Genomic DNA, 523,001 nt, shown 5'->3' with positions numbered 1-523,001 from the left:
AACTTACAAAGCAAACGTGCATAACATCATACGGGAGTCCCATACATCAACCTCCACCAACACCTTGCATTGGTGTGAAATGTTTGTTACAAATTACGAAAAAGTATTGTCAAAATCTTACTACTAATGATACCCCTTATCTTACATTTCGTATTTAATAATGATGCGCATGTGTAGAATTCCCAAACAATACCCTTCTATAAACATACCACACTGTGGTGGAACATTTGTTACAGATAAGATAATACCATCTGATTGTTACGGGGTCTTTTATTTTAATAAGTTCAACCATTTTCTTGCGAGGCAGGCAGCAAATGACTTGTTTTTTTGTTTTGTTTTTTTTATTTAATTCCCCTCCCCTCCCCCGGTTGTCTGTTTTCTATGTCTATTTGCTGCGTCTTGTTTCTTTGTCCGCTTCTGTTGTCGTCAGCGGCACGGGAAGTGTGGGCGGCGCCATTCCTCGGCAGGCTGCTCCCTCCTTCGCGCTGGGCGGCTCTCCTTACGGGTGCACTCCTGGCGCGTGGGGCTCCCCTACGCGGGGGACACCCCTGTGTAGCACGGTACTCCTTGCGCGCATCAGCACTGCGCATGGGCCAGCTCCACACGGGTCAAGGAGGCCCGGGGCTTGAACCGCGGGCCTCCCATGTGGTAGACGGACGCCCTAACCACTGGGCCAAAGTCCGTTTCCCAGCAAATGACTTGTTGAGCACCTACTGTGTGCCAGGCTGTGTTGTGGAGGCAATTAACAAAACAGACAAAAACAACCTGGAAACCTAATAGCGAAGCAAAGGACCTTGTTTGGGGAAGGGAGATCGGGAATGCCCACTTTTGCCCGTTATCTTTTACATAGGCTGGTCAGGGAAGGCTTCACTGAAGAGGGGACATTTGAGTAAATATTTGAAAGAAGCGAGGGAGAGAGCCATAGAGGGGATGGGGGGAAAAGTGCTCCAAGCTGAATGACCAGCCAGTGCAAAGGCCCTGTGGCAGGATCGGGCCTGGCCTGTTGGAGGAACAGTGGGAACCGGGTGGCTGGAGGGAAGGGAGCAAGGGGGAAAGCTGGAGAAGGGAAGGGCAGGGAGGTGCCCAGGGCAGGGTGTGTGGGCCTGCTGGGCCCCAGGGAGGACCTGGGCTTTTACCCCGGGGAGGTGGGAGCCCTGGAAGGCTGTGAACTGAGGATGGCAGGAGCTAATCACCGTTTCCCACAGTCCCCACCATGCCCTATTGCATCTCCTCCAGGAAGAGGGAGTTCAAGGCTCTGGACTCATCCTACTGAGTTCAAATCCCAGCCCCTTCACTTCCCAGCTGGGAATTGGAAGCATATCACTTAACCTCTCGGAACTTCGTATCAGTAAAATGGGCCTGATACAAATATATTCAGAAGGTGAGGATTCAATGCCTAGCCGTCAGTAAGTGACATTTATGACTGTTTTTTTCATTATTGATTATTATCGGCCCTGAATTGCCATGAGGAACATCCAATCCCTTAGTTGACCTTGCATTTCACTGTTGACCTTGACAAAGCTTTCCTCGGGGAGGGAAGGGAGGCAGGGACCGTGATCCTTGTTTAACAGATGGGGAAACTGAGGCCCAGGAAGAGAAGGGATTTGCCCAAGGCCACAACAGTCATTAACCAGTTTTTCCAAGACCTGGGAGAAAATGGGGAGGGGGCAGTTGTCTTCCACCTCTGGCCTCGGGCTGCCCCCTGTAGGACAACCTGGGAATAAAATGGTGGAATCACAGACTCTAAAACCAGACGAAACTGGGAGATTTCCTGCCTAGCCCTGCTTGCCTATCTCCAGGCACGGAGGGCTCACTCCTCCCCGCAGGGATGCCCATCCCACTGCCCTCTGAGGTTCAACCAGTTGTCTGCCCCAGATAGCCCACAGGTACCTGGGGCCATGCTGGGGACAGGGGGGGAAACTGAGGCCCACAGAGGGCCTGCCTTGCGATGCGACCTCAGGAATGCGGCTGCCCCTCTCCTAGTGTCGGCCTCCAAGGACCGTTCTCCCGGGGCTCTTCCCCGGCTCTGCCCTGCCGTGGCCCCACCCTCCCCAGCGTAAGGCAATCCCGGAAGGCTTCCTGTAGGAGGGGGCTGCAGCTTGAGCTCCGGCAACCACGCTCTGAACGGGAGCTAAACGCTTACTGGGTGCTGACTGAGTACCGGCCCCATTCTGTAGACGTCCTTCTCATGCATCGGTGCCTTCCTTTCCCCGACCTTGCCAGGAAGGAACAGGCGCTCGTCCCAGCTCCATCTGGATCCGGGGGTTGCAGAAGGTGCCCCCATTTGCCCCCCCTCAGTCGCCTCATGGCTCCAGCTGCCTCCCAGCATCGCCCCCAGGCCTCCACCCCCAGGTGGGCCTCATATCCTGCCCCCAAAGGCCCAGCCTCTCCCAGCTCATCCTCAAACACAAATCTGGCCACGGCCCTCCCCTGCTCTCAAACCTGCCATGGCTCCCCACGACGCCTGCCCCCCACCGCGGCTCCAAATTCCCGCATGCCCCAGCCGCTGCTACCCTCCCCAGCTTCCTCCCGCACGCCCCCCTGGCTCCCTAAGCCCCGGCTGCACCACGGTCATTTCAGACATCCCACGAACCCCCGCCTTGCCTCCAAGCCTTTGGACATGCTGTTCCCTCTTCCAGGAACACTGTTCCCCGCCCTGGTTAGTTCTCGGCCTGCACGTCGCCTCCTCCTCCTCCGGAAGCCTCCCTGATTGGCTCCCACTCGGGGTCCCGTGCCCCCTTCATGCCCTGCACTGTCTGCTCACCCCGTGGCTGCCCGCGAGCCCCGCAATGGCGGGAGCCCCATTTGCCTTGGTCACTCTGAGTCCCCGGCACCCAATAAACATTTGCTGGAGCAAATGCATCTTATGGCTGGGGAAACTGAGGCACAGGGGGGGTCAGGGCATGTGGCTTCCCGAGAGCCCCCTGCAGCGGTTGGCATCTCTCCAGAGGGTGTGGGGGATGTCAAGGAAGATGTCCCCTTCCACATCCAGAAGCAGGAGGGCGGCAGGTGGCACGTGCCTCCCGCCCGGAGCAGGTGGGGAGGTCGAGGCACCCAGCAGGGTGGGGCAGGGCCCTGGGCAGGAGGCTGTGCTCGGCCAGCAGGTCTTTCTCTCTTCTCTCTGCCCCTCTTTTTTATTTTTCCTGTTTCTGTCTCAATTTGTTGTTGCTCTTTTTCTGAAATTCTCTTTGCGGGTCCCTGTTTCTCGGCTCTCTGCATCTCTCCCCGTTTCCGGCTCTCTCCCTCCCCATCTCCCTCTCCCTCTCGGCTTCTCCACCCACCTCCCCTTAGCGCTCTCTCTGTCTCAGCAGGTGCCGCCCGGGCTCGGTGCCCGTCCTCGCCGCCGCCGCCCCGGATTTGTGGCCACGACTCCTTTATCTGCGGCTGCAGCTGCCCCTTATCTCCCAGCTTCAGGACACGAGATGGGGATTAGGGCGGCCGGGGCCAAGGACACGCGGCGGCAGGCCGGGCGCGCGGGCCGGCGTGGGGGCGCGGGGCGCGCGTGTGCGTGAGCTGGCAGCCTGCCCGGCTCGCGGGCGGGGGGGGGGGGGGGCCCGAGGCGGGGCAGTGGGGGGGGGCACGTGGGCGCCCCCGGGGTGCAGGGCTGTGTGAAGTGTCCGCGTGTGAGGGTGTGCGTGTCTTTCTGGGTGTCCGGGGGTGTACGTCCCACAGGCAGGAATGCGCGCGGGCACGTCGGTGTGCGTGGGGTGTCCCCCGGCGGGTGGGTCGACACGCGAGCGTGTGCCTGTGCGTGTGACGTGCGGTCCACGCTCGTAGCCGCGACGGCGGAGGATGTGTGCCTGCGTTTGTGCGGGGAGCCGGTGTGTGGTTGCGTGCCCGTGCGTGACTCTGGGCGAGGCTACGGCCGTGTGTCCATCGGGCGTGTGTGTCTGGGCTCGACGGTGGGGACGCGTCTGCGGCTGTTGTGTGTGTGCGGAGCGAGTGTGTGCGCCCCCTGCGGCCCCCTTCCCTGCTCGCACAACCTCCGCGCCCCCGGCTTCCCGCAGGCAGCCTGATGGTTTCCCCACCTCGGCGCCCCGACCTGCGACCTGTGGCTGCAAATGGGTCCGCGGGGACAGCCCAGGGCCCTGCTTTTCCCATCTTCACCGGGAGCCCCACAGTTCCTTCCTGCCGCCCACGGGCCCCTGGACACCCCCCCCCTTCCCAGACCCCCTGGGCCCTTGCCGGGGTCCAGCCTGACCCCCAGCTCCTCTGCTCTCGGCTTTGTCCGGCTCTGGGGCGGTGGTGGGGAGGGGAGTGACTTTGTCGAATCAGTAGCTCCGGAGCTCCGTTTAGGGAAGACCTCTGGGGACCCCGGGCACATCCCTTCCCCTCCGAGGGTCTGATGAGATGACACACACCCGGTGCCGGGCACAGATGGAGAAACCGAGGCCCAGTGAGTTCCAGTCCCTAGTCCACTCAGTGTTGCAGCCGGCCGCCTCTCGGGCAGGGGCTTCCAGAAGGGCAGGGAACAGGGAGGGTACAGGGTTGGTCCCCGGGGGTCCCGAGCCGCAGCTCCGGGCCTGCTGGGCCTGGACCGGTTCCTGCGCTAAGATGGAAACTTCTCCACCGGCCAAGTCCGCGTTTTGGCCAGCGGCCGCCGGCCTCCCAGGACCTCCGGGCCTCCACGGGCCAAGGAAACACTCCCCTTGGGAGTGGTGGCTGCCCAGGGGAGGGCAGGGGGCCGGTCCTGGGGGACAGAGGCAGAGCAGAGGGGCACCGGCTCCGGAGTCATCCGCCCTGGGGTTCGAGCCTCTTTTGTCCCTGTGTGACCTGGAGCCAGTGGCTTAACCTCTCTGGGCCTCGGCACTCAGCGCTTTCCAGTGGGCACAGGGCCGGGAGGAGGCAGGGGTGGGCATTGCCGTGAGCTACCTGGGAAAGACGCCCCAGGAAGCGGGATGGAGCAGGACAAACACCAGGGGTGGCAGCAGGACAAACAGGCCTGGGGTTCGGCCACCGCTGCACTGTCCCCTGGCCATGACGCAGGGGCCAGCGGCTGGAATCGGCCAGAGGGGCAGCGGGCAGAGGCCGGCGACCAGGGACGGGGTGCCCCATGTGCCTCTCTGAGCCTCAGTTTCCCCCGATCTGCACACCAGGGGGGAGCCCAGCCCCAACCCCCCAAAGGCTGCGCTTGAAGTGTCCGAGGTTCAAGGCTCAGTGGCCACACACCCCCCGCGGCCGGGGCGGGCCTGGTTTAAAAATAAAGCGTGCAAACACGCTCGTTTCCTGGATGCCCTCAGTCCCGGGCAGCGGGGCCCAGACGGAGCCTTTGAGGGGGGTGGGGCGCGGAGGGCCGGCCTTGCTGGAGGGGACCCCGCCTGGCTGGGGTGGGGGGGCTCCGCACCCCCCAGGGCGTCTGGGATGGGGTGGGGGGGTGGGGCGGGTGTCCCCCCCAGGCCCCAGCTCTGGGTGTGAGTCATTGAGTGCCTGTGCGTGTCCATCCATCCCTGCCTAAGGGGTGACAGAGTGGCCCGGGGGAGGGGGGGGCCCCCCCGGGCCGTCCAAGGTAACCCGCGCAGCATGGGGTGACCCTGCCGGGGGCGCAGAGGCCACGGGGGATGGGCCTCTTTTGTGTGTGTCTGGGTGAGCGTGTGCCCGCGCGTGACAGCGTCCCCTGCGTGCGTGTGCGGTGTCCGCTCGGCCTCCGCGCGCGTGGGGGTGGGCGTGGGTGCTGGCGTCCCCGCCCCGCTCTGGCCCCGCCCCGCGCCCGCCCCCCTCCCCCCCGAGGCAGAAGCAAGTCTTTCAAGTCAGCGTTGCCAGGGCGACCGGTTTACGAGCGTCCACATGGCGGGCACATGTGTGTGTCCTGCGCCCCCGGCCCGGCGCGCGGCGGGGAGGGGGGCGCCGGCGGCGCGGGGGGAGCCGCGGGCAGCCGAGGGGCAGCTGGTGACAGCTTAATGGTGGCCGGCTGCGGTGGGGGTGGGCTCCCGGCGGGCTGAGTGTGCAGGAGGGGGCGGCGGGGTGCGCGGGTGTGCGCGTGCGCACGCGCGGCGGTGCCTCCGCGATTCCCGCGGGTGCGTGGCTGGGGCGGGGGAGGCCGCGTCCACGCGGCGGCGCGAGGGCCTCGTGTGTCTTTGTGTGCAAACGTGGGGGAGTGCCGCGCGTGCAACAGCGACGGTGCGAGTCGCTGCGGCGCGGCGCGGGGCTGGCTGTGGCGTCTGCGTGGCGGGACGTGCAACTCGGCTGCGCGTGTCAGCGGGTGTGCCCGCACCAGGCCGCGTGGGAGTGTGTGCACGGGAGCGCACGCCCGCCGGAGAAGCCACCCTGTGGCTCGAGGGGGGCGGATGAGTGTGTGAATATTGTGTCTGCGCGTGTGTGCGTGTGAGTCGGTGTGAACTTCCCATGCTGCCTCCAAACGGGAGCACTGTAAGGAAGGGCGTCTGGGTGAGTGTGCGAGCGTGTGCATGGGGGTGCGACACGGCCACTCGTTGCCTCGTTGGTGCAGCCCTACAAGTGTCTAAGGAGAAAGCCCCGCGTTGCCGGTGGGGAAACTGAGGCACGGAGAGGCGAAGGAGCATCCCGAGGCCGCGCCGAGCTCAGCCCCCCCGTCCTTTCCCACCCTGGCCTGGGGACGCGCGGCCGCCGCACCCCCATTTCTCTGACACGTGCTTCACCCCCCCCCCCCAGCCACAAGCTCGCATTCCGGCTCACTCCCAGCGCACGCGCGCTGCGCGCACACCCAGCCGTCTCACCTTCGCATCAGCCCAGACCGAGAGGGGTTGGGGGGCGTTGGGGGGGGAGGACTAGGAACCCCGAATTCCCGGGCGATCCCCCAGGCTGCGGGGGCACGTGGGAAGGCAGGCGGCTGGGGCCAGGCTGAGGCGGGCTCAAGAAACCAGGCGGCGGGAGCGGGAGGCGGGAGCGCGACGCCCCGGGAGGGCCGCGACGGCGGGGACGCCGCGGGGGGAGGCGGCGTGCGGGGGCGAGGGCGGGGCGGCCCGGCGCGGGCTTCGCGGGAACTAGGCCGGGTGGGGGCGGGGTCGCCGGGGTCCCCGCCCCGCCGGGTCCCACCCCTCCCTCCAGGCACCCCCCGGGGTCCGCCTGGCGCCGCCAGGGGGCGCCGTGGGACCGCGGCGCCGTCGGGGTGGGGGCCGGGTGGGCTTGGACTTGCGGCGCGGGGGATGGGGGGGCAGCGCGGGGCGCGGTGGCTCTTGGCGCCCAGGAGGGGGCGCCGTCAGGAGGCAGGGGACCCCGCGGGGCTCTGAGGCCAGATTTGGGGGGAACTCGTAGTGAGATTTAGGGTATCGCGTGCTGATTTAGGAGGAAATTGGGGGTCTCAGTGCCCTGGAAGGCCTTTCTTGGGGGGACGGGAGGTTCTTAGGACCTGAGCTTTCTGGAAAGGGGGTTGAGGATCCCCACTAAGCTCCCTAGCATGGGGGAAGTTGTAAGACGCGGCCACCGCGGGAGAGGGACCTTCGGGGAAGGGGTAACTTGGGTCCCGGATTTACGGTACAGGCGTCGTCGGGGCCCTGCCGAAGGGGTGGGAAACGGCCAGTGCGGGGAAGGGGCTTCTCGGGGCCCCGGATTGCCGGAGGGGGCCAGGGACGGGATGGGGGGATGCCATGGGGCAGCCTGGCCATCCAGTGGGGGGCGCTGAGGACCGCGGGCACAGCCGTCGGGGCGCCGTGGCTCTTTGCTGTCCGGCTGGGGGTCCCGGGGGAGGGGGCGTCTCGGGGCGCCGTCGGGGGTCCCCGGGGCCGGGGGCTGATCGGCATCTGGGGCGGGGCGCTCCGTGGCCCCGGCGCCCGGGCCACCTGAGCTCCTCGGGGGCGGGGCGGGGGCGGCTCCCGGGCCCGGGAAACCCGAGCCACCGCCCCCGGCCCCGCCCCCGGCCCCGCCCCCGGCCCCGCGCCGGCCGAGCCGTCCGCGGCGGGAGCGGCGGAGGCGGCGGGAGAGCGCGCCGTGGAGCCGCTCCCAGCGCCCGGGACCCCGCGCCGCCGCCGCCGCCGCCCCCCGCAGCCCCGCGGCCGCCCGCGCCGTCCGTGCGCCCCCCGCGCCCGCGCCCTCCCAGCCGCCGGCCGTCCAGGGCACCCCCGGCCCCCCGCCGGGCCGGGATGGCCGCAGCCCGCGGCTGAGTGAGCCCGGGGGGGGGGGGGGGGGGGCCCCATGGGCCGGCCCGCGCCGCGCCCCCTGCGGCCCGGGCCCCCCCGGACGCCGCGGGCCCGGGCGGCCCGGATGGCGGTCGCGGCGGCGGGGCCACGGGCTGGGGCCGGCGCGGCCGCCACTGACGGGTAGTCCGGCGCCCCGAGCAGGTAAGCCGGGGCAGGAGGGGGCCCGCCCCGCGGACGGGGCTTTGGGGGCGCTGCCAGGGACGCGGGATAGACCCCCAACTTCCCACGTGGGACCGAGACCCGGCGGGGGTGAGAAGGTGGGGTCAGGGGGGCACAGGTCCGCGCGTGGCGGGTGTGCGCGTGGGGGTGGGAGGGGGCGGTCATCAGCGCCTCTCCAAGCCGGCGACGGGTCGGGGGGATCCTGACAGACGGGGCGGACGCGCCTCTGCCTCTTGGCGCCCCGTGTGTGCGCCTGGGGCGGGGTGCTCTTGGGGACTGGAACTGGGGTGCAGCCGAATCCCCCGTCCAGAGCCTCTCGGAGGGCGACACCTCCACACCCCTCCTGTCTTGGGGTCGCCAAGGAACCGTGAGGGCCCCTCGGAGCTCGCGGACCCCGGTCGGGGTGGGGGGCCCGCCGCTGCGTCCCGACTCGCGCGCAGAAGTAAACATCTGTCAGCGGCGCGCTCCAGCCGCCTTCCCTGCGCGCCGCCGCCGCCAGGGACACGGTGTCCTCCGGTAAGGGCCCGGCCCTTCTCCACTCCAGGAGCCGCCGGGTCGGCCACAAGAGGGCGCGGAATCCTCTGGGGTGGGGTGGGGTGGGGGGTGTCCCTTAAGGGCAAAGATTGAATTTGAAGGGTGGAGGGGGGCAGTCGTGCGCCCTCCTTCCCCCCCTTTGGCAAAAGGCCTCCTTTGCTTGGGGTACTTTGTGGATCGGGAGCCCATTAGGCTGCTCTGGGGGGGATGGTGGGCAGACATGGGGCTGGACTGGAAAGAGAAGTGGATTCTCGCAACGGGTGGGTGTCACCAGCACCTGCCCCCCAGGAAGTCCCAGCGTCATTGTGGTCCCCCTGGCCCAGCTCAGCCGGCCTGTGGTTACCTGCAAGGCTGGATCCCCAGCCCAGGTCTAAGGGGCAGTTCTCCTCGCCCCTGCCCCTCTCCCTGCCCCTCGTCCTTCTCTCCCTGTTCCATGACACTCTTTGTCTGTCTTGGAACGCCCTAGGCTGAGGAAGCCCCAGTGGGGCGTGACTGACCAGGGCGGATGTCAGTGGCAAAGGTTTCCTCCCCTCGCCAGCTTCTCCCCACCCCGGCCCCTGCCGTGGGGCCCTGTGGAAACCCCTCCGTTGTGTCTTCAGCTTCCGAGGTGCCGGCTTACCCAAAGCCCCCTCCCGGGCCTTACAGCACACCCCCCCGCCTCCCGCACCGCATTTAGCTGCAGAGAGCTGGTTCTTGGGGTGCTGGGAAGAAAACAAAAACAGCCCCCTCTTCGGCTGGCCACAGTGAAATTTCCCCAGTGGTGCTTGCCTCTCCTCTTTCAGGCCTCAGTTTCCCGGGAGCGGGCAGGAGGGTACAATCAAATTGTTTCAACAAGTGTGTGTCCGTCGGCAATGAGGTGGCTGGCCCTGGGTTCGGCATCCGTCCTTCAGGAGAGACAGACTAAGACCCCGGGACTCGGAGCCGGGAAGGGTGATCAGGAAAGACTTCCTGGAGGAGGGACGCCGGAGCTGGGGCTCTGTAGGATGAGTAGGAGTGAGAAAAGAAAGGGTATTCCAGGTGGCGGGAACTGTACAGACAAAGGTCTGGAGGCGGGAAATAGCCTGGCTGGTTTTTGGAATATCCAGGGTGACTTGGTGGGTATGAGAGGGAGAGAACATTCTGGAAGGTTGGCAGAGGGCGAACTGGGCTGGGGCACTCAAGAAGGGCTCCCTGGTGGTGGGGTCCTGGATCACTAGGAGGAGAGAGGAGCAGGTCCTGAGTGCATTCAGCGCAAAGGCCCACGAGACGGCGAGGCTTCTCTGCCCAGTGAGCGCCTGCTGTGTGCCCAGCAGGCCCTGGTTCTCTCCACTGTGTGCCAGGCTTTGTGCTGGGATGAAGCAGAGGACAAAACGGGCCTGGTGCCTGCCCCACTCGGGGGGGACACACAGGAGGCTCCCCCCCCGGCAACTTCCGTGAAGGAAACGTGCGTGAGCACGAGGCCCTTTGGCGGGGTTCCGGAAGGTTCTCTCCGAGAAGGTGACCCTGGAGCGGAAAGATCGTCTGGTCCCATCCGAGAGAAACCAGGCTTTGGGCAGGCTCTGGAAGAAATCAGACGGGGGCTCTGGTTGGTAGTTCTGACAGCAGGAAGGTCCCATTTCCCTGGTGGGGAAACTGAGGCCCAGCGCCAGGGCACCGGCTTAAACGCGGTGCTGGAGACCCGAGGCGGAATTTGAACCCGGGTCAGGTGGGGAGAGAGGCGAGGCGGGGGCTGGTTCCCAGCCTTCCGCAGTGTTGGGCTTCTAGCCCCCGCGGGACCTGGGCCTCAGTTTCCCCGTCTGTCAGACAGCCAGCTTTGTGTGGTGTCCTCCTGGCCGCTCCCGTCAGACTCACGGCCCCCCCTGCGTCACCCGCCGGGCCCCGTGCCAGCGGCTCAGCCGTGCCAGGCCCCATTAGGCTGATCCTTTCATCCTGCCCCAGGGACGCCCCTCCTGCCCGTCCCGGAGGCCCGCGCGGCGCCCCCCGCCGCGGTCAAGGTGGGAGACGGCCGCCTCGAAAAGCCTTAAGCGCTGCCGCTCACGCTCCGCGGCCCTGCGCGCCCGGCGTCCCCCAGCACGTGCCCCTGAGCCGCCCGCTCAGGAGGACAGAGAGCCGGGCCCCTGGGGGGAGCAGGGGGGCTGGCCCTGTGGGCTACAGGACCCCCCATAACCCCTCCAATCTCCTCTTCCCCCACTGCCCCCCCATCTCTTCCAGACTCACTGGTCACTTGGAAGCGGCACCGTCCTGCCTCTGAGCCTTTGCCCATGCCGTTTCCTGTGCCTGGAACACTCTCCCAGATCTTGTTCTCTCCCGGGTTCTGGAAGTGTCACCTCCTCGGAGAAGTCCTCCTTGACTGCCCGCCCCCAAAGCAGTGCCCGGTCTCTGTCGCTTCACCTTGCTTGTTTTCTTTCTGTTTGTGAGCAGACGCCTAAATTACCTCGTTTACTTCTCGTTTCTTATCTGTCTCCCTGCACTGGGAGGTGGGCTCAGTGAGGGCGGGGGCCGCCTCAGGCCTGAGCATCCCTGGCACACAGTAGGTGCTCAATAAGTGTGTGTCAACGTAATGAGTTGGGGGCAGAACCCGGCCTGGCCCCTGAGCCTCCTGCCGTCTGAGCCCCCGCTTGCTAGTTCAGCCCTGCTGTGTGCCTTGGAGAACACCACTCATGGCTCTGCGTTTTGGGCTCCACAGTTCCCCCGAAACTTCAGGGCCTCACGTCCCGTCCCTCACCTCTCCCCGTCCCCTCAGCGCTCCTCTTGTTACTGAGAGTCAGGATGCTCCCAGGCGAATTTGCTGTGTGACCTTGGGCAAGTCACTTCACCTCTCTGAGCCTCAGTAAGAGCCTGGAAAACCAGGCTAAGACGAATACCTTCTTCAGGCCCCGGGGGGAAGAGTCAAAAGTGTGGAAAGCGTTGAGCGCAGTGCCTGGACTCAATAAACAGAATATCCAACACCTCCAGCTTCCATTGCTAATGTCATGGTTGTTCTTAGAGAGGCCGTGTAGCCCCGGGGTTAACAAGGAGGTGTTGGTGTGGGAGTTTAGGGCTTTGAGGGATGAAGAGGAGTTTCCCTAACCACCTGGGTTCAATGCCTGCCTTGGCCACCTCACATCTGTGAGCTTCAGTTCCCCCGTCTACAAAATGGGCATAAAATATAGTAGTCCCTGCCCTGTGGAGTAACTATGTGTAAATTGATTAGAATGACACCAGAGGAGCAGGTGTAGCTCAGTGGTTGAGCACCTGCTTCCCATGCCCGAGGTCTCTGGTTTGAGCCCACTACCTCCTAAAAAAAAAAAGCACTTATAGTATCATTTGCCGATAGTTAGCTGTTGTTGTTGTTTTGACTGCTATTATCATCATGAACAGCCAGCACAGACCCCTGGCTCTCCCGTCCTCCCGGGAGTCAGCCCCTTGTCTTCCTCCCTCTCAGCTTCACTTTGGCAAAGACGGATCAGGCCCCCCCCAGTCCCTCATCGCGCCCCCCCCCACAGCCCGCTCCCAAGACAAGCTCAGGGTCGGGGCTTGACGCTCTAAGTAGCAGGGAGCCAGTGATGGTTCTAGCGACCGGGCAGCCTCACGGCTCCTGGGCCAGGGGCGGAGAAGAGGAGCGGACCAGGCCGGGCAGCGTTGGCTGGCCCTGCACCCCGCGGGCTGGGCCCCCGGCCCCCGCGAACACGGCATCGGAACCAGCTGTGCTCGCCAGCTGTTCCTGGTTTGCCCCCAGATGTGTGTCTCTGGCTCACGGCTGCCCCGGCCCCCTGTGTCCGCCCTCGGGGTGGGGCTGGGGCCCGGGGCCCTGCCAAGGGGGGGGCACATTTTTGGAGGCTGTGGGATTTGTTTCTTGTTCCACCGAGGAGGCCCCACCCCCCCGGCCTCAGTTCCCCCATCAGCCGGGCCCCGGGGCACTCGGGCCCCGGAGCTGTCGGCGCTGATGGGGTGGGGGGGGCTGCGGCCCGGCCCACGGCTGCCAGGCCAGGCCCGCAGGACTGCACTGGCTTAAATGGCCCCCAAGAGAGGGAGGTTGTCCCGTGGGACAGATGGGGAAACTGAGGCACAGAGAGCGGGAGGAGTTTGGCCCACGTGACCCAGCCAGGAAGAGGCAGTTCAGGGATCCAAACTCAGCTCTCTGGACCCCGCCCCCCCCCCCCCCGTGCTGCTCGCCCGGACATACAGGACCGACCCCAACTAGCCCACGTGCTTTACGTGGCCCGTGGGCCGCCAGAGCCCCAGAGCCACCTGGTCAAGCGCTTCCGCTGTTCCCAAGGGGCCCTTCTGGCCTTTTCTGAAAATGGGGAAACTGAGGCATGAGGCCCAGGACCTTTCCAGGAGGGAGGTGGAGAGGAAGGAGAAGGTGCCACACAGCCAAAAGCATGGAGACCGCTCCTCTGCCGATAAGATGGTCGAGAGCTTGCCTCGGGACGATGTAGCGCAGGCTGGCCTTCCAGAAACTCCCGCTTTGGGGGGGCGGGGAGCGGAGACTGGTGTGGACAGAGAGACCCACCATCAGGGCAGGGGGAGGGACCTGGCACTGGGGAACCAAGATGGGAACAGGGAAGGCTTCCTGGAGGAAAGGCTATAAGAGCTGGGGCTTTGAGGGATGTGTAGGAGTTTGCCCGCCAGGGACAGGCCCTGATTCCAGACTTCCTCCAGACTGGAAGAGATGACTGTGTGGAGGCAGGGGTCCCCCTTCGTCCTCCCACTGCCTCCTCTCTTCCTGGGAGTGGGTGTGAAACAGGTGCCTCCCCGGGGCCAGGATCTCTGCAGAACGGAGGCCACTAACCCCAGGACCTGTATGCCTGGCAAGGGCCCCTCGGAAGCCTGGGGGGAAGGGCGGAGCCCCAGGGCATGGCGGCGTTTTCCGGCACTGCCAAAGAAGCTGCCAGAAGCCCCACATCCCTGCCCTCAGATGAGAAGGACGCACCCAGCTGTGTGGCCTTGCGTCCCCTCGATGGCCCTCTCTGAGCCCCAATGTCCCCTCCCTTCCTGCCCCAGCACTCTGAATTCGGTGGCTAGAAATGGAGGGTCTCTCCTAGGTCCCTCTTAACTGCCCTTGACCCCCAAATCTTGGCAGCTGTGGGCCCAGAGGCACTGACAGCCGTCACCCCGAGCCTCCGTGTATGTGACCGCGTGGCCTAAGGCCGAACAGGCCCGAGTGCAAACGCAAGCGCCCGAGGGCGTGTCTCCCTGTGCCACGGGCGGGGGCAGGAGGGCCTGGGGCTGCGCGCGTGGCCGTGCCCGTTCTCCGTGTCCACGGGCAAGAGAAGCTCGCGTGTTCGTGAGAGCGGGCGACCGTGGGAATGTGTGTGGGGGTGAGAACGCCCGGGGTGCGCGAGAGCGGGCGCACGGGCGCGAGGCTGGGTGTGACGCGCAGGAGGGAGGGGGAGACCCCGGCCGGCGGGGGGTGGGGACTGTGTTTCAGCGTGTGGGTGTGAAGGCACCCAGGTGCCTGCGTGCGGTGCGATGTTTGTGAGTGTGAACGTGCCGGCGTGTGCGGGGAGTCACATTTGAACCTGAGTGTGAAAACAGCCTGGGAAAAGTGTGAGTTTCAGTGTGTGGGCAGGCCAAGTGTGAATGATAGCCCCTGAGTGTGAAATCGTGTTTGAGTGTGAAAGCACTTTATCACGTGTGTATACAAATGCCCAAGTGTAAGGGTGCGGTAAGTTTGAGGGAGTGTAAAAATGCCCAAGCGTGCGAGTGTGATCACACTTGAGCCTGAGTGTGAACACCCTACTGCACGAGCGTGACGGTGGCCAAGCGGGTGGGTGTGAGCAAATGTGTGACTGCAACAGTGTCTGAGGGATCGCGTTCAAGTGTGCCTTTGACCACATCTGAGTGTGTGGCTGTGGAAGTGCCCGAGTGCGTGCGTGTGGCATTTGAGTGCAAGCATGGGAGAGCCCGAGCGTATGCGTGTGCGAATGTGACAGCGTGTGTGTGTGATGACGTCGGAGCGTGCGAACGAGCGCAGGGATGTGAGCGTGGCTGGGCCTGAGGGTGTGAACTGGGGGACACCCGCGCGTGTGCCCGTGTTTGCCCGGGAGTGTGAAAACGCTGAGCGGGAGTGTGCCAGTGCCCAAGTGTGTGTACGAGAGTGCCCCAGTGCGACGCTGGGGCACGGGTGTCGGAGCCCGGGCACAGACGTCACGCCCACCTGCCCCCCTTCCTGTGCCCTCCGCCCCACCCATGTCACCCCCCCCCAGCAGGCCCCAGCACCGGGGACAAACCAGTCGGGTGACCCCCGCACAGAAAGCTCCCATTGTTAGCAGCCGCTTATCAGCCTCGCCCGCTGGGCCCCCCCTCGGCGGGTCCCCGCCTTCCTGCCCCCCCATCAGAGCTCCTGGGGGGGGGTCTGCAGCTCCAAGGCCACCCGAGGGGGGTGACTGGCACCTCCTCTACCCTCTCAACCCTCCCCCCCATTAAACCCTTGGTAGAAACAAAAGGCCGGAACTCGAGTCTGTCCTCTTTCCAGTCTCATGGGGAAACTGAGGCACGCAACTTCAAGATAAAGATGTGAGAACAGGCGGGGCGCTGGGGATCTCCCTGCTCGGTCTCCCCCTCCCTGGGAGGGGGGTGGATGGTGGGTATCAGGACACGAGGGTTCAAATCCCAGCACTGTGACGTCCTCTCTCTGGGCCTCAGTTTCCCCACCTGTCAATGGGGAGAAGGATCTCATGAGCCTGCTTCTTAGGACCCTTGTGAGGGCGAAATGACCTACTGCGTGTTAGGTCCATAGAAGGAGCTCTGGTCCAGAGGAAGCGCTCGTCAGGGGAGGGTTTGGGCAGCGGATGGACCCAGGTTCGAATCCTCGGGCTGACCGCTGCTTGCTGCACGACCTTGGGATGAAATATTCTCTCCGTGGCCCACGAGGCCCTGCATGACCTGTCCCGGTCATCCCTGCCTGGCTCGCCCTCCTCCTGCTCTCTCTCATTCTGCTCCACGGGCCCGGGGCCTCAGCACTGCTCCTCCAACAGGCCAAGGAGGGCCCTGCCTCAGGGCCTTTGCACGGCTGCGCTGCTGCCTGAGACACCTGCCCCAGCTTTTCCCAGGGCCGACTTCTCATTCTTGGGTCCCTCTCAGCTCAGGTGTCACCTCCTCAGGGAGGGCCTCCTTGACCACTGCCCCTCCAGGTTGACTCTCATCAGATCCCCATGCTGGCCCAGAGTTTGTTTGTACACCCCCTGATGGCGGGGAGCTCATTTCCTGTCAAGACTACCTCCAGTAATTAAAAAAAAAAAAAAAAAGTCCTATTAAGTGTGGGCTAAGTCCTGGGGGCGACTTCACAACACTTACTCCAAGCACAGCCCAGCCTGGGTTCAAATCCCAGGTCCCTTTCTGGCTGGCTGCCCTGGGAGGAGCTCCTCCCAGCTCCGTGCCTCAGTTTCCCCATCTGTGAAAGGGGGTTCCTAGCGCCTCCCTCGTGCATGCAACACCCGATCTGGTACCCAGCAAGCGCTTAATAAACGTTCCCTGTTACCGTTGGGTGGGCGTGGCTGCGGGGCCCGCCTTTCCAGCGCCCCCAACTCGCGCAAACGCAGCGCCGGCCCCGCCCCCGATGCGGGGCGGCCCGAGGTGCGCGCGCGGGGGGCGTCGGGGGTCGGCGGGAGCCGCGTCCAGCCGGGGCTGTCCGCGCTCCGCCGCTGTGTTTACACCCGGCCCGCAGCCAGGCCCCGCGCAGACACCCCGGAGGCGGGGCCCGGGAATGTAAACGCCGGCTGGGGGCCCGCCGGGGCGGGGGCCGACGCGTGGGGACCCTGCCTCGCCCGCTGGGTGCAGGGACAGGCGAGGCACCGTGGAATGGACGCCCAAATGCCGGGGGCCGGGGGCATCGAGGGACCCCCCCCCCTCCGCCAGTGCCGGGGTGCGGGTGGAGGGAGGGCGGTCCGGGAAGGCTGCCTGGAGGAGGCGCTGCCCAAAACCGAGCCTGAGAGGGCGCGGGGAGGAGAGCTTACCGGGTGCAAGGAAGGGCTGGAGGTGGGGCGTGATGCCGGGTGGCCATCTGGAGGGAAACTGAGGCTCGGGGGACGTCAGTGTGGAGGGCGCTGAGTCCCGCCCCAGGATTCCGGCCTCCGGGACTTACTCCAAGCGCCGTCCCTCCTCCGTACCCTTATCCAACAGTGCCCCCTGCCGGGGGTGCCCTCACCTCCCTCTGCGCTTCCCGGGGTCCCCGTGCGGCGGCCACACCGGCCTTGGCAATTCCCGGGATCAGCCAAGCCTGGAGCGGCCTCAGGGCCTTTGCACAGGCGGTCCCCGCTCCGCCAGAGACGCCGTTCTCGGCCCGGGCGCCTTGCGGCCCCCGTTCAAGCCTCGGCAACTTCAGCTCCTCCTGGACCCCCAGGTGGGGGCGCCTCCTGCTTGCCGCCCGCCCCTGGCACCCCCCCCACACCTCGGGCTGTGTTCCTGGTGCCCCGATGAGCCGTGTCTCCCTCATCACTGCTCTCCAGCAGGAGGTGTTCGGGGTCAGGCCCCCCCCCCCGCGCCCCACTGTGTCCCCACGTGCCCGGCCCGGCTCCCCGCGCCCGTGGCTTGCCCGCGGGGGACTGACGGCGCCTGTGCCCGCAGGCCGAGAATGCAGCGCTGGAAGGCGGCGGCCTGGGCCTCGGTGCTCTGCAGCTCCCTGCTCTCCGTCTGGATCTGCCGGGACGCCCTGCCCCTCGGCCACCTGGGACCCGCCCGCGCCCCCCTGCGCCGGCCGCCGCGCACCCTGGACGCCCGGATCGCCCGCCTGGCCCAGTGTAAACCCCTGCCCCTCGCTTGCAGTCACTCACCGCGCCTCCCCGACGACAGGGGTGGCCATCAGAGTGGCGTTTCGGGCCCTTGGGGGGGGGGGGGGGCGACAGAAGCTGCTTGGAGATGGAGCGGGAAGGAGGCTGCAAATCTCCCCGAAGGCCTGGGGGCGGGGGGGAATGAGGGGGGCTGCTGGGAACTGGGGTCACTCTGCTCAGCTGTCACCAGGAATTAGGCGGCAGGGGGGCCAGCTGGAGATTAGATCTGGGCAGTCGGCCTGGGAGGCCACCGCAGCGCCTGGGGGGGGGGTGGCAGTGGCTGGATCCGAGGCCCCCGTGAGGCGCCCGGGGGGACGGGGACCAAGGTCGGGCCGTGGAGGGGGAGAGAAATCGAGGCAGGGGTCGAGACCAGGTGAGGCGGCAGTGGAGAGGGCCCCGTCCCTGGCGCCGGTCCCGCGGCAGGGTCTGCGGGTGGAGGGGGACCGGAGCGGGCCCCCCCCCCACCTCGCGTGCTGAGAGCGTGGACATGGCGCGGCACGCGCGAGTGGCGCCCGAGGGTGCGGGCCCGCGTGCGCGCCTTTGTGCACGTCTGCGCCCGCCCCGCCGGCCCACACAATCCCCCTTTCTTGTCCTGACAATGGACAAGGGTGCCCCCCCCGGTCCCCCCCCCCCCGCGCGGGCTCCACTTCCGCCCCCACCCCATCTCCCCCCCTGCGGGGGAACCAAGTCCTCTCCAGGACACTGGGTCCCAGAGACCCGTGCGGGCACCCGCTCCCCCCCCCTCACCCCCAGAGCCAGCCCTCCGAGGACCTGGGGGCAAAGCGGGAACGGCGGAATTCCAGCCACCTGGGAGGGTGGGGGCGGGGGGCCCTGGGCGGGTGCCTGCCTGCCCGGCATCCCTTCGTGGCGCCCCACCCTAAGGCGGAAGCGTGTGGCCGCTGCCCCCCAAAGGCTTCTAGGAGCTGGGGTGCAGGCGCTGAGGGTGCAGTTTCAGGCCTGGGGGGGTGGGGATGGGGGGCGGCCCGTCCCCTCTGTGTCCCAGACCCCGTGCACGTTGCAGCTCTGCAGGGCGGTGGGGGGGGGGAGCAGAACATCCACCAAAAATCTATCCCTTGTTTACCTGAACTTCCCATTTAACTGGGCATCTGTATTTTATCAGGCAGTCCCCCCCCAGAGTAACTTCCTAGACACACGGCTCTGGGGTGGGAACAAGAAGCTTGGGGGGTTCTCAGCGGAAAAGTGAGGTAGGTGTGCAAGGAGCACCAGAGTGGACACCTAGCCACCACCCAATCCGGTTCCCGGAGCAGATGGCCAGGCACCTCCCTCATCCCTACCCTCTCGGCCCAGTGCAGACAGGGAAACCGAGGCACGGGGTGGGATCCTCACCTGCCTGAAACAGCATGGCAACTGCAAGTGGCAGGGGCACGCTCAGCCCCTGGGTGGGTCAGGCTCATTCCGAGCCCCCAGTGGGGACAGGTACCCCCACCCCACCCCCACCCCAGGGCGACAGATGTTCCCTCCCCATCGGGTCTCCAGGAGCTCATTGTCTCGACAGCCAGGTGCTCCAGCCTTGGGGCCCAGCGCTAAGCTCAGGATTTCCTTTCCGCATCACGAGCCGCCTGCCACCTGCCCAGGAGCTGGGAGCCCTTAGCCTGCAGTTCCACCATCAGCGCTGCCTGCCAGCCCCACCCCGGTCTGGTGTGCACGTGCCCCCGGGGGCTGCGGAGGCCTGGGGCAGGGCCAGCCGCTGGGGAAATAAATTTAGGCTGTGGGGCCCTGGGAATCGGTGACTAGGGCACCCTCAGAGGCTGTGGGAGAAGAGAGCTGGCCCTGGGCCAACCTTGGGTGAAGGCTGGGGGGGGGAGAGTGCAGCTTGGGCCCCCTCTCGGCCCCCGAGAAGTGGGGTGGCCCTGGGAATACCTTTGCCCTCTCAGACCGTCCATCTCCTTACCTGTAACGTGCGGGTGGCCCTGCAAGTAGTCCCCGCCACCCCACCGGCTAGGACCTGTCCTCCCCGCTGCAGCCTTCAAATGCTGGGACTAAGGACCCAGTACCTAACAGATGAGATGTGGGAAGCAGCCCGCCCCCCCAACAGAGAATGAGTGATAAAAGGCGCCCGGGTTGTGATTCTGCGCCGGGTGAGGGGGTACCCACCTGCCCGAGAGGGTGTGCCAGTGCCCCGGGGCAGCCCAGCATTCGGGGTGGCAGCAGCTGGGGGGGGGGGGGGACCAATGGGGACAGGGATGTGGGTCCCGCTCCATCATCTGCTGATCCTTCCCCCTTCTTTTCTGCAAAGGGGTGGCTGCAGCTGAGCGAAGAGGGGATCGTCCCAGGGCACCCCGGCATAGGGATAGGGTCCAGAGGAAGTGGGGAGGGGGTCGCAGTGGGTTGGGGGGGGTGCCCAGAGGGAGTGAATCAGCTCAAGATGGGGCAGGAGAGTAAGCGGACGCAGGCACCCAGGCTCCGGGCGGCCCCCAATAGTGTCTGGATTGGGGTGCCGGAGGCCGAGGGGTCCCCGCTGACCGAGGTATCCCCTTCTCTCGCCCCTTCTCCCCTCGCAGACCGTGCCCTGCTGCAAGGCGCCCCGGACGCGGTGGAGCTGCGCGAGCTGACGCCCTGGGCCGGCCGGCCCCCGGGTCCGCGCCGTCGGACGGGTCCCCGGCGGCGGCGCGCGCGCGCGCGCTCGGGCGCGCGGCCCTGCGGGCTGCGCGAGCTCGAGGTGCGCGTGAGCGAGCTGGGCCTGGGCTACGCGTCGGACGAGACGGTGCTGTTCCGCTACTGCGCAGGCGCCTGCGAGGCGGCCGCGCGCGTCTACGACTTGGGGCTGCTGCGCCTGCGCCAGCGGCGGCGCGTGCGGCGGGAGCGCGTGCGCGCGCGGCCCTGCTGCCGCCCGACGGCCTACGAGGACGAGGTGTCCTTCCTGGACGCGCACAGCCGCTACCACACGGTACGCGAGCTGTCGGCGCGCGAGTGCGCCTGCGTGTGACCCTACCTCACCCCGGCCCGGCCCCGACGGCGCGCGGCCGCCCGGCCACAGACTGCCCATGCGCAGAAGGGGCCGTCGAGGCCACGGACTCTCGCGAGAACTGTGTCGAGATAAAGCGTGGGAAAAAAAGGCGCCGGGTGGTGATTCTGCGCCGGGTCGGCCACGTGTCACAGAGGGGAGGGTCGAGGGCACGTGGGGAGGGAAGCCCCGTCCCCACGGGGAAAAGGGGGAGGAAAGTCGATGCAAAGGGGGTTCTGGTTGTGGGTAAAAGGAAGAAAAATGTGGCCTGGACAGAAAGGAAAGGGCGGTGTTGGCTGGGGGCGTCTCATCCCCCTCCCTGCCCATCCTCTTTCCCTCCCCAGCGTGTCCGGTCCCCACCTCCCCGCAGTGAGCGCTTCTGGGAAGAAAAAGGTAGAATTAGGCTCGGTAGAGTGAGGTGCAGCCACTCTGGATGGTGAGCCTGAAGGTCTGAGTGGACCCAGGCCTCCATCTCCCGACAGGCCTCTTCAGGCTGGCCGGGCCCCACCAGGGTGAACTCGGAGCCACTATCTCCTTTCACCGGCTAAAAATACCCGTGTGCTGCCCACCTCCCGGCGGGGACAGCTCTGGGGCGGCCGCCAGCCCCGGCCAGCCCCGTCGCCGGCGCCCGATGGGGCAGAGCCGGGTTCCCCAGGGATCTGGGTCCTGGGCCCATAAAAGTCCGGGCCAGGTCTCAAGGGGGGGATTTACGACGAGCCCCCGAGGAGGATGGAAAAAGCACCGCGTGGTGTTTAGATTTGCCCGCAGTGTCACCTTGATGCTTGACAGGCCCTGGAGGGCGCGGGGGATGGGGTCCCCCCTGCGCGGGGAGAGGCCGGTGGGTCCCACGGTCTGAGAGCGGGGTGGGGGCGGTGTCGGGGCGTGGGCCCGGCCCCTTGGTCCCGGATGGCTGCCCTGGGCCTGTGGACCCCCCCATCCCGCCTCGATGGTTCCCAAGGGCACATCCCGCCCCTCTATCTCGGAATGTCCCTGCTCCCCTTCCCCAGGGCGCACACATCCCCATTCCCCCAGACTGGGGGCTCACAAGGGTGCGACCCCTCTGCTCTGTCCCCCACATCGGGGCTCAGGACCACCCTTCAGCCACCGCACGCACCCCAAACTCCAGCCCCATTCCAAAGCTGGGGGGTGGGGGTCAGAAGCTGCCCCCCAGAGAGGAACTCCGTTCTGGACCCGTAGCCACAGCTCCCTGCTGCCCAAGACCGCGGCTGCAGCTGGAGACACTCGAGGCTGCTGACAGGCAGGACTTCCAGGGAGCCCTGCGAGCAGGGCCGGGCAGCCGGGCCCCAGCCCGTGGGTGGTCCGCTGGGAAGGCGGCTTCCCCCGGTCGCGGCCGGCTGGGGTCCCCGCCCAGCCCCGCCGCCTTCCGACTGTGAGGTTTGGGGGAAGTGGATTCCTGGCGCGGTTTGGGGCTGACTCAGCCCGGCCGAGGCAGGAGGCGGCGGGGAGTCCCCGGGGCTGAGCGGGAGCCGAGACCGGGCTCGCGTGGAGCCTCAGTTTCCCCCAACTTCCTGGATGGTCGGGGAGCCCCCCTCCCCCGCCCCCCAGCCTCGCGGAGGAACGTTCTGCAGCTGGGGCCCCACAGCCGGGGGTGGGGGGTTGGCGTCGGGTGGGAGCCTGAGGCCCCCTCCGTGGGTGGGTGTGCACACTTCCCCCGGGCCTCCCGGGACCTCGGCTTCTCGGGCTCCCACCCAGATCGGACGTCCCAACCGCGGGGCTGGCCCAGCCGGCGCGACGATCGGGACGTAAACAAGCTGCCCCCGCAGACCCCGGGGCTGGGGTTCCCGGCGGCGCTCGCCACCCGCCGGCCAGGGCTCCAGGAGCGCAGGCCTGCCGCCCGCGGGGCGCGATCACGCCCCCCCCCCAGGCCATCGCGCCCTCCGCCGCTTGCACGCTCAGGGCAGCGCGCTCTCCCGGAGACACACACCCACTCACCAACAGCCTCGCACACCCAGGCGCAAGGACACACGCAGCGAGAGCACCCACCACGGCCGGCCCCGGAGCCACAGGCCATCCCAAGGCGCGTGCGCACACAATCAGAATTGCACGCAGGCTCGCGCGCGCAAGCACGTGCACAAGAGGCGTGCAGGGACGATCACAGGCCCCCCGAGCCACGCGCACGCACATTCACAGCCACGCGAGCTCAGCCGTGTGCGCGGTTAGGGGCGCAGCAGCCCCCCACGCTTAGGCTCCCGCTTATACACACACGCATACACGCTGCCACACTCAGATCACGTCGCCCCCACACAGCCGTGCTCACACTTACTCACACGTGCACACGATTCGGTCACACTTAGAGCAGCCCCTGCCCAGCCACAGGCACTTTCACACTCACGCCGTTGCACACTTAGATCACAGCAGCCCCACGGCTCTCATGCACACGTGCACACGCACCATCACACACTTAGATCACCGCAGCCCCTCGGCTCTCATGCACACGTGCACACGCACCATCGCACACTTAGATCACAGTAGCCCCTCGGCTCTCATGCACACGTGCACACGCACCATCGCACACTTAGATCACCGCAGCCCCTCGGCTCTCATGCACACGTGCACACGCACCATCGCACACTTAGATCACCGCAGCCCCTCGGCTCTCATGCACACGTGCACACGCACCATCGCACACTTAGATCACCGCAGCCCCTCGGCTCTCATGCACACGTGCACACGCACCATCGCACACTTAGATCACCGCAGCCCCTCGGCTCTCATGCACACGTGCACACGCACCATCGCACACTTAGATCACCGCAGCCCCTCGGCTCTCATGCACACGTGCACACGCACCATCGCACACTTAGATCACCGCAGCCCCTCGGCTCTCATGCACACGTGCACACGCACCATCGCACACTTAGATCACCGCAGCCCCTCGGCTCTCATGCACACGTGCACACGCACCATCGCACACTTAGATCACCGCAGCCCCTCGGCTCTCATGCACACGTGCACACGCACCATCGCACACTTAGATCACCGCAGCCCCTCGGCTCTCATGCACACGTGCACACGCACCATCGCACACTTAGATCACCGCAGCCCCTCGGCTCTCATGCACACGTGCACACGCACCATCGCACACTTAGATCACCGCAGCCCCTCGGCTCTCATGCACACGTGCACACGCACCATCGCACACTTAGATCACCGCAGCCCCTCGGCTCTCATGCACACGTGCACACGCACCATCGCACACTTAGATCACCGCAGCCCCTCGGCTCTCATGCACACGTGCACACGCACCATCGCACACTTAGATCACCGCAGCCCCTCGGCTCTCATGCACACGTGCACACGCACCATCGCACACTTAGATCACAGCAGCCCCTCGGCTCTCATGCACACGTGCACACGCACCATCACACACTTAGATCACAGCAGCCACGCACTTTCACACTCCCACGTATGCTGCCACACACCAAGATCAGAGCAGTCCACAGAAACCCACACTCTTGCATGCTTAGCTCACAGTAGCCCCCACAGCCTAGACGCTTGTGTGCTCGCTTGCGCGCACACGCACCCTGGCCCACCGAGATCATGGCAGGCCCCGTAGCCGCGCACGCCCGCGCACTGTCACGTGCACACCTAGTGTGGCCATTCACCTGCCCTCCCCGTGGCGCATAGCAACACACTCCCCCCCCCCACCCGCCCCCCGCACCTCACCTGGCTGTGCCCCTGTGCAAACCCTGCCCCACATCCACCCCCGGCAGCCTGGCCCCGGTCCCCGCCGCCTCCCCAGCCCTCCAGCCCCCACTCCCTGGGAGCCCACTCGAGGGCTTCGGACACCTGCCCGAGAGGTGTCACCTCCCAGGGACAGAGGAGGGCCTGGAACAGGGAGATTCCGGCCCCCGACGCTGCGGCTGGGGGGGGGCATCCCGGGCCCTGGAGGGTGCTAAGCAACACCCCCAGCTCTGCCCCTCCGTCCAGGAGCACCCCTGCCCCCCAAGCCGTGATGCCCCGAAATGCCTCCAGCCATGTCCGCCTGTCCCCTGGGGGACAAAACCACCCTGGAGCGAGGCTCGCAGCTCTAAGGAAGCGGAGACACACCAGTTTTCCTTGCAGAATTCCCATCTGGAAAACCGTGACACTGTCGCCAGCCCATGTGCGTCGCGGGCAGCTAACGAGGGCAACCATAACCACGAGGGACCCAACCAGAACTGTCCCCAGGGACCGTCCCCAGGGACGCTCGCTTGCCAGAGGGTGAAGCCTCGGTGGGTGAGAGCCGCAGCAGGGGAGGTTCCTGGTGGGCGAGGCCCCTGGCAGCTACCGCTTCGGGCAGGTGAGGTCCCAGGCAGGTGAGGTTGCAAACAGGTAAGGCCCCCGGCAGCCAAATTTCCTGGTAGGTGAGGACCAGGCGGGTCAGGCCCCCCGCAGGTGAGACTCAGGCAGGTGAGGTCCCCTGCAGGTGAGACTCAGGCAGGTGAGGCCCCCCACAGGTGAGGTCCCCACAGGTGAGGTCCCCTGCAGGTGAGACTCAGACAGGTGAGGTCCCCACAGGTGAGACTCAGGCAGGTGAGGCCCCCACAGGTGAGGTCCCCACAGGTGAGGTCCCCTGCAGGTGAGACTCAGACAGGTGAGGTCCCCACAGGTGAGACTCAGGCAGGTGAGGCCCCCCACAGGTGAGGCTCTGGCAGGTGAGGTCCCCGCAGGTGAGCTCCTGGCAGCCCGCGCCCCAGGCCGCCAGCGGGCTCAGGTGAACCAGGCGGCTATGCTGGGCACCACCTGGTAGGAGGACTCCTGCCGCAGCCTCCAGCAGGCCTTGCAGAAAGCGCGCGCCCAGGAGAAGGTGCGCGGCCTGAGCGTCTCCCGCCAGCGGAAGTGGCGCAGGTAGGCCGTCCGGTTGCGGTCCAGCGCCCGCAGGTGCCACGCCAGGGCCTCGGCGCTCGCGAAGTCGGCGACGTGGATGAAGGCGTCGGGCGGCAGGAAGCGCTCGTAGCTGTCCCTGCCCGGCCCCAGCACGACGGGCACGGCCCAGGCCTGCAGGGCGTTGCGCCACAGCTTCTCGGTGATGTAGTCGCGGTGGAGAGAGTTCTCGAAGGCCAGGTAGAACTTGTAGCGGGCCAGCTCCGCCATCATGGCCGCCCGGGGCAGCGGCGCGTGGAAGCGCCCGTACACGTGCACCGGCAGGTGCCGCCGCAGCTCCTGGAAGTAGCTCACGCGGTCCGAGCTGGGCCTCCAGTTGGACACCACCCAGGCCACCAGCCTGGTCTTGGCCGAGAGGCGGGCCAGCGCGTCGGCCGGCCACCCGGGCGCCGGCTCCAGCCAGCCGTAGGGCGTGAAGACGTCCGAGTCGCGGCGGTAGGTCATGGTCAGGTTGAAGTAGCCGTCCAGGGCCTCCAGGTGGGGGCAGTTGCTGGGCGACTCCATGCTGAGCCAGAGCCAGCGCTGGCCCGGCGGCCGCGGCGCGGGCGGCAGCAGGGCCCGCGGCCGGTGCCTGATGTCGTGGTGGTGCACGATGACCGCGTCCGCCCGCGCGTACGCGCTGCGGTTGGCGGTCAGCAGGCAGGTGGCCGCGCCCGGGCGCGTCTCGGGGCAGAGGGACGGGGCCACGCGGATGTTGAACGGCCTCGTCCACAGCAGGACCACCAGGGGCGGGGGGCCGGGGGGCCCCGCGGCAGCCGGGCAGGGGGCTGCCGGCCCCGCCGACCCCTTGGAGAACGCCGCGGGGACGTCTCGGTGCACCCTCAGGTAGGAGAAGAAGGACAGAGCCAAAAGCAGCTGGAATAAGAGCCCGAGGAGGAGGTGGCGCCACGGGCACTGGCGCTTGGCCCAGTCAGCTGGATCCATGGGTCAGAGGAGCTGGGAGGAGGGGTGAGCAGAGAGCATGATGGACTAGCGGGGACGACGCCCGGGCCCCCCAACTCCACCCTCGCGAGTCCTGATGTAGGAACCCTCGTTATTCCTATTTTACAGGGAAGGAAACCGAGGCTGGTGGCTGGCAGCTGGAAAACGGCAGAGCTGGGGTTCCTGCATACACGAGGCATCATTTGGGCGTGAAGCCGAGGGGACACCAGAGTCAGGCTGTCCCGTGCGGAAGCCACCGGCCACCCGCGCCCAGCGAATGCCCGAGCTGGGGCGTTTCTGAATGAAAATGTGCCGAAAGGGTAAAATAGACCAGGATTTTGAAAAATCTGCCCCTTGACCCCACCCATTTCCAGTTTCCCCAGTGCGGGGAAGAGACAGAGCTGGTAACTAACTGTTCCCAGGCCCCAGGGAGTTAAGGATGGGATTTGGGGCTGGGGGAGCCCAGATCCTGCGAGGGGCACAATGGGGTGGGTTTTGAAGGTTATGTAAGAGTTTGCTGACTCATTGGCAGAGGAAACAGCCAGCGCCAAGGCCTGAGGGTAAGGAGAACCTGGCCAGTTTTGGGGGGTGGGGGTGGGCAAAGGGGACAGAGATGGGGACTCCAGAGAAGGAGCAGGTTTGGGGGGAAGATGCGGAGCCCGGAGTGGGCGCTGCTGGGTGCAAAAGGCCATCCTGGGGAGGTGCCCAGTGGCAGCTGCCCCCATGGGCCTGGAGGGGGCCGGGGGTGGGGTTGGGGGCAGGCTCGGGGGGCCCAAAGCGAGTGGGGGGAACGGGACCCGAGGGGGAGAGAGCCACCGAAGAGGCTGAGACGGCGCCGTGGCGTGCGGGGTCCCGTGCCTTGAGGGGCGGAGCTTGGAGTGGACAGTGAGGCCCCGGTGGTGCCCCTTGCCGGTGGCAGAGCACGGCTCCTTCGCTGGAGACCTGCAGGGGCCACGGGGTCCCACCGTGGTCCTCAGAGGGAGGGGACCCCGGGCACGTCCGGGGACGAGGGAGCACTGTGCCTGGAGCCCCGCCGGCCTCGGCTGGGAAGTGGGAAGACAGCGGGGGGTCGCACAGCCTGGCAGATTCTCCTGCATTCCCGGGGCCTTCGCAAAGCCCTCCCAGCGCAGTGCCGCCCGCCCCCCACCTCTGGGCGGGAGCGCAGCCCCCACCCCAGCCCCGACCCCTCCACTCCCTGCAGCCCCGGCTGTCCCTTTTATCAGTGAAAGCACAAGACACACGTGTCTCGGCCCCGTCCGCGAGCCACAACCATTTTGGTCAGAGCCCAAATCTTCCTCCCCTTCCAGGTAACCCCAGCCAGAGCTCAAACCCCAAACCGGCGCCGTCCCTTTGAACTTTCTGGGACGGTGGCAATGTTCTCTATTTGCACCGCCGGGGACCGTGGCCACCAATTCCGTGTGGCTGGCGTGAAACGTGCCTGGCGTTTGCTGGGGAGTTGAAATGGTTCATGTTAACTCAGTAAAATTCGAATTCAAAAAGCGGTGCCCCTTCTTCCTCCAAAAAAAAAAATAGCTCGAGGACAGGCTGAAACCGCCCAGAAAAGGATCTTCTAGGGTTTAGGGCACCAGGCGAAGGCTGCCCAGAGGAGAGAGGGACAAAGGAGGGCAATCGCGACCACAGAACTGGGAGTCGAAACCAGCGGCTGCTGCTGCCGGCACAGGGGGCTCCAGGGACCCGCCACCCCAGGGAGAGGGACACAGCGAAGGCGGGCTCAGCCTCTGACCCCCAGCTTCGCTCCGCCGGGTCCCAGGAGCCCTTCCCGGCTGCGCGTGGTTTGCCCTGGGAGCTGGCAGGGGGCTGAAGAGACACGACCCTCCCAACTCCTTGACCGACTGTTGAGGACTCAGGGGGGAGTGGAAAAGGGAGGCGGCTGCCAGGGAAGGCTGGAGAAGCGTCCCAGAGAAAGCTTGAATGGCAAGGCTCCTACCTCGAGACAGGAAGCTCTAGCACGTGGACCCCCTGTGTCGCGACAAATCCTGTCCCACCAGGCGTTGGACCGCGCGCGTCCAAAGAGCGCCACCTGCTGGCAGGCCAGAGAAGTGCACGCAAGGAAACGGAAAAGCAGCAGGAGAGGCCTTTGCCCTCCTCCCTAGCCTCCCGCCCCAAGGCCCGAGGAAGCGACTCTACAACCAGTTACTGGGCCAGTGCCCAGTGTGGAGCAACGAGCAGGACAATCCCAACAACTCAGGTCGAGCCAAGAATCAAAAAGCAGTGGTAACCCGCAGCCTCCTGCCACTAAATCCCTACAAAAGAAAAAGAAATTGAGCATCTGAGTAAGCTACATCCTAATCAGATGCCTAGACTTCAGCAAACAATTACGAACCATGGTAAGAAAACAGAAGACGTGGCCCAAGGAAAGTATATATCAAAGCTCCAGAAGAGACCAGGATTCGAGAGAACTAATTGGCAAGATGCGCACGTATTTCCAAAATCAAATTAATGAGTTGAAAGACGATACGGTTAGAGATAAATGACATCAAGGAGACACTGACATCTGCGCACTGATGTGCATAGCGACATTTATTCACAATTACCAAAAGATGGAAACAACTCAAGTGTCCATCAGGTGACAAATGGATAAACAAACTGTGGTATATACACGCGATGGAATATTATTCAGGTGTAAGAAGAAATGAAGTCGTGACGCATATGACAACAGAGACTAACCTGGGGGAATTAGGTTGAGTGAAGTAAGCCAGGCACAAAAGGAGAAATACCGTACGACTTCACTATTATGAACTAAATATAATGAGGAAACTCATGGAGTTATTAGCTAGAATATAAGTCACCAGAGAAAAGAGTGTGGTTAGGGAATGGTGAGCTGAGGTTTAATCTGTGCAGAATTGGTAAAAAGTTGTTTGGAAATGAATAGAAATGGTGAAAGCACATCGTAGGATTTATAATTAGTAGCACTAAAATATGGTTATTATAATGGTTTGTTTTTTTGTGTTTTTGTGTTTTTTTTTTCGAGTAGTAAAATGTTCTAATATTGATTGAAGTGATGAATGCACAACTTGGTGAGTATACAAAATGCCATTGATTGTACACTTTAGATATATTGTTTGGTTTATGAGCAAAAAAAATAATAATACAGCAAGTTGGGAAGAAAATATACCAAATTGAAGATGTGAACTATAGTTAGCAGTAATTTCATAATTTGTTACAAATGTTTCACAGCAATGCAAGGTATTTGTGCTAAGGGAGCCCTATTTGATTCTGATGTTATACATGTTTGTTTTGTAAGTTCATGACATTTATTATATGTTTGTTTATGTATGTTCATGTATGCACAATATACTTCAATGAACTGTTTTTAACATGAAAAAAAAAAAGAGAAGACATTGAACAAGTGCAAAGAAGAATTTGAAATCCTGAACAGAAAAGTAACAGAGCTCATGGGAATGAAAGACACAATAGGTGACATAAAAAACACATTAGAGGCCTACAAGAGCAGACTCAAAATTCAAGAAGAAAGAATAAGTGATACAGAGGACAGAACAGCTGAAATTGAAGAGAGAAGAGAATGGGAAAAAAATGTGCAGGGCCTCAGAGAGTTGAACGATAAACAAAACACAACAAATGTGTCAGGGGAGTTCCAGAGAATAGAGGGGAAAGGGGGCAGAAGGAGTGTTTGAGGAAATAATAGCTGAAAATTTCCCAACTTTCACAAAAGAAATGAATTTACATGTCCAAGAAGTGCATCGTACCCCAATCAGAATAAATTAAAATAGAGCTGGTGCAGCAAGAAGACACAGCAGAGAGACAATAAGAGACGCAGCAGACCAGGGAGCTGAGGTGGCACAAGAGATCGAGCGCCTCTCTCCCACTCCGGGAGGTCCCAGGATCAGTTCCCGGTGCCGCCTAACGGGAAGACATGCAGCCACAGAAGAACACACAGTGAGTGGACACAGAGCATGGGCAGTGAGTGCAAAACAATGAGGGGGGAGAATAAATACATATATTTTTAAAAACGGCATGGCATAAAGACAGACACATCGATCGGTGTAATAGAATTGAGGCTCCAGAAATAAACCCTCACCTAAGCAGTCAACTGGTTTTTGACAAACCTACCAAGTTATTTTTTTTTTAATTTCTCTCCCCTTCCCCACCCCCTGCCCCAGTTGTCTGCTCTCTCTGTCCACTCGCTGCGCGTGCCTCTGTGTCCGCTTCTATCCTTATCAGCAGCACCAGGAATCTGTGTCTCCTTTTCCTGCGTCATCTTGCTGTGTCAGCTCTCTGTGTGGGCGTAAGGGGCGCACTCCTTGCGCGTGGGGCTCCCCTACGCGGGGGACACCCCTGCATGGCACGGCACTCCTTGCGCGCATCAGCACTGTGCATGGCCAGCTCCACACGGGTCAAGGAGGCCCGGGGTTTGAACCGCAGACCTCCCGTGTGGTAGACGGATGATGCCCTAGCCACTGGGCCAAGTCCACTTCCCCCCCAAGTTAATGTTAATGGGACAAAATAGTCTCTTCAACAAACGGTGCTGGAAGAACGGGATACCTATACCCAAAAGAATGAAAGAGGACCCCTAGCTCACTCCCTATACAAGAATCAACTCAAAATGAATCAAAGACCTAAATATAAAAGCCAGAACCATAAAACTCCTAGAAGGAAATGTAGGGAAACAGCTTCAAGATCTTGTGGTAGGCGGTGGTTTCTTGGACCTTACACCCAAAGTGTGAGGAACAAAAGAAAAAATAGAGAAATGGGACCTCCCCAAAATTAAACACTTTTGCATCTCACAGGACTTGGTCAAAAGTGTGAGAAGGCAGCCGACTCAATGGGAGAAAATATTTGGAAATCACGTATCCGATAAGGGTTTAATATCCAGGATTTATAAAGAGATGTTACAACCTCACAATAAAACGACAAACGACCTAATTAAAAAACAGGCAAACAACTTGAAGAGACATTTGTCCAAAGAAGAAATACAAATGGCAAAAAAAAACACAAAACACATGAAGAAATGCTCGACATCACTAATGATTAGGGAAATGCAAATCAGAACGACAGCGAGATGTCATTTCACACCTATCGGAATGGCCACTATTAAAAAGACAGAGAACTTCACGTGTTGGTGGGATGTGGAGAGAGAGGAACTCTTCTTCTCTGTTGGTGGGAATGCAGAATGGTGCAGCACAGTGGAGGACTGTGGGGCAGTTCCTAAGGAAGTGGAACATAGACTCGCCACGTGACCCTGCAGCACCACTACTGCGTACATGCCCAGAAGAACCGAGGGCAGTGACACGAACAGACAACTACTCAGCGATGTTCATAGCACTGTAATTCACGATTGCCAAAAGTTGGAAACAACCCAGGTGTCCATCAACAGATGAATGGATAAATAAACTGGGGTACTCACATGATGGAATATTATGCAGCTCTAAGAAGAAATGACGTCATGCAGCAGATGACAGCACGGACGAACCTGCAGGACATTATGTTGAGCGAAGCAAGCCAGACACAAAAGGACAAATATTTATGCTTGCATTACTATGAACCAAATATATTGTGTAACATATTGTGTGGTTCAAATAAAAATTATATGTATCCAGTACATTTAATAGAGAAATGGATGTTTTTATTCAACTGTGTTTTCTTTTTTTGTTTTTAATTGCTTATGCTTTCAATTATTAAATGTACAAAATACAGTTTAGAAAAGCGATGCTCAAAAATTATTTTAAAAACTAAAAGCCAAAAAAATGCAAATGAGTAAAACAAAAAGCAATGAAAAAGCGATACTCTCCATTTTGTGTGTGTGTGTTTTTTAGTGAGAACACAGCACATGTCTTTATGTAGTTCATTGCACCTGGCACAGTGCTTCACGCACAGGAGATTGGCAATAAATATGATTTTTAAAATTTTAATTTAAAGAAAATAACTGGTACCCTCTTCTGTAGACCTAAAACCATTTCAAAATAAAATGTAAAAAAATAAAAACAAAACCCTGTTCTTGATTGGGTGACTGGAAAACTTTTGAGTGTGCTTGGACTGCCTCGGGCATGCAGAAGTAATGCAACTGAGACCTTTATCGAATTTAAATACATAATGAGAGTTTTTGATGAAAACAATAGTGTCCTAATTGAGATGTACAGTAAATACATAAAATGCGCACTGGAGTTCCAAGACTTAGTATAAAACAAATGAAAAAGGGTGTCAAATATCTTATAATTTTTTTTGGTGCTTATTGCCTTTTTTTTTTGAGGTAACAGGGGCTGAGGAATTGAACTGAGGACCTCGCATGTGGGAAGCTGGCGCTCAACCACTGGCCCACATCGGCTTCCCTGAGTCGGTTTTTTCGTTGGTTTTGCTTGTTGTTGTTTTTTTCGGAGGCACTGGGAACCGAGCCTGGGTCCTCCCGTGTGGGAAGCAGGCACTCAACTGCTTGGGCCATATCTGCTCCCCTGTGCCAACTGCTTTTTGAAATGCTGGTTGTTTTGATATCATGGGTTAAATACAGAATATGATTAAAATTAATCCTATCTGGTCTTTCTTTTTTAAGATTTGTTTCATTTCTCTGTCCCCACCCCCTTGTTGTTTGCATTTGCTGTGTCTGTTCCTCTTCCTTGTTTCTTTTAGGAGGCACCGGGAACAGAACCCAGGACCTCTGATGTGGGTGGGAGGCGCCTAATCTCTGGAGCCACCTCTGCTCCCTGCTTTTCTTGTGTCTCTCATTATGTTTTTTCTCCCCGTGTCTCTTGTTGTATCATCTTGTTGTGTTGGCTTGCTGCACTTGCCCCGTTGCTGTCTTCTTTAGGAGGCACCAAGAACTGAACCAGGGACCTCCCATGTGGTAGGCGGGAGCTCAGTCACTTAAGCCACATCCACTTCCCTCTATCTGCTCTTATGGGTTGAAGTGTCCCCCCCAAAAGAGGCTGCCATCTTAACCTCTGGCACCTTATGTGAATGTCACCTGATTAGGGCATTGCAGATGCAGTCAGTTAAGGTAAAACGAGCTCATCCCAGACTAGGGTGGGTCCGTAATCCAATATGACTGCAATCTTTATCTCAAGGTGAGAAGAGGCAGATAGAAACGTAGAAGAAGCCAAGAGAAGACAAAGGAAAAGGCCCAAGAGCTGCGAGCCAAGGGACGCCAAGAATGGCTGGCCAGCACCAGCAGCTGCAAGGAAGCAAGGAAGTTTCCTTCCCTACGATTTGCAGAGAGAGCATGTGTAGCAGTTTGATACGGTTATGAATTCCAAACATAGATACTGGAGTATGTCTGTAATCTGATCTGTACCTGGGCCTCATTGAGTTATGATAGGGCTTTGATTGGGCCACGTCATTAGGGCCTTGGTGGGGGGGAACTCACAGATAACAGGCGTGGCAAAGGACAGAGTTGCAGGTTTCTGGTGTTGGAGTTTTGATGTTGGAGTTTGATACTGAAGTCTTAAGCTGGAGCCCCAGGGAGAGACAGAGCTGTCCGCCTGAGAGTCTCCAGCTGCCCTTGTGGCAGGAGGCAAAGCCTAGAGAGCCTCACAGTCTACAGCTGAGCTTGTGGAGGATACAGGAGCTGAGCCCAGAGGAGCCCAGGAAGCCTGAGCCCTGGCAGACGTCGGCAGCCGTCTTGCTCCAACACGTGCAAATAGAGTTTGGTGAGGGAAGTAACTTAAGCTTTATGGCCTGGTATCTGTGAGCTCCTACCCCAAATAAATACCCTTTATAAAAACCAATCGGTTTCTGGTATTCTGCATCAGCACCCCTTTGGCTGGCTAGTACAGCGTGGCACTGGGGACACCGTGATTTTGGACTTTCGCGTCAGACCTGGGAGAGAGTAAACTGCCGTCATTCATTTTACACCACCTCATTTGTGGGGCTTTGTTGCCGCAGCCCTGGGAAGACATCTGTGCCTGTATCATGATTTTTTTTTAAACACAGCTCCTAGAAAATGTTAAATTACGCACAGGGCTGGCATAATAGTTTTATTGGACAGCGCCACCCTAGAGTCTCAGCTTTTGTAAACGGGCGAACTCCGTCGCAACTAAACACACGTGGAACCTCTAACCCATAAGGTTCTCCCAGATGCTGGCAGGCCTGATGCCAGGGCATTTGGAAACAAGCTACATGCCTTTCAGGGCGGAACTGGGTAAATTCCACATCTCCTGACAATGGAATACTATGCAGCTCTGAAAAAAAGGGACAGAAACCCCTCTAGTGGCACAGACCAGCAGGGGACATCCAGGTTTTCCGTACCTTGACACCACTTGAGTTTGGGAACCTCTCTAAGAAAAAGTAAATGCAATTATGAATCCAGACTTAGGCATAGAGGCAAATCATCCTTTAGAGAACCACCCCCCCCCACCAAGGCTTAAGCTTCATTTGCTTCCTCGTAAAATTACCTGGGTCTGGCACGACACAGTTTTCAAGACAATGATTCAGTTTATTGGTGCACTGTCCAAAATGGGCATTAGGCATTTGACATGTGGCTAGGACAACTGAGGGTTTAAATGTTCTTCTTCAATTTTAAATTAAGAAATAAAAATCAATGGGGGGGAGCAGATGTGGCTAAAGCAGTTAGGCACCTGCCTCCTACATGGGAGGTCCTGGGTTCGGTTCCTGGTGCCACTTAAAGAAGACGAGCTGATGCAATGAGTTGATGCACCAAGCTGATGTGACAGGCTGATGAACGAGCAGACACAATGCAACAAGAAGGGCGCAGGTGTGGTCCAAGTAGTTGGGTACCCACCTCCCACATGGGAGGTCGCGGGTTTGGTTTCCAGTGCCTCCTAAAGAAGACAAGCAGACAACAAGTAGACACAGCAAGTAGAGACAATGAGCAGACACAATGAGCAGAGACAATGAGCAGACACAGTGAGCAGACAACGAGCAGACAGATGAGGGAGCAATCTTGCTGGGGAATAATCAATGGGGAATGGATGTAGCTCAAGTGGTTGAGCATCTACTTCCCATGTATGAGATCCTGGGTTCAATCCCTGGTACCTCTTAAAAACAAAACTAACAGAAAAAAACCAATTCTCATTAGGGAGTGGATGTAGCTCAGTGGTTGAGCACCTGCTTCCCACGCACGAGGCCCTGGGTTCAGTCCTCGGTACCTCCTAAAAAAAAATAAAAAATAAAAAGCGGTGTAAATTTTGTTTTTTGTTTTTTTGTGTGTTTTTTTGCCATCTTGTTTTTATTTTAAAATTTTTATTTTATTTTTATTAAGGAAGTTGTAGATTTACAGAAAAATCATGCATAAAATACAGGTTCCCATAGATACCTGAATTAGTAACACCTTGCATTGGTGCGGTACATTGGTTGCAATTGATGAAAGAATATTATTATAATTGTTCTATTAGCTTAGAGTGCATGGTTTACATTAGGGTTCACTGTATTGTACAGTCTTCGGGTGTTCTTTTTTTTCAATTTTTATTCCAGTAACATATATACATCCTAAATGTTTTCATCACATTCAACTGTATAATTTAATCACACTGATATATATATATATATATATATACACACATAATTCAGTGCTGCTACTTACATTCAAATTCTTGTGCTACCACCACTACCATCCACTACCAAAACGTTTCCATCATTTCAAACAGGACCCCTGTACATTTTAAGCCTTAAATTCCCATTCCCTACCCCCACCCAGTCCCTTGGTAAACTGATTTCTACTTCCTGATTCTGTGAGTTTGCTTATTCTGATGGTTTCAAATCAGTGAGCTCCGACAATATTTGTCCTCACATGCCCGGCTTCTTTCACTCACCATGGCGCCTCCAAGGCTCATCCATATCATCACATGTATCAGCACCTCTTTACAGCTGAGTAGTATTCCACATTTTATTTATCCATTCATTGGGTGATGGACCCTTGCGTTGCTCCCATCTGTTGGCAGCTGTGAATAATGCCGTTGGAGTCCCTGCTTTCAATTCTTCTGGGAATATACCCAGGAGGGGGGTTCTCGGGTCGTAGAGCCATTCCATACTTAACTTTCTCTCTCTTTTTTTTTTTTTTTAGATTTATTTTATTTATTTCTCTCCCCTTCCCCCCTGGTCTGCTCTCTGTGTCCATTTGCTGTGTGTTCTTCTGTGTCTGCTTGCATCCTTGTCATGCGGCACTGGGAACCTGTGTCGCTTTATTTTGTTGCATCATCGTGCTGCGTCAGCTCTCCGTGTGGGTGGCACCTCTCCTAGGTGGGCTGTGCTTTTTTCACGCGGGGCAGTCCTCCTTGTGGGTCACGCTCCTTGCATGTGGGGCTCCCCTACGCGGGGACACCCCTGCGTGGCATGGCACTCCTTGCGCGCATCAGCACTGCGCGTGGGCCAGTTGCACACGGGTCAGGAGGCCCTGGGGATCAAACCCTGGACCCTCCATGTGGTAGGCGGACGCTCTATCAGTTGAGCCACATCTGCTTCCCTACACTTAGCTTTCTGTGGAACCTCCAAGCTATCTCCACAGCAGCTGCACCATCTTACCTCGCTGTCAGCAAGGAATGAGTATCCCTGTTTCTCCACGCCCTCCCCAACACTTGTTATTTCCTTTTTTTTTTTTTTAACAGCAGCCATTCTCATGTATGTGAAAATGGCGCCTCACTGCAGTTTGGATTTGCATTTTCCTGATGACTAATGCTGTTGAACATCTTCTGATGAGCTTTTTGGCCATATATATATTTTCTTTGGAGAGATATATAGTCAAGGCTGTTGATCATTTTTTAACTGGGTTGTCTTTTTGTTGTTAAGTTGAAGGGCTTCTTTATATATTCTGTATATATAAACCTTTAACAGCTATGCGGTTTCCAAACACTTTCTTCCGTGGTGGAGGCTGCCATTTTACATTCATGATAAAGTCCTTTGAGGTGCAAAAGTTTTAAATTTTGGTGAGGTACCATTTATCTATTTTTCTTTTGGAACTTGTGCTTTGGGTGTAAAGTCTAAGAAGCCAGCACTGAAGATGCTTTCCTACATTTTCTTCCAGGAGTTTGATAATTCTAGCTCTTATAGTTAGGTCTCTGATTTTTTATTTTATTTTACTATTTTTAAAGCCGTTTTGTTGAGCTATATTCACATACTGTATAATCTATCCAAAGTGGGTAATCAATGGCTTGTAGTATAATCACAGCACTGTGCATTCATCACCACGAAAACATTTATGTATTTTATTATTTATTTATTTCCCCTCCCTGTGGTGTGCTTTTTTTCCTGCTCTCTGTGTCCATTTGCTGCACATCCTTCTGTGTCTGCTTGTCTCCCTTCGTTGTGTCATCTTGCTGCACCAGCTCTCCACGGGCGTGGGCCATCAGCTCTCTGCAGGTGTGGGCCAGCTTCCCTTCACAAGGAGGCCCCGGGACGCCAACCCAGGGCCTCCCATATGGTAGACGGGAGCCCAATCTATTGAGTCACAGCTGCTTCCCAACCACAAAAATATTTAGAACAACTTCAGTACTCCAAAAAGAACCAGGGGGTGTGGAGATTTTCTCTGATCTATTTTGAGTTAATTTTTGTATATGGTATGAGGTAGGTGCCTTCCTTCTTCTTTCTTTCTTTTTTTTTTTTTTGTAAATGGAGATCCAGTTTTCCCATCACTGTTTGTTGAAGACACTATTTTTTCCCAATTGAGTGGCCTTTGCCCCCTTGTCAAAAATCAGTTGGCCGTAAATGTGAGGGTTGATTTCTGAGCTATCAGTTTGAGTCTATTGTTCTATACATCTGTCCTTGTGCTAGTGCCATGCTGTTTTGATTATTATGGCTTTGTAATGAGTTTTAGGATTGGGACGGGTGAGTCCTCCAACTTCATTCTTTGTCAAGACAGTCATGCTTTTTACCCATGTCTTTTTATCCATTCTGTGGCTCTCTGCCTTTTGACTGGAGAATTTAATCCATTTACATTTAAAGTCGCTACTGATAATACAGACCTTTCTTCCACTATTTTGCTACTTGACCTTTGTTTGTCTTGTGCCCATTTTGTTCCTTGCTTCCATTTTACATTTATTTGATTTTTTGGGGTGAGTTGTACCACATTGACTGCCTCCTCTTTTCTGTCTGGATATATTTTTCATCTATATTGCTTGTCATTACCATGGAGTTAAAACTTAACATCCTAGGGAATCAGATGTGGCTCAAGTGACTGAGCTCCTGCCTACCACACGGGAGGCCCCAGGTTCAGTTCCCAGTTCCTCCTGGAGAAGACGAGCAAGACAGCAAGCTGGCGTGGCAAGCTGATGCAACAAGAGACACAAAGAGGAAAGGCAAAGAGAGACAACAAAGCAGGGGGCAAAGGTGGCTTAAGCAATTGGGCACCTCCCTTCTATGAGAGGTCTCTGATTCGGTTCCTGGTGCCTCCTAAAGAGAAGACAAGCAGACGTGGAGAGCATACAGTGGATGGACACAGAGAGCAGACATCAAGCTCAAGCAATGAGGGGAGGGGAATAAATAAAATAAATCTTTTAAAAAATTACGAAAAAAAACCTTAGCATCCTACATATATAACAATCATATTTGGTTTGATACCAACTTAACTTCAGTAGCATTCACAGATACTGTTCCTGCATTGCTCTGCCCCTCATCTGGTTTTGTACTTGCTACCACTTACATCTTTGTACATTGTATGTCCAGAAACATTGATTTATCATTAGTTTTCATGCATTTGGTTTTTAGCACTTGTCGGAAGAAGTGGAGTTACATACTAAACAATATATTACAACAATACTGGCATTTATAATTATTGATATGGATAACTTTCCTGGAGGCTTTATGTCTTTTTTTTTTAAGATTTATTTATCCCCCGCCCCCCGCCACGTTGTCTGCTCTATGTGTCCATCTGCTGTGTGTTCTTCTATGTCGACTTGTCTTCTCTTTAGGCAGCTCCAGGAACCAATCCTGGGACCTTCTAGAGTGGGAGAGAGGCACTCAATCTCTTGCGCCACCTCAGTTCCCTGGTCTGCAGTGTCCCTTATCGTCTCTCCTCTGTGCCTCTTTGTTGCGTCATCTTGCTGTGCTCCGGCCAGCTTGCCACGTGGGCCGGCACTCCTGTGAGGGTCAGCACACCACTCGGGCCAGCACTCCGCTCGGATCAGCTCGCTGAATGGGCCAGCTTGGCTTCACCATGAGGCCCTGGCAATCAAACCCTGGGTCTCCCATGTGGTAGGTGGGAGCCCAATCACTCGAGCCACATCTGCTTCCTGAGGCTTTATTTCTTTATGCCACTTTGGTCCACTGTTGAGTGTCCTTTCCTTTTAGTCTGAAAAATTCCCTTTAGCATTGCTTGTTGGGCAGTATGTTGAACTCCCTCAACTTAAAATATATATACATAGTTAGAAAAGTCATGAACTCACAAAACAATCATACACAATATGCAGAATTCCCATACAACACTCCTCCACCAACACATTACATTGTCGTGGAACATTTGTTACAGATTATGAAAGAACATCATCAGACTATTACCACTAACCACGGCTCATAGTGTACATTGATACATATTTTCTATACCCCCTATTATTAACACAGTACCTTCTTTGAGATTGATGCAAGAATATTACAATATTGCTGTTAACCATAGTCCGTCGGTTACATTAATTGCATTTTTGCATGCATCTCCACAGTCTTACCACCGTGTAGTAGTGATGGACACTTGTTCTAGTTCACAGAAGAACATTCTTGTATTTGTGCTATTAACCACAATTCTCATCCACCTCCGGGGTCATTGTGTTTCTCGGTTCCTAGATTATTCTCTAACTTTCTTTCAATGGACACTTACATCCCTGACTACCCCTTTCAGCCACAACCCAATTTATAAACCTGATGTGTTAGGTCTACTTACTGTAATGTGTCACCGTCAACTCTATCCATTTCCCCACTTACACAGTCAAGCTAATTAAAAATTCTACATAAAATAAGCATCAGTACCCATTTCAGCCCTCATCCTATCTCCTAGAACTTATACTTTAGCTTTTAAGTCCGTGTGTTGGTTCTTAGTATTTAGTCCATATTAGTGAGACCATATAATATTTGTCATTTCTAAAACAAGAATTATTTATTTTTTATTTATTTCCCCCCCTCCCCTCCCTGCTGTTTTTTGCTGTCTGTGTTGTCTTTTCTTCTCATTTTCTCTCCTCCAGGATTTACCGGGATTTGATCCTGGAGACCCCTGATGTGGAGAGAGGTTCCTTGTCAATTGCGTCACCTCAGTTCCTGGTCTCTGCTGCGCTTCACCTTGCCTCTCCCCTTGTCTCTCTTTTTGATGTATCATCATCTTGCTGCGTGACTCACTTGTGCAGGCACTGGCTCACCACGCGGGCACTCTCATGGGCACTGGCTCGCCACACAGGCTCGCTGTCTCTTCTTTTTCACCAGGAGGCCCCAGGGATGGAACCCGGGTCCTCCCATATGGTAGGCGGGAGCTCTATCTCTTGAGTCACATCTGCTTCCCATATCTGTTCTTTTGTATCTAGCTTATTTCACTTAACATAATGTCCTCAAGGTTCATCCATATTATCATATATGTCTCAACTTCTTTTCTTCTCACAGTATTCCATTGTATGCATAGACCACAGTTTGTTTATCCATTCATTGGTTGATGGACCCTTTGGTTGTTTCCATCTTTTAGCAATTGTGAATAACGCCGCTGTGAACATTGGTATGCAAATGTCCATTCTCCCTCAGCTGTTGTTTATCTTAGAATATCTTAATCTCTCCCTCACTTTTTTATTTTATTTTATTTTATTTTTTAATTATCTTTTTTAAAGTTAATAGATCACACAAAACGTTACATTAAAAAACATGAGAGATTCCCATATACCCCACTCCCCACGCCCCCACCCCCATCATTTTTTTAATTGTAATTTTTTGAAGATACATAGATCACATTAAAAAATATGGGAAGTGGACATGGCTCAACTGATAGAGCATCCGTCTACCACATGGAGGGTCCAGGGTTTGATCCCCAGGGCCTCCTGACTCGTGTGGTGAGCTGGCCCATGTGCAGTGCTGGTGCACGCAGGGAGTGCCGTGCCACGCAGGGGTGTCCCCCGCGTAGGGGTGCCCCATGAACAAGGAGTGCACCCCACGTGAAAAAAGCACAGCCCACCCAGGAGTGGCGCTGCACACACAGAGAGCTGACACAGCAAGATGACGCCACAAAAAGAGACACAGTTTCCCAGTGCCACAGGATAATGCAAGCGGACGCAGAAGAACACATAACGAATGGACACAGAGAGCAGACAATGGGAGGATGGAGAGAGAAATAAATAAAATAAATGTTTAAATATATATATGAGGTTCCCATATACCCCCCACCACCCCACTCCTCCCACATCAACAACCTCCTTCATCATGTGGCACATTGAATGTATGTGGTGAACATTTTGGAGCCCTGCTGCACCACATGGATCATAGTTTACACTGTAGTTCACACTCTCCCCCAGTCCATTCAGTGGGTTATGGCAGGATATATAACATCCAGCATCTGACCCTGCAATGTCATTTAGGACAACTGCAAGTCCTGAAAATGCCCCCACATCACACCTCTTCTTCCCTCTCCCTGCCCTCAGCAACTACCGTGGCCACTTTCTCCACATCAGTGCTACAGTTTCTTCCATTACTAGTCACAACAATTCTATAGTGAAATCTGAGTAAGCCCACTTTAATCCATATTTTATTCCTCCATCCTGTGGACCCTGGGTTGGTGATGTCCACTCCCCCTCTATATCGCGAGGGGCTTAGTTTCCACATGGCTGATGGATGGGATCCTCCTGCTTGCAGTCGGTGAAAAAGAAGAAGAGAAAGCGTGCCCGCATGGCAAGCACCAGTGCCTGTGAGAGCGCCCACGTGGTGAGCCAGTGCCCGTGCAAGTGAGTCATGCAGCAAGATGATGACGCATCAAGAAGAGAGACGAGGGGAGAGTCAAGGTGGAGTGCAGCAGAGACCAGAACTGAGGTGGTGCAGCTGACGGGGAACACACCAGTGTTCCTCCCCTGCCATAGTTGAACCCTCTCTGTGATCCAAAACTTCTTCAAAAATGAAGCCTAATATATCGCCAAATTCAATTAACAGGAAAATGAAATATAGTGATGGGCTTAAAGATTAGAAATAGAATACATACTCATCTAGAAAAACTAAAATAAAGTAACAATAAATTGGGGTATTAAAAAATGAAAAAAAATTGAGAAGCAGATGTGGCCCAGTGGTTAGGGCGTCCGTCTACCACATGGGAGGTCTGCGGTTCAAACCCCGGGCCTCCTTGACCCGTGTGGAGCTGGCCCATGCGCAGTGCTGATGCGCGCAAGGAGTGCCCTGCCACGCAGGGGTGTCCCCCACGTAGGGGAGCCCTAAGTGCAAGGAGTGCACCCCGCAAGGAGAGCCGCCCAGTGCGAAAGAAAGTGCAACCTGCCCAGGAGTGGTGCCGCACACACACAGAGCTGACACAGCAAGATGATGCAACAAAAAAAAAGAAACACAGATTCCCGTGCTGCTGACAACAACAGAAGCAGACAAAGAAGACGCAGCAAACAGACACAGAGAACAGACAACCTGGATGGGGGGCAGGGAGGGGAGAGAAATAAATAAATAAATCTTAAAAAAAAAAAAAGTGATACCTCTCATGGACCAGTTTACAAACATAATCCAATAACTATCTTTGGAATTCATAAACAATGCCAAACAGCTACAATCCAGTTTGGTGTTTTCTGGGCTTCTTGGATGTGCATAGTCGTGTATTTTGCTAAGTTTGGGAAGTTCTCTGTCATTTCTTTGCTTATTCCTTCTGCCCCTTTCTCACTTTCTCCTCCTTTTGGGACTCCCAATATGCATATACTGGCACTCTTGATGGTGTCCCAGAGGTGTCTTAGGCTATTTTCACTTTTAATCTTTCTTTTTCCTTTCTGCTGCTCAGCCCGACTAATTTCAATGTCTTGTCTTTGAGTTCACCGATTCTTTCTTCTACCAGCTCCAATCTGCTCTTAAACCCTCCTGAGCACTTTTCATTCACTGTCTGCAGTCTTCAACTCCAGTAGATCTGTTTGGTTCCTTTCTAAAATATCTCTTTACTAAAACTTTCATATTGCTCATTCATTATTTTCCTGATATCATTTACCTTTTTCTCTGTATTTTCCTTCATCCCCCCCGAGATGGCTCCCTTGTCTGTTTTGCTTGGTTTTTTGTTTTTTGTTTTTGGTCATTGTTTGGGCTCGCTGCTTGTTGCTTGTTGTCTGCTTGTTGTTTTTTGCTTGTTCCCTGCTCATTGTCTGTTTTTTCTTAAGAAGGTACCAGGAACCAAACCCAGGACCTCCCACATGGGAGGCAGGCACTCAACTGCTTGAGCCGCATCCATTCCCTGCTCATTGTTTTTGTTTGTTGTCTGCTTGTTGTCTGCTTGTTGTCTGTCTTCTTTAGGAGGCACTGGGAACCAAACCCAGGACCCCCCGTGTAGGAGGTGGGTGCCCAACTGCTTGAGCCACATCTGCGCCACTCCTTGAGCATTTTTAAGATCACTTTTTAAAGAGCTTTTTTCAGTAGGTGCACATTCTCATCTTCTTCATTCGTGTTTTCTGGATTTTTATCTTCCTCTAGATGGGCCATCATTTCTTCTTTCTTTCTTTGTCTTGTACTCTTTTTTTGCTCACTGTACATTTTACTATTTGAAAATGTTAACTCTGGTGGGTTGGGGGAAAATACACCAAATATAAGATATGGACTATACTTAGGAGTAATATTTTAACGTTGCTCTTGCATGGTCTGTAACAAATGTTTCACAATAGTGCAAATTGCTGGTGGAGGGGTGATGTATGAGACCCCTGTATGATGTTTTGCATGTTTATTTTCTAAGTTACAATCTTTACTACACACTTATTGTTTATGCATGTTCATGATGAATGATTTCCTTCAATAAAAAACATATTTTAAAAAATGTTAACTCTGGGATTTACTGCCTGGATGTCTAGTTCCTGGTTTTGTAACCAGCTGGTGATAAGACAGACAGTTTCTTGAGCTCCGGCCCTCTACCAGGAAGGTCTGCCCAAGGCAAATGCAGCGCGTGGTCTTTTCCCCATTTTTCTGGGCCTCTGTTTTGTCCTGGGCCTTTGCTTGCTAGCTGGTTTGTCCGGGCCTTTGCTTGCTAGCTGGTTTGTCCGGGCCTTTGCTTGCTAGCTGGTTTGTCCGGGCCTTTGCTTGCTAGCTGGTTTGTCCTGGGCCTTTGCTTGCTAGCTGGTTTGTCCGGGCCTTTGCTTGCTAGCTGGTTTGTCCGGGCCTTTGCTTGCTAGCTGGTTTGTCCGGGCCTTTGCTTGCTAGCTGGTTTGTCCGGGCCTTTGCTTGCTAGCTGGTTTGTCCGGGCCTTTGCTTGCTAGCTGGTTTGTCCGGGCCTTTGCTTGCTAGCTGGTTTGTCCGGGCCTTTGCTTGCTAGCTGGTTTGTCCGGGCCTTTGCTTGCTAGCTGGTTTGTCCGGGCCTTTGCTTGCTAGCTGGTTTGTCCTGGGCCTCTGGTTTGTCCTGGGCCTTTGCTTGCTAGCTGGTTTGTCCTGGGCCTTTGCTTGCTAGCTGGTTTGTCCGGGCCTTTGCTTGCTAGCTGGTTTGTCCGGGCCTTTGCTTGCTAGCTGGTTTGTCTGGGCCTTTGCTTGCTAGCTGGTTTGTCCTGGGCCTCTGGTTTGTCCTGGGCCTTTGCTTGCTAGCTGGTTTGTCCTGGGCCTTTGCTTGCTAGCTGGTTTGTCTGGGCCTTTGCTTGCTAGCTGGTTTGTCCGGGCCTTTGCTTGCTAGCTGGTTTGTCTGGGCCTTTGCTTGCTAGCTGGTTTGTCCTGGGCCTTTGCTTGCTAGCTGGTTTGTCCTGGGCCTTTGCTTGCTAGCTGGTTTGTCCTGGGCCTTTGCTTGCTAGCTGGTTTGTCCGGGCCTTTGCTTGCTAGCTGGTTTGTCTGGGCCTTTGCTTGCTAGCTGGTTTGTCCTGGGCCTTTGCTTGCTAGCTGGTTTGTCCGGGCCTTTGCTTGCTAGCTGGTTTGTCCGGGCCTTTGCTTGCTAGCTGGTTTGTCCGGGCCTTTGCTTGCTAGCTGGTTTGTCCGGGCCTTTGCTTGCTAGCTGGTTTGTCTGGGCCTTTGCTTGCTAGCTGGTTTGTCCTGGGCCTTTGCTTGCTAGCTGGTTTGTCTGGGCCTCTGTTTTGTCCTGGGCCTTTGCTTGCTAGCTGGTTTGTCTGGGCCTTTGCTTGCTAGCTGGTTTGTCCGGGCCTTTGCTTGCTAGCTGGTTTGTCTGGGCCTTTGCTTGCTAGCTGGTTTGTCCGGGCCTTTGCTTGCTAGCTGGTTTGTCTGGGCCTTTGCTTGCTAGCTGGTTTGTCCTGGGCCTTTGCTTGCTAGCTGGTTTGTCTGGGCCTCTGTTTTGTCCTGGGCCTTTGCTTGCTAGCTGGTTTGTCTGGGCCTTTGCTTGCTAGCTGGTTTGTCCGGGCCTTTGCTTGCTAGCTGGTTTGTCTGGGCCTTTGCTTGCTAGCTGGTTTGTCCGGGCCTTTGCTTGCTAGCTGGTTTGTCCTGGGCATTTGCTTGCTAGCTGGTTTGTCCGGGCCTTTGCTTGCTAGCTGGTTTGTCCGGGCCTTTGCTTGCTAGCTGGTTTGTCCGGGCCTTTGCTTGCTAGCTGGTTTGTCCGGGCCTTTGCTTGCTAGCTGGTTTGTCCGGGCCTTTGCTTGCTAGCTGGTTTGTCCGGGCCTTTGCTTGCTAGCTGGTTTGTCCGGGCCTTTGCTTGCTAGCTGGTTTGTCCTGGGCCTTTGCTTGCTAGCTGGTTTGTCCTGGGCCTTTGCTTGCTAGCTGGTTTGTCCGGGCCTTTGCTTGCTAGCTGGTTTGTCCTGGGCCTTTGCTTGCTAGCTGGTTTGTCCTGGGCCTTTGCTTGCTAGCTGGTTTGTCCTGGGCCTTTGCTTGCTAGCTGGTTTGTCCGGGCCTTTGCTTGCTAGCTGGTTTGTCCTGGGCCTTTGCTTGCTAGCTGGTTTGTCCTGGGCCTTTGCTTGCTAGCTGGTTTGTCCGGGCCTTTGCTTGCTAGCTGGTTTGTCCGGGCCTTTGCTTGCTAGCTGGTTTGTCCTGGGCCTTTGCTTGCTAGCTGGTCTGTCCGGGCCTTTGCTTGCTAGCTGGCTTGGAGCTCCCTGCTTTCAGCCGTTTGGTTGTCCCCTCTGTTTCCCAGGGACAGATGTCCCTTTCCCAGGTGTCCGAAGCTGGCAGGCCTTTGTCCTGGCTTCCCCCTCCTTAGCGACTTACACTCCTCCCACGGTCTCATGCTGTAGTTGCCTGGAGGAAGAATTTTGGAAGGAGGGGATTGCCACTCAGAACTTCCCCAGGTTGGTCGTTTCCAGCCCAAACAGGGCCAGGGGCCCACAAGGGGGGCAGATCAGCCTCAAAGCACCGTGGGGAGGGGTCAGCGAGGGCCAGGAGCTTCTCCGACAGCCCCCCGGAGCTGGGCCGTCCTGGCTGCCCATCAAGGGCAGCCCTTGCCCTGACCTTCCCCACAGTCCTGAGGAGGCACAGCATCGTTTAGCCTCTACTGCCCCTGTCCAGGGAGGGGTCTAACCGCGGCCTCACCCAGAGCCGGGCCTCCAGCAATCCCAAGCTGCTAATCAAAACCCGTGATCAGAGGTCAGCCGGCCCCAGCCCTCTTCCTGGGGAAGAGGGTTTTTCGGTCCCTTCCTGCTGCCAGCAACCCCGTGGCAGCCTGCCACAAGACAGGTGGGTACCAGGTCTCACCTCATGGTGAGAACAATTTACTGTTCTCTACAGTAATTTATCAGCCTCTTCCCCAGCACTGTCCAGTGTTCTTCTGGCCTGCAGAGTTTCAAAATAGTTGTTTTAGACAGTTCCTGCCCGTCTAATAGTGGGGTTTTTTTTTGGTGGAAGGAATAAGTCCTGGAGCTTCCTACTTTACCATCTGCCCACAATCTTCCCCGTCGTTACTATTTTTTTTTTTAGGAGGCACCAGGGACTGAACCCAGGACCTCATCCATGTGAGGCAGGCGCTCAACCACTGACCTATATCCGCTCCTCCATCATTACTTTTCATGCATTTGCATTTTAGCATCTTAAGAAGTGGAGGTATGTACAAAAACATACAATAGCACTGGCATTCATAATTACCGAAATGGATACCATTAGTGCAGGATTTTATTTCTTTATACTGCTTTTGGCTGCTGTCTGGCATCATTTCCTTTCAGCCGGAAGAACTCCCTTTAGCACTGCTTGAAGGGCAGGCCTAGTACTGATGAAGTTCCTCAGCTTTTGTTTATCTGGGAATCTTCCCATAACTCACCTCCTGATCTTTCTGTACATTTTTTATCATTAGACACAACTGTATTGTTTGGGTAGGTCCCTGTTTCACTTTAACCACTGAAAATTCAACATCCAAATAGAGGTATGATTTAAGTATAAAATACATGCCTGATTTCCAAAACTTAGTAAAAACAGAATATAAAGCCTATCAAGATTGCAGGAGGATGGTGGCATCAGCCCTCCAGGAGACCTCCAGGGCTCTCCACCAAACTGGCAGGAACCATCTGAATCAACTAAGTTGGAACTGCAGGGTCCAGTGGTACTCTGTGTAGCACCCAGAGAAGAGCAGGAAAGAGAGGCTGGTAAATTGTGGTAAATATTGGTGAATTTCACTCTCTGAGCAGTGGCTACAATCTCCAGTCCCACAACCACGTGGCAGGCAGCGGGAGGGACTGCAGCCTGGGATCCTGGTCCTCTAAAACCTGGAGGGGTATGGTTTGATCACCGATCACTGCTTTTGATCAGCTCCTTTAGATCACTGGGAAGCCTGCTCTGGGGTGACCACTGTTCCAACTCCCCTCAGGCAAAAGCAGTAGAGGAGTATTAAAGAGGCAGGGTATTTTTTTTTCTTTTCTCTTTCCATTCCCTGATTGAGAGCAAAAACTGACAGCTCCAGCCTTCAACTAATAACAACAAACAACAAAAATGCTAGCAACCCAAGAATAGTGGGAGAACTAGATTTCCAGAGTTATAACAGCATAATAATACTCAGCATGTCCAGTTATCAATGAAAAATTACAAATCACACAAAGAAATGGGAACGTTTAGCCCATTCACATGAGAAAAAGCATCTGCCAGAAACCACCCCTGAGGAAGCTCGAACACTAGAACTATAGGTCGAAGACTATTTTTTTTTTTAATTTTTAAAAAGATTTATTATTTTTACTTATTTATTCTGTCCCCCTTGTTGCTTGTGCTCACTGTCTGCTCATGTCTCTTTAGGAGGCACCAAGAACTGAGCCTAGGACCTCCCATGTGGTAGAGAGGCTCTCAATCACGTGAGCGATATCTGCTTCCTGGTAAAAGACTTTAAATCAAATGTCTTAAATATGTTCAATGAGCTAAAGGAATCCATACAGAAAGAGCTAAAGAAAATTAAGGAAATGGTGTCTGAACAAATAAAGAGATGGAAATTATTAAAAGAAACCATGCAGGAAGTTTGGAGCTGCAAAGTAAAGTCATTGAAAAGAAAAAAGCTCATTAGACAGATTCAGTAGCAGAGTTGAGCAGGCAGAAGACAGGATCAGAGAACTTGAGAAGACAATAGAAGTTACCCAGTGTGAGGAGCAAGAAATAAAAAATAATGAAGAAAACTGAACAGAGCCTGACGGACCTGTGGGACACCATCAAGATACCAACATGCACATATCATTGGATTCCCAGAAGGATGAGAGAAGGAGAAAGGGGCAGAAAAAGTATTTGAAGAAATAACAGTCAAAAATACCCAAATATGATGAAACACATGAGTATGCACATCCAGGGGGATCAACAAACTCCAAGCAGGAGAGACTCTAAGAGATCTACACCAAGGGAAGTGGACTTGGCCCAGTGGTTAGGGTGTCCGTCTACCACATGAGAAGTTGGCAGTTCAAACCCCGGGCCTCCTTGCCCGTGTGCAGCTGGCCCATGTGCAGTCTGATGTGTGCAAGGAGTGCCGTGCCACACAGGGGTGTCCCCCACATAGGGGAGCCCCACGTGCAAGGAGTGCACCCCGTAAGGAGAGCCGCCCAGCATGAAAGAAAGTGCAGCCTGCCCAGGAATGGTGCTGCACACAAGGAGAGCTGACACAACAAGATGATGCAACAAAAAGAAACACAGATTCCCGTGCCGCTGACAACAACAGAAGCGGACAAAGAAGAACATGCAGCAAATAGACACAGAGAACAGACAACCAGGGTGGGGGGGGAGAAAGGGAGAGAAATCAATCAATCAATCAATCAATCTTTTTTTTTTAAGGGAAAAAGATCTACACCAAGACACAGTAGAGTTAAAATCTAAAGACAAACAGCAGATTTTTCTTCTGAAACAATGGAGGCCAGAAGACAGTTGGTAGCATATTTAAAGTCCTTAAAGAAATAACTGTCACCCGAGAATTTATATATGGCAAAATTATCTTTTAAAAATGAAGGAGAAATTAAGACATTTACAAATAAATGAAAGCTGAAAGAGTTCATTACCAGAAGACCTGCCCTGTAAGAAATGCTAAAGGGAGTCCTTCAGGCTGAAAAAAAAGGACACTAGACAATAACTCAAAGCCATAAGAAGAAATAAAGAATGTTGTTCAAGGAAACTACATAGGTATATATAAAATCCTGTATTATTGTACTTTTGGTTTGTAACTGTTTCTCCCCACCATATGACAGCCAGATGTGTAAAACAAAAATTTAAAATCTATGTTAATTGACATAGAATGCATAGAGATGAAATCTGAAAATAACAATATAAAGGGGGAAGGAAGGAGATATACAGGAGTAGAGTTTGTATACTACTGAAACTACGTTGGAACTAGTTGAATTAGATTGTTATTAGTTGCAAAGTTATTTATGATCACAAAGATAACCATTAAGAAAATAACTAAAAAAATATAGAGAAAAGGAAAGAAGAGGGGCTCAAAATGGCACACTACAAAAAAGGAACTAAGTTTTTTTAAAAAGGCAATAATGGAGCAATCACAATGGATTTTTAGATTTTACACCAAAAGCACAAGCAACACAAGAGAAAATAGAATGGACTTCATCCAAGTTAAAACTTTTGCACATCAAAAGACATTATCAAGGAGCAGGTATAGCTCAGTGGTTGAATGTGTGTGTGGCAGTTTGATATTATTTATGAATTCCAAAAAGTGGTATTGATGTTTGTAAAATGGTCTGTTTCTCTGGGCATGAGAACCTTTGATTGCGTTAGATTCAGATGAGATGTCTGATTAAATTATGTTAAGATTAGGATTTTGCTTCACTCATGCCGTTAGAGTGCATCTCAGCATTTAGTCCCAGCACCCTTGGGCTGATAAAACAGCCTCTCACATGGAAACAGAAACACAGAGAAGAAGAACACAAAGGAAGAGAGACAGTTCATTAGACACGGCAGAGGCCCCAGGAAAAGAGATGAGCCTGATACTCCCAATAGAGACCCTTTATAAAAGCCTGGTACACCCCTTCTGGCTGACTAATACAGAGTACCTCACATGTACGAGGTCCAAGGTCGTTCCCTGATAACTTCTGGGGGAAAAGAAGACTATTATCAAGAAAGTGAAAAGACAACCTACAGAATGGGAAAGATTGTTCGGAAACCATGTACCTGATAAGGGTTTAATATCCAGAATGTATAAAGAACACTTACGACTCAACAACAAAAAAGATAAACAACTCAATTAAAAAATGGGCCAAGAAAAAAAATAGTACGGGTTGGGGGAAAAATACTCCAAATGTAAGATAAGGAATATAGGTGGTAGTAATATTTTAATAATGCTCTTGCATAGTTTGTAACAAATGTTTCATACCAATGCAAAGAGTTGGTGGAGGGGTGATGTATGAGACTCCTGTGTGATGTTATGTATGTTTATTTTGTAAGTTTGCAATCTTTACTATACACTTACTGTTTATGTGTGTTCATGTATGAATGATATACTTCAACAAAAAAAATTATATATGGAAAAAAAAATGGGCCAAGGATCCCCCCACACACTTGTTTTTTATGTTCACTGTCTTCTCATCTTCTCTTTAGGGGGCACTGGGAACTAAACCTGGGACCTCCCATGTGGTAGGCAGAAGCCCAATTGCTTGAGCCACATCCACTTCCCCGGGCCAAGAATTTATATAAACATTTCTCCAAAGAAAAAGTTCAAATGGCCAATAAGTACATGAAAAGATGCTCAACATCATTAGCGACCAGAGAAATGCAAATTAAAACTACAATGAAATGCCACTTCATGCCCTCTTAGGGTGTATATTATTTTAAAAACTGAAAATAATATTTGGAGAGGATGTGGAGAAATACTAACCCTTGTACAATTGTTGGCGGGAATGTAAAATGGTGTAACCAGTGGGGAAAGCATTTTGCTGTTCTTCAGAAAGTTAAACATAGAATTACCATATGATCCAGTGAATGCACGTCTAGGTATATACCCAAATGAACTGGAAGCAGGGACTCAGAAAGATACCTGTATACCAATGTCCATAGCAGCATTATTCACAATAGCCAAATGGTGGAAGCCACCCAAATGTCCATCAATAGAAGAATGTAAAAGCAAAATGTTGTATCGCCATACAATAGAATATTATTCAGTCATAAAACGAAGTGAAGTGCTGGTACATGCTAAAACATGAATGAATCTTGACGCTATTATGTTGTGTGAAATAAGCCAGATACAAAAGAACAAACAATGTATGCTTTCTTTTATATGAAATACTTAGATTAAGCAAATCCATAGAGACAGAAAACAGAAGAGTGGTCCACAGGGGGAGGAGAGGGGGAAACGGGGAGTTATTGTTAAAGGAGTATAAGTTTTAGTTTAGTGTGATGAAACTAATCTGAAAATTGATACCGTGAAAGTTACACAGTATTGTCAATGTACCTAATGTCAAAAAATTGTCCACTTAAAATGGTTAAAATGATTTTTATGTTACATATATTTCACCAGGATAAAAAATAACTTTTAAAAATGCAAAAGAATTGAAGATCAAAAAAGGTATAAAACTTACAAAACCTAAAGAGCAAAGTGGCAGAAAAAATTCTGCATTAGCAGTAGTTATTTTAAATGTAAGTGGCTTAAACTCTGTTTAAGTCAAAAGGCAGAGATTGGCAGAATGGATAAAAAAAGCATGACCCAACTATGTGCCATTTACAAAAGACTCAAAGACACAGGGTTGTTGAGGATTGTACAGTACAGAACAGAAGGCCCTAAGGTGAACAATGGTTAACAGTACAATTATTAAAATGTTCTTTCACAAAGATAACAAAGAAAAAAAAGAAAAAGGAAAAAATGTTCTTTCATCAATTGCAACAAATGTACCACACTAATACAAGATATTAATAATAGGGTAGTGTGACAGTTTGAATTTGGTGAATCCCCAAAGAGAAAGATTATGTTTTTTGTTTTTTAAAAAAATCTATTTATTTATTTATCCCCTTCCCCTCCTCCCACCCTGCTGTTTTTGCTGTCTATGTTGTCTTCTCATTTTCTCTCCTCTAGGATTCACCAGGATTTGATCCTGGGGACCTCTGATGGGGAGAGAGGCTCCCTGTCAGCTGCGCCACCTCAGTTCCTGGTCTCTGCTGCGCTTCACCTTGACGCTCCCCTTGTCTCTCTCTCGTTGCATCATCATCTTGCTGCGTGGCTCACTTGTGCAGGCACTGGCTCACTGAGTGGGCACTTGCGCAGGCGCTCGTGCGGGCACAGGCTCAGCATGCGGGCACTGGCACGGGCGCTGGCTCGCTGCGCAGGCACGCCTTCTCTTCTTCTTTTTCACCCAGAGGCCCCAGGGATCAAACCTGGGTCCTCCCACCTGGTAGGCAGAAGCCCTATCCCTTGAGCCACATCCGCTTCCCGAAAGAGTATGTTTTGACCTAGTGCATCCCTGCGGGTGCAAGGTGCTTTCGATTGGACCACGTCGGTGAGGCGTGACTCAGGCAGAGTCTCCACCCCCACGCCGGGTCTGATATAAACGGAAACCGGGAGGGAAAAGAAGCCACTGAATTATATCCACCCTGCCACATGGAAGAGAGGACTGCAGGGAAAGAGAGAAGGCCCGAGAGGCTAAGAGAGGTTCCGGGGTCTGGAAGCAGCAGAGCTCAGGGCCACGGAAAGAGGCTCCCGAGGGGCTGGGCACACGGAACCGCTCAAGAGGAGCCAAGCGATACGCCTGCCTGCTCACAGCGGAAGTCAGGAAGAAAGCAGAGTCTGAGGGAGGAGGCCTGGGAAGAGACGAGGCCACAGCTCAGGCAGACGGTGGGATCTTGGGGGAGGGCAGGGACCTCGGTGGAGACGGGTGCCCGTCTTGCTTGGCCCAGCGGGCGGGACCCTGAGAAAGCATCGCCGCCCGGGCCTTGATTTGGATTCACAGACTCAGAACTGTAAGCGTCTGCCCTAAATAAAACCCCCTGTATAAAAGCCAACCCATTTCTGGTGTTTTGCCTCGGCAGACTAAGATGGGTGGTCTGTGGGAATTCTGTACTGTGCGCTGAAAACCTACAACTTCTATACGTCAACAAAAAGACACGGGGAAGTGGACGTGGCTCAGGTGATAGAGTGTCCACCTACCATATGGAGGGTCCAGGGTTCAAACCCCGGGCCTCCTGGCCCGTGTGGAGCTGGCCCACGCGTGGTGCTGATGTGCACAAGGAGTGCCCTGCCATGCAGGGGTGTCCCCTGCATAGGGGAACCCCAATGCACAAGGAGCGAGCCCTGTAAGGAGAGCCGCCCTGCGTGAAAAAAGCACAGCCTGCCCAGGAGTGGCGCCGCACACACGGAGAGCTGACGCAGCAAGATGATGCAACAAAAAAGAGATGCAGATTCCCAGTGTTGCCAGATAATGCAAGTCGACGCAGAAGAACACACAGAGAGCAGACAACTGTGGGCGAAGAGGAGAGAAATAAAATATATCTTAAAAAAAAGACAGGTATGCCGAAAGTGAAAAGATGTAAAAAAGTATTCCGTGCCAAGAGTCATCAAAAGAGAGCTGGGGTGTGTATACTAATATGAGACAAAATAGACTTTAAGTCAAAAACTGTTAAAAGGCTGGGGAGCTGGGAAGCGGATGTGGCTCAAGTGATAGAGCTTCTGCCCACCATATGGGAGGACCTGGGTTCCATCCCTGGGGCCTCCTGGGGGAAAAAGAAGAGAAAGTGTGCCCGAGTGATGAGCCAGTGCCGCACAGCAAGCCAAGTGCCCACGTGGTGAGCCAGTGCCTGTGCGAGTGAGTCACGCAGCAAGACGATGATGCAACAAAAGAGAGAGAAAGGGGAGAGTCAAGGTGAAGTGCACCAGAAACCAGGAACTGAGGTGGCGCAGCTGACAGGGAAACTCTCTCCCCATCAGAGGTCCCCAGGATCGAATCCCGGTGAATCCTAGAGGGGAAAAAATGAGAAGACCAAAAAGAGAAACAGATACAGAAGATCACACAGTGAATGGATGCAGACAGCAAAAGCAGCAGGGAGGGGGAAGGGGGAAGGGGGGGAAATAAAATAGATGAATAAATAAATCTTAAAAAAAAAAAAGACTGGGGAGTGCGTGTAGCTTGGTGGTTGAGCATCTGCTTCCCAGGTATGAGGTCCCAGGTTCGATCCCCAGTACCTCCAAAAAACAAACAAATTGAAAACCAACTCTCATTGGGGAGCAGATGTAGCTCAGTGTTTGAGCACCCGCTTCCCATGTACGAGGTCCTGGGTTCAATCCCCAGTACCTCCTAAAACAAAAACTAAAAAATTGTAAAAAGGGACAAAGATGGACTCTATATTGATAAAATATATAACTAGTCATTTTCTATTTGGACTAAGTATTTGGATGTCCTGGGTGAAATGAAATATATTGCCAAAACGAATTTCACCTTAATCTTTTTTATTTTTCTTTTAATGTGGCTTCCTAGAAAATGTGAAATCACGTCTGTAACTGGCCTGATGGTTGTACTGGACAGCACTGGTTATGGGAGCTGATCCCCTGGAAAGTGGCTTTTGTATGAGGACGCGGAAGCAGGACGCGGCGGGGCGTGTTTGCGCCGGCATTTCTGGAAAGAGCCCCTGGAAGGGCTGGCGAGGGAGGCAGTGAGTCTGGGAAGGGAAGGAGGCTGAGCGTCCACCACGCCCTGCTTTGTGCTCCCGCATTCCTGGGTCAGGTGCAAAAGCAGAAAACAGAGAATCACAATTAACAGCACTCTCGCTCATTTGTCCTTTTCAATAGGGCAGCCCGTGGACCCCAGATTCCTGGCAATCCCTCTGCAGGGACGCGGGGGCCTCTGAGCGACCAGAAGGAGGGCGGGTTGTGGGGGGAGATGAAGCTGGGAAGCCAGAGGTGAGACCCCCCCCCCCCAGGCTGAACCCAAGATCTTTTCCTTACACAAGGGCTGATAAAGGCCACGCTGCTGGGATGCCCCAAGGATCAGAAAATCCCAGAGGGACAGGGAGGTGTGAAACTGCAACGAATGGGTGGCTTTGGGGCCCCTGCGGTGGCCCAAGAGGCAGTGGGTTTTCTAAGCTGAAACTTCGTCCCCAGTTCTTCCCCGTTTGACAAACCCAGCGAGACCCTCCCACGCACCTCTTTCATCCTGGGGCCATCCCGTAGGAGAAAGACCCCCGGCCTGGAGCTCATTGCTGCTGGCAGGATTCCAGGCCATTCCACGCCCCTCAGGCCCCCCACCCTCCCTCCTGCACCGGCCCCAGGTAGAGAACCCGTGTGACTTGACCCAAGCGGACAGGATCGGGAGGGGAGAGGACGAAGTTTCCCGGGCGCCCAGATTCTCCCAGGACGCATCCAGTGCATTCTAGAATCAGGGGATCCATTGGCCCCCCCAAAAGACCTTACCTGGGGTTGCGGCCGGCAGGGGCGCGAGGAGCTGGCGGGAACTACAGCTCCGCTGACCACCCCAGCCAGGCGGCTGGCGAGAGCAGGGAGGAGAAGGAAGTGCGCCCGGCGCTGCAGGGGGCCCTGTCCAGCTCCGGCGCCTGCTGGTGACGCAGGATGTCCCGTCCTGGAAGCCAGGCCAGTGTCCACGAGCAAACTGTGGGGCGGGAAGCGGACGTGGCTCAACGGATAGAGTGACCGCCTACCACACGGGAGGTCCGCGGTTCAAACCCCGGGCCTCCCTGACCCACGTGGAGCTGGCCCACGTGCAGTGCTGATGTGCGCAAGGAGTGCCCTGCCACGCAGGGGTGTCCCCGCTTAGGGGAGCCCCACGCGCAAGGAGTGCACCCCGTAAGGAGAGCCGCCCAGCGTGAAAGAAAGCGCAGCCTGCCCAGGAATGGTGCTGCACACACGGAGAGCTGACACAACAAGAGGATGCAACAAAAAGAGACACAGATTCCTGTGCCGTGGACAAGAATGCAACAGACACAGAAGAACACACAGCGAATGGACACAGTGAGCAGACAACGGGGGGTGGTGCAAATTGTGGGGCTGCCCCAGTGTCCCTGTGAAACCTGTTAAAGGTGGTACAGGAAGTTTGGGACTGTGACAGTTTGAGATTATTTTTGTGAATCCCATAAAGATAACAATTACGTTTGTAAACTGACCTACTCCTATGGGTGTGATATCCTTTGATTGTATGAAATTCAGTGACAGGCCTCTGATTAAGTTTCCTTGATAAAATCAATTTAGGGCTTTTTGATTTGACCACGTCAGGATGGCATAACTCAGGTTGAATCCCTGCCCCCTCGGTGGGCTGATATAAACAGGCACTTACTCAAGAAGACACAGGGCAGGGGGAGCGGATGTGCCTCGAGCGACTGAGCTCCCGCCTACCACAGGGGAAGTCCCTGGTTGGGATCCTGGTGCCTCCTAAAGAAGACAGTGAGTTGGCATGGCAAGCTGATGCAATAAGAGACACAAGAAGGAAAGCATAATGAGAGACACAACAAAGCAGGAAACGGAGGTGGCTCAAGCGATGAGGCGCCTCCCTCCCACATCAGAGATCCTGGGTTCGGCTCCTGGTGCCTCCCAAAGAAACCAGGAAGACGAACAGACACAGCAAGTGCAAACAACAAGGGGGTGGGGAGAAATAAATAAATAAAATAAATCTAAAAAAAAAAAAAAAGAAGGCACGGGGGCGAGAGGGAGCACTGTGTTTTTGATCTGGGCCCAGGAGAGGTGCGCCGTTCGCCTGCTAGTCTGCGGCTGAGAGCGAGGCAGCCTGGGAGCTGGGCCCTGCGCCCGCCCGCAGCTGAGAGCGAGAGGTTCCGCCGACCCTCGGGAGGAGGCGGGAGCCCAGGGCCGAGGGGCCGGGCGAGGTCGGCCTCCACTGCCTCCTCGGGGCGGCCGACGCTGCTGAGAAGGCAGCCTCCAGGCGGCTCTCAGGGGCCGTGGGACCGCAGGCTCCTGCCCCAGTAAATGCCCTTTAGAAACGCCCACAGGGTTCTAGTGCTTTCCATCAGCTTCCCTTTGGCCAACTAAGACAGGGGACCAGGTCACTGCCCTGGTCCCACCTGCAGTCTCGAGGCTGGGTGGCTTTGGGCACATTTTTTTTTTTTAAGATTTATTTATTTCTCCCTTCGTTGTCTGCTCTCTGTGTCCATTTGCTGTGTGTTCTTCTGTGTCTGTCGTCTTCTCTTTAGGCAGCTCCAGGAACTGATCCCGGGACCTTCCGGAGTGGGAGAGAGACACTCGATCTCTTGCGCCACCTCAGCCCCCTGGTCTGCTGCATCTCTTATTGCTCTCCTCTGTGTCTCTTCTTGTTGCGTCATCCTGCTGCACCAGGTCTCTGCTAGGGCAAGCTCTCCGTGTGGGCCAGCTCGCCTTCACCAGGAGGCCCCGGGAATCGAACCCTGGACCTCCCATAGGGCAGACGGGAGCCCAGTCGCTTGAGCCACATCCCTTTTGACCCATCCCAAAAGGGAAAAGGTCAATGCAGATCACCCCCATTCTCCAGGTTGGTCCCACGGGGAACACTGCCCACAGTCAACGAACGTTTTTGAGCCCCCGCTGTGTGCGAGGCCAGGCGCTGTGGGGAGATCGACGATGCTGAGCGAGCACATGGTCGTGAGCGGAAGCAGGCAAGGAGGGTGCGAGCTTCCTGGAGCAGTTCTCTTAAGAAAAAAGAAAGGGGAGCCCTTTCCAGGCAGAAGGAACAACCGTGCAAAGGCCCCGAGGCAGGAGCGTCCTTGGTAGGTTGGAGGAAGCGAGTGAAGCTCGGCAATACTGGGTCTTCGCACACAGGAGACGAGGGCCGAGTGGTCGCGGAGGGCGTGCCATGTCCAGCTGAATTCAGCGATGGGGTGTTTAGCCCTCGGGCACTAGGGAGCCATGGCGGGCTTCGGGCAGAGGGGTCACTATGAAGACGTGTGTTTTGAGAAGCTCTTTCGGGCTGTCTGGTGGGGGGGGGCGCGGCTCTCCGGAGCAGAGTGGAGGCGGAGAGGCTGGGGAGGAGGCCGCCGCGGGCGTCCGGCTGAGCTGTCGTGGGCATCTGGACCAGGGTGATGACCTGGGGCTCAAGGCCAGTGGCCTGATGAGCTCCTCTGTGTGAGCTGCCACCTGCCCTCTCCCTGTCACCCTGGAAGTCCCTGGGAAGCCACCCACGTTTCCCTGGAGTGGATGAGAGAAATCTTCCAGAGGTCTGGTTGGCAGAGATCACTTCAGGCTCTGCCAATCTCATCACCCGGGCAAGGCATCGCTTCCAGGGAAGCGGACATGACTCAAGCAGCTGGGTGCCTGCCCACCAAATGGGAGGTCCCGGGTTCAGGACCTGGTGCCTCCTGAAGACGATGAGCAAGACAGAGAGCTGGCATGGCAAGCTGACACAACGAGATGACACAACAAAGAGACACAACAAGGAAACACAGTGAGAGACACAACAAGCAGGGAGCAGAGGTGGCTCAAGCCATTGGGCGCCTCCTTCCCACTTAGGAGGTCCCAGGTTCGGTTCCTGGTGCCTCCTAAAAAAAGAAGATGAGGGAAACAGATGTGGCTCAAGTGACAGAGCTTCCGCCTACCATATGGGAGGACCTGGGTTCCATCCATGGAGCCTCCTGGTGAAAAAGTAGAGAAAGCGTGACCGCGCAGCGAGCCAGTACCGCCTCACAAGTGAGTCACGCAGCAACATGATGACGCAACAAAAGACAGACAAGGGGAGAGTCAAGGTGAAGCACAGCAGGAACCAGGAACTGAGGTGGCACAATTGATAGGGAGCCTCTCTCCCCATCAGAGGCCCCAGGATCGAATCCCAGTGAATCCTAGAGAAGAGAAAATAAGAGGAGACAACGCAGACAGCAAAAAACAGCCGGGTGGGAGGGGGGAAATAAATAAATAAGTCTTAAAAAAAAAAAAAAAAAAAGACAGCAGACATAGAGAGCAGTTAGCCAGCGCAAACCACGAGAGAGGGGGAAGAAAAGTAAATTAAAATATAAGAGATCTTAAAAAAAAAAAAAAAAGAAATCCCTTCCCCCAGAGTGCTTCACGTTGCCTGGGGCTCCACTTTTTCTGAGCCCCCAGCTACTTGCAGGAGGGTGGGTGGGGACCCCTAAGTCAGCCATTTGCAGAAGAGGCTGGCCTAAGTCTACTCTCGCTGGCACCTGCGTATCCCTTAGACTCTCTCCCGCACAGAGCTGCCCCCAGCTTCCGGACGTCTGCCCCAAGCTGTCCTCTCCACCCCTTCCCAGCACCCCCATTCTCGGGGTAATTCCTAATTCATGCTGCAGGGTTCAGGGTGGACCACCTCCTCCAGGGAGCCTCCCCGGGTGCCTCCAAGCTGAGTCAGATCCTCCTCACCACGCAGGCTTCTGCGTGCCCCCATCCCAACCTCACCTGGCCACACTGTGTCCTTCCTTTCCCCACCACCCCCTGCCCTGGGCTGGGAGCCCCCTGAGGGCAGGAAAGCTGGATCGGCAAGAGAGCAAGAGAGAGAGACTCAGTAGCGTTATAGCTCAAGGAGTTAAAGACCCAAAGTGGGTTTTTAGTAGGGGGCCGTGGGGCTCTGCGCGTTCCACACTCAGGATCAGAGGCACAGCTGGTTGTGGCTGCCAGCGTGGTGGGTTAGGGCCCTGGCTCTGCCTTTTACTCCCCGGCAGCTGTGGGGCTAGGGGCTGCCCCTCTTTGGGTCTCAGTTTCCCCCCTCTGTAAAATGGGGTTTGTGCCGGCATCCCTGGGAAAGCTCTGTGTCACCGTCTCCAAAGGGAATGAGCTCCCCGTCGAGGGGAGGATGCAAGCACTGGCTCCGCTGTGGAAGGGGTTGCTGTATGATATCATTTCCAGGTGGCCCAGAGGAGCCAGGAGGGGCTTGGTCTGCCCTGGGGCCAGGACATTTTGGGGAGGCCGCCTCCAGGCTGGGACTGGAGCCAGAGGGCACAAGTGCCGCCCCCACCCCGGCCCCTGGTTCAGGCCCGCTTACCGCGCTGTGGCCAGGTGGTGGGGTGGGGGCGACGCTGCCTGCAGGGACTTCCCACGTCCCTGTGCCTCAGGACCCCTGGAGCTCCGGCCATCTGCCCCCAGGTCCCAGGTGGGGTGCAGGCTGGGGCAGGAGCAGCCAGGCAGGGGGGCTGATGGGGATTTTCTGTACATGCCCCTGATCCTGCCTGAGCCACCTCCAGCACTGCGCGCCTGACCTTAGCTTAGTGCAGACCCGGGAAGCTGGGCCGCCGCCTGGCCGTGGGGATAGTGCTCTGGGGTCAGTTACTATAGCCAAGCAGAGCCAGGGTGAACCCTCAACCCTGGGCTGATGCCTGATCTCTAATGAGCCTCAATCCTAGCTGAGCCCTGATCCCAGGACTCCCACTGAGCCTGGATCTCAGCTGAGCTCTGATCCCAACTGAGCCCCCAGCTGCTGATGGGCCCCAACCCCAGGCTGATCCCTGATCCCCACTGAGCTCTGATTCAGAATCCCAGCTGAGCCCTGACCCCAGGATTCCCACTGAGCCTGGATCTCAGATGAGCTCTGATCCCAATTGAGTCCCAACTATTGATGAGCCCCAACCCCAGGCTGATCCCTGATCCCCACTGAGCTCTGATCTGAATCCTAGCCAAGCACTGATCCCAAGCTGAGCCCTGACCCCAGGATACCCAATGAGCCTGGATCTCAACTGAGCCCTGATCCCAGCTGAGCCCCAACCTTGGACAGAGTCCTGAACTCTGAGCTGAGTCCTGATCCTGATTGAGCCTCAAACCCCACCAAGCTCTGATCCCAATTGAGTCGCCAACCCCAAATGCCAACCAATCCCAGGCCGAGCCCTGGTCCCCTGGGAGCCTCTTCCCCCACGCAGCCAGCCCAGCTGGCACGGCCGCCTGGCCCAGCTTCTGCCCGGGCCCTGGTGTCAACCTCAATAGCCCGCTGTTCACTGCTTAGCCTGGGTCCCAATTCCTGCCTTCCGCACTTGTCCCCCCACCCACCTCCTCCTCTTCCTCTTCAAGGTGCCGCCTCGTAAGGAAGCCGCCGGCCAGGGTTCCACCCATCACCCAGTTTTATGGCTTCCAGCCACCCAGTCTGTCTACAATGGCATTTCAGATTTTATTTGCTTATCTATCTGTCGGCCTTTCTGCAGCTGTTTGTACAGCAAGGGGAGCAGTGGGGTGGGGCCTGGCTTCTGGAATCGAAGCAGGATCAGCTGCTGCTCCCGCGGTCCAGCCTTTGGGGCCAGAGTCGTCCCCACCCCCCGGGGCTCAGCCCAAAAGTGCTGTGTGACCCGAGCTCCTTCCTGACCCCCTCTGGGCACGGTGCCCCTGGCTGATGACAGGCAAGGGCTTCTCTCGAAGAGGGCTGGGCCCAGAGCCCAGAGTGGGCACCCCGGGTGGGCCCTCCCTGTGCCCAGATGTGGGACGGGCTGGTACCAGCGCGCAGGGTGGGGCGGGGGCCATCCCTGCCACCCGAGCCCTGTGGCCTCTGCCCACACTGGAACCCCCCCCAGCGGCCCCGCCTGGCCTGGGTGGGTTCTGGAGCTGCGGGTTTGCTGGAAAGTTCCTTCCCACTGGGGCCCCAGGGCTGCGGGCCAAGGGGTGGCTGGCACTGCAGCAGGAGGGGTGGAATGGGTGAGAAACGAAACGCACGTGTGAGCCGAGGCGTTGCGCGGGCGCGGGAGGGTGCCGGGTGTGAGAGGGCCCCCGACGTCGGCCCAGACAGCGGGTGGGGCCCCGGGAGGGCGCCCACTCCCCTCTGAGCCTGGGACAGAGGCAACGCGGGGGAGAAGAGGGGGCTGCTTGGCTCGCGGACGTCAGGCTGGAGCAGGGCCGCGCCGGGGCGGGACGCCATGCGCCCACCGCCACCCTGGAGACCCGCCCCGCCCCGACCTGCAGGGAAGGCGCTGGCCCCCAAGAGCCCTCTGGGGCCCCTGGCTTGCAGCCAGGTGTGGGACGAGGGGCCCCCAGCGAGCGGTGGGCCCAGAGGCCGGCTCAGGCTCAGGGTCACCACTGGGCTTGGCCGAGGCCCCCCGCGCCCATCCCGTCCCCCTCACCTACAAGCTGCCCCTTCCCTCCAGTCTGCCGAGTCCAGGCATCAGGGATCCACAGTGTGGAAGGGGAAACTGAGGCATCCCTAGTTCTCCCGGGGACGTGATTTATCCCCGCCCAGGCCTTTGGAACATTCTGGAAATCCTTGCTTATAGTTGGAATCCACCTGCGGCCCCCCAAGCGAAGGCGCTGAGTTCAACTTCACCGGGCATCTGGCCTCCGAGCTTGGGGCCACGAGGATTTCGGAGAATGGGCCTTGGCGTCCGGCAGCTGGGCCGCCGCCGGTAAGTTCCGCCACCTCTCTGGGCCTGAGCTCAGCCTCGTCGTGTGCCCTCACCTTTGGCTCGCCGCGGCCCTCGAGGGTCTCGGCTGATCCTCTCGGTGGGGCGGAACTGTGGGCCAGCGGGCTGAAACCCCACAAGCCCGGGCTCTCTGCTGTCTCTGGGCCTCAGTTTCCCCTCCCGGTAAGTTGTGAGACCTGAGGCTCTCCCTGCCTATTGTCGCGGAGCGGGGGCTGCTGCACCAAGGAGGAGTGGGGGGGGGGCCAAGGTGACGGGGTCCGGGGGCGCCCCTGCCGCCCGGCCCCGGCCCCCGGCACGTCGGGGTCTGCCCGCCCTTGGCATCTGGGCCCGGCCGGGTTCACCTGGCTTACATTTCAGCCAGCGGTGGGCGAGGAGGCGGGGGCCCGACACGCTTCATTTTCCAATTTCTGGAAATAAAAGCGGCGAGGCCGTCTATTGTCGAATGGGGGAAAAAAAGCCCGTGGCTAAACGGCGGGCAAAAACCAGTATCGTCGAGGTGCGTCGCTGACGGGAGAGAGAAAATTCCAGGGAATACACCGGGCCGGGGAACAAAGGGGCCTTTCTCTCCCGCTGGAAAGGTTTTTGGAGAGGGCGGGTGGTGGCTGGAGAAGCCGAAACCCCAAAATGGAGATTTGGCCCGAACGAAAGAGGCTGGGAGAAGATCTGCTGGGACATGGGAGTAAGAAGGCATTGTTGTGGTTTTTTTCTCTCCTACGTGTTTTTAGTTTTTTTTTTTTCTCGCGTTTTCTAAGACACCTGTCCTTCCACCAGCCAAAAAAAAAAAAAGAGAAAAAGAGCTAGAACTGCCAGGCACGCAGGCCCAAGGCCCCGCAGGGAGCCAGCACGTGCACAGGTGCCTGGCATTTTACTATTTCACCCTTGCCGTAGCCTCCCTGGCATTCTCCAGAGAGCAGCAACCGCCCTCAACCCGGGCTCTCGGAATGTTCTGGAAGTCCTCCTGTACACTCAGAATCTGCCGGCAGCCCCTCTGGCCCCCGGCTCGGCCGTGGCCTCCCGGCGGTGGTGCCCCGGGCCTGGCACGCGGCTTGGAGGGTGAGAGCGACGGGGGGCTGAACCTTGTCGCAGAGGCAGAGGCGGACGGATGCGAGGATTGCAGGCCGCGTGTGGCCCGCCTCCTGCTCGAGCCCCTCCGTGGCCCCCCCGTAGCCATCAGGCGAGGCCTGAGTCCCCGCCGAGACCCGAGAGCCCGGCCGCGTCGCCGTGAGCCTCTGCGCCGGCCGCACGGGCCGCCTCGGTGTTCTGACCCCAGGACCTTTGCACAAGCCGTCTCCGGTACCTTGAGCTTGCTTTCCCCAGACGCGCTCCTGGCTGACCTCCCCTGCCCGGCCCTGCTTCCGTTTTCACCGTGGCAGTTCCCCGTGCTGGACTCGGCGTAACTTCCAGAGAGTTCTTGCCCTTTTTTTTTTTTAGTTGTCATTTGTCTTATTGTCTCCCCCTCGGGAACGTCAGGATCGCTGGCCTCTTTCGCCCCGTCCTGAATCCCGCGTCGGGGCTTCATAAAAACGCCTCGGCTGAGCCCGCGAAGGAAGGAATGAGCGCGGAAGGGGCGGCGCGAAGCCCGCCTGGACAGTTCCGCTCTGTTTCCAGGCTTGTCACCGCCGCCCCCCCCCCCGAGATGGGGCGCCCCCCGCGGGCGGGTCCCCCTGTCCCCGCGGGCAGGTGCAGAATTCCCGCCGGAGCCTGCGAGGATCCTAAACTTGGGCCCCGCCGGCCGCCTCCCCGCCCCCCATCCTGGCGGCCCCTGGCCCCGAGAGGGGTCCCCAGGTGAGGCCGCTGTCACCCGGGGCGAGCTGGGGCGCAGAGGGGGGCGCCGGGGCAGGGCAGGCGCGGGACGCCGGCGGCGCGGGCGGAATTAATAAACAGGCCCCGTGGATGTGGGAGGCTGGGCCGGGGGGGACGCTGTGAACCTCCCGCTCGCTGGGGATGTTTGGACAAGGCAGGCGGTGGGGGGGAAGGGGGTGTCATCCGGGCTAAAATTAGCCTCCGCTTCCCGCTCGGGCCCTCCTCCTGGGCCTGGAGGGCGGCCACTGCCCGCGCGAGCGAGCGCTAACTATGCGCCAGGCCCAAGCTCCTGCGTTCAGTCCCCTCCGACAGCCCCGACGGGGGAGGGGTGCCGCCGTCACGGCCCCTGTCCCCTCCCCCTTTGGCAGGTGGGGAAACCGAGGCACGGGGAGGCCCCGGGCTCGCGCAGCTCCAAAGCGGCAAGGGGCGGGACTCGAACCCGGGCTCCGGGGGACCGCGACCTCGCTGGAGACGGGCAGGTAGAAGGGACCCCCTCCTGTCCTCCCCCTGTTTCTCTGAGGTCTTTCTGGATAAATCCTCCAGAAATGCCCGGGCAGGACCGGCAGCCGGGGGCCGGCAGGGTGCTAAGATGTCTCGCCAATTCCGCCCCGCCTGGCCGGCCCCGCGGTCCCAGGCCCCCGCCGCCGCACCCGGCACCCCCGGGGGCCCTGAGCACCTGTGGGCGCCACGCTCCCCCCACCCGGGCGTCCCGTGGGTCCCCTCTGATTGGCCGCTGTTGAACTGGGGCCTTCGCTCCTAATCCAGGCCGGGATCCCGAGGCCCAGCTCCAAGCCCCCCCACCCCGTTCCCACTTGGGAGGGGTGGGGAAAGGACTGGGGGAAAGAGGGTGCCAGAGAAAACACCAGGCACCCAGCTAAATGGCAAAAAACAAAACTGAAAAAAAAAAAAGCTAGCCTAAGTATATCCCACAGTCGATTTGGGACATACTTATACTAGAAAAGAACGCTTTATCTGAACTTCCGACTTCACTGGGTGTTTTCTCAGTTGTTCAGAGTCGGGCACCCTTAGCTGGGGTGAGGGGTGCCTGGCAGGGCAGGTGCTGGGAGCGGAGACGGGCGATTTGGAGGTGAAGTGAGACGGGCGCGCGGGGGGGGGGGGGCAGGGGGCGCCTTCCCGGCCAGGTGACTCTTGATGAGCTCCGCAGGTGGCCTGGGGAGGGGGCCGGGGGTGGGGAAACGCGCGGGGTGCGCGCAGCCAGCGGGGGCGGGGCGGGGCCCCCCTGCCACCCCCGCCCCTCCGAGGTCCTCAGGGCTCATTTTTCACCTCTAATGGTGGCGGCTCGGGCAGGCTGTGGTCTGCGAACACCTAAGCTGTGAGGTCCCCCCGCAGCGGGCGGCCTCGCTAATGGGGGTGAAAGAGTGAGCCAGGGGAGGGGAGGGGGGCCCCGGCCCACCAGGGGGTCAGCCCGGGGCAGGAAGTGTCCAATTTGGGGCAAGGATAAGTTCCAGACAGCCCCCCTCCCTCCTTCCCACCCCAGATCCCGCCCCCACCCCAGGCCCCTGCTGTTTCCTTTGAATTTGAGGTGACAGGCCAGGGACTGCACTGCCCGTTGCCGTTTTCCGTTCCCCATCCCACCTGGGTGGGGGCCTCCTGGGTCCCAGAAACCCCCCACTCCTGCCGCTCCCCCACCCCCAGCCCGCCTGGGAACCTCGGCCTTTCCCCTCCCCAAGGGCCAGGCTCGGCGGCACACGCGTGTGTTAAATTCGCAGCCAAGCTGAGGAGTGGCTGCTCAGATGAGCCCTGGTTCCCAGGTGGGGAAACTGAGGCTCAGAGCATGGACACACTTGCTACGAATGGCCCAGCCCGGATCGGAATCCAGAACTCTCTGGCATCGGAGCCCAAGCGCGCGGCAACGGCACTTTCTTTCTCACCTCTGAGCCATCGTCCATGCTGTTCCTCAAGCCTGGGTCGCTCTTCCCTGCTCCTGCAAACTCCTATTCGTGCTTCAATACCTCCTTCTCCAGGAAGCCTCCGTGGATACGTGGGCCTCTGGGCCCTCTCTGCCTATGTGACCCCATCACAGTCCTAGCCGGCCAGGGTTGACACTGCCGAGTCACTGTTCCTGGCCCCAACTGGACGTGAGGTGGGCCTTGGAACTGTGGGCTGGGTTTGTCTTGGTCACTGCCACAACCCCGATACCATCCAGTCGGCAGGGGACAGGGGGAACTGCTCTGGAATTGGTCCTAGCTGTCCCCCCATTTGCTGTGTGCCCCTGGGCAAGTAGCCATCCCTCTCTGATCCACCACGAAGTACGGGCACCTCCTTCGTGGTCTGAGTTGCGCTGGGTGAGGCAAAGAAATCGTGCGTGTCAAAGGAGCCCCCACGAACGCTTGCCTCCCCATCGAGGAGGGGCGCGGGCGCGCTCCCCCACGTGCCCCGTGCCAGCTGAGACGGGGCCAGCGATGCACTCCGATGGGGACCGAGAAGCAGGTAGGGGGGGGGGGGTCCGGCGAGGTCGTTAAACGGGGGCAGGAAGTTCTTCCCCCGCTGGGACGAGATCCCAGAGGCGCCCTTCACCGGGGGGGGGGGGGGGGGGGGGGGGGGGGGGGGGAGGGGAATCCTGGGGGCTGTGGGCCGGCGGGAAGAGGCTGACTTCGTTTCTGTAGGGGCAAGAGAGGAGGCACGGGTTTGGGGTCGTTGCCGGCCCCCGGGCTGCAGGGGACAGGGTCGGGGCAGCTGGGGGGCCGGTGGCTGGCGTTCAGTCCTGGACGCCCTTCGGTAGCATCTGAATTCCTTGGCCTGCATCTGTTTTACCTATTAAAAAAAAAACCCCGCAGCTATAAAATATATTTTAGCAAGATCACCTCTTAAAAAATAAAAAAAGACCAATATAAAAGGGTCTGGAAGGCTTTCAACAAATGCAAAGGGGGACGGGCGGGAGGGATTTGTAGGCCCCGCTCTGCCTGCTGGACCGTCCCGGCCAAGTGCCCCCGCCCCCTCCCGGCCGCCGGCAGCTCTGCCCTTGACCTGGTTCACCCCTTTCGGGGAATGTTGGGGTCCCAGTGGAGCCCCCGGAGGTGGGATGCGGGCTGGGCCGGGGCCAGGCCTGGCCGTACCCCTCACGGCTCGGGCCGACCACCCGGCTTTCCGGGAAGGCGCCCCCCCCCGGGAGAGGCTTGGCTGGCTTGGAGCGTTGACGCTGGAGTTGGGGGCCAGGCCGGGCCTCTCCTGGCGCCCCAACTCTGGGCAGGAGCAGAGTGAGCATGGGAGGGGGCTGGCGGGGAGCCCGGGAGGCGCCGGTCGGCTGCGTGCCTCGGTTTCCCCACGGGCAAAGTGGTTCTCTGGCTGGGTGGTTCTCGGGGGGAGGCAGGGAATGCCCACAGTGGCCCAGGGACTTGGGGGGGCCCAGCCCTCGCTCTTGGGCCGCGGAAGCCTTTGAGGCTTGGAAGCTGGGTCGTCGGGTTGGGTCCTGGGCTCAGGCCTCCATTTCTACACTCCCCCCAGCACGTGTGCTCTGATGGGGAGCCCGGGGGGTGGAGCGATGCGTGCCCCCCACGTCAGGGCCCGCTTCCTGGAGCAGCCCTCTTGTGGGGGGTGGGCGGGGGGAAAGGCTAACGCTGGCCCGGGGGTCATTAACAAGAAAGGGGAAACTGTTTCCGCTCAGAAGCACCCCGAGCTCCGGTGGCAGCAAGATGCACTTGACGGAGCAGCCCGTGTCCCCCCGCAGCGAGCCCACCCCCAGCCCTGACTTCCTAACGACCCCGTCGCCCGCCCGCAGGCCCCAGGCCCTTTGCACCTGCCGCCCTGTGCTGGCAGGCCCTCCCGCCCCCCCCCCCTCCCCCCCGCCTCGAGCCTGGCTCCCTCCCACCCTCGGGGCCCTCCCCCACTGCCCCCCGCCCCCCAACTCGGCCTCTCCCGTGACCTCGGCTTTACTTCCGGAGCCGAGTTCTAGAACGCCCTCGTCTGCTTCCCCGTGTGCGCAGTTTTTGACCGTCCTGCTTTGCTCTGGCCCAGAGCTGGGGCTCAGGGGGCAGGGCCTGCCTGTCGCGCGCCCGGAGGTGGCCCCGGGTCCCAGGCTGTGCTCGGCACTTGGTAAATTGCTGTCGCCTGAGTCCCGAGAGCCTTGGCTTCGAGCCCCGCAGGCGCGGTGGGCTTCTCTCCCATGCGCCCCTCCCCTCGGGGCCAGCACGTAATAAGGGGGCAGGGGAGGGAGGGAGGGGGCCCCCCTCAGAGCCCAGCGCCCGGGAGCGGGGCTCTGCAGACCCCAGTCCTTTGCTGACCTGGAGGTCCGCTCCTTCGTTCACTCACTCATTCCTCACGCACCTGCGCGGAGCTGGGCGCGGGGGCGCGGTAGCGTCCCGGCTCTTGGGGGGCGCACGTTCCCGGGGAGATGGGCACTCAACAGCACGCGGGAAAACGCCGTAGGGTGCTGCTTGAACGGGGTGGGGGGTGTTCCTCGCTGAGGAGGTGCCATCTGAGCTGAGAGCTGAGGGAGGTGAGGGGGAGCTGGGGGGCATCTGGGGGAAGCGGGCTTCCGAGGGCGGCCCCCGGCCTGGTGCCGTCGAGGAGCTGTGAGGAGCCCCTGGGGCGGGAGCGGAGGGAGCCAGGAGGGGTGGGAGGGGAGGGGACGGGGCGTGCGGGGCTTTCCCCGAGGGAGGTGGGAGCCACAGAGGGCTGTGGGCCGAGGGACGGCCCTGCCTGGGGGGCTCCCGGGCGCCCTCTGGCGGCTGCGGGGAGGACAGCACATCGGGGTCGAGGGCTGGAGCTGAGGGACAGGGACGGGAGGTGGCTGTGCTGGTCCTGGTGGGCCGTGACGGGGCTGGACCGGGGCGCTGGCTGTGGAGGGGCCAAAGTGGGGAGACCCAGCACGGCTCCCAACGCAGGTGGCCTGGGCCGGGGTGGGGGCCTGCGCCCAGCGCCCTGGGGGTGTCAGGGATCTGCGCCCGGGAGCCTCGTGGGAGGCCCACGTGCAGCGCGGCTTGTCAAGGACCTTCGGGGGGGAGCGTAACTCTGCCTTCGGGGCTGCGTCTGGGGGGAGCGGCTTCGGGTCCCGCGGGCTGGTTCGGGGCCAGTCAGGGCGACCGCGGGGAGGCCCCGCCGAGGAAAACTTCCCTGTTCTTCTCGGCCCGAGGCTCCTGGCGCTGGCAGAGCCAGGGGCCTCAGTTTCCCCATCTGTAGAATGGGCCGACGCTGACTGGCGCCCTAGCGGCCGGCGCGCAGGGCTTTTGCCCCTCCCGGGGGCTCGGGGTGGAGGAGGGGGCCCTCTGGGCTCCTGCCATTGGTTTAGTTCTGACTGCAGGCCCTGGGGAAAACTCCAGAAAGGCCCGCCTTATCCCCGTGCTGGGACTGCGGGGGCGGCAGATGGGGGCTCCGGGCAGGGCCACCCCCATGGGGTGTGTGCGGGAGGGACCGGGGCCAGCCCCGCGCAGCACAGTGAGGGTTCATGGGGAGGGTCCTGCGGCTGAGAGCCCCCTGGAGCCCAAGGCGGCTGCCCCCTCCACCCCCACTCTGGGGGGCCTGGCAGCCCCCCTCCAGCCCTGGCGTGCACAGCCCCTGGCCTGAGCCGCTCCCTCGCGCCCGGGGGGGGACACTGAGGCTGGGCCTCAGTCTGCATTGGGGTAAGGGGGGCCGAGTCCCAGGCCGGGCGCCCCAAGCAGGGACTCCGCTTGCTTCTGTCCCCGTGGCTGCACGTGGGGTGGCAGGAGCCCACGGCCGGGGCTGGCAGGGGGCCCAGGCCAGGGGTCGTGGGCTCTCAGGGCCGTCATGCTGCGGTGGCCGCGGGCAGGATGGTGGGCGTGGTGGCCCGGCAGGAGGCGCCTCTCCCACGGCCTGGCTGGAGCCGGGGTGGGCTAGGGGACTCCGAGGGGCCCACTTCGTGTTAGCCGCTTGCCGGCCTGCTGGGGCCGGGCCCGGGGAGGTGAGTGAAGCCCCAGGTCCGGCCGGGAAAGGGGGAGCAGGGTGGAGGCCAGCCTAGGGGCGGGGGGCCCTGGCCAGCACGACGGCCCTGCCGGGAGCACGGAGCCAGCTCGGGGGCGAGTCCGGGGCCCGTGGCGGCCTCTCCCCTGCCCGGGGCCCCTCGCTGGGCTGGGCGCCCGGGCTCTCCACTCCCACGCCCGGAAGCTGGAGCGGGCACCGGGCATCCCGGCCGGGTCACATCGGGGGCCGGCGGAGGACGGGCTGGCGGGGGAGAGACACACGGACACGCGGTGCGAGGCGGTTTATTCGCGGGCGGACCCGGCTCACACCTTGGGTTCTGAGAACAGCCTCCAGCCCTCCAGCTGGCCTATCTTGATCAGGGCGGCGATGGTGCCCATGGACACGCAGGCGGCGGTGGCGGTCCCGTAGCTGTGCGCTGCGAGGGGGTAGGGGGTCAGGCGGGGGCGGGCTCGGCAGCACCCGGCCCGGGGGCCCCCTCGACTCCCGGGTGTGGCCTGGGCCACGGGCTCTTCGGGGGTGAAGGCACCATCCTCCAGGTTTTTGGGGAAGGGAAACTGAGGCTCACCCCCTCTGGGGTCAGGCGTGACAAGCCCGGCCAGGTGGGCTCAGCTTCCTTCCTGCCCACCCATGGCCAGGCCAGGCCTGCAAGCACCCACAGGCCCAGGGGCCGGGGAGGAGGCAGGCGGGTTCCACCCACGGGCTGGCGGGGTCTCCACCCGCTGGAACCTTCCACAGAGGAGGCCAAGCCTCAGGCGGGGGCCAGTTGGAGGAGCAGCGCCCACGGGGCTGGAGCGGTGCGAGCAAGGGGGAGCGCGGGAGGGCGGGCGGCTCCGTAGGGCCCGTGGGTTGACCCGGTGCAATGGCAGCCTGGGGAGCGCGTAAGGCCCTAGGTGTGCCTAGGGAGCGGGAGCTGCCGCCACCGCTGAATGGGGCGCTCTCGTGCCGCCCTGCCTGCCTCACGCCCCCCCCACTCATCCGGCTCGCAGTGCAGGTGGAGGGGGGGTGCTGGGCAGAGACCAGGGAGAGGGCGCCCACTTACTGCGTGCGCCCAGTGTCAGGCCCCCGGCGCAGCCTCCGAGGAAGTGGTTCAGGGGGTCGTCGGGCTTCTCGCGGACCTGGGCGCTGACGCAGGAGGTGAGGCTGAACACCGCCCCGATGGCAGCTGTGGGCGGACGAGAGCGGGGGACGCCCAGGTCAGGGGCCCGGAGGGGGCTGCGGCGGGAGCCGGCAGGGGACAGCCGGGCTCGCAGCGGGGGAAGCTTCCGGGCTGGGTCTCGACGGAGGCCCCTGGCCAGCTGGGGCTGTGCCATCCGGGCACCCTGCCCCACCCGGGGATCTTCTGAGGCCCCCCACCCTCACCTGTCCCTGATGAGGCGTCACCCCGGAGGGTCCTCCTGGCAGCTCAGAGTGGGGAGCTGGGGCGGCCACGGGGCATGCCTGGGCGCCAGGGGAGGTGACGTGGGGTCTGCAGGCTGCTCTAGGAGGGCCCCCTACTCACCTGCAGTGAACGTGTAGCGCCCTGCCCTGGCCACCCCCTCCACGAAGGTGTCCGGGGGCCTGAGGACGACGCTGTAGGCGGAGACCACCAGGCCTAGGAGACAGAGAGGCACAGCTGCTCGGGCCCCCAGCTCCTCCCAGCCCCCCTGGCACTGGCCCCTTGCCCAGAGAGGCGAGAGGCAGCTGCACCTGACACTGGACCTGCTGGTTCCAAACGCTGGGTGCTCACCCCGCCCCCTTCCCCAGGCCTGGACCCCCGTCCCCCCAGCTCCCACGGAGGCTCCCACCCCCCCGACACCCACGTCTCCTGCAATGGACATGGGGGCCCAGTGCCTGGGGCGGGGCTGGGCCGCCACCCGCCCACCCAGATGCAACAGCTGCGCCCCCCCCCCCCCCCCCCGGGCCCTGGCAGCCGAGCCCGGCTCCCTGGCTCCCCTCAAAGGCCCCGTTCTGCTCTGGGGCCCGGGGCTCACCCGCCCTGGCAGAGGCCCCGCCGCCCGCCCTGGCCCGTCGCTCCCGAGCACCTGGCCGCCCGGCCGCCCCCGTCCCCGTCAGCTTTTCCATCCCGGCCCGCCCTTGGCTTTCCTGGCAGCCCGGGCCAGGCCGGCGCCGAGGGCGGTGGGTGGCTGGGGCGGAGGCCCTGCTTGGCCGGGGGCCCTGGGCGGGCACGGCCGTGGGCTGTCCGCCTGGGGGACGGGCAGGCTGAGGCCCATCTGCCTGGCTCCTCCCCCCGGCAGACCACCCAGCTGACCTTGCACCCTTCCTTTCCCAACAGACCCCCGAAGGGGACGCCCCACTGCCAGCGGGGACCTTCCTGGAGAGGCAGAGGTGCCGCCCCCCCAGGGAGGCCCCTTCTCCCCTCCCGGGGCAGAGGCACCTGCAGGGCTGGGAGCCCGGGTCTGATCCAAGGCCCCCTCCCCACCCCGTATGCCTTTAGGAGCCCCCCGCCTGGGTTCAGGTTCTGCTGACGCTGGGACCTGCCCCAGGTGAGCCGCCATAGTGAGGTGAATCTGCAGAGGCACCCTGAGCTGGGAAAGACGGCCGCCTCCGCTTCCCGATGGGGAAACTGAGGCCCAGAGAGGCAGGGAAACACAGAGTGCACCCACGGCCCAGGCTGGGGCCTACAGACCCCCCGGGTCTTTCTTCCAGGCTCACGGCGCACCCTAGCGGCCTGCGAGTCCACGGTGAGGTGGTGCGACCCCCAGGGGCCAGGCTGGGGGGGCGGGGGCTGGGGCTGCTCTGCAGCTGGGTCACGCAGGGCCTGGGGTCTGGCCTGGGCTCCCCAAAGCCGACGCTGCCCGACCCCCCACCCCCGCCCAGCCAGACATGCGACACACCCGGCAGGTGGGCGAGGCTTACCCAGAGGGGCTTCCCATGCCCCCCAGGGCCTGCCGCGTCACCCCCTCCCGGGCTGGGCCCAGGCTCCAGGCCTTCTAAAAGGTTCCCCTGGTGACTCCAAGCCTTGACAGAGATTCCAGAACCTTCCACTGAACCTGCTGAGGAAATTCAGTGACGCCCCTGAGCCCAGTCACAGAGGGCCCCCAGGACAGCGAGTCCTCGCTGAGACAGTAGGCGACCCCCCATCCTGCGCATGGCCCCCGCCCTCTGGGCACCCCACTATCTTACATCCCCTCAGAATTCCTTGAGTCGTGAGTAGATGATCCAGCAGCCCCCTAATTACTCCGTAAAGTCAAGGACCATCTGCTGCCATCTCTCATCTAACAATCACCCAATACGATGACCCCCAAAACCCCTCCAGGAACCCCACGGGACTCCTCAGATGCTGCGACCCCCACCCCCAAGCACAGGAGGTTTTACTGACTCAGGCCTGTCCACCGCGCTCCCCCGACACCCCCGCCCCTTCCAAGGGCCCCCTCCCACCCCTCTGCTCGCCACCGACTCCCGCTATGGCTCTGGGGCGCGGCGCTCGCTCATTCATTCGTTCCTCCACGCGCTCCCTCAGTCACTGGGCACCCACAGGCGGCCCGCTCTGCTGGCAGCCCAGGCTCCCCGCCCTCCAGGGGCTCAGCGTCCTCGGACAAGGTGCTTCTGGGGAACGGAGGGGTGGGGTGACGGGGGTGGGAGGCTCCAGCAGCGTGTTGAAGCCGAGTCCTGAGTGGACTTGGTCAGTGGAAAATACGGCACGTGCGCACCCAGTGACCCCTCAGCGACCCTTGGGCACCCTGGAAGCTGGTCACCTCCCCTCCCCAATCCGACTCCCTCAGCGACTCCCCCACGTGGCACCCCTGGCAAAGGTTCCTGCGTGCGCCACTTCAAACCCGCTCCGAGTCCCAACCCCGCTGGGTTCCTCCTGGGGCAGCAACCCCTGCCCCACCTCCGGGCAGGACTTGACAACAGCCACCCCCAGAGCCTGTGGACACACGCCACGTCCCTCTCACGCACTAGCCTCCGTGTCCTTCTCAGCTGCACGGTCACCCCTGAACGGTCTGCCTGCCTCTCAAAATGTCCTGCCGGAAGGGAACCCTCCTGCTTTAATTTCCCCAGAGGCTGGACCATGATCTTCCAGAAACTTCTGATGGTCTATGCACAGTCTCCCCTTAAGCACCCCGCCCCCAACACAGCCCAGCCCTCCGGGGTCTCTGTAAGTGCCCCCCAGAGACCTATTGGAACCCCATCCCACCTCTCCCAACAGCCTGCTGTTCAAAGAGATGCCACAGAACCCAGTCCCCTGTCCCCTTTCTCCCAGTGACCACCCCCCCCATCCCCCAGTGGACACTCAACTTGCGCCGGGCACTGTGTCAGGAGCCAGAGATGACCAAAGCCATCAAACCTATTCCTTGGGGAGACCGAGGATGAAAAATGACACCTGTAAAATGCTGGGTGACCTGGAAGGGGCAAGACTCTGGGGCTTTCCCAGCAGGGGGTGGCAGGGCTGTGGGTCCCCTCGTGCCCCTCGCCCTGGCACCACCACCTCTATAGTAGCCCCTGGCCCACCTACCCCTTGATCTCAAGGGAACCCTGGGACTCTGCCATGGCCGCGATGACTATGTCAGATGCCCCCGATCACCCTGACTGTCAAAAGGCCTCGTTCTATTCCAAAACTTGCTCAAGTTTCTGTACCCCTCTCAGACACCGCTCAAATAAGCTCCAAGCTGCACCGCTGGAAAGCCTCATGTCCCTTTCACCAGCTCCTCGGACCCGGGTAAGGGCCCTGTGCACTCCACGACTTCCCCAGGGTCTGGGCCACTGTTTCTCACAAAATCACAGCCCCCAGGAACTGCCTCTGAGGCTCCCAGGGACCCTCCCAGTGTCCTCCGACCCCGTTGGGATCCCCATAATGTCAATGTCACCCAAAGCTCCCCAGCATCTCATCGACACTGCCATGACGACCACGGGCCATCCTGGGAAACCCCCAGCCCCCCAGGACCCCCACGGCCAGCCCCGGGGTGGCCCCATGACCTCCCTGCAACCTCTGACCCTGTCCGACACCCTTCAAAGTCTACGTCACACATGAGCCCCCCGGAGTCCCACGGCAGCCCCGGGCCCCGCGATGACGACCACTGAGAAATCTCCAGGCCGCCATGACCCCGTGGCCAGCCCCGGGGTGGCCCCATGACCTCCCTGCAACCTCCGACCCTGTCTGACACCCTTCAAAGTCTATGTCCCACAAGAGCCCCCGGAGTCCCACGGCAGCCCCGGGCCCCGCGATGACGACCACTGAGCCCCCCGTGACCCGCGGCTCCCCACGGCCCCGCGGCCAGCCCCGGGTGGCCCCACGCTCTTCGGGTTTCCTCCGCCCTCCGGGCTCGGGCGCCGCTCACCGGCACCGCCGCCGACACCGGTGGCGGCGTAGGCCTTGCGGTGGCAGTCGGTGCCATCGGGGATGTCCCAGTACTGCCGAAGCAGTGACCGCGCCATCGCTTGCAGCCCGGGGTCCGCACCGCAGACCCGGCCGGTTCCGCGCGCCCAAGGGCAGCCGCCGCTCGCTCTCGCGAGACTTCCCGGGCGGCGCGCGCAGCCACACGTACGGGCGGCCGGCAACAAGCGCGCAACTTTATTGAGCGCCGCGGGCACGGACACGGGCGCGCGCGTACGCGCGGAGGGCCGGGCAGCAGTAAGGGAGGAGCGCGTGCCCCTCCGGCAGATTCCTGAAAGGGGAAACTGAGGCTAAGGAAGATCAGTGAAGATGGGTGCTGCTACGCCCACCTCAGGGGACAGGCCTAGGTTAGGATGGCTGGAGGTGGGGCCTAATAAGAAAACGAGGCCTATCCCCACGCACAGACTAGAGCTCGGGGCGGGGCTCCACTCGAGACTCCACTTGATAGGGGCGAGACGTGATTATGGGGCGGGGCATGGTGGGGATGTGGCCATTCCCAGCGCCAGAATCGGGGTGGGGGCGTGGCCACGCCCTACGGCCAGCCCAACGACCAGTCCCCGAACTGGAGTCTGAGCCGCGTGCGCCTATTTTGGGGCGTGGTCATGCTCTGGGGGGGCGGGCCTAACGGGAAGGTGACCAATCGTAGTCCAAGGATCCTAGGAGAACGTGACCTGTGTCCAGCAGGCGGTTTGTCCGGACCCTGGGCCTAAGGCTTTTGGCTTGGGGGCGTGGCCAGAACTGTAGGCGGAACCCGAAGGAGACCTGATCAATCCGCGGCTATGTTGCTGTCTAGGGGGCGTGGCCGAACCTGGGGCTGCCCCTGGCTCAGAGCGCCGCCGGCTCGATGGGCGTGGTCAAGCTTGTTGTTCCGAGGGTGCCGACCAATCTTGGTGTTCGCTTTGAGCAGGGCGGGGCCTCTCTCGAAAGTGTGACCCTGTGTTTTTCGACGCCGGGCTCGCCGGCCGGGGGCCTGGCCAACCTGGGGCGCGGCCTGTCAAGAGCTTGGCCAATCCTGGAGTTAGGCCGGGACCAAGGGCGGAGTTCCAGGCTGCGGGAACCAGTGCGCGGGTTCGGGTTTGAGGGGGGCGCGGCCTGCCCTGGGGGCGGTGCCGAGCGAGGCGGTGGCCAATCGCGCCGAGGCCTTGAGCCCGCCTGGGGGCGGGGCCCTCCCGGGGGGTGTGGCCGGGCCTGGACGGCGGCGGCGGGGGCCATGTCGGCGCCGCCCGCGCTGCAGATCCGCGAGGCGAACGCGCACCTGGCGGCCGTGCACCGGCGCGCGGCGGAGCTGGAGGCGCGGCTGGACGCAGCGGAGCGCACGGTGCGCGCCCAGGCCGAGCGCCTGGCTCGCCACGACCAGCAGCTGCGCGCCGCCCTGGACGAGCTTGGCCGTGCCAAGGACCGGTGAGGCCAGGGCCCGGCCAGGAGGACTTCTCGTAGGAGGGCCTGGGGTGGGGGGTGCGGAGCCGAGATTGGCCGGGGAAGAAGGCCGCTGGGGAACCGTGTGCGTAGACGTGGAGGCTGCTGATGGGATTGCAAAAATCACAAAACCCCCAAACTTTGCAAAACAAACAAAAAAACCCACAAAAACAAAACAGAACACCAACTTGAATTAGTCATCACTATGTAAAGTTGAGAGAGATATATGAGAAAGTGTGGATTCCTGCTTCTCTTAGAACAGAATCCATTTTTCCACGTGGCAAAATCGTCTAGTGCCCAGTGCTGCAGGGACGTTGGGAGCCATAGCAGATTCTGGAGCAGGGGAGAAGGGCAAGATCATTGGGTTTTGGTTCTTTTTTTTTGAAGCCCCCTGTCAACTGAGGATGGAAGGGGATGAGACAGTTGCTCAGGAAATTGGGAGGTGTTGGGGCCCAGGTGGGAAGCAATTCTAGTAGCTCTCCAGAGTAATGAGAAGAGGCTTCCTGGAATAGGGGCATCTAAGCTGGCCAATAGTCAAGTAAGGAAAGAAGGAAGTGCACTTATAAAACCTCAAGATTGGAAACCAGCTTGGCAGTGTCTGTGGAGCAGCGAGGTGGAGAGAGAATGGGGGACCTCTAGGCAGTGGTGAGGGGCCACGGACTTTATGCCAAAGGCGATGGGGAGCCCTGGGAGGGTGGGGAGCAGGGAGGAGCAGCGTCTCCGGTCCCCCAGTGCCATAACCACCTCGTCTTGCCACCCTGTCAGCGAGATCGCCGCTCTCCAGGAGCAGCTGCTGACCTCCGAGGCTGCCATCCACAGCCTGCAGGCTGCGGTGCGCCAGAGAGACGAGCTCATCGCACAGTTGCAGCCGCGGGCCGAGTTGCTGCAGGACATCTGCCGCCGCCGGCCACCCTTGGCCGGGTTGCTGGCCGCCCTGGCTGAGGCCGAGCGCCTGGGGCCCCTGCCGGTCGGCGACGCTGGAGGGCCTGGGCCACCCCTTGCCAATAGCATCGGGGAGGGCAGCGGGGAACACGCCCAGCCTGCGGTGTTTGGGACCACAGTGTGAGCCCCAGGGCACAGGTTCCAGAATGGACACCCAGGGTCCCCGCGGGGGGGTCCGCTACTGGAGACATGTTTGGGGATGGGCATCCGGGCATCAGAGCCAGCTAAAAAGCCATAGATCCCAAACTGGTGGCCCACGGGCCAAAGAGCAAATGCTTAGTCCAGACAGAAGTCTTTGAAAACTTTGAATCAGTCACGCTCATTGAAGAATTGGCAGCACATACACAGAAGGCTGGATTTCTGGCTTCGATCTGACCACACCTGTCTGGACCTGAAATGAGGCTGCCCTCTAGCTGGGGGGGTTAATTTCCATTGACTGCCTCTCAGATTATCTGCCTGGCCCCAAAGCTATGTGAGTTTCAGACCTTTCTCTCTCTCTCTGGTGGGCCAGGTGGTTTCAAGTTCATATTATTTGAGCTTTTCTCAACCATTTTTTCTCCCCACTCTCAGAGATTCTCCCCCATCTCATAGGTAATGCATTTTCTGATTTCTTATCCTACACAATTGGGAGCCGTGGGGTCACGTCATTTTGCATTGATTAGACGAAGGCGGATTTCAAAGCCCTGAAACATTTTTCTCCCCCTAAATTCTGTCCTTCCCACAACCTTTTACCCAGAGCGAAGAGTGGCTCAGGCAAGGCTCAGGGCTGCTGAAATGCTGGGAACGTGGCCTTGCATTCCTTCGCTTTTTCCTGATGGCATCCTGCCTCTGGGCCTTCCCACTGGCCCTTCCCTCTGCCTGGAATGCTCTTTCCTGAGATTTCCTCATCACTCAGGTCTGTCCTTCAAATGTCACCTCCTCCAAGAGGCCAGAATGTGCCTCTGTCTTGACCTCTACTTTGTCCGCAGTGCCTGGCACACCCCAGGCGAACCCGGAGGGAAGGGGGATGGATCTGTGGGGCCTGTAGGAAGCCGAGGATCTCCAGTCCACCTGGTACAGCCCTCCGCTCGCCCCGCTTTTGTAGCAAGCAGCTGTCTCCTTTTTATATCCCCTAGAGAATCTATTTTCTTCAACTTTTTTTCTACGAGGTTCTCCTTGACCGGGGACATTGAGGACACTTTGCTTTTTATCAGACCGAGGAGAGAACCCCAGTGCCTTTCTCTGCCCAGCCTGGTGGGCAGCCCCACCTCCTCAGGGAATTGTCACAGCAGGAACTGCCGAGGGGCAGGGGCCCTGCCAGCCTGGAAAGGTCAGCGGCCGTCCCCACCCTCGGGATGGAGCTGCCTGCCCGACCTGGCATCGAACAATGCTCCCTCAGTGTGGCGACAACAGCCCCTTTCTCTCCTCTGGATCCATGAAGGCGGAGGGGACTGTTTGTATGCGGGGAAGGCAGGCTGGGGCCTGTCTGTGCTTGAGAATAAACCGGATGATTTCCCAGCCTGGGTCCTCCATCCTTCTCTGGTGCGGCTTGGAGCGGTGACTCTTACGCTTGTGGTCCAGAGCTGGGAGGCAGAAGGACTTGTTGGGAGCTTGTGCCAGGAGCTCAGAGAGGCGAACTGACAGGCGGCCTCCAAACTGGGAGGTCCTGGGCCTCTTCCAGCTTTTTCGAGGTTGCTGGAATTTCTTGCTTGATTCAAAGTGAAGAAATGCCAAAAGGGAGTCACGATAGTTTTGGGGAGATTTTACTTTTTTTTAAGAGAAGAAAAAGACACCTTCAACACTCACAAGGAAACACGATGAAGTATTTCTCGGCCTGCCGGGAGCACTTTGGACCAGGGCGAGCCATCAGTAATTTTTTTTTTGGCCACGGAATGTCAGTACGGGGTTTTCCAAAAACCCTGATCGCATCTCACTGGCTATAATCAGTGATGGGTCCCTTGTAATCTACGGTGGTTTCTGACCTTAAGGGCCACTTCCGGTGGCATGGTGGTGCATTGTAAGGTAAACCCAGGCTTTGAAAAGCCTCCGATGATTTCTGGGACTGTGCAGGAGGTGGGTCTCCAGAGAGGGCCCACATTTCAAGTGCTGGCGAATCCAGTGTGGCTTCCCAGCCCACCTGGCGGTGGAACGCCTTCAGTCGGCAGTGACATTGGGTCTCTCGGTTAAGGACCCGCGGGGATGTTGGCTTGGGCTCCCCTTGGGTCGTCTGCTTCTCTGCTGGGGGCCACGGTGCCTCTGGCTCAGGAGGGAGCCTGTTAAGTAAGACCTGAGAACTGGTAACTGACTGTGAGAAACCTGCAGTGACAAAAACAGCCTGGTGGTCCCTAAGTCCCACGAGAAGCTGCTTTGTGGACGTTGGAACGGCCGCAAGCCCTGGCTGCTTTGGCTCAGAGGCCTCTGGGCCCCTGAGCCACCTCGAGTCCTTTTGAATTTGATCCCTTGTCGGCTTTCATTGGCCCCAGCTTCACCCCATGGAAAGGGGAGGGGACCTGTACAGCCCAGGGAGGGAAAGGGGCTTCCCCAGGGTCACACAGGACTCGGGACTCAGCCCCGTCGCCCTCCCGGGGTCCACCCAGGCGGCCTGCATGCCACGGGGGCTAGGAGTGAACAGCTGGACACGTGGGAGGTGCCAGGGGCAGCGCTGCCTGTCCCTGCGAAGGCCCTGCCTCGAGCCACGTGGCGCCGTGAGGGTTACAGCAGGGGCCCCTCCCAGCCTCCAGGGCCACCGCCCTTAGCAACGCTCCAGCAAGACGCTGCCGGGCCAGGCAGGAGAGAGCCGGCCTGACCGCCAGAGTTCCGCAGACGAAGGGCAGCCAGCGACCCGGTGCCCCTCGGCCTCCCCACACCCTGCAGTGCAGCATGGACGCCGTCGACGCCACCATGGAGAAGCTCCGGGCGCAGTGCCTGGCCCGAGGGGCCTCGGGCATCCAGGGCCTAGCCAGGTGAGTGTCCCCTCGAGCCCTGTGGTCCCAGGCCCGGCCCCAAGAGGGGCCTGAGAGGTCCTTCACCAGCCGCACCCCCTCGTCCCCAGGTTTTTCCGCCGCCTGGACCAGGACGGGAGCCAGTCCCTGGACGCGGGGGAGCTCCGGCGGGGCCTGGCCGAGCTGGGGCTGGCACTGGACGTGGCCGAGGCGGAGGGCGTGTGCAGGCGCTGGGACCGCGACGGCAGCGGGACCCTGGATCTGGAGGAGTTCCTGCGGGCGCTGCGGGTGAGGTGGCCCTGCGTCCTCTGGGGGGGGTCAGGGAGGCCCCCGGGGGTCCGTCTGTGTCCTGGTAACTCCCCAGCCACCGCCTCCTCCACCCTCCCTAGCCCCCCATGTCCCAGGCCCGGGAGGCAGTTGTGGCGGCTGCATTTGCCAAGCTGGACCGCAGTGGGGACGGCGTGGTGACCGTGAGTGACCTCCGCGGGGTGTACAGCGGCCGCGCCCACCCCAAGGTGCAGAGTGGGGAGTGGACAGAGGAGGAGGTGCTCCGCCGCTTCCTGGACAACTTCGACTCCCCCGAGAAGGACGGGCAGGTGGGTGCCCCCGCGCCCCCTCCCCACCCGGGCGCCTGCCCCAGGCTCTGTTCTCACCCGCCGCCCGCCTGTCCCCAGGTCACGCTGGCCGAGTTCCAGGACTACTACAGTGGCCTGAGCGCCTCCATGGACACGGATGCGGAGTTCGTGGCCATGGTGACCAGCGCGTGGCGGCTGTGAGCGGCACCCCCGGCCCGGCTGCAGCGAACCTGGAGTGGGACCCTGCCCTGCCTCCTGCCCCGCCAGCCCCTCACCCAGCCCTGGCCAGTGACTCCAGGGCGGCTCCAGCAGGGGGAGGGTGCCTGGGAGGGCTGGGGGGAGAAGCTGCAGAACTGGCTTGGCTGTCACAGAGCCCTGCTGGGCCACCAGGCACACGTGGGACAACGGCTGAGGAGGGGTCAGGGCTCAGGACTCCACCCACCCTCTGCTGGAGCCCGAGGCCTCACGCAGCCTGTGGCAGATGCCCCCCCACTGTCCCCCACCCGCCTGGCCTCGCAGGCCTTGCAGACCAGCCCCGGGGCGCAGGCCAAGGGACAGGAGGCCAGGGCTGGGGCGGGTGGCTCCTGTGCCTCAGGCTGTGCCTGACAAAGGCCTGTCACCTGCCAGGTGTGTCAGCTCCTGAGGCCTTGGGCATGCAGCAGGCCAGGGTTTTAGTTAAAAGTTTTAATGTAGTTCCCAAATACATTTCATATGACAATCTTACATAAATGTTCCAAAACACATGGGCGCTATCTGGTTTCACTTGTCGCTAGTCGGCTAAGGCTTAAAGCAGAGAGGTGGGGGCTGGGTCTCGTGGAGGGGCTGCTTCTAGTGTCTTCTCGGTGCTCGGGGCCTGGGTGCCCCTGGCTGTGGGCACACAGTGGGGCCTGGCCCCGGGGAAGGCCTCCTGCCACCCTCTGTGGGTGGGGGCGCTCCCTGCTGTCTGGGACCAGCCCCGCCCACACCTGCCGGAAGCCTTGCCAGGGCCCCCTCCACCCAGCCCCACCCCGTCACCCCTCCAGGGCAGGAGGCAGGTTTGCGCCTGGGGGCATGGGTGGGGCGGCAGGTGGACTGGAGAAGGGTGGGGGTGGGCCAGGACCCACCCGGGCCAGAGACCTCCTAGGTCGACTGTCCCGGCCAAGGCCAGCGGGGCCCAGCCCCAGAGTGACCCCCTGCCCTCCCAGCCCCCCAACAAGGCCCGCCCAGCCCCGAGGCCAGGACGGTGGGGAGCGCCAGGGAGCCGTGCCTGCTAGGCACACAGAAGCATCCGAGTGAACCTAAGGAAACAAAAACAGACCCTCTGAAAATAAAAAAAAAAGATCTGCAAAACAGAAACCTTGGAAGAGGACAGGGGAAACCGGAGAGAAAGGAAGTCGTTAACCAACGTCCAGCAGGCCCAGTGTTTCTGCTTCTGTGTGCGGGTGGGGGTCCCAGGCCCGCTGAGCCCGCTGAGGGGGCTGGCAGGACCCGCGCCGGGCCGGCCCGCCCCTCCCCAGCCCTGGCCCCGCACCTGCTCGCCCAGCAGGGAGGGGGGACGGGGGCGGTGGCGGGAGAGGCCCAGAGGCCGGCGACACGAGGGGCCGGAGACGCGGTCCCCAGGCCCAGTGAGAAGCCGTGACAAGTCTTAATGTGCCATTTCAATTCAAAGGAGGGGAGGGCAGAAATGTTCTTTTTGGTTTCCTCATCAATATGATGAGGTCTCGTGTCCCAAACCACATCCAGGCAGTCCCCGTCTGCTCGTGAACAGGACGTGCGGGCCCAGACCGCGGCCGGCCCGACGGGGTGGTGCTTCCCGGGTCCCGCGCCTCGGCGCTGCCTGCGGGGAGGGGCGGGCGGCGGACAGACGGACAAAGCAGCAGCCTCCTGTGCAGCCGGGCGCCCAGCTGCTATGTGCTCCCGGTTGCCTGCCCGTCCCCTTCGTCGCCAGCGCCTGTGGGGAAAGCAGGCCCCTCACTGTCTGGTCCCCGAGGCTCCCCTGGGGCCCTGGTACAGGCCCAGCCTCGGCCCAGAGGTCCAGCCAGGCCAGGCCTTGACAACAGGGATGGGGTGTGGGGGAGCCAAGAAGCCACCAGGCCCTTCAAGCCACGGAGGGTGGGGACGGCCCGGCTCCAGCGGCTGCAGCCCCTGCCCCGCTCACTACCTGCAGTGGCCCCTGAGGGAGCCAGGACGTCGTCGTCGTCGCTGTCGTCCTCCTCGTTGGACGGGGCCACCCCTGGCTCCGGGACGGGCACCCTGGCCTCCTGCTCTTGCTCCACGCGGCTGCGCAGGGCTAGGATGCGGTGGTGCAGCGCTGCGTACAGCTGGCCTGTGTCCTTGGAGCTGGCCTGCGAGCGAGAGGGGCTGGTGAGGCGTCCGGGCCTGCGGCTGGAGGGCCCCAGGCTGGCATGCAGTCCTCCCGGGGCCGCCTCTCCCACCTGTGACGGGGTGGAAAGCGCCAGGTCATAAGGCACCACGGTGCCTGCCCACCATGCCTTGTGGGCACACCATGGCTCTGGTGCTCCTCCCACCAGGCTGTCCGCTCTGGAATGGACGCCGCGGCCCCAGGAAGCCATGAGGCCGCGGGTGGTTGGGGGTCAGGGGGTCAGGGGGTGAGTGCCATGCAGTGTGGGGCAGAGGTGAGTGCACACGTCTCCCTCTCTGCCCCCCGAGCACGTCCCTCAAGCCCAGCCAGGTCCTGACTGCGTGTCCAGGCAGACGAGGACACGTCTGCTGACTCCAGGAGCTGGCAGGGTACCCTACCTGAACCGCGCGCTTGGCTGGACCTGGGGGCAGGGGTGGGAGGAAGCCGACTTGGGGTCCCGGTCATGGCTGAGGCAGCACCTGAGGCCCCTCCCGTCTCCTGACCAGGGCCCTGGGCCGACGCTTGCACCCCACCACTTGTCTTCCAGCCCTGGGCACCCCCGCCTCCCTGGGACCAGTGTGCTGAGGGCTCTCGGTCCTCCCCTGGACCGGTGCAGCCACCTCCAGCATAGCTGGGCACTCGGGGACACCGGCTGCCCCCTCCCTGAAGCGCCTTCTGCCTGCAGCCCAGCCCCAGCCCCCCAGGCCCCGCATGGCCCCCCAGCCACCCGAGTTTTCCCAAAGCGCAGAGCTGGCATAACCCCCAAGCCCCACCCGACATCCAGGGCGAGAACGGGGGCCACGGAAGTGTGCAACCAGCACCCGTGTCCAGCCTGGGGGCACCCTGACCTCGGCGGTTACGGGAGGCATCTGGACGCGGCAGCTGCTCCCTGGGGCTGCCCTGGCAGCGCCCCGCCCCGCGCCGAGGGCTCACCGAGACGAGGAAGACCTTGACGCCCTGGCCCTCGGCGTCCGTGGCCGTGACGCGCACGCTCTTCTCGCTGGCCTTGTCGATCTGCATCTGGGCCCACAGCTTGGTGTTGAGGATGAGCCGCAAGCTGCCCTGGGTCCGCATCACTGCAAGCAACGAGGCTCAGCCTGGCCCTGGGCCCCGCCCACCCCAGCAACACGCAGCAAAGCGCCCAGCTCCTCCCACGTCCTGCCCGGCTGGGTCAGGGTCCCCACTTCACCCGCTGGGAGCTGGCCTGGCACTCCCTGCCTGGCGGGGGGTGGGGGCCACGTCTCCCCCCTTCCAGAACCACTGCCGAGGGCCACGGCGGCGTGAGCAGACTGCACTGGCGGCCAGGGTGCCGTGCCCAGCTGCTGGAGGTGGGGTTTAACCCGTAGGATGCCAAGAGGAGGTTCCCTTCTGGGAAGGGGGGATCACTTGGGAGCATGAGAGGGATGGCTGGAGGCTGGGGCTGGCCGCTCACTCGGGACAGTGACGCCCACTCCTGGCTGAACCCTGACTTCCAGCCACCCCACCTTCAGGCCAGCCCCAGCCTGCTCCGTGGTTCTCAGAAGAGAGAGAGGAAAAAAAGCCAACTGCTTCTTATAGCGTCTGTCAAGAGGGAAATAGAAAGCTGACAGATGGGGGCAGCATACCGTGGGGAAAAGCTAGGAAAAGACCAGTCCTCCCTGGAAATGACCGTGACACTGTGTGCTCACCCCCACGTGCCCATGTCCATGCCACTGGCTGCAGGGTCTATGCCTGAGCCCACCCGGCACCGGCCTGTGACCCAGAGTGCACAAGTGGCCGCTCCTTCCTGCCAGCCCCATTCTCCCACAGGGGCAGGTCCGGCGGTGGTCAGAAGCACGCCACCCCAGCCAGGGCGCAGGGCAGCCATGTGGGACAAAGGGTGGCTGGACCAGCTCGGGGGGCGGGTGCCACCCAAGCAGGGGAGGGGCCCCAGTGGGCTTGGAGGGAGGTCAGGGAGCAGGCCTAGAGGCCTGACAGGAGAGGGACCTGGAACTCCCCTGAGAACATTCCAGGGGCTTGGGGCAGGGGTGGGAATGTAGACAAGGCGGGTACAAAGAGGTGACTGAGGAAGAGGGGCTCATGATACCACGCTTGCTATGTGCACGTTGGTTTGTAAATTTCCACAACTAAAATGTGCAGAGTAAACAAGTCAAGAAGACGTCCATGGGGGAAAAATGAGTGGTGCCCAAGAGGAGGGCCCGTCCTCATCCTATCCCAACCTTGGGTACCAGAAAACATGCCTAAGGAACGCAGCTTGAGCTCTGTGGGGCCAGAGAGCCATGGTTCTGTAAAGGCCGAAGATTAAAGGAAGGACACACACGTTGCCTAAATGTTGACTTTCTTCAAATATGAGTACATGCGTGTGTCTATACGCACATATTCATTTTTATAACAAGATACTTCTGGGAATAAGTCGGTGCATGGAAACTGCCCCAGTAGCATTATATATAAGAGCTAAACAACCAAACCAAACCAAAACAAAAAACCCAAAAAAACCCAAAAAACTAGGAACCACCTAAACATCTGTCACTAGGGAAATGGTTAAATACGTTAGTTGTCAATGGGATAACAAGGAAGGGTTTTTTCAAAATCAGTTGAATTTTTCAAGAGAGCTTAACGACGCAGCAACATGCTTGCAAACATATAAAAAGAGCAGGACAGAAAACTGCCCCGTTTTACTAAGAAGGAACCACAGGGCAGGAATGGATCACCAAAAAGTTACCAGAATCTTCTCTTTAGAACTGACATTTGATTTCTTATCAAAATAAATAAGTAAATCTTAAAAACAGTAAGGCCAGGGAGAGGGTGGAGCTCAGTGGCTGAGTGCCCACCTCCCACAAGCGAGGCCCTGGGTTCAACCCCTGGTACGTCCTTAAAACAACAAAGTAAAGCCAGGCATTTTTACCCTAGGAAGAGACGCTGTTGAGGGTTGGGGGTAGGGGGTGGACTGGGGCACTCAATGGGTTGGGGGGTCCCTAGGAGGGGTGTGGTGGAGGCAGCTCCCCTAGGGAGACCTACTTCCTGGCTCCTTCATTCCCTTGGCAAAGCACCCCTCTGACCCCCGCATGGCCCGGGCCCTCTGCTTGGGGACCACCTCCCCCAGCCCCCAGGAGGGCCCCAGGCCCCACACAGCTCACCCAGTCGAGACTGTAACGTCCCGTCGTCTGTCGAGGCCATGTCGTTGAGTCTCAGGAGCCCCCGGCCTCTCTCCACCCACGACTGCGAGGTCTTGTCAAAGACAAACAGCTTACACTGGATCTGGAACACACGCGGCGGCCCTCCTGGTGAGCAGGGGCCAGGCCGGGAGGCCCGCCACGGACCCCGGGAGTCTCCGTCCAACCCGGAATGGCGGTTAGACGCCACGGGCCCCCAGGGCCAGCGCACAGCCTGCTACCAAGCTGTCTGCTGCCCGCCTCTTGAGCTAAGAACTGACGTGACATTTTTAAAAGGTTATATTCAAAGAAACAAACTCATGAAAGAAACGCAACTCAAAACCCCAAGGAGATACCCCTTCACACGCACTAGGACGGCGAGGATCCAGGATAGAGGAACCAGAGCTGGGGACGGTGGGGAGGAAATGGAACCCTCACTCTGCTGGTGGGAAAGGAAGCTGGCGCAGCCGCTGTGGGGGACGGCTCGGCAGGTCCTCAAAATGTTCACCACACGGTTACCACATGGCCCAGAAATTCCACTGCTAGGCACAGACCCCAGAGGACTGAAAACAACCCAAGGCCCCGTTAATTGCGGAAAGGATCAACAAAACGTCGTCTGCTGGGCACTGGGGTATTTTTCAGCCGTAAGGAATGCAGTCCTGCTGAGCGCTACACACAGATGAACCCTGAAGACAAGCCGAGTGAGAGAAGCCAGACCCCAAAGGCCACCGACTGGGATTCCGCGTATACGAAAGGTCCGGGGTAGACAGATGCAGAGACAGACGGGGCTGCAGCGGCCAGGGTGGGGGAGGAGGGAGTGGACAGCCCTGCTCGCTGTTACAGAGACAGAAGTGTTCTAAAAGGAGAGAGTGGTGAAGGCTACACAACTCTAAACGCTGAAAACCATGGAATCGTAGACTTTAAAAGGGTGAAGCTTCACAGTATGTGAGTTATACCTCGATAAAGCTGAGAAAATAAAACAACAACAACAAAGAATATGGGACGAGACTGTCCTGCAAAGCCTGAAATATTAACGCTCTGGCTCTTCACGGGGAAAAATGCGCAGGTTCCCGTGAGCCGCTTTCTTTCCACCTGGTTTCCAGGTACGTGCCCAAGTACATGCAGAGAACGAAGTCACTGAACGATACGCGGCGGGAGGGAAGATGGTGATGGGGAAAAGGGGCAAGGAAGGCCTGGCTGCGTGTATGACAAATATTCACAGGAGCTATCAGGCGGTAAGAGGAGGTGTTTGTTACGGCAGCCTCTGTAAATCCCCTGTGCTAGCAACAACATCTCAAAACAGATGCTTTTGCTCTAGAGAGCTGAACAGTAAGTTCCTGAGAACTTGGCCTGGTGGGAGGCCCGAGGGCCTGGGGGTGTGGGCCGAGCCCCTGGGGGCTGCGTTCCCTGCTGGATGGGCCTGGCCCCTCACCTCCACGGAAGAGCCAGGAGGCCACCCGGCCCACCTCACCTGTAACACGTTGCTCTCCGCCTCCTCCCCGGTGATGACTTCCACTTTTTCCAACAAACACTTGCGCGCAGTGGCCTTGGTGTAGGCGGCTGCTGACTCGGCCAGGGACTCTGAAATGTCAGTCGCTCAACAACATTGACTATTTATTGGGTGTGGGGAGAGTGCATGCCTCACAGGGTGCCGGCAACCCGGGTGGGCCCCACCTGAGACCTGGAGCGGATCCTGGAGAGGCGCCAAGCCATCTGGCCCAGGATCTGCTGGGCGGCCCTGGGGGAGCTGCCAAGTGCAGCTCTGGATCCCCCGTTTTCCCAGGTCACAAAGGAGAGGTCACTGAGGAGAAACGTCCCTCTCCTGCCACCTGGGAGCAGGGGGGCTGCGGGCTGCAACCGCCTCGGAACTCCCCACCCTGCCTGCCCACACCCCTCACCCGTCAACCCCCCACACAGCAGGGCCTCCGACTCTGCTCTTGGAAAATCTGACCCCACCCCCTGGACTTCGACACTGGTCCAGGAGGAGCTGGCTCAATGGGGGTTATGCTGGGGAGGGGCAGGAAGCCCACCACGTACCTTTCTCTGGGGTGGCCTCCTGGGAAGCGGACTCGGACCCAGACTCGCCTGCGGTGGACTCCCTGTTGGCATCTGCACCGACCTCGCTGAATTTTGGTGGGCTCTGCGGGGAAATGGAGGCACACAGGGAGGGGGAGTGTTTGTGTGGGCCCACGGGTGGAGCCACTGCAGAAGGGAAGGCCCTGGGTGGCGACAGGGGCTCGCAGCCCTCCCTGGCCAGGCATTGGGCTTCCACTTCGCAGCTCTGAGGGCCCATGCAGAACGGGAAGGCGAGAGGACGGCCCTTCTCTGCGGCCCAGCACTGGGCCCTCAACACCCCTCCAACACCACACAGCTGCAAACGGGCACCTTCAAGAGGTGGGGCGCCCCCAGGCCTCAGAAAGCCACTCCTGTTTCACCCCAAATGTAGACTTTGGGGTTCAAACTCATGCCTGCAGGCAGCCCTCTGGGCTGCCCCGTTCATCTGTCTTGCCAGGGGTCTGTGTAGAGGCAATTCTTTGCTATTTCATTGCAGCAGAAAAAGGGAAAACATTGACAGCAGAGGAAAGCAGGGGGAGGCTTGTTAAGGTAAGCTGAGACAAAGGTGGAAATAAGCAGGGGGACCAAAGACAACAATTACAACACAAAAAGTGGAGTTGTGTGCATTCAACTGGGAAGAAAAAAAGAATGGAAATCAGGATTGCAGACCGTGGATTCTAGAACTAGTCCAGGCTCGATGGGCTCTCTGGGAATGGGAGATGGTCCCTCAGGGCATTAAGTGTGTTCACCGTGTGCAATGAGGAGGACAGCAGGCGCCCCCTGCAGGGCTGGACACTCCTCCGCTCTGGCCGGCATGCAACCTCCCCCCCTCCAAGCTGCAGCCCTGGGGTCTGGGACTGAACTCCCTTGGCACCAGAGGTGGGTCAGGAGGTCCCAGCAGCACGTGGCCAAGGACTGTTCACTTGATGGTGTGTTTCAGCCAGCTCTGCAGAAGGATGCACGGGCCCTGACGGCTGGCACGGCCCTGGTCTCAAGGGAAGCTGCCTGAGGGTACAGTTGACCCCAGGGGCAGCGATGAAAGACAGGGTGAGCGAATTCCGGCTGCTGGACTGCTTGCGGGGCCGCCAGAGCCAAGAACCTCCCCCTTTTGTGAGGCGGAATCTGCACTGGGGCTTCCTACTCTTACGTGCAACTGCACGCAGGCTGACTTTGCAGGAGATGAGGCAGCAGCCGCAGCCTCCACTCCCCTCAGTTTGGGGAGGCGCTACCACCCTCCAGGGCCCAGGAAGGACCGCCCCGACAGTGGCCACTCACCAAAACTCGCTCGCTCATGTTCTGGCCAAACACGAACTTGTTGCTGGAGGCGTCAGCGCTGCTGGTCGAGTTCTCTGAACTGAAGAGAAGGTGAGCAGTGAGTATGGGGATGTCAAATGGGAACAGGGCCAGGCAAACGCGGCCCCTGGTGTGCTTGTGCACATACACTCACATGTATGTGCAAACACATGCAAGGACACATGCTCAGTGAACCGCAGGCCAAGACCTGCATAGGGCAGCCCAGGCTGAGGCCCCACTGGGCTCTGCCCTCCCGGTGCAGGCCTGGTGCCCCAGGCAGGTCACAGATATGTCTCCATGCTGCACTGCACCAGGATGGACTCCCTGCCAGGCACCGTGTAACGCCCCTGACTGGGCTGGCTTGTCCCCAGTCCCCAGAAGGCCTGCAGACAAGGACACCGGTGCGGGAGGCTGGGGGTGGGGGCAGAATCAGGGGGGAGCGTCACTCCCAGGACAAAGCCCAGCTCAGTCTCCTATAGCAGCTGACCCTGCGAGCACCCCTCCCTCACTGCGTTTCTGAGGGAGGGTTATGGGAGGACGCTGTGGGGACTGTAGCTCCCAAGCACCCGCCCCACGAGCATCACCTGCCACCCACTGTGGGACATCCCAGTACAAAATGACGGGGACTTCGAACACCCCCGTTTTGAAGTGCCAATGTGTGTCTTAAAAAACTGGGACATGACTCCCGGGGATGAGCCTCCCTGGCGCCGAGAGATTACTACCAAACACCAGCTGATGATGTAACTAGAAAGAAACCTTGAATAAAAGGTTCAACTCAGACCAGCAGAATATCACAGCCTACATGTAATATCAGGTGTTAAAAACTGCTTTTTGATCTTGAATAAAAGGGGGAAATGGAAAGGACAATTGAGTTTATGTGGCTATGAGTCTCCAAAAGAGTTGGGAGGTCATCACAGGGGTTGCACTTACACACACCTCAGCAGGGTCCCAGAGACAGCCAAAGTAGATACAAACCCAGGTCCTGGTTCTCCTGAGGGCTAGAGACCCACAGGTTCTATGGTTATGGCAAATGAGTTCAGTGTAATGTCAGTTGACCCTACTTTGGAGTTCGTATTCCTGAGTGTGATGGAGTTGGACTCAGATGTGACCTTTCTACACATGCCTCTTCTATCACTTTTACTGGACCTGTGGTTGGTGCTGGGGTTGGTGTATACTCAGGAGACCTGAATCTCTGGATTGTCCATGTGACAGCTAGGCCCTAAGCCTTAGCAAACTTGCAACTCTTACCCTCTGGTTAATTGGACTTAACCCGGCCAGCTAAGAGGGAGGTGAAGGAGATCAGTCACCACACCAGGGAGGCAAGAATGCCTACAACTGCAAGCAGGAGAATTGCATCCAGCATCCATGTGGAATCTAAGTCCCCTACCGATATAGAGGTGGAGTGGACACAACCGTTCAGAGTCTACAAGATGGAGGAATAGAGTAGGGACTAGAGTGGACTTACTGATATTCTACTACAGAACTATTGTGATTAGTAATGGAAGAATTTGTAGCATTGATGTGGAGAAAGTGGCCATGGTAGCTGCTGAGGGTAGAGAGAGGAAGAAGAGATATGATGTGGCGGCATTTTCAGGACTTAAGAGTTGTCCTGGGTGGTATTGCAGGGACAGGTGCTGGACATTGTATGTCCTGCCATGGCCCACCGGGTGGACTGGGAGAGAGTGTAAACTACAATGCAAACCATTATCCATGTGGTGCAGCAGTGCTCCAAAATGTATTCACCAAATGCAATGACTGTCCCACGATGATGAAAGAGACTGTTGATGTGGGAGGAGTGGGGTGAGCGGGTGAGGGTATAAGGGGACCGCTTATAGATTTTTAATGTAACAGTTAAAAAAAATAAAGAGAAGGGAAAAAAAACAAAAACACATGAGGAAGTAGTTGTGGCTCAAGCAACTGAGCTCTCATACTACATGGAGGACCTGGGTTTGATCCCTGGGACCTGCTGGTGAAAAGAAGAAAAAAAAAAGGTGTCCCAGACCCATGTGGTGAAACAACACACCAAAAAGACAATGATGCAACCAGACAGAAAAAACAAACAAACATAACAAAAAGCCCCACGTGGACGAGCACTCTAGCCAGGATGTGTTCCTCCTGAAATACCCGGGCACCTGTGCTACCAGAGAACACGCACACCAGTGAGGCCGACGGTGCCCGGGACCTTTGTCCTGTGGGCCCCGATCCAGGGGGAGGAGCACCAGGAGGGGGCCGAGCACCAGGAACTGACTGAGCAGGAGGTGGCCGAGCACCAGGAGCTGACTGAGCACCAGGTGGTGACTGAGCACTAGGAGGTAACCAAGCACCAGGTGGTGGCCGAGCACCAGGAGGTGACCAAGCACCAGAAACTGACCGAGCAGGAGGTGACTGAGCAGGAGGTGGCCAGACACCAGGAGGTGACTGACAGGAGGTGACCGAGCACCAGGAGGTGACCGAGCACCAGGAACTAACCGAGCAGGAGGTGACTGAGGAGGTGGCCAGACACCAGGAGGTGACTGAGGACAGGAGGTGACCGAGTACCACGAACTGACTGAGCAGGAGGTGGCCAGACACCAGGAGGTGACTGAGCACCAGGAGGTGACCGAGCACCAGGAGGTAACTGAGCACCAGGTGGTGGCCGAGCACCAGGAGGTGACCAAGCACCAGGAACTGACAAAGCAGGAGGTGACCGAGCACCAGGAGGTGGCCGAGCACCAGGAGCTGACTGAGCACCAAGAGGTGACCAAGCAGGAGGTGGCCGAGCACCAGGAGATGGCCAAGCCCTACTGCCCACTCAGCTCGAATCTGGGCGAGGTCCATCAGCCGTGTCCTCCACATTCCCCTGCCAAGCCCAGGACAAGCCCTCCATCCTGGTCTCTCTACAGCTGTGCCCGGTGGCACAGGAGGGGGCCAGAGGGTGAGCCCGATTCTGGCAGCACAGCTCTACCAGGCCCCTGGGGTGCACCTGCCTCTCCTCACCTGTGCCCCAAAGGACCGGGTGCACTCCTGGTCCAGAGTTGTCACCTCCAAGGTGGCAGCCCGCCCCGGGGTCCTGGGCCCATGGCTTCCCCCCACACGAGGACCAGGCCCAAGACTCTCACCTGGAGCTGATATACTGGAGGAAATAGTTGGTCGCGGTCGGCGCTTCTGAGCTGGTGTGTCCGGCGTTCTCCATGTTAGCTACTTCACTGTTCTCGTTTATTAACTGGGAAACAGAGGAAACACCACTCAGAGGACAACACCGTCTGGGACACGTGTGTGTGTGCTTAGGGGGAAGAGGGAGGCTGTAATTCATTTCAGCACTACAGGCTTTTTTTTTTTGCTTTTAACTGTTAAGAGATAGGAACAGTTTATAAAGCACTGGAGAGCTTTTCTACCTTGTTAAAAAAATGACACTCAAGCTGGCATCTGGGCATTTTCATTAGTGCTTCTGTATCAAGAGAACACAGAATGTTTACAAACTTGGTACTGTTAGGGGGCTTATTAGAAATGTTAGGAAAAAAATGAGGCTTCCTTTCTCAAGTGCTTCTTTTATGCCGAATGCTTTGCTAGGTCTGTTATTTATGTTACATAATTTAACCTTCACAGGAACCCTGTGAGGTGGAGATTAGTGACCCCATTTTATGAACAAGGAAAGAGAGCACAAAGGGGTTAAGAAACTGGCTTATTCGCAATGGAATAAGAGATCTGGGATTTGACTGTTTGACTCCCAAGCCCAGGCAGGCCCTTGGCCTCCATAAAATACTGTCCCGTCCCAGCCCGAAGCACCATCCTTTCTAACTGGAGGAACAGACGTGAGCCAGCCTGAGATCCAGCAGTCAAGCCTAGTCAGCTCCCTTCCCCAGTGTGTGTACGTGTGTGGGGATTCCAGCCCCCCTTCCTCTCTGTAGGGAGTGGCCCCCAAGGGGCTAATTATTTTGCCTTAATGCCACAGCAACATAAACACCTAGATTTCAAGTCTCATGGAGGATCTATGCTTCTATTGGGTGGTGAGAACGGAGAAGAAAACAGCACAATCCCATGCTTCCTGCACACTGGAGATTTTGTTTCCTTATTCCAGGGGTTTCTCACCCTCACCACTGCAGTGGGGGGTGGGGTGGGGGTGGGACGGGATCATTCTCTGTGGTGGGGGTGGGGGGCGCCCTGTGCACTGGAGGGTGCCCACTAACGCCGGCACCACACCTGCCCCATGAGACCCCAGGCACTGCCCCTGAGGCCGCCTCTCAGTCTCCTGAAGAACCCTCTTGCCTGCTGAGGGCTGGAAATGCCACAGAAGGGTATTCCCTCCCCACTGGGGTGTGTGTGTGGGAAGATGGGCTCCCGAGCTGCAGCACAGAATCCGAGCTGTGACCCCCGTCATGCCAGCACCTCCCCAGCCCTGACTCAAAGGCCCCAGACAGACCTGGAGGGCAGCCAGGAGGTGGAGACACCACTGCCTCCTTGGGAACAGAAGACGGCATTTTTTACTCCTATGGGAAAAAACCGAAGTAGTGGTTCTCAATGGGGGTGAGTCTGCCCCCCAGGGGACACTGGGCAGTGTCTGGGGACACCGTGGTTGTCACGACTGGGTGGGGGGAGCCCAGGGAGGATGCCCAACCCCCTACAATGCACAGGACAGCCCCACCCCAGAGAATGACCCTGCCCAAAGTCAACTGTGCTGAGGTGGAGAAACCCCAAAATAAGGAAACAAAAATCTCCCTGGCAACGTTGAAAGTCCTGAAATGTGCTGCCTTTCTCCTCTGCTATGAAAACGTCATTCTCAGGAATAAGCCTGCTCGGTCACCGAGAGCCTGACCACAGAAGTCACCGCAGTGACTCGCTCACGGTTGGACCTGGCGGCAGGCAGCTCCCAAGGTCAATGGCAGGTGGGGGCGCCCCAGCCAGGCCGCCCCACCAGCACGTCTGCCAGGAGCTCAGTGGTGCAGTGTGGGAAGGTCGCCAACATCAGTCACGAGGCCACACTGCTGGCACCCGCCTCGCTTCCCAAGCCCTCCTCCCCGTTTTAAGGAAGAGCGGACCTGCTACTGCTGAGACCTGGGAGAGGCACAGAAACCAACCGTTCAATGGTCCAACACTTTGATCAACGCGCTGCTTGCATACCTTCACCCTGTCCCTCAAGTTTTGTCCAAATACAAATGCTTGCTGTGCAACTTGTTCTTTTTTCTCACAGTTTTCCTCCTCAGAAGTATTGCTAGACTCATTTTTCTGAGACTCTTTCTCCTATTGAAAGAGGGAAAAAGAGAAGAAGCGACACATGGAGCCCGGATGAGCAAGATGAGCACCCCCCACCACCGAGTTCACGCTATACTTCTCTGGGGCAGGCCCCTGGGGGTAGGGGGACCGCTCCTGCCAGCACTACCCTGGGCGGTGCTATGGGGAGGGGCCTGGGCCGCCAGTCCCCAGCTGCTGGCTACCTCACCAAACAGAAGTCACGTGAGGGAACAGGCCTGGATGTCACACGGTCAGCCGGCGGGGTCGGGTCCCCAGCTCCGCTTGGCCCCCAGACCTTCCCGTCCCGGTACAGGTGACTGAGAAAGGCAACGTTACTGCCCAACGCACCCAACTGGCGCGTCTATGAATCCAGTCTCAAAAATACTCGCACGAGGGCACAGACAGAAGGGAGAAGGTCCGGGGCAGTACTGCTGGGACCAGCAAAGAACCAGAACCACCTGGACACTCGGCGCCGGGCAGAGGCTACACGGGTTAGGAGGCAGGCCAGCTGGGCCGCACGCAGCTGCCTTGCCCAGGAAGTGACATCCACAACACACCCACCAGGGCGAAAGGCCGCGGGGGAAAGCCTGCGTGTCACTCCACTTCTGTTCAAAGCAAACCCAGGCAACTCTGTACCTCCTGTGTGATTTTTCTGCAAACCTCCAACTGCTCTAATAAACAAAACATATTTTTAAAAAGCAAACCCCAACGTGTGTATGCGTGTGTGTTTAGAAACGCCCAGGAAAAATCGGGAGACAGAGAAGAGACTTGAGGGTACCTGGGGGCCTCTGACTGGAAGGGTGGTCTCAGCGCCTCCCTTTACATTCCTGTTTTGTTGAAATGCTTTTGATGTGCAGGCGTTACTTTTGTAACTGAACATTTCAAGAATGAATTATTTTATCTCGGGATAGTGGGATACCAAGCTGCCAGTCATTCACCTAAACCTTTTTTATACCGGACTAGAGAGGCTTCCGTGCAATTTGAAAAAAGATACGAAGGCACAAAGCACTTGGGCTGAAGGTCTGGGGATATGTACAAGGGAAAAATAGTACCTTTCCCTCTAAACGATGGTGGAAGGCCACCCGTGGCATTCTAGCAATTTGTTGCTCAGTTACTCACACGCGTGAGTGAACCTAGAGGCTTTAAAACAGGTCAACACTGACACTGCCTGGAGCAGGTTCCCAGCCTCCAAGCTGAGCCAAACCCGAGAGGTTTCACCACCAGTTCAGGCTGGAGCCTGGTGCCTGGCACTCTCCCTGCGCCAGGACAGACCTCGGGTGCTTGTGACTCGTCGGCAGATTCCGAGGGACTCCTCCAGGCAGGGCTGTCAGGTGACGCCGACGTTGCTGGCCCCGTGCAGTCTGCTGGGCTGCTGACCCCGTTGGTGCCACTGCTGGGGACTGTGGAGAGGACAGCGGGGCGTCGTGGGCATTTAGGCTGTACCCTCCTCCCCCGAGGACACATGCAACTTGCTCAGCACGTGCTGGGTCACTTCTAGAGTTCCCTCCTGTCATGTGGGGCATGACAGGAGGAAGTCTTTAGAAAAGGCTCTGGCACCACTTAAAAGTCAAGAATCCTTGGATTAAAAACCCCCTTAGGTCTCTTGGATGAGCCATAGAGCACCAGGCTGAGCTTTACGGCTTTTGTGAACATGCAGATACAAACGTGACATGTCCACAGGGATGTGCCAGCGTCATGAAAGGCGTGTAGGGCCCAGGCAGGCTTTCCCCTGCTGAGGGCCTGATGGAAAGGCCTATTTGAATTACTCTCCCCGGGGTCCCTTTGCCATGACATGACGCGGCCGTCCAGGTCCCGGAACGTGCGTCTTACCTGACTGCGAGAGCGCCTTTGGCTGGGGCGCTTGTAACACTGCTGGGCGGAGCACGCTGCGCTGCTGCTCCTTGGGCTTCTGGCTCGGCAGACCTAGGGACAGAAGCCAACGTTCCCAGGGCCCTCAGGCTCCGGGGGTGGCACTGGCAGGGGCGCAACACACCGGGGTGGTCTCAGGCGCGACAAAGAAAATTCACACCCATTTTATGTCCCTCACATGTTTAGAATTTGCAGGGAAGCACACTGGTTTTTATTTTAAAATCTAAGATATTTTCTGCAGATTCTGGCTATTGTCCCTCTTTTATATGATGAAATAAAATTCCCAAGTAACCCATCACGTCTGCATGTTAATCCACTCAGGAGAATGACGCCACAGTGTGAACCGGGAGACGGCAGCAGTCTTGTGCTGACCTCGGGCTGCAGCTGGGAGATGGAAGCAGTGGCGTCACAGGCAATCCCTCCCGAGATTAAGGGTTCTGCTGGCACAGAAAGGCACCCTCTGCACTGGATTCTCAAAATGTCACATTGAGAAAACCCCTCTCCAAGCACCAGTCAAGCAAGTCCCCCGACAGAACGCTCCCTGCTCCGAGGGCCCCACTGCTGGCCCCGGGCACCGACAGCGAGTCCCTGGGGCACAGCCCCTATTCCGTAGGCTCAGCGCTGGCTGCGGTGGGGGGCCAGAGCGCTCTGGAGAGCCCGGAGGCAGAATCAGTCAAGAGAACGTGGGGTGCTACGTCCAGAGGGCCAGGCTTACCTCCCTGCTCCCTGGCTGCTTTATTCAAGCAACTTTCCCAAGCTCGCCGGTCAGTAAGGAAGGCGATTTAGGAAGCTGTGGGCTGCCTTTGGGAATGCAGGGTGGGGCTGCCCGACAGGCTGTGCCAGAAGACTGCACCGAGAGGCCTGGAAAGGTCTAAAAAAGCCATGCCCCTCCTCCTCCCAGAAGGCACCTACCTGCACTGGGTGCCTGGCCGTGGATGAGCGTCGGTGGCTTCAACCGGAACCCACTGCTCTTTTCCTCTAAAAGCACAAGACAGGAAGTAAGCAGCAGGCGGGCCAGCTCAGCCGCAAGGGAGAAAGGGCAGTTCTTGCGCTCAGAGACCACCGGCCTGGAGCACCAGTGCGAACGTTTCCACGTGAAAACAGACAGACCAGGGAGAACCGGTAGGAAGTGTCGGCATGAATTGTTTCGGAACCCTGGAGCCTACTGGAATGCCATGCGGCGTCAGGGGAGAACGGGAGGAAGTAAACCCCGGTGGGCTGCGCCCTCTGAGCAGCGCCTCCCGTCCCCAGCCCCCCAAGCGCGTCCACGTCCACGCAGCAGTGGGGGCCAGCAGTCCAGCCTCCTGTGTGGGCTGCGGGTATTGAGGCATGAGGTCCGACTGCTGACCCCTGCTTTTGATCAGCTCCTTCACATCGCTGGGGGCCCGGCCCCCCTCACAGCAAAGTGGCAGAGGGGTCTCCAAGAGGCAGGACCTATTTTTTCCCCTTCTCTTTTCTATTTCCATTTCCCATTCGGGAACCAAAAGAGTTTGGAGAAGTCAAAAACTGACAGCTCCATCCAGCCCTCAGCAACAACAAAAATCTAGCAATCCCAGAGGAGTGGGAACACCAGCTTCCAGAGCTGGAACAACACAACACTCAAAACGTCCACAGAGAAACAGGAAATTATGGACCCATTCACAGGGAAAAAAAAAGAATTTGCCAGAAACCATCCCTGAGGAAGCTTGAACACTGGAACTATTAGCCACAGACTTTAAATCAACGGTCTTAAACATGTCTGAGCTAAAGGAATCCATATACAAAGAACTAAAGGAGATCAGGAAAACGTCTGAACAAATAGAGGCAAGTTATAAAAAGGAAAGAAACGTTATTTTGGAGCTACAAAGTACAGTAATTGAAGCGAAAAGCTCATTGAAGGGATTTAACAGCTGAAAACCTTGAAATTGGAGGACTCACTCTTCCTGATTTCAAAACTTGCTACAAAGCTACAGTAGTTAAAACAGTGTGGTCCTGGCGCAAGGAGAGACAAAAACACCAATGGACTAGAACTAGAGCCCACACACCTATGGCCAGCTGACACTCTACAAGGGGACTAAGAAAGAACACGCTCTCCAACAAATGGGGCCGGGACAACTGGAAACCCACATGCAAAAGAATGGACATGGACTCAGACCTCTCCCCATATTAAAAAATTAATTCAAAGTGGATCAATGACCTAAATAAAAGAGCTAAAACTATAAACTTCTTTGGAAAAAAACCACTGGGAAATATCTTCAGGACCTGGTAGGAGACAATGGAATTTTTAGATTTTGCACCAGAAGCATGGGCAAAAAAGAAAAAAACAGGTAAAGTGGATTTCATCAAAATTTAAAAATGTCTGTGCATCAAAGGACATTATCAAGAAAGTAAAAAGACCTAGAGAAAATATTTGGAAATCATGTACCGTAAGAGATTTGTAGCACTTTGACATTGTTTTATGAATTCCAAAAATAGATATTGGATTACGTTTGTGAACTGGTCTCTTCCTCTGGGCATATTAGATTGGATTGGATTCAGAGGTTTCACTTTACTTGATTAAATAATGATTAAGGCTTTGATTGGGCTACATCAGTGGGATGGGAGAAAACAACATGGCAAAAGAGAAAGAGTTTTAATGCTGGAGCCCTGGGAAGTAAATACACAGAGAAGCAGATATATGACAAAGGCTCCATTAGACACAGCAGAGGCCCGGGGAGAGACAAGCCATTTGCCCGACAGTCTACAGCTGGTCTTGTGGAGCAAGCAGAGCAGCTGAGTCCTGAGAGAAACGAGCCCCAGGAGAGAGATGGGACTTATCCAGCCTACAGCTGAGATTGGAAGAAGCTGGGACCACGGAGCCTTAAGAGGAAGAGGGAGCCTGAGCCCTCACAGACGCCGGCAGCCGTCTTGCTCCAACACGGGGCAACAAACTTTGGTGAGGGAAGTAACTTATACTTTATGACCTTGTGACTGTAAAAGCTTCTATTCCAAATAGATACCCTTTATAAAACTCAACAGATATCTGGTACTTTGCATCAGGATCCCTTTGGCTGACTAATACAGGTTTAATATCCAGAATACATAAAAAAACTCTTACATCTCAATAACAAAAAGACAACCCAATTAAAAATGGGTCAAGGATTTGAACAGACATTTCTTCAAGGAAGATATTCAAATAAATTCTAAGTGTATAAACAGATGCTCAACATCATTAGCCATTAGAGAAACGTGAATTAAAGCTACAAGGAGATTTCGATTGGTATTGCATTGACTCTACAAATCAGTTTGGGTAGGACTGACATCGTCACAATATTTAGCCTTCCAATCCATGAACACTGAGTATCTTTCCATTTAGGTCTGGCAGTTTCTCAGAAAGTTAAACATAGAATTACAGCAGCAGATGACCCGATAATTTCACTCCTAGGTATAGACCCAGAAGAATTTGAAGCAGGAACTTGGACAGATCCTTGTGCACCAATGTTCAGGGTAGCATTATTCACAAGAGCCAAAAGGTGGAAGCCAGCTAAGGGCCCATCAACAGATGAGTAGAGGAGCAAAGCGTGGCCTAACCACAGGAGAATATTCAGCTATAAAAAGAAGTGAAGCACATGAGACAACATGGATGAACCCTGAAGGAATCCTGTTGAGTGAAAGAAGCTAGACATGAAAGGACCAATGATGTATCATTTCTCTTACAGGAAACACTTAGAACTAGCAAAACCAGAGACAGAAAGCAGAAGAGTGGTTACCAGGAGTGGGGGAGGGAGGAATGGGGAGTCATTGCTAAATGCGACGTTTGGTTTGGGACAAAGAAAACAGCCTGCAAACAGTAGTGGAAGTTAAAAAGAAGAGCACGAAAGACAAAGGCACAGAAGCCCTGTCGGGTCCCTGCGCCTGGGAGGCAGCCTGGGCAGGAGGCAGTGGCTGGTAGAAAGCACTGGCTGGGGTGAGCCGCTGACAACGGCAAGTGGGAGGGCGCAGGAGGGCAAGACCTTGGTGAGGAGGGCGACTTCGGCAAGGATCCCAGCTGTCGCCAAGGAGCCGCTGCAGGTCAGGGTCAGTGCCAGGCTGGCCGGCCCTCGACTGCCTTGCAGAGACGCCTGCCATGTGCTGCCTGCCCAGGAGCTGAGAGGCTCAGAAACAATTATGACTGAACACAGGGCTGTGTGCACGAACCCTGGAGGAAGTCTGGGAGCTGCAGAAGAGTATTTCCCTTTCCAAAAGGATCTGCCCACCAGAGGATCCAGCTGTGGCCAGGAAGAGCATCTGTGCTAGAAAACAGATGTCTGGGAAATGAGACATGCCTTCTGCAGAGACGAGAACAAATAACAGATGAGAGGCTGGCTCTCTTTCCAGAGGTGCCCAGAGAGCACCGCAGGAGGGAGTGGGCTCCTTCCCAGAAGCTGGGCTGCTTGTCCTGCCCACCTGCCAGGAGGCCAACCCTCCCTGAGAACTTCAGTTTGGACTGACAAATGCGCCAAGGTAGAGGGCAGACAAAGAAAGCTCAGGGCTTCTGGCCTCAGCACAAGCCCTGTCCACAGGGACCCTGTGTCTCGGTGCCTGTGCCCCTTTCAGGAAGGGAGGTGGCCTCGTGTGAACCATGACGGGAAGAATCATCAGAAGAAGCCTGTGCCCCAAACGGGCCAGGGCAGCCCCAGGGAGTGAGCCCAGGGCAGCTGCCTCCGGGCTACCACAGCGGCCTCTGAACGCACAGGGGCAGGTGCGGATGGGGCCACAGGCAGCCCTGCGTGGAGCCAAGGCCCAGCCCACTGAAAGGTCACGTCAAGGTGCAAGGCACAAGACCAACCGCTGCACTGGCAATCTCATTCTACAATTCATATGGAAATTGAGAACCCAGAATTAGCAAAACAATTTTGGAAAGGAAGAACAGAGGTGGAGGACTTATAAAATGTACTCCAAAGCTATGATAATTAAGACAGTATGGTACTGGCAATAAGATACACACACAGATCAATGAAACAGAACAGAGAGCCCCAAAACAAATCTTCACATTTATGGTCAATTGATTTTCGGCAGGAGTGCCAAGACTATTCACTAGGGGAAAAGAACAGTCTTTGGAACAACTCGATATCCACATGTAAAAGAATGAAGTTGGATCCCTACCTCAGACCACCAACAAAACTTAACTCAAAATCGACCAGAGACACAAATATAAGAGCTAGAACTATAAAACTTTTCGAAAAAGGTAAATTAAGATTTAGCAGTGAATCTTCATGACCGTGGCTTAGGCCAAGACTTGACATTATGTAAGCAACGAAAGAAAACATAAATAGGACTTCATCAAAAGTAAGCTTTGTGCTTCAAAGGATATCATCCTATGAAAAGACGGCCCACAGAATGGGAGAACGTATTTGCAAATTATATATCTGATAAAGGACCTGTGTATCTAGAATAAATAAAGAACACCCATGACTCAACAACAAAAAGACAAATAATCCCGTTAACAAATGGGCAAGGGATCAGAATAGACATATCCCCAAAGAATATATACAGATGACTAATAAGCACATGAAAATATGCTCATCATTAGCCATCAGGGAACTGCAAATCAAAACTGCAAGATTCCAGTTTACACCCAGTAGGCAGCTATAATTAAAAAGATAGGTTAATAACAAAGGTTGTCAGGATGTGGAGAAATTGGAATCCTCGTAAACTGCTGGTGGGAGGTAAAATGATGCATTTGCATTAAAAAACAGCCTGTCAGTTCCTCAGAAGGTTAAACGTACCGTTATTATATGAGCCAGCAATTCTACTCCTAGGTAGAAAAGAAAACAGGTTGTCAAATGAAAACTGTACATGAATGTTCAAAGCAGCATTATTCATAATGGCCAACAAGTGGAAACCACCCAAGTGTCCCTCAACTGATGAACAGATAACCAAAATGTGGACCCACCCTGTGGAGTGTTACTCAGCCACAGAAAGAAAGGAAGACTGATATATGCTATGACATGGATGAACCCTGCCAACATGGGGCCAAGTGAAGGAAGCCAGCCAAAAAAGGCCATGTGTTGTCTGTTTCTATTTATTTGAAAAGTCCAGAACAGGTAAATCCATAGACAGAAAGTAGATTAATGGCTGCCAAAGGACTGGGGGGGGGGGGTGCTAGGGAGTGCCTGCTAACAGGTACGGGACTTCTTTGCGGTTGATGAGAATATTCTGGCATCAGATAGTGGTAATGGCTGTACAACTCTGTGGATATACTAAAAGGAATAGAATTGTACACAATAAAACACACACACACAAACATACAAAACCCTGTGCGATCAAAGGTTCAGCTATGAAACAAAATCAAATCAGAGTTCAGAATGGACTAGGAAGGCACTCTTCCTGTTACCTGCATGTCCAAATGCTCTCCTTGGACAAACCAGGATTACACAAACCCGCACTGTGAGCAGACACGCACACACAGAGACTGACAGCTAGAAAGACGTGGCTACAAATGTGTACTTGCACATGCATGTGCTCCTAGTTCCTAGTTCTGTCTGCTGAGAGGGCAATGATAGCCCAATAGCCACGAGCACATGGAGCACCCAGACCTTGGCATCTAAATCCCACTCTCCGTGAAAAAGAACCAGGGCTTCTTAGAGAACTGGCTGATTCCAGGGCTGGGACAGGAGAAGCACAAGATGAGCCCAGAATATCTTGTATGAGAGAAAGCAAAGGAATGCTCAAAAGAATGATGCCACAAGTTTCACAGGAACTTGTGAAATCCTCAAACCCCTAATGACACAATAAATCAATGAATACATAATCGGGGATGCAGAAAGCACTTCCTTATAGTAGAATGCCAACTGACAAAGGTAAAAGGAATGGTGGAATTAGAAAATCACCATTTGACAGCCATCAGAGTAATAATTCAAGAAGAAAAGTTTAGTGGTTGCTAAAACTAGCAGACACTGGTGAGATAAGAATGAGATTTTTCTGAAGTCTCAAAGTATCTCCAGAAAATATTTATATAAAGGAGGTAAAAAGGCATTTTATAGTGGAGAAACCTGGCAGATTCAACCCTGATAAAGTGATCAAAGCGAACCCCACTAATACCAGGACAGGTAAACACTGTGCTGCCTACTAGGAAGTGCCGAGAAGGCAACACTGTTTTCTTCCAGCCAAAAGCATGTGGCCTGGGTCTAATCATGGGGAAATGTCAGGCAAACCCAAACTGAAGGATTTCTACAAAATAACTGGCCTTCATATAAGATACTCCAGAGATACCGAGGTCACAAAAGTCTAGGAAGGGCTGAGGAGCTGTTCCAGACAGGAGGAGAGAGATGTGATATGTGACCTGGGCATTGACCCCTCTGCGACCCAGGACATATTTGGGACAAGTGGTAAAAATCTGGAGGGGTGGGCACCCCTGTGCCCACAAGGAGTGCACCCCACAAGGAGAACTGCCCCATATGAAAAAAGCACAGCCTGCCTAGGAATGGCACCATGCACATGGGAGAGCCAATGCAGCAAGATGACGCAACAAAAAAAGAGCAGCAGTTTCCTGGTGCCGCCTGACAAGGCAAGTGGATGCAGAAGAACACAGTGAATGGACACAGAGAGCAGACAAGATTAAGATTTAATTAAGATTAAATAAAATAAATCTTTAAAAAAAAAAATCTTAGGGGATCTCTAGGAAAAAGGTCTATGGAAGGTCCTAACTTTTCTATAAGTTTTAAATATTTTCAAAATGGAAAGAGCAAAGAGAGAGAGGGAGGGAAAGCCCTGAGCAGTGGTGCTTTGCAGAGTGGATGTGTGCCTGATGGATGCCACAGTGACCTCACGTTCTGGGCAGCGGCGGCTCCAAAGCAGGGCCTGGGCCGGAACAGGGCCTGAGCTGCCCCCTCGCCCCTGGATTACCTGCTCTTGATGCTGGAGGATAATAGTTTGAGGGACAGTGAGGGAAAGGAGGCTGTGATGAGACAGGTGCTAGAGCTCGATGGTGCAGTTAAGGACATGTGGCTCAGGGGTGGCTGACCATAGAGCAGCACTTCAGGTTGGCCAATCTCGCCCCCATGACAGTGCACTGGCCAGAAAGAGGGGGTGCCCAACTGTCCCCAGAGGTCAGAACCCCCCAGGGACAACCAGTGGGGACGGAGCCCTGAGGGCCTTTAAAAAGCCAAGCTCCTCCCTTTTCAGGATGGGGTGAAGAGGTCAGCTCTAAAGAGTTCGGTTTCAGAGTTGAACTGAATTAAACGGGTTGAAACAGTGCCATCAAATCAATCCTCCAAGTTATAAAAACTCGCCTCTTCACTTGACACCATCCTCATGCCAGGGCATGACTTATCTTGCAATGCTTTTGAAGTCGACAATGAATTTATATAAGGCGGCTTGGGTTACAGAATTCGAGTTGTTAAACTCGCTCATTACATCTTTTATGAGGAATTTCAGCCACGTGGGAGAAACTTTCAGGAAATCTTGGAGTTTGTTCTCCGGCAAAAGACCAAAAAAGGAAGGCTCCATATTCTTCAGAAGGGGTCAAGTCATTTTTCCCTAACAGTTTAAAGCTTTGATTAAATATACTTATTGGAACAGATCTAAGCCATTTTCATTAATGTAAGAATTTAATACACAGAAATGCAGTCTGGAAAATTACACAAGCTTAACAGGAGTTAACTTTGGGATGGCAGAATGAGTGGGAAAAGGGAAGGGGGGATGGCTTTTACTCCATGTACCTCTGATATGCTTTTATTTTAAAAAATACAAATTATTTTGTAAAACTAAAAAAAAACCCTCTCTTTATATGTATGTATATATTTTAAATGAACTTAAAACTCCTTGTAACTAGCTACTGCTTACAGTAACGGAAACGTAAGGGGTTCTAAAGCCTTGTCCCACGCTGTATTTCAAATCTACACGCTGGAGATGTGGGAAAAAAACATTTAGGAAATGAAAAAGAATCCTAATTTCAAATGCATATTCCTGTTCAAGATCTTACTGTACAATATCAACTGCTTTTCGTCCCAGGACAACTCCCCAGTTGTTGGCTGTAAGGCAGAGGCTGGAGGCTCACCTGGTTCGGAGTCAGAATTGCCTGCAGATGACTCGCAGAAGGTTGATGGCATAAAAACATTGTTTTTCGATACTGTCGACAAGGTGGTGCAGGAGGGAGGGAACGAGAGGGAGAAACAACGTGAGTGAGATGGCAGACGGGCAGCAGGCCACCGTCCCACGCGCCAGCCCCAGCAGGGGAAGGGGCAGCGTTACGAGCCGGGTCTCTGGACCCTTCTAGCAGAGGCACGCCCCTGGGGACTTCCTTGGCGGCGGGGCAGCCTTGGCCTGCATGATGTCCTTGGGCCCGAGAAGCGGAAAGCAGTGGGTGCTCAAAGTCTCGTGTGACTCTCCGCCTCACCCCTGCTCCTCCTTGCCGGCTGGTGACCCCCTCACCCATGTCAAGTCTTAGTTTTCAACACCAGCTGCTTCTCAAGGTGCAGGCCAGCCAGCAGCTTCCACCAATGAAGTGGAACTCGGGAGCTGAAAACTCATTTCTGACAGCAGTGAGGACAGCATGCTGCTAAGTGGAATCAGAGTGCATTGCAAAAACAATGTTTTGCAAATTACCTCCATTCTCCCTGATGATCAAGAGTGAACAGTCTCCCTAAGGGCCTATGGACTGGAAGGGAGGCAGATTTTAAGCAGGCCAGGAAAGAAAAACACGTGGTGGTGTGATGTTCCTTTAGCCTGTGGTCCCAGCACAAAATGCCCCCTTCTCTATTCTGTTGTTACCTTTTGGATGCCAAAATTGTGGATCAATAGATCATGAACGAGAAGGAGTAAAATTATTAACCAGGAAGGGAAGCTCCCCCCGCCCGCAGGAATGCCTGTCCAGGCACGCAGGAGGGATCTTTTGAAAAAGGATGTCCATTGTAGCCTGGATGGCAAACCGCCCACGCAGTTTGACTCATGGTGCATTCACGCAAGGGAATATCACGCAGGAGTGAAAAAGAACGTGGCAATGTCCAAAACCCGTGGGAAGGGAAACAGGAATGAAATCAAGTGGGTTGGAGGGATGATCTTGAAAGGGCCTATGTTATGCACTCCTGAGCTTGCTTTACTTTTGTAAGCAGAAAAACTTTTGAAAGTGTTTTTTCCCTTAAAGTGAGATCCTTAAGGTTACAATCGTATAGGCCTTCACACTGACTTCCCAAGAGTGGATTTCAGTGTGGGTAACTAGAAACTGCATGTGTCTCAAATAGGTGCTTTGACAGCTGAGAGAGGCCCTCTGAGAACAGCAGAAGGGACCAATGCAAGGTGGGAAGGGGGGAGCCAGTCCTGAGGCAGGGGTGTCCGCCTACCTGCAGGCTGAGATCCAGACTTCCCGAGCCCCCTACCAAATGGTCCCAGTGTCTCTCTCCAACTGGGACACTGCCCCTGTCCTACTCCAGCCTCTGTCCAAGCCCCCAGGCTGGCCTGCAACCAGGGCCTCCATGCCCTCTGGACTCAGGTTCCACCAGGACCCCACCTCTGGGCGCTCATGGCATTTCAACCTGGTCTCTTCTGGGCCCGTGTGGCTCATTATCTACAGGGTAAGTGTGTCTGGGCTGCTCAGCTTCACTAAGTTCCAGGCCTGCAGCTGACGGCGAAAGGAGGACACCACACTCCCTACGCCTTCAGCTGATGGAAAGAGATGTCCTTATCGGTACACCACAGTCACCAACAGGGCTCTGAACAGACCAGCTTTTCCCTCAGCAGACAATTTCTTCCAGCACCTCTCTCAGTCCACGAGCGTCCCTGGCTGCGGACGGAGAGACCCGGTGCTACGTTTTGGGCTGGCTCGCACCTCCTTTCTGATGGAAGCCGAGCCTCAGGCTGGCTCTGACTGGCTGGTATGAAATCTGGGCAGGAGATGGATGACGGAGGCTGAGACGCTGGAGGGGAACGGCGAGTTCACAAGCACAAAGGCTTTTATCACACAGCAGAAGCTTGCAACTTTTACCTGACTGGGAAGGTGGGAAGTGGGTTAAAGAGGATGTTCTTTCTCGCTTGACAGGAGGGCAGTAATTTCCATCTTCTCGGTCCGAATCTACAGAAGATGAGAGGAGGGAGAAGCGTCAGGCTGCTTCCATTTTCCACCCAAGATGGCCAAAGGTTGTGGAGGGCTCCTTACCTTCCCCACCTTCTGGACTGGAGCCGCCACCTGACCTCTGAAACGAGAGCACACATCGGGGTGTTGGAAGGGAGTCACGCTAACGGGGCCGAGCCAGCCCGCGCTCCGTAACGAACGGACTCTGAAAGGTAACGTAGGGCACTAACTCCCTGTGCTCAGCCAACTCACTCACAGGCAGAATCAACTGAAAGCTCGAAAACTGCCGCTACCTACTCTTCTGCCAAGAAAGCCTCCGCCACGCCGAGAAAACATTCACAACCCAAGAATCGGCTTCTCCTACAGGTTATGACTAATTGCCGTGCCACCTCTAAACCCAAACACTGAAATTTTATCTGGCCAAAATTCCCTTTGCCGAGGGCTGAGAGGCGACCTCCATTCTGCAGGGCAGCAGGTCTGTCTAAAACGGTCGTGTGATGCTGGATCGTAGAAGTTTCCCTTCTTTTCTCCGAAACAAGTGAGAACTTTGCTGCTTTAAGTATCAGAGTTTAACAAACGAAGGGACCAAGTACACGTTCACAAGCTAAGAGGCAGTGGGTGGCTGGAGAAGTTCCGGCTAATGTTTAGGTTTAGGATGGGAATACCTAGCAACTAAGAGGACCTAACCCCCTCCCCCGTCCCTCCAAAGACGACACACACTCCCTGTCGCCCCGTGGCCTTCTCAGGGTCCTGAGATTCTTTGGAACTAAGCAGTCAAATGCAAACCCTATTTACGAGCTAGCAAAGGAGTCACCTTTTTTTCTAGAAAACCTTTGAAAACAAAAAAAAGAGCAAAAAAGACAAAAACAAAACACACTAAAACACAAACAACGAAAGCCCTTCGAGGACAAGTCTAGCCAGACGAGGCCCGCCTGCCTCTATGAGCATTTGGGGATTAAATGAGGAAAGTGAAATGCTTTGCAAACTCCGCGCAGAGTGGTGTGTAAAAGCAGTAACCTATAAATAACACAACCATGGACTGGTGGGGCTAGGACCCCTCAAGCAGGGGGTGGCACACTTTGTTCTGTAAAGGGCCAGATGGTCAATATTTTTGGCCTGGTGGGTCACAGTGAGCGCCTGTCATATACTCTTATTTTTTTAACAAGGCTTTAAAATTGCAAACACCACTCTTAGCCAGATGGCTGTGTAAAAGCAGGCTGCGGTGGACCCTGAAGGGCAGTGAGAGCCCAGAGCAGGCGGGAGGCTCGTCTGCTCCAAGACCCATAGCCTACTCAAGACAGTGGGAGAAAAGAGCCAAGCTGACAATGTGTTTGTATCAGAAGAGTTAGTTTGGGCTTCTCTGCTTGAGAACAGGGTTCTGAAGGGTTTGTAAAATGGGGAAAGGAGGGACTCTCCCATTCTCAGGAGTCCACTTGGGAAACACAAAACCCTTGAGCAGAACAGAGAGGTTTTATGAGTTGTTGGGGCGACTGTGAACATAGTGGCTGGAACCCAAGAGCAGAATGCAAAGACAGCTCAAGGTCTGGAGAATTCAGTCCCTTTATCCCGGCTCCGCTGTTTCCTGGGTATAGACCCTTGGGTGAATTATTCAACTTGACCAGGCACAGGTTTCCTCCTTTTTTTGGGAAACAGGATACTAGTGCCTCCCTCACAGGGAAGGTGAAAGGTTCAATGAGATGTGGTATGGAGAATGCCTAGCCCAGGGCCTGGCACGCTGGGAACAGTGAACTAATTATTTCAACTGCTCCAGGCTTATGTCTGGACGTGACCCAATTCGGCGAGTTCAGTTCCTCTGCGCGTGAACCGCTCTGGCAGGCCAGGCGCCGGGCAGCATCGGGGGAGGGGCGCAGAGTTGCGGGGGCTCCAGGGGCTCCAGGGGCTCCGGGGAGATTTGGGAGTGCAGCGGTCTCGGGCGCGGCCAGGAGGGACGGGCGGAAAGGCACGCTCTGGCAGCGCTCTGATTCCTCAGAGGCCAGAGCCTGAGGTCTCACCTGACAACACAGGGCCCCGCCGTGGGGTCCTACCTTTCCTTGGGAGACAGCAGCCTCAAGTACGGCTCACCGTGACACTCAGCAGAGGTGAGAGAATGGCACAGGCTGGCTGCGGAGAAACCTGTCCCCAGTGACGATGGAGGCCCTGGCCACTGCCCCCGGCCAGCCCTGACATCAGTAGTGGGATGGCCTTGCACCCCAGCACCTTTCGGCAGCTCTAAGAAACAACACGTTCACTTGCTTTCTTACCTGCACCCTGTGCTCATTCTGTGCCTCGAGGGGCCAACCCCCTCATCCTCTGTGTCCTTTCCTTTCTCGTCTTGCCCCTGTCACTTTTCTCCTCTGCCCCACACAACGTGAAGTTCCTCGGGACTCCTGACGAGTGCCTCCTGCTCCCATGCCGCCTCTTCCTAGGCCACCTCTCGCCCCCACGCCCCCAAACCGTGCAGACCTGAGCGAGCAGCCCTCTTGGGCTGGCCCCGGCCCTGTGCCCCGCTCCTCCCTGCACCGGGCAGGCCCTCCTGGACCTTGCAGGCTCGTGTGGCCTGCGTGCTCTCCCAGAACGCTGCAGAGCCTAGCGCAACCCCTTCTCTGCCGCCCCCTCGAGCCCGGCCGCGTGCTCTAAACACTTTTTCCCTCCTTTTAATTCGGCAACCTCTTGACTGCCCTGAAACCCACGCCTGGTGGTCTCCAAGGTGCTGCGAGATCTGCCCCTGCTGCAGCGACTCTGGGCTCCTGGGAAGGATCCCGCCCTCCCCGCTCCGTGCCTCTGCATTGACACTCTGCCTCTCTGTCCCTCTGCCAATGAAGTCCTCTTTTTCCTTCCCTCCCTGACTTGCAGGGCGAAACCCAACTCATTGGGTGCATGGGCTCGTTGCTCCCCATCCTCGTCCTTCGTGGCTCCAGTTCCAACGTGTGCTCACAGGTTCGTCCAATCGTGTGACCTGGGCCAGAGTCCCTGATGAGACCCTGAGCTCTGGGGGGGCCTGGTCCTTGGCACAGACAGGAGCTTGCTCAGCGTCTGTTCCACGGAGGGCTGCCGCGTCCTAGGCACTCCGCGGGCAATGGGGAAGCAGAAGGCCCGTGCCCTCAGCACCATGGTGGGAGCTGTACATGGGGCAGTGACCCACGTCCGAGCCCGTGGCCCCGCACTCCTCTACTTCACGGGACATGCCCGCCGTGGCCTCCATCCTGAGATGGATCTTTGACCTGCTGGTTATTTAGGTGTTTAATTTCCACGTTTGTGAATCCTGCAGGATTCCTTTGGTTGCTCATTTCCAATTTCATTCTGGTGTGACTGGAGAACATGTTTGGTAGGATTTCAATCCTTTTGAACGCACTGAGTCTGGATCCTGGGCCCAGCATAGGTCTATCCTGGAGAACGTCCCATGTGCGCTGGGGCACATGCGTCCCGCGGTTGGGAGGAACGGTCTGTGTGTGTCTGTCCGGTCTGGTCCAGCTGGCTTACAGTGCTGTTCCAGTCCCTGTCTCTGTGCTAACCTTCTGCCTGGCTGCTCGATCCATTTTGGACTGTGGGGTATCAAAGTGGTCAACTGTGAACTCTCTCTTTCCCCTTCTGCTCTGTCTGTTCTTGCTTCGTATGTTTCGGGCTCTGGTGAGCACCGCACCGGCCCACCCTGAAGCCTGCTGCAGGGGCGCCCTCCCACCAAGCCCTGCTCACTGTTACCGCCCCCGCCTGCCTGCCTGCCTCCTCCGACGTGCGCACACAGCCGCTCGCTATCACCTTGCCTGAGCAGAGGAGGCTCGTTCCACCACCTCTGCTTTGTTTTCACCAGGGTTGGAAATGATCTGCTCCATCTGCGTGTCTATCTCCCTGCCTCGTCTGTTTTGCTGACACTCATCCCCAGCATCTAGAACTCTTGAGGCTAATAGTCACTGCACAAACGGGAGCTGGCGCCCGGTTCCAGCCCCTCAGCGACGCGGAGGTGGTGCCTGGCCAAATGAGATTCAGACACTCCTAGATCCCTGGACCTCAGAAGACCCTCAAATTCACCCCCAAGTCTCTTCTAAGAGCCATTCCACAGAACTATGGCAGGCCTCTTGGTCCCAGAGGGAGGCCAGCCCTGCAAAGACAATACAAGGCAGGGAGTACCTTTCAGATGCCCCAGAGATCTCCAATGGGGCCTGAAATGGGTGGTTTGTCAACTCTCCCCAACAGGGTGGAAGCAGGAACTAGTGGAAGGAAGCAGGCAAAAAGACAGTGGAACAAAGTAATTTCTGCTTGCCTGGGTGGCCGACCCTCCTAGAAACCCTCAACAGCCAGCCACGGGAGGAGCAGCCTGCCCCTCTGAACTTGGGCAGGTCCTGCCGGGGAGGAAGAGCCTCCTCTCAGCAGGGGGTCTGAGCCTGCCACCTACTGGCACATGTCGTTTTCCCACAAAGCAGGAAAAGGTTTGGGGTTCAGAACCCCCCCGTCAAGTCACCCCTAGCTCCACAAACATTTTCCTTAGACACAGCAGTCCGGTGTCTAGGCCTCCCCCATGTCAACCCCACTTGGGGGCAACCCCTCACCCCAACAAGGCAGGAGGTACTCTGCGGGCAGCCTAGGATGGTGCCTACCCATGTGAGGACGGCTGAGAGTGGGCTGTCGGGATGCGTGCTTCTTGGGGGGCGTGAAGGCAGAAGCAGCGTGTGAAAGCCCCATTTCCTTCTCTACCTCCTCCTCAACTAGAACCTGCTCCTGCGAGGAGGACTTCAGGGGGACGCTTCGAGGATGCTGGGGTTAGCACCCATTCAGGAGATCATGAAAAAGCATTCCTAACCAACACTCAAATGAGGAGGCAGGAGAGAGAGAGGACCAAAAAGGCCCCCTTGACTTATCCTGGAGCCAGGAAAGTAGGAACGAATGAAGCAGGCCCATAAAGGACAAGACGGTCCTGTGGCGTGGACAGCCCCTCGACACCAAGCAGCGCCCCTACTGGGAGTTGCCTGCTCACCACGTGCTTCCAGGAAGTAGCACGGACACCTGCCTGGGAGCTGACTGGCCGCTGAGCCCTGCCAGCTGAGCCGAGGCGGGGAGCCAGTGGAACCTGGGGTGAAGCAGCTCAGTTCTACGGGGTGTGCCAAGCACAAGATCAGGGGTGGCATCTAACTCAAAATAGAGCTGTGCATGCAAGAGCACCTGCTCTTTGTATACGGGAGGAAATGGTGAAAGGATGGCTGTTGCTCTTCTAAAGAACTCCCTCTGCTGTCGTGTGCGGTGGCCTGGCACAGCCTTGAGGAGGACCCAGACGCCAGGCTGGAGAAGGCATGGGTGGACGTGAGCCCCTGTGCCCGCCCTCAGAGCCCGGCACCTGTGTGCCTGCCAGTCCAGGTGCAAGGGAGGGAGCCGGGGGCTGTGTCTCAGGCAAAGACATGTGCCCTCGACCTGGAACAGACTGGAAAATGCTGCTACCACCTGGCCGGGCTGCGCCTCAGCGACCAGTGTCTGGACTAACCAGCTAGAAAGTGGGGTTGGTTACTGCAGCAAGAAAACCGATGCCCAGGGTTCAAAATTAGCTAAGGGAGAGGCCTGTTCACTTGTCTCTGCCTTCCTATGTACAATGGGCCAACTTAGTGCTGTTTATTTTGTGACTGAGGCAGCCAGCTTGGAAATTCTAACCCAAAAGGCAGATGTGGAAAAAAAGAGAGGCGCGGCCTCTGAAGGTCTGGATGCTGTGGGAGGTAGGGTCAGGTCCAGTGTGTGAGTAAGGAGCCGAGGCAGGGTGTCCAGCAAAGGGGCTCATCCCGGGGTCTTTCCACGCTTCCTGGTGTGTCTAGGAAGCCTCTTCCAGGCTCAGCAGGGCCTTGGCACGGAGCTGCAGCCCAGCACTGCCCAGCCAGGCTGGGGGTTAGCACCGAGCGCTGCCTGCTTTCTCCAGATCAAGCAGAGAACTTAATCTGGATGTGGTTTGGTCTTCTTCAAACTGTCTTCTGAGAGCCAGGAAGTCTGATATATATAGATTTTTTCCTAGTACTGAGTCTTCAATGGCCAGAGTTCTGATGAGACTGAAAGATGATAAGGGCCTTTTATAAGCAACAATTCAGGGAGGTACTATTTATTATGAAGAACTCTCAGCTTTACATTTCCCCCAGGGATCAGGGCATAAAAAATAGACTAAACGTGATGGATGAGACCTGCTAGGTAACACACCAGCAGTTTCCTGACTCCAGTGGGGTACAGAGTGAGATCCAAGTCTGTTCTGACACAAAAGAAACTAGTAGGAGTTAACCAGAAAACAATCTTAACCCGAGAAGAAGCTGGGATCAGATTCCATCTGACTTGATTTATGGCCTAATTGACCTAAAAAAAGGTTTACTTTGCCTTTAACAAGCCCAGTCAGAAGAGAAAGCCAATTAATGGGAACCATCAGCAACCCGGCAGGGTTTTCTCCGCTTAGAGCCCAAGAGTGAGCCCTGGGTGGCTCAGAGCTGTCACCACGTGGCGTAAGGCTGGAGCTACCTGGGGTAGCTGCAGTTCTGAATGTTAAAACTAAATACTCCAAGTATGTATGTCAGACCTGAAACAAACAGCAAATCAAATACGATGACCCGTGGCCTTTGGCACTCTGATGGTACCTTCCTAAGCTGCTCTCCCCAACTCACGCATCCTGGCCCTCTCCCTTGGGACTTAACAACCTGTCCTGAGGTTCCCTGCAGTAATGGGTGATCAATCCTTTGCCAGTGTGGGGACCACCTGGATTTCTTGGAACCAGTGTCTCCGCCCCCAGGTGCTCAAGAATCAGGAAGCTGAGTTCTAGCCGGCAGGGCACCACTCGGGCGGCTGGGCCTCAGAAACCAATGTCGGGGCGCCTCCTGGTGGGCACTGAGAGGAAGCGGGCTGCGGTCTGACAAGCCTCTGGGATCTACTTCACAGCTACTCTCCTTTGCAAACCCTCAACTTCTTTGGCTGGAGCTTCCTACATCAGCTTCTCCTCTTTACAGCTGGGAAGCAAATGGGTGGATCCAGACAAAAGTCATCTGTTCTCTGATGAAAGAGAACCGAGAACGTGATTTTCTGTTCTTGCAAAGGCCAAAGACACAGTAACTCTCAATGCCCTTCCCAGAGGCTTCTGGGAGCAAGTGTGCCAAGAGAAAGCGACTGTTCTCAGCTCCTGCCTCGCTGGCCCTCATGCCAGCTGAGCTCCCCAGGACACTCTGGCGCGAGCGCCTCCGAGCTCGCATCCTCATGGCTTCCGAATATACGCACTGTCCCAGGCCCACTACCACGCCCTGAAGGACTGCCCCGGCCCCAGACTCTGGCACAGGGGAAAGCCTGTCTCTTTTCCCACCACACATTGATTCCTCCAAGACATGAGAGTATTACTCCACCCTCGCCTTGGCTGGATATCGCTTCTTCCTGAGTATCTCTAGGGTTTGGTGGCTGTGGTGGAATTTTAAAGGCTTCCTTACAAAATACAGGGGGTTGGTGATGTGACACGAGCGCTTGTGATGCCCCGGAAGGCGGCCCGCTGTGTGGTGCCCCATCGCAGGGCCCTCTGTTTTCTTGTTGAGTTGTTTTTCCCTGTCATGAAAATTAGGTTCTTCTGACAAACGCTACCTAGAGGATGAAGTTTTTGATCCTGCATGTAGTATGAGGTTTACCTTTCTCAATTTACATAACTTCAGAAACCCAAGCATTCCTTGTGCTCCAGAGTTAACCACCTTCTCCAGCGAACACCTTCAAAAGCCTCCTTAGCACAAGGATAAAGAGCTCAGGGGCCTCCCTCTCGATTCCCTCAAAGGAAGTCTTCTTCCTGCTCTGGTTGAAGACACACAGTTCGCTGCCTGCCCACAGTCCAAACACAATCAGTCTTGCAGAGCAACCTGTGCTAGGCAACGCTTCTTGCTACATGATCAAAGAGAGCCTTAGCCTCTTTAGTTTTAAGACAATGAACTCGAATGCCCAAATTCAGGGAAAGGAGAAAGAAAAATGCAAGGAGATCTGGAAGGTTCTAGTCCCGTACCTAATTCCACTCTGGACCCCTCGTGTCTCTTTCAGGAAGCAGGACGCAGTTCTTGCTGTGGGTCAATATTCCCCCAACCGGCGAAGTCTGCACGTCAAAGGGGCCCTCTTCCCTGACTTTCCAGCCGCATGAACTCAAGGGAGGGGAAGGGCTCCTGGTCGTCTTTTTAAGTTCTCACCAGCTGCTTACTACTGAGGGTGGGAGCTGGGGAACCCACAGGGAGGGGAAGGGGCGGCCGGGGCTGGGCTCCCGGGCAGCAGGGACGCAGGTGGGTGTGGACTTACCCCCGCCAGTTCTCCTGGAAAAGAAGGAAGCTGGGCTGCAGGAGCGGGCCGCGGAGGAGCGCTGGCTGAGGTCTTAGTGGGGGCGGGAGGCGCTAGGGCATGCTCACCAGCTGCCTCGGGGTGACCCATGCCATGGTGGGGGGCCGCAGCCTCCCCCTGAGGCTCCTCTCCCGAATCCGACAAGCCTTTTTGCTCTGCAGAGGACTGGGAGCAAAAAAGACAATTTTCCTTCAATGTAAAGGCTGCAACACGGGACAGGGGAGGGAGGGACAGGGGTGGCAGGGTAAGAGACGGCTCAGCCGAGGTCCACTACTGCCCAGGAATGTGAGAGCTGCCTCCCGGGAGGGTGAGCCACAAAAGCAGGGCAGCGCCACTGCGTTTTGTTCCACAAAACTGCTAGTCTGGACTGACAGAAGGGAAAGCGAAGGTGGACTTGATGCTGCTTGGCTTTGCAGCAAGTGGGGACTGCGAGGAGGCCCTGCGTGGAGCTCTTCTTTGACTAGGGGCCGTGGGGGAGGAAGAACCATCCGGGGGACCACGGTGGAGGTGGGGTCTTTACCGGGAAGGGGAGGCCGGAGCTGCCACCATGGGGGGTGGGGTGTGTGTGGGGAATTCTATCAGAGCCTCTTGCAGCTCCCTATTCCAGGGAAAAGTAACACATTTCCTAAGAAATACTGAAGAGGCCATCAGCCCTGTTTTCATCCATTAGGAGAGGTGGGGGAGGCAGCCTGGAGCACCACACACGGCTACAAAACAGGGCGCACAGGGGCAGAGGCTGCGGCATCGTGCCCTAGTCTTTCCCAGGCTGTCCTGCTTAAACCTGGGATGAAGAGAATACTTCTTGCCTTGGTGCGAGCAGGCATGGGATAAGGGAGCTGGCTGACAAGGTCACAGAGGGATGGTTTTGGGCCAGTGGGCAGGTGGCTGGGAGTTCAGCTGGAAGAGGAAGCTGGCTCACCTGGCCTAGGATTCTCCGAAGTCTCCCCCCAAACACCTAGGGCAAGGGGCTTATTTGGAAACCAGTTTGGATAAGAGAAAGCTGGTTCCGGAAGGCTTCGTCCCTGAAAGCATGGTACCCTAGCATCCTCGGAGATGGGTCTTTGGATTCCAGAGGGGCTTCTCTGGACTGAAGGTTCTGTGGCAAGAACTCTAAGAATCTTTTCTTGCAAACTGGGTTATGAACCTGGTGTCTTGAATGAGATGGGCTCCAGTTCCCAAACCTCCTCCTGGCATCTTCCAACAACACACAGTAGATTTCTCTCACGCGGCGATCTAACTGCCCACCAAAGGAGCAGATCTAAGAGAACTTTCAGAGTCTCAGGAAAGCAAGAGCTACACAATGCTAACTCGCCCATATCTCTCGAGAGCCATGGAAGGAATGTCCTATTCAGGGAGCCCCACTGGCACTAAGGCCGTCACAGGCTGCTTCTCACTCTCACTGTGTGCTGCACTTTACGGCAGATTTACTACCACCCATGGGAAAATCAAACAGCCTATCCCTAATTAGAACCACTAGAATTCTGTTTTCTGTCCCAGCTTTTGGAACATAAACGTTCAAATACCCTTGTGGCAGATTCCAAGTGCAAGCCTAAATGGGAGGGCCCAAAAGAAATTTATAAAGCTGAAAATTGACGAAGCAGCACAAGACTGAATTCTCCATCTTTGGATGAAATCACCAACTCTCGCAAGGATTGAAAAACAGCATGTCACCCCTCCTCTCTCTGATTTAGAAAATTTCTCAGGAGAATTGACAAATGCTTTTCAAGCATTTTTCTGCTTGGCTCCTGGGCAAAAGTAAAGCTCTAAAGAACCGAAAGAGAGGCTGGAGTTTCTCAACATGTTTGTTAAAAGCAGACATCAAGAATTTGTCAGCCTTTTACATCATCCTAAAATATACATGGCTGACAAAAACACGCGCACACAGCATCAGCCTGCTATACCAACGGCGTGCTCCACGAGCGGATAGAAACACATCTACGACAGCGGTTTCACTGACCCTGTACTTTCTGCTGAATGGCATTTCTGCAACTACCTTCTGTCCTTTTTTACCAGAGGCATTATCTTGCCAGGGGAGAGCTCAAAACCTAACCCTGCCCCCTTCAGTTAAAAAATACTCCAAAAATAAAGCAACTGAAAGAACCACTTAGTCCTTATATACAACAAAACACCACACATAAGGATATTTAAAATCTCTTCACATTTTAAAAAAAAGAAAAAGGAGAAAAGGTTTTACATGTGCACACCCCCGCCCACCCCCCAACACAAACGCATGTACCAGCAGCCGAGATGAAGAGGCCATCCGAGAAGACAGGGACACGGAAAGGAAGAGCACTCCTGGTGCTGTCAATCTGGCCACAGATTCGATCTGGGCCTTAGAACTGGAGTTGAAACTGCCTGCCACCAAACACGGGGTGAAAGGCGGCTTCGGCTCCGTTACCGTGCTGCCTTCACTCGTGCGGTGCAGCTGAGCTGCCCCAGCCGGGCGAGGCCCCAGCCCTGCAGGCAGGCGGCCACCGAGCTGTGGTCGGAGGGAAATGCAATTTGGGCCCTTCGGAACTCCATGAGGTTTCACCATTAAACACAAAAACCCTCCTGGCGGGCAGCTTAATTTTTTCTTTTCCATTTCAAATCCTTTCTCTCACTCATGATAACAGAAGACCAGCTGCCGTACAGCCCGTAAGACACCCGGGCCCCTGGAGCCCTCTCCTTCGGAAGGGGTAATGGGCTGTTAGGCACGCCCCACCAGGAAGCCAGGGGCCAGGTACTGAGAGGTATGTTCGCTGGTCCCCACAACTGACACAGCTTCTCCTTGTGGGTCAAGAAGTTGCTCCAAATATCTATGACATTTGGGGGACGAGGAAAACTTAAACATGGACGATGCAGTGAATGATTTATTGAATTAATGTTGGTTTTCTTCAGCGCGACAGCGGTATGGGCGCCGGGGGGAGAAAGGCCCTATCGCCGGGAGACACTGCTCAAGCTCTGCGGGCTGAGACGGAGACGGCCACAGCTACGGGCACTGCCGGGCAGGCACCCACAGGTGCGCACGGTACCGGCCTTCTCGCTTCTCTGCGGATTTGAACATTTTCAAAATAAAAAGCTAAAGGGAAACCGGGGGTGGGGGCGGGGAGTTTGCTCAGGAAAAACAGCAGGAGCTGGAGGAGCCCCGCCCCTGCGGCTTCGAGGGTGTGAACGGTGGGCTCACATCTCAGGTGCAGCGAAAACAGGAGTCCTGCTTTGACCGAAATGTTGTGGCTGCTCCTTGCAGCCCTGCCTCCATGCCCCTTGCAGTGGGACACCGAGGAGGAGCACAATTGGACAGACCCTTCAGCTGCCCTCCGCGGCAGAAACAGGAAGTCGCGGCAGCCCCCTGCCAGCCGGGCCCCACCGGGCCCCACCAGGGCTACAAAGGCCCCTGCAGCTTCGCCGCTTAAACGAGGAGCAGTTTCGGCTCGTCCTCGTGGTGATCCTGTGACACAAGTGTGACAGGGTTGGAGAGCTGACCTCTGGAGGGCTCGAGAGCAGCTATTTTCAGAATTGCATTGAGAACTGGCTCTGAGTTAATACTTTTGATAAGAAATACATTTGTGCCTCTTTAAAACGATGGCGAAAGCCTCCCCCGCCAGTCTTTCTGTCCAGTTTTACCGTTTAAGTAATCTAATCTGCACAGTCCTTCTGAAGGTGATACATGGTTAACGAGCCTTCATTTTACAAAGCTAAAGAACCGCCTCAACTGCAGAAACAGCACTGAAAAAGGAGCCAGTCTTTTTAAAGACATTTTAAATTCATCTCAATCAGTATCACATTTTAATGTTTCATCTTGCTGGTTTTACTAAAATCTTCAAGTTTAAAGGATTATCAATTCCTACTATTCATTCTAAATCAGGGCTCAGGAAAGGTTTTCTATAAACCAGAGAGCTAACGTTTTAATCCGGGGGGCCCTAGGCTCTCTGTCACAAGTGGGGTGAAAAAAGCCAGAGCCAGTACTTAGGGGATGGGCGCGGCCACGTGCCAACAAAATTTTCTTTACAAAAACAGGCGGTGGTTGGCCCTAGTTTGCTAACCCTTGTTTTAAACAAAAGTGATTTAAAAGATGATCATAAAATCCAAACTTCTAAATAATGCTGGTTTTCCTAAAAGCCGCAGAGAAGTGACCTTAACACCTACATCAGGATCTCCTATATCCAAACCCCTCATTACTTTAATATTCCGCTCCTAAAAACTAGAGGACATGCATCAGCCCCTTCATAGGGACTGAACCTCCAAAGACGAAATCCTAAGACACATAAGCAGGGGTAAATGTAATCGTCTTCATTCTGAAAGCAAAGTGCACCTTGAAAATGTTACCTGGCTAAGCAAAGAACTGGAAGAAAATATTCATATGTTGAGTGATTATTTCCTCAGGAAAAAATGTTGAACAGTGGAAGAGTTTAATGTTGGAAGGTGACAAAGCAGTGACAGCTACAAGCCTAGAGAGAAGCCCAGGCTAACACAGAAGGTGTCTCACGTGGGGGTGAGAGGATTTGAGGGCCATCATGGGCCCCCTTGTTGTCGTCGTCCCCCCCCCCCCCAATGCACACACATTCTTCCTGCCCAGGAAAATGGGGCCACAAAGACTTTGGCCTCTCTTCTCAGACCAAGGGACAGGATGCTGAGCTGCCTTGAGTCCCAGCCCCAGAGCCGGTCACGCTACAAGAGGACTGGGACTCCACTGAGAGTGTGGATCTGGAGCACTGGGCCGAAGAGATTTTCAGGTGCTGTTATTGTCAACAAGATGCACACGTATTTAATAATATCTCAATTTCAGCGTAGTGCTTTTGTCACTGTGAAAGTCTGCAAAGGGATTAAATTACAGCCAGTGTCGTGGGGTGTTGGTGGGGAGGGATTATATATTTTATTCAATAAATAAAGGAAGTCCCATCCAGGCTCGGGTATCACTGTCACAGAACTTCAACTTGACACGGCCCTGACCAAACTGCGTGACTTGTCAGGGATGGAGAGAAAACCAGCGACGTCAAGGTAAACCTCCTTGTCGTCAGCAGCATCACTCTCACCACCACCTCAGAGAACCCTACAGCCGCACCGACCAGGCCGTGACGGGCACTGGCACATCCCTGTGCATCAGGCAGTGGCTCTCCCACAGCGGTGCTATCTGGACACACCTGAAGTCCAAGGCAGGAAGCAACCTAACAAAGACGGATGGCAGATATACAATGCGAGCCAATAGCAGTGACTTGAAACGAGTGCATGCTAAGCTCGTCTGGGCAGGAAAATCCCCCAACACCTCCGCAGGTCCTGCTTCCCCTCTTGGTCACCACTGCTCTCCCGCGCCTGCCTGCCTGCCTTTACTTCGCCTCTTTTCTCCCCCTCTCTTTCTCTGCTGCTGGTTATCCTCCTGCACAGTGGCATCTCGGCGATGAATCATTAGGAAGTTGACAGACGCTTTCTAGCCCGGTCTTTTAAAAGCCTCCCACAACAGGCCTCTCTCTCCACGGTAACCTGAAGCCACTGGACCTTCTTCCTTCTAGCTCCACGTGAAGTCGTGAAGTCGTAAAGGCCCCTGCTTAGGTCACCCGTCTGTGGGCAGAGGCGTCCTTGGCAATGCTGCCTGGAGGAAAGACTCTCTGGAAGAAAACAAATCAGAGGAACCATGTGCAGAGAGAACATACCGACCCCTTACCTTTTGTCCTTTATCCTTCTGAAACACAAAGACAGGCGGAGCAATGGCAGGCTTTTCTGCAAAAAGAAAAATTGTTTGTTTTTCCCCCCAACACTATATTCACACAGGAAGCAAAGCTACATTCTTTTCTTAACAAGTTAAAATACAAATACCAGAGCCAGTAACTCTGAAAGAATGTCAGAAGCCTCAGCAGTTTCCTGCCCTGGGCGGGTGGGTGTGGTCAGTTTGTGAAAACTGCACACTGGATGGCGTACCTGCACGGGGCTGCACGTACATTACAGGTCCACAGAGTCCTGAGCCTCCCTCAGCACAGGTGAGTGTGTGTGAGGGGGCCGTCGGGTGCCGGGGACCCTCAGTCACCATAGTGACCCCTGCTCAGCGCCATCGACTATGGCCTTGCAGGAACGCAGTCTGACTTTCAAAGGTCGGGTCTAACTGAGAATTTTTAGAAATCTGCAGGCCAGGTGGGGCCAGCAGGCAGCCACTTTGTACCCATGTGACCCCTCTCGCTCATGCTCTTTGTGGAGTGCTTACCCCAGTCGAGTAGTTCTGACAATCAACCTGGATTCTAAGTGAGCACCCGTTAAAAATAAAGAAATTAGGGAGTTGGTGAAAGCCTGAGAGTCCATCTTGAACAGCTGCTGTTGAAGGAAAGAAACACTCTGGGATGTTCTGTCACATGACAGGACGAAGGCAATGCCAAGAGGCTGCTTCCTAGAGGGTGAAGGTAGCCAAACGCACAGGCTTTTGCCACTTGCCTGGGCCTGGGTGTCTGCTCAGGACGCCCCTCCAGGCTGCTCTGTGACTGCCTGTGGAGGGGCCTAAGCCGCAGAGGGGGCCCAGACTGCTGTGCACTAACGACCTCTTCAGCCCTGGAGGCAATCGGGGCAGGAAGTGATGGCGAGCCCAGTTGAGGCACAGCCCAGCACTCACAGGCGGGGAGGGAGACATCCAGCCAGGGGCCAGGCCCTCCCAGAACACTAGCCAAGACAGATGTCAGGCAGGAGGGGGCCACGGTCGGCAGAGCACGCCGTGTGGGGGCTGGCGCAGTCTGGCCTGTGAAGAGGAGTCTGCACCGAGGCGTCTAGGAGAAGGTACAGCTCTGAGGGACTGGCGAGCAGGGAGGTGGGAGCCAGAGGGGGTGGACGTGGCCAGGGGAGGCATGAGGGGGAAGGGCTGCAAATGAGTGGGGGGAGCGTGGTGGTGTCAGTTTAGAGAGAACAGTCTGGGAAGAGGGCGCAAGGGTGGATGTGTGGAGACCCATGAGAAGGCAACTGCAACTGCCCTTGATGGAGACGCTGGGGCTGAGACCAGGTCTGAGGAGAGAAAGGGGCAGTGCTAGGAAGATCCCACGGATGCCACCCTGCTCCCCAACTCCCAGCCCTTCCTGGAGAGGAAGGACAGATGCACGTCCTGGTCTTGGGACAAGAGCCCATTAGCACGTGACTACCAAAATGCCCCCCCCCACACACCTCAGCACACGGCAGTCAGATTGGCTGTGATAGTCTCACGGAGCACAGAGGACACATGAAAGACCCATGTGCTACTAGGGAGGGAGGGGGCGGTGGGTCTCACGTCCTTGGTCTGTCTCAAATGCCGCCCCCCCGCCCCCCTGCAGTCATCTCCCTGGCACAGCAGTGCGGAGTAGCTGCTCAACAATCCTGAATGAATGCCTGCGTATGCCAGCAGGAAGTGAGGCCAAAGCGGCGCTGGAGGACACCAGGGCAGAGCAGCAGCTTCTCCGCACAAGAGGTCGATCACCAGGAAGGCCAGGCTCCCGCGGGGCTGCCCCTTTAGCTCTCAAACCCAGCATCCGGGCCCCAGGCCCCACTTCCAGGTGTATGTCACCCAAGGCATGGGGGTCAGGCCAGGCCCTGGGCTGGGAGAGGGAGGGCGAGGGCCCTCGCCCCAGCTCAGCCAGCCAGAGCTGTCCCCAGGTGCAGGGTGCCGAGCCGCAGAGAGGACGACGCGGGGTTCTGGCCGGCCCAGCACCCAACCAACCCCCATGTTCTTCAGAGAGCCCCCCTCCCTCACTTCCTGTGATTCGGAAGGAGCCAGCCTCGGCCCAGGATGCAGGGCTACCATGAGAGCAAGGCCAGGGCGTGGGGTGACTGCGGCAGGCCCCAGGCCTTTGATTCAGGGCTGCAGAGCTGCTGGTGGCCGTCCTCCAGCTGCCTGCAGCCGCTGGTCCCCTCTGGGGCCTCAGACCAGTGTCCACCCTCAGGGAAGCAGAGCCAGAGATGGAGAGGAAGGCTGAAGCCTGGAGACACGGTGGGCGTTGGGCGGCCCCGCATGCAGCCCTGCACAAAGCCAACCCTGCCCCTCCACGTTGCAGGGGAGCCTGCGTGTTTTGGCTTCTGCTTAAACCAGTCTGAGCGAGCTTTCTGCCTTTCTCCCGCCTGGCCTGCCACTCAGACTAGGAGGGCCTAGCCCAGGACACACAGGCGGTCTCAGGCTCTCTGCGGGGGGTGAGGCCTAAGGCTCTGTTTTCCTTCACAGCCCTACCCCCACAGGACACGCTGTAGGTTTATTTGTCTAGGCTCCGTTTCCCCTACTGAGACCAGAGCCTGCTTTGTTCCCCATTTGCACCCTGACGACGTCCAGGGTGCACTGGAGGGAGTCCACAAGCACGTGATGAGGGAAGGACTGGGGGGCGGTGAGAGGAAGCGCACGCAGGGCCCAGGCACAGGGCGCAGGCCGCTGGAGAAGGAAGCGAATGGTGAGTGCTCTGGATGGCAGAGAAGGTGCTCCTGGGATGAGGCCTGCGCCGCCTCCGGTCCCCGGAACAGGACAGCACGAGAGCTCATCCCATCTCCGCAGATGATGGTCCTGCCCAGGGCCTCGGGAGCGTGCTGCGGGGCCAGGAAGGAGAGGCCACGTGACGACTGTGACCGGCTGCCGGGGACGGAGGGAGGCTGTGGAGGGTCTGTGGTGCTCCGGAGGACAGGAATGCTGGGCGCCATCTGATCCCGCCGTCCCAGGGACACCCGCTGCCTCCTCATGTCCTGGCGCCTGACTGCCCCCACTGCCACAGCTCAGCCCCTCCCTCCCTGCCTCTCCTCTCACCCCCCACCTCTACTCTCCAGCACCCGTCCTGACTCTGGCTGGGTGGGAGATGCGCACTCGGAGCTCTGCAACGTCCTCCCACAGGGTGGGGCCAAGCTCCTCCAGGCAGGACTCCCCAGCTCTTCTCCTTCCACCTCACCTGGCTACGGGGACACTGAAGAGCCAGCTGTCCCCACGTGCCCAGGCTGACGTCACACTTCTGGAGATCCACTTGGCTGCCCAGAACACACGCTCAGCTTTTCCACGGCCCCCGCGTATGCTTTCAGAAAGCAACCAGTCTGAACTAAACCCCTGCCCCTCTGTGCCTCTAGCTTCCATCCCCCATTGGAGGGACCACGGCGGCCCGCTGGGGAGTCCAAGGGACCAGACACAGCCTCTGAGACTGCTCTGTGTCCCCAGCCTACACCACGGAAAAATCACCCTTTAACCTTCTGCACTAAAAAACACCCTCCGTACTTCCTCGGGTACGTTGGCTGCCATCATAAACAGGTATTTCCTAAGCCCTTCTCCCTGCAAGGCCACGGAAGAAGAGAGTACAGAGAGCAGAGGGCAGAGAAGCTCAGGGTAATGCTGCACTAAGAGGTGTGCGTGGCCCGGGCGGCAGACCCCGGCAGCTGCCGAGGGGTCACTCGTTTGCACTTGAACTAAGCTCCACAAGGGCAGGGCCCTCATCAGGCTCTTTGCCTCTGCATCCTCAGTGCAGACCACAGAGCCTCCCTTATGGGAGGCGCTCCCCAAGCAGCTGCAGAAGAATGAAAAGGCACACAGCGCAGAGACCCGTGCCGGGGGGCCCTGGGTGTTCTCTCCAGCAGGCCCTGCAGCACTACCTGAAAGGCAGATGGCGACCTCGGTCGCATCTCCACCCAAAACGCAAGGTGGCTCAGTCACAGACCTCCCATTTCCACCCAGTTCCAGGAGGCCAAGAGGTCCCTATGCTGCAAGCCAGTATTGGTATTACAAAACACGACACACAGAAGACCCAGTCCCAAGTGGGACTGCCCTTGCTTCCCGGAGTAGCCACAGGTGGCTTTTTTAACCATCCCACAACCCCCGACTGTTCCCATCAGGTCCCTGAATAAGCGGCACTAGCGCAGCTCCAAGAGGCTTCCACACATTCTCTACTCCTCAGTCCTGTTTTTCTTTCACCAGCGAAGGGAAAATCACCAACGGAGACTTCTAGAAACCAGGTCAGCACCACCATAACTCAGTGCAGCCCAGGTTCCGCCAGGCAGGTGTCTGACTCTGAGAGCCCGCGGCACGCTGCCCGACCACCTGAGTGAGTGAAAAGCAGCCCACCTGGAACACTGGCTCCACCCATTTTTGAGCCTGTAAAAGCTATGAAATCCTGTCAAGACACCTGTTAACCAAACGTTTCCCAGACTAGTCTGACTCGGAACCTACTTTCCAAGGAACCCCTGTGACTAGGCCAGAGACCTCTATCCTGTGGACAATAGTGAGAGGCAGTGCGGGACCCAGGACTCTCCTCCCGCCCCGCCCAAAGCCCCAAGCCTCCTCCAACAAGGTGCAGTACCTCGGCCCGTCGTGGGCTCTGGCTGGCCTCGCTCTGCCCCGCGGGTCTCCCTGCAGCTTCCTGGGGCCGCTGCATCCCAGATGCCACTGCGTAACTCAAAACCCTCCCTGCCCAGCCACACTCCCAGGGCCCCCTGGGCAGCCCCAGTCAGCCCCCGGCCTGAGCCCAATTGTGACCCCGTGTGACAATCACAGACCCGGGTCAGGCAAAGTCTCCTGCACCAGGAGATCAGCAGGGAGGGGGGCCCCTGACAACTTCGCAGCCCACAGCACCCGCGCTCCCTCCTGCCCCTGCCACTTTTCATCCAATCATGGGGCTCTGATGCAAAATCGGACAGACCAGCTGTCACCCCAAACACAGGGCCTGGTCTTTGTCCCTGTGACAAGCACAGGCAGACTGAGGCTCCAGCAGGCCTGGGCATGGAACGGTGGGAGATCTCTGCTCTCATTCCACAGCCAGGCCAGACAGCGGGCCCCCTCCCCACAGCTCCCGACTGCCTGGCACTCCTCCCTTCTTAGTCAGCCTGGCATCCACCCCAGCTGAACCTCTTGCCATCTGCACGCAGGACTCATAGATTCAACCAAACATCACTCGGCCACCATGGCTCAGCAGTTCCACACATCGGAGCGCCTCTGTGCGCCAGGCAACTGGTCTCCTGGGACACGGAGGGAACAGGGACACGCCTGCTGCCCGCCAGGCTGACATCAGACAACTACACCTTACAACCCGGGGGAAGCAGAAGAGGTCCTGGGAGCATGGACTGGAAGCGAGCACCCAACCAAGCAAGGATGTGGAAGGGGAAAGCAAGGAGGGCTTCTCGGGAGGAAATGGGTGCCTGGGAACAGGGCAGGGAGGAGGCACCAGAGTTGGGGGACCTTTGTGACCGCCAGGCCTTTGGGGACAGCCCAGGGCACCAGTCTGGGTGCGAGTGCAAGGTCTGTCTAGGACACCTGCACATGCTGTGCAGACACTCCTAGAAAGCAGGTGCCAATCAGATTGAGGCAGTTCCTAAAATAGTTCCTTTGAGATGAGCCAAGGTTGCTCCGAAGCAGCCCAAGGTCCCCGTGGAATGGGGGTCTGAAGACCCCTCTGCACTGCAGATGCCCTCCTCACCCAAGGGGCCCCGGGCTGCTCTCCCTGGAGGGAGCTGAAGGTCTCTGGGGGAAAGGTCTCTGAGGGGGCGCCCCCTTCCTCAAGAGCAGAAACGCCTGACCTGGGAGCCAGGCCACCATGTCTGGAGAGGTCCAGAGGCAGGTTCCGTCAGACCCTCACAAGGGTCCAGGAACTGCCACCTCGAACAGAGGGTAAGGAGTGTCCAGGAAGGATGGTTTTAAAGAGCCCCGCGGGCCACGGCCCTGGAACAGTGGGCTTCCAGGGACCCTCTGCGCAGGTGGCCCCAGGGACCAGGGCTAGAAGGGTTGAGCTGTGTCTTTTCTGCCAAGAGACCAATGAGCGGCAAAGCCTGTAAGACAAAATGACGGACCTGTCTACTTCAGAGGCAGCAAGGAAGACGGAGATGAGAAGCATGAAGAAAATGTCTTGCCTCAGGGCCAATCTAGGAAGGCAGGGGAGACCCAGACCCAGGAGGTGGGCGGAGTCCCTGCAGCTGGGCCAAGGAGAGGCCGGGCGAGGAGCCACCTGCACCTCAGAGCCTGCACTTTAGAGACGGCCCATGGGGGAGGACAGTGTTTGACAACCCTCCTGGGTAATGGAGATCTTGAAATTCTTTTTTTTTTTAAAACTTCCCCAACCAAGACATTCTCAGGTGGGGTTTCCCCAGGCCCTAGCATGCTTTCACACATGCAGCCAGCATTCACTTGGCACTTCCTGTGCGCACGGCGCGTCATATGCACCATCTCACTAAATCTTCACGACCACCTTGTAGGGGATGATAGCAGTACGCCCATTTTACAGAACAGGAAATGGAGACCCGGAGAGGCTACCTCACTTGTCCGAGTGGGGAGGGGTCTCCGTAGTGCACCGGACCCTGCAGCCCACGCTCCTGAGCTGGGCCGGGCATCACCAGTGCCACAGGGGGCCTGCACCTCTTCATCCTGATGTGCTCCCCCTGCCTCTTCTGCTCAGGTGGGCCTTGGCCCTGAGAAACAGACTCTTCTTTTGAGAAAGAACAGCAGAAATAAAGTAAATGTCAGTTCCTGTTCTAGACCGTTACGAAAAAGTAGAGACTGAACTAGAGGGCTCGAGGTGAGTTTTGGGGATGAGGTCACAGCTTTCAACAAATCACGGGACCACCTGCCTCAGAGAACACACGTGTGCGGTTAAGCTAAAAGGAAAACCTCAGCGAGGGTGAAATCCTCACACTATCACGACAAGGATCACACACATTCCAAGGTCGACACTCAAGGTAGAAATAAGCTGCGTTCCTCCTTCATCCGTCAAATGTTTAACGATACAACGTTTTCCCTAACACTGAGAATGTAAGCTAACACACACACTCTCTCTCACACTCCTCCCTTCGCATAAAGTTTTTCTTTCACCGTGGTGGAGGCAGCAAAGCACACAAAATAATACCAAGGGCAGAGGTCTGCTCGTCAACAAGCTTTGGCATCCCTCTGCTTGCCTCCAGCCTGTGACTCTGGCTAAAAGGAACAGAAGCAAATAGGCAGAAACCAGGAAAACAAGACATCCAGAAGAGAACCTGGAATATCCTTGCCGTTTCTGTTTACTCCTCTCATAAGAGATGACTCAAATGCCCGCCAGGCAACTGCCCCCATCTGGAAGGCCACTGAAAATTCTTGACCAAATGTCATCCAGGTACTTAGGTAAAATTAGCTTTAATCCTGGGCTGATGTGTCTGAACCTTCTTTTCTGTGAAAAAAGAAACATGAAAAACATCTTCCCAATGGAAACAATCTACTCCGAAGAGGCATCTGCTTTAACCCTGCAACAATTACTATCTCAACTCTTCAAAACATTTATTTAACCAGAAACTAAACAGTTCTTGGCTGTAACATCAAAGTAAACTCATCAGTGATGTGTCAACTCTATTCTCAAACTAATTTTTAGGAGAAGAATGGATTTCATCTCAAATATGCTCATGCCAGGCTGATGGGGGGTGGGGGTAGGGTGGGGAAGGGGTGACCCTTTATTTGGTGAATGTGTTGCTCTTCAGGCAACTTTCAACTGGTCTGACGGCAATTAGGGTTTTTGGAGATGATGGTTTCTAAGCACTTTTTTCAGGAAGGCTCTTCCATTCTGCTGTTCTCTCCACCTACTAAAATCCAAGCCAATTTTCAACATGTGTCATCTTGCCACTGACCCCCTAAAATTCTAGCAACAGCAGGAGCAGCTCCCGTGCCTGAAGCAGTCTTCACTAGACACTGAACCTTCACAGTCTCATAGCTTCACCACAACTCATGACCCCTGACTGGCAAATGAGGAAAGCAAGGCTCGGAGGCCTTGGGCAAACGGGTGCCTTGCCTGAAGTCACAAAGCTGCTGAGGGGCTGACTGCGACCACAGCCCTCATGTGCCTGATTCTTGAGCTGGGCTCCTCACTTTCCACTTGGACCCCCTAAAGTCAAGCCACACCCTGCCTTCTTCACTTCCACACTTACCAGTCCTGTGGAGAAACCCTCTCACCTTCTTCCGTTACTCCACCCAGGTGCTAAGCCCCTGGAGTCAGAGCCTGTGTTTTGGGCATTTTTGTGCCTTAATTCCAACAGCAATCCAAAAAAGTATTAAGCAAATTAGACTAAACCCAGCAGCTCTACCTAAAACTGCACCGAGAAATGCAGTTATCTAGCTTTGGGAGCACTTTTAAATTCTGCCACTAGGTGGTGAGACACTAACAAAAGCCGGGGTAAGGTAAAAGTGGCTGAAGATCTGGGGGAAACTTGGCTAAGGACCCCAGAAGTCGCTACTCTAGAAGGAGGCTCACAGGAGTGAAATCTAAGAGCCAGAAGACCAAAGTTGATGATGCTCCAGAATGCAGACTCCCATCTCTGTGGGCTTTCGAGCGTCCCCCGTGGGAAGAGATGGTGCACGGCCTCAGGGGTGGATTAAACAAGACAGTGCAACCTAGTACTCGGGAAGGCAGCTGGCACACAGAGAGGTTCCACGCGGGTACCAGAACCATCTCCTGAGGTATACTCACCTCACAGCAGGATGCTGGCTTCCAGGCAGTTGCTGTCTCCTAGATCTCTCCCTGATAAATGCCTCTCTGTCTAATTTCTTCCAAGGGATGGGAATGTTTGGACCCAAGAATTGCCTCATGCTGGGACCATCAAAGCAAAGGCTTGGTTTGCTCAGAAGCCCTGGAGCCCTTCTGAGATGAAGGAAACACTGAGGCCAGAAGAGCTGAGGAAGGCCGTGTAGCCACGCTGGGTGCCTGTCGACACGATTCACTGAGCACCCGTGTGCTGGGTGGGGACAGAGGAGACGAGGCATCAAGGCCGCAGTGCTCTAGTGCGGAATGAGAGAGGACGAGCGCGGGGCCAGGTGCCTGATGCTAAGAGCTCGGAGAAGCGTGGTTGGGGACATCCTAGCGCAGCCTTGCCCCTCTCCCTGGGACCCACAAACACGTTCCGTGCTGAGGACCGGGTGTGCTGGCCAAAGTGGATCCCTAGGAGACAAGGGACCACAGGACAGTCCTTGCCCTACCGAACTGTCGGGAGCAGATGTCAACACTGGAGACATCCTGAGCCGGTTGGGGTATCTGTCCCTGGAGGAGTGGGGTTCCTCCACCACGGCACACAAATGTAAGAGTGGGGCGCAGTGCGTCAAACAGCTCCCTGCATCGGCCAGGGGTTGGGACCTGCTGGCTACGGGGAACAGAGGCCACTAGCGAAGCTGACCTTGCTGGTGTCTTGTCCGTGAGTGACCTGTCTCGCCACTGGAGGCTGTGTGAGCCGTGCTTTGGCTGGTAACCAACACCTGTACCCATCTCCTTGGGTGCCTCTCCTGACCGACAAGAAGTGAGCAGGGTGGTGGGGGAAGGCGACTAGGGAGATAGGGAAACGCAGGGGGATGGCAAAGAAAGGTCTCTTGAGGTGTCAGTGGAAACTCATGTTGAAGACAGGAAGGAACGAACTGGTTGAAAGCAGAGTGGACTGGGCCTGGAGGCCGGTGTGGGGAGAGAGTGTTGGGGACAGGGGCAGGGGGGAGGCAGGGGGCAGAGAGGCCCAGGCACCTGGATCTCGTCTGGCCATGAGGGACTGGAGGCGGGGCTGATATGCTCTGACTGACATTTTCAAAAGACCACCTGGGCAGGGGTCGCTGTACAATGCTTCCCATTTCTCTGGGTGTTTGAAAGACCTCCCTAATAAAATGGTGGGGGGAGATTACCCTGGGCTGTGGGGAGAACAGCTCTAAGGAAGGCAGGAATGGAGTGGGAGGACCGGAGGAGTCTTGGGGGGCTGCACAGGTGAGAAGTGGCGATGGCGACACTGGCTCAGGCTGTCCTGTGGCTGAGGGGAGTGAACAAAGTGGATGTTGTCAAAACGGTTTGGCGCTATGGACAGAACCTGCTGGGGAATTAGCCATGGGAAGATGACGACTGGAATGATGCTGTCAGCTCAAACTTTTGCCACGCTGACAACAGCTACTGAGGCGGCAGTGGCTCCGACCCAGGCCCGGGCCCCTCAGCTCCACAGCAGTCACCACCGTCAACGCTGCACAACATCCGTCTTCCTCCAGGCAAAACGGGGGGCTGTTTTCTCGCTCTTACCACCCCAGACAGCCCAGCATCCAAGAACTAGTTTCCCCACGCACTCGCTGCTCTTATCAACGCAGAAATGAACTCTGGGTAAACAAATTCCCAAAATTTTGTAGGGCCAACAGGGGGAGGGAAGTTAACTTAGCAAAGTCATTTTAAACTGACTGTAAAAGGCAAGGCCTGCCTTTTGAGATGTGCACGGAGCCACGGCTGGCTTCTCTGAGCTCCTAGACAGCAGCAGTGACTGCAGTCCCTGGCGCGGGCCAGCTGTCCAGAGGGGACCCCAACGCTCGTAACCCACTGGAAAGGAAGGACAGGGGCTCTGGGAGTCAAAGGCTGGAGCCTGGAGCTCTGGCCCCCGCCCGGCCCTCCCATTTATACTGCTTTGGGGTTCAGCATCTGTGAAACGAAGCAGCTCGGACTCAGCAACGCTGAAGGTCCTTCCCAGCTCAGTCTGTCAGGTCCTCACCTCAGGCTTGAGACAGTGCCCAAGAGACTGACAGTCTCTTCTTACCAGGGATATGAGGTCCAGGATACTTAGTCTCCAAAGGGCCAGCATGGAACAAGAAGACTGGCAGGATGGGTCCAAAGATTTAGTTGGCAAGTAATTTACTCCTGGATAGTTTTTTTAAAACTCTGTAGCCAGTGGTTCCCAGGCCAGGGTGATGTCCTCCAGGCGTGGAGGAGCGGTATGCATCTAGTGGCTGGAGCCCAGGGATGCTGCTCGACTCCCTCCCCCGCCCAGGACAGCCCCACAGCAGCAGGGATCCAGGCCCGGATGTCAACCACGCCAGGGCGGAGAGACCCTGCAGCTGCTACTTGGGAAGGAACGAAGGGTCCCTAGCTCCTACTGTATTTCAGAATAAACTCCTGATGGCTGGGGAGCATAAATCAGGACCACCCCTCCAGCTGCTGAGCCCCACCTGCTCAGCCCCTCCGCCACACAGTTTGTGCAGTTAAATGCCCGCAGCACGACAGACTTCAGCAGGTCAGATGAGCCGATCATGGTAAACAAAGTCTCTTGGGGATCCACGGGACACCCCCACGCAGTGGTTCTCCAGCAGGGGCGTTACCGCCCTCCTCCCACCCCAGGGGACATCTGGCAATGTCTGGAAACGGTTTCCCTTACCATGACTGGGTGTGTGTGCGTCACATCAAGTGGGTAGAGGCCAGGGATGCCGCTCAGTATCCTGTGATGCACGGGACAGCCCCATCGCCACGGACAGCTGACCTAATTTCAGTAACGCTGAGGTACAGAAACCGTACTGTCATCCGGTTAGAAGAGTAACAGCCGGTCCTAACCCACATGCCAGCAGGTCAAGTACCCGGCTTCTCTCACAAATGGCAGTCCTCAGACTTGATTACCATCATTCCCATTTTACGGATGCAGAAACAGAGGGCAAAAAGCTTGCCCACGGTTCTGGGGCAGGTAAGTGGCAGAGGCGAGCTACAAACCAAGGACAGTCAATCCAGGCATGTCCACCAGGGCCACAAGACGTCAACTGGGGCCCGCCGGCCAGCCCCGGTTTAAAATTCTCCGGAGGCTGGAGAGACCGGGAAATCCCACACAGCTCTCACCCTTGGTCCGTTCACATGGAGGCATCACTCGCATGCCAGCGGTTCTCAAACTCTATGGTGTCAGGACCCCTTCCCATGTTTAAGACTCGCAGAGATTCCCAAAGAGCTCTGTAAATGCGGGTGACAGCTACTGGTATGACGGTGTTGGCAGTTGACACTAAGAAGATTTCAAAATTTATCTAAGATCGTAAACTCAGTACAGGTTTACCTACACAGTATATTTCTCGTGAAAAAATAACTTTTTGAAAACACAAAAACGTAGTGAGAAGAGGGACACTGCTTTAGATTTTGACAAATCTTTAAAGCCTGGCTTCACAGAAGACAGCTGGACGCCTAACTGCTGCAATCTCTCGCTGTATCACACATCCTAGAGCCTCTGGAAAGAAGTGGACTGTACATTCACGAGAGAATGAGAGTGAAAACGGCAAATACTTTGCGGCTCCCGGGGTGGGGGTGGGGTAGGAGGGGTCCCTTGGCCCGCTTTGAAAACAGCTGCCATGTGCTACTCTCTGATTATCTAGCACTCCGAGTACACTGAATCCTGAATTAATTACAGGCCGTCAGGAGCTTTACATATGCTAAGGAGCACTCTGGATACAGAGAAGGCGGAGACTTAAGAGGCTTTATGTATAACAGAGTTGAAACTCAAATACCAACCCCGAGCGAGCAGACCCCAGAAACGAAGGAGGTGGGCCAGGTCTCAGCTGACAGGGCAGATGGGCACTGGGGAGGAGAAGGGTGCCACCTGAGCGACGGCAGCTGCCCCTCTCCCAGCACATCATTACTGCGTGACAACGCAGGTCAAGGGTAGCCAGGTCTTCCTGTTTTTCAAAAGAAGTCAGAAAACCTGGACTGCTTTCCCCCCTGAAGTCTCGGAATGTTTAAGTGTTGGCTCCCACCTAAAAACAAGCCCACGGACAGCAAGCAGACTGGCGGGGGGGCAGACCAGGGTAGCCGGCTTAGTGGGCACGGGATTTTCCTTCCCATAGAGGAGGACCTCTGAGAGCTAGACAGAGGGGAGGGGAAGAACGCACCACGATGGGAAGTGCTAACTGCCACTCAGCTACACACTTTAAGACGGTTAATTTTGTGCTACGAGAATTCTACTTTAATAAATAACAAACCCCCCTAAATAAACCAAATTAAATATTTCTGCTTGTCCCTCAAGCAAGGCTGCCAACTTCTGCCTGTAGTTTTCAACTCCGGCTTCATGTCATAAAACATCTGTGGCGCTTTTTTAAAACTGGACACCCCGGACCTCCTGCTATGATCTCCAACCGAGGGACGTGGGCATCGATTTTTACTGTCCTCAACAACCTCCCCAAACACACGGCCCAGGTTGAGAGCGGCGGTGCTGTGCGACAGGGCGAGCAACACGGCTGCCCCACGCGGGAGGCACGCTGTGGCGTGCGGGGGCTTACAGAGGCCCAGGGCTCCGGTGCTTCCCACCGACTAGGGCAGCTGCACTGAACAGGACCCCCTGGATCCACGGCAAGGGCGCCCTGCTGCAGGGGTGGCAAAAATGCACCCCCCCCCCACAAACCACACCAACGCAAAACTCTGCTGCCACCTCGGCCACCAAGTGGTGAACTGCCCCAGGACTGCCTCAGAGTACCATGGAGAGTACCCATCGGCTCTGCTCAGGCCACGCCCCCTCTGCCCGCTTTGCCTTTCTCAACGACAGTGTTTGTTGTGGCACCCCCTCCTCTGATCCCCCAAATAGGCCTTATCTCCCACTAGCTGCCAGCCTACTCTCCAGGCTTGAACCCACTTCCGATTCGCGAGGCCAGAATCCCTTCGGTAGCTAAAAAGCCCCCACCCCCATTATCACCTCCTCGCTGCCGCCTCTCCTTCCTCCAGCCACCTCCAGCTGAGGAGGCACACACACACATCCCCAAGGGCTCTAACGCCCCGGAAGGGTAGGGCAACTGGACTGTTGAAGCAGTGCTGTTTCCCGGGTAACTGAGAAGCAGTTTGAAGACCGGGTTGAAAAGTTTTGCAGACAAGATATGCTTTTCTGTCTCCAAACAAGCGCCTTTAGAATGTATAAAGATTTTGCAGCCTCAGCTGCCATCAGGCCCCATCTGCTGCAGACAGAGGAGGCTGAGAAGAAGCACACATTCTGATCTCAGGACAAAGCCCGGAGTTAATTTTTAACATAAATTCATGAACCTTTTAACCAGGGGGAGGCGAGAATCTAATAAATTAACGATTCCAACTATTTGAGTTCCAGCTATTTAATAAAAATTCAGTGCTGTCTCGTTTAACCCAGGGCTTAGATTTTAAACTAGCAAGTAAGGTGAAAACTGAGAAAAGCCGAAACTAGCCTTGAAAATCTCAAGCCTCAGACTGAAAGAGGTCTGATCGGTGGTTCTCAACTGGGGGCAATTCTGTCCCCCAGGGGTCTCCTGGCAGTGTCTGGAGACATTTTTGGTTGTCAGGACTGAGGGTGGGGTGTGTGCGACTGGCGTGGAAGGGGTGGAGGCCAGGGACGCTGCTGCACAGCGTACAGCCACCTCACCTTCCAGGAAGAACCAGCTGGTCCCGACTGTCTCTAGTGCCTGCGGTGGGAAGCACTGAGCCGTATGATCACACTATGAACCGCAGGGACTGGGGTCCAGCACCTCCCATCAGGGGCTTGCTCTCAGAGTGGGATGGATGGAGTCACCTGCCCGATTCAGATGCATTTCTCCCTCACTCGCTGTTTCCTGAGCACTTAAAGCTAAATGTGTCTAAAACCTGAGTCCGCTGTAATAAAAATAGCCACCATGTATTGAGTGTTTATCACTGTGTGCTGAGAGAGGTGCTAAATAATTTATGCGCATTAGCTCATCAAATGCTCACAGCAGCCTTGAGACAGGTACAATGATCGCTCTTCCCATTTTACTGATAAGGAAACCGAGGCTGGAAGAAGTGAAGACGGTCGCTCAAAGTCCCGCAGAGAATAACTGACAGGGTCAAAACACAAGTCCAGTTCTCTCTAGGGCAAGTTTGTGGCCCCATCATCGCTTATACCATGATTCTTAACCCAGGGGATACCCCGTCCCCCTGGGGATATTGGACAGAGACATTTGTGGTTGTCATGACTTGGGGCAGGGGTGCTCCTGGCAATACGTGGAGTAGGTGATGGCTAGGAATGCTACCCAACACTTTGCAAGCTACAGGATGGCCTTTTAAAACAAGGAACTACCCAGGCCCAAATGTCAACAGTCCTGAGGGACAGGCACCTGCTTTGCACTGTCTCCCAGGTTTCCAGCATATGAGCCAATGAGGCCAGCAAGGAATCTGTTACCTTTTGATGCCAGGACCTCGAATTCAAGAAGCATTGAGAGAAGCATTCCAACTGGACTTGAGAAGGCACAGACTAGGGGACTACCAAGGAAGGGTTGGGAGAGCTGCTGTTACTATCCGAAGGAGCTGGCAAGGCAGTGAGGGCCAACAGGATGTTGTGTTGGGTATGTAACTGAAAATCGTTTCCTTGGACTATTCTAACTAGTCGTTCTCAACCCTGGCTCAGAGCACCATCACTTGTGCTGCTTTCTCACTATATATGGCTCAGGGCTTACCCACACCTCACAGCATCAGACTGTGTGGGCTGAGGATACTGAGCCTCTCTGCATTCAAGAAAGCTCCCCTGTTGATTCTGATGCCCAGCCAGGGTGGACAACCACTGCCTCAGGCAGACACAGGCGTGGCAAAGGCCCAGAGAAGGCAGGCAGAGAGGATGGATGCAGGAGGGAGCCAGGTGTGAGGATGGGCCAACTTAGGATCCCAGTCTGAAAAGGCAGCAGCAGTGAGGGGGTCTGGAGTTCAAAAAGCAAGAGGGAAAGCACAATTACAGGACAGTCCCTAAAGGCTCAAAATGCCTAAGAAAGGAAGTCCTACTTGATATAGTCGATATGAAATTAATCATCCTAGAAGGGTATACAAGCTAAGTACACACATGGAGTCTTCAAGAAACACATACGAATTAAAAGGATGGCAAGGATATCTCAAACACCCAAACCCACTCAGATTTGATTCCCCTCCCCCAAGCCCTCCAGGCACTGGTGCCCAAGGCAAATTACCAGGTGAGTATGGGCATTTGTTAGGTAGACCTGGAGTACAAAACATTCCATTTCTCTTTAGTTTACAATTTATACAGCATATGCTGGGAATGGTACCCCCTGGAAAAGAGCAAACCGTAATTTTCCCTTGTGATCTCTCACGATGAGCCTCCTTACTGAGGAGTTCATTCACTCATTCAACAACCACGTCCTGGATAGCTACTCTGTGCCAGGCACTGTTCTGGATCTAGGGGATCCATCAATGATCACAAGATAAAAATCCCCACCTGTGTGGAGCTTATTAGTCCAGAGGAGCGGCAGTCAAACAAGCAAATTATAGCATGTCAGGTAGTGGTTAAGTGCTGTGTAATAAAATGGAGCAGGGTAAGGGGGATAGGGAATGTGGATACAATTTAAAATAGGGGGCCAGAGAAATTCTCAACGATGAAATAAATTTTGAGATGTTATGAAGGGAGCTGAGAGAGCAAGCCAAGGGGATATGGGGAAGAAGGAGCAGATCCGCAGGCCTACAGGAGGGAGTATCTGGAGCCTCGGAGGGAGACTGAGAAAGTTAGGGGAGGTAGAGTACAGCAAGTCAGGGAGAGTGGCGAGAGAAGGCGAGGGAGGGGTCAGGGGTCCTTCTGGTTTCTGCGTTGAGAAGCTGGTAGATGTGTCAGGGTGCAAAGGGAGGTCCAAGCGGTGGCAGAATGGCTGAGAAGTGGTTATCTTGTGGAAATATTTAACAAAAAACTGACAGGATGTACTGTTCAACTGGCTGTGGCATATGAGAGAAGAGGGGAGCCAGGGGTAGATACAAGGGTTCTGGCCTCAGCAATGGACAAAATGGATTTGCTATCTACAGTGATGGGGGAAAGACTGTAAGATGAGCAGTTCTGGGGGGTGGGGGAGAATGGGGAGTTTGTTTTGAACGTATTTTGATGTGCCTATTAGACATCCAAATGGAGGTGTTGAACCAGCAGTTGGATAAATGTGCCTTGAGTTCAACAAATGGTATGGACTGAAGATGAAATACATAAAGTATGAAACACGGATTCCCATTTATCCAGTTCCTCTTCTGCTTTTAACTGGATCTTATGAGTTGGAATGCCTCAACCCTCCCCAGGCTCCTTTAACTTACAAAAGAGATGCAGCAGAATACGGTGAAGAGTGGGGGCTCTGAAGCCATCCGTGTAACCTCAGACAAGCGATTTAATCACGCTCAGTTTCCTCATTGAGAAAACGGGGCTAATGGTACCCAAGTGATGGAGCTTTTGGGAGGAGTGAGGGTTACCGGAGATGACAAGACTTTGAACCATATGTGGGGCCATGTCAGGTGTTCCACAAGTGTGAGCACGTGTTGTTATTCCCATATCTGTGCAGTTCAGTATGGAAACCTCGGGCCCCCCCTCCAACAGCAGGGAGCATCGCACGGGGAATCAGGGCCAGGCAGATAGATCGCCCGCATGCGGTGGTGCACCGAGAAACGGAGGGAGCTAAAAATAGACCTCGGAAGTCCTGAAGCTACAGCGATCTCAACACCACTGCTGATTTATGCCGACATCAGCTTCATGAGGTGCGCTCTCTGGGGGATTCAGAACGGTAGCCTTGTCAAAAACGCTCAGGTGAGATGTCAGCGCGCTCCACAGGAGAGAGAATCGCACTCTCTCTTTGGAAGTGCAGCAAAAATGCCAAAAGGCAGCCAGGGCTTTCAGCGGCCCAGATCCTGCGGCGGGGCCTAAATGAGGGGAGACGAGGGGCGACTCTCGAGCTGCCACCAAGGAGCCGGGGGAACTGGCGGGAATTGGGAGGACAAGTTTGGGGCGGGGGGTGGGGGGGGCGGTGAAAACAAACCGGACCTCCTCCGTCTTCGGCGTGAGGCAGGCCCGCGGGAGATGTAGACCTTCGCAGGATTGGGGAACAGGCCGGCCAGGCCAGGGAAGTCGGGGGAAGGCCAGCTCCCCGAAAACGAGGGGGCGGGGAAGGAGCGCGGCGCGCTCGGGCCCACGACCAGGCCCGATGGTCTATTTACATCCGAGGCCGAGGCACTCAGGTTGCGCCTCCCGCACCCCTCGGCCCCGGGCCTGGCCTACGAGGCGGAGGGGGCTCGGGGCCGCGGACCCGGCGGCCTCCCGGCTCCTCTGGCCGGACGGCGGCAGGGGTCGGGGCTGCCGGGAGTGATGGGCCGGGCCGGTGAGCCCGGCCTGAGGGGACGCAATGGGGGGCGGCTGCGGGGGCCGCCGGGCCGCTAGCCAGAAGTGGACGGGACCCCCGCACTCCGCGGTGCTCACCGCCTCGGGCCTGTGGCCCCTGGGCCTCCCGCCGCCCGTTCCCCGGCCGACAGCTGGCCCCCGACGGCGCCTCCCCTACCTTCGTTCGCCAGGTCCGCCATTTTACTTCCTTAAGCCCTCCCACAAGGCTCCGCGCCGGCTCAGGCTCGCCAGCTTTCTGCCAGAAACTCCCGCGCCTGCGCACTTCCCAAGCCGACTCCGTGCGAGGCGGGCAGCTCGCGCCTGCGCGTTGAGCCCGGCGGGGAGTCTCGCTCTTACTCGCTCTCCCCGCCTCGTCGCTCTCCAAGCACGCGCCTGCGCACTCACCGTCCCCCCCCCCCCCCCCGCCTCCTTTTCCCGCCGCCAGAGTGGGGCGTGAGCGGGACTGGGCGCATGCGCGCCGGATGTCGCGCGCGTTGCAGGAGGGCGCCTGGGAGGAGAACGTTCTCGTGAGGCTGTGGGGAGGCGTCCTGGCTGCCTCTGCTTTTTGCTCGTTTCTAGGGGGTTCCCGGGGAGACAGTGAGCCGTCGAGGAAGCCGCAACCGAAGGCCCTCCATTAGGTAAACCGCTGGGCTGGGGGGCTTTCCACTCGCGCAGGCCCTTGGCGGGGGGCCCTGGGGGGCTGAGGGGCGCCCTGTTCTTCCCTCCGGCCTCATTTCCCCCCGCCTGAGGCCTTAGTCCCTCGGCAGAAGTTTTCCTGAGGGGTCGGCGGCGGGAGGGTCGTACAACCAAGAGATGGAAGAGCCCCGGCCTCGGGGTCCGTGTTCCCGGGACCCCAACGGGCCGGCCCAGCCCCCCGAGGCCCTCGCGAGGCGCCTCCAGCCTCCTCCTCTGCCCCGCGCTGCGGTGAGAAGCGCGGACGCCCTGGACGCCCGTGCTCGACCCTTCTGCACCTGCCGCGAAGCTCTCAGCAGTGCTGAGTTCCCGGCCTCCGAAACCTAACCCAGATCCCCTCGCAGGAGTCTCGTGAGGCCTCACGGCCACCTCTCTCTCCTGGAGGGCTGGGGCATCCTCGCCTCCTCCTCCCTGTCCTTCTGGGGGCGCTCCAGGCTCTGTTCCTGCAGCAGTCTTTTTTTTTTTAAAAAGTCGCCCGGGTCAAGGGCGCGGCTCCCCACGAGGCTGCCAAGGGGCCTGCTGAGCTCGGAGTGAAGCCTTGGCCCCCTTAGCCGCACAGAGCCCCCGGCGCTTTGCTCCCCGGCCGCCCCTGCCCCCGCACGCTCGCCGCGGTCGTTCCCTTTGGACACACCAGGCTGGTGGCAGCCTCGGCCTCTTAGCCCCTGCTGGTCCCCCGGCCTTGGGGCTGTGTCCCCCCGCCCCGGCCTTCTCCTCTAGGCTCTGGAAGAGGGTACCTGCAGCCCACCGGCCACGTCAGACTCCCCAACTATGTATGGCCTGCGGGAGAAGAATGGAGTATATATTTTTAAATGGTTGGGGGAGAAATCAGAAGATTATTCGTGGCATATGAAAATTGGGTGAATTTCTCATTTCAGTGCCTGTGAATAAAGTTTTATTTCAAAACAGCCCTGTTTGCGTAGTACCTATTGCTGCAAGAGCAGAGTTGAGTCCTTTCGACAGTCAGTCTGGCCAACAAAGCTTAAATATTGACTCCTTGGCATTTTATAGAAGGAGTTTGCCAATCCCATGATCTAGAGTACACGTATTTATGTATCCGTACAAACTACTGGGTTGTGGTAAATGTTTAACAACTGGTTCTCTGGGGGGCGAATGTATGTGTGGTTCAATATATTCCATGTATGTGTGTATGTGTGTATAGTTTATTCTAAATTTTACTGGCATTTCTCCATCACTTAAGTCTAGAAGACAGTCAATAAAACATTTAAGTCCTGGTTTGTAGTGTTTGCTGACTTTCTTTGTGTAAATACTCTGGCCAAGCTGCTAATGTGATGTCACTAAGTGCGGAGTTGGGAAGAGATGCACAGTAGGACATCAGATCTTTTTTTTTTTTTAACTCGGGCTAGAGCCCTGAGTAGCACATCAGATTTTTTTCTAGGCTTTTTTTTTTTTTTTTTTTTTTTTACAGCAGAACATCAGATATTTGCTCTAGAAAAAAATGTGGTCCCCTTTCTAGCAGCATCAGCATCCCTTGGAAGCTTGTTATTAGAATATAGAATTCCAGGCCCCAGCTCAGACCTGAATCCAAATCTGCATGTTCACAAGATACCTAGGCACTTATGCCATTCAAGAACTTACTACATGGAACTTTTATTTACTCTTGTGGGTGTGTGTGTGTGTGTTTAATACCATTAAAAATTTCTCCCAACTTTATTTTCTAAGACACCTTGATTCTGCTGCCTTAGATTTTGCCTGTCAGCTCCAGGCACAAACCACAGACCCTGGGTTAGAAATTCTCCAGGAATACCTAGAATGTCAGTGCTACAAAGGACTTCGGGGTCATCAAATCCATCTGGTCGCCCACGCTGTATAGAACTTGGGTAGCTTGTTTTCATTACATTCAGGTTTCCCCAAACTTCTCTTGTGTAGGTCTTCTCAGCCTTTGTCTTACTGCTGATCCCTCTGGCCTTTAATGAATTTAATACTTTTCTTTATATGTCCATTTGTTTTAAATTTATATTAAGTATATACTTTATGTTACTGTTTTAAATGGAAAGCTACTAGGCCATGAACAAATGATTGTAATAATAAATATGGAAACAAAATGTTCTAAAATTCTAGGTAGATACTGTTGTCTGCCAAGGTATTGTGCTTGAATCATCCTCTCATTCTTTGATTAAAGAGGGATTACAGGGATGTTAAAGACATTAACACTCAACCGAAATTTTCTCTTTGACAGAAGTGAAAAAAAAATTGACAACAGGATAACCAATCCATGTGATTCAGTGTCATTTAATGCCTTGTTTCCATAACCTCTAAAGTCATTTCACACACTGTGTTCATCCTCTACTTTGAGAAACTCTTAGCAAGATGCCAGGGAAGCGGACTTGGCCCAGTGGTTAGGGCGTCCGTCTACCACATGGGAGGTCCGCGGTTCAAATCCCGGGCCTCCTTGACCTGTGTGCAGCTGGCCCATGCGCAGTGCTGATGCGCGCAAGGAGTGCCCTGCCATGCAGGGGTGTCCCCCACATAAGGGAGCCCCATGTGCAAGCAGTGCGCCCCAAAAGGAAAGCTGCTCAGCACGAAAGAAAGTGCAGCCGGCCCAGGAATGGTGCCGCACACACGGAGAGCTGACACAACAAGATGATGCAATGAAAAGAAAGACAGATTCCCGTGCCGCTAACAACAGAAGCGGACAAAAAGAAGACACACACAAATGGACACAGAACAGACAACTGGGGCGGGGGGTGGGGGGGGAAAGGGAGAGAAATAAACCTTCAAAAAAAAAAAGGCGCCATTGCTTGGTAAATATAATCCAGTTGTGGTTTTTAAAGGGACATTGGGAAACTCAGAATCTGTCAGCCTCATGAGCCAACTAATATTTGCACTGGTTTCACAATTTATCATGTCCCCTGAGCCTTCCATTGCCTTTATCTGCTTCCCTCTAACAAATTAGAAAGAATTCAGTAAAGACATAGTTATTGGTTACCTATTTTGGTGCATTTAAAAGATGACCCCAGGGGAGCAGATGTAGCTCACGTGGTTGAGCGCCTGATTCCCATCCCTGGTACCTCCTAAATACAGAAATGAACAAAAAAAAAACCCCTATCATTGAGGGGTGGATGTAACTCACTGGTTGAGTGCCTGCTTTCCGTGTATGAGGTCCTGAGTTCAATCCCCAGTACCTCCTAAAAAAAAAAAAAAAAAAGATGACCCCAAATTCTTTGACCCTCCTGCCATCAGGAAGCTTCCCTTGAACGTGGGTGAGCTTTTGACTGGTTGACCAGTAGAGTGTAGTGGAAATGACACGGTGTACCTCAGGCTAGTCAGCAACCAGGACGGGGATGCACCTTCTGTTCCTGCTCCGGAGCGCTTGCTCTTAAAGCCTTCAGCAATCACGGAAGCAGTGCAGCTGCCCCGAGGCTGCCATGCCCGAGGAACCCCAAACACAGGCCCTGAGCAAGCAGTCGTCCCACCACGACCCTAATTGTTCCAGCTCCTGCCACTGACTGTAACTGCGGGAGAGATTGCGGGCCCTGAGAAAAAACCGCTTAGCCTAGCTCTTCTCTCACCCACAGCAGCCTCAATGAAAAGTAAACTAAGGGAAGGCTGCTGTTTTAAGCTTTGGGGATGTTTGTTACATAGTATTATCCACACCTAGTACGCGTCAGGCTCTGTTCCGAACACTGCCGTTCCTGGGGTAAGCTGGACAGACCCTGCCTTCGTGGAGCTCTGCGTTCTTTTGCATGAGACTGAGAATAGACAAGTAAGCAAAAATACTTAGAGATAGTGACAAGGGGTGCAAAGAAAATAAAACAGCGAACTTTGACAGTGGCAGAAGGAGGGGGTACTTTAGATTGCTGGTCAGGGAAGTCCCCTCCGAGGAGGTGACATTTTAGGAGATGTGCAGGAGAAGCATTCTAGACGGAACAGCAAGTCAAAGGTCCCTAGGCAGGAACCAGCTCGCTGTGCTGCAGCATCGGTGAGGAAGTCAGCACAGTTAGAGCAGAGGGGAGAGGTTGAGGTGAGGGCAGGGAGGGAACACAGGGCTTTGAAGGCCACAGTGAGGAGTGTGGGGTTTTTCTAAGTTCAAGGGTTGGAAGCAGGAAATGGAGCCATCAGGATGGTTTCCCCTAAACTAGTTGGCCAACCTCCTGCCTGCTTCCTCCTTGGCTCACCAGGGGACAAGTCTCAGAGGATCCCTGAGCCCAGGCTGAGCCCTGACCCTGACCTGCCTCTGCATCACAGGAAGAAAATGCCTTCTGTAATTGGGCCCCAGGGATGTGGGCCCTCACAGCTGTAATTCAGTTCTCACCTTTCCATCGGCGCAGGGAGCCAGCCTGTGAAGTGTCTGCTCTGTGCCCAGCCCCACTGAGGTCGGGGGCCCAGAGAGTAGGCGGACAGTTTCCGCCCTCGAGGAGCTCGGAGTGGGGTGCGGCTTGAGGGAAGTCCCTGTGGATCGTGTCCTCTGCTCATCAGCCTCCCCTGTCCTGAGTCCGCAGGGTCAGGCTCCTGCAGCTGGATTTCCCGGGTGCCCCACATCAGCCCCGCGCCTGTGCCGGCGGGAACCCTGTCCCAAGGAGGATGCATCAGGGTGCCTCTCCAGGAATTTGGCATTGCGCTGCCTCTCTGGAGGGCTGGGCCTGGATCCTGCTAAGTTGGATGACCACATTCTCCATGACCTGATCTGCAGCCAGGGTGAGAAGTGATGGGAGCTGGAGTGGCCCAGGATTCCCAATCCCTATCTTTGCTCAGTGACACATTCCAGGCACCTTCTAACATTAATTTTCCTTTTCCTTTTTTTTTTTTTTTTTGATGGGGGAGGGTCAAGCTAAGTAGTGGGTTTCTGTTACATTTTTAAATTCCAGGTAGATTCTATTGCCTGCCAAGGTGATAAGCCTGAGCCTGTTTTTTTTTTTTCTTTGATGTAAAGGGAGAGCAGCAAAGTGCCAGAGGGGTATGAAAAGATAAAGGGATGATCAAATGTCCATCAACAGGAAAATGGACAAACTGCTCCATCCATGCAATGGGATACAGCAATAAGAAGGAATGAACTGCTCCATGGAATGGCACAGATGAACCCCAGGATCACTGTGCTGGGTGAAGCAGCGAGACACAAAAGACACATTGTGCTTCATTTATATGAAGTTCCAGAACAGGTAGAAGTAGGACTGCAAGCAAGGCTGGGGGTGCTTGGGGCTGAGGGCAGTGATTGACTTAACGGGACAGGGCCCAAGGGAACTTCCTGGGTGACGGAGATGTTCTAAATCTTGATGAGGGCAGGGGTAGTCAACAGACATACGCATTCGATGGAACTTATTGAACTGTGTGTGCATTTTGTTACACGTGGCTTGTAGCTCCATAAAGTTAATTAAAAAATACCCAGCATGGGATGGGGCTTGAGCTGCCCCAGCTTTTGCTCACTGCCCTCTTTGAGGCCAGGCATAGTGTACCTTCCCTAGAAACCAAAATTCAATTCCAGAAACATTGGCAAGGGGTATGAATTTTACGAAAGATTTCAGGGGGAGGTGGAGGAGAAGTTTATATCACACCTAGGTCACCCAACTTGCCCCAAGTTCCCGTAGACACTGATGGCACCTAACGTGTCGTGGCAACATTGTGCCACACATTTGGGACACGTAGGGGTGAGCAGACATTCTGTCTCTGCTCTCAGAGAGCTGACAGTTATGTGGCTGGCTGTAGTCAGTCCCCTTGGGAACGTGCAAGAGAGACGTGGGAGAGGCAGAGGAAGTTGAGACATTCTGTGTCAAGAAGTAGCTTGGAGGGAAGCGGATGTGGCTCAAGCAGTTGGGCTCCTGTCTACCATAGAGAGGTCCAGGGTTCGATGCCCAGGGCCTCCTGGTGAAGGCAAGCTGGCCTGTGGTGAGCTGGCCCACGCGCAGTGCTGGCGCACACAAGAGTGCAGCCCCGCACAGTAGTGCTGCCCCGTGCAGAGAGCTGGCGCAGCAAGATCATGCAACAAAAAGAGACACGGAGAGACAATAAGAGGTGCAGCAGACTAGACCAAGGAGCTGAGGTGGCACAAGAGAATGATCATCTCTCTCCCACTCTGGAAGGTCCCAGGATTGGTTCTCGGAGCCGAGTAATGAGAATAGAAGCAAACACAGAAGAACACCCAGCGAATGGACACAGATAGCAGACGAGGAAGGGGGAAGAAATTAAGTCTTGAAAAAAAAAAAGTAGCTTGGGGGAAGTGGATGTGGCTCAAGTGATTGGGTTTCTGTCTTACCACATGGGAGCTCCAAGGTTTGATTCCCGGGACCTCCTGGTGAAGGCAAGCTGGCCCGCATGGCAAGCTGGCCCGAGCTGAGCGCTGGCCTGAGCTGAGCGCTGGCCCACACGGAGTGCTGGCCCGTGCAGGAGTCCTGGCCTGAGTGGAGAGCTGGCACAGCAAGATAATGCAGCAACAAAAAAGAGATACAGGAGAGACAATAAAGGACCAGGGAGCTGAGGTGGTGCAAGAGATTGAGCGCCTCTCTCCCACTCCGGAAGGTCGCAGGATCGGTTCCCAGTGCCGCCTAAAGAGAAGACAAGCAGACACAGAAGAACAGACAGCGAATGGACACAGAGAGCAGACAGCGCATAAACAACAGGGGGAGGAATAAATAAATCTGAAAATAAAAGAAGTGTCTTGGAAGAGGTGGCGACTGAGTGCTTAAGGGAAGGATGCTGGAAGGAGGGGTCAAGGTGACCTCAGGGCTTCTGGAAGACTTAGCTGAGTGGTGGTGCCAGGCCTGCAGGAAGGGAGCAGGAGCTGAGGAGTCTGAGGGGTCTCTCAGCTTGTTTTCTGTGGTGTTGACAGACTCCTGGGCTGACCAGCCAATGGCCTGTCTCGAATCTGACGCTGTACTCACCCAGGCACAGAGCCTGGGAAGGCAGCAGGCTCAGACTCTTTGAAAGCACCCAAAACTTTTGGAGGTTTTCTTTCCACGGTGCTGATAGAAGTCCTGGCTTGAAGATGGGGAGTCCTGGGGTCTAGTCCCCCTGCTTGTGTCTTGGCTTCCTCGTCTGGACAACTAAGCAGGTTGGACAAGGGGCCTTCGGCTTGCGCTAACCCATCTGTCCGGGTTTCTCCCTCTCCCCGCTAATGCCTGGTGTTGAGGTCTGAGCAGGTGTTCCCTGCTCGCCCCCTTCCCTGTCCTCCCTCAGCCCCCAGGGCTGAGTTCCTGACAAGAGGACCCCTTGGGGGACCCTGGGGTGCCTCAGGACCCCCCCGGCACACGGAGGCGCCTCTTCTGGATTCCCTCCCTCGCGCAAGCCCGTATTCTGCAGCAGCTGAGTATGGCCTGCAACGGGGAAGAGACGCCAGCTTTCAGTTTATTAACTTTTCATTTCGAAATAAATTCAGACGTACAGAAAAGTTTCAAAAACAGCACAGAGAATTCCACATGCTCATCACCCTGCTTTCCCAAGCGTTCACATCTCACGTGGCCACTCTACAGTGGCCCAAACCAGGAAGCTGACGCTGACACGGTGCTGCTCACCGGTGTCCAGGCCTCACTCGCGCGTCACCCGCTTCCCGCTAGCGCCCTTTCCTGCTCCAGGCTCCAGCCCGGGCTCCAGCTTCACGTTTAGACGTTGTATCTAATCTTAAATTTGGAACAGCTCTTTGGTCTTAGACTTCTGGATCCTAACGCTTCTACTGAGTACCGCCTGTTATTTTGTAGAATGCCCTTTAGTTTTGAGTCTGTCTGGGGTTTCCTCATCATTTAATTCAGGTCACCACATTTGGCAGGAGTGACACAGAGGTCAATTAGTTCCATACTGAGCATAAATTCGATCACTTGGTTTACATGATGTCTGCCAGGTTACAATTTTTCCATTCGGAATTGTTGAGTATCTCATTGGGAGATACTTAGCTACTGTAGATAAATAGGGACTATTTGAGGAAGAGAAAAGGAGGATAAAGGAAGCTAGCTCTTTCACTCTGGCGATTGCTGTCTTTCCTATCACTGTATTGCTGCAATTTAGTAAACAAAACGGCCTCCTTGTCTGAGAGTCTAACTGAACTTCCCGTCAAGTTATCTGAGCTTGCAGATAAAAAGGAAGAGGCGATGTCAGACGGTGAACACTGGAGGGCGACAAAGGACAGGAAGAACGCAAAATTCAGTTGGTAAAAAAGCAGTTCTAGACTCAAAGGCTCTGCTGTGTCAGTCGAGGGTCTGGCACTTTCCAGGAAGCAGGTAAGGGGGGCGCTGGTGGCGGCGAGTTCCGGGAGCAGGATGGCTCGGTTGCACCGCGGCGCCGGCACACTCCGAGGATTCTCCTCCCGGCCTGGTACTGCAGCTGCCAAACCTCTAAAACCGCGGCTCCCAATCCAGGGTGGGCTTCAGGGGTCTGAGAATCCCTTCTGAACCTTAGTGCAAAATTCACGGCGACTGAGGGTATATCATTTGGGAGACCAGTTGCAACTCCCGCCCCCCCCCCCAGCCGTCCCGTACCACCCCTGGCAAACGTAAGCAAAAAGGGAATTTGCTGGAACGTTATGGGGATGCTCATAAGATCAAAGAAAAAATAAGAAAGTGGGCGACTCCTGGGCGTCTTGGGAGTGGGAACATCCCCGCAGACACAGTATGCTTTCTCTCCTTAAGAAATGCTTTCTCTCCTTCAACCGCACAGCTCACAATCCAGATTCCAAGGAGAGTGTTGGATGGGCCAGCTTGGCGGGACATGTTATGAAAGACCCCCCACCCCAGATGCTGTCCAGTCCACTCATCCATTCCTCCACCAGGTATTTTTCGAGCAAATGCCTCTTACGTGCCTGCCGCTGTCCTAGGTGCCAGGGAGAGCCCTGGCCCACGTTCTGGAGGAGGTGGGGATGAGGGGACAGAATAGAAACGTTAAAAAGAACAAGCAGCAATGACAGCAGAGCATTTCTGAGCATAAAGGCTGTGAAGGCAGTAGAACCGGATGAGAGGGGCGGGGATAAGGGATAAGGACGGTCAGGGAGGGCCTGTGGGAGGCGGCGGCATCTGAATGGAGGCCAGAAGGGTGAGAGGAGCCCATCCTGTGGAGGTTTAAGGGAAATTGTTCCAGGCAGAGGCAAGGAGCGGGCTGGGGGCATCCTGGATCCTGGAGAGGAATTGGGATTTCACGCTGAACGTGATGGGAAACCCAGAGGGTTCTGAGCCAGGACCTGGCTACAGTGCTTGAAGCTTTCGAGGCTCCCTGTGGTGGCTGGGGACTGAGGGGCAGGTGTGGTTGCCCCGGTGTGATGGGACAAGGCGGGGACCACCGAGGTCAGGGAGCAGAAGGATGAGGGCAACCTGGAGGTGGAATCAATAGAATGCATTGTGGAGGAGACGGAAAGGATTCCAGGCATCTGGGGGCAGGTGTAGGTATGAGGGCTGATGGAGGTAAGTTCTCAGTCTCTTCTGAGGTCAAGGGGTGACATTCTCAGAATGAAATCCCAGCTCCTCATCAGGCTCCCTCTGGCCTCATCCAGCCTCTCTCCCCTTCGCTCCCCACACACATCCAGCTCACTCCTGCTGTTCCCTCTGGGTGAACAGTCTTCCCCATAGGTGACTGCCACTCACAGAGTGATGGCATCCAGACCCCTGGGAGGAAGGCGGTTCCTCAAGAGGGAATTGGGATGTGATTCCCAAGCAGGTGGGGGAACTTCTGGGATGCTGGCAGACTGCACAGACATGGGACTCTCTCCTCTCCCAGAAAAGAAGCCAGAGGACAGGCAGAAACAGCCTGGAAAACATCATCTAGGGTTTAGGACACCAGGGGAGGCTGGACACCATCCATGAGAGAGAGGGGCAAAGGAAGAGAATCTCAAGGGCAAAGTTGTGAGTTAAAGCTACAGCTGCAGCTGAAGGGAGAAATAAACATCTCTACAGTAATAGTTCGAGACTTCAACATGCCACTCACATTATTGGAACAACTTGACAGAAGATCAACAAGGAAACAAAGAACTTGAACAATAAGATAACCGAGCTAGACCTAACAAGCATCTACAGAACGTCCCAAATCAGCAGGGTATACATTCATCTCAAGTGCTTATGGATCTTTCTCCAGGATAGACCACATGTTAGGTCATAAGGCCAGTCTCAATAAATATAAAAATATTGAAAATTTTAAAAAAAGGTTTATTTATTTATTTCTCCCCCTTTCCCCCCACCCCAGTTGTCTGTTCTCTGTTCTCTGTGTCTATTTGCTGTGTCTTCTTCTTTGTCCACTTCTGTTGTTGTCAGCAGCACGGGAATCTGTGTTTCTTTTTGTTGCGTCATCATGTTGTGTCAGCTCTCTGTGTGGGCGGCACCATTTCTGGGCAGGCTGCACTTTGTTTCTCGCTAGGCAGCTCTCCCTACGGGGCGCACTCCTTGCACGTGGGGCTCCTCTACACGGGGGACACCCCTGCGTGGCAGGCACTCCTTGCGTGCATCAGCACTGCGCATGGGCCAGGTGCACATGAGTCAAGGAGGCCCGGGGTTTGAACCACGGACCTCCCATGTGGTAGACAGACGCCCTAACCACTGGGCCAAGTCCGCTTCTCTAAAATATTGAAATTATACAGGGCAGCAGACTTGGCCCAGTGGTTAGGGCATCCATCTACCACATGGGAGGTCCGCGGTTCAAACCCCGGGCCTCCTTGACCCATGTGGTGAGCTGGCCCATGCACGGTGCTGATGCGAGCAGGGAGTGCCCTGCCACACAGGGGTATCCCCGCGTGGGGGAGCCCCATGCATAAGGAGTGCACCCCGTAAGGAGAGCCGCCCAGTGTGAAAGAAAGTTTAGCCTGCCCAGAAATGGTGCCGCCCACATGGAGAGCTGACACAACAAACAAGATGATGATGCAACAAAAAGAGACACAGATTCCTATACTGCTGACAACAACAGAAGCGGACAAAGAAGATGCAGCAAAAGACACAGAGAACAGACAACTGGGGTGGGGGGCAGAGAGAAATAAATAAATAAATCTTTAAAAAAAGAAAAATTACACAAAGTATCTTCTCAGCTCATAATGGAATAAAACTGGAAAAAATCAATAATAGATGGAAAAGGGGAAAACTCAGAAATGTGTGGAGGCTGAAAAACACATTCCTAAACAATTTGGGTCAAAGAAGAAATTGTAAGTGAAATTAGTAAATATATTGAGATGAGTGAAAACGAGAACACAGCAAAATTTATGGAGTGCAGTGAAGGCAGTCTTGAGAGGGAAATTTACAGCCCTAAACCCCTATACTGAAAAAGGAGAGACAGCTAAAATAAAAGATCTAACTGAACAACTAGAGAAACTAGAAAAACAACAGCAAACCATTCCCAAAGCAAGCAGAAAGAAAGAAATAATAAAGATTAGAGCAGAAATAAATGAAATAGAGAACTAAAAAAAAATAGAGAAGATAAAAGTGAAAGCTGTTCTTTGGGAAGATAATAAAATTGACAAACCCTTTGCTAGGCTAATCAAGAAACAAAGAGAGAAGATGCAAATAAGTAAAATCAGAGATGAAAGGAGGGATGTTACACTGACCCCACAGAAATAAAAAGGATCATAAGAGGTTAATATGAGAAACTATATGCCAACAAACTAGACAACCTAGATGAAAAAGACAAATTCCTAAAAACACACAGACCTACACTGACTCTACAAGAAATAAAAGAACTTAACACAAATCACAAATAAATCACAAATAAAGAAATTGAATCAGTCATTAAAAATCCCTCAACAAAGAAAAAGTCCAGGACCAGATGGCTTCACAGGTAAACTCTACCAAGAATTAACACTATTCCTATTTACACTCTTCAAAAAAATTAGAGAGGAAGGAAAATTACCCAATACATTTTATGAAGCCCACATCACCATAATACCAAAGCCAGATAAAGATACTACAAGAAAAGAAAATTAAACCAATCATTCTAATGAACAGGATTTATTCCTGGTATGCAAAGGTGGTTCAACATAAGAAAATAACATCATACACCACATGTGATGGTTAGGCTAATGTGTCAACTGGCCAGGAAATTGTGCCCAGTTGTTTGATCAAGCAAGCACTGGGCTAATTATAATACAGGGACATTTATGGACTTTAATCATCAGTGAGTTGATTGCATAGATGGCTGATTACATCTACGATCAACCAAGGAGACTGCCATCAGCAATGAGTGATGCTTTATCTAGTGGGTTGAATGCCTTAAAAGGGGAAGTGATCTCAGCATTCAGAGAGGTTTTCCCAGCTCTACCTCAGACAGCCACCATCTCCTGGGAACTCATCAAGGACCTTCACTGGAGCCCCTGGTTTGCAGCCTGCCTGTGAAATTTGGCCTGGTGCATCCCCATGGTCATATGAGAGAATTTTATAACATCTCATACTATTTACAGATATCTTCTGCTAATTCTATTTTTCTAAAGAACCCTGTCTAATACAGCTAGGTACCAGGAGTGGTTCTTGAGAAACACAATCTTAAACATGGAATTTCTGAGGTGGTTCTGGGAGTTTTGCAATTGGCTCTCTAATTGGACTCAAGGTACTAATGACTCCCTTTCCAATAACCAAGAAGACACTGACAGTCCACAGCATGGGTTAGCAAAATATCACCTCTGGATTCCCCTACTTCCATGCTTGTGAGAGGCAAGGATCCGGGTGAGAGTGTTTTCAACACCTTAACAGAGTTTTATGAAATCAAAAGATACAATGAATTTGGCTGGCTCCTCCTAGATACTCTGAATACAGTTAGAAAAGAAAGGACTGTTGGGAAGCAGATGTGGCTCAAGCGACTGGGCTCCCATCTACCATATAGGAGGTCCAGGATTTAATTCCTGGGGTCTCCTGGTGAAGGCAAGCTGGCCCACATGGTGAGGTGGCCTGTGTGAAGAGTGGCCCACGTGGAGTGCTGACCCACACAGTGTACTGGCCAACGCAGGAATGCTGGCCTGTGTAGGCATGCTGTCCTGCATGGTGATCTCCACAGCAAGATGACACAACAAAAAGAGACACAGAGTAGGGACAATGCGAGATGCAGCAGACCAGGGAGCTGAGGTGGTGCAAGAGATCGAGCACCTCTCTCCCACTCTGGAAGGTCCCAGGATTGGCTCCTAGTGACCCTAAAGAGAAGACAAGCAGATACAGAAGGACACACAGTGAATGGACACAGAAAGCAGACAGCCAGTGCAAAACAACGGGGGGGGGGGGGGGGGGGAGGGGTGTAATAAATAAATCTTTAAAAAAAAGGGATGAGCTGAAGCTTTCAAATTTGCAACTTAAATGCCACATAAATGATGTGAAAGTTTCTATGTGTGCTCTGAAAGAAAATCTTGTGTTATGTAGCAACAGACTTGAGATTTCTGAAAATCAGACTCAGAGTCTCATTGTTGGAGCAGCAGAGTTACAAAGGAAACTAAAATCTCAACCCTGCAGGGTGTCTGCTGTTGAAATGAAGGCATTGATTGGAAAGGAGTGGAACCCTGAGGACTGTGATGGAGACATGGGTTGATGATGATATTGGTGGGGATATTGGAACCCTAAATTCTGCTGAGACTTTGCCAGATAAACCTGTGATGGCCTGCCCCCAGGAGCCAGGACCTCCTTCCAGCCCTGAGGCAGGTACCAGCCAAACTCCAGCATGCACCGTCCTCCTCCCCCCTGCCCTGAGGAATCTGCTTTCCAACCCCTGCCTGAAGAGATTAATCCTCTCTCAGCAGATGAAATGCAAAGGAAGGCCCTGAGGTCAGTAGCTTGCAAGGCATTTCTAATCCTTCTCCTTACCCCCACCACCCCTCTTCTCTTCCAGACCTATTACTAGTCTAAAATCCAACAAGCCCCCAAAGGGTAAAGTACAAAGCGTGACCCAGGAGGGAGTATGCTATACTCTAAAAGAACTGCATGAGTTTTCCAACTTATATAGACAGAAATCGGGGGAATATGTGTGGGGATGTATAATAAGGATATGGGATCATGGTGGAATACAAAGTTGGATCAGGCTAACTTTATTGATATGGGCCCACTAAGCAGAAGCTCTAGATTCAGTGCTGTAGCTCAAGGGACTATGAAGGGCTCTGTTTGGGTGGCAGACTGAAACATGGACCAAAAGATGGCCTAGCATGTCTGAGGTGGAGATGCCTGATTTGCCCTGGTTCACAGTAGAAGAGGGAATTCAAAGGCTTAGAGAGATTGGAACGCTAGAATGGATTTACCATTTGAGAGCTGCCCCCACCCCAGGAATGTCCAGAGGACACACCTTTAACCAGGACTGTGAGGAATAAATTTGTAAGACTAACTCCATCTTCCCTGAAAAACTCCGTAGTTGTTCTTCTCTGTAGTCCAGATATTACTGTAGGACGGCTGTAGCGGAATTAGAATCCTTAAACATTATGGGAATGATCGGATGGCGCTCTGGGGAAAGTCAAGTATTGGCAGTTAATTGCCAAAGTCAAGGTGGATGTGGCTACTGCAGTGAAAGGCAGATTCATAAAAGAACTCAAAATAGTCTGAGTCATGTAGAGTTATGGCATTGCCTAATTCAACATGGGGCACCTAGCAATGAAATAGATGGGCAGGCTACTAAATTTCCTCTGGGTCTGTATAAACAGAAGAGTTCTGGGTTGAGTGAATAAAACCCTAACTCAAATTACAGATGCAGAGAATCATGGCCCTTTAATCAATTGCCAGACTTGAGACAGATTGCAGACCCAGAGCTCCTCGACTGAGGAATGTTTGCTTGTTTTTTCCTTTTTTTTTAAAGGAGGCACCGGAAACTGAACCGGGACCTCCCACGTGGGAAGCATGTGCTCCGGCGCTTGAGCCGTATCCGCTCCCTGTTCCATTTGATACGCTCGATGCGTTCTCTTTCTTTCCTGGTCCATTAGGAAAAGAAACCAGTCCCAGCCCACCGACATGAGTTCATGACCCCTTGGCAAGCAGCCCCAGCATGCCTCTTGCTTTGTCTCCCCTTTTCTACCCCCACTGCCAAAACTCCACTTTGGACCCTCTTGTGTACTATTTTCATAAGCAATTCTATTACTATGGAAGAAGAGTAATTAATATCCATTAGTAGAATATCCATGTTAATATCCATAGTAATAGAACTTTTTACATTTCCTGGCTCCCTCCCCAGTCGGGAAGACTCCAGGCTCCACCCACATCTGGGATGGCCCCCACCACAGGCTTTCCCACAGTCGGGGGGCGATCGCCACAGGCCTGCCCGCACGGGGGGATGATTCCCCGCTTGCCTTCCAGGGAGGCGTGGCCAGAAGTGGCGGCAAGAGGGCAGCGAGGGCGGCCGCAGCTGCTTGAGCTTCCCTAGGAGAGCTCTAGCCCGCAGCAGCTCCTTCTGCCCGGAGAGCGACCACTGCCGCCTGGGCCCACGAGGGCTGCCGGGAGGCGCTGGACAGGGTGGGGGTCTGAGCCCCCAGACCCGCCCCAGATGGCACGCCTGGATTCTCACATGGGAGGGGAAGGAGCGCTCCCGTTGAAGCTATTTTTTGGGTCCTCTTTGGGCATTTCCAAAAATGCCAAGCCCACTCCTAACGGCCCAGGAAGCCGAGCTGGCAGCACACTCTGGGCCCGCTACTGGCACTGCCAGCGCACGGAGCTTCGCCGGCTCCGCAGAGCTCAACCCCGCGTGCCTGCGGCCCCAGCCTCCTCTCCCCACGTGCCGTCCAAGGTCTAGCGACCGCCCCCACACAGTGAGCGCCACCGCGGGCACTGCTGTTGGATTCGCCGGCAGCTGTGCAAGGCAGGCATTCGGCCAGGACTTCCGGAATCCACTTGCTTCCCTGCACGTCCGTGTCATCAGTCGGTTGCCATTTCTTGGAGGCCCTCCTGTGTGCCAGCCGCTGACCCAGATGCTCGACATCCGTTATGCAGTAAACGAGTTAACGCGGACAAAAGGCTTTTAGTGGCGCACTTAGCAGTTCTTCCTGTTAGACTCCCGCTGTGCCCCTCTAGGTGATCTACAGATGAGCTGTGGATTAGGAAGCTGCAGCTCAGGTCTACCCGAGTCCAGACTCGGCCCAGATGCTGCGTTTGTGATCACTGAATGAACGAACGGCGGGGCGGGACTGGCTCCCAAGGTGAGCCCTCCAGTCCAGACACTTCACAGGGTGGTCCGGGTCCCACCCAAATCCCCCCTGGGTCCGCTTCTAGCTCCCGCCAGTGTCCCCCCTCCATTTGTTGTTCGTGACCCAGCTCTGGGCTCATGTCCTTTGCCCTTGACCCCTCAGCCCTCAGCCCTCAAGCGACTCACACAGGCAGAGATCTGGGCGCGGTGGGGCGAGGGTGGCGTGTGGGCTCTGGAAGCGGGCAGCCCTGGGGTCAGCCCAGAGGGTGACTTGTGCAAGCCGCGGGGTCCCAGGAGGTTTTCTGAAAGGCGAGGACGTGGGCCTGGAGAGGAACGGGTCACCTGTGAGGACCCGACTTCCTCCCCGGGCCCTCCAGGGGGCCCCATGGCCTGCGGCTCTTCATGGGCCCCTCTCCAGGCAGATCATCTGGGACCCTCCTTAGCTCATCCGAGGGGGTCCCGGCCCTGGGGTCAGAAGCAGAGATGTGGTGAGGGTGGGGGTGAGCGGGCACGTCCCCCGCCCCGGGGGTTCTGGGATCCTGGCGGGGAGTGGGCAGGGGCAGGCTCAGGGCCCCTGCCGCGAGGCTGGGAGCTCCCCGGGGCTGCCATAGATTTTCGCTCAAAAGGTAAGACTTTCAAGGCAGTGGCACTCACCCCAGCGCAGCCCAGGGAAGCGATGGACGATCTTAGGGTCAGCTGGGGACCTCCAGCCTGGGCTGGGACCCAGGCAGGGGGGTGCTGTGGGGTGCTTGCCTGCCCGCTGGGAATTTTTAGGGGTGGCTAACCAGGAACTGTCCCCCCTTGCCAGAACAATCTCCTGTCTCTGGGCCCTTCCTGGTTCCTGACCTGCAACTCTCCTCTGAGGGTTTCTTCAGAGTCCTGCAAGTCCCTGGTCAGAGTCCCCGGACAGGGCGCGACCACAGTGAGGTGCATTCCTCATCCCGCCCTGGTCCCACTGAGCCGGGCTCTCTGCGGGTGGGCCCAGCGACTGGCACCAGCCAAGCAAGCTCCCGCGCGGGTCCTCACGTGCTTGGCCCCAGCCGCTCGACCCGGCGAGCCTGGCAACCCGCTCGTCTCTCCAGCCACCAGAGCCTCGCTCTGTTCTCCCTCCCTGCAGGGGCCTGGCCTGTTCCCAAATGCCACCGTCGCGGGCAGGGGAAGGCGTGCCCGCCGTCCCCGGAAGTCCGGGCACCACTCCCGGAAGCACACAGGCCGGGGGGGGGGGGGTCGAGTGGCCCCGCCGCCGGGGCCCGCCCAGGAGGGCGGGGGCGCTGGCCAGGACGGAGGCTGCGTCCTCCAGGGGCGTCGTGCGGGAGGGGCTGGGGTGGGGACTGTCTCCCCCAAGTGGGCATGCTCAGTGTGTTTACTGCGACAAAAAACGAGAATGGGGCTGGAGGCGTGTGCTTCACCAGCATTACGTTCCCTCCCGTGGGATCCGACGGGGGGACATCGGGGGGAGACTCAGGTGTGTGGGCGGCCATGAGGGAGAGAAAGTCGGGCCGCTAAGCCTGTTAACAGTGAACTGCAACGTCTTCCCAGAAAGGGGACACACGTGTGGACATTCTTTTTGTCTGACTTGACCTCGGTCTTGAAACTCCAAGACCAGACGAAGGCGGTGATGATTACGGGTGCTTTTTCCCAGAATAAACGCGTGTCCCCCCGTCCTCCCCAGCCCCCCGCGCCTGGCCCAGGCCCAGGAAGCCACACACGCCACTTGTCTTGGAGGCAGGTTTTTAAAGGCCACGTGAGTTTACATTAGTACCTTCTGCGTGAATGAGAAAAAACATCGGGGACTGAATATACGGCAAAGTACACATCCCTAAGAAACGTTCTAACAACAATGAGAGCACAAACTTATCAGTATAAACGTATTTCCAAAAAGAAAAAAAACTAGTACATTTCAGAAGATGGCGCTGACGAGACCGGAGGTTTGTCTTTTTCTTTCTTCTTCGCAGTTGGTTTGGGGACAGAACTATTGCACGGAGCTAACCAAAGGCGAGGGCTACACTGCCAGTGGACAGAGCCACAGCCTGAGGGTCAGGCCTAGGCATTCGTTTGCCCCCAGAGGCGAGTTTTGACTTGAAAACTGTTCGAGATGGGCCTTGGCCGGGGGCCCCCGGCTCCAGGACTGCCAGCTCCGAGGGTGGTGGGCCGGAAGACTGGGAGGAGCAGGGGCAGGCGCTGCTCTGGGGGCAGAGGCGGGGGCTCCGCCGCCCCGAGCCCGGCCCCCGGAACCAGCCCCTCGGCTTGCCTCGACCGTGAGCTCCGAGAGCCCCCGCGGCCTCCCGCTCGCTGTCAAGTGTCTGGCTTGGAGTTTAAAAGGCACGGCTGTGTCTTGGCACGGGTGGGCTCGTTTCTGTGGCTTGGCCTCGGAGCCGCGTGGGCCCGTGGGCTCAGGCGCCCGGGGGTGTGGACGTGGCCAGCTGCTTCTGGAGCGTCCTTTGGCATCTGTCCTGGGCGCCGGAGGTGGGCTCTGGCAGGGGTCCTGGGGGGTGGGGTGGGCAGGGGGCCACCGGCAGTCGTCCACCCGAGGCCACCGAGGTGGCGCGCTCAGCCGGCCCTCCGCGCCCAGGGCACGTGGCTGGACTTTCCAAAGTTCCTGAGTGGGAGCGGCAGCAGGAAAATAAGGGGGGCAGGCTGGCCCTTCCTTTCCTGACTCTGCCTAGTTTTATTCTGTTTTTAAAACCAGGGTGGAAGTTGGTACCAGCTGCACGGAGAAGGAAAACGCTGGAAGGCACCAACTCTCCTCTCAGGCCCTTTCGGCTCTTACCAAGAGGCTTGGGACTCGGACCCAGAGTTCCCACTTGCAGCAGAGGAGAGTGTCACCCGCCAGGGTGAGGCGGCCGGGGCCCCTGCTCCGCCCGCCTGCGCTAGCCGCCCGCCTGCTTCCTTCTGCAGGAACCCTGGGGCCTCGAGGCAGGCGCTGGCCCGGAGGCCTCCCCTGGTTGCAGTAAACATGGCATCGTCTAAGAGGCACTATTGCGGGGGCGCTGGGGGGCCGCGCCTTGGGGACCCCCGGGCCCTCTGGGCAGGCAGGCGCCCGCCCGCGGCTAGAAGCCCTGCAGGGAGGGGGTCCCGTCGCTGCGCTCGCGCTTCACCAGGGGCTCGCCCAGGTTGCGGGCGTCCGTGTCGGCCTCACTCCGGCGGTCGTCGCTGATGTCATCTGCAGGGGTGGGGGGGAGACAGAGCAGCATAGTCTGTGCGCAGCCGCCAGAGGCAGGGGCCGGGGAACCTGGTCCTCGTCTGCCCGCCTTTCACCCATAATGCCGCTGGCTGGGCAGTGCCGCGCAGCCTTCCCTGGCGAGCAGCAGGCCCTGTGTGCCTGGGCCGTGTGTCCTCCCTCCCCCTGGGCCCAGGGCTGCCACTGGCTGCCCCTGGCTCCTCTGGACCTGGCATGGAAGGGCCAGGGGGCCGTTGGCAGTGACACCACTGGGCTGCGCCCCCCGCGTCTGGCTGCAGCCGCCCTGGGAAAGCCAGGCCAGGATGGGGGGCCGTCCCCCGCAGGGCCAGGCCAGAAGGGCCCGGCACACCCACCTTTGTCCAGCAGCGTCAGGGACAGGGAGGCGAGGTCGTTGAACTGGAAGAGAGAAGCCCGGGTCAGGGGGCGGCCAGCAGAGGGATGACGGCCACTGCCCAGGGCCCCGAGGAAGACGTCGGCGACGTCCCCGACTCGGGTAGACAGGCTCAGTGTCCCCTGAGGGACTCGGGCTCTGCCCTGAGGAGTGGGTCTGAGGCCACCAGGGGCCTGGGGGTCTGCTCTCAGTGAGGAGGGGCCTGACAGCTTAGGGCAAGCAGGACATGGGGAGCTGGGTGGAACCCCCAGGTCCGGCTCTGCCAGCCCCGGGGGCCGCGCCCGGGCCCGCGTGCTGCGCACAGACGCCTCTGCCCACCGGGCCGGCTGAGGCCTCGGGAGGGGCGCGGCGCAGGAGGAGCCGCCGCTTCTCGTGGGCTTGTCGTGGCCCAAGAGCCCGCCAGCATCACCTCATTTCTTCCTCCCAGCGCCCCGGGGCCTGGCGGGCCCCCACCCAGGCGTGCAGACACCGGCGCACGGGCGGTCCTTGCAGCCTCGCTCCCGACAGCCACGAGGTGGAAGCAAAGCCACCCCAGGGCCCGAGGACTGGAGAAGCAGCACGTGGCCCTGCAGCCCTCGGGCCGTGCTCCCGCCAGGACAGGGACTGCCGGGCTGGCCACGCCGCCACCGGGACGGGCCTGGAGGGCACGGAGTGAAGGAAGCCCGGCCCGGGGGCCAGGCACTTAGGATTCCACCTCTGAGGGATGCACGGAAGGCGGCTCCACCGACTCGGGGAGCAGGCTACGGGGGCCGGGGCTGGGGAGGGACCGCAGTGAGTACAGGGCCTTCCTTCTGGGGTGATGAGAAGTTCTGGAACCAGACAGAGGTGATGGTAGCGCAACCTTGCGACTCTCCCAGATGCTACTGAGTTGCGTACTGTAAGATGGTCGGTTTCACGCCACGTGTCTTTTACCACCGTTATTTTAAAAACCCACCGTGTGTGGGGGGGATGCAGGCCTCATTTCTCCCCCCTTTCTTTTTAAATATATATTTTTATCAGAGAGGTGACCTTACAAAACAACTGTACGCAAGGCGCAGAATTCCTTTCCCTCACCCCTCCGCCGAGCCGCGCGCGTTGCTGTGGGCCACGCGCTACAGGTTATGAAAGTGGCACCCACCAGACTGTCAGCATAGCCTGGTCCGTAGCGTGTATTTGGTGTATTTTCCCATACACCCTCTATTATTTATTTATTCTTGGAAGAGAAAAGAATTTCAGGAATAGTCTTGCAAGGACGGGCGTGCCCCCGGCGCCCCCCTCTATAACTAACACCGCGTATTGGACGCTTGCTGCGGTTTAGGCTCCCGGGTTCGCACCGCTCACCACCCGGCGGCCCACCCCGGCACAGCCCCACGCCCGGCACGGCCCCTCCAAAGTGCACACTCGGCGCCTCGCGCTCCGTCACAGAGCTGTGCAGTGCCCCTAAAGGGAGAGCCCCGGAGCCCCCTGCTCTTGACCGTAGCACCGACAGAGCAAAGGCTTCGTTTTAGGAGCGGGGCCCGGCCCCCTCCCAGCAGGGGCGACATGGGAGCCAGGGTGGGCGCCAGGCCCGTCACTGCTTGCTCCGACGTGGAGCATGTTCCTGTGGGTCACGCTTTGCTCCTGCTCCCAGGGCGGCTCCTCGGCGGGGCGCCCCAGCCCCCTCCCTCGGCGGGCCCCTCGCCCGCCCCGCGCCCCAGCCCGCGGCCGCGCCTCACCTCGCCCATGACGGCGATGGGCGTCTCCCCGGCGGCCTGGGCCACGCGGTGCTCCACCAGGTAGAACATGTACTCGTCGTAGAGCAGGCGGATGAGGTGGAAGGAGCCGAAGCTGGCGGCGCTGCGCAGCGTCAGGTCGCGGATCACCATGGAGCTGCGGTGGAGACGGGGCCCAGGCACCGTCAGGGCGTCCCCGGCGGGCCCAGCCTCCCCGCAGCCCCGCACCCCCCTGCCAGGACCTGGGCGACCCTGCGGGCTGGAGCAGTGGGCCCCGAGGCCAGGGGCCACTGGGAAACCGGCCGCTTCTCAGGAGATCCAGGGGGTGGCAGGAGACAGTGGGGGTCCTCGACCCGCCCCCCCCCACCATGCCCCAGGCCCTTCCTTCCCAGGCACTTAGAGCAGGACAGGATTGCAGGGTGCGTCCCCCTCTCTCCTCATCCAGGGCGGGCAAACGGCCCTCAGCGGCCTGGTCTTGCACCCCTGCGGTGAGCTAAGCGTGGCCTTTACGTTTTTGGTTTTTTTAAAAGATTTATTTATTTTCCTCCCCCCTCCCCCGGTTGTCTGTTCTCTGTGTCTGTTTGCTGCGTCTTGTTTCTTTGTCCACTTCTGTTGTTGTCAGTGGCACGGGAAGTGTGGGCAGTGCCATTCCTGGGCAGGCTGCACTCTCTTTCGCGCTGGGCAGCTCTCCTTACGGGTGCACTCCTTGTGCGTGGGGCTCCCCTACTTGAGGGACACCCCTGCGTGGCGCGGCACTCCTTGTACGCATCAGCACTGCGCATGGCCAGCTCCACACGGGTCAAGGAGGCCCGGGGTTTGAACCGTGGACCTCCCATGTGGTAGACGGACGCCTTATCCACTGGGCCAAGTCCGTTTCCCCCTTTACGTTTTTAAATGGTTGAAACAAACAATAGGAAGAATATTAATTTGTGACACGAGAAAACGATGAGGTGCAGTTCGGTGGCCACAAAGCAAAGTTTCATGGGGACCTGGCCACGCCCATTCCTTGTGGCCCCGTCGCTGGCTGCGATGGGAGGTGGGCAGTCGGAGGCCCACAAAGCTGAAGATACCCTCCACCCGGCTCCAACAGGAAAAGTGACCCCCTGAGGTGACGGGATTATATGCAACCTGGCACTCGATCAAAAACCTCGGTCCCCACACACATCTGCCGTGGGGCCCCAATACCCAACACCCTCGTCTCAAAATGTACAGACGCTTGGTTACACCCATTCAAAGGGACAAGGGGCGAGAAGAGACGAGAGGGACACCGTTTAAACCCTGCCCCAAATGTTTCTACTGTGACTCAGCCGTGGGGCGTGCAGGGAGGTCCAGTGAGGACAGTGGCTGACAAATTATTTGGTGCTTGAGTTTTTTTCCTGGGCTGGCATGGAAGAGGCGCTGATTCCGGCTGGGGCTGGCTCTGAAATGGCCCTAGGAAGGAAAGCAAAGGCAGGAGCGTGGGCGGGCCTGGCCGGGGCGTCCTGGCCGCGCGTGACTCTCCTCGTCAAGTGAGCACTCTGGAAAGGTACCTCGAGCGCGAGGCCGAGGGGCCCAGCAGGAGCTTGGTGGTCAGCTACCGAAGCCCCTTTTTATCAAGGTCACGTGCAGGCTGGCAAATGAAGTCCAGCAGTGTTTCCAGGTGCCTGTCCCACCTCCCCAGAGGTGACCCCGCTCCACTCTTGGCTTTTGTTCCTGGTTTCCTGTCCACGTTTCTAAGCCGCTGCTGGTCTCGATCCTTTCGATGACGATGTTCTCTTTGCTTTCCGCAATGGAGGTGGGCTCTAGCGCCCGCAGGCTGTCTCTGCACCCAGAGGCTTGGGGCGCGCACCCCACTTTTCCTCCCTTTCCTCAGTTTTTGGCTAAGCTGGTGTTTCCATTTGGGGTGATGGGGGATGAACCCCACAGCTGTCTGGGGCTCCCATTTCTTTTTCGTTTACTCGACTGGCCTGTAGGGGCTGGGCAGCAGCGGTGAACAAAGGCACTGGCTCTCGGGAGTATGCCTGGAGGTGGAGGGGGCAGACAGCAAACTTAACAAGGTGGCAGGAGAGGAGGACTATTCTGGAAAAAAACCCACAAAAAAATGGGGCATGGTGGGGAGAGGACAGCCAGGGCTGTGCTGTTGTAATTAGGGTGCTGGGTCGGGATGCATGGCTCCCTGGGGCATGCTCCAGGCAGAGGTAGGGCAAGTGCAAAGCCCCCGAGGCAGCGAGGCCAGGGGGGAGCGCGAGGAGGGCGTGGACGGAAGGGAGGTCTGGGTGGCTAGCTGAGGGGCTGGTAAGCTTTTCTGAAAAGGGCCAGGCAGTAAATATTTTAGGCTTTGTGGGCCACATGGTTTCTGCCACAGCTCAGCTGTGCGGAGGAGCTGTAAAGGAATGGGTGTGGCTGCGTTCCCGTAAGTTTCTTTGCAAGATCAGATGGGGGTCAGTCTGGGCCGGGACAGAATGCGGTGGATGGACCAGAACACGCCGGGCTGGTACGCCATGGAGCAGCTTGCTGTTTTTCCTGGAGTTACGACCTGCCTGCTTGTGGAACGTGGCTCAATTTTCTACATATTTATCACCAACCGAGACCAGAACTTTCCCAGGGAACGGCAGGGTGCCCCTCGGCAGGCTCGGTCCATGTTTTCTGGGCGGTGCCCCTCCCGGAGCCCTTGGTTCGGGTCTCCTGGTCTGACCTGCACAGGTTAGGCCTGGGCTGGCGACGCGTTTCCTGCAGCCTCTGCTGGCAGTGCGCTGCCGCTCTCTGGTTTCCCGCCTTGTTGGTGAGACCTGGTGCTGGTCTGGTTCCCTGCCTCTTGCCTGGGCCCCGTTCTTTTCTCTCCGGAAGCGCTGAGGATCCTCTCATAGCCTTGGTGTTCTGAAAGTTCACAGCGAGGTTTCCTGGGGAGGGCCTTACGCCTTGTGCTGGCAACTGAGCGGCTTTTTCAGTTTGGAGATCTGTGCCCTTCAGTCCTGGCATGTCTGCTTGCTGGGTTTTACTTTCCTTCTCTCCATGTTTTTCTTTCTTTAATTCCTATTAGCTGGATAGTGAACCTCCCAGAGCGAGCCTTTAACTTGCTTTCCTTTCTCTCGTGTTTTCTTTCTTCTGTTATTTCTCTCATGGTTTTTCTTTCATTTTCGCCATATTTTTCTCTCTCAGTTACTTCCTGTGGTGGTCAGCTTTAGATGTCAACTTGGCTGGCTCTAGTACTCAGTGATTCAAACAAACACTAATCTGGGTGCTGCTGGGAAGGTATTTTCTGTACATCCCAGTTGATGTGGTGGTTTGGAGCTGTATGGACCCCAGAAGCAGCAGGATCTTAAACTGAACCCGCTCCTGTGGGGTGAGCCCACACGAGGAGGACCTTTAGATGAGGCTGCTGCAGTTAGGGTGGGCACCTCCCTCGGGCTGGTCGCAATCCTCTCACTGGAGTCCTTTATGAGAGAATGAAATTCAGACCCCCAGAGGGAGAGAGCCACGGGAAGCAAGAAGCTGAAGGTCTACGGAACCTGGGAGGGGAGGGAGCGGCTGCCGTGAGCCTTGCCAGGGGACAGAGGAGCCCAGGACCCAGGACGCTGGCAGCCGGCCCAGAACGCCAGCCGGTCTCCGGGAAGAAAGCATCGCCCTGACTGGGACCCTCTCCCAGCCTCCACGCCTGCGCTAGTAACTTCCCGGGGTTTCCCGCTGTGGAAGCCAATCCATCGCGTGGTATTTGCTTGGGCGGCCCGGGAAGGTGAAGGACTGAAGTCTGGGGGATTGTTCTTGGTAGTGCAGCTGGGCCTCATCCCACCCGCCTTGCGAGCGGAACTGGGGATTCCTCGAGCAAGCACGGAGCCCGCTTGCAGAGTGCACTGCAGGCCGGCAGGCCTGGCTACAGGCCATTACGCCGGCTCTCCCCGGCCCGCCCCCGGGGGTGGCTGCCCTCCACCCCACACGCGATGCACGGCCAGGGCACGGCGGCCTCTGCAGGGGGTTGTGGAAAAGGACTCGGGTTCCAGGCAGGCCTTGCTCACTGGCCCTGGGGCCTGAGACCCTGTGCAGGCCCCTCCGCCGAAACCTCCTCGTCAGGGGCCTCGAGGGCACTTTCCTCCACTCCCGGCCCTCCCCACTCTGCCGCCCTGCTGCCCACCAGTCCGTGAAATGGCAGCAGCCTTCCCTTCAGGGCCGCTTGGCAGTGAGATGACGCCCCTGCCCGCGCTGACTCACCCGACCCTTGTCCAGCGCCGCTGAGTGGGGCACATGGGGCGCTGGGGAGCTGGCGCCTGCCTTTGCCTCTTGCTTGCACGACTGCAGGAAGTGAGCACAGGCGCGATGGCTCCTTTTGGTTTCGCGGGTTTGTCCAAATGGACCACCCGGACACCAGATCACAGGGCGCCATTTTCAAATGCTCCAAACTGCTGTCACCGGCCCTCCTCTTCTCTATGGCCTGGTTGGGAGCTTATGTCTTTCAGAAACTCCCTGTGCTGCTTTCGTGCGTTTTTGCTGGGGTGCAGAAATAAACGCGTGTCCTCAAGCTCCAAGTCCCTGACAACGATTTCTGTCTGCCCAAGGGTTTGTGGCTTCATTTCTGGCCACCGGTGGCCTCTGGTGTGTGGGGTGAGCCACTGCCCCGCCTGCTGAGCCCTGGGAATGACCTGGAGCCCCCCGCACGCCAGCCTTCCGGAAGTCTCTCTTGGAGCTAAGGCGGGGATTTACCTGTAAAAGGACCACTTGAGCAGGAACTGCCGGGCAGCCTTGGGGAAGCTGGGGCTGCCGGCGTGCTGCTTCAGGACCTGGGTGACGACGTTGTCCAGCCACCTGGCCCACTGGTCCAGGGAGCTCTGCTGCTGCAGGGTCAGCTTGAAGTCCTGCTCCAGCCGCTGCACCACGCTCTCCTCGCACTGGCACACCCACGAGGCCTGCTCCTGTGTGGCGGGCGGTCCATGAGGGCAGCGAGCGTGGCAGCTCCACGGGTGACGCTGCCGCGGGTGGGAGGGGATGCCCAGACGGAGCAGCCTTGCCCCAAGCCCAGGCATAGCAGGCGCTGGCACGCGGTCTTATAATGGCGACTGGGCACCAGCACGGCCGCCTCAAAGAGGCTGACACAGGGCAGGGCCCTGCTGGGCTTCTAGGGGCTTCTAGGTCTTTCTGGATCCAGAGCTCAAAATACACCACACGTGTTCATCTTAAATATATTTGTTTGGATATAAATTCACATATATTTATTTAGACCAGCACCAGGGGTCCACGGACCTCCAAGGGCTCTGTGAGCTTGAACTGAAAAACTCAAAAGAAGACTATTCTTGTGGGGATGTGTTGTTGTAGCGTGTGATACATTTATTAAAAAATGGACAGCGTAGTGTGAACTTGGTATGATTTTTACTTTGATAGAGTGTTCTGTGTGCTGTGGATAACTGCCTGCAAAAGGGTTGGTGAGGATGGTGGGGATGGTTTTATGACATCGTGGGAAAACTTTAATTTCTAAATGTTTGCCTAAAAGGACTGCTTGAACAGATGTTGAACTGTGTTAGGTTATCAGGCATTGAAATTATGGGAAAGTTGTAAAACATAATTTTGAATAATCCTAAAACTGAATTTAAAGACCTGCCAATGGTGAGTGTCATAAAACTATCTGCTGCTACATTCTGAGAAGGGGTCTGTGGTTTTCACCTGACTGGCATACGGGTCGGAACAGAAAAGGTTAGGACCCCTAGTTTAAACTACTTTCTAAATATATTTATGTATTTAGAAATACACAGGTTTTTCTAAATATATTTTAGTAAATATATATATAATTTCCAAATACGCATTTAGAAAAAGTATATTTACATACATATATGTACTTATCTAAAGGCTAAACTCAGGGCTGAAAGAAGGGGAAAGGCAGCGGCAGGATCCCTTGCCCACGGCCTGCTTGCTGCGTGGGCCCTGCCAGTCCCTGGGGACAGAGCCATAAAAGGGCAAAGGGGGTGTGTAAATGTCGCTACGGTCCAGGGAGGCAGGAGCATTGTTAAAAGGAACTGAACGGAGGTGTCCCCACGGCACGTAGAAGCCAGCAGGGATGCGGCACCACGAGGTCGGGGGCTGTGGCGGGGCTGCGGGGCCTTGACCCCGACCCTGTGCTCGCTCAGCAGGACGCAGCCGGGCCCTGCGCTGGGCTCGGCCGTGGCTGGGTTCGGTGGGTTTGCGGGTGGAAGGCAGGGTGGGGACGGGCGCGCGGGCTCACACGCACACCTGCACACTCACGCTCACGCACCTGCACGTTGGCGAAGTCCACGCGGTTGAGGTCGCTGAGCATCTGGGCGATCTGCGAGGAGTTCTGCAGCACGGCGCGCGCCGCCTGCGCCAGGTGGTTGAGCGACGTGTACCTCCGCAGCGTCTGCGCGAAGGCGCTGACCACGCCCACCTGCGGGCGCGCGCACGTGCGGGTCAGCCGCCTGGCCGCGGGGGCTGCGGGGACCCCTCTGACCTTCCTTGCGGGACGGGTGTTCTGAGCCCCGCAGCTGGCGAGATGCGGGCAGGACAGCCCGGGGGCTCTGCTGCTAGGCCTCCCTTTGTGCCCTGGGGGGCCGATACACGTGCAGATTCCTGGGCCTCCCCCAAAAGTTGCGGAATCAGGTTCTCGGGGTGGGCCCTGGGAATCTGCACTATGGGCACCTCCTCAGCAGTTCTGTGACCCACCGGCCTAAAAGAGTGAGGCCGAAGCAAGTGGGGTAGACCAGATGCTCAGTTTTTTTAGGAGGTCCCAGGGATCGACCCGGGATCTTGTATGTGGGAGGCAGGTGCTCAACCGCTGAGCTACACCGCTCCCCCGCAGCAGCTCTTGAGCAAACCCCTTGTGAGATGGGCAGAATCTCTTCCTCGCAGGGAGGCCAAGCCCCCACCTTTTAATTCAGTTTTGGGACCAGGCCCAGAGTTTGAAAAGCAGCAGCAAGGAGCTGGAATCCCCCTCCTTAGAAGGAATGTAGAAACCAACATGCGCCGTCTGTGCTGAATGGCCCCAAATGTGCCGAGTGGTGAGTGACACCCCCTGCCAGCCCGTCCCTGCTGGCACCGCTTCTCCATCAGCGGCATCCTCGGGCCTCCTGGGGTGGGGCGACCAAGTCTCCACACAGAAGGGGCCCAAGGACTCCCCGGGGCCCGGGATCCCCACTCAGCCTTCCGCTTGGTGGCTCCTCTGGCCCTGGGTGTCTGGCCTTGGTCTGGGGGACCCTGAAGCGCCCCGCCCTGCCAGCCTGCTTACCTTGGTTTGTATGACCTGCTGAGGGAAGTCGCTCATGGCGTTTGTCAACCAGCCTTCCAGGCTCTTTGCAAAATTACGGATCGCCTGCGTCAAGGTACCTGGAAGAAACCAGCACCGTGATGTTAACAGTGAGAGTGGCAGTGGCCCGCCCGTGGTTGGGGACTGATCGTGGCCCCCTGCCAGGACATGATCAAGTCTTTGTCCACGTTCCTGTGGCCTGAATCTTTGAAGGCGTTAGATGAGTCCAAACTGAACAAGGAGTGCACCTTAATCCAATACAGCTGGAGTCCTTATAAACAGAGGAAACTGGACATGGAAGAAGCAGCCAGAAGGAGCCAGAGAACAAGAGAGAGCGCGCCATGTGCTGGAGGATTGCCGGGAGAAAGCGTGGCCCTGCCAGCGCTTTGAGGTTGGCCTTCCAGCCTCTGAAGCCGCGAGATGGTTAGGTTCCTGGTGTTTAAGCTGTCCCATGGGGTGGTATTTGTCATAGCGGCCCTGGCAAACTGAGACTGGCAGAATCGGGATGGAGTTGGAACTAATTCAAACAGAATGAAAATCACTTGCTCCTGGAGCACAGAGCAAGCCACACAGAGGAAAAGAAAGACTGAGCAGATGCAGGCATGAGGGAGAGATTTTAGGGCCCTCTGAGAACCAGACACTGGACAGGAATTGGGGACGGCTCAGTGCCCTGCATCTCTGTCTGTCTGCCTTCTACAGCTGTGGGTCTCAACCAGGGGCAATTTGGCACACCCCCTCCTCCAGGGGACACTTGGCATTGTCTGGAGAGATTTGTGGTTGTCACAAACAGGGAGATGCTGACATGGAGTGGGTGGAGGCCAGGGGTCCTGCCAAGCACCCGACAGTGCTCGGGACAGCCCCTGTAACAGAACAAGGGGCCAAGTGTCAGCAATGCTGAGGCTGAGAAACCCCGACACATATGCACGTCTGCACGGACACATGCACGTAAAGATCTACCAACTTCCAAGTTTATTTCGAGGTGGCTTAGAATAAGCAACAAACAAGAGACAGGAAATGAAGACTGCTAAGACTGGAAAGAAACGCCTAGAAATGTAATGGAAAAGGAGAAGTAGCCCAAACTCAACCCTTGCTATCGACTCGGCTGATGGGTCAGTGAATGCACCTGCTTTCTGGCAGGCAAGGCCAAAGGAGAAGGGCGATGGCTTTGCGGTTTCCCATTTTCTCTCTGAGTTCTGTTCCCATATCGGGAGGCACAGGTGCCTAGAGGGCAGCTCAGGGAGGGGGTAAAGAGTGGGGGTGCCCGAGCTAGCTCGTCTTTCACTCGGACACTGCCGGGCACCCCGAGGATTCCAGAGCACCCCCAGGAGATGGTGGGGTGAGGCGCTTGGCCCCGGGCCTGGCTTCCGCACGCCCCCCAGCGGGCAGGCCTCCCCAGGGGCACGTCGGCCCCACCCCACGTCTAGCCACCAAGGCCCGCGGTTTCGGTTTTTCTCCTCTAGTCAAGGCTGTTGGAGTTTGGCAAAGCATGGCTGGGCTCTACCCTGTAACGCCTTAGAGATGCAGGGCTGGGGGAAAGCCTCCGGCTTCTGGCCGACCTCCACCCTGACCTGGGCCTGTCTCTACGGCGACATGCCTGCTGCCCGGGACCCCGCGGTGCTGGGCAGCCATGGGGCTCGGGAGCGCACCGGAGGGGCGGGGGTTTGGTCGGGGATGGGCTGGTGGCAGGCTCCGGAGGGCCCGAGCCCGGGATGGGGGTGGGGGAGAGCCAGCGCCCTCCCTTGGCAGGTCCCCGGAGCTGCAGGCGGTGGCCTTGGCTGATCCTTCCCTTATGCCCTGGCCCCCAGCACGGGGCTTGGCTCTCGGTAAGTGTCACCCCAATACTAAAAACAGGCCAGCAGAGGAGCTGGGGGAGAGCTGCCTGCCGTGGGCAGCTCAGGCCAGGGTGACCGGGTGACGGCCCGCGTGGTCTTTTCCAGCCAGATGAGCCCGCAGGATGGCTCTGGGGTGTGACTGGGCCACTCAAAGGCTGGCAGCACGCCTGTCAAGTCAGCCTTCCGGAGGGCACCGAGTCTAGCCTCAGCCTGCTCTGGGCAGTGACCTAGGGTGAGCAGAATGTACCAGAAGCAAGAGCTTGTCCTCCTCCTCTTGTGTTTTTGGGGTCAGTAATAAGGAAAATGACTGAGCAAAGAAAGACATGCTCAGGGGCCCTCCGAGCTGCTGCTGTCAGTTTGGGGTTCTCGGCGCCCCAACTCCGGGAAAAAGGTCCAACTGAGGCAGCTGCAGACACACGGGCAGGGTCAAGGCGGCGGGGAGGGGAGGCCCGCGGGGCCAGGCGCCTGCTTACTGGGGACGGGCCGCAGCACATCGGGGATGAGGATTTCCACCAGCGCCTGGTAGAGGATGTGGTCGCAGCTCCGCATCCACTTCAGCACGGGCTCGGATTTACACAGGGAGACGAGCTTGTCCTTGGGGAGCACGGCGCCCTCAGGCTCCTCCTCACTGTCGGGAGCCGGGGAGGGGACGTCAGCGGGGAGTCCAGTCCCCTGGACCCGCCCTCCCCGGCAGAGAAGCCTTCGGGAATAAACCGGAAAGCCGAGCTCCGGGGCCCGGCAGGCGCAGAGGGAACGGGCGAGCAGCCGCGTGGCGGGCTTCGTGGCCCCGTCCCCACGCCTGCCTCGGCCTCCGGCATCCGGGCTGTGTGAGGCCCCGTCATGGGGGGCCCCCCGTGGGTCAGGCTGGCCCCAGCCCTGCCCGAGGCTGCTTCCTGGCAGCTGCCAGCTCCATATGGGGCAGCCCACTGATCATCTCGAAGATCTTTTGTGCCAAAACAAAGACTGACCTGCCAAGGGTGGAGCAGGTAACGCAAATCATAGATAGATAAATAGATGTCAACACAGAAGGGGGTGCCCGAGCACCAGCTCTTGGAAAGTGGGCGCATTTGGGGTCCTGGGGTGGGCAACTGCACAAGAGCCTGCAGGTAAAGCCCAGGGGTCCCCAAGGCCGCCCAGCAGGCCTGATGGGGCCGGGCAGGGGCTGCTGCCTCGGGAGGCCGCGGGCCCTGGGGGCAGGAGGTGGGGTGGCAGATGACCTGGCGGGCCCAGGGGCAGGGCCGTCGCTGGCCGAGGCTTTCGAGCTCCAGAAGGACAGCCACAGCTTCTCAATGTAGTGGAACTGTAGGTTCATGACGACATCGACAGTCGCCTAGGAGGAAGAGCAAGCGCTGAGAGGTTGGGCTGTGGGGGCTGCACAGCGTGTCCCTCCCGGGAGGCCGCACTCGTCCCCCAGGACCCGCGAAGTGGCTGGGACCCAGGCTGGTGGGTGTTTTGAAATCCAAAGAGAGAATGCAGCGGATGAGAGAAGCACGTGGAAATGAATGCCAGGAAGGAGATTCTTTCTCTTTCTTCACCAGAGGGGAAGAAAGGAGCCTGGTGGGCAGAAGTGGGGCCAGGGATACCAGTGACACTGAACGTCACACAACCCCGGGGTTGACCGTGTAAAGTCCAGCTTCCCTGGCACAGGGGCAACCCTCGGTTTTTCACATGCTGAGGCCCCGAGACTCAAGCAGGGCCCCCTCCCGGGAGGGTCCCTGGTGCTGGGGGGGGGCAGTGGCGTCACCTCACAGTGCCGCCTGTAGACCAGCTGCAGAGTCTTGACGTCGTGCAGCGTGATGCCCTCCTGCAGCAGGACGCCGCCCAGGTCGGGGGCAGGAAACTCCGGGAAGACGTGGGAGACATCTGCGGGGAGAGAAGGGACATGAGCGATGGGCTGTCTGGCGGGCGGGGTCGTGGTCTGAGTGCTGCCGGCACCCTGCGAGCCATGTGACGTCTGGGGAGCTTCCCTTTTCCCGGGCATAGAATGGGGACCGTGGGCATCACCTCCTGGGGACGGTCCACCTGCTGACCGAGACGCTGTGCTGTGCCTGGGGCCTGGCGCAAGGCCAGCACCACCTTTTGTGGGTGTGCAGGAGGGTGGCAGAGGCTGGCAGGTGACGGGGCTGCCAGCCCAGGGTGACCTCCACAGAGACAGGGCAGAGGCACCTCACCGCCCCGGGAGCCCCGACCCGCCAGGGTTCCGGACGGGCTCATAGGAAGATACGAGATATGAATGGAATGCGAAGAATAAATGCACGGAGTTAAAACCCAGAGGACGGGTTATCAGGAGATAAGGGGAGGGCTGTGAAGGAGCACTAATGCTTAATGTACGTAGAAGTTTTAATTAATTTGACTGTAAAAGTGTGGAAATGGATGGCGAGGATGGTGACACATTACAGTGAGCAGCGCTGGTGTATAAATAGGATCGTGGCTGAAAAGGGCGGTCTAGGGATGTAAATGTCCGTGGAAGGAGAGCTAGAGGATAATCGAGGGGCTGAGTGACACAGGAACCCCGAGGTGGATGAGGATGGCAGTGACTAGGACAAATGCAAGAATGGCCCTCTGTGACCTACAGCAGATGTGGGTCACTACTGCAGGGTGGTGGGACGGTGGAGAAGCACGGGAAAAACAACGTAACCCATGGACTATAGAAAACAGCAACACGGTAATATTCTTGCATCCATGCCAAAGATGTACTGTGTTAATAACGGGGGTATGGAAAAAATATGCCAAGTGTACGCCATGGACCATGGTTGGTGGTAAGAGTCTGATAATATTATCCCATAATCTGTAACAAATGTTCACAACCATGTGCTGTGTTGGTGCAGGGGTGTTCCCTGGGAATTCCACATGTGCGTAATTGTTTCTTAAATTCACAAGCTCTGTAATAAAATTAAAATAAAAAAAAAGAGAAGCCACCAGAACACAGTGAGTCTGTCAGCGTTCACTGAACTAGGACAGAGGAAGAGCGCGGCGGGCCTTCTCTCTGAGATCCAAGGCTCTCCCCACCCTCGCCCTGGGTAGAGACGGGCCGCTGCCCCCCCACAGCTGCGTGGCCCCAGGGAGCAGCGACGACCCCAGGCCCAGCGCTGCACTCTCCTGCCGCCCCTGGGCTGGCCGTCAGGGTTTAAAACACATCATCTAGGGTCTTCCTTTTAAAAAACGGTTTTGTTGTTGTTTTTTTAGTAACAGATACAGAACAAAATGTCCTGTTTCTGGTAGACTTTTGGCCTATTTCCTTTTTTTCCGATGGCCATTTCCTACGTTAATTTTTGTGGCGTGCGTGGATTCCTCTAGAATCGCCACATGCCGGGAAGGCTCATCGAGAGCTTTCTTCCTTGGAAAGGTGTTCTGCGAGAGGACTGTTGAGGCGGCTCACTGGGGGTGTGCCCGCCCGGCGCCCTCACCTATGAACTGCCGGTGGTGCTGGGTCTGGGTGGCCATGGCCTGCTCGGGTGTGCTCTGCAGGCTGCTGTTGGAGCCACTGTCCCCGAGGCCGTCCGTCTTCTGGGCTGGCCGGTACCTGGGTGGGGACACACAGGCCCTCGTGAGGTTCAGGGCGGCCTCCGGGACCCCAGGACCTAGTGGGCTTCGGCTTGAGACATTTCTCTCAACAAGGCAAGTGACCGTCTTTACGTGCAACTACAAACACCTTACTACGTGCGGCCTCCAAGGAAGCCGTGAGCACCTCGTGTCCTGAACCAGAAGCAGTGGGCTGGAAGCTGGGGCCCCTCACAGAGGAAGGTTTCCCGGGGCGGGGGGCAGGTTGCTCCTCTTAGCCTGATGGGCGCAGGGCAGTGGAGCCAGCCCCAGGGCAGCCCCTTTCCGGGTCGGGGTGCCCATGAGGGCGAGGCAGTTGGACTTGCCGGGCCAGGTGCTCCGTAGCTCATGCCAAGACGCTTCAGGCCGCGGCGCTTCACAGGCTACGGCACCGAGCCTGGGCAGCCCGCCCACTGGAAACAACACCCGCCTGGCTTCTCCACACACCACGGGGGTTTCCCAGGGCCAAAGCGCAACCAGCACTGCCAAAGGCATGTCCTCCGTGGGGAGGGAAGGGGACGAGGGACAGGAGGGACCCTTCGTTCCATTCTGACCTCTTGGCCCCTTGAGAACTTTCTAGAGTCTCTCCTGTTACCTCCAGGTGGAGAAGACCTACTAGGCTACTTTAGAGGAGCAGGCTGGCACCTAAACCCCTGCCCCCAAGCTGAGAGGGAGTCAGGGAGGAGATGCCTGGTGGGGGGCGGGGTGGGAGGGGTGCCCTGGAAGGCTGCCAGGGGGGTGACAGTTGAGTGGGGCCTCAAAACCAGGGGTCTGCAAACTACAGCCCATGGGCAAAATCCGGCCCTCTGCTGGTTGTGGTAAATAAAGTTTTACTGGCACACAGTCACACCCACTCATTGACGTGCCATCTACTGCTGCTTTTGCACTACAATGGCATGGTCTGGTAGTGGCCACAGAGACCGTGGGGTCCACAGAGGCTAAAATATTTATAATCTGGCTCTCGACAGAAAAAAAGTTTGCCTTAAAACATGAGTAGGGTGGTGATGGATGGAAGAGAGAACATTCCAGAAAATGGCCAGGCCTTTCCAGCCACTGGATCAAAATGTCGGGCAGCAGCAGCAGCAGCAGCTGCTTTACTACCTCAGGCTCTTTCTCCTGGCTTCTCGGGTTATTCTCAACCTCCTGTTTCTCTCTGTGGTTGACAGATGGAGGCTCTGTGAGCTCTGTGAGCGGGACGAGGCTGCGCCTGCGGCCTCCTGTGTCCCTTGCCTTGCTCACTGCATGCTCCTAGAGATGGACGTCTTGGCCCTCCCAGGCCACTGGAGGCTGGGGGCTAGTTCACTTGGCTTTGCTTTCAGGTGGGCCCCTGTCTGTGTGTCCTGAACGTGTGGAGACCCCTGTTCTGTGGTAGGGGCGTGGCCCCATGGCCTGGGCCGCCCACTCACCTGGGCTTCTGGTGCACAGGCTGCTGCCTCATGGCCATGTACTGGACGTCCTCCTGCAGCCGGTTCAGGGGCGAGTCGGGCTTCAGGCGGATCCCGTAGTAGTGATACTTCGAGTTGCCCCTAGAAACCAAACACCGCAGAGTTAGCTCTCTGCCTTTCAGTGGATGCTCCGAATGTGGCGCTCAGAGGGCTTGAAAAAACGCAAGTGGCAAAAACGGGTTGGAAGGGTCTCTGTGACCCGCCGTCCAGGGCTCCTGGCTCACGGGTTGGCACCAGGGGGAAAGAAGCCCTCAACGGGAAGACTCCGAAGGCGGCCCCCGTCCCCGAGACTCGGGTTCCACCTCCTCTCCCCGCTCCTGCCCTGCCTCTAGCCAAGAGTGCTCTGCGGGAATGTTCTGGGTAAGGCATCAAAAGTGGCGCACAACAGGGGACGTGCCATGCTGCTTGGAACCAGGGGGCTGTGCGTGGATGCTGACGTTCATTTTTGTTGGACCCTCACGGCGAGTGAAGGCGCCAGGCCTGGCCGGCCATGGAGCCCAGGACTGGCAGGAAACAGCCTGATGGAAGCTCCAGCCACCAGCTTCCTGGAATCTTGAGGCATGGACATTTTTGGTCTAGTAAGGAGTGTGTTTGGATTACTGCCTGGGATACCTTGATAGCCCATAATATTCCTCAGCCAAGAAGAGGCAACGGGGGCTTGGTCCAGGAAAAGGGCATCAAGAATGGGAAATTCAACCGCACGAGATAATCAAGAGGCTGCTTAAAAAAAAGGGCAGAGGGGCGGCGCAGGGGGGAAGTGGGTGTAGCTCAGCAGTTGAGCACCTGCTTCACATGTACAAGGTCGCAGCTTCAATCCCTAGTTCCTCCAAAATACACACAACTTGTTATGGTGGGAAACCTCCCACGAAGAGAGAAACCAGATCCATCCCCACATCCCATCACCAGAGCGAGACCCTGCCCACAGCTGAGGGCACTTCCAGGCTCACCCCGAGGCAGTTTGAGCCAGGACACCTCACCAGAAGGAGGGCGCCCGCGTTTCCCCCAAAGCTTGATTTCTCTTTCAAGGTAGAGGGGCGAGGGGGCGTCCGCCGCCTGGTTCCCGCGGCCTCTTGCCACCAACCTGGTTCCCAGCCGCCGTGTCCTCAGCCCCATGAACACGGAGCGGATGAGTTTCCCGAAGGAAGCCGCGTTCACGGGGTCAAGCTTGTGTTCCTGGCAGTGACGAAGGTAATGGTTGTACAGAGAACTTCGGGGGAGACTCACGCCCTCGGCAGTTTCATAGTTATCTAGTAGCCACTGGAGCTGGAGGGAAAGAGACACGTTTGCGCTGGTCAGAAGCCTGAAAAACGCCCCAGAGTCACCCAGTAAGGGACTTGCGCATGCTTTCCCTTCGCGAGTACGAGTGATTAGGGAATCCGTCTTTATTTATAGGGATTTGTTCGCGGGTCCCGAGCGGGTTCACTGATAAGCTGATTTTCAGTGATTCGTGCCTTCGTTTTTTCGGCTTCCGTCTTGATGAGCGTTTACACACCCGCTCGCGGCTGCACACACTCCCCACCTGCCGCTTAAACGCCAGGTGCAGCCCCAAGTATCTCCTAAACCTACAGGAACGGCAACCGCGGCGGCTGCCGAGAGAAAGGGGAGGACGAGAGAAAAGTCAGCAGGGCCCTCCAGCTCTGCTCCCTGCACTGGGCAGCGCTGCTTAAGAGGGATGAGCTCATCCCCTCCGCTGGCCCTTCCGGAGAGAAGCACGAAGGGGGATTTAATATGAAACTTAGTAGGTGCTCACCACGAGAGGCGGCAGGCGGGAGAGGCCTCGAACCCGGGTCTCGGCCCTCGAGAGGGAGCGTCGCGTTTCGGGGAGGAACTGTGGGGAGAACTACCTGCCTGGGAGCCCGCCAAAGGGCCTGAAAGGCCAGGGCTCCCCTTCTCCTAGGTCCCTCGTCAGGAGAGGACTGAGGCCTGCATGGAGGAAGGGGATTTGGCGAGAGGCAGGGCCGTGTGTCTGGAATTAAGGCTCAAGTCGGCCCTGCTGAGGGCAGGAGGGCCCGTGCCAGGCCGTTGGCTTTGTCGAGGCCACCTCCCTCGCCAGGGCTCAGAGTGGCCCCCACTGTCTGTCCTCAGCCCTCGTGGACCCTGGCCCAGCCCCTTCCCAAGCCCGGACGTGCTGGGGCCCGCCTGCCCCCTGGGCCCGAGGTCCTTCCCCTGGTCCCCTGCGCCCTTCGAGAGCCAGAGCGGGTGTCTCCTCTGGGCCCGGTCCTGCCCCGCCGTCCCCCCAGCGGCCGCATGATGCTCGGGTTTGCCGGTCTGTCCCGACCAGGCCTGGCCTCACGGGCTGGAAGCGGGCCACCTCTGCCTTCCTTTTCAACAGCCGTTTTCAGATGGGAGGTGGAGAGAACGGCGCCACGCCTGCCCGAGCGCCCGTCACCCAGACTCGGCCGTCCTCCACTCGGGGCCGGGCTTGCCTGGCTAAGGGCCCCACCTGCACCCCTGGGGCTCCTTCATCTCATGCCTGGGTCTGCCCAGCTCTGCCGGGGCCCTGGGGACGCAGACGCTGGAGGCAGGCCCTGGCCTGTGCCCTGTGCAGTTTAGGCGGCTGGGGGTGGGCAGGATGGAGGTGAGGGGGCGCCTGGAGGCCCCTCAGAGTAGAGGGTCTTAGCAGAAACACAGGCCCCCGAGGAGAGCTGGGGTGGTGGGTTCTGGCTCAGAAAAGAGGTGACCCGTGGGCTGGAGCTCAGGGGCAAGGGGGGGTGCCCAGACGTGTCCGGGGGGCTCCCCAGGTGTGCGGGCCGAGGAGGAGGTGGGGGTGGGGGGCGGGGCAAGGGAGCAGTAGGAGCAGGCGCGGCCTGGCAAGGGGAGCAGAAAAGGGCCCCTGGAAAGTGGCTTCATCTTGCACTTCTTTTGGACACAGACTGGTTTCCGCGTTCCATTGTGTCCTGCAGACACTTCGACCCCAAGCTCGCCTCGGGGGGCTCTTTGACCTCCATGAAGGCGCCCCCCCTCCGAGTTCTGCTGTGGCCCAGCGCTGCCCGGGAGCTGCGCCTCGCCCCGTGGCCTCGACCTCCCTCTCCACCTGACCCTGACCCCAACCAGAGCGCGCCCCTAGGCACCACCTGCCCCCTGCCGACCCCCGCGGGGTCATGCGATGCTCCAGCCCCCTTGGCCCTGGGAGGTGGAGGGGGACAGGAGGCGTGATGGCTGGCCAGTGAGCGTGTCTGGTTTCCAAATGGGTCAGGACCCGGGGGGGGGCCCTGGACCCCACGGTTCTCCCAGCACTCTGGCCATCCTGATTTGTGGCACGTTTATGGACTGTGTGTCTCTCCACCTAGAAACACCGAGAATCCGGAGGGACAGCGTCTCAGGGCAGGGCCCCTCTGGCTCAGCAGGGCTGGGGGCAAGCCGGGGCTGGTGCGGCCAGAAGGAGAAAGGTTTGGGAGAGCCGCTCTCTTCTGCTTATCACCCGCTGTGCGGTGTTGATGAAAAGGAGAATTTTCCAGGTAATTATGTGGCCCTGGCCAGCAAAAGGCTGGAGGTGGGTGAGCTTGGCAAGAGGTTCCTCCTGCTAAGTCCAAATGGCTGCAGAGACTTGAACACACTGGTGAGCTCTAAGCATAACCGGTTACGTGTCCTGGCTTTTGGGCTGAGGAAGTCCCTGGAAGGGAAATGGATTAGGGCTCAGCCTGATATGTGTCCAGGGAGCTGGATTCGAGGTCTAAGCTGTGGGTGCGGAGTGGCTCAGGGGCAGGGTCTGCATTCCTCGGCCTCATCTCCCCAATGCCAAGCCTCGTGCGTGACCCAGAACAAGTGTCGCCTGTTCAGCTAGACGGGATGGGCGGCTCTGGGTGGCCCCTGCCCCGCTATTGGCTGCACCCTGGTTTAACCTCTCTGAGCCTCGTGGATCTGCATCCGGGGATGTGAGAGGGTTGGAAAAGGTCACCTCGCAGGCTCTGGGTCTTTCTGTGTTAAGTGCTGTCTGCTTCGATTGGCCTAGTTCTATGTAATCCCGGATATTTTCTGGGTGCTGTGCTCTCTGGTGGCACAGGACCCCCTGCCTGCCGTCTTTGGAGACACTTGTTTCCACTCTGTGGGGTGGAGTCTGCCTGACCTTGGAGGGCTGGTGGGGCAGGGGCTAAAAGCACCTGGGCAGCTCTCTGGAGCCTGGTGTGGCTTGGAGTTGACATCGTAAGTGCTCTGTGCACCTACCCTGCATCCACGCGGCAGGTGCTGAGAGCCGATTTTAGGCCAGGCCTGGGTCTCTACGTGCTTAGGACACAGCAGCGGTACCACAGGCAAAAAGCCCGCCCTCCCGAAGCTTCCTTCCTCGAGGGGTGGGACCCACAATGCACAGGCAAGATGTACAGAATGTGCAATGGTGCTAAGTGCTAAGAGAAAACTGGCCAGGGAGAGGGTGCTGGGAATGCGGGGGTGGGGGAGTCTGGGGGGAGGGCAATTTTAAATCAGGGGGCCTGGCTCACATGGCACCAAATGAGGGAAGCTGTGAAGACGGGGAGGGAAGGAGCCCTGGGAGCAGGGGAGTGTTCCAGGCAGAAGGGACTGCCGTGCAAAGGCCCTGAGGCAGGAGCAGGCCTGGCTTGTTGGAGGATCAGCCAGGAGACCTGTGGGGCTGGAGTGGAGGGAGGGCGGGGACGGGACAGGGGGTGCAGGACCTGGTGGGCTGCAGGGAGGATGTGGGCTTTTACCCCGAGGGAAATGGGAGCCATGGAGGGCTGTGGGCAGAGGGCCGGCCCTGATGTACGTTTTAATAGGATCCCTGTGTGATAGGGGACAGAGAGCCAGGAAAGGGTGGGAGCAGAGGGCTGGCTAGGAGGTGAGCGCGACCACCCACGGGAGGCGGTGGTGGGGGAGAGGGGGTCTGGCTCTGGAGGCATCGTGAGGGTGAAGCCACAGAACATCTGTGATGGGCTGAGCCCCAGGTTTGGGGTGACCGGGGGTGGTGGAGGTCAGGGACACGCTGCACTGAGACGCTTATGCCACATCCGAATGGGGCTGGGGGCAGGCAGGTGGGTACAGGAGCTTGTAGGTGAGGGGGCGGCCCTGGCGGGGGGGCTGGGGCGGTGAGCAGGCAGGAGTGGGGGTCGGAGTAGGAGCCCGGCAGGGCAAGCACAGTCACTGCCCCACCACTGTCCCCAGAAGCTGGAGCACACTTGCCCGAGACCCGTTCCCTGGAGCTGCCAGCTCTGCCCCTCTCCCCGCACTGGGTCTGCTGGTGACAGCCCTGCCACTGGGCCAGCCTTCGACTGGCAACTCGCTGGAGGCCGGATACCCTTGGATGATTAAAAAAAAAAGCCATAGCTTCAGATACGATTCGTCTACCGGCAACTCCTCCTCCCCAGTTTGGAAAGATCTGAGTTCAATTGAGGGGACAGCAGCCACCTCCTGGCAACAGTGACTGGGGCAGGGTGGGTGGAGCTCAAGACAGGATCTGGGGGACACGGGGGAGCCCCTAGTCCAGAGGGGCAGTCTGGGGTGAGGGCGGGCGGCCTGAAACTTCCCCCACTTCCCAGCTGCCCGCGGCCCCTCTTCCGCTCTAGGCGGGACCGCGACTGACGCTTTCGCAGGTCGGGCAGATGCTGCAGTGACACGTGGGCGCTGAGGACAGTTTTTCATCCCCAGCACAAGCTTCTTCACCTGCTTCCTCCAAAATCTATTCCCCGATCCTTTCCACCACGTGGCACTCTCTGTTTTAGGGACCCTCGAGGCTCGCCCCTCCCTGGTCTCCCCCTGGCTGGCTGTCTGGGAAGCGCTTTCCACTTGCAGAGCCCTGACCCGGTGCCCTGGGGACACGGGTGCCTGCTGGCCAGGCTCTGGACACCTCGGGTGCCCTGATGGCACATACGGAGCACGTCTGCCAGCACCTCCTGTTATGAAGCTCAAGCACCGGGTTTGCGGGCACCTTCAGCTGGGTGCATGCTTCCACGCCAGCCTTGTTCCTGCCTCCCGTTTCTTCGCCTTGGTTCTTGCCCGCTGTGCTGAGCCCGGCGCCCGGCGGGCCATCTGCCGATGCCAGCCCCAGGCAGAGGGAAGGGGCATGTCCTGTGGCTGGCGCGGTGCCTCCAGACCAGAACGGCGGCACCCGGACTGCAGTGGCAGAGAAGGTTGTGGGTGCGGTGTCAGGGAGGCGGGGACGGCCATGGGCACCGCGCTCACCTCACTTGGCGGCGAGCCCAGGGGTGGGGCTGGCAAAGGAGCCGGGGCTGAGACTGTGAGCCCCTTGGCCCCAGACTTCCGGAACACCACTGCCTGGCACCAGAGAGCTCAGCTGCAGACGCCCTGCGGCGACCCTTGCCAGCGAGCGCCAATTCTGCCAGCCACACCACACTCTTTAGCCCTCCTCTTCCTCTCCGGCTCGCCCATTTGCCAAGATGAGATCAAGGCTCATTTTTACTCAAGTGTGTGGGGTTGCCTTTTTAGAAAGATCTCAGTTCTCTTACCCTCCCTGCTAAATCACCTAAATCCAAACCTCAGTTCCTACACTTTACAGTTCCAGAGGGAAGGGGGGAAACGCAACAGTAAATCACCAGGGAGAAAACGGAAATGGGAGGTTTTTACCTGCTGGAAAGGAAACGCAGGAAGGTAAACCTGCAGGGAAGGCTGGCTTTTAAATGAAAGGTGTTAGAAAGCTGGAAGCGTGGCTCATGCACGTCCCATAGACATTTTAAATTTCCTGGGATGCGGCTGCCTGTGCCCCGTACTCTGCTGTCCTCACGCTAACGCCTGGGACCCCGCAGGCATCACGGTGGCCACGCGGGCCTGCCTTAAAGCTGCAGGCTGTCTGGTCCTTGCCGAGGAGGGAATGCCGCTGTGCGGACTTTTCTACATGGCCTGCTCTGCGTTTGGACGTCTAGTTCCCAGCATGCCTTGAAGCCTCTTCCCTCCCCAGGTTTGTCCACAGGACACATCTTAAACCCAGGAAGTTTTTGGACCTTTCCGTAGATGGGCTTCGGCTCCCAGAATCACGGCCTTTCATTTTGAAACCGGGACCGCACGGAAGTCCTGACCAGGCCACGGTGATCCTGGTCGACTCTAGCTCTCTCTTCCTGTGCCGTTTTAATTCTCAAGAGAACGTCAGACCCCAAGGCAAGCCTCAGGGATGGCAACTGGTAAAAGCACGTTCTGATGGGAGTGGCCTGTCCTGGGTGTTCAAAACGCCGAGGGGGTTGCTGGTGGCCTGCATAGTGGCACTGGGAGCCTTTGGGAAGAGAGGCAACGTCCTTCTCAGTGTCCCCAGGGATAGACCTGCCTGCCCCTGAGCTGCACAGACAAGGTCATTTATGACCCGCTGTCACGGGACACGCTGTCACATTTTCCTCCCATGAGGCAGGTAAAGGAGAAAAATCATATAAAATTAGGAAGAATCAGTTACTTTAGACTTTTCTCAAATGACCATTTCTTTCAATGACCCGGCGGCAGGGAAATCAGCTAAAAGAACCTTTCTGGCGCCCCCAATCCCACGTCGCTCAGTTTTAAAATGTCTATGAAGGCTACAAGCATAGCAGGGGCAGACGGAAAAGTCAGACACACACTTACATGGCTGTTGAGTAAACCGCTTTTGTGTGATGTTATCCCTTCACTTTTTTGGAGGTTTTCAATCGCCATTTCAAGCTAAAGAAAATGTGTGCAGAGAAACAAAATAAAATAGGAAAAAAAAAAAAAAAAGGAAATCAGATGGTTAGCATCAGCCAAGATTTGTTTTTTTTAAAAATTAATATCCAAATAATGATTAAAGCTCCTACGAAATAAAAATGAGATGGGGCATGAGGCAGGTGGGGTGCGAGGCATGTGCTCAGAGGTCAAGCTGCGGCAGAGAGTGCGACTCCGTCTCATGCAGATTACCCCAGAGTCCCCCACCCCCGGCAGCAGAGGGCAGTTATGATGCAGGAACGTGTGGTCTCATTTAGACGGAATGTGCTCGCGTGCCCGGGCGCAGCACATGGACCCTGGGCCACGGCGTGCGTGCCCGGGGTAGCAGAGTCCGGGAATGACTGTCTGCTGTCCCCGCCCCGTCCCCACCCAGTTGTGGGGAGCATCAGATGGCCACGCCAGGGGTGCCTGGCCAGCGTTTGCATCCAGGCCGGCTCTCCCCGTTGGCACACTCCTGGGTCCCCCGCTGGATGCAGCGGGAAGACTCCAGCGAAGGCAGCAGGCGGGCCTTGGCACTGGGCGGGGGTGGACCTTGCAGCCTCTGGGCGCAGCCAGAGAGACGAGCGGGTAGGCGCTGATGACGCGTGCACAAGTGCCGTACGGAGCACGGGGCCCCGGGAGGACGAGCCGTGCCAGCTGCTGGGGCCACACTCCCCGGAGGAAGGGGAAGGCCTGACGGGGCGAGGAGGTGGCAGGGCAGGTCTGGGCAGAGCAAGGAGGACCACGGCTGCCACCGCCTGTGGGCATCTCGAATGTGGCCTCGACTCGGGTCTTCGGAGCGGCCACTTGAAAGCCACTGCTGCTCGCACACACGGCCCTTCCTGAAGCACGGAGGGAAGGCGCTCACTTCCACGGCACTTCGGGGATCTCAGACCACGCAGCTGGCGCGTTCGCGGGGCCGAGTGCAGGGGTGAGGGGGCTCCTGCCGCTCTCCCCCGCCGGCTTGACCATTACTGTTGCCCGGCTCTTTCTCATTAGCTAAACCTGCTAGAGGCCCGAGGGGGCGTCCATCTGACCTTTAAGAAAGGTTTCCTGGAAGGCCAGGACTGGCAGGAGAAAACTTGAAGGGAAACGGAATAATCAAATCTGCTGCCCCTCCGAGCAGGAGCCAGTGCGGAGAGGGCTGCCAGGAAGGAGGCAGGGCAAGTCCCCGGGACAGGGCGCGAGGGGAAGGCAGGCCAGCCCCTCCCTCCACCATAAAGAGAAAAGCACCCCCCGCCCCCTCGCAGGCACTGGGGTCTGCAGCTCCGGCAACCAGGTGGGCACGCACGAGGCGAGTCGCTCCTGTCCCCCGCAAGCCAAGAGGCACCTGGGTGAGCTGCTCACGACTGCCTGGGGCACCGTCCGTGTGGAACACTGCCCAGGTGTGGAGGTGCCCTGGGAGTCGAGTTGAGAGGTGGGCAGGAAATCCATGGCTCTGGAAGTCTACCCTATTCCTGGCTGGTCTCATCCAGTGCACAGAAACCGGGAAGGGGAAGAGGATACCAGCTCTCCAGCACTGGGCATCTCTACTGCTCTGGCCCAGTGACACCTTTACACTATTTAAAATTATTGAGAAACTAATAAACAACACCAAAAAAGAAAAGAAAAACAAATAAAAAGAAGTAGAAAAAAAGAAAAAAGAGTTATTGAGAACTTCCACTCCCCCCCAAAAAAGCTTTGATTTTTGCTGGTTAAGTCTACCAATATTTCCTATATTGGAAATTAAAATAGGAAATGTTAAAGTATTTATGTGTTAATTCACTTAAAAATAACAAAACCCATTACACATGAATGTAAATAATAATGCCTTTAAGAATAACTGTATTTTCCAAACAGCCCCACCCCAAAGCAACAAAATATTAGGAAGTGTGCAATTGTTTTATATTTTGGCAGGTCTCTTTAACACTTGGTTTATAGAAGGCAGCTGGATTATCACATCTGCTTCTGCATTTCAGTCTCTGGTGATATGTTATTTTAGTTGAGGCTTATGAAAAATAGGTGGCCTCACATAGATACGCAACTGGAAAAGGAGCTATATTTAGTAGCCTTTTCAGATAATTGTGGCTATTCTTTGATACTACACCCAAACTCGACAAGTGGTAGTTTCTTAAAGGCTGCTGCAATGCGGATCTGAAACCCTATCAATGAGCCTTCTGTACATTCCTCCACAAAAGCAGCAAATAAACTGGTAAAAATTATCATAATCAACTTTATCAGAACTCTGGAAACTAAATAAAAAAATTAATAGCAGAGAAGCAAATGGGTCATCAGAAAAAATAGAAAACTCATCTTAAGGAAATCTCTGCTAAATCACTAGCTGCCCATTAAAGCTAATTAGACAGACTTCAGTGGTCATACACAACAAAGATTATATAAACTTTAAAAATTAGTTTAGAAAAATCACTAAACAGACAACCCAATAACAAGTAATAACAAGCAACACCATAACCTGTGGAGGGAAGTGAATCTGATTTCCAGAGTTGTCACATTATAATATTAAAAATGTCTAGTTTTCAACAAAAAAATTACAAGGCATGCAAAAAAAAAAAAAAAAAAAAAAAAAAGTATGGTCTCTACATAGGAAAAAAATAAATGAATAGAAACTGCCCTTGAGGAAGCCAGAGACTTTAACCAAGGTATTTTAAATTTGCTCAAAAGTACTAAAGGAAACCATGAGAATGATGTCTCACCAAAATATAGAATATCAACACAAAGAGAAATTATAAAAAGGAACCAAATAGAAATTCTGTAATTGAAAAGTATAATAACTGAAATGAAAAATTCACTGGAGGGGTTCAAAAGTAGATTTGAGCAGACAGAAAAAAGAATCAGCAGGAGTTAAGATAGATCAATTGAGATGATATACCCCAAGGGGCAGAAAGAATAGAATGAAGAAAAAACCAAACAAACAGAGCCTAAGAGACCTTGGGAACTATCAAATGTACCAATATATGCAAAATGGTAGTGACAGATAGAGAGGAAAGAGGGAAGAGAGAGAATATTTGAAAAAATAATGGCTGTAAACTCAAATTGGATGAAAGATATGAATATGCTACCTAAGAGCTCAACAAACCTCAAATAGGATAAACCCTAAACTGAGACCATTATAATCAAACTATCAAAAGCTGAAGACAGAGACTCCTGAAAAAAGCAAGAGAGAAACAACATGTCACATACAAGCAGTCCTCAAAAAAACTGACAGCCAGTTTGTCTTTAGAAAGCATGAAAGCTAGAAGGCAATATATTTAAAATGCTGCAAGCAAAAAAAAAAAAAAAAAAAAAAATTCAACCAGGAATTACATATCTGGGAAAACTATCCTTTATAAATGAAGGAGAAATTAGGACATACAATTGCATTATAGGGAAATGGAAGTGGCCCAAGTGACTGGGCTTCTGCCTACCATGTGGGAGGATCCGGGTTCAATCTCTGGGGCCTCCTGGTAAAAACAAAAAAAGCGTGTCCATGCGGCGAGCCAAGTGGTGAGCCAGTGCATGTGCAGCGAGCTGAATGCCTGCGTGGCAAGCCAGTACCTGCACAAGTTAGTCATGCAGAAAGATGATGATGCAACAAAAGAAAGACAACACGGAGAGTCAAGGCGAGGTACAAAAGAAACAGGAACTGAGGTGGCGCAAGTGCAGGGAACCTCTCTACACATCCAGAGATCCCCAGGATTGAATCCTCGTGAATCCTAGAGGAGAAAGATGAGAAGACAAAAACAAGAGAAATAGATACAGAAGACCACACAGTGAATGGACACAGACAGCAAAAAACAACAGGGCGAGGGGGAAGGGGGAGGGAAAAGTGAAACAAAAAAAACACCAAAACTGCATTAATAAACTGTCATTATAAAATCTAGGTTGATGGGCACATAGGTATAAAGATGTACTTTGTGGCAATAGCCACATAAAGGGAGGGATGGAGCTATATAAGAGCAAAGTTTCTGTATACTAGTGAAACCAAGTTGGTATTATTTGAATTAGTGTTATAAATTAAGATGTTAATTGAAATCTGCAGGGCAACCATTATGAAAGCAACTGAAATATACATAGTAAAAGAAATCAGAACAGAAAAAAAATTTAGCAAAATGGCAAAGTATGTCTTTATTAGTAATTACACGAAGATTAAATTCTCCAATTAAAAGTCAGAGATTGGCAGAATGGGCAAAAAACCCAAACATGATCCAAACATATGTTATGTCAAGAGACTCGCTTTACTTCCAAAGAAGAAAAAGATATTCCATGTAAAGAGTAACCAAAAGAGAGCTGGGGTGGAGTATCAGACAAAACATAATTTTAAGGCAAAAAAATTGTTACAGGGGAATAAATAATCCTTTTTTTTTTTAAAAGAAGGATATTACACAATGATGAAAGGTCAATTCTTCAGTAAGATATAACAATTATCAACATAAATGCACCTAAAAAAGAGTCCCAAATCTATGAAGTGAAAACAGACATAGTTGAAGGTAGAAATAGGCATTTCAATGATAAAAGTTGGAAACTTCAACATCCTACTTTCAATCATGGATAGAACAACTAGAAAAAAGATAAACTAGGAAAGAGAAGACCTGAACAACACTATAAACCCACTAGACCTGAGTGACATCTAGAGAATACTTTACTCAACAACAGCAGAAGACACATTCTTCTCAAGTGGACAAGGAACATTCTCTGGTATGGACCATATTTAGGCCCCAGAGCAAGACTCAATAAATTGTGAAAGGTTGAAACCATACAAAGTATCTTCTCTGACCACAGTGGAATAAAAGGAGAAATCTGGAAAATTTACAAATATGTGGAAATTAAACAACACACTCTTAAACAACCAATGTGTCAAGGAAAAAAATCACTAGGAAAATTAGAAAACACTTTGAGATAAATGAAAATGGAAACACAATGTATCAAAACTTCTGAGATGTAGTAAAAGAAGTGCTAAAAGGGAAATTTATAGCTGTAAACACCTACATTCAAAAAGAAAATCTCAAGTCAATAACCTAACCTACTACCTTAAGAAACTAGATAGAAGAAAAGTAAGTGAAACACAAAACAAGAAAGGAAAAACAAAGCTTAGAGTGGAAATAAACAAAACAGAGAAGAGAAAAACAACACAGAGAATCCAGGAAACCAAAAGTTGTTCTTCTGACAAGGTCACCAAATTTGACAAACCTTTAGCAAGACTGACTAATAAAAAAGAGAGAAGACTCTAATATCTAAAATCAGGCATGGAAGTGGAGGCATTATTAATGACTTTACAGAAATAAAAAGGATTGCAACAGATTAGAGAATTTGGAGACCAAAAATTAGATGACCTAGATAAAATGGACAAACTCTTAGAAACCCATGAACCATTGACACTGAAGAGGAGAAATATAAAATTGGAATAGACCTAAACCAAGTAGAGACTGACTCGGTAATCAGAAAACCTCCAACAGGGAAAAGCTCAGGACTGCATGGCTTCACTGGTTAGACATATTAAGTGTTTAAAGAAAAATGGCCATGAATCTTTCTCAAACTTTCCAAACAAATAGAGGAGGGAACACTTTCTAACTCATTCTATGAGGTCATGATTACCCTGACATCAAAGCCAGAAAAAGTTATCAGAAGAAAACTACAGAACAATATTTTGCAAATATAGATACAAAAAAAATCACCAAAACACTAGCAAATTGAAACTATCAACACAGTAAAAGGATTATAAATGCAACATGACCAACTGGAATTTATTCCAGGAATGCAAGGGTGATTCAACACCCCAAAATAAATTAATGCAATATACCCTATTTCTAGAATGAAGGATAAAAACCACAATCATCTCAATTGATGCAGAAAAAGCATTTGACAAAATCCAACATCCTTTCATGATAAAAAAAAAAAAATTCAACAAACTAGGAATAGAAGGGAGTCCCTCAATCTGATCATGGGCATCTATGAAAACCCCACAAGTATTAACATAATACTTAATACTGGCAGACTGACTCCTTGAGAAATCAAGGATATCTCATCCCGACCTTCCTACTGAACAAAAGATTGGAGGTGCCGGCCTGGGCAATTAGGCAAGAAAAAGAAATAAAGGCATCCCAATTGGAAAGGAAGAAGAAAACGATCTCTATTTGCAGAGGACTTGATCTTGTATATAGAAAATTCTAGGGAACCAGAAAAAACAAACAAACAAAAAACCAAAGAAACAAAAACTGTTAGAATAAAAAAGTCTAGCTAGGTTGCAGGATATAAGATCCATATACAAAAAAAAGTTGCATTTCTGTATATTAGCAATGAACAACCTAAGAAAGAAATTTAAAAATGATTTTTTTTAAACTGCAAGCACATGGCAGTGAAAAATACATCAACTTTGAGGAGAGTCTGATGTCTGCCTGATTTGCGCCAAGCTGCCAGCTGTTTTACCCACCACTACTTGTGCACAATTAGTGCAAAAATGTCAACACAGGGGGAAAGGCAAAATGAATGCTTTAGCATTATTATGAAAACAGACCCATAAAGGGTCTTTGGGCAAAGGGTCTTGTGTGCAGTTAAATCTGCACACAAGTCTTAAATGACTGCAAAAAACCTTGGTGTTACGAGTAATATGGAAAAAACCAACACATATTGCAAAAGCTTTGCTATGAAGGATCATCCTCCCAAACCTGTAACTATGTCAGTAAGATGTGAAAGAACCCACTGATACAGAGCATGACTTTAATCCACAGGGGAACGCCCTAGCTGTTCACTGCCTTTTAAGAAGGAGATGATAGCAAGGAAAACGCCACCAGCCCCACGAGGGCAGAAACGAAGCCCAGGCACGGGCGCTGAACGCGCAGCGGGCACACGCGGCCAGCAGAGGGCGCGGTGGCGCCACCTCTCCGGGAGCGTCCAGAATCCTTTCTGCACTTGGACTTGCGCCCAGGGTGGGGGTGGGGTTAGAGCTAGGGGGGGCCTTTGGCGCAGCCTAATTGCTGGGAGAAGTGAGTGTTTAATCTTCAAAGGATTTTTAATATTTTAAATTAATTATATATCTGCCTGGAATTTAATTTTTTGTTATTTAAAAGATTTTTTAATCAAAGTATTTCATGCGCAGGCCCTCACATCAAATGGTAGGGAAGAGTCAAGGCTGGAAGCAGCGGTTCTTAACGCCTCCTGAGGCAAAAAATTATATTTATATGTGCTTGTGCATCTTTTGCTGACCATTTAATATTGTGTTTTCTGCTACATAAATTATTACCAGAATGCATGGGGGAAAGGGCACATATTATTATGCCTTAAGGGCTGAATGTTTGATTTGAAAGGACAGGACATGTATAAGCCTCTAGAACAAAGGAAGCTGGATATAATGTGTCAAGAACCCAGCACAAATAGCAGAGAGCAGATAAGTTTTTTTTTTTTTCATATTTCACATGCGGTTTTCCTATGCTATACAGTCCCAGGTTACATTTTTTAGCTTTCCTTTTAGTTAAATACATCTTACACTTTCCTTTTAAACCACTGTCATGCCCATATAATAGGACTGCTAATTACAAACATTACGTTGGGCTTTCACCTTTTCTACTCATTTCCAAAGACAAACACAGTCCCTTTTTACCAATTCTGCACAAGTTAACCCTCAGCTTTCTGTTCTCTAACCTCATTCCATTTCATGGTGACCCATACTCAAGTTATTAACTCCATGAGATTATACAATATATTTAGTTCATGGTAGCGCAATCATACAGCATCTGTCCTCCTGTGTCTGGCTTGCTTCACTCAACATGGTGTCCTCCAGGTTCACCCATGCTGTCATATGCTTTACGACTTCATTTCTTCCTACAGCTGCATAATATTCCATCATGTGTACAACCACGGTTTATTTATGCATTCATCGGTTGATGGACACCTGGGTTGTCTCCATCTTCTAGCAATCGTGAATAAAGCCACTATGAACATGGGTGCACAGATGTCTGTTCGTTTCACGGCTCTCTGTTCTTCTGGGCATATACCCAGTAGTGGTATTTCAGGGTCAAGTGGCAAATCGATGTTCAGCCTCCTTAAGGACTGCCAAACGATCCTCCACAGTGGCTGTACCATTCTACATTCCCACCAACAGAGAATACGTGATCTTATCTCTCCACATCCTCTCTAATACTTGTAGTTCTCTCTTTTTTAAAGACTTATTTTCCCCACTTCCCGTCCTCCTGCCCTGCTGTTTTTGCTGTCTGTGTTGTCTTCTCTTCTCATTTTCTCTCCTCTAGGGTTCACCAGGATTCGATCCTGGAGACCTCTGATGGGGAGAGAGGTTCCCTGTCAATTGCACCACCTCAGTTCCTGGTTTCTGCTGCACTTCACCTTGTCTCTCTTTTGATACATCATCATCTTGCTGCATGACTCACTTGAGCAGGCACTGGCTCACCACGTGGGCACTTGCACCAGCACTGGATTGCCAAGCGGGTAAAAGAAGAGAAAAGTGCTTTATCTTCTTTTTCACCAGGAGGCCCCAGAGATCGAACTCAGGTCCTCCCATATGGTAGGCTGAAGCTCTATCACTTGAGTCACACCCATTTCCCCCTCTGTCTTTTTAATAGTGACCATTCTGATAGGTGTGAAATGATATCTCCTTGTAGTTTTTTGATTTGCATTTCCCTAATAATGAGTGATGTTGAGCATTTCTTCATGTGGTTTTTTTTGGTCATTTGTATTTCTTCTTTGGACAAATGTCTTTTCAAGTCTTTTGCCCATTTTTTAATCAGGTCGTTTGTCTTTTTATTGTGAGGTTGTAGCATCTCTTTATATATCATGGATATTAAACCCTTATTGGTATATGTGATTTCCAAATATTTTCTCCCTTTTGCTTTGGGTGTAAAGTCCAAGAAACCACCACCTACCATAAGATCTTGAAGATGTTTCCCTACATTTTCTTCTAGTAGTTTTATGGTCCTGGCTTATATTTAGGTCTTTGCTCTCTTTTGAGTTGATTCCGGTATAGAGAGTGAAATAGGGGGCCTCTTTCATTTTTTTCGTTATGGAGATCCAGTTCTCCCAGCAACATTTGTTGAAAAGACTGTCCTGTTAACATGGCTTTGGAAGGCTTGTTGAAAACCAAATGGCTGTAGAGGTGAGGGTTTATTTCTGATTCTCAATTTTATTCTACTTATCAATGTGTCTGTCTTTATGGCAATATCATGCTGCTTCGATCACAATAACTTTGTAATGTTTCAAGATAGGTAGTGAAATTCCTACAACAACGTTCTTTTTTTAATAATGCTTTTGGCTATTTTGGTGCACTTTCCATTCCAAATGAATTTGGTAATTGCCTTTTCTATTTCTGTAAAGTAGGCTTTTGAATTTTGATTGGTATTGCAATCAAAGTTTGGGTAGATCAACATATTCATATTTAGTCTTCCAGTACAGGAATACAAATGTCTTTCCATTTGTTAGGTCTTCACTGATTTAACATTGTTTTGTGGATTTTTGCATGTAGTAACTGTACTTCTTTGGTTAAATTAATTCCTAGGTATTTGAGGTTTTTTGTTGCTATTGTAAATGCAATTTTCTCCTGATTTTCTCCTTAGATTGTTCAGTACTAGAGTACAGAAACATTGATTTTTGCATGTTGATCTTGTATCCTGCCACTTTGCTGAACTCATTTATTAGCTCAAGTAGCTTTGCCATGGATTCTTCAGGATTTTCTAAGTACAGGATCATGCCATCTGCAAACAGTGAGAGTTTTACTTCCTCTTTTCCTATTTGGACACCTTTAAATTTTTTTTTTCTTGCCTAATTGCTCTAGCTAGAACTTCTAGTACAATGTTGAATAGCAATGGAGACAGTGGGCATCTTTGTCTTGTTCCTGATTTTAGAGGGAAAGCTTTCAACCTTTCCCCTTTGAGTATGAAGTTGGCTCTGGGTTTTTGATATATGCATTTTATCAGATTGAGGAATTTTCCTTCAAAATGTTTTTATCAAGAAAGGATGCTGTATTTTGTTGAATGTCTTTTCTGCATCAACTGAAATGATACTGGATTTTGTTGAATGCCTTTTCTGCATCGATTGAAATGATCATGGGTTTTTTTCCTTCAATTTGTTAATGTGGTGTATTATGTTGATTGATTTTCTTATGTTGAACCACCCTTGCATACCAGGAAAAAATCCCATGTGGTGGTGGTGTAAAAATCTTCTGATATGCTGTTGGATTCTATCTGCAAGTATTTTGTTGAGAATTTTTGTGTCTATGTTCATCAGAGAGATTGGTCTGTACTTTTCTTTTTTTTGTAGTGTCTTTTATCTGGCTTTGGTATTAGGGTGATGCTGGCTTTATAAAATGTGTAATTTTCCCTCCTCTTCAATTTTTTGGAAGGTTTAAACAGGATGGTATTAATTCTTCTTGAAATGCTTGGTAGAATTCACCTGTGAAGCCATCTCGTCCTGGACTCTTCTTGGTTGGGAGATTTTTGTTGCTGTTGTTGTTTGTTTTTGTTGTTTCAGGAGGCACAGGGATCCGAACCCAGGACCTCCCATGTGGGAGACAGGTGCTCAGTCACTTGAGCCATATCTGCTCCCCTGTTGAGAGAGTTTTTATAACTGATTCAATCTCTTTAAATGTGTTGGTTTTTTCAGGTTTTGTATTTCTTGTCACATCATTGTAGGATGTTTATGTATTTCTAGGAATTTGTCCATTTCATCTAGATTGTCTAGTTGGTTGGCATACAGTTTCTCATAATATCCTTTTATGATTCTTTTCATCTCTGTGAGCTAAGTTATAACTTCCCTCCTTTCATCTAGATTTTATTTACTTGCATCTTCTGTCTTTTTTTCTTTGTTAGCCTAGCTAAGGGTTTGCCAATTTTATTGATCTTCCACCTTTTGGTTTTGTTGATTTTTTTCTATTGGTTTTTGTTCTCAATTTCATTTATTTCTGTTCTAATCTTTATTATTTCTTTCCTTCTGCTTGTTTTGGGAATGGTTTACGGTTCCTCTAGTTCCTCCAGTTGCTCAGTTAGATCTTTGATTTTAGCACTTTCTTCTTTTTTAATATATGCATTTAGGGCTCTGAATTTCCCTCTCAGTACTGCCTTTGCTGTAGCCCATAAGTTTTGATAAATTGTGTTCTCGTTTTCACTAATCTTAATATATTTACTAATTTCTCGAATGATTTCTTATTTGCCCACTGATTATTTAGGAATTTGTTATTCAGCCTCCACACATTTGTGAATTTACCTCTTTCCCATCTGTTATTCATTTCTAGTTTTCATTCCATTATGATCTGAGAAGGTGCTTTGTATAATTTCTATCTTTTTATATTTACTGAAAGCTGCATTGTGCCCTAATATGTGGTCTATCCTGAAGAAAAATCCATGGGCCCTTGGGAAGAATGTTTAACTCCCTGAGTTTGGATGCAATATTCTGTATATGTCTGTGAGGTCTAGCTTGTTTATCATACTGTTCAAATTTCCTTTTTCTCTGCTGATCTTCTGTCTAGTTCTTCTATTAATATCTAATGATATGAGTGGTGTGTTGAAGTCTCTTACTATCCATTGTAGAGATGTCCCTTTCTCCCTTCAGCTTTGCCAGAGTTTGCCTCATGTATTTTGGGGCACCCTGCTTAGGTGAATAGATAATTATGACTGTTATTTTTTCTTGATGATTTGTCTCTTTTATTAATGTACAATAGCCTTCTGTATTTCATAACTTTTTGCATTTAAAGACTGTTTTCTCCGATATTAGTATAGCTGCCCCTGCTCTTTTTTTGGTTACTGTTTGCATGGAGTATCTTTTTCCAGCCTTTTACTTTCAAGTAGTTTGTGACCCTGGGTGTGAGGTGTGTCTCTTGTAGGCAGCATATAGATGGCTCATATTTTTTTTATCCTTTCTGTCAGCCTGTATCTTTTGATTGGAGAGTTTAATCCATTCATATTCAATGATATTATTGTAAATGCATTATTTACTTCCACCATTTTATTCTTTGGTTTTCATATGTCATATTTTATTTTAGTCTGTCTTTTTACTCTTTTGGTTATTCTTTTTGCTATTCTTGCTATTCTCCAAGCCTGTATCTCCTTTCTTTTTCATTCAGGCTCTAAGGCTCCCTTTAATAGTTTCTGTAAATGTGGATTCTTTTTTCACAAACTCTCTTAGTTTCTGTTTGTTTGTGAGTATTTTAAGCTCACCTTCATATTTGAAGGACAATTTTTCTGAATAAAGAATTCTTGGTTGGCAGTTTTTCTCTTTCAGTATCCGAATTGTATCATAGCACTTTCTTCTTGCTTTCATGGTTTCTTTTGAGAAACCCACAAGAAGTCTAATTGGGCATCTCTTATATGTGATGGTTTGCTTCTCCCTTGCTGCTCTCCGAATTTTCTCTTTATCTTTGACATTTGACATTCTGAGTATTATGTGTCTTTGAATAGGTGTGTTTAGATTTATTCTGATTGGGGTACTCTGTGCTACTTGGACATGTAAGTTTATTTCTTTCATGAGAGTTGGGAAATTTTCAGCCATTATTTCCTCAAATACTCTTTTTGCCCTTTTCCCTGTCTCTTCTTCTGGAACTCATGACACGTATATTGTTGCATTTCATGTTATCATTCAACTCTCTGAGCCCCGGCTCAATTTTTCCGTTCTTTTCTCTGTCTATGTTCTCTTCTCTTTCCAGTTTCAGCTGTTCTGTCTTCTGTATCAGTTATTCTTTCTTCTGTCATTTCAAGTCTGCTGTTTTATGCCTCTACTGTGTTTTTTTATCTCACTTACTATGTCTTTCATTCCAGGAGTTCTGTTATTTTTCTATTCAGGTCTTCAAATCTTCTTTGTGCTCATTCACTCATTGTCTTTTTTTTTTTTTTAAGATTTATTTATTTATCCCCCCCCTTCCCCTCCTCCCACCCTGCTGTTTTAGCTGTCTGTGTTGTCTTCTCTTCTCATTTTCTCTCCTCTAGGATTCACTGGGATTCAGTCCTGGAGACCTCTGATGGGGAGGGAGGTTCCCTGTTGATTGTGCCACTTCAGTTCCTGGTCTCCGCCGCACTTCACCTTGACTCTCCCCTTGTCTCTCTTCTGATGCATCATCTTCTTGCTGTGTGACTTACTTGCATGGGCACTGGCTTGCTGCATGGGCATGCTTTCTTTTCTTTTTTACCAGGAGGCCCCAGGGATCAAACCAGGGTCCTCCCACATGGCAGGCAGAAGCCCCATCACTTGAGCCACACCTGCTTCTCTCATTGTCTTTTTTTTTTTAATATATATTTTTTAATGTTTAAAATTTTATTTCTCTCCCCTTCCCCCCCCTCACCCTAGTTGCTGTGTGTTCTTCTTTGTCCGCTTCTGTTGTTGTCAGTGGCACGGAAATCTGTGTTTCTTTTTGTTGCATCATCTTGTGTCAGTACTCCATGTGTGCGGCGCCATCCTTGGGCAGGTTGCACTTTCTTTCGCGCTGGGCGGCTCTCCTTGCGGGGCACACTCCTTGAGCATGGGGCTCCCCAGCACGGGGACACCCCTGTGTGGCAGGGCACTCCTTGCACGCATCAGCACTGCACGTGGGCCAGCTCCACACAGGTCAAGGAGGCCTGGGGTTTGAACCGCGGACCTCCCATGTGGTAGACAGACGCCCTAACCACTGGGCCAAGTCCACTGCCTGAAATTTCAACCAGAAATACAGGCTCCTCAGGCAAAGTTGACACCCACAGTCTGAAACCCCCCCGCCCTTCAGCCTGTCAGCTCCCTTTGCACTTAGGCAGGGACATCTCTTCCGGCCTTCATGTGCCATTTTCAGGATTCATTTAAAGTCCCATAAAACAAAACTCGGACCTAAACAAACTGGCAGATGTTAAATGTCAGACGCAGAAGCCCCATTTATGTTGTAAACCTGGGGCTGTTCCTGTCACTGGCTTCTAGAAAGTCCCTTGGATCTCTGCTGCATCCTCATGACATGTTCCCACACCAAAAACTGACCAGTAAACAATACCAGAGTTGGCAGAGGTCAGGAATCAGATTCCCCTTCTGAGGAGCACCTGGGGGTCAAAACACAGCCCATTTGTAGATTCCCCAACAATTTAAAAACTCATTTCTTCTAAAGTAACCCAGACAACAAACCACAGACATATGACCACCTGGTCATTTGGAGCCACACCATTGCTCGTGACAAGATGAAGCTGTTCCACAGAGAATGCTGCACTTCTTAGAAAATTGGTGACCCCAATCCTAGGATAGTCCATGCTATCAGTTGATGCCATTTGCTAAAATTGGACCTGCCATATTTGTGAAAGTTCACATATTCTGTGAGGAAAGCTCTCTGAACAATAATGTTTTTAAACGTCCACCCGACCAATCCTCTGAGGGAGAAGTGGGAGAAGTATGCATGGCTTCCTGTGGCCACCCAGGCCTTGGTTTGATGTTTTGTACCGACAGGGACCCAGGCAGTAGGCTTGAAGCAGGTGCGTCTTGGTTAGAGCAGTGCTGCCTCTTGGAAAGCATGCAACTTCTCTCCAGGGAGGGAAGGATGTGCAGGGGGGCTCCACACCCATCCTCACAGGCAGGTTCTAGGGCTACTCTGGACATTGAAAGAGAGAGGAGAGGAAGACTTGATGTGAAAGTGACTCCAAACTACACTGGGACCAAAAGACCTGGGATGAGGCTAGGATAGCACCTTATTTCAGGGGATGAGACCTGCACCAAAATAAGAAGTTATTTTTTAACTGAAAATCAATGTAATTCACTGTAGTAACAGTCTAAAGAAGAAAAACACTTATGATCATGTCAATGAAGAAAAAGCATTTGACAAAAGTCAACATCCATTTATGATATAGACTCAGAAAACTATGTTTAGAAGAGAACTTCCTCAACTGGATAAAGGGCATTTACAAAAATACCCTACTGCCTGTCATCCTACTTAGTGGTGAAGGACTGAGTGCTTTTTCCATAAGACTGAGAACACAACAAGGGTGTCCAGTCTCTCTACTACTATTCAACATCCTATTGGAAAGTCCTACCCAGGGAAGAAAGGCAAGAAAAAGAATTAAAAGGCATCCAGATTAGAAAGGAAGAAATTAAAAATTAAAAAAAAAGAAAAAAGAAGAAAGGAAAAAATAAAACTGTCCCTATCTGCAGACAAAAGAAAACTCCTGGAGGGAGTTCAGCAAGGTTGTGGGACACAAGGTACAATAATAGGTAATCACATGTTTATTTACTCACCATGAACAGTTGGAAACAGAAGTTCAAAATCAATACCATTTGCAATAGCTCCAAAAGTATAAGATGCTTAGGGGTAAATCTAACAAAACATGTATAGGACACATATGCTGAAATTTCTAAATGTCTGATAGAAGAAATCAGTGGAGACCTAGATAAATGGAGAGACATACCATGTTCATGGACTGGAAGGCTCAATGTAGTAAAGACTGGAAGGCTCAATTCTTCCCAAATTCATCTATGGGTTTAATGCAGTTGAATCAAAATCCCAGCAGGAGTACTTTGTAGATATAGACAAGCTGATTCTAAAATTTTTATGTAACACTAAAATTTACATGGATAGCCAATGCAATACTGAAGAAGGAATCAGTCTACCAAATTTTAAGACTTTTAAAAAGCTATATATTAAAAAAAAAGCTATAGGGAAGCAGACTTGGCCCAGTGGTTAGGGCGTCCACCTACCACATGGAAGGTCCGCGGTTCAAACCCAGGACCTCCTTAACCCATATGGAGCTGGCCCACGTGCAGTGCTGATGTGCGCAAGGAGTGCCAAGCCACGCAGGAGTGTCCTCCACATAGGGGAGCCCCGCATGCAAGGAGTGTGCCCCGTAAGGAGAGTTGCCCAGTGCGAAAGAAAGTCCAGCCTGCCCAGGAGTGGCACCACACATGGACAGCTGACGCAGCAAGATGATGCAACAAAAAGAGACACAGATTCTCTTGCCGCTGACAAGAATAGAAGCGGACACAGAAGAACATACAACGAATGGACACAGAGAGCAGACAACTGGGGGGGTGGGGAGAAGTAAATACAAAATAAATAAACCTTAAAAAAAAAGCTATAGTAATCAAATCAGGGTAGGACTGGCAAAGGGACAGACACATACTCAAGGGAACAGAATACAAAATCCTGAAACAGACCCACACACATATATATAGCCACTTGATTTTTTTTACAAAGTTGCCTAATCAATTCAGGGAAGAAAGGAGAGTCTTTTAAACAAATGGTTCTAGAGCAAAGAATTGTTTCATATGGAAAAGACAAAATAAAAAGAATCTCTATCTATACTTCACACCGTATACAAAAGTTAACTCAAAATGAAACGGATCTAAATGTAAAAGGCACAACTATAAAACTTTACAAAGACAACACGGGAGAAAATTTGACAACCCAAGCTTAAGCAAAAAGTTCTCAGACATAACACCAAAACCACAAATAAAAAAAGAAAAATTGATAAATTGGACTCATCAAAATTTAAAAATACTTTTGCTCTGCAAAAGACATCCTAAAGAGAATGAAAAGATGTGCTAAAGACTGGAAGAAAATATGTACAAATCACATTACTGACAGAGAACTTGTACCCAGAATACATAAGGAAGTCTCACAACTCAACAGAAAAAGAACCACACAGTTTAAAAAAGTAGGCAAATGGCTGTAACTGACACTTCACCAAAGAGCATATACAGACAGCAAATGAGCACAGGGAAAGCTGCGTTGGCTGTAAAGAAAATGCAAATTAAAATCACAACAAGGAACCGCCACTCACCTACGGGAATGGCTAATGTAAAAAACGGCGATGACACCTAGTACCGATGACAAAGGGGAGCAACAGGAATGCATTCCCATCGCAGTGGGAAGGCAGACTGGTCAAGCCCCTTGGGAAAACGATTTGGGGTTTCTTATAAGGATGCACATCCACTTACCGTCTGCGTCAGCAATCCCACTTGTAGGTATTTACTCAAGAGAAAGGAAAATATATGTCCACACAGAAACCTGTACGTGAACACGTACAGCAACTTTATTCACAACTGCCCCCAACCCAGCTGTCCCTCAACTGGTGAATGGCTAAACATTAGGACATTACTCGACAATGAAAAACAATGCGCTACAGATTCATGCCGCAACTTGGAGGAATCTCAAAGGCACCATACTGAGGGAAAGAAGCCAAAGCCAGAAGGTTCCATGTTGCAGTATTCCATTTATATGACATTCCAAACAAAACCCCAAGCCAACACCAAAAGTTTAGTGACAGAGGACAGCTTGGTGGTTGCCAGAAGTTAGGGGGGGGAGGTTGTGACTACCAAGAAATTCCGTGAGCGAGCTTTTAGGGTGATGGGACAGCTCTGTATCGCGGCTGAGGCGCTGGTTACATGAATCCATCTGCGCGTTAGAATTCATCGGACTGTGTGCCGAAAGAGTCCATTTTACTCGACGCGAACGTGAAATCAAAAACAAAAGAAAGCATGGGCAATAGAGTTGTAAAAACAGGTGAGTTTTTAAAGCAGGTAAGCAACATTGTGGACGCAGCTTGGCGGCAGGGATTCGGTGGGGTGCTTAGGAGGAATTTCTCTTGCTTAGCTCAGTCCCATTTCATAGAGCTGGACTGAGCCATGCCTCCAGGAGGTTGGGAAGGACAACGATGGCAATGCTTATGGCAGTGGCTGCTACTTAAGGAACTGCTTCACTCATCATCGATTTTAACCAGAGTCGGGGACGAGGACTTAAAAAGCAGGGTCACTCGGCCAGCCCAAGGCCAGTGGCCTCCAACTCGAGGCCTCCTGGCTTCCCAGCGGGCGGCCTTCCCCGTCCTCTGAGTTGCCACCTACTCACCGGCCCTGCCGCTGCCGCTGCGGAGTCTACCCGTGGGCTAAGCTCTGGCCCCCGCGAACCCTGTACATACCGTGGCTGGCGACGACCGCGAGCTGTGGGCCAGGGAGTGTCTCGTGCTGTCCATCGCCCCGTGGATGAGATAGGCTCCCGCGCTGGAGACAATGGGACTGCCTGCGACGTCCATGGCGAGGCCCACCATGCCGTGGGCAGGCACCGCCGGCGGGGAGGAGGCGGCCACGGTCACCTGGGCACCCCCTGGGGCCTCGAAGTAGGAAGCCGCGCTGCTGGGGGCGTACATCTGAGGCTCGGGGTTGTAGGCGTAGGCTGTCCGGCTGTAGAGAGAGAAGGCACCGTGGGACCCTAGCCTGACTCACGGCCTTGCCTTAGTTCCCAAGAACCCAGCCAAACTTCCTGCGAACACTAGCCTGGGACCCCGAACGTGTAGGGGGATAATTCAGACACGGTAGGTGAAATCCCAACGCAAGCCCAAGTTCAAAAGGATTGTCTCTGAAAATATTCAGGATCATACGCTGATGAATGGAAAATGGATCATTTAAATTCCACAACGGTATGACAGGGTGGTGTGAAGGAGACAGAAGAGTTGTGAACTTGGGGCTTGGTGGCTGTGACATTGACTTGTACATGGGATACAACTGCGTAGAACTACACACACACACACACGCACACACGCACACAGTACACACAAATCAGTGCTGTTTGAAACCGACCAGGTCTGGAGATGGTCACGACCAATGCCCCAATGTCCATTTCCTGATCTTGACATTGTCCTACAGTTTTAAGACGTCACCACGGTGTGGGGGTGGGGTGGAGCTCAGGGAAGGCCCACGGGACCCTGTGCTATTGTTGCAACTTCCGGTGGGGCTCTAATTATTTAAAAATAAAACCTTTTAAAAAATGAAACTGCGGAATAAAAACAAAATTTCCAAGTGATACCCAGAATTTGCCTCGTGTTCCTTTCACCTCTGATGAGCCAGGCAGGTGGAGATTTAGATGTGAAGTTGTGCTTGAGTGTATAATGCAGGCTGTCAGAAAAGAGTCTTAGTAACTGTTTCTCCTTCTTGGTTCGTGAATGCAACGCCCTGACCCCAGAGAAGGCCCTCGGGGTGAAGAACCCCCTATTGTTGGGGACGAGGCTTGTATTTGCTCTGCCCCCAACGGTGGCACCCTGAATAACTATAGTACAATATCGAAACCAGGAAATCAACACCGGTACAACCGAGACCCCGTCTGGATTTCACTAGTGTTACACACACTCATTTGTGTCTGTGTGTGTGTAGTAACTTCAGGCTTCTGCTTTAGAAAATCACTTCCATCAATCCCAAATCTTAAGTACCCAAACCCAAGCCCTCAGGCACGTTCCCTGTACTTGGGGATGGGAGCTGTCGAAAATGAGCCAAAGCAATCTACCTAGCAAAAGGATTCGGGTCTTAGGCAAAATGAACTTTATGGGAACAGAGTTAGAAAGCAGAAAATTCTAGAAGTCCTTGAAAAACAGAAAATCAAGTTTTATTAGAATCATAAACTAGAGGTCAGCAAAGGCAAGGTTAAAAAAGCAGAGACAGGAAATGGCCTTTGGATCTTGAAGACTGAATCTTCAGATTTAGAAGTTGAATTGGCTTTTTTTTTTTACTGTGTTTTCTAGAAGTCAAAAATACAAAGGCTCGTGCTTTCTGAAATTCCACAGGGTGGTATGGTCCTATCACTATTTTAATTGTTAAAATAGATCACCAAAATGACAAAGTAGGGGGATGTGTTCGAACCCATGCCCAAATGGAAAAAGGCAAAGGCAGGATCACAAAAAAGGGTTCTGGATGTGGACTGCGGTTTCTCCAGGAGAGAGAGAAAAGCACGTACATGGCGCCATTCGCGTAGACGGTGTCTCCCCCTTCCACGTACTGCACCTGGGCTGGGTAGACGTGCTGCAGGGGCTGGACCTGAAACAAGCAGCAGGCATTTCGTGTGATGGACAGCAGGTTTCTTACAGATCATTTCTACAACGTGCAAGCTGAAAATACCTTCTATTGCCCTGTGTCTACACTTGGAGGACTAAATCAGGGTTTTCTTGCCCCTCTTCAGCACTTCCAGAAAGGAACCAGGAGGGAAGTTACGAGAAGACCGGGTATTCCAAATGAGCCCAGAGAGCCAGAGGGCCGCTGCCCAAGCCGTGCTGTGCGGCTGCCGCAACGCTGGCACCTTTCTCCCATAGTGCACGAGGGAAGCGAGGTCGGGGGCTCCTGATCTTACACGTGGGGGTGGGAAACCGAATCGTGGCTCCTGAGCAAAGCGGGGCTGAGGGATCTGGGGAGAGGTGGGGGAGAGCCTCCTGAAGCCCCAAGCAAAGCTGCAGAGCAGAGCTGGGAAGACCCCGCAGCCTGCCTGCTCCCAGTCACGACCCCCAAAGGCCCAGGACCCGCCAGCCCCTGGGGCAGAAGGGCCTCCCAGCGCAGGGCAGAACGGTCCAGCAGGCCGCCTTGACCTTCCTGGCAGAGGGCCGGGGCCCGGGAGTCTTCCCTGGGGGGAGCCCAGATAGGGAGATGGAGGGAGGAGGGCGACGGGGAGACACCTCCCCCCATTCGCCACCCAGCCAGGCCTCGGCTAATGACCCCCAAGTGTGTGTGCAGAGGGGCTCTTCACAGGCACCTAATTCCACCTAATTTGGGGGGATGAAAATCAAGGGCAGTGCCCTCAGGACTGCCCCTCCCAGCCTTTACTTGTGGGCGCAGGGCCTACCAACCCAACCGTGGCATTTGCCCTGGGATGACCAGCGTGCCTCAAGAACCTCCCAGAGGTCATTTACCCAGGGGAGGAAAGCAACACCTGGGGACCGGGTAGAATGCAGAAGTGACCGAGCCAGTCAGAGACACCCAGAGGGAAAGAGCTGGAGCCGGCCCAGCCCCAGTGTTGGGAAGCTTCTAGAACCAGAACATTACTTTCTCTCCCCTTGCAGACCACATCCCAGGGTGGCTGGGAATGGCCTTGACAGAGGTGAGGGGATAAGCCACAGTCCTGGTTCCCTGCTGGGCCTGCCTTGGCCTCTTTTCCGTCGCCCCACAAACCCGCCCAAGAGGCACAGCTCTAAACCCACGACCCTTTCAGCAGGAGCCCCCTGAAGAGAGACGCCTTCTCCGGGTGTGCAGGTGCCTCCGTGGTACCCTCATGGTTCTTTTCAGGCAGGGGCTGAAGGAATTTTTTTTCAGGAGGTACCAGGGATTGAACCTGGAACCCCTGAGCTACACCTGCGCCCCCTGAAGGAATTTTAATTCAGCACCTTACCGAGCAGGGGTCGGCAAACTATGCCCCACATGTTTATTTTCTTTTTCTTTTCTCCTTTTCATAGGAGGAAACTGGGACCTTGTCCATGGGACGCAGGCGCTCAACCCACTGAGCTACACCCTCTCCAACCACCCACTTTTCTATGGCTCACGAACTCAGAATGGTTTGGTTGGCCGATTTTAAATGCCAGTGGGTGGGGGGAGGTTGGTATCAAAAGAAGAAAAATATTTTGTACTGGGAAATTAGAGGAAATTTAAATTTCAGCGGCCATAAGTGAAGCTTTCTAGGCACGCAGCCGGGCTGGCTCGTCACGTGCCGTCTGCAGGGGCTCACGTGCTCCCGACAGCGGAGGCGAGCAGGTGCCCTAGAGACCGCCTGGCATGGGAAACCCACGACATTGGCTACCTGGCTTTTTAAGGAGAAGGTCTGCCGACTGCTGCTCTAGACTTGATGATCTGGGCCATCGTCTGGCAGGTCAGCCCGTGCTTTCACGCTGTATTCCTAAATAATTTACTTTTGGAAGAGGCGCCATCCTCTGTCATGACCCTCTTCCGAGGCTCTCCCCCTGGGGGGCTCCCTGTCCCTGAAGCTGTGGACCCTCGGTGCTTCTCCCTCGGCACCCTGAGGCTCCGTGCAGCCGGCACTGGGTGCCTGCTCGCTCCCCAAAGACCTCTGGATTTATGGAGGAAGGAAAAACTGAACACCTGCTTTTCTGGCTTGTTGCAAAACTATGTGCAGCAAAGGATTTTTTTTTTTTAAAACATAGCTGCCAAAAGAACCTTCTGGATGCGGAACTGCAGAAATCACGTGAAAAGGAGCAGCAACCACCGAAAAGGGCTCATTGTTAAGACACTGCTCTGGCTTGCTCAGCACCGGGCGCTGTCGTTACCTGCTGCGGCACCTGCTGGACTCGGGGGAGGGAGAGAGGCTGCATCTGGCCCCCTTTGGGAGCGGAGCCCGCTGCCTGGACCAACACTCTCTAAAAGGGAAGGGAAGAGAGTGACATTTAGACTCGGCAGAGGTTAGAGTCCTCAGCACAAGCAGAGAGCACGGGAGCTGCCGCCTGTCCAGCCCCCCGCTGTGGCAGCAGAGCCCAAGGGTGACTGGCAGGGAAGGAGAGAAGGCAGACAAGCGGGCCCACGATGTGGGCAGACACGACTGACTGCACATGTACACAGCGGGCACACCCCCCACCCCAAGCACCATGCACACACATGCAGCACAGACTCACACGTGCAGACTCTTGCGCACACACACAGGCACACCCAGCCCGTGGAGGCTGCAGGCTGCGAGGGGACGCAGCCCATCCCTGACACCCAGGGGAGCTGGGAGAGGAGGAGAGCCATCCAGGACCCTTCCGCACCACCTCCCTCTCCGATGGGCTCTGGAGCACACCTAGGTCCTCTGGAACACCCTGGACTTGCTCTGCCCGGGGGAAAACGAGGCCCTGGGTGTCCAAGTGGCACCTCGCTGCCACAGAACACTGACGCCACGGACGGGACTGAAGCCCGGGTCTTCTGAGTCTGAGACCTTGTCGGGCCCGCCCCCTGGTCTTGGGACTCAGATCTTCCCAGCTGTTTCCGTTATTTTCCTTGGAGAACTGACTGGCCACACAGAGCTATGGAAACGCCAAGGATCAAAACGTATCCCAAAGGCCAGAGGCAAATGGAAGGAAATGTTTACTTAAAGCTGTGCCTTTAGAGCCACTGATGCGAGTCTCTAATATCCTGGACCCTGAACGGCCCTGGCAGGGGGGATACTGCGATGCTCTGCCTGGTAAACGTCCCTGGGGTCTCGCCCCCGCCACCCCCGCTCCCCACGAGGGAGAGGACGCGCTGGTCCTCTGCTGTTCCAGGCCTGTCGCTGAAACACCCGGCAGCCGGCACTGCAACATCCAGCTGAGCCGGGCGTGAGCTAAAATCACCCAACAGGGACCCGGTACCCACCCCCACCCCGGAGCTGGCAACCAAAGGCAGAGAGGACCCAGATGGCACAGATAACAAAATGCAGGGCGTCCAAACAATGAAATAGTACTCAGCCCTGGAAAGGAGCGCAGACTAGCTCCATGCCACCATGTGGAGAGAGTTTGAACCCCTGATCCTAAATGCAAGAAGCAGACTCAAAAGGCCCTACTTAAGTGAAAGGTCCAGAACAGGCAGAGCCGTGAAGACTGAAAATAGATTAGTGGTTGTTTGCCCCCGGGCTGAGGCGTGACAGCTACTAGATATGGGCTTCTTTGTAGGGTGATGAAAATATTCCAGAATTGGGTAGTGCTGAGGGCTGCACAACTCCGGGAGTGCACTGAATGCCGCTGAATTGTACTCTTTAAAATGGTTAGTTTTATGTTATGGGGCTCTCACTCCATTCAAAAAAATCAATGAAAGGAATATTAAGGGCTTACACTTGCATACTCTAAACCTGGGCTGTCTGATACGCTAGCCATATACTAGTGGGTGGCTATTTATGTTTAGATTGGGTTAGACTGAAATAAACGATAAACCTCAGGCCTTTGGTTGCCCGGGCCCCGTTTCGAGGGCTTGAGGGCGGCGTGTGGCAGGGGCTCCCAGACTGGACGGCACAGAGACACAACGCTGCCAGGATGCACAAGTGGGTGCAGGAGAATTCCCTCTTTGTCACGCAGGAGAGGCCCAGGCAGGACCAGAGCTGCCTGTTTACAGAGAATTCAGGGCAGGAGGCGAGTGGCTGCAGGAACTATGAGCAGGGGTGTGAGGGGCCTCTGGGGAAGGAGGCTCAGCCTGGACACTGCGTGCAGGGGGAGGCAGAGGAGGGAGAGGAGCAGGGCAGGCTGGTGCAGGAGGCTGCGGGGAGGCCGGGGAGGCTGGGAGCCCCGCCTGGACCTTGGGGAGGGGCTGCCGTGGAGAAATGGGGATGGACAGAAGGCCTTGGTGGGGACCTTGGGGCCAAGCTTGTGGAGAAGGACTGGGACAGCAAGGAAGGGGGGGAGGGGGGAGGGCCGACAGGACAGGCTCAAGGGAGCAAGGACACAACTCGCTGGCAGGAAGACGGCCCCCCAGCACCCTGAGACAGGCTCCCGAGACCCCCACCCCCTGGCTGCCGTATCTGAACGAAATAAAAGCTACAAGTATCTGACTGTGTGTTCTACATCAAACAAACTGCTCCTACGTGTGCCTTTTTGGTTTTTGGATATTTTTATTGCTGGGTTATGTTTTTTTTCTCCTTAATTGATTCATTTTGCCATGCTTCTAATTTTAGATGGCGGCTGGTAAATCAAGGGCGATCACGAGGTCACAGTGAATCTCTGCACACTTCTACCAGCTTCAAGTCCATTCCACTGGCTTCCGTTTCAGTGGTCTTAAGTCACTTACTCTGTTTATATCTATTTTATGCTTTATTTTAGTCCATGGTAGAAATCCAAAAGTCGAGAGAGCCTCAAAGGGACAATTCTTTAGCCTGCAAATTTCAAAGAATATCTTCATTCCAGTGCTAGCTTTGATTTTGAGCCAAATACTAAGAATTCTTTTTCGGTCTTATGCATAAAGTATTTCTATATGACAGGGCAATTTCCAATGCACAAGAAAATGTCCGTTAGAAGATAAATATAAACTCTTGAGTTAAACAATGGACGACAGTGAATAGTCCAATGATGAAGATGTTACTGTTAGGATGGTATAAGGGAATTCTGTATTTTAGGCATCATTGTTCTGTAAACCCACAACTTCTCTAATTAAAAAAAAAAAAGATAAATATAAACTTAGTTTATATTTATCTTTTGGTTTGGGAGTGTGGCTTCTTGTTCAGTTTCATCTCTTCCCTAGTGGGACTCACTTAACAAATAGTAGAAATGGGCAACTGTGTGACGGCAGGGGAAAGCCAGCGAAGGCGGGCTGCGGCCTTAGCCCGGTCTCCAGAAGTGGCTTCCTCGCTGTGCTGACTCAGGTCCTTTTCAAAATTAACGGGAGTGAGCCGCCACCGCGCGGGGCCGCGGTCCCCGGAAGCAGCCTGGGCGCAGGGCCGGGCCGGTCGTTACCTGCGGGGAGGCTGGCACGGGCTGGACCCCGGGCGCCTGGGCTGCCGCCGCCGGGTGCAGAGCCACAGAGGCCGGCGAATCCGCTCCACCCTCTGAATTCTGCATGCTCAGGTCTAAAGAAAGGCGGAGAGAGATTGAGTGGGGGAGGGTTGACATGGTGAAGCCCCCAGGGGACAGCGAAGGTGAGCGAGGTGGGCACGCACCAGCTCCTCAGCGGCAGGCACAGGCAGGCGCCCCGGCGACACTGGGTGTGAGGTGGGGGGTGGGGAGTGGGGTGCAGAGGCTGTGTTTCCCAAGAGAATACCAAGAATCCAGCTCTGGGAGCGCCCGTCACGGCTCGACGGCAGCCAGCTTCCTGGGAAGGCTGGGGCGACCGCTTCCTTTTCCGTTTGGCCACCTGGAACTATTTGAGGGGCTTGCACAACCGTTTACTGTTTATCCAGCAAGTCAGAAGCTCGCGGTGGCTGCCGGCGCCTAGGGAGTCCCCTTCCCGCCAGCCTTCTCCCAGTGCTGGGTGCTCAGTCTCGGCACTGCTGGCAGTTGGGGCCAGGTCGTCCTCTGGGTGGGGGTGTCCTGGGCACGGTAATGTGTTGAACGGTGTCCCTGGCCTCCACCCACTCGAGGCCAGGAGCGCCCCCCAGTCGTGACAACCCAGAATGTTCCCAGACATTGCCAAGAGTGCCCTTGGGGGGACAGAATCACCCCCGTTTGACAACCACTAGTCCAGGGAGAAAAGAAAGCCAAGAAGTGGCACGTTTTTATCCTGGGCTGCACACAAGTCCTTAGGCACTTGTGCCTTCCAGAAGTTCAGAGATCTTCCTGCGCCCTTACCCACAAATCAGGAAAACCTACTTCTTTGCTGTCAGAAGCAGACGATTTTCCAGATAAGGCCATTAAACAATTCCATAAGACTCAAATAGTAACAGGACAAAGTGCAGATGATACAAACGCCTTCTTTGAAGATACTAAAATAAGTCAAACAGTCCTCTCTTTTAAATAAACAGCTGGCTCCCTCAAGTCTTTGAGAAACAATTAAGCGCCTAACTTCAGAGCAGGGACGGTGGCGCTATGACCCATCCTGGCTCCAGGCAGGTCAATTCCCTGCATGTAAGATTTCTGCGGCCCCTGCCTTGTGGGGCTCCATGAGGACTGAAGCGCCCAGGGCCTGGGCAGGCCCAGAACTCGACTGGCATCTGCTGGAAGGCTGATATGTATCTCTATCACCCCATGGGCTTGCACCTCTAGCAAAAAGTGAAGGGTGAAAACAAGAAGGGCCTTCCTCTTTTTTTTTAATGGAAACAAAAACGAATAACAGGTTAAAATTATTTGCCTAAAGAAAGCAGAAAGGGGCGAGTGTGCTTGAATCCGAGTGTGCGGGGGTAATCGCCTCCTCGTGGAAGGGGAGTATTCCCAGAGCCCCCCACGCTCCTCTCCTCCTCTGTCAGAGCCTTGGGCACCCCCAGGAGCCACGGAAGAACCGAGGTCAGGGGCGTGTTTCTGTGCCGGGAGCTTGACTCAGGTCTCACCACTAGATGTCCCCAGAGCCGCGCGGTGGGCGGCTCCGACGCCAAATAAAGCCTTAGCCTGATGGGAGAGCGTGAATTTCCAATAATCTATTTCCCAGATCTCCAACTTTCTCTCTCTTCTTTATAGAACTGGCCTTTGCAAGTATTCTGTTGCGGTTGCTTAATGGAGGTGTCTTACTTATCGTTTTCTTGAAAAGTTTACATTGGCTATTTGCTCACCAGCCACCACTCTGTTCCCAGCCGAAGCCCCAAGCGGGTAACTTCAGTGATATCAGGAGGGCACGAGCGACTCGAAGCCTTCGTGAAAAGAATCCACTGATTATCAAGTGAGAAGGCTGACGTGACTGTACCACCAGCAGAAATAATTTTGCCCCCACCTCCGAGTCTCACTTAAACACGGGGAGCCCGTGAAGGTGCTGGGGAAACGTGGTGAGACCACGCTGCGTCCACTGGCCGGAGGCTTCGCCGAGGGTGCAAGTTCTTCGGCATCGGGCGGAGCTGTCACGCTAACGTGTTCCCCACGTGCTACATTTATCACTGTTTAACTTAGGTTGTCTAGACCAGGGGTCGGCAAACTTTTTCTGTAAAGGGCCAGAAAGTAATGTTTTAGGTTCTGTGGTCCAAACTGGACTTTGCCATCAAGTGCAAAAGCAGCCCCTGCTAATATGTAAGCAAATGACCTTGCTGTGCTCCCATAAAACTTGAATTCACAGGAACAGGCAGTGGGCAGGATGTGGCCCTGGACCGCAGTGGCTGGTCCCTGGTCTATATAATTTGGGTTTGATAAGGTGGTTAGAGTATACACCAACCCTAGTGCCAACCACAGGCTGAATAAACTATGATCCATGCGGTGCAGCAGTGCTCCAAAATGTATTCATCAAATGCAGTGAATGTGCCACAATGATGAAGGAGGTTGTTGTGGGAGGAGTGGGGGGTGGGGTATATGGGAACCTCTTATATTTTTTAATGTAACATTTTGTGTGATCTATGTATCTTTTAAAAAAGACAATCAAAAAACAAGATATCTAACAAAAAACAAAGGTGGTTAGAAAATCATCCTGCCTGGTTGCAACACTTTGAGGGGTCCAGGCCTCTGATTCAGTGTGTAGTTCCAGCGGCCACATCTTGCCAGTGTGACAGGACTGGAGGAGGCCCTAAGGCAGCAACTAAAATTATTGGGAGGATGGAGCCAGTGGCATTTCAAGACAAAGGCGATGCAACTGAAGCTGATAAGGTCATGGATAAAAATGGTTCATCAGGGGTAATCGAGAGCACTGAACTGTATAGGTAGGTAAAAGTGGTTTAAAAGAGGACCCTCGAGGGAAGCAGACTTGGCCCAGTGGTTAGGGCGTCCGTCTACCACATGGGAGGTCCAGGGTTCAAACCTCGGGCCTCCTTGACCCGTGTGGAGCTGGCCCATGCGCAGTGCTGATGCGCACAAGGAGTGCCCTGCCACGCAGGAATGTCCCCCGCGTAGGGGAACCCCACGCACAAGGAGTGCACCCCGCAAGGAGAGCCGCCCAGCGCGAAAGAAAGCGCAGCCTGCCCAGGAATGGCGCCACACACACGGAGAGCTGACACAGCAAGACGCAGCAAAAAGAAAGACAGATTCCTGGTGCCGCTGATAAGGATTGAAGCAGTCACAGAGGAACACACAGTGAATGGACATGGAAAGCAGACAACTGTGGGGGTAGGGGAGAGAAATAAATAAAAAGTAAATCTTAAAAAAAAAAAAAAAAAGAGGGAGGGTGAATATACTACTGGAATAAAAATGAAGATACTGTATAATGTTATGCATGTTTGTTTTGTAAGTTCACAACTTTTACTATACACTTATTGTTTATGGATGTTCATGTATGAATTATATACTTCAATAAACTGTTTTTGAAATGAAAAAAATTACAACAGTGAATCCTACTGTAGACAATGGACTATAGTAATAGAATAAGAAATGTTCTTTCATGAAGTTCAGCAAATGCTCAATACTAATACCAGGTGGTAATAACAGGAAGGTATATGGGGAAAATAGATACCTACTATAAATAATGGATGATAGAACTATTTTGATAATCTTCCATCAATTGTAGCAAATGTTCCCCACGAATGCAGGGTGCTGGTGGTGGGGTGGTAATATGCGAATCCTGCATTTTATGCATGATTGTTTTATAAACCCACAACTTCTCTAATCAAAAACAAAAAACTAAACAGCAACAGAAAAAAATGATTCACCAAATCCTGGAGCCCCAGGAGCCCGGGGTGGACCCTATGACTTAAGACAGCCGCTTGGGCACGAGGGACCGATCGCTTTGGGGCTTTCACACAACTGAGTGCACGCAGGAGGAAGACAGTCGCAGGACAGTCTTGGTGTAGTGCTTACACGTGCCAAGCAGGACACACAGGCATCGGGCAGTCAATACATAGTTATCCAATGACTCCTCTGGTGTTACAGCTGATACTAAATTTTGGATAGTGAGAGGCTCAGAGATACTTTACAGAACAGATACTAATAATATGTGGAATTCATATTTCAACAGGCAGTACAGTTGGAAAATATAAATAGGTTCATAAAGGTTTCATAAAATTTAAAAAGCACTTAGTTATTTATGGGCAGCTGGGACTATTCTGGTAAATGCAATAACCTTTTGAGGCTGCTGCTCTGCTCTCCCTCGGCAAGGCCCTTGACGGCAGTATCAGACAGACAGACTTCCAGACTAGTGGGCACCATCTGGCCAGCCTGGCTGCTCTGAAGCATCGACACACCCACAGCCTAGCTGGGGCAGAACGTGGAATCCTTCCTTAGCCACCCACGATGATCAAGGTAGTAAGTTGCACAGAAGTTGATCCACTTTTCTGAAAATTTTGTTTATTTAGGTCCCTAAAACACTCTCAGCACATCAAACTTTAGGTTTTTGTTTTTTTTTTAAAAGCGGTGCTTAAAATGCAGGCAACAGAGCGCTGGCTTTCCGTAATGGCAGAGGAGATTGGTTGGATTAACTCTCCCACAGATAACAGTGATAAAATCTGGGCAAGGTATCCTTTTAAAATCACAAGTATTTAAAGACACTGGAGAGTGACTGAAGCAGACAGAAACTGCAGTGGAGTGACCCCTTCAAAGGCCACGGCCACGAGGAAAACCTCTCAGTTGTGGCTTTCTGCCTGGGAGCACCCCCCAGTCCACAAATGCTTGGGCAGCAGAAAGCAGCAGCTGTATGTCTTGAGGTGTCAGAGGACAAAGTTCAGAATACTGGGGGGAAATCCTAGAAGAGAGGGAGCCACAAAGCTTTGGCAGAGTGACTAAACTACACACGTATGTGGGAGACACCTGAGGCCTTAAGGTAAAAGTAGCATCTTGAAGATGAAAAACATCTTCAACTGCTATCTGCTGTAGAGAGACAGTTTGAGTCCAGCCAAGTTAACTGCCTTCAGGGTAACACAAGAGAACCCAGGAACTCTACAACATATCATCTATAATGTCCAGCCTGCAATAAAAATCATGATCTATGAGCTGAAATAGGAAAATGTGACTCGTCCTTAAGAAAAGAAAGGAGTCGACTACAACCAAGCCTAAGAAAATCTAGATGATGCAGTGAGCAGGTAAGGACTAAAGCAGCTCTAAAAACATGTTCGAGAAGTTAACATAATGAATGAACATATGGGAATCTTAACTGAGAAACAAAAACGATACTAGAGTACCAAATAGAAATTATGGAGCTGAAAAGAACAATAACTGAAATGGAAATTTCACTGGATAGGCTTAACAGCAGATCGGGGGTGGCATAAGGAAAAGTCAGTTAATATGAAGACAGACTGATAGAATTTACCCAAGCTGAAGAAATGAGAAAAAAATAATTGATGAAAAACAAACAGAACAGTCTAACATATGTGTAACTGGAGTCCCAAAAGGAAAAAGAGAGAAATAATGGGAGAAAAAAATATTTGAAGAATGGCCAAAAGCCTCTTAAATTTGATGAAACATATAAGCTTACAGGTCCAAGAAGCTCAGTGAACCCCAAGAAGGATAAATACAAAGAAAATCAACTTAGGTATGTCACAGTTACACTGCTAAAATAAATTTTTAAAAATAAAGAGAAATTCTTGAACATAGAGAAAAATTGCTCATTATATTCAGGGGAAAACAATGGCACGAATGATGACAGACCTCTCATCTGTGACAACGGTGATGAGAAGACAACCGAATAACATCGTCAAAGTGCTGGGGGAGAAAACCTGCCAACCAGAGTTCCATATTCAGCAAAACTATTCTACAAAAATGAAGATGAAATAAAGATGTTTCAGATAAACAAAATCCAAGAAATTCTGCTGCCTACACTCTAACAAATTGTAAAGGAAGTTTTTGAGCCAAGGGAAATAACACCAGATGGGAATCTGGGATCTATAAGAAGAAACGAAGGTCACTGGAAATGACAAATATGTGGGTAATTATAAAATTCTATATATTCTTCTTTTCTTCTCTTTGTTCTTTAAAATACATATAACGACTTAATTTTAAAAAATTATATAACATTCTGTCGTGGGATTTATAACATATGCAGATGTAATAATATATATGACAACAATAGCACAGAGGAATTACACATGTGGTTCTTGTAGTTTACATGAAATAGTGAAATAGTAACTGTAGATTGTGACAAGCTAAAGATGCATAATATAATCCCTAAAGGTACTACTTACAAATAACCCAAAAAGTTACAGCTAAAAACTTGACCCTAACAGAGGACTCAAAATGAAACACTAACTGTATTTGATTATCCCAAAAGAATGCAAGACATGAAGAACGGAGGAACAAAAAACAGATGAGACAGATAGAAAACAAACAGCAAAAGGGCTTTCCTAAACCTATCCGTGTTAATAATTACATTAAATTTAAAGAGATTAAACTTCAGCAAAAAGGCGAAATGATCAGCCTGGATAAAAAAGAAAGAGCCCATTAAATATTGCTTAAAAGAAACTTGCTTTAAATACAAAGGCGCATGTAGATAGAGAATAATAGGATAGAAAGAGATATACTATGAAAACAATAATCCTAAGGAAGCTGGAGTGGCTATAATAATCAGAGATTATTATAATTATAATCAAGATGAAGAGTGTTAATTACCAGGGATAAAGAGGGGAGCGCTTCATAATAACATTATTAATTTATCAGGAACACAATCAATATAGAAGTGTAGGCACCTAATAAAACAGCATCAAAATATATAGGGCAAAAACTAAAGGGAGATAAAAAAAGCAATCATAATTGGGGATTTAAGCACCTTCTCCAAGTAATTTTAACAGAAGAGCTAAACAAAAAATATCAGTAAGGACATAGAATATGTGAAGGAAACGCTCACCCATGTTTGTCTGCTTGACATTTCTAGAACACAACAAACAAACCCCACACATTTTTTTCAAATGCACATGGTGTATTCCCTAAAATGGGCCATGGTTCTGGGCCAAAAGACAAGTCTTAATACATTTCAACAAGAAATTTTACAGAGCACGTATGTACTCTGACCACAATGGAATAAAATTAGATAGCAAGATGGTATCTAGAACCCACCCTCCAAATACTTAGAAAATGTAAACACATCTCTAGATATCTATCCAAGGACAATGAAAACATATAGCTTCTGAAGGACTTGTACAAGCATGTTCCTAGAAGCTTAATTCACAGCAGCCCAAGAGTGGAAATAACGCAAATGTCCATCATCAGGAGAACAGAGGAAAATGTTGTATAATGCATACACTGGAAAACTCTTCATGAACAGAAAAAAATGAAGTCTTGACACATGCAACAAACAACATGGAAGAATCTCAAAATCATCATGCTGAGTGAGAGTCTGGATCCAAAGGAGTATATAATGTGGAACAAAAAAACATTCTCAAGGTAAAACAAAACAAAACAAAAAACAGTGGGGGAGGGGCAGGGCCTGAAGGAACTTTCTAGGGAGATGGACACATCTCTACAATGACAGGAAGTGAGTTACATGGTGTGACTGTTTGTCAAGAGCAGACAGCTAAAATTTGTACATATGTAAATTTACCTTAAAAAACTGCAGAACTATATTAATTGAGCAGGGGTGGGGAGTGGGTAGAGGCAGAGGTGGCTCAAGAAGGCGGGATGCAGATAACTGGGAATGGTGGAGGCTGCCACAGATGGCCAGATGGCCACGTGGGGGTCATTTTACTGTTGTGTTGATTTTCCAGATGCTTGAAATCTCCATAACAAAAAGTTCACCCAACCAACCACCCAGCAATTCGCCTTCGGCCAGCCAAAAGGAATCCGCACTGCACCTTTTATGGCTGCTTTTCTCCCGAGCAGGTTTGCCAGGCTGGCAGCCATAAAGGAGAGAGCGCAAAGCAGCAGTTGGTGGCAGAGCTTCCGGATCCTGAGTAACTCTTTGACCTGGGCAGAGGGGGGCAGGCAAAGGAGGAAGGGGGCAGTGCCCCGTGGGCGAAGGCCCTGGCGAGTCGGAGTCAGCGTGATAGGTGATGTCAAGGGCATAGTTGAGGGGTGCCTTTGGGGCCTCCATTTGGAGCCCCCGAAGCTGGGCACACTCCCCTCTTGCTCTTCCTTCTCCCCGCTAGACAGGGCAGGCCTCTTCCTCAGTGACTGCAGCCGCAGTGGACGCCACCTGGCAGGTACAGGTGACCGTCTCTGCTCCTGCTTTGGACTCCAACTTGCCAAAGTTGGACTTACTCCGTCGCTACTTTCCCACTCTCGCTCTGGCACGTTCATCTGTCGTTGCTATTTCTCCTCCCCACGGTGGGCATTCCTCCTCAGATCCCATCCATCTCGGGCCCCGCTAGAGAAAGGCCCGGAAGGAGGCTGGCCCATGGGAACCTCGGGCCCAGCCTGACCAACAGGGCGGGCTGGTCCACGCCCCCGGGCAGCACAGAAGCACGCCCAGGGTGGCTGGACAACGTGCCTGCTCCATCGGCCACCTGCTCCGAGAGGAGGGCACGCACGAAAGCCACGATGCCTCAGAGCGGCCTCCCCTCCTTGGCTCACTCCAGGGGCTGGAAGCCTTTCGGGGAGCAGCTGGCCGTGTAAAGCTCAGCAGGAGGACCCTGGCCTGGTGTCCTGAGCTTAGGTGAGGGGCAGCAGGGAGCGGCAACTGGAGGCAGCCCGGGATTAGGGGCTCGATGAATGAATCGGCGTGGACACAAAAGGAAGAGGCTTCTGTTTACAGGCAAATACTCCGGTCACCTAGTAACCGGTGATGACAGGAAAGGAAATGCAGAAAATGCTGAGAGCAATTTCTGGGCCTGCTCCTGGCTCAGCCGCTGACTCACCGCGACCTTAAGCAATCCCTCTGCTATTCCTGGACTGCCGAGGGCCGCATGGCCCGGTGGCCTCCGGGGCCTGATCGGTATTGTTTAGAAAACCTCTGGGCGTCTTTGGTGGGAAGGTTAGGGAAGAGCAAGCCAAGTGTTTCCAGTCTCCTCACTTCTGATGGGCCCATTAACTTTTCCTTTGGGGGGACGTGGCCTCCCCGGGCCGGCAGACGTGGTACTCAGTGGCATCCAGGTGGCACGAACTCATTTGCCCCAAGAAAGCAATTCATTTCCTTCCTGTGAACAAGAAGGCTCAAGCCCGGGCTGCCCTCAGGAGGGCTGGTGTTTTCCCACACCAGGCTCTGTCCCCGGCCTGCGCTGTCCCAGGAATATCGCATCCGCTTTCTTCCATCTGGAAAGGCCAGAGGCACAGGAGCCCCCTGCCCCCAGTCCCTGCTCGCCCACGGCCCCTGTCCGTCCCGCCCCCACCCCCCACCCCCCCCCCCGGCGAGCAGGCAGGCACATGTCCGCGGGCCTCGAAGGCCATCTCCTTGCCGGAAACTGGCAGAGAGACCACCTCCCTTCTCGCTTTGGGATGACCCCTGTGCACCTGAGGAGGTGCTCAGCGCCCCATGAGCTCGAATGCGGGGGTTCTCAGCCTCTGCACTGCTGACGCTGGGCCAGGGGCCCCGGGCACTGCAGGGTGCTGAGGGGCATCGGGCCTCCCCCCACTCGATGGCAGGCCCATCCTCCAGTCACGACAACCAAAAAATGTCTCCAGCCCCGTCCCCTGGGGGCAGAGTCGCCCCCTAACCACTGCACTAATGGAGGGAAGCTGAGGCCTGAGCATGAGCTGGACCTCAGGCCCTGCAGGAGGGTGAAATCCTAACCAGGACGGATGGCAGGATCTGGTCACCAAGTCATGACGGTTTAGCCAGGTAAGGAGCGCAGAATGAGAGGCAGAGGGAACCAGCAGACCCTTTCACGGCCGCCCGGTTTTCCAGAGTGTCTGATTTCGGCTGCCATCAAGGGCCACCCGTTAGTCTTTGCCTAAACCACTTGTGGAAAGCCGGGTCTTGCCCCCGTCCCTTTTTTTCTTGTTTGCTTGTGCAGCAGTGGCCTTTCAAGGGTCAGGGCTGACTCGGAGTTCCTCTGGAAGGACGCATCTTCAGCATTCAAATTCCTTTTTTCTTTTAGGAAGAATTGGGCTTCTGTTCCTGTTTTCTGCTCAGGAGCCAAACAGACCCAAGTCCTTGAAAACAGGCCTTTGGAAGGGCTCCAGCAGGACGCGGGGGGACTGGGGGCATCTGGGGCCCGGGTCTTTCTCAGGGTGCAGGTTCCAGACCTCGCTGTCACATCTGGCAGGCCAATGGGGGAAACACACAGCTACTTCCCACCTAAAGAGGCCGGGTTGGACTATTACTTTCCAAAAAATGTCCCAGCTAAGGGAGGGTTACATCTTCTGCGATGGGGTCTGATTTTAATTGCCACCGACAACATAATGAATCCAGGGGGAAATCTCAATGCAGAAACCACGGAGCCCTCACCCCCATTTTCACCTGGCAAATGCTCTTTTGGCATGCACCCCAATTCCATGCCCTATTAGAATAACTCGAACCACCACAAAACTTGGTTTCCAGGAAACTGAAATTCTTCCTGGATTAGGGGGTGGGCCCCCAAGTCCAGCACACTGGAGTAAGTGAAAACTGGAGGCCTGTGTGGGAACTGACCGCCAGTTGCTCATCTGCCCTCACGGGGCAGGCGGGTACCCGGCGCCTGTCAGGCTTGGTTCTCCACAGGGCGGCAAGAAAACGGCCCCAACTGCTCCCGGGATACTGAAGCCATCTGCTCTCTCCAGAGTGCTGCCCACTCTTAGCAGAGGAACACCAGGGATTCTCCTAGTAGGGTATATACATAATTTACTCACTTGCGGGTGGAAGAGAGAAACTCAGAACAGTTTCTTCTCTATAGAGCATGTTCTCCCCCGATTCTGAAATTGAGCCCCATCCCCTCCGGCAGGCACGACCCTTGGTGCCTCCACTGCCGCACCTGCCCAGGCCCCTGCCTCCCTTGCCTTACCTTCTCCTCACTCGCACCCCCGTCCAGCCCAGACCCCGTGGCCCCACCTTGCGTACCCTCTCCGGAGCACCTGCAGCTCCCTTGCCCTTGCCGTCTTCCTCACCTGCCTCGTACCTCCAGGAACCCGGGCCCCCGCGCCCTCCTCTGCTCCCCAGGCTGGGAAAGCAGGCCCTGGGGAACTCTGGTTCCCGACTCCCGGCTGCTGCGTGGTCCCCTTACTTGTCCCTGGCCAGCGACTTCTGTGGTCCTGAAGCCCCTTGAAATCCTTGGCACTCTTCGCTACCACCAGTCCACCCTTGCCCACCCTCGGTGAGTCCTTCTGACTTTGTAGAAAAGGGGGTGCACTGCCTGTGCCCCCACTTACAATCACCCTGCTCTTCACCTCCCTCCTCGGAGGCAGAAGCCCCCTTTTCTCTTCCTTGCTGGAGACGTTGTGTTACTCGTGCACTAGCTCGGGGGTCCGCCAATTATGGCTGGTGGGCCAAATCCAGGCAGCTGTTTTGATAAAGTTTTCTTGGCACCCAGCTGCGCCCGTTTATTAACATAGCCTCGCTGGGGCCTTTCATGCTACAACCGCAGAGTGGAGTAGCTTCAAGAGAGGCCAGGATAGCCTAAAATAAACTATTGGCTCTGTGGCCCTGTACAGAAAGAAGTGGCCGACCCCTGTTCTAGAGCCTTCTGTGTCCCCCACAGAGGACCCAGGGATCAGGCCCCTCGTCGGCCTTCTTTCAGCTACAGACAAGTTCCCATCACAGCTGTCTTAGAGCACTGTCCACTGCCACCGTGATCGCCGAATCGTCCTCTCTCCCCTCTCAGCACAGGGACTCTTCTTTCTTTGTGGTCCCGATTCTTGAGAGTCTTCCTGGTGGCTTCTTGGCCTCCCACTCGCGGTCTCTCCTCTGCGTCCTCAACTCTACCCCACTGCCCTCCCCAGAGTCTTCAGAGGGCCCTGATCAGGGCTTGTCTGAACTTGACTCTCCCTTCGGTAGGCGCTGCTCCTTGGAATTCTGTCTTGTTCTCATTCTGCCTCTGCCGGCATCTTCTCGGATCCCTGCATGGGCCCCGCTTTGTCCCACAAGCAGCCCCAAGCCCACCTCTGTCCTCCCCCCTCCCCCTGTCCCACTCGGACTTCAACGCCACCGAGTCGCGGGGCTCCAGATTCCCATTTCTGGTTGCCTCCCAGACCTCCTTCCCAGGGCGTCCGCGGGTGCCTCGGCAAACCCGGAAGGGAACCGCACTCCGCAGCCCCCGAGCTAGTTTCCCCTGCGTCCCACCGTTCACGACACCGGGGGCCAGGCTGCAGGGTGACTCAGGCCTGACCCTGTCCCTTGGCTCCCCCCGTTCCTGCTGCTGCTATTTCGGCACAGCCCCTGCCAGTCTCAGGCCGGAGCTCCTGCGCCTGCTCCTCAGGGGCCTCTCCCGTCCCAGCCACCGCCTCCTCTGGGCCATTTTTCTTTCACGTCAGGGTGATTCAAAAGATAAAAATGTCGCGGCACGCCCTCGGCCCCGCTCAGCCCTGCCAGATAGGGTCACTGCTGACAGAGGGCAGCACGGGGTCCGGCCCTGGAAAAGGCCGTGCCCAGATGTCGGGTATGGGGGTGCCCCGAGCCTGGGTCCCAGCAGCCGCTCGCCAGGTAAAACGCCACTTGTCTAGGGAAAAGGAGGTGACAATGAAGCAGGAAGGGGCACCGCAAAGGCGAGGCGCGCAGCTGAGGTAGCAGCCAGCCCCGAAACCAAGCACTAATTATGCACCAAAGGGCAACAGCACGTTCCCCCAGTGGGCTTTTACTTCATTCTGTGGGATTATCATTATTCCCATTTTAGAAACAACAACAACCTGAGGCCCGGGCAGCTCTGGGCAGGACAGAGCCGGACGGGAGGCAACTCTTGGGCTCGCGTCGTTGGTCACTCCTGTGACAGAGGGAAGGGCCGGTTTTAAAGACGCCCGAGTCTCCCACGCGCTGTGCCACGCCGTGCCTCTGCATCTGTCCATGTAAACTGCATTTCTGCCTGGGCCGAAGAGAACTGGAAGTGACACGACCTGGTTTTCGGCTTTAGAGATTTCTACCGTTTCACGGAGGCACTGGGACTCTGGACTGTGGGTGTGAATTCAAGCCCGAGGTGTACCTCGCCGGCCCCGTGGGGCTTAAGGGAGGAAGTTACTCGACTCTCAGCACCTGGGCGGAACTTCTAACTAAGCAGCCGCTTAAGATGATCCTCCCCCATCTCTTCCGATAAACGGCTTCCTGTACCTATAAAGCCATCTGCGCTTCCAGGATTTATGGTATCCTGGGATGCTTCCCAGCACGACGGGGCCTGCTCCTTCTTTCCCCCACCCCTAGAGCCCCCGCCATCTGTGTCCTACCCTCTCGCGGTGCTCCCTGAGCCTCATCAAGTGACCCGCCCGCCCCACGCTGGCCCAGGGCCTTCCCCGACCCTCCCTGCTCGTGGTGCTCCTTCCTGCGGCTCTCACTCCCAGCGCTCTCCCCCTCCATCTCGCCGCCTGGCCCCGACTCCGTGGAGAAAGCCCGGCTTCCTCTGCTTTCCGGTGGAGAGTTGCAGAAGGGACGGGAGGGGGCCTTCCCAGTCCCACCCGAACTGAACCGACCCTGCGGCCTTGGGCCTCAGCCCTGCGATTCCAGTCTCGGCGGGATGCGGGGAGGCCGGTGTGGCTCCGGGGGCTGCTGTGCCCAGGTGCACAGCTGGGAGGGTGAGGCTGGGGCCTGTGGGGCCCGCCAGGTGGGAACGGGCGCACAGTATGTGGTCGTGTGACTCCACCCTGCCCTCCCCCAGGCTCACCGGTGTGTCACAATGAAGACCTGAACGGCTGCTAGGAATTCTTGGAGTCAGAAACTAGAAGAGGCGTGGCCAGGGGCTGGTCCCGCCGGGGCGCGGGGAGTCCCTGCCGAATGGGTGCAGTTTCTGCTGGGAAAAGCTGTGGTCACGGTGGTGGTGAACACAATTCACCCCTCTGAATTTAACATCGGACTGTGCTTAAAAGGGGAAATTTAGGCTGTTTATATGTTAGAACACAATTTTTAAAAACAACAAAAAACCTGGAGCTATTCAATACAATATAACTGTGGACTACAGGGAAGAGTACAATTATAATAACATTCTTTCAACATCTGTAATAAAGGTCTCACACTAATGCAAGGAGTTGATTAATAGAGTGGTATACGGGAACACTGCATTTTTTGTAAACCCACACAGCTCTAATTAGAAAAAAAAATTTTTTTAATAACCGCTTCGTTAAAAAGGGAAAAAACAGGGAAGCGGATTTGATTCAACGGACAGAGCATCCGCCTACCATATGGAGGGCCCAGGGTTCAAACCCAGGGCCTCTTGACCCATGTGGAGCTGTGCCATGTGCAGTGCTGATGCGCGCAAGGAGTGCCGTGCCACGCAGGGGTGTCCCCGCGTAGGGGAGCCCCACGTGCAAGGAGTGAGCCCCGTAAGGAGAGCCGCCCAGCGGGAAAGAAAGTGCAGCCTGCCCAGGAATGGCGCCACACACACGGAGCAAGATGACGCAACAAAAAGAGACACGGATTCCCGGTGCTGCTGACAAGAAAACAAGCGGACACAGAAAAACACACAGCGAATGGACACAGAGAACAGACAACTGGCGGGGAGGGGAGGGAAATAAATAAAAAATAAATCCTTAAAAAAAAAAGAAAAAAGAAAAAACAAGCAAGCAGCTTCAAGCTGAACCCAAGTAAAACGCCGAGCAGCAGCTCAACGCCTCCGTCACCCTCACCTCGACACGCCTGCCGTGCGGCGCCGGGGCGCTCTTGGTGGCGGGGGGCCATCCTGGGCTTGGTCAGGTGATGACCAGCGGCCCTGGCCCCCCGATGCTGGCAGACCCTCCCCCTGTCGTGACAACCCAGAATGACTCTGGACGTGGCCCAGCGCCCCGGGTGAGAAGCCCACGCATGGGCCGTGGCCACGCAGCACCCAGCCTTTCTAGAGCAGCCCTCCGCCCGGCCCTCAGCTCTGCGGCCCAGCGGGGCTTGCCCGCGCGTGGGCTTCCTGACCCGCCGGCCGTCCTGGAGTGTTCTCGGTCCTCTCCGAGAGGCCCGCCCAGCGCTCTCCACCACGCTCCCTGCACAGTGCCCCTGAGACACTCAAGAAGTCTTTCCAAGTGAGGAGCGAAATGGGGGCAGTGAATACGCAGGGTGCTCTCCGGTCTGCCCCCACCCGTCAACCCTAACCAAGCCCACCGACCGGCCTCCACCTCCAGTCCGGCCTCCACCTGCAGACCGGCCTCCACCTCCAGGCTGGCCTCCACCTTCAGACCAGCCTCCATCCCCAGGCCAGCCTCTACCTCCAGGCCAGCCTCTATCTGCAGACCAGCTTCTATCTCCAGGTCAGCCTCCACCTCCAGACTGGCCTCCACCTCCAGGCCGGCCTCCACCTCCGGGCCGGCCTCCACCTCCGGGCCAGCCTCCACCTCCAGGCCAGCCTCTATCTGCAGACTAGCTTCCATCTCCAGGCCAGTCTTCATCTCCTGGTGAGCTTCCCTCTCCAGGCCAGCCTCTTACTCTAGACCAGCCTCCACCTCCAAGTGAGCCTCTCCCAACAGGCCAGCCTCTAATTCCAGGTGCGCCTCCATCTCCAGGCCACCCTCCCCCTCCAGGCCGGCCTCCCGCTCCAGGCTGGGTTCCCGCCCCAGTTCATAGAGTATCCTGCTTTTCATCTTACCTTCGTCTTTTCCTCTTAATCGCAGCTTGGGTCGCCATCGCCGTCTTTCCTGCACCCTCTCCTTGAGGAGGAGGCTGAAAAGCAGCTATCCATGGTCCAGGACCAGACGGGGAATGGGGGAGGCCAGGGAAGCACGCACAGCCCAGGAGGTGGTGAGCTGGGCGCAAGGCGAGTTAGCTCACCCCCTCCCTCTCCCACCGTCCTCCTCTGCCTTCAAAACCCATGAGACCCCCACAGCTCTCTAGAGGGTGGCGGAGCAAGACGAGGAAGCAGCAGCACGGGCAGGAGCCTTCTTCCCCGACAGCATCTTCTGCGGCCTGGCCCTCCTGCCTGGCTCAGGGGCCGCTCCAGGGCTCTCCTGGGAACCTCTCCTGGGATCTCTCCAGTTCACCCACTGCCTCTCCTCCAGGCAGCACTTTACTCTGGAGTTGGAAGACCAGGGAGACAGCCTAGTTTAAATTCAGGAACCTTCCACTTAGAGTTCCCGCGTGGGAGGGGTCCCTGCTATATGACCTTACTGATGAAGAAGCTCACCCTGAGATGCTAAGCTTTTTCACCCGTGTTGAAAAGTCTGGCGTGGGGGAAAAGTATGTCCATGGGGCTCAGAAAACATCATCATCTTGAAGAATTTCAAATGAGGCTTTTATTCCTGAAAAATGACTTGCCTCAACTGGGACTGGGCACAAAAGAACATTCCAGAATGCAGACTAGGCCTTCTGTTTTTTGAGGGATTTATCTTTTCAAGTACCTCATGCCCTTCCACAACTACGCCAGCACGACAGGATGCAGAAAGAAATCCTGTTATTTTAAGGAATCTGTCGGGGAGGCTTCGCGTAAGTCAGAGCTTATTCATTCTCATTCCAGCAGCACTCGCTGTAATTGGAACTTATTGCACCTAACAGGGTTGACAATGCACAGGTTTGCTTTCATTTGTTATAGAACACAAATGACATTTCCATGACGAGTTTCGGCTGCGAGACAAAGTTGGGAAACTTGGGGCAGATACTTAGTCCCAAGACGGGAGTTGCAGTGCTGGGACCAAAGCACAGGGAACTTGTCCTCCGGGTGGTCAGCTGCAGCGCGAACCGCCCCTGGGGGGAAGGTCTGCACAAAGGAAGCGAGTCTCACCGTGAGAGCTGCTCCACAGCCCGGCTGCGTGCGCACAGCCAGGCGGCCCTTTGGTGGTTGTTGCTGCATCACTTAGATGAGGACGGATGAACCGAGTCCCCACCAAAAACCTGTCCCCGCCGACAGCTCTCAATTTATAGCTCCGGGTGGGGGCGGGGCGGGGAGCAGGGAAGTGTCCCCAGCCCGGTGCCGCTCAGGGCCAGTGTTTACCTAGGCAACCAACCCTGGTAAACAGTCGCTATCTCTGGCTTGCCCGCCCGCCAGCCCGGGAGGAGGTGGGGGAGGAGAAGAGGGTGGAGATCAGAATTCACCCCGTGGCTGCAAAGGGCCCATGGACAGGGTCAGGGGTTTCCACTCCCCCCGCCGGGGGCGTGGGGGGACCACCCAGGGAAGCCCCAGTCCCCGACTTCTGGGTGGGAACATAGAAGGTTCTGGGTTCGGTTCCCACCGCCAGTCAACTCTAAAGGCGAACGTCTTTACATGCAGGCTGGGGGGGTTCTTGAGCCAGGAGAATGAAAAAGTCAGTCTGAAAAGCGCTGGGGACCTCTGCAGATTTATCAGTGATGTATGGCCCCGGGTCAGCCAAGGAGCGATTTTATCATCCCGAGGAATGAGAGGAAACAAGAAATTCCGCTGAAGACTAAAATGAGTCTCCTGGTGGGAGCAGTCTAGAGCGCATGCAAAGGGCTAGAAGTTTTCTTCCAAAGCCCCTCTCGGCTTATACAGGCTGGGATGTCGTCCGCTCTCTTGGAAGGAGCCCCCAAACGGACCCGCGTCCACCTCTCGTGGCAAATCAAACGCAAACATAATTTAATCAGAGAAAAATATATGCAGATGTTCAATTAAAACCGGGAGTCCGCAGACTTGGCGCTGTTTGCCCGGCCCTCATTGTTTGCTGAGTAACAACGGTTGCCAGGGGCAACGCAGTCCACTCCAGTCTCCAAGAGCCTGTTGCTGGGCAACCAAGAGAATACTTCCCAAACCAAACAATGTCATCCCCGGAGCAATCCCCTCTATCGCACATTAACCAGATCTAAAAAAAACCCTCCCAAATATGTAATCTATTATTTTCAGAAGCCCTAAGAGAAAGGCAAACAATCTCTTCTCTATAGTAACCAGGGGAAAACAGTTTACCATATTTGTTCTGAAATAACAAAACCCGAGGAGGACCAGCTCGCTCTCTGCCGTGAGCAGTGCATCATAGGGGAGACTTCTTCAACCCGCCCCATGCGGGGAGGAGAAAGTGCCTTTTTCTCCAAGAGCAAAGAATTCATTTAGTTGAGCAATGTGACGTAGTTCATGGCCACACAAAGTGTTTTCTGGGCAGTGATCAGACAAACTAAAACTAATCGGGGATTATGTTATTAAAAAAGAAAGCCACAGAGGCCACGAGACTGAGAAGACCTCTTAAAGCAGGTGCCGATGAGAAGGCGCACGCTCCACCGCCTTAGACGTGCCTGCTGGGGGCGGCCGGAAGAACTGGGGGGATTTCTGGAATTGCAGACCCCGGTCTGCCCCCCTCGTGGAGGAGGACCCTTCTGAGAGGGGGCCAGGTGCCCTCGTGCGTCCCCGAGTGGCGGGGAGTGGCTCTCCTGGCCACACAAGGGGCACAGGGCCCCAAAGCAGGTGGCAGGGAGGTCCCTGGGGTTGGGCAATGGGACAGCCAGAGGCACATACTAGGCTCAGCCCGACTCAGGCTATCCTGTCAGGTGGACTCATCTAAGCGTGGACACCCATGCTGCTTTCAGAGCTGGGAGGAAAGGGGAACACCCCTATTTGTAAGGGGAGACTTACTTTGGGGAGCATGGCCAAGGAACATGGAAAATTTTGGGCAGCCCGGGACTTGGGCACCAATGGTCAAGAGTGTAGATGATACCAGCAAGCAACGTGAATAGACTTGTGCACCGAGGCCTGCCCCTTAGCCCTCGGCTGGGGTGAGCCCCCCTGACAGAAGAGGGGTGCCCGGGAGCGCAGCTTCCCTAAGATAGCATCCGAAAGGCACTCCTAGAAGACACGGGACAGCGTGCGCCGGGTCTCCCTGCGGAGAAGAGGCCGGTGCCACGCTGTGAGCGCTAGAAACGAGGAGACCAGGAGCTGGAGGCCAGCTCACCAACCCACGGCGCCGTGGCAGTGGGGCAGGTGACCACAGCCGCCTCAAACCACGGCAGCAGAAGCGGCCAGGAGGGCGCTGCCCGGGTACGGCCTGGGGACACCCCGTCCTCCGCGGGACTCTCCGTGGAAGGGAGGCCCCGCCACCCAGCTGTGAGGACCCCAAGCCCCTATCGCAAGGAGGAAACCGGAAGCCTTGTGGCATTCTTCATTCATTTCAGTCAGCAAATAGACCCTGGTGCTGACCGGGCGTTGCCCAGGGATCACAGCAGACAAGCCCCCTTCCCTCCTAGAGCTTACATCCTAGCATGTGGGGGGTGGCGGGACTCAACAGTGAACAAAATAAATAAGAAAAATAGATAGGATAGACAGGAGGGCCCGGGAGGTAAGGAGGCAGGGAATGGGGACGGCAGCTGGGTGCGGGTGGGCTCCCTTCACGGCTGGCAAAGGCCTCACTGAGGAGGTGCATTCGAGTGAGCATGTGAGGAAAGGGAGGGATGGAGCCGTGCGGATGGCTGGGAAGAGTGTCCATGGTGGAGGGAAAGCCAGTGCAAAGGCCCTAAGGCAGGCCTGTGCCAGGCGTGTGACCGGGGCTGAGTGGACCAGGGGGCGAGAAGGAGAGAAGGCCACGCAGGTCAACGTGAAAGCTTTGGCTTTTGCTCAGGAGCGAAACGGAAGTGATCAGAGGGTTTGAGCCAGGAATGAGCTGCTCTGACCTGTCTTTTAACCAGGTCCCTCTGGCTGCTGTGTTGAGAACAAAGAAGGAAAAAGTGGAAGCAGAGAGGGCAGTTCAGAGGCTAATGTAATAATCCAAGCAAGGGATGGTTGCCTGGCCTGGGTGATAGTGAAGCTGTAGGATTCTGGATAAATACCAGAGGTGGAGCCACCAGGAGTTCTCATGGGTTGGATGGGAGATGTGAGAGAGCAATCAAGGGTGCCTCTGCATTTTTTGGCAACTAAAAGCAGGCAATCAGGAAAACTGCAGGGGAAGAGGCCTGGGGAGCACTCAGGAATTGAATTCTGAAGGTGTGAAGTGTGAGAGGCTCTTAACACCCAAGTTGGGAAGCTGAGAAAGCAGGTGGATCTGTGAGTCTGAGGCTGAAGAGTGAGGGGTGGGCTGGAGCCACCAGTGTAGAGATGATGTGGGCTGGAGCCATCAGTGTAGAGACGATGTGGGCTGGAGCCACCAGTATAGAGATGATGTGGGCTGGAGCCATCAGTGTAGAGACGATATGGGCTGGAGCCACCAGTGTAGAGATGACGTGGGCTGGAGCTACCAGTGTAGAGATGACATGGGCTGGAGCTACCAGTGTAGAGATGACGTGGGCTGGAGCTTCCAGTGTAAGAGATGATGTAGGCTGCAGCCATCAGTGTAGAGATGGCGTATTTAAAGCCACAAGAGTGGCTGGTCTCCCTGAGAGAGTGAGTGGGGAGAGAAGAGGTCCAGAGCTGGGCTCTGGGACACTCCATAATTTAGAGTTCCTCTAGAGGAGGAAATCCAGCAAAGGAGCTGGAAAAAAGAAGCCCAAAGAAATGAGAAGGACCAAGAGTGAGTGGTGTCCTAAGCCCCCCCGCCAGGCCCTGCCAGCCAGAGCTAGGACCTGGCATCCCATGGACCTTGTCACATCAGAGTTTCCGGAAGACCCCGCGCCCGGAGGGGCGAGCTGCAGCTGGGGTGAGCCCACAGCCTTCCGACTTCAGGGCTCAGCCACGGCCAACGTCTCCCCCTTCCTCCCCCCAAACAGATGGCTTCCCCCAGTCCTGCCCTGCGTGCTCTCGTCCGTCATGGCATTTGCTCTTTTGATGGCGCTCCCGACTGTCACCACACATCTCTTGTCAAACCCACCAACACGTCTGATCGTCATGATCACGGATTACTGGGAATTGGTTTTAATACACCTATCAATTTTGCTTTCCATGGAAATGTACAAACCACACAACCTTAAATAAAGCCTGTAAGTTCTGAACTCCCAGAGAAAAAGAAGAGCGGATTTCTTGCTAAGTCATGTTAGAACTATGCAAGATGACCGAGAAATTTAATGCATGACAAACGAGCGAGGCCAGGAGTCCTGTGAGCGTTTCAAAAGCAGGCCTCGCACTCTCGGGGTGATGACGTCACAGCCTGTCCAGAGGAGCCTTAGGGAGGGAAGAGCCTTGTGTCCCTTTTAAGGGTGGCCCAATACAGAAGGGTCTCGTCAAAGGTCCCGTCGGCAAGGCCCAGGGATATCTCTGAGGAAACGGAAACGAAGCAACGATAGGCAAAATCAGAAGCGTTTCTTCCATCTGTCAAATGCCGCCCTCATCTCAGATACCGATGTCCAAGCCCAATGAGAAAGACAAAAGGACACTCCTTCTGTCCCCCTGAATAATCCACCCCCAAACCCAAACCTCAGTGTATGGCGACAAAATGGAGAAAACAGGCTAATTTTTCAACTCATTATTCTCATTAAACCAGAAGGGGCATTTTAGGTTCTTAAACCGAATCGACCCTAATCAATTCTAGGGAGAGGCACTGAAGTTTATTCCATTTCAGAAAGGCAAGCTACTCAAAAGCTTGGAGAAAATGTTATTTTTAAAATATAAAAAGGCACCAGAAAGCCTTTTAAAACATATTTTAAATGGCTTTTTGGTTACATCAAGATTTGAAATGAGTCTCCGTTTTCTCAGCCAGCACTTTCTACCAGCAGGGGGTTGGATGTGACCAGACGGAGCGTGAAACCAGAGAGCAGTTCCCCAGCCCAGGACAGGAAAGGACAGCTCTGACTTGCTCTCTTTTTGGAGGCACCGGGGATTGAACGCCGAACCTCGTACGTGTGAGGCACGCGCTCAACCACGAGCTCCACCAGCTCCACACAACGGGTCCTCTTCTTGGTGCCTCCATTCCCAACTCTGTCTTAAGTCAGTTCTCCAAAGTGGAACAAGATACTTTTGGGAAAAATTGGAATTAAACGTCCTAAGTAGGCAGGAAGAGATAGAAAGATGGGTATTATGGAGAGCAACACAAAAAACCATGAGAGGAAACTGCCACCTTCCCCTCCAACTCACCTCTTCCCTCCCATTCAAAAGGTTGATGTGGACACGCTGTCACTTTAAAAAGCCACCCGTGTTCCAATATCCTTTCCATTTTTCTTGCTTCTAAAAGTCTCAGGGGCTAATGTATCTACTTGACTGCCCGGCCGTCTTGCCCATCATTGTACTTGGGAAGCACTTAGGGCTCCTTCAGCAAAATTTTTAACAACGTTAAGTGTTTGAAAGACTTGAACCTATTTGAACAAGCCCTCTGCTTGGGCTGGAATGATGGAGCAAGTCGTTTTTGTCTAAGGTAAATTCTCTCATATGGTGTGAACGTCAGGCGTGGGAGGGAGATGAAATGGGGGCAGCCAGTCTCACAGGTGGCATTGGGGTGGCTTCTCCCCTTTGGGTCGCAGATGGTTAACCTGGCAGGGATGCAAGACACCAGCACAAAGCAGCCTGATTCTTCTCTCTCTCGCCAACAGAAAGAGTGCCTTTCCCGGATATATGTGTGACAGGGTGGCCACAGGACTTCTGGGTGACCTTGGACAGACCTGCCATGGGCAGCAGGGGCTCAGTTCTGCACATGGCTACGGCGTGGCCCAGCGCCTGCTCCAGACACTGAAGGTGGCACCGGACAAAGTGGTGACAAATGCAGGGCAGCCCCTCATGGCTGCCAACCGGGATGGCAAACCTCAAAGGCCAGAATTTGTTCCGGGCTAGAGTTTAGGGTGCACCCAAGGCGGGAGGGCGTCCGTGGTGCTGAGGGAAGCCGGGGGACCGGGGCTGGGGGTGAGGAAGCAGTGTATCCTTCCCGCAGCTCTCCCGGCTTGCTCCTCCCTCACCTCCCTCACCTCCGAGGCACACTCGGAACCTTTGTGTCTTCCTTTGACATACCAGCCAGGTTTTACTTTCCACCCACGCGTGTCTCCCCTGCAGCATGCTACATTTCCTGAGGCCTGGAGACGCATTTAGTGCCCTTTATAGGACAGCCGGGGCCCTCTCTTAGGGCCTGCGGCACCCGGGAAATCAGTCGTTCACTCATCACAGAGCCCGAGCCTCTCCTGCGTGGCCTGTGCTGTTCTGAGGACACGGCAGAGAAGAGAGAGACCCTGACCTCCAGGGCAGACAGCAAACTCCAGGGACACAACACACAGGTGAGGACACGTTACAAAAAAGCTGAACCCGAATGAGGAGTAGGGGGCAGGGGTGCAGCCTGGGGAGAGCATGACAAGGTGACCTTGGAGCCGGGACAGGGTGGGGGTACAGAGCGAGCGCTGAGGAGAGCGCCATCCGGGCCAACTCGAGGCCCCGCCAGGGAGGGTGCGCCGCGGGGAGGCCCCGCCAGGGAGGGTGCACCGCGGGGAGAAGAGGTGGCGTTCAAAGGGGGGGGGGCCGCCGTGAGGCCCGGACGCTGGCTCTGAGGAGGTGGGGAGCCTCTAGAAGGCTGGAGCGGGGGGCACACGGCCCGGGCAGGATTCTGACCACTGAGCGGCGATCAGAGCCAGCTGGACAGCCAGGCTGGAGGGGACGGTGACTGAGGCGCTGAAGGGGCCAGGCTGGGACATTCGCTGCCGAGGCAGAGCTGACGGGGTGCGCCGAGGCCTCCAGCCAGCGACGATCATTCTGCGCCTCCATTCTAGCCTGTGTCAAACGGAGGACATCCATTCTCTCTGCCTCAGCGGGTTGTCGTACTCAAGGAAATGGGGCCTGCGATGTGCGGGGCTGAGTGGCCAGCCCGTGCACACAGTGCGTGCTCAGTAAATGCCAACAGCGGCAATCACTGTGACTCACTCCATTGCCACATAACTGGGTCAGCTGCAGGCTGCTGCCTTTCTAAAGAGCTGACGGCCTGAGAGCAGCGTGCCTCTGCTCTGTGATCCCACTAAGCTCCCCGGGACCGCCGGGTGCTGTGTGCTTTCTTCACTCCGGGGGATATTTGTGCGGCTGGTCACGTTCATGCAACACTTCCCTCCCTGCACCATGCTCATCAGTGCCCTTCTCCAAAGCCGGTGCATCCGGGACACGTCAGCGCGTGTGCAGTGGCGCACTTGCTGCCACCACGTTGCAGCGACAGCCATGGCCCGGCGCTGGTTCGCGAGAGGCAGCGGCGCCGGTGGTTTTCCCCGTGAGCAAGCGCAGAGGGAGGGCAGAGGTCGAGGGCAAGGGTGGCTGGGGAAGGGGGGGGTGTGAGGCCCTGCCACTGCCCCCCTGCGCACCCCCCACCCAGGAGCAGGGCCTGGCTCTGCAGAAAGTGGCTTCCTAGTAAGAAGAGGGAAGAGAACAAAAAGGAGCGCGGTGGCACCGTGGGCTGCTAATTGCGCATTCGAGTCTGCTCCGAGGCGCGAGCTCATCCCCTTACTGCTTACTGGAACACTGGGGCATTAAGGGGCCCAGGCCCAAGCGGGGCGGTGTGCACCCACCCCCAGCCCACCCCGTGCCCCTGAAAGCAGCAGCTAGGATGGGATCAGAGGTGCCCGTGTTTCCAGATCCCCGAAGACTCAAGGTATGCCCAAACCTAAAAAGTCAGGGGACGGAGAGCTAGAGCATCTTTGGTGTCCCCTCTCAGAATTTATCCTAGAGAAATACACGTGTGCAAGAAGGCTGATGGCCACACAAAAATATGTGCAGGCACGTTTATAGCAGTGTTACTCAAAGTAGCAGAAAGCGGCAATAATTCCAGCGTCCTTCCACTGGGGAATGGATTGGCAAAATCTGTCTATTCATACACTGGAATATTATTCAGCCATAAAAAAGGGAATCCTCAGGCATGCCACCACACAGAGGAGCCTCAAAAATATTATGCTGCAGGAAAGAAGCCAGATACGAAAGGTTACATAGCGTATAGTTCCTTTTATATGGGATGCAAAGCCACGAGACAGGACGTGGACTAGGGGTTGCCTAGGGCTTCGGGGGACAGGGTAAAGGGGAGTGACAGGTCATTGTTCAGGGTTTCTTTTGGGGATGATGAAAATGTCCTGAAGTTAGACATCGGTGATGGCTGCATAACTCTGTGGATGTACTAAAAGCCACCAAACTACACGTTTAATTTGTGGATTTTATGGTATGGGGAATGTATCTCAATAAAGCTTTTTTTTTAAGTCTAAGGATAAGCATGCCCCTGGTGGCATTATTGGAAGTTGCCCAAAAAATGGGAGACTTAAATACCCATCAGGGAAATGGCTAAACTCTGGCATGTCCTTGCTGCAATTGTATACTGCCATTAAAAAAGCATGAGGCGGGAAGTGGATTTGGCTCAATTGATAGAGCATCCGCCTACCACCATGGGAGGTCCAGGGTTCAAACCCAGGGCCTCCTGACCCATGTGGTGAGCTGGCGCACACGCAGCGCTGATGCGCTCAAGGCGTGCCGTGCCACGCAGGGGTGTCCCCCATGTAAGGGAGCCCCATGAGCGGGGAGTACGCCCTGCAAGGAGAGCCACCCTGCACGAGAAAAGCGCAGCCTGCCCAGGAGTGGCGCCGCACACACAGAGAGCTGATGCGGCAAGATGATGCAATACAAAGAGAAATAGATTCCCGATGCCGCTGACAAGCATGTAAGCCGACACAGAAGAACACACAGCAAATGGACACGGAGAGCTGACAATGGGGGTGGGGGGAGGGAAGGGGAGAGAAATAAATAAATAATATATATAAATAAATCTTATAAAAAATTTTTTTTCAAAAAAGCATGAGGCATATTTACATATACTGATGTGAAAAGGTGCCCAACACATGCAGTGCCTGGTACAAGCAGGCTTGCACTTATTTGAAGGATGAATTTTTAAAGATTTATTTTTAAAATTTACTTCTCCACCCCCCTCGTTGTTAGTGCTCACTGTCTGCTCTCTGTGTCCGCTTGTTGTCTGCTCTCTGTGTCTGCTCATCCTCTCTTTAGGAGGCACCAGGAATTGAACCCAGGACCTCCCATGTGGGAGAAAGGCATTCAAAAAAAGAGAGAGAGAAGGTGGCTATGTGTGCTGTGACATAAGTAAACCCATAGCTAAGGTCTAGAAGGAGCCAAACCAAATGAACAATGCTTATCTCATGGGAGGCGAGAGAGGCAGAAAGATAAGCCCCTCCTCTCTTAACTTACTCCTGTAAAATGCTGGATCTTTCTATGAACAAATATATAACTTTTATATATAGATAGATATCACTTTAGGAATAAAATGGATCTTCTATGCCATTTTCAAATTTATAAGAACTCTGGACGCGTTCGAAGGCACTTTAGTTCTTCTGAATTAGTCAACCGTCCCTACGGAATGAGTCCGTGCCGGGAAGAGGATTATTACTCATCCCAGTTTTTCTAGACAACCAGGGGATTTAATACAGATTCAGCGTCAAACAGGAAAGAAAACGCACTGGCTACACACGCCGTGGCCCCTCCGTACGGCGGAGCGCAGCTCAGCCATCGAAAGGAAGGCGCTACTGCCGTGGCTGGCTGAAGGGCAGGGGCCGGCTCAGGGGCTACCCCCCAGCTCCCCTTTCAGTGGCATCCTGGCAGAGGCGCTGGGTCAGGGAGCAGCCCCGCGGCTGCCAGGGCTTGAGGGGAGGGTAGGGTCTGCCTACTGAGAGGCAGGCGGGGGCGTTCTGGGGGTGCTCGTGGGCAGTCAGGGGAATCCGCGCAGGTGCTGGAAGTCAAAGAAAGTGACGGGGACTGTAGGCAAAGGTAAAAAACAAACAAGTAAAAGGAAGTAAACAGGAGGGGAGGGCCAGGCTGAGGACCCCAAGTGAGCGAAGTGGTGGCCCCAGGCAGGGGGCAGGGGGTGGGACAACCACCAGGTGCCAGGTTGCTTCAGAGAGATCGGGGCCATAGCCAAGTGTGAGAGCAGGGGCGCAGAGCCGGCAAGGGTTTGGAGAGGGGTCCGCCATCTCCCACCAGGCCAGGGAGGGGTGGCACTGAGGACGGTATTGAGCCAAGACCTGACCACTCCCAAGACGGGGCCAGCCGTGGGGAGATGGACAGAGCGCGCCAGGCACAGGGCCCAGAAGGTACCAAGGCCCTGGGGCAGGAGAGGGCCTGGGCTGGAGAGGTCAGAGGGACCCCAAGGACAGGGTTGGAAATCTGGGTTGTATTCCAACTGCTACGGGAAGCCCTGGGAGGATTTAATCTTTTCTGAGACTATTGGGAAAAAGAGTGAAAACAGGACAACCAGGAAGTGAAAGGCAGGGAGGAAACTGCACCACATTTACTATTTAAAAATTTTTCATACTAATCATGCTTCCAGGACCCACACATGGAAACTGGGCTGGAATTTTAGAAAGAAGCTGAATATAATATCAGTAAGACCATTAAGCGAAGGGGTAATTGATGAAGCATTTCGTTCACAAGAAATGTCGGCTTCTCCAAGTTTTTAAATGCGGGTAATTACACTTAGTTCACATCATCACAATATATAAATACCAGCGTGCTTGTTAATCCAGTCTTAGTTGCTCCTATCGACTTACAAATGCCACGATTCAAAAATTAAGTAATCATGTCTGACGACCCGGGGCATTTGCAAACTTAGCTTGTGAGCGAAGCGGACCTAAGAGAGCGCAAGTCCACTCTTCCTCCTCCACGGTGATGGGTATGCTCAGCGCACCCCTCTCGCTCCTCTGTTAAACGGTGCACTTCCTATTATTTTCAACAGTGGGGGTTTGTCCCTTGCTGACCCACACCCATACACAGAGATGCCAATGCCAAATGACGGCCCCAAGCCTTTTCTGCTTATTCCCCAAGAGTTCGAATTTTATCTACCTTTTGCCCCACCTGTTCCTAAAAACACAGAGAATACGCCGCACAGTGGTTTACCCTCTGCAAGAGCGGAGCAGGCGTGGCTCAGTGGTTGAGCGCCTGCTTCGTATACACGAGGTCCTGGGTTCCATCCCTGGTACCTCCTTTAAAAAAAAAAAGTCAACTTTGCAATAGGCCCATTCAGGATCCTGAAACCGGGGCCAGGGGAGTCCCAAGGATCCAGGAGTCCATGAACCTGAAACTGACCATGAAAAAGTGCTAACACGTGTGGACACCTGCTCTTCTGGGGAGAAATTCTACACTGTCAGCAGATTCTGAAAGCAGTCCGGACTCAAGAAAGCTTAGGAACCCCTGGGTTGCAGTAACATGTCATTGTGTGTCTTTTTCAGCTTAAGCTCATAAATCCGAGAACGCCAGTTTGGATGGCCCTCCCTATAAAGCAGTTGGGTCTGAGCCTTCCCAAGCAAGCAACTGAATCAGTGCGCTGCTGGCACGGGGGCACGCAAGCCCCCCACCCAGACACGGTCTTGCTGAGGGACAAGAGTGTCACAGGAGTGGGGTGAGGCATGTACCCCCATTTTTAGTGGGGAGTGACAGTCAGAAGGCAGCTCTTCTTCTTTCCCACATTTAGGACTTCACAGTCTGGGAACTAAGCACCTCCATAAGCGTCTCTGCTTTCAGTGGACACCTTGGCAGTAATGGACCCCCAGGCCGCTGAGCCCAGGAACGCTGAAGATCTGAGGAAACCAAAGAAGAGAAACATCTGCCAGAAGAGAATGAAACGGCTGAGGCAGAGCAGCAGATTTTCTGAGTGTCCATCTGAGCCAAAGCCAGGAGAGGGATCTAGCCACCACCTTGGTGGCCCAACAGCCGGAACCAGCTCTAGTCCTCCTCGGGTGCCTAGGGATGTCTTAGCTCTGAAATATTCTAAAATATTCAGCTCTGACAAGCAATTCTGAAATCATGGCAAATTCGTTTTGGTGGGAGTTGAGCTCTGTGTGAAAGGGCTGGTGGGATGGAACAGTTCACTTTTTCGATATCCAAACCCTAGTTAGTCATTTCGTCTTTTTCCTTCTTATGGGTTAACTGTTGCAGCAGGTTCCGAGATGAGAAAACTGGCTGAAGTGCCACTTCCCCACGTGGGGATTCCCCTTCGCCCACAAGAAGCCTATCTAGTGGCACCATCATCTGTAACAGTGATTAATTTCAGAAACCACTTCCAGTGTCCTGATTTGTACCCCAAGTACCAGAGCTGGCCTGACCAGCCCAGAGCCGTATCGGGGAGCTGGAGACCAGAAGGAAGAGGTACAGATGCTCCCTGACCACCGGGCACCTCCCTGCCCCAGATGATCGGTCTGAAGCTAATGCAAGCTGCCCAGCCACCTCAAAGACAAAGCAGATGCGGCCCAGCTGACTAAGCTCCCACCTACCACATGGGAGGTCCACGGTTCGGATCCCAGTGCCTCCTAAAGAAGACAGCGAGCTGGCATGACGGCAGGCACGGCAGGCTGACACAACAAGATGACGCAACAAAAAACACAGGAAGAAAGAACGCAACGAGAGATATAACGAAGCAAGGAATGGAGGTGGCTCAAGTGATTGGGTACCTCCCTCCCACGTTAGAGGTCCCAGGGTCTGTTCCCAGTGCCTTCTAAAGACAGCACACAGCAAGTGCAAACAATGGAGGGGGAGAAATAAACAAAGAAATAAAATTAAAAAAAAAAAAAAAAAGACAAAGAAGTCGTCGCTGAGAGAAAAGCCAGGGCTCTGTTGGGGACAAGAACATGGTGTGGTCTTCAGAGATAAAAAAAAACAAAAAGGCAAAGGAAATCCAGGATGCAAAGTGGATACGGCCAGGTGAAGACCCTTCTTTAATTACAACAAATAAAGAATGTAATCAGTCTCAGTTCTCTCCTCCCCCAAAAGAAGCAAAAAACGATGTTACATTAAAAGCACTGAAGAGTCTAAGGGGCTTTAGAAACCTTGAAATCAGCGTTACAGGCATATACCCAGGATGTTCTAAAGCAGGCTCATCAAATAGAACTAAAGACGGCGAGCTAGACCAGGGGTCAGCCCGATGGCTCTGCAGAGCAGATGGGGTCTGTTGAGACGAGTGGATGCTGCTTGGCAAGAGCAGCCACAGACAACATGACAACGAATGAGCATGACTGTGTGCCAATAAAACGTCACGTATGGGTGCTGAAATGTGCATTTCATATAATTTCATGTTTCATGAAATTTTATTGATCTTTGGATTTTTTTTTTTTGTCATTAAAAAATGTAAAAAAAACACTCTTGGCTCAGAGGCCAGATAAAATGGGGTGGCGGGAGGATGTGACCTATGGACTATTTGCCGGCCTTGGATCAGACTCGCACGTTGCGGCTCGTATCTCTGTAAAAGGGCTAATGCAAGGCTGGGTAAGTAAACAGACAGGTATCACATAGCCCATGGATGACGAGTAGCATTCTGGAAGCCTCAGCATCTAGATGGTCGGGGCACACCGGGGAAGCAGACCCTGTCTTCTTCCAAAAGGAAGAGGCGGCAGGACTCCCAGCAGCCTCTGAAAGGGGAGAGCTGCCGGCGGGGCCGCAGCGACACAGGGTGGACAGAGGAGGGCCCTCCACGCGCCCTGTGGCTTCTCGCCTCCCACCTCCACACAGCCCTCACCGTCACGATTCGGGGTCTCCGGACATTTCACGGAGGTGGCAAGAGAAACCTGTAGATTCAAGAACATTACCAAAAAATGACACATCTGAACAGACATTTCTCCAGAGGAGATACACAGATGGCCACTAAGCACATGAAAAGACATCATTAGCCATTAGGGAAATGCACATCAAAACCACTGTGAGATACCACTGCACACCTACTAGGATGAGGAGAATTTTAAAAAAGACAAGTTTTGGCAGGGAGGTGGAGAACCCAGGCTCCTCCTGCAGGGCTGGTGGGAATGGAGCATGGGAGTGGCCGCTCTGGAAAACAGTCTTGGCGGCTCCTCAAAAAGTTACAAAGCGAGTCACCATATGACCCGGCAATTCCACTTCTAGGAATGTGCCCAAGAGAAATGAAACCTAAAGTCCACACAAAAACTTCCACAAACATCCATCGCAGCGTGATTCACAACAGCCGCAGAGTGGAAACAGTCCAAGTGTCCATCAACAGATGAGTGGATAAACAAAACGTGGCCTACCCATATGACAGGATGCTGCGCAGCCATAAAAAGGGGTGATGATCTGATACATGTTACAACATGGATGAACTTCAAAACACTACACTGTGAAAGAAGCCAGATACAAACGGCTGCAGAGTGTGGGATTCCAGTTACAAGAAATGTCCGGAACAGGCAAATCCAGAGAAACAGAGAGCAGATTAGCGGTTGGCAAGGGGAGGCAGATGGAGAATGACTGCTAATTGGACACAGGGTCACTTTTTGGGGTGACAGAATGCTCTAGAATTAGATGGTGATGATGGTTGCACAACATTGTGAATATACTAAAAGTCACTGAATTCTGTGCTTTAAAATAATTAAAATAGTACATTTTATGTTAAGTGTTTTACTCAATAACTTTATTTTGGATGACACAATTTTCTCAAATGCCAGGCAAGAAAAAAAAAAACTTGATGATACATGGGCTAAAAATTGTTCCCATATTCTTTATCTTGGGTGAAGTGAGATGTGAAATTACTTGTGATGATGAGAAAGTTAGGCATGAGAACTTACAAGGTCAAAATTCTTTTCAGAAATAAATTTGGCTCACCAACCAAAATACCCCTTGGGTACAATTTCTAAGAGACTTTTCTCTTGAAAACCTCCACTGACAGGGAGGGAAAAAGGTATATAATGAAGTTTGTTTTAGAACTGCTGAACTTAAGGTGCCAAAACATTTGATTAGACTCCTCTGGTAAACAGGAAAATCAAGAGGTGTCCTTGTGGCACAAATGGGTGGGTATTTCACAATCAGGAATTGGAAACCAGACTCTGTCCCAGTTTAGGAGTTGAAAGAATTGAACACTTTCTGGAGCGAGCCAGAAGTGAACACTACCACCCAAGAATGAAGGACCAGGTAGTTTCTAGAAGATTCCACAGTAGAGAAAAACGAAAAGAGGAAAAATCAGTTTTAAGTGTCAGAAGACTTAAAGGATGTTAAAAGGACATCTTTTTATGATCCACCGAACATAAAATCAGAGACAAGCTCAGATTAAGTGTTATTAACTTTATCTAGGATTGGATCAAAGGAATTCGGATTTAGAAATGTGAGGGCGGAGTCTTAAGAGAAAGAATGTACACTACAGTCAGGAGTCAACCACGAGAGAAAGAAAGAGGCTCCAGACCAGCATCTCTAAACCGCTCTGGCTGGAGTGGGGGAGAGCAGATGGATGTGACAGGGTTCCAGACGAGGCAGTTCTGGCCCGAGGATGGCCCACCCGCGGGGCTGGGGCAGAGCGGCCCGAGTGCGTTAGGTGGAGTACAAAGGGAGCAGAGTCTAGAACCACCTGTCAGTAGGGCGCTGAAAGGGGCGGGAGCACATCGTTGCTAAGCTGGGGTGGCACCATCTGGCCTAGCAGCCGGGCCTCCTTGCAGGGCTGGACTGGGCCTGAGTCAGTCACATAGACTACGAGCTGGGCAGAGGAAGAGGGACTGGAAAGATCTCAGGGTAGGGACTGGTTCCCGAACAGGTTCCGAGGGGTCTGAGAACCCCCTAAAGTGTGTATGGGATGTGATGGAGACCTTCGGTGTGCGATTTCCTGGGCAGGAGGACGAGCTTTCGCCAGTTCGTCAGAGTCTGTGACCTGCTCTTCTGAAATGTTCAGGAGGTAAGGACAGATGTGTGTTGGACTGAGAGGCAAGGAAAGGAGCCGAGAGTGAAAAGCAAATGGCACGCAAGCGGTAAGAGACTCCGTGGCGTTAGTGGAAGCTGGAGGAGGTAGCCGCAGGCGGCGATGCTGGCAGCGGTGCAGTTTCAGGCAAGGACAAGAGTGGAATTCACTGCAGGAATGGAGCATGCGTGCAAATGACAGAGGGGGCCACCAAAGGTAAGGATGGCCCCTGGCCCCAGCGAGGCCTAAGCTGGGAATTTGCTGACATTCTCTCACCTGCGCACAAATATGTTTGGACAAGAATGTTTACTGCAGCATCATCAGTAAAAGTGAAAAAGTAATAAGGAGCTAATTCAATAACTCAGGACACAAAGTTGTCCTTCAAATATGAAGGTGCTTTTAAAATATTTACATAAAAACAGAAACTAAGAACTTTGCAAAAAAGAATCCACCTTTGCAGGAAGCATTAAAGGGAACCTTACAGCTTGAAAAAAAAAAAAAAGACAGGAGAGGCTTGGAGGAGATTGTAGAAGGCAAGACAAGCAGAAAGGGTAACCAAAAGAGCAAAAAGACAGATGAAAATAAGATGTGACATATGAAGGCCAAAGAATAAAATGGTGGAAGTAAATAATGCATTTACAGTAATATCATGAAATGTGAATGAAATAAACTTCCCAATCAAAAGATATAAGCTGGGGAGCAGATGTAGTTCAAGTGGCCGAGCGCCTGCTTTCCATGTACAAGGTCCCAGATTCGATTCTCAGTACCTCCTAAAAAAAACAAGCAAACAAAGGAAAAAACAACTTGGAAGTGCCAGTGTAGTTTAGTGGTTAAGTGCCAGCTTCCCACATATGAGATCTGGGTTCAATCCCCAGCCCCAGTACCTCAAAAAAAAAAAAAAAAAAAAAAATATATATATATATATATATATAGGCTGACAGAATGGAAAAAACCTTAATCAGCCTACAAGAGACTCACCTTAGGCCCAGGGACACAAATCTGCTGAAAGTACAAGGTGGGAAAATATACCCCACACAAGCAATAACAAAAAAAGGGGCAGGGGTAGCTATACTAATATCAGACAAAACAGACTTTTTTTTTAAGGTATTGGCACCAGGGATTGAAGCAGGGACCTCATATGTGGGGAGCTGGCTCTCAACTACTGAGCTACATACAACTGGCTCCCCAAAACAGACTTTAAATGCAAAAAAGTTATAAGAGATACAGAAGGCCATCATATATTAATAAAATGGACAATCCACAAGGAAGAAAAAACAGTCATAAATTTTGGGGGGCACACCTAACCAGAGTGCCCCAAAATACAAATTCTGAAAAAAACTCAATGAAAAAAACAGACATCTCTACAATCATAGTTGGAGACTTCAATACACCACTCACATTGTTAGCTAGAACAACTAGACAGAAGATCAACAAGGAAACAGAGAACTTGAACAATATGATAAAAGAGCTAGATCTAACGGATACATACAGAACATTGCGTCCCAAATCAGCGGATTATACATTCTTCTCAAGTGTTCACATATCTTTCTCCAGGATAGACGACATGTTGGATCATAAAGCAGGTCTCAATAAATATAAAAAGACTGAAATTATACAAAGCACCTTCTCAGATCATAATGGAATGGAGCTGGAAATCAATAATAGATGGGAAAGGGGGAAATTCACAAATGTGTTGAGACTAAACAATACATTGTTAAAGAATTAGTAAGTCAAAGAAGAAATTATAAGAGAAATTGCTAAATACATTGAGATGAATGAAAATGAGAATACAACTTATCAAAACTTATGGGATACAGAGAAGGCAATGCTGAGAGGAAAATATATAACTCTAAACACCTGTATTGAAAAAGAAGAAAGCTAAAATCGAAGACTTAACTGAACACCTGGAAGAACTAGAAAAAGAAGAGCAAATCAATCCCAAGCAAGCATAAAGAAAGGAATAATAAGGATTAGAGCAGAAATAAATGAAATTGAGAGCAACAACAAAACAACAATAGAGAAAATCAACAAAACCAAAAGCTGATTCTTTGAGAAGAGCAATGAAATTGTGAAACCCTTAGATAGACTAGCAAAGAAAAAAAGAGAGAAGGTGCAAATAAATAAAATCTGAGATAGGGGGAAGTAACAACTGACCCCACAAAAATAAAAAGGATAAGAAGATATTATGAGAAACTGTATGCCAAAAATTAGACAACCTAGATGAAATGGACAAATTCCTGGAAATGCACAAACAACCTACACTGTCTCTACAAGAAATATAAGAACTCAACAAAGCAATCACATTTAAAGAGACTGAATCAGTATCAAAAGTCTCTCAACAGAGGAGTGGCTGTGGCTCAAGCAGTCGGGGTCCCGACTACCACACGGGAGGTCCCAAGTTCAGTTCCCAGTGCCCCCTAAAGAAGAAGAGCAAGACAGTGAGCTGACGTGATGGGTTGGGACAGCGAGCTGATACAGCAAAATGATGTAATGAGATGATGCAACTGGAAGACAGAATGAGGAAACACAATGAGAGACACAACAAGCAGGGAGTGGAGGTGGCTCAAACAATTGGGTACCTCCCTCCAATATGGAAGATCCTGGATTCGATTCCCACTGCCTCCTAAAAAAAAGTCTCCTGACAGAGGAGCAGATGTAGCCCAGTGGTTGAGCACTTGCTTCCCATGTACAAGGGCCTGTGTTTAGTCCCCTGTACCTCCTAAAAAGAAACAAACTCTCACTGGGGAGCAGACGTAGCTCAGCGGTTGAGCACTTGCTTCCTATATATGAGGTCCTGGGTTCAATCCCTGGCACCACTGAAGGAAAGAAAGCTCCCAACAAAGAAAAGTCCAGGACCAGATGTCTTCACAGGTAAATTCACCAAGCATTTAGAGAAGAATTAACACCAGTCCTGTTTAAACTCTTTAAAAAAATTGTAGAGGAGGGAATATTAGACAACATATTTTATGAAGCCAACATCACCCTAACACCAAAGCCAGATAAAGATACTGTAAGAAAACAAAACTACCAACCAATCTCTCTAATGAGCATAGATGCAAAACTTCTCAACAAAATATCTGCAAATAAAATCCAACAGCATATCAAAAGAATTATACACCATGACAATGTGGAATTTATTCCTGGTATGCAAGGGTGGTTCAACACAAGAAAATAAATTAATGAAATATACCACATTAACAAAGTGACAAAAAAACAACAACACACAATTATCTGATCAATGCAGTAAAGGCATTCAACAAAATGCAGCATCCTTTGATAAAACACTTGAAAAGACAGGAATAGAAGGAAAATCCCTCAGTATGGTTAACAGCATGTACGAAAACCCAAAGCCAACATCGTCCTCAATGGGAAAAGGTTGAAAGCTTTCCCTCTAGGGGCAGGAAAAAGAGGAGGATGTCCACTGTCACCACTGTTATTCAACACTGTGCTAGAAGTATAGCTAGAACAAGTAGGCGAGAATAATAAACAAATAAAAGGCACCCAAAGAGGGAAAGAGGGAGTAAAACTCTCACTATTTGCAGATGACATGATCCTATATTTAGAAAATTGTGAAATGTGTATGACAAAGCTACTTGAGCTAATAAACAAGTTCAGCGAAGTGGCAGCATCAGCATGCAAAAATCAGTAATGTTTGTGTACACCAGTAATGAACAATCTGAGGAGGAAATCAGGAAAAAAAATTCCATTTACGATAGCTATAAAAAGACTCAAATACCTAGGAATCAATTTAACCAAAGATATATAGGACCTATCTGCAGAAAACTACAAAACAAAGCTAAAAAAAATGGAAGAAGACAGAAGCAAATGGAAAGACATTCTGTATTCATGAATTGGAAGACTAAATATTGTGACAATGACAATCTTACCCAAACTGACTTATAGATTCAATGTAGTACTAATCAAAATTCCAACAGCCTAGTTCATAGAAATAGAAGACAATTGACAAATTCGTTTAGAAGGGAAAGTGCTTCCCCAGTGAAGGTTTAATACCCATGATATATAAAGAGATGTTACAACTCAACAATAAAAAGACAAATTACCTAATTAAAAAATGGGTAAAAGCCTTGAATAGAGGGAAGCGGATGTAGTTCAACTGATAGTCCGCCTACCACATAGGAGGTCCAGGGTTCGGTACCCAGGGCTTCCTGGCCCATGTGGTGAGCAGGTCCGCGCACAAGGAATGCCGTGCCACGCAGGCATCCCCCCCATGTAGGGGTGCCCCACGCACAAGGGGTGCACCCTGCAAGAAGCAGCCTGCCCAGGAGTGGCACTGCACACATGAAGAGCTGATGCAGCAAGATGATGCAACAAAAAGAGACAAAGCTTCCTGGTGCCACCTGACAAGAATGCAAGCGGACACAGAAGAACATACAGCAAATAGACACAGAGGGCAGACAACAGGGGGAGGGGAGGGGAGCAAAATAAATTAATCTTTAAAAAAAAAAAAGACTTGAATAGACATTTGCCCAAAGAAGAAATACAAATGGCAAAAAAAAAAAAAAAAAAGAAAGAAAAATTGTTCAACATCACTAATGATTAGGGAATGCAAATCAAAGCTGCAATGACATATCATTTCATACCTATGAGAATGGCCACTATTAAAAAGTCAGAAAACTACAAGTGTTGGAGAGGATGTGGAGAGATAAGAACGTTTATTCTCTGTTGGTGGGAATGAAGAATGGTACAGCCACTGTGGAGGACTGCTTGGCAGTTCCTAAGGAAGTTGAACATAGATTTGCCACATGACCTAGCAATACCACTACTGGGTATATATCCAGAAGAACTGAGAGCAGTGACATGAATGGACATCTGCATACCGATGTTCATAGCGGCGTTATTCATGATTGCCAAAAGATGGAAAGCATCCAGGTGTCCATCATTCTAAGAATGGATGAACAAATTATGGTGAAATACATGATGGAATAATACACAACTGAAAGAAAAAATGAAGTCATGAAGCATATGACAACATGGATGAACCTGGAGGACATGATGTTGAGTGAAGTAAGCCAGGTACAAAAGGACAAACGCTGTATGATTGTGCTATTACAAACTAAATATATTCTGTAAACTCAGAGAGTTAATAACTAGAGTATGGGTCACCGGAAAATAGAAGAAGATTAGAGAATGGAAAGCTGAGGGTTAATCTGTGCAGAACTGGTAAAAAGATTGTTTGTAAATCTTTGGAAATGAATAGAAAAGTGAAAGCACATCATAGTGATGTAACTAGCAGTGCCTTTATATGGGTAAGATAGTAGTTGAAAGGGAAAGTCTAAGATCATGTGTATTACTAGAAAAAAAGCTAAAAAATGTAACATGGACTGTATAGCATAGTAAAACCCTTTGTGAAATATGAGTATGAGTAATACTGCCTATATAAGACTGCTTTTCTTTGAAACAGAACAAATGTACTTTAATGTTACAAGATGTTAATATCAGGCAAAAATATAGCCAAAGAAACTATGGACAGTGTATATAGTAATATATAATAATCTTCCATTAAGGATGAAACAAAGAAAAGGAAATATACTAAGGGAAAGAAACTAGATACAAAGTACATATATCTCTTGACTCCATCTATACAAAATATAAATAAACTAGAGAGATGGAAACAGAATAGCAGCTATGTACAGCAAGGGAAGCAGAGAGATACTGAGAGGTTATGAGGTTTTTTGTTTGTCTGTTTTTCATTTATTATTGTTATTGGAATAATAAAATTGCTCTAATAATGATTGAAGTGGTGAAAGCACAACTATGTGATTATACCAAATACCAGTGATTGTACCCTTTGGATGGATTGTGTACTGATTAACATGTATCAATAAAATTGATTTGTTAAAAAGTAACTCAGGGACAAAGCTGTGCAATGGAATCTTGGGCAGTTCCATAGAAACACATGAAGTAGCAACACAAACCCTGACTAGGAGAGATGAGACCAAATACTCTGTGAAATGAGCAGGATGCAGAAAAGAGGGCAGAACACAACCCCTTCTCTGCCCAAATCAAGTATTAGTTGAGGCATAATAAGGAAGGGAGTTGTGATACATGCTACCACGTGGATGAACCTTGAAAACACTATGTCACTGAAAGAAGCAGGAGGAAGGCAGGCGGGTGGGCAAACGATGCCCCTTGGGCCACACCCAGCCTGGCCGGCTGCCTGCTTTTGTGCAGCCCAGGAGCAAAGAATGAGTTTTACCGTTTTAAATGGCTTTGAAAGATAAAAATTAAAATATTTCATCACACAGGTAAAAGCAGAGGAAATGCAAATTTCAGCCTCCATAAATAAAGTTTTATTGGCACAGGGCCATGCCCATTCATTCATACTGTACAGGGCTGCTTTCACGCTGCCACGGCAGAGCTGAGCGGTCGAAACCTCAAACATTTACTCTCTGGCCCTTTATAGAGAACGGGTGCAGGCCCGTTTCCTTGGAATCCTGAAACACTCCGTGGGCTCTCTTTGCCCAAATAAAACAAGGGCACTTCCCCCAATCTGCAGAAAAATTTCATGGTTAGATTTCTCAAATTAAAAAACACTTTCCCCACAAATATTTCTCAAACCCTCGATACAGGTTTCCTCTTCTCTGCTCGTGAGCAACAGTGAAGAGCCAAATTCCCTGCAGGTACCCCGTTATTGGGCAACACCCGACCAGCTGGTCGTGCTTGCCGCGACAGCAGTTTTAAAGGACATATATTCACGGTTGATATTTTGCACCACTATCAGATTTTAGAATTGAACCACACTTTCATTAATAAAAGTAGTAACGGGGGGAATGGAGTATACAAGTATTCCATGGTGTTCCACAAAAAGCACCATGCTCTATCCCCAAAACAGTTTGAGAGCATGACTGTGGAGGAGAAGGGGCAAGTGTCAAAGTTTGAAGGATGAAGCCTGTGATCAGGTCTGTGGGATACTCCTTGCTGCCAGGGCGAGACCAGCAGGTGATTTTACGGGTCCTGAATGAGAGGGCCTGGGTGAGGCCTGCATCAACCAAAATAGGAAGGCAGGGGTCAGTTTGAGACAACTTTGGGTGCTAGAAACTACTATCTATAAGGGTTACGGACCAGAAGAGGCAAGGAAGGGGCTAATGGGGTACAGGAGAAGGGGGAGAAGAGGCAGTGACTCCCCAGCCTCCCAGCCTGGGCAATCAGGGGGCTGGTGTCCCCAACAAGGAAGGCTGGGACCCTCAGGAAGGAGAACTTGGATATCAGGTGAGGGCAGGGCACCCTGATCCCGACAACGACAATGGCTGTGTCTCCTTTCTTAGGCCTCGTTCCTCTCTCTGGGGCCCTGGGCCCACCCCTCTGCAGCTCGAAGAAGAAGAGCCGGGCTGAGATGAGTGTGAGCACAGAGCAAGTCGAGCTGGCCTGAGCAGCAGGAAGGAGGCCAAGGGACGGAGAGCCACAGCAGGCTTTTATACCTTTTTAAGGGCATGATAAGCAGGTCGACCTTTCTGGGGTTTTGCAAGGAATGGAGTAACGTGGTGGAAAAGGCCCAGCAGGCACGCAGCTGGTGAGATGGGGCAGCCCTTTATTTTTCAGACGTGCCCACAGGGATCTGATGGCCACTACCTCTAAAGTCCGGCTTCTCCCTGCTGTGAGCTGCTTTCGGCCCCCATGCTTTCCTCCATGCCCAGCACGCTGTTCTCTGCCTTTCTTGCAAAATCCTCCTTGTTTGGCCTGAAGCACAAGAGGGAGGCTTTACTCACTCGACAAGCATTTGCCAGGACTTATGGAAGGCCCTGCCCTTTGCGTGGGGCAGGAGAACGTGCCAATAAAAGGAGAAGACCGTCCCAAGCCGTGAAAATCTTGGGACCCAGTTAAGGAGTTGTTACAGGCTCATACAATTAATGGCCGGTTTAAATTATTTCTCGGCATCCAAATCCCTCTGCTCTCCTTCTCTGGAAGCTGGCGATGCCATCGGTCTAACTGTGGAAGATCTTGCATGGGATCAGAGGCGACGGACGGCTCGTGAAGCCACAGCTCATGTTCGTTTCCGTGAGAGCCTTGTCGGTCACGAGACAGCTGAAGGGAACGATGCTTGCAGAATGTTCTCCGTGGGCTAGCCGTGCTGCCCGAGGTTTATCGTGGCCTCTTGAATTGGCTTTGGTTTTGACGGGCATTAAAAATGACCCCTCTTCTGTGTACTCATCATGATGGGCAAACCGGGAATTTGGGGCTTCTTGGTGGAAACTTCTGAAGCGGCGGCTCTCCCTGTCCCGCGAGAGCGCAGCAGGTGAAGGGAAGCGGGAGAGGAGGCTGCAGGGCCTCGCGTTTCCTTCCACATCTGCCACAGCTGCCTGGGTCCGGGTCCTAAACAGCCGTGCACACACCAACTTGTCAGGGGTCAGGGGTGCCACGTTCCACCGCCACCCATGCTAGCCTGGGCTGCGTGGTTTTCTTTAACTGGGCTTTTAGGCTGATGGAGAGGGTGAAAGATGCCCCAGCACCCACGTGAGACCTTCTCCTCCAAGTTCCAGGGAAAAAAAAAGAAGCCAGGGGCTGGAGCTCAGGCCTAGGGGATTCCTCATGCAGCCCCAGTGGGAGTGGATCCTGCTTTGGGGAAGACTGTTTCTGCTTGGGAAATGGATCTTTAAGGAAGGAAACCAAGGTTGGAAATCATTACCTATCAAAGAAGTAAACCTTGAGCAACGGTGTCCTCTAAGTCCTTGCTCGGGCCTGGCATGGGACACAGGGCTGAATTCTTGGGGAGCCCTGCAGTCTCTGGGCCTTTTGAATCTTTCAGAAATGGCTCAAGTCAAGGCACCACCTAAGGTTTAAAGTACTGAGGACTTGCCCCCAGGGGACAGGGGAGACTTCTTCGTTGGGCAAACTGTGAGTGCCCAGTCTCACTGATGAAGCAATAGCCATAAGCAGCTCTCTTTATCGCAGATCGACTTTCTATCAGGGCGAGATCTTAGAAAAGTTTCAAAGCCGGACAAGAGATAAAGCAAGCCACTGCGGGCGGCTTTGACATGGGACGAGCTTCTGCCTCTTCCACTGTGACCACGGCTCCTGCCGATGAGCCCCACACAGCGTGGTTGTGAAGACACCCCCCAACCCTTCTAGAAAATGACGTGACTTGCAATCTTTGCCTGAACAAAAAAGGAAAGTCAATGAACAGTCGGGGTCTTTAATTAAAATTTCTTTGGGGATTTGCTAAAATAAAAAAAAATTTTTTAAAGCTACATATTGAAAAAGCTAGAATGTTATTTTTGCCTGCCCAAACTGCAGTCTTTAAGGCCACGGGCGCTCAAAGGGTTCCATGATTTTTTGTGGTTTTTGTTAAAATTAAAAGTTCTGGTAACTTGAGGCAGGCTTGCCGTCCTGAGCCCGCGGGGCTCCTGAGCTTTATTCACTCGGGTGTCAGGACCAAGCCCGGGTGCACGACGGCCATGTGCAGGGCTGGGGCAGCTGCCTGTCCTCCAGGAGCTGACACCACGGCAGGCTGTGGGACACGCTGGCGCATCACGACCCTATGTGGAAGAGCCTGGCAGGGGATCTATGGGCTGGGCCCGCTCAGGACCCACGGTCACTTCCAGCTGACCGCGTCTTACTGCCTCAACCAATGACAATTTTATCCCCCAGGGGACGGGTGGCTTTTTGGTGCTTACACCTGGGGAAGGGGTGCTCCTGGCATCGACAGGCTGGAGGCCAGGGCTGCTCCGGTGCCCAGGACGGATGATCTGGCCCCAAATGTCAACAGCCCCCAGGTGGCAACCTCCAGCTATAGTCGCATTTCTTCCCACTGAGCTCACTAATTAGAACCTCAAGGTTCCACAAGGAGGGAGCATTAAGAAGGCTTTGAGAGAAGGTTAAGAAGGCAGAATGACGTTCCAGAGAGAGGGGACAGGGAAGCAGAAGACCTGCTCAAGGGACGGCAAGTCCAAGTCCATTCAGAGGAGTGCAAGACCAGGCAATTAAAAGGTAGTGGAGCAGACTGAGACAAGCCTAGAACACCAAACCAAGTACGACATGTCACAACGAAGGGGAGGAGCCAGCCTAAAGGAGAGTGCCCATCCATTCCCCTTGGCAGGGTCACAGCTGTGGGCAAGTGGGTGGGCAGAGAGGTAGGGGTGAGCAAGACGAAAGAGCAGGGGAACCCGGGCATGTGCAAGGAGCTGCCAAGGCAGGGGAAGGAACGGAAATGACACGAAACGCCCTCGGTGGTGGAAGCTGATGGCTGGAAAGTATTGCTTCTAGAACACGAGGGGAGGGCTGGACCACTTCCTGGGAGGAGGAGGACAAAGGAGCTGGGTCCGTGCCGGACCACACCAGGGACGCTTCCCCAGCCCGAAACCTAGGTGGGGGTGTCATGCTGCTGCCGCCCCGGGGCTTGTCTCTCCACCATCCTGCCGCAGCTTTAAATTAAGTACCAACTGTGCACCAAGTCTCCCAGTGATCACAATGACCAGTTAAAGACGTGCCCTCTTGTGAACGAAGGCTGGCAATCCATGGAGTCTTGCAGGGCTTCCAGAAACCCTTTCTACGTGTCCACTTCTGTTTGTCATTTCGAGTCTGCAGTACAGCCGGGCCACGATATACACAACTGTTGTGCTCCTGAAATATGTTCCAGTTTAAGCCTGAACTTCAGGTTGGAATGCCAGTTGTCAATGGCTGCGAACAATTTCAAATTTCTCTAGCATCTTCTTCCCCCTTAACTTTCCACAGATGGTAGAGGAATACTTTTAAACATGCAACTAATTGTCAGCTCCTGCGAGGTTTGATATTTTGGACCCACAAATATTTGCTGAATGAATGCAGACCCCCGAGAGCCCCTCACTTAGCAAAGTCCTGATTGAGGTGAATTCGCTTAGAAAATGAAGTCTTTTCACAACCAAAAGTGTGTCCTTTCTTTTGCGTTCTGTGGTTTGGATTTTCAAATCTTTTTTTTTCCTCAAAGCAGGTAGCACCCGTATACATAAATCTGAGAATGTAAGGGGGGGGAAGAGCCCCGCGGGGTGTTTTCTAGGGTTTGGCCTGGCTGGGGTGAAGCAGGCACACATTTCTTTGGACTGGTCATTGGGGGGAAACTACTTCTGAGGGCTTACCCCCCCAATCACCTTTTGGACAGAAATGCATCCCTGGAAACATGGTGCTGTTTCTAAAGGATAAACAGTTTGCATTTAAAGAAAACAAATGATGACAGTTAAGTGCTGTTATGACTTTAGGGTGGACTCTCCTGTCGCTGGCATGGCTGCGGCCGTCTTCCGGGGCCTGGAGAGGCAGGTCCAGGCCGGGCTTTAGGCCCTTTGGGGGGCATGGGAGCCTTCTTCCCAGGACTGGTCTGAGTGGGCTCTTCCTGGTCTCCGGCGACTGCACCTCTGCCTAGCGTTCAGCCCCTGAAGCACATCTCCTCTGCCTCCAGCGCCTCCGCTCCAGTTCTCCTTCCACCGCAGAGTTCCTTCCAAGGGCCGCTCCGCACGGGCTTCCTGGCCCCTAAACGTTGCTGGGTCTCCCCTTGGCCTTCTCTCCTCGCTCTCCAGCCTCTTTTGGAGGTTCTCATCCATTCTCGGGGTGGAAATGACCACTTTCAGGCTGACAGCACCTACACTGCGCCCTCTAGCTGGACCCCCTTTCAGCTCCAGTCTCAGGAATCCAGCTGCCTGCTGGAGGGCAGCATCTGCCCGTGGGTCCCACGGCCACTGCCAGCTCTCCCCAAACCAGCTTCTCCCACTCCCTCCTCTCACTGAAGCATCACGTGCTGCACCACCCCTCAAGTCAGACACCCGGGAAGAGTCCTCGGGCCCTTGCCGCCCCTCGTCCCACAGAACGAAGCCCCCGGAAGACCTCGTGGCCCTGGCTCTCTCCCCACCCCTGGCCGCTGCTTTAGGGCAGGCCCTGGCCTCTTGCCCCTGGTGTGCGGCAGCAGGAATCTGCATTTCCTGCCTCCAGACGCAGAGCCTTCCGACGCATCTCCGAAAAGCGGGGCTCTGCTCGTGAAGCTGCATCACCGCGAACCTCTCAACAGATGCCCAGGGCCAGAGAGCTCAGTCCCCACTGTCTAGCCCCGGGAAGGACCATCTAGCCCCGGGAAGGACCAAGCAGTGAACAGTGCAGGCTCTGTGGGCCACACATGGACCCGGTCCCGATCACAACCATTCAGCTCGACCGTGCTCAGTGTGCATGTGGATGGCTTGGAGAGGCCCCAGGGAGGCTTTATTTACAAAAACAGGGGGTGGCTGGCTTTCCAGCGGGGGCTGGAGTTCGCGGACACCTGTTCTAGGCGAAGGCTCGCCAAACTCCAACCTAATCCCCCCTGTGCCCTGCACTCTGGCCACGGAGAACTGCGTGCAGTTTCCTGAAACACGGCCATCCCCGGGCCTCCCGCGGAGGCCGCCGGGGGCCCTCACAACCTGCTCCGGCCTCCCGTGCCTTGGCTGACTGGGCTCCAGCCTCACTGGCCGCCTTCCTCTGCCTTGCCCAGGCTCAGGTGGGTCACCCTTCGCAGGACCTCTGCACTGGCTGGCCCCTGCCAGGAAGGCACTTCCCTCTGAACGGCACGGGGCCGATTCCCTCTCGTCATTTTGGTCTCGGCCCAACTGTCACCTCCTTAAGAGCCTCCCTGGCCACCTGCAGCAACCCGGGCAGCCTCACACCACCCTGTTTTAGGGCCTCTCCCATTCCGTTTTTGGCGAAAGTTCACAAATGGGAAAGCTGATTGTGAATTAATTACTCCATTCTCACACACACGCACGGACGCATGTCCACGCTCCCGGTAACTGTGGAGTTCTTAGAAGACACAGGGCTGACACTAGCACATCTGGGCTTCATTACGGCCAAAGGCAAATAGGGACCTTGTCCGGCCAGCACATGTAAGTTCTACATATTTTTTAGTAATTTTTTTCCTTCACTTTTTTAACAGGCGTTTTCGGAGTCGTGACATCCTAAATCTACTTGGCTGTGTGTCTCACCTACAGGCAGTGGGAAGTCAACTCTATTTTTTGGACAGTCACAGACCACCCGCACATCGAAAAGAAGGATAAGGCGTAGCCGGGTCACGAAACGGAGTTCTGAAATATCCAAGGGAGTTCGAGGCATCAGAAAACAGGAATGTCATTTCAGGGAAGAGAGGACTGAGCTGCCGCGGCGAGCGAGACGCGCGAGGCCCGCCTGCCTGCCTCTCGGGCCCGGGCGCCAAATGGCTCGTGGCCAGACTCCAGCCGTGTTGGCATCTGAGAGTCAGAGATAACACAGACGGGGCTGGTTCCCAAATGTGCTCATCTGCAGGCTCGGCCTGAAGGGTCTGGGCCACTGACCAAACCCCAGCCGGAAGCACGCTACTAGGGGGACTCACTTAGGAGGAATCTAGACCAAACCAAGAGGTGGGGCTCTTCGAGGTCCTTTTCTGCTGTTGTTTCTGTCACCTTGGAGAGGCTTGGAGAGTGAGAAATATGGCTGAGGGTGAATTTCTAAACTAACTTAAAGGCATTCCCTGGCCTGAGGCAGACTTAAGCTTAAGGCTCAGCAACTTGACCAAGCAAGAAATATTTACTGGATGCCTGTTCAGCGTCTTGCATTGGTCAGGAAACCAAAATTAAAGAATAGATAATCCTGGGCTGCATGCTGCTTGTCTGTGTCTTTCTAGTAGTAGCAGTAATACCACCTCTTTATTGAGCACCTATTACGTGCCAGGCATTGTGCTAAACAGCTTAGAGATGTTTTTCCTATATAGCAACCATGCAAACTATATTACATATTTCACAGATGCCAACCCTCCCCTCCCCCGGAGTCACTCAGGGCTCATAAATGGTGACACCACACTCATACGGGTTTAACGGCAGGCATATCTGCAGTATCTGGGACTGCAGCTTGCAATTTTTCCGTCACTCTTCCCTCTGCCCCCAGTTTGAAGCCAGCAGAGCCAAAGAGCGTGAGCCCAGGGAAGAGGTCTTAGATGAAGCAGAGAGGTTCGGAGTGCGGGGAGCCCAGGGCAAGACTGGCTTTGGGGCCAAGTGAGGGTCCGGAGCTGAGGAAGACACAGTGATAGGAGTCAACATGGCCGCGTGTTAACAGCTCTGTCGGCTGCTGGGCCGAGGTTGGACTGCCAAGGGCCACTGGTGGTGGCTTTATGGAGACCAGTGAGTTCACTACTGGAACAATCGAGGCCACGCTGGTGGCTTGGACCAGGCAGGCTGGCAGTGGGGTGAAGGCGGGGTTCCAGTTGCTAGGTAGCTCCTGAAGGGAGAGTCAACAAGATTTGCTGATGGGACTGGAAGAAAGAGGGCGGCAAGGAGGCTCCCAGGTATTGGGCTGAACACCTGGGCGAGATGCGCTGTTTCCTAGAGGGCAGTGAGTCTGGGAGGAGCAGATGTGGAGGGACTATGGCAAGCTCAGCCTGGCTGCCCCGCCTTTAAGCAGCCTAGTAGAATCCGGCTGGACGTATCCAGGAGACTGCTGGACAGCCTCTTCCTGTAAAGAAGACCCTACAATCCACGTCCCCCCATCTCACCGCCCTTGCCAGTCAGGGCTTCCGAGGACTGATTTCTCTCCAGACTTGCTGCAGCTTTCCTTGGTGCTTCTTTCCCATCCTCCTCTTGACTCTAGGTCTTCCTCTTGTTTTTTTCCCCCCCGTATGAGAAAGAATTCCTTTGCTGATCTTAGGGTTTCCAGGAAGCATGTTTTCCGTTTTCTCCCATATTCCATTCCTTCGCTCATTCAACAAATTGAGTACACACTATCTGCCAGGCACTCATCCAAGAGATGATGGAAAAGGGAGGCACAAGGCCTTTTTTATCAATAGATCTACAATCCCATATTACAACACCAAAACCCCAAAAAGCTCTGATAACTGGCGCTTTGTCCGAAGTTTGGCACAGTCACCAAATGGCAACAAAACCTGGCCTGAGCTGACATGAGGGATTCCCGCTCCTTATCCATCCCACATAGTATGAATATTCTCATGTGGTCGGGGGGGGCGGGGTGTGGAGGTGTTCAATGGGTGCGCCCCACATCAGGAGTTTCAGAGATGGGACCAGGGACTTGTACCTTCTCTCCCCTAGTGCAGTGCAAGTCCCCGCCAGCCAGATGGTTTCTCTGGGAAACTTCCCTTGCTTTGTAAAAAGTTTTCTCTCTTACAAATAAGTAGATTGGGGGGGGGGGGGGCGGGGATGCTATTTAAATCAGTAAGTAGTCATCAAAAACCAAATATACGATGTGAGCAAAACAACTATTCTAAAAATCCTCCCAGCCAATCAACATTTTGACTCGACTATTCAAGTTAAATTAATTAGCTAGTAACTCCTTATAACTTTAATCGGAAGCTAAAAATCATATCGAAGAAATAAATCCCAGACAAGCCCAGATAACCCAGATGAACAGTTTTGCAGCATCTGCCTTTCTAGTGAATGGACTCATCCCCGTGCTGCTTCGATGACAGATGTTGCTAAAAGAAGACTATTGCCACTACAAACACATATTAAGGCAATGGGTGCCCTTCACCCAGAAAGCAAGTAACAACTGACTTTCAAAGGACTTGCTCTCCTCCTTGGAGTAATTAATAACTCTGTCCCGCTCCTCTCCGATTCCCCTTTTGAGTGTGGTTTATCTGGGACAAGACAGGAATGTCCCCTAATGACTACATACTTCAGCATTGCTTTTACTGCAGGGGCAAACCATTTCTGAGCTCATTCATGGTCCAAATCGGGTAAAAAAATTAAAAAAATTTTTAAAAAGACAGGATCCTAGAATCAATTTACCTTTCACATCTCCTAGCATGAGAAGTCTTTTCCGTAAACCTAATTTTAAAGATGGCCAAGCGCGGTTCCAGACTGCTTTTCCCCCAGGCAAAGGTAAGGAAGGAAAGTAAATTCCTTTCCTAGGGGACTTAACTAGAGTCATCAGTCCTCTGGTTAGGAGCCATTTTTAAGGTTACCTTAGAGGCAGTTCCAGTCTTTAAACTGAGAGTGGGAGAAAGAAATGGGAAATGGACCTAGGGGGACAGAGGGTCTGGGTTTCTATATAAACAAACAAACAATGTTTGAGAGCATGAAATGGGAGGATCAACACTTGTTGACAATATGCTTGGGCAAGAGAAATAAAGTTTGGATGATATTTTGCATTATTTATTGTTATTATTTGGGAGAAGGAGGGCAGAGATGCCTTACTGGAATGAACCTTGCCCAGGATTTGATATTTGGAATCTGCAGGAATAAGGCTGATTGGGAAGGGAGAAGGAAAACTCATCGCAGCCTGCACTGACAGTTGCTGGCCCAGAGAAAGAAAAGAAGTTGGTGCAGGGGTGGGGGTGGGGGGCATAAGAAAAAACCTGCCCAAAGCCAGCCTGAGGTCTCTGGGGAGAGGCCTTCGCACTCCCGGTTCCTGCCGCCACCCGGAGGCTAAAACAGGCAGAGGAGCCGCCCCCGCCGGGCGGCGTGGCCCGGTGCAGCTCCCGCCCCGCAGCCCTGGAAACAGCGGCCGGGATCGGCGAACCCAGCTCGCCGGGCGCAGCGGCGACTTTCCCCCAGCGGGACCGGGCTGGGGTGCTGGGGGCAGGGGAGCGGGAGGGCTTCCCCAGGAGGGAAGCGGCTGCGGTGGGGGTCAGGGGTGGGGCTAAACCATGCAGGCACACGCGCGCGCGCGCACTCGTACAACCTGGGGGTGGGGTGGGGGGGGAATGCCACCCAGCGGGGGGGGGGGGCAAACTGAGAAATGAAAACCACACACCAGCCAAACACCTCGGGAGAAACTTTCCTCCATCAGTCCAAATAGGGGAGCTGCGGGGGAGCTTCGGCGCGGGTGGAGGGCGTGGGAGGACGGGCGGGCCCGGGATCCCCCAATCCCAGAGAGGTGGGGGACCCAATGGGAGAAGGGAGAGGGGTGCGAGGAGCCCAAAACGCGAGGATTTTTGGTTAAAAGGTAAGAAGCGGGTCCCCGGGAGGCCGATTCTCGGGGCGTTTGGGTGGAAGTTGAGAAGGGGGAAGGGTGGGTTCCCCCAGGACAAATGCACCGACTTTTGGTTAAAGAGTGAGAAGAGGGGTTCCCGGGCACCCCCCAGTCTGGAAGTTTGAGAGTCAAAAATAAGAAGGGGATTCCCCGGAGCGCCCCTAAAATCAAGGTACTTGGGAGGGGATCAAAAATGAAACGGGAGTCCCCAGAATATCCCAGATGCAGGAATTTGAGGTGAAAGTGAGAAAGGGGTCTTCGCGACACCCCCAACTCAGGACTCTGAGGTTGAAAGTGATAGAAGGATCCCAGCGGTGCCCCAATTTCAGAGGTGTGGGGGTTACAGGTGAGAAGAGGGTCCTCCAGCGGCCCCCAATTCAGGGAGTTTAGAGAAGAGTCAGAGAGGGGGTCCCCGGGGCGCCCCCCAATTCGTAGAGTTTGAAGGGAAAAGGGAGAGGGGGTCCCAGAGATACCCCAACCTCAGGGATACGGAGACTAAAAGTGAGAAGAGGGTTGCCGGACGCCCCCAGTCCATGAACTCCGAGAGTAAGAGGGATCCCCGGGCGCCCCAGATATTCGGGGTGGGGGTAGAAGCAAGTCCTCGGGCGCCCCCAATTCAAGGAGTTTAAATAAGTAATAGGGGTCCCTGGGGCGCCCCCAATTCAGATATTTGGGGTGGGGTAGAAGTACGAAGCAAGTCCTCGGGCGCCCCCAATTCGAGGAGTTCAAAAAAGAGTTGGGGGTCTCTGGGGCGCCCCCAATTCAAGGAGTTTGAGGGTGAGAGTGAGACAGGGGTCCCCGGGCGCCTCCAATTCAGGAAGTTTTGGGAAAAGTGAGGCGCTGGGTCCCCGGCTCACCCCGGTCTGGTGAAGAGGAAAGAAGGGGCGTCGCCGGGGGGGGTCCCCCAAACTCAGCCGCGCGTGCGGGTCCGGGGACGGGGGCGGGCCCGCGGGCGCGGCGGCCCGGGCGTGCGGGGCGACCCGGGGCGCCGCTCCCCGCCCCCCGGCCCCGAGCGGGGTCCCCGCCGCCCCCCGCACTCGCCGTCCGGGCGGGCCCGGGGCGGTCGCGTCGGTCACCTGGAGTTCGGGCCGGGAGTTCGGGCAGCGGCTCCCGCGGCGGCGGCGGCTGCTGCGTGTTGGTCCCCGTTGGTAAGTAACAGTCTCCACGGCTACAGTCTCTATGGCGGCGGCGGTGGCGGCGGCGGCGGCCGCTCCTCCTCCGGCTCCCGCCGCCCGCCCGCCTCGCGCCGCCCGCCGGGGCGTTGTTACCGGCAACGGTTACCAGGCTCCACGCCCCGCCCCCCCAACGGCCCGCCTCCAACGGGCGCGGGGGGGCGGGGCGCGCGGCGCCCCATTGGCCGGCCGCCGTGTCCGTCGGAGGGGGCGTTCCCCGGCGGGGAAGAGGGCGAGGCCGGGCCAATGGGCGCGAGGGAGGGCGGGGCCTGGAGAGCGCGCGCGCACGGCGGGGAGAGTGGGGCGGCGGGCGGCGTGCGCGGGGCGGGCGGTGGCGCGTCCCGGCAAGGACAAGTTTGGGGCACGCTGGGGGCCCTCGTGAGTCTGGGTCAGGGGTCCGCAAACTATGGCCTGCGGGCCAAATCCAGTCTACCTCCTGGTTTCATGTGGCCTGTACCCTCAGAATTATTTTAAAGGTTGGAAAAAAAAGAGATGGAAAGTTTTATACCAAAAGCACAAGCAGCAAAAGAAAAGAAAAAAATAAAAAAATTAAAAAAATATATATATATATATAACGGACTTCATCAAAATTAAAAACTTTTGTGCATCAAGTGATATCGTCAAGAAAGTAAAAAAAAAAGATGACCTAAGAATGGGAGAAAATATTTGGAAATCATGTATCTGATAAGGAAGTCTGGGGAAGCTGGATTCCTCCAGGTTCTTAGCTATGTCCCATAAGATTTGCTATTTTTTTAATTTTTCTTCGGCTTCTTTTTTTTTTTTTTTTTGGCATTAGATTTTAAGAACATGCCAGTAAAAAGAGTTTATTGAGAAATGAGAGAAGAACAGAAGCACACACCCAAGATGTGGGTACAGGCTCCTCCTGGCCAAGAGAGAGCGTTTGAGGCAGGGAGTGCTTTTATTAAGCCGGTTTCCCTCCTCCCCTTTCCTCGTGCTGGGGAGGAGCCCCACTGTTTGCTGTTCCGATTGATTGGCCCACCTCTTGGCTCTCAGATGACCAATGGGGAGGCCTGTTTGGAGTTTCCTGGGCTTGCCCTTTGACCCAGGAAAGAGTTCCAAATGGGGCCTTGTGGACAGGATCTTTCCGGTACTGTTCTCAGTAGCAGCCTTCCCATCAGGGGGCTTCCTGGTGGGATTTCACAGCCCTGTTCTCTGCTGGTCCCAATGTGATTTGTCATTTCCTCTTTTCCCTATACTAACCTGCCTCAATAAGAGTTTAATATCTAGAATATAAAGAACTCCTACCACTCAACAGCAAAAAAGACCAACAACCCATTTAAACAATGGGGCAAGGATCTGATTAGACAGTTCTCCAAAGAAGGTATTCAAATAGTGAGAATATAAAAAGGTGCTCAACATCCTTAACCAGTTAAAAAAAGAAAAGAAAAAAGTAAATTGAAACTGTGAGAGGGAGCAGGTTGAGTGCTGGCCTCCCACATGGGAGGTACTGGGTTCGGTTGCCAGTGCTGTTGTAGAATTTGAGAGAGGTTCAATTATTTGCATATAGAGAGGCCAGGACTCAGGAATGATTCTGAGAAGGAAAAATGGTTTATTGACAGCCTGCGGACTCGGGAGCTTCCTGTTGCAAACCCGAGCCCCGAACAAGACTTTCAGAGTTTCTTTTATACAGAGAGGAAAGGTTAAATGGTCCCTTTGTTTCAGTTCTCAATAGGCTTGAATTAGCATATATCTTCCACATCTTAGGTAAGCTTTTAGCATGGACTTCATACATTCTAGATAAGCTTTTAGCATATTTGGTTTGCATTTCCCCTGAATACCTAAAGTTATAGACCTTGCATTGTTAAACTGTTTCCTGGGACTGGAGTCGTTGCCATGGTCACCAAGGGCAGGACTGCAGCCTCTTATGGTCTCACACCCACAAGTCACAGACAGCTTAGGTTATCTCTGAAGAGACAAAGAGCCCCCCACCCATAGCCCACATCAGTGCCTACTAAAGAAGATGATCAAGACAGCAAGCTGGGAAACGGACTTTGGCCCAGTGGTTAGGGCGTCCGTCTACCATATGGGAGGTCCGCGGTTCAAGCCCCGGGCCTCCTTGACCCGTGTGGAGCTGGCCATGTGCAGCGCTGATGCGTGCAAGGAGTGCCGTGCCACGCAAGGGTGTCCCCCGCGTGGGGGAGCCCCACGCGCAAGGAGTGCGCCCGTTAGGAAAGCCGCCCAGCGTGAAAAGAAAGAGCAGCCTGCCCAGGAATGGCGCCGCCCACACTTCCCGTGCCGCTGACGACAACAGAAGCGGACAAAGAAACAAGACGCAGCAAAAAGACACAGAAAACAGACAACCGGGGGAGGGGGGGAAATTAAATAAATAAATAAATCTTTAAAAAAAAAAAAAAAAAAGACAGCAAGCTGACACAATGAGATGATGCAATGAGGAAACACAATGAGAAACATAAGGAGAGATGTAAGAAGGGAGTGGATGTGGCTCAAGCAGTTGGGTGCCTCCCTCCCAGGTGGGAGGTCCCAAGTTCTATTCTTGGTGCCTCCTTAAAGAAGACAAGCAGACACAGCACACAACAAACAGAGAGCAGACAGCGAACACAATGAACGGAGGTGGTGGTTGGGGGAATAAATACATAAATCTTTAAAAAAACAAAATAAAACTATGAGTGCCACTTCATTATTTGTACACCAGTGTTTATCATAGCATACTTACAATTGCCAAAAAGTGGAAGTGACCCAAATGTCCATCAACAGATGAATGGATAAGCAAGATGTGTACAATGTAATATTACTCAGCCATAAAAAGGAGGAAAGTGCTGGAACATGTTACAACTTAGATGAACCTGGAAGACATCGTGTTGAATGAAAGAAGTCAGACACACAAGGACAAATACTGTGCAACTTCATTTCTTTTATATGAAATGCTTAAAATAAGCAAATGCATAGAGACAGAAAGCCGAGTGTGATTACCAGAGGTGGCGGGTGTGAGAAAGTATGAATTTGGTTTGGGACATTGAAAATAGTCTGGAAATAGATAGTGGCAAAAATTCCACAGTCTTGTCAATGTGCTTAATGTCAAAGAATTGTCCATTTAAGTTGGTTAAAATGATTTTGATGTTTTGCCTATTTTACCACAATTAAAAGTAAATAAATTAATTATAAAAAAGAAGGCAAGAAAAGCCAGAAATAGTAGCTATATACAGTAAGGAAAACAGAGAAAAATTGAAAGGTGAAGAATTTTCTTTTTCTTTAGCAATGTGGAAGTCTGCTTGCACACTATGAGTGAGGAGTTGAGAGTTGAGTAGATGCCACAAAAAACATATGACATAAGCATCATTGTGTAAGCAAAAGCCTAGAATATTTGCCATCTGGTCTTTTAGAGAAAATATTTGCCAACCTCCTTCCTGGAGAGAAGGTGTGGAGTTCAGCTGCAAATAGGACAGACAAAAATCCCTATCCACATGGAGCTTTTATTCTAGTGGGGTGGGAATCATCAACAATAAACAGAATAATTAAGTAAAAATATATGGTTATTCCATGGAAGGAGCTGGGATGGGGATGGGTACAAATTGAAATCAGAAGGAAACCGTAGGTGGGGGAAAAATGGTTCTGGAAAGGGGAAGGCAGGGCAATTCAAGGGAAGGTTAGACCTCAGCTCCATTCATTCATTCATTCATTCATTCATTCATTCATTCAGCAAGTCATCATAATAGCACATTCAAAAGTTGTTCTTATGTACCAGACAAGTGTTCTAAGTATTTTTTCACATGCTAACTCAGTAAAATCTCACAACCATACCCAGAAAAAGTTATGCATTATCCCCATTTTACAGATCAGGAAACTGAGGACCAGAAAGAGGAAGTGAATTTGAGCCCCAGAAGTCTGAAACCAAAATCCACACCTTTGACCACCAGCTGGGTGGCTTTCAAACTTTTTTGACCACAACACTTAGCAGAAATACATTTCACCTAGAGGCCCAGCACACACAAACTAATGTATAACTAAAGCCAAATTTTCATGACACGATATTTCATGCAATGCGCTCTGATGTTTTCTATTGTTTCGTTTTAATTAGAATGCTGGTGGTGACTAAATTGATTTCGCAAGTTCCTAAGAGATTGCTTCTTGCAGCTTTTCTTGTGAGTCTTTAGCTTTAGGACTGTTAAAATCTGTCTCATTCATTTATTGATTTAGTCCAATGTATGATTAAGAGTCTGCGATTTGTTAGACAGCATTCAAAGGGCTAGGAACTCAGCTCTATACAAAAATACATACACTTCTCATCCTTATAGGAAAGGCCATTTGGTAATAAATTCCCCAGTAAATGGGCAGGTGGGGATTATCTTAGATAGAATAGCCAGGGTAAGTCTTTCTAGGTTGACCAGTTGTCTCGGTTGGCTGGCAACAGAGGAATTTCCCAGGATGTAAGACATTTGGTACTAAAATTGGGAAGCTCCCGGGTTAAGCAAGAAGAGAGTTGGCAACCTTTGGCCTGAGCCAAGATCTGAATAATGAGGAACAAGAGAAGAAAATGTCAGGAATTCAAAGTCCCTAGTGTGCAAGAAATAGAAAGCAGTGGATGTGGCTGAAGGCCGGGAGTCAGAGGACGTGGGGGTCCTTTCACCTGAAGCCTCAGAGGCTGTGGGAAGGAGCCCTTATCAGGTGAGGAAGCCGCTAGAGGGTTTTCAGCAGACCTGGGGCAGAAGTAACCCGATTTGTGATTTTAAAAGCTCACTTGTGCCACTGCATGGAGAACAGATTGTAGCAGACAGAGGGACAAAGAGAGAACTTGAGTGGTGTCACAGTTTCCCTGGGTCAGAAAGTGTTGCGGCTTGGCTTAGGGACCTGTTAGTGAGGTAGAGGTGAGTGGGTGGATACGGGGTACGTTTTGGAGAAAGTTCTGAGGGACTGGTCGTGTGGCGGGGGGGAGGTGAGGGGTCAAGTTTCAGGTAGAACAAGAGGTGCCTTATATAATGTTTTGTTCAGTCTGTCCAGCTATAAGCCTTGTTTTGAAAAGGCAAATTTGTCCCAGTGCAATGGATATATTACGGAATGATTTGAGTAAAATGCAAATTTCATGTTTGCTTCTGTGCAAGTGCACCTGCGAGAAACGCCAGGAAAATGCCGACTCCACCCAGCTGAACTGACCTGCACGTGCCCGCACGGACCTCGGACGTTTCCCGGCTCCCTCGGTTCCCCACACGAGTTACGAGCCATCATTCATGTGATTTCAGACCACCCTGTTTCTACCACTTCACAGTCACATGCTACAGCCCTCCCAAAACCCACTTCCACGAGGAAACTTTGGGCCTTTCTCAAGGCAAAGGGTCGTGTTTATTGTTGCTTATCTGTATTTCCTAGCCGTTTCACATGTATAAGTCTACTATCTCAAGGAAGAAATCACAAGGGAAATTAGGAAATACTTTTGGGTGAGTGGAAACAAACCGCAGCATACCACAACGTGTGGAATACAGCCAAAGCAAAGGGAAAGTGATAGCTCTAAATGGCTATGTTAAAAAAAGAAGAAAGATCTGAAATCAATAACTTAAAGAACTAGAAACAGAGGAGCAAACTGAACACAAAGCCAGCAGAAGGGATGACGTAATAAAGGTTAGAAAGGAAACAAACAAAATCGAGAACAGAAAAACAACAGAAAAATCCACACGACCAAAAATTGGTTCTTTGAAATGATCCACAAAATTGACAAACCTTTAGCTAGAGAGAAGACTCAAATTAGAACATGAGGCATGAATGTGGGGACCTGACTGGTGCCCTTACAAAAATGAAAAGGTTTATGAGGAAATATGCTATGAATAATTGTCTGCCAACAAATTAGATGACATAGGTGAAACAGACAAATTCCTAGAAGGATAAAAACTGCCAAAATTGGGAAACGGACTTGGCCCAGTGGTTAGGGCGTCTTTCTACCACATGGGAGGTCCGTGGTTCAAACCCTGGGCCTCCTGACCCGTGTGGAGCTGGCCCATGGGCAGTGCTGATGTGCGCAAGGAGTGCCGTGCCACGCAGGGGTGTCCCCCGCATAGGGGAGCCCCACACACAAGGAGTGTGCCCGCAAGGAGAGCTGCCCCGCGTGAAAAACCAGGAGTGGTGCCGCACATACAGAGAGCTGATGCAGCAAGATGACGCAACAAAAAGAGACACAGCTTCCCGGTGCCGCTGACAAGAATGCAAGCGGACACAGAAGAACACACAGCGGGTGGACACAGAGAGCAGACAATGGGGTGGGAGAGGAGAGGAAGGGGAGGGAAATAAACATCCTTTTTTAAAAAAGGATAGACATACAGACTAATGAAATAGAGCTAAAGGTCCAGAAAGAATGTTTCCCATGTACAGTCAAAAGGTTTAAGTCAGAGGTTTAAAGTTGAATCTCTCGTGGGTGCATAGGGTATAATCAGGACAGGCTCCCTAATTTAGGGGACCCAGGGCAAAATGAAAATACAAGGTCTCTCGTTCGAAAGTTATTATGACAGCAGAGCATTAAACCAAGTGCCGGATCCTTCCAAATGTGGGACCCTGGCTCTTGCACAGGTTGCATGCTCATGAAAGCAATCCCAGGTACAACCTCCTGCCCAGGTGATTTCTTTTACCTGGCTAAGTGCACTCTCCAGCAACCATTACTTTCTCTCATTGGTCTCTAGAAACTCAGGAGCCACCCCTTGCGTGTCTTCTGCCGAGGCCCATTTGCTCCTCCAGATGTCATGCAGGATAAGACCCAAAGCACACCCCAGTGCCAGCACTCGTGTTGACGTGTTTCTAGTTCCTGAGAAACACACATCTGCCCAAACAAACTCTGCCTTTGCAAGCCGATCCCGATTTAGCAGCAACTTGCCTTTGCTCAGCTGCCAAAAGGGTTTCAACCAGCCCATCGCTCAGCCTACGTTTTTTTGGCAGGAACCAGGCACCAGGTCATCAGGCCTCCTCATAAATGTAGCATCACACATCCTGCTCTCGGGGGGTCGCCCAGAATTAGGGTGAGGGGCAAGCAGGCTCCTTTCCACCCCCGCCCCTCTGCAAACCAGTTTTCTGCCAAAATTTCTTTAAAACATTCTCTCCCCTAAGAAATTGTATCACTGATGTGGAGAAAGTGGCCACTGGAGGTGTTGAAGTCAGGGAGAGGGAAAAAGAAGTATAATATGGGGGCATTTTCAGGACTTGGAATTGACCTGAATGACATTGCAATGACAGATACAGGCCTTAATATATCCTGTCATAACCTACGGAATAGAATGGGAGAGGGTGTAAATGACAATGTAAACTATAATCCATGCTAAGTGGCAATGCTCCAAAATGTGTTCATCAGTTGCAATGAAAAAAAATTTTTCTCCCCTTATTCTTGCTCCATCCTTTTTTTCCTTTCGCAGTTGGGGGAGCGGACTTTCAGGTTGGCAAACCTTTTCTCAGTTATTTCTTCTGACAATCTGCACCGGACTGTGGATTCCACAACTCTTGCCTCTCGGCCGTTGGGGATTGAGTCATGCCCCGTAAAGAAGCATTCAAGTCTTAATCCGCATTCGGGTAGCGTGTGAGCCCATTTGTCAATAGGGCCTTTAAAGATGTTATTAGTTAAGAAGTGGACTCCTTGGTGAACAGGGTCTTTGAAAATCCTATTTAGATGAGGCCAAATTGAACCCATATGACCGGAGCCATGATAAGGCAGAGGAAATTTGATGCGATCGTTGCAAGAAAGCCATGGGAAGAGACCAAGGAAGCAGACTGCCACGTCATAGAGGCAGAGATGCAAACTCAAGGGACCGCAAAGACTGTGGCAAGCTGGCGCCAGAATGCTCCAGACACAGGGAGAAGGCATGACCTGTCCAAACCTCGATGTTGGACGTCTAACCCCCAAAACCATGAGTCAAAAAAATTCCCATCGTTAAGCCAACCAGTGTGCGGTATTTGTCATAGCAGCGCTAGCAAACTAAGACAGCGCCTTGGTTACAATTTCAGTTTCATGCACTACTATATTTCCTTTCCTGCGTATTGCCTCCATCCCACCCTTTGCCCCTGACTCCCAGTCGGTGTCGATTCCATTAGGAAACTGCATGCCAGGTTAGGCATGGAGCTTTTCTCCCTTTCTCCCCTGTACCCTGTTGTCTAGAGCACTGATTCTCGACTGAGGGTGAGTTTGTCCCACAAGGGATGCTTGGCAAAGCCTGGGCATATTTTTGATCACCATGCCTTGGGGAGGGAAGGTGCTACTGGCATCTATTGGGTTTAGGTCAGAGATGCTGCTCAAGACCCTACAAACCCCAGGAGTTTCCCTCCCCCAACAGAGAATCCAGACAACAGTACGAATCTTGAGAAACCCCACTCTAGAATCAGGCATGCTACACCGCCGTGCTTCAGTAAGTAGTTCTTGAATAAATGGATGGTGGAATGCCAAGCCAGCAGGTCCAGACCTCTTGCCCAAATCTCTTAAAACTAGGCGGGTAGAAACACAGAAGAACTTCTCTCAACAGGGAATTAGAGGAAAGGAATGCAATTCTCTGCTTATATGGAGGATGTTATGCTGATGTGGGCTATGGGTGGGAGGCTCTTTGTCTCTTCGGAGATAACCTTAACCTAAGCTGTCTGTCCTGACTTGTGGGTGTGGGATGGTGAGAGGCTGCAGCCCTGCCTTTGGTGACCATGGCAATGACTCCAGTCCCAGGAAACAGGTTATCAATGCAAACTCTATAAACTTAAAATATTCAGGGGAATGCAAACCAAATGTGCTAAAAGCTTCTCTAGAATGTATGAAGTCCATGCTAAAAGCTTACCTAAGATGTGGAAGATATATGCTAACTCAAGCCTATTGAGAACTGAAACAAAAGGACCATTTGGCCTTTCCTCTCTGTATAAAAGGAACTCAAAAATCTTGTTCGGGGCTCGGGGGTTTGAAACAGAAATCTCCCGAGTCCAGCCGGCTGTCAATAAATCATTTTTCCTTCTCAAAATCATTCCTGAGTCCTGGCCTTTCTATAGGCAAATAATTGAACCTCTCTCAAATTCTACAACAATGCCTCTGATTATAATCTAGGAAAGATACAGAAGAATCACTCTGAGATTCGTCCTTGATTTTATTTCTTTTTCATTTTTTTTAATGCACCTGGGATTGAACCCAGGACCTCGTACACGCAGAGCAGGCACTCAACCACTGAGCTCCACCCATTCCCCGTGGTTTTATTTCTGACCCCAAATGGCAATTATATATTATGTGAGGTCGGCAGGAAACTGGTGTGAATTTCCTACAGGATCTCCCACCTCATGCCTGCTCATTTGTATTTATGCTCTGTTCACGTGCCTGGTTTCCCTATACTGGGCCCAGTGATCTCTTATCTAAGCAGAGCTGCGTCCTCACTCACCTAGGACACTCAGGGCAATCAGAGGGGGAAAGAGCTGAGCCTCTGCTCCTGCAGGGACCACGGAAAAGCTGACATTTCCCCTAGTGGACTCAGCTCCGGTCCATTCTGGAAAGCAGGCTTTGTCTGAAATAGGAAGCCACTCAGACTATACCGCGGTCTTTGTTAGATCCAGCTTGGAGGGAAATACTGGAGCCAAAGTGTACAGTGGAGATAGCCACGGAGCTGAAAAAATTGGGTGGTGGCTGACGTGGCTTGATGCGTACAGATGTCGGAGAACTGCTGCGGTCATATTACTCAGGAAAAAAAGCACGTGCTTTTTAGGGTATTCCTATTTGCATTTCTAAAAGAGAATATTTGTTTTAAAAGGGAATAAATGTATATGTAAATATGTAACTACAAATACATAGGCACATGCACGGACATATACGTAAACTTTTAAGTAAATAAATAAATATTTATTGAGTGCTTATTACCTACCAGGGAATTGTCCCATCGTTTCATCAATAGTAATTTCTTTAATCCTCAGAATCGTTCTTATATACCGCCCCATGTTACATGTAAAGAAGCTGGGTGCCCCGTTTTACATATGAAGAAGCTGGGTGCATTAGTTATCTATTGCCGTGTAACAAATGATCCCAACACTTAGCAGCTTAAAACAACAAACATTTCATTCTCTCACACCATTCCCCTGCGTTAGGGATCCGGGCGGGACTCCAAGTCTCTCGTGAGGTAGGGGTCAAGCTGCCGGTTGGGGCTGCAGCCTCATCTGAAGGCTCGCTGTGGGAGGCTCCACTTCTCAAGTCACTCGAGGGGCTGCCGGCAGGCCCCCGTGCCTCGCTGGCTGTTGGCTGGAGACTTCAGATCCCCGCCACATGGGCCTTTCTGAAGATGCTTGAGTGTCCCCATGACCTGGCAGCTGGCTGCCCCCCAGGGACCCCAGGCAGAAGCCACAGTCCTTCTATAACGTAATCTCAGAAGTTACATCCCATCACTTCTCATAGCCAGGGGAGGGTATTACACAAGAGCGTTGACCCCAAGAAGTGGGGGGGGGGGGGGTCACCCTACTAATAAATTGCAGAGCTGGGGTTTGAGCCCAGGACGTCCGACTCACATGCTTATCTTACTCTACCCTGTATTATGTCTTCTTTCTTTTTTTTTTAAAGATTTATTTCACTTATTTCTCCCCTCCCCCATTGCCTGCTCTCTGCGTTCTTCTGTGTCTGCTTGTCTTCTCATTAGGCAGCTCCGGGAACCAGTCCTGAAACCTTCCATAGTGGGAGAGAGGCGATTCACTGCGGCTCCCCTGTTCTGCTCTGTCTTCTTCTTTTCTCTCCTCTGTGTCTCTTGCTGTGTCATCTTACTGTGCCAGCTCTCTGCGTCAGCCGGCACTCCTGCCTGGGGTGGCTTTCCCATGGTGGATGGAATTCCCATGCAGGGTGGCACTCCTGCAGGGTGGCTTTCCCGTGTGGGCCGGCCCTCCACGTGGGCCAGCTCACCACAGGGGCCAGCTTGCCCTCACCAGGAGGCCCTGGGCATCCAAGCCTGGACCTCCTATCTGGTAGGTGGGAGCCCAATTAGTTGAGCCACATCCATTTCCCTATGTCTTCTTCACGATCTTCTGCAACATGCTTTTATATTCAGAGAAGAGTTCTGGAAAAATAATAATAAAAATAAAGAATATACATAACCATAGGAAGCAGGTTTAGCTTTTCATCATAGATCTTTTTGTTCTGACTGTATGTCTATATAAGGGTTTACCAAGTGCAAGTGCTACTTTTTCAATCATTTTGGGGTGGGGTTCAAAAAATCCCCGTGGCAAAATGAAATGAAAGTGTATATTCTACTAAAATATAAAATAAAAATGGAATGAGGGAAGCGGATGTGGCTCAAGAAGTTGGACGCCTGCCTACTACATGGGAGGTCCTGGGTTTGGTTCCCCAGTGCCTCCTAAAGAAGTTGAACAGGACTACAAGAAGATGCAATGAGGAGACACAACAAAGAAACGCAATGAGAGACACAACAAGTAGGGAGTGGATGTGCCTCAAGTGATTGGGTGCTTCCCTCCCACGTATGAGGTCCCAGGTTTGGTTCCCTATGCCTCCTAAAAAAAAGATGAGCAGACACAGAGAGCACATAACGAACAGACACAAAGAGCAGACAGTGAGCATAAACAATGGGGCAGGGGAGAGAAATAAATAAAATAAATCTTAAGGAAAAAATAAAAAATCGAATGAAAGAATTTATTTTTTTTTTTTAAGATTTATTTTTTATTTATTTCTCTTCCCTTCCCCTCCCCCACCCTTCCATTGTCTGCTCTCTGTGTCCACTTGCATTATTCTGGGACACTGGGAAACTGCGTCTCCTTTTTGTTGCGTCAGCTCTCTGTGTGTGTAGTGCCGTACCTGTGTGGCTTGCTCTTTTCTCAGGCAGGGCGGCTCTCCTTGCGGGCACACTCCTTGTGTGTGGGGGACCCCTACACGGGGACGCCCTTGCATGGCACAGCACTCCTTGCGCGTGGTGGCAGCACTGTATGTGGGCCAGCTCCACACGGGTCAGGAGGCCCTGGGTTTGAACCCTGGACCCTCTGTATGGTAGGCGAAAGCTCTCTCAGTTAAGCCACATCCGCTTCCCAAATGAAAGAATTTAAACCACATGCTTACAAGAAAAGAATTCACCAGCAGATCCACAAGGCCGTTGAGACTGATTTTGAGTTCAAAGATGATACAAAAAATGTTAAGTTCTGGACTTTTTCCAAATCTGCTAGAGGATTTCCCCCCACAGTTGTTAAAATGTTTTTCTTCCAGACAGACCTCTTCCTAATTGACTGTTTTTATTTAACTAATGACTGTTAATTAGCCGGAGCTATTAGAACTTTAAAGAACATTTATGCTTTGATGCTTGGGTTTTAAAAGCCTTTTATTTGGTCCAAACCTGAGTGTGAGCATCCGATCCTTTCAAGGTAGAATAAAAAGACAATTTCCATAATGGCAGGGCTTCTGAATAGTGGATTTTGCATGAAAAAAAAAAAATACCTGTGTGCCTCGAAGGTCTTTATTTTTCTCCCAGCTTTCTCGCTATCCTTGCCACATTTCTCTGCGACACAGAATCATTTCCATAGCAAACTCTTGTGACCTCAAACAGCCTTCGAAGGCGCAGACTGAATACACGTTAAACACGTTTTCTTAAATCCCATTTTTTTCTCCCCAGCCAAATGTATTAACCCAGGCAACCGGGCAGCAGCGGAATAGAATAGCTGTCTCCAAGTTCCCTTGCAAATGAGTGGAAGAAGGAAAGGAAGGAGGAAAAGAGAAAAGAAAGAAGGAAAGGAAATTGGAGAGAAGATGAAAGGGGGAGGAATGAGAAGGAAAGAGGTGAACAAAGAAAAAAAGGGAGAGCTAATCCAAAAAGTCTCAATAACAAAAGCGGTAAGGCAGGCTTATAAAAATGAAGTTAAGGACTTTATATATCCTGCCATAACCCACTGAATGTACTGAGGAGAGTGTGAACTACAGGGAAAACTATTATCCATGTGGGGCAGCAGTGCCCCAAAAGGTGTTCACTGAGTACAATGAGTGTGCCACAAGGGGGTGGGAGGTTGTTGGTGTGGGAGGAGTGGATGGGGGGATGGGGGGGTATATGGGAACCTCTTGTATTTTTTAGTGTAACATTTTTTATGTCATGTATATATCTTCAAAAAAAAAACAATTTACAAAAATGATGTGGTGGGAGGTGGGGAATGGGTTATATGGGGGAAAAATAAATAAATAAAGAAGTTTTTAAAAAATGAAGTTAAGAAGCTTGGATTCTTAGCAGACCTAAAGCTGTGCCAGTTGTAGTGGTAGCATAATATGTTGACTATTCTAAATCCCATGCATGAAAATTAGTTATTTCTTAAAGAAATTGCACAATGATCTGCCTAACAATTTGGCACAGGTACTCTAATACTGTTGTAGAATTTGAGAGAGGTTCGATTATTTGTGTATAGAGAGGCCAGGACTCAGGAATGATTCTGAGAAGGAAAAATGGTTTATTGACGGCTGGCCGGACTCGGGAGCTTCCTGTTGCAAACCTGAGCCCCCAACAAGACTTTAGAGTTTCTTTTATACAGAGAGGAAAGGTTAAATGGTCCCTTTGTTTCAGATCTCAATAGGCTTGAATTAGCATATATCTTCCACATCTTAGGTAAGCTTTTAGCATGGACTTCATACATTCTAGGTAAGCTTTTAGCATATTTAGTTTGCATTTCCCCTGAATACTTAAAGTTTATAGACCTTGCATTGTTGAACTGTTTCCTGGGACTGGAGTCGTTGCCATGGTCACCAAGGGCAGGACTGCAGCCTCTAACAGTCTCACACCCACAAGTCACAGACAGCTTAGGTTATCTCTGAAGAGACAAAGAGCCTCCCACCCATAGCCCACATCATTTCCCCCCTTTGCTAAAGTTTAACTTGCTAGGCTTTGGCATAATTATTGTTGGAGCTATGAAGTGGGTGCCTGTTTGTTGTTTTGATTGATTATTTATCAATCTTTAGTGTAGCATCCAGGACTTTGTTTTTAGAAGTTTAGAAGTTTTCATTCTGGACAGCAGAATCCTGGGCAGGGGTCCCCCTGCAATCATCCTGCGGCCACCGGCGCTCACGTGGATTTCCAGTCAGGCTCCAGATCCATCAATTAAATTTGTTTTACCCTTAGAGTTTACACCTTTAATCTTAAAGGGATGCTGAAGGGAGATGATCTCTTTTCTGTAACTGCTTCCTGCTGGCCATGGGCTGTAGTCATTGCCTAACAAGGTGTAAAACTCTTATTTTATTTTAACTGGAGGAAGATGGATCCGGCATTCTGTACGAAGTTGGATGAAGTTTTCATATGGTTAACAAGATGTTCACTCTGAAAGAAACAAACTTAATTAAAAATTTGGCATACCCATTTTTAAAAGAGGACATTGGATTACAGAGGTAGACAAGGTTTGGTGCTTATAAAGATGGCACTCCTTTTTAAAAGCTGGTGGGAAGCGTATATATATATATTTTTTCTAAGTTATTTATTTTTAGAGAGAAATTGCAATAGATTCTTAGCTTTGTTTGAAGACACATTTCAAGCTGTTTAATGATTGCCACTCATGTGCTCTGTCAGATGCTCCTGGTGAACTGGCATCCTTTGGGCAATTGGTTTCATTCAGGATTAATGCACTAAGATGGAAATTTTCTTAGTTTTTAGCTGTGGGAGTGATCAGAACTACAGAATAAAGGTTTTTTTTACATTTTGGTTTTAATTGTACAATTTCTGGTAATTTTGACTGTTTAATAGGTGACTCATTATTAGCAAGCAAGCCTCATTTTTGCTACACAGTAGAGTACACTAGAATAGTAAGTTGACTGAGCCTGGCTGAGACTGCCACCTTATTCTATATGTTTATTAACTGTTTAGAAAATGAATTTACTAGGAATCTAACATGTCTAATATACTTTTGCACTTGATTCAAAATAGAAAAGATAACGTTATAATTATTAGGCATATATTTAGTACAAGATAAAAGTACAGCACTTCATATTAACTAATATATTACTTAATGCATAAGGATTCAGAGTTGCAATTAATAGTTTTAAGTTTCAGGTTTGTAATACTTTACATGTTATCTCTCCATGAGAGCAGGCCATAATGCCAATTGTGTTTAAGTTTTACTTACAGTATCCTGGTATCATGGCTCCACTTAGCATGTTCTTCACGCAGTGAGCAAGTCGCAGCATCGTTGATCCTCAAGAGATTTTCCAGTATTCTACCAGCCTGGTGCATAGTGCTCTCTGGCACTATGGAACAGTGCCAGTCTGGAGGCGATGTCCATTGTACACTTGGCTGTACCGAGTCATTATTGGCTGCTGCAGGAGCTTAAAACTGCAACGTAGTTTCCATCGGCCAGGAGCCAAACCAGAGGCTGATATAGCAAATATTTCTAATTGAGGGGTCAGTGACCAGCCTAGCCAATAACTCACATGGAGAGGTAACCTGTAATGTATTCAAGGCCTGGTTTGAATGCACAAAAGAGTTTGACAATGTTAAAGTTTATTCCTTGTTTTTATATATATTTTAGACAATTTAATGCAACACATCATATATTAAATGACTGTTTACTTACACAATTTTACCATGAAGATTACAGTAGGTACTTTACTTCAGTAATAGAGGGAAAAAAATTATTTTTCATTGTTAAAATGAAAACAGAAGATTCCCAATAGAATCAAGATAACTTTTTATTACCATTTATTTAAATATGCACCTTGCAGTGGCCTTCAGACAGGTTTTATTACCATGAAGTTATTTTCTGCAACCAATACCAATCCAAGTTTTTAGTTAACAATGACTTCTAGAACTGGAACTATTTAAAATTTTCAGTTTGGAAGATGTTTTACAAACTCTTTATAATTGACTATAACCACATTGACTAGCCACCTCATGTTTAAATAAACTTATTAAATTACAATTACCAACCAAAGAAATTTATTTACTTAAGAGAGCATATTTACAATATTTTTTCTTTAGCCTAATTTCACCAATGTGAACTTACAATTTCCATTACTTTAAAGATTTTGTATATATAATGTTAATTTAGTTTTTAAGTTAACTATGGGAGATTACACTCAAGTTAAATAAAATTGAAACCATTATAGTTTATGCAAAGAATGTTCTCTGTTTTCCTTACAGGGAGCTAAAAACTTCTTTTCTTTGTTTAAGCTTTGAAAATGAATAATTTTAAAAAGCATACCGACTACCAGGTTTTAAAAAACATTACACAATTACTTAAATTTGTTTAATCATAATCCAGGAAAGATCTCTCCATAGTTTTATGGACTTTTCTTTACTTATTGAAATTTGTCAACAGAGTCACTAATTACATTTATTTTTGTTGGAAAGAAATCTTCTGGAAGAAAATAAGGCTCACCTGATTGTGAAGAAGAAAAGAATTTATTTTCAATCTTGCAAGAAGGGGCGCACAACCAGAAAACATGGCTGGTGCCCCGAACAAAGAAAAATGACACAGTTTATACCCCTAAGCCTAGCACGCGAGCTCTTCCTCTGTTTCTCCATAGCCTGGATACTTCAGAAGTTACAGCCTATCTGAGAAGATTTAACTTTCCCACGCAAAAGTTTGTGATTTAATTGTGATTTAACCGCTTCCTCCATTACATTCTAACCATTTTAGTTTTTACCTGCTCCCCTTGGTCAAATAAGGAATGGAATTTAGTGCTGAATTGGTATTGACATAGCTCTTTCTTGGGCATCTTTTATTGCCTCTAGGACTGGCTTAAGCTGGTTTCCTTTGTTGCTGTTTAACCTGGAGTGGGAGACTGAGGCAGTAGGCTGCCAGGTTACAGTAATCAATATTTTCTTCTTTTATGTGAAAACTAAACTAATCTTTGTTTTTTACATTTTATGGCTGACAAAAGGTTTAAACTGGGAAATTACAGGGCAAACTGATTCTTAGTTCTTTAGCCTAGTAAGATAGGTTTAATCTGCCACACCTAGTCTTGCCTTTAAAACTCTTTGCAAAGAGGAGGCCCTTTCCCAATAGTTTCTATAATCAGATTTTTGTATGACTTTTTCATCCTGCTTAGTCTAATTTGGGCTCTAAGAATATTTATTCACATATATAACTGTATATTTAATTTTTAACAATTTGAATAGAGTTTTTTTTAAGAATTCTCACTTGTTAATTTGATACTATCATCCTGATACATGAAGGCATACACCAAGCAAACGGTAGACACAAATAGAGTTAGACACAGAAACACAACTCATTGATGTTACTTATAATTTGCATTATTTTATATATTGTTTAGCTTAATTTGGGTTTCAGAAATATATATTACTTTATAACTGCATATTTAACTTTGCCAATTTGAGCAAATAGGCAGACATGAATAGTTTGACACAAAAACATAACTTTAGTTTATGTTTTGTAAAACTTCTATTTTTTTTTACAATATAAGTGTGACTGCAAAACATTTCAAAGACTCCTGAAACTTTTCTTTTTTTTTTTTTTTAAGATTTTATTTTTATTTATTTATTTCCCCTCCCCTCCCCCGGTTGTCTGTTTTCTGTGTCTTTTTGCTGCGTCTTGTTTCTTGTTTCTTTGTCCGCTTCTGTTGTCGGCAGCGGCACGGGAAGTGTGGGCGGCGCCATTCCTGGGCAGGCTGCTCCCTCCTTCGCGCTGGGCGGCTCTCCTTATGGGTGCACTCCTTGCGCGTGGGGCTCCCCTACGCGGGGGACACCCTGCATGGCGCGGCACTCCTTGCGCACATCAGCACTGCGCATGGGCCAGCTCCACACGGGTCAAGGAGGCCCGGGGTTTGAACCGCGGACCTCCCATGTGGTAGACGGACGCCCTAACCACTGGGCCAAAGTCCGTTTCCCTGAAACTTTTCTTAATTTGCACTATGACTGTGCAGTTTTACACTATGACCATGCAGTTTTACACAAGAATTTTCCTTCTTAATTAATGGATTGTAACCAAAATGTTCTCAATGCTTTAGCACCATTTTTTGTTTCAGAACTTTATATTTTACTTTAAATTTAGCAGAATTTTGGATAAGCAACAAGATTAATTCTATGTATATTCACTGAGGCTATTTGAAGCCTCAGGGAGACAGACTGGTTTCTCTCATGAACTGCCGCTCTTAGGAACACTGATAGTCAAGGCAGGAGACTTCTCCCCAGTTTTTTCCCCAGTTTTTGGAAATAATAAAACTCCAGTGGTCGTTTAAACCCAAGGGCTAAGAATTCCACCAGGCAGCAATTTCGTTTATACTTGGATTCATGAGAGAAAGCAGGGTTACTAATACCAGTGGGACAAGAGCTGTTATGAAATAACCACAGCCAAAGGCAAGGGGTGAGGCTAGGCTTGAAGTAACCATAAACGAAGGTAAGGTTAGTTTAGAATTTACACTTAAATAACAGTTTCAGGCTAAATTCACCCAGCTATAATTTCAATTATTATCTTTCCACTGTTTTATAATATAAATGCATTTATAAATGATCTTAACTCAGTTAGTTTTTATTAATTTTTTTAACCTTAAGGTGAATTGGATACCTTTATTAATTAAGCTACAAGAATTTTATTAATAACAATTCTGTGAAGTCTTGCCTTTTCTTAGTAATGGAACAAATTCTCATCTGAAAGTTATGCATTTAATTCACCAGCAAGAGAGTATTGCCCTTTAAAGATTCATTTTAAACTACCTTTTTACCTTTTTACCATGAAGTCTTAGGCACCAGCAACTGACAAAAGCCAAACATGGATTTTAAAGTGGCATTTCATTCTTTTTTTTCCTTTTCCCTCTGTAGTTTCACAACCCTGAAGTTCCCAGCCAGACCACTGAAAAGGCTAGCAAGTGATTAGTGGTCTATTGTTTCAAGCCATAGCCTCCTTTCTTCAGACGATTTTACAGTTCTAAAGCATTCCAAAGTATTTCTACAGTCTTACAGAGAGAGATTTTGGCCTTGACACCCTAGGGAGGGAAATTTACTGCCTTTATTCTGATTCTGCTTTTCACCCCCTTCACTTCCCCCCCTTCCAGGCAGTTGGGTGCACAACAATCAAACAGGAATGCGGCTTATGAATAGAAGGTGTGGACTCACTGGAAAGGGGCAAACCGCTCCCCCCTTTCCAGCTTTCTGCCAAAATGGGCAGACAGAACCTACTAAAATTTGGCACCCCTCCTGGGGACCCAGCCACCCTGACTGGGGCAGCCCCAACAAACTTGGGTGCGTGGCGCAGACACAGAAGTCCTCCAAGCCCCGGCAAAGGGGCAGACCAGAGACAAGACAGCAGAGCATGCGCAAACATCTAGACTCTGCAAACATCCAGACTCCTGTTTTGCCCCATAATCACTTCACCCCTTTGCCAATGGCAAGGGAGGGTTTCCAGCTCAACTAAATTCTACTTTACATAAGGACACAACTCCAACACCAACATTGAGCTGACACAGACAGAAGCACAAAGGTCACTAATCTGACCCTCAAGTTTTTTATGTATGTTTTTCAGCACTGCTGCCCCCACAGCCATCACAAACCTTAGAACACTTAACATTTGGTATAAAGCTAATTCATTCACAATTCAGCACCGTAACAAAAGATTCCAGCTAGACCTTTTCCACTGTTTAACTTTACACCCAGACCAAGTTTCACTAGGAAAGCCGATCCATTTTCCTGTAACCAAGTTTTTTAATAAAATCCAGGACATTAGGACTCGAACCTATAAACAACCTTCCTATTAAAATCAAGACTTCACTCCCCAGTGGATATAAGACCAGTACCAGATTTTAACATGCAGTTAGACAAACCCAAAACACCAGGCTTTTTCCTGGTTTTTCTCCTTTTTCCAGACCTAGAGAGAACGGCTTCCCCCCAATTTTGGGGGGGTCTACTAGGGTTCTCTCGGGAGGTGATCAGCCTCCTCTTCCTAGCAATAAGAGCTAGGGCTTTCCAGACTGTGCTCGCCTGGGGAGTCTTACCTTCTTCCATGTCTGGAGTTCTTTTTCATTCCCAGAATCTTTCTCTTCAGACCTTCCATTGCCCTCGATTTTCGTCGGGAAGATGGAGCTCACATCTTTTCTGGATTAAATTTAATCCAGATTTGGGGCTCACCCAGATTTGGGGCTCACCCAAGTCCTCCCGGCTTCCTCGGGGATTTGGAAGGGGCAGCAAAATGCTACTGTCTCTGCCCTTCATTTGCAGTCCTGGGAGAGCCCCCAAAAATGTTATAGAATTTGAAAGAGGTTCAATTATTTGCGTATAGAGAGGCCGGGACTCAGGAATGATTTTGAGAAGGAAAAATGGTTTATTGACAGCCAGCCAGACTTGGGAGCTTCCTGTTACAAACCCGAGCCCCAAACAAGACTTTCGAGTTTCTTTCATACAAAGAGGAAAGGTTAAATGGTCCCTTTGTTTTAGTTCTCAATAGGCTTGAATTAGCATATCTATCTTCCACATCTTAGGTAAGCTTTTAGCATGGACTTCATATATTCTAGATAAGCATATTTGGTTTGCATTTCCCCTGAATACTTAAAGTTTATAGACCTTGCATTGTTAAACTGTTTCCTGGGACTGGAGTTCTTGTCATTGTTACCAAGGGGAGGACTGCAGCCTCTTACTGTCACACCCACAAGTCAGAGAGCTTAGGTGATCTCTGAAGAGACAAAGAGCCTCCCACCCATAGCCCACATCAATACGAGGGTCGACAGTGCTTTGCGGCTAACATCTTTATAGATGACGCTGGTTGTTATTTGGGGGTGTGCTTCTTGCAAACTCTGTCACCTTTATTATTCATTGGAGAAAATCACAAATGGGAAAAGGAATACAGTAAACCATATACCACGTGAATGGGTCAATTGAAGGTGTTAAATCTGTAGATTTGCCATTTCTCTCAATTTTCTTGTGCACTTCCTCTTGTTTTTTTTTTCCCCAAGGCCATTATTGTTTGAGAATATTCACTTTTTGTTTTAAAGGACATTCACGCTGCATGAGTGATGTTGAGAAACATGTGTCCTTCTTGCAGCGAAACCCATTTTAGAGACTTTGAACATATGCATTAGGCTTTAAACACAAACAGAATAAAATTCCAGAGGGTGTTGAAGGTATGATGGATTCTGGTTTATCTTAAAACTTCCATTTCTGAAATTGTCAAATAGAGGGAAAGGAGGCTACTGTTTCAACTCACATAGGGGTATATTTATTTTCTCCTGCTATGAGGGCAAGCAATAAAAATATTAAGAAACATAAAGGTTTGGACAAATAGGCCCACCTGTCTGCCTTGAAAAATTCCTAACTGCAACAGGATTTGCTGGTCCGGTGCTTCTCAATCATTTTTGTTGCAAGGCTCAAGAAAGAAATGATTTTTTATTTTATATAAGGTACTGGGAATTGAACCCGGGACCTCGTACATGGGAAGCAGGCACTCAACCACTGGGATACACCCGCTCCCCGGAAATGACATTTATGTGGCACAAATGTGTGTAATGTTGGGTGTTTGGAGGGTGTCTGCATGGAGCTTGGGAAAAACAAATAAGGGGAGGGAAAAAACCAAAGTTCTTGGGAAGGCTTTTTTTAACTTTATTTTTTAAAGAAGTTTTAGATTACAGAAATGTTACATCAAAATATAGGGGACTCCCATGTACTGCACTGCATTGCCCTCTCACATTTCCCCCATAAATAACATCTTATGTGAGTGCGGTACATCCATTAAAATTGATGAACAAATATTCAAGCAGTGCAACTAACTGTGGTTTATAGTTTACATTACAGTTTACTTTGCACTGCACTGTTGTGGGAACTGGCTTCCCTGTTCCTTATTGTAAATGTTACACCTGTTCTATTGTAGATGTTGCAGTTGTTCCCTCTTATTGTAGATGATGTTGCAGTTCTGATCGCAAACAGCTGCTCCGTAGTTTCCAATAAAAAAGAGGTGAAAACTAGGGTTGAGACTCTCTGTTCCAGAAGCTGTGAGTCCCCTGGTCCCAGCTTTATCTCCTCTCTCATGTCTCTCTCTCTGTCCTTTATTTCTGTAAGTTCCGTGTTGCCTTCCCTTCGAGGCTACAGATTGCTGACTTAGCGCAGCAACTGGCACCCAACGTGGGGCTTGAAGGGAAGAAGGATCACCGCGAGCGACACTCAAGTTGGCGTAACAGCGCAGAGCCCCGGGTGGTTTGGAGAGGTTCAAAGTCCTCGAGGGTTTGCTTGTTTTCCCCAGGAGACAGAGAACGTCCTGTGTGGGTACCAGCTCGTCGGATAAAGCCAGACCATGAACGCCAAGAGCCAACAAAAGTCCTGTGAACCCAGAACCTCCGGTCATGTTGATGTAGGCTATGGGTGGGGGGGGAGGTTGTTCATATTTTCGTAGATAACCTGAGCGGTACGTGCCCTAAGCTGTGCGTTTGGAACAGTGAAAACTGCAGCCTTGCCCTTGGTAACCATGACAACAACTCCAGTCCTGGAAAAACAGTTTAGCAATGCAAACTCTATAAACTTTATATATTCAGGGAAAATGCAAACCAAATGTGCTAAAAGCTTATCTAGAATGGATGAAGTCCATGCTAAATGCTTACCTAGGATGTGGAAGATATATGCGAATTCAAGCTTATCGAGCACTGAAACAAAGGACCATTTGGCCCTTCCTCTGTATAAAAAGAACTCAAAAAGCTCGTTTGGGGCTCAGATTTCGAATAAGCAGCTCCAAGCCTGGGTGGTTGTAAATAAATCCTCTTTCCTTCCCAAAATTATTCCTGACTCCTGACCTTTCTATACTCAAATAATTAAACCTCTCTCGACTTCTACAACAATGTCGATGGAGAGACAGATGCTGGAAATGGCACGGTGGGGTCTCATTCTGAAGACTAGAATGGCTTTACATCCAAGTATCTAAACTACAGAACTTGTGCATCATAAAGCAAGTACGGCTTGGGGACAGAAAGAGATTAAGAAGGACATTGAGAGCAGGAAAACTGGAAAAGAATTGTTGAATTGGAAAAGGAAGTGTTGTAGAATTTGAGAGAGGTTCAATTATTTGCGTATAGAAAGGCCAGGACTCAGGAATGATTCTGAGAAGGAAAAATGATTTATTGACAGCCGGCCAGACTCAGGAGCTTTCTGTTGCAAACCTGAGCCCCTAACAAGATTTTCGAGTCCCTTTTATACAGAGAGGACAGGCCAAATGGTCCTTTTGTTTCAGTTCTCAATAGGCTTGAATTAGCATATATCTTTCACATCTTAGGTAAGCTTTTAGCATGGACTTCAAACATTCTAGATATGCTTTTAGCACATTTGGTTTGCATTTTCCCTGAATATTTAAAGTTTATAGACTTTGCATTGTTAAACTGTTTCCTGGGACTGGAGTTGTTGCCATGGTCACCAAGGGCAGGACTGCAGCCTCTTACCGTCTCACACCCACAAATAAGACAGCTTAGGTTATCTCCAAAGAGACAAAGAGCCTCCCACCCACAGCCCACATCATTTCCCCCTTATGCCAAAGTTTAACTTGCTAAGCTTTGGCATAATTATTGTTGGAGCTATGAAGTGGATGGCTGTTTGTTGTTTTGATTGATTACTTATCAATTTTCAGTGTAGCATCCAGGAGCCTGTTCCTAGAAGTTCAGAAGTTTTCACTCCAGACAGCAGAATCCTGGTGCAGGGGCCCCCTGCAGTCATCCCGGGGCCACCGGCGCCCACATAGATCTCCAGCCAGGCTCCAGATCCATCTATCAATCTTGTTTCACCCTTAAAGAGTTTATACCTTTAATCTTAAAGAGGTGCTGAAGGGAGATGATCTCTTTTCTGTAACTGCTTCCTGCTGGCCATGGGCTATGGTCATTGCCTAACAAGGTGTCAAACTCTATTTTATTTTAGCTGGAGGAAGATGGATCCGGCATTCTGTACGAAGCTTTATGAAGTTTTCATATGGTTAATAAGATGTTCACTCTGAAAGAAACAAACTTAATTAAAATTAAAAGAGGACATGGGATTACAGAGGTAGGCAGGGTTAGGTGCCTATAAAGATGGCACCCCTTTTTAAAAGCTGGTGGGAACAGTATATATATATATATTTCCCTAAGTTATTTATTTTTAGAGAGAAATTGTAATAGATACTTAGCTTTGTTTGAAGACACATTTCAAGCTGTTTAATGATTGCCACTCATGTGCTCTGTCAGATGCTCCTGGTGAACTGGCACCCTTTGGGCAATTGGTTTCATTCAGGATTAGTACATCAAGTTGGAAATTTTCTTAGTTTTTAGCTGTGGGAGTGATCAGAACTACAGAATAAAGGTTTTTTACATTTTGGTTTTAATTGTACAATTTCTAATAACTTTGACTGTTCAATAGGAGACTCATTATAAGCAAACAAGCCTCATTTTTGCTACGCAGTAGAGTACAGTAGCATAGTAAATTGACTGAGCCTGGCTGAGCCTGCCACCTTATTCTATAGACATGTTTATTAACTGTTTAGAAAATGAATTTACCAGGAATCTAACATGTCTAATATACTTTTGCACTTGATTCAAAATAGAAAAGATAACGCTATAATTATTAGGTATATATTTAGTACAGGATAAAAGTACAGCACTTTAATATTAATTAATGTATTACTTAATGCATAAGGATTCTGAGTTGCAATTAATAGTTTTAAGTTTCAGGTTTGTAATACTTTACATTTTATCTCTCCATGGGAGCAGGCCATAATGCCAATTGTGTTTAAGTTTTATTTACAGTATCCTGGTATCATGGCTCCACTTAGCATGTTCTTCACAATGAGCAAGTTGCAGCATCATTGATCCTAGAGAGAGTTTCCAGTATTCTACCAGCCTGGTGCATAGCGCTCTCTGGCACCATGGAACAGTGCCAGTCTGAAGGTGATATCCATTGTACACTTGACTGTACTGAGTCATCATTGGCTATTGCAGTAGCTTGAAACGGCAACATAGTTTCCATCGACCAGGAGCAGAGTCAGAGGCTGATACAGCAAATATTTCTAAATGAGGGGTCAGTGACCACCCTAGCCAATAACTCACATGGAGAGGCAACCTGTAATGTATTCAAGGCCTGGTTTGAATGCACAAAAGAGTTTGACAATGTTAATGTTTATTCCTTGTTTTTATATATATTTTTAACAATTTAATGCAACACATCATATATCAAATGACTGTTTACTTATACACTTTTACCATTAAGATAATAGTAGGTATTTTACTTAAGTTATAGAAGGAACAAACTATTTTTCATTGTTAATTTGAAAACAGAAGATTCCCAATAGAATCAAGATAACTTTTATTATTATTTACTTAAATATGCACCTTGCGGTGGCCTTCAGACAGGTTTTATTACCACGAAGTTATTCTTTGCAACCAATACTAATCCAAGTTTTTAGTGAACAATGACTTCTAGAACTAGAACTATTTAAACATTTTCAGTTTGGAAGACGTTTTACAAACTCTTTATAATTGACTACAACCACAGACAGTTTAGGTTAAGGTTATCTATGAAGAGACAAAGAGCCTCCCACCCATAGCCCACATCAGAAGCAATGAAGAAATTCTAGATTAATGGATTTGGAACTGCTTTTGTGTTTGTTCATTAAATGTCAATGTGTTGTCGTTGTTTCAGCATGTGTGAAAAAGAGAAAGAAAAATGAAGGAAGAAGGGAGAAAAAGGAAGAACAAAGAGAGAGGAAAAGGAAGAGAATGGGGAAAAGGGAGAAAGAAAAAAGGAAGAAAGAGGAAGAGAAAAGGAAGAAAGAGAAAGAGAAAAAGGAAGAAAGGGAGAGAAAAAGGAAGAAAGAAAAAGAAAAAGCAGAAAGAAAAAGGAAGAAAAGAGAAAAAGGAAGAAAGAAAGATTAAAATGAAAGACGTAAAAGTTAAGCGAATATTGAAAAAGGTAAGAAGTTTGTGGGCGTGCTAACTGAAATGTTATAAGGTGTATTTTTAAAATGGTTAGTGTTATAAAATCAGAAATGGGAGATATGCGGGACAGAACTAGCATGCATATAGCAAGTTGTAAAAGTATAGTGGTAGCATTCAGTGAGATAATGTATTTTGTAAAAGTAAAACAAGCCTGCATGAATACAAAAAGTGCAAAAACTGTGTGAAAGGTCAGCAGTGGACTTTCACAGCTCTTCAAGGCTGTCTGCCCTGACTGATGGCAATGAATCTGGCTGCGTAGACGAAACCTGTGGCAGTGACCCTGCTAAGAAACATCAGAGACAATGGTATCTTACGGCCCTAGAACAGGCAAACCATTGGGGCAAGCTGTAAGGTCCCTGCTGCTCAATCAAATTCTTAAATGTTTGGGTAAGACAAAACTATACTCTCTGCTGTAATTAATAAATACAATGTTTTCTCATGTTACTGGAGTTTGTAATGACTTAGCCTGTGAATTGGATGGGGCCAGCCCTAATATCAAGGACTGGCTTATATAGCCCTGTTGGTTGGGAATCTTAAGCCCATGAGAAATGAAAGTCTATTTATTAAATGTCTGTTAGTTGGAAGTCTTATTGTTTGTTGTTGCAGCTATACATTATGTGTGAAATGCTTGAATATGAATCAGACTTTAATAATGAAACACTGTGTCCTTAAGTGATTTGATGAACTGTAAGTGATAGATAAATGTACCTTGTTGAATGTATATGTAAATCCCTTGTTTTTAATTTGAACAATCCTGGGACTGAATATATTGACAGAAAAATTTAATGAGTATTGTTCAAACCTAAAAGTGAAAATAACATACAGGAAGCGTTTTTAATCAGTGAAATGTCATTTGTGTAGACTTTGCAAAAACAAAAAGGGGGAAATGTGGGAAACTGGCTTTCCTGTTCCTTATTGTAAATGTTCCTATTGTAGATGTTGCAGTTGTTCCCTCTTATTGTAGATGATGTTGCAGTTCTTTTTTTTTTTTTTAAGATTTATTTATTTAATTCCCCCCCCCCCCCATTGTCTGTTCTCTGTGTCTATTTTGCTGCATCTTGTTTCTTTGTCCGCTTCTGTTGTCGTCAGTGGCACGGGAAGTGTGTGCGGCACCATTCCTGGGCAGGCTGCACTCTCTTTCGCGCTGGGCGGCTCTCCTCACGGGCGCACTCTTTGTGCATGGGGCTCCCCTACTCCAGGGACACCCCTGGGTGGCACGGCACTCCTTGCACGCATCAGCACTGCGCATGGGCCAGCTGCACACGGGTCAAGGAGGCCCGGGGTTTGAACCGCGGACCTCCCATGTGGTAGACGGACGCCCTAGCCACTGGGCCAAGTCCGCCGCCGATGTTGCAGTTCTGATAGCAAAAAGCTGCTTTGTAGTTTCCAAAAAATACGAGATCCAGAAGCTGTGAGTCCCCTGGTCCCAGCTTTATCTCCTCTCTCAAGTCTCTCTCTCTGTCCTTTATTTCTGTAAATTCTGTGTCGCCTTCCCTTCGAGGCAACTAATTGCTGACTTAGCGCAGCACTGCACAATTTACAGGTTTTGAAGAAATGTATAACGGGCTTTATCTGTCATTGCAACATCATGCAGAACAATTCCAATGTCCCCAAAATGCCCCACGGTCACCTATTGTCCCTCCTCTCTCCCCCTCAGAGCCTCTGGGAACCACTACCTTTATACCAATGTTAAAATTTCTTCTGTTACTATGACAATAATAAATCTACTTTGGTCCGTGGTTTGGAGAAGACATTTAACATTGCATTTGTATGAATTTGCCTTATAAAATCTTCTCAATTTTTCTTTTTTCAATGAGAAACTTGAGTTTGCTTGTAGTTATTGTGTACAATTCTGGATTAAGACTTTCTGCTAGTGATCTCTTTGGTTTATTTTTATTGTTATGAAGAGTTTTAAATATTCTTATGATATTTTGCTTTTTTATTGAGATGTAACTTACGTACATCAAAGTGTATAACTCTTAATTTCTTACATACGTGTGGCTTTTTACATATGTGTGGACCTTCAGCAGCAGCAGCTTAGACCAAGTTACTGACTATATTCAGTTCCCCAGAGGACTCGCTTGTGCCCTTTTTCAGTTAATACTTTCCCCTATTATTACAACTTTGCTCACCGTATTTATTTTTCTTATTCTCAAACTTCACATCAATGGAATTACACAGCAATATTCTTTTATGTCTGACTTTGTGCAGTATTATGTCTGTGGGACCCATCCATACTGATATTGCCTTTTCCTTTTTTCTTACTGAGGAGTACTCTATCGTACGGATATACCTCTGCTTATCTATCTGCCTACTGATGCACATTCAGTTTTTTTCCAGTTTCTTCAAATTCTTAATAAGCACAATTGGCTCACATGCACACAAAAACTGCGTGCACAGACAAGTGACAAGAGATTTTTAAAAGTTTTTTTTTCCAAACCATTCAAAAATTACAACAGGTGAAATTATACTTGACAGACAACATGAAACTAAAAGCCGTATTTCACAAACCATTCAAGAATCATATCTGGGGAAGCGGATTTGGGTCAACTGATAGTTCATCCGCCTACCACGTGGGAGGTCCAGAGTTCAAACCTGACCTGTGTGGCGAGCTGGCCCACGCGCAGTGCTGATGCCCCCAAGGGGTGCCTGCATAGGGGAGCCCCACATGGAAGGAGTGCACCCCATAAGGAGAGCCGCCCCACGCAAGAAAAACGCAGCCTGCCCAGGAGTGGCGCCACACACACAGAGAGCTGACTCAGCAAGGTGACGCAACAAAAAGAGACACAGATTCCTGGTGCCACTGACAAGAATACCAGCAGACACAGATGAACACACAGTGAATAAACACAGAGAGCAGACAACTGGGGGGGAAGGGGAGAGAAATTTTTTTAAAAAGTGCCAGTCTATACCACTTGCCTGGAAAGGGGAAAGTAAACATTTTCTTCCCTGTTTTTGCTAAGGAAATCTAAGCAGTTACATGCCTTCAACAATTCAATTATTTACATTTCAGGTTTGGTATCTGTGTGTGTTATTATAAAAACATTTTTTTGAGGTACTGAGGCTGGGGATTGAATCTGGGACCTTGTAAGTGGGAAGCTGGTGCTCAACCACTGAGCCACATCAGCTTCCCTAAGTTTTTTATCATTTACTTATTTTATTTGTTTTTGTTTTTAAGGAGGCACTGGGAACCAAACCCAGGACCTCACACAGGGTAAGTAGGTTTGAGCCACATCCGCTCCCCTGGAAATACATTTTAAAACTCTTGAAAATGTAAGTACATTTTTAAAAAAGACTTATTTACTTATTTCTCCCCATCTCCTCATTGTTTGCACTTGCTGTGTCTGTTCATTGTGTGCTCATCTTCCTTTTAGGACACACCGGGAACTGAACCTGGGACCTCCCATGTGGGAGGGAGATGCCTAATCGTTTGTGTCACCTTCCTCCCTGTTCTCTCATTATGTTTTCCTCCTTGTGTCTCTTGTTGCATTATCTTGTTGCATCAGCTTGCTGCGCCAGCCCATCACGTCAGCTCACTATCTTGCTTGTCTTCTTAGGAGGCACAAGGAACCAAACCCTGGACTTCCCATGTGGTAGGTGGGAGCTCAATTGCTTGAGCCACATCTGCTTCCCTGTAAGTGCATTTGAGGTTTGTAATGAATATTACTGTACGTGGCGTTTTGGTGGGACTATCTGTGGGCATCTAGTAATTCCATTCTCCTTTATCTTGTTGACAATTTCAAATGCATCAAAGCAGTCATGCTACAGTGCATGTTTAAACAACTGGCTTTGGGTGGGTAGGGTGGGGCGGGGATTACACTGGTTTGCAGTGTTTGCCAATTCCCATGGTGTAAATGCTCCCACCATGGCTGATTTCAAGCTACTAGCGTGATGTTATTGAATGTGGAAGTGGTGAAAGATGCTTTCAATTGATCCTGGCCTGACAGGATGATACAAGCCAGCTCTAGCAAACTCTTGCTCCCAAGTTCTGTCATTTTTGGCATCACTGCTTACAGACATCAAAAAATGCCAGAGAGAATGTGATAGGATATCGTAACCTCATCTTTGTGGTTGTGAATCAAATCACGTTCCCCACAAAGACCTGTTCAAACCTACTCTCAGCTCATTGGACTCACCCAGGACAACTAACAAAAGGATGATGATGAACATCGCCCAGCCCAAGAAGCAGAGAGTATCTACAACTGCAAGCAAGGCAGTTCCATCTGTCTGCAGCTCTGGCAAACTAAGACATTTGGTAGCATGATGATTTGGAGACAAGTGAATTAACTGCTCACATGCCATGATCTCAATAGGGTACTGAAGAGGGTGCACTTGAAAGACATGGGACTCTCTTTTCTCCCAGAAAAATAACTAGAGGATGGGATGAAATGGGCTGGAAAAAAATCTTCTAGGGTTTAGGACACCAGGGGAAGGCTGGAGACTGCCCAGAAGAGAAAGGGACAAAGGAAAAGAATTGCAGTGGCAAAACTGTGAGTTAAAAGCCCTGGGTGCTACTGCCAGCACGCACCCCGCTCTACAGACACTTTTGAATTCCCAGACCTCTGGGCTGGCTATGGACAAAGGGGGCCTCAGGGAGCCCCTTCCCCAAGAAAGGGTAGAGAGAGGGACAGCCTAAGGCTGACTCAGCTTTTGACCCACAGATTTGTGGGTCACAGGGCTGTGTCCCACGAGCCCTTCCAGGCTGCGTTGCTGAGAACGCAGAGTGAAGTGGAATTATTTCTTACCAGGAAAAACGAGGGGGCTGCTAGCCAAGGCTAGAGAACTGTCTCTGAGAATGTTTATTTTTTTTAAGATTTATTTTTTATTTATTTCTCTCCCCTTCCCCCCCAGTTGTCTGCTCTCTGTGTCCATTCGCTGTGTGTTCTTCTGTGTCTGCTTGTATTCTTGTCAGCGGCACCAGGAATCTGTGTCTCTTTGTTACATCATCTTGTTGTGTCAGCTCTCCATGTGTGTGGCGCCACTCCTGTGCAGGCTGCACTTTTTTTGCTCTGGGCAGCCCTCCTTACAGGGTGCACTCCTTGTGCATGGGGCTCCCCTATGCGGGGGACACCCCTGCATGGCATGGCACTCATTGCGTGCATCAGCATTGCACTTGGGCCAGCTAACCACACAGGTCAGGAGGCCCTGGGTTTGAACCCTGGGCCTCCCATATGGTAGGTGGGTGCTCTATCCGTTGAGCCAAATCCGCTTCCCTGAGAAAGTTTAACTTACAAAGCTCTGCGCCTCCAGGCAGGATCCTCTATCACATTGATCTGGTCCCTGTTGCAGCAAACACACTCTGACCAGGCATTGAACTGAGAGGGCGTCCAAAGAGCGCCATCTGCTGGCAGAACAGGGAAGTGCAGGTAAGAAAATTAAGAATAAATAAAAGGATTTTTCCAACCTTTATAGCCTCCCTCCCCTAGACCCTAGGAAGCCATCTGCAACCCAATACTGGGTTCAGAGCCCAGTTTTGAGCAACTAACAGGGACAGTCCTAATGATATAATCCTAATGATCCAGGTGGAATGAATAATCAAGTAGCAGCACTAACACCCAACCTCCTGCCACTAAATCTCTATAAGAGAGAGAGAAATTGAACATCTAATTAAATTGCTAAACTAATCAGATGTCTAGACATCAGCGAAACATCACGAGTCATGCCAAGATAAGGGAAGACATGACCCAAGAAAAGAAATATACCAGGAAGCAGATTTGGCTCTACTGATAGAGCATCTGCCCACAATGCGGGAGGTCCAGGGTTCAAACCCAGGGCCTGCTGGCCCATGTGATGATCTGGCTAACGTGCAGTGCTGATGTGCACAAGGAGTGCCGTGCCGTGTAGGAGTGTGCCCCACGTAGGGGAGCTCCACGCGCAAGGAGTGTACCCTGCAAGGAGAGCCGCCCCGTGCAAAAAAAGTGCAGTCTGCCCAGGAATGGTGTCGCACACACAGAGAGCTGATGCAGCAAGATGATGCAACAAAAAAGAGATGCAGTTTCCCAGTGCCGCCGGATAATGCAAGTGGACACAGAAGAACACACAGCAAATGGACACAGAAAGCAGACAGGGGGAAGGGGAAAGGGGAAGGAGAAGGAGAGAGAAATAAATAAAATAAATCTTAAAAAAAACACATTAGAGGCATATAACTATGACTCAAAATGATAGAAGAAAGAATAAGTGATTCAGAAGACAGAACAGCTGAAACTGCAGAGAGAGAAGAACAGAGAGAAAAGAAAGGAAAAAATTGAGCAGTTGCTTAGGGAGTTACATCACAGCATGAGGTGAAAACATATGTCATGGGAGTTCCAGAAGGAGAGGAGAAGGGAAAAGGGGCATAAAGCGTATTTGAGGAAATAATGGCTGAAAATTTCCCAACTCTCATGAAAGAAATGAACTTACATGTCCAAGAAGCACAGAGTACCCCAATCAGAATAAATCCAAATAGACCTACTCCAAGACCTTTCCTACTCCAAATGTCAAATGTCAAAGATAAAGAGAAAATTCTGAGCAGCAAGAAAATTATGAGCAGCAAATTCACATACAAGAGACATCCAGTAAGACTTAGTGAGAATTTTCTCATCAGAAACCACGGAGGCAAGAAGACAGTGGTATGATACAGTTAGGATGCTGAAAGAGAAATACTGCCAGCCAAGATATCTTTATCCAGAATAAGTGACCTTCAAATATGAAGGTGAATATTAAATATTCACAAACAAAGAGAAACTAAGTGAGTTCATAATAAAGAAACCAACTTTGGGAAGCGGACTTGGCCCAGTGGTTAGGGCATCTGTCTACCACATGGGAGGTCCGTGGTTCAAACCCTGGGCCTCCTTGACCTGTGTGGAGCTGGCCCATGCACAGTGCTGATGCGCACAAGTAGTGCCCTACCATGCAGGGGTGTCCCCTGTGTAGGGGAGCCCCATGTGCAAGGAATGTGCCCCATAAGGAGAGCTGCCCAGTGAGAAAGAAAGTGCAGCCTGCCTAAGAATGGTGCTGCCCACATGGAGAGCTGACACAACAAGATGATGCAACAAAAAGAAACACAGATTGCCATGCTGCTGCTGACAACAACAGAAGCAGACAATGAAGAAGATGCAGCAAATAGACACAGAGAACAGACAACCAGGGCAGGGAAAATGGGAGAGAAATAAATAAATAGATAAAAATAAATCTTTAAAAAAAGAAAGAAAGAAAGAAAAGGTATGAGTTGCTTTAAAAAAAAAATGACCCAACTTTGTAGGAAATATTAAAGGAAGCCTTAAAACCTGAAAGAAAAAAAACAGGAGAGAGAGACTTGGTGGAGAATATAGAAGAAAGAATAGCAGAAAAGGTAACCAAAAGAGTAAAAAGACAAAAATAAGATATGACATATGAAAACCAAAGAATAAAATGGTGGAAGTAAATAATGCATTTACAGTAATATCATTGAATGTGAATGGATTAAACTCCCCAATCAAAAGATATAGGCTGACAGAGAGGATAAAAAAACATGAGCCATTCATATGCTGCCTACAAGAGACTCACCCTGGACCCAGGCATACAAATTGGCTGAAATTCAAAGGTTGGAAAAAGATACTCCACGCAAATAGTAACCAGAAAAGAGCAGGGGTAGCTATGCTAATATCAGATAAAAAAGATTTTAAATGCAAAAAAGTTATAAGCGATGCAGAAGGCATTTCTTCTAAAACGATTAAAAGGGATAATCTACCAGGAAGATATAACAGTTGTAAATATCTATGCACCTAACCAGGGTGCCCCAAATTACATGAGACAAACTCTGGCAAAAGTGAAGGGAGAAATAGACATCTCTACAATAATTGTTGGAGACTTCAACACTCCACTCACATCATTAGATAGAACAATAAGACAGAAGAGCAACAAGGAAAGAGAGAACTTGGATGATATGATAAATGAGTTAGACCTGATAGACATACGCAGAACGTTGCATCCAAACTCAGGAGGTTATACATTCTTCTTAAGTGCTCGTCGATCTTTCTTCAGGATAGACCAAACGCTAGGGCAAATTGCAGTTCTCAATAAATATAAAAAAACTGAAATTATAGAAAGCACCTTCTCAGATCATAATGGAATGAAAGCTGGAAATTAAGAATAGACAGGAAAGAGGTAAATTCTCAAATGTGTGAAGGCTAAGCAACACACTCCTACATAATCAATGGATCAAAGAAGAAATTGCAAATGAAATCAGTAAATATATTGAGACAAATGAAAACGCGAATACAATTTATCAAAACTTATGGGATACAGCAAAGGTAGTCTTGAGAGGGAAATTTATAGCCCTAAATGACCATATTAAAAAAGAAGAAAGAGGTAAACTCAAAAGATCTAACAGTACAACTAGAGAAAGTAGAAAAAGAACAGCAAACCAATCCCAAAGCAAGTAGAAGGAAAGGAATAATAAAGATTAGAGCAGAAATAAATGAAATTGAGAACAAAAACCAATAGAGAAAATTTTAAAAAACCCAAAAGCTGGTTCTTTGAGAAGAGCAATAAAATTGAGAAACCCCTAGCTAGACTAACAAAGGAAAAAAATACAAAAGAAGCCAATACAATCAGAAATGAAGGGGGGAAATTATGACTGACCCCACAGAAATAAAAAGTATCATAAAAGGATATTATGAGAAACTATGCCAACAAAGTGGACAAACTAGATTAAATGGACAAATTCCTAGAAACACATAAACAGCCTACACTGACACTACAAGAAATACAAGGGGACTTTTCAGGAGGGGGAGGCAAGATGGCGGCTGAGTGAACTTCCCGGTTACTAGCTCCTGGGGGGAATCGGCTGGGAGGCGTCGGAGACTCTTTGGGACCGGCTGTTTCGGGATTTTTCCTGGTCTGGAGGTGTCTGGACATCGATTTGGAGGGAAGGTAACAGAGAGGATCCATCTGTGAAATATACACGGAGATCCCAGCTACGTGTGGAGGACTCCCTCCTTGGGTAGGTGGAGCCGAGGCAGCTAGCACCGCGGCGGGTGGCGGGCGGGAGAGCCGAGCCGCGCTGTGCTGCGGCGGGCGGCGGGTGAAGGAGCCGAGCCCAGCCGAGCCTAGCTGCGCCGCGGCGGGCGGCGGGCGGGAGAGCCGAGCCGCGCTGCGCCGTGGCGGCGGGCGGTGGGCGGGGAAGCCGAGTCCGGCCGAGCCCGGCTGAGCCGCGTCGGGCGGGGGGGCCGGGCCCAGCTGAGCTCGGCCGAGCCCAGCCGCGCCGCGCCGGGCGGCGAGCGGGAGAGCTGAGCCGCGCTGCGCCGCGCCGGGCGGCGGGCGGGAAAGCCGAGCCCAGCCGAGCCCAACCGAGCCGCGGCGGGAGGGGAAGCTGAGCCCAGCCGAGCCGCGGCGGGCGGCAGGCGGGGGACCCGAGCCCAGCCGAGCCCAGCCGAGCCCAGCCGAACCGCGGCGGGCGGCGGGCGGGGGACCGGAGCCCAGCTGAGCCCAGCCGAGTCTGGCAGCGGGGTTTCTGTTCTTTGGTTTTTTTTTTTGTTGTTGTTGTTGTTGTTCTTGTTCTTGTTGTTCTTTTTTTTTCTTTTTTCAATCCTCTCTTTCTTGTCCCCAATATTCTTCTTATACTATTTTACCTTAACAATACAATAGGTCCTACAGGAAATACCTCACATTTGCTGGGTTTCCTCACCCTCCACTGCCTCATTTCTCTGTGAATAGATTTAGCCTATCTACACTATCCCCTTTCCCCTACAACTTGATATCCTCCACCATCTACTATCTCTCCTATATTCCATCTCCCTTTCTTTGATCCACAAAGTGTCTAACTCTTAATTTCTAATACCTTTGTTTAGTTTTCCATCTGGTATTCGTCCCTGAAACTATTACCTTTCTTTTCTCTTTCCCTCTCTCACGAAAACAATAGCCTCTTAGTACGTACCACATTCCTCCCATATTCAGTCATCTACCTCATTATAGGTACTTTCCTACTACTATAACTCTACACAATTTACATGATCTAACCTCCATCCTCCCAGAACTCATATTGTTGCTTTGTAAACCTATATCACCAATACTACTTCACACTTTTTCCTTCCTTACACAATTGACTTTCCCCAGCACTAATACTTTCCTTTAAAGTGAGCTTAACTAGCAATAAGAAATTGGAATAAGAAGAACAAAGTGACAAAGAGAAGATATAACACTTACGCAAAAACAACAGCTAATTAATCTCCAAGACTAGACAAAGAAGCTAAGGAACTGATTAAACCCGTCAAGAAAAAATGTTAACAAGACAGCAACAAAAATCTACAAACCAAACCAGCAATCAGGAAAACATGGCTGAATCCAATCAACAAACTGAAAATCAGGAAGGGGGGCAGGACTTCGCACAAGCAATGAAAGATCTCAGAACATTTATCACCGACAAATTTGATGAAGTAATGAAAGAGGTTAACAGCGTGAAGACAACACTTGGAGGAGAAATTGCAGACATGCGCAAAAAAATAACAGATATGATGGAAATGAACACCACAATTCAAGAAATCAAAAATACACTTGCAGCAAATATCAGCAGACTAGAAGAGGCAGAGCAGAGAATTAGTGATGTGGAAGACAGTGCATTGGAAATCAAACAGATAGTAGAAGTGGTCAATAAAAAGGTAGAAAAAATCCAGATAGGACTTAGGGACCTGAATGATAATGCAAAACGCTCAAACATACGTATTATAGGCATTCCAGAAGGAGAAGAGAAGGGAAAGGGGTCAGAAGGAGTGTTGCAGGAAATAATGAATGAAAACTTCCCAAATCTACTGAAAGAGACAGATGTACATATCCAAGAAGCACAGTGCACTCCACTGGTCATAAACCCCAACAGGCCCACCCCAAGACATATACTTGTCAAATTATCCAATGCTCAAGACAAAGAAAAAATTCTAAAAGCAGCAAGAGAAAAGAAAACCATCACATACAAGGGAAACTCCATAAGATTAAGTGCTGATTTCTCATCTGAAACCATGGAGGCAAGAAGGCAGTGGTATGATATAGTCAAGGTACTAAAGGAAAAAAATCTCCAACCAAGAATACTCTATCCAGCTAAACTAGCATTCAAAAATGATGGAGAGTTCAAAATATTCACAGATAAACAGAAACTTAAAGAGTATATCAACAAGAAACCTCCCCTTCAAGAAATTCTTAAGGGAATTCTGCAGGAAGAAAGGAAAAAACAGGACAGTCAGAGATGGAGGAGAGTGTAAAAGCAACAAGAAAGACAAAAATAGAAGGGGAAACTAAAATAATACAAACAAAATATAACAAACACAAATCCAACCAAAATATGGCTACCATAAATAACTCTCTAAATGTAATAACACTGAATGTCAACGGATTAAACTCACCTATCAAAAGATTCAGACTGGGACACTGGATAAGGAAATACGACCCATCTATATGCTGCCTACAAGAGACACGTCTTAGACCCAGAGACTCATGGAGGTTGAAAGTGAATGGCTGGAAAACAATCATACAAGCAAACAACAACCAAAAAAAGGCAGGAGTAGCTATATTAATATCAGACAAAATAGACTTTAAATGCGAAACAATTGTGAGAGACAAAGAAGGATACTATATTTTAGTGAAAGGGACAATTTGTCAAGAAGATCGAACAATCATAAATATTTATGCTCCTAACAAGGGCGCCTCTAAATATGTGAGGCAAACGCTGGAAAAACTAAGTGAAAGAATAGATGCATCTACAATTATAGTGGGGGATTTTAATACACCACTATCAACTCTGGACAGAACATCTCAAAAGAGAATCACTAAAGAAACAAAACATTTGAACAGTATATTAGAAGAGCTGGATCTAATAGACATATATAGATCATTACACCCAAACACAGCAGGATATACATTTTTCTCAAGCGCACATGGAACATTCTCCAAGATTGACCATATGCTAGGCCACAAAGAAAGGCTTAATGAATTCAGAAAGATCGAAATCATACAAAACAATATCTCTGACCACAGTGGAGTCAAGCTGGAAATTTGCAAGGGACAGAGACCCAGACTTCACACGACAATTTGGAAATTAAACAGCACACTCTTAGAAAAACAGTGGGTCAAAGAGGAAATCTCAAAAGAAATCAATGACTACCTTGAAACAAATGATAATGATAACACAACATACCAAAATTTATGGGATGCAGCAAAAGCGGTACTGAGAGGGAAATTTATAGCCATAAATTCATATATCAAAAAAGAAGAAAGAGCAGAAATTGAAGAACTAACTGCACATTTGAAGGAATTAGAAAAACAACAACAAAGTAACCCAACAGGAAGAAGAAGGAAGGAAATAACAAAGATAAGAGCAGAACTAAATGAAATAGAAAATAAGAAAGCACTTGAAAAAATAAACAAGACCAAGAGCTGGTTTTTTGAGAAGATCAACAAAATTGACAAACCTTTAGCGAGACTAACAAAGAAAAAAAGAGAAAAGATGCAAATACACAAAATAAGAAATGAGAAAGGTGATATCACCACTGACCCCACAGAAATAAAGACTATCATAAGAGGATACTTTGAAAAACTATATTCCAACAAAAATGACAATTTAGAGGAAATGGACAAATTCCTAGAAATACATAAGCAGCCCATACTGACGAAAGAAGAAATTGATGATCTTAACAAACCAATCACAAGCAAAGAGATAGAATCAGTCATTAAAAATCTCCCAACTAAGAAGAGCCCAGGGCCAGACGGCTTCACAGGTGAATTCTACAAAACATTCCGGAAAGAACTAACACCAATCCTGTTGAAACTATTCCAAAAAATCGAAACAGAAGGAACACTGCCTAATTCCTTCTATGATGCCAACATTACCCTAGTACCAAAGCCAAACAAAGACACCACAAGAAAGGAAAATTACAGACCAATTTCTCTAATGAACCTAGACGCAAAAATACTTAACAAAATACTTGCTAATCGTATTCAACAACACATTAAACGAATTATACACCATGACCAAGTGGGATTTATCCCAGGTATGCAAGGATGGTTCAACATAAGAAAATCAATCAATGTTATACACCATATAAACAGATTGAGAGAAAAAAACCACATGATTATATCTATAGATGCAGAAAAGGCATTTGACAAAATACAGCACCCCTTCCTGATAAAAACACTCCAAAAGATCGGAATACAAGGAAACTTTTTGAACATGATAAAGAGTATATATGAAAAACCTAAAGCCAACATTGTTTACAATGGCGAAATCCTGAAATCCTTCCCTCTAAAATCAGGAACAAGACAAGGATGCCCATTGTCTCCGCTCCTATTTAACATTGTCTTGGAAGTACTGGCTCGAGCACTGAGACAAGAACCAGATATAAAAGGCATTCAAATTGGAAGGGAAGAAGTCAAAATTTCATTATTTGCAGATGACATGATCCTATATATAGAAAACCCTGAGAGATCTTCAACAAAGCTCCTAGAACTCATAAATGAGTTTAGCAAAGTCGCAGGTTATAAGATCAATGCGCAAAAATCAGTAGCATTTCTATACACCAATAATGAGCAAGATCAGGAGGAAATCAAGAAACAAATACCATTCACAATAGTAAATAAAAAAATCAAATACTTAGGAATAAATTTAACTAAAGAGGTAAAAAACTTATACATCGAGAACTATACAAGATTGTTCAAGGAAATCAAAGAAGACCTAAATAAATGGAAGAATATTCCCTGTTCATGGATAGGAAGACTGAATATTATTAAGATGTCTATCCTACCAAAACTGATCTACACATTCAATGCAATCCCAATAAAAATCAACACAGCCTTCTTTAAAGAACTAGAATATAAAACAGCTAATATTACACCAAAAACATATAGGGGACGACAGACTAATAATGAAAACCATAAGACAAAACATAGGATAACTAAAAAATTTAGAAAACTGTACAACCTAAAGTATGGACCACATAGTAAGCACAAATGTTACCTTGTTTGAAAACTATAGTTTCAGAATCTGTACATCAGTTTCAGGAAATATGATATGAATAAGTTAAAAGATTATTGCTGTGGAAGGGAAAAGGTTTTATGGTGGATCTGGGGAAATACTGTATATTGTATATATGAATTTTGGTGATCTAAGACTCTTCTGAAGCTGACATTATGTTAGGATTCACTTTACGGGAAGTTTTGGATCACAGAGTTGTTCAACAATGGCAGCGGAGGAATACTGATATGGGATGTTATTGACAGGATATATATGGTTGACAGGGAGTTATACAGGGCATATGCCCAGGGTATATGGTAATGCCTATATATACTCATAGTGGAAACAATTAAAAACAACAGCTGGGGGGGTACTGGGCTCCTGGCTGGGGGGGTCACTGCTGTGGGCCCTGGGGGAGCAGCGGCAATCCTCCAGGTGCAATGGCAAGAACCAGGAAGGAAGGAGGGCCCAACAGTGGGCTCTTGATACTAATGGCTACACTGCACCTGCAATAAGAACAAGGCCTAGAGTAGCATTGTGCCTGGGGGTTTCCTCCTGACAGCCTTCATGTTACTCAAATATGGCCACTCTCACAGCCAAACTCAGCGTGTAGATGTGATGCATTCCCCCCAGCGTGGGACACGACACCCGGGGATGAGCCTCCCTGGCACCGAGGGATCACTACCACATACCAGCTGAAGAAGCAACTAGAAAATGACCTTGAATTAAAGATTCAATGCGGAACAGCAGAATATACCTGTCTACATATAATAACATGACTTCGGGAAGCGGTTTGACCTAATGTAAGGGGGAAATGGAAAGGAGAAATGAGATTATAAGGCTGTGAGTCTCTAAAAAAGAGTCTGGAGGTTGTCAGAAGGAATACCCCTATGTACAACTGAACAGAGTCTAAGAGATAAGGTAGATACAACCCCAGGTATTGGTTCTTTTGAGGGATAAAGAGACCCACGGGTTCTATGGTCATGGCAGAAGAGGTTCACTGCCATGACAGATGGCCCTTCTTTGGAGCTGGTGTTTCTGCGTGATGGAAATGGACTCAGAGGGGATCTCTTTTCACAAGACTTGCATGCTACTTTATTGGAATTGTAGTTGGTGCTGAGTTTAAGATATATGTAGGGGATTTGAATCTCTGGACTGATAATATGACACCCAGGCCCAGAGCCTCAACAGACTTCAGCTCCTACACTTTGACTTATTGGACTTACTCCACTCAGCTAACATGGAGTTGAAGAAGGTCAACCACCACAACATGGAGCCTAGAGTGTCTACAACTAGAAGCGGGAAGAGTGCATCCAGTACCCATGAGGAATCTAAGCCCTCACTTGACATAGGTGTGCAATGGACACAACCAATCCAATGTCCACAGAGAAAATGTGGAATGGGTGTGGGAACGGTAGCCATGGGGGCTGCTGGGTGTGGGGAACGGGAGGAAGAGATGAGATGTGGAGGCGTTTTCGGGACGTGGAGTTGTCCTGGATAGTGCTTCACGGACAATTACGGGACACTGTAGATCCCCCCAGGGCCCACTGGATGGAACGTGAGAGAGTCTGGGCTATGATGTGGACCATTGACTATGGGGTGCAGTGATGCTCAGAGATGAACTTACCAGGTGCAATGGATGTATCACGATGATGGGAGAGAGTGTTGCTGTGGGGGGAGTGGGGGGCGGGGGCGGTGGGGTTGAATGGGACCTCATATATATTTTTTTAATGTAATTAAAAATAATAATAATAAATAAATATTAAAAAAATACAAGAACTTAACAAATCAATCACATTTAAAGAGATTCAATCAGTTATCAAAAATCTCCCAAGAAAAAAATTTCAGACACAAATGGCTTCACGTGTGAATTCTACCAAAGCATTTCCAAAAGAATTAACAGCAATCCTGTTTAAACTCTTCCAAAAAAATTGAAGAGGAAGGAAAATTACCCAACACATTTTATGAAGCCAACCTCACCCTAATACTAAAGCCAGATAAAGACACTACAAGAAAAGAAAATGACAGACCAATCTCTCTAAGGAACTTAGTTACAAAAGTTCTCAACAAAATACTTGCAAATTGAATCCAACAGCATATCCAAAGATTTGTGCGTCATGACCAAGTGGGATTTATTCCTGGTATGCAAGGCTTTTTCAACATAAGAAAATCAATCATCATAATACACCACATTAACAAATTGAAGGCAAAAAAGCACATGATCATCTCAATTAACTCAGAAAAGGCACTCAACAAAATCCAGCATCCTTCCTTGATAAAAGCACTGCAGAAGGTAGGAATAGAAGGAAAATTCCTCAATATAATAAAAGGCATATATGAAAAACACACAGCCAAGATCATACTCAATGGGGAACAGTTGAAATCTTTCCCTCTAAGATCAGAACAAGACAAGGATGTCCACCATCTCCGTTGTTATTCAACATTGTGATAGAAGTTTTAGCTAGAGCAATTAGACAAGAAAAAAATTTTAAAGGCTTCCAAAGAGGAAAAGAAGAAGTAAAACTCTCACCAGTTACAAATGACATGACCCTATATTTAGAAAATTCTGAAAGATCTACAATAAAGCTTTTCTAAAAAAGATTTATTTATTTATTTCCCTCCCCTTCCCCCCCCCCAGTTGTCTGCTCTCTGTGTCCATTTGCTGTGTGTTCTTCTGTGACTGCTTCTATCCTTATCAGCGGCACGGGAATCTGTGTTTCTTTTTGTTGTGTCATCTTGTTGTGTCAGCTCTCCGTGTGTGCAGCGCCATTCCTGGACAGACTGCACTTTCTTTCATGCTGGGCGGCTCTCCTTATGGGGCTCACTCCTTCTGCATGGGGCTCCCCTATGCAGGGGACACCCCCGTGTGGCAGTGTGTGCAACAGGACTGCCCATGGGCCAGCTCCACATGGGTCAAGGAGGCCTGGGGTTTGAACCACGGACCTCCTATGTGGTAGGCGGATGCCCGATCCATTGGGCCAAGTCTGCTTCCCTACAACAAATCTTCTTGAGCTAATAAATGAGTACAGCAAAAAAGCAGGATACAAGATCAACATGCAAAAATCAGTAGTATTGAACAATCTGAGGAGGAAATCAGGGAGAAAATTCCATTTACAATAGCAACAAAAAGACTCAAATACCTAGGAATCAATTTAACCATTTGGTACATTTTTTATGCTGACAGCTATCTCAAGCCAGGTGCTAAATTTTCATCAGAAATACTTGATATGTATTTGGATTTCATCAGATTTACATTTGGAAAGCAGATTCATGCCCCCAGGCTTCTCCAAATAGCTTAGACTTCTTGCTATATGGTAGCCGGGTTCCAAGAGGGCGTGTTCCAAAAGTGAAAGTAGAAGTTGCAGTTCTTTAAAGCTCTGTCTTGAAAGTCACCCTGGCCACTTTTTTTTTTTTTTTAATTTATTTTAGGGAAGAGGATATGACTCAAGTGATAGGGCTTCCGCCTACCATATGGGAGGACCTGGGTTCCATCCCTGGGGCCTCCTGGTGAAAAAGAAAAAGAGAAAGCGTGCCTGCACAGCAAACCAGTGCCTACGTGGCAAGCCAGTGCCTACGTGGCAAGCCAGTGCCTACGTGGCAAGCCAAGTGCCAGCGTGGTGAGCGTGTGCCTGTGTGAGTGCCCACGTGGCGAGCCGAGTGCCCATGTGGTGAGCCAGTGCCCACACAGCAAGATGATGATGCAACAGAAGAGAGACGAAGGGGAGAGTCAAGGTGAAGCGCAGCAGAGACCAGGAACTGAGGTGGCGCAATCCACACGGAGCCTCTCTCCCCATCAGAGGTCCCCAGGATCGAATCCTGGTGAATACTAGAGGAGAAAAATGAGAAGAGAAGACAAAAAGAGAAATAGATACAGATGATCACACACCAAATGGACACAGACAGCAAAAATAGCAGTGTGTGGGAAACGGATGTGGCTCAACCAATTGGGCTCCCGTCTACCATATGGGAGGTCCCGGGTTCGATGCCCACGGCCTCCTGGTGAAGGCGAGCTGACCCACAGGGCGAGCTGGCCCACGCGGGAATGTCGCTCTGCACAGGAGTCCCGCCCTGCATGGGAACGCCACCCGGTGAGCGAAAGCCACCCCGCGCAGGAGTGCCAGCCGATGTGGAGAGCTGGCACAGCAAGATGATGCAACAAGAGACACAGAGGAGAGAAAATAAGAAGATGCAGCAGAACAGGGAGCTGAGGTGGTGCAAGAGAGTAATCACCTCTCTCCCACTCCAGAAGGTCCCAGGATCGGTTCCCAGAGCTGCCTAATGAGAAGACAACAGACACAGAAGAACACACAGCAAATGGACACAGAGAGCAGACAACGGGGGGAACGGGGTGGGGGGGAGAAATAAATAAAATAAATCTTAAAAGAAATAGCAGGGTGGGGGGAAGGCGAGGGTGGGAAGGGGAAAGATTAATTAATTAATTTCTTTATTTATCCCCCTCCCTCATTTGAGGTCACTGTCTGCTACGGCACCAGGAACCAAACCCAGGACCTCCCATGTGAAAAGAGGCACCTAATCACCTGAGCCACCTCGGCTCCCTGGTCTGCGTGTCTCTCATCTTTCCTCTTTGCATCTCTTTTGTTGCATCATCTTGCTGTGTCAGCTCACCGCGCCTGCCCACCCTGCCAGCTCGCCTTCTCCAGGAGGCACCGGGAAGCAAACCCGGGGCCTACTGTTTGGTAGGCGGGAGCTCAATCGCTTGAGCCACATCTGCTTCCCACCCTGACCACTTTCTATTGGTCAAGCTCTGACAATTGGTTTAACCGAACATTGGGAAGACATGAGGATGTTTGTGCGAAACCATGAAATCCTGATTTAACATAATGGAAAGTCAGGTGATTAATGCCTCAATGCCAGAGGACATAGTGAAAGTGCTGGTGGTAGTTGGAGGTGAATAGAGGATGGAGGTGAGGGTTGCGGGGGAGAGCACGGGGCTGCTCTTTTACCAGATACCTGTCCCATCTGTCTGATGCTCAAACAGTAAGAATGGCAACAAAACAATTGTATCTATTACTTCAATAAAATAACTTTTTTACTTACAAAGTCAGCAGACTCATGTTAGGGTCCTCCATCTTATTTCTTTTTTATGAGAGAAGTTGTGGGTGTACAGAAAAATCACGCTTAAAATATAGACAACTTAAAATATCGACAACTCGTATTAGTGTGGCACACTTGTTACAATTCACGAAAGAGGGAAGCAGATGTGGTTCAACTGATAGAGCGTCTGCCTACCTTATAGGAGGTCCAGAGTTCGAACTCAGGGCCTCCTGGCCCGTGTGGTGAGCTGGCCCACGCGCAGAGCTGCCGCATGCAAGGAGTGCCGTGCCACGCAGGGGTGTCCCCTGCGTAGGTGAGCCCCACGCGCAAGGAGAGCCACCCCACGTGGAAAAAGCGCAGCCTGCCCAGGAGTAACCCCATACACACGGAGAGCTGACACAGCAAGATGATGCAACAAAAAGAGACACAGATTCCCGGCACCACCAAGAATGCAAGCAGACACAGAAGAACACACAGCGAATGGACACAGAGAGCAGACAACTGGGGCGGGGGGGGGGGGGGGGGGGGCAGAAATAAATAAAATAAACCTTTAAAAAAAAAACCACAATTCACGAAAGAGCACATGTATAATTGTGCTATTAACTATTGTCCATCGTTTGTAATATCATTCTCTGTGTTGTGCAGTCCCATGTTTTTTGTTAAATTTTTATTGTAGTAACATATACGCAGCCTGAAACTTCTCCTTTTTTCTCTTTTTACCACATTCACATATAGAATTCAGTGCTGTTAATTTCCATCACAATGCTGTGCTATCTTCCGTTTCCAAAACTTTACAATCAACCCAAATAGAACCTCTGTACAATTTAAGCCTTAACTCCCCATTCCCTGGTAACCTGTAATCTCCATTCTGACTCTGTGAATTTATTCTAATGATTTCCTATCAGCGAGATGATACAATAGTTGTATTTTTGTGTCTGGCTCATTTCATTCGATGTCATGTCTTGAGGTCTGCGTCACATTACAGCTATCAGTGCCAAATTCTCCCCTGCCCTGTGGGCGGAGCTCCCACCAGGGGAAGCAGTGAGAAAATGCTTAAGACGTTTCTCTGGAAAATGAAATCGCCCTGGCTTATCTATAGCAAGAGTCAGCGAATCTGGCCCATGGCTGGTACTTGCAGGTAAATTTTTATTGGCACCCACCCAGCCAAGTCCATGAATTTACATAATGTCTTTAATTGCTTTTGTGTTATCAGGAAGAGTTGACTTGTCCCAGCAGAGCTTGTATGACCTGCTGAGCCGAAAATGTGGATTACCTGGCTCTTCAGAGAAGAAGCGTGTGGACCCCTAGTCTACAGCCTGGAGATGAGCCCCGGTCTTGATCAAACGCAAACCTGCCGGGAGCGGATGTGGCTTGAGAGGTTGAGCGCCTGCTTCCCGCATGGGAGGTTCTGGGTTCGGTTCCTGGTGCCTCCTAAAAAAACAAACAAAAAACCAAACAACAAGCAAATGAAAAAACCAACTCAAGGGAGCCGACGTGGCTCAGTGGTTGAGCTCTGGCTTCCCACATACGAGGTCCCGGGTTCAATCCCTGGCCCTGCTACCTAGAGAAAAAAACAACGAGCCTGCAAGCATTGAGCAGACAGCCCCAGGGCCTTTGCACGGGCTATTCTCTGGAACATTCGTCCCCACGTTGCCCCTTGCCTCTCTCCCTCACCTCCTCCAGGTCTCGGCTCAGATTTCATCATCTCGATGAAGCCTAACACAACCACTCTGCTTCAGACCACAAGCCGCCTGCCCCCACACGCGCGCATCCCCTTATCCAGACCGTTCATTTTCCATAGCGCCTCCGCCTTCCGACATCCTCTACCCTCGACGCTGGTTGAGTTTACTGTCTATCGTCTGCCTTGCTCCTAGATGACGAGCTCCTCGCTCTGGGCAGTCTTCGGTCTGCTCACGGATGCCTCCCAGGCGGCTCCCCCAACGTCTGACTGATCTCAATAAATTGTTTTCAGATGAATGGATATTTCTGGGGGAAGGGGTGTGACACAGCCGGCCGCCAGGAGGGGGCGGTAGCGAGGTGCCTCCGACCAGCTCGGCTTGCAGAGCGACACCGCAAGCTGCGGATGCAATTTCCAATTTTCTTGTAGCCGCGTTTTAAAAAAAAAGAAACAGGTGAGATTCATTTTTAAAACATCCCTCATTTCACCCAATATATCCAAAACCTGATCATTTTAATACCTAACCCGATACCCAGCACTGTGGGTGAGATATTTGGGATTATACTTTTTTTGTACCCAGGCTTCAAATTTCTGGGTTTCCTGCTAACCCGGTCTCCTCTCACTTCGGGCGCTGACGTTTCATCAGAAACACTTCATCCGTATTTAGATTTCATAACATCTGCCGTGGAGAAAGGAGGTGCACAATATCCAAGTTGTTCCAAATGTCCTCGAAAGTTTTCCAAGAACCAAATCGGGTGTCAGGCTTTTGTATTTAAACATAAGATAATTAAAGTGAAATGAAATGAAAAATGCAACTCCCTCGACGCACTGGTCGTGTTTCAGGTATTTTTAAATGGTTAACTTTTTTTCCAGAGGTAGGTTTGGAAAATATCATCAATGAGTTTGCTTTTTTTTTCAGTGCCAGAAACGTATATTTATATTAAATTCTGGTTGGTGTATAAATAAAATATTTTACACTTAAAATAATTTCATGAGTTTTAGTACACCTACTTTCCAGTGTCTCAGGTTTTTTTCAGTGCCTTTGATGTTCTGGAAGAAAATAACCATTTAAAAAAGACTTAAGGGAGGGACCCTTATTTTGCCTTTTGCTTCAGGATTCGAAGATGGCTTGGCACCGTCAATTCCCACCTATAGTTAAAATTTCGATATTTTGTTGGCATTAACTTTGGTCTTTGAAAATACTGCATTAAAATAGTATTCATTTGGATCACTATGGTTTGGTTTTTGTTTTTTTTTTAGCATCCTTTTAAGTTTTGCCTGTGATTGCCTCCCCCTCCTCTTGGCTCTGAAGACGCGGAGGACTTTGAGAAGCTTCTGGAAAGCAGGTACCCACTTTCCAGCCTTCATTCTCCCTACAAAAATGCCCAGCAATGAGAGAGAGCAAAATATCTGTTCTGTGGTTAAGAGGATGTTTATTATGGCCAGAGGTAGCATCAGCTGAGGTCTGCGGGAGCGCTTGAGAAATATTTTGTGAATTAGAGCACGCATCTAAGATTATATGTAATAATACCTTCTACCCCCCAGCCTGAGAAATGGCATATTTCCAGTGCTTTGGAAGCTGTCCCTGGGCCCTTCCCCAACTGCATTTCCTTCCCCCCACCACAGAGCTAACCACTATCCTGAATAATATATTAAACAATCCCTTGCTTTTCTGTAAAGTTGTACTTTTACCAAATATGTGTGTGTATAAAATGTACACCTGCCATTTTATTGTGAGCATTTTCAAATGTACAGAAAGGTTGAAAGAATTGCACGATAAGCATCATGGACTCACTATCTAGGGTACACAACGAACATTGCACTGTCATTGTTTTATCACATGTCCATCTCTCTAACCATCCACCAATCTGTGTTCTTTTAGAACAATTTTATTTTTTTTCTCCCTTCCATCCGAGATGACTCCCTCATCTGTCTGCTCGCTGTCTCTGTTCATTGTGTCTGCTCATCATTTCTGCTCGTGGTGCCTGTTCGTTGTTTGCTCTTTAGGAGGCACCAGGAACCAAACCCGAGACCTCCCACGTGGGAGGCCGGTGCACAACCACTTGAGCCACATCTGCTCCCTGCTCATTGTGTCTACTTGTCTTCTTTAGGAGGCCCTGGGAACCGAACCCAGGACCTCCCGTGTAGGAGGCGGGTGCCCACATCTGCTCCCTAGAATAATTTTAGATTTTCAGAGAAGATGCAAAGAAACCACTGAGACTTCCTGTCTACCCTGCGGCCAGCTTCCCTTAATCTTAGGGTCTCCAGGTCACTGTGGCTCATTTGTCAAAACTAAGAAGCCAGCACTGGTGCATTACGATGAACTGGACTCTCGACTTTATTTGTAAATTTCATCAGTTTTCCCACTAATGCCCTTTTTCTGTCCCAGGAGCCCATCGCTGCATTTGGTTACCGCGTTCCCTTAGACCCCTGTGACCTGTGGCAGTTTCTCAGTCTTCCCTTGTTTGTTTTCATGACCTTGACGATTTTGGGGAGCAAGGCTCGGGATTTTGTAGCAAAGCCCTTGATTTGGTTTTTTGCCTGGTGTTTTCCTCATGGTAAGACTGGAGGTATGGGCTTTGGGGACGTCCACAGAGGTGAAGTGACTTTCTCATCACATCCTATCCGGGGATACGTGAAAGTATCATGACGTGTCTGGTGATGCAAACCCTGATTAGTTGGTGAAGGTGGCGGCTGCCAGAATTCTACTCTGCAAACTTATTATTTGTCCCTTGCACTACTCTATTAGTTCAAAGCAAGTCATTAGGTTTGGACTCCCATCCCTGGAGGAAGATTTATGCTCCAGCTCCTGGAGTATGAACTATCTGTGTATTTGGAATTCTTCTGTAAGAAAGATTCAAGTTATTTTTTGATGCAATTCAAAATAAGTTGCAGTCATTTGTACAAATCACCTTCAGCCTGCGTATCCTTAATCAGAGCTCAGTATCCCCTTATGGTGTCTTTTTTTTTTTTTTTTAGGTCAAATTTTACATATAGCGAAATGTACAGATTGCAAGTGGGTCGTTCTGTGAATTTGGACAAATGTCTGCATCTATGTAACCCAAATAACTATCGAGGTACAGCTCATTTTTCTCACCCCAGAATGTTCCCTCAGTTTCATCTGTCTTTCAACTTTATAAAAATGGAATCACGCTATATATATTGTGCGTGTGTGTATATGTGAGATTTCCTTCTTTCTCTCAAAATTATGTTTTAGAGATTCCTCCATGTTGATGTACTAAGCTGTAATTCATTCTTTTTCACTGCTGCATACTATTCCACTGCAGTAATATTTCCAGTGGTTTGCTCTTCTGAAATAGAAAGCAATGAAAATTTATGTTCGTACCTGCTGGAACACAAGGTTTCTCCAGGATGTGAAATTGCTGGGCATTTACTAGAAAGTTCTGAAGTTCTACCATTTGACATTCCCACTGGCAGTGGATAGAAGTCTGTGGCTCTCCATCGTAGCCAGCAGCTCGAATCATCCCACTTTTACATATTCTCCCATCTAGGGGCATAACATATTCCTTCTGGTGGTTGTAATTTTCTGTAAATTCTCTTTACATATGTGATCTTGTATAATGAACAAGGCAGATCTTAGACAGTCTTATCCATTTGGGATAAAATCAGAATCATTTGATCTTGTTTCTAACACAAAAGAGACTGTGCCAGTGGATGTCCCACACAGGGACTAGGGAAATTGTCAAGGAAAGATTCTGGAAAGGGACTCAGGGAAGGGGAGAGATGAGGAAAACTGGCCTGTTTCCATGTATCCATAGACAAAAGACAGTCAAAGTTGTTAGCAGATTCCTTGAGAGTTTGTTAGTCTCCCTCATGCTGTATGTTTGTGTTTTTCATGTGTTTCCTATAGCAACCAGAAAGGGTGTGTATCTTTATTTCAGAGAAAGGTGAGAGGACAAGAGAGGATTTTGCATGACTGGTGGAGGACGAAGTTGACGTGAGTTCAGGCAGCCGGAAAAGCTGTTTGTCAGCAGGCACAGGTGGGGCTGCTGCAAGATGAACTAATGGGGCGCATGGAGACATCGAGCTATTTCAAGAACCTGTGGAGACCCCCAATCTTCCGTGGGACCTCCTGAAAGCCTGGGACCAGGAGCAAAGTTCCAGCTACTCTACTTGGGAGAAACAAATATCCTAGTAAGGTTAAAAATGGGCTTCGTCAGGCTTATCTGAGTCACAAGGACACATTTCCAAAATTCCATTGGGTTGAGGTTATCTGTCACGGCATTCTTTTTAAGGGCCAAACATTAGCGGTGACCCATACTCCTACCAGGAGGGCAATGGTTAGAGAATGCATTGTGGCAGATCCTATTTTCCAAAGACAGCTACACTGATATATCTCCTATCCCACATACTCATCTCCCAATGGGACCTGGACAGTCCTCCATTCAGACTTGGGGTCTATGTTCCCTCCCCTTGAACTTGGGAGGAACTTTGTAGTCTCCTTGACCAATAGAATGTGGCACGAGTGATGCTGGTGACTTCTGAGATTAGGTCATAAAAGGCCATGTGACTTCTGCTGGACTTTTTCTCTCTCCTGGGGATGGTTTTCCTCGGAATCCACTGCCATGGTGGAAGGAAACCCAGGCAGAGCTGCGGAGGGTCGTCATGCTGGGAGGAAGCCCAACTGGGGCCACAGAGGGCCACTGCCACGCCGGGAGGAAGCTCAAACAGGGCAGCCCAGCCAGAGCTGTGGAAGGCCACCACCATGCTGGAAGGAAGCCCAACCAGAGCCACAGAGGGCCACCGCCATGCTGGGAGGAAGCCCAACCAGAGCCACAGAGGACCACCACCATGCTGGGAGGAAGCCCAACCAGAGCCACAGAGGACCACCACCATGCTGGGAGGAAGCCCAACCAGAGACACGGAGGGCCACCACCATGCTGGGAGGAAGACCAACCAGAGCCACAGAGGACCACCGCCATGCTGGGAGGAAGCCCAACCAGAGCCACAGAGGGCCACCGCCATGCTGGGAGGAAGACCAACCAGAGCCACGGAGGGCCACCGCCATGCTGGGAGGAAGCCCAACCAGAGCCACAGAGGACCACCGCCATGCTGGGAGGAAGCCCAACCAGAGCCACAGAGGGCCACCGCCATGCTGGGAGGAAGACCAACCAGAGCCACGGAGGGCCACCACCATGCTGGGAGGAAGACCAACCAGAGCCACGGAGGGCCACCGCCATGCTGGGAGGAAGACCAACCAGAGCCACGGAGGGCCACTGCCATGCTGGGAGGAAGCCCAACCAGAGCCATGGAGGGCCACCGCCGTGCTGGGAGGAAGCCCAGTCAGAGCCACAGAGGGCCACCGCCACGCTGTGAGGAAGCCCAAGTCATGAGCAGAGGCCACGTGTAGGTATTCTGCCCATGACCCCCGACTAGACCCTCCCGTCCCAGGTGACAGCCAACCTCAACCACTAGAGTCAGGTGAGTGGGCACACTTTCAGATAGTTCTAGCACCCCACCCCTGAATCTTCCTGATGAGACCCTAGACATTATGCCCATCCCAGCTATGCCCTGCCTGAATTCCTGACTCACAGAAAGACTGAGAGATAATTGGTAAAGTCAGGGGTTGAATTGTGGTCCCCCAAGAAGATATGTTCAAGTCCTAATCAAGTCCTGCGAATGTGAACTTACTTGGAAAGAGGGTCTTTGAAGGTGGGATTAGTTAAGATGAAGCCAAACTGTATTAGGATGGGTCATAATCCCATATGACTGGTGTCCTCAGAAAGGGAAAAAAGACAGACATGTGGCATCAAAGACAGAGATCTAGTCATGCCAGAAGCCAAGAAACACCAAGGATTGATGGCCAATGCTAGAGGCCAGGAGAGAGGCAAGGAAAAGATTCTTCCCTGGAGATTTCAGGGGGTGCTTGTTCCACTGACATCCTGATTTCTGACTCCTGGCTTCTAGAACTGTGAGACAACTCATTTCTGTCCTTTTAAGCCATCCAGTTTGTGATACTTAGTGTAGCAGTTTGATATGGTTATGAATTCCAAAAATAGATACTGGATTATTTGTTTGTGATCTGGTCTGCACCTGGGTGTGACTGAGTTATGATTAGGGCTTTGATTGGGCCATGTCATTAGGGCATTGAGTGCCCACCCCTTGGTGGGTGGGGACTCACAGATAAAAGGCATGTAAAGGACAGAGTGGAGGGTTTTTTGATGTTAGAATTTGATGCTGAAGCCTTAAGCTGGAACCCTGGGAAGTAAGCTCACAGAGGAAAGAGAAGCCAGCCCCAGGAAGAGAGGAACCCTGAGCCCAGGAAGAAGCAAGCCCTGGGAAGAGAGGAACTCTGAACCCAGAGAGAAGCAAGACCCAGGAAGGGAGGAACCCAGGAAGCCTGAGCCCTGGCAGACGTCGGCAGCTATCTTGCTCCAACACGTGGAAATAGACTTTGGTGAGGGAAGTAACTTATGCTTTATGGCCTGTTACCTGTAAGCTCCTATTACAAATAATTACCCCTTATAAAATCCAGCAGGCTTCTGGTATTTTGCATCAGCACCCCTTTGACTAATACACTTAGTTAAAGCAGCTTTAGGAAACTAAGGCAAACAATTCTTGTCTTAAGTTGCTAGCTTTGGGAGTAATTTTTTACATACCAAGAAAGAATATAATTATGATGCTTTTATAAAAGGGAATGCTACGCAGCTTGAAAAAGAATGAGCAAGTTCTTTATGTCTCTCCCACTGTCCCTATCACATGTGGGTGTGTTATAGGGATTTATTCCATTTTATTTGTTTTAGGAGATACCAGGGGCTGAACCCTGGACCTTGTATATAGGAAGTAGGCACTTAACCACTGAGTTACATCTGCTCCCTAATGGATTTATTTTGATATTTAGGAGGTGCTAGGGATTGGACCCGGGACCTTGTGTGTGGGAAGTAGGCACTTAAACACTGAGCTCCATCCGCTCCCCTAGGGATTTATTTTTATTTTTAGGAAGTACTGGGAATCGAACCCGGGACCTTGTACATGCGAAGCAGGCACTCAACCCCTGAGCTACCCGCACCCCAGTGTTAACAGGGATTTGACCACAGATGATTGGGTTTGTTGGTTTTGATGCGTCGTTAAGGGCTGCTCTCTCTGCATTTCCTGCTGCTGTAGTTTGAAGTCCTCAGGGCAGCCAAGAAAGAAAGATGGAAATAACATGACTTTAAAATGCTGTTTGACCTAATGTAAGGGGGAAATGGAAAGCAGAAATGAGTTTATATGGCTACGAGTCTCTAAAAAAGAGTCTGGAGGCTGTCAGAAGGATTGCCCCTGTGCACAGCTGAGCAGAGTCTGGGAGACAGATGAAGTGGATGCAATCCTCAGGTGCATCCTTTGGTTCCTTTGAGGGCTAAAGAGACCCACGGGTTCTATGGTCATGGCAGAGGGGGTTCACTGCCATGTCAGATGGCCCTTCTTTGGAGCTGGTGTTTCTGCGTGATGGAACTGGACTCAGATGGGATCTCTTTTCATAAGACTTTCATCCTACTTTACTGGAATTGTAGTTGGTGTTGGGGTTTAAGATATATTTAGGGGATTTGAATCTCTGGACTGACAATAGGATAGCCAGGCCCTGAGCCTCAACAGACTCCAGCTCCTACAATCTGATTTATTGGACTCACCTCACTCAGCTAAGATGGAGTTGAAGAAGGACAACCACCACACCATGGAGCCTAGGGTGCCTACAACTGAAAGCAGGAGGATTGCATCCAGTATCCATGTGGAATCTGAGCCTCCTCCTGACATAGAGGTGCAACGGACACAACCAATCCAAGGCCCACAGAGAAAAGGTGGCATTGGAGTGGGAAAAGTGGACATGATGGCTGATGGGTATGGGGAAAGGCAGGAAGAGATGAGAGGTGGAGGCGTTTTTGGGACATGGAGCTGCCCTGGATGGTGCTTCAGGGGCAATCACCGGACATTGTAAATCCTCCCAGGGCTCACTGGATGGAATGTGGGAGAGTATGGGCCATGATGTGGACCATTGACCATGAGGTGCAGAGATGCCCAGAGACGTACTTACCAAATGCAATGGATGTATCATGATGATGGGAGTGAGTGTTGCTGGGGGGGGAGTGGTGGGGTGGTGGTGGTGGGGTTGAATGGGACCTCATATAATTTTTTTTTAACGTAATATTTTTACAAAATCAATTAAAAAAAAGAAAAAGAAAGAAAGATGGATGTAAAGTAGGGGAGAGCAAGGACCAGCTGGAACCCACAAGCACAAGCTGGAACCCCCCCAGCTTGTGGAACCCCCATTGCCTTCGATTTGCGCGTGGGAGAGTTCAACAGGAGAAGCTGGAGCTCTTTTGTCACAGAACGAAACACACACTCACCTGGCGCAGGAGCCAGAGAGGCTGGGGAGGGTCTCGGGTGTCGGAGTCTTGGTCGGTGACCCGAGGTATCGGGAATGAAAGACAAAGAAAGATTGGGTTCAGGGGATCTGAGAGCATTGATTTCTCAAGCTCATCAGACAACTTCATTGAGTCGAGGGGCTAGTATATGTACCCCTAACGTATGTGACATTCAGCACAAAATCAAGTTACCTATTACCCTTACCTCATTCTATATTAACTAGTGATTGATGAACACCAACAAACTTTACTGGAACTATTATTATAAAAATCAGTAACTATACTCATAAATCCTGTTACTCAGGTTGTTCTGTTCTATAGGTATTGTTCTGCCTGCAGGTGTGCTGACCCAGCCAAGATTGTGCTCTAACCAATAATCATAAGGGACAGTTTGACTCAGTGGTCAAGGAAGTAACTTGCTTCCATGGAAACAACATGCCTTTGTTTCCCACATTTCCCCCTTTTTGTCTTAGTCAGGGTGACTGTGCCTGTCTTAGGTTGCCCCCCAGGGGGTCTTACCCATCATTGGCTACCAGTCAAGCTCACTGACTGTGGGGTACTATTGTAGTGTTTTAGCACGTACTGTGTTATTAGCCTGTCCCATTGTGTCCACACGGTGCAATCTCTGGCAAACACCTTTTCCCAGGCAAGCCACAACCATGAGCAACAGGATTAATACACATATCCCTATTCCTAAGGCAGATAAGAAATGCTGAGACTTCCACGAATCAACAGGGTTAAACTTATTTAAATGTGAAATCAAATCATTAAAGATGTCCTTATCACTACGTATATCTGATTATGAGACATTTCTAAAATCTTTTTCTGCAATTCCTCAATTTCTAATGACATATTTCCTTTGTGTCCTAACAAATGATTTCTGATCTTATTCCATTGAAACATAGAAATGTTATAATCCAAAGGAGTAATACAAAAATTACTTTCATTCCGATCACATTTCAATTCTCTTAACAAATTCAAATTATAAACTTGGTCTCCTAAGTGTAAAACAGCAGATTCCAAATCACTAACTCTGTTATTAAGTCCTTCATCAATGTGCTCCTGACTATGCCATAAGTCACTTGCATTCTTGTGCCAATCATGCACGTATTGCTGTGTCTGCACCGTCTCATGCAATGCAACAGCAGCAGTGGCAGCAGCAGTGATGACACCAATGAGGCCAAGAATGCCAGCTATGAGAAGTCCCAAAAATCTCTTAGATCGTTTCAACAGTCCTTGAGTCAGGTGGAAAAGAAGATGACTTTCAGGTGATGACTGCCACATCTGATTCATTTTCACGGGAATCCACACTCCTCATCTTCGGCGAGCCATGGTGATAATATCTCCATTCTGTAAAATATTCTCAGACAAGCAAGTATACAAAGCCCCATCCTTATAAAATAAAGCATTTTCAGTAATGGTAGCCTTCCCTACCACAAACACATATGGATCTCTGACATATGATTGAAAATGATGAATTTGATCTAATTGTAAATATTGTCCATCCATACTTTTATTACCTTTCCATTCAGAAGTAGATGCCACTCCTAAGAAGACTTTCCATATTTGTTTTTGATCATGGATTCCAGTGCTATTGCACCAGGAAAAGGAACCCATTTCCCTATATTTTTCCAATCACTATTATTTTTGGTAAAAATTATTTTTTCATCCAAATCAAGGGAATCATGAAAGGGATACTGCATATTACTAATTTGTTGTCCCATGCTATTTATACCATACCAAATAAATCTGCCCTTATATTTGTTGGGATTCCCCATAGGGGCACTTTCCCAAACTATTCCATAGGAATCATTAAAAACGACAGATCCTCTTCCCATATGGCATTCATACCATCTTTGCATATCACCAGCATTCCTCTTAGGACAACTATAACTTGGATACTTATATTCTTGGTATTGATAGGATGGGAATAAAGTTACCAAACTTTTAGTAGTATTATGGCTAAAATTGATCATAGTTCTATTTTTCACAGCCATACATGGTGGGCGATTGCCAATGCAAAGAGGTTGGAAATCAAATGGAAGAAGGAGATAATAAATCCTTTGTCCTTCTTCTTGTGACTTAAGTGGTAGTCTATCATCCACGGGTCCAGGAAATATATGAGTTTTATTCAAATAAACAGGAAAAGGAGGATCTTTCCAGGTTAACACTCTAAGTAACCTTAGGGATTGTAAGGGATATAAACCCAATATGTGTAATTACCATCGCCAGTTTCACTCACTATCAGTAAGATCCATATGTGTAGAAGACTCCACTTCTTCAGTCCTAGGTTTAATCCTTTTTTCCAGAAGCCAGATTTCTTCTCCATTTTCTGAAATGATAAGAGCATAACCTCGCCCCCATACTTTAACCCTGCCTTTTTTCCATTCATTACTTAAAACATCTTTCCAAAATACTGGTTGATTCTCAGATTCTGCAGTTTCTGTGGATGTTTGAGAATGTCCAAAATGACATTCTGCTGGTGTCATAGAATCATAAACGTTAAGAAAATTTAAGGTAAATAAAGCTTTAGCCAATTGATCTTTAGGTGATATCATACCATCATCTCCCCCTTTTTGTTTTAAAAGCATAGTCTTGAGAGTATGATGGCATCTTTCAACAATAGCTTGACCTGTAGGATTATGGGGAATGCCGGTAACATGTTCAATAGCATATTTCCTACAAAAGGAAGCAAAGGATTTACTAACGTAAGAGGGTCCATTATCAGTTTTAATTTTTAGAGGGCATCCCCTTACAGCAAAAGCAGACCAGAGATGTGAGCGAACATGATGAAACCATTCCCCACTTTGAGCAGTAGCCCACATGAAATGAGAATAAGTGTCAATACAAACATGAACATATTGTAGTTTACAAAAGGATGGAATGTGAGTAACATCCATCTGCCATAACTGATTAGGAGTCAGGCCTCTGGGATTAGTTCCAGCTTGAAAAGGCACTGCTGTCAGTGCTCCACAGGTAGAATAAGTACGAATAATTTCCTGCGCTTGTAGTCTTGTTAACTTTTGATATTTATTTCGCACGCCTTTAGCGTTAATGTGAGTTAAAGCATGGTAATCACGAGCACTTTGTAAACACCCCACTAATAAATCAGCTCGAGCTTTACTTGCTGTCAGAGGACCAGGCAAAGAGGTATGAGAACGTATATGTGTAATGTAAATAGGATGCTGTCGTAATCTAATCAGATGTTGCAAATCAGCAAAAAGTTGAGATAATTCATCAGTAACAAAGATATGAGCCGTTTCAATATGCTTAACAGTAAGACATACATATTCAGAATCAGAAACAATATTCAAAGGTTCCTTAAATATTGTTAACACCTTAATGATGGCAGCAAGTTCAGTACGCTGAGCAGACGTGAATGGAGTCTGCCAAGCCTGTTCTTTTCAAGAAGTAACGTATGCTGCTTTTGTATTACTATCACTATAGTAAATACTGTACAGGATGGTTGGGCTATGCACATAGCCCAGAAAAGCACTGCAGAAGTTTATTGTTGGGTTTTTTACAGATAGAGGAATGCAGCTGGCTTGATTTGTCTAAGAAGACACTAAAGAAAGTCTTAGCAAGTTTTAAAACAAAGTGATAGCAACACAGCTGGATATTAATTTTTTGCAACAAACTAGCAGTGTTTGGGATTGCTGCATATTACAGTGTTGTTACTTTAATCTATGATAAGAGGTTATTTCTGTGACACACACTCTTTTATAATAATTAAAACCACAATTAACCACATTGTACTTTTCTTTTTAATATTATGCTGAAATATTGGTAACTTTATACACTTTTAAGCATTTATAGAAACCTTTTACTCATACAACTTCAATTAACAGAGGGTTAAAGGAAAGAAAAAACTTGTTAATTTTATAACACTTTAAAACACCTTTTATTTAACTTATAATTTTTCTTTCAAGGTAAAAGAACATATCTTTTATAATTAGTTTGGAATGAAAGGCTACTTTTCAGGATTTGATTTTGAGAAAGCAGTTTTGAACATTATGTTCCTTTAAAAGAGATAAAACTTTTCTTTCTTTTAATACTTAGTAGCATGCAATACCAGAAACAGTTTCCTAGAAGCAAGTTGTCAAAGGAGGCTGGCTGCAGCCAAGCTTTTCTGTTATAAAATTACCTTTTATTATTATTATTATTAATTCAGGTTTGTTTAATAATGACCTTTTGGAATTAGCCACTTAAACACTTTAAACAATGCTTCATAAGACTTTTTATAATTATTTATAACCATATGGACTATAATTATATTATTTTAAGACAAATTTTACTTTTACAGAACACATTTTTTTTTTTTTTTAAGTTACCACAATACTTTCTATAACTTGCCACATGCATTTAAGTTCCAAGAGTTTATGAAAATTAGCCATCCTACGTTAGGGCAAAACATACTTTTTTGCAAAAACTTATTAAATTTCAGTTAGCATTCTCACAAACTTTTAACCTTTTTAATATTCATTTAAGTTTTACATCCTTCATATTATCCTGTGAAGAAAAATAAACTATTCATTTCAATCTAGGCAAGAACAACTTTTTATAAAAAGACTTACTGTAATTTTGTTAATCAAGACTCACAATTTTTATCATTGTAGAGATCTTATTAACATTTAAACTTATGTATTAATATGAGTGCTTATTTAATTTTTGGCCATTTGAATAGAGCTCTTTTATAAATTTTTATTAATTTATATTACCATCTGGAGGTATCAAAATATACACTGACATTGAACGAACAAGCACAGAACAATCAACACAGTAACAGAAACATACAGTTTACAATTAACTCATAATTCTTACTTTCTTGGTATAGCTGCTTTTAAACTCTCCATTATATCACATTTTAAATATCACTTCTTCAGATTTCTTCTGGAATCCATGTTGCCTGTAACATGCAAGCTTGTGCTTGGAAACATTTTTATTAGTTATCAGCAATCAGTTAAGATAACTTGAGCAGCATAAATGTAGTTAAAACTGTAATTTAGCAGTTTAGACAGACCGTTAACACACATTTTTGGATTATTACGCTGTAAGACTATACTGAGACTTGAAGTTCAGGAGTAAACTATTGATTTAAAACTGAAAATTCCTTTTTAAACCTTGATAAAAATTTTGTACTAATTTTATTATCTTGGTTAAATAAGCCCAATTAGAATTAGCATGGAAACAAAACAGAACACCAATGTTGCCATGTTTTCCTCTTTTTTCAGTGGCTTAACTCTATTAACCCCCACTGGCCCACAGCTACATTGTCATGTAGACAGCAGGGGGGTTGCAGAGTTGCTGCCAGAATAGTTTCCTTATCTTAGTTAACACTTTAACAGAGAGTTTTCTTACAAGCCTGATTTCACTAACAAGGACATTATTTAGTATCTTTGCCCATTTTAAATCTTTCAATAGTTTAAAAGTTTTTGGCTCAGGATGAAACTTGACACCCCCTTGTGGGTGTCCAGCATCAGGAGGAATTTGTTGAATAGTTACGGGAAAAGCTGCTACAGCTTGCATAGCCAGAGGCTCACCTTGACTAGATCCCAGTAAAAGACATCTCATTAATGGAGTAACAGGCACAGGATTTGGCTTAAAGCTGCTACGAACATAAGGCAGGTCAGTAGAGAAAAGTCCACTAGGTACTTTTCCAGGTTCTGGAGGTGCAGAAGGAACCTCATGAGTCAAATTAGGATGTATGTTTGCCTTAGAAATATTTAGTTCCGACATGGATTTAGTTAAGAATGGATTTGTGCCTTTAACTTCAAATAACTCCTCTTCTTCCTGATCCTCCTCCAAGTTCCTGTCTTTACCTGTATCATTCATAGCCGTTTCCTCCCTTGAGAAAAGAACAATCTCATCCTCTTCGTCAGACTGCAAAGGATCTAATGCAGCAGCAATATGCTGTCCTAAGGCCCAAACTGATACAGGTATATTCTCTCCTTTCTGATATGCTCTCCGCAATGCTTTCATTACTTGCCTCCACTGCTTAACATTCATCAAATTCTTTCCTTGCGGTTGAAACCAATAACAATGCTTTTGAACCAAAGCAAACAATTCTAACAAATCTGCAGTCTTAACTGTGACGCCTACACTGTGTAACAGTGTTTTCAAAACCTGTGAATATTCTTCCAAGCGTCCTGGTTGATTACCCATACCCTGATGTTAACGGAAAGCAAAACTTAATAATATGAAGCAGCAATCTACCCGGGTTAATTAATTTCGACGCTCCTTACCTTAAAAAAGGCTTTTCAGCTTTCCGCGTTCCCGATCCAGAGGTGGAAGGTCCTACGCTGCCGTGTCTTGATGAATCCTCTGCCTCGAGCCCCTCGTCTGGGCGCCACCTGTTGGAGTCTTGGTCGGTGACCCGAGGTATCGGGAATGAAAGACAAAGAAAGATTGGGTTCAGGGGATCTGAGAGCATTGAGTTCTCAAGCTCATCAGACAACTTTATTGAGTCGAGGGGCTAGTATATGTACCCCTAACATACGTGACATTCAGCATAAAATCAAGTTACCTATTACCCTTACCTCATTCTATATTAACTAGTGATTGATGAACACCAACAAACTTTACTGGAACTATTATTATAAAAATCAGTAACTATGCTCATAAATCCTGTTACTCAGGTTGTTCTGTTCTATAGGTATTGTTCTGCCTGCAGGTGTGCTGACCCAGCCAAGATTGTGCTCCGCACCGATAATCATAAGGGACAGCTTGACTCAGTGGTCAAAGAAGTAACTTGCTTCCATGGAAACAACATGCCTTTGTTTCCCACATCAGGGAAGGCGGCACCGCTGTTTCCGCTCTGCCGATGTCCCCTGGGCGGGGGGGGGGAGGGGGCAAAAATCACTCCAGCTGAGAACCAGTGTTTCAAAATTTTTTTCTTGAAAATTAAAGCTGAACACAAAAGATGCCAAAGCACAAATACGGCACTCAACGAGTGATCACGAAGTGGACACAGCCGGGTGCCCAACCCCCCAGGTCAGGAAACCATTCCTTCCCCTCCCCACACATTGCCCCCTTCTTCCCTAAAAGGAAGCCCTGCCCTGGCCTCACAGGACAGTCTAGTTTTGCCTGTTTCTGAGCTCAATGTGAATGGACCATCACCGCGTGCCGTCCTTTCTGTTCACGCTCTGAAGATTTCTCCACGTTGTTGCGTGAAGTTGGTTTGCTTTCCTTGCTCCATAGTACTTCGGGGACCTGCTGTTGGAGCTGAAGCTGGAACGTGATGTAGTTCCAGGTGACAGTTGAGAGAAAGCAAATCCCGCTGCCGTGACCCACACTGATGCCAAACATTTCAGGTCTCTAGAGACCGTCCACTCCATGTGTGAATTGTCTTAACTTCCTCTGAACCACCTTCTCTTTTGTATTGTCTCCACTCTTTAGCCCAGGAGTTGGCAAACTAGATCCTTGGGTCAAATCCAGCCATCCGGACTGCCATTTTTTTTTTTTTTTTTGGGGGGGGAGGGTTCAGCCTACAAGCTAAAATTGGTTTTTACCTTTTTAAATAGTTGAATATGTCAAAAGAAGCATCATCCTTCATGCCATGTGAAAATTATATGAAATCCAGATTTCAGTACCCATGAAGTTTTACTGGAACACAGGCAGGCTCATTCGTTAAGTACTGTCTTTTTTTTTTTTTTTTTTTTTAGCTCATGAAATTAAGTTTTAGTTAAATAGGTAAAACCGTACATTCTTTTTGGGAAAAAAATGAAAATTCAAGTCTTAGTATCAAGCAATGAGTTATGATATTACAAGGCCCTTTACTATAGTAATTAAATAGTGGTAACATTTTACCTTTGTAAAAGTGTCACAGAATTCAAGTCTTGGGTCCTCAATGATTCATACGTTTTATCCCACACAAGAGTTGGGTCAGTTCCATTCTCCCTCCCTGAGATGTCTCCCTTGTCTGTTTGCTTGCTTTTTTTGCTCATTGTTTTTGTTTATTGTTTTTGCTCGTTGTCTGCTCGTTGTCTGTTTGATTTTTCCTTAGAATGCACTGGGAACTGAACCTGGAACTTCCCGTGTGGGAGGCAGGCACTCAACTGCTTATGCCACATCTGCTCCCTGCTCATTTGTTTTTTGCTTGTTGTCTGCTCATTGTTTTTTTGCTTGATGTCTGCTCCTTGTTTGTTTGTCTTCCTTAGAAGGCACCAGAAACCGAACTCAGGCCCTCCCATGTGGGAGGCAGGTGCTCAATTGCTTGAGCCACATCCTGTTCCCCAGGTTGGGTCAGTTTTAAAATAAAATTCCTTCAGTATGCCGTCCTCAAGTGCTTCCTGATCGCCATGCATCGGCCAGGTCACCCGGCGGGCTGGCTGGCTGCCGTGGCGATTCCGCAGTCGTCCTCGACTCTGGCCCTCTCGATGTGGCCTTCGTGCCCCATCTTCACGCCAGCTGTTCTTGATGGCCGGTACTTATCGTGACCTGAGCCTGCTCCTCCAAAGCCATGGCCAACCCCGTGGCCGGGTTCCGGGTCTCCGCTGCTGCATTCTTGTTCACAATAAACGCCTGACGTGCAGAACTGGAGGGACTCGCGGCTTCCCGTGACAGCGACAGAGATGGGGCCACTGCCTTCGTGAGTGCTTTCTCCTGCTAGGGATGTCCGCGAAGCCAGTGTCGTTGGCCGTGGGATACTTGGGCTCATGGTGGCAGTGCGTGTGGACAGGATTGCTCTGAATCAAAGCTGTTGTTGTCCTTGACGTACCGGAAAGCTCTGTCCACAAAGCCACCGTTGCAGCCGTAGTTACCCTCGGCCTGAGAGCAGTCCACCAGGTTCTGCTCACCGAGTGAGACAAGTGTGCCTGTTTTCTGGAACCTTCTGTCCTTTGAGAGAACCAACCTCATGGAAAACACAACAGGATCCACATTCACCCTGATTCTTCACAGTAGTCATGTACCCTTTCTCCCTTCAGTCCACAGACGTGGGAACTTTAGAGGGAAAGTCAAAGAACATTTTCCTGGGAAGTGGATGTGGGTCAAGCAGTTGGGTACACACCTACCACATGGGAGGTCCCGGGTTTGGTTCCTGGTGCCTCCTAAAAAAGACGTGCAAGACAGCGAGCTGGTGCAATGGGCTGGCATGGCAAGATGATGCAACGAGAAGATGCAATGAGATGACGCAATGAGATGATGCAATGAGGAGGCACAATGAGGAAACACAATGAGAGACATAACAAGCAGGGAGCGGGGATGGCTCAAGTGATTGGGTGCATCCCTCCCACATGGGAAATCCTGCATTCAGTTTCTGGAGCCTCCTAAAAAAAAGAACACAAGCAAACACAGAGAACAAACAACAGACACAGAGAGCAAACAGCACATGCAAACAACAAGGATGAGGAATAAATAAATAAAATAAATCTTAAAAAATACAAAGAACATTTTCCCATTCCTGTCGAACTGGTTTTGACAGCCATTCATCATCTGCCGGACTTCTTCATTGGTGTGTCACCAAAGGCGTTCATCCCCATTGTGAAGCTTTGTCCCCTAGGTTGTGTTCCAGATTGTGTAAATTTGTATATATACATGTTAAGAGGTTTATTGCAGGAATTGGCTCACATGACTGGGGATCAGAAAGTTCAAATTTTGTAGGGCAGGTCACAAGTGGGAAACTCAGATGAAGGGGAAGGTGAATTCCCCAGGGGACTGGCTACAGGAGAGAAAGAATTTCTTCTTCCTGGCTTCTGAAATCCTCCATTCTGGCTTTGAGAACCTCCTACTGATTGGATGAGGAGATGCCCCTTATCACTGAGGGCAATCTCCTTTGTTGACAGTAGATGCAATTGGCTGTAGATGCAGTCAGTTGACTAATGGTGTAAATTCATCGACAAAACACCCTCACAGCAACCATCAGGCCAGAGCTTGTTTGACCAAATAACTCGACACCATAACCTAGCTAACTTGATATGTGAAGGTAAGCAATCTCCTTGGCAAAATACCACACAGACAAAGGTAAGATTTCATTTCAATCCTCAAAAGAATCCTAAGAAGTGGGTCCTAGCTTCATTCCCATTTTTCCACGGAGGAAACTGAAGCACAGAGTGCTTAATGGGATGCAACACTCTGTATATGTCTGTTAGGTCTAGCTCATTTGCCATGTTGTTCACATTCTCTGCTTCCTTGTTGATCTTCTGTCCAGTTGTTCTAGCTAACGATGTGAGTGGTGTGTTAAAGTCTCAATGACTATTGTAGAGATGCCTCTTTCTCCCTTCTGTTTTGCCAGAGTTTGCTTCATGTTTTTGGGGCACCCTGGTTAGGTGTGTAGTTATTTATGACTCTTATTTCTTCATGGTGGATTATCCCTTTTATTAATATGCAATGGCCTTCTGTATCTCTTATAACTTTTTTACATTTAAAGTCTGCTTTGTCCAATATTAGTATAGCTACCCCTGTTATATTTATTCTATTTATTTATCTCTCCCCACCCCCTTGTTGTTTGCACCTGCTGTGTCTGTTCATCTTTGTTTCTTTAGGAGGCACCCGGGGAACCTGACCCGGGACTTCCGATGTGGGAGGGAGGCGCCTACTCACTTGAGCCACCTCCATTCCCTACTTTGTTGTGTCTCTCATTATGTTTTCCTTCTTGTGTCTCTTGTTGCGTCATCTTGTGGCATCAGCGCCTGCCTGTCGCACCCGCTCGCTGTCTTCTTTAGGGGGCACCGGGAACCAAATCATGGCCAGGTCTGCGCACGCTGGCGCTCCCCAAGGCTGCCGGTGGCCCGCGGTGCCTGGTCCGCGGAGAGGGCCAGTGCGCCACGGCTCCACCGGTGCCAGGGCCGCCCCGACCTGTGGACCCACCGCCAGGAGGAGGCCACCTGCGCCATCCGCCTCGGCCACTTCACGGACCCGGTGATGACCGACCGCGGCCACAACTTCTGCCGCGAGCGCAGAGGCCGCCGCTGGGGCCGGCCCGAGGGGTCCTGCGCGTGTCCCGAGCCCCGGGTGCTCTCCCCGCAGAGGAACCTTCGTCCCAACCGCCCTCCGGCCAAGGTGGCAGGGATGGCGCAGCGCCTGCCCCTGCCGTGCCGGCCCCGCGGGGCGTGTGTGCCGTGCACCGCCGGCCTCTGGCTTCCTCCTGCGGGACGAGCTGCGGCTGCTGCGCGCCTGGCCCCGGGGGCATTGGGCGCACCCCATCGGGGCCCAGGCGTCGGGGTGGGGTCACAGGCCTGATCCGGGGGTCGGGGGGCACCGCGCTTGCCGGCTTCGGGAGGGCCGCGCCCAGAGCCAGCGAGGGCAGGTGGCCTGGGGCGGGTTTCAGGCAGGTGTGACAGCAGGCTGGGAGCCCAGAGCTTCCCGACGGGAGGAGGCCACGTGCCGGGAACAGAGAGGCAAGAGCAGCTGGAGGGGGCTGGCTCCTTTGGAGGTTGGCAAGCAGGGCCAAACAAAAACTGTTCACTTCAGCTCCTACCGTCTGGTTTGTTGGACTTACCCCACTCGGCTAACATGGAGGTGAAGAAGGTCAGCCACCACACCATGGAGCCGAGAGTGCCTACAACTGAAAGCAGGAGGATTGCATGCAGCATCCATGTGGAATCTCAGCCCCCTCTTGACATAGATGTGGAGTGGACACAACCATTCCAAGGTCCACAGGATGGAGGAATAGAGTATGGATGAGAGTGGACTTACTGATATTCTATTCATGAACTATTGTGATTAGTAATCAAAGAAAATGTGGCATTGGTGTGGAGAAAGTGGCCATGGTGGCTGCTGGGTGTGGGGAATGGGAGAAAGAGATGAGATGTGGGGGCGTTTTCGGGACTTGGAGTTGTCCTGGGTGGTGCTGCAGGGACAGTTACTGGACATTGTATGTCCTGCCATGGCCCACTGGGTGGACTGGGGGAGAGTGTGGGCTATGGTGTGGACCATTGACCATGAGGTGCAGCGGTGCTCAGAGATGTATTCACCAAGTGCAATGAATGTCTCATGATGATGGAGGAGATTGTTGCTATCGGGGGAGGAGTGGGGTGAGGGGGGTGGGGGGTACATGGGGACCTCATATTTTTTTAATGTAATATTTTTAAAAAATGAATTTAAAAAAACCCCGTATTCAGGGAGGCGGCGGTGGCTCAATCAATTGGGCTCCCGTCTACTCTATGGGAGGCCCGGGGTTCGCGGCCCGGGGTCTCCCGGTGAAGGCAGGCTTGCCCGCCGACCACAGAGTGCTGCCCTGCAACAGAAAGCAGAATCAGCAAGGTGACGCAACGAAAAGGGAGACAATAAAAACACAGAAGAATGGGTGTGGGAAGGGTAGCCATGGTGGCTGCTGGGTTTGGGGAATGGGAGGAAGAGATGAGATGTGGAGGCGTTTTCGGGACGTGGAGTTGTCCTGGGTGGTGCTTCACGGACAATTACGGGACATTGTAGATCCCCCCAGGGCCCACTGGTGGGAGAGTGTGGGCTATGATGTGGACCATTGACTACGGGGTGCAGTGATATTCAGAGATGTACTTACTGGGTGCAGTGGATGTATCACGATGATGGGAGGGAGTGTTGCTGTGGGGGGTGGGGGGGGTGGGGGGGTGGGGGCAGTGGGGTTGATTGGGACCTCAAATTTTTTGAATGTAATTTTAAAAAATAAATAATTTTTAAAAATAAAATAAAATAAATAAAAACACAGAAGAGCGCGCAGCGAATGGACACAGAGAGCAGACAGCAAGCAAGCTGCAAGGGGGGAGGGGGAGTTAAAAAAAAAGTACTCAGACTCTCAGGGCAGAATGGCCCCCCGGACCTGGGGCGGCTGTGTCCAGGTTTCTTCACAGAAGGCAGTTGTGGGATCACCCTGTTTCTGAAACTTTAAAAATCGCTGCTTGCTCTGTGCATCGTGGCCGGTTGTGTGTGTATGGGAAGAGGCGCTCCCCGGAGTTTAATGTTGAAATCGGCGTTCAGCCGAGGGCTGATGCAAGTTCAAAGGTAAGTCTCTTTCTCTTCCCCCACCCCCGTTTTTGGCATTTAGCCATGGAGGTGGTTTACCAAGACCCACGAAAGTGGGCACGTCAGGCTGCCCGTCCTATTTATGTTTTTTTTCCCTTTTGTATGGGGTATGACACGCCTACAGGAAAGCCGACGCTTTCTAAGTGTCACTGCTGTCCCCAAGCACCGAGACGGGATGCAGAAAATTACCAGTCTCCCGAGGCCCCCTCAAGGGTGACTGCAGACCTGATAGAAACAGAAAGCCTCTTGAGATGGTACCAGATCCTTTCTCTGTGTTGGCCTTTTTTTTTAAAATAAAAAATAGTTGTGTCGAGATATAGCGCTCGTACATGAACAAGTGGAAACAGTAAGTAAATCGTGAAAGCGGTGAACTCACAAAACAAGCATGCACGGCGTCCTGCACGATTGTCTGTTTTTTAAAGGTTGGGGCCGGCCCACCACATTCTTTTATCTGTCATGAATGAGCTGTAGCTTGCACTTTGGGAAACAACGGGGCTGGAATTCAGCCCAAGCTGAATAGGAGTTAGGGAGCCTTGGGGTCCAGAGGGGACAGCCCCACCCAGCGGACTTGGCATCTCCTGGGCAGGGCCCTGGCCGTGCCTGGCCCCCTCCCAGGGCGGGTTCCCTCAGGGACTGCACCCGACTGACCCGGGAGCATAGATGACTCAGGCCGGGGTGCGGGACTCCCCCATCGCCCCTGGTGGGGGGAAAGCAGAAACCTCCCATCCCGCCCCCCAGCGCGTGTCAGACGAGGGGAGCAACGGAGCCATGAGAACCTGGGGCTGAAGCCGCCAGTTCTTTCTGGCACCTGCTGCAGGAAGCAGGGAGAGAAGATTCTGGGACCTGACAATTAGGCGGGGTTTACGTAGAGAGGAGAGGGCGATGGGCCTTGGCTTTCAAGCTGTCTGACCACATCCGAGGAAGAAGTTTTCACTGGGACCCCGGCAGAGAGGAAGGTAGTGGGCAGATCGCGGAAAACGCCGGGGCTTTGCTATACTGGAAATGCTCCGGTGGGATCTGCTCTCTTCCATTTCTTAAAAATGTCATTGCGTGACCTTCGGAGGGGCGGCTGCTTCGCCAGAGGTCGTGCCCGTGCTTTGGAAGATGCTGCAGGGAGACGGAGGCGTGGCGGGAGAACTTGGGCGAAGCTGGGCTGAGGGGGGCGGTGGTCAGGTGGGACCACTGCACGAGGAATGGGGAGACGGCCTGGAGGCAGGAAGGCTGGCCGGGGGCCCCCGGGGGAGCTGAGGTGAGCCTGCCCCAGACAGTGGCCACAGACATTTAAAAAGTACAGTTATTAGTGTTGTCTTCACAAATGTTTTAGATCACAGTAATTCACATGTACAATGCAGGGGACTCCCACATATCCAACACCAAATGCTTTGTCCCTTTCCTAGCAATGATCTTTTTACCTGTTCATATAATATTTGCTGCAACTGATGGACAGATACTGAAACAAGAGCTTTCAACTGAGGTTCCATTTGGGTTTACATTATGGTTTATATTTTACACTACACAATTTTCTAAATTTTTAGTTATCTTATGTTTTACATTATGGTTGACATTTTATAGACTTTTATATACTTTTGGTGTCCTATATCCATCGTTGCATTGCCCCACAGTTACACTGATTCCATCTAAGCAATACCTCTCTCCCTCTCTGCTCAGGGCCCACAGTGACAATCTTCATTACTTGAAGGACCAGATTCACAGATACTTGCAACAATGTTGAGGGCTTGCCATACTCGACTGCCCTAACCCGTTGGGAACCACCAATTCTCTCGAGAGTCACAATTCCCTCTGCTTGAGAACATCAGTCCATCATCCTGTGGGATCTAAGCCCCTTCTCGATGCAGAGGTGGAGTGGACACACCCAGCCCAGGTCCACAGGCTGGCGGAATAGAGGATGGATTGGAGTGGACTTACTGGTGTTCTACTATGGAACTATTGTGATTAGTACTGGAAGAAATTGTAGCATTGATGTGGAGAAAGTGGCCACAGTAGCTGCTGAGGGCAGGAAGAGGGAAGAAGAGATGAGATGTGGGGGCATTTTCAGGACTTGGAGCTGTCCTGGGTGGTGCTGCAGGGACAGATGCTGGACATTGTATGCCCTGCCATGGCCCACTGGGTGGACTGGGGGAGAGTGTAAACTGTAATATAAACCACTATCCATGTGGTGCAGCAGGGCTCCAAGACATATTCACCCAATGCAATGAATGTGCCTCGATGATGAAAGAGGGTGCTGATGTGGGAAGAGTGGGGTGAGGGGGGTGGGCTCTTACATTTTTTGAATGTAACCTTTAAAAAAAAATAGAGGAAAAAAAAAAAACTTCTACATACATTAAAAAAAACAAAAAGTGGAATTAGGAAATCCCTCAGCAGCTGGGAAGTGCCTGACCGCATGCCTCGTCAGGAGGCGGTGATGGCACGTGCGGAAACGCGGGGTTCCCGTCCTACCCCCTGCTGGCCGCGTGGCCAGGGCAGAGGTCCAGCACCGCCCCGCGCCCGGGTCCTGGACGCAATGGGGTCAGGCGCCGGCCTGCAGGCCTCGGAGGAGCACAAGCTGGCCAGCGTGCTCTGAGCGGGATGTGTGGGGGCAAGCGCCCCTTCCGTTCCTGTGAGCTTTGTGGCGGTCACTCTTGTCACCACGGCCCCGCAGACCTTCCTGGGCCCGCCTGTGCTTTCCGTAGCCGACAGTGCATCACCTTACGTGGAAGAAAGTGAAAATTCAGACACTCCCCTTTTTATGGGACTCTCATCGTTTCCTTGTGCAAATGCTGTGAGCCTGCTCATGGCTAAGAAGAGCTAGGAATAGAAACTCTGTTCTTTTATTTCCTGTGGTTAAGACTCTGGTGATACAAGGGGAAAATATAGCTAATGTAATTTAGAGACTGTAGTGGACAATATTATAATTTTTTTTTTCAGGGAGGTACCAGAGGTTGAACCTCGAAATGGGAAGCAGGTGCTCAACCACTTAGCTACATCTGCTCCACAATGAGTTTTTTGTTTGTGTGCTTTGTATTTAGGATGTACGAGGGATTGAAACTGGGACCTGGTACATGGGAAGCAGGTGCTCAACCACTGGAGCTTCATCCACTCCCCAATATTGAAATGTTTTTGTAGCAAAAGCAAAGAAGGTACTATATTATGCTAAAGATAAAAAAAAATGAAAGAAACAAAAAACAATCCATGGGTTTTAGTTTTGTAAGATATGAATATGATTAAGTATTTTTTCTTTTCATTTTCTTCATTAGTGAGATCTTTTTTTTCTCTTTTTTTTCTGTCTTTATTTTTTTTGTCTTTATTTATTTTTTTAATGTTACATTAAAAAAATATGAGGTCCCCATATACCCCCCACTCCCCTCACCCCACTCCTCCCATAACCAAAACCTCCTCCATCATCATGGGACATTCATTGCACTTGGTGAATATATCTCTGAGCACCGCTGCACCTCATGGTCAATGGTCCACACCATAGCCCAGGAGATCTTGACTATTTGTTCATTTGTGTATCTTTCTGAACACTGGAGGAACAACTGAGATTTTGTTGGGATTAGATGAGATAAACGTGCCTGGACAGAACTTTTTTAGGAGTAAAGCTTCCATAACTTATTAAAAAAATTTTTTATTATATTTGAATTACTATCTACATTCATAAATGTTTGTCTTTGCTATGCTTTTTAAAAATAATTGATTATATTAAATCTAACCTGGCCTTGCACGCTCTTTTTTTTTTTTTTTGAAAGTCACATACGAGGAAGCGGATGTGGCTCAAGTAATAGGGCTTCTGCCTACCATATGGGAGGACCTGGATTTGATCCCTGGGGCCTCCTGGTGAAAAAGAAGAGGAAGCATGTCCGTGCAAGTGAGCTGAGTGCCTGTGTGATAAGCCAGTGCCCACCACACAAGTGAGTCATGCAGCAAGATGATGACGCAACAAAAGAGAGATGAAAGGGAGAGTCACGGTGAAGCACAGCAGAGACCAGGAACCGAGGTGGCGCAGCTGACAGGGAACCTCTTTCCCCATCAGAGGTCTCCAGGATTGAATCCTGGTGAATCCTAGAGGAGAAAAAATGAGAAGACAAAAAGAGAAATAGATGCAGAAGATCTCACAGCAAATGGACACAGACAGCAAAAATAGCAGGGTGGGGGGAGGGAAAGGGGGATAAATAAATAAATCTTTAAAAAGAAGAAAGTCACGTATATATTTTATTTTATTTTCAAAATATATTTTAAATTTATTTTTAAAAGATACATAGATTACATAAAATGTTACATTAAAAAAATATAGGGGATTCCCATTTGCCTCACTCCCCATACCTCCCACTTTTCCCACATTAACAACTTCTTTCATTAGTGTTGTATGTTCATTGCAAAGGATGAACACATTTTGGAGCATTGCCACACAGCATGGATTATAGTTTATATTGTAGTTTATGTTCTTTCCCACTCCATTGTATAGGTTACAGCAGGATATATAATGTCCTGTATCTGTCTTTGCAATGTCATTCAGGACAGTTCCAAGTCCTGAAAATGCCCCATATTACACCTCTTTTTCCCTCTTCCTGCCTTCAGCAACTCCAGTGGCCACTGTCTCCACATCAATGATATAATTTCTTCCATTGCTAGAATTACAATAAGTCTATAGTAGAATACCAGTAAGTCCACTCTAGTCCATATTTTATTCTCCAATCCTGAGAATTCTGAGATAGTGATGACCACTCCATCTCTAACCGAGAGGGGACTTTGAGCCCATATGTCTCATGGATGGGACTCTCTTGCTTGCAGTTGTAGACTCTCTCAGTTCCTTGGTGTGGTGGTTGTCCATCCTCACCTATTTGTTAGCTGTCCTGGGTGAGCCCAATGAACAGGAGAGTAAGTGTTGCAATTCTGGTGAGGCTCAGGGCCCAGGTGGCTCATGGACAGTCCAGAGATTAAAGTCTCTTGGACATATACCTACCAACTCCAGCACCAACTCTAGGTTCAATAAAAGGGACAGATGAGCCATGTGTAGAGAAATCACATTTGAGTCCAACTCTGTCACACTCGGGAGCACGAACTTCAAGATAGGGCCCACTGGCAAGGCACTGAACTTCGGAATGATCTGCCATGACCGTAGGTCCTGGTGTCTCTGTAACCCTCAGGAGCACAACTACCTGGGGTTTTATCTACTTTGGCTGTCTCTGAGGTACTGCTGAGATGTGCATAAATGGTACCTCTCTGATGACCTCCCAACTCATTTTGAAGTCTCAGCCATATAAACTCATTTGTCTTTATCATTTCCCCCTTTTATTCAAGGTATTTTTCCAGTTGTATCACCAGCTGGTGCTTGGTAGTAATCCCATGGTGGCAGGGAGGCTTATCCTTGGGAGTTATGTCCCATGCTGGGGGTAATACATTTACATGCTGAGTTTGGCTTAGAGACTGGCCACATTTGAGGAACACAGAGATTCTCAGGAGGTAACTCTTAGGCACCCTTCAACACTAGGCTAAGTTAAAATTTCAAGAACAAAAGGCTCATAAACATAGCCATCAATATCAAGGGCCCGTCAATGGACCATCCTTCTTAACTGATCATTGACCCTGTAGTTGGGGGATTGTTGTTGTTCCATTAGAGAATGTGGCAGAGTTCCCCAGGATAGGAATTCAGTATTCTTTCAGTTTGTAATTTCTTTTCATCTATTTTTCTTTTTTATAATTTTACAATAAAGGCTTTCTGAACAGCTGGAAAAAAAAGCCGTTGGTTATATACTTTGGATAGATCATATGGTATGTTAATATATCTCAATAAAACTGCTTAATAAATAAATAATTGTGCACTGAATAGCCAGAGATAACAGCTATGTATAGCAGGGGAAACATAGATTGAGAGGTGAGGAATTTTCTTGTTGTTTGTCTGTTTTATTATTATTATTGAAATAATGAAAATGCTTTAATAATGATTGAAGTGATGAAAGCATGACTATGTGATTATACCAAATACCATTGATTATACACTTCGGATGAATTATATGCTTTATTAATATGTATCAAGAAAGCTGATTTGTTTAAAAAATCAGTAACTTTAAAAAATAAAAAAATCACCTGGTTTGGGATAGCTACTGTTTATATATAAAGCAGAGCATTAAATGATGTAAAAACTTGTTTACCAGAATAATATCAAATAATATATCTAATAAACATTATAGCCCAAAGAAAGAAGCAGAAAAACCACATGCTGGGTTGCATTCGCATGTGTTTTTTAACCCCATTTTTCCTACTCAAGCAAAATCTGTGAACACAAACTAAGACCAAGAAATTTGATGTTTAGTATAATCAGTTTGGCTTACTGCCAAAGATGTTTAAAAAAGTAAGTTCAGCATGCACGCTACAACATTTCACACACAACATGAGTTAACAATGAAAAAAAAAGCAAATCTCCTTATTGTGGCCGTAGATAAAAAATTCCTGTTCAAAAAAAAAAAAAGAGAAAGACTTGGTATTTAATTTGGAGACTTTGCTATATTTTCTAACAGTATGCTGAGAAGGCTGGGAGCAAACAAGTGGTAACTAGGAGAGCAGAAGCAACCATGGCCAAGATACATACATATTTTTTAAAGATTTATTTTATTTATTTATTTCTCCCCACCCCCTCGTTATTTACACTTGTTGTGTCTGACTTCTTTGTTTTTTCTCAGGAGGCACTGGAAACTGAACCTGGGACCTCCGCTGTGGGAGGGAGGCATTGCTTAAGCCACCTCCATTCTGTCCTTTTGTTGTGTCTCATTATGTTTTTCTTCTTGTGTCTCTTATTACATCTTGTTGGATCAGCTTGCTGTGCCTGTCTGTTGCGTCAGCTTGCTGTCTTGCTTGTCTTCTTCAGGAGGCACCAGGAACCTTTGCTCCCTGCCTTTGTTGTATCTCTCATTATGTTTTTCTTCTCGTGTCTCTTGTTGCATCATATTGTTGTGTCAGCTTGCTGTGCTTGCCTGCCAGCTCACTGTCTTCTTTAGGAGGCACCATGAACCAAACCAGGTACCTCCCATGTGGGAGGCAGGAGCTCAGTCGCTTGAGCCACATCCACTTCCCAAGGCATTTTATTTATTTATTTATTCTATCTGGTTGCATCATCGTCTTTTTGGTGTGTTGCTTTGCCATGTGGGGGCCTGTGCCTCTCTGTGCAGGTCTGGCACACCTTTTTTCTTTTTTTTACCAGGAGGTCCTGGCGATCAAACCTGGGTCTCCATATGGCAAACGGGAGCTCAATTGCTTGAGTCACAGCCACTTCCCAAGATGCTTTATTTTGTTGTATGAAATACAAGCCTAGAGTTGACAGAAAAAATACTCCAATTGCAAAAGTCAACTGGATTACTAGTCCTTTAAATGTGGGACTGGCAAAAATGAAATTCCTGGCATTCAACCAAAAAACCAGACCAAACCAAACTAAACCAAACCAAGCTAGCTGATATTTAAAGCAGTAGCCTCAACAAATGTGAGATTTTTAAAAATCTTTATCATTAATATTTTAGTTTTCTTTTTCACTCTTGCAAATGCTAGCTGGAATTTCTGAAGCTATGAAACAATGCATTTCTTTCTTTTTCTAAATCTTCTCAACACAATAAATACTAAATCATAGCGCATTGTTGTGACACCCGTCAGCATCTACTTCTTGGCTCTTCAAAAATGGTGGTGCTATTTTACTGATTCAGGAAATACTTGTTTTTGCTTATGATGCAAGTGACCTGCTCCTTGGACAAAATATTCACAATGCAGTAGACTGTAGCTCTAAGACCTACCTTGTTTCTATTTATTTACTTATATCCGCCCCCCTCCCTCATTGTTTGTGCTTGCTATCTGCTCTCTGTGTCTGTTTGTTGTGTGCTTTCTGTGTCTGCATGTCTTCTTTTTTAGGAGACACTGGAGATTGAACCCAGGACCTCCCATATGGGAGGTGGGCACTCAACTGCCTGAGCCACACCTCTCTCTGCTTGTTGCGTCTCCTTACTGTGTCATCTCACTATTTTGCTCGTCTTCTTTAATTTTTTTTATTATCTTTTTTAAAAAAAGATACACTGGGAAGTGGACATGGCTCAACTGATAGAGCATTCGCCTACCATATGGAGGATCCAGGGTTCAATACTCAGGGCATCCTGACCCATGTGCTAAGCTGGCCCAGTGCAGTGCTGCCACGTGCAAGGAGTGCTGTGCCACTCAAGGGCACTCCCATGTAGGGGTGCACCATGCCCAAAGAGTGCACCCTGCAAGGGGAGCTGCCCCATGTGAAAAAAAACACAGCCCACCCAGGAGTGGTGCTGCACACACAGAGAGCTGACGCAGCAAAATGATGCTACGAAAAAGAGACACAGATTCCCTGTGCCACCTGACAGTACAAGTGGATGCAGAACACACGGCAAATGGACACAGAGAACAGGCAATGGGCGGACGGGGAGAGAAATAAATAAAAACCTTAAAAAAAAAAAAGATACACAGATCATACAAAATTGCCTATCTTATTTAGGAGGCACTGGGAACCAAACCCAGAACCTCCCATGTGGGAGGCAGGCACCCAACTGCTTGAGCCACAACTGCTCCCTGCTTGTTGTGTCTCCTCATTGTGTCATCTCACCATCTTGCTCGCCTTCTTTAGGAGGCACTGGGAACCGAACCTGGGACCTCCCATGTGGACGGTAGGAGCCCAATTGCTTAAGCCACCTCCATTTCCCCTTGTTTCTTAGAATCATTAGTAGTACATCACCTGCATCCATGGAAACATGAAAGAGGAGCTTCTAAGTTGAACTTTCTAATATTTGCTGCATGAAAGAGTGGCATGGTTGATCACATTTTTAAGCTCTAACTCAGGGCACTTACAGAGGAGTAGTAAATACATCCAGTGAATCACAAGGATGGCCTTAGGATACGTTTCTCTCAATCGGCTGATCAAACCTAAATCATAACCACCAATGAAAACAAACTTCAAGATCTTGTCTTATAATAAGGGCATTTAACTACCGTACAATCAAGTCATGAATCACACCATGTAAGTTCTGCGGCAAACAGAAAACAAAGCCGGACTGAGGCTCTAAGCTCATGGTGTAAAGCTGACAAGAAATACAAAAGCATAAAGAAGGGCTAGGTAGTTAAAACAGCTTAAGTACAAGCTGTGACACCACGACCACACCTGAGTCACCATGAGAGATGGATCTATTTCTACACATGCATCCTCCCATTTCCCCATTAAATAATCCTTAGAGGAAACACTGATTTTACAGTCAATTACAATAAATTACAACTCACCGCTGTACACCTTAAATTGCGTGGAACAATATCACCGATGTTTGCACAGAGAATTATAGTAAGATACAAGAGCACATTGATAAAAATGGGATGGGGAAGCGGGTGTGGCTCAACCATTTAGGCACCTGACTGCCACATGGGAGGTCCCAGGTTCGGGTCCCGGTGCCTCCTAAAGAAGATGAGCAGATGCCACACCTGCTTCAATGAGCAGACGCCTAAACGAGCAGATGCCACGGCCTGTGGGAAGAGGATGTGGCTCGGGCCGTTGGGCACTTGCCTCTCATGTGGGAGGTCCCGGGTTCAGTTCCTGGTGCTCCTGGAGAAGGCGAGCAAACAATGAGCAGACAGACCAGAGAACCATCTGGGGGAGGGGGATAAATTTAAAAGAATAAAGTAAATACATCTTTTTCAAAAAATGGATGAACAATATATCAAGTAAAAACGGTTTTATAACCAAGCTGTATGGACATCAGGGGGCTTAGGTCTTAGCAAGAAACCACTGGATCTATCAAAAACCAATCGCTCACTCTTACTACTGAGGCCATGAGTAGATCTCACTTGTCTCGAGGCTGGTGATGAGTTGAGATAACCCGAGTTGCGATGATAACTCATCAGTTCTCAGCGTTTCATCCCAACCATTGGTTTCACAGCTTCAAGCCTTTCCAATAAAGCCAAGTTTTCTCTGTCAGTCCTTTGCTGTCCTGTCTGTTGAGATCACTGTGATATAGCTTAGGAGGATGGCCAGTCCATCTTCTAGGAATTATACCTCTGCTTCTCGGTTTTTAGCCTGGCTGGACAGTTCTTTCAAAAGCTTCTGGATTTCCAGATCAATCCTTCTCACCTCTTCTCTTGTAAAAGAGAATTTTTTCCTAGGTACTGCTGAAGGGTGAACCAAGTCATGTTTTTGTGCTCTCTTTTTTTTTTCTTCTAATTTCAGAAAAGCTTCCAAAAGATGATTCAGGTCCACTGCCTCAGGTAGGACTTTCTGCTTAACCTTGTGATCTAAAGTGAAATCCAACAATGAAGACTTGGAAGTGGAATTGGGCCTGCATTTTTCTGTCCCTTTCTTGGCTGCTTTCAAATATTTGGAATTATGCTATAATTCCTCAACATTTCCATATACTTCTTTTTTTTTTTTAGGGAAAAAAATTTTTAAAGATATATTTTATTTAATCCTCCCTCCCACCCTCGTTGTTTGCACTCACTGTCTGCTCTCTGTGTCTGTTCGTTGTATGCTTGTCTTCTTTTTAGGAGGTGCTGGAAACCTAACCTAGGACCTCCCAAGTGGGAGGTGTACAATGGCTTGAGCTACCTCTGATACCACTTGTTATGTCTGTCATTGTGTATTCTTGTTGTGTCTCTTCATTGCGTCAGCATGCCATGCCAGCCCATTGTGTCAGCTTGCTGTCTTGCTCATCTTCTTTAGGAGGCACGAGGAACCAAACCTGGGACTCCCGTGTGGTAGGCAGGCACCCAACTGCTTAAGCCACATCTACTTCCCTTCCATATACTTATTTATTTATGTCTCCTCCCTACTCCCCCCTCCCCAGTTGTCTGCTCTCTGTGTCCATTCGCTGTGTGTTCTTCTGTGTCTGCTTGTATTCTCAATAAGCAGCTCCAGAAACCAATCCTGGGACCTTCCAGAGTGGGAGAGAGCCACCTCAGCTCCCTGTTCTGCTACATCTTCTTATTGTCTCTCCTCTGTGTCTCTTGTTGCATCGTCTTGCTGCACCAGCTCTCCGCGTCGGCTGGCACTCCTGCACGGGACAGCATTCCCATGTGGGCCAGCTCGGCACATGGGCCAGCTTACCTTCACCAGGAGGCCCTGGATATTGAACCCTGGACCTCCTATATGGTAGACGGGAGCCCACCTGCTTGAGCCACATCCACTTCCCTCCATATATATCTTGACTCACATTTTCTTGCCTTTCAACTTTCACTTTTTGATCATTTAATGCGGCCAGTTCAAAAGACTGAATCAGGCTGATGTGTTGATAGAGGAGTCACATCAGTTACATTATCTTCAGATTCCTCAGTGCAGTCTTTTGGTTTTAGTACTTAAAGGCTGTTATCCTGTTGATTTTATTCCTGGTTTGTATTTCCATTTTGGTAATATAAAGTTTATACCAGATACATGTTTCTTCAATGATGGAGATGACCAGATATACAAATATCAAATCCTGTGTCTGAATAATCTGTATCTGAACCTAAAGATAAGGAGGACAAAGAAAAAGAGAAGAGGAACTAATTTCAGAATATTCATCTGTGCTCTTTTTTAAAGTTATTAGATGGTTTAGCTGACTTGGACGTGCCATGATGTCTTTTTCCATCATTACTGCTGTCCTCTCCATCTGGATGGTAATATTCTTCACCTTTTCTTACAACTTTAGAAATTCTATTTGGAATGGGCAAGTCCATTTTATGTCTGGTTGTAGCATCACACAATGTTTTTTATTTTGAAGACATGGCCAAAGATAAAGAACTTCTGTTTTGTATAATATTATTCTCTGTAGGTTGTTTTTCTAGAGGAATTTTCTCTTTTTCCATTTCCCTTTTCAGTAAGAAGATTTCCCTTTGTTGGTACTTCAAATTTTAAGTTTACATTTTCTGTATGCTTCTTTATTCTCTCTTTTGGGCTATAGTCTTGCTTGTCAAACACTGAGTTAGTTTCACATTTCTTTCCTTCTTTAAAGTCTCTGTTGAACCTTATGTTGAGTGAAGCAACCCAGGCATTGAAGGACAAATACGACATGACCTCGCTGATATGAAATAAGTAAATCAATCTGTCTCAGAGAGCTAGAGACTGGATGATAAACTTAAAGGAAGTTGAGGGGTAGAGGAAGGTTGCGAGCTGACACCTATTTGGGTGAAATCTATGATAAGCTGGAGGTAAGCATTTATACAGGGAAGGGATAAAATGGGGGCATAGGGATATCTTTGGGTGGGGCTGTGTGGGCTTGAGGGGGCTAGGGATGGGAGGATGGGTCAGATGGCCCAAGAAATTGGGGGGAGGGTGGGAGGAACATTTGAACATAGGAGATTGTCAGGTATATGGTTGAAATTATAGTGCAGAGAAAATACTTTAGAAAATATAATACGGAAGGTTACCTGTTTAAGATCCTTAAGGGGGGCATCTGACACGGCATGCTTCTAGGGAGTATGTGAATGCTCATTTTGTCATAGTGGGTTATACCATGGGTGGAGACCCATACAATGAGAGTGAAGGTATATCCAAATCCTGGGGAGGACTGATGTTCTCAAACAGAGGGAATTGTATCTCTTGAGAGAATCAGTGCCTCCCAATGGGTTAGGGCAGTCAAGTATGTCAAGCCCTCAACATTTTTGCAAGTATCTCTGAATACGTTCCTTCAAGTAATGAAGACTGATTGTCATGGTGGGCCCTGAGGGGAGGGGGAAAGAGGTGTTGAATACATGGAATCAGGGTAACTGTGGGGCAATGGAAGTGTTCCACAGGATCATGCCATGATGGATATAGGACATGGTAAATTACACCAAAAATGTATAAAAGTCTATAGGCTAAAATGTCAACCATAATGTAAAACATAAGATAACTAAAAATTTAGAAAACTGTATAGTCTAAAATATAATCCATAATGTAAACCCAAATGGAACCATGTTTGAAAGCTATTATTTCAATATCTGTACATCAGCTGCAGCAAATATAATATGAACATGTAAAAAGATCATTTTTGGGGAAGGGACAAAGGGTTTAATATTGGATATGTGGGAGTACCATATATTGAATATTTGAATTACTGTGACCTAAAACTTATGTGAAGACAAACTTAATAATTAGAGAAAAAGAAAAGAAGGAAAGGATGTAGACATTGAGGAAGAAATAGAAGAAATTGCCTTGCCACTGTACATATAGGGCAACACCTATAGCAGTGATGAAAGGCAAAATGTTGAAAGCAAAGCTTTTTCATTTTTTCATACCTCAATTTATTTTTCCTTTATTTAATTTTTCTCAATTACTGTGTATTCTATATCTATCCTTTAAACCCATCACTATATTCCATTTTACTATTAATGGTACCTGGCAATATAGTGGACTTCCTTTTTGAAGAAGTTTTGGACTACAGAGAGGTTCAACTAAGGCAGAGGAGGAGCACTTGTGTGGGGTGCTGTTGGTGGGGGGCACACGATTGGGAGGGCGTTCTCCAGGGCATGTATACAAGGTACATAGAAAGGTTTGGATATTTCATAGTGGTTTCAGTTGGAAACGACATATGAGTGTTGAGTTCCTGGCCAGGGGAGCGCTATCACATTCCCCAATGGAACAGCAACAATCCCCCAAGTGCAATGGCAAAGACCAACAAAGAAGGATGGTCCAATGATGAGCCCTTGATACTGATGGCTCTGATTATGAGCCTGTGTGCCTGAAATATGAACTAGGCCTAGAGCTGTGGGGAGCCTAAGAGTTACCTCCTGAGAGCCTCCATGTTGCTCAAATGTGGTCACTCTCTAAGCCAAACTCAGCATGTAGATGCATTGCCTTCCTCCCAGCATGGGACATGACTCCTGGGGATGAGCCTCCCTGGTGCCAAGGGATTACTACCAAGCACCAGCTGATGATGTAACCAGAAAAAGACCTTGAATGAAGAGGTCAACTCAGACCAGCAGAATATCTCAGCCTACATGTAATATCAGGTGTTAAAAACTGCCTTTTGACTTTGGATAAAAGGAGGAAATGGAAAGGACAAGTGAGTTTATATGGCTATGAATCTCCAAAAATAGTTGGGAGGTCATCAGAAGGGTGATGCTTATGTACACCTCAGCAGGATACCAGAGACAGCCAAAGTAGATAGAAAACCTGGTACTGGTTCTCCTGAGGGCTGCAGAGACCCACAGGCTCTATGGTCATGGCAGATGGCTCTGGAGTTCAGGGCCATGTCAGTTGGCCCTACTCTGGAGTTTGTGTTCCTGAGTGTGATGGGGTTGGACTCAGATATGACCTTTCTACACATGTCTCTTCTGTTACTGTTACTGGACATGTGGTTGGAATTTGGGCTGGTGTATACTCAGGAGACCTGAATCTCCAAACTGTCCATGTGACAGCCAGGTCCTGGGCCTCAGCAGACTTGCGGCTCCTACCCTCTGGTTTCTGGGACTTACCCTGGCCAGCTGACAGGGAAGTGAAGAGGGCCAACCACCATATCAGGGAGCCAAGAGTGCCTACAGCTGCGGGCAGGAGAATTGCATCCATCATCCATGTGGAATCTAAGCCCACTCTTGAGGTAGAGGGGGACTGGACATAACCATCCCAGGGTCTACAGGATGGAGGAATAGAGTGTGGATTAGAGTGGACTTACTGGTGTTCTGCTGGGGAACTATTGTGATTAGTAAGGGAAGAAATTGTAGTAGTGATGTGAAGAGGGTGGCCACGGTAGCTGCTGATGGTCGGGAGAGGGAAGAAGAGATATGGTGTGGGGGCATTTTCAGGATTTGGAGTTGTCCTAGGTGGTGCTGCAGGGATGGATCCTGGATGTTGTGTGTCCTGTCGTGGCCCACTGGGTGGACTGGGGGAGAGTGTGGCCTACAATGTGGACCACTGTGCATGTGCTACAGCAGTTCTCCAGAATGTATTCGCCGGGTGCAGTGGATGTGCCACAGTGATGGAAGAGTTTGTTGATGTGGGAGGGGTGGCGTGGGTGGGGTGGGAGGCGTATGGGGCCTCATATTTTTTAAATGTAACATTTAAAAGAAAATAAAGAAGAAGAAAAAATAAAAACCAGACCCACAAAATAAATAAATAGATAGATAAATAAATAAATAAATAAATAAAAACGATCTCTGTCAGAGAAAGAATAGTCCACTTGACCTTCTGATATATACCAATCCATGATATCCCTTTTTATTGCCCCCCGCCCCTGCCAAATTCATGATATCTTGAGTGTTTGCCTCAGTTGGGCCTGCTCCAGCCAGGAAACGGATCCCAAATGAGGCTGAGGGGTGTCTTTTTTTTTTTAAGTTACCAGTGACTTTTTATTTTTATTTTTTTTTTTAATTTATTTCTCTCCCCTTCCTCCCCCCACCCCGGTTGTCTGTTCTCTGTGTCTATTCGCTGCGTCTTGTTTCTTTGTCTGCTTCTGTTGCTGTCAGCTGCACGGGAATCAGTGTCTCCTTTTGCTGTGTCATCTTGTTGTGTCAGCTCTCCGTGTGTGCGGCGCCATTCCTGGGCAGGCTGCACTTTCTTTTGCGCTGGGCGGCTTCTCCTTATGGGGTGCACTCCTTGAGCGTGGGGCTCCCCTACGCGGGGGACACCCCTGCGTGGCAGGGCACTCCTTGCGCGCATCAGCACTGCGCATGGGCCAGTTCCACACGGGTCAAGGAGGCCCCGGGGTCTGAACCGCGGACCTCCCATGTGGTAGGCGGACGCCCTAACCACTGAGCCAAGTTTGCTTCCCTGTGACAATTTTTTGAAACATTAACTCAAAAGAAACAAACCTGAACAATTCTCTGTTTCATCTTTAAGGACTTCTTGGTTACTACCTGCTGGCTTCTTTTTGCCTTCCTCCTGAGAGGTCCAGTGGCCCCTGTTTGTTTCACTTCCTTGTCACTTCTTGGCCCTTTAGAACAAAGCCTGGCTTGGCACTCTTTTAATTTATTTATTTATTTCCTGGATGAGGGCTTTTTTTAAAAAAAAAAGATACATAGGTCACACAAAGGTTACATGAAAAAATGTGAGATTCCTCTATACCCCACTCCCTACCCCCTACCCCTCCTCCCACACCCACAACCTCCTTCATCATTGTGGCACATTCGCTGCCTCTGATGACTACCTTTTGGAGCACTGCATGGGATATAGTTTACGTTGTAGTTTACACTCTCCCCCAGTCCTTTCAGTGGGTTATGGCAGGACATACAACTGTCCTGTGTCTGTGCTTTTGAAGCAGGCTGGTGAGATAGGGAATTAATAGATGGATCTGGAACCTGGCAGAGAGTCCACGTGGACATCAGTGACCCCCAAGATGGCTGCGGGAGAACCCCCACCCCAGGATTCTGCTCTCCAGAACAAAGACTTCTCCTAGGAGCAAGGAGAAGCCCCGGATGTTCCCTGGGGACTTTACCATTGGGTCCTCACTAGGGGATTGATGGGTGGGGTGACCAATCAAAACAGCAAACGGCTGGAAGCCCTCCCCTGCCATTAGCAAAGGGGTGGTATAATTAGTAGTTTACAAAGCAAACCGCAGGCTCTCGCCCTGCTCTCACCTCTGGACCTGTGCCTGCCCTCTGCGCACCGCTCTCGCCGTTTTTCCTCTGCCACGTGGCCACGCAAGTAAACCTGGGGACTTATAATGTATCACGGGGAATTGTAGTCTGCAAATCAGCCCTCATTATCCCTTTTCACCCCCTTCCTCTCTACCTGGGACCCCCGATCTGTTATTTTCTCCCATTTCTCTTCCCTCCCTACCTGAATAAATTACCGGTCTAACTCACCCAGAATGCTTTTTTTTTTTTAAAGATTTATTTTATTTATTTCTCTCCCTCCCCTCCCCCGCCCCAGTTGTCTGTTCTCTGTGTTCATTTGCTGCATGTTCTTCTTTTTGTCCGCTTCTGTTGTTGCCAGCGGCATGAGAATCTGTGTTTCTTTTTGTTATGTTATCTTGTTGTGTCAACTCTCTGTGTGTGCATCGCCATTCCCTGGCAGGCTGAAATTTCTTTCATGCTGGGCGGCTCTCCTTACAGACTGCAGTCCTTGAGCATAAAGCTCCCCTACGTGGTGGACACCCCTGCGTGGCACGGCACTCCTTGCGCACATCAGCACTGCACGTGGGCCAGCTCCACATGGGTCAAGGAGGCCCGGGGTTTGAACCGCGGACCTCCCATGTGGTAGGTGGATGCCCTATCCATTGGGCCAAGTCCACTTCCCCCAGAAAGCTCTTGAAATTCATTTCTGCAGCATAGCCAAGAACCTAAATAAAACCAGTAACAGTTTGACGCTCTTAATGTGGCTGACATCTCTAGCTGCCCCTTCGTTTTCTGAAAGAAGCCCAAAACATGTTAGAAACTTCAAAGAAAAAATAAAAAGCCATTTGTTTCCCTGGAGACTAGTTACTCACCCACTGAACGGATGCTAAACCACGTGGGTTCACTCAACAAGTGAATTTTGCACATCTCCTACATGCCAAGCATGATATTAAGTTCTGGAAATGTAAACAGGTGAGGAACAGTCCTGCCTTCCCCCTTACGGAGCTTCTATATTAGTGGGGGAGACAGACTTTAATCAAATAATCACACATATGGAAGAAATGAAGGAACTGGAACTCAGGAAACAGGGGATCTGGCTGGAGGAGCAATAGATAGAACTCCCAGGATGACGCTGTAGAGCTGACCTACAGAGAAATCAGCCCAGACTGGAGTTGGAAAAGAGAATTCCTAGAGAAAGGTCTTGTAGATAGAAGATATAGTGTGATCCAGAAACTGGACGAACATACAGGTATAACAAAGGCAGGGTGTGTAAGGAGAAAAACAAAGGCAAAATAAACTCCAGGAAAAACAAACCAAAACATTGAACAAGAAAGTCACAGTCCAGGGAAACGGACTTTGGCCCAGTGGTTAGGGCGTCCGTCTACCATATGGGAGGTCTGCGGTTCAAACCCCGGGCCTCCTTGACCCGTGTGGAGCTGGCCATGCGCAGTGCTGATGCACGCAAGGAGTGCCGTGCCACGCAAGGGTGTCCCCCGCGTGGGGGAGCCCCACGCGCAAGGAGTGCGCCTGCGAGGAAAGCCGCCCAGCGTGAAAAGAAAGTGCAGCCTGCCCAGGAATGGCGCCGCCCACACTTCCCGTGCCGCTGACGACAACAGAAGCGGACAAAGAAACAAGACGCAGCAAATAGACACCAAGAACAGACAACCAGGGGAGGGGGGGGATTAAATAAATAAATAAATATTTAAAAAAAAAAAAAAAAAAAAAGAAAGTCACAGTCCAAATTAAAAGAGGAACTGAGACCTTCAGGAAGAAACTGGAAGATACCACTTCACACCGACTAGGATGGCATCATTAAAACATGGAAAGTGGGACGCAGATGTGGCTTAACTGATTGAGCGTCCGCCTACCACATGGGAGGTCCAGGGTTCAAACCCTTGTGATGAGCTGGCCTGTGCGCAGTGCTGATGTGCGCAAGGAGTGCCATGCCATGCAGGGGTGTCCCCCACGTGGGGGAGCCCCATGAGCAAGAGGTGCGCCCCGCATTGAGCTGCCTCACCCGAAAAGTGCAGCCCCCCAGGAGTGATGCCGCACACACGGAGAGCTGACGCAGCAAGATGACGCAACAAAGAGACACAGATTCCTGGTGCTGCTGACAAGAATGCAAGCGGACACAAAGGAACACACAGCGAATGGACACAGAGAGCAGACAATGGGGGGCGGGGGGTGGGTGGAGGGAGAGAAATAAATAATAAAATAAATCTTTGAAAAAATAATAAAACATGAAAAGTAACAAGTGTTGCCAAAGATGAAGAGAAATGGGAACCGTCAAATATTGTTGGTGGGAATGTAAAACGGTGGAGCCGCAGTGGAAAACACAGTTTGGCAAAGTCTGAAAATAGAATTATCGTCTGATCCAGCAATCCCACTTCTAGGTACATACGCCAAAGAACTGAAAATGGGGACTCGAACAGGTACGTGCAGGTGGACGTTCTCAGCAGCGTTATTCACAGTAGCCAAGGGTAAAGCCAGCCAAGGTCCATCAACAGATGATGGATAAACAAACTGTGGCCCCCACACATGGTGAACGAAGTGCCGATGCACGATGCCGACATGAACGGGCCTTGAAGCCATCCTGCCGCGTGAAAGAAGCCAGACACAAACAGACAAGCATCGTATGGTTTCATTTCACTCCTGAGAAAATATCTAGAATTAGCAAAATCCTAGAGACAAAAAGTAGATTACAGGGCGGCGGACTTGGCCCAGTGGTTAGGGCATCCGTCTACCACACGGGAGGTCCGCGGTTCAAACCCTGGGCCTCCTTGACCCGTGTGGAGCTGGCCCATGTGCAGTGCTGATGCCCACAAGGAGTGCCATGCCATGCAGGGGTGTCCCCCGCGTAGGGGGACCCCACGTGCAAGGAGTGCGCCCCATAAGGAGAGCCGCCCAGCGCAAAAGAAAGTGCAGCCTGCCCAGGAATGGCGCCTCACACACGGACAAGATGACGCAACAAAAAGAAACACAGATTCCTGTGCCACTGACAACAACAGAAGCGGACAAAGAAGATGCAGCAAACAGACACAGAGAACAGACAATCGGGGTGGGGGAGAGGGGAGGGGAGATAAATAAATAAATAAATAAATCTTTTTTTTTTTTTTTAAGTAGATTACAGGTTATTGGGCTGGGGCAGGGGAAACAGGGAATTAATGCTTAATGGGTGCAGAGTCCCATTTGGGTTGATGAAAAAGTTTTGGCACTGGATGGTGGAAATGAACATTGTGAATGTAATTAGTATCACTGAATTCTGCACCTGCGAGTGGTTCAAATGGGAAATTCTGTGTTCTATAGCTCTTACCACAAGACAGTTTTTAAAACAATTGTATTGAGATATAGTCGCACGCCATATAATGTAGTGAAAGTGTACAACCAGTGGCTTTTAGTAAAACCCCAGTGTTATGCATTCATCACTGTAAAAAAATAAAAATTTTTAAAAGAAGAGATAAAGGTGTATTGAAAAATCGGCACGAAAAGCTTTAGTGGAAGGTCATCCAAGTATACCCGTACGTAGAACTTGAAACACACAGACCTTGGCTTCTTTAACGCTGCGTCCTTCAGCTTCGTGGCCGCCCCTGACTCCAAGTCTGCTATTCAGACGACCCTCGCTCATAAACTTCACTCCAAATAGCAAAGAGAGTTTGAGCAAACTTCTCATATATGGCACAACATCCCACAGCTACGTAAATTATTTAAATCTATCCCCAAATTATATTCGTTATACTTTTAGGTATGACTAGCTAGCTGTCTTCAGTAACAATAGTTCTAATAAAACAAACATTTTAGGTTAAAAAAAGAAGATCAAGTAAGAAGCTGGAAGACATTAGGGATATGGTGAAGGGATTATAGGATTCATTTTCCAGCCAGAACAAAAAGACAGTCAGAAACTCTGGGAAGGAAAAAAAAGAACAAAGTTGTGCAAGAAAGTCATAGATGCAGGGAGCAGATGTACCTCAGTGATTGAGCACCTGCTTCCCATGTATGAGATACTGGGTTCAATCCCCAGTACCTACAAAAAAAAAAAAAAGAAAAAGGAAGTCATAGACTTTAAAAAAAAGAAAGAAACGAAAATTTGTCAGGATTTTGAGAAATCAGTGAAGAATTAGAAAGGAAAGCCCTTGCACATTTGCCTTTGGGAGGAAGAAGGGTTAAAACATTGGAAATGAAAAGAAGGAAATGTCTCGTTTCTGCACTGAATAGTATTTACATAGTTATAATAACCTAATGCTGTTTATTGACTTTCAACGTCTTTTAGGGATGGAAGACTTTATGTTTACCCAAGTGAAAGGTAAATGTTAGAGAAGTTCACAAGTGTATCTACTAGGTACTGCATTCAGAAACTAGCTATAGAGATTTAGCTATAGTTGCTTAAACACATAAAGGTAAATTCTTAGTAAAAAGAAACCCAGAGGTAGAGTTCATGGCTGGAATGGTGGCTCAAAGGTCATAGGCTCCTTTCATTGTCCTACTGTTTTACTTAAAGAATGCCTTCCATCCTCGAATATATTACATGGTCCAAGATGGCTGCTAGAGCTCAGCCCTCACATCAGCATCCCAAACAGGAACAAGGAGAGAGGGGCTGTAGCAGTTTGATATTATTGATGAATTCCAGAAAGAAATATTGGATTATGTTTGTAAACTGATCTCCTCTGGGCATATTAGGTTATGTTGGATTCATGGGTTTACTTGATTAAGGAATTATGTAAGCCTCTTGTGTCAGTAGCGCGTTGAGTCCCGACCCACCGAAGGGTGAGGACTCACAGATAAATGGCATGGCAAGGAGAGTGGAAGGTTTTGATGTTGGAGTTTGATGCCAAAGCCTTAAGCTGGAGCCCCGGGAAGTAAGCTCAGAGAGGAAAGAGAAGCCAGCCCGGGGAAGAGAGGAGCCCTGAGCCCAGGAAGAAGCAAGACCCTGGAAGGGAGGAGCCCAGGAAGCCTGAGCCCTCGCAGACATCAGCAGCCGTCTTGCTCCAACACGTGGAAATAGACTTTGGTGAGGGAAATAACTTACGCTTTATGGCCTGGTATCTGTAAGCTCCTACCCCAAATAAATACCCATTATAAAAACCAAGCCATTTCTTCTATTTTGCATCAGCACCCCTTTGGCTGACTAATACAGAATTTGGTACCAAGGAGTGGGGAAGAGCTTTTGCAATTACCGAGATGCTGGCACGGTTTTATAAATGGGTGAGGGGTATTTTTTGGAGGAATGGTGAGATGCTTGATGGAAAAGGCCGAAATTGCTTTGCAGAGACTGTTGGTAGCAATATGGAGCCTAAAGTTATTTGTTGTAAGGCCTTAGAAGGAAATACTTGTGAGATGGATGCTGAAGAGACTTTGTATGATGCCTTAGAAGTAAATGGGAAGTGGACTTGGCCCAGTGGTTAGGGCGTCCGTCTACCACATGGGAGGTTTGTGGTTCAAACCCCGGGCCTCCTTGACCCGTGTGCAGCTGGCCCATGCGCAGTGCTGATGCGCGCAAGGAGTGCCGTGCCACACAGGGGTGTCCCCCGCGTAGGGGAGCCCCACATACAGGGGATGTACCCCATAAGGAGAGCCGCCCAACGCGAAAGAGGGTGCAGCCTGCCCAGGAACGGTGCCGCCCACACAGAAAGCTGACACAGCAAGATGATGCAACAAAAAGAGACACAGATTCCCGTGCTTCTTCTTCTAAAAAGAGACACAGATTCCCGTGCTGCTGGCAACAACAGAGGCGGACAAAAAAAGGAACATGCAGCGAATGGACACAGAGAACAGACAATGGGGGTGGGGGCGGGGAGGGAAGGGGAGAGAAATAAATAAATCTTTGAAAAAAAAGTAAATGGTGAAACTATTATTGGAAACTGGAGGAAAGGCCATTTATGTTTTAAAGTTGCAGAGAACTTAGCAAGATTAACTCCTGGTATTTTATAGAAGGCAGAATTTGAAAATGGTGAGTCTGGGCATCTAGCTGGAGAAATTGCAAAGTAACCCCAGAGAATGTGGCTTGGCTTCTGCTTGCAGCTTATAGCAAAGTGCTAGAAGAGAGAGAGATGCTGAGGACTGACCTGGTGGGGACAAAGAAAACAGAAACTGATTCTGGAAATTCCAAGCCTCTGGAAATCAAGCTTCCAGATGAAAGTGCCCCCCTGGAGGACTTAACTAAACCTGACACTTGTAAATCAGGACTGAAGATACAGTTATCTAGGAAAGACTTGTGGAAAGTCTTACTGCCTGATGGTTTGACCCCTGCTTCTTGCATGCGAAAGCAACGTTTTTGAGAGAGCTGTATGAACAAAATCACTGTCAGCCTGGAATAAAAGGGACATGGAAAGGAGAGACTGAAGGGGAAACAGCTTCCAGAGGAAAACCGTGGAAGCTGAGATCTGGAATTAGGACCTCACCTTGGATCATGAGAGGAGCCCCACCCATGTGTACAGAGAGGGTGAGCTAGCCCCAGCAGTTGAAGAGGGTGGGTGTTCCTGTCTGCTGTTCTGGGAGAGTTTTGCTGCCCCAGGGTGCAGAGAGGGTGGGGCACATTCCCCAAGGATTAGGGCAGTTAGGGTCAGCACCCCACAGGTCTGAGAGGGGTGGGCCTGTCCCTCAAAGCTTAGAGAAGGCCAGGTGGTCAACTCGTTGCCCTGAGAGGGCTGAGCCTGTTTGCCAAAGGGTGGGGGGCATATTGTCTTCACATCACTGTACTAGGGGGGCTAAGACTCTAACCCAAAGATTGGGTGAGGTGAGGCGATCACCCCAACACTCGGAGTTGGAGGGAGAGCTCTGGAGCTTGGTGGACACCCAGATGCTTGATGAGGGTGGAACCAAGAAAATGGCCATGGGGCAAGCCTGTGGAAAGGGTGGGACCCATATGGCCCCAAGGAGAAGAAACCATCATCTTCAGAATGATCCTCAGACTAAAATCAAATGGAGGATGCCCTGCAGGTCTACTGAACTGCCGAGAAACTGTGACTCTTGTTTCCCTCCCATTGTCTCCTTATTATAATAAAAATGTTTATCCTTTTTCTATTCGTTTGTGTATTGGAAGCAGATGACTTGTTTTGTAAGTTTCAGAGATCTATAGCAGATGGGGCTTTGCCCCAAGACAAACTGCATTTCTTTAAATTGATTGTGATATGATTTAATACTTGCATTATAACTGACTTAAAGTTTTTTGGTTTTTTAAAAAATATTGTAATGTCTTCCTGGAATTCAGAGGGTGGAGTGTAGAAGTTTGATATTATTAATGAATTCCAGAAAGAAATATTGGATTATGTTTGTAACCTGGTCTTCTCCTCTGGGCATATTAGATTATCCTGGATTCATAGGCTTACTTGATTAAGCAATTATGTAAGCCTCTCGTACCAGGAGGGCATTGCGTTCCCACCTTTGGTGGGTGGGGACTCAGAGATGAAAGGCATGGCAAGGACAGAGTGGGGGGGGGTTGATATTGGAGTTTTGATGTTGGAGTTTGATGCTGAAACCTTAGGCTGGAGTCCTGGAAAGTAAGCTCCAAGAGGAAAGAGAAGCCAGCCCCAGGAAGAAAGGAACCTGAGCCCAGAGAGAAGCAAGACCCGGGAAGGGAGGAGCCCAGGAAGCCTGAGCCCTCGCAGCCGTCGGCAGCCATCTTGCTCCAACACGTGGAAATAGACTTTGGTGAGGGAAGGAACTTACGCTTTATGGCCTGGTATCTGTAAGCTCCTACTGCAGATAAATACCCGTTATAAAAACCAACCCATTTCTTCTACTTCGCATCAGCACCCCTTTGGCTGACTAATACAGGGGCTGAAAGGGCTTATGGCACTGACAGTCTGTATCTTAAAGTAGGTGGCCAGAAGCTCTACCTAACAATGCAGAATTCAATCTCAAGGCCGCATATAAGACAGGGAGGTGGGAAATGAAATCTTTAACTGGGTCCATTGCCGTGGTAGATAAAAGCTGGGGTCTAGGGGAGCAGATGTGGCTCAAGCAGTTGGGTGCCCACCTCCCACATGGGAGGTCCCAGGTTCAGTTCCCGGTGCCTCCTAAAAAAGACAAGGAGATAACAAGTGAACACAATAAGACACAGCAAGCAGACAACAAGTGGAAACAACAAGCAGACAGACAAAGGAGCCATCTTATGGAGGGGGGAAGCTGCGGTCTGTTATTAAAGAGGGTGTCTGGTTATTGAAGAAAACTAGCTGACTCTGACAAAGCAATGAGAAAATACCTCTTCGCAATAGTGGGGCAGAAAAGAACAAGGGGGAAAGAAAGATATAACCCCAGGGGACTGGCAAACTAAGGGCCAAATCTGGCCCACCATCTGTTTTTGTGAATAAAGCTTTATTGAAACACAGTCCTATCCATTCATTTACATATTGCCTGTAGCTCCTTTTCATTGTACAACAGCAGAGCTAAGTGGTCACAACAGAGGCGTAGGACTGGAAGCCTAAAATATTTACTAATAGAACCTTTACAGAAAAAGTTTGTGGATCCTTGCTGGAAAGGATCATGTTCTAGAAAGCGTCAACAAAGGCTCTAAAAAAAAAAACTGGTGGCAGAACTCTCCTGGGAGGGCAGACGGAGGGTGGATGAATATAAAAAAAATGAAACCATTCCAGATCACAGCAGGAAGCCTGGGCTTGGCCGGGCAAGTAGTGATGAGTGGTGGGAGAAGCCTGTTATTTAAAGAGAGTGGAATCCATTCTCAGAAAAATTACAACTAAGTGCAGAAAGATTCTAAAAGTGGTTGTCCTGCAATGAAAGAATGTCTTTCACCTATTGGATTAACAAATTTGCAAAAGCTCAATTGAGATGAAACATGCACAAACTTGTCTTTCCAGGCAGAAGGAAAAGGAACGCTCCTCTAGATCCTTGGCAGGTGTTTCTGTGGGCACAGTATCCCTTGGAGAGAATTTGGCACCAGCTGTTTATGTTTTCTATTGCTGCTGTAACAAATGGCCACACATTTAATGGTGTTTTCACAACAGACGTGGTCTGGAAGTTTCTCAAAAAGTTCAACCTAGAATTATCATAGGACCAGGCCATTCCACGCCTAGCTATATACCCCCAAAGATTGAAAAGAAGAATTCAAACAGGTATTTACATACCTGTTTATTTACAATAACCAAAAGGTGGAAGCAGCCCAAGTGTCCATCAACTGGTGAATGAATAAACAAAAATACCATCTATCCAGACAATGGAATATTAGCCCTAAGAAGGACTGAACTTCTGATGCATGGCTACCACGGGTACAAACCTCGAAAACAATTAGGTGGTGTGAAATGAGTCAGACACAAAAGGACAAATAGTGCGTCCTTTCACCTCGGGTTACTATTTAGGATAAACAAATTCAGAGAGGCAGAAAGTAGATTAGACGTGGGGAGAGAGGAATGAGGCGCTATTGCTTAATGTGTATGAAGTTAGTTTGGGGTGATGAAAAATGTTAGTACCGGACAGCGGTGGTGACGGCAGTGCGACATTGTAAATACATTTCATTCATGTCCCTAAACTGCACACTTAAAATTTTTTTAAACGGGAAATTTTTATGTTAAATTTGTAGGCCAACACAGTAACATCAGCAGTACACTCACAAATTCATCTTACAGTTCTGGAAGTAGGAAGCCTAGTAGGCTGGAAAGCTGAGCTCCTTCTAGAGGTGCTGGGGGAAGACTCTGGTTTTTGGTCTTTTTCAGCTTCTAGAATGCATTCCTTGGCTCCTGACCCTTCTCTCACTGACCCTCGTGACCCAGAAAATCCCGGATGATCTCATCTCAAAATCTTTAACCTAACCCCGCCCGCAAAGTCCCTTTTGCCCTGTCAGCAAACAAATTCACAGGTTCCAGGAATGGGGACACCTCTGAGGAGAGGAGCATGGGGGAGAGGGGCTAATCCTTCAGCCATACCTGCAAAATTTAAAACCGAGATACCCTTGGGTAGTACCAGAAAAACCCAGAATAACTTAACTATTCAGGTCTGGGACTGAATCTCCCTAACGAGGTTTAAGAATCATATAGATGCCTTTATTTAAAAATTGTAAAAGATTAATAGCTGAAATCACCGGAACTGGCTGGATGTAGCCCCGAGCTGCCTCGGCGCCAGTTCACGGCTGTGCAAAACGCAGCCTCTCCCTTTGAACGAATTTACCTTTGTTTACGGTGATTTCAGGACCAGCCTCACCCTTGCCTTCTCGCCCTTGAGTTAAATACTCCACCCACCTCTTCCATACCCTATGGAAACCCCGTGAGAGTGACCCCTCCTCTGTCTGTTCCTATCTCAGAATCTTGGTCTTTTGACAGTGATTATACCTTTGCACGTCATCCCTGATTCGGGACCCCTGCCCCATGCTTAACCCTCTACCGTTTACTAACGCAGGAACCTGTGCCCAGCTCTGCCCCCACAATCCACAAGCACCCCATGGGATGAAACATTAGAATTTCTACAGCTCAGGGGGCCTGCACCGAGAGTGGACCTCTCTAGTCTCCCGCTCCCCTTTTCTTTCCTAGCCTATTCGAGGACAACCCCAGGACCTGTTCACTTTGACCCAGCACGGATCCTTCTGGAAATCCTTCCTGCAGATTTACTCACAGCACTGTCAGAGTAAGGTCTCGGTAGCCTTATTTATGGGAGCCTCATTAGAAGGAGACTGGAAACAAGCAACGTGCTCGTTAACAAGGATGTTAGGTTGTAGAATTTCCATGCGATGGAACACTATGCTTTTAGAGAGAAAGCTCTTAATGTCTTGATATAGAATATCTCTCATATGTTAAGACAACAATAAACAGAATGTTTATAGTACGCCCCTTTTGTTTAAAAAAGGGTATATATGTGTATGCATGTGTATGCATGTGTATAATATATGCATATGTAATAAATGTAAACAAATACAATAAAATGTCACCTTACATTTACATACACATACACATCCGTTTCTTTTTCTCTTCTCAGCTGCCCCTGGGGAATGGAAAGGGTCCAGGAGATGTGGGTGAGGGGTGGGAGGGTGATTCATTGTTCATCTCTGCAACTCTCGCACTTTGGGAAATTCGGGCCTTGTGCAATTATTTCCTATTGCTAAAACACCGTTCAGAAGGGAAAGGGGCTGGCGCGGCCCGGGCTGGGGTGGCGCCTCCTCCCGGCGGTGGAGTGGACGGTTGACTGGTCACGTCGAGCCTTCCGCTGCGGGAACCTCCAGGCGTTTGGGGCGAGTCCCCGCCGACGGCGCGGACGAGCTCGCCCCGGGAAAGTGTGGCCTCCGGGCGGAGGCCCGGCGCTGCGGGCGCGCCACGTGGCGCTGGCGACTCTCCACCCGCAAAGCCGGGGAAAACCGGAACGCGGGGCGTGCTCCAGGCAGCCGCCCCGAAGGCCCCCGGCGGGATCCGAGCTGACGGCGGCCCCGTCCCACCCCCGCCCGCTGAGCCACCCGGGCGATGACCGCGAGTGGCCCCACTCGGCGGGGCGGGGTCAGGGGCCGGTGGCGCGTCGCGGCTGCGCGCTCCGATTGGCCGTGCGCCCTCGGAGGTGCCAGTTTGAGGGAGGGGGGGGGTGGCGGCGATGGAGGGAACGCGGAGTCCCTATCTCCGGAGGAGCGGCCTTGGGCGTGGGTTGGCTGGGTGACGCCCTAAAGGCGCCCGCGCGGGGCTGCTGTCGCTGTCGCCGGCGCGCTGGCTGAGAGCGCAGAGCCGCTACCGGGTAAGGAGGGGCCCCAGGTGCCGGCCGCGCCCCAGGTGCCTCCTGTTGCTTTCCTTCCCTTTCGGAGGGAGGGAGGGAGACTCTCACCGGTTGTGGCGGTTTGGGGACCCCTTAACCACCTTTCCTCTCCTGCCTCAGCGCTTTGGGGCGTGGACACGGGTCCCCGCTTTTCTCCTTACCCAGACTTTGAGCTTTTGTGTCGGCAGCTCTCTCGCTGGGGACCTCCGTGCTCCTCCGCGGAGCTCCACCTCTGATCCAGCCGGAATTCCCCGCGCGCCTCCCCGTGCGCCCCGGAGCGCACCGCGCTGGGCACTGGGGGGGGGGAGTGGGGCAAGGCCAATCGCTCGGGTCCCCTGGCTCGGGTCGCCGCTCCCGGTGCAGCCAAAGGACTTGGGGGTGACCTGGGGCCGGCGGGAACCTCGGGGACCCTCAAGCGGGCTGGGCGAGCGCGCTCAGTGGCGGCGCCTGCGCCCCTTGGGCTCGCGGGCTACCCTTCCACCGAGTTCATGCGGTTCCAGGCACCCGGACCTCCACGGGACTCGGCACCCCCGCCGGGCCACCCGCCTGGCACGTGAGTTCCAGCCCTGGCTTCTCAGTCAAATCACATTGACTCGCCCGGCCTCAGTTTCCGCGTCTGTAAAATGGAGCTAAAGATGTGCCGCCCGGGCCAGGCGTGGAGAGCTAATATTCTTCAGCCGCTGTGACCCGGCAGCGTTCCTGGCGTGCGTGCGGCAGAGACTTAGCCGACCTTAGCGCTCGCGAGGCGGAGCCGGAGCTGCGCGGAGGCGCGGCGGGGAACGCACCGAGGCCGCGCCGTTCCTTTCGGTAGCTGCTGGCTCCACGTGGCCGCAGAGCCCTGGACCTGCAGCGAGTCCCCACGTGTAAAACAAGCGTGTCACTTCCGTGTGCTTTTCTTTCTCTCTTTTCTTTTTGTGATTTGCTGTAAATGCTGCATAGCCAACTATGCATTAGGAGGGCGTTGATGATGATTATTTTTTTTGGCTTCCCTGGTTATAACCATTATCAGGCTCCTCCCTGCGCTCCTGTCAATCGGTTAATTTTAATTCCTAAGTAAGCAAATTGTTCTTGAGTTTTAGTCGTGGTCTTTCTAGCCAACCCAATCACTTGGAATAAAAAATTCAATTTCAGTTTTTAAAAAAGTGTATTACACACCAGGTTTAGTAGGGAAAAAAAAAAAAACCCCACAAAACACAACCACGGCACTCCTCTAAGATGTGTTAGGGTTGGGGCCCCCAGCTGGGGTTCCCAAAGTTTGGGTCACCCTCCTCAGGTAACTAACTAAATCCCTGGGACGGGAGCCCTTTGAAAGGGGTCCCTTTTCCATTTATTTTCAGACCTAATAATTGCACAGGGTGGGGGTGGGGCGCTGCTTCTCCCCCCTCCCCAACCCCCACGTTCCTATCTGGGCAGCCAGTCCTCCGGGGTGGAGCCTGTCTCAGGAAAGCTCTGTGTCCTTGTTTGGTTTCCATCCTGTTTCAGCTACTTAGAATACTTGCTAATGGTTCGCAATGTGCATTTTGCATTCTGTTGTTTGCATTGTGTGTGTGTGTTGCGTTCTCTTTGCATTTTGCATTCTGTTGTTTGGGAGACAGAATAATGTCTCCCACCCCCCCATACCCCCCCTCCCCCCGAAAAAAAGGAACACTTCCTAGTCCCTGGAATCTGTGACCTGGCAAAAGGGATGGTGCAGGTGGGAATCTGAGATGGGGAGAAGATTCTAGATAACCTGGGTGGGTCCCCAATGCCATCCCTTTTAAGAGGGAGGGCAGGGGGGCCAGAGCCAGAGGGAGAGAGAGATTTGGAAGATGCTGCTTGCTTTGGAGATGGAGGAAGGAGCCACGAGTCCAGAAATACGGGGCAGCCTCTGGAAGCTAGAAAAAGGCGAGGAAACGGGCCCTCCCCCCAGAGTTCCAGAGAGCCTGAGGCCCTGCTGACTCCCTGATCTTACCCTGGAGACGCACTTCCAACTTCAGACCTCCAGAGTATCAGGTAGCCTCGTTCTGAGGTTTTGTGCCCTTGAGCCTGGCAACCGCCATGGGAACTGTAAACTGTAGAGAGTGAGTGTTAACACTGTTTACTGGGAAAACGGACTTTGGCCCAGTGGTTAGGGCGTCCGTCTACCACATGGGAGGTCCGCAGTTCAAGCCCCGGGCCTCCTTGACCCGTGTGGAGCTGGCCCATGTGCAGTGCTGATGCGCGCAAGGAGTGCCCTGCCGCACAGGGGTGTACCCCGCGTAGGGGAGCCCCACGCGCAAGGAGTGCACCCCATAAGGAGAGCCACCCAGCGCGAAGGAGGGAGCAGCCTGCCCAGGAATGGCGCCGCCCACACTTCCCGTGCCGCTGACTGACAACAGAAGCGGACAAAGAAACAAGACGCAGCAAAAACACACAGAAAACAGACAACCGGGGGAGGGGAGGGGAATTAAATAAATAAATAATAAATCTTTAAAAAAAAAAAACCCTGTTTACTGTGTGATGATACCTTCATGGGCCCTGGTATACAGTAGGCACTCCATAAATGTTAGGTGATGTTCAGACTCCCCCGGTGGCCTTTCTTGAGACCGGAAGCCTTGGCTGGTTTTGGGTTTTTTTTTTTTTTTAGTTGTTTTTCTTTCCCTGGCATTTGGACTGTAAACTTTCTGGAAGTGGACAGAAGCAGGTGGCTGCATGGGGTGACCGATTTGAAATCGAAAACCAAAACGAGGATGGGTGTAGTTTCGAAACCAAGGAAGCAGCCTCCCGGGTGGGAATTTCCTACTGCAGCCCTGTCTGGGTTTACCTCCCCGGGATGGAAAACCAACCTGACAAATATTTGAGCAGGGAGGAAGTTGACAGTTTGCAACTCCCTGCCAGGAGGGGACATCTGTAAAGGAAGTGCGTGGAGGAGAGTGGGGGCGGGGGGCCACCTGCACTGGGACTCAGAAGCGGGAAGTGCTTGTGAAGGTTGCAAAAAGTTGAACGGGGTTTGCTAAGTTCTTGAGAAAGTCTGATGCTGTGTGATGGAGCCTGCCTGGGATGGGAACTCAGTTCCACTGCCTTCTGGCAGTGAGACCCTGGGAGAAACATCTTTTTTCTTTTCCGTCTGAGATGGTTCCCTTGTTTTTTGTCCGCTCATTGTGTCAGCTTGTTGTCTCTTTGTTGCCTGCTCGTTGTCTGCTCATCTTTAAGAGGCTCTGGGAACCAAACTCAGGACCTCCCATGTGGGAGGCAGGTGCCCAACTGCTTGAGCCACATCCGCTCCCTTGGAGAGATTTTTCTTTTTTTAAAAGATTTATTTTTATTTCTCTCCCCTTCCCCCCACCCCACCCCAGTTGTCTGTTCTCTGTGTCTATTTGCTGCATCTTCTTTGTCCCCTTCTGTTGTCAGCAGCACGGGAATCTGTGTTTCTTTTTGGTGCGTCATCTTGCTGTGTTAGCTCTCCGTGTGTGCGGCACCATTCCTGGGCAGGCTGCACTTTCTTTTGCGCTGGGCGGCTCTCCTTACGGGGCGCGCTCCTTGCACGTGGGGCTCCCCTACGTGAGGGACACCCCTGTGTGGCACAGCACTCCTTGGACACATCAGCACTGTGTTTGGGCCAGCTCCACACAGGTCAGGAGGCCTGGGGTTTGAACCGCGGACCTCCCATGTGGTAGATGGACGCCCTAACCACTGGGCCAAGTCCGCTTCCCAGTGAGAAATTTTTTAAAGCTTTATTTTATTCATCTCTCCCTACCCCCTCGTTGTTTTGCACTTGCTGTCTGTTTACCTTCGTTGTTTCTTTAGAAGGCACTGGGGACTGAACCTGGGACCTCCGATGTGGGAGGGAGGCGCCTAATCTCTTGTGCCACGTCTGTTCTCTGCTCTGTTGTGTCCCCCCTTATTTTTTCCTCTTGTGGCGTCATCCTGTCATGCCAGCTCGCTGTCTTCAGGAGGCACCGAACCAAGGAGCTCCCGTGTGGTAGGCAGGAGCCCAATTGCTTGAGCTACATCTGCTTCCCTGAGTTTAAGGCGTTTTGATGGTTCTTTTGGTCATGGCGTAAAACACGGCACAGAACATTTCCACACACACACCCAGAAAGTTCCTACTTGCCCCCTTCCAGGAAGTTCCCCTTACTCCACTCTGCAGGCACCCCACTTTCTGCTTCCTCATTCTAGTTTAGTTTTGTCTACGCTTGGATTTCACGTAAATGGAGTCATACATTATTACACAGGCTTTTTTTTTTTTAGAGGAAAGTGGTTGTTTGTTTTTTGTTATTTGATGCATAAATGCAACTGTGTGACATACTCTGACAACTTGTTTCTTCCGCTCTCATGTCTTGGCCGCGCCGGGTCAGTAAACATGAATTCACTGCATTATTTTCACAACGAGATGAGCTGTGAGCGTTACTCACCCAGCCCTTAGAGAGAGCCATAGTCTGAAGATCTACTGTCACACCCTGTGATGCGGATCCACGGCCCTAAATCTTCGCCCTCGTGAGAGGACGTCTTGAGGAAGTGCTAGGAATGAAAGTGGTGGGTCGACGGGAACGTGACGTTTTTAAAGCCGAAGACAAAGGTTTAATGAGCAGTGGGTGCTGGCAACTCAGTTCTCCTCCGGGTGCACCTTTTGGGGAGAGCGTGCTCAGCCATCCCTAGCGTTTGATCCAGTCCTACCACTTCTAGGACTTTATCGTGCAGACAAGCTCTTAGAAATGGGCCAGTACGCACAGTTAACATTTATTGTGGCACAGTTGAAATCATCCACACGTACATTGGAAAAAATTCCAGACCATACTCTATCGGAGAGTTGATTGTGGAGCAGATGTGGCTGATTAAAAATAAATCATGACCTATCCATTTAATGGCATGTTAAAAGAGCTGTTTAAAAAGACAGTGTCTTTTTTGTGAGCTATGTATCTTAAAAAAAAAAAAAGACTTTAATTAAAAAAAAAAAAAAAAAAAGAGTGTAATCTAGAAGTGTTGATATTGAAAGATCTCCCGAACAGAGTGGTGCTTAAAATGAAAAGGGTAAGTTTCAGAAAGATGGAGAGTATGTTTCTGTTTTGTCTTTTTTTTCCGAAAATGTATGTACAAATACCTGATATGCATAACAAGAAGAACTTACGAGAAGCAGACAGCTTGTGGCTAAGAGTGAGGGGAAATGTTCTTAGCATTCACTCCATTCTTTTTACTCTTGAATTTAAAAAAAAGAGCCATACCTATGTATTATTTTCATAATATTTTTAAAAAATTAGTCTGAGTATAAAAAAGTAATGGATCAAGCCCTACAGAACATCAACTTTATATAATACAGGGGAAGGGGAAAAGGATAGCTGTTTAGAAATGTTGACAGTTATGACCAAATTAGCCTTCAAAGGGGCTGCACGGCTTACCCCTGCCAATGATGTACGAGCGTTGCGAGCAGGTGTAAAACTTTTACCTTCCGAAATTTTGGGTCTCATTTGAATAGATAACATAAGCCTGACAAACTGTTAACTTCTACAGTCAGCCCAGAAATGTCATTCAGAGCCCCATGCAGTTAGCATTTGGCTGAGTATAAGAATCTGCTTGACAATGGGTTTTAAAATGTGGGCTTATTTTGTTTCAACAGATAGGAAATCTACAGGTCTGATGGTTGCTGGCATTGGCTCAGCCACTCAAATTTTGTTATTAAGGAGTCAGCCTCTTACAAGTCCTTAACTTCTGGCTTCTTGTGCCCTTTGTCGCCTCATGATTGCCAAATGGCTGCCATGGCTCTAGGCATCACATCTGCATTCCAGGCAGGAAGTGAGAGGAAGGTCAGCATCAGCCAGCTCTTCTCTCTTGCTTGTCCTGTGGATGCGATGTTTTTCTAGAAGCTCCCAGCTGACTTCTCATTGTGATGGATTGGCAAGAATGGATCACACAGCCACCTGTCAGTGAAAGGTATCCGAGAAAGAGAGTATTTTGCTTTTCCAGTCTTGGCTCAAGAGAGAAATGGAGAAGGGGCTGGGAGTGGATGTGCTGTCCAGGTCATGGCCACCATATATCAACAGATGGAAGAGTCTGCTTGGGTCTCCAGAATGATCGGCCACAGCTATGACTTGGGTAAATGAAAAGCAGGATGGATGGGGCGGTGGACTTGGCCCAGTGGTTAGGGCGCCCGCCTACCATATGGGAGGTCCGCGGTTCAAACCCCAGGCCTCCTTGACCCGCGTGGAGCTGGCCCATGCACAGTGCTGATGCACGCATGGAGTGCCCTGCCACGCAGGTGTGTCCCCCGCGTAGGGGAGCCCCATTTGCAAGATGTGCACCCTGCAAGGAAAGCACAAGATGTGCACCCTGCAAGGAGAGCCATCCTGTGTGAAAAAAGTGCAGAGAGCTGACACAGCAGGATGATGCACCAAAAAGAAACACAGATTCCCGTCCCGTGCCACTGACAACAACAGAAGCGGACAAAGACGACGCAGCAAATAGACACAGAGAGCAGACAACCGGGGTGGGGAAGGGGAGAGAAATAAATAAATAAATGTATCTTTAAAAAAAAAAAGGCAGGATGGAGGCCAGGGAGGTGCTCGCCTCGGGTACACTCCAAAAAACCTCAGTCATCAAGATAAGTAAGTTTTCAGTGCGATAGTTCGAATGCCAAAAAAAAAAAAATCCACAAGGAACAAAATGTCCACGTTTAAACTAAAGACTGGCTATGACAAGGCAGGGACGGGGAAAGATGGGGGCGGAGGGGGCAGTTGGGCAACTACAGGGCCAGGTCCCAGTTAATTATCCGGAGGATACAGACCAAAGGTGAACCAGACCCAAAATAGAACCTCAGAGTCAACCAGTCATCTGATGTCGTCCCCAGAAACCGCTCAGACTCTGACCGGCTGTGCAGCCCTGGGCAAGTTACCTAACCTCTCTGTTTTCCCATCTTTGAAATGGACGTGTATTTTCACTTATCTTGGGTGTATGCAGGTAGGAGGGGAATTACTGGGTCAATTGTTTGTTTGAAGATTGGAGCAACCGTCCCCCCCATTTCCAGAGCGGCTGCACCAGCAGTGCTTAAGGGTGGGCATCCAGTTTTGAACCCCAGGTCTCCAATTCTTTCGTTCAGTCACAGATTTTCGTCTGTGCTTCTGACTTATTCTTCTAGGTAATGAATGCTGCTCACTGGTGTGAAGGTTGGGGGGGGGGTGGGGACAGAAGGATAAATGTCAGGGACACGGTGAACAGGGGACCTGGTTGGAGGGGGCTTGGTGCCAGGAAAGACCTTTGGGTGTGAGCGCTTCAGGATCTGACTGTTCGTTGGGGGAAAAAAAGTCATTTAAAGCAAAGATTCGTTTAAATTTCTTTGTTTTGATGTAAGCTGTAAATCTTCTGCTGACCTTCGGTTGCAAAAGGAAACCCTTCTCTTTGGAGCCGGGTCTGTGGATGGGAAAGCTCTTTAGTTCTCTGGGGGAAACCAGCACCACCTACATTTTCTGGTTCCAGTTTCTTTAAAGTGGAAGGAGCCCCTCTCTAGCCCCAAATTCTGAGTAGATGTTCAAAAAGTTCTTGCCGGGTTCATCCTGAAAAGTTGTGGCAGTCCTGGACTACTGGTGGGATGAAGAGCGTGCCAAAAAAAAAAAAAAAAAATATTAGATTTTCAGCAACTGCTTGAAACTGTCACAAGGAAGTCAATATTGACAGAGGTCTATAATTTAGGTATCCGGGCGTAGAGTGCCACGGAGAATTAGGGATCTGGAGAAGCGTGAATCCTTTTCTGAAACAAGATGGTATAACAAAAGAAGAGGGGCATTGAAATTCTTCTTTTTTTTCTTTTTAGGAGGAAAAGGGGATTGAACCCGGGGCCTTGAACTTGGGAGGCAGGTGCTCAATCACTGAGCAACATCGGCTCTCCCCCTTTCTAAAAAATTGTTTACATGACAAAGTCATTGAAGCTTGTTAACCAGCCTTCTCCAGTTTTTAATAGTCAAAATACTATTAGATCTTTTAATGTTCCTGATGAAAATCAATTGCCTTTTATCATAAAAGAGTGTAGTAAGAGCTGAATATACTCAATAATTGTAGAACATTCTTTTTTTTTTTTTTTTTTTAAAGATTTATTTATTTATTTAATTTCCCCCCCTCCCCTGGTTGTCTGTTTTTGGTGTCTGTTTGCTGCGTCTTGTTTCTTTGTCCGCTTCTGTTGTCGTCAGCGGCACGGGAAGTGTGGGCGGCGCCATTCCTGGGCAGGCTGCTCTTTCTTTTCACGCTGGGCGGCTTTCCTCACGGGCGCACTCCTTGCGCGTGGGGCTCCCCCACGCGGGGGACACCCTTGCGTGGCACGGCACTCCTTGCGCGCATCAGCACTGCGCATGGCCAGCTCCACACGGGTCAAGGAGGCCCGGGGTTTGAACCGTGGACCTCCCATATGGTAGACGGACGCCCTAACCACTGGGCCAAAGTCCGTTTCCCTAATTGTAGAACATTCTAAGGACAACATTGCCCAATAGACCTTTCTGTGATGATTGAAATGTTTCCTATCTGTGTTGTCCAATACACTGGCCACCTGCCACCTGAGGGGGTTGAGCCATGGAAATGTGGTTAGTGCAGTGAGGAACTGACTTTTAAATCTTATTTAGGGAAATGGACTTGGCCCAGTGGTTAGGGCGTCCGCCTACCACATGGGAGGTCCGCGGTTCAAACCCCGGGCCTCCTTGACCCGTGTGGAGCTGGCCCACGCGCAGTGCTGATGCGCACAAGGAGTGCCCTGCCATGCAGGGGTGTCCCCCGCATAGGGGAGCCCCACGCGCAAGGAGTGCGCCCCGTAAGGAGAGCCACCCAGTGTGAAAGAAAGTGCAGCCTGCCCAGGAATGGCGCCCCACACACGGAGAGCTGACACAAGATGACGCAACACAACAAGATGATGCAAAAAAAGATACAGATTCCCGGTGCCACCGATAAGGATAGAAGCGGTCACAGAAGAACACACAGCGAATGGACACAGAGAGCAGACAACTGGAGGGGGCGGGGGAAGGGGAGAGAAATAAATAAAAAATAAATCTTAAAAAAAACTTATTTATTTTATTATTTTTAAAATTTATTTGTTATAATCTGGCTTATAGTGTAATCACAACACTGTGCATTTATCACAAATTTATTTTAGACAAAATACATTTTATTTCTTTTAATTTATTTTTTTTAAAGATTTATTTATTTATTTCTCTCCCCTTCCCCCCCGCACCCCGGTTGTCTGTTCTCTGTGTCTATTTGCTGTGTCTTCTTTGTCTGCTTCTGTTGTTGTCAGCGGCACGGGAATCTGTTTTTCTTTTTGCTGTGTCATCTTGCTGTGTCAGCTCTCCGGCGCCATTCCTGGGCAGGCTGCACTTTCTTTCGCGCTGGGCGGCTCTCCTTACGGGGCGCACTCCTTGCGCATGGGGCTCCCCTACACGGGGGACACCCCTGCGTGGCAGGGTACTCCTTGCGCACATCAGCACTGCGCATGGGCCAGCTCCACATGGGTCAAGGAGGCCCGGGGTTTGAACTGTGGACCTCCCATGTGGTAGACGGACGCCCTAACCACTGGGCCAAGTCCGCCGCCCCATTTTAATTAATTTAAATGAAGGCTAGCAACTGCAGATTACCAGCTTTTCCCCAAGCCTCTGTGGTTGTCTTGCCCATGCCTAATTTATCAGCAGTTTTGATTGGCAATTCTCCGTTTGTCTTAGAAACAGTGATTTTTTTAACATTTAAATTAAATTTTTTTTAAATTAGAGAAGCTGTGAGCTTACAGCAGCATCAGGCATAAAGCACAGGATTCCCATATCCTTCCTGCAAGCATGTTTTTATTCCTGTCCTGTGTACTCCAGTCCCTGGTTTAAACTTAGGGCTCTCTGGGTTGTGCAGTTCCGTGGGAGAAAATGATCATTTGGGGAAACTGAATGTGGCTCAACTGATTGGGCTCCCGCCTACCACACAGGAGGTCCAGGGTTCGATGCCCAGGGCCCCTGGTGAGGGCAAGCTGGCCCACGCGGAGTCCCGGCCTGTGCTGGAATGCCGCCCTGCGTGGGAATGCCACCCAGTGCAGGAAAGCCGCCCCGCGCAGGAGTGCTGGCCAACGCTGAGAAGCTGGCGCAGCAAGATGACGCAACAAGGAAAGAAGACGTAGCAAAACAGGGAGCTGAGGTGGCTCAAATGAGTAATCGGCTCTCCCGCTCCGGAAGGTCCCAGGATCGGTTTCCAGAGCCACCTAAGGAGAAGACAAGCAGACACAGAAGAACACACAGCGAATGGACACAGAGCGGACCACGGGGGAATGGGGGTGGGGGTGGGGAGAAATAAATAAATCTTTAAAAAGGAAAGAAAATGATTATCTGGCCGTCATGTTCCATTGTGATGTAATAGTTAATTGAAATTATGTTATTCGAGTGACAACCAGCATCAACAGGTTTGGTAATAAGCACTCGCCAGTGCTCAGCCCTTGGCCACTTGGAGAGCACCCCCGCCACCCCGCTAGGCAGGGACCCTCTTCCCCGTCGTGGGTAAGTTGGCCAAGGGGGTAAATAGGAGGTTGACCGGTAACTCTCGCTCCTCTCGTCCCTTAGCCAGGATGTCTCAGGAGGCAGCTGGGGACGGTGTAACCGCGGAATCTGGAGCCAGCCCGGAGAACTTGGGGTCCAGTGCCCCCCTGCCCGGTGAGCCCGTCTCGGAGGATGGCCAGGTGACCCAGGCTGCCAGGTGAGCCGCCCCGCCTCCACGTCCAATGCGGGGACCCCGGGTCCCTTGGGGCAGCCCTTGGCTCTGGCGGGAGCGGGGAGCATTCTGGAGTCTGCTGGGGGTGCGTGGAATTTGCCAAGTCGGTGCTTTCCTTTCTGTAACAGCTGCCTCTGGGCGACTCCCTGTGCCGGGCCTTTTGTCACGGAGAGCGTGCCTCAGTTTGCCAGGAATGCCGTAACGAAAGCCCCCAGACTGGCTGGCTCAGTCGACAGGAATTTACTGGCTCAGGGTTTCGGGGGCTAGGAGTTTGACATCAAGGTCTCCACAAGCCGTGCTTTTTCCAGACGACGGCCGGCAGTCCTGTCGTGGACTCTCGTGCCTGCAGGAGGTGGAGAGGGTGTGTAGACAGAGGACGAGGGGTTGGAACGTGAACTCGTCTTTTTTTTTTTAAGCAGATCAGTTTTATGGATACCTGTTAATAAAGCAAGCCATCCGTCCCAAGCGTCCAAGCAACGATATTTGGTATAATCCCGTCACTGCATTCGTCAATTTGCCCGTTATGAGAGCCTTTCCATTATTCCAGTAATAATAATAATAAACAACAAAACAGACAAAACCTCATCCCCTCTCAATCTTTCTATGCTTCTTCCCCTGCTGTACATAGCTACCATTCTGTGCCTGAGTCTCTAATTGAGGTGCATTTATATTTTGTATAGATCAGGGGCTTCTCTTTATTTTATTTATTTTTTGATCGGGGGTTCTTGAACTTTTTTGTTTCGCCTTTGCCAGTCCACACCATGCTGCATATGATTCAATAAATACATCACACCTGCACCAACAGGGCCCCGTGTTTATTGTGAATTTCATCTCAAGCTCCTGGGCCCCTGGTATAGATGAAATCAGTATGTAATGCCTTGCTCTAGTTTCTTTCCTTAGTATATTTTCTTTTTTTTTTTTTTTTTACCCTTAGTGGAAGATTATTAATATATTGCTATATACGCCTGTCCATGGTTTGCTTTGGTTGTATTTGTGCCTGATATTAACAAACATACATTTGTTCAGTTTCAAAGAAAAACAGTCTTAAATAGACGATATTACTCATATTCATACTTCACATGTGGTTTGAACTTGTCTTTAAGGGGGCAAGAGTCTGTCTCCAACAAATCGTGAGTGATAAGCCAGTCAACCCTGGCCCGCTGCCTGGAGGAGGGGGTGCCCGGCCGTTCCGAGAGCCTCTGACCTGTGTAGGAAGAGCTTCTGGAAGGAGCGATGGGCCGAGGCTCGCAGTCATAGGCGCGGGTTTGGGGTGTCGAGTCCTTGTGGCTCTTCTGCCTGGGGCAGGAATGGCGGGATTCCCTTGGCACGAGTTCATTACTGCTCCTTGCCGCCCTTGACCGCGGGGCCTGGGGAGGCGGGTGGGGTGGAGCGGAGCTGGTGCAAGGTTGAGCTGGACTTGGGCTGGTGCAAGGGCTGGAAATGGGGCCCGGAGGGAGGGAAGCTGAGCCGGAGGCGGGCCCCGCAGCGGGCTGGCTGAGCCGGGGAAGCTTCGCGGGCGAAGGGGCTGTGCTGCCCGGGAAGGGGGTCCCTGGCCCTCGAGGGGCCGAGCTCGTTGTCCACCCCGGAGGGGCGCCGGGCACCCACCGCGCTCCCGCCCCCCCCGGCCGCGGCCAGCGCCGCCTCGCTGCCCCTCATCGGGATCTCTCTGGAGAAGTTTTTCCTGTGCGGCTTGACTTTCGGTGGTGAGAGACTTGTGTGAGTGTGTGTGTGTTGGCACGAGGGTGAGTGTGTATGAGTACGAGTGTGTAAGAGTGTGTCTAAATGAGCGTGCGTATGTAATTGTGTTGGCATGAGGGCGTGAGAGTGTGCCTGCGTGAGGCTGAGTGTGCATACAAATGAGCATGTGAGTCTGTAAATGAGTGTGTAATTGTGTCTGCGTGAGTGTGTGTGTATCTGCACGAGGGTGAGAGTGTGAATGTGTATACATACGAGCATGTGGGAATGTGTGTGTGTATGTAATTGTTTATCTGAATGAGTGTGTTTGCAGGACTGTAAGTGTATACAAATGAGCATGTGAGATTCTACATGAGTGTGTGTAAATGAGTGTGGGTGTAATGAGTGTGTACATGTGCATGTGTGAGAATGTGCCTAAATGAGTGTATGTAATTGTATAGCTGCAAGAGGGTTGTGAGTGTCTGCATGAGGTTGAGAATGTGTGTACAAATGAGCGTGTGAAGAGCCTTATGAGCGTGTAAATGTGTATGTAATTGTGTCTGTATGAGTGTTTGTCTATACATATGAGCATGTGAGTGTCTACATAATTTTGTATTTGCACGATGGTGTATATGGATTGAGTGTTGTGTGTGAGTGTGAGTGCATATGTGTATGGGAGTAGATGTGAATGTTGGGCAATTTTGTGTCTGTATGAAGGCGTGTTTGAGTGAAAGGGCCTGAGTTTGGGATGAGCATATGCATGCATTTGCGTGAGCATGTGTGTTTGTGTGTTTGGATGAAGGCGTTTGCATTAGAGGGTGTGTGAGGGCCCATCTGTGCAGTTTTGTGTCTGTATGAAGGGGTGTTTGTGTGAATGGATGTGAGTGTGGGAGCAGGTGTGGTGCATGCATGCAAGTGCACGTGTGTGTCTGAATGTGGCTGTATGTGAGTGTGCAAGTGTGCATGTAACTTGCATGTAACTGTCCAGGACTAACAAAATGGTTCAACAATCACTAGGAACTCAGGCTCGTTTTCTCTGGTGTCTGTCTGTTCAGGGAAAGGGAGCGCACACCCCTTCATCCTTTTAGAGTGTGACCCAGTAGTAGTCCACATCCCATTGGTCAGGATTAATCACCTGGCCTCACCTAGCCACAAGGGAGGCTGGGAGATGTAGTCTTTAGGGGAGAGGCCAGGGAAGAAGGGCACAGTGGATATTGGGGTACACTACTCTCCCAGTCACAGCAGCCTCAAGGGCTTTGTGGGGTGAAAACTTGTCCTCTGTGGGTGTGGAACACCCAGAAGGCCCCAGAAACAATTGAGCACTCCCTGCCCTTTTCTCTGAAGAGCAGAACCATTCACTAATATTCATTTATTGAGCACCTACTGTGTGCCAGGCACTGTTTTAGGCACTGGGGATATAGCAGGGAGCACAATATACAGAGAAGGGAGGAAAGAGAAATGTGGAATTGAAAAGGAAAACCAGAGAAGGGTTGTCAATGTGAAACAGGGCAGCGTCTTAGAAAGCGGTGGGGGTGGTAGCAGAATATCCACCCATCCACTAGATCTCAGCATAGGAAGCTTTTCCAACCTCCCTGCCAGATCCCTAATTCAGCCCTTCTTATTTTTATTTTTTATTGAGATGGCTCCCTTCTCTGTCTGCTTGTTGTTTGCTCATCTTCTTTAGGAGGCACCAGGAACCGAACCTGGGACCTCCCGTGTGGGAGGCGAGTGCCCAACCACATGAGCCACTTCTCCTCCCTGCTGTTGCAGCATCTGCTGGTTGTGGCAACTGCTCGTTGCGATGTCTTGCTGGTTGTGGCATCCGCTCTTCTTTAGGAGGCACCAGGAACGGAACCCAGCCTCCCATGTGGGAGGGAGGCGTCCAATTGCTTGAGCCACCTTCCCTCCCCCCTAATTCAGTCCTTTTAACACAAGTTGGACCTTTTCTCACAGTTGTCAGTTTGCATTTGTTTGTTTGCACGGATCTAGGTTTCCCTCGTGTCTCCCCAAACGGAACTCATCTGTTTTTACCTGTCTTTGCGTCCCCAGCATCTAGCGCAATGCCTGGGAAGATGGTTCTGGCACCGTAGAAATGTCTTGAACACATGTGGAGTCCGTGCACGCATGAACGGAAGGGAGCCACGATTCCCCTGTCTCGGAAGCTGTTTCCTTCAGGGAGGGGGGTGGGGTAGGAGGCAGGGACAGCCAGTGATGTCACAAGGGGTGGCTGGGATGGAAGGTTCTGGAAGGTTGAGTGGGAAGGAGGCTTGCTGGCCGGGGGAAGCTGTCTGCCTTCCAGCCTCTCGCCACTGCCGCCACCCTGGCTGGACCCGGGTGGTGACGAGGGCTGGGAGCGGGGCACACCAAGGCTTCCAGGTAGGTCATCAGCTTATTGTCTTTGTGGAAGAAGGAAACAGCTCGAGGGCCCAGATGTCTCAACTCGTGATACTGCCCGGTGATAAACAGAACCTCGCCTTGTGAAGAATGGCAGGTACCTCCGGTTTGCGAAACGGTCAAGCAGGGCGCACTTGGGGCTCAGATTTTTACTATCATTCAATGGCTTTTTCCACTAGAAGTTGGACTCGCCGCACACATACATTTTGGCCTCCAGCTAGACCCTCGGTGTCTTTGTCTATTGAACTTTCTATTTGGATATTGCTAGAGTCCAGGAATGCTGTTGATTTTAAGTATTTTATCTAGTGCCTTTATGAAACTTTTTTATTTGTAATCGTTTTTCAGGTGATTGGATAGTCTAGGGAGTCATACTATTTGCAAAATGGCAGTACTGTTTGTTTCCGACCTTTATCCTCTCATTTCTTTATCTTAACTTATTGCATTGGCTAGGAGCCTTCAGATCAACGTTGAATAGTAGCGGTGAAAGCAGACATCCATGTCTTGCTCTTGACTTAACGGCTGTATCTCCAATGGCTTTGTTATTAAGAACAGTATTTGTGGTGGCTTTGTGATAGGTATCCTTTACCAAGGTAAAGAACTATATTCCATTTCTTATTACCAAGGGCTTTTCTTCAGAAACAGATATTTCATCAACTTCTGTCTTGAGAGCGTATGGTTTTTCACTCCTTTCACCAAATGCATAACTCACATTGAGAAATTTTGAATGATGAACAAGTTTTGCAGTCTTACAATAAACCCTACCTGACCTTGGTGTTTTGTTGTGAAACACATCATGCCTATAAAATAATACATAAAATCTATCTGTAGAATTTCAAGAATAACACTAAATGTGGACCAACCACACACTTTATGAAATAGAATCTTCTTAGGATCTTAGAAGTCCTCCGTATGTCCTACCTTTATCCCATATTTCACCCTCTCCCGAAAGATGTAATCTCTATCCCAAATTTCCTACTGATCTTTCCCTGCCCTTTTCCTTACAGTTTTACAATGTAAAGAATTAATTAATGTTGTCTGTTTATGAACTTTATACAAATGGAATCATGCTACAACCTGTGTCATTATGGCTGGGAGATGCATCCATGTTTTTGTATATTTCTTCATTTTCAGCTCTATAGTATTCCAAAATTGATACGATACGTATTCATTCTCCTATGGATGGACATTTGGGTGGTTTCTGGTTTGGTTTTCTTGCAAACACCACTGCTGTGGACATCCTTTTTTTTTTTTTTTTTAAGATTTATTTTATTTTTTTATCCCCCCCTCCACCTCTTTTGTTTGCACTCCCTGTCTGCTTTCTGTGTCCATTGCTGTCTGCTCATCTTCTCCTTAGGAGGCACTGGGAACTGAACCTGGGACTTCCCATGTGGAAGAGGTGCTCAATCGCTTGAGCCACCTCAGCTCTCTGCTTTGTTGTGTCTCTCATTGTGTTTCCTCTTTGTGTCTCCTTGTTGCATCATCTTGCTGTGTCAGCTCGCCGCACCTACCCTTTGTACTAGCTTGCTGTCTTACTCATCTTTTCCAGGAGGCACTGGGAAATGAACCCCAGATCTCCCATTTGGTAGGTGGGAGCTCAATCACTTGAGGTTCCACTTCCCTGTGAGCATTCTGGAATCTTCTTTCCCATGTCTCAGGCAGCATGTGCACAAGGGTTGCTCTTGAGTATATACCTGGAAGTGGAAATGCCAGAGCAGGGATATGTATGTGTTTCCTTTTAACAGTTAATGCCGTCCTCTTTCAAAGTGGATGCACCATCTTTTGCTCCCAGCAGTAGTGGATAAGAGTTCCCACTCTTCCTTACCCACATTTGGATAATCTTTTTAATATAAAAAATTTATTATTTATATCAATGTTATAAGTTACTCAATAAACATAAGATAATACAATAATAATAAATCTGCTTTGGTCCATGGTTACACTTACCCCCCATTTTTGTTCATTCCTTAATCTTTTTTAATTAAAAAAAAAAGATAGATTACATAAATGTTACATAAAAAACATAGGGGATTCCCACATGCCCCGCTCCCTACCCCTCCCGCATTTTCCCACATTAACGACATCCTTCATTAGTGTGGCACGTTCGTTAAAATTGACGAGCACGTTTTGGAGCCCTGCCACTAAGCATGAGTGATAGTTTACATTGTAGCTTATCTCCTGCACAATTTTGTAGGTTATGGCAAGATATATAATGGCCTGTATCTGTGGTTGCAATGTCATTCAGAACAGTTCCAAGTCCTAAGAATGCCCCACATTACACCTGTTTTTCCTTCTTTCACCCCTCAGAACCTCCAGTGGCCCCTGCCTCCATGTCAATGATAGAAGTTCTTCTGTTCCTAGAAAAACAATAAGTCTGTAGTAGAATACCAGGAAGTCTACTTTAGTCCATAGTTCATTCCCCAATCCTGAGGATTCTGGGATGGTGATGCCCACTCCATCTCTGATTGAGAGGGGGCTTCGATCCCATGGGGCAGATGGATGAGACTCTCTTGCTTGCAGTTGTGGACTCTCTCTGTTCCTTGGAATGGTGATCGTCCATCATCACCTCCATGCTGGTCATCGTGGGTAACCGATGAACTGGAGAGTAGCTGTTGCAACTCTCTGGAGATTCAGGGCCCAGCTGGCACTGGACAGCCCAAAGACTTAAGTCTCTTGGACGTGTACCTACCAGCTCTAGTACAAATTATAGCTTCAGATAGAAAAGGCAGAAGAGCCATGTGTAGGGAAACCACAACTGAGTCCAACTCTGTCACATTGGGGAGCATAAATTCCAAACCTGAGATGTCTGCCCTGTATTCCTCAGTCTCGAGGGGTTTGGGACAGGGTCTGCTCTGACTTCTGTGGAACTGAGGAGGGACGTAGGTGTTGTGGAGCAGAGGATTGGAGCTGTTTTGCTTATAGTTGAAGATACTCCTTTTTCGGGGGTGGAGCTGGTCCATCCTGTCGTTTTGTTAGTTGTCCAGGGCAAGCCTGGTGAACTGGGGAGTCGGAGTTGTGCCACAACTCTGCTGGGACTCGGGCCTCAGTCGACATAGGAACAATCCAAAGACTTTGTCTCTGAGAAATATATTTAACAGGTAAATTGGAAATTGTAGGTTCAGATAAAAGGAATAGAAGAATCATAATTAGGAAATTTACAAATGAGTACTAACTATAGGCTTTATCGGGGAAATAGATTTACCTGTATTCCAAGATAGGGCCCAGTGAGGCCGTGTAGCTTGTGTATGGTGACTGAACTTGGCTAGGGCCCTCGAGCACCGTTTTTTTTTAAAGAGGTACCGGGGATTGAACCCAGGTCCTTGTACATGGGAAGCAGGAGCTCAACCACTGAGCTACATCTGCTCCTCAATAAGAGTTGGTTTTTTTGTTTGTTTTGTTTTCAGGAGGTATCTGGGCCTGAACCCAGGACCTCATCCATGGGTGGCAGGCACTCAACCGTTGGAGCCACATCTGCTCCCCCTCAGGAGCACTTTTGTTTGAGGCTTTGTTTACTGTGGCAGTTTCTGAATCTGACTGAGATCTGCATAGACGTTACCTCTGGGATGACCTCCCAACTCGTTTTGGAATCACTTAGACTTAAAAACTTTATTTACCATTTCTCATTTGGTCAAGGTCTTTTCCCAAATGCATCCCTCATTAACTCATGGTGATAATACCTCAGAGCCAGGAGAGCTCATCCCTGTGAGTCATGTCCCATGTTGGGAGGACACATTTGGATACATTTTTACGTCTTTAGTGGAGGTGAAGTGATATTTCATTATGCTTTTCCCTGATTGTGCATTTTTCTGATGTTCAAAATGCCCAAGCTTCTTCTCACATGTTTATAGGCTATTCATGTTTGCTCTTCTGTGAACTGCCTGTTCCTTGTGTTTCACTCGTTTTCCTACCAGGGTATCTATCTTTGTCTTTTTTTTTTTCTTCCAGATTTTTAATTAATTAATTTATTTCCCCTTCCCCTCCCCACCCCCAGTTGTCTGCTCTCTGTGTCCATTCGCTGTGTGTTCTTCTGTGACTGCTTCTATCCTTATCAGCGGCACCAGGAATCTGTTTCTTTTAGTTGTGTCATCTTGCTGTGTCAGCTCTCTGTGTGTGCGGCGCCATTCCTGGGCAGGCTGCACTTTCTTTTGCTCTGGGCGGCTCTCCTCACGGGGCGCACTCCTTGCGCGTGGGGCTCCCCTACACGAAGGGACACCCCTGCTGGCAGGGCACTCCTTGCGCTCATCAGCACTGCGCATGGGCCAGCTCCACACGGGTCAAGGAGGCCCGGGGTTTGAACCGACCTCCCATGTGGTGGTGGATGCTCTGTCTGTTGAGCCAAATCCGCTTCCCAAAATGTCAATGTTTTACGTCTACACAGGCAGTTGTTCGGTTGGTTTACAACTTAGTGTGATTGTGCAGAGGCAGCGATTGTGTCCGGTCAGCTTCGCCCCCCAGTTCCTAGAACCCTGAGTCCATCAAGTCATTTCCAGGGCGGGTTTATGAGGAAGATACTCCACGCAAATAGGTTTGGGCAACATGGGCTTGATGCGTAGATGTGTTTGATGATTGAGGTTTTTTTCCCTTTTCACTTAAAAAATTGCAGCTATATATATATATAACATACAGTTTTCCATTTGACACATTGTCAGTGTGCACTTCCGTGGCGTTTGTTACCTCCACAATGTCGTGCTACCATCGCCCCCATCCATTTCCAAAACATTTTCTTCATCCAAAGCAGAAAGGGCCTGCCTTGAGCAGTAACTCCCCATTCTTTCTCCCCCCAGCCCTTGAGAACCTCTAAAGTCTGTCTATGAATTTGCTTATTCTAGATCTTTCATAGACACAGAATCAGGCAGTGTTTGTGCTTTCGTGTCTGGCTGCTCTCACTGAGCACCGTGTTCTCAAAACTTATCCACAGTGTAGCATGGGTCAGCACTTCCTTCCTTTTTTTTTTTTCCCCTTTCATGTGATACAGATTGTTACAGATTTATTTTTTAATTGTCTTTTTTTTTAAAGCTACATAGATCACAAAAAATGTTACCTTAAAAAATATAAGAGGTTCCCACATCCCCCACCGCCACCCCCGCTCCTCCCACATCGACACCCTCTTCCATCGTCGGGGCACAGTCATGGCATCTGGTGAATACATCTGGGAGCACGGCTGCCCCGCCTGGGTTATGGTTTAAGGCTGAACGATGTTCCTTGGTTTGTCCGATCATCTCTCGGTGGACGCTTGGGTTGCTGCCACGCTGTGGCTCCCGTGGCTAACGCTGCGGTGAACGTTGGTGGACACGGCATCGTCCAGTCCGTATTCACTTTCCCACCTGGTTCAAAAGATGGGAGGACGTTTGGTAAGAGTATTTAGGGCACGCTCTTTGCCTTTTGCCTGGTCCTGGCTCAGCAAGCGCGGGCGTTTCGCCGTAACTCCTGCTTCATTCGAGCAGGATGAGCTGAGTCCAGGCGGGTCCTCATTCTAAGTGCTGGGAGGAGTTAGTCTTGCAAGTCTTTTAGTTTCTATTTCTACCCTCTTGTAGCTTACATTCTAGGAAGAAAAGAGGTAAGAACGAAGCAAGCAAAAAAAACAGTGTATTGGGTTGTAGGAAATGACATAAGAAAAGGGGTAAATGGGGGGGGGTTAGGGATTTGGGGTGTGCGGTGGGGGTGGTTCCTGATTGGGCACAACATCCAGAGATGGTGTCCCCAAGATGACATTTAAAGGAAGGAAGGGGGGAGCGGGTGCAGCTCAGTGGTTGAGCACCTGCGTGGCATGGGCGAGGTCCCGGGTTTGATCCCCGGTACCTGCGAAAAAAGAGAAATAAAACAAAATAAAGGAATTAAGGGAGCGGCCACTTGGTTGTGTGAGGGTGACCTGGGTGTGGCGAGGAAAAGTGTGAACAGCTTCCCGCTGGAATGATAGGGATTCCTCAGAGCAAAGAAAGGCTGGGAGAAGTCCGGCTTGGCCCGTCTGGGAGCACTTATTTAGAGAGAAAGGGTGCACTTATTAGAGAGAAAGGGCGCCCCCCAGGCTTGACTGGCCGCCAGAGGAGGGGGGTCTTTCCTGGGGCAGGGCGGGGGCAGCTGCTTTGCCGGGAAGGCAGTGAATTGCTCAAGGACCAAAGGTAGGAGACTTGGGCAATCATTATCAAGGCATGTGAGACAGCCCTGACTTTTACTGGAAGCAGATCTTTAACTGCTTAGGAATTTGGCTACAGGTGGGGAAGGAGCTGGAAGGATTGGGAGAGAAAACTGCAAAGTCATAGATGCTGCAGAGGGGCAGCGCTGTCCCGCCAGTGCAAAGGCCCTGGGGCAGGCTTGGGCCTGCGTGGGGGAAGGAACAGCGAGGAGGCCTGCGGGACTGGAGCAGAGGGAGCGAGAGGGGAGGGGAGGGCGGGGGAGGGCTTGGCTTTTACCCGGAGGGAGAGGGGGGCCGTGGAGGGCTGTGGGCGGAGCAGGACCATCAATCCATTTCCTTTGATTTTGATTTTTTTTTCAAGTTTTCATCTCGGACATTTGCAGACAGACAAAAAAAAATCCATGCCATGAGCCCCCAGGTCCCCGTTCCTCAGCTCAGCGGTGCCTGGCTGCTTCCTGGACGTCTCGTTTGAATTAGGACCCGGGCAGAACCCACAGATCGTGTTGGGTCGGGGGGACCTACCCTTTCCCAGGAGCTCCTCCGCAGCCTCGTGGGAGGGAGCCCTGGACAAGGTGGTCCGGGATAGCGTGGGCTGGGGACCCATTTGGAAGGCTGAGCAGAAGGAATTCGCTGATGGGTGAGATGTGAAGGGAGGAGAGAAGAGGGAGAGGGAGAAAAAGAGAGAGGAAGCAGAGGGGAGAGGAGAAAAGAGGAAAAAAGAGAGAGGATACAAAGAGAGAAGACAACAGTGAAGAGAGACGAGAGAGGAAGGCTGGGCGGACGGTCAAGGCTGACCTCAAGGTTCTGAGCCAGACACGGTGGCTCGAATAGGACCTTGGACCTCCCTTGACTTCTTTCCTTGGCTGCGTGCTTTGTGCTGCGTGCTTTGTGCACATTTTTACAGGCAGGTTTGTGGCTTCCTTGGGCTGTGTTGTGCTCGGGGGCTTGCTTTAGTCTTTTCTCCTCTATCCTCCCCTCATCTACAGTATTGCCAACCTTTTTGATCTTAGTCAATCCAATAGGTGCTAGCTGTGTCATAAAATTTTCGATTGTCTTTCTCTCCTGAGACTGAGCATATTTTTCCTCTTTTTAAAAATCACTTTTATTTTGTCTTCAGAAAACTGTCTCTTCATGCCCTTGACCCATTTTTTCCCATTGGGTTTTTGAACTTTTTCTTACTGATTCATCAGGGTTCTTCATACATGAAGGAAATCAGGCCTGTTTGTATGTCAGATGTATTGCCCCTATTTTCCCAGTTTGTTGTTTATCTTTTGATTCTATTTATGATAGTCTTTGCCATGTAGAAATTTGCACACACAAAAAAATGTATGCAGTAAGATTTACCATTTTTTTCTTTTTTGCCTTCTGGGTTTTCATATTATACTGTCTTTAAGGCAAACTTTGCCTTAGAAGACTTCAAAATCTTTCTTTCTCCCACAGGGGTTATTATATAGACCTGGTCTTTATATTCTGATCAGTTACAAGACTCTTCTGGAAACTCTCAGGTTAAATACCCCCTGGACGTTACAATGGCCCTCATGCCTGGCATACAGACCACTCTTCTCTCTTCCTAGGCTCAGGGCAGGCATGACTAATCGATCCCAGGATTCTAGACAGAAAGAGCCATTGATCGGAGCTGGCCTAGGAAATACAGCCTCTTTGTCCGCCCAGCTATGCTGCCTGCCTTTTGTCTTTCAGTACTGTGAAGAATGGTCTCTGTGGACCGATTCCAGTCACACAAGAGGAGGAAGCGGGAGACTTCGAAGTAGACATGAATAAAAAGAAAGGTAAGGTAGTCTAGGGAGCGGGTGGGAGACAGGAAAAAATCAGCAAATGACCTGGCAAAACCTGGATCCATTTTTTTTGCCTGACCTCCCGACCTTGACCGAGGGCGTTTGAACTTTTTTGGGGGCCCAGTATTTACCTCTGCTCAGAAATGAAGGTCGCTTGGCCAAGCGGAGCTGGGCGGCTTCAGTTTAGAACTGCACGATGCTGTTAGACAAGACGCCTGCCCTCCCCAGGTCTCCTGTGGCCTCCTCTGTGACTGATAATAACCCCTCCCCTTCTGGCTGCTGAGCCCGGGCAGGTAAGGGCTCAGAACCACATGCGCTTAGAATAATGATTTGTTCTAATTATGTTGTAACCATATTGAACTCAAGAGGGATTCTGGGACCTTAAAGCACATTCAGTCCCTTTTCACAGCTGCACTTTTCCAAGTGGATTGTCGTGGTTTGCCCGAGTTGTTGTAACAAAATGCCATGAATGGGTTGGCTTAAACAACGGGAATTTAGCGTCCTACAGTTCTGGAGGCTAACGTGTCCAAAATCCGGCTGTGGGCAGGGCCAGCCTTTCTCTGGAGCCTGGAGCATTCTGTGACGGCTTGTTGGTGATCCCCAACTCAGCATCTTCAGAGGTGCCACTTGGAGATGACATAACCACTGGGGGGTGGCCTAAAACATGTTGGCGGGGAGCAGATGTGGCTCAGTGGTTGAGCACCTGCTTCCCAGGTACAAGGTCCGGGGTTCAAGTCCCAGTACGTCCTTTAAAAAAAAAGTTTGCAGGACCGGGGTGGGGTTAGGACTTGAACCTGACTTTGGGGTTGGGGGGATGTGATTCAATTCATCATATATACGAAATGGTGTCAAGAATGATTACATTATAATCACAATGATTTTCAAAATCTCACTTTGGCTCTTCACATGTCCCCACCGCTATATATTTACTGTTTATGTATGAATGATAAGCTTGGGTAAAATTTTATTTATTTATTTTTAAAATATTTAAAGAAATCAATTTTATTGATATGTATTAATAAAGCATACAATCTATCCAAAGTGTACTGTCAGTGGTACCTGGCATAATCATATAGTTAGGCATTCATCACTGCAATCGTTATTAGAACATTTTCCTTATTTCAATAATAATAATAGTAATAAACAAAAAAACTCATCACCTCTCAATCTTAATGCTTACCCTGCTGAACATAGTTGCTATTTCTGGCTATTCTTATTTATTTATTTATTTTAAAGCAGGTTTTTGTTTGTTTGTTTTTTTGCTTTTTTTGTTTGGAGGTACTGGGGGCTGGAAATTGAACTGGGACCTTGTATGTGGAAACCAGTGCTCAACCACTGAGCCACATCAGCCCCCCCGAGTTGGTTTTGTTTTTTGTTTTTTCCATTTGTTTTGCTTGTTGTTTGTTTTGTTTTTTCAGGAGGCACAGGGAACTGAACCTGGAACCTCCCACATGGGAGGCAGGTGCTCAACTGCTCGAGCCGCATCCGCTCCCTCAGAGATAATCACATGCCATCGAATGTGCCCAAGGTGTAGAATCAGTGGCTTTTAGGAGAATCACGAGGGTGTGCATTCATCACCGCCGAAAAATTTTAGAGCAATGAGATCACTGTCCTTTTGAAAGCTTCTCGAGCTCATGCCTCGGGCTGAAAGCCCAGGAAATGGTGGTAGGATGTGGACTTGGAGCCAGCAGAGAGTGCTTGGCCCTGCCAGCACCGTGGTTTCAGACACCTGGCCTCCAGAAATGGGGCACAATAAGTTTCTGTCGTTTTCAGCCATGCAGTTTGGTATGTTGTTAGGGAAGCGCTAGGAGATGAAGACAAGTCCAGGGGCATGGGATAGTTTGACGCTGGATGGACCCTGAAAATCATGCTCCTGGGGCTAGTGCACCTCCTGTGGTGTAAGCCTCTTGTTGGTGGGACCTTCTTTTGATGACGGTGTGTCTTTTTTTTTTTTTAAAGATTTATTTTTTATTTATTTCTCTCACCACCACCACCCCCAGTTGTCTGCTCTCTGTGTCCATCCACCGTGTGTTCTTCTGCATCCGCTTGTATTCTTGTTGGCGGAACCGGGAATCCATGGCTCTTTTTGTTGCGTCATCTTACTGCATCTGTTCGCCATGTGTGTGGTGCCTCTGAGTGGACTTGGCACCCTTGTCAAAAATCCGTCGGCCATAGACATACGGGTTGATTTCTGAACTTTTGATTTTATTCCATTGGTCTATGTCTGTCCTTGTGTCAGTACTGTGCTGGTGTTTAGTTTAGTTTAGTTTTTTAGGAGGTACTGGGGATTGAACCCAGGACCTCACATGTGGGAAGCAGGCGCTCAGCCACTTGATCTACTTCTTCTCCCCAATGAGAGTTGGTTTTATCATTTGTTTGTTTTTCGGAGATACCAGAGATCAAACCCAGGGCCTCATCCATGGGAAGCAGGCAATCAAACACTTAGGCTACATCTGCTCCCCAGTGAGAGTTGGTTTTTTCATCTCTTCATTTTTAAGAGGTACTGGGGATCAAACCTGGGACCTCATACATAGGAAGCAGGCATGAACCACCTGAATTACATCTGCTCCCCCATGCTGGCTTGAGTATTGTGGCTTTGTAATAAGTTTTAAAATCAGGAAGTGTGAGTCCTCCAACTTCCTCCTTTTTCAAGATGTTTTTGGGTATTCGGGGCCCCTTTCCCTTCCATATAAATTTGATGATTGGGTTTGCCATTTCTGCAAAGAAGGCTATTGGAATTTTTATTGAGATTGCGTTGAAATTGTAAATCACTTTTAAGTAGAATTGGCATTTAGCAATATTTAGTCCTTTAATCCATGAATGTGGAATGTCTTTCTATTTATTTAGTTCTTCTGTGATTTCTTTTAGCAATATTTTGTAGTTTCCTGTGTATATGTCTTTTCATTTTTGGGTAAATTTATTCCTGTTTGATTCTTTTAGTTGCTGTTGTAAATGAAGTTTTTTGCTCCCTTGATTTCCTCTTCAGATTGTTCATGATTACTGTAGAGAAGCACTATTAATTTTTTCATGTTGATCTTGTACCCTGCCACTTTGCTGAATTTATTACCTTTAGTAGCTTTTTGTGGATTTCTAATATATAGGATCATATCATATGCAAAGAGGGACCGTTTCACTTCTTGCTTTCCAATTTGGATGGTTTTTATTTCTTTCTCTTGCCCAGTTGCTCTGGCTAAACTTCTAGTACCATGTTGAATAACAGTGGTGACACTGGGCATCCTGGTCTCATTCCTGATCTTAGAGAGAAAACGTTCAGTCTTTCACCAATTGTGAAGTTAGCTAAAAGTTTTTCATAGGTGCTCTTTGTCATGTTGAGGAAGTTTCCTTCTGTCCCTAGTTTGTTTTTTTTTTAAGATTTTATTTATTTATTTATCCCCCCCACCTCATTTACACTGGCTGTGTGCTCTCTGTGTCTGCTCATCTTCTCTTTAGGCACCAGGAACTGAACTTGGGACCTCCCATGTGTGATGGAGTCTCTTGATCGCTTGAGCCACATCTGCTCCCTGCTTGTTGTGTCTGTCATTGTGCTTCCTCCTTGTATCATCCCATTGTGTCGTCTTGTTGCATCAGCTCGTGCTTCCTTGCTTATCTTCTTTAGGAGGCGTTGGGAACCGAAACTGGGACCTCCCACGTGGTAGGCAGGCACCCAACTGCTTTAGCCACATCTGCTTCCCTTCCTCATTTTTGAAAGGAAATCTCACCAGATTAAAATCTCTGGCTTGCAATTGTTTTCTTTCAGTCCTCTAGATATTTGTATCATTGCCTTTTGCCTCCATGATTTCTGATGAGAAGTCAGCACTTACTGAGATTCCTTTGTACATAATACATTGCTTTTCTCTTGTAGTTTTCAGAACCCTCTCCTTGTCCACAGCATTTGAAAGTAAGTTTGAGTTCTATGTGTCTGTGCATGTTTGTCTTCAAGTTTATCGTGTTTGGATTTGATGGACTCCTTGAATGTGCATATTTGTGTCTTCATGTCTTTTGTTAAATTTGGGAAGTTTTCTGCAATTATGTCTTGGAATATTCCTCCTACCCCCTCCTCTCTTTATTCTTCTGGGACTCCCATAATATGTATATTGGTATGCCTGATGGTGTCCCACAGGTCTCTTAAGCTGTTTGCTTTTCAAACTTATTATTAAGTAAAATTTTACTCAAGTATATCATTCATACATGAACATATATAAACAATAAATGTGTAGTAAAATTTGTGAATTCACAAAACAAACATGCATATCATACTACACGGCTCCCATGCATCTCCCCACCACCAGCACCTTGCATTGTTGTGAACGATTTATTACCAACTCTGAAAGAGCATCAACATATTTATACCTGTAATAATATTTTGCCCGTATCTTACATTTGGTGTCGTTTCCTCCAACCCACCCAATTATTAACCCCTATATCAGTATCACATATTCGTTAACATTCAGGAGAAAAAGTTCTCATATCTGTCCTGTGAATCAGTCTCCCATCCACCCCTGCGTTCCTGTGTTATACAGCCCCACGCCTTGTACAGTCCATTCAGAGTGTACACTCGGGCTCTCGTCTCCATCACAGGATTGTGCTGTCATCACCTCAGTCAATTTTAGAACGTTTTCATTACTCCAAAAGGAAAAATCCCATACCCCTTATCCCCCGACTGTTGTCCTTTATAATTAAAAATAAACCTTCTTGCCATGGCTGTCAGATATTACAGTATTACTGTTAACTATCATCCAAACGTTACATTAGTTGTAATTTTCATGTGTATCACCATATTCTCGGCACTTTGTAAAAGAAAAGCTTCTTTTTCATTAATTAATTAACTTCTTTAGAAGAGCATTCTTCTGTTTATACTATTAATCACAGTCTTCGCCCACTGAAATCCCTATGTTCTCTATTCCTGTCTTATTCTCTAGTTTCCTTTCCATTGGCATTTACATCCACAGACGACCCCTTTCAGCCACAATCTCATTTATACGTCAGCAGTGTCATGCTCTGCATAATGTGTTACCCAACTCTCTTCATTCCACACTTTTACAAATTAACCGCATTACTAATGTTACATACATTAAGCATCAACTCCCGTTTTCGACCCATATTCCATCTCTTAGTACCCTACACTCTAAAGAAATAACTATAAGAAATATTTGCACACCTAACCCGGGTACCTCTAGGTACATGAGGCACACAGTGGCAAAACTGAAGGGAGAAATAGGTATCTCTACAATAATAGCTGGAGACTTCAATCACCACTTTCAACATTGGCTGGAACATCTGGGCAGAGTATAACTAGAGAGCTTGAATAATATGATAAATGAACTCTAGACCTAACAGACATTTATAGAGCATTACACCCAAAATCAGGGCATGCATTCTTGTCAGGCGTTCATGCATACTTCTCCAGGATAGACCATATATTGGCTCATAAGACAGGCCTCAATAAATTTTAAAAGATTGAAATTATACAAAACACTTTCTCTGATCATAACAGAATAAAGCTGGAATCATTAATGGATGGAGGGAAGCGGATTTGGCTCAAATGATAGAGCGTCCGCCTACCATATGGGAGGGCCAGGGTTCAAACCCAGGGCCTCCTGACCTGTGTGGTGAGATGGTCCACGCGCAGTGCTGATGTGCACAATGAGTGCCATACGATTCAGGGGTGTCTCCTGCCTAGGGGAACCCCATGTGCAAGGAGTGCACCCTGCAAGGAGAGCCACCCTGTGTGAAAAAAGTACAGCCCGCCCAGGAGTGGTGCCACACACGCGGAGAGCTGACGCAGAAGATGACGCAACAAAAAAGAGACACAGATTTCTGGTGCCACTGACAAGAATGCAAATGGACACAGAAGAACACACAGCAAATGGACACAGACAACAGACAATGGGGGGAAGGGAGAGAAATAAATTAAAAATCTTAAAAAAAACAGATGGAAAAAGGAAAAATTCACAAATATATGGAGAGTAAACAACACACTCTTAAAAATCAGTGGGTCAGAAGAAACTGCAGGAGTATGCAGTAAATATCTTGAGACGAGTGAAAATGAGAACAAAGCATCAAAACCTATGGGACACTGCAAAGGCAGTGCTAAGAGTGAAATTTATAGTCCTTGATGCTTATTACATTAGAAAAAAGAAAGAGCTAAAATTGAAGATCTATCTGCACACCTGGAGGAACTAGGAAAACAATAGCAGACTAATCCCCAAACCAAGCCGAATGAAAGAAACAGTAAAGATTAGAGCAGAAGTAAATAAAATTGAGGGGGAAAAAATCAAAACAATGGAATTAACAAAACCAAAAATTCGGTTCTTTGAGAGAGCAACAAAAGTGACAAGCCCTTGGCTAGACTGACAAAGAAAAAAAGAGACACGAAGCAAATAAATAGAATCAGAAATGAGATGGGGGACATCTCCACAGACCCTGCAGAAAAAGAGATCATAAGAGGATATTGTGAACAACCATATGCTAAAAAAACTAGACAACGTAGACAAGATGGACAAATTCTGAGAAACTCACAACCAACCTACATTGATCCTAGAAGAAACAGAAGATCTCAACAACCCAGTCACAAGTGAAGAGATTGAAACAGATATCAAAGACCTTCCAAAGATGAAAAGCCCGGGACCACATGGCTTCACAGGTGAATTCTACCAATCGTTCAAAGATGATCTAATACCAATCTTGCTTAAGTACTTCCAAAATTTGAACAGGAGAGAATGCTATCAAACTAATTCTTAGGAAGCCAACATCACCCTAATCCCAAAACCAGTTTAAAGATATTATGAAAAAAGAAAATGACAGACCAATATCTCTAATGAATATAGATGAAAAAGTCTTCAACTAAATATTTGCAAAGTGAATCCAAAGCACATTAAAATAATTATACACCACAATCAAGTGTGTTTTATCTCAGGTATACCAGGGTTTTTCAACACAAGAAAATCAATTTGTGTAATAAACTGAAGAAAAATCACATGATCTCTTGATTACTGCAGAAAAGTAATTTGACACAAACCTTGATTTTGATAGTTATAGATCTGATAACGAACTTTCTTAGAAGCATTATACTTTTCATACTCCATTGTTTTATGTCCCATTTTAAAATTGAACATGAAGGGAATGCAGTATTTTAATGTTACTTTGCCAACATCTTCACCTAGAAGTTTGTTACTGTTTTAGTCATTTATGAAATTTTTGTCCCCAAGAAAGGCATGGTTTCTCTTTTGTTCCCTGATTGGGTTTGTGGTACTGTATTCTTGGTTATGAAAATATTTATGGCATTAGGACTTTGAATTGGTAAATGTCCAATATGTGTGAAAAGTATTACACATACTTTATGATCTCAACCATGTAAAAATGTTTGCTCAGCTGTCGGTATAAGCACACAGGACCTAAAAGAACATGTCAAACTGTCAGCTGCTTTGTATTCTTGGCTTCTTGTGCTGTTGGTTTGCTTTAATGCATGCCTTCATTTTTAAAAGTCTGTGGTGGGGTGATATATGGAGGGATATGCACCTGAAGCCTTCTCTGGGATATGAATGTATTCATGTTGTCATAGCTATGTTTTCTCCGTACATCAAGCCCACACAATAGATAACAAAAGATTAAACTCCCACCCTGGGGACTCCTTATTTATACTTTCTCAAATGAAATGGCAAAAATCTTCAGGAATATATAGGCAGTGCCTAATAAAAGAAAACAGGCCAATATGCCAAGTCCTCCATCTTAATGCTTTTACTTATGAACCTTATTCCTTTAAAACTGAAACTTACCCTAATTATAATTAAGAGTTACCTCTTGAAAACCATCTTGTTACCCAAATGTGTACTTTCTAAGCCAAACTTATTAAATGAACTAACTACCTTCCCCCCTCTTTGGGACATGACTCCTGGGGATGAGCCTCCCTGGCACTAAGGGATTATTTAAAGTGCCAATGAGTAATGCATATGGAAATAGACTTTGACCAAAATGTGGAAACATTAAATAAATAAGTTTTTCTGGATAAAATTTCAAAGTGAATGAGGAGGTCATTCCAGAGGATATGCGTATTCACATCTCAAGCAGAATCTCACTGACAGCCACAGTAAGAAAAGCCTCAAACAGAAGTGGTCCTGAAGGCTTTAGATACATGTAGCAGTTTGATATGGTTATGAATTCAAAAAATAAGATACTGGGTTAGTTTGTGAACTGGTCTGTACCTGGGCATGATTAAGTTATGATTAGGGCTTTGATTGGGCCATGTCATTAAGGTGTTTAGTCCCCATCCCTTGGTGGGTGGGGACTCACAGATAAAAGACATGGTAAAGGACAGAGTTGAGGGTTTTTGATGTTGGAGTTTGATGCTGAAGCCTTAACTGGAGCCCCCGGAAGTAAGCTCAGAGAGGAAAGAGAAGCCAGCCCCGGGGAGAGAGGAACCCTGAGCCCAGAAAGCCTGAGCCCTGGCAGACGTCGGCAGCCGTCTTGCTCCAACACGTGGAAATAGACTTTGGTGAGGGAGTAACTTATGCTTTATGGTCTGGTATATGTAAGCTCCTATCCCAAATAAATACCCTTTATAAAAACCAACCGATCTTTGGTATTTCGCATCATCCCAAATTCTTCAAGATTGAGGAATGAACAAAAATAAGGGGGAAGTATAATCATGGACCAAAGTAGATTTGTTGTCATGTTGCATGTAAGGAAGAACTTGTACCATCGATGTAAAAATAGTGGATACCAGAGGCTCAGAAAGGAGGTGGTGGATGACTAGGTGGAACACAGGGCATTTTTAGGGACTGGCATTGTTCTGTGACATTATGTGATGATGGATTACGTGACATTATTATACATGCATCAAAGCCTTAAAACTGCACAGCACAAAGTGTAAACCATAAACTACACAATAGGGGAGGGGGCGTTGAAAAAGAAGTTTAAAACATTTGTTTAAAGAGATTAAATGAATAAGTACAAGTGCCCCAACTCTGGTGACTGTTAGCAGATACTCCCCAGCTGTGGGTGACCCAACGGGATGGAGAAGTTTTTCTGAGGTTATCCAAGCATGGACCAGGCCACGAGATCCCAGTCACGATTCCTGACTTTTTGCGGGAGTCCGTCAGTCGATTCGGGAGTTACCCAGCCCTCGCCACAAAGAACAATGAAGAATGGAAATTTCTGAATTTCAACCAGTACTATGAGGCTTGTCGGAAGGCTGCCAAAGCCTTGATCAAGGTAGGTGATCATTCAGTCTTTCATTTTTCACTTATTCAATCCTTCACTCGGGATTGATTATATATACAGATGGTACAAAACCCACAAAGCACCAGAGGATGCCAAGGGTACGTGGTGAGATTTTTCTCTCCAATAATATGTGACCCTCAGCCGAGGGTTCTCTGTGAACAAAGCCTCCATTGTCAGCTTTTGTGTTTGTCCTTTGGGGAATAAATTATGTCTATATATCATAATTTTAAAAATATAATGCGATTTTTTTGCAGGCATGGTAGCATCTGTGTCTGCTGTACTGCATCTTGTTGTGTTCCCTTACTAGCGTACGTCCTTGTATTATTCGGCTACTGCTGTGTAACAAATTGCCCCCAAAATTTAGTAGTTTAAAACAACAGACATTTATTATCTTACAGTTTCTGTGGGTCAGAAATCCGGGGCTTAACAGGGTGTTTCTGGCTCAGGGTCTCTCCTAAGGTTACAGGAAAATTGTCCTCCAGAGCTGCATCGCTGACGGCTTGGCAGGGATGAAGAACCTGCCTTCTAGCGCCTGCACACGGCCAGCTGATGGCAGAAGGCCTCAGCTCCTGACCACGGGGCTGTTTGAGTGTCCCCACAGCATGGCAGCTGGCCTCTTTCAGATTGAGCGATCCAAAGAGAAAGTATGCTAAGACGGGAGCTGTGCTATCTTGTAGCAGCTAACCTTGGTCACTTCCGTCATGTATCAGCCCTCATACAGCCTTGGTGGGGGTTATACAAGAGCACGAGTACAAGGAAGTGAGAATTATTAGGGGCGACCTTGGAAGTCTATTACCACACTCAGATCCTTCCATATTGGTGCATTTTTTTAAAAATCCAGATTCTTTTCATTGGCTGGAAATATGTATGTCATAGAAATGACGTAAGTTGTTTCCATCCTTGTCTTACTACAAAGGATGCTGCGGTGAGCCTCCTTTGTGAGATGAATTCCTACAAAGATGTTTCTCACTATGTCGGAGAGAGCTTGTTTACCTCTGTCCTTACCAACGTCATATTATTAAAAAATGTTAATATTGGCCAGTTTGATAGGTGTGATAGGCAGAATTCTAAGATGATTCTCACGATTCCCAACCACTGGTGCATTTGTCCTGTATGATTCCCTCCCCTTGAGTGTGAGTGGGACTTGGGGCTATGATAAACCTTCACGTCTGTCGTCAGGGTACATCATGTGGCAGAGGTAAAGGAATGTCACAGATGTCATTAGTCAGTTGCCGGTGAGCTCTGGGTGGGCCTGACCTAATCGGGTGAACCATGAAAAGAAAGCTTCTCTGGTTGGCCTTGACAATGCCAAGGAGAGGGCCACGTGGACTGGAATGATGGGTGGCCGCCGGGAGCTGAGAGCAGTCTCCAGCTAACAGCAAGCAAGGAAACAGGGCTCAGTCGTGCAACCATAAGGAACTGAATTCTGGCTACAACCCCGTGAGCATGGAAGAGGATCTCAAACTCCAAAGAGACCACAGCAGCCGAGACCCTTATTGCAGCCTTGTAAGCCCCTGAGCAGAGAGTAGTTAAGCTGTACCTCCTGATCCATGGAAAACTAAGATAATGAATGTGCATCGTTTTAAGTCCTAAGTTTGTGTCACACGTGATGCAGTGATAGGTGATGAAAACAGTAGGCATCTCCTGTTGTAAAAAAGTGGCTTTGAGTTATAGGAAATCTGATCACATTTTGACTGACACCTGAATTCCTCTGAGGTCACAGCGATGACCACGTGCTTGGGCTGACCTCCTCCTTGGCTACCCCGTTCCGATACCCCAGCCAACTGGGGTGGATTTGTTTCTCCTGACACATCCCCATTTAGCCATGTCCTTAGCTCCTGGAGTTTGTCTCCTCGCCCCTAAATCTCAGGAACCCAATTAGAAATAAATCAGTTTATCTACATAGCAATAAAGACACACCCTGTCTGTCAAAAAGACAACATATTTGTCTAAGCAGACACATTATTTAGGGTATATCTATGTCATTAGGGGAAAAAAAAAGATCAAACTACAAAGTGAGCCCTAATGTAGCACCATTACAGCAATAGTCTTGCATCAGTGGTAACAAAAGTACCACACGAATGCAAAGTGGTAATGATGTGAGGAGTTATATGGGTATTCTGCATTTTACAACATGATTTTTCTGAACAGCTCCAACTTATCTAAAAAAAGAAAAAGAAACATTTGGCATCTCAATCTGAAGCACCAGCAGGTGCTTTCTTCCCAATGGATCCTTCCAGATGCTTCTGTTTTCCCCAAAGATAGCAGGTCATTTCCAGTCTTACTCCTACAAGACTGAAAGAGCCAGAACAAAATGGGGCCACGTCCTGGGGATGTTCACTCCCTAAAATGAGCATTCACTTTCGTGCCCACCCTTCCTGGTTCACCAGCCACCATTTTCAGGGCAAGGCTTCATTCACCTGCAAGAGTGCCATTTATTGCCACAGCATAATATCACTCTCCGAGTAGCTTTTTTTTCTCTCTCTCTTTTTTTTTTTTTGAGTAGTTTTAAATGAATAGTAAAGTTAAATTAGTGGTGTGCTACACTGATGGAGAGAGACTAGCCTCTTATATTCATAAAATCATCTCACCCCAGATTTTGGATTCAACACCAGATTCCTTCCAAGCCATTTATGTGCATTTTTGCATCTGCTTTGACACATCCGGGTGATCTGACCACAACCAGAAGCAAAATCATCTCCATGTTTATGTTTTCTGTGTGTGTGTTTGTTTTTGCCTTCCCAGCTGGGTTTGGAGCGTTTCCAAGGAGTTGGCATCATGGGGTATAACTCGGCCGAATGGTTTATTGCTGCGCTCGGCACCATCCTAGCAGGGTAAGACCATCAGCACGGTTCACTGCGAGTGTTGACAAGCAGCTGCTCTGGGCCTGGTGGCCCTGGGCTGGTGCAGACTGGGTGGAAACGGGAATTTTGGATGAAACACCAGGTCAGCAGGCAAGAGAGACTCATGGACAAATCCATTAGACCAGAGCTTTAGACTTCATTTTGCTTCAGCTGCAGAATGTTTCTCAGAAAATATAATGACCAAGATAATGTTTAGAGATTTCTGATTATGTGCCAAGCATTTTGCGCTGTGTGTGTGATCCCATAGAACACAGATAAAAGGAGAGAAACACCTCTGACTGTCACTGGGTCTGGGACAGGTGCTGGTGTGAAAACAGCAGGTGTCAAAATACTTTATACACTGTAGGTTTACCGCTATACTTAAAGATAGTGACTAAACGATTCAAAATATTACCTGCCTGCCCTCAATCCATATTCCATTGAATACTTATAGTGGCCCAATATAGCACATAGTATTATTATCCCAAGTAATAATGATGGTTTTGATAATGTGAGGTCTAAAAACATTAAGTGGCTTCCCAGACTCACTCAGCGATTGAGTGGAAGAGCCTGAGGCCCAAACTCAGATTTCTCTGACTGAAAATAACAACACTCATGAGGAATTGTGGGGGAGCCACTGGAAATATTAACACTGGTTATATCTAAGCATCAAGACTAAGGGCATACTAATATTATGTCATTTTCAAGCTCCCAGTTGTTTTATGAGCCTAAATTATCCCTACCTTATAGGAAGTTGGAATAAGCCTTAATAAAGTGGTTTGCTACTACATGGTTGAACCTTGAAGACATCATGTTGAGCGAAATGAGTCAGACACTAAGGGATGGGTATTATATGATTCCACTTACATGTAATAACTGGAATATACAAAGTCATAGAGGCAGAAAGAGTACAGGTTACTAGGGCGGGGTGGGGGAGTTGGGAAAATGGAAAGTTAATGGATAATGGGTATAGGGTTTCTGTTTGGGATAATGGGAAAGTTCTGGTAATGATAAGTGGTGAGGGTACCACAATACTGTAACTGTGATTAATCCTATTGAGTGAAAAAATTAAAATTAAAATTAAAATTAAAAAATCCTATTGAGTGGTGGACTTGGGAGTCGTTGAGATGGCAAAATGGATGTTGGATAAATATTTCCACAATTTAAAAAAGACTAAAGGGACAGTAACAATTTAATGTAATACATAGTCCTGCACTGGACCTAATAATGGAGGAAATGTCTGCAAGGACGTTATTTGGACACATGAAAAAATTGAGTACAGGTAGTAAGCTTTCAATCCATGTTAAATTTCTTGAACTTGGTGACTGTACTTAAGGGGTCAACGTAAGCGAGTATCCTTAGGAAATATTTCTAGGAAATGTACATGGCAGTGTTGAGTGTTTCAAACACTACACTCAGTGTTTAGAAAATGGATGGATGGATACTTAGATAGATGATAGATAGATAGATACATAAATAGATAGATAGTTAGAATGATATGGCAAATGAGGCAAAATATTAAAAGTCGGTGGATCTGAGTATCTGGCAGGGTATGTGGAGATCCTGTGTGGGTTTTGTATTATTTTTGCAACTGTCCTGTAATGTCGAAATTATTTCAAAATAAAAAGTGTTTTCTTTAAAGAGAAGGACGTTTGCCCGTATGGGTTTTGTATTATTTTTGCAACTGTCCTGTAATGTCGAAATTATTTCAAAATAAAAAGTGTTTTCTTTAAAGAGAAGGACGTTTGCCCCACTTGCCAGGACTGCAGTTGGGCTCCGATATCAGATCAGACCTGTGTTCAAATCCCAGGTCTTGTGCTTTTCTTTGCCTGTGAAGTCACCAAAGTAATCCAGTGGTGCCAGAACAACTGGATATCCATATGGGGGAGTGATCCTTACCTGACACCACGCAGAGAAATTAAATCCAGATGGATAATACACTTAATCATAAAAGTTAAACTATAAAGCTTCTAGGAAAAACTATACCACCACCACATAGGAGAACCTTTTTGCAACCAGAGATTTCTTACAGGACACAGAAAGCACAAACCACAAAAGAAAAAATTTGTTAAAGTAGACTTCTTTAACATTCAAAAACTTCTGCTCATGTAAAGACACCAACAAGAAAATGAGCAGCAAGCTGCACACTTGGAAAAAATATTCATGAAACTCGTCTCTGACAAAGGACTAGTAACTAGAATACATAAAGAACGTCTACAATTTGGCTAATAAAAAGACCCAAAACCAACCAACCAAAAATTTAAATTTATGGATGGGTAAAACTTTCCAGGGGTACCATGGGGGCTCCATGACCTGATGGCATGGTGCCATCACAGGTGCTGCCACTTGCATCATTTTGATCGCTGTTGTTGTTTTCATCATTGCTAAAAGGGTGGAGAAAGGGAAGCTGGCAGGGAGGCTGTGAACTCAGCCTGACCCCCTCCTGCCTTCCAGGGCGTTCTCGCCTTCAGGTGTGTCTGGGGGGGGGTTGTTTTCTTTTCCCAGGGGCCTTTGCGTTGGCATTTATTCCACCAACTCTGCGGAAGCCTGTCAATATATCATCTCTCACGCCAAAGTGAACATCTTACTGGTTGAGAATGACCAACAGTTACAGAAGATCCTTTCGGTAAACCCCTACCCAGCCCTGCCTGGTAACATCAGCCGTGGTCGGGGGTCTGATTGTTCCCGGGAGGGGTGGGGGCTTCCCGATGCATACCTTCATATCACATTGGTCTAAATGGCAAAGCGCATTTTGGGGGGTAGGGTGAGGTGGGAGAGTTTAATTTCCAGTTCATATTTTAACTTCCTCTTCAGCCTCCATTTTAAAAATGTATTTATGGACTATTTTATAGACGCCCCACTGTTACTTTTCATGTAGAAGCTTAATGATGTCTAGGCGTGTGCTTCTTGTGATGTTTCCTTATTTCTTATAATTGTCTTCATTGCTGAAATGGATTTGTCTTTTTCTCCTAGTTCCTTTCTAAGTTCTACCACTTCCTGTTTCACCTCCTCCTGGCGTGAGGCTCACACCTCCTTGAGTTCTTGGATGTTTGCTTTGAGCTCTTCCTTCACAGCTGTGTTTGCTTCCTTGCATTTCTCATTTGATGTTGGAATGTCAGGCTACAATTTTCCTTTGCTTTGTGGTGACCTTTTCCAGGTGAGTTTTCTCCATGTACAGTGAAATTTTACTCTTATTTTTTTCTTGTCGTATCTTTGTATGGATGTTGTAGAAGCTTTTTTGATGACCCACTTGTCTTGAATGAACTGCAATTTCCTGAATCAGCTTCTTTGTTTTTGAAGGATACATGCCCCACCTTCTCTTCCCCTATCCTCTAGTACTCTCTAACCTACTTTTTTTTTTAAGTTTTATTTTATTTATTCCCCCCCACCTCGTTGTTTGCGCTCATTGTGTCTGTTCATTGTGTGACCTCCCATGTGGGAGAGAGGCACCAAATCTCTTGAGCCACCTCCATTCCCTGCTTTGTTGGGTCTCTCATTATGTTTTCCTCCTTGCGTCATTTTGTTGCATCAGCTCGCTGCGCCAGCCTGTCTTGTCAGCTTGCTGTCTTGCTTGTTTTCTTTAGGAGGCACCAGGAACTGAAGCCAGGACCTCTGATGTTGTAGGCGGGAGCTCAATTGCTTGAGCCATAGTCATTTCCCTAACCTACTTTGTATATCTATGAATTTGCTATTTCTCATCCTCTCTCATAAGTGGTATCATACAATATTTGTCCTTATGTGCTTTTCTTATCTCACTGAGCATCAGGTTTATCGAGGTTCATCCATATTGTCACACATATCAGGGCTTCATTCCTGGTTGTTTTTTTTTGGCTGAATACTATTCCCTCGTATGAATGGACCATGTTTCAATTCTCCATTCATCTGTTGAGGGACACTTGGGTTGTTTCCACCTTTTGGCTATTGTGAATAATGCTGCTATAAACTTGGTGTACATGTATCTATTTGAGAGCCTGTTTCATTTTCTGTGGGTGTGTACCCAGAAGTGGAATTTGTGTATCCTACTATTGTTGGTGAAGTATTCTGTATACACCTGGTCAGATACAGTTGGTTGGTGTTGTTCAGGTCGTCTGTCTCCTTGTTGATCTTCTGTCTAGATATTCTATCCAGAATTGAAAGTGGCTGGATCAGCTTTTGGCAGGTGGATCTTCAACAGAGGGGAGTGTTGGGGAAGGGGTTTCACCTGTCAGCTCAACAGCCACTGGAATGGTTTCTTTAATACCATATTTCATCACTTCTGAGCCATGCGTTTCTTTTTAACGTATCTGGAGTCTGAGATGTGTCTCATGGCCCGTGGCATGGGCCCATCACCGTCAGCCATGTTTTCCCACATTTTAACATCTCTGAAATTAGAGTGCACCCTGCAGACTTGACGAAATCCTTGACTCAGTGAAGCACAATATTTCATGCAAGCCAGGTTTCCTTTGACTCCCAATTCCTTACCTACCTAAGGAAGAGCTTCTACCTCCAGCCCTGGCCATCGTCACCAAGGGCTGTTGCCTCTGTCTGCCAGAGCGACTCCCTCCTTTCTCATTTTTTAAAATTTGTTGTTTCTTCCCCCCTCATTGTTTGTGCTCACTATCTGCTCTCTGTGCCTGTTCATTTTGTGCTTGTCTTCTTTTTAGGAGGCACCAGGAACCAAACCTGGGAACTCCCATGTGGGAGGGAGGCGCCTGACTACTTAAGCCAGCTCTGTTCCCTGCTTCTTGTGTCCCTCATTGTGTTTCCTCGTTGTGTCATCTCATTGCATCATCTTATTGTATCAGCTTGCCACACCAGCCCATTGCGTCAGCTCGCTGGCTTGTTCATCTTCTTTAGGAGGCATCAGGAACCAAAGCTGGGACCTCCCATGTGGTAGGCAGGCACCTAACTGCTGGAGCCACATCTGCTTCCCTCCCTCTCTTTTTTTTTTTTTTTTTAAAGATTTATTTATTTATTTAATTTCCCCCCCTCCCCTGGTTGTCTGTTCTTGGTGTCTATTTGTTGCGTCTTGTTTCTTTGTCTGCTTTTGTTTCTTTGTCCGCTTCTGTTGTCGTCCGCGGCACAGGAAGTGTGGGCGGCGCCATTCCTGGGCAGGCTGCACTTTCTTTTCACGCTGGGCGGCTCTCCTTACGGGGCGCACTCCTTGAGCGTGGGGCTCCCCCACACGCGGGGGACACCCTTGCGTGGCACGGCACTCCTTGCGCGCATCAGCACTGCGCATGGCCAGCTCCACACGGGTCAAGGAGGCCCGGGGTTTGAACCGCGGACCTCCCATGTGGTAGACGGACGCCCTAACCACTGGGCCAAAGTCCGTTTCCCCCTCCCTCTCTTTTTGAAGTTGCTTTTTTTAAGTGTTATGTCTTTGGCCCCAACACACGCATCCCGTCTCTTTGTTCTGTTCATTGAACAATACCCCATGGATTGGGGCTTTAGGGAGATCTTCCTCTTGTGACAAATAATGGTTTACAATTTGGGTTTTCCCATATGAGAAAGCTCCGTGCAACCCATTCTTCCCACCCCACCCACCTCACTGCGTAACTTCCTGTGCTGGTTCTGGGTAACCCCCAACATAGAGGAACAGCTGATTCATTTCTGGCTTCTGGTGTCATGGATGGTGCAGTTTGGGGGGGAAGAAGGGGGTTCCCATTGCTCCAGTTACTGTGTGTGCTTTTCAGGAGGGCTGATTTAAATCTGGGAACCTGAACGGTCTTCCCAAACTGGAAGTCCAGCTACGTTTCAAGAGATTTGATTTGGAATGACAACCACGGCTCCCCGCTCCGCTTGCAACTCTCTAGCCCTCCAGGGGTTTGTCTTCCCTAGAATAAACCCCAAACTCCTCACTACTTCCTCCAAGCTCAGCCCACCACCTGTCCCTGGTCATCCTTTCCCACCTTGTCCCCTATCACTATCTTTTTTTTTTTTTAAAGATTTATTATTTAAATTTTTTTTCTCTCTCCTTCCCTCCCCCTGCCCTGCCCCGCCCTGTTGTCTGCTCTCTGTGTCCATTCTCTGTGTGTTCTTCTGTGTCCGCTTGTATTCTTGCCAGTGGCACTGGGAATCTGTGTCTCTTCGTTGCGTCATGTTGCTGCGTCAGCTCTCCGTGTGTGCGGCGCCATTCCTGGGCAGGCTGCACTTTCTTTCGCGCTGGGCGGCTCTCCTTACAGGGTGTACTCCTTGCACGTGGGGCTCCCCCATGCGGGGGACACCCCTGCGTGGCATGGCACTCCTTGCGCGCATCACCACTGCCCGTGGGCCAGCTCACCACACGGGTCAGGAGGCCCTGGGTTTGAACCCTGCAGCTCCCACATGGTAGGCGGACGCTCTATCAGTTGAGCCAAATCCGCTCCCCCCCACCACTTTCAGTCTGCACTCCAGCATCCCACCCTACTGCCTGCTCCATGGAGTGTGTATTCCCTCTTTCTGGAAAGTTCTTGCCAACACTTACTGTCTTTCTCTCCAAGCCAGGGGCTTGGTTATAACCAGCATCAGCGATGTTAGCGGTGACTCTTTCATTGGCTCGACTAGAAATGTTCTGGAGAAACTCTTTCCCTTGCATGAACCGGGTTTAGGAATCCCGCAGGCCTGGATGCATATTTGGAGGTTTCTGAGCCTGTCTAAGGTTACAGCCACTTTTAGGAGAATTTTCGCTACCCGAGTCCCAACTCCAAGGCTAGAATGTCACGGCCTGAGAGCAGGTTGCTATCCCAGGGTGAGCTTGGGTTTCCCGCCGCCCCAAAGAAGAGCACAGCTCTGCTTGGCAGAATTCCATCCCCGAGGTGTCAGCCCTGTAAATCCCGCCTGGGGGAAAGCTGGAGTCCTCCCCTGCCTTTAACTGCTGGAGGCAAATGATGCCACCACCAAGAGCCCAGAGCTGAGAACGACCCGGTTGTCTTCTATCAGTCGAGGACCACAGAAGCGGCGTTTCACAGTGGGGGCAGGGGAACGAGAAGAGGCTGGAGCTGATCTTGGGGGCTCAACCTCACGCCCTGGCTCAGGCTTCCCCAGGGCTGCCTGGCCAGGAGGCCCACGCAGAACTTTATTTCAGATTCCGAGCACCAGGGTGGAGACGTTAAAATTCATCATCCAGTACAAGGGTCCAGTGCAGGAAACCAGTGCCAACCTGTACTCCGTAAGTGAGCGAGATGGGCCTAATCAAAGGGAAGGGGCGGGGCCTCGCGGGGGCGGGGCTTTGAGGGAGGGGGCGGGGTCTTGCAGAGAGTGGGCGGGGCCTTGCCAAGGACGTGGGTGGCCCTTTGGAACACGGTTTTTTTCCTCTTGTATAAAGGGGGTGATGCCGGAAATTATTATTTAGGGGAAGGGACCGGTTCTTTTTATCTGTTGCTGGGTACCAATTCACCCTGAAAGTGGGTGGCTGCTCTTCAAAACATGAAGGCAGTTGAAAAGTATTGGAAACGTGAAAAGCAGGTACGTTAAAACACACATTATTTTAAATTTAAATATTTTATTTATACCCAAACCCCAGTCACTATATTTTCCCTCTCTCAGCTGTGATTTGACTCATCAAAATATTTTTATTATTAAAACCATTAGCCATTTAAAAATATATTTTTACTGGGTCTCACGTGTATTAGCTCAGTTACTGCTAATAGCAACCAAGGAAAGTGGGTCCTGATATTCCCATTTTACCAATGAGGAAACTGAGGCACAGGGAGCTTACGTGGCTTGCCCACAGTCACTTGGGAAGTGGCGGAGTCAGAAGCAGATGCTACCGTAGCTCGGCTATTTCCAATCCAACGCTACAAAGGAGAAGCATGTCTGCCTCAGGGAGAAGGTGATTTATTGCGAGCGCACAAGCAAGGAACCGGGGAAATAATCCCCAAACCAGTCCAAAGTGAGAATGGCGGCGAGGGTTTTTCTAGGCAAAGGAGAAGGGGAGGGGAAAAGAGACACAAGTGAATGCCAGCAGTCTCGTGAGGAGGGTACGTGCAGTTTCTCAGTCCTGCGTTGTCTCAAGCTAATATTCAACTGGTCCTTGGTTTCAGTGGCTAATTAACCACGGCTTAGCAAGGTCTTGGTGATCTCTTTCTCAGCCGACCGCTCAAGGATATCAAGCTTTCTGTCTCTGAGAGAAGTTAAGGGCGTACACCGTTCTGTCTGGGTTGGCGCGGGGATGTTATCTCATTCCTGTAAACAAGCCAGAGAAGGTCCAATTCATACCCTTCAGGGAACCAAGTGCAAAGAGGCAACTTCGAAAATGAGATGACTTAGAAAACCAGCTCAGTTCGTGTATTCGGGTTTTCAGAGCTGCTTCAGCAAAGAAATATTTAGTAAGCCCATTTCCCAGCTATCGGGGTCCCCGACGAGCGGCAGCTTCGGGTCTTTGGATAATAAGAGGCGCCAGGACTGGCGCAGCCCCAAGCCCTTGTCGGTGCTGGCAGGTAGTGTTGTAGGGCCAGCTCTGATTGGCGGCTGTGGCTCCTCATCCTCCGCCTGGCTTTTCTTTCCGCAGTGGGATGATTTCATGGAACTTGGCAACACCGTTCCCGACAGCCGGCTGGACCAGATCATGGCCAGCCAGAAGGCCAACCAGTGCGCCCTCCTCATCTACACTTCCGGGACCACTGGCGTCCCCAAAGGAGTCATGCTCAGCCACGACAACGTGAGTGGTCTCTGCCCCGCGACGACGGCGAGCTTTGCAGTGTCTGGGATCTCTCCACTCTGGAGCGGTGACCTTTCAGCTTGTTTGCTCTCGACCCCACATCAGAGTGGGGGGGAGAGGACTGCATAGCTCAGGGGTTAAGGTCAAGGACTTTGGAGCAGGTCTGCCTTCAGATCTCAGCTCTGTGGTCTTGGGAAGCACATTGGAGCCTCAGTTTCCCTACCTGTAAAACGGGGGTGATATCATAGCCCCTGCATATTTGTTGTTGTCTTAGAAACGGGTTTCTGATAATGAAATAGATAAGTGAGAGAGCCTTGTTTTCACTTTGTGTTTGGGGGATAAAGCAGAAGTTAATTTTTAGTTTTTTGTGGTGGTGGTGGTTGGTTGGTGGCTTATTTTATTTCTGTCATTTTTTGCGTGGATTATTGGACCCAGGCCTTCATACCAGGAAGCAGGTGCTCAACCACTTGAGCTATATCTGCTTCCCCAAATTAATTTCTTTTTTTGAGGTGCCAAGGATTAAACCCAGGACTCACGTGTGGGAAGCCAGCACTCAACCACTGAGCCACATTGGCTCCCCTGAGTTGGTTTTTCCATTTGTTTTGCTTGTTGGTTTTTGTTTTTTTCAGGAGGCACCAGGAACTGAACCCAGGACCTCCCGTGTGGGAGGCGGGGGCTGAACTGATTGAACCGTATCTGCTCCCTAGTAGTTAATTTTTGATTGCATAAAACAGGCTGTTTGGGGAAAACATATATATATATATGGGGTAAAGTCTAAAACAGATAAGATCAGTGTTATACAAGAATAAGGGAACACATGATTCCATTTTATATCAAACTCTAGAGAATGCACCCGGTCTTGGCTTTCAGCGAGCCAGACTGGAAATGAACAAATCAGACCATTTCAGCTCATGGTGAGCGTGACGTAGAGAATTAGACAGACGCCGGCACTTTCAGTTTGGGTGACGTGAGATGGCCGCTCTGAGGAGCTGACGTCTGAGCTGAGATGTAACCTCTGAGAGGGAGCCCGCCATGGGGAAAGAAACGGTTGGGGTGTTTATGGGATATTTTTTTTTCAGTATTAGTCCCATTGTTGTATATTGAAGATGCGACTCGTCTGTTCCCATTTTACAGAGGAGGAAATAGAGGCTGCAGAGGATTCTAAATAAATAGTCCAGGGTCCCCCAGCTAGCTAGTGCTGGAGCTAAGATTTGAACCTGGAACACCCCACTTGTTGCTGCCTTCATGTTTTTGAGTTCAGATATTCTGACTCTTAAGAGCTGTTTGCTGGACCCAAAGGGGCCTGTAAAACCCCCATTTGCAGCTCTCCCCATCCTTGGGCAAGTAAGTACACGGCTCTGGGCCTCTGTTTCCCCATCTGTCAAGTGGGGAGAATCCATGAGATGAGCCTAGAGTGTTCCAAGTGAGAATTAAATGGCTTTCGTTCTTGGACAGTGTGGGAGCGAGGCCTGGCACACGGTAAGTGGTTTGCGGATGAGTTGCCACGGATCATGAGACCCTCTCGTGTTCTAGATCACATGGACGGCTGGTGCAGTGGCGAGGGAGTGCAACCTGTATTACCCCCCAGAAAACCAGGAGGTCGTGGTCAGCTACCTGCCCCTCAGCCACATCGCGGCTCAGATGATGGATATTTGGCTGCCCATTAAGGTCGGGGCTGTCATCTACTTTGCTCAACCAGATGCTCTCAAGGTAAGGCTGAAAGAGGCCCTGGGGTCCCCACGCATCCTCCAGGATAGCCCAGGGCCAGTGGACAGCGTTCCATTCATTTGACAGATGTCCCTTAAGCCTAGAGCCAGAAGTTCCTCCTCTGTTCTCTCTCTCTTTTTTTTTTAAGATTTATTTATTTATTTCTCTCCCCTCCCCCCCCACCCCAGTTGTCTGTTCTCTGTGTCTGTTTGCTGCATCTTCTTTGTCCGCTTCTGTTGTTGTCAGCGGCACGGGAATCTGGGTTTTCTTTTCGTTGCGTCATCTTGTTGTGTCAGCTCTCCGTGTGGGCGGACACTCTATCAGTTGAGCCACATCTGCTTCCCTCCAGTTTTTCTATATCCTCACCAACAGTTGATTATTTTCTGGTTTCTTTGTTGTTGTTCTGTGGGTTTTTGTTGTTTGTTTTGTTTTGTGGGGTTTTTGTTTCTGTTTTTACTAGCTGTCTATATTAGTCAGCCAAAGGGGTGCAAAATACCAGAAATCTGTTGGCTTTTATAAAGGGTATTTATTTGGGGTAGAAGCTCACAGGTACCAGGCCATAAAGCAAGATGGCTGCCGACGTCTGCCAGGGTTCAGGCTTGCTGTTTTCGCTACTTGGTTTACTATTTGGAGTGGGCAAAAGAGCTGGAAGGGTTGGGAGAAAATGCAAGGTTATGTATGCCACACTTGTTGTGGCTTTAATTTGCATTTCCCTAATGACTAATGATGCTGCGCATCTTTTTCGTGCTCATTGGCCATTTGTATGTCGTCTGTGGTGAGATGATTTGCTGTTCAAATCCTTTGCTTTTCCTTCTTTTTTTTTTTTAAAGATTTATTTCTCTCCCCTCCCTCCCCCCCAACCTGGTTGTCTGTTCTCTGTGTCTATTTGCTGCGTCGTCTTTGTCCACTTTTGTTGTCAGCAGCATGGGAATCTGTGTTTCTTTCATTGCGTCATCTTGCCGTGTCAGCTCTCCGTGTGCGAGGCGCCATTCCTGGGCAGGCTGCACTTTCTTTCACACTGGGCAGCTCTCTCTACGGGGCGCACTCCTTGTGCGTGGGGCTCCCCTATGCGGGGAACACCCCTGCATGGCCCAGCACTCCTTGTGCACATCAGCACTGCACATGGGCCAGCTCCACACGGGTCAAGGAGGCCCGGGATTTGAACCGTGGACCTCCCATGTAGTAGACGGACACCCTAACCACTGGGCCAAGTCCACCGCCTCTTTCTTTTTTTAATAGGAAGCAGGCCCTCGACCATCAAGCTACTCCTGCTCCCCATTTTCTCATTTTTAAAGGTGGTGGTTTTCTTACTGTTGCTTAAGATTTCTTCATTCTGGTTAGATCCTTTGTCAGATATATAATTTGCAAATATTTTCTCCCAGCTCTGTGACTTGTCTTCATTTTCTTAATAGTGGGTTGGTTTTTTTTTCATTTTTTTGTTTGTTCTTTTAATAGTGTTTTTTGAAGAGCAAAAGTGTTTAGCTTCGATGAAGTCCGGTTTACTGATTTTTTTTCTTCGATGGATTATGCTTTTGATGTCATGGCTAGGAAATGTTTGCCTCCTTCAAGGTCACAAAGATCGCCTGTACTTTCTTCTAGGAGGTTTTTAGCTTAGCTTATATATTTAGTTCTGTGATTCTCTTGAAGTTAATGTTTGTGCATGGTGTGAAGAAGGAATTGAAGCTAAGCAAGTTCTCTTTGGGTGGGAGCAGATGGACAGTCTTTCTCCCATTGAATATTTTTACCTTGGCACTTCTATTGAAAATCAAATGATCGTAAATAGATGGTTTCATTTCTGGATTTTCTATTCAGTTCCATTGATCTATCCTTATACCAAAAACACACGGACTTGGTCACTGTTTTATTGTTTGGTGACTGGCTTGCCCTGGACATGTCCAGTTTAAAATATTCCCAGGTTTAAAAGATTCACACAAAGTGGGACAGGTGGTCACCCCACTTTAGAGAAAGCTTTAAAATCAAGGAATAAGTCCTCTAATTCTGTTCTTCTTTTCCAAAATTGTTTGACCACTCCAGGCCCTTTACGTTTCTGTATACATTTTTTTTTTTTTTGAGGAGCGGGGGATTGAACCCGGGACCTCGTGTGTGGCAAGCCGGTGCTCAACCACTGAACCACATCGGCTCTCCCGAGGTGTTTTTTTCATTTGTTTGCTTGTTGTTGGTCTTTTTGTTTTTAGGAGGCACTGGGGACCGAACCTGTGACTCCCATGTGGGAAGCAGGCGCTCAGCTGCTTGAGCCACATCTGCTCCCCCTTATACATTTTAGCATCTGATTGTCGATGTTTAGGAAAAAGACTGCCTGGGGTTTTATAAGGGTTGCGCTGAACCAAGGTCAAATTGGAGGGGAGGGCAGGATCTTGCGCCCATTTTAACAGGTGCGTCATATTCCACTGCACGCTCGGCCCACAATTTCTTTTTTTTTTAATTTAATTTTTAAATTATCTTTTCTTAAAGTTAATAGATTACACAAAATGTTACATTAAAAAACCTAAGAGGTTCCCATATACCCCACACCCCCACCCACCCCACTCCTCCCACATCAACAGCGTCTTTTCATCATTGTGGGACATTTGTTGCACTTGGTGAATACATTTTGGAGCACTGCTGCACCCCATGGATAATGGTTTACACAATTTCTTGAACCAGTCCCGTCGGTGGACACATACTCTCCCCATGATATTACAAACAGATGCTGCAGAGGAGCATTCCTTCTTGATCCCTCTGAACCTTTCGTCTGGCTGAGTTCCTTCACCAGTGGAAGTCAAGTTGCTGGGTTGCCTTGAAAATGTGGCTAGTGCTATCAAGTTGCCCTCCCAAACTTTCCCTAGTTCATGCTTCCCAACATATGCCTGGAGAGAGAGGGGGAAAAAATCTGATTGGCCCCCGGCCAGCCCATCGGGACGCCACCTGGGCTCGAGCTCCCCAGGGAGGTTCTGAGCCCGGGAAGATGGCGGAGGACGGATGGGCGGCTCGGTAGCCGGAGGCTGCTGGCACAACGGACCTGGTTCTTTCCCACCCAGGGCAGCTTGGTGAATACTCTCCAGGAGGTGAAACCTACCTCCTTCCTTGGCGTACCCCGCGTCTGGGAGAAGATACAGGAGAAGATAAAGGAAAATAGTATCAAGTCCTCCAACTTGAGGAGGAGAGTGGTTTTGTGGGCAAAGTCGGTTGGCTTAAAGACCAACATGAAGAAGATGCTGGGGTAGGTGGGGGGCCCCCTGGGCAGGATGGGGAGGAGGGCAGCGGGAGGAGAGGCGCGGCCTTCTCCAGCCGGACCCACTGAGCCGCCTTTCGGCTCGGTGGCGACTGGGGTCTCCTTCCTTTCCTTGTCTGCAGGTCCTCCGAGAACACCATGAGCTACCGAATGGCCAGGACTCTGGTGTTCAGCAAAGTCCGGAGCGCCCTTGGCTTTGACCGCTGCCGCTATTTTATCAGCGGGGCGGCACCGCTCTCCCGGGACACCTCCGAGTTCTTTCTGAGCTTGGACATACCCATATTTGAGATGTATGGGATGAGCGAAAGCTCTGGACCCCACACAGTGTTCAACCAGGATAACTACAAGATTCCAAGGTACGGTTCTCCGGGGCGACCCCTGGTCCCCTAGAAGCACAGAATCTAGGGGATGGAGATGGGGGTGGGGTGGCCTCTGATGAACCCTGACCTGGTGTCTCCAGGATGGCCCCAGTTCTCCAGCTTCCCCACCCACATCTTCATGAGCATGGGAAACCCCGCCTTGTGAGAGAGCCCCCAAACAAGGGGACAGGACCCTGGGAATGTTCCACGGTTTCAGCCCACCACTGACGGTTTTCCCCGCCAGCCAGAGGGAAACCTGGAGGCCCTTCATCTCCCCAGTGCCCCGTCTCAAACATGGGCACAAGCCTTTCTGGCTTCCAGCCAGACTCAGCCCTAACCCTAACCCTAACCCTAACCCTAACCAAGTTACCGAAACAGCACTGGATAGCTGGAGGCTCCTCTCACATTCCAGGCACAGGGCCTTTGCACATGCGCTTCCCTCTTATTTGATCGTTACTGATTGTCGATTATCCCTGCTATTCTTATGATAACAGCAAAGGTGATGGTGCAAGGTCCTGGGGTAAGGTGAAGACAATTTGCCTGGTAGGACTAGGAAGATGGTCCCAACTGACAGCAAAAAAAAAAGTTTCTGTCTCCTTCACCTGGCAGACCACCTCTTGCCTTTCACTTTATCTTGCAGGGCAGCTCTGGCACCTCAGTAGTTGCCCTCTCCACTCCACAGTCTCACCGGAGCCGTTTAGCTACAGAACCTAAAATGCTCCCTGGAGTTTTCTTTTTTTTTTTTTTTTCAACTTTTTTTAAATTATCTTTTTAAAAAAAATACATAACTCACACAAAACGTTACATTAAAAAATAGGGCCCCACCCCCCCCTGCTCCCCACTCCTCCCACATCAATGACCTCGTTCATTAGTGTGGTACGTTCTTTGCATTTGATGAGGACATTTGTGAGCGCTGCTGCACAGCATGGATTATCATTCATGTTGTCGTTTTCACTCTCCCCCAGTCCATTCAGCAGGTCATGGCAGGAGATATAATGTCCTGCAGCTGTCCCTGCAGTATCATTTAGGACAGCTCCAAGTCCCGAAAATGGCCCCATATCACACCTCTTTTTCCCTTTCCCTGCCTTCAGCAACTCCACTGGAGTTTTTCTGAAACAAAGGGTCTCTCCCTAAAAATAAGTGACATTGTGCCATGCCTGGAGGAAGGGTACACATTCCTATCTTTAGTTATATATATGTTTTTCGATAAGTAATGCATGCATGTCACCAAAAAAATCAAAGGGCATGAAAATGTTACTGTAAAAAGCTCTTTCCCTCCCACTCCGGATCTGCTTGATAACAGCCATTATTGTGTTTTTTCCAGTTACGCTGTCATACGTGGTCTATTGACATATATCCTTTTATCCCAAACGGAACCATTTTCCAAGTGAAAATAGACACAAAACTCTCCCAATTCCTATTACTTGCAATCTGGAGAACAGGAAAGAAAACAGTTTGGATAACATGACAGCCTCACTGTCTCTGAATCTGTATTGGTGCTCAAACAGTGGCCTATTTTTAACAGCTGTGTAATATTCCACTGAATGGATATACCATAGTTTATTTAACTGGTCTCCTTATTGGTGGATATGTAGGGTTTTTCGCCCATCAGTTGTTACCACAAACAATGCTAAAGCAAATATTTTGTATATACAAAATATGTTTTGCTAAACTGATTGGTGAAAAATGGTGCCTCAACACAACTCTAATTTCCATTCCTTTTCTTATGAATAATATTGAAAAGAATCTTTTCATACATTTAAAAGCCACTTGTCTTTCATTTTCTCTGAACCATCTGTCCATATCCTTGGCTCATTTTTCTATTGGTTTATCAGTCTCTTTCCTATTGGTTTGTAGGCACTCTTTACATATTATGAAAATCAGTTCTTTATCATTTAAATGAGTTGCAAGTATTTCATCCCTGATTTATCATTCGTATTTCACTTTTCATTAAGTTTCTTGTTTGTTTGTGCTGTGCAGAATTTTTTATATTAATGTGACTGAATTTGTCAATCTTTTTTTTATGACTTCTGGGTTTTTCCACATTTCCTAGAAAAGCCTTCACCAGAGAAGTTGTCAGGAGGCTCTTTGTAAGCTTTGAGCAACACAGGCCTGCCTTTTTTCTCTTGCTAACTAAGGGAATCCTACACTTAACCCACAGACCCTCCTAACAGCCTGTGAAAGAAATCTCAGCAACATGAGAGAAAAACACAAAACTTCCTGCCTCCTAAAACCACCCTTGCAAATGGTATTCCTAGAAACAAAGAGTGTAGATTTTAGAGAGCGCATTTCTCTCTCAGCCTCCAAAGAGAGTCTTGCTGCCTGGTGATTACACGCAAGTCTCCAGCTCAGTTTTCTAAACGTGAGCGGTTTTTGTTGCGGCTCTTGAGCCAGGAGCCCTTTTCTCTTTTTCCACTCTACGAGGGTTAGAAACAACCTACCGCTCTGCTGGGTTTCTGCATTCACGAGGCATTGGGGAATCTCCCCTGAAAACTCCCTCTTTTCCTTCCTCTGCAAACACATGCAGGGACCTTCCTTGGGCTCTCCGTGTCCTGGAGAGGAAGGGGCAGGAGGCAGACCCAGCCGCGTCCAGCTGTTGATCCCGGGGGGTTGTTGGTCTCTCTGAGCCTCAGTTTCCCTTCCACGCCCCTGCAGCTGTGGCAAGGTCATAAATGGCTGCAAGAACATGCTGTATCAGCCAACCAAGGATGGCATTGGGGAGATCTGCTTCTGGGGCAGACACGTCTTCATGGGCTACCTGGAGAGAGAGGATGCGACCAGGGAAACCATCGATGACGAGGGCTGGCTGCACTCGGGGGACCTCGGCCGCGTGGACAGCCAGGGCTTTCTCCACATCACTGGCCGCATCAAAGGTACCGCGGCCGGGCCCCGTGGTGGGGAGCGGGGAGGGGAGGCTCCTTGCAAGCCCGAGCACCCCTAACCTTCGTGGGGTTCCCGGCACGCACCCGCACCTTTGGAGGGCCCCCCAGTCTGCACAGCCAAGCCCCGTGCTCCTCCTGGCCTGCACAAAGAGTCAGTCGACGGGCATCGAAAGGAGCCGGGGCAGGCGGCGTTGCGGCCGTGCCCTGACCTGGCTGCAGACGGGGAGGGCCCCTCGGGTTCTCGGGGTGCCCTGTGGCTGAGCCCCGCCTGCTTCCAGAAATCCTCATCACTGCCGGCGGCGAGAACATTCCCCCCGTGCCCATCGAGGACTCGGTCAAGGAGAAGCTTCCCATCGTTAGCCACGCCGTGCTGGTGGGCGACAAGGCGAAGTTCCTGAGCATGCTTCTGACGCTGAAGGTAGCGGGGGACCTCGCCGGGTGGGGAGCTGGCGGCGGGGGGGGAGGGTCTGCCGCCGAGCCTCGGGCACACAGCACCCCCTCCCCGTCATCGCGGGGGGCTGGGTGTGCCCGTTGGTGAGCGGGCGTGGCGACGGGCGTCTCCCTGGGCAGTGCCTGACCGACCCGGTGAGCGGGGAGCCGCTGGACAAGCTGAGCCCGGAGGCCACCGCCTTCTGCCAGAAGCTGGGCAGTCCGGCGACCACCGTGTCGGAGATCGTGCGGCTGCAGGACCCCCGGGTGTTCACGGCCATCCAGAAGGGCATCGATGCCGTGAACCAGGAGGCTATCTCCAACGCCCAGAGGATCCAGAAGTGGGTCATCCTGGAGAAGGACTTCTCCATCGCGGGCGGAGAGCTGGGTGAGCGCCCCCGGGACCCGGGCGCCGTGGTGCTGGGCAGCCCCAGCCCTCCTCTGTGGGTCCACGAGCTCCCCGGGGCCCACGCACGCGGCCCCTTTTCTCGGCCAACCCTCCCCCTCCTGCCAGTCTCAGACTCAGATCCACCCAAATTCCTTGCTTCCTTCTCCTCACCCCCTCCCCACCTACCACACTGGGCATCTCAAGTTCCTCTGAATGCTCCAGGCATCGTGCAGCCGCAGGGCCTTCGCACGTGCTAGTCCCTGTTTGGCATGCCTTTCCCTGCCCTTCGTACTTCACCTAGCCGGCTCTTTCTCTGCACCCAGGTCTCACCCTAAAGGCCGGTTCCTCTGAGCGGCCTTCTCCGGCCATCCTGGCGCCCTCGCCACTAGGAGCTCCCCACCATTCTTTCCCCCTGAGCCCATCGTGATCTGAAGTCGTTCTACATATTAGTTTATTTAAGGAACCCACCCCCCAGCTTGAATTCTAGTGGTGGTCTGTTTTGGGGCTCTCAGTCCCCAGCTGTTATTTGACAGGGTGGCTTTAAAGGGAGTGGGGCTAGCCGCTTTGAATACCCTGGGTTTGAATCCCGGCCCCTCCGCGTGGGGAGGGACAGGTCCCTTCCAGTCTCGGACTCCATATGTTGAAAACGCAGCCCTCGTGGGGTTATTCGGGCCATTTCCAGGCTGGGGAAAGAGGCAGCTCCCAAGTTCGAGGCTGGGGTCTGCCCCGGCCTTGCTGGATGACCTCCGAGTGCCTGGCCGTGTCTGAGCCCCATTTCCTTGCCTGTGAAGTGGGGGGGGGGGGGGGGCTGGGGAGGGTGCCCTTCCTCTTTGGGGGCCCGGTCCACATCAGGCCAGAGACCCCGGTGTCCGGTGCCCGCCGGCGCCCCTCCGGACAAGGTGGGGTCTCTAACCGCATTTCAGACGCTGGCGGCGGGAGTGGTGGCGTCCCCGGGAGACGGGTGGCGGGTCCCCGTGCCCCCGCCCTGCCACCTGCGGCCCTCGGGGACCGTGGGGCTCGAGCTCATCTCCGCCACTGAACCGATCGCTCCTCGCTTGGTAGGTCCGACGTCCAAACTGAAGAGGCACTTCGTAGCCCAGAAGTACCAGGCCCAGATCGACGACTTCTACAGCTGACCGCCCGGGAGGAGCTGCCCTCGGCCGCTGGCGGTGAGAGGCTGGCGGTGAGAGTCCGGCGCTCGGCCCTGCCGCGGTGGAGGAGTCCGGCGGGGGCTCCTTGGGGCCGCTGGCGGGTCTGCGAGGGGACTTCAGAGGCCACATGCATGCACACGTGCACACGGATGTGCCCTCTCACATGCACACACAGAGATGTGCATACACGCATGCACACCATACCTGCATAGCAGGCACACACATATATGTGCATATGTGTGCGTGTGTGCACACAGACCACATGCACACACCTACACACTAGGCTTGCATGCACAATACACGTACACACGGACATGCTCACGGGCACATCTCCGTGCTCCCATGCATGTGCACACTTCCACATGGGCATACACACATGCCCGTGCAGCCACATGGACACACCTTGCACACATGTACGCACGCACGTTCAGCTGCAGTGGGCTCTGGGGAGCACCCGGCCGCCTGCGTGCTCTCTCCACCCGATGTGCACGGACTCTTTTGCAGTTGCCCGATGTCGTTAGCGCTTCCTCCTGCCGTTTCCACTGGTCTCAAAGCCAGCGGGATGCCGTCTTCCCACCAGGGACCAGAGTCCTTGGTTGAACACCCACGTGCTGCTCTGAGGCTTGCCTGGAGCCGGCCTCTTGTTGGGGTGGGGGGTGGCACCCAGGGGACATGAGGTGGCTTTGGCACGTCCCGGAGGAGAAGGTGAGAAACCTTGAACTCTCCCTGCCCGCTCGTCGCTCCTCTTCTCCCAAGCTGTGTCCACAGGGGATTCCATGACACCGAGAGCAGCCGGTAGGTTTTCCAGGAACCCAGTTAGATGCGTGAAGCAGGCAGAGTGGAATTCATCTTCAGCCATCCCAAGCAAGGCCTACGGCCTTTTTAAAAAATATATTTATTTAGATATAGATAGACAGATAGATAGATAATGTCCCCCTCCATAGTTTGCACTTGCTGTCTGTTGTTTGCTTTCTGTGTCTTTTCGGCTTTTTTTTCCTGAGGCACCAGGAAGCAAACCCAGGACCTGCCATGTGGGAGAAAGCCACTCAGTCCCTTGAGCCACATCCGCTCCCTGCTTGTTGTGTCGCTTGTTGTGTCTCTCATTGCGTCTACTTGTTGCATCAGCTTGCCACCCCTCACATCCACTCACTGTCTTGCTCATCTTCTTTAGGAGGCACCGGGAACTGAATCTGGGACCTCTCGTGTAGTAGGCAGGCACCCAACTACTCAAGCCACATGCGCTCTCCTATGACTTTTTCCTTCTGTTAAAGTTTTTTTTAAATTTTGTATTTATCCTCCCCCAGTTGTGCTCGCAGTCTGCTCTGTTTCCATTCCCTGCGCATTCTTCTGTGTCTGCTTGTCTTCTCTTCTCATCTTCTTTTTAGGAAGCACTGGGAACCAATCCCAGGACCTTCTGATGTGAGAGAGGCACCCGTAATCACTTGAGCCACCTCAGCTCGCTGGTTTGTTGTATCTCTCGTTGTCTTTCCTCTGTGTCTCTTTTGTGTTGCATCATCCTGTTGTGTCAGCTTTCCACGCGGGCCAGCTCGCCCTCACCTGCTGGCCCCGGGAATCGACCCTGAGACCTCCTTCATGGTGGACGGGAACCCAAACCGCTTGATCGCTTGAGCCACATCCGCCTCCCTCCCTTCTCTTTTGCAGCCCCAGTCAATCCCCCATGTCCCGTTTCTTCTGTCCCTTGTTGTCAACTGGTTTAACGTGGTTTGTCACTGGCTGGAGTTCAACACCTCTCCTCCATCAACCACAAGAAATTCTGTGTCTTTTGCAAGACTTCCAACTGCTCTCTGCAGCTGGGTGGAAGACCATTTGACATTGATGGGGGGGTATTGAGAGGGGGGTGGGGCTTGTCCAATATGGCAGCCCCTGGGGGTTGCGCCCTCAAACACACACCTGTTGTGACTGTCAGGCACACTCGAAATGTGGCCGTAAGATGTGCTGTGAGAAACACACACTGGGTTTCGAGGGCTTACGTACGAAAAGAAAATATAAAGTATCTCATTAATTTTTTTTTTTTTAATCCCAGATTAGATGTTGAAATGATCGTCTTTGGGACATACTGACTTAAAGAAAACATTGTTAAAATTAGTTCAATAAATCCTTTTCACTTTTAAAAAAAAATAGGGCCACTATAGAAAAATTTAAATTGCCTAGATGGCCCACATGCTATTTCTATGGGACTGCACTACTCTGAGGTTCATTGGGGATGGAAGTCATTTGAGTGGGGACCCGTTTGTAAGTAATTGGGTCGTTTTTGGTGAATACGTTCATCTTGTGGTGACCGTGGGGTCCTGAGAGTGAACACGCACATCACGAGGGCTTGCACGTGACAGTTTGCGTTTCTCCTCTTTGTCTCCAGCTCAGATTGGAAGAGCCCACCACGATTTCTGGTCCCTGCTTGGGGTCAGAGGCTCTTCTTCCTGTATTTAAGACGTCACGTGGCCAGTGAGTTCATCTCTTGATCATCCACCTGTTGAAGGAGTGTCCCTGGGAGTTTCTGCCATGTCTTTTGAAGTAATGGGATCATCAAAGACCTTTGAAGTCCTAGAAACCAGCAAGGCATTGGATGCGGGGAAGGCATGGCATTGGGAAGGCTATGACAAACTGCCAGTTTTAGAAGAAAGATCTGACTTTGGGGGGAGGTCCAATTGGATTTTTTTTTCTCCCCAGAAGACTTAATGAGATAGAAAAGCCTTTACCAGTTTGAAGATCTGGGTCCCCACTTACCTACGTCGAAGCAACTTGGAAACCCTTCCAATAAGTTCTGATAATAAAGCATGTCAGTGTCCTGTCTCCTGATTTCTACGTGGATGAGAACATTTTGTCCTTGTCAGGGGAAGGGTGGGTGAGAGGCTCAGATTTGGAAATCAGTTCTGGGGTCCAAATTCTGACTTTCTGCAAGTGACGTCAATGTTCTGAGAAGTCTCAGAAGTTTTCTTTTTTTTTTCCAAAGATTTATTTATTTCCCCCGTTCCTCCTTGTCTGCTCTCTGTGGCCATTCACTGTGTGTTCTTCTGTGTCTGCTTGTATTCTCATCAGGTGGCTCCAGGAACTGATCCTGGGACCTTCTGTGGGACCTTCCAGAGTGGGGGAGAGGCGATTACTCTCTTGCGCCACCTTAGCTCCCTGTTCTGCTACATCTTATTTTCTCTCCTCTGTGTCTCCTGTTGCATCATCGTGCTGCACCAGCTCTGCACGTTGGCTGGCACTCCTGTGCGGGGCCGCATTCCCACGTGGGCCAACACTCCACGTTGGCCGGCAGTTCGCATGGGCCAGCTCGCCCTCACCAGGAGGCCCTGGGCGTCAAACCCTGGACCTCTCGTATGGTAAGTAGGACCCCAGTAGGTTGAGCCACATCTGTTTCCCTCAGAGGTTTTTAATCTGTATGAACAGAACCAACCCCCAGGGGGTCTTTTAAGAGTCAACAACATAACATACGGGGAATGTGGTATCTCACCCCAAAGGATCTCAGTTCAGGTTAGCAGTTCTTGTTGGAGCAGCCTGTCTTAGTTTGCCAGAGCTGCTACAACAAATACCACACAAGGAGTTGGCTTCAACAATAAGCGTTTGTTGGCTCACAGTTTGGGGGGCTAGAAGTTTAAAATCAAGGTGTCAGCAAGGCTATCCTTTGTTGCAGAGTACGTGATGTTCTGGTGCTGGCTTGTGAAATCCTCAGGGTTCCTTGGTTTGTGTCTCAGTGTGGTAGTCTGAATATTTTATAAACCCCAGAAAATTGTGTTCCTAAATTGGTCCCTTCCTGTAGGGGTGAACCTGTTGTCAACCTTCGATTAGATGAGATTCAGTTTAGGGTTATCTGATTAGATTACCCCAGTAAGGCATAGCCTCGGGTGGGTCTGGATCCTCTTCCTGGGAATCCTTTATAAACTGGAGCCACAGAAATAAAAGGTCCTGGGAGCCAGAAGCTGAAGTCAATAAGCTGAGAGGAAACCACCGAAACCAGAAGTGAAAGAGAGGGCTGGAGGAAAGGGGAGAGACAAGCCGATGCTGCCAGTTACCTGATCACGCACAGCGGCGACTCGGGCAGAAAGCGTCACCTGAAGATGCCTTGCTTTTGACACTTTCACGGCCTCAGAATAAGCTTTAACCTACTAGACCCCCACTGTAAAGCCAGCCCATTTCTGGTATATTGCCTTGGCAGCCCTTAGCAAACCAAAATGCTCTGCCTCCTGTCACGCAGGGATGTCCTCTGCTTTCTGGCTTCTGTGATTTCCAGGTTCTTCTTTACGAGGCCTCCAGTAATCGAGAGTCCGTCGGCCGCCCCTTAACGAAACACCGTCACGGCCCTGTTGACGGTGGCTTCACAGCCACAGGGGCGTGGGTTGAGAGGAACCTGTTTGTTGGGGGCATATACACACACTCAGTGTTGGTCAACCAGTGCGATGCTTGATTAATTCCATGTTTAGGGATGAGTTTGGCTGTTGTAGCGAAGTCCAAAATACCAGCAATTTAAAGCAGATAGACATGTACTCCTCTCTCATCTCCACAGTGTTGGTCCCTGAAAAAACATCCGGTGGGGTAAGGGGAGACTTCTCCCAGCCAGAGATGGACAACCCATCAGCACAGGAGAAATAAAACTTTCAGTGTGTCTCAAGATTCTAGATACCCAGAAGCAGCTCAGAGTCCCTTTACATTTTAGTTTCCTTTTAAAATATATATAAATTAAATAGTTCAATGATAAATTTAGTGTCTTACTTTGTAACATAAAATATATTTTATAAATCTGTTATTCCGTTTTTTAATGTAAACTTTTCCCATTAAAACATAACAAAATTTACTACAGATTATAATATAAAATGATGACAATATAAATGATAAATTATAAATTTGTAAAGACATTCTTGCAAGAAAAAAAGGCAATGCAATGCAGATCAGGCTAAAGTCATTTTTTATGGCCCTCCCCATCCATTAGGTGGTTTTTTAGTTTTAAAAAATACATGTGGGGGAAGTGGATGTGGCTCAAGCGATTGGGCTCCTGTGTACCATGTGGGAGGTCCAGGGTTCGATTCCCAGGGCCTCCTGGTGAAGGCAAGCTGGCCCACGCAGTGCTGGCACATGCGGAGAGCTGGCACAGCAAGAAGATGCAACAAAAAAGAGAGAGGAGAGACAATAAGAGACACACAAGACCAGGGAGCTGAGGTGTCACGAGACTGAGCGCCTCTCTCCCACGCCGGAAGGTCCCAGCATCGGTTCCTGGTGCCACCTAAAGAGACGACAAGCAGACACAGAAGAACGCAAAGTGAATGGAGACAGGAAGCAGACAGTGAGCACAAAGACAATGAGGGGAGGGGCGGGGAGAGAAATCTTTAAATATCAATATATGAGTGTATACATATGTGTGGGTGTCACTATAAAAAATATATGCACGTTAGAGAGAGGAGAACTTCATTTTACATATAAAAATATATACCAATGATCTTTCTGGGTAGGGAGGTACCAGCTCAGTGGTTAAAAAATCTGTTTTAATTCGCCTTTTCATAATTAGTTGTTTGATGAATTTGGGCATCTTGCCAACGTTTATTATTTTTTATTTTCATTTTTGAAAAGTTGGGGGTTTACAGAGAAATCATGCAGAGAATACAGAATTCCCATGTATCCCATCCCCTCTAACCTTGCATTAGCGTGTGACATTTGGCATAATTGATGAAAGAGTGTTATAATTGTACCATTAACTATAGTCGATAGTTTACATTAGGCTTCACTGTTTGAGTTGCACAGTCCTAGGATTTCAAAAAAAATTCATTCTCTTAACATCTACAATGTAAAATTTCCCCTTTTAACCACATTCAAATGTAGAATTCAATTAATTCTATGTTCACAATGTTGTCTACCATCACCACCATCCATTTCCAAAAAATGTCCCATAATTCCAAATCGAATCTGTACAATTTAAATGTTAACTCCCCATTCCCTACCCTCACCCCAACCACTGGTAACCTATATTCTACTGTCTGGCTCTATGGATTTGCTTATTCTGATTATTTCATATTAATGAGATCACACAAGATTTGTCCTTTTGTGGTTGGCTTCCTTCATTCAACATGATGTCTTCAAGGTTCATCCATGTTATCACATGTATCAGAACTTCATTCCTTTTCATGGCTGAATAATATTCCATTGTGTGGATATACCACATTTTGTTTCCTCAGTCACTGGTTGAGGAACTCTTGGATTGCTTCCATCTTTTGACAATTGTGAATAATGCTGCTATAAACATAGGTATGCAGATATCTGTACCAGCCTATGTTTTCAGTTCTTTGGGGAATTAAAATAGAAATGGAATTGCTGGTCATATGGTAATTCTATACTTAACTTTCTGAGGAACTGCCAATCTATCTTACACATCAGGCTCATCATTGTACATTCCTACCAATGATGAATGTTTCTATTTCTCCATATCCTTAGCGATGTTTGTGATTTTCTACTTTTTAAAAATAGTAGTCATTCTACTGGGTGTGAAATGTATCTCACTGTTTTAATTTGCATTTCCCTAATGACTACTGATGTTGAGCAGCTTTTCATGTGCTTTTTTATCCATTTGTATATCTTTGGAAAAATGTACATTCAAGTCTTTTGCCCATTTTTTTAGTTGGGTTGTTGAGTTGCAGAATTTCCTTATATATTCTAAATATTAAACACTTATCAGATACATGGTTTCCAAATATTTTCTCCCATTCTAAGGTTGCCTTTTTACTTTCATGATGAAGTCCTTTTGTGCCAAAAGTTCTTAATTTTGTGCAATCCCATTTATCTATTTTTCTTTTTTGTTTCTAGTGCTTTGGGTGTAAAGTCTAAAAAACCATTGCCTAACAAAAGGCCCTGAAGATGCTTCCCTATGTTTTCTGGTAGTTTTCAGTTTGGATGCTTGTATTTAGGTTTTTGATCCATTTTGAATCAATTTTCATATTTGGTGTGAAAGAGGAGTCCACCCTTTATTCTTTTGCATATGGACATCCAATTTTCCCAGCACTATTAATTGACTAAGCTACTCTTTTCCAATTGAATGGACTTGGCATTTTCCAATGTTCATTGATTTACATATATTACGAAGAATATATGTAAAAATATATTCTTTTACATATTCTAAATACAAATGCTGTGACTATTGTATATATGCTGCGAATATTTTCTCCCAGGGCATGTTTTATCTTTTAACTTTGTCTTTTATCATGTGGACACTTTTTAACTTAAGTATAGTTCATGTTATAAACATTTTTCTATATATCTTTTTCCCTGTCTTAAGAAGAGCATCCATACTCCATGTTTATAAAGCTATTATATATTTCTTCTATTAATTATATGCATAGCTTTATTTTTATGTTTGTCTTTTTCATCCAAAATTTTATTTGTTAATGGTGTAAGGTATGAATTTATTTTTCAAAGGGACAGCACTTGTCCCAGCCACATTGTGCGACGGTTTGCTCGGTCGGTAGAGGTGGGGTCTGGCTGCGGACGAGGGGTCGGTCCAGCTCTGGACGAGGGGTCGGTCCCACTTGGGACGAAGGGTCGGTCCCACTTGGGACGAGGGGTCGGTCCGGCAGCAGACGAGGGATCGGTCTCACAAGGGGTTGCGCGGTTCGGCTGACGGGGTCGCCCGGAGAAGCAGGCGACGAAGGGGTCGCCCGGAGAAGCAGGCGACGAAGGGGTCGCCCGGAGAAGCAGGCGACGAACTGGGGACAAGGGAGGCCAGGCCCTTGTCGGGGGCTCTCAGGACTGGAGGGCGCACGGCAGAAGAACTACCGCGGAGACAAGGTAAACATGCAAGTCCACTTTATTGAGGGAGAGGCAACAGTTTTATAGGGGCTGGGGAAGGCTGATTGGTCTAAGCCACGCCCTGTTCTGATTGGTTGCCGGCGAAAGGTCAGTGGGCGGTACTGGACGGGGAGGGGTGGTGGTTAGGGATTGGCTCTCGCTGTTGCTGGGGGAAGGGGCAGGGTTTAGGGATTGGTGGCTGCTGTTGCTGGGGTGGAGGGCAGACTGGAGTTTCCCGCACACACCTGGCTGTTGCTGCTGTCGGGGGAGGGGAAAAGGGCAGACTGGAATTTTCCGCCCTGCGCCTGCGCAGGGAGAAGGAAGAAGAAGGGTGCCGCCCCACAGGCATCGTGTGGCGCCATCCGGGAGGAGGGGCAGCCGCGGAAGCATGGCTGCCGAGAAGGGGAGACCCGAGGGCTCTCTGCACCCATGCCGAGCTCCCTTCAGGGGTGGCGGTGGGCCCGACCAACCACCCTATTATGGGGGCAGCGGAATTAGGCCTACTGCGGCTGCTCCCCCGCCAGGCCAGCAAACCACACTTCAGCCCGAGGGGTGACCGCAACATTGACTATTTTTCTCCACTGATTTTTAAACATCATTAAAATTCCCATAGTTCAAGATGAGCAGCTCAAGAAGTATGGGCATTTAGGGTCCCATCATCAAGCTTTTGGTCTCCCCTAGCGTTCAATAGCAAGCCAGAGTTGATTCTCAAAAAGAGACAAGATATTTGTTGAGGAGGCATGGTTTTTCTCCAAAACCCAAGGGAGCTTAGGAAATGTACACAAAAATGTGATGTTAGAGGAACATGATGTATATAACCTACTGCAAATGTGTAGACATGTTGGATGGATAAATGGATGGATGGATAGATATGATTAGATGGGTGGATGAATGGATAGAATGACATAACAGAGCAAAACACTGGAAGCTGGCAATTCTGGATATCTGGATAGAAAATAGTTGCAGTTTTTTATGTTGTTTTTTAATTAATTTTGCAACTTTCCTGTAAGTTTGAAGTTATTTCAAAATAAAATAAAAATAAAAAAGGAAAAACAGGGATGCTATACTGTGATTCTCCTCTAGGAGCTTACACAGGCTCCATGCAGCATTCTAAAAAGCCACAGATTCTTTGAGCAGCATCACCTCTGCTGGGTCTTATGACCCAAGTAGCACAGTAGCTTGTGCTGAAGTCTGGACAAAGAGAGCCATCGCTTGCACAAGGTGGGCCCCACTTGGAACTGGCAAACCTAAAGGTTATTTGCCATCTGGGTCCGAAAAACATATCAAATGTGGTACACGTTGCTTCCAAAATCAAAAGGGGCGCACCATGATTTGTGTCTGTTCCTTAGAGAATAAAGAAAGGATAAAGCAACTAGTCTTGCACTTTAGAGGCATGTCCTGACAGGTTCAAGTCTATTTGACCTCCTAGAAACAAAAACTTACATGTCAGACAACAACTAAAGGCAATATATGGTCCTGGACTGGAACTAATAATAGAGAAGAAAGTGCCCAAAAGAACATTAGTGGGACACATGTGTATCGACTATAAGCTTTATAACAATGTGTAATTTCTAACACTTGGTAGCTGTCCTTACAGTGGTTACCTAAGTGAATATCCTTGTTCTTAGGAAACGCACATGGAATTACTAAGTGTTCAAGGAGTATGACGCACACAACCTACTCTCAATTGTTTATGTATATATATATATATATATATTTTTTTTCTGGATAGATTGAATGATGCAGTAAATATTACAAGTCAGAGGATCTCACTGATGCTCATAGTGGCATTATTCACAATTGCCAAAAGATGGAAACAACCCAAGTGTCCATCAACTGATGAATGGATAAACAAAATGTAGTAGATACATACAAAGGAATACTATGCTGCTCTAAGAAGAAATTAAATTGGGACGCATATGACAATATGGATGAACCTTGAGGACATTACGCTAAGTGAAATAAGCCAGATACAAAAGGACACATATTGTATGGTCGCATGTAAACTAAATACAAAGAATAAACACACGCAGTTAAAATCTAGAGTATGGGTTTCTAGGAGAAAACGTGGAGGGCTGAGAAGGGATACTGATGTAGACTTTTTCATTGGCTTGACTGCAGAAGAGTAGAAATGGATAGAGTTGATGGTAATACATTATAGTGAGTAGAACTAGCAGGGTTCATATATGGAATTGTGGCTGAAAGGAGTAGTTTAGGGACATAAATGACAATTGAAAGATAGAGAATCAGGTAAGGGATCAATAACAGTGAACCCAGACGTGCATGAGGATTTTAGTATAAATCCAAGAATGTACTTCTATGAGCTACAATCCCAAGGTGGTAAGAATATATTGATGCACAGGAAAATACCTTATGGACTGTAGTTAACAGCAATATTGTAATACTCCTACATCAATTTCAAAGAAGGTAACAGTAAGGGTCAATAATATAGGAGTATCGGATTTTTTCTTTAGGACTAAGGAAGATGTTCAAAAATTTACCGAGGGAATGACTGTACAACTCCGTGATGAAAGTGGGAGCCGTTGAATGTGCACTTTGAATGTGCAAGGCGTGGGACTGAGTACCAGGGAACCACCGGTGGAAGACGGGCTGTGGGCAACAGAACAAACGGGAGCATGTTCTCTCATGAACTGGGGCAAACGCACAATGCTGATCCATGGTGCTAATAATAGGGGTCATGGAAAAATTATGCCAGACGCAGCCTATGGACCATAGTGGTAAAGTCTGATGACGTTCTTTCATAATCTGTAACCAATGTTCCACCACAATGCAAGGTGCTGGTGGAGGCATGATGGGTGGGAATTCTGCACATTATGCATGCTTGTTCTGAAAGCTTACAACTTCTTGAACAATATATATTAAAGAAAAAAAGTTGGTGGAGTATCTGGGTTGGGGGTATGTTGGAGTTCTTCGTATGGGGTTGATAGTATTTTTGCAACCCTCCTGAGAGTTTGAAATTGTTTAAAAATTTTTTTTAAATTTTAACTCAATTGACGGTCTCATAATTTCATGGCACTTGTCTCTCAACATCAGAGGAATGTTGGTGTGTCTCCTCAAAGCATCTACAGCTGTCCTGTTCACTGCAGTAGCCACTAGTCAAATGTGGCACTTTAAATTTAAATTAATATACATCAAATCTATGACCTAGCAGTTTCCAGTTCTAGGTATTTTCAAGACTTTTTTTCCCCCATTTATTAGAGAAGTTATGGGTTTACAGAACAATCATGCGTAAAATACAGGATTCCCATATACCATCCTATTATAACACACGTTGGTGTGTAACATTTGTTACAATTGATGATAGCATATTTTTATAATTGTACTATTAACTGTAGTCCATAGTTTAACTTAGGGTTCACTGTGTAATGTTTCTTGGATTTTTTTTCTTTATCATATATATATAATCTAGCATTCCCCCTTATAGTCACATTCAGATATATGTATCAGTGCTGTTAATTTCCTTCACAATTTTGTGCTACCAGTACCACCATCCATTACCAAAACATGTCCATCATTCCAAATTGGGGCCTTGCTCATTTTAAGCCTTAACGTCCCATTTCCTCCTTGGTATAAAAGACCTGGAAATTTTTTATATTTATTAAAATTAAATTAAAATTTCAGTTCCTTATTTAAATGCCATATTTTCAAGCGCTTGATAACCACACCTGGCTACTGGATTGGACGTCACAGATCTAGAACTTTTCTATCATGGCAGTAGGTTCTTTCAGCCAACACTGAGGTCAAGTACCTGCTACTTCCTGTTTAGGGAGTAAACAGGGAGCCTGATGTCATCCATACAGTAGACCAGAACGATCTCCCATGGGATGGTGAAACGTTCAAGTCCCTCTGCAACCTCCACCTTGAGCCAATGAAGCTCTAAAGAAAAATGATGAAAGTCTGTTACTGTTCTCATCAGGTAAAAGTCAGTTGCTTCTGGTGCTCTCTTTTCACTAAGATTAAGGAAATTGCATTTATCATATAAAAACCTGCCTATTAGATGATGTGTGGATCTGCTCTGTCCAAGAAACGCCATCTAGAGTGGCAGCTTCAACAGGAGTCACCACCTGATGTAACCCATCATCCACCAAGATCCATGCCTTCTGTTGGCAAAGTAGCTGGGTGTGGTGGTTTGGAGCTATAGGTACCCCAGAAAAACATGTTCCTCACCCATTCCTGTGGGTGTGAGCCCACTGTAAGTAGAACATTTTGATGAGGCTACTTCAGTTAAGATGCCCCGCCTCAATCAGGATGGGTCTTAAATCCTTACTGGAGTCCTTTCTTAGTGGACTGAAATTCAGATATAGAGAGAAAGGCACAGAAGCAAGTTGAAAATCGATGGAACCAGGAAGAGAAGGGAGAGGGCACCATGTGCATGGCCAAGTGGAAGAGAAGCCAAGGGCCAAGGATTGCTGGCAGCCAGTCTTTGGGACGAAAACATTGCCTTGATGATGGCTTGGACTTCCTTTTAGCCTCACAACTGGTGAGCAAATAAATTCCCATTGTTCAACCTGACCCTTTCCATGATATTTTCTCGAGCAGCCCAGGAAGCTGAAACCCTGGGGTTGTGACAGCAATCGTTTCCTTGCTTCTTCAGAGTCTTTGACTTTGGCACCAATCTCTGCAGGTCCCTGCAATGTCACAGTGCTTTAGGTTAACTGTTTTCACAAGGAAAGATGTCTCCAGGGCCTTTCATTTGGTATTTCTGACCCTACAGCCCTTGTAATGGGCCACAAAGCTGACGTGAAGATTCTCTGGAGAGCTGAGTGTGTCTGCCCCAACGGTGCATTCAGGGACTGGGTAAGTGACCGTAGGATGGTTTCGATCATATCCTGAGCCCACTGATATACTTGGACAATAAGTCTGACCGCCACCACCAATAAAGGGCTGGAGGAACAGACTCTAGTAACAAGTCCCAGGCCCCTAGTTGAGAAAGCTGTATCATCCCTACAGCAGCTGATGATAGAATCACACTTCTGTGATCAGGAAATCTGCTGATGGGCAGGAAATTGCTGAGTCAGGAAGCTGCTGGACAAAGCGGGAAGCTGATGATATCCCTGCTGGCCCCGGAACCACATGGTTTTCTGCCAGGATCCACGCTGGCTGTCCCCTCTCGTGACTCAGTACCAAGTCAGCCATGTGTGAGCATACCCGATTAGCGGAACCCTAGCCACCTCTAGAACCTTGCCTGCATGGGATTCTGGAAAATGTGCGTTTTGCTTTTCTAGCCTCTCTTGTTAGAATGATGGCGGAATTCATGATCCAACAGGATAGAGTCTACATGCCTCTGAGCCCAGACGTTTTATTCTGCCTCGTCGAATTATTTGTCTAAATCAAAATCATTCAGCTTTGATTGCTATGGCTTTAAAATATGCTTAGATTTGGGTAGTACAAGGCCTCCTTTTATTTCCTCTTGTCCTTCACTGCCCTTTTATGGCATATAAGACTTTGCATTTTCTCCCTCACCCCGTCCCGTTCTTTTCCCTTCCAGGCACAGCAACGTTCTGTTCCTAAACCGTTAAAGGGCACGCCTCAGGAACTGGCTGTGAGCTTGTGACCGATCAGTCCATCTTGTAACGCTGCTTTCTTCAGACGTCCTGCTGCATCTCACGTGCCTTCCTCATCTGCATGTAGACATGCACTTCTCCTTTTGCAGCAAGCACGGATAATTGAGCTCGGAAATTGTGCTCTCTCCTCCCACTGCCAAGGACGAGGATCCTACATAATCCCCCTAAACGAATGCTCGTTACCCACCAAGCTGGATTTGTTCAGACAAATCTTTCTTTGGTCCGACATATTCATTCTCAGTTAGGCTGAAAGCTGTCACTTTACACAGCTCCTCGCAAACTTGGGAGCCTGCATGAACTTTAGAACCAACTTACCAAGCTCCGTAAAAATTCCTGTTGGGATTTTGAATGAAATTGCATCAACTCGATAGTTTCTGGGGAAGAATGTTTTTACAATATTGAGTCTTCCCATTCATTGATATCATGTTGTTTTCAACTTATTCATGTAATTTCTTTAGTAAACCTTTGTAATAGTTGCCCATAAACATTTTATACAGTTTTTGTTTATTTCTAATTTCTAGTTTGTGTTTCTACTGTGGGTATGATTTTCCCTCCTTTTAAATTTTCTAGGTGGTTAAGGTTGGTAAGTGGGAACCCTTGGTTTTTGTATGTTAATATTATATCTAGACACTTCACTGCCTAGTTCATTATTTCTCAAAATTTAAAGGCTTTTTTGCATAGATGAGCATGTATTTTGCAAATATTTTTTCACTTCCTTTTCAATATTTATTCCTCATCGACAAAATGCAAACATCTAATTATAATGTGGAAAAAAAAAGGTTTAAACTTCAGCAGGGAAATACATGTATTTTCCACAGTGATTCTCACCATGGCCTCATTGTTCTCACAGTGTCTGCTCTTTGAGGAATAACAAGAAGCTGCTGAGTTCAGAAAGGCTTTTAAATTATTAGTTCATAAATCCCGATAACTGTGTTAAATTGCATTATGTACCCCTCAAAAGACATGTTCTTATTCCACATTCCAGTGAGTGTGAATTTATTGTAAATAAGGTGTTATTTTCAAAGTGTGGCGCACTGAATGAGGGTGGGTCTTATTCCATAGTACTGGAGACCTTATAAAGAGAAGAAACCAGTAGTGAGAGGTTGGATAGGGCCACACAGGGAGAAGCTGGAAGTCAGTGGAAACTGGAAGAGCAGACAAAAGAAGAAAATATCACCATGTGCCTGGTGGCAGAAATACAAGGACAGGAACCCCAAGGATTACCAGCAGCCAGCACCAGGAGAGAACAAGCCTTGACATGTCTTGATTCTGGACTTCTCCTAACCTCAAACCACCAGTGATTTCCTGTTGTTTAAGCCAGCCTATTGTGCAGTATTTGTCACAGCAACTGCAGCAAACTAAGACAACCGCATATACAGATATTTGAAAATACAGCAGCACACACATCTCGGAGGCTGTTCTTTTATAGACCATGCCTGGTGGGCAAAATAATTCATGCACGCATACCCCATGCACACATACAGAGAGAAGCAGCTCAAAGTCTTTCTCTAGCTTGACCTTCCAGGAGCCCAAGCACCTGCTGTCCTCACCCTCCTTTTAGACACACTCTCCTTGGCCCCCTATGGTGTCCCACCTTCCCCGTTCACCAAATCGATCTCGATGCTCTTTTTCAAATGTTTTTTGGTGAACTCTTTCTCAAAGCCAAGAATGTCGAGCAGAACAACTTGGCACCCTCTCACTGCCAGCCTTGAACCCAAGACTCCTGCGGGAACTGTCACCTTGCAAACCACTGGCTGGGGAACAGAATGGGGAAGCACCTTCTTGGGTGGTGGACTCCTTCTCCACCCCAAGACTGGCCTCCACAAGGGACCTCTGGGCTGTGGAGTCCGCAGTGATGTCACAAGGGCCGGCGAGGACTGGAACGTTCTAGGTGCTCAGCCTGGAGACTGCTATTCCCTTGTGGCCGGAGCAGAGAACTGCTTTACAAGGCAGATCAAAGGAAAGTGGAGGCAGGAGTGGGTCTCGCCAACCACCGAGAGAGGTTGTGGTTGGAAGGCAGGGTTGGGGGGGTCCAGATATTTCGGTTCTGCCCAAACATGCCCTTTAGGTGGGGGGGTGGACATAGAAGATACCAGAAAATCATTCTTCTGCTAACACAGCCTGCAAGAGCCCGTGTGCTCTGGCCATGTTTTATTCCCTCCCATGCGCACCCCCTTTTCCTCCCACCGCAGCCTAATCGGTCCTTCCATGCGCTGCCCTCTCTTCTCAAAGCTTTTCCCTCCCTTCTTGGCTCAGTCAGCTCCCACCCATCATTCAGAGAAGACTTCCCTGGCGAGGTGGTACCCCGCTGCGCCCTCTACCCGACGGTGACTGCGTTTGCGCCAACGTCTCCCCGGCCCCTGCAGACTCTGTGGCCTCCCGGCCGTGGGGACGGAGGCGAAGGGGCCCGGGACGCTGCTGAGCCCACCTGAGGGAAGATCTCACCATCCCGACATGCAAGGCAGAGGTGAGGGGCTCCTGGGGCTCTGGGGTGGCTGGTGGGGTCCCCAGAGAGGCCAGTTACAGTGTGGGGGCCCAGCCCTCCTGACACGGCCAAGGGTCCTTTGGACCCCGGGAGGCGCTGCCCTCTGTTGGGGTTCAGCCTGGGGGCCTGGGGGGGATTGGATCTCAGGGTGTCCCCGGGAGGGGTGGTGGGTTTGTCACCGAGCTGGCTGCGGGATTCCCTTTGCACTTGGTCTACCTGTCCCCTGTCCCTATGTCCTTCCGCGTCTCCCTGCCTCTCTCCCTCAGCAGGCCCAGGTCCACCCCTCTCTAGCGCGGCGCCCCGCTCTCTAACCTCGCACCCTGCTCCGTTTCCTCTGCCCACCTGCGGCCCCCGCTTCTCCCCATTCGCCACCACCACCACCTGTGCCCCCTGTCCTCCTCGGCCCCCTTTCCTCTCTGTCTCTCCTTCTCCAGGGCTCCGGCTGCCCAGCCCTAGAAGCTTCTCGCCCGCGCCCCCAAGCAACGACCTCTGGACGTCGCAGCGGGACGGCAAGGTGCAGCTGCGGCTGGAGAAGGAGTCGTTCGCCAACGAGGCGCCCCTCACCGTGCACGACCTGGTCGTGGACACCACCACCAAGTATGCCCACTGCATCGCGCTCGGCTCCAAGCAGCGGGGCGGCTGGCACATGCTCACCTACATCGAGTACTACGAGGAGTGCCGGCGGGCGGCCAAGGCCTTCCTCAAGGTGCGCCCCCCGCCCCGCGGCCCCCCACCCGCCCCGGCCCCTGCTCCAGGGCAGGCGTGGTTTCCCGGGGCCGCCGTGACCAAGCGCCGCCAATGACCAGGACTCCTGTCCCTCTGTTCTGGAGGCGAGATGCTCCAAGTCCAGGCGGCGGTAGGGCCGCGCGCCCTCCAAAATCTCCAGGGGACCCTCCTTCCCGGACCCTCCCAGCCTCCGGGGTCTCCTGGCCACGCTCGGCGTCCTTGGCTTGGGGGTCTCGGCCTCCCCCGTCGTCACCCGGACGTCGCCCCTTTGCGTGTGTCTTCGTGTCTCCAAATCTCCCTGTCCTTCGACGGACGCCAGTCATATCCGTTGGGGACGCTGTATCCGTTAGCCAAAGGGTGCCGATGCAGAGTGCCAGGAATCTGCTGGCTTGTGGAAAGGGGATTTGTCTGGGGTAAAAGCTTACAGTTCCGAGGCTGTGAAGAGTCTGACTCGAGGTGTCATAAGAGGTGGCTTCTCACCAAAGCCAGCCGCCACGTGGCGAAGCAAGACGGCGGGCCAGCCCTGCGGGGTCTCTCCTTCCCCTCCGTGCTTGCTCTTCTCCCTTTTTTTTTTTTTTGGTTAAAGATTTATTTTATTTATTTATCCCCCTCCCCACTGTTGTCTGCTCTGTGTCCATTTGCTGTGTGTTCTGTGTCCGCTTGCACTACCCTTTGGCAGTGGGAAACTATATCTCCTTTTCGTTGCGTCATCTTGCTGTGTCAGCTCTCCGGGTGGGCGGCGCCACTCCTGGGCAGGCTGCACTTTTTTTTTCACGCTGGGCGGCTCTCCTTATGGGGCACGCTCCTTGCACATGGGGCTCCCCTACGCGGGGGACACCCCTGCATGGCAGGGCACTCCTTGCGCGCATCAGCACTGCGCATGGGCCAGCTCCACATGGGTCAGGAGGCCCGGGGTTTGAACCCCGGACCTCCCATGTGGTAGGCGGACGCTCTATCATTCAAGCCAAATCCAAGTCCCTCTCTTCTTCTTGAGCGCCTTGGGCCCGGCCTCTTGAGTGAGCCTGCAGCCCTCTCCCCTGGCACAGGGCTTGTTTCTTTCCCGGCCTCCTTGATCCGTCTCAGCTGTCCCACTCTCTGCCCAACATCAGTTGCAAATTCTCAGGTGAATGTCTTGTCTCTCCCTGGGACCCCAGCCGCTCAAGCCTTCTCCTTTCTGTTACGTGGCAGGATGAAAAAAAACGACAGCCGTCTCTCGCCCTGTGTGTCTGTGTGCGTGTCCCGTACCTGCCGCCCCACTCCCACCCTCCACTGCGGCATCTTTTAAAGGTTTCTCTGCAGCTCTCCTGGCCACCTGGTGTCAGAGTCGAGTGGTTCCCTTGAGCAGCTCCGTCAGAGCCATGAGGCTTTTCACCAGGCTCTAAACAGCCCCGGCCCCTTGGATGTGTGTTGAATCAATGAATGCCCTTCTTTTTTCAGCTTAGAAAAACAGAAGAGACCTCAGGTGCCTTAACCAAGGCAGGGAGCGGGTTGCAAGTTTAGATGCAGGGGCCAAGGACAGCCCTGCTGAGAGAAGGTGATATTGCGACCAAGACTTAAGGGAGGCGAGGGAGGAGCCGTGCGACATCTGGGAAGAGAGTGTTCTGGGCAGAGGGACCGGCCCGTGCAAACGTCCTGAGGTCGGCCCATCCCTCACGTGTTGGGGGAACAGCAAGGCCCCTGTGGCTGGAACAGAGGGAGTGACGGGGAGGTGACGGGAGGGCAGGGCGGGTTGTGCAGAGCCCGGGGGCGGCGGGGAGAATGCGGGCAGAGGAAGGACGGACCCTAATTCGGGGGCTCACGGGCGTCCCCCGGCTGCTGTGGCGGGAAGAAATTGTGGGTGGAAAATCCGGACTGGGGAGGAGTCAGAGGCCACGACATTTCCTGACAGATGGGGTACCTGAGAGAATAACAGGTGTCAGTACCATCGGAAGGATTTTGCTGCTGTTGAACCGAAGCCGCTGGGGGGTCAGGTTGGAGGAGAGGAAGGTGTGGGCCATGCTGGGCCTGAGATGTTGGTTAGACGAGGTGACGAGTGGACGGTTGTACCCACGAGTCTGGAGGGGCGTGGAGGATGGAGGAGGCACTGCCTGGCACGCGGGGATGTTAAAAACTCAGAGAGAGGAGAGGGGGTGGTCAGGAGGCGACTGAGGAGAGAAGCCAGGCGAGAAGGAGGGAAACCGGAGAGAGAGTGGGTTCTAGAGCCCGTGGACTCAGGGACACAGAGATCTGGGGACACCTGGATGTCGTTTCGCTGGTGTGGGGCAGGGAGAGTGTGTTAGCCAAAGGGGTGCTGATGCAAAGTACCAGAACTCTGCGGGCTTTTCCAAAGGGTCTTTATTCGGGGTAGAAGCTGACAGTCATCAGGCCCTAAAGAGTCCAACTCGAGGTACCAGAAGAGGTGCTTTCTCCCCCAAAGTCACCGGCTGCATGTTGAAGCAAGATGGCGGGCGACGTCTGCGAGGGCTCAGTCTTAAGCTGAGCTCTTAAGGCTCCGTGGTTCCAGCTTTTTCCGATCTCAGCTGTGGGCTGGCGCAGAGCTCGTCTCTCTTCCCAGGGCTCCTCTCTCTCTGGGCTCAGCCGCTCTGCTCGCTCCACAAGGCCGGCTGTAAACTATCAGGCGAAGTGTTTGGCTCTCTTCCCGGGGCTCCAGTATCAAAAACTCAACTCTCTGTGTTCTCCTCTGTGTGCTTACTTCCCTGTCTTTGATTGAGCATCCGTGACTGTAGGCGGGAACTCAAACCGAGTGGCCCTCATGACGTAGTCAAATAAAAGCCCTGATCTTGATTTAATAAAGTAAAAGTGAAACCTCTGAGTTTAATACAATCTAATATGCCCAGAGGAGCAGATCAGTTTACAAACACAAATCCGATGTCTATTTTTGGAATTCATGAACAATGATACCACACTGCCAGGGGGAGGGAACAGCTGACCGGAGTGGGGTTAGGACAGAGCGAGCAGTACAGAACGCGCACTGCCTCCGTGGGAGTGTTTTGCTGGATGGGGGAGCAAGAGCCATGGGCTGGTTCTGTGAGAACCAGTGGGTGGAGTCGAGAGGCGCGCCATCTTGAATTGTCAAGTCAACGCAGCCGCTGAAACAAGCATGTGGATAAGCAGAGCTTTGGCTACGAGGCTGTTCACCCCAACTTTTTTTTTTTATGAGGTACCAGGGATTGAACCCAGGACCTCGTACATGAGAAGCAGGCACTCAACCACTGAGCCACAGCCACCTCCCACCCCAACATTTTATTTAATAAGGGAGCAAAAAATGGAACTCACCTAAATACCAACCAACAAGGAGGCATGTCCAATGATAGCTGTACGCTACAAAATGCTATACAGGTGTTGGATTGGATAGCCTAGAAAAATATCTCAAGGCTGGAAAAGATATCAGGATGAACGATTTTGTGAAAAAGGCAGGTTGTGACAACCGAAGCATCCTTTTGGCCCGATTTTATAACATAAAAAGAATGTTGATGCATAAAGAGGTCGGGAGGACATTTTGCTTATTTGCCTCTTCTCAGCGTTTCTCAGCCTCAGGCTTGCTGACGTACAAGGCAGGGTCACTCTCCGCGGTGGGGGCCACCCTGTGCATTGAAGGGTGTTGAATGACACCCACCCACTCGGTGCCAGGAGCACAGCCCCCACCGGCAAAAACGCCTCCCGATCCTGCCCAGTGTCCCTGGGGGGAATAGAAAAATTGGGAACCCCTGGTGTAGACAAACACACGTTCACTTGCAGTTCAGGGAGATGGGCTAATTTATCAAAGGACAAGAGGGGGCCCAAGCTCCTCAGCCAGAGGCGTGTGGGCAGGTTGAGGACAGGCCGCGGCCGAGCGCCACGTCCCTCATGAGGGTCTCCCTCCCCCAGCTGGGCCTGGAGCGCTTCCACGGCGTGGGCGTCTTGGGCTCCAACGCGGAGGAGTGGGTCATCGCCAGCATTGGCGCCATCTTGGCAGGGTAGGAGCACCCGCCCTTTCCCGGGCAGCAGCCCCCTCCTGAGTCCAGGAGGCTGTCTGCCAGGAGAGCCCCCAGGATGGGGAGCAGACCCTGGCTCCAGGGAGCTTTCCCACCCCAGTTTAATCTGAGCTCAGTGGGGTTGGTCAACGCCAACTGCCTGGCCACCCATCCTGTCCTTCTGTACCTGGCAAACTCCTATTCATCCTGTGAAGCCCAGCTCCCACATCCCCTCCTCCAGGAAGCCGTCCCAACCCCTCAGGTCTCCCCAGCCCTGAGCCCTCTCCTTCCACCCACCCCCACCATTGGGGAATGCCTCAAGGGCGGGGCCCAAGCCGTCCCTCCATCACAGCACCCCAGGGCACGTTGGGGGTGTGAGACAGTCCGTTCCCCACCTCCCCTCCCCTTTGGGCCCCACAGTTGCCAGATGCACTCACGTCCCGGGTTCTGCTTCCAGGGGATTCTCTGTCGGCATCTTGCCCACCAGCTCTCCAAAAATCTGCCAAGTCATCGCCGAGAGCTCGGAGATGGATGTCTTTGTGGTTGATGGTGACAGGCAGCTGCAGAAGATCATCCAGGTCAGTGGCCAGGCATGCGGGGGACACGGCTGGGGCAAAGGCACGGGCTTTGCCTAGTGCACTGGGCGGACGTATGTGCCAGCCCGTTGTCGCGCCTGAGCTGGGAAGGTGGACGTGCCCTTCCCGCAGACTGGCTGGTCCCCAGGGCCACTTGGAGACACCCACCATTTGTCGTCGTTCCTGAAGGAGACGAAGCCGGCCCCGGGTTGGCTCCTGGGCTGCTCAACCACCCACCAAAACTGTCTTAGGGGAGCCGATGTGACTCAGGCAGTTGGGCACCTGCCTCCCACACAGGAGGTCCTAGAGTTGGCTCCCAGTGCCTCCTAAAAAAGACACATAAACGACGAGTGGGAAATGAGCAGACATCGAGCAAAAACAATGAGCAGTGAGCAAAAAAACCCCCAAAACTAAACAAATGAGCAGGGAGCAGCTGTTTCTCAAGTGGTTGGGCACCCGCCTCCCACACGGGAGGTTCCGGGTTTAGTTCCCGGTGCCTCCTAAAGAAGAAAATGAGCAGACAATAAGCAAAAAAAAAAAGAGCAAACAGACGAGGGAGCCATCTCAGGATGGGTGGGGGGGCTGTCTTAGTTTCCCAGGGCTGCTGTCACAAAGCATTGTAGACTTGTTGGCTGGAAGTCCAAACCGAGGCGTCAGCAGGGCCGTGCTCTGCCTTCCTTGGCATTCTCTGACTCGCGGCGGCAGAACGCAGTCTCTGCCTCCATCACGTGGCTGGCACGTGCGCGCTCTCTCTAGTTCTCTCGCGCGCTCTCTCCTCCAGTTTGGCCTCTCCTTAACTGCTCCCTATTTACAAGCGAGCTCACATTCACGGGCCTGGGGGGTAGGACTTGAGCGTGTCTTTTTGGAGGATACGATTTAGCCCGTAACACCGCAAGGTGGGACCTGGGATCTCCCCGGCAGCAAATCCAAGGTGAAGGTCAACCCCAGGTCCCCCAGATGAGGGAGGACGAGCTTGTTTATGAAGAGCCGGCTTCAGTAATAACTGTGGGGTCATGATAGCAATAGGAGCCCTCTTGCGTTGAGCGCCTACTGTTTACCAAGGCCCCCCTTCAAGGGCTCTGACTTCTGGCAATGAGCTTACGAGGCTTATGGGGCTCTCGACTGAACCCATTTTACAGATGAAGCATCCGAGGCTCTGGGGGATGATGTGTCCTGCTGGAGGTCACACAGTCGATCAGAGGCAGAGCTGAGCCTGCCCCAGCCCCTCCCGCCAACCCCACCTATCTTTTTAAATTGTGGTAAAATATACAAAACCTAAAATTTATCATTTTAGCCACTCTACAAGGTACCATTTAGTGGCACTCATGGCATTCGCAGTGCTATGTAGCCATCGCCTCTGTTCAGTCCCAGTACTTTCTCATCCTCCCAAAAGGATTTGCAGTCGCACCCCATGCCCTGAATTCCCAGCCCCTTTCAACCTCTAATCTGCTTCGGCCTCTGTGGGTTTGCCTATTCCCGACATTTCCTGTAAATGGGATGGGGCAGCAGGTCCCCGTTTTGGGGAACGGGGGGCACCAGATCTTCTCGGTCCAGGGCTGATCTGAGAGGGCTCCGAGAGCGGGCTGCTCGCTGACCGTGAACTTGCACGAGTCACTCGGCTTCCCAGGGCCTCAGTTTCCCCTCCTGCAAAGTGGGCGTGGCAGTGGGACCTCCCTCGTGGGTTTGGATCTGAGGATGACGCGAATGGGAACAGAAAGGCTCCTGGACAAAGCCTGGCCTGTGGGCAGTGCTGAGTTAGCGGGATTGTTGTTCTTATTGATCTTTGCTCATCCCCCACCCCTGTCACCAAGCTGGTGGTGAGGGTGGGGGGGTGAGGTTTGTGACTCCTGAGATGTCTGGCCCCATCAGGCTTGAGTCTTTTTTTTTTTAATGATTACATAGTTTCTTTTTTTTTTAATATTTATTTTATTATTTCTCTCCCTTCCCGCCCACCGCCCCAGTTGTCTGTTCTCTGTGTCCATTTTGCTGCGTCTTCTTCTTTGTCCACTTCTGTTGTTGTCAGCGGCACGGGAATCTGTGTTTCTTTTTGTTGCGTCATCTTGCTGTGTCAGCTCTCCGTGTGTGCGGCACCATTCCTGGGCAGGCTGCACTTTCTTTCGCGCTGGGCGGCTCTCCTTACGGGGTGCACTCCTTGTGCGTGGGGCTCCCCTATGCGGGGGACACCCCTGCGTGGCACGGCACTCCTTGCAAATCAGCACTGTGCATGGGCCAGCTCCACACGGGTCAGGAGGCCGCGAACCTCCCATGTGGTAGACGGACGCCCTAACCACTGGGCGAAATCTGCTTCCCAGGCTTGAGTCTTTTCTACCCCATTTCCCTTCTTGTGGGAAAGAGTTTAAATTGTATTTGAACTTTGACCTATTCCTTATTGTAGATGTTAGAGTTGTTCCTTATTGTAGATGTTGTAGTTGTTCCTTATTATTGTAGATGATGTTGCAGTTCTGATAGCAAACAGCTGCTCGGTAGTTTCCAATAAATACGATGTGGAAACTAGGGTCGAGGCTCTCAGTTCCCGAAGCTGTGAGTTCCCTGGTCCCATCTTTATCTCCTCTCTTGTGTCTATTTCGTAAAGTTCTGAGTTGCCTTCTCTTCAAGCCAACGTATCACTGAGCTGATCTCAGCAACTGATGCCCAATGTGGGGCCCGAAGTGAAGAAGGCTCACAGCACCCTGTGCCACCAATAACCCTGTCCTCAAAGGAGCCAAGTGACGATGGTGCAGTTTTGGTGCTGGATGGATCTGAAGCCAGGCTGTGCCTCTGGCTCAGTCCCTGCCTGTCCCACAACCTCCACAACCCCTTGTAAAACGGGGGTGGTAATGGGACCCACCGCAAGATATGCAGGTGGAGACAGGGCCCCCTGACCCATCCATGAGAAGGGCTAAAATTTTTAAAAAGATAATACCAAGTGCTGATGAGGACATGGAACATTTGGAATGCATCCGCCACTCATGGTAATGCAAAATGGCATAGCCACTTTGGAAAAAGAGTTTGGTAGTTTTCCCTAAATGGATACCTTTTGTGTGACCCGGCCGCCCCACTCCTGAGAAAGCAAAATGACATTTATATACACAAAACCTGAGCCTGAATGTTTAAGTTGCTCTGTCTGTAATTGTTCCAAAGTGGAAGCAAACCAAATGTCTATCAGCCAGGAGCCAGCTGTTCATCCACAAGGGGGAGAAATGAACGGTGCTTCATTCTTATCAAATGGTGGTTCGATCTTATCAAATATTGGTCTGCCCATACCAAACAGCAGTCCATCCATCCCAAATGGTGGTCTGTTCATACCATAGAGCAATAGAAAGGAACGAACTCCTCATAGATGCAAAGAAATGGAGCTGGATCTCAAAGCATTGTGTTGCGCAGAAGAAAGGCCACGGGCTGTGTGAGTCCATCCATATAAACTAAAGAAAGCAAAGCTGTGGGGCAGAAATCTGATCAGTGGTTGCCAAAGGATAAGAGTGAGGGTGGGATAGGGGTGGAGGGGGGAGGAAATTGACTACAAAGAAACTCAAGGAAACTTCTGTGCAGTGATTGAAATGTTCTATATTTTGATTATGGCTGTGATCGCAGGGCTGTGTATTTATCAAAATCCAAACAACTGTACAGCTCAAAGGGTGGACTTTTACTCTATGTAAATGATGCCTGAATAAACCCAATTTTAAAAAATCATGTCCATGGAGGGAACAAGGTTACAGGACTCTGGCGCCAGGTGGGTTAACCCTGGGTCCTCTCACTGGTCGCTCCTCCTCAGTGCGTTTTCTTGTTCTTATTTCTTTGACTCCTGATTGTTGGCGAAGTGCAGGGTTGAAAGAGCAGGTGCCTTCTCTTCATTCCCCGTATTTATCCCCAGGTGATTCCTCAAGGGTGACGTTACCCACACATCTACCTGCAGCCTTCCTGACAATTCCGCTCGGATGCCAAGCATCTGTCTCAAACTGAACTCCTGGTCTCCCTCCAGTTCCCCATCCTGGGTGGTCTGGCTTTATTCTTTAAGGTGCTCACACCCAAACTCTGGATTCATCTGACTCCTCTCTGACCCTCCTTGAGTCTATTAGGAAATTCTGTTGGCTCTATAGGGTGGGCAGAAAAATGCCCCTGGAAACATGCCCATGCCCATGTAAGCCTGTGAATATGTTTATAAGGTAAAGGGGGCATTGCAGATGGGATCAGTTAAGGACCTTGAGATGGGGAGATTGTCCTGGATTATCTGGAGGAGTTGGGTAATCGGATCTCGTCTGATCACACCAGCCCTTAAAAGCAGAGAACTTTCTCCAGCTGGAGGTGGGAGAGAAGAGGCAGAAAGCCAGCGAGATTTCGGAGTATGAGAAGGGCTCCACCCATGTCGCCGGCTTTAAAGACGGAAGAAGGGGGCCATGGGCCAAAGAACGTGGATGGCCTCTAGAAGCTGAGAAAAGCACCCCCTTGACAGCCAGCCAGGAAATGGGGACCTTGACCACGAGGTGCTGAATTCTGCCGACAGCTTGAATGAGCAAGAAACTTTCCACTCAGGAACACAGCCCCATGGACACTTTGGTTTTGGCCTCATGAGAGACTAAGCAGGGATCCAGCCAAGCCTGCCGGACTTCTGACCTAGGGAAACTGTATAAATCGGTGGTGTTTTAAAGCTGCCGAGTTCAGTGATTTGTTTTAGCAGCAAGAGGAAACTAATACGTTCTTGCCTTTGAGGTGTGTCCGGTGTCTGACCGCTTCTGCCCATCTCCGCGGCTACCACCCTGGTCCAAGCCACCATCATGGAGATGGCCTCCCGTGCTGCTCTTCTTGTTTTTGCTCCTGGCCACTTAGAGGTGCCAGAGGGATCCTCTTAAAACCTAAGCCCTATGCCTCTCCTCTGCTCATAGCCCTCTGGGGTTCCCTCACGCTCCGGGTAAAAGCAGGACCTGCCTCCTTGCTCCTTTTTCTCCAGCCACATGTGCTCCCTCACTGTCCCTTCCACATACCAAGCATGGGCTGCCTCAGGGACTTTGCACGGTCTGTGCCCTCTGCCTGGATGCCCTTCTCCCAGATACCTCCATAGCTCACTCCCTCTCCTCCCTCAGATTTTTGCTTAAATTTGCCAGACCACCCCAGATAAAATTGCAGTCTCCCACCCCCTACCCAGGTTCTCCTAATTCTTCTTTTCTTTCTCCCCTTAGCCCTCAATCACATGCTATCAGATTATAACACTTGACTGTTCACTTTCTTTCTTGTCTGTTGCCCTCATATCCCAAAAGGACATAAACGAGGGTGGGGAGGATAGTCCATTCTGGTCACCGCTGTGTCCTCAGCACCTAGCGCAGGGCCTGGCACGCAGTAGGTGCTCACTAAATATTTGGGTTGTGGACAAATGAATGGTCTACACTAAAAGAGGATCCTGGCACCTTGGAGAGAGCATGGCTACCCCAGGGAGGGGGCAGCAGCTGTTGGCACCAGCCAAGAGGGCCCGGGAAGTCACCAAAGCATCTGTAACATTTTTTTAAAGTTTTTTTCAAGAAAACTCTGGATGTTAATGTGAAATCTCCCCAACTGCATGTGAGCAACGAGTTCAAAGAATTAGGAGACAAACAAAAAGAGGAGCAACGCAATTTAAAAATGGGCAAAGGACTTAAATATTTCTCCAAAGAAGATAGGCAAATGGCCTGTAAGTACATGAAAAGATGCTCAACATCATTAGCCATTAGGGAAATGCAAATCAAAAGCATAATGGGTGACCACACGCACTAGGATGGTTCCCCCCAAAAAATGGATAGTGTTGACAAGGACGTGGAGAAGTTGAAACTCTTACGTGTGGCTGGTGGGAATATAAAATGGGGTGGCCGCTATGAAAGAGAATTAGGTGGCTCCTTGATTGAGTCAAACATAGAATTGCCGTATGACCTGGCAATTCCACTTCTGGGCATGGACCCAAGAGGATTGAAAACAGGTGTTCAAACAAAAACTCGTACAGGAATGTTCATTGCGGCATTATTTACGGTTGATACAGTGGAAACCACTCAAATGTCAATCAGTGGATGAACAGGAGAAACAAAATGGGTATCTACTGTATATCAAAATGCATATCAGCCAAAGGGGTGCTGATGCAAAGTACCAGAAATCTGTCAGCTTTTATAAAGGTTATTCGGGGTAAAAGCTGACAGTTACAGCTCAAGTTACCGCAAGAGGTAATTTCTCACCAAATGTCTGTTGCCATGTGTTGAAGCAAGATGGCGGGCGTGTCTTAGAGGGTTCAGCCTTCCTCTCTCTCTTAAGACTCTGTGGGCCCAGCTCCTTCTGATCTCAGCAGTGGGTTGGGGTCTCATTTCTCTCCAGGCTCAGCTGCTCTGGTCTCTTCATGAGATCAGCTGTTGGCTATCAGGCAAACGGCTCCTCTCTCCCCAGGACTGCAGGATTAAAGCCCTCTTCCAGGTCTATGGCGCACTCTCTCTTTTCTCTCGTACCTGCCTCTGCTGTGTTCTCCTGTGTATCTACTTCTGTCTGTCTCCAACATTGCGCATCTGTCCGTATAGCCCACAAAGGGGGTGGGGATTCAACACTGAGTTGCCCTCATGACGTGGTCATATCAAAGTCCCAATCCCAACATAATTTAATCAACGGTGTCTCAGCTGACTCTAATACAATCAAAGGGTAGCATACCCAGAGGAACAGACTAGTTTACAAACATAATCTACATCTCTTTTTTTGGAATTCATAAATAATATCAAACTGCCACATCCACATAAAAGGGAACATGACTCAATCATAAAAAGGAATGACGTTCTGGGAAGCAGATGTAGCTCAAGCGATTGGGCTCCCACCTACCACATCAGAGGTCTGTGGTTCAGTTCCTGGTGTCTCCTAAAAGAAGACAGTGAGCTGGCTTGATGGGCAGACATGGCAAACTGACATGGCATGATGAGACAACAAGAAACACAAGAAGAAAAACATAATGACAGACCCAACAAAGCAGGGAGCAGAGGTTCTTGGTGCCTCCTTGGTGCAAAGTGGTACGATAAGATGATGCAAAAAAAAGAGACACAAGAGGAAAAACATAATGTGAGACACAACAAAGCAGGGAACAGAGGTGGCCTGAGCGATTAGGTGCCTCCCTCCCACATCAGAGGTCCTGAGTTCTGTTCCCGGTGCCTCCTAAAGAAACAAGGAAGACAAACAGGCACAGCAAGGGCAAACAAGGGGGTGGAGAGAGAGAAATAAATAAAATAAATCTTTAAAAAAAAAAGGAATGATGTTCCGGTACATGCTAAAACATGGATGAGCCTTGCGCGCATGCTGGATGTAAGAAGGCAGATATGAAAGGCCATGTATCGGTGATTCCATTGATGTGAAATGTCCAGAATAGGCAAACCCAAGGGGACAGAATGCAGGCTAGAGTTTGCGGGGGGCTGGAGGTGGGGGATGGGGAGTGATTGATGGCGGAAGGTTCTGGCCCTAGCTAGAGGAGATGGCTGCGCAACTTTGGGAATATACGAAATGCCACTGAATCATACATCTTTTAAAATGGTTAGAACGGGGAAACGGACTTTGGACCAGTGGTTAGGGCGTCCGTCTACCACACGGGAGGTCCGCGGTTCAAGCCCCGGGCCTCCTTGACCCGTGTGGAGCTGGCCCATGCGCAGTGCTGATGTGTGCAAGGAGTGCCCTGCTACACAGGGGTGTCCCCCGCGTAGGGGAGCCCCACGTGCAAGGAGTGCACCCATAAGGAGAGCTGCCCAGAGCGAAGGAGGGAGCAGCCTGCCAAGGAATGGCGCCGCCCACACTTCCCGTGCCGCTGACGACAACAGAAGCGGACAAAGAAACAAGACGCAGCAAACAGACACAGAGAACAGACAACCAGGGGAGGGGGGGGAATTAAATAAATAAAAATAAATCTTTAAAAAAATAAAAAATAAAAATAAATAAATAAAATGGTTAAAACAGTAACATTTTGTATTGAGCGTCTTTCACCACGATGAAAGAAACTGGGGAACTGCCCCTTGCCCCAGCTGGAGTGAACGCCTGGTAACGGGGACCCCGCGAGCCCCCACGAGTTCCCACCGACCCAGAGGTGGTGTCTTACAGATCCAGGGGTCCTTGAAGCACCTCAAGGGCATCGTCCAGTACCAGGAGGAGCTGCAGGTGACGCAGCCGAACCTGTATTCTGTTAGTCCGCACCCGGGGAAGGCGGGGTGCGGGGGGGGGTGGGGGGTTCCTGGGTTGGGTGCTGGGAGGGCCCTGAGGGGCCCCAGCCCGGAGCCGAGGCTGCTTGAGGGGGGTGCTGGGGGCGCCTGCCGGGGCGTGAGGGGGGGGTCTGCCCCTGACCTCCACGAGCCCCCCCCCCCGGCCTCCCCGCAGTGGAAGGGGTTCCTGGACCTGGCCAGGGGCGTGTCGGACGAGGAGCTGGACCAGGTCATCGACTCCCAGAAGCCCAACCAGTGCTGCACCTTGGTGTACCGGCTGTCCACCTCGGGCCCCCCCAAGGCCATCATGCTCAGCCACGACAACGTGAGCGCCCCCCCCACGGTCGGGGGAGGGGGGAGTCCTCGGGGGGGGGGCACCCGGCCCCGGGCGACGGCCGCGGCTCTTCCAGATCACCTGGACCACCGCGGCCGCCGTGCAGAGCCTGGCCTACCACTGCCCGCCCGGGAGGCAGGAGGTCCTGGTGAGCTACCTGCCGCTCAGCTCCATCGGGGTCCAGATCTTCGACATGTGGGTCGCCATCTGGGTGGCAGGCGCCCTCTACTTCGCCCAGCCTGACGCCCTGAAGGTGAGCGGTGCGACCTGGGGCGGACGGCGCCATCCGGCTTGGGGTGGCGGCCGGCGAGGGCTCGTCCTGGGTAGGGAGGCTCCATCGAGATCCCAGCTCCTCGACCTTGACCCCAACTGGCCCTGCCACCATGGCCTCCCCGTCTGTGGGCCTCAGTTTCCCTGTCTGCGAAGCCAAGCAGGCGGCACACACCGGCCGTGGGGAGTGGGGTGCACATACCCCCAGACTGTCGGGGGCCACAAAAGTCTCAAGTGCAAGAACTTTGGTGGTGCCTGTTTGAAAGTCCACGAGGTCACGGTCAGCCCCCCGGGGCGTCTGCCCTGTGGACACAGGACGACGTGCATTTCCCCCTCTGGCCAGGAAAGAGCAAAGCAGTGTCCGCTTGAGTGCGCTGATAGGAGAGCATCTCTCCAGATTCTTACGACCCTCAGGGGGTGGCACACTTTTCCGGTCAAGGCGGCATCCTGAGTAAATGGGTTAGGTTTCGTGGGCCAAGAGGCACAACTGAGGCCAGTGTGGTTTCCACATGCTTCTCATTGGCAAGAGGCAGGACTTGACCCAGGGACCGAAAACACGAATGTCAGGTCATTTTCATGCATTGCGGGATATTCTTGCAATTTTTTAACCCAACCGTTTGAAAATGTGGAAGACATTTTTAACGCCCGCTGGCCTTGAAGGACGGCTGGCTCGTGGGTGCTTGGTGTGTTTTGTATTTTGGGCAGCGGGTCTTATTCTCCGTCCTTCCTCAGTGGTATGTTGGTTGGGGGCAGCTGGAGAAGCGGTCCTGGCGACGTAGGTGATTGGACAATAGTTGGCAGAAGCAAAGTGTATCCCTCTGATCCCTCCCTAGTCTCTCCATCTTCCCCTCCCTCTCACAGGCCCCTTCCTCCATCACTTTTTCTCTCCCTGCCCTCCTCTCTCCCCCACTTCCTTTCCTCTGTCTCCCTCTCCCTCTGTCTCTTTCCTCCTCCTCTCTTCCTCTCCTTCCCCCTGCCCCCTCCTTCCTCTCTCTCCCTTTCCCTCCTCTCCCACCCCCCACCCCCTTTCCTCTCACTCCTTCCCTTCCTTCTCTCCCCCCACCCCCTTTCCTCTCTCTCACTCCTTCCCTTCCTCTCCCACCCCCCCACCCCATTTTCTCTCACTCCTTCCCTTCCTTCTCTCCCCCCACCCCCCTTTCCTCTCTCTCACTCCTTCCCTTCCTTCCTCTCCCCTCACCCCGGGGAATTCCTGGGAATGGGAGAGGATGGACAGGAACTACTGAAGTTCGCAGACGGGGGCTGCACCTCCGACGCCCCACGCCGAGTGACAGGGCTCCTGCGGTGACCCCTGGGAAGGGCGCTGGGAGCAGCCGGTCCCCGGGCCCCCCGCTGGCATCGCCGCCCCCGGGCCCCCCCAGGTCTAACGTCCCCTGCAGGGCGGGAGCCGCAGCCGCACCGTGCCGCCCGCAGGGCTCGCTCGTGGACACGCTGCGCGAGGTGCGGCCCACCTCCTTCGTGGGCGTCCCGCGCGTCTGGGACCGCCTGCTGGACCGCGTGAAGACGGCCCAGCTCGCCCGCACGCCGCTGCGCCGCAGCTTCGACCGCTGGGCCATGAGGATGGGGCTCAGGGCCAACAAGAAGCAGCTGTCGGGGTGAGGCCGCGCCCCGGGCCGCCCCCTCGGTGGGGGGGGAGGGGGCCTGAGAAGGGGAGTCCTGGGGCCGCGCCCCGGGGCCACCCCCTCGGGGGTGGGGATGGAGGGGCCTGAGAAGGGGCGTCCTGAGGCCTCGCGTGTCCTCTCAAGGCAGATCGCCATGCCGCTGTGCTTCGGCCTGGCCAGGTGGCTGACCTTCGGCCCCGCCAGGAAGGCCCTGGGCCTGGACCGCTGCCTGCAGTTCTTCAACAGGGGCCTGGCGCTGCCCGCGCACATCCTGGAGGCCTTCCTCAGCCTCGACATCCCCATCGCCGAGGTGTACGGCCTGACCGAGTGCACGGGGGTCCACACCTTCTCCAGCCAGGAGGCCTTCCGCCTGCTGAGGTGGGCCCTGGGGGGCGAGACAGGGGACCTGGCGAGGCGGGCCCGAGCCCCCTGCCTTGCCCAGGTCCCTTCTGCGTGGTGGACCCCCACCCTGCTCTGCCCAGCAAGGGATGCCCTTCCCAGAGCAAGTGAGCAAGGGAACCTATGGGTGGGGGGCAGGGGGCGGGGGGCGGCCTAAAACTCATTATCAGGTGGCACCGGGAACCTGTCTCTGTGGCGTCATCTCTCCATGTGTGTCGCGTGACTCCTGGGAGGGCTGCGCTTTTGTTGCGCGGCGCTGCTCTCCTTGCGGGGTGCATTTCTTGCGGGGTGCATTTCTTGTGTGTGGGGCTCCCCTACACGGGGGGCGTCCCTGCGGGGCACGGCACTGCGCATGGGCCAGCTCACCACATGGGTCAGGAGGCCCTGGGTTTGAACCCTGGCCCTCTCGTGTGGTAGGCAGATGCTCTATCAGTTGAGCCAAATCCACTTTCCCCTTCTGGGTTTTTAAAAAGGTGTTCAGTGTGCTTGATTTCTTCAGTCAAGCCGCATTTTTTAAAAATTTAAAGAGACTTAGATTACATAAATATTACATAAAAGGTATAGGGGATTCCCACCTGCCCCGTTCCCAACCCCTCCCACATTTTCCCACATTAACAACGTCCCTCATTAGTGTGGCACATTCGTTACAGCTGATGAACACATTTTGGAGCCCTGCCACTAAGTGTGGATTATAGTTCACGTTGTAGTTTACACTCTCCCATACGATTTTATAAGTTATAACAAGATAGGTAATGGCCTGTATCTGTCATTGCAACATCATTTAGGACAATTCCAATGTCCCGAAAATGCCCCCTATTTCACCTGTTTTTCCCTCTCCCTCCCCTCAGAACCTCTGGCAGCCACTGCCTCCACATCAGTGATAAAAGATCTTCCATTGCTAGAAAAACAATAAGTCTATGATAGCATACCTGTAAGTCCACTCTGGTCCATTGTTCATTCCTCAATTCTGAGGATTCTGCGATGGTGATGCTGCCTCTGCCTCTAATTCTCAATTTCCCATGGGGCAGATGGATGGGACTCTCTTGCTTGCAGTTGTAGACTCTCTCTGTTCCTTGGGATGGTCGTTGTCCATCTTCATCTCCTCGTTGGTTGTCCTGGGTGAGCCCAATGAACTGGAGAGTAGGTGTTGCAACTCTGTTGAGATTCAGGGCCCGACTGAGTACAGCTGTATTTTAACGGATGCATTAAACTCCACGATCTCTCCATTCCTGTGGGGTGGCTCTGCCAGCAGGAAGCAGCTTCCACTCAATCCAGTGTCCACCCAGCCGCACAGGAAGTGGCTCCACTAGCTCATACAGCATGACCGTATTTGTCATGGAAACCCAGCACGTTTCTGGTGACTCAGCCTTGCCATTGTTTGCCGAATGCTTCAAACTCTCAAATTGCTTAGTGTGCTTTCGTGGTCAAGGGAAACATCCTGAAGTTGTAGACAGAATTGAGAATTAAGGCAACTGCAGCCGCTGGCTGGGTGCCCCTTCTGATTTTTTTTTGAAGACTTGTTTTATTTATTCCCATCCCTCCCCCCCATTGTTTGCACCCACTGTCTGCTCTCTGTGTCTATTTGTTGTGTGCTCTGTGTCTGCTCATCTTCTATTTTTTGGAGGCACCAGGAAACTGAACGTGGGACCTCCCATATGGGAGGGAGGCTCACAATTGCTTGAGCCACCTCTGCTCCCTGTTTGTTGTGTCTCTCATTACATTTCCTCGTTGTGCCTCCTCACTGTGTCATCTCATTGCATCATTTTGTTGCGTCAGCTCTCCACGCCAGCCCATTGCATCAGCTTGCTGTCTTGCTCATCTTCTTTAGGAGGCACCGGCAACCGAATCCAGGATCTCCCATGTGGTAGTCAGGCGCCCAACCACTTGAACCGCTTCCCTGATTTGGTTTTTAACTTGCAGACCATTATTTGTATGAACAGTGAGTTATTTCTGGCATCTTGGACGAGAACCATTTCATTCGTTTCAGCTGCTTAAGACAACAGATGTTTATTATCTCATTTCCTTTGGCTCAGAAACTCAAGAGTGGCTGACTGGGTGGTCCTGGGTGGGGGTCTCTCGTGAGGTTGCAGGCGAGATGCTGCCTGGGGGCACATCATCTGGAAGCTTGACCAGGGCGGGCTGCAGGCCTGGGTTCCTTCAGGTTGTCGGGAGGTGGTTTCCCTGCACAGATCCCTCCCAGGGCAGCTTGGAGCAGCCTCCCACCGTGGCAGCCAGGTTCCCTCAGAACAAGCCGCCCCAGAGAGAGAGTTTCGAAGTTGGGTTACCAGATTTAGTGAATCAAAATACAGGATGCCCAGTTTGCAAAAAAAAAAAAAAAAAGTACTCTCATGCAATATTGGGGACATATTACTTACGTTTAAAAAAAAAAAGATGTGTCGTTTATCTGAAAGAATTTAACCGGACATCCTGTATTTTATCTGACAGCCCTATTACGACAATCTCAGAAATTGTACTCTGGTTTTTCTGCCCAACGCAAGAGGGAGTGGAGGCGCTCGCCTCTGTCCTCTCAATTCCTGGGGCCTCACAAAGTGTAACCAAAGCGACTTGGCTTTTGGAGGTGGAAGCAGCGGCCGTGGGGGGCAGGCGCTGAGGCTGGGGGAGGGATTCGGAGCCTGGAAGGGGGCCGCTGCCTCCCAACCCTGCTTCTTTCCATTCCGTGGAGGGCGCGACGCCTTCTGGGAGGCCGGCGGGCGGGCTTGGCGTGCGCTGAGAGATCACGATGGCGGCCAGGGGGACAACTGGCTTTGCTGTCGCGGGGCCTGCTGCGTGGGAGACCAGAGAAGACAGTTCATGCTCCTGGGATGTATAATTCTGCTGGACTGGGGGTGGGGACCGGGGCAGCCCGGCCCCGGCCCTCGAGGGCTGTGTCCTGTTGGCTGGGGCCACTGCTGGGCCCTGATGTCCAGACAGCTGGGAAAGCGAGCAGGACAGGGGCTGCCCAGGGGCGCTCAAGCTCGGGGAGGCAGACCCCGGCCCTCTGGCTTCCGGGGAAGGAAGGCGGGTGGAGGGAGCCCTCACTCTGACCTGCCTTGTTCTCCCTGCCTGGAAGCCTCTGTCAGCACTACCAGAAGGCAGGTCTTGCCTTGTCGTGGGGGATGAGCTCCCGGAGGCCAGGGGCTGGTGGGATGCACCTGTGTCCCCAAGTCGGGCTCAGCCGGGCAGTGGCGGGCCTGGGCTCCCCCTGCTCCTTCTCCCTTCGCCACGTCCCTGTGGACCAGGGCTCTGGGGCCTGAGAGGACGCCGGGGGAAGACCTGGGGTGTGTGTGGCTATGGGATTGGGGCAGGGGGCCCCGGGGAGGCCGGGTGGCCTTCTCTGATGCCCGCCTGCTGCTCCCAGCTGCGGGAAGGCGCTCCCGGGTGCCTACACCAGGGTGTGCCCGGAGGACGGTGAGGACGTGGGGGCCATCCGCGTCTGGGGCCGGCACGTCTTCATGGGGTACCTCGGGGACAAGGAGAACACGCGGGAGAGGATCGACTCCCACGGCTGGCTGCACACTGGCGACCTGGGCCTCTTGGACGCCAACGACTTCCTCTACATCACGGGCAATGTCAAGGGTGAGCGGGCCGGGGCCTGCACCTCCGCGAGGGCCACCGGGATGTGGCTCTTCGGGGACCGGCCCCTTCCCCTTTCCGGCAGACGTCATCACCCTGAGGTCGGGCGAGAGGATCAACCCCACCCCCATCGAGGAGCGGGTGAAGAGGCACCTGCCCCTGGTCCGCTACGTCATGCTGGTGGGCCAGGACGCCCCGTACCTGTGCGCTCTGCTCACGCTGAAGGTACCGCGGGCCTCGGGACATCCGGGGTGCCAGCTGGGTGGGCCGCGGGGGAACGGAGGCTCGGGGAGGGGAGGCAACCTGGAAGTCCCCTGGCGCCTGCTCCAGGGTCATCGGCCACGTCCTCCCTGCAGGGGGCCCCTGGGGACCCTGAGAAACAGCCTGCTGCGCTGGGCCATGCGGGGAAGGCAGGTCCCCCCAGGAACCGTGCCTCAGGGCTGGCTTCTTGGACACACCTCCCCCGGGCAGCCCCCACACCCCTTTGGGACAGCGGGGGTCCTGGCCGTGAAGCAGGAGACGGACCTCAAGTCGAGTCCAGCCCAGGCGAGCGAGGCCATGCTGGACACGTCCCTTCTGTGCTCAGCCTCGGTTTCTCCGTCTGTCCTCTGGCAACGGCGACCCCTGCCCTCTGGGGCCGGGGTGAGAGCGCCACGTGGTGGGTGATGAGAGGCCGCCGGGGCCCGGGGCGCTGGCGGTGGCTGCAGAGACGGGGCCGGGGCGGCCTGACCCCTGGCCCCCGTCCGGCAGTGTCAGGTGCACCCCGACACGGGCGAGCCGCGCAACGCGCTGACCAGCGAGGCCGTCAGGCTCTGCCGGCAGCTCAAGAGCCAGGCCACCAGGCTGACGGACATCGTGGGCGACAGGGACCCCGTGGTCACCGAGTTCATCAGGAAGGGCATCCACGCCGCCAACGCGGAGGCCTCCTCGTCCTGCGCCAAGATCGTCAAGTGGATGGTCCTGGAGACCGACTTCTCCATCGCCGGCGGGGAGCTGGGTGAGGGGCCTGGGCGCGGCGCGCGGGAGGGGGCCCGCGGGAGGGGGCCCGCGGGGGCCGCCCTGAGCGTCACCCAAAGCCCCCGAGCCCCGACCGCGCGGAGGGCGGGGCTGGTCCCTCGGCCCCCTCCCCGGAGGCTCCCCCCAGACTTGAAGGGGACCCTCCAGTGGGCCGGCACGCCTGGACCCAGGGCCTGGCCGTGGGGGCAGGGACCCCGTCTCTTTGTGGCCTGGGTCTGGCTCTGGACCAGGCTCTCCTCAAGCGTGGCCCAAGGGCTGGCGCCCGAGGCCGCCAGGTGGGGCTGGAAGGCAGCGCCCCTCTCCGGGGTCAGGGCCCCGCATCCGCCCTGAGCCACGGAGGCCGACGTCCGCGCGGCGGTGGCAACGCTGGGGGCTCCTGGGGGTGTGCTCCCTGCTCCCCCGGGCCCTGTCCGGCCAGCTCCCCAGGGACGGCAAGCTGGGGGCTGAGGCTCCGGCTGTCCCGTGACCATCGTGCCTCCAGCGTGCTTCAGCCCTCCTGGCCGTGGTGGCCGCAGGCTCCTGGGGACCCCCGCTGGGGTGGTGGGGGGGCCTCTCGCGGCCGACAGCCCCACCTCTGGCTTGCTGCCCTTCACAGGAGCAAACACGAAACTGAAGAGGGCCGTGGTGGCCAAGATGTACCAGGCCGAGATCGAGAGCTTCTACCGGGAGAGCTGGGGCTACCACTAGCAGCCCAGGGTGGCCTGGGGGCTCCAGCTGAGGAGCGCCCGCTCCCGCCAGGGGCACTGAGGCTGCTGCGGGGTGAGGGGGGTGATGGCTCAGCTAAGACACCCCCTGGGGAAGGTCTCCAAATGCCTGTTTAAAAGGCTAATAAAATTGTTTGTGAAAGTAGTCAACCTCGCCCCAGGACTCAGCTCCCCAGGGGATGGTGGGTGGTGCCCGCCGGCAGCCTTGGTTGTCACAGGCAGTGAGGAGGGGGCGCTGCACGCCTGAGGGTCACGGTCAAGGGGCTGGGGTGAGACCCTGCCCCGTGGAAGGCCCCTCACCCTGCCTTCATCCCGAGGGCTTTGGAAGCTTCCAGAGTTGACGCGTGAGGCTCCGGTCTTTCCTTGGAAAGTTTTTTATTTCTCCCCTTCCCCCTGTTGTCTGCTTTCTGTGTCCATTCGCTGTGTGTTCTTCTGTGTCCAGTTATATTCTTGTCAGCAGCACCGGGAATCTTTTTCTTGCGTCATCTTGCTGCGTCAGCTCTCCGTGTGTGCGACGCCACTCCTGGGCAGGCTGCACTTTGTTCGTGCAGGGCGGCTCTCCTTACGGGCGCACTCCTTGCGCGTGGGGCTCCCCTACGCGGGGACACCCCTGCATGGCACGGCACTCCTTGTGCGCATCAGCACTGCGCATGGGCCAGCTCCACACGGGTCAGGAGGCCCGGGGTTTGAACCCAGGACCTCTCACGTGGTAGGCAGACGCTCTATCAGGTGAGCCCAATCCACTTCCCTTTCCTTCTCTTTACCGAGGAGCCGGAGGTGGAAGTGGCTGGACACGCTTGCCGCCGTTCCTGAGAGGCCCCACAGGTTAGCCCTCCCCGAGGAGCACCTGAGGGAGAGCAGGTCCCCGGACCAGCTTGTGCTTGTGGAGGGGCTTGGGGTTCGCAGGCCGGGTTGGTCGGAACCACGTGGGGGCTGTGCTTCAAAGGGCGCACGTGAAACCCCTCCCTCCCCCGCCCTGCACTCAACCCTGAGGAGACAGGCAGGTAAATCCACAGGCCTCCCCTTGCTGAAAGCAGTGGGTGGCTGGCGTGGGGTGGGGTCAGATGGAGCCCAGCAATGAGCAGGGCTAGGAGGGGCAGGCAGGCCATCTCCCCCCAGGGGAATTCTCCAGGAGTAGGAAATGCAGGGGGAAGGGCAGCGCGGAGAGACAGAGGGAAAGAGAGAGGTTGAGAGAGAACCAGCCTGGACAAAGCAGCGCTTACTCCCAAGGAAAGAGAGCACTTCCTTGGAAGAATAATAGGAAGAAGCATCTACGAAATAGAGAGTTGGTTAGAGATCTGAATTGCAAATCCCAAAGGTTCTCCCCTATATTGTAGGAAGTCCAGAAGGAGAAAGCAAGGAGAGAGGCAACATCCAAAGAAATAATGGCTGAGAATCCTATGGGACCTGACCAAGTGCCAGCCAGGATACATTTTTAAAGATTAAAATGTAAAGTGTTAGCATGAAACTTCAGAAGATAAAAATATTCTAAAATTTAAGCTGATTCACTGTATGGAAAAACAAGCATGCAAGAATATCTAGGAAACATCATGACCAAGTGGGACTTATCCCAGGAATGCAAGGGTGGTTCAACATAAGAAAATCAATCAATGTAAACGACTATATTAATGAAGGTAAAAAACTCACATGATCATCTCAACAGAGGCAGAAAAAGTATGTGATATAACTGAACACGCTTTCATGATAAAAACAGCAAATGAGGACGAGATGGGAACTTCCTTAACAGGACAAAGGGCATTTATCAAAACCCACAGCTAACATGATACTCAATGATCAGAGACTAAGAGCCTTGCTCCTAATATCAAATCACTACTGATATTCAACATTGTACTACAAGTCCTAGCCTAAGCAATTAGGCAAGAAAAGGAATAAAAGGAACCAAATTGGGAAGGAAGAAGTTAAACTCTCTATTTGAAGATTACATGAATCTATAAATAAAAATTCTAAAAGAATCCCCCCAAATCTATTAGTGCTAATTCAGCAAAGTTGCAGGGTACAAGTTCAGTGTACAAATATCAGTTGTGTTTCTATATAGTAGCAATGACTAATCCAAAAGGAAATTAATAATTCTATTTACAATAGCACCCAAAAGAAACTATTTAGGCATAAATTTAACCAAAGAGGTGAAAGACATTGCTGCAGTTTGAGGTTATTTTGAGTCCCAAAAAGAGAGAGATTTTGTTTGTAAACTAATCTATTCCTCTGGGTGATACCCTTTAAGGGCTTTAAATTTAGAGGGATCTTTGCTTAGATTATCTGTTAAGATCGCTTTAGGGCTTTTGATTCAACTATTATCAGTAAGATGTGACTCAGGCTGAGGACCCGCCTCCTTGCCGTAAGGACTCACAGGGACAGACACACACAAGAAAAGAGAGTGCACAGGACTGAAAGGAGAAGGCTCGAACACCTAAGGTCCCAGGGGCCTGATAGCTTACAGCTGAGATTGGGAAGAGCGCAGAACAGCCGAGACTGGTACAGGAGACCCAGAAAGACACAGCCCTGTGCCAGCTTGCAGCTGAAATTGGGAAGAAAGTGGAGCAGCTGAGCCTGAGAGGGCGTCCCTAAAGGCAGGCAGAGGTGACCATCTTGCTTCAACACATTTTGGTGAGAAAGCACCTCTTATGGTTCCTCAAGCTGGACTTTTGATGGCCTTGGAATTGTAAGTTTTTACCCCAAATAAATACCTTTATAAAAGCCAACAGATTTTTGGTACTTCACATCAAGAGCCCTTTGGCAGACCAAGACAGAAATGTACCTTCAAACTACAAAATGTTGCTGAAAGAAATTAAAGACCACCTAAATGGAAATGCACCCCATGTTCATGGGTTGGAAGGCAGTATTAAGATGGCAGTGCTCCCCCAAAGTGAGCTACAGATTCAAGCAACCCTTATAAAAACCCAAAGGCCTTTTTTTTTTTTTTTTGCAGAGATAGAATACTGATCCTCAAATTCATATGGAACTTCAAAGGATTCCAAATAGCCAAAGCAATATTAGAAAAAAGAAAAGGTGGAGGACTCACTTTCCAATTTCAAAATTCACACAAAACTACTATAATCGAAACACCATGGTACTGGCATAAGGATGAACATAGAGACCAACTGAGTCCAAAAATAAACTCCAACTTCTACGGCAAACTGATCTGCTTTTCAACCCGAACTGGCTGCCTGCTTCCAAGGAAAGGGCGAAGCATCACAAGCAGGGCCCGAGCCTGAATGCTGCCTCCTCGCCACTCTCTGGGTCCTGGCGGCATCACCTCTATTCCTTCAGAAGGCTCCCAGCCCTGGGGAAGACTGCCCACCCGTCTGCCTCCTCCTCGGGGCCTCACCCATCGACTCCACGCAGGGCCAGCAGACACACCAGGCCGTGCACAGGCTGTTTTTCCATCTGTCTTTATTTCACTTTTTTTTTCTCTATAAAACTCCTCCATAATTTCACAATTTAACAAAAAATTTAAAATCCAGGACAGAAACAATCCTGTAACATTACAAACACGATTCTCCTTATTCCTTTTATCCAGGAGTTGGTCTCGGGTTGATGAATGTCCTAGTTCCTAGTGAGACACATTCTTTGTAAAAACCCTTATGGGTAAAGAAAGGTATTCAATACCTTCTGCTTTCAGGCGTCGGTTTACATTTGTTCAGGAGACAGCAAAACACAGAGATTTGCACTGGGGGCGGGAGGCTTAACACTAAACACGTGGCAATCACAAAGTGCCAGGCCGTTTCCTATGGACAGGTCCCCAGAGCCCTTGTGGGCCTGCTGTCGGGCAGCCCAAGGGGTGGGACGCCGCTGGAACGCTGCCCTTGGGGCCCGGCTGGCTGGTATGTCCACCAGGCGGTTGTGGAGCCAGCACTAGGTCCCGGCAGCTCTGGAGGGCAGCGGCGGGGAGCCTTCTGCCTGGAGGTAACTGAGAAACAGGTCGGTGCTTCAGAAGGCCCTGGAACTGCATGAGGGCCAGAAGGAGATGCTGAGCCACCTGATCCCCAAGGGGCATGCCGGAGACCAGGGCCCGCCTCTGGCTGCCCTCAGGAGCCCGGCTCCCGAGCAGAACTGTGGGGAGCCCAGGACCCCCACACCCCTTCCCAGAGGAGAAGAGACCCGGGGCTGAGGCCCCCACCCTTGGCACCTGGGACTGCCTCTACAGAGGCCCGGCAGCTTCTGCCTTCCGAGAAGACCACGCTGGGCCAGTTCGTTTTGTCCAATGCTTTCAAGACTCTCCCGAGGAGGACAGTGCCCCGCTGTAGAGTATTGTTGGCCTGTCTGTGGAAGGGCACAGGGACAGCAAGCGGCTGCCACACAGCCTGCCCTCTCCTAGTACCTGAAGGCAGCGGGGGTGGGAGAACAGAGCAGGCAGCCAGGAGCGGCCAAATGTCCTCACAAAGTTCTCAGCCTGTGGGAGACTCCCCCAGGAGTGCTCAGACCCCCTGACAGGGAAGCAGGGCAGGGACAAGGGGGCCCCAGTGGGAGGAAAGCTTGGAGCCCTTCCTCGTCCAAACTCCGACAGTGGGCGACGAAGGAGACACCTAACAAAGGGCAGGAGAGGGTGTGCTGCCTCTGCCGCCCAGTCCTCTTCTTCCATGTGCTGCTCACGGCACGAGTGTCGGGTGGGCCTGGGGACACCTTGACAGGTCTGGGAATGAGGCTTGTCAGACAGGACCCTGTCCCCAGCAGGGCTGACTCCAGGAGGGCTTCTCAGCCAGAGGCAGAGCGAGGCAGAACCAGCTTGGGAGAACCTTGGGTGTGTGAAGAGCAGGCTCCAGGCTCAGGACCAGCACAGGGTGGGCGGGCTGGGCTGGAACCAGAGAGGCGTGCCTGGAGAGGGCCGCTCCAGCCAACCGAGCCAGCCCTGCCACCGGCCGCTGCCCAAGCACAAGGAGCCGGCTCTGCATCCTGCTGCTCCTTGGAAAACTCCACAAACGACCCCGTCTTATTTGGCAAAAGCTCATTTGTTCAAAGTTCGAAGACTTGATCAACACAAGGAGAGGAAAAGGATCCTGTGGGAGGCAGAGGAGGAGCCCCGGGGCACTGCCACCGCGGGGGCCTCGCTGCTGGGTGCAGACCCGGAGCCCGTCCCTGGCATGGACGCCAGTCCACGCAGGTGCCAGGAAGCGGGGAGGCTGCTGGTGCCCTGTGGGCAGGTGTCCACTGCCACCAGGGCTGGGCCTTCAGCTCCCAGAGTCACAGAAGGAAGAGATGTCCTTGGAGTCACAAACAGCGGATTCTTCCAGGGCACAAAGTGGCCCGGAGAAGGCCAACAATTCGAGTGCTTTCAGAGGCCTCAGCTCAGCTTCCGGCCCGACGATAAGAGCAGTAGAGACACACTAACTACAAGTCCAACCTCACCCCCAAACACCCCCACGTGCCGCTGCTGCCACGGAAACACACCCCCGGAGACTGCTTAGATACACACAGTGCGTACATATATATACTAGAGAGACTCTATGGCACAGAGTCCTCGCACAGTGAGAGCCGACAGGAGGGGCTGCTCCAGGGCTGACACGGAGGAGAACGCCGAGGGCTCCGCCTGGCCCCGGCCCGTCTCGCAGACAAGAGCAGCCCCTGGAGGTCCCGGCAACAGACGTGCTCTGAACTGTCTGACGAGGCCGGTGGCGCTAACTGGCGGCCAGGCCCGGCTGCTTGGGGCGGCCCAGCAGGGAATCGTGCCGCCCACCACGGGGCCGGGGCCGCTGTTCCGGGGTCAGACAAGGCGGCCCACAGCAGTGCACGCTCCTCCCACTTGGCGCCGTCTTCAACACAAACTATTTCCCAAGAGAGGCCGAGGCGAGCTCGAGCCTGGGGCTGGGAGCAGCCACGCCGGCCTGGCCCCCCAGGGCCCCGGGGTCCCCGCCGAGGTGGTGGGGAGAGCAGGGCAGATGCCGATGAGGAAAGTGCAGCTGGCTGTGTGGGCCGAGGGCAGGGCGGTCACTAAGGCAGTGCTGCGGGCAGGCGAGTTGGAAGAGAGGAAGGGCGGCGGGGCCTGGGCTCCCAGGACCCCGGGGACCCCCAGGATCCCGGGGGCGGGGGCCCGGCATCCGGCCCAGGGTCATGTGGCCACGGCCTCCAGGCAGCTCTGCAGCTTGCGCACGGTGCTCTCGTCCAGAGAGAAGAGGTCGAAGTCGAAGGTGGTGTTGGTGACGTGGAAGTGGCCCGTCTCCTCAATCAAGTTCACTATCTGCAAGGCAGGGGGGTGTCGGGGTCCATGACGGGGCCCAGGGATGGGAGGGGATTCCTGGGGCTACAGGAAGGGCAGCCAGCAGCCAGCTCACCTCCCTGGCACTCCCACCCCATGGAACTCAGCTGCAGGTCAGGAAGGGCCAAAGCCTGCGCCCCCGCTGCCCCCAGCACGGCCCACCCTACCTGCTGCAGCACGTTGCGCTCCCGCAGCGCCATCAGCCTCCGGTGCAGCTCCACCAGCTCGTCCGTGTAGGCCTGGAGAGGACGGGTGGATGCGCCTCAGCGGGGCCTTGTCCCCCCCCCCGCCCGCCCCTGCAGGCCAGCTCTGTCCCGAGAGGAGCCAGCTCCAGCCCCGAAGGACCGCCTGGACAGAGGGGCCTGAACCGGGCTGGAGGCACCTCCTCTGGCAGGGAATGGCCCCAGGGGTGGCCGGGGACTCAAGCCCCCACCCCGCCACGGGCCCCCACTGGCCCACCTTGTCGTAGGTGCCCTTCTTGAGGATCTTCTCCGGCTTGCTGCAGGCCTCCGGGCTCCGCCGGCCCGATGCCTGTGGGGAGAGCCCCAGGTTTCTCCCGACCCCTCACCACGCTGCCTCCCCAGACCTCCCGCAACAGCAGGGAAGCCCTGTGCGGGCCCCTGGGGGCCGCCTCGGCCAACTGCAGGCGGGAGGGGCGGAAGCCGCACAGCCCGCGAGCGCACACCTCTGGGGCCGCAGCAATGAGCCTCCCTGTGTCTGTGCTGCCCCTCAGGCTCACCCCAGCCTCCCAAGGGAGGGGGCCTGCCAGGGACCTCGGGGCTCACCTTGCTGTTGGGAGGCTTCTGGGGGGGAGGGGGCTCGCGGCTGGGCAGGCAGGAGTCGGCACTGTTGTCGCTCTCGCTGTCGCTGAAGCTCAACCTGGACAGCAGACACGGCCGTCAGGCACCCCCCGCCCCCCGGCCCAGGCCCTGCCGGCGGTGGCGTGGGGCTCCAGGCAGCTGCACCCTGAGCCTGGCACTGCGGCTGCTGAGTGCCCAGCAGGGCAGGGAGACCAGGCCTCCGGAGACTGCCATCCCTCAGCTCCAGGCCCCTGCTGCTGACTCGCAGAGTTCTGGAACCTTCCAAGGAGAAGGGCCACTGGGCTCTGAGGGCACCTGTTTGTGCAGGAGGCTGCTGCCAGGCCCGCAGGGTCCCTCCCGGCGACGCTGGGCCCCAGACCTGACCCTGCTCCGTGGGCAGGGCTGGCTGCAGGGGACCCACTCTGCCGTGAAGGGGTGGCCCCTGTGCTCCCTCGAACGGCGCCCGAGCATGGCACCCTCACTTCCACCCGGCCCCGACACCCTGTGGGCCACGGGCCTCTGTGGAGCACACAGGTCACCCTGACCCTGCCTCTGACTTGGGTGCCTCTCCAACCCCAACCCCGGCCTCCACCTCCTCGGGGCGAGAACCGGACGGGTCGGTGCCGAGCAGCTGCTACAGCCTGGCTGCGGCCTGGCCGTGGTGGGGCCAGAGCTTGCTTGGGGACATCCAGCCCGAGGCTGAAAACTCGCCCTCACACCACCGCAGTCTCATTGGCTTCTCTGTGTTTCCTCCAGAATCTCAAGCAGCACCTCGAGGGGGTGCTCAGGGAGCAAACTTCCCTCAGGCCTACCCCAGGCCCCTCCCTCCTCCATGGGAGGCGGCTCCCCCACGACGCCCCAGATCAGCGTCTGCTCCTGGAACCTGTTCCATCAGGGACATTCTGGGCTCGAGCCAGCATCGGGGTGCTTGACAACTGCGACTTTACAGGGCACTGCAAGCAGGGGAAGCCCTGCCGGCTGCCTTTTCCTCCTCACCCCCCAAGTAACGGCCTCCCTCCTGGGCTGAAGTGCCAGGAAAGGGGGACGAGCCAGCGGGCCATGTCTCCTCGGTTGGCCTTGGCGGTGCACACGGCCGCAGCTCCTGCCGTCTTCCTCAGACCACCTTTGCCCACCTGCAGCGTTAGGTGCCGGGGACCCTGCTTCCTTGGGCCCTAAGAGCTTGCTCTTGCCTCGACTTCTCCGGCTCAGATCACATCCAGAAAACCCCAGGGAGCCCGCCTGGTGCTCTGTCTCGGTGGCTTCCTGCACACGCGCCTCGTGTTTCCCTGCTCCCCACGGCCACCAGGTGGGTCCAGGGAGCCGCCAACACGAGCTGGAGCCTCGCGCCTCTGCGTGGCCGGCAAATGCGAGCCCACCCTAGGCAGGCACAACTCCCACTCCCAGCCTGGGCGACATGGGCCAGACAACACACTCCAGCCGCCAGCACCCTGCCCTAAGCACCTTGTGCACTCAGAGGCGCGGCTCTGCAGGCTCCAGGAGCCCCTCCAGAGCAGGACCTGAGCCTCGCCTGTCCCAGCCGCCCTGGGCCTCAAGCAGAGAGAGAGACGGTGGTTACCAGATGGGGCAGGGATGAGCCAGCCTGCCCTCTGCTCCTCCCGTGCTGCGAGGCCGGGCTGCCTGTGCCTGGAGGGGCGTGCTGGCACACAGAGAGGATGTGTTCTGGGGGCCTTTTCCACAGTCGGAGCTCCGGAGAGGCAGCTTCCACGGACACTAGCACCACCACCCACCTCAGAGCACCCGTCACGGGCCAGGCGGACGCCAGGTGCGCTCTATGCACCTGTGCATGGTCGCTTCTCCCAGGACGAAGCCAGCTTAGTGAAAGCCCCTTCTTAGAGAGAAGCTAGGAGGCTCAGAGGTCACCCCCACCCCGGGAGGGCTTGGGCCTCTTCTCCTGGAGGCGCCTGCCCACTGCCCTGGGTCTGGGACGGAGCCAACTGTGAGGTGGGGAGCGCCCCTGGGCTCGGGCCCGCAGGCAGTCAGGGCTGCTCCCCGCTCCGGGGGTTCTGCAGGCCCCACGATGGGGTCCTCAGATTCAGTTAGGGTCGGGCTAAGGGGCTCCCAGGCCCGAGAGCAGAGGACCCAGCTCACTCCGTCTCGGAGGGGGCTGCCCCCGGCCCCTGGCCTGGCCTGCTCTCGCGAGGGTGAGGGAGCTTGCTCTGGGCACATCCTCCCCTCCCGCCAGGCTGCACACACCTTCCCCTGGATGATGAAGGCCAGCGACCTGCGACATCCGGCCTGCACAGCACCCCTTTCCACCCAGCCGAATTCCACCACCCCACCCCGGGACGCTGCAGTCCCGGCCCCCGCCCCGGGTCCCTGTGCCGGGCACCGGGCGCCACCAGTCGGATGCAGGCCCCGGGACCACTGTGGCGCTCCCCACGGGCTCGGTACCTGGAGTCCCTCCCGGGGTTCGTCTTGACTGTCGCCTCCTCATCCGACGAAGAGTCATCCTCGTCGGACTCCTCAGATGGCAGGTGCTCCACCATGGAGCGCAGGGGCCCTGGAGGCAGAGGGCAGGAGGGTGTGAAGACCTGCGCCCGGACGCTGGCCGGGGAGCCTCGGCCAGGACTGCCCCCCACACCCGCTCCTCGGCCGGGGCCCTCCCTACCTTCCTGGGCCTGCTCGTGGGCCTCTGGCCCCTGGCCCTCCGCAGGAGCACAGGGACCCTCCATGGCCAGCGGGGGGAGGACGCGGCTCTGCTCCCAGCGCTGAGATCAGAGGCTGTGGCCAGAGCCCAGACAAGCCCGCCCTCGGCGGAAAGGGCGCGCGCCCGATCAAGGGGCCCTGCCGTGCGGCCCGCGAGCCCTCCTGGACCAGGGGTGGCCCCTGCTGCGCCGCCGCGTCCCCCGCGGCCTGCGCCCTACCCCTGCTGCCCTCGCCCTCAGGAGCCCCTTGGCGGCTCCCGGCCCACCGTCCTCCCCTTTCTCCAGAGGCACTCGGTTCCAGTCCCCTACAGCATCTTGGTTTATATTCCTGTTGCCAAGGCAACAGAGGGACACAAAGCCCTCAATTACCTTGGTCACGTGATCCCGCTTCAGTCGGCTCCCCCTCCCCTCCCAACAGATAAGAACACTTGAGAGAGTGTGGGCTTCGAGGACCCCATCCCCCAGGCCCTCTTGGCGACTGCGCGTCTGCATTCCAGGCCACCCGCCCCCACGGAGGCTCCCCTTCCCCCGCAGGATTGCAGGATTCCAGGCTACGGGGGGGGAGGAGACGCTCGGTCCAGCCCCCTCCGAGAAACGCTTCCGGCTTGAGGACGTGCGGCAGCAGGCCCGGAGCGGTGCTCCAGCTGCCCCAGCTGCCCCTGTCCCCTCACCCGTCCTCCAAGGCTAGGCGCACCCATCTCCCCTTCCGGGAGAAGGCCGACTGCCCGGGCTGCGGCCCAGCCCGTCCCCAGGGGCAGGCTGAGTGCGCCTCCCCCCCCCCCCCCCCCCGCTGGAGAGGAGGGCCTGGGCAACTGGCCAGACACCAAGTGGGAAGTGGGTTCCTCTCCACCCCACCCGCACCTGCAGCAGCCCCGGAAGCCTGTGGGCACTGAGGGACCGGAGGCAGACGCCAGGGGTCACGGGGAGGAGCCCACACCACCGTGCCACCACGCCACCCGGGTGGTAACTGGGGACCCGCATCTATTTGGTTTGGGCTGTGCCACCCTGGGAGGCCGGCTGAGCCCAGGGGAGCGTGGCCACCACCTCCCCGCCCCACTGCCCCGACCCTGAACCGCCAGGTTCATGGCTCTGACTGCAGCCTGGGGGATGCCTCTGCCCCTGGCCTTGGGTGTGGACCGTTCGGGAAGTCCTTCCAGGGCCCTGGAATGCGGTCACAAGGTCAGGAAGCCCCTCCCGGGGACCCGCGGGACCCGCTGGCCCCGCCAGGCCCACTGCTTCCCAAGCACTGGGGCCCCTTTCTCGTAAGTACATACCTTGACTGTGGTTCTGAGATGGCTCAAAATCTGAGTCCGAGCTGGAATCTGAACTGGTGCTGGAGTTGGAAGGGCTGGACTGGGCAGACTTCACCCACCAGGATGGGGAGGGCGAGAAAAGAGAAAGCGACAAATCTTTCAATTCAAAGGAAAGGAGGGAGTGAACACCCCCCCCCCACCCCGAAGCCACCCCAGAGCAGAGACAGCCAGAGCCTGTGTCCCCACCCCAGGCAGGCAGGAGGTGCCCCTGGGAAGGCGCAGGCGTGGGGGCCTTGGCACAGGCCTGCACGCGGCTTCCTGGGAAGCAGGCAGGATGCCTGGGTCCGCCCGATGCAGGCCACCCGTCTGCACTCAAAACCAGGCCAGCTGCTGTCTCGGCCAAGAGGCTCGCCGGGGGATCTGCCTCGAGCACTGCAGACCAGCCCCCTCCAGGCCCCCTCCAGGCCGGCCCCCCACCTTGCCCAGCAAAGTGGAGGCAGTGCAGGCCACTGCCACCAGCAAGCGAGCGGGCCACAGGAAGGGAGTCTCCTGTGCAGTGGGCTTAGGATGAGTCCCTCGTTGCCCGCCCCCAGAAGCGGACCCCCAAAAGCCATCTGTCTCTCCTCTCTCCTTGTGTCCAGAGAACCTGGAGCTGGATGCACAGATCTGGGGCTTGAAGCGTTAAAGGTCCCCCAGGGCTTCGCCGAGCCTAAGCCCGCTGGTCCGGCCCTCCAGGTGGGCCCTGCGACACCGCGTGCCCACCTTCACGCCGGCAGTGGTGCTCCCAGGGGATTTTCATCAACACTGGGGGAGCCCCGGGGGTACCACTCGGCAGCAGGACTGCCCCGGCCACCAGCACCTCCCGCACGGCCTGCCCGGCCAGGCCTGGACACACGTGGTTCCTCCTCCACGCAGCCCCCAGGTTCTGCCTCTTGGGGGACAGGGCCAGTGAAGAGGTGAACACTGGGTGTCAGGGCCCGGGCTGCTCGCCCCAGCCTTCTCGCCAGCTGGCCTTGTTCCTTTGGCCACAGGCTCCGCAGCACGTGGGCTCAGTTTCCCCATCAGCAGAAGAGCAGCCCACCAGCCTCGGCAAGCGTTAGCCTCAGCCGCCAGCTCACGTGCCCATCCTCCCTCCCGCCCCAGGCAGGGAACTTAGAGAGAGCTCGGGGGGCAGGCTGGGGGCGTCTGTTGGCCCGCGGCAGAGCAGAGCTCGCTGAGCCGATGGCAGAGTGGACCACCGCACGCCTCCACGCTCTGCCCAGCCCCGTGCTGGGAGGTGCCAGAGAAGCAGCTCGGGGCAGCCCGCGAGAGCGCTGCTGAAGGCCTGGGGCTCACGCCGCATGACGCAAATGCCCGCAGGCCCCTGAGCCCAGGCACGGGACCTCCTCTTGAGCCGGGAAAGCCCTCTCTTCCTTGGTGCCCGAGATACAGGCGTCCACGCCACCCCCTCGGAGCAGCTCTGTTCTATGCCCACGTGGAGGGAAGCTGCCCACCAAGTGCCCCCAGGTGTCCAAGGATCCCAGCAGGACGTGCAGCAGTGCCCAGGCCAGCATGGAGTCCTCGGGCCAGGCACCACAGGGTGCTGTGCAGCCCCCGGGCCCCCATCCCTCCCTCTCCCAAGGTGAGGCCTCTGCCCGCCGCCACGTGCCCAATTCCATCAGCACCTGCCTCGGGCCCAGGGGTGCTGGGGTGGGAAGGAGGGCAGCAGCACAGGGGCGCCACCCACGTGGAGGAAACAGCAGCCCTGGGGACCCACAAGTTGCCTGAAGCACCTCCGGCACTCAGGGGCCACGCAGCCAATTCAGGATTTCTGGAAGACCTCCACATGGGCGGGACCATTCGCAGGCTGCTACCACCCCCGGGTGCCCAGGGGGCCCTAAGGGAGCCTCAGCTTGTGCAAAGCGCTGGGTGTACCGGAACAGCGGCCCCATGCGTGCCCACAAAGCCCGGGACAGCCTGCGACCTGCAGTGTGAGTCGGCCAGCCCCAAGCCAGATAGGCGCCTCCTGCAAGCCACCCCTAGAAGCCCCAAGCTGACACCCTGGGCTGACCTGAGAACTGTTTTCACAGGCCCTGGGGGCAAAGCTTCACCCTTACAGGGTGACTGAGGGTTTGCAAAGAGCAAAAGGCCCTTTATGGCCAGGGCTGTAGTCCAGGCAAGGGACTCGATCATCTACTCTCCCTCACACAGCGACCTTACACCAAGCGGTGTGCTCAAACATGGCACCACCACCCGAGCCCCGAGGAAGGACGGGCTCTGGGGTTCCGAGCGGGGCTGCTGGCTGTTCGGAGGCTCAGGTCACCCCTGACGTGTTCTTCGGAGGTTTCTGGAAATGCTGCTGCTCCCCAAGAGGTCTCCAGCCCAATGCTCAGAACATGCGTCTTGCTGATTCCCAGCATCCCCAGGGCCCAGGCCCCAGCTGTGTGCAGCGGCCACAGGAGGGGGAAAACGGGTCAGCGCTTCTACCCCCTGGCCACCCGGGAGGCAGCCAGGAACCTCTGCTGCCACCACAAGACCCATAAAAGGGCCTGGAAGGGGGCTCGTCCTGCACCTCCAGGGCCTGTGTGAACCCCGGGTTCAGCTGGGGACTCCTTGCTGGGCTCCCCTTGCCGTGGCAGGGGAAGGCCTAGTGGGGGGTGTGCTGGCTCGGGCTGACCCAAAGCGGCCACCAAAACCCTGGTCACTGAGCCATCCAGACTTCCCGGCCCATGAACAACTGCACCCAGCAGCTCATCAGGGACCACCTCGGCCAGGCTCCCGGGGCGGGCTTTACAGCTGCTCGACAGGAGGGGAAGTGGCGATGAGCGAGGCGCGCAGGCTTGCTCGGCGCCACGAGGAGCAAGCAAGGGCCAGCAGCCGAGCGGGCCCTGCGCCCCGGCTCAGGCTCCAGCCACGGACTCTAACCCTGCGGCCCCCCTGGCACCCTCACCTCTGACTTTAAAGAGGCCTCGTCCTCCGAGTTGGACTCCTCCACCTCCAGCGGCCTCTTGGCCTCCTTGGGCTCACTCTCAGCCTTGACCTTCTCCCCTTTGGTGCTGCTTTTGTCCTTGGCTGGCTTTCGGTCAGAGAAGGAGGAAGACGAGGCGCGGGGTGAGGTGCCTGGGGCGCTCCTGGACCCCTTGGAGCTGCTCTTCTTCAGCTTTTTGGCGCTGGGCTTTGGCGAGTCCACGGCGGCGGGCCGCTTGCTGGAAGACTTGGGCGGGGGCGGGGGCGGGGGCCCCCCCTTGGGGGACATGCTCTCCAGTTTGGTCTCCTTCAGGGCCATCTTGGGCTCCTTGAACGCAGCCTTGGGCGGCGGTGCCTTCTCCTCCTTGGGCAGCCGGCCCTCGACCAGCTTCCGGGAGGTGTCCTTGGAGGCCTTGGCCTGCTCGCGCTCCGGCTCCCGCGCGGCGCTCTTGCTCTCCGAGTCCTTGCGGGGCCGCTCCCGGGGCTCCTTGGCCGCCTTGTGGGGCTTGGAGGCCTTGCTGCTCTCCTTGTTGGCGTCCTGGGGGCGGAGGGCAGGAGGGGAAGAAAGACAAGGTCAAAGGGCATCTTGGGCCGCCCTGCTCCGCCACCCCCGACCCCTACAAAGTATAATCCACCTGATTCAGACTCAGCTAGAGAAAATCTTCCATAAAGCGAAAAAGTAAGGCAGCAGGTGGGAGATTTAAATGGAGCTGTCCCTTTAAACTACTAGGAGTGCCAGCAGGTCCCAGGCGAGTGCAGGCTAAGATTCCCCTCTGAATTGAGCTGACATTCCCTAAGGGATTCAAGAAAAGCACACGGTGAGTCAGGCACGAGACCGCCAAGCCCCCTCTGCCCACTCCCGCTCCAACGCCTCACGGGTCCCTGGAGCCCCGGGGATGGGAGGCTCTGCCTGGACTGGAGGCCCCTGGGCTCGGGCCTCCCCTCCTCTCCAGCCCCCGCTTGGACCCCCACATACCTGAGTTCTTCCTGCCCCGTCCCAGCCCCACCCATGTGCTCCTGGATGGAGTGGTGCATGCAAGTCCCAGGGCCAGCACCCACCGGGTGCTGACTGGGTCCCCAGGTAAAGCGGAGAACAAACAGCCCCTAGACCCAGCTGAATTCAAATCACCTGGACAGCTTTTCTAGAAAATTACAGCCTCCCCGAGTTTCCACTGTGGAAATGCAGAGGTTCGGGGTGGAGCCTGGACTAGGGGGTGGACCAGCCAGGTCTGTGAAGCTCGGCTGGGGACAGAGGAGGGTGGAGGTGGACAGTGGTCCTGTGCCAGGCGGCAGCCACCAGTGAGGGGAGGGAGCTCCGGCTCTGCCACTCGCCAGCAGGACCGTGTGCGGGCACCTCCAGATTCATGCGCGCCGGCTTTCTGGGCGAGGGGCAAGGCCACCTACCCCGCCCGGGGCAGCTCAGCAAAGGCTCCGAAAGGTAAGTGCTGCCGGCTCTAGGACTACTGCTGGCACCGGGCACCTGAGCATCTCAATTTGCAGGTCGCTGTCCTCTCCCCACACAGCAGTGCTCCCTGCACTCTGGCCCTCTTCCCCGTCCACACCCCAGCACCCAGGGGTGCTGCACAGGGGTCAGCTGCTGCGAGCTGCCGTGGCTCCGCGCCCCGACTCGGGAAGCCCACGGGCCTCGTGGGCAAGGACACCGGGAGTGTCTGGTCCAGGGGCGCCTCCAAGCCCAACCAGGGCGTCGGAAGTAAGGGATGAGAGGTGCCTCATTAGACCCCAAGCCGGGAAGCCACCGTGCACCCAAGGGAAAGGACGGGCACGGGCTTGCCGTCCAGACAGCGGTGGCAGGACACCTCCATGCCTGCCTCCAAGCCACCTACAACCGGGAAGCAAGTCCTCCAAGCCGAGACCCACCCAGCAGCCTCTGAGCGGCTCCGTTTACCTTCTTCTTGCAAGGCGGAGCCCTGTGGCCCACAACGTGAAGGGACGCGGGGACAGCCTTCAGGCTTAGGGGCCAGTCCCTGCCCTTCCTGGGAGAAGAGGGGGGCTGTCCTCCTGGCCGCCGGGTGTATGTCCAGCAGGGCGGGGGAGGTGGGGATCACAGCACCAGGCCTTGGCCGTGCAGCCCTCTGAAGGCAGCAGCTGGCTGGGCCTGGGCTGGAAGCAGCAGTCCCTGGGGCAGCACTCCCCAGCAAGCTGCTCCCCGCAGAGGGGAGAAGGGGAAGCAGCAGAGGTCGCCACGTGCAACGGCCACGCCCGGCCCTTGCCCTGTTCTCGGTGTCCACAACCCCCCGTGGTGGCCCATGCCCCCTGGCATGGCCTGCCATCAAAGGGAAGCAAGACTGCCCTGAAGCTGCCGGTGAGTGGGACCAGGGGTGCTGCGGGCCGGGGAGCCGCCCCTTCTCAGGGCAGACCTGGGCAGGGCTGTCAGCCTTGGGCATTGCCGGAGGCTCCTGCTGCCCTGCGCCAGCCGCCCTACCCCCGCCCCTGAGGGTGGCTCTGCGGAGGGACAACCACCAGGGACCACGGCCCGCACCTGTTCACCTGTGGCTGCAATGGCCAGACCTTCCAAAGTTCCCTGGCCTGGGGATTTCTGACGGGAACACAAGGGGGCACCCCTGCCGGCTCAGCCTGCCCGGTGCCCCGGAGGCCCTTCCGCCTACTGCGAGTGGCCCCAACCAATCACACTCTTTGATCCGGGGGCTGAGAACGAAGCCGGGAGAAAGAGCCCAGGCCCACAGGAGGCAGAGACTGGTTCACAGGCCTGTCACTCCGAGGAAGACACAGCAGCCTCACAGTTCAGAGGCCAGGGTGGTCCACAAGGCGAGTGGAGGCCCTTGCAGAACTAGGAGCAGGGAAGAGCTCTGGCAGGCCTTGCACTGCCTGAGAAACTAAGCAGATGCCGCCTAAATCCTGCTGCCTGCCGGGGTGGCTGGAGAAGCTCCGGGAACACATCGCGGGTGGAGACAGGAGATCTCTGCCCACAGGCGTCCCAAGCCAAGCAGATACACCAGGACGTCTCCCTGGAGTCTCAAAGGAACTGTGGTGAGAGACGCCACGAGCAGCCACGAGCAGCCCCGGCAGACACAGCCCGGCTGGCTGCAGGAACGTCCCGGCTGCCCGGAGGTGACCACCGAGGGGCACACAGAGAAGAAACGGCAGTTCAGCTTACCCTTCCTATTGGCGTGGACTCCCCAAAAGAGGGGGGCAGTTAAGAGAAGTGGCCAAGATCACTCACAAGAACTTTTCCTCCCCTGAACCTCCACAGGCTTGGACAAGACAGGCCGAGCCAGTGCGGGGAGAGCCCCAGAACCGCGCTCTGTACTGCAGGACTTGGTGGTACATGTCTAAAGGGCTTAAAGCAGATGCACTGAGGAGGGCAGAGACGTGCTGGCCTTGCAGAAAGCACCTGGAAGGCCCCGCTGGTGACGTGCTTCCCTGCCAGTGCGGCTGGCTGCTAAGTAAGGTTGTAAGGTGCCCGAGAGCGGCTCTTCCACCTGCCACGTCCCGGGGCCCCACATCCACCGGGCAAGTGAAGCAAGTCAAGTGCAAAGACGAGAAGTGGATGGACATGTGGAGTCAGTGACATGATGACAACTGCCCTGATGGCCAGGCGTAGGCCAGCCACTGGGAACGAATACACCAAGCAGGCGGCTACAAGGACCAGAGCGCGCAGTTGTGAGTTGATGCAGACACCGCAAGGCCATCCAGAGGGCGTTCCGGCTGGCGCCACTCCAGCACGATTCAGAGAGCAAGCTCTCCAGGAGGTGGATGCCAGCGTGGCCAGACCATGACAGGATGTAATGTGCTCCTTCCGCGGTGGAGCTCTGCTGGCTCACCTGACTCTTCTGCTTCCCACCAGGCCCTCCCCCCAAGTAAGCGTCCTCTGCCAGAAGCCACAGCCCAAGAAGCAAAGCCTGGGGCAGCCGAGAGCAGAAGCACCTGGCTGGATGGGCATCCCGGCTGCACTCAGGGAACCAGAGAGGCTGGTGGCCTCGGGCCCTAAGAAGAAAGCTCCATCCCACAGCCAAGCACTTCCAGCAGAGAAGTGCTCAGGGTCTGAGTTGTTCTGAGGCCCAGCCCTGGCTCAGGAGAAGGGGAGAAGCCTGGAGATGGGAAAGGGTTTCTGGCCTCAAGATGAACAGAACAAAGAGCTCACAATTTCTTGGCTTATTCCTTGAAATGCTAAGTAAGGAGCAGCGAGCAGCAAAGTGGAGCACAGAGAATTCAAAGAGGAAGACGCCAAGGGAGCGAGTTCCGATGCAGAAGGCGCAGCTCTGCAGAGGGAGGTGCCCTGTGCCCAGGACCCACCTCACTAACCTTGGAGCCGTGGGGCGGTTTGGTCTTCTTGGGGTCAGAGAAGGCAGAGAGTGGAATTGTGGGTAACATGGGGTAGTCGGGGCTGGGCCTGGACACCGTTTCGGCTCCTTCGGGCATTACCATCACCTAGTGATAAAGAAGAGACAGATGTTATCAGTGAGCACGGAGGCAGGCTGGGAACCAACCGGAAAGAGGAAGCAGACCCTGCGGAGCGGAGCAGTCGAGAGGCACTTGGCGCCTCCTTCTTGGGGAGGGGGAGAAGGGAAAGATGAGTATCACTTTCCCAGAAGAATCAAAGCATTTCCACTGCTGAGGGCAAGGTGGACTTGCCTCTCCAGGCGCTGAGTGCTCAGAGAGAAGCAGGCTGGGTGGTGGAGAGCAAAGAGAAGGCCAGGGCAGGAAGACTCGCCGTGACGGTGCCAAGAAGTCCGAGAAGCTACCCGTAGCCAGAACCTGACCTAGACAATGAGTTCAGAACGGCCAGAAGCCAGGCAGACACCCAGGACAGGCGGTCGTATAGCAGAAGGGGCAACCTCTGATGAACGGAAGTGGACGTGGCTTGATCAGTGCCCCCGTGTCCTGGGGCAAGCCCCACACCACAACCAAGACGGGCAAAGCTGAGCAGAAGGCGGAGTGGGCGCGCAGCGAGGCAGAGGCCAAGGCCAGGGCAGGAGGAGAATCGCATGGGGCCAGGGGAACTGCCCCGCCCTCGGCGGCTCTCGGCCAAGGCCGCTGCCTAAGGTGGGCCTGCAGGGGGAGAAGTGCTTGCTCCTGCTCCTTGGGAGAAGACTATGGGGTGACAAAGGGACTGAGGTCCTTCCTGGAGGTGCACCTAGGAACCCCTCCCAATGCCCACGTGGTTTGCCACAACACCTGCTCAAGAGAGAGAAAGCTTGGGGGTGAGCTCTCCAAACAGCAACACGCAAGTCAACACTCCTGGGCTGTATGTCAGAAAGCACCTTCCAGAGAGCAACGAGGAATTACTGAAGAACACAAGGTACAAGTGCAAGCAGAAGAGTCCCATCCATCAGTCACGTGAGACCTAAACCTCCTCTCAATTAGAGGGGGAGTGGGCATCACCATCCCAGGTCCTCAGGAAGGAGGAATAAAACACGGACTAGCCTGGACTTACTGCTGTTCTACTATAGACTTGTTATGACTCTAGCAATGGAAGAAATTATATCACTGATGTGGAGGCAGTGGTCACTGGAGATGCTGAAGTCAGGGAGAGGGAAAAAGAGGTGTAATATGGGGGCATTTTGGGGACTTGGAGTTGTCCTGAATGACTACTGCAAAGTCAGATACAGGTTATTATATATCCTGCCAAAACCTACAGAATGGAGTGGGAGGGAACGTAAACCACAATATAAACTACAACCCATGCTTAGTGGCGATGCTCTAAAATGTGTTCATCAATGGCAATGAATGTCTCACACTAATGAAAGGAAGTGATTAATGTGGGGAAGGCAGGAGGTGTGGGGAGTGGGGCATATGGGAATCCTTATATTTTTTTATGTAACATTTCATGTAATCTAAGTATTTTTTAAGAATAAATTAAAAATAAATTTAAAAAACGGAAAAAGAACAAAACTAGCTGAGGCATAAGAAGTATTTACAAAGATACACATAGAGCTCCAGAGGGAATAGGAGACTCTGGATTCTAAATAAAGATTTTTACTGACAAAAAAAAAAAAAGAACACAGGGGACTTTGAAGAGAAGCACTTAACTCAGTAAAACCAGCTTTCATCGAGGAAGCCCTTCAGGATGAGAGATGCTTGGAAGGACGTGACAGGAGAGCGGTGAAGGCTCGTGTACCGACGGCGGCCACAGCCGGCGAAGCTGAGGCCGAGCTGCTCATCAGCCAGCCCGACCCCCGATGTCTTAGCCCCAGCCCTGCCATGATGTCTCGCATCCTCTCAAAACACACAGGAGAGTCCTCCCCTGCCTTAGAGCCGGAGGTTGCACACGGAGGGCGGCAGAGAAGGGACGGGGCTGCAAGCCTGGCCCGCCACCAGCGCATAGGTGCCCGCTGAGGCTGCTGCCCACTGGCTGTCTTACCTCTGCCCCTTTCCGTCTTAAGGCATCTACTGTCTCTTCAAATTCGCACCCTAGGCTGACATTACTGCAGGGTCTTGCAGTTTATGTCTTTCATCTCTAACTCTTCGTCGTCAGAAAGACCCTTTCAAAAAGCGAACCAACAAAGCTAAGTAAACTGAAAAGATGGATTTACTTCTCCCTCCACCAAAGGCTGACAGCAGGCTCCGGCTTTGCCTGCTGGAATCACAGACCCTTACCCACCACAGCAACCACTGATCTTGGCAATTCGACAGCTAGTGGAGCCCAGGACAAGAAATATCTCCAAGGGGATACTCAGTTGCCTGCCCCCAGGCTGGCCTCGAGCTTTCCAGAACAGTGGAGAATCCCTCCGCTGGTCATCCTTGACGACGTCCTGAAGCCTCCCGGTGAGGAATTACAGAACTCAAAACAACCCACCAGCTGGGGGAGAAGGGGCAGAGAAAGAAGTTCTCATTGACTTACAGATTCATCCGTTCTTCCACTCCTCCCAGTACCGAAACCAACACAGGCCCGATTTGGGGTTATTTGCTACTGGACGGCAAACGGCAGCCGTGCTGAGGACACTTAGAACTCCAGGTCGGCCAATGCCAGCGCCCCAACGACCTCATCCCCAGGAACCAGCTGACGGGTGGTGCGCCCCAAGCCACTGTCCCACAGGGGTCTCCGGCGGCTCCTAAGGCCAGCATGGGCCACTTGGCCGTCAGCCCAGAGCAAGCCCTGCAGACCTGCAGCCCTGGCAGGCGGGAAACTTCTGGACCATCAGGGCAGCTCAGCAGGGCAACCCTCTAGAGGGGGACAGGCAGGGACGGCCGAGCGGCAGCTGGGGGGCCTCTCAGGTGTGGCAGGCGTTTTCGGGAGCCGGCCCTGCCTGCCTCCCTCACAGCCTGTCCCCGCACAGACTGACAGTCAGGCTTTTTCCTCCCAGCCTCTCTGTCCCCACCCCTTGTTTTATGGGTTTAGGTGATGCATGAGAGAAAAGCAACGCCTTGTGCAGGCGACGCAGGGAGAAGGTCCCCGGGCTGGGGGCTCTGAGTCCAGTGGAGGGTGTTTCTCCACGTGTTTAAAGGGATCTGAGCGCAGACCCCTGGGAACACCCAGATACCTGTGGACACAGTCCAGAAACTGCTCGCTGTGAAAATAAGGCAGAGAGGCAGAGCTGGGGAGAACACGCAGACCCCCGATCCGGGCCTCAGGACTGAGGGCAAGGCATCCTGGCTGCCGCTCTTCCCTTCTGGACTACTCAGGGCCAAGGCTTCTGCCATCGGCTCCTGCACTCTGCCTCGGGCTGGATCGGACCCCCGACTCATCTTTGTTTTGACGACTCCTGCAAAACTCCATCAAATCCTCTACAATGGACGAATCACTTTTTTTTCCTTTAGATTTATAAAAGACCCCAAGTTGTATCAAGTGAAGAGGAAAGGACTGCCAGCCGGGCCCAAAGAAATTCAACCAAAACCCCCGAATTCACTTGGGAAATGGTGCCCCCCCACACACAGAGACACACAGACACACACATGTGACATGAGCGCATGCTCCCACCCCTGGCCTGCCTCTGCTGCAGGCACCGGCCGCTGCCGAGGCGAAGGCTCGGTGACCTCTCGGGCCCCTGCGAGCATCCTCGGCGAATGCCTCCGTCCCCACGCCCGCTCTGGCCCTGCAGCCAGCTCCCTCCCTTCACCCAGGCTCTTAGGTGCCCCCCAGGCTCTGCCCCTGCTGGGGAGGCTCTCACTCAGGCCAGGGGCTCATGGCAAGGGGCAGGCGTTCGAGAGGCACCACAGAGGGATTCCCTGCCACATGGCTTGACACAAAGCCCTGGTTCTGGGAGCCGATGCCTCAGGTGACCTCACAAGGACAGGCCACGGGCCAGGTGCGTTACCGGGAACTCCTCTGAGAGGCCAATGAAGGAGATTGCAGTGCCTGGCGCCGCCCTGCCGAGCTGGTTCAGGCCGACAGGCTGGCCTCACACTCATTCCTTCCCCAGCTCCTTGGTGGAGGAAGGTGCTACTTAACCACAGCCGAGCAGGAAACAAGAGAGGTAACCAGCCCACGAGTCATTCGTGGCTGAGGCCGCCCTGCCCAGCCGAGGAAGCCTGGGGTTCCTGCCCGGCTCCTCCAGGCACTACCTGCGCAGCCGGCCCCTCGGGTCTCGGGTGCCCAGGCACACCCTGAAGGGACCAGCCCTGAGACCCCAGGGCCTGCAGCACCAACGCCGCCCAGCCGGGCCCTGGCGGCCACGGCGCCTGGCAGGCAGGCCCCTGCGGGGAGGGGAGCCGCCCGCTGGGGGCACACTCACCCCGCCGGCCCTCAGGAGCTTCCACCGGAACTCAGTGGTGGGATTGTTGAAGGTCAGCTTCTCGCAGCGGAGGTGGTTCACGGGCGGATTGCCCTCCAGGTTCAGGAACAGGTCGTAGGTAAAGCAAACCTTCCTGGGCTCCTCCTGGAGAAAAGAAAACACGGAAGTCTGTTTGGAGGGGCGGGGAGGAGGCCGCGGGGACAGACGCCACCGCCCTCCTTTCAACTTCACAGCCTCCACTGTTCGCCCCTCAGCCCCTTCTCTGCATCTCCTGACGTGCCTCCTCCTGTACCTCAGGGAAAACTAAACTACCTGGCTCTTTGCAGGGGAAGGACAAGGTGGGCCCAGCACCCAACGATCACAAACCAGTTTGTTCCCAGGTGGCGGCGCGCAGCCGCCTGCCGGGCCCTGAGCCACGTGCTGGCGGCAGCCCCCACTGTCCTCAGAGCCACCCATCAGCAAAGGGAGAAGCCGAGGCTCAACCGACTGCCGCCAGCAAGGGGCGGCGCTGAGCCAGGGCCCGGTCCCCGAAGCCCATCGGCTTAAGGCCGCCACCCCCAGCTCGCTCCCTGGAGGGGCCAAGTGTGCCGCAAACCCGGCCGCAGACCTAACGCGGAGGGCAGAGCCAGGGCGAGCCGCGGGGAGGCGGAACGAGGGCGCAGAGGATTTCCAGGGGCCCCAACACCCCATGAGACGGGCACCGCCACCCTGCCCCCGCCACGGGCAGTGTGCAGCAGCGCTGGCAGGGCCCGCTCTCCACAAATCTGTTGGGCAAATGAGTGACAAGCCCACAGGGACGCGTCATGAAGAAGGGCCTGGGAGACGGACAGGACACCCGCGGGCAAAGGCCATGGGCAGGGGCGGTCTGCCGAGAAGGAGCTAATTTGCTCTGGCTCCTTCCGAGGCCAGGCGGGGCTTAGCAAATGTGTTCGCCGGACCCCGTTTTTGTAAAATGTGGCAAAGCAAGACACCCTCACATCCTCTTTCTTAAAGAGGGCCACCCCTTCCGAAGGATATAAACTGCATGTCCCAAAACACCTTGATCTGCTCCTGGCTCAGAGACTTCTGGGTGGTAAGAAACAGGGGAACGAAGAAGGGGTGCGAGAGAACGAAACTGTAAGCAGCCTCGAAAGCCGCGCTGAAGCACGCCAGCTTTAGTCCTACTGTGGACAATCACGCTGGTAGGCAGGGGCTCGCCCCAAGAGATCCAAGATGACTCAGTGGGAGAAACAAGAGTCTCTCAACAAAGGGTGCCGGGACAACTGGGAAGCCACAGGCAAAAGAATAAAGCGGACCCTACCTCACACTAGAAACAAAAATGGAGCAAAGACCTGAGTGTGAGAGCTAAAACGATCGAACAATAAAACTCTCAGAAGGAGACCTGGGGTTAAGCTTGACAGCGAATGAGGCAAACGTCTCTTAGAATTAACACCAAGAGCACAAGCAACAAAAGAAAAACAGATAAACAGGACTTTGTTAAACTTTAAAAAATGTGTTGCAAATAACACTACAAAGAAAAGTGGAAAGAAACCCACAAAACAGGAAAAAAGGATTTGCCAATCATTTATCATATATGAGACCAATGTCCAAAATATATGAAGAACTCTTACAACTCAACAAGAAAAAGATAACCCAATTGAAAAATGGGCACAGGATCTGAGTAGCTACTTCTCCTAAGAAAGATCTACAAAGGGCCAACAAGCACAGGGAAGGATGCTCAACAGCACTAGTCATCAGGGAAACGCGAATCACGCCCACTAACTAGGATGACAATAACAAATGCTGGCGATGAGGTGGAGAAACTGGAATCCTCAGACGCTGCCCGGCTATAAAATGGTGCAGTCACCTTGGAAAACACCTGGGAGTTCCTCAAATGTTAAACAGAGTTTCCACGCGACCCATATGTCACTCCTGGGTAGCTACCCAAGACAAATGAAAACACACACCCACATGAAAACGTGACCACACTTATTCATAGCAGCACACTCAGAATATCCCCAAACTGGAAACAACCCAGGTGTCCATCAACAAGATATGGAGAAACAAGATGGGGTCCATCCACACAACGGACTATCATTCCGCCGAAACAAGGAATGAAGTTCGATCCGTGTTTAGAAGATGTCATGTTGAGTGAAATAAACCAGCACAAAGGGACATCCTGCATGATCCATTTACATGGAAAGTCCAGAACGGGCACATCCAGGGAGACAGGAAGTAGACCAGGGGCTGCCAGGGGCTGGGGAGAGGAGCAGTGGGGAGTGACTGCTCATGGGTACAGATCTCTCCAGAAAGTGATGAAAATGGTCTGGATTTGGAGAGTGACGATGGCTGCACAACTCTGGGAATGTACTAAAAACCAATTCACTGTACATTTTAAAAAAGTGACTTATGGTACGTGCTATGGAGAGAATTATAAAAACGCTACCTGTGGGGTGGGGCTGGAGGTGGGGATCCAGCGAAGGTTTCTGAGAACACTGCGAAAGGGACTTCTCAGCCGGTCAGTAAAACCGGAGGAAAGGGGAGCACACCCAGTGTCTTCTAGTCCTCTCATCTCCCACCTGCATCCCCATCCCAGCAGCCCACACTAGCAGGCTCAGGACAGCCCGCGGGGGCTGTATGTCCCCTCACCCGCTGCAGTCGGGGACTCTGGCTGCCACCTCGCAGAGGCTCACTGAAGACCCCTGCGGCAGGCGGCTGGATGCTTTGTATGAGAGAATGCAGAGTCCCGCCCCGGCCCTCACTCCTGCAGGCAGCCGTCACCTGGATACCTAATCCGGTGAGGAGAGGACAGTGAACAGGCCTGCTCAGAGTGACGACTACCCAGTACGGCAGGGGGCCTGGCCACCTGAAAGGGCCTGTCTTGCTCACAGAACCCCTGCTCTCAGCAGAAAGGGATTCTACCCCAGCCCCAAAGAGGGATCACGACTGGTTTAAACCCGCCTTGGGAATCCCATTTCCTTGGCCAAGGGACCCCGCTGTGGCTAATGCAGTACAGGGACAGGCCACCAGGGAGGCCTTTCTTCCCAAACTGAAAGACAAAGCTGCAAGGAGAGAGGCTCTCCCTGCGGTCCCTTCTTCTTGCCTTGACCTCAAAGCGCCAGGCCTGGAGGTGCGGCACCCACTGGGGTGAGGTGTGAAGGAACACAGGAGAGCCTTGCCAGGGCAGGCGAGCCCGGGAGCAACGGAACCGCAGCTGCCTCCAGAACTTGTCACGTAAGAAAATAAACTCACCAAGTCCTCACCTCCTCCAAAGTCCTTCCTCAAGCCCCACAAAAGCAGCTGGGTACCCCTCCCCTGCCCTCGTGGGCCTGGCACATGCCCTGGTGGAGGTGCATACCACAGTGGGGGTTTCCCTCAAACTGGGAGCCCCTTGAAAAAGAAGCAGGGGCTGTGGGGACTGCCCTCCTGCACCCCCTGGTGAGGAGCCCGGTGCGGGGAGGCAGATGAGCAGTGCCAGGCCCAGCGGCGGTTGGGAAGGGGGTCGGGGGAGGCCCAAGCCAGACCAGCAGGGAGCAAGCGTGGCCTCAGTGCCCTCTCCAGCACCCCCAAGAATCCAACGCTGCTGGAGCTGAAACCGGCTGTGGGGAAGCTCGAGGTCCAGGTGGGAAGATGAGAGAGACTTCAGAGATGCCGCAGGAGGCGCTCCAGTTCCGCCATCGGTCTCGGCACCGACCACTAAATGCTGCTAACACCACAAGCAGGTGCCCCCGGAGGAAGACCCCACCACCACCTGGGAGAGCACACCTGGACGCCCAGCCCCCAGGTGCAAGTTCAACTGGCAGGACCAAGGGCAGAGCACTGTGCTAAGGACACCATCAGCAGAGCCAGACAGTACCCAACGCCACGGGATAAACGACTCGTTTCTGCAGCAAATAAATTGCAAAGAATGAAAAAAGAAAAGGTGGCGGGAGAAGCTATGGATGAAAGGAGGTTTGGGAGCCCATCAATGAGTCACAGCGTGTGCCTCCGCAGATGGTGCCGGCCACACGACAGTGAGGAGTTTCTAGGTGGGCTGCCGGCGCTGTCACTGTGCTTTCAAGCCCAGCCCCTGGCTGTTAGAGACACGCTCTGAAACATTCCCACGCACGGCGACAGGTCCTGAGATCTGCGGCAGCACCCCTCGGGGGAGGGGGCAGGACAGGCGGAACAAGCCGGGCCCTGTGCTGGGCACAGCCAGGCCTGGGGGGGCGGCAGGGCTCGATGCGTCACTCTGCCCGCTCCTGTGACAGTCTGAGCCTTTTTAAAGGCTCGAGGGAGCGGGAGGCATGGTTAAAAGAGAGCACGGGTCTCGGGTCACCCAGCGGTCTTAGGGCCAGCAGCCACACAGCCGGGCCAGAGCCAGGTCCAGCACAGGAGGGCAAGCCCGGGGCTCCCCACTCACTGCTGCCCTCCCCGCCCCATGGGCTTTCCATAAAAGGAGGCGCGGGGGCACAGCACACTGAGGGTGACGGAGGGCCCTAAGGACCACTGCTCCGTCCACTGCCACATATGGGGCTCCTCGAAGCTGAGAGCCAGGCCCTCCTCTTCCCTCCACCCTCTAGGTGGCCTCGTCCACCGCCACAGCTTTAAATTCTGGCTACAGGACAAAACTATCCACACGCCCCCTCCTTGGCCAGCCCCATCGCTACCCTCCCCGGGGAGTCGGGCTGCTTCTACTGATATAGCCTGTGCATAAATTCTACCACGGCCCCCCTCAGTCCCCGGCGCTGAGAACAGACTGGGCCTCGGCTCACCCCTAACCCGTTCCTTCAACGCCGCTCAGGGGCTTCTCTCAGAGCCGAGTAAATGCCAGATCCTGACCACAGCCGGAACAATCTGGACGTCTTGGGCCGCTTTCTGGCTGCTCCCTCCCCGGCTCTCCCCGGGGCTCCACACTGGGCCCTGGGCCCTCACCCCAACTCCGGCCTTCTCTGACCACTGTCCCCAGTCACAGCAAACATGTGCTAGACCATCTCAGGATGTTTGTCTTCTGTCCATCCACCTCACTGGGCTGTGAACAAAGAGATCGTTTTGTTTTGTCCCAATGGGCCGGTGCCGAGCAAGCAGGCACGCCCACGCAACGTGCCCAAGTGCCCATTTATCCAGCAAAACTCGGACGCACCTAGGACCTGCTCTCTGACCTCAGGGATGCTCCGCGTCCCCAGGAGAGACGGCCTCGGCTGTAAGAGCACTAGCATTCGTGGCCGCTGTCGACACGCCGTGGGACGTACCGGGTCACCTAGCCTTCACTCAGCGTGAGCTACGGCCAGGCAGCATTCTGGGCGCCCAGTGCGGTTAACGCCTTGAACCCTCACAGCAGCCCCTGAGCACGGGCACTACTGTTCTTATCACCACTTTACAGATGACGAATCGGGACAAAGAGGCAGGGGCTTCGTCCAGCGCCACACGACTGGCCGGGGGCAGGGCCAGGATCCAAACCCGGGCGGGCCATGTGCTCTGAACCCCTGGACCGTGGAGAGGTTTCCAACAACACACAAATCAAACAGGACAAGGCAACGACCCACAAGACGCCTGAACTGTGCTGGAGGCCCTGCAGAGGCAGGCAGAGCCGAGCGAAGCACGGAGGCCCCACCTGAGGCTAACCGCCAAGCCCGCTGAGGCAGCCCCGGGCACGCAGCCAGGGCCGGTACCTGCCTCCCCAACCCGGGACCCCGGTGCCCGGCCCTGGTGCTGCCTCTGGACAAGACCTCGCACCTGTGAAGGCTGGGGGCTTCCGAGAGGGTCCCGGAGAAACAGCCCCCTGAGAGGCGGGCGGCACCTCGGGAAGCCGTCTGGCTCAGCTGGCAAAGCTCAAGGCCACTCAGGCGGCAGTCCCGAGGGTGCCACCCGAGGCTCCCAGCCTTGCTCCTTACTCTCAGAGATGGCAGTGCCTGCCAGGACCACGTGTTCTTGGGCCAGGCCCAGAGCAGCCACCCATTGCCCAGGGTCCTGGCCACAAGCCAGCATCTCTCCAGCCTCAGCAAACAAAGACGCAGTGGAACTGGCCAAACTGGTGCCAGTGCCAGACGCAGCCAAGACATGCACCCCCTCATGCCGGGGAGCCAGATGTGTGCCTGCTGCCTGCTGGTGCCCCGACATAAAGGTCACCGGGGCTCATGCGGCCAAGCCGGCCCTGGCCTGGGGCACGTTGAGCGGCTCTGCTGCTGCTGCCCCCAGAGGACAAGGCTCCCCTCACCGCACAGCAGCCCCACCCCAGGGCCTGGATCCAGTCTGAAGCCAGGAGGTTCCGGGGCCACCAGATCCTCCTCCCACCCAGGTACAAGAAGAGCCACCAGCCCTCGGGAGAGGTGTTCCAGCAGTCCAGGAGCCTGCGAGGCGAGCGGGGGCTGCCTCCTGGCCATCGCTGCCCTGCCCGCACTTGTCCTCGGGGCCCTGCCTGGCGTCCCCGTGAGCCAGGTCCTAGATGCTCTGCTCAAAAAGCGGCTGAGCCTGAATCTGCCCACGACTCTAGATCTAACTGCCCGTTCACAGGAAAGGCCAGGGAAGCAGGCCCCGGGGACGACCTCAGCAAAACATCGCGCAACCAGCAACACGGTTTCTTCCAGAAGTGCTTCAAAAGGGAGAGAAAAAAAGAAAGATGGAAGGAGAAAAAAGATTAGAGGAGGCATAAGGGACAGAGCAATCAAGAGCAACATACTGACTTTATCTGAATGCTCATCCAACAAGTGATTACTATATACATACATATGACAACCAGGGAAACCGACATGATTGGCTATCTCATAATAAGGAATTATAACTCCTAGGTGTAACGATGTTGTGGAAGAGCTATTTTTAAGCCTCCTCTTTTAGAGGCACACACTGAAATAGTTACACCGTCTAAGATCTGAGGTCTAGGACTTGATGTGAACAGCTCCTGGGGGTACAGTGAACAACCCGAGCCCACGGGACCTGCAGGGCTGGAGGACAGCTGCCCTGTGAAGCCTGCTCTACTCCTCCCCCGACTTCTGTATGTGATGTTCCAGTTTTCTCTGTTAAAAAACTTCTGATGCGTGTGCTGACCTCCACCCCCAGCTTTCCTCGCAGCACAGCCACCCGAGTGCCCCCAGGGGCCTGGCCCTGTCCGGGGTGTAGGGAATTTGGCGGCCAAGAGGGTTAGCCCCTCACAGAGCCCAGCCTAGGGCAAATGGAGCCACCGCCATGGGCAGCACCCCAGGCCACCCCCACGGCAGGCTCTGCAGCGTGCCCCTGGCCACCCCACATTGACCCTGATGAACACTGAGCGGGCTCACTGTGCTCCCTTTCCATCGGGAGACGCGCCCAAGGATTGGTGGCACTGAGCCATTTGCCCACGAGTAGGCCAGGTGTATGCCCGTGCCCCGGGGGCCGCCGGCACCCTCAGAGCGCCCCCTCTTGCTGCAGAGGCGCTGCCAGCATGCCCACCTGGTGGCTTCCCGGCCCATGGCAGGAGGTGAGTGCCACGGCCTGAGAGCGGGAGGGGCATGGCAGGGGTAAGAGCCTGAAGCAGCAAACGCCCAACCTGAGATTCCCCTCCAAGAGGCAATCCAGTGGAACACTCACACGCGTGTGCAAATAGAGAAGGATGGTGACAGAAGCACTCTGCAAGAGGGACACATTCAAGTGTCCATTAACAGGAAAGGCGGATCCCAGCTGCTCTGACTGGCAGGCTGCACCATCAGGCCCCGCGAAGAGAGGGGGGCAGCATACATTTCCACAAAAAGACAAACCACCCAACTAAAAAATGGGTAGAGCTCGAACAGACACCTCTCCAGAGAAGGTAATACAAATGGGAAATATACACATGGGAAAGATGCTTAGCATAATTAGCCATTAGGGAAATGCAAATCAAAACCACAGTGTGAAAACACTTCACACCTAGATTATTAAAAAATGGGAAAACAACAAGTGCTGGCAAGGGTGTGAAAACAGGAACCCCGTACATTGTTGGAGGATGTAAAATGGCGCAACCTCTTTGGAAAACAATTCGGTGGTTCCTCTAAAGGTTAAATGTAGAATTACCAGATTGACTCAGTAATTCCACTCCTGGTTACACACCCAAGAGAAATGAAACCAGAAGGTACTCAAACAATGCACGTGTGCCAATGTGCATCACAGCACCACTCACAATTGCCAAAAGGCAGAAGCAACCCAAGGGTCCTTCAACGAATGTCCATTCATTCGTTGAAACAAAACGTGGTCCACCCAGACAATGGAATACTATTCAGTCATAAAAAGAAGCGAGTGCTGGACCATGCTGCAAAGTTGACGAGCGCTGACGCCATCATGTTGAATGAAACAAGCCAGACACAAAAAGAAAAATATTGTATGATCTCACTTATATGAAATTATTAAAACATGCAAATTTAGTCAGAAATTAGAATACATGTTACCACCAGGGATGGGGTGGGGAATGGGGAGTTAATGCTTAATTGGCGGAGTTTCTGTTTGGAGCAACAGAAGAGTTTTGGTGATGGATGGTGTTAACAGCAGCACATTAGGAGTGTAATTAACACCACTGAATTACACACTTGAAAGTAGTTAAAAAGAGAAATTTTATGCTGTATACACACAATTAAACTTAAAAAAAAAAAAAAGCCATTGAAGAGTACAACACAAACAGTGGTCCCTAATGTAAACTATGGACTATAGTTAATAATTATAATAATAATGGTTCATCAATTATTAACAAAAGTACCACACTAATGCAAAATGTAATTGACAAGGGACACTGTGGGGGGGGGGATGAGGGTATATGGGAACTCTGTACCCTCTACGTGATTTTTCCATAAACCTACAACTGCTCTAGTGAAAAATAATAAGGAAAAAAGGAAGACACCCCCCCATTAATGCCTCTATGTTATGTGACCCCATTACATGTATGCATGCTGCACATACACACACACACACAGAAAAATATTTCTGGAAGGATATAAACTAATTGCTTACAGTGGAAGCAGCCGGGATGAGGATTTCAATTCCTTACAACCTACACGTATTCTCTTTATAATTAAAAGAAGGAAAAAATATAAAGGCCTAAGGAAAACAGTGCAATGTGGGCCAAAAGCCATAGGTTTTGGGGTCAGAAACCTCCTGGGGGCCAAAGGAGTTCAGCCACCAACTTGCTGTGTGACCCTAGGACAAGCCACTTCACCTCTCTGAGCCTCTGCAAAGGGGGAAACAGGCACCCAGGGCCAAGGGTACACAAGTAGGGAGAAAGTCGTGCCCATAGCAGCTGGCAGGAAAGTGGCTCCCACACCTGACCGCCCGCCCACCCTGCTAAGAAGGCGAGGAGGCGCCGACAGGTGCACTCAGGCCCTGCCAAGGCCAGGGGCAGGGAGACATGGCTGGCACCGTCTGAAAAGGCGAAGGACAGCCACCAAGTCAAATGCCTGTCAGTAAAGGGCTGTCTCTGGAAGTCAGGGGGAAGGGGACTTTCTGTGGTAACTTTGTTGCTGAAAAAAAATTGGTACGGTGCACACAGCCCGACACTATGCAGCCACTGAAAAAGAATTTGGGGGAGCCGATGTAGCTCAAAGGTTGAGCGCCTGCTGCCAATGTACGCGGTCCCAGGTTTGATTCCCAGTACCTCCTAAAAACAAACACACACACAAATAAATGAAAAAACCAACTCAGGGAAGCTGGGGCAGCACAGTGGGTAAGCGTCGGCTTCTCACATACAGCAAGGTCCTCCTGGGTTTAGTCCCCAGCCCTGGCACCTCAAGGAAAAAAAAAAAAGAATTGAGCAACAAAGTGATTACAGGGACAGGCTCTGGAGCCAAAAGGAACTGTGTTAAGGGCCAGGCTTGCCACTTACCTAGTGGGGGCCTTCAGCGCACCCTAAAATCCCAGGTCCACCTGAGGCACATTTTCACCTGCTTCCGCCTTAGCTTCCTCACAAGCACACTGGCAAGTGCTCTGGAAAGCACTACTTACTTTCTTTTTCTATTTATTACACATAGACATGGAAAGATCTCCACGACACACTAAGAAAGGAAAACAAGTTGCTTTAAAAGAAATACTTTCTTTACATAATGAATGGAAAACACATGGGGAAAGGGTCCAGAAGTAGACACTCAATAATTAACCTTTTAAGGTGGGGGTGGAAAAAGAAGGAAAGGAAAGGTTTCCAGTTTTTCCTCTGTATGCTTCGGATGTATTGGAATTTTTGATAGGCTCAATATTCATGCATTAATAGGCAACTGGATATGAAGACAAGAAGGCACAGAAGCAAGAGCTACATTTTAAAGAGCTTTCCACGGAAACGGTCAAACAATGTTATGCCTGAAGTTGGCTCCTATTATCTGGAGCATAATGTCACACTGAAAAGGCTAAGAAAGCAGCGTGTGATATGACACACCCATACAAGGGCAATTTAAAAAGAAACCTGGAAGACAAAAATAAGAGCCCGGAGTGCCCTGGATGAGCCCCCTAAAGCTGCGGACACCCCACCAGGCCAGGGCTTAGGAATTAGATCCAGGAGCCTGCAGGCTGGATCCTCCCTGCCTGTCTCCCCGCCAACATCACCGGGCGGCTGAGACAAAGATACAGGGGGCCCACGGGGAAATCGGGGACATCCGCCCCCCCAGGGGGAACTGAGGGCATCCCCAACCTCCTGAGGAGAGGGGCAGGGCCAACAAGCTCCCCAGGGGACAGCCAGGCAGCACCTGGGGGCAGCTGGGTCCAGCATCAAGCGTTCCCCATCCCACCCCTAGAGCCACCGACTCGGTTCCCTAATTCTCATCTTCATGGGGAACATGCAAATCAGGGAGGAGAGTCTACGAGACGGTGAAGAATGCGTCAGGCGGCGCCCGCGCAGGGCACGGGGGCGGCATAATGGAGGCTTTCAACCCGGTTCTTCCCCCCTCGTCCAGGGCCCAGGAGGAGGCAGGAGCCAGGAGGGCCTGGAGGCCGGCGGAGGGCAGGGACCGGCCTCCCTTCAAGGGACCCTAGAAGGACTGGGGTCAGACGAGGGGTCAGGCCGCACTTTCTCACGGCCCTGCAATGAGGCAGCTCATCTGCTCCTTCCAGGAGCTTCTCCACCAGACTCCAGACACCACCCTCAAGGAAAAGCAGACGCCCGGGGGACCTGCACGGCGCAGCGTAAAGAAGCTAAGGGAGAGCATGTCGGGCTGCACAGTTCTTGCCCGCTCGAGCCCGCTGGTCACGACTCTGCAGCCCGACCTTCCCGAAGTCTCCTGACGCAACTTCCCTTCTGTTCTGGCGGCAAATCTGCCAGGAAGGGCCGGCCCCCTCGGTCGCACTGACCGGCCGACTGTCCCTGGCCCCCCGAACCCTGGCAGGTCCCGGGAGCCAGGGAGCCGGCCAGGGGAGCGTGCAGGGCTGGCGGCGAGGTGAAGACAGCAGTGCAGGGAATGCTGGATCGGGAGGCTCTGGCTGCCAGCTTCAACCATGCCAGGCCAGCAGCTCTCAGCAGTCTCAATTAAACTGCAGGCTGGCAGGGAAGGCCTGGCCTGGCCCAAAGGGGGAGCAGCAGAGTGGGCTGGCTTTTGTAAAGGGTGCCACTTCTGCCCTAAGAGGTGCAGGGAGCGAGCACAGGGGCCTGGGGTTCAGTGACCTGGTGCCTCCAAGGGCACCATCAGCCCTGGCGAACTGCCCTCCAGTGGCCTGGCACAAACACGGGCCAGCCAGGGTGTGCCCCAGAAGGGGCCTCGTAAGGTTTAAGGTTCAAAAGCCCGTGCTCTTTTAATTTACTTTAAAAGCAAAAGCCTTTCTAAAGCCCTGCCGACTTCTAATAAAATGTACCCCAACGCCCTTCTGTGGCTTTGAGCACCAGTGCATCAGAGCAAAGCCACGGCCAAGGAGCAATGTTTAGGGATCACTGTCCAATACCAGCCTGTCGGGGGGTGGGAGCGGGGGCGGTGTCTAATATTAGCTGAAAAATAACCCAACATTCCTGAGCCTGGACTGCCTCTGAAATGAGCGTCTACTTCTAAGATGTTTCTTTTTCTCCTGCCAACATGCGTAGTGGAATTGATGGTTCAGGTCACCACTAGTGGAACGCGGATGAGAGGCAGTGGAAGGTCTGCTGCGGGGAAAGCTCTGCACCCTTCCCTGGCTGAGCCCCCCTCCTGCTGCTGCGGGTTCGAAACCCGAGTTGGCCCAGGCCAGTGATCGCTCGCCTAAGAAACATCTGCCAGCACAGGTGGGGCAGAAGAAGCCGAGCAAGTCCCTCTCAACTCGGACAGCCTCTCTCCCCATCTCCAGACCCCCTGACTTCCTCCAAGTTTTGCCAAGCGTGCCAAGCCAGCAGGCCAAAGGGCAGCCAGCTTCCATTTGTAAAACTTAGAATAAGAGGGTGCCCGTGAAAACTAAGTTGCATCAAATGATGCCTTGGGGAAGAGCTGAGTCTGAGCCTTAGCTAATGACTCAAAAAATAAAATTGAAAAATGAAATGAAATAAAAAATCAAATCAAATCAAATCTCTGCTGACGCCAACCCGCCATGACTGGAAAGCAGGTCTTCCTGGGATCACCAAGGGATAAAGAGACCTCAAGAGCTGGTCTGGGCCCTCCCAGGGGAGGGGGGAGACGAAGGGCGTGGCTCCCACGTTCCGGGAGGGGCGGGAACGGGCCAGACCCCTCCTGCGCATCCTGCTCACCCCCAAGACCCCGTCCCACGCCTGGGCTCAGAGGCCCGCAGTGTCAGTGCCATCGGGTGAGACCTGGAGCCCCTACACGTGGGTCCGCCAGCGCCCCTGGCGCACTGACCCTGCTTCCTAACCACTGGGGACACATAAGCACTTCCTGTCTGGCAGTGGCTGCATCACTTCCAGGCAAGGTCGCACGAGGTCTGCCTGATGATGTGACCGCTCGCCACAGAACTACGGGGGCAGGCACAAGCCAGGCGCCCACCTCCCTGGGGCCGCAGGAGCCACAGCCACGAGAGCTGATGGCCAGAGCCGTACACACCCGGAGGGGCGGGCCGCCCCTGCAGAGGGTCCGCACACCTCCCCGCCCCACCCAGAGGCGGACGGAGCCTGACCTGCTCCTGCCACCTCCTCCGGGAAGCCTCTCCCTGCACATCCCCTCTTTCTAGCTGGGTGCCCACAGCACTGCCTCGAGTACCCGGTGCTGCTTCCTGGAACCGGTCACGGCTCACCAGGGCGCAGCCACTCGCGGGATTTGTTCAACGTCCCTGTGAGAGCCACGAGACTCGCAGCTCTGGCTGCTGTGGTCTCACGTGTCCTGTTCTCAGTAAATTCCTGTTGTATGACTAAACCAGTGGCACTGCGGCAGAAAGAAGAAAGGCAGTGTGTTCTCCTCATCGTAATAAATGTAAGAAAACCCTCAACTGCAAAAATCAACGACAACCACCACCCCTAGAACCACCGCCTTCCCATCAGCTCTTGCCTTCGCCTTTTAGATAATGATCTCGTTGCGTGTTAGCAGCGAGCAGCAACAAGAAATTCACCGACCCTGGCTCTGGCAAAGAGTTTTTAGATACATCACCTAAAGCACAACTGATAAAAGGGAAAACCACAATAAACTGGACTATCAAAATTTACACCTGTTGTTGGGCAAAAGACACTGTTAAAAGACAAGCCACAAACCAGGAGACTGTGTGGAAATCATATACCAGATAAGAAAATAGAATTTGTTAAGTCAACAATAAAAAAACCAATCCAATTTTAACAGGGCAAAATGATGTGAGCACTATACCAAAGGAAATACACGAATTGCAAATAAGCTCACGAAAACTGCTCAGCATCATGAGCCATCACGGAAATGCTACTCAAAACCTAACGAGGGGGGAAGCGGACTTGGCCCAGTGGTTAGGGCGTCCGTCTACCACATGGGAGGTCCGCGGTTCAAACCCCGGGCCTCCTTGACCCGTGTGGAGCTGGCCGTGTGCAGTGCTGATGCGCGCAAGGAGTGCTCTGCCACGCAGGGGTGTCCCCCGCGTAGGGGAGCCCCATGCACAAGGAGTGCGCCCCGTAAGGAGAGCCGCCCAGCGCGGAAGAAAGTGCAGCCTGCTCAGGAATGGCGCCGCCCACACGGAGAGCTGATGCAGCAAGATGACACAACAAAAAAAAAGATGCAGTTTCTCATGACACAACAAAAAGAAACACAGATTCCCATGCCGCTGACAACAGAAGCGGACAAAAAGAACAACACACAGCAAATGGACACAGAGAACAGACAACTGGGGCAGGGTGGGGTGGGGAAGGGGAAAGAAATAAAATAAATCTTAAAAAAAAAAACACCTAATGAGGGGAAGCAGACTTGGCTCAACTGATAGAACGCCCACCTACCACATTGGAGATCCAAGGTTCAAACCCAGGCCTCCTGACCCATGTGATGAGCTGGCCCATGCACAGTGCTGATGTGCACAAGGAGTGCTGTGCCACGCAGGGGTATCCCCTGTGCGTGGGAGCTCCACGCGCAAGGAGTGCGTCCCACGTGAAAAAAGCACAGCCTGCCCAGGAGCGGCACCGCACACACGGAGAGCTGATGCAGCAAGATGACACAACAAAAAAAAAAGATGCAGTTTCTCAGTGCCACCGGATAATGCAAGCAGACGCAGAAGAATACACAGCGAATGGACAGAGAGAGCAGACAATGGGGGGAAAGGGGAGAGAAATAAATAAAATAAATCTGTTAAAAAAAAAAAACCTAATGAGAAGAAGCAGATGTGGCTCAAGCAGTTGGGCACCTGCCCACCACATGGGGGGGGGGTGAGGAGGGAGAGGGGTATCCTGGGTTTGGTTCCTGGTGCCTCCTAAAGAAAACGAGCAAGGAAGCATGGCAAGCTGATGCAACAAGATGATGCAACAAGAAGGCACAACAAGGAAACACAATGATAAGACACAAGTACGGAGCAGATGTGGCTCAAGCGATTGGGTACCTCCCTCCCACATGGAAGTTCCTGGGTTTGGTTCCCAGTGCCTCCTTAAAATAAAAAAAAATAAAAAAATTTAAAAAAAAGAGCAGACACAGAGACATAGAGAATAAACAGCAAGTGTGAACAACAGGGTGGGGTGGGGGAATAAATAAGTCTTTTTAAAAAATCCTAATGAGAGGGGAACATCCGGATGTAGCTCAAGTAGTTGAGCATCTATTTCCCATATATGAGGTCTTGGGTTTGATTCCTGGTACCTCCTAAAAACAAACAAATTTTAAAAATCAACTCTAATTGGGGAGGAGATAAAGCTCAGAGGTTGAGCACCTGCTTTCCATGAACAAGGTCCTGTGTTCAACACGTAGTACCTCCTAAAAAATAAATTAAACAAAAATAAAATAAATAAAACCTTCATGAGACCACTTCACTCCCACTAGGATGGCTATAATGAAAAAGATGGACAATAACAAGTGTTGGCAAAGATGTGGAGAAACTGAAACCCTCATAACACTGCCGGTGGGGATGTAAAACAGTGCTACTGCTTTGAAAAACCATCTGGTGGTTCCTCGAAATGTTCAACACACACACACACAATCTGGACAAGTCTGTGACTCAACACACAGTGGAGGACGTGACCCGGGGTCAGTTCCGGGCCTAGCTGTGGGAAGGTCTGGTGGCTCCTCTTCTAGGCTTGGGGGAGCCCACGTGAGCAGGCCACGTGGAAGGAGGAGAGGCCCAACCGTCCCAGTTGAACCCACGCCCCCTAGGCCTGCCAGCCAAACCCCAAGGCACACGCACAAAAGACACAAGCTCGTGGGCTGTCTGGCCAGCTGAAGCCCCAGACGACCACAGTCACCATGGCGTGGCACAAAAGAGCCACCAGCGGGCCCAGTCAGCCCACAGAACCGCGGCAGTTGTATGAAGCCGCCAAGTTCAACGGGCTGTGAGTTCTACTGCAAACCATAGTGAAGGGCGGATTACAGACTGGTTCATCAGTTAACGAGAATAATCCTTCACTGGGATTTTCCATCTCTGAAAACTAAAGGTTCCCCGATACCTCTTCTCATTTTAAAGCGCTGCCTGAGCAGGGAAAACTGGTCCCAACATTTTAGGTGGCACTGCCACTTAGAATTTTGGAAGCATACCCCTTGGCCCAGGAATTTTACTTCTTGGAATCTGTCATAAGAAAACACTTAGAGAAACAGAGACAGACCTACGACTGCTGTTGGGAATGTAGAATGTTGGTCTCACAGACACGCTGGTGGGAAAGACACTGGAACGGTAAACATAGACATGCATAATCTCAGTGCTGCGCCCAAGGGAGAGCACAGGACGCCTGGAGAGAGACCTGGGAGGAGGCCCCCTTCAGCCTGGAGGAACCTGGCACTGCCTCAGGCCAGCCAACCCCCAGGCTTCCACCTTCCCAACCTGTACGACGGGAAGGCGGAGCACCTGCCCCGCTCCTCTCACCTGGGCTGTGTGAGGATTACGGGAGCTACAGTGTGGCAAGCCGGGCTCAGCCACTGGCCTGCGTTAGCACTCGACGCTTTGTGTCAAGTACCTCAGGCGACATACCCGACAAGGTCCACACGCCTCGTATTTCACTCAGGAATAGCTCCTGTGCGTTACGTCCCTCACTTTGATCAATGTCCTCAGAAGTAATACTTATCAACTTCACACTCACAAAACAAATCTCAATTTCTGGGAAGCGGATGTGGCTCAAGCAGCTGGGTGCCCACCTCTACACGGAAGGTCCTGGGTTCAGTTCCTAGTGCCTCTTAAAGAAGACAAGCCAGACAGCGAGCTGACAAAACGGGCTGACATGACAGGCTGGCATGACGGGCTGACACAATGTGATAATGCAGCAAAATGATGCAAAAAGAGAAACAGCAAGGAAACACAATGAGAGACACAACAAATGGGGCGGAGGTGGCTCAAGTGACTGGGTGCCTCCTCCCCACATCCCAACAAGATGACACAAGAAAATAATACAACGAAGAGACAAAACGAGGAAACGTGAGAGACGTAACAAGCATAGAGCAGATGTGGCTCAAGTGACTGAGCACCTCCCTCCCACACGGGAGTTCCCGATTTCGGTTCCCAGTGCCTCCTAAAAAAGAAGACGAGCAGACACAGAACACATAACAAACAGGCACAGCAAGTGCAAATAATTGGGGGGAGGGGGGGAGAACTAAATAAAAATAAATTAAAAAAAAAATCCTATTTTTAAAACATGGGCAAAAGATTGGGACAAATACTTCACCAAAGAAAACACAGAGAATGACAAATTAGAACATGAAAAGATGCTCATCGTTAGATTACAAGGAAATGCAAAATAAGAACTATATTCTTCATATCTCTTCATATCACTTCTCACCTATTAGAGTGGCTGAAAGCAAAAGAATTGACAATACCAAGTGCTCACAAGGACACAGAGCAACTGGGACTCATTCGTTGCCTGGGTCGTGCTGGAAACCAGCTGGGCAGCGGGATCATGGCGTGGCCCTAGAAGACAAGGAATCACCAGCAGACTCAAGCACGCGGGTGCTGAAGAGTGTGTGGGAAGAGGCAGGAAATGAACGTGTGGTGGGCCTGAAGCAAACAGTTCAGGCATAGCAAGAGACGAGCCAGAGGGAAGAGGGCTTTCTTTCCAGCGACTTTAGAAACTGGGCCTTCGTCTTAAGGGCAAGACTCCAGAAGAGTTCTGAAAGCAGAAGAGGGACCAAAGGGGATCTGTGTTTCCAAATGCCGCGCTACTAGCGAGCGGAAAGATCCGGAGGAAGGCCAGGCACGAGGGAACCAGTGGGGGGACTGCAAGGCCGTGGGCAGGGGACCAGCCGGGACGCCTGTCCAGAAAACGAGAACTCAAGGAGACATGAAGGAAGAGCCTTGGCAACTGGGGCAGGGAGGGGCTGGGGCGCAGGGGAAGTCAGTGAGGGCAAGTTTCTGACTTGGCTCAACTCAAGCGGGGAGCCGCCGTGCAGCTCAGGAGTGCGAAGCTGCGAGTGCAGGGCCCTGGCAGCCCGGATGGGGGAGGAGGCTGCCAACCCCACTCAGGAACTGCGGGTTCCCACCAGGGGGAGTCATAGCAGGGAAGGACACGGGGGAAAGAGGGAGGACCTCGGCCAAGGCCCGCACCACCCAGTGAGGTGGGGGAGGCCCCGAAGCCAAGGAGCAAGTGTGTGAGAAGGAGGGAGCGGTCGATAGAGCCTGATTCTGCCCGTGGGTAGGTCAAGATAAGAAATGAGGGAAGCAGATTTGGCTCAACAGATAGAGCGTCTGCCTACCACACAGGAGGTCCAGGGTTCAAACCCAGGAACTCCTGACCCATGTGGGGCTGGCCCACACACAGTGCTGACGGTCATGCGGGGTGTCCCCTGTGTAGGGGTGCCCCACATGCAAGGAGAGCCGCCCCATGTGAAAAAAGCACAGCCTGCCCAGGACTGGCTCTGCACACACGGAGAGCTGACGCAGCAAGATGACGCAACAAAGAGACACAGATTCCCGGTGCTGCTGACGAGAATATTAACTGGACACAGAAGAACACACAACGAATGGACACAGAGAACAGATGGGGGGAGGGGGGTAATAAATGAAAAAATAAATAAATCTTAATAAAAAAAATTAAAAAAAGAGAAATGAAGAGTGCCCACCACCTTTAACAAGATCGGGGCTCCAGGTGCCCGTGGAGTGCACCACACTGGCTGTGGCTAAGAACAGGAGGGCTGAGGGCACGCAGGGGCAGCGAGCGCAGACGGCCCTCACAACCACCACTGGCCCAGTTCAAGGTCACCTCTGGGGAAGGGGATTATGGGGACTTTCAACCTCTCTAGGTCTCATAAAGTTTGTTTTGCTTTTATCTTCTGTTTTGTTTTTCTGATTTTTAAACTCTTCATTCTGAAATACATTCAAAGATACAGGGCAGTTACAAAAATAATACAAACCTCATACAGAGAACTCCAACATGCCCATCTCCCCATAGAGATGCACCCCATGCATTTTAACCTTTTTCCACATTTGCCATAGTCTTCTATCTCTCCATCAGTCGATTAGTCCTACCAGCTAGCTACCTGTCTATCAAGCCATTTTTCTGAACACTTGAGTGTATGTCATGCTCCTTGAACACTTGATGTCGTGAACATTTCCTAAAAATGATATTCTCTTACATATCCACCTTAAGCGCAATTATTAAGGTCAAGAAATCCAACATTTCTATAAAGTCTCTATTTCAATGCTTCAATTTCATGTTTCTAATGCTTTAATTTTCCCTTTTGCCTGAGCCCTCATTTCTTCTTTGAATATCCTTTGTTGAAACCTGGACATTTTGATATTTTAAAGCATTACTGCTGAAATTTAGACTGAGGCATCTGTTCCTTAAGCTTGTATTCAGTTAGTGTTATGACATGGCTTTACTTGCATGCCAGGATTGAACTAGAGGGACCTGGGTGAGTGTTCTCCTTCAGGCCTTTCCAGAGCACAGGGCCCCTGTCCTTTCAGCATAGGCCTTGCCCTCTGGGCATGCAAATGTGGATACCTCCCCCGGTCACGTGGTCACTGTCCCCTCCTTCACAGGAAAGGGAGCCCTCCTGGCCCTGCAGTGCACTACCAGCAGTACCATGCCCCAGGCAAGAGCAGCTGACTGCCCCAGCAGTGCCCTGGAGGGACCTGGGGGAGCTGCCCCGACAGCACAGTAAGTTCTGGGAAAGCGAGACAGCACAGTAAGTTCTGGGAAAGCGAGGCCCTCCGGCCACCGCCAGACAGACGGAGCCAGACAAACACGCTGTCGGTATGTGCACAAGGGTCACTCTGCTCCCCCTGGCAATGGGCCAAGGGATCCGCGCTGAGATGGGGCAGACTGCATGACGAGCCAGCGATGGCCAGAGGTGCCCTGAGACCCTGCCGCATTCTCTAAAAATTCACTCGTCTTTAAAAATAGAGACATTGTAGGTTTATAGAAAAATCACACAGAAATACAGAACACCCATATACCCCACCTCACATGCACAATTTTCCTCCTAAACACTTAGTGTTAGTGTAGTAACTTTGTTACATATTGAAAAAACAATGATTATAATTATACTATTGATGAGAGCCAATAGTTTACATTAAGGTTCACGATGTGTAAAGGCCTATGGATTTTTTGTCATAAAAATTTATTGAAGTGTATAATTCATACATGAACCACAAACACAATAAGGGTATAGTAAAAGCTGTGAACTGACAAAACAAATGGGTCTCCCATACATCACCCCACTACCACCACTTTGCATTACTATGAAACATTTATTACAAACTATGAAACAATCATCAAAATATCAGTACTAACTATAACCCATAGCATGCATTTCCCCCAAACCCACCCTGTATTAGTGTATTTGTTACCATTCATGAGAGAACATTCTCATATTTGTTCTGTTAACCACAGTCCATCTTCTACCACTGCATTCTGATTGTACAAGGCATGTTATATAGTCCCATGCCTTGTACAATTCATTCAAAGTGTACACCAGGGGCTCTCATTTTCATCACAGAATGGTGCTGTCATCACCTCAATTTTAGAACGTTTTCATTACTCCAAGAGGAAAAATCCCATTCCCCTTTATACCCGCCATTGTTGTCCTTTATTATTGAAAAAAAATTTTTCCTGCCATTGCTGCAAAATATTACAATATTACTGTTAATTACTGTCCATAAGTTACATTAGCTGTAATCTTCCCCATGCATCACCATATTCCTAACACTTTGTAAGAGAAGAGCATTTTTATACTATTAATCACAATCTTCATCCACCACTGAAATCACTATGCTATAAAGCCCCTCGATGATCCTCTAGCTTTCTTTCCATTGACAGTTAGGTCCTGAGATCACCCCTTTTAGACACAATCACATGTATAAATCAGCAGTGTTAGTTATACTCACCATCAACTCTAAAAAGAAGCCTTATTAAAAATTTCACGTCATCATCAGTTCTTGTTCTCAACCCACATTTTATCTCCTAGTAACCTACAGATGAGAGTTTATCTCCATGAGTTTACTCATCACATTTGGTTCATATTAGTGAGACCATACAATATTTGTCCTATTGTGTCTGGCTTATTTCACTCAACAGAATGTCCTCGAGGTTCGTCCTTATTTTTTTTTTTTTTTTTAAGATTTATTTATTTATTTAATTTCCCCCCCTCCCCTGGTTGTCTGTTCTTGGTGTCTATTTGTTGCGTCTTGTTTCTTTGTCTGCTTTTTTTTGTTTCTTTGTCCGCTTCTGTTGTCCTCAGCGGCACAGGAAGTGTGGGCGGCGCCATTCCTGGGCAGGCTGCACTTTCTTTTCACGCTGGGCGGCTTTCCTCACGGGCGCACTCCTTGCGCGTGGGGCTCCCCCACGCGGGGGACACCCTTGCGTGGCACGGCACTCCTTGCGCGCATCAGCGCTGCGCATGGCCAGCTCCACACGGGTCGAGGAGGCCCGGGGTTTGAACTGCGGACTTCCCATATGGTAGACGGACGCCCTAACCACTGGGCCAAAGTCCGTTTCCCAAGAGGTTCGTCCTTATTGTCATACACATCCTGTTTCTTCTCACAGCTGCACAGTATTCCATTGCATGTACACACCACACTATGTTTATCCGTTCATTGATTGCTGGACACTTGGGTTATTTCCAGATTTTAGCAATTGTGAGTAATACCGCCATGAACATCAGTGTGCAAATGTTAGTTTGCATCCCTGCTTTCGGTTTTCTGACTATATTCCTAGTAATGGGATCACACGGCCATTCTACATTCAGCTTCTTAAGGTACCGCCATACTGACTTCCACAGAAGTTGCACCATTCTACACTCCCACCAACAGTGAAGGAGTGTTCCTATTTCTCCAATTCCTCTCCAGCACTTGCAGTTTTCTGTTTTTCTAATAATGGCCATTCTATAATCTGTGAAATGGTATCTCATTGTAGTTTTGATCTGCTTTTCCCCTAATAGCCAGTGATACTGAACAGTTTTCCATATGCTTTTTGGCCACTTGTATTTCCTCTCTGGAAAAATGTCTATTCAAGTGTTTTGTCCATTTTTTAATTGGGATGCTTGTCTTTCTACTGTTATGTTGTACGATCTTTTCATATAACCTAGAAATTAAACTGTATCAGATATGTGGTTTCCAAATATTTTCTTCCATTGAGTAGGCTGCCTTTTTACTTTCTTGAGTCTTTTGAAGAACAAAAGTGTTTCATTTTGAGGAGGTCCCATTTATCTTATTTTTTTTTTTTCATCGCTCATGCTTTGGTTATCAAGGTTAAGAAACTACCACCTACCACAAGATCTTGAAAATGCTTCTCTACGTTTTCTTCCAGTTTCATGGTTGCAGTTTTTACAATTAGGTCTTTGATCCACTCTGAGTTAATTCTGTATAAGGTGTGAGAAAGGGGTCCTCTTTCTTTCTTTTGGATATCCAGTTCCACCAGTGCCACTGGTTGAATACATTGTTCTGGCCCAGTGGGCTTAACAAACAGTCTTTTCTGTGAAGCGGACTTGGCCCAGTGGATAGGGCGACCGCCGACCACATGGGAGGTCCGCGGTTCAAACCCCGGGCCTCCTTGACCCACATGGAGCTGGCCCACTCACGGTGCTGATGAGCACAAGCAGTGCCCTGCCATGCAGGGGTGTCCCCTGCGTAAGGGAGTCCCACACGCAAGGAGTGCTCCCTGTAAGGAGAGCCGCCCAGTGCAAAAGAAAGTACAGCCTGCCCCGGAGTGGCAATGCACACACTGAGAGCTGATGCAGCAAGATGATGCAACAAAAAGAGACACAGATTCCCGTTTCACTGACAACAACAGAAGCGGACAAAGAAGAACATGCAGCAAATGGACACAGCAGACAGACAACTGGGGGAGAGAAATTAAAAATAATAATAGTAATAATAAAAAAAACAAAACAAAAAACAGCCTTTTCAAAAATCACTTGACCCTAAATGTGAGGGCCTATTTCTGAGTTCTCAATTTGGTCCATTGGTCAGTATGTTCATCTTTATGCCAGCACTTGATGATTTTACCACTGTAAATAAGTAATAAGACTTAAAGTCAGGACATGAGTCCTCCAAAATAATTTTTCTTTTTAAAGACATTTTTGGCCATTCAGGGCCCCCTTACGCTTCCAAATAAATTTGATAATTGGCTTTTCCATTTCTGTAAAAAAGGCTGTTAGAATCTTTATTGGGATTGTGTTGAATCTGTAAATCAGTTTAGGTAGAATTGACACACTAACAATATTTAGTCTTCCAATCCATAAATACAGAATGTCCTTCCATTTATTGATATCTTCTTTGATTTCTTTCAACAGTGTTTTGTAGTTTTTTAAATACAGGTCCTTTATGTCCTTGGTTAAGTTTATGTCTAAATATTTAGTCACTATTGTAATGGAATTTGTTTTCTGACTTCCTCCTCGGATTGCTCATCAGTAGTGTAGAGAAACACTTCTGATTTCTATGTGTTAATCTTGCATCCCGCCACTCTGCTGAAGCAGTCTATTAGTTATAGGAGCTTTGCTGTGGATTTTTCAGGATTTGCAGGCATTGGATATCATCAGCACATAGCAAAAGTTTTAATTCTTCCTTTCTTATTTGGGTGCCTTTTATTTCTTTTCTCGTCTAATTTCTCTGGCTAGAATCTCTAGCGCCATACTGAACAAAAGTGTTGACAGGGGGCATTCATTTCTTGTTCCCCAGTCACAGCAGGAAAGTGTTCAGGCTTTCCCTGCTGAGTAATAACGCTAGCTATGGGTTTTTCATATATGCACTTTACCATTTTGAGAAAGTTTCCTTCTATCCTATCTTTCAGCGTTTTTATCAAGAATTATGCTGTATATTGTCAAATGTCTTTTCTGAGTCAATTGATGACCACGTGATTTTTTTCTATTTATTAATGTGATGTATTACACTAAATGATTTTCTTGTGTTGAACCACCCTTGCATACCTGCGAGAAAGTCCGCTTGATTGTGGTGTGTAATTCTTTGAATGTGCTTTTGGATTCGATTTTCAAGTATTTTGTTGAGGATTTTTGCATCTGTATTCTTTAGAGAAATAGGTCTGTAATTTTCTTTTTACACAGTGTCTTTAACTGCCTTTGGTATTAGGGTGATGTTGGCTTCATAGAATGAGTTTAGGAGCATTCCTTCCTGTTCAATTTTTTTGGAAAAGCTTGAGCAAGACTGGTATTGGGTTACTTTTTAATGATCGGTTGAATTCACCTGTGAAGCATTCTGGTCCTGGGCTTTTCATTTTGGGGAAGTTTTTGATGATCTTTCCATCGCTTTACTTGTGATTGGTTTGTTGAGGTTTTCTGTTTCTTCTAGGGTCACAGTGTAGATTGTTTATGTGTTTCCAGGAATTTTTCAATTTCTTCTACATTGTCTAGTTTGTTGGCATACACTTGCTTGTGATCTCTCTTATTTCTGTGGGGTCAGTGGTGATGTCCCCCCTCTCATTTCTGATTTTATTTGCATCTTCTCTCTCTTTTTTTTTTGGTTAAGTCTAGCTAAAGTCTGTCAATTTTGTTGATCTTCTTAAAGAACCAAATTTTCATTTGTTGATTCTTATTTTTCTGTTTTGCTTTGTTTCTTTTTGCTCTCAGTTTCATTTATTTATGCTCTGATCTTCATCATTTCTTTCCTTCAGCTTGGTTTGGGTTTAGTTTGCCATTCCCTTTCTAGTTCCACCAGGTGTGCAGTTAGGTCTTCAATTTTAGCTCTTTCTTCTTTTTTAATGTAGGCACTGAGGGCTATAAACTTCCCTCTTGGCACTGCACATGCTGTCTGTATCTCACACGTTTTCATCTGTTGTGTTCTCGTTTTCATTTGTCTCAAGATATTTACTGATTTCTCTTGCAATTTCTTCTTTGACCCACTGAGCATTTATTTAAGAGTATTGTTTAATCTCCCTATATTTGTGAAATTTCCCTTTTTCCATAGATTACTGATTTCCAGCTTCATTCCATTATGATCAGAGAAACTGCTTTGTATAATTTCAATCTTTTTAAATTTATTGAGACCTGTTTTGTAACACAACATGTAGTCTATTCTGGAGAAGGATCTCTGAGCACTTGAGAAGAATGTATATCCTGCTGTTCTGGGGAATAATGTTCTATAAATGTTTGTTAGGTCTAGCTCATTTAACATATTATCCAAGCTCTGTTTCCTTATTTTTCCTCTGTCCAGATGTTCTATTCAATGCTGACAGTGGGATACTGAAGTCTCCAACTATTATCGTAGAGACACCTATTTCTCCCCTCAGTTTTGCCAGTGTGTGCCACATGTATCTTGGGGCGCCCAGGAAAAATGCACATTATAGTTTTTTCTTCTTGGCAAATTGCCCCTTTTATTAGTATATAATGACCTTCTTCATCTCTTATACCAGTTGTGCATTTAAAATCTATTTTGTCTGATATAAATACCACTACTCCAGATCTTTTTTGGTTACTACTTGCATGGAATATCTTTTCCACCCTTTCACTTTCAACCTGTTTGTGTCCTTATATCTAAGGTGAGTCTCTTAGAGACAACATATAGATGGCTCATATTTATTTTTATCCATTCTGTCAGTCAGTATCTTTTGACTTGTATCTTTTGACTGAGGGTTTCAATCCACTAACATTCAGTGTTATTACAGTAAAGGCATTACTCTGTCCATTTTATACTTTGGCTTTCCACTGTATTATCTTACTATTGCTCGTCTTTTTACCATTTAAGTTACCCTTTACTAATAACCTTCACTTCTACACTCTTCTCCAAATCTCTCATCCTTGTCTTTTCCTTTCAGGCTTCAGCACGCCTTTTAGTATCCCTTATAAATCTGGTCTTTTGGTAACATACTCTCTCAGTTTCTGTTTGTCTGCGAAAACTTTAAACTCATCCTCATTACTGGAGGACAGGTTTGCTGGATAAAGAATTCTTGGCTAACAGTTTTTCAGTACCTTACCTTAAATACATCAGACCATTTCCTTCTCACCTCCATGGTTTATGACGCGAGATAGGCAGACACTTAGCCTTACTGCGCTCTCCTTGTATGTGACGTGTTGCTTTCCTCTTGTTGATTTCAGAATGCCCTCTTTATCTCTAGCATTTGTCATTCTGAATGGTAGTTGTCCCAGAGAAGGTCTATTTGGATTTATTCTGTTTGGGGTGCACTGCCCTTCTTGGATATTGATAGCTATGTTTTTCATAGAGGTTGGGAAATTTTCGGTCATTATTTCTCAAATATTCTTTCTTTCCCTTTTCCATTCTCTTCTCCTTCTGGGACAACTATAATACATGTTTGTGTGTTTCATGTTGCCATTGAATTCTTTGAGGCCCTGCTCAATTTTTCCATTCTTTCTTCTGTCTGTTCTGTCTTTTCAAGTTCAGTTCTCTGTCTTTTCAAGTTCAGATGTTCTGTCCTTGATTTCATTTATTCATTCCTCTATTTCAAATCTGCTGTCATATATGTCTAACATATTTTTTAAATTATTTTTTCTTTATTTTTTTAATATTACATTTAAAAAATACGAGGTCCCCATATACCCCCACCCCCTCACCCCACTCCTCCCCCCATAGCAACAATCTCCTCCATCATCATGAGACATTCATTGCACTTGGTGAATACATCTCTGAGCACCGCTGCACCTCATGGCCAATGGTCCACACCATAGCCCACACTCTCCCACAGTACAGCCAGTGGGCCATGGCAGGACATACAATGTCCAGTAACTGTCCCTGCAGCACCACCCAGGACAACTCCAAGTCCCGAAAACACCCCCTATCTAACATATTTTTAAATCTCACCTGTTTTGCCTTTTATTCCCGTAAGCTGTTATTTTCCTTTGCAGGCTTTCAAATTGTGTTTTATGTTCACCTAGAGTCTTTGTACTATCTTTTATGCCTTCAGTCATATTTTTCTTCAACTCCTTGAACTGATTTAAAAGATTGTGATTATCACTGATTTGCTGTCTTAAATTCTGTGTCTTGGGGAGCACATGTAGCTTAGTGGTTGAGCACCTGCTTCCCATGTATGAGGTCCTGGGTTCAATCCCCAGTACCTCCTTAAAAAAAAAATCTGTGTCTTGTCAGCATTTGGGTTTCTTCCTTTAGTTGAGCCATCTTTTCCTGTTTCTTAGCGTGGCTTGTAATTTTTCGCTTATGTCTGGGCATCTGATTATGCTGGTCAATTTACTTTGACAATCAAGTTTTTTCTTTTGCCTAGTGGTTTTGTTTCATGGCTCTCCTTTGATTTTTGGTTCAACTTATTCTAAGTCTTCAAAATAGGGCCAAGGACCCACTAATAGAGTACAGATCTGATCTAAGGAGTTTGGGACTTGGTAGACTCCAAAAAGTGGTTTTTCTTCCTGCAGTTTTCTGACCTGCCAGCAGACTGCGCTCTTCAGCAGATCTTTCCATGGAGGTTTGTCTTTCAGCCTCCACTTGCCTGTGATTCTGGTCTGGCCAGGCAGAGAATCAAAGCAGGCTCTCCTGGTCATACTCACTGAGGAGAAACCATCCTTCACCCTCAGCTGCACACTCTCTCTTCCCAAGGGTAAGAAGCCTGTTCCCCCTCAGTCAGCCGCAATGAGCCACGGGTTTTACCCTGGCTGTTTGCCTTGAGGGTGGGGGACGAGGGCTGTTCCTGGCTGCAGGGGCAACTCATGGTTTTCATTTTGGCTTCTTCGTCTCTCTGTCCCTCACCATCCCAGATGAGGTGCAGCATTTTCCTGTTCTGCAGAACTTCAAAGCAGGTCCTCTGGAGAGCTTTTGCCCTTTCCCAGTTGTTTTTGTAGGAGAGTTGAGCCCTGCCTACCTACTTTGATGCCATCATCCAGGTTTCAGTTTTTTATGATGCACTTACATTATTTTTGTGATCAAAGCACCCCACCCACACACCCAATTTTTCCCTTGGAGGAAAGGAGGAATTTAAGTATGAAAGCACACCCTGCCAAAAGGTCAAAGAAAATTAACTCTCGCTTAAAGTTTTAGTGTCAAAAAACACACAAAACACTCCTTCACTCCAAAGACAATGTGATAATCAGGGTCAATCGAATGAACTAAAAAAAAAAAACAACAAAAACCTCACACTTCACTCAGGAAAAGGTCTCAAGTCTGAGGAAGTGCCTTTTCTGCCCCGTTCCTGGGTTCACCCCATGCGCTGGAGAGGCCAAGACACATTTTCTTCATCCTGGAGGCTCCACTCCTCTGCGCCTCTTTTTTTTTTTTTAAGATTTCTTTCTTTCTTTCTTTCTCTCCCCTTCCCACCCACCCCAGTTGTCTGTTCTCTGCGTCTATTTGCTGCGTCTTCTTTGTCCACTTCTGTTGTTGTCAGCGGCACAGGAATCTGTGTCTCTTTTCGTTACATCATCTTGCTGTGTCAGCTCTCCGTGTGGACGGTGCCATTCCTGGGCAGGCTGCACTTTCTTTTGCACTGGGCGGCTGTCCTTACGGGGCGCACTCCTTGCGCTTGGGGCTCCCCTATGCGGGGGACACCCCTGCGTGGCAGGACACTCCTTGCACGCATCAGCACTGCGCGTGGGCAAGCTCCACATGGGTCAAGGAGGCCTAGGGTCTGAACCGCAGACCTCCCATGTGGTAGACAGTCGCCCTAACCACTGGGCCAAGTCCGCCGCCTCCTCTGCGCCTCTTAAGCCTCAGAGGTGCCTCTCTCCATAGACCTTCCTTTCCCAGAATCATGGGGAAAGAGCGGCCACCACCTCAACAGCAGCAAACACTTAGGAACGGGATCATGAGTGCTGGGGACTGGGCCATGGGCACCACCAGCTGGCTCGCTCTCAATCTTCTCAGAGCCCCGAGAAGGACACATGATCAGCAACCCCATCTTATGGCCCAGAGAAGCCCCCACCTGCAGCCACACAGCGGTCATTAGGGTGCAGGCTCCAGAGTGCACCCTCGGCCGTGCTCTCCCTCCTTACCCACTCTGAGTCACCCCCCACTGCTCACTGCCTCACCTACAGCTGATAAGGTTGCAATGAAAAACCAAATGCAGGGAAGCGGATGTGGCTCAAGGAGTTGGGTGCCTGCGTACCACACGGGAGGTCCAAGGTTCAGTTCCTGGTGCCTCCTAAAGATGATGAGCAGACACAGAGCAGACAGTGAGTGCAAACAATGGTGCTGGGGGGAGAGCAATAAATAAATCTTTAAAAGAATATCTAGGGAGCAGCTGTGGCTCAGTGGTTGAGTGCCGGCTTCCTATGTACAAGGTCCTGTGTTTGATTCCCCAGTACCTCCTGAAATATAAATAAAGATAAAAACCAAACATGACTCTAGCCTACCCCAGGGTACAAAAATCAACAGTGAACCCATCAATTTTTAAAAAAATATTTTTCTTCACATACATTTTTTAAAAGATTTATTTTTTTAGACGGTTTACTTATTTTTTATTTATTTCTCCCCCCCCCCCCAGTTGTCTGCTCTCTGTGTCCATTCGCTGTGTGTTCTTCTCTGTCCACTTGTGTTCTTGTTGGTGGCACCGGGAATCTGTGTCTTTTTTTGCTGTGTCATCTTGCTGCGTCAGCTCTCTGTGTATGCGGCACCACTCCTGGGCAGGCTGCACTCTTTTCACATGTGGTGGCTCTCCTTTCTGGGCGCACTCCTTGCACACGGGGCTCCCCTATGCGGGGGACACCCCTGCATGGCATGGCACTCCTTGCGCGTGGCAGCTCCACACGGGTCAAGAGGCCCTGGGTTTGAACCCTGGACCCCTATGTGGTAGGTGGACGCTCTATCAGTTGAACCAAATCCTCTTCCCATAGATTTATTTTTTGTTTATTCCCGCCCCCTTGTGGCTTGCTTGCTGTATGCTCTGTGTCCTTTGCTGCATGTTCTTCTGTGTCTGCTTGTTTCACTCTGTTGCATCATCTTGCTGTGTGCTAGCTCTCCGAGGGCGTGGGCCGTCAGCTCTCTGCGGCCGTGGGCCAGGCTGCCTTCATAAGGAGGCCCTGGGACGCAAACCCAGCCTCCCATATAGCAGATGGGAGCCCAGTGGATTGAGCCACAGCCGCTTCTCTGAAACCATCAATTTTGACCCTGCTCCCAGTGGTGTTCCATACCTACTGAGGCCGTTTTACAATCAACCAGTATTCACTTTCCACAACAGTTAGATCTTTACAAAACTTTTAAATAGGGACTCAGAGAAAAATCGCAGAACATAATACAAAACACTACCAATGCTATATCTGTTTTTCAGACACTTTTCTATGTAATGATCCCGTTCCAGTAGCATTGTGAGTGCAAACATCAAGTGTATATGGGATTGTAGTTACAATACAGACAAATTATGTGTATGATATAATGTATTTGCTGAAGCTCAAGAAAAGTGAAAGCCAGAATTCACAAACGACGTCGTCCAGGTCACGCCAGTCTTGGGTGTGCACCCTGCAGGTGTGCCACGGGGGCGCAGGCTCCCACTCCAGCTCCACTGCCGATGGCGTGAGCGGGCCCCGTGACTAGCCTCCAGGAGCTGCTGCGCCCCTACACTGGGGAAAGGACCTTCCCCCAGGCTTGTCCTGGCCCCCCAGCCTGCTTCACTCCAGGGTGGTCTCGCCTCCTGGGCTCTCGCCTGGGGGACCCTTTAACACTACAGCAAAGCGACCACCAGGAACAGAGGGTCTCCAGGGAACAGGGATGCAGCAAGCCCTTGTCCGGAGAGAGAGGCACGAGATTCTGGAAACAAGCTCATGCTGAACTCCAGCCAAACAGCCTCTATAAGAAGGAACCACACAGATGAGCAGACCCTTCGGAAGGGAATTTTCTTTCTTAACAGGAAAACTGACCATCCACCAACAGGATTCAAACAGAAACACGTGCTCAAAATCTGAGAACCTAAGACCCCCTCAGAGGGAGAATACTTCCATATTCACATTCCATCTCAACAAATCGGCCTTAAACAAAAGACCCTATGCTAAAGCCAGATGCTGCTGTAGTGTGTGGGTGCTACGGGGTGGGAACCCTCACCCGCATGCCCTTGGGAGGGAGAGACACTCGGGGGGCAGCACCTCAGTCCTCTCAAAGGCAGCAGCAGCTCAGGAGGACGCAGGCACTGCGCTGCCCGTGAGAGTACGCACACCCCACTCACCACAAAAGGAAAGCCCCAGGGATCCGGAAAGAGCACGGGGATTCGGGACACCTCAGACAGGGCACTGGGCCTTCTCAAGGCGGTGGGGGTGCCAGGCCCTATGGCAAGGGCCGCCCGCTCCCCCTCCCTGGCAGGGGCAGGCCACGGGGATGGGACCTCAGGGCCTCAGTACAGGACACCCCGACGCAGGGCTCGGGTGAGGGCTGGGAGAGCGCAGAAGGCAGAAGGGGTGGCCTCGCCTGCGGGTTGACACAATGGCAGCTGCCACAGGTGTCACCTACTCCCTGCGCGTGACTGTGATGCCTGCCTGCAGCCGGCCCAGGGTCCCCACCAGAGAACGAGAACCAGGCTGACCAACCGGCTCCAAACACGCAGCCAACCTCAGGGAGGCCCCCCAAATCCACGGGGAAGCCCCGAACACCCACGGCGAGGCCCTGAAAATCCACGGAGAGGCCGTGAAAATCCATGCGGAGGCCCCGAAAACCCACGGGGAGGCCCAGCCCCTGCTGAGAGGCCTGTGTTCAAGGAGAGGAGCACGACGTTCCCTCCAGGCCACCCCGGGCAAGCAGCCTGCGCGCGACATCTACAAACACGGTGGCAGTTCAAGCCCGATGCACACAGTGTGGCTCTCACACAGACCCAAAGAAGGGCAAGCGACGAGGTGGAGAAGCTGCATCTTCTCCCCGTGACACCTGTCCCACCCGCTGCGAGGTGAACCTCCTCGCGCTGTTCAAACTAGATGCCAGAGGGAATCTGCCAGGCCAGGGCTCCGTCACGGCTGTGCCCACTGGGGCAGGGTCCCTGGGCCCCAGTGTCCTCAGCTGACGGGCAAAAGTCTCAAGGGATATGGGGACCTGACTGCAGCTTCCAGAAGAGAAATGGAAGAGACTTCTACATCCTCAACCACAACTGCAAATAAAGTAGTCCTTGCAGGCGCCCAGGAGGACAGAGGAGAGAAGACTTGGGGCTCAGCCGGCAGGTGTGCTGGGGTGGGACAGAGGCAGCGAGAACCGGGGAGCACAGGGCTACTGCCCTCCTCCTCCAGAAGGCGAGCCCGGCCCGGTGGTCCCCGAGCCCCCTCTAGCTCTACAATCACCGTGCCTCCTGCCTGGGCAGCGGGAACCCTGTGTGTGTAGCCTCCTGCCCAGCTCTGTGAAGTCAGGGGGGCTCCCGAGGCCCCAGGAGACCCAGGAAAGGCCCTGCTAAAGCAGGAATGAGAAGCACCTCCACCTTGCAAAGAAGAGGTGCCGCCCAGGGCTCTTAAAGCTTTCAGCAGAGAAGCCTCAGGCCAGCAAGGACCCGACACCACAACCACCCGCCTTGGGCAAGCTGGAGCTCCTGGCAGACTCCTGAGGGCAGTGGGAAGTCCAAGGGGCCCAGCCAGCACCCCAGAAAGCTGCAGGTACAGCCCCAGGCAGCCTCCCTGCAGGGAAGCCCTCAGCAAACACGCGACAAAAGGACCCACACCTAAGCCAACCCAGAAACGGTTTAACTGACACAGGACCCCAGCACCACCGCCTGCCCCGGGCACGTGCCAACCACTCTGGCCAGCTGAGCGCGTCAACGGACTCCGGCTCCTCCACCCCCCCATAGCTACTCCCACCCTTCCCTTTGCAGTGAGACTGGGACAGGCTGCGGACCTGCCCCGGGGCTCACCCCAGCGGGCACAAGTGCCAGGACCACCCCGTGCCAGGACAGCCGAGCACCAGCACAACTCGGGCAGGCCAACCAGGCGCCCGAGCCCCCGTCCTGCTCTCCAGACCCCCAGAGCAGCAGGGCACCTTCCTGGCCTTGAGCGCCCAGCCGGGGCGCCACCTGTTTCCGGGGTGCTGCCTGCTTCCGGGGCCCAGCCCCTGAGGGGCCCAGCAGGAGGACTTCTCCCTGGAGCACAGCCCCAGCCCACTCAAGAGGCCCCAAAGCGCTGCTCAGAGCTCTCCTCAATAGCACGGTCGCCCCAACCCTCAGGCCTCAGCTCCGCAGGAGCCCCAGCCTGACGCGGGTTTGTGCAAGATGGACTCCCAGAGCCCAGCCCGTGCGGCGTCTCGCGCCCCCTGGCGGGGCGATGCCCCCGAACACAGCTCCCGGCGGTCACTGCTACTGAGGGCTGGCGGGACAGGGCGGGCCCCACCACCGCCGCCCTGGCAGGGCCAGGTGCGGGTGCAGGCAGCCTGGACACAGGGGAGCCAAAGCGACTTGCACGCCAGGGAAGGGACCCGCACCACTGCCCCTGGGGGCGCCTGTGGGAGGAGCCGAGGCCGGGGCTTGGGGGAAGCGCTCTTGTTATGCTAATCACCGGGCTTAAATACACAGATGTATACGTACACTTTCAGTGTTCAGAACTTCGGAAAGGGGAAAACAGAATTAAAATCCCCCATAATCCCACCTCCCAGTTAACCTCTGCGACCATTTCTGACATCTTTGATGACTGCGGCTCCTTTTGTCTGTAATTAACATACCTAAGACTTGCTCCTTCCACTCATCGGGTCATAAACCCTTCCCCCAGCTCATCAGATACCCTGCCTGGACGGCGCACCACACAGGTATCTAACCCCCTCATCTGCGGCCGGATCTCCAGGCTAGCTGCACATTCCCACCCTCTCTATGCCCCTGTGGCTAAGCCTGGGGCTCCCCACGCAGGCCCACGCACCTCCTTCAGGCACAGGACGGGACACAGCCCGCCACTCTCGGGAAGAGCTGCACCCGCTCGCACGGTCTCCTCCCGTGACCAGAGTGCCCAGACCCCGGCCTCAGTCCGAGACAGGAAAACCAGCACTGCCTGCCCTTCCTCTGACTCCAGCATCCCCGCTCACTAGCCACCGCAGCGCTTCTTCTGCCGCTTACTGGCCAGTGGGCCCTGCCTGCTGGCACCATTTGGCCGAGTCTCGGCTAAGGCGTGGGGCTTGTCGCGGCTGCCAAGGGCTTACCTTGGTTTTGAAGTGCACCTCGATGGGCATGATGAAGCCAGCGTAGCCTGACTCCTCCACTTTGTAGGGGGGCTCCTTGCACACTAAAAAGAAAGGGAAAACGCATCGTCAGCTTGCGCCACCAGCAGCCTGGCATGTGCCCTTGCCCAGCCCCGGGGATCCAGCTCTCAGGAGGCTGAGCTCCCACGCAGGGGCAGGGTGGAGAGGAGAGGGAGCAGAGCGGGGTAAGGTGACCCTGCCCCCGCCCAGGTGGGCAGCGGGGGAGAGCGGGAAAGGGTGTCAGACCTCCGCAGGCCCCGAGAAGGCCAAGGCCAGAGGAGCACCGGGGCTGCCACAGGGCCATGAGCTCAACCGAGTCACGTCGCCAGCATGAGCCCGAGAACCGGGGGCCGCACGCACAGCATCCACCTGGCCCGGGAGCTCACGCAGGCGCGGGAAGGGACGCGAGCCTGGCTCTGCCAGGGCGAGAGCATGCGAAATGGAGAAGGCTGGCCTCCTCCTGGGTGCTGTTTCCGTGCCATCCAAAGCACACATCGGTGATGGAAGCAGATGATGGTGAAGGAAATTAACGCCATGGAAAGGTATCCTTGAAAAGTGACTCAAATGAGAAATGTCATGTTGTAGCTATGTTACCACAAGAGAAATTAAAAAAAGAAAACTTACAAGAGACAAAAATAGAACCTCATTAACCCCAGAGATTTAGAAAGTGAAAATTTAAAAGCCAGTGTAGTACAAGTAAAATAATTTCCCATCATCTCACCCTCCGGGATAAACTGTCAATGTTTTGACATGTTTGCTTTCATTATGCAAGTAACATGAAAATATCATTCCCATCTAGAAGAAAAGAAAACTGAAAATCAAGAGCCCCCTGGCTTCCACCCCTCTCCCCACAGGCAACTGCTAGTAAGAGATGGGAAAAAATTCTGCCAATTTTTGAAGACTTACTGGCAATTCACGCTAAAAAAGTTTATCAAACATAATGAAACATGATTTTTTAAACAAAACATCATTAAGATTTTTCTTTGAAAAAAAAAGTCATCTTCAGCTGTCATTTACCTTACGTCTTTCCAAACAAAGCCGGCAAGCCGGGCAGGCTCAGGGTGGGCAGGGCACCTCAGGGCCAGGGCCACTCGGGCCTGCACTCGCAGCGCCGCGGGCCGGGCTTGCAGCTCAGGCCCCAGCCCCAGGGCCCCCGCCCCACCTACCCTGCCACCCTCCCTGGAACCCCGCCTGCCCCTACCTCGCCCACAGGCCACCTCCCCACCATGCTCCAAGCTTCTGGAGAGCTGGCCCAGCACACAGCTGAGACGCACGGTTGGCTCGGCTGCACTGAGGTCCCCTAGGGGATGGGAGGGTCCCCGAGTCGCCAGGGGGCTCACTGTGGCTCGGCCCCCCGCAGGCTGGCACTGTGCGCACTCCCCCGGCGCCAGGCCTGCACGTGCTGCTGCAGTGCCCACAGCACAGGTGCAGCTACCACTCAAGCCCCTCCAGCCTCTAACAGCCTAAGTACCGGGCGACAGCAGAGGCCACGAGGACACCCCTGCGCCCAGCAGAGTCACCACCCTCAGCGTGCCGGTCAGCCCGCCGTAAGGCAGCACAGCCCGGCCTCCAGGCCACAGGGTGCTCGGCAGCAGGTTCTGTGGCCGGGATCAGCTGTCCCCGGCGACCTCAACCCCGAAACTCTATTCCTTCCAGTCTCCTTCCTGCTCCTCTTACACCTTCGCAGGGAAGCTGGACAGGAAGCACAGATGCCCACCCCAAGCAACTCCTCCTTCCAAATCTGCACCTCCCCCAGGTGCCACAGCTCAGGACCTACCACTCACCCAGGACCTCGGACTGTCTTGCCCCCAGCCCCGTCCCCCACACAGCTCACCTCCCACCAACGCTTCCAAGCCTCCCTCCAAACCGCCCTGGAATCCACCCCACGCCCACCCCGGTCCCCACCCCCCACGGCCTCTGCTCCAGTCCAGGCCCCTCATCCCTGGCATGGGTGACTGTGCAAGCCTCACTGGCCACCCTGCCTCCAGGTTGCCCTGGGCATCGTCCTCTGGCAGCCAGAGGGCGGTTCTCACTTGCCGATCCACCTGTGTGCTGCTGGCCCTGTGCCTGAGCCCATGGACACGACCTGCAAGGGGCTTGTCTCCCCCAACCTCACCTCCCTGGCCCAGCCTCAGGGGCCTACGATCCAGCACCCTGGAGCATTCAGGTCAGGCATCCCTGCCTGTGGCACCCCCTGCTCTAACCTGCCCTGAGTCAGGGTCAGTTCCCAGCAACCTGTGTCACTCCACCCCAGGACCTCTCACATGCTCTACTTCCCTTAGTCCCCACCTCTAGGCCACAAAGCCCGTCTCGCTCAGTGTTGGGCACCCAGGACCTGGGGCAGGCTGGGACCTTTGGGAAGAACTCACTCGCTCCCTGCCAGACACCGCTGAGTGGGCCACAGGCCACGCTTCTGCCAGGGCTGCCCAGGAACCTGCGCAGGGACACCGGGCCCCAGCCTCTCAGGTCAGTCGTCCTGCTTGCAGACTCCGACAGGAAGTGAGGTCTCCCCAGCGGCATTGAAGCCGTCTGCTCTGTGCCTTGTCCAACCCCAGCAGCCACAGACGCTCTCTAGTCTGCTCACTGTACCCCAAGTCGAGCACTAGACGGAGACCTGGCAGCACAAACCCTCGCTGGAGTAGACTGATCTGGGAAGGAAAGCAGGGAGAGAGCAGGAGGAAGAGCCGTCTGCTCACACTGCAGAGGCCCCCGAGCCGGAGGTCCCTGTCAGAGGGCACAGGCCAGGGCAGCAGCCTGGCTCAGACGCCACCCCTGCCCCATCCTCTCCACCCCCGCAGTCGAAATCCCTGCCTGCCATTTGGGCCCACGGCCGAGCCCTCCCCCCAGCAGGGACACCCCAGGCGTCCCTTGGCCTCTGACCTCCAGGGCACTTACTCCTGCCAAGGGCAGTTATCTCTCCAGAGAGCCGTGCCACAGCTTACCTCACGGGGCCTCCTAGGCTACAAGCCCCTTGGGAAGGGGCCCTGTCCTGGGCTTCTCAGTCACATGACAGGCACTCCAAGACTGGAAGATGCTACCCTCCCAGAGCCGGAGGACAGAGCTGGCAGTTGCTGACCACAGGCACCGGCGCCCAGGCCAGCATGGGAGACGGAGTCCAAAAGGCCTCCAACCCACCTGAGGGCCCCCAGAAATCACAACAGCCCGTTACGGCGGAGGGTGGGGAAGGCAAGGCGCTCGCTCGACATGCTTCCGGGAGGCAGAAAGCAGATGAGAGCGGGCTGGCCAAGGACCCAGGAAGAGAGAGCCACAGCCCAGGTTACGGCCGGGGGAGCCTGCAGGCTCCATGAGGGCAGGAGTGAGAAGGAAAGAACCCGGGGAGGGAGGAAGAGATGGAGGTGACGGCTAATGGGCACAGGGTTTCTCTGCGGGGTGATGTGACTGTTCTGGAATTAGATGGTAGTGATTGCACAACTCTGTGAATATACTGAAAACACTGATATAAACACAACACGGTATAAACAGTACCCTAAGGTTAGACAGCGTTATTATAACACTATTGCTAAGAAAGGTGCCACACCAATGAAAAATGTTAATAATGTTAATAACTGGGAAAACTCTGGGGGGGGGGGGGTATGTGGGAACTTTGTACCTCCTGCATGTAAACTTGCAACTGTTCTAATAGAAAAAGTAAATCAAAAAATAAAAATAAAAACACTGAATTGCAGGTTCTGAAGGGGGGGGTTTGTGGGAATTATATCTCAGTAAAGCAGTTAGTTAAAAAAAGAAAAAATAAAGCCAAATTTAAAAAACATTTGAAAACCACACCAAGAGGCTGCACTTGGAACAACAGCCCTGGGTAGCTCCTTCCAGACGGTCCTGCATCTTGGGAGAAGAGTCAGCTGGAGAAAACTACAGCTTCCAGAGTGCAAATGCGTGCCCCCAGGAAAGCCCTTCTCATTCAGGAGTCAGGGAGGCCCAGCCCCTAAGCAGACACTTGCTGGTCAGCAAACCCTCTTGGCCCTGACCCTGACTCTTCTTAATTGTGTGTTTTTGTTTTTTTAACACAGAGCTATTACTTTTGAAGAGGACAATCAATTTCTTTAAAGACTAAAGAGTCTGCAGTGAACGTGGTGCGGGGAGGCCCAAATGGAGGGGCCGATATGAACTGTCACCTAGGTAACAGAAATATTTTGGAGTCCACAAAAGAACTGAGAAAAAAGAAGAAGGAGAAGAAGAAGATAAGAACAAAGAGGGAAGCAGACTTGGCCCAGTGGTTAGAGCATCCGTCTACCACATGGGAGGTCCGTGATTCAAACCCCGGGCCTCCTTGACCCGTGTGGAGCTGGCCCATGCGCAGTGCTGATGCCTGCAAGGAGTGCCGTGCCACACAGGGGTGCCCCCGCGTAAGGAGTGCACCCCGTAAGGAGAGCCGCCCAGCACGAAAGAAAGTGCAGCCTGCCCAGGAATGGCACTTGCACGCATGGAGAGCTGATGCAGCAAGATGATGCAACAAAAAGAAACACAGATTCCTGTGCTGCTGACAACAAAAGAAGTGGAGAAAGAAAAACACGCAGCAAATAGACACAGAGAAGAGACAACTGGGGCGGGTGAGAAATAAATCTTTAAAAAAAAAAAAAAGATAACAAAGAGAAAACTAGAATCAGTGTCCTGTTTTGAGTAGTTACAGCTATCAAATAAAGATATTTTCAAAAAATAAAATTAGAGAACAAGAACTCTCAGATATTAAAAATTTAGCACTTACTCTTTAGTTCAATAGAAAGACTAGAAAAAAATGTCAAGGAAATCTCCCCAAAATGTAGAGCAAAAAGATACATTTTTTTAGAAGATGAGAAGTGAAAAAACAATTCAGCAGATTAAATGAATCCTAAAGAGCAGCTAACATTTATAAAGTACTACCTGTGTGTCAAGCACTCTTCTCAGAGCTTTATATATATATTAATATGTAAACTCAGTGAATCCTTACAACACCCTTGAGGCCAGTACAAGCATTCCCATTTTACAGATGAAAAGGTTTAGGCATAGAAGTTCAGTAACAAGCATCTCAGAAAGAAAAAACAGAGAAAATAAACAGATGGATGGAAACTGATTCAAATAAATAGAAGAAAACTCTCCAAGGCTAAAATGAAGGACACCAAATGTCCAACACAACGAGCCAAAAACAAGACCCAGAAACACTGTCACAAAAGACATCCTAACTGCTTCTAGAGAGGAAAGCAGGTCATCTGAAATAGAACAAGAGCCCAACAGCAAGACAGGATGATGCAATGCCTTCAAAGCCCAAACCACCATTTGGGTGTGAGCACAGAGTAATGGCATTTTCAAACACGCAGGATTCAGAGAGTTTATTTCCCATACCCCTTTCTTAGGAAATGTCTTAGGTAGTTGGCTTCTTAGGAAACGATTTGAGCAATCACTCCAGTAAGACAAGAGAATAACCAAAACACAGGGTGATACGCAAATCCCCCAGGCGAGCAGTCACAGCAAGTCCCAGGATGATGGCTAAAGAGGCGGCCTTGAGAGAGGCCAGTGCAGCTCAGAGAAGGAAGACACAATGGCTGGGGAGAAAAACAAACTCCACGGAAGAAAAGGAATGATTAAGAGTCAGATGGGGGAAAAGCGAAAGTATGATGCAGGCATACAACACAAGGGGGTGGGGGGGGGTGGGGGGAAGCAGCCCCAAAGGGTATTCAGAAAGTCCCTAGACCCGTCTAGAATATAGGTCGCCAGACACAGGACGAGGGTAGAGATCGGGGAACTGCTGCTTCATTTGTGCAGAATTTGTAAGAAGGTTGATCGTAAATGTTTGGAAATGGTTAGAGGTGATGGTGGCACGTTACCGCGAGTATAATTAGCAGCCCTGATACGTGTGTGTGACTATGGTTGGAAAGGGACGTTTCGGGTCATGTTTGTCACTGCCAGGAAAGCCAGAGGATGAAACACGGGACTGTATAGCATAGTAAACCCTGCTGTGTCAATGAATGTGGTTAATTGGTACAAATAAAACAATGTTCTAGAACACACTAAGACAAATGTATGTTCCTATTACAAGGTCTTAATAATAGGGTGGTATATGGGCAAAAATACACCTAATACAAACTATGGACTACAGTGAACAGTAATATACTAATATTCTTCCATAACCTGTAACAAAGGTACCAAACTAACGTATCAGAGGTAAAGGGATTTTCTTTTTGGAGCAATAAAAATGGTCTAAAATTGATTGTGCATGATGAAAGCATAATCCCGTGATTATACTGAGAGCCACTGATTGTACACTTTGGATGACCATAGAATATACGAAAGAAACTGCTTTAAAAAAAAAAATCCTAACCCAAACATGAAGGAAACTAAAACTGGGCAGAATTTTAACCGAGAGTGAGAATAAAAGAACCCATCTGACTTTGACCCCCCGGAGCATTCTCCTTTGAGTGGCTCAGGTTTTACGACATGGACAGAAAAGGAAGAAGCCCTGGCATCCCAACCAGCCTGACAGCAAATGGTCAGAATCAAGAGTCAGTATTGTTTACTGGTTTTTAACTTTTGGGGTCAACCTGTGATCGGGGAGGGGAAGACGTGGTTTTAGTCCAAAAGCCTCCACAATGTCAGGTGTGCTACCAAAAGGAAAAGTGTAGAAGGTGTAAGTAACAACAGAATTGCTTGTGTCCTCATCTTCCCAAGTGCAGAGTTAGAAAACACTAACAGTTGCGGGGTGAAAGAATCCATTCATTCATCCATTCGCACATATCTAGGAAGCACCACTATACCCTTGCTGGCATGAGGGCCAGAAGAGCAAACAAAACAAACTCCAATCCATCACCTGCTGTGGGGAGATGTACAAGGTAAGTAGCACATGAAACGTGCTAAGATGGAGCTAAGGAGAAAAGTGAAGTGGAAAAGAGAAGGAGCCAAGGAGCCTGTGGCTGTGTAGGTGTCTCTGAGGACTGAGCAAAGAACTGCAATCGAGACTGGGTGGCCAGAGAAGGATTTGATAAAAAGGAGACATGGAAGTTATTTCTTGGAGGATTCGGGGATAAAGAGGTTTTCCTCATTGTCTGGAGTTACAAAGCTGACCAATGCCAAAACCAAATCATTCAGCCATCAAACATTTAGAGGAGAAGATGGGAAGAAAGGGAAGTTTTTAAGATGGATGCTAATCTTCATGCTGATGAGTAAATACATACTGTCTAAATTTGAAAAATCAAGAGATAAAAAGGGCAAGCCCATTAGTTGGTGTTAAGACAAAATCCAGAAATGGTTAGAAAAGTCTGCTCCTGGGGTGGGATGACTGGTGATGAGATGGAAAGCTACAGCTTTCCAACCAGTTCTATTCAATTTGTGTGCACATATAGTTGGTTAAAAATGCTCTTAAGTATGGAAAGTATAATTTCAGAGGCCGGAATCCACAGAGTTTCACTCACTCAGCAGGACCTGATCCAGTCTTCTCACAATTGGCGAGGAAGCCAGCAGTTTCCCTCCCTCAAGATACAGCCAAGGGGATATTTTCTATTTGATACATTTAGTACAGCTGGCTGGCTGCTTATCTGTGGCACAGATTTTGCAACAAAGTGTACTCAGCTACTAATTGAAAGGGTGCCTACAAGCTGATACTTTAGGAGAGTCAGCCTCAGGCATCCGAGCTACCTCACACTACCTCACACTGGCGAGGGATGTCACCAGAGCTAAAGGAATACAAAGTGCAGCATGCAGCACGCCACGAGCGCTGGGCTCCTGACAGGACATCTAGGGGCTGCTTCATTACTGGCCAAGAAGGTAAAGAAGGGAAAGAGCAGCTTAAGGTAGATGGAAAAAGAGATCGCTCGGAGGGTAAAAACTCTTCTGACAGAATATAGCAGAAAGGACGGTGTATGAATTCCAGGACGGGGTAATAGGAGGCAGCGGGGCTTCTTCCAGCTCCCTCTTTCGTGGACGGCTGGAGGACGCCAGCCGCCCCACGGAGAGGTCCAGGGGTTGAGGAGCTGAGGCCTCCTGCCCACAGCCAGCAGGAACCTGCCGGGCACTGAGTGAACCTCCGTGGAAGGGGACCCAGCAACCCGTCGCCCCTCCAGGTGACCGCTGGAGGGTAACCTCGGAAGAACTCTGAGGCAGAACCACCAGCTAAGCTGCTCCCAGGCTGCTGGTCCACAGAAACCAAGTAAGATAATAAATACTTCTTGTTTTAAGCAGGGGAGAGAGAGTGGGTGAGAACTACCCCAGAGCTCCGTGAACAGAGATAAGGCAAGAGGGAGACAGCCAAGGCTCACTTTAGGGGAAGCCACCAGGGAAAGCAAAGGGGCCCTCGGCAGACAAGAGGAAGGCAGTGGCAACCACTAAACGCTGCCACCGCAGCGTGGAAGCAACCATGGAGGGTACCAGGTGAACGGACGCGGCCACGTTTGCACAGTCGGGCAGCGTGGCCACCTGAGCCCACGCCCACATCTGTAAAAGAGAGTGGCAGTGAGAATGAAATGGGATCTTCCACCTAAGTAGTTAGCAGGAAGTGCTTAATAAATGATGTGCATAACTGTTATGAGTAACAGGTGCTTCATAAATACCTGCCATTATCAGCAACCATATCTGCTATCCTCCAAAAGGTTTGAAAGGAAGGAAGGAAAGAAGAGGAAAGGGAAGATTTGGGAAGAGGAGAAATGAGGAGGGGAAGGAATAACCAAAGAATGATAAGGGAAGGATCCAGAAGAGAAAGAAACAGCCACTACGCCACAAGTAACCTCAAGTCAGCTCCACCTGGACCAGGAGTTCTGCTTCCCCAACGTGCGTCAGTTCCCCACCGAGGAGCAAGCACCCAGCAGGCAAGGGGCTGGTGCTCCGGCCGCAGCCTGAGGCCACCACGCAGTAGAAGCCACACTTGCTCACGGCTCAGCTCACCTGACCGCTTAGCCACTGTCCCACTGGGCGGAGGGACCAGCTGCCCAGCAGGGGGGTGGGGGTCAGAGAGAGGCCTGCCCGACACCGGAAGCACTTCGCTAGCAGCAAGTCCCCCATGCCCCGAGCAGCGCCCTCACTCAAGAAATATTTACGGGGAAGCAGATTTGGCTCAACAGACAGAGCGTCTGCCTAGCCCATGGGAGGTCCAGAGTTCAAACCCAGGGCCTCCTGACCCACGTGGTGAGCTGGCCCACATGCAGTGCTGATGCGTGCAAGGAGTGCTGTGCCACGCAGGGGTGTCCCCGCATAAGGGAGCCCCACGCGCAAGGAGTGCACCCCATAAGGAGTGCTGCCCCGCGTGAAAAAAAGTGCAGCCTGCCCAGGAGTGGTGCCGCACACACGGGGAGCTGACACAGCAAGATGATGCAACAAAGAGACACGGATTGCCGCTGACAAAGAATACAGGTGGACACAGAAGAACACACAGCAAATGGACAGAGAGAGCAGACAATGGTGGGGGGGGGCTGCAGGGAGAAGGGAGAGAAATAAATAAAAAATAAATCTTTAAAAAAAAAAAGAAAAGAAATATTTATGGAATTCCGTGATGTGCCAGAAGGCCCTCTGCTTAATACTGGGGCTACCACAGGCTCAAAATCAGGTACAGGTCCAGGCCACACAGAGCTCACAAAACAGCCACCACTCCCCTGCCAAGAACTCCCTGCCCTGGGAAGTCTTCTCCAACCCGGCACCCTGGGAGAGCCCCCGCCTCTCTGCCCCATCACAGCACATCCTCCCCGAAGCCAGGCCCAGCATGTGCCACGGGTCATCACGGCAGCTGCTGAACCCACGACCGAGAGCCCTCTGCTGACCTATCGGCCGACTGAGCAGGGAGTGGGGAAGGAAGACAGGGAGGAGGCAAAGTGCGGAGGGAGCTCCTTTTACTGTTTGGCCCAAGTATGATGGATTCTTGAAACGGCATCCCGAGCCAAACACAGGCCCAGAAAGCAATTTCCTGATTACTCACCAGCTGGGTTTCAGTCACTCGTGCCGTCCACTTAGGCTAAAGGGAACTGGCTACATTCTCGGGATGCTTCTAGGAGCCCAAATCTAAATAATGACGTGAGAGGACAGGCAACACTGTCCTTTCAGATTTTCCTACAATTAACTTGGCAGTGGAAGGAGAAAGCTTCTAAGCCCAAAGGAGAAAGGACAGACAAGGGTCCCGAAATACCAGTGCAAGGCCACCACCTCACCAACCGGCACGACACCCGAGTCTGGCCCCAGAGCTGCCAGGAGCCTCGTGAGCAGTGGAGCCATGGGTCAGTGTGGCGGGCACTGGGCGCTGGGGCCCGTGGCGGGGCGGGGCACTCACCACGTTTGGGCTTGGGGAAGCTGTCGTGCAGGCGGAACACCACCTTCTCCACGAAGTGCTGGATCTCACACTGCTCGGGGCCGCGGACAAACACCATCCAGTCGTGGGTGAACCCCTCCGTGGTGGGCTTCTTTCGCAGCTGGGCACGGTGACCCAGCTCTAACTTGACCTGGACAGTGCACTGGAGGGAGAAAGAGGCAGGGAAGGGTCAATGCGAAGCCCCGAGCAGGGAAGTGCAGGCTGTGCTGCCTGCCTCCCGCAGGGCGCGCTCAGCGCTGGGCTCCTTGCAACAGGCATCGCATCAGAACCACGGACAGGAGTGCAAACCTCTCCCAGAGGGCTTGTGGAGCGCCTGGCACTGCCCTAAATGCTTCGCCCACATTTACCCGCCCACCAAGGGCACACCAGGCCCACCTCCCCTCACAGCTGTGGCCTCTTCGCTGCTCCTCGAATGAGCCAAGCTCCTTCCCGTCCTTCCCCCAGACCTACCCACAGCTGGCTCCTTGTCATCGAGATCTCAACTGCCACCTCTTCTGAGAAGCCTTCCTCGACCATCCAATCTGAAAGCCCCACCCCACCCCTGGGGTCGAGCGTCACCCTACCACACGTCCTTCCTAGAGCCCGTCCCCATGAGAAACCGTCTTGGGGTAAGGACCATGTCTGCAGCTGGCATCCTCACGAGGGCCTCACGCTGCACCGCTGTATGGTTCAACGGCCTCATTTTACGGACGAGGAAACCGAGGTCCCGAGGGAGACGCGCGCTCGGGGTCGCTCAGCTGGTGAGTGAGGCGCAGGAGCCAGATGCAAACTCGGGTCTGTGCAGCCCCAGGGCCTGCTCGGGCCAGCACAACGCTGCCGTTCCTGGACGGCAGCACCCGCGCTCTCACTCTCCTAGAGCCCCTTTCCTGCCACCCACACGGCCAGTGACAACTCCGCCTTCCAGGTTTCAAGCCCAAAGGGCGGCCCTAGAAGAGGATGGCGTGGCGGGCGCAAAGCCGCCTGGAGGGCCTGCAGCCTCGCCGGCCGGGCTCCCACGTGCACACACGCTGCCGCTGACCGCGCAAGGCAAGGCAGGCGGCACCAGCTCCCTCCACTGCACGGAGAGCCACAGAACTCCAGGGCGGGCTCAGCGCCTCGGCTGGACAAGACCTCTGACAAGGAGCCTTCTGTGAACAGCCGCTCTGACTTGAAAAACCTCCCAGGACTCTTAATAGATAAGAGTCCTCTCTGCCTAGTATCAGATACAAGAATGATACAAAATACAACAGGGGCCAAATGGACACTTAGGTCTCCAAGTGCTGAGACAGGGCGGCGCAGCTCCCTCCAGTGGGTTAGAGCCCACGCTGCCACACGAAACTGCCCCCACACCAGGACTCAGAGCGGAAAGCTGCGCCGCTGCCCCTTGCGACCCCTTCTCACCTAGTGCGCTTAGAGAACACGGGCGTCCCTGTGCCCGCAATCCCGCCCACCCGTCTCTTCTCTATGACCCCACTGCCCACACTTCCGGATGAGCTGGCCCGCGTGGACTGCCTGCCTCCTCCCGGCTCTCCTCCCTCGGAGAGCAGGCCGGGCGGACCCGTGGTTCCCCTGCTGGGAAGCTGTGGCTTGCGCACCACGCCCGAAGAATAAAGTCCAGACTCCTCCCGGCACCTCCCATCTTCCATCTCCGCATCTCCTCAAGCCCAAGGGGCTCCGGGGATTTGTTTTGTTTTGCTCGTATTCTAGCCTTTTTGAGGTCGGAATGCACCTTGCATCTAGCCGTGCGTTTCGCGTCCCCACAGGAAGACGCTGTAGCTGTTTGTGGCATTGTCTCAGAGGCTCTAGGAAATCCACACACTCGCAGTTCTGGTGAAACTGAACAGTTGGGTGCCCAGACTGTCCACTCCCGCCCACCTTCATTCCCTCCAGACCCTCAGCCTGGGGTGACCTGAACTCATCTCACTGCTTATCAAAATTTTACCCACCCCGACTCAAGCACTACTTTCCCCAAAGCCCTTCCTGCCTGCCACGCTGGAAAGCAGCTGTCTCCTTGGCATCTTCACGGACCTCATGGGCAGCCCTCAGCACCCATTTCAGCCTGTCTTGTCCCCCTCAGCTGTTTGCCACCGTCTCCCCAAGGACCCTGGAAGCCTGAGAGCAGGGACCACATCCTGCTGGCCCTTCTAATCACTCTCGGAGCCATAGTACACCAGGCATTGATAATATTGGGTTGATTTAACCAAGAGCCTTCCCAGATCAGCGGGTTCAAAGTTGTGCTTTCTGCAACAAACAAGAGGGCCAAATCCTGTGGAAAAGCCTGTGAGGGGCTTGGGTTTCTGGGAATTTAGCAAGCCAGGTGCAAGACAGAGGACAGAAGGCACTCCCCTGGCACAAGACAACAGTCCCTTTGGGATCCCACGGAAAAAGAGAAGTGACGAGCTCAGGACCGGGTACACCGAGGCGGGGGGCAGGGGGCTGCACGGAGCATTCAGATGTGACACAACAGAGATGACCAACTGTAAGTGGAGGGTGAATAAGGGAAAATATCTGAGTAAAAGCACTCCGGCAATTCGTGTACATCTGGACTGAAGGCAAGGAAGAAAAATAAACAGCAACAACAAAACCCACCAGGAGGCAATCAGAGGGAGTAGCCGGGAGAAAAGCGTAACTGGAGCCCGCAGTGGGAGAACAGGCAAGGCCTAAGGGTGGAGGAGGAGAGGCGAGGGGGAGACTCCAGGAACTCCAGATCCAGGTTGCTGGAGCGATGCTGAGGCCAGTGAGGACCGGGAGAGGGGAAACTGGGGAGGCAGACGTGCTGATAAATCCCAGGCGCTGATGGAACACTCAGGTGGAAAGACCCTACCAAAAGCTAGAGAAGAAGCTCTAAATGTCTAGATAAACACGTCACGTTCAAAACCAGCCACTAAGCCTCTATTTGAGTGGTGCTGCCGACGGAGAACGTTCAACGAACAAAAACCCAAACAAAACTGACAATATCCCTAACATGCTGCCTTCCTTGACCAGTTTTTGCACTGGGAAATGGGGAGCAAATCCCGGAGTGGCTAAGAGGGTACAGGTGCAAACTAAATGTAATTAAAAGAGGAACAATGCACTGGAAAACGACTTTCAGTTCCTTGGTGCCAACTCTCCTCCAGAGCTGCTCTTCTTCCCCCCAGATGCTCAAACCTCTGCTGACCTCCTGGCATTTTTTACAACATGGGGTTCCAACTACAGGCACACAGACAGCAAAGCAGTTATTGTGAAAGAATGGAAGGCCACAGCTCCATTCGAGAGGGGGGAAAAGTAAGCACCAAAAATAAGCTGCAGAGGCCAAAGTAAACAGGAAGGTTCTGAAGCTGCGATGGGTAATCTTGGCAGCCGGCAGGCCGTGCCCAAAGCCCCAGCGCGGCAGCGCAATGCCCCGGGGACTGGCGCCAGCGCCAGCCTCAGCCTCCACACCCCCGGTTCAGGGCGCGCCACAGGCTGGGCCAAGAGACTCAAGGTCCAAGTGCCCAGCCTTCTCTGCCCGGGCACACCGATGCACAGAGCAGAGGGACGCGCCCCTGAACGTGGACTCTTCTAAGAAACAAAGAAGGGGGATAACAGAATCTGTGCCACAATGTTTTAAAAAAAGAAGGAAAAAACCACTGAATCACCCAGACGTTCAGGTTACATTCACTGGAGGCAAACGATCGGTGTGTCACACAGGGCCCAGGGCAACTACTCTGACTTGTCAAGACACGATAATTTATTAGCACACTGAGCTGATCCCACATCCCAGGGTGACACTGCTCTCTTCCTCTCCTCCACCTGGACACTTTTCCATCCACAGGCACTGAAGAACTGGAGCAAATCAACCTGCAGTTTCCCTAGGAAGGGTGCCTGGCAAACGGGTTGACTGACAGGTAGGCTGAACTTGGACTCTCTCGGAATGAATGAATCTGCCGTGCCTGCAGCCCTGGCCCCCAATTTCCCAGTGGCAGCTTTATCCCAACAAGTCCTTTCAAGGTGGCAGGACTGCCTTCTGCTCGGAAGCCACTTGGCTGGAACCTCCAGAATCGATGGCTAAAAGCAAACCCGGGGGCTTGGCCACAGTGACTGCCACTTCCATGCACCTCTGGGGTTCCCCCAACAAAGCCCAGAACAAAGCGGAAGATTCCAGGCCTGCCCTGGAAAGTGTTAACCATTTTATTTCTGGGACGTCAGCACAACGACGGTGGATGGAGTGGTCCGAGGGCTCCGAGGGCCATCTGGGGACAGTTAGGCTTGGGCACAGGGCCTCAACTGGGCCTTGCCCTCTCTGCAGGCCAACTGGCCGAGGGCGCTTGGCACCGAAGGGCCGGAATCCTAAACCCCGAAAGCCAGGCAAGCACCTCCCGGAGGGCTGCTTTTTCGCTGAAGAGTACCACTCCCTCAGGGTGTGGACTGAAGCGGCCCTGGCCTGGCAGCGAGAGCCAGCCTTGTTCCAACCGCTCCAGACAATTCGAGCCCCGTGCTTTGTCAGCTCCTTCCCCTTTCCCACCAACCCTGGCCCCAGAAGGCAGGTCTTTAAGAACAAGTTTATCTGTTAAGATTTCCCCTGATTCTTCTGGTGGGAATTCGTCTCAACAGATGTCCTTTCCTCTGGGAATTTGCACATTACCAAGTGGCATAATTATGCCTGAAGTTTGGCTACTGCATCTAATTCCCTCTGATGAGACAATTCCCTCCCCTCTCAGGGGGGAAAAGCGCTGAGGAGTCTTTTCCCCTCTTCAGCTCAAATTGATTCTGCCAAGTCCTCCTGGACCTAGTGTGAGGATTGCTGGCAGCGTGGTGTACCCACGTGCAAACGGGAAATGGTAATGGTGCTCAGGCAATCCTACGGCATGATGGCAAAACAAGACCAAATAAAACACCCTCAGCAGAACTTTCTCCCAGAGGAGCCCATGGGGGCTCTTAAAAGCAGCCACTGAATCAGCCTGTGAGAAAGACGGGGAAGTGCTGAGGTCCCTGTGGCAATCCACTAAGGCAGAGGACTGGCCGCCTAGAACGGAACCAGTAAAGCCAGGCGCGGAACCTCACCGAGGGCCACCTTAGGCCCTGGCCTTCGGACCAGCAGTCAGCACCCCCAGCCCTCTTCTGGCTCCATCTGCCCTGGTCCCTCTGATCAGGGGCACGAGGGTATCATCAAAAGATGAGAAGGGGCTCAATGCATTTCTCTCTGAAAACTCTCCAGGCATCACTGGGCAGACCACGTGACTATGCAAATACAGGTTCCTGGTACGACTGACCCTCACCAAACTACCAGCGCAGGCGCCTCAGCCAAGGGTATCTGTTCACGATATGCCAGCCGGGTTTGTGGACAGAGTGCCCAGGGTGTCCTAAGTTCTCCGGGGAGCAGAGGAAGCAGTTGCGGGAGAGTCTTGAACATGCACAAGCCCAACAGAGGCCTCTGTCGCCAGACGAGGAGGGGCTGGGTACACGGACATCAAGCCTGAGTTACTTCTATTTAGCGAGCACTTGGCAAAGCTCGTCAAGCACGAAACCTTGCCTTAGAAACCACGACAGACGTCAAGAGGAGCAGGACTCTGGGCCCTGCCCTCAAGTTCTTTGCGAGAGTAATTTTAGGACCAAAAACCTGGCAGGTCGCCTTCCCAGGTGCTAAATTTTAGAGGTGGGAGGGGGGAAGAAATCTGGGTACTCTCGAGTTAGTGTTCTCTCGACCATCCCACGCGCTTCGACGTAAGGTTTTGGGGGAAGAATGGAGCTACCTGAGGGAGAAGTCCACCAGCCCTGGAGCCCTCTCCCGACTGCTCTAGGCCTGGGCTTGCACGTCTGTAAAATGCGTGGCCGAGGGACTCCTCAGCGCCCTGGCCAGCAGAGATAAGCGTGCCCTTCTGGAACGAGAGAGTATCATGGCAAGGCGGCTGATTCCAAACTCAAATTTAGTAGAGCCTTTTAAGGAATCGACCAGCATCGATTCAACAGACCAATTCAGCTAATGTGCTACCGGCATCAGGGGCCAGGGGCATTCCTTCCAGAAAGGCTGGCGCTTCCCTGGAGAAGGGACCTGCGCAGGCAGCAAACACCACTTCCTGCGCTACCCCGCGCAGCTCCCCCTTCCCCCATCAGCATTTGTGCACTCTTTATCCATGCCCACGCCAGCACCACCATCCTGGCAGATCAATCACGCTCCTCCTGGGCACGACCCCCACCCAGGACCAATCCCACAAATCTGGACTAGTCAGTACAGATTTGGGGTAGGTGGGGAGGGGATCGACAAGCACATTACTGTGAAGACAAAGGGAAGCAGAGAGACCTTCTCCTGGGCGTGGGAAAAAGAGCTAAATGTTGAAAAGTTGGGAGCCCAGAGCAAAATGTGACATCCCACTTCTTGGCCAAAGTCCTAAAGGACACGACAGGAAGGGAAAAGAGAATCAAAGCCTCTCAGGGCAGGCTGGCACTTAGGGGAAAGAACTGCAGTTCCGCACTCCAAAGGAGGCGTTTACAGGTTTGTGATATCTCGGGGGAGAAAGGGAAGGCTGAGATTCTGCCGGATCCAAAGTGCTTTCCACATACCCTGGGACTTTCTCGAACACTCACAGCCAACTCAGCTGTTTGGGTGAAAGACACCATTCTCTCCACTTTCCCCAGGGGCCTCTGGCTCTGTTCTGAAGGGCAAGAGCTCCTGTGCCTCTCCCAAGTGTGCAAGAAAGCATGGCTGGGGAAGGAGACTCTTGACTATGGGATCACACATATTTTCCTCTGGGACTTGCTTCATTTGCAAATGCTTCTGAAGGATCAAGACCCGAGCTCTCAGACAGAACTTTCTGTGATGAGGAAAATGTTCTCTGTGCTGCTGTCTAAGAAGGTGGCCAGTGGCCACACGTGGTCATTAGTGAGCACTTCAAGTGTGGCCTGGAGTGACCGAGGAACTGAATTTTCCATTCTAATTCATTTAAATTTAAATAGCCACATGTGCCAGAGGCCACTAAACCGGGCCTCGGGGAGCTGGCTCTTGGGCCTGGGTTTGTTCACCAGTCCTCCACCACGGACCAAGAAAGTCACCAATTCTCACCACTCTACTTACAGAAATGACAACTGCTCTGGCCCCCAGGGTCTGGCACATCACAGGGGGGACAAGCGCACTTCACCTTCTGCCAACATGCTGGGGACCAAGGAGCGATCTCTCCACCCTTGTGCTGCTGAACAAGATGGTCCCAGAAGTGGGCTTCATTTAAAGGCGACTCTCAAAATGAAGATAATGTTGTTTTGCTTTTTTAACTCGCTGGGGATTGGTGGCAACAAGCAATGTCCCTTCAAGGGGAATCAACTCCCACCACCTGGTGGAAATTCATCATTCAACCTAGAAACGCATCCTTACTTCTCAAGAGTGCAGGTACAGTAGCAGCACCAAAGCCAAAGAGACACCAGGGTGAGTGGGTGCCAAGGCCCGAGCACAACAATTCTGTGCCACGGGCAGCTGGGATGGGCAGGGGGAGGTCCCTGGCCCCCAACCCCTGAATCACACAGCCACACCGCACCTGAACAATCAGAGCCGCCTCAGTGGCGCCCGCAGTCAGGGGCGCCCCAACCTGCCCTAGTTAACGGCAAATCTCATCTGCCACCCCCACAGCCCCACGCCACCTTTCCTGGCCTCATGCCCCTGGAAGCCGGGGCAGTGGAGCAGGATGAAGAAGGGATCTTAGGCTGGGGGAGCAATGGTCCCTGGGCTTGAGGCCTGGATAATGAGGAGATGGCACAGGTTTGGGTGAAGGGGCCAAAAAAAGGCCTCGAGTTTGCAGGAACCAAAAGGACTGGCCCCAGGTTTCCAGACCAAAGGCAGAGGGGAAATAAGAAATTTGCTGGAGGTTGAGGAACTCACCCTGGGATTGGAGCAAGGCTCTCCGGCCGGATCAAGGCCCCAAGAAGGTGGGGAAATGGGGCAAGTGGGGACTGGCTGAAAGAAGGAGCATCAGGCTGGGGGAAGGTGGCATGACGTGGGACATGGCCCCGTGTATAAGGAGAGGCACAGGGGCCTAAGGCAGGGGTGCCAGGGGAGACTGGTGTCTGAGGACCGTCAAGGGAGAAGTCAGACTGGAGAGAGGTCTAGACTGCAGGAAATGTGGGGAAGCATAAATCAGGGTCCGGGGGGCAAAGAGGGCTCAGGCCGAAAGGACGGGCAGGATTTAGTCTGAGGGGTTTCGAGGTTCCAAGTTAAAGAAAGTGCCCCTGGTTCCAGTCTAAGAGAACAGGTCTCAGGTGAGTGACCAGAACCTGACACCAGAGGGGGCCTGGGGCATCGGGGTGGGTCACACAGCTCTGTAAGAGACCGCTGCATCTCATACCCAAGTCCAGCAGGGGAGGACACTCAGGGCAGGCCTAGGGCCATGGAGAAAAAGGCAGAAGACGGGAGTCCCAGGAAGTCAGGGGGAGCTTAGGCCCAGGTAAGGCTGAGAGGGGACACGGATGCCCCGGTAAGGGCAGGATCAGAGGGGAGAGAAGGCTCAGGCCAGTGTCCTCAGCCACCTGAGAGGGCACAAGCTGGGCAGAGGAGGAAGGCAAAGAATGCTCAGGAAGGGGTCCCAGGGGGTCCGAGGGCCCACACATCCCAGCAAAGGTTTAAGGAAGATGAGACAGCAGATTGGGGGATCGGGGAGTTTGAGGGGATCCAAAAAAAGAAAGGGATACTGGCAGGGTCTGAAGGGTCCCCAGGGGAGTCCGAGGGGCCTTTGGGCTGACCAGGATCCCGAGAAGGGGCTGAGAGGGGCTCTGGGCCAGACCAGGATCCCAAGAGGGATTTGAGGGGACTCCGAGCTGGGATGTGGCTCGAGGAGGGACCTGCAGGGGGCTCTGGGCCGGGTCGGGGATCGAGGAAGGATCTGAGGGGGCTCTGGGCTGCGCCGGGATCCCCAGAGAAGTCAGAGATGGCTTTGGGCTGGGTTGGGGTTCGAGGGGAGAATCAGAGGGAGCTCTGGGCCGGGTTGGGGTTCGAGGAGGGATGTGAGGGGTCTCTGGGCCGGGCCGGGGTCCCCAGGAGCGCCAGAGAGGGCTCCGGGCCGGGCCAAGGGGGCTCTGGGCCGGGATGGCGCTCGAGGGGGGACCTGCGGGGGCGCCGGGCCGGGGTCGGCGGGTGGGGGAGGGGCGCCCCCGCCCCACATAAAGGCCCGGGGAGCGGCGGGCGCGCACACGCACAAAGCGGAGCGGGCGGGCGGGAGCGGGCCGGCAGGCCGGGGCCGAGGCGCGCCGGGCCGGCGGGCGGGGGCCGGGCTGCGCGGGGCTGCGCCGGGGCGGCGCGGCCGCTCCTCACCTGATTGTCCATGGCTGGCGCCCCGCCCCGCCCCCGGGCCCCGCGTCGCTCGCCGCCGCCGCCGCTCAGCGCCGCCCCGCCGCCCTCATTGTCTGTCAGGCGCCGCCGCCGCCGCCGCCGCCGCTCCCGGCCGCCCGCCCGCCAGCCCCGCGGAACCGGAAACCGCCGCCAGCCCGGGTCGCGCACCGACCGCGGGGCCCCGCCGCCGACTCGGGCCCGCCGCCCCGACGGACGGCAGCCTGGGCCACTCAGCGGCGCGGACGGGCGCTCGCGGGGCGGGACTTCCGGCCTGGCAGGGGCCAGCCGGGCTGCGGGCGGAGGGACGAAGCCCGTAGCCAATGGGAGGCCGGGGGCGGAGGGGCGGGAGGAGGGCAGGAGGGAGGGGCGAGGCGAGCCCCGGCGAGGGGAGCGCGAGGTGTGCGCCGCACGTGGAGGGGGGCGGGGCGGGCGCGCTGCGCCTGCGCGCCGCCGCCCGTAGGGGGCGCTGCTTGGCGCCGGAGCCTCTGGGCGGCCCGAGGTGGGGCGGCGGGTGGGAGCTCGGGGGCGAGGGACCCTGGGACACTTTAGTTTCCCGCCGCGTGTTGCCGCTGGGTGATGGAATAAGCCCTGGACCACTGA

General features: G+C 51.9%; 11 protein-coding genes, 5 long non-coding RNA genes and 2 pseudogenes across 46 annotated transcripts; 8 read left to right on the top strand and 10 right to left on the bottom strand.

Moving 5' to 3' along the window:
* The first annotated feature begins 8,090 nt into the window (after positions 1-8,090).
* NRTN (neurturin) lies at positions 8,091-20,615 on the top strand. Of its 3 annotated transcripts, XM_058282011.2 has the most exons (4): positions 8,091-8,252; positions 10,995-11,196; positions 17,334-17,506; positions 20,059-20,615. In XM_058282011.2, the coding sequence occupies exons 2-4, from the start codon at positions 11,045-11,047 to the stop codon at positions 20,481-20,483; spliced, it is 750 nt and encodes a 249-aa protein (XP_058137994.1). In that variant the 5' UTR covers positions 8,091-8,252; positions 10,995-11,044; the 3' UTR covers positions 20,484-20,615. The 3 variants fall into 3 exon arrangements, with proteins under 3 accessions (XP_058137994.1, XP_058137995.1, XP_023442223.2); XM_058282012.2 differs by lacking the exon at positions 10,995-11,196; XM_023586455.2 differs by lacking the exons at positions 8,091-8,252; positions 10,995-11,196; positions 17,334-17,506 and adding an exon at positions 17,514-19,195.
* Positions 20,616-24,890: 4,275 nt separating this feature from the next.
* LOC101445841 (3-galactosyl-N-acetylglucosaminide 4-alpha-L-fucosyltransferase FUT3-like) lies at positions 24,891-26,338 on the bottom strand. Its single transcript, XM_004450218.4, has one exon. It carries the CDS (start codon positions 26,310-26,312, stop codon positions 25,215-25,217), a length of 1,098 nt encoding a protein of 365 aa, XP_004450275.2. The 5' UTR covers positions 26,313-26,338; the 3' UTR covers positions 24,891-25,214.
* Positions 26,339-70,896: 44,558 nt separating this feature from the next.
* NDUFA11 (NADH:ubiquinone oxidoreductase subunit A11) lies at positions 70,897-76,100 on the bottom strand. Its single transcript, XM_004450219.5, has 4 exons — positions 75,911-76,100; positions 72,130-72,222; positions 71,671-71,793; positions 70,897-71,046 (listed from the first exon to the last, which is right to left on the bottom strand). The coding sequence occupies exons 1-4, from the start codon at positions 76,005-76,007 to the stop codon at positions 70,934-70,936; spliced, it is 426 nt and encodes a 141-aa protein (XP_004450276.1). The 5' UTR covers positions 76,008-76,100; the 3' UTR covers positions 70,897-70,933.
* A 1,043-nt stretch (positions 76,101-77,143) lies between these two features.
* Positions 77,144-79,821, top strand: VMAC (vimentin type intermediate filament associated coiled-coil protein). Its single transcript, XM_004450222.5, has 2 exons — positions 77,144-77,367; positions 78,148-79,821. The coding sequence occupies exons 1-2, from the start codon at positions 77,177-77,179 to the stop codon at positions 78,446-78,448; spliced, it is 492 nt and encodes a 163-aa protein (XP_004450279.2). The 5' UTR covers positions 77,144-77,176; the 3' UTR covers positions 78,449-79,821.
* Positions 78,148-82,563, top strand: CAPS (calcyphosine). Its single transcript, XM_004450220.4, has 4 exons — positions 78,148-81,266; positions 81,356-81,533; positions 81,635-81,841; positions 81,920-82,563. Exons 1-4 carry the CDS (start codon positions 81,184-81,186, stop codon positions 82,019-82,021), a joined length of 570 nt encoding a protein of 189 aa, XP_004450277.2. The 5' UTR covers positions 78,148-81,183; the 3' UTR covers positions 82,022-82,563.
* RANBP3 (RAN binding protein 3) lies at positions 82,490-141,052 on the bottom strand. 2 transcript variants are annotated; one of them, XM_012521995.3, is made up of 18 exons: positions 140,932-141,035; positions 122,668-122,723; positions 116,988-117,191; positions 108,810-108,846; positions 108,639-108,725; positions 106,716-106,787; positions 98,630-98,695; positions 97,679-97,771; positions 97,121-97,248; positions 95,738-95,857; positions 93,739-93,842; positions 90,623-90,701; positions 89,330-89,432; positions 88,764-88,873; positions 87,278-87,398; positions 85,095-85,237; positions 83,961-84,144; positions 82,490-83,750 (listed from the first exon to the last, which is right to left on the bottom strand). In XM_012521995.3, the coding sequence occupies exons 1-18, from the start codon at positions 140,951-140,953 to the stop codon at positions 83,707-83,709; spliced, it is 1,773 nt and encodes a 590-aa protein (XP_012377449.1). In that variant the 5' UTR covers positions 140,954-141,035; the 3' UTR covers positions 82,490-83,706. The 2 variants fall into 2 exon arrangements, with proteins under 2 accessions (XP_012377449.1, XP_012377459.1); XM_012522005.4 differs by lacking the exon at positions 116,988-117,191 and having other exon boundaries at positions 140,932-141,052.
* A 7,729-nt stretch (positions 141,053-148,781) lies between these two features.
* On the bottom strand, positions 148,782-158,622 carry LOC131274644 (uncharacterized). 2 transcript variants are annotated; one of them, XR_011646562.1, is made up of 3 exons: positions 158,274-158,613; positions 155,647-157,750; positions 148,782-149,781 (listed from the first exon to the last, which is right to left on the bottom strand). It is a non-coding gene; the product is annotated as an uncharacterized lncRNA (long non-coding RNA). The 2 variants fall into 2 exon arrangements; XR_009181949.1 differs by lacking the exon at positions 148,782-149,781 and having other exon boundaries at positions 153,286-157,750; positions 158,274-158,622.
* Positions 158,623-159,141: 519 nt separating this feature from the next.
* On the bottom strand, positions 159,142-280,091 carry RFX2 (regulatory factor X2). Of its 8 annotated transcripts, none has more exons than XM_071209995.1 (18): positions 279,704-280,090; positions 209,384-209,496; positions 206,264-206,353; positions 203,956-204,035; positions 202,151-202,412; positions 184,236-184,310; positions 177,808-177,989; positions 176,688-176,807; positions 175,149-175,264; positions 173,486-173,604; positions 172,959-173,071; positions 172,215-172,369; positions 169,892-169,989; positions 168,905-169,054; positions 167,365-167,573; positions 162,694-162,847; positions 160,962-161,004; positions 159,142-160,590 (listed from the first exon to the last, which is right to left on the bottom strand). In XM_071209995.1, exons 1-18 carry the CDS (start codon positions 279,711-279,713, stop codon positions 160,478-160,480), a joined length of 2,202 nt encoding a protein of 733 aa, XP_071066096.1. In that variant the 5' UTR covers positions 279,714-280,090; the 3' UTR covers positions 159,142-160,477. The 8 variants fall into 8 exon arrangements, with proteins under 8 accessions (XP_071066096.1, XP_058137989.1, XP_058137990.1 ...); XM_058282006.1 differs by lacking the exon at positions 279,704-280,090 and adding an exon at positions 259,753-259,911; XM_058282007.1 differs by lacking the exon at positions 279,704-280,090 and adding an exon at positions 224,968-226,946.
* On the top strand, positions 258,457-330,818 carry LOC131274641 (uncharacterized). 4 transcript variants are annotated; one of them, XR_009181943.1, is made up of 6 exons: positions 258,457-258,649; positions 285,342-285,611; positions 289,195-289,271; positions 305,860-306,778; positions 307,585-307,670; positions 309,304-309,345. It is a non-coding gene; the product is annotated as an uncharacterized lncRNA (long non-coding RNA). The 4 variants fall into 4 exon arrangements; XR_009181944.2 differs by lacking the exon at positions 289,195-289,271 and adding an exon at positions 310,227-310,288 and having other exon boundaries at positions 258,458-258,649; positions 309,304-309,401; XR_009181946.2 differs by lacking the exons at positions 289,195-289,271; positions 309,304-309,345 and adding an exon at positions 330,653-330,818 and having other exon boundaries at positions 258,458-258,649.
* LOC131274642 (uncharacterized) lies at positions 273,200-279,695 on the bottom strand. The gene is made up of 2 exons (XR_011646561.1): positions 276,133-279,695; positions 273,200-274,082 (listed from the first exon to the last, which is right to left on the bottom strand). It is a non-coding gene; the product is annotated as an uncharacterized lncRNA (long non-coding RNA).
* On the bottom strand, positions 281,285-321,503 carry LOC111761548 (uncharacterized). 5 transcript variants are annotated; one of them, XR_009181939.1, is made up of 8 exons: positions 319,509-321,503; positions 316,911-317,019; positions 314,670-316,037; positions 306,432-313,515; positions 305,920-306,077; positions 290,870-290,981; positions 283,477-283,975; positions 281,285-282,014 (listed from the first exon to the last, which is right to left on the bottom strand). It is a non-coding gene; the product is annotated as an uncharacterized lncRNA (long non-coding RNA). The 5 variants fall into 5 exon arrangements; XR_009181937.1 differs by having other exon boundaries at positions 283,477-283,993; positions 290,870-290,978; XR_009181936.1 differs by having other exon boundaries at positions 290,870-290,978.
* A 6,528-nt stretch (positions 330,819-337,346) lies between the features above and the next one.
* On the bottom strand, positions 337,347-337,992 carry LOC101445222 (cilia- and flagella-associated protein 97 pseudogene; annotated as a pseudogene).
* On the bottom strand, positions 337,989-339,796 carry LOC139436189 (cilia- and flagella-associated protein 97-like; annotated as a pseudogene).
* A 15,838-nt stretch (positions 339,797-355,634) lies between these two features.
* Positions 355,635-412,090, top strand: LOC101442975 (long-chain-fatty-acid--CoA ligase ACSBG2-like). Of its 11 annotated transcripts, none has more exons than XM_058282004.2 (16): positions 355,635-355,766; positions 366,305-366,437; positions 378,349-378,437; positions 387,424-387,653; positions 390,408-390,496; positions 393,011-393,131; positions 397,551-397,634; positions 398,976-399,125; positions 400,659-400,835; positions 403,871-404,052; positions 404,187-404,420; positions 407,079-407,296; positions 407,584-407,723; positions 407,876-408,122; positions 409,185-409,305; positions 411,651-412,090. In XM_058282004.2, exons 2-15 carry the CDS (start codon positions 366,310-366,312, stop codon positions 409,256-409,258), a joined length of 2,163 nt encoding a protein of 720 aa, XP_058137987.1. In that variant the 5' UTR covers positions 355,635-355,766; positions 366,305-366,309; the 3' UTR covers positions 409,259-409,305; positions 411,651-412,090. The 11 variants fall into 11 exon arrangements, with proteins under 11 accessions (XP_058137987.1, XP_058137984.1, XP_004482295.1 ...); XM_058282001.2 differs by having other exon boundaries at positions 387,421-387,653; positions 409,185-409,291; XM_004482238.4 differs by having other exon boundaries at positions 387,421-387,653.
* A 12,290-nt stretch (positions 412,091-424,380) lies between these two features.
* Positions 424,381-440,777, top strand: LOC101440936 (long-chain-fatty-acid--CoA ligase ACSBG2). The gene is made up of 8 exons (XM_058281066.1): positions 424,381-425,113; positions 425,566-425,837; positions 429,725-429,813; positions 430,268-430,388; positions 438,459-438,539; positions 438,732-438,881; positions 438,967-439,143; positions 440,592-440,777. Exons 1-8 carry the CDS (start codon positions 425,101-425,103, stop codon positions 440,775-440,777), a joined length of 1,089 nt encoding a protein of 362 aa, XP_058137049.1. The 5' UTR covers positions 424,381-425,100.
* Positions 440,778-440,929: 152 nt separating this feature from the next.
* On the top strand, positions 440,930-446,617 carry LOC131274640 (long-chain-fatty-acid--CoA ligase ACSBG2-like). The gene is made up of 5 exons (XM_058282000.1): positions 440,930-441,157; positions 444,537-444,754; positions 444,837-444,976; positions 445,502-445,748; positions 446,364-446,617. Exons 1-5 carry the CDS (start codon positions 440,934-440,936, stop codon positions 446,453-446,455), a joined length of 921 nt encoding a protein of 306 aa, XP_058137983.1. The 5' UTR covers positions 440,930-440,933; the 3' UTR covers positions 446,456-446,617.
* Positions 446,618-447,200: 583 nt separating this feature from the next.
* LOC131274639 (uncharacterized) lies at positions 447,201-450,005 on the top strand. The gene is made up of 2 exons (XR_009181935.1): positions 447,201-447,297; positions 447,810-450,005. It is a non-coding gene; the product is annotated as an uncharacterized lncRNA (long non-coding RNA).
* Positions 449,867-522,520, bottom strand: MLLT1 (MLLT1 super elongation complex subunit). Of its 3 annotated transcripts, none has more exons than XM_058281997.1 (12): positions 522,384-522,520; positions 513,116-513,296; positions 502,840-502,922; positions 469,003-469,146; positions 464,624-464,758; positions 460,332-460,886; positions 457,424-457,511; positions 455,896-456,004; positions 453,469-453,562; positions 453,143-453,214; positions 452,851-452,922; positions 449,867-452,665 (listed from the first exon to the last, which is right to left on the bottom strand). In XM_058281997.1, exons 1-12 carry the CDS (start codon positions 522,393-522,395, stop codon positions 452,537-452,539), a joined length of 1,674 nt encoding a protein of 557 aa, XP_058137980.1. In that variant the 5' UTR covers positions 522,396-522,520; the 3' UTR covers positions 449,867-452,536. The 3 variants fall into 3 exon arrangements, with proteins under 3 accessions (XP_058137980.1, XP_058137981.1, XP_058137982.1); XM_058281998.2 differs by having other exon boundaries at positions 464,633-464,758; XM_058281999.1 differs by lacking the exon at positions 464,624-464,758.
* Positions 522,521-523,001: the final 481 nt, after the last annotated feature.

Source organism: Dasypus novemcinctus, chromosome 19, assembly GCF_030445035.2.
Source record: "Dasypus novemcinctus isolate mDasNov1 chromosome 19, mDasNov1.1.hap2, whole genome shotgun sequence".
Classification (NCBI taxonomy): Eukaryota; Metazoa; Chordata; class Mammalia; order Cingulata; family Dasypodidae; genus Dasypus; species Dasypus novemcinctus.
This window is presented reverse-complemented; position numbering and strand designations above follow the sequence as displayed.

Excerpts from the sequence above, each read along its gene's own strand:
- MLLT1 (XM_058281997.1), bottom strand. Across the intron at positions 469,147-502,839 it reads AGGTGCACTTCAAAACCAAG|GAGGAGCCCAGGAAGGTTTG; the intron begins GTAAGCCCTTGG and ends TCTTTTCTCCAG. Across the intron at positions 453,563-455,895 it reads AACCCCGGGAGGGACTCCAG|GTTGAGCTTCAGCGACAGCG; the intron begins GTACCGAGCCCG and ends TCTGCTGTCCAG.
- RFX2 (XM_071209995.1), bottom strand. Across the intron at positions 167,574-168,904 it reads TGGACTTCGCCAACGTGCAG|GAGCAGGCCTCGTGGGTGTG; the intron begins GTGCGTGAGCGT and ends CCCGCCACACAG. Across the intron at positions 162,848-167,364 it reads CTCAAGTGGTCCTTTTACAG|CTCCATGGTGATCCGCGACC; the intron begins GTAAATCCCCGC and ends TCTCCACCGCAG.
- LOC101442975 (XM_004482236.5), top strand. The coding sequence starts at position 362,571 with ATGTCGTCCCCAGAAACCGCTCAGACTCTGACCGGCTGTGCAGCCCTG. Across the intron at positions 399,126-400,658 it reads TCATGCTCAGCCACGACAAC|ATCACATGGACGGCTGGTGC; the intron begins GTGAGTGGTCTC and ends CTCGTGTTCTAG. Across the intron at positions 407,297-407,583 it reads CATCACTGGCCGCATCAAAG|AAATCCTCATCACTGCCGGC; the intron begins GTACCGCGGCCG and ends GCCTGCTTCCAG.
- LOC101440936 (XM_058281066.1), top strand. Across the intron at positions 429,814-430,267 it reads ATTGGCGCCATCTTGGCAGG|GGGATTCTCTGTCGGCATCT; the intron begins GTAGGAGCACCC and ends TTCTGCTTCCAG. Across the intron at positions 438,882-438,966 it reads TCATGCTCAGCCACGACAAC|ATCACCTGGACCACCGCGGC; the intron begins GTGAGCGCCCCC and ends CGGCTCTTCCAG.
- LOC131274640 (XM_058282000.1), top strand. The coding sequence starts at position 440,934 with ATGCCGCTGTGCTTCGGCCTGGCCAGGTGGCTGACCTTCGGCCCCGCC. Across the intron at positions 444,977-445,501 it reads GCGCTCTGCTCACGCTGAAG|TGTCAGGTGCACCCCGACAC; the intron begins GTACCGCGGGCC and ends CCCGTCCGGCAG. Across the intron at positions 445,749-446,363 it reads CATCGCCGGCGGGGAGCTGG|GAGCAAACACGAAACTGAAG; the intron begins GTGAGGGGCCTG and ends TGCCCTTCACAG.
- CAPS (XM_004450220.4), top strand. The coding sequence starts at position 81,184 with ATGGACGCCGTCGACGCCACCATGGAGAAGCTCCGGGCGCAGTGCCTG. Across the intron at positions 81,534-81,634 it reads AGTTCCTGCGGGCGCTGCGG|CCCCCCATGTCCCAGGCCCG; the intron begins GTGAGGTGGCCC and ends CACCCTCCCTAG. Across the intron at positions 81,842-81,919 it reads CCCCCGAGAAGGACGGGCAG|GTCACGCTGGCCGAGTTCCA; the intron begins GTGGGTGCCCCC and ends GCCTGTCCCCAG.
- LOC101445841 (XM_004450218.4), bottom strand. The coding sequence starts at position 26,312 with ATGGATCCAGCTGACTGGGCCAAGCGCCAGTGCCCGTGGCGCCACCTC.
- VMAC (XM_004450222.5), top strand. The coding sequence starts at position 77,177 with ATGTCGGCGCCGCCCGCGCTGCAGATCCGCGAGGCGAACGCGCACCTG. Across the intron at positions 77,368-78,147 it reads CTTGGCCGTGCCAAGGACCG|CGAGATCGCCGCTCTCCAGG; the intron begins GTGAGGCCAGGG and ends CCACCCTGTCAG.
- NDUFA11 (XM_004450219.5), bottom strand. The coding sequence starts at position 76,007 with ATGGCGCGGTCACTGCTTCGGCAGTACTGGGACATCCCCGATGGCACC. Across the intron at positions 72,223-75,910 it reads CGGTGTCGGCGGCGGTGCCG|GCCTGGTGGTCTCCGCCTAC; the intron begins GTGAGCGGCGCC and ends TCTGTCTCCTAG. Across the intron at positions 71,047-71,670 it reads CCTGACACTGGGCGCACGCA|CGCACAGCTACGGGACCGCC; the intron begins GTAAGTGGGCGC and ends ACCCCCTCGCAG.
- NRTN (XM_058282011.2), top strand. The coding sequence starts at position 11,045 with ATGCCGTTTCCTGTGCCTGGAACACTCTCCCAGATCTTGTTCTCTCCC. Across the intron at positions 11,197-17,333 it reads TGCTTGTTTTCTTTCTGTTT|GCCGAGAATGCAGCGCTGGA; the intron begins GTGAGCAGACGC and ends CTGTGCCCGCAG. Across the intron at positions 17,507-20,058 it reads GATCGCCCGCCTGGCCCAGT|ACCGTGCCCTGCTGCAAGGC; the intron begins GTAAACCCCTGC and ends CTCCCCTCGCAG.
- RANBP3 (XM_012521995.3), bottom strand. The coding sequence starts at position 140,953 with ATGGCGGACCTGGCGAACGAAG. Across the intron at positions 98,696-106,715 it reads CAATTCTGACTCCGAACCAG|AGGAAAAGAGCAGTGGGTTC; the intron begins GTGAGCCTCCAG and ends TTGTGCTTTTAG. Across the intron at positions 88,874-89,329 it reads GGAGGCCACCCCAGAGAAAG|AGTCCCTGGCCGAGTCAGCA; the intron begins GTACGTGGTGGG and ends CTGACATTTCAG.